Genomic DNA, 576,716 nt, shown 5'->3' on the forward strand with positions numbered 1-576,716 from the left:
CAAAGTCAATCAGTTATAATATACATATATACACTCTTTTTTAGATTGTATTTCCATATAGGTCATTACAGAGTATTGAGTAGAGTTCCCTGTGCTATACAGTAGTTTATTAGTTATCTATTTTACATATAGTAGTGTGTATATGTCAATCCCAACCTCCCAATTTATCCCTCCTCCCCCTTTCCCCCTTGGTAGCCATAAGTTTGTTTTCTACATCTGTGATGCTATTTCTGTTTTGTAAATAGGTTCCTTTGTACCATCTTTTTTTGGTTCCACATATAAGCGATATCGTATTATATTTGTCTTTCTCTGACTTCACTCAGTATGACAATCTCTAGGTCATCCAGGTCGCTGCAAATGGCATTATTTCTTTGTTTTTTATGGCCGGGTAATATTCCATTGTGTATATGTACCTCATCTTCTTTATTCATTCTTCCGTCGATGGGCATTTAGGTTGCTTCCATGTCTTGGCTATTGTAAATAGTGCTGCAATGAACACTGGGGTGCATGTATCCTTTCAAACCAAGTTTTTCTCCAGATGTATGCCCAGGAGTGGGATTGCTGGATCATATGGTAGCTCTACTTTTAGTTTTTTAAGGAATGTCCATACTGTTCTCCATAGTGACTCTACCAATTTACATTCCCACTAGCAGTGCAAGAGGATTCCCTTTTCTCCACACCCTCTCCAGCATTTATTGTAGGTTTTTTGATGATGGCCATTCTGACCAGTGTGAGGTGATACCTCATTGTGGTTTTTTGGTTTTGTTTTTTTTTTAGGTAAATTAAAGCTATTGTGTCTTTATTTTTAGCATTTTTTTAATCTTTATTTTTTTAACATCTTAATTGCTTTACAATGGTGTGTTAGTTTCTGCTTTTTACAAAGTGAATTAGACAGCTTGCGTCTCCCTCCCACCCTCCCTATCCCACCCCTCTAGGTGGTCACAAAGCATCTAGCTGATCTCCCTGTGCTGTGCGGCTGCTTCCCACTAGCTATCTATTTTACATTTCGTAGTGTGTCTATGTCCATGCCACTCACTCACTTCGTCCCAGCTTACCCTTCCCCCTCCCCATGTCCTCAAGTCCCTTCTCTACGTCTGCATCTTTATTCCTGTCCTGCCCCTAGGTTCTGGAGAACCGTTTTGGTTTTTTTTTTAGATTCCATATATATGTGTTAGCATACGGTATTTGTTTTTCTCTTTCTGACTTACTTCACTGTATGACAGACTCTAGGTCCATCCACCTCACTACAAATAACTCAATTTCATTTCTTTTTATGGCTGAGTAATATTCCAGTGTATATATGTACCACATCTTCTTTATCCATTTGTCTGTCGATGGACACTTAGGTTGCTTCCAGGTCCTGGCTATTGTAAATAGAACTGCAATGAACATTATGGTACATGACTCTTTTTGAATTATGGTTTTCTCTGGGTATATGCTTAGTAGAGGGGTTGCTGGGTGGTTTGGTAGTTCTATTTTTAGTTTTTTAAGGAACCTGCATACTGTTCTCCATAGTGGCTGTATCAATTTACATTCCCACCAACAGTGCAAGAGGGTTCCCTTTTCTCCACACCCTCTCCAGCATTTATTGTTTGTAGATTTTTTGATGATGGCCATTCTGACCAGTGTGAGGTGATACCTCATTGTAGTTTTGATTTGTATTTCTCTAATAATTAGTGATGTTGAGCATCTTTTCAATGTTCATGTGTATGTCTTTTTTTTTTTTTTTTAAGATTTTTATTTATTTATTTTAGCCACTCCATGCGGCGTGTGGGATCTTAGTTCTCCAACCAGGGATCAAAGCTGTACCCCCTGCAGTGGAAGCACAGAATCTTAATCACTGGACCACCAGGGAAGTCCCTACCTGTATGTCTTCTTTGGAGAAATGTCTATTTAGATCTTCCGCCCATTTTTTGATTGGGTTGTTTGTTTTTTTAATATTGAGCTGCATGAGCCATTTGTATATTTTGAAGACCAATTCCTTGTTGGTCACTTCGTTTGCAAATATATTCTCCCATTCTATGTGTTGTTACATTGCTTGTTAAACAAGTCTCTTCTGACATCCTGGAGGGGGATCCCATCAATGCCTTTCACTCACTAAGGCCTCTTTCCACCTGTAGCCAACCTTGCTTATCAGTGCAGACAAGTACCAAGAGCTAAGGGTGTTCCAGGTCATTTTATACAGCTAGACAAGGAAATTTCCTATTTGTGCCCCCAACAAAACAGGGTTCAGACTCACACTAGTTCTTGTGGCAGACATTCATCTGCTTTTTGGATACATTTATTTTAGAAATTTTGGAAAATGTGTGGTAGTTTTTCTTCCTCCACTTCTTGATTGAATTTGAATGTTCAACTAAACTTCATTAATGTTTTTTATTTGAAAGACTTTGTCCAGTTTACTCAGACAGGCTTATTTTGCCTGTTAGAGTGACTGGTATGTGAAAAGAAGTCCTGGAAGGTCACTTAAGCTCATTTCTCTGTGGCAATGGCCTGCTGTAGTGATTACATTTTTTAGAATGTATATCTGTTAGAATAATCAAACACAGCATCCTAGAGGCATCTGTGTCCTCTGTGAACAGAGGAGTGGTAATTTTCCTGGCTGAAATCCAATGCCATATTCAGAATTCTTTTGAATTTTTCAGTAAAAAAGTTGGAAGACGTATTTCTGTGACTGTTACTTATAACTGTGTAAGATGCTTTGTTTAATAGCCAAGGTGGGTGTATATCAAAATATGTAGATATATAGACATCTGAGATTTTCCTGGTTTTCCTCCCACCTCCCTCTTCAGTCCTAAACTGCTCATTAAGCCTCTTCATCCCTTAATTCAGTGTTTCTTAACTTTTTAAGAATTCATTATTGTCCCCCTCCTAAAAAGAAAATTTTGATTTAATTAAAATTCACCCTAACAAGAGAAATTAAACACTAGAGGGCAGAGGGTAAGATTTGTCATGGCTTTGGAGAGCTACAAACTATTGTAATACCTGATTTCTTTTCCTCCCCTGAGAATCAGTTTTCAGCACTTCGTGGGCAGTATCTACCCCATTTGAGAATGTGTGCCTTATAATTCTGTCCTCAGCCCCCTTTTCAGTACTTCTTGGGAAGGTAGAGCATTGAAGTGAAAGCAAGGGGGCCTGGGACTCTGATCCCAAGCTCAGAACTGTCTTGGACTTCCTCATCTCCCTCTCATTTCACATCTGGTCAATTGCCAAGTCCAAAGTCTTTGAGCAAACAATATCACTCACCTTCATCCATCCCTTTACTCTTTTTGTGACTGATTTGTAAGCCATCTGTATATCCCCACTGAATCGGTAGCCTCTAAACTGGCTCCTAGACTCTCTTCTCCAATTTTTCTTTCATTCAACAAGTATTCCCTGGGCTCCTACCACACATCCGGCACTGCCCTAGGAGCGAGTATACAGGAAGGAATTAAAAAGCGATCCCTTCTCACACTGCACGTGGAGATGTCAGTGGACAATGGGGCTGGGTCCGGTGTTTATCCCACTCTTCCTCCATTATTAAGCAGTGAATGTGACTCCAAGAACTGGCCTAAATCATAGCGTTGGATTTCCTGTTAATCCCACTGCAATCATAATAAACTCATCCTACGTATTTGGTCATAATCTTAGACTTAAGGCAACCAACATAAGCATTCCTCCAGCACAAGGGAAGATGTGATCTAATCTGAATCCCACCCTCCCTCTGGAGCCTTCTTTGTGTAAGACCATTTGAGTTGACTTTAATACCTGCACCTGAAAGTATCCAATATCGACAATAAACAAGCAAATACAAAAATATAAGTATAATTTCAAATATGGCTATTTGCTGTAAAGGCAAGGGAAAGGTGGTAGACAAAGTAACCCATAGGGGAGGGTGTGGGCAGGGAGAAAATCTGCTTTAGATTAGATGCTCAAGGAGAGCCTTTAAAGAGTGATGTTGAAGCTGCTACTGAAGAATGGGAAAGAGCCAGACAGCAGGGCAGGGGGACAGTGGTAGGCTGACATTTCCAGCTGAGGGAATAGAACATGCAGTGGGCTTAAGATAAGAGGATCGCATCTAGAGCATTGGCTAGCAAAGGGAAAGTGGAATGTGATGAGAATGAAGAGGTAGGAAAACGTGGTCCTGCTGGCCATGGAAGAAAAATAGAGAAGTGGGAAGCCAGTAGGATCTTTTAAGGAGGGGGTGAGGCTATCTAGTCTATATTTAAGAAAGACCATTTTGAGTTGAAAATTATTGTGGGGTAGGTAGCAAAAATGAAAATATGGACAGGAAATCATTGCAGAAGTGTAGATGAGAAATGCAGGATGATAGCAGTAAAGATGGAGGAAAACAAAGTGGTGGAAAATACGTTTTGGAAGCAGAAATGGGGGAGGGTGGGCTTGCTTGGTTACGGAGAGTAATGAGACAGGGGTTCCTGACTTGGACAATTACAACAATGGTGGCATCACTTTCTGTGCTAGAGAGCAGGAACAGTTTCAGAAGGAGTAAGGAATGTTCTATATGCTGGGTGTGAGATAGCTAGAGATGTCAAGTTCATCCCGCATACTCCCACCCAATAATTACTGATGACTGACTCGCGTGGAGCATTTGCTGTGTGACAGGCACTGTGGTAAGGTGTTCTCATGTGCTAACTCATCTCCTATAATTTAGCTCTGATCAGTCAACACCATATAAGAGCTTTCAGCCTTACCTCTCTACCTAATCCTCTTAGTGGCATGCTCCACAGTTTATATCCTGCTTAAGTTCAGAACTTCATCCTGCTTACCCCTTGTGTACCTCTGCTGTGTTCCAGCCAACTGGTCTGCTGGCCAAACACCTGACTTCTTGATGTAATGTATGTCTTTGTTCATGCTGTGTGTGTGTGTGTATGTGGTTTTTTTTTTTTTTCAGCTTCACTGAGGTATAATTGATATATAAAATTGTAAGATATTCAAAGGGAACATGGTGGTGATTTGATACATGTAATCATTGTGAAAGGATTTCCCCTTAGCTAACATCCATCATCTCACATATTTGTCTTTTGGGGGAGGTGGGGGGGGTGAAGGTGAGAACACTTAAATTCTACTCTCAGTAAATTTCAGTTGTTGTGGTCAAGTATAGTCACCATATTATCCATTAGATCCTCAGACGTTATTCACCTGACAGCTGAAAGTTTGTATCCTTTTACCCACCTCCAGCCCATGGCAACCATTTTTCTACTCTCTATTTCTGAGATGGACTTTTTAAAAACTATTTCACATGTGATACCATGCTGCATCTGTCTTTCTCTGTCTGACTTATTTCATTTAGCATCAATATATCGGCCTATAAAAGGCTACCTGTATATTATAATAATAATTTTTGACATCAGTACCTATCTAAAAGCAAAAATAATTCCTGTTGGCTAATTTATGTGTACAGCTACTTATCTAATATGCAATATGGTTTTAAATAGCATTTCTTTAAGAAAGAGCTTACATATGGAAGGTTTTTAAATCTTTCTCATAAGACTTCTTGTATTTCTTTCACACTCTTCCCATTCTATTTCTGGGTGCTGCTTGATTAAAGTGTTTTATGTAACACTATCCCACCAGGATTACTGCCTTAGTTCTTCCTCTGGCCCTAGTGCTTTTGGAAAAAAAAAAAAAAATTACATAACAGAAGCTTGGCTCCCGGACAAAGGTATGTTCTTGACTTTCAGGGCTCCTTGGCAGTCCTTTATCCAGTCCCAGTTTACTCTGCAGTGCGCTCTTCCAAAAACCCACTCCGAAATGTTTCCACTGTCTCCAGCCCTGCGCCAGGGCCTACCGCAGCCCTCTGCAGCTGCCATATGTTCTACCCTGAGGTTTCAATAGAAGCCCTACAACTTTTACATCTTTACATCAAAATGGCTTTCAGACCTCATTCTCTTTATTGGTTCTCAGAGGAAGAAATGTCCCTGCTCCTTACCAGAGCCAACCGTTATGCTCTTCAACCAGTTGCACCAAACATGTACATCCTCAGTTCCCCTTCCCCAGTCAGTGGCCGCAGAGCCTACAAATACACACCGTCCTTAACCTTGCTTCCCCCTCAGGTCACTCTTAGGCGGTCCTCTGTCTGTCTGGACCAATATTTCAAAATTGTAGTATTTACTCAAAAACTCACCCAGGCCTCCATGCTCTCTCCTTGCTGCCTCCCCTCCCTCAGAAGGTGTAGACACACCCTCCTCCCAGGTCTGTACCCCCAGCCTCGGTGTTCCCTCTCTTCCTGAAATCCTGACCCCCCTGTCCATTTGCCTGTGACTCGCCACATGGGTGTTTCCCAGGCCATTCCAGCACCCTACTCCAAGTTGCTATCCTTTCTCACCTGGACCCCTGCAGCAGCATCCCCGCCATTCTCTCATCTCCATTCTTGCCCCCTCCACTTCATTCTCTACGTGGAGGTCTGAGTAATCTTACTTTTATTGAGTTAAATTTCATGTACCATAAAAGTAACCATTTTGAAGTATACAATTCAGTGGCCTTTCGTATGTTCAAAATGTCAAGCAATCATCACCTCCATCTAGTCCCAAAACATTTTTGCACCCCCCCAGAGGGAAACTGCACCCATCAAGCAGTCACTGTCATTTCCCCCTTTTCCCTATCCCCTAGAAACCACCAATCTTTCAGTCTCTGAATTTACCTAGTCTGAACTCTTCATCTAACTACAAGGTGACCTTTCGGGCTTTTTTCACTTAGTATCATGTTTCTGAGGTTCACCCGTATAGCGTATATAGTAGCGTGTATCAGTACTCGATTCCTTTTTGTGACTGAATAACATCGATTCCATTGTATGGATATACCACATCTTGTTTATCCTTTCACATATGATGGACCTTCGGGTTGTTTCCATCTTTTGACAATTGTGGATAGTGCTGCTTTGAGCATTTGTGTACAAGTATTTGTTTGAATACTGGTTTTCACTTCCTTTGGGTATATGCGTAGGAGTTGAATCGCTTAGTCATATGGTAATTTTATGTTTGACATTCTGAGAAACTGCCAGACTGTTTTCTAGAGTGGCATCATTTTACATCCCCACCAGCAATGTGCGAGAGTTCCAATCTCTCTACTTCCTTGCCAACATTTCTTTTCCTTTTTTCTTTTTCATTATAGCCATCCTAGTGAATGCAAAGTACTAGCTCATTGTGGGAGAACAATCTTTTTTAAAATGTAAAATTAAAACTTGTACTTACTTGCTTAACATGTTTTATTTTTTGCCCTTGCCTCCATTCCCTTTCTGCCCTTAAGATGAATTCAACCTAACACCATTTGGCCCCCTTTATTCCTGGTGTCTTCTCTTAACTTCTTGAATAAGCCTTGCTCTAGTCTACCTCAGGGCCTTTGCCTGTGCTACTCACACTGCCTGAGACACTTCCTCTCCAAGCCCACCTCTCCCAGCCCCATCCCTCATCTGGATAACCACTGCCCCTCCTTCAGATCTCAGCTTCAATGCCACTTTCTCAGTGACTGCCCATGTGGCATTAGCTTACACTGTTACATTACTCTGTTGGGGGAAAAAGGTGATTTAAACCCAAAACTGACAATGGCTGCTTCTGCCTGCTAACAGAGAGGGTAGCATAATCCTTATCAATGGGAAAAATCCATCTTTATACTGGCCGCTTCCACTTACAGAGGGGAAAAAAGAGGCTGAAACTCTGAATCCTCTGCCAGTTTTTTCTGTGCTGCAAAACGATGAGACTCTATTGTGTGACATTGTCTGTGTAGTAAACTGGGGTAAACGGAGCTTCTGAAGAGATTGGAAAAACAAGAAGGTGGGAGATGTATAGGGAGTCTTGAGGCAGAAAGAGGACACCAAACATAAAGGCTCTGGGACCCACAGAGAAAGGTGACGACTGAAAGATGCACTAGGCACCTAGTGACCAAGAGGCTAAAGGAGTGTTGGGTTTCAATTTGTGTGTCACACATACACACCCATCTCCCCACAGCTTCACCAGAGTTTCATAAACACAAGCCTTGAGTGAGAATGAACCAAGTTCCCACCGGCCAGGACGCAGCAGAGAGAAGAGGACAGTTGCGGGCGCAAGAGACAAGCAAAACAACTGACTGAAGCAAAAAAACTCAGAGCCAGAGGCAACAAGAGCCCTGAGGAATTCACAGAAATCTTGGGACAGTCATTGGACTCCTTACAGGACCTGGGATAAAAGCTCCAAGCCAATTTTACTTAAGTCTCCAAGCACAGTGTGACCTCAGCTGACATCTGGGTACCACAGCACCGTCTACTAGATGTCTCCTTCGCTCTCATCACACTCTTGTTTTATGTCTGCCTTCCCCACCAGACTGAGCACTGCTCAGTCCTGGGTATCTTTCTTTCTTCGTGCTGCATCCTGGTGCCCATCTCAAGCAGGCAACCTAAAGATATTTGTTGAGTGAATAAACTTTTTTTCTGACCAGAATTTAAAGTGGTTTAAAAAAGGAACAAAAGATACTAAAATGGGATCATTTCTTATTTTTTATTTAGACCCCCCCCCCCAAACTGGAAATAGAGTGAAAGACACAGTTGAAAATGGAAGATGGCTAACATGATAGGAATCTAAGTTTATTTACTAAAAGATTGGAAGAGATTGGAATTGGCTTATCAGGATGTTTCACAAGCACATCAAAATCAACCTGTTAACTATAAAAATATCAAAAAGAACTAAAACCCTGTGCTTCTGACCTTGATGAAAAGAAGACTTTCTTAAACAGGGCCTGAAAAAGCAGAGGTCATAACTCAAAGATTGGTTTAATTTAAAATTTCTATGCTACAAAAGTAACAGAAAAGAATTTTAGTTGCAAAAACTAGAACAGACAAAGGCTTGGCACTGAGAAGAAGAATATGTATTAAAACTAACCTATTCATAATAATAACCTAATAAAACTAGTAAGCAAAGGAGAAGTCACCTAATGGAAAAACCAGGCCAGGAGTTCCTCTTCAGTAAAAAGAAAACATAAGTAGTGAGTAATCAAATAAAGAAGTGTTTGACCCTTCTAGAATTAATGAAATACAAATTGAAATGAGGTAAGATTTTTTTCACTTATAGATTGGCAAAAATTTCAAAATTGTGTAACACTCTAATGTAAATTGGTATAGATACTTTGGTAAATATTAAAATTTTAAATACACCCTACCTCAGAAATTCTACTTCTCCGCATGTGTCTGACAGAAACACTAACTTGAGTGTGAGGAAACTTGACAAATATGTTTACCGAAGTATTTGAGCATTTGCTGGAATGGAAAGAACTGGAAGCAATCTCAGTTATGACTAAATAAAGTGTGGAATATCTATATCATGAAATACTATACAGCAGTTTTTAAAATACGGTGGATCTGTGCACAAACACAGTTATATCTACAAACATCTTGTTGGGTAAGGAAAGCAAGTTGCAGAGAGTTACGTATAATGTGGTACCTACTGTTTTGAAAATCACAAGAAACAATCTTACGTGTTTTCTACTGGGACATATACATGCATGTGACTGCACAGAGGGGGGAAGACCTGCTCCAACAGATCCCAGTAATTATCTCCAGGTGGGAAGAAGGGGTGGCAGTGGCCAAAGGATATTAGACTTCTTACCTATAACGTTTCAAATTTTTGCAAGAAAAAAAAGTATGTTGTTTGTATTATTAAAATAATTTAAAATTAAGTGCATAACAGCAAGACGCTACTGAGCAATGGAAAAAAAAATGAGCCGCTGGGACACACACATCATGGGTGAATGTAGCTAAGCCAAAGAAGACCGATGCAAAGAGTACATTCTTAGCAAGACCATTGAGATGAAGTTCCAGAACAGGGAGAACTAGTCTATATGGGAAAAGAAAGGCAAAGCTATAGGGCTTCCTTGGTGGCGCAGTGGTTGAGAGTCCGCCTGCCGATGCAGGGGACGCGGGTTCGTGTCCCGGTCCAGGAAGATCCCACCTGCCGTGGAGCGGCTGGGCCCATGAGCCATGGCCGCTGAGCCTGTGTGTTCGGAGCCTGTACAAACTCAAAGCTATGGTCTCTTCTGAGAGTGGGGAGACTGGTGAGGGGCACTAGAGGCATGGAAAGATGTGGGTCATGTGAATGAATCCGTTTGTTAAAATTGGGCCGTTGTGATCTGTGCATTTTTGCATGTGTAAAAAAAAATTAAATTAACAAAACTATGCATAGTTTTGTGTCTTTCATGATACCATGTTTAATTTTTTTCATTTTGCCCCAAATTAGATCAGCCCTTCCTCAAACATGCTCATCCTGTTTCCCATCTCTGCCGTCCTCTCATTGATTACTGTTCACCCAAGCCCAGCCCAGACTCCAGACAAGAAGGACCAGGCAACTGTGGGCACCCCCCAGCAGCGATGGTTTGAGGAAAAGAGGGGTGTGTTCCATGTGTTGAATGGAGGTGGTGGGTAGGTGTTTTATTTGTGGAGAATGTGTGTTGTGTGCTGCATGGCCAGCGCCATGAAGGAGACCCAGGACAGGAACTGTGAGTCATTTCCTGTGCTAACTAATCAGCATTTGTTTCGTGTTCAGGAATCAGTTTACAGAGATGGGAAGCAGAATAGATGAATAGGAAGATACCAGTTCAGCCTTTTAATTATGGAAAAGTCAGAAAGGGCAGAGACACAAAGCAAATGGGCGCGTGCTCTGGAGAGAAAAAAGATGCCACCTTAGAACAGTTCTCTGTTGACCTTCAAAGGGCCACAGCCTTTTCAGATTAGGTCCTTTCTTCGTATCTTACAAGAGCAGGATGTAAATGTGGAATTTCAGTAAAGAAGGGACCTATGCTCTGGGGTGGGAAGACAGACCGGGCAAATACCCTCCTTGCAGGCTGATGACTGGAATTCCTAACAAAGGATACGAACTTTCAACCAAATTAGTGATAAGATTTAAAACGTAAAATACTTGGGAGTTGTTATGAGGGTTAAACGAACCTTTGCATTAGGAAAAATTCCTGGCATTCAATGGCAGTCATAAACATTATCTAGAAGTTGTAGCAGCAGCCCAAGCAAACTGAGATTGAGATTATTTTTGCTTTGTTCAAACATTTCTTAGTTAATTTTAGTTTTAAAAACTCCAACCTATCTTAGTTGGAAGAAAAGACAAAGAGAGAAAACATTTTTACAACTTGGTCCAGATTGATAGGGGATGTGGTGGTTTAGAGATGAAGGGTGTAAGCAGCCTGGAGACCCAGTCAGTCTCTGACGTGAGGGAGACTGAGACAGACAGTGAAACAGCACCGAGGCAAGGCTAAGGGAAGCGTGGAGACCAGAGCACCTTTGCATCACAGCCATCCAAGTTGTAGGCTCTTCTCCCCTCTCCTCACTGTCTCATTCATTAATAGACTGGCTGGCTGACTCCTGGTATAAGAAGACTGGGTCCAAATCTATGCAGATACTTTCCTTTCTTTATTTAAATTGAAGTATAATTGATTTACAGTGTTGTGTTAGTTTCTGGTGTACAGCTTTATATATATGCAGTTTTATATATATATATTCTTTTTCATATTCTTTTCCACTATGGTTTATCACAGGATACTGAATGTAGTTCACTGTGCTATACAGTAGGACCTTGTTGTTTATCCATTCTATATATAATAGTTTGGATCTACTAGTCTGAAACTTCCAATCCTTCCCTCCCCCACTCCTCTCCCCCTTGGCAATCACAAGTCTGACCTGTATGTCTGTGAGTCTGTTTCTGTTTCGTAAATAAGTTCATTTGGGTCATATTTTAGATTCCACATATAAGTGATATCATATGGTATTTGTCTTTCTCTTTCTGACTTACTTTGCTTAGAATGATAATCTCTAGGTCCATCCATGTAGCTACAAATGGCATTATTTCATTCTTTTTTATGGCTAAGTAATCTTTCTTATGGCTGATATATATATACATATATATGTATATATATGTATGTATATATATATCACATGTGATATACATATATCACATGTGATATATGTATATCACATCTTCTTTATCCATTCACCTGTCGATGGACATTTAGGTTGTTTCCATGTCTTGACTATTGTGAATAATGCTGCTATGAACACAGAGGTGCATGGGATACTTTTTTAATAGACAGATTTTTATTATGATAAAATACACGTAACATAAACTTTGCCATCTTAAGCATTCTAAAGTGTACAATTCAGCGGCATTAAGTACATCAGCAATGTTGTACAGCCATCACCACTATCTATTTCCAAAACTTTTCATCACCCCAATGTGGGAGTACCTTTTACCTCCCCTGACTTACAAAATGATAATTCCATCGTTGAATACTAGAGCCGAAGGACCTTGGAGGCTATCATCAATCACCTCATTTATACAGATAAAGAAATTGATACTCATAAAGGTTTCATTCAAGGTCACAAAGCTAGGTGATAGCAGAGCTGGAACTCAATCTAGAATTCTTGATTCTTAATCAAGAGCTCAGTCCCCAGGGAGTTCTTTCTGCCATACACTCTATTCTGCTTCAACTATTTTTAGTCATTCAGATGAATTAGTCTAATGCAGAGGTCATAATGCCAAATGCCCACCCAAGCCTACAGGCACAAGACAGACATTCAATAGATGTTTCTTGGATAACTGAATTACTATATCTGGCAACCTGAAGGGGTTAATAAATCCCGCTGTCTAACTGAGGACAGCCGACTGTAACATTATTGCCAGTTTTTAAAAGAAAAGCCAAAAATTTAGATTTGTATGTAAAATGTCTTAATATTAAACACTATTGGTGTTTGGAGGCCATAGTCACTATTCAGACTTCTGTACCTTCAGAAATCCAGGTGTGCTGTGTAAGAACCATCAGAGAAATATGAGTCCTCAGTAGCATGTAATAGATACTGGACAGATGTTTATTGGATAAGTGAATAAGCATCACGAATTCACTCCATCACATTGCCTCCTCAGGCTAGGACACTGGAGGTATTCAAGAAAAGCCTTTAGAAAAGATTCTTGTGTTTAATGGGAAGTTAGGAAATCGACCAATGAAGTCATTTATTTACTTGTTCATTGATTTACTGACTCACGAATTCATAGATCATATATTGTATACCAGGCACTGTGCTAGGTATTGGATATACGAAGAACAGGAATACACAGCCTTTGCCCACCAGGAACTCACAAGCTCTCATAAACAACTATAAGACGATGTTGTAACTTATTGGAAAGATGGTGCCCAGTGCAAGTGTAAAGGAAATGCACAGGTAGGGAGTGTTTGAGGGGCCCAGGGGAAAGGTGGAAGAGCTAGAAAAAATGAGGAACAGTTTACCAGTGACAGGCTGCAAATGGAGAGTGAAAAAGAATAGGTGGTTGGGCGGATGTCTATTATTACTCTAAAATTTGACATTTCTCTTGTCTATATTAGGAGTGTTGTTCATGAGGTGTGGTAAGCCTAGTTGTTTAATTAACCTTTTACTCTACTTCCCTGAGAATACAGATATCTCTAAAACTTTATGTTTTTGTTTCCTTTTTAATGACTAAATGTAATAATTAGACAAGTATGTCAAGATGTATGTACAAGGATATTTACTGTCATATTATCTCATTTTTTTAATAGTAAAAAATCAGAAATGAGAAAATCATAGAAAATTTATTAAAGAAGTTATTATGAAATGAACTACTTTGCAGTTATTTAAAATTGTTGTTTTTGTTTTCTGTTTTTTGTTGGTTTTTTTTTTTTTGCGGTACGCGGGCCTCTGACTGTTGTGGCCTCTCCCGTTGCAGAGCGCAGGCTCCGGACACGCAGGCTCAGCGACCATGGCTCACGGTCCCAGCCGCTTCACAGCATGTGGGATCCTCCCGGACCGGAACACAAACCCGTGTCCCCTGCATCGGCAGGCGGACTCTCAACCACTGCACCACCAGGGAAGCCCTAAAATTGTTTTTAAAGAATAAATAATTACATGGGGAAATGCATAAGATGTAATATTAAGTCTTGAAAAAAATACAAAATTATATGTTTACTATCAGAATTAAAATGTATATATGGAGAGAAGTTTGCATAAAAAAAGAGTTAGATCCCACATGCCGCGGAGCGGCTGGGCCCGTGAGCCATGGCCGCTGAGCCTGCGCGTCCGGAGCCTGTGCTCCACAACGGGAGAGGCCACGACAGTGAGAGGCCCACGGGCCGCAAAAAAAACAAAAAACAAAAAAAACAAAAAAAAAGAGTTAAAGTAAATATTCTAAAATATTAACAGTAGATTTTTTATTGTTGTAATTACAGATAGTTATGTTTTCCCCTCTATATTTCTTTATTTTTCAAACTTTCAACAATGACTATTATTTTCTTGGTTTAAACAATATTAGTTTGCAGTGTTATTTTGGGTGCATATTGGGTTATCCGTCCAGCCAGACGACTTGTCTGGGAAGTGTCCCCAAACTTTCACTCTAAATCCACAAAGTCATTGAGGTGACTCCTAAGACACAAGAGTGTACAAAAAAAACCCTGTCCCCTTGGCTACAGTCAGCTGGTCCACAGGTGGGCATCTGACCCAGGCTAGGCCAGTCAGATTACATTTACTGAAAATTTGGAGATGAAAATGATTCACACATCAGGTGTCCTTTTGAAAGGAAGAGATAAAAACGAGAGCTGGAGGGTGACCATTTTTTCTCTTTGTAAACTAAGGAGTAGAGAAAAGTAGTCCCCAGAGGAGGAAAGAATGTTGCCAATGTGCAGAGAGAAGGAAGGGAGAGACAGCAACCAGGTGGGGTCAGATTCCCATGACATGTGACCCTACCTCTCATCCTTAAATTCCATGAGACAGCTCTATGCCTTACAAGAAATTTCCCTTTTTTGCTTAATCTGAATTGATTTGGATTTTATTTCTTGAAACCTAGGGGTCTATCTGATACAAATATCTCTGGTAGCATAAGGAGAGAAGCCAAGCTCCCTAAGAGAGCTTCAGAATGACACTGCTACTCTGTGAGGCCAAGGACTGCATTTCTCAACTGGGGTTCCCATCATCTGACCCAATGTCAGATACAGGGCTGGTGCCTGACACAAGCTCACTGAGTGACAGCCTGCAAGAAAGAATGTTGTATAGCTCTGCCTTTACCCTACTTGGTCTACATTGCTACGTAATAATCAGAGTGTATCAGGGGTAGTGAAAGGACATTTCAGAGCGCCCTTCCCTTCTTCTTATAGGAAAAGTGCTCAATATGTGTGGCCTGGGAAATATCATCTTTTGTTCAATTCCACAATAATTTCATCAGCACTCAAATTCACTTGTAATTAAAGGTCAGGCATAGCTGAAAACATCTCTTTCATTGCTAACGGGCAAAAGGCCTCATTTGGAAAATACAGAAAGTTTCTTATCAAAGCAAAAGAATACAAATTGACGTATAAACGTAATCAGAAGGCACTTTCTACAATTTATTATTCATCTGTCAGACAGTCAAGAGCACCACAGGGTGTAACGTGTTGCCAGGTCATTCTCTATTTTAAACATCATGGTGAGTTAGAGAAAGTGCGGAATCGTTTGAATGGAGCCTTTTCTCCAAGGCAATAGGGCAAAATATGTATGGTATATAAATAGGGTAACTTGTAAAAGTTTGGGGTTTTTTGAAATGATGAAATCAGGTCAAATTTCCAAAGTTTCCTATAACTCCAAAATCTCACTTTGGAGATAGGAACATATGTTTCAAAGCTGCGAAACCAGTGGTATGAACAGCATTACCGAATGTTTTTAACAGCGCAAAGTCTTTAAGTTTTCTGACCTACTAAATTTAAATAGGAGGTTTAAAACGTTCTGGAAATTGTATAATGTACAAATTGCAATGTCAGGCTGTCAACTGTTAGATTCAATTGCTAATTGAAAACTCTTCTACCACATGTATGGCTTATATAACCCTAAAGGAAGACGATGGTAGGGCCAGTAGCAAGAAAAAGTAAACTGTGAATCACAGCCATCCAAATATTTTAAATGCATCAGCTTTGACTCTTTGGGAAATAGACCTGTAATTTTCACTCAAACAGAGCCTTATGAGTTGAGGGTTAATATCTGTGTTAAATTTCCTCTCTAGAATCATGAAGATGCAGGCTGAGAACTGAGAATACAGTGATGAATGAAAAGGACAAGCTCTGCTCTCACATGGCAACCTGATAAATGACCTTCAAGTTGGGATCTGAAGGATGAATAATAGTCATGCAAACAAGGAAAGGGAAGGAGTTCCAGGCAAGGAAAGAGCATACTAGAAGGCCTGAATGAAACAGAAAGCGCCTTGAGTTATAGTTTTACCTACATGTATGTACCTGTATTCATCATATTTTTTTATTTCCTGTATTTTATGGTGGTTTGACATCTTGGGGACCAGGGGAGGGACTGCCTCTCTCAGGGTTAGCTGATTTCTAGAGAGCGCAAGCTTGTCTTTAATAGGCAAACCAACCAATCCTGAGTCCATGCCTCCACCTACCTTGTTTTATCAGGCTCCCGCAGTCCAGGATACTGTCCCCCTGTTCTAAATCATCCCAGAACCAGGGACAACTAGGGACCACCTCTATAGCCCAGAGCCCACTGAAATTATTCAAACTCGCTAATCCTAAATCTGCTTACCCTGCCTTGTCTTGCATTTCCCACAGAAACCACGATAAACACTCATGGCTGTATCTTCCCCGTATCCCTTCTGCCTCCTGACCAACCCTGGTGTTTCCCCAAGTGGCCTTGCATGGCACGGCATGCCCCTTTTCTTGGGAACTGTAAGTAACTGTATCTTTTTTTCCTCCAGTCTCATTGAGATGTAACTGACACATAACACTGTATTAGCTTTAGGTGTACAACACGATGATTTGATATATGCACAGACTGCAAAATGATCCACAGTAAGTTTAGTTAGCAACCATCAAACTGTCTCTGAATTGGTAGCCATCTCTTGATCTGCTGGTCTCACCATATCTAAATAAAAACAAAATCCCTGGTGCATTTTAAAGCACTGACTCGCATATTGTCATGGAATAACCAAAACTAAAAGAAAAAAAAACAGTATCAGAATAAATACTGACAAAAGAAATATTAGTACGTACACTACTAAAAATATTTTGAATGAAAAACTGGAAAATATCTCCGATTAAAATGCCATACAGGGCTTCCCTGGTGGCGCAGCGGTTGAGAGTCCGCCTGCCGATGCAGGGGACACGGGTTCGTGCCCCGGTCCGGGAAGATCCCACATGCCGCGGAGCAGCTGGGCCCGTGAGCCATGGCCGCTGAGCCTGCGCGTCTGGAGCCTGTGCTCCGCAACGGGAGAGGCCACAGCAGTGAGAGGCGCGTGTACCGCAAAAAAAAAAAAAAAAAAGTCATACAAAATAGAGAGACTGGCATTCATTCAATCAATGTGTATTTGTTGAACACACTATGTGCCAGGCACTGTGCCGGGTACTTGGATACAATAGTGAACAAAACAAAGATCTCAGTTCTGTGGACCTTGTATTCTAGTGAGGAAGGGAGAAAAAAAATTAACCATAAAATTGGTAGCTATAAAAACATGTTGAGGGCTTCCCTGGTGGCGCAGTGGTTGAGAATCTGCCTGCCAATGCAGGGGACACGGGTTCGAGCCCTGGTCTGGGAAGATCCCACATGCCACGGAGCGACTGGGCCCGTGAGCCACAACTACTGAGCCTGTGTGTCTGGAGCCTGTGCTCCGCGACAAGAGAGGCCACGACAGTGAGAGGCCCGTGCATGGCGATGAAGAGTGGCCCCCGCTCGCCGCAACTAGAGAAAGCCCTCGCACAGAAATGAAGACCCAACACAGCCAAAAATATAGATAAATAAATGAATTAATTAAAAAAAATGTTGAGTGCTAAGGGAAAAAATTTTCAGGAATGTGATGATTAGGGTGGGCCTCAATTGAGGAGGTGAGATTTGATCAGAGACTTGAAAGAGATGAGGGTCACGCAGGTATCTGAGGGTACAGCCAATGAAAGGCCCTAAGATGGGGTCAGGTGTGGCTGTTCAAGAAACAGCAAGAGTGCACTGTGGCTGGAACAAAGTGAATGAGGGGAGAAGGCTGACCAGGTTAGAGGAGTGACAAGGATAGAAAAGCAGGAAGTAGGAGGTGGGGGAATGGCAGATCGTGTCAGGCCTTGTGCCCCATTTTAAGGACTTAGGCTTTTACTCTGAGTGAGATGGAGAGTCATCAGAGGGTTTGGAGTGACATGATCTTAGGTTTTTAAACGATAACCCTGGGTCCCATGTTGAGAATATACAACAGAGTGCCGGGGAGGAAGAAGAGAGCCCATTGGGACAACTACGGTAATAATTCAGGCAAGAGATGATGGGCATTCAGACTGCACTGGTAGCAGTGAAGATGGCGAGAACTGATCAGAGTTTGGATGTATTTTGAAGGTCAAGTCAAAAGAATTTCCTGGCAAAGTGGTTGTGAAGTTTGAAAGGGAAGAGTCAAGGGTGATCTCAAGGTTTTGGCTGAGCAACTGGGAGGATGGACTTGCCAGCAACCAAGATGAAATAGATTGTGATGAAGAGACAACTGGGGGTTCAAGTCTGGAGAGGAGAGCGAGGTCCATGTGGATGACGTAAATTGGGGAGTTGTCTGCATATAGATGTTTACAGTTACAAGACTGAGAGTGACTGGATATGGGGAAGAGATGACCAAGGCCTCGGCCCTGGGGAGAAGAATCTTCATTCGTGATGAAAATTAAGTCATCAATAGAAGGAAATTATGCTTATGGATGTGAAGAGATGGTAAGAAGCCATTAAAAATGTTTAGAGCTCACAGAACATGGAAAAATATTTCTTTCCATGGGAACAAAGCAATATACAAAATTATATCTAAATATGACACATCATTGTAATATGTGTATAGATATAGATATGGATATAGGGATAGGCATATATATGAATTTATGAGAAAGAGAGGAAGAACATACAAGATTATTAACATTATTTTTCCCTGGGTGGTAAAACTACAGGTTACTTCCCCCTACTTTCTAATTTACTGTATTTTCAACATTTTTTTCAGTGAATATGCATTATATTCGTCATGAGGGAGGACTTTTAAAAAAAAACTTTTTTTCATTTTCAGAAGTAACAAAAGTGTCACTTTTCCATAACAATCATATTTTTTCTTTAACAATTTTTGTCAATGAAGTACCAATGGGTTAATGTAGTATGTTTATGGACACTGTCAGTAATTCAATAATAGTAGATTTTTAATAACATGAAACATGTCTTTCTCTTAAAGTGAAATATTGGTGCCAAATCTTGCCCCATGGGACTCCCCTGGCTGTCCAGTGGTTAAGACGCTGTGCTTCCAATGCAAGGGGCACGGGTTTGATCCCTGGTCGAGAACTAAGATTCCTCACGCCATGCGACACAGCCAAAAAAAAAAAAAAAAAATCTTGCCCCACCAAAACTACGAACTAATTATGCAGAGCTTCTAATCATCCCCAACATGAAACCTAGGCCCCGTGAAGTCTTTCCCCATGGCCATTGATGACCACTCCATTCTTCTAGTACTTCAGGCCAAAAATCTGGGAGTCACCCTTCATTTCCCTGTTTCTCTCACATTCCATCCTATCCATCAAGGCACTCTCTTGGGTCTATTTTCAGAATATACCCAGATATGATCACTTCTCATCAGTTCTGCTGCTCTCTGGTCCCAGTCATCATCATTTCCTCTCTGGATTACTTGAAGAAACTAGTCACCATTGTCCCTGTTTCCTCCTTGATCCCTATTGCTTCCACACAGCGGTCAGAGTAACTTCGCTCAGATGATGACACTTCTCAGCTTCAAACCCTGCAGTAGCTCCCATCACAGTCAGTGAAAGTCAGAGTCTGCAGTGGTCTGTGTGGTCCCACACAATCTGCTTCCCTGCTCACAAACTCCCACCCTACTCCCAGTTAAGTCTTTGATGTCATTCTCAGCCGTTTCTCCCCATCTCACTCGCTCTACTCCAGCGTGCTGGCCTTGCAGTTACTTGAACATGCCAGACATGCACAGTGCTCTGTCTTAGGGTCTTGGCACTGCTGGTCCCGGCACTGTCGACTCCTCTTATCCCTTTCATGCCTTTGCTCAAATGTCACCTTCTAAGTGCAACCAGTCCCCTCCACCTGAACTCTAAATTCCCTGTATCCTGCTCTCTTTTTTCATCAAATATGTATTATCTTCTAACATATGATACAATTTACTTATTGTTTATTATGTATTTTCTCTCTGCCCCTACTAGAATGTAAGCTCCACAAGGGCAGAGATTTTTATTTTTGGTCACTGACATATTCTGTATGCCTAGGACAGTGCCAGCTTATAGTAAATAAGTAGTAAATATTCCTACAGGGTGCATTTTATACAGGTCCCTCAGCAGCCCATCAATTACCTGTTGACCCCTGTGATTCTGGTACACTAGAAAAGAGATAATAACCCTCAAATAAGTTAGGATAATGATAACAGCTAAGTGCTCACTGTGGGCCAGACACTGTTCTAAGGGCATCACATGTAGCAGATTATTTAATTCTCTTAATAATCCTATGGGGTGGGTGCTATCATTGTCCTCGTCACAGAGGAGGAAGCTGAGGCACAGAGAGGTTAAGGGTAATGTCCAATGTCACACAGCCTCTGAAAGGCAGAACTAGCATTTAAACACAAACAGTCTAGAGCCCGAGTCTGTGGTCTTTGTGACTACTTTCTATACACCTCTCAGATGCACATGTATTCAGGGAATAAAGCCCCTACGTGATTCTAGATGCTGGATGTAGCATGAACAGTATTTGCTGAAGGAAATGACATCCTCTTGGCATCATCCCCCAAATATTAAAAAATTAATCAGAATTTTTTCGTTCATGGAATTTTAAAAGATCAAGTTACTAAAGATTTATTTCAATATTCTAACACTTCTTTGCTTTTTTCTCAGTAGAGGACAAAACTATTTTTCCCCACACTTCTCTATTGTTCATTTATTTCATCCAGTAAATAATTTTCCCAAATCAAATTCTTGCTTCTGGGCTTCCCTGGTGGCGCAGTGGTTGAGAGTCTGCCTGCCGATGCAGGGGACACAGGTTCGTGCCCCGGTCTGGGAAGATCCCACATGCCGCGGAGCGTCTGGGCCGGTGAGCCGTGGCCGCTGAGCCTGCGTGTCCTGAGCCTGTGCTCCGCAATGGGAGTGGCCACAGCAGTGAGAGGCCCGTCTACCGCAAAAAAAAAATTCTTGCTTTTGTTTAATACTTTTTGCATTAATGGGAAAATGATTTTTTTTTGGGGGGGGGAGAAATGATTTTTAAGGGAAAGCTGATATTTGTGTTAATAGTAATAGTAAATTGAATATATATCCTGTAATATAATTGAACACATATGACTTAGAACCATTTTTTGACTATGAGAAAAAAGTAGTACAATGTACCCAGGAAAACTTATTTCCACAAAATGGAAACTGGTCTTTCCAGTACTGTTTGGATATTTTTATAGCTACACTAGTGGGAGGATTTATATAGTTCTTTCCTTCTGTGTTCATCTGCCGCGATGATTAAAAATTTAAATAAGTTTGCCAGTAGCCCCGTTTGGCAGCTGTCGTACCTATTAAATAGAGTGCATCTTAGAGCATTCCATTCACTGCTAAGTGGAAAGAATTTTAAAGAAAACTAACCTAACTTCCTGGGGAGGAAGAGATTACACACGATTCAAGTGAAAGTTAAGATACATTGTAAATAGGTATTATTGTAATAGGTAAGAATTTCAATTCTAGTTATAACTTCCTAAGTACATTTATAGTGTGATTCGAACTCCTTTAGCTGTGGCGAATCCAGCTATGATAGCAGTTGATGTACCTATCTTTCTGCCTCTCCAAACTCTGGATTCACCATGAGCTGCTTGAGAGTGAAAAACTCCATTACCTCCACACTTGGTCCATGTGAAATATCTAGATACCATAGAGCTAGGCTATTGCTGGATGGTTTTGATGGCATGTAAATACGTTTTTATGGCCTCTTTGTAATCTATTTTCATATTTCTCAGAGGAATAAAAAATGCTGTTCCTTCTTGAGAGAGGCCCTATAAATGTATTGATATTTAGGAAGTATCAAAATAGTGCTCTGATATTAAAGCTCCTCAGATATATAAGTAATGTACAATTAATACTAAGAAAAATTATATCATCATCTATAGCTAGTGTTTTATCACTAACATTTAAGGTATGATATAAGGAAAATATTCCTAAAATTGGAGTTGGGCAGGCTAGATAAGAATCACCCATGGGCTTCCCTGGTGGCGCAGTGGTTGAGAGTCCGCCTGCCGATGCGGGGGACACGGGTTCGTGCCCCAGTCCGGGAAGATGCCACATGCCGCAGAGCGGCTGGGCCCGTGCACTATGGCCGCTGAGCCTGCGCGTCCGGAGCCTGTGCTCCGCAACGGGAGAGGCCATAACAGTGAGAGGCCCGCGTACCGCAAAAAAAATAAAATAAAAAAGAATCACCCAGAGAGTTTTTTAAAAATGCAGAGTCCTGGGGCCCACTCTCAAATATTCTGATTCCATAGGCTAGGGTGCAGCCTGGGAGTCTGGATTTCTAAAAGCATGTCCAACTAATTCTAATGTATAACCACGAATAAGAGCCAGTGTTCAAAGACACTCATATAGTCCCATTATCGACCTCCAGTCCCTAGCCACTGCTAAGGTGGTAAGCAACTTGAGGAGAAGGATCATCTTACCTATCATTATATCCCCTTCAGTGCCCAGCACACCAAGATTTGTTGAGTTTATTTGAGTTGAATTGCTTTGACATGAGAAATTGTGCCTGGAAGTGAACACATAGTCACTGGAAAGCTTTATCCCCTCTGCAAGTTAATTGGCCTTTGGCACAAAGTGTCCTATTAGGTAGATGAGTCAGTTATTCCCCAGCCTAATCACCCCTTCGGGAAGGAGCCTGTGTTTGAGAGTCAGACAGACCTGTGTATAAGCATTGATTCTGCCCTTAACGACAAGTATACCATACATTTAACCTCTATCATCCTGTGTCCTAATCTCTTAAATGGGTATAATACTAACCATACCGTAGAACAATTGTAAGGATTAGGTGAGAAAATGTATGTTAGGTACTTGCTACACAGAACGTGCTAAATAAATGTAAATTGCCTATATTATATCTCGTTTTTCTTTTGTGCAGAGCTGAAAATCATGGTTCTATGATGAGAATAGTGACAGAACAGATTCTGAACCAGGGGTACCCTACCAAATCAAAAGCTAACCTGCCTCTGGATTACTATAGGAATTGTAATCAAAATGATATAGTAACATGACTATTATAGCTCTGCTGTATGTTAGCCCTCAATTTCAGTAATAGCTATACACAAAATTTAACTGTATTCATTTCCTAGGGCTGCTGTAACAAATTACCCCAAACTCCGTGTCTTGAAACAACAGAAATTCTTCCACAGTTCTGGAGGCCAGGAGTCTGAATTTAAGGTGGTGGTAGAGCCACCCACCCTCTGCAAACTCTAGGGAAGGATCCTTCCTTGCCTTTTCCAGCCTCTGGTGGTTCCTGGTGCTCCTTGGCTTGTGGCGGCATCACTCCAGTCTCTGCTTCCATCTCCACATGGCCTTTTTCCTCTATGTCCTTTGCTTTGCTAGTAAGAATACCAGTCATGATTTTATCCTGAGGTTCTTAACTAATTATATCTGCAATTATAATTCTGAGGTTCATTGTGGACATAAACTTTGGAGGGGCACCATCCAACCCACTACACTAAACATCTATGCTATAGATTGCTAAATATTCCCCAGATCTGTTCTTCCTTTCTTAGTAACATAAACCTTAATTTCTAGTTAGATACAGAGATGTCCAGAATAAAGACTCCATTCGTAACGTCACAGCTAAAAGTATGATCATGTGACTAAGTTCCGTCCAATAAGATGTAATTAGAAGTGCAGTGTGAACCCTTAAAGGGAAGGAACTTACTTGTCTTCCCCCTTTCTCCTTCTTGCTTCTTTGAATGTAGACACGGTGAATTGAGCAGCCACTTTGGACTATAACGTAATGACACATGTTGAGGGTGAGAGCCTGGGTCCCTGACGACTTCCTAAAGCTGCTCTACCCTGGACTGTCTCCTATTGGACTTCTGTGTAACAGAGAAAAATACTTATCTCTTGCATAAGTCAATGTTAGTTGGGATTCTTCTGCTACAGATAGCTGGACCTAATCCTAGCAAGTACACCATCTGTCTTCTCTTGTATGATAGATTTGAGATAAACTCAGACTAAAAAATCAGAATTATATTGAGCATTTTAATAAAAATTTGGATGGTTCCAAAGGCATTCAGCCCTTTGTCTCAGGGTCTTATTGTCATTATAACTATATTAACTTAGTGAATAATTTAGTGAAACATTACGTTATACTTACTGGTTTTGTTTCCTTCCTAACCTCCTTCTTATGAGACAAACCAAATAAGATCAGTTTCCTGCTGTGCCTCTAGCACTTGGCTGGGCCGGGTATTGCCAAAATCTAGGTGTATCATTCACAGTGTCGTCTCCTCAGGGTACCACTGCAGTGTGAACAGTGCCCCCTGGGGGTGTGCAATGTGGTGGCTCTACTGCTAGGCTTCATAGGCTATGGAGAAATAAAAGTAGAAGATGCCTCCCCTCATTTGAGGAGCAACAATGATCTCATAAGCTTAACAGTGTTTAGTTTTTAAGCTGTATGTCAGTGTCATATTCCTGGAAATAATTGCTCAGGGCTCAATCACAGACAATAGGATTCACTCAACACAGTTTAAGGAAAAAGAGATGACTTACTGGATCCACAGGATGGCCTGGGATGTCCTACAGTAACCAACAGCCCCCAAACCTCATTTTTATAAAACAACCAAGGTTTATTTCTCACTCATGGTACGTGAACATCATGGATTGACTAGGGATTCCATTCTGTGACATCATCATTCCAAGCTATTGGAGCAACCACTTTCTAGAACCCAATCATTGGAAGGACATGGAGGAGGGGCTCTAGTTTGAGCTTCCACAAATGACTCTCAGAACAAGACTGCAGAACCGACAAATTAAGGGTGCTGCTGCCTCTGACATGACTGGGAAGCTGCCGCCGTGGCAGCTAACCCTAGGACCACACTGCCTTAGCCACCCTGTTTCTGAAACACTCTGCTAAGCTTTTAAGGTGCATCATTAACTTCCAAATACCCTCACAGTTAAGGACCAGATACTAGAACCTCAGCTACCACTGCTGCAGGAAAGTCAAAAGCCTCCGGAGAGAACTGACAGATGCATGCTTTCCATCTCACAGTGGTCACTTCCATCTTTCAGTTTTTACTTTGCTGTATCTACTTGGTGGAAGTGAGGTCATATATGGAAAATGAGCTCTAAGGAAGTCTGAAACCTGTAGCTTTGAGCTTTCCAGCCTCGATTGCTCAGTAAAGCACTTGACAAGGGGCTTGGAATGGAGTTGAGTGAGACATTCTCTGTTATCTGCTGCACATACAATACTACTTTGTTCTTTCATACATTCCTCCTACCGTTTCTAGGCACAGTATTAGATGGTGGCGGTGGAGGGAAGTTGGGGAGCATGTCAGGGACTGAGATGAAAACAATGGCCTGGTTTTTAATTATGATCTGTGAACATCTTGAGATCAAACTTAGCAATCCACACAACTAAATTTGGAAACAAGTTTGAAATGGAGTTGTGGGAACACGTCTTTTTTACACATGCCGCAGGAAGTTGCTTTAAAAAAACATCCCAAGTTAAATAATTGAAAACGTGTAGAAATCAAAAGGTTCACACAAGCCCCATTAGCATTCATCGGAGACAGTGTTCCGATTCTTCTTTTTGTTCTCCGCGACCACCACCAATACAGTGAGAAGCATCCCACTCCCTACCAGCATCTTTTCAGGGAATTAAACACCTATTACGTGCCTTATTTTCTTTCAGAAATGAAAATTTACTGATTGAAAACCTTTTCATCAAACATTTAATCTCTGATTCTCAATGAGTTCCTTTTTTATTCGCACTTAAACGTGATCAAGTCTCTCATTTAAAGAAAAATAATCCTTCCTCTTAACCCCATGTTTCCCTCGAGCACCACCTTCCACCTCTCTGCCCTTCACAGCCACAATTCTGATGTGTGCTTACTGTGGTGGCTGTTCTCACCTTCCCCTCACTCTCAGCACTGTTCCATGACTCCTTCCCCACCCTTCTGCTCAAACCATCCTTGGAGAGCTCATCACACTTTCCCCAAAATCCAATGGACAATTTTATGCCCTTATTTTTCTTGGTCTCTCAACAGATTCAAAAACAGCTGAACACTTCCTTCTTCCTTTATATTTAATTTTACTTTATATTGGATTCTAATTGATTTACAATGTTGTGTTAGTTTCAGATGCACAGCAAAGTGATCCAGTTAGACATATACACATATCCATTCTTTTTCAGATTCTTTTCCTGTATGGGTTATTACAGAATACTGAGTAGAGTTCCCTGTCCTATACAGTAGGTCCTTGTTGATGATCTATTTTACATATAGTGGTATATATCTGTTAATCCCAAACTCCTAATTCATCCCTCCCCGGCACCTTTCCCCTTTGGTAACCATAAGTTTGTTTTCGAAGTCTGTGAGTCTGTTTCTGTTTTGTAAATAAGTTCATTTGTATCATTTTTTTTACATGCCACAATACTTCTTTCTTTTTGATATACTCCTTGGCTCTCAAGACCATATATATATTCCCCTGGTTTTCTTCTTACCTCTTTCGTAGTTTGTCTCCAGTACACTTACAGATGGAATAACATGCTAAATGGGACTTGCCCTGGTGTCTCAAATTTAAGCTGAAACCCAAGGCTAGAAACAAACAACATGTACCTCCAAATTCAGAACAGAAGTATTGATATTATAACTTGCTAAGAGTGGACAGATCTTATCCCATGCTCAGCTCAACTAGAGAATCGCTAGAGGAAGAGGATGTTTTGGAAGAGAGTGACTGGCCAAATTGGGAATGCAGCAGCACTTTTTCTCTCCTTCCATAGAGGGGTAAGGGGCAGGCTACCTCATCTCAAGCCAAATGAGAGAGGCAGTAAGTGAACACTCGGAGAAATTTAGGCTGAGTGCTTTCCACAAATGAACACTGGCCTGTTACTCCCAGCTGAAATGCAAAAACTTCTTGTTTTACTTCTAGGATCATACTAGAGCCAAGCCCAGTTTTATGGAGAGCCTGACATGGGCTTCAAAGAGTTTAAAAGTCTATGTGATAAAGACAGAAACTGCCTGGAAAGGCTCTGTCAGCATAGGGGGCAGGGAGGATGGAGAGAGATAGTGGGGGCAGCCCATGTTACCAGGGTTTGGAATATTTCCTCCAGGCCAACTGGACCATGTGGGGATGTGTCAGTCATTAGGGCTGTTGGAAAATTTTCCAATTCTCTTTATCAGGGCATGTGGATGATACTTCCTCACTCTCCTTCAAGTTAGAGTTGGATAGATACCTAGCTTTAGCCCATGAAATGTGGGCAGAAGATATGTGTCACTTCTGGGTAGAAGCTTGAAGAGTCAGCACAGGGTTTGCCATGTTTTTTTCCACCTGACGTGGTGACCACAGAAGCGTGAGTCAAGAGGGAGACTCTATCAGCCTGGGTTCCTGCATGACTACAATAAATAGAGCCCCCTGCTAACCCACAATGGACACCTAGATGAGTGAGAGTAAATTTCTACTGATTGAGGGGCTGTTGTAGCATAACCTGGCCTATCTTGACTAATACAGGAAAGCGGCACAAACTTGCAAGAATCCAAGGAAGGGGGCTGTGTGGAACTTGGTTACCCAGCAGAAAAAAAGATGGCGGTTGAGGGGAATTGTGAGAGTTCATTTGGATAGTGGATTTTCGGAGTTAAGGAAGAGCACACTGTAGACATTCCCAGGTGTTTGGGGGAAGATGAGGGATAAGTGTCTTTAGAGAGCTTACAAAGTCCCCACGGGAGGAAGACCATTTTAACATCTGTCATGGGAAAGGGCAGTTGACAGACAGCTACGAAAAAATACTTTTGTTATGTTTTCTTTTATCCCACCTTCCTACATTAACCTGGGAGGAGCTAAGAGCAGGAGAGGGGATGGGGGAAGTATGGTGCAAAAAGAGTGAAAGAACAGACCACACGCTTTCTCTACTCCATGACTAGGAAACTGTGTCAGGCTGGAGCTAGCGGAAGAAAGCTTGGACTGTATGAAGCTTTTATCTTTTTGTGGGGGACAGGGGGAGCTAATTGAAGTGTAGTTGATTTACAATGCTGTGTTAGGTTCAGGTGTACAGCAAAGCGCTTCAGAGAGATATATATTATTTTTTTCAGATTATTTTCCATTATAAGTTATTACAACGTACTAAGGATAGGTCCCTGTGCTATATAGTAGGTGTTTGTTGGTTATCTATTTTACATATAGTAGTGTGTATACATTAATCCCAATTTCCTAATTGGATGGAAGCTTTTTTTTTTCTGGCTGTGCCTTTCAGCTTGTGAGATATTAGTTCCCTGACCAGGGATCAAACCTGGGCCATGACAGTGAAATCACCAAGTCCTGACCACTGGACCACCAGGCAGTTTCTCTGGATGGAAGCTTTTAGATGGGAGTTTTAATTTAAATTGGTCTGGACATTTTAGTATATGAAAATAGGACTGTTTGAGTACAGAGAAGTTGAAAAAAAATGGAATATGCTCAAGATATTGTCCAGGGTGAAATGGTTTGAAGACATTGATGAAAGAAGAATGAAGCTATTTTCTGAGTATGTCCTACCAAGTTCAATCAATTCAATAAACAAGTTCTGATTCCTCAAAAAAAATCTTAAATGTGGATAATCTTCAGGGTTTTATCTTAGGCCCTCTTCTCACACACTACTTTCATATATTTACATGGCTGAAAATTTACATGGCTGTGCTTTTTCCCAAACCTGTTTTTCAGGCACAGACCACTCTCTGGAGCTACAGAATTGATATACACAATTTCTTGTTGGGCACTGGCACTCGAATAGATCTTGGGAATGCATACCAACTGGACTCATTAACATGCACCTTGTGCCCTCTTAAACCACTTCTCCTCAGTGATCCCTTTCTGATTTCAGTGCCCAAGGTGGAACTCTTAACTTTTGCCCCTGCAAATCGCCTAACATCCAATCAATCACCAAGTCCTTTCTGCTCTGCCTCCTAAATATATCTCAAATCTGTTCACTTCTCTCCATCGGCCCTGTAACTACATTGGTCTGAATCATCTTCCATCTCTCATAGGAAGAACTGCAGTGGTCTCCATCTGGACTCTCTGCTTCTAGTCTCACTGAATTCCAATCTATTATTTTCATTGCACCTACAAGTGATCCTTGTAAAATGAATTATTTGTCCAGCAAATATGTATCGCACGCCTCTTGTGCACCAGGACCTTTTCTAAGTTCTGGGGAGAGAAGCAGAGCACAAAACAGACAGAGTCCTTGTCCTCATGGAGTTTACATTCTAATGGGAAGAAGGTAGTATTAAACACAATTACCTATAACAGTCTTCAACAAAGGATTTTGAAAGCGGTAATTATGTAGTCAAGTACACTTGGAACTTTTCTGCATGTTATGTGTGTGTTCTATTATGAGAAATACAACATATTCATTTAGTGGGTTTAGGAGAATTTGTTGGGCCAATAAGAAAAGATACAAGATAAATAGACTATAAATTGTTTACGTTTTTGCAATCACATAATTGAGATAAACTCAGAGTAGGAATTTGACAGCACGGAGCAGGAGGTCCTGCTCAGGCTCAGCTGCACAGGGACAATTCCCAGTCGCCTCTGTCACAGACCTTGTATCCCCCTCACCCCTCCCATATTAATTAATGATAGCTTACTGAGAAGAACCACATGCAAGTGACATAAACTATCATTAGGGTGGAGTTATCTCCAGAATTTCTAGGCACTGAAGACCTGTTATATCTCCCACAGATTTGATCGTATCTAGTGTAAACAGGCTATGTCTTTTTAAATCTACTGTTCTGCCTGGTAGCATCACTTCCTAGAAGGAACCTTGGATTAGAAGACAGAAAAGCTTACTATCCTGATAGTTTTTTTTTTTTTTTTTGCTCAAAACATAGCAGGTATTTATTAACATTCATTTCCCTATTAGTTTTTCTTTTTTCTCATCTTCCACCCTACTTTTTTTTTTTGTACCTCTTTATTGGAGTATAATTGCTTTACAATGTTGTGTTAGTTTCTGCTGTACAACAAAGTGAATCAGATATATGTATACATATATATATATATATATATATATATATATATATATATATATATATATATATATATATCTCCCCATATCCCCTCCGTCTTGAGCCTCCCTCCTACCCTCCCTATCCTGCCCCTCTAGGTGGTCACAAAGCACCGAGCTGATCTCCCTGTGCTATGCAGCAGCTTCCCACTAGCTATCTATTTTACATTTAGTAGTGTTTATATGTCAGTGTTACTCTCTCACTTCATTCCAGCCTCCCTTTCCCTGCCATGTCCTCAAGTCCGTTCTCAACATCTGCATCTTTATTCCTGCCTTACCAATAGGTTCATCAGTACCATTTTTCTAGATTCCATATGTATGTGTTAGCATATAGTATTTGTTTTTCTCTTTCTGACTTCCTTCACTCTGTACGACAGACTCTAGGTCCATCCACCTCACTACAGATAACTCAATTTCGTTCCTTTTTATGGCTGAATAATATTCCATTGTATATATGTGCCACATCTTCTTTATCCATTCATCTGTCAATGGACATTTAGGTTGTTTCCATGTCCTGGCTGGCTATTGTAAATAGTTCTGCAATGAACATTGTGGTACATGTATCTTTTTGCATTACGGTTTTCTCAGGGTATATGCCCAGTAGTGGGATTGCTGGGTCATATGGTAATTCTATTTTTAGTTTTTTAAGGAATCTCCATACTGTTCTCCATAGTGGCTGTATCAATTTACATTCCCACCAACAGTGCAGCAGGGTTCCCTTTTCTCCACATCCTCTCTAGCATTTATTGTTTCTAGATGTTTTGATGATGGCCATTCTGACCAGTGTGAGGTGATACCTCATTGTGGTTTTGATTTGCATTTCTCTAATGATTAGTGATGTTGAGCATGTTTTCATGTGTTTGTTGGCAATCTGTATATATTCTCTGGAGAAATGTCTATTTAGGTTTTCCGCCCATTTTTGGATTGGGTTGTTTGTTTATTTTGATACTGAGCTACATGAGCTCCTTGTACATTTTGGAGATTAATCCTTTGTCAGTTGCTTCATTTGCAAATATTTTCTCCCATTCAGAGGGTTGTCTTTTTGTCTTGCTTATGGTTTCCTTTGCTGTGCAAAAGCTTTGAAGTTTCATTAGGTCCCATTTGTTTATTTTTGTTTTTATTTCCATTTCTCTAGGAGGTGGGTCAAAAAGGATCTTGCTGTGGTTTATGTCCTAGAGTGTTCTGCCTATGTTTTCCTCTAAGAGTTTCATAGTGTCTGGCCTTACATTTAGGTCTTTAATCCATTTTGAGTTTATTTTTGTGTATGGTGTTAGTAAGCTTGGGTTGCAAATTGATATCTTGATGCCTCATTGCCTTCACAGCTGGCGCCAACCCAAGAAGTGTCAAGCTTCCCCAAGGGGAGTAAGGAAGATCTCATAATAGACTAGGTTTGCTACAGCAACCAATAACCTCCAAATTTTAGTGGCTGAACGCATACAATAACAAATACACGTATTTGTTATTCACACTAAGCCTGTTGTAAAGCAGACAAAGACACGCTCTGTTGTACAAAGTCAGTCAAGGCCCCAGGTGGTGGAGGTTCTACCATCTAGAATGTTGTTGGCCCCCTTGTTCACCCTTCATTAGCTTCTACTAGCTATACAGCCTAGATTATTTAAAGGGGATCCAGGAAGCAAAGCCTTTCATATACTCAGGTAGGAAAGCAGTAGTGGATTTTGGTAAGCATTAGGGAGTCTTCTACCTGAGCGCACAGTCACTTTGTTCAGAAAGCCTTTTCTTACCAACATTCACCAGTTTCCAGGTAAGATGTTGCTTTGCTGTGTTTCCATAGTACTTTTACATCCTCTGACATTATCAGCAGTAGTTCCCCCTTATCCACAGTTTCACTTTCCACAGTTTCAGTCACCCACGGTCTGAAAATATTAAATGAAAGATTCCAGAAATAAATAATCCATAAATTTTCAATTGTGTGCCATTCTGCATAGTGTGGATGAGATCTCCAGCCGTCCTGCTCCATCACATCTAGGACGTGCCTCATCCCTTTGTCTAGCAGATGCTGCCTGTTAATCCTTCAGTAGCCATCTCAGGTATCAGATCAACTGTTTGCGGGATCTCAGCGATTATGTTCAAGTAACACTTATTTTACTGCATCTTGGCCCCAAAGCACAAGAGTAGTACAGCCGGCTGTTTGGATGTACTAAAGGGTAGCCGTAAGGTTCTTCCATTAAGCGGAAAGGTGAACGTTCTCGACTTAATGAGGAAAGAAAAAAAGCGTTCGCTGTGGTTGCTAAGATCTATGACAGGAGCAAATCTTCTCTCCATGAAATTGTGACGCAGAAAAAGAAATTCATGCTAGTTTTGCTGTTGTACCTTACACAGCAAAAGTTGCAGCCACAGTGCCTGATGAGAGCTTAGTTAAGATGGAAAAGGCATTAAATTTGTACAATAAGATGTTTTGAGACAGAAAGATCACATTCACATAATTTTTACTACAGTGTATTGTTAAAATTGTTCTATTTTATTTTTAGTTATTGTCATTAATCTCTTCCTGTGCCTAACTTAGAAATTAAGCTTTATCATAGGTATGTATTTATAGGAAAAAACCAGTATATAAAAGGTTTGGTTCTATCCACAGTTTCAACATCCACTGGGGGGGTCTTGGAATGTAACCCCCATGGACAAGGGGGGCAACCGAACATATTATTTTACTTCTTGTTTAATTGTCATCTTAAAAGAAAATAATAAAATAAAATAAATTGTCTTCTTGCCTTCTTAGATCTTGTCCTCACCTACCCCCCTCCTAAAACACACTTGCCCTTCTACTTCACCTGGCTAACTCATATTTATTCGGTAGGTCTTAGTGAAAACTACTTTCATTGGTCACGGGAAAAAGATATAATGTGAACCATAGTTCACATTAACCATAGTTTTTCACCTTACAAAATTTTTAAGTAAGGGAATTAGGGCTCCTCGGAAGGTATCTGATACCAGATCTCAGAGGAGGAAAGAGCAAAGAAGAGTCAAATACATCTTGTTGACAAAAACTGAAGATTTTTTTTGTTAATACCTAAATAAATGTTAACAATAGTACAGAAAGGAGAGATTAGTCACTGGGCAAAGGTGATAAATTTGGCATAAAAAATGACCACAGTAATTGGAAGGTATTGAGTCTGTCAAAGGAGACATGAGTCCATGGTAATTTTCAAAAGGTAGAAGTATTGAGTCTGTCAAAGGAGACATGAGTCCATGGTAATTTTCAAAAGGTAGAAGTGATTTTAAAAAAATCTGCTAAAAGGATGGTTTGAGATTTTTTAAATATTTATTTATTGAACGAATGAATGAATTGTAATTTGATTAAAATAGAAAATGGTCATTAACATGAAAATAAGCAGTTGCAACTTAGAGAATGTGTTTACTCGTTGTATTAAAAAAAACACAAGAATTTTTAACCTTTGTATCAGACTTATAAAAAAAATTGATTTAAGCTGTAGCAGAGGGATTTGTATATTCAAAGAAGAAATTCCTGGCTGTGCTCATTGTTAAACGCTAGAGTGAGGTTGTTGACTCTTTCTTGGGAAGCTTTTTCCTCACTGGGTGTTTATGTACAATTCTGCCGGAAGGCAGGAGAATACAGCACAGCTGATTTCCTAAAACTCCTTCAGGCGTTCGGCTCTCTAAGGTGGTCATTATGAGGCAGATATAGATATGCTTGTGCTGTGTTAGACTCAATTCAGTGAAAACTTGGGTGAGCTTTGTGAATGGACATTCCATAAGTGAAATATTTACAGTTGCATTAAGTATGCATTTGCATCAAAGATGTAATTATGAGCACCTGGGAAACTCTTCAACGGTATGTATGGAATTAGCACTAACCTACTTTACTGAGGTTTTCTTTGTCATGCCTTATCTTGGAATCTTTTTCTGTGAAAGAAATGAGTTCGCCAGCTGAAAAGTATATTAGGAAAAAGGTCTGTGCTCATGTGAAAACTATTCTAGAATCGTACAACTTCAAAGGTTGGGTTTCTCTTGCTGGATGAAGAAAAGCAAAACGCTGCCCATAAATGGACAATTGAGTACAAAAGCAGAAGGGGTAATGAAATATTACAACCAAAAAAGAAATGGAAGAGCTGGCAAGAGAACTGGAATACAGCAAAATGGAGGGATGTAAAATTAGCTGAAAACAGAGGCAGTTGTAGAAAAACTCCTTTGAGTGGGTAGCTCAAATGCTAATGATTCTGATAAAAATCCAGGCTTTGACTAGAGAAAACTAGGTATTTAGATCCAGCAATATATTGGGGAAGGTATGGGGAGAACTAACTTGAAAACCGCACCTCAGTTGGCTCAGAGGGGAGGTGGAAATGTAGAATCTGTGAAAGAAAGTTTAATGTTTTTTTTAAAGCTGTCTGCTAAATGAGACCAGATAATTTATGCATTGACGATGTGAAGCACTTGTTAGCTTGGCTTCAAAAGCAATAATTGTCCAAGGACTGTAATCCATTACTAATCAGTGATAAAGACTGTTGTCAGGACTGAGCTAATTAGATACGGTCTTAAAAGTGTGTTTGAATGCCAAATTCCAGTATAGATTGACAAACATAGCATGGAAATGTGCCAGGGGCAGGGGACTAAAGGAATAAAGCTGAAGTGAATTAAACAAGATGGCAGAAGAATAAAACAGAAGGATGAACATATATCAAAGTTTGTAGGGAGTTCTAAACATATCAAAATTGAACAATTTGTCTCAGTTTGGGTCCTCCAAGAAGCAAGACCCCAAAATAGAATGAGATAGGAAGGAAATGTATTGAGGGAAATGCTTGTGAAGGAGGAAGGGAGCATGGAGGACTTGGGGTGGGCTCCCTGTGGAAGGACAGAGGAAAGGAAGGAGGGTCTTGTAGAAGGAGCCCCAGACTGCAGCGCAGCGCGGCGGATGGCAAGCGCCCTAGCCAAGGCTGCCCGTTGGAGCAGTAATGTGCTGGGGAGAAAGGGCCCAGCTCTAGTAGTGCCGCTGTGCTCAGGCATTAGCTGGGAGCAGCCCGCGGGGAACCTGGCTTGAGAGTGAATGCTGTGCCCATTCACAAAAGGCAGCAGCTAGGACTTCCCTGGTGGCGCAGTGGTTGAGAGTCCGCCTGCCGATGCGGGGGACACGGGTTCGTGACCCGGTCCGGGAAGATCCCACATGCCATGGAGCGGCTGGGCCCGTGAGCCATGGTCGCTGAGCCTGTGCGTCCGGAGCCTATGCTCTGCAGCGGGAGAGGCCACAGCAGTGAGAGGCCTGCGTACCGACCTAGCAGCAGCTAGAGATGGTCAGCCAACCACACTCCTTACAGCACGTTGTTTGGAAGGGAGATCTGAGTGGCAGACACGCATCGCTACTCTGGCCCACCCCTCACGCCTCACAGCTACACTTTTCCACATGTTTGGGGAACAGCTCTTCCACGGCTCCTGTGAGCCTCTCTTCCTGCGATGAAACTTTCAAGAGGGAGATTAGGGGGATAAACTATACCCCAAGATGCTGTAGCTGATTTCAGCTGGAACTGGTATTCCCAGTCTCCCCACTCCCTCTGAATTCCCCTCACCCTCAACTCATCTCTGTTGTTCCTGGTGGCTTATCTGATGGTATGACCCAAACCTTCATTCCTGAGGGAATTGATTCTGTGGAAATCATACCTTCTCAGGCCAACATTGCTACACATGTCCATTCACGGTTCTAATGGTCAAGAAATTTATCAACAGGCATCTAAATTGATCACCTTGTTGAAATGCAGCCTACTTCCTCCGGTTGTTCTGAGTCTGCTACCCTGGTGAAGATGGTGATTTCTCTTCTTGCCTGCTGGTTACTGGATACAAGGAGTCCAAATGCTCAGGCAGCAGCCGTAGCCTGTAATTAAGTCGAACCATGGCTGTCCCCCTGGCAAGAGTATGCTTGAGAACCTCACCCCCTCTGAGGTCAGAGTTGTAGGGACAGGAAGCAAAATGTCCTCCCGTGTCATAGAGAGTAATGATAAGTGGACCACAACTGCCTCTACCCTTGGATTCCTGTGCCTGTATATTCTTTCATTTGGAGACCCAGTGGCACATAGGGGTCTCTGATTTAACGTATATACTGTATCCTGAATGAAGTCACCTACCCTTGCAGAGTATCGCCTTTGAGATTGTATTTCAGCTGTGCTTTAGTCAGCTGTTCCAACATTCTATCAGGCTGGCTACTTAATGATGATGAGAGATCACTGGCTTCCATGGTCAAGGGCCCAGTCTTGCAGCTCCTTCACTGTGAAATGGTTTCCCCGGCCAGATGCTATGCAGTGTGGAAATTCATGCCCATGAGTCAAGCATTGTGTATGCTCTTGGACAGTGAGGCTCTTCAGGCAGAAGACGCAAACCCAGGCCGAGAATAGGTATCTATTGCCGCGAGGATGAACTGCTGCCATTTCCTGAACAGATGAGCTCAAGGACACCAGGTGGCTGTTGGTCTCCCTGAGGACTAGTGCCAGATCAGGACTCAGTGTTGTCCTCTGTTGCTGATAGGTTGGATATTCTGAGGCAGCAGTAGTTAGACTGACCTTAGTAAGTAGATATTCATGCTGTGTGGGCCCCTACATAGACACCATCTTTGATACCATAGCAATTTTATTCATGTGCTCGTTGTGTCACCTCTGGGATGGCCAGTGATGAAAGCTGGCTGACATTGACTAGTCAAGTAATTTTAACTTGTTGGTTCTTCAGTGCCTTTTCCAAGGTAGATGCTCTCTGCTGAGTATTGTAAGACAAAAATCTTCACACTTCATGTCCATTCCCATATGTTTGTCCACATGTTTCCACTGCAGACCTCATCTCTTAAATTCCAGGAGTAGGAATGTTTGAGCTACAGGCTACACTTGCTGCAAAGCTCTTTTATGCTCCAGTTTCTCCTCAAAGCTGACAGCCTTCCATGTCACGAGGTCTACAGGCTGGAATATAATTAATACACTTCCAGTATTAGGTATAGAGCAGTTTGCCTCCTGAGCCCAAAGAAATCCACCAGGTGTTGTGCTTCCTTGTTTGCTCCAGGAGATATAAGGTGCAGCATTTGGCTTTTACTTTAGAGGAGATGTCCTGGCTTGCCCCTGGTCAAGGAACTCAAAAACTTTCCTGAAGTGGCAGGTCCCTGAAGCTATATGAGTTTTTATCTCCCACCTTATGATGCTCACATACCTTACCAAGGCCTCCAGCACAAAACCCAACTTTTACTTGTCCTGCCAGATCAGCATCATACCACTAATGCTTTGGATCAATGTGATGATATAGACTCTTTGAACTATGTTATGACAGAGTCCGGAGAGTTAACACAGCCCTGAAGCAAAACCATAAGTGAATCTTGTTGTCCATTCCATGTCAAAGTGAACTATTTCTAATCCTTTTTTTCTGACTGGTATAGAAAAGAATCCAATCAGATCAGTAGCTGCATATGACACAATTGAGGGCTTCACGATCAGCTTTACCATCAACAAGTCTGGCACAGCAACTGCAATGAAGCTACTACTTGGTTGAGATTATGGAAATCTGTAGTCATTCTCCAGGATCCATGTGGTTTCTGTAGGTGTCAGACTGGTGAATTAAATAGAGATAGGATATGGACTACCACCATGCATCCTTTAAATCTTTAATGGTGATTGTATTCGTCAGGGTTCTCCAGAGTAACAGAACCAAAAGAAAATCGATAGATGATGATAGATAGATACATACATACATACATACATACATAGATGATAGACTTATTTTTAATAAATATATTTTAATAAATACATTTTAAAATTAATTTTTAAAAAAAATTTAAAGAGATGCCTTTGCCTCATGTGATTGTGGAGGCTTGGAAATCCCAAATCTGATGGAGGAGCTCAGCAGGCTGAAGACTCAGGACCAAGTTCTAGTCCAAAGGCAGTCAGCTGACAAACCAAGAAGAGCAGATGTTACAGAGGAAGTCCAGAGGCAGTCCACCGGCATAACTCCCGCTTGCTCAGGGGAGATCCGCTTTTTGTTCTATCATCAGTTTTCAACTGATTGGATGAAGCCCATCCACATTAGGGAGGGCAATCACCTCTACTTAAGCCTACTGATTTAAATCGAAATCTTATCCAAAAATACCCTGACAGAAATATCTAGAATAATGTTTGACCAAATATCCAGGCACCACAGCCCAGCCAAGTTGACAAATAAAGCTAACCATCTCAGTGGTACTGATCTCTACCTCCGTTTCTGGAATGCAATATTATTTTTGATTCACTATCCTTGGCTTGGGAAAGTAGTAGTTTCAGAGGCTTTCTTTTGGCTTTCCCCAATAGAATGGTTCTTACCCAGCTAGCCAAGTTCCTAAGTGAGTCAAACTGCCATGAATGTGAACCTTCATTTTTCACTAAGATGGGTGAAATGATCCTCAACTGAGTTCACGGACCCAGTGGACCCACCGTAAGCTGGACTTCAGCCAGACTGCTTATGTTACTGGGTCCCAACTCTAACAGGGGATCCTGAGGACACTTTAGGCTTTCTGGTATCAATGTCAGCTTTGAAAATATGTTCAAAGTCCTCAATATGTGTGGTTTTGCTTTTTCAAGTGCGTAGTCATCCACGTATATGGCTGTAGGTCCCTTTAGGGCGGGACTGGGGAAACCCTTATAGGTAATACTTGTCATGGTCTTGCAGGCTTCTTCCCCCTTGAGACACAACCATCTCTCAGTCACTGCATTCTGGGTCTGAAAATTGTCTCAGGTCCAGAAACTGAGTAATGAATCATGAATTTTTATTGGGGCAACTACCCTTATCCTCCTGTTTTTCTGTTCTTGCCTGTTTCTGATTATAGATGTTAAATGGCGCTCTCATTGCTTGCACTTCTATTTTGCTCTTAAGGATGCCAGATTCTGTTAGCCATTTCTGTACCTTCCTGTTGGTCAGGCCCCCTTAACCACCAGCTATTCCAGTCTTGCTGGTAGTTATAATATGGTTGCCCCCTGGCTTCTATTGGCTTTTCTGTTATTTTGGAGCGCGATCATCCCTGTTGCTATTAACAAGCTCAAATTTGTGACAGCTTCATCCCTGGCCTGTATGGAGAGCCACCACTGAGCTTTTAATGATGCTGATGTCTCTCTCACCAGTGCATTCCTGATGGCCTTGGAGAACGATGTGTTCTCTGGGCTCTGCTGTGGAAACATAATCTTCTGATGAGTCCTCTGGTCTCACGCTATGAATCCATTATGATTCACCCCTTCCCACAGCCTTTTTATTCCTTCCTCTACTATCTGCCATGGCAACTCAGGCATTTCCACGTCAGCATGGCCACCACCTTTTCTGGGCTTCTAAGAGCCAGACTTCCCTACAGTGAGTTTGCCCCATCCCCTGGGCAGAGGAGGTTCCTTGTAATGGTGTCAAATCCTATTTTCCAAGAAAATGTTCCAAGTCAAACAGGCGCTCTGTCTCTCACACTGTGCCTGTTACTGTGTCATTACTTCTCAGTTTCTCATTAACGCTCCATAGGGCATCAGTAGAACTTTGGAATAACCAGCCAACATCACTATACTTGTAGGCATTATTCTCCCCATATCTTTCAAATGCCTACATCTTCAAACTAGCAAAGCTGTTCCCCTCTCCCAGGACACACTCCCAGGTCATCACCAGTAACATCTTCAGCAATTGTGGGGCTGCCTTTTGCCAAGGACTACCCATTCCCCACATTACACCCAGGATGAGGTTCTACTTGCAGGCCAAGTATGAGTAAACAGTCCTCAAACCTAATTTTATTGCCTGCTTTCTTGGGCCATGTTTTACTGACTGTGTCAGTTAGGTTTCCTGCATAGCAGACACCAAGCCAAAATTAGCTGTGCAAAAGAGGTATTGGGGCAACATCTGTGAGGCATAAAGGGGAGGGGAACAAGAGTAGGTAGGGAGAGATTTGAAACCACAAAGCAGGTCAGACACTTGTGAAAGGAGAGAGGGAAGGAGAGAAGATTGGGTAGGAAGAGCCCCAGGCTGCCACTGTACAGCTCTGAGAAAGTCTTGGCGAGGTGATTGGGGCGTCCGGGGCAAAGACTACCCACTAGAGGAATCTGTAGGAAGCAGAAATGGCCTGGCTACAGTACCCCACTGCGTTTAGTCATTGGCTGGGAGACTTCTGGAGAGGAAAATGGCCTCAGTGGGAATGCTGCAGACCTGGAGGTGCAGTGGCTAGCTGGAAGTTGTCAGCCAGCTACAGTTCACACACTAATTGAAGGGAGAGCTGAGTGGCACACCTCCACAGTCAAGTCTAAGTGGCAGGAGTAGGAAGAAAAGAAGCCAAGGCCAGGAGGCCACATGGAAAATAGAATGGGAGCCTACCAAGGGGCTTAGTGGATAAGCATGGGCATGTGCAAATTTACCTTTGTTTACATATATATGGGTTTGGTGGGCTGGTTAATGTTACCATAGGCATGAATGAGTCCATGCAAGTATACAGGCTGCCATGGGAAATGAGCATTGACAAGGAAGGAGACAAAAAAATCTATGAAAAGCAGACATAAAAATTAAGAAGCTGTAGCTTTATGGGACCATTTAATACAGGAGGAAATCATCCTATAATCTTCAGTATGCCTAGAGGGCAATCACTCTATTATTGAAATCATCACAAAAAGGATAATTCATGTTGAATATCATCTGTTTTATGAAGTAAATACGTACTCCTTTAATACGTACACATGCACTTTAATAAGATTTTCAACAAAAGGAATTTTTAAATGTCACTTACTTAAATGGTAAGTTCCTTCATTCTACACAAAAACTTAATAATAATTTTAAAAGATTTATTTCCCTGCCAGATAGCTGGGTTATACTTTATATATATTATCTTTCAAATATTCATGCTGCCTGTTTCATGGCTTTTTCTATAATTTTATAGCAACCATTTTTTAAAATTACATTTTTGACAGAAAGTATACTACTTCCTTAGGCTTCCATAATTCAGCAAGCAGAGTGCCAAAAGAATCTTAACTTCAACGGCAACGAATACAATTCTTTTTGTATTATTTAATACAATTCAAGGTTCAAGGGAAATGTTTGTAGTTTACATACTAACAACTTTCAAATTATCTTTCATAATTTTGAAATAAAAATAAATCTAAATTATAGTAAGAGTTTATAAATATTTTAAAGATATGTTTAGACGTAACAAAAGGAAAGTTTATAAATGATATTTTGTGGCTATATTAAAACTAAGAAAAGTAATTTGTATTAAGTAACATCATTTATCTGTAGGTACTCATAGGCACTGTTTTCTTTAATTTATTTTAAAAAAATTATTATTTTTTATTAAATTTATTTACTTATTTATTTTTGGCTGTGTTGGGTCTTCGTGGCTGCGCGCAGGCTTTCTCTAGTAGTGGCGAGCACGGGCTACTCTTTGTTGTGATGCGCGGGCTTCTCATTGCAGTTGCTTCTCTTGTTGCGGAGTGTGGGCTCTAAATGCGCGGGCTCAGTAGTTGTGGCTCGCGGGCTCTAGAGCGCAGGCTTGGTAGTTGTGGCGCACGAGCTTAGTTGCTCCGTGGCATGTGGGATCTTCCTGGACCAGGGCTCGAACCCGTGACCCCTGCATTGGCAGGTGGATTTTTAACCACTGCGCCACCAGGGAAGTCCTGCCACTGTGTTTTATGGCATAAAGTTAGAGATGAGGCTATTACTTGCAGTTAAATTTGGAGTAGAAGCATTAATCTCTCTGTTATCATCAGCACTACCATCATCTGATCCATTTTCCTCGTCGTTATTACCATTATTACATATTTATATATGAGTAATAGTATTTATAGTACTACCACTATTATTCCTGTCTCAATACTTCCATGTTCCTCTCGGTGGCTACTCTAAATCTGAATGCAGTAAGAAAAGCACAGAATTTGGAGACAGATCTGGGGTGAGTTCTAAATTTGCCTAATATCAGCTGTATGACTTAAGTTCACTATGTCAGTTGCCTATTGTATGACACAGGGACAATAATACCAACTCCAAACAGTGGCTGTGAGAATTAAATATATGTAAATCACCTGTGTGGACTATAAATTTTTTTTTTTTTTTTTTTTTTGCAGTACGCGGGCCTCTCCCGCTGCGGAGCACAGGCTCCGGACTAGCTCCTCTAGAGTTCATTTTCAATCTGTTTTGTTTTCTTCTTTCTGATTTGGGGTTTCTTTTACAGCTGGTGTGTCATGGAATGCAAGGTCAGTAGCAGAAAGCAGTGAGTTGTGAGCAGGTTCAGCTTGTGATCCAAGAAGGAAGTCAAAAAACAACCGAGGTCAATACTGTGAAGACAAGGAGCCGAGGAGGGGGTGTGGTAGAAGCTATAAGGGAGAGCTGGTGCTAGAGAATGATTCAGGAGCTAGAGAATGGCCTAAGGTAACTGGAGATAGGAATATGGGGAGCTATACCTAACGTAATCCAACTATTTTTGCCTGATACCTTTTTCATTTTTACCTGCCTCTCTTTTCTTGGGCTGGGCACATAAGTAATATAAGCAGAGTCTAACAGGACTACCAAGAACCTTCCACTGTTTTTCCTTCTGGCCTTTGAATGTTGTTCCCTGAGGTCCTATTTCTTGGACTTCTCTTTCAGTCTGTACACTCGGCCTGAGTGATCTCATTCAGCCTGGTTTTTTTTTTTTTTTTTTTTTTTTGCGGTACGCGGGGCTCTCACCGCTGCAGCCTCTCCCGCTGCGGAGCACAGGCTCTGGACGCGCAGGCTCAGCGGCCATGGCTCACGGGCCCAGCCGCTCCGCGGCGTGTGGGATCCTCCCGGACCGGGGCACGAACCTGCGTCCCCTGCATCGGCAGGCGGATCCCCAACCACTGCGCTACCAGGGAAGCCCCCAGCCTCAGTTTTAAACTACTTAGTTCTCTTACAAGTGTTAGTCTGTCGACTGGCTTTTTTATCTGTATGTCTAAATCGAGCTTATCTTTATTTCCTAAACTGTTCCCTCTTTCAGCTGCAGTATCACCCCCATCTAATTTCTCATATTAGAAAGCATGCTATTCTCAACTTCTTTCTCTTTGCCAACATCCAATGAGACACCAAGATTTTAAAAAATAATTAATAATTATTTATTATTATTATGGCTGCCTTTTTATCTAGCCCTCGAATTAAGCACTCTACTAAGCCCTTTATGTATATTACCTCATCTAATCCTTGTGATGGCCTTTAAGAATAGCCTTATGGGGGGCTGTTATTATCTCTGTTTTAGAGATGAAGAGCCGGAGGCTTGGCATATTTGAATTGTTCTCTCATGCTTTAAATAGCTCACTCTAGTTACACAGAATTGAATCCAGGTATTTTAACTCCAGATCCTGCTCTCTCCGTCGCTGGATCCTGCTTCTACTTTGCTCCACTGTGTTTCTCTCAGAAAAGTCTTATAAATCCAGCCCCTTCTCCAGCTACAATTACACCAGTTTACATACCTGGGCTCCAAAGCTGATGGATTTTGCATTGGAATCCTGGGGTCCCTGCCTACTGTGTGACTTTGGACAGGTGACCCTCTCTGCCTTTCATTCCTCATTAATTAATAGGTATGTACTACCTATATCACAAGTTGATTATTGGTTTTAAAATTAAAAAATACAAAGGAAAAAAGAATAAAAGCTTAGGTAACCCATGTAAAGCTCTATACGCTTAATACACATAGGTCACTTAGGTAACCTATGGAAAGCTTAATCTACTTGTTATTGTTATTATTATTCTCCAATATAAGCCCTCAAATGTTTTCACTTTGTCTCAAAAGATTTCCAGTTGCTCTCCCCGACATAAGACCTGCTAAATTTATTCTCTCCTTTATTGTCAGAATTATTTTTTAAAAAGCTAAGTCTGATCATGTAATTTCCCTGCTTAAGAGCCTCTGATACTCCTCTTCTACATGAGATTGCCTTTTTTGCCATACTAAAGCAGTGACTTGAAATCAGATTTAAAAATAGACAGAAATAACCACCAATAATTTTGAAAATAAAGGCAAAAGCGAGCACATAGCTCCTGTTTTAAGAACAAGGTAATTATGTAGCTCATGATAATTACCTGTGGGCATTGGTAAATACGTTGCAGCTTGATAATTGTACTCCACTGCAGGTTCAGATTAGAATGTTCCTTAAATTTACCACAGAAGGTGCTATTTAAAATCAGGCTAAAACCTGGAATGAGAGGAACTCTTTGGAATTATAGCAGCATTTCCAAATCTTTGCAATTTCCATCTGTTTCTTTTATGTGCCACTAATAATCAATTCAGTTAAATAATTAAAAATCAACAGATTCTATTACTTCCCTGAATTTCTGGCAAACAATTGAGTCAAAGTAATGAGGAAAGATAGTTGATTTGAAACCTGGAGCAGCGTTTATCAAAATATCAGTTAGGACTCATTAGTGGCACATGAAATCAATTTAGTGTCACCTGCCCCTCCCCCCAGCAATTTTGTAAAAAATGAAATAGAATACAATTAAAAAAATACTACAGGGGCTTCCCTGGTGGCGCAGCGGTTGAGAGTCTGCCTGCCGATGCAGGGGACACAGGTTCGTGCCCCGGTCCGGGAAGATCCCACATGCCGCGGAGCGGCTCTGCCTGCTGAGCCTGCGCGTCCAGAGCCTGTGCTCCGCAATGGGAGAGGCCACAACAGTGAGAGGCCCGCGTACCGCAAAAAAAAAAAAAAAAAAAAATACTACAGTATGCTGCATCATGGAAGGGTATATTGTTCTGTGAAATCTCTGTTTCAGTTGTATGTATGTATGTTTACTGGCTTGTAATATAAAATATATTTCCCACTATGGTATATATTTCCTACTGGTTTGGGTCAAAAAAGTTTTAAAGCCACCACCTTACAGGACACAGTAATATCGTTCAAGGAGTGGAATCAATTCCAAGTAGCCACTTAATAAAGTTGGTTTAATAACATGATAACATTGAAATCATATCCCACTTGGGACAAAAAAAAACAATTACATAATTATAATCCCAAGAGCATCATCAACACCTGATTCATTCACCAGACTTGGCTTCAAATAATTTTAAGTAGTTCAAAAAATCAAACCCATCTCTAAGTGGTGAACATTCATTACCACAGAAACTATGCAAAAGTATTTTCCATAACTTCTGAAGTCAATACCAAAAAAGCAATTTGAGAAATATTTTCAGCAAAAGCAAAATCACTAAAATCAGACCCAGATCACTGTTTTCCAGCTGCTCCTGATGTTTTTTTGCATATTTATCACATTTAATTATAATTCTTGTGTAATTTTTCCGAACAAGACTGAGCCCCTATCATACAGAAACTTTATTTTATTATTGCTATGTTCTTAGTGCCTTTATATATATTGTCCAGCACACAAGAGACATTTCAAAACGTTTGTCAAGAAAACGGTACTCATTTAGATAAATATATGTTCTCAGACTTAATGACTGACTCAAGGTCAGAGCATATGCTAAGCCTATTCATGCTTCTTGCCCACTTTAAAGAATATACTTCTCAAAGTCTCTCAGCTCTACAAAACAGCGCTTGATTGGAGCTCACATCTCATAACTTTTATTTTTTTATTTCTTATTTTTATTTATTTTTATTCTTTGCTGTACGCGGGCCTCTCACTGTTGTGGCTTCTCCTGTTGCGGAGCACAGGCTCCGGACACGCAGGCTCAGTGGCCATGGCTCACGAGCCCAGCCGCTCCACGGCATGTGGGATCTTCCCGGACCGGGGCACAAACCCCTGTCCCCTGCATCGGCAGGCGGACTCTCAACCACTGCGCCACCAGGGAAGCCCACAACTCATAACTTTTAATCAAAGGAATAAAATTTAGGAATTCCCTGGCCATCCAGTGGTTAGTACTCTGCACTCTCACTACCAAGGGACTGGGTTCAACAGTCCCTGGTGGGGGAGCTAAGGTCCCACAAGGAACAAAATTTAAAACCAAAATAAGACATTATTTTGGGACTTCCCTGGTGGCGCAGTGGTTGAGAATCCACCTCCCAATGCAGGGGACACGGGTTCAATCCCCGGTCTGGTAAGATCCCACATGCCGCAGAGCAACTAAGCCCGTGAGCCACAACTACTGAGCCCGCGTGCCACGACTACTGAAGTCCTCGAGCCTAGAGCCTGTGCTCCTCAACGAGAGAAGCCACCACAATGAGAAGTGTGCACACAGCAACAAAGACCCAACACAGCCAAAAATAAAATAAAATTAAAAAAATGATATTATTTTGATATCAAATTATCATGGATGCAAGCAGGGAAACAAGCAATGTTTGTGATGGGGAAAACTGAGGAAGGTAGTTTGGAAATACACATCAAAAATCTTCATATATACTTTTTCTTGTGAAGACATTTTGCTTCTAGTTCTTTATGGAAGAATTACAAATACGCAAATATGGACACAAGGGTATTAATCTCAGTGTGGTGTACAATAAAGATGTCTAATACTAGGCAATTAGTTATGTAAATTATGGTAATTATCACAATACAATAATATGCAGCCATGAAAAATAATGATGTTCAGTTATTTGGCATAGAAAGAGGCTCTGAAAATATGCTGTAAAAAGCAAGTAATAAAGCTGTGCACTGTAGAATATCATTTACATTTTTTTATGAGATGAAACTCATGTGACATAATTAACCATTTTACACTGAACTATTCAGTGTCTACTTAGTCTACTTTCACAATATTGGGCAACTGCCACCTCTGTCCGATTCCGAAACATTTTCATCACCCCAAAACGAAACCTGTATCCATTAGGCAGGTGCTTCCCATTCCCCCCTCCCCCAATCCCTGGTAACTACCAGCCTATGTTCTGTCTCTATGGATTTACTTATTTGCGAATATTTCATGTAAATGGAATCATGTAACACGTGACCTTTTGTGTCTGATTTCTTTCATTTAGCATAATGTTTTGGAGATTTATCCACCTTGTATCAGTACTTGATTTTTTTTTTTATATAGCTGAACAATACTCCATTGTATGCGTATACTATAGTTTATTCATTGGTAGATGGACCTTTCAGGTGGTTTCTACCCTTTGGCTATTGACAATAGTGCTCGTATGAACATGGGTGCAGTGCAGAATCATTTTAATGATAACAAGTATCTGTTGGCAGAGAATAAGTGCAGGAATATCAGCAGTCATTATTTTGTGATGGAGAGGTGACAGATGAGTCTTTTTACGTTATGAAGAGCGTTGGGCTTTAGAATTAAGCAACCTGCCTCTATTTCTTCACTTGTAAAGTGAAGAAAATAAAAACTACCTAATTGAATTATTGTGAAGAGTAAATGAAACATTTGTAATGTACTTAGAAGTACATGGGGGCACAAGGTAGGTACTGAATACATAGTATGTTTTTTAAAAATCTTTTTTGGTTTTACTTTTTGGTGACATTTACTGAAAATATTTTCCCCCAACGGAATAACCTGTTAAACAGGCTTTTTTTTTTTTTTTTTGAGGGTGTATTTGCATGCTACACACTTAAGATGCATGTTTCTCTTTACTCATAGTCATTTGGGCTGGTGCCAGTCAAAGGCTGCTCAATTGTTTGATCTGATAACATCACTGTGACTTAGCTCTACAGTGTAACTCTCCCTCAACGTTTCAATTAAAATAATGTTCCAAGTAGCGTTAACGCCAACCCTCTGTCACAGTTCCTGTTCCATTTTAGTCTTTGTTTCGGCACCCCTTTATATGCTGCATATACAAGCATCAAAGTTTTACATTTTAGGAAACGTACAAAAGAAACGGAGGGACGGGTCAAGGGCACAGGCTTTCTTGTAGACACAGGAAAATACTTTGCGATCAGGTTTTTTCAAATATATAAAATTGCCTCCAGAATTCTTGCCTTTTTGTACTCCCTAGAAAACCTCAAATTTTATTTTTCATGGCAAACTCAAACTTCTCTGCCAGACGAGCACATCTTGAGCAGAGAAGAAGGGTCACCGTCCGGAGCGGGCAGGGGCCTCCCCGGGTTTGGGGAGGCTGAATTCGCGTCTGCAGCCCCGGAGCCGCCCCAGCGCGGGAGTTTCGAGGGGAGCTTGGGGACAGCTGCGGTGTCACGTGGGGAGGCCGCGCGGGGACCGACGCCTGGGGCCCGAGTGCCCCCGGGAAAGCCGGTGCCAAAGGGCCGCATCTCCAGAGCCCAAACCTGGGCTTTCGCTAGGGCCTTGCAGGGAGGGGAGCTCGCCTGCCCGCCCGCGCCGGCACAGGTGTCCGGGGGGCGGCGTAGAGGTCCCCGCGGGCGGGGCCGGCGCGCCGGTGCGCGGGGCCCGGGGGCCCGAGGGGGAGGTTCCCGCGAGGTGGTTCTGAGCTCCTCCTCGGCGCTCAGGTTTCCTCTTCCCGCCCGCCGGCTGCTGGCTGCGGCGCCGCCTCCCTCCCCCTCCCCCTCCCCCCACCCACTCCGCGGCCTCGGCCCGCCTCGCCCCCGCCCGGGCCTCCTCGGGCTCTCTCTCTCCCTTCCCCTCGAGCCTCCGAGGAGCCCGCAGCCGCGGGCGCCCGGGAAGATGGCGACGGCGGCAGCGGGAGCCGGCGGCGAGGGGGGCGCGGGCCTGGGCGGCGCGGCGGGGCCCGAGCCGGAGTCGGGGCCGCGCGGGCCGGACCCCTCCGCCGAGGCGCGCAACGACGCCCGGGGCCCGGCGCCCGCCGCGCTGCACCCGGAGGAGGTCGCCGCGCGGCTGCAGCGGATGCGCCGGGAGCTGAGCAACCGCAGAAAAATCCTGGTGAAAAACCTGCCCCAGGACAGCAACTGCCAGGTGTGGGGACGGGCTGCGAGGCGACGCGTCCCGGGGGCTACGGGGCAGGAGCTTTAGAGAGAAGCTGCCCACGCCCTCCCGCCCCCATCCCCCGGTGTCCAGGCTGGTGCCCGGCGCCTGGGAGCGGTCCGGGGGAGGAGAGGGTCGTGCAGAGTTACGAGAACGGTCCTTGGCTTTTAAAGAGCCCCCGGGGTTTGTGAGTCCGCGGTCATCCCGCGAAGGAGGCACATTAGGAAACTGAGGCTCGGAGAGGCGAATGAGCTTGTCCAAGGTCACGGGAATCTGGAGCGTTGTCTCTAAGTTCGGCTGGTTCCTTCCTTCCCCTCATGGCCCAGGGTGGTGTACTGGGGGAAGGGGTCGGGGAAGTAAGTGAAGGAGAGCGGAGGTGAGCTGCGGAGCACAGCTTGGGGGTGGGGGACAAGTCTTCGGGAGCACCCTGAGACTGGCGCAGGGTCTCAACGGGGTCCTCGCGACTTGGATGTGCCTTGGGGGGCGGGGTCACGGGAAAGCTGGGAGTGAGTTTTGCTGTTGCAGGAGCACTTGACCAAGTTTGTATGAAACAACTCTGTCCCCTCAGTTTGCTAAGACCCTGGAATAGAGAGGTTATCGCTGCGGTTTGGGGAGCCTTGCAGCCGTCTTCTCCCTGCCGAGTACTGGAGGATTTGTTCCTTAGCGACTCCGAGGAGGCTTAAAGATAGGCTACTCTGTGTCTTTGATCCAGATTAACTGTTGCTTTAAGCTCTGCATCTATTTGACTTTTTTTTTTATCCTCGATTACCAAAGTTACGTGCTCATTATAGGAAAGCTAGAAAACACAGAGAAGCGCAAAGGGAGGAATAGAAATCACCTGTATTTTTGATACTTAAAGATAACCATTGTTAACGTGGAGTATTATCTTTCTTTTCCTGTGCGTATGTATTTTTTTTTTACCAAAAAAAATCGAATTTCTTTGACTATTAAGGGTTTCTTGTCTAGATGTTCACGTATCTTTCACATTTAATTGGAATTTCTATATTTTGTGGGGATGGGGAGGGTGGTCTGTCCTGGTGGTTGCAGATTTGGGGCACTTCGTGTAGTTCCTCCTGTAGTGGGATGCATGGAATTGCAGGGGAGCTGCCTGTTGATAACTGCAGCGGTTCTTCCATTAGATCCGTTAAATATTGAGACCAATGCCTCATTACTATGTAACTAGACCTTACATAGCCACTCACAATAAATGTGAGCATGTAACCTTATAACCCATATACATGAAGGGCCATTTTGTTTCAAAAACAATGTAAAAAAGTCTCTGTTAGTGTTTGTACATCTCATCCCTCTTTCAGCTCTTTCCATGGTTGTCCACTTCCCCTCAGGCAGGTGATGTTCTGTAATGCTATAAGGACACCTGCAATGGACTGATTTCATAGAAGCAACTTTCCCGTGCCCACGCAAGTATAGGACAGCAAGTGAGCACAGAAAGAGGGAGGCTTGGAAAAGGCAGATGGAATTAAAAAAAAAAATTGAAGAAATAGCAGCTATGTGTGTAGATCATCTAGAAGAGAGGTGGAGAAGTGTCTTAATTTCCTTTGTAGAATGTCAACTATTTTTGTTATCACATTTCTTTGCATTAATTTTCAAAATATTTGGACCAAAAATTTTAGATAGTTCTGTCTATTCTTCCTTTGGTGTTGGTATCTTTCTCATTCCCTTCTCAAGAGACTTGAAAAAATATATTAAAGAGTCTAATAAAAGGAACAGTTAATTACCTGTTGTTAGTGATGGAGAGAGGTTTTATGAGAATTACACTGATTTGTATTTTTGAGATATTCTTTCTCTGTTATGAATTTATGTTTCACCTAAATTTTAGGATTTTTCTGTAAGGTAGCAAGCATAGACTATCAAATAAAGTTGGTTTAAGATCTGTATGTCTAGTTGGGTCTTTTACTGCCAAGTAAAGTATCTTAAATTTTTATGCCATGCTTTTTGAGAGCTGAAGAGTTTCGTCTATAAGCAAAAAATAAATAACTAAAAGTTGTTAGGACCTAGAGACTAGTTTCCAGACTTGTCCTAGCCTTTGTTTTTTTCTATGATGATTTCCATAACAAAATATTATTTTAAATATTTCTGATAATGTAGTTTTAAAATTTAAACAGATCAGTGTTTGATTACAGATAACATTTGTTTGAGTAGTGTTTTTCTTTTCTCTATTGTCTTCAGTGCTTGTACCTTTCCTAAGTTTTCTGATCACAATCATATTATAAATATCAATGGTCTGTGTTACACGAATAAGTAGAATAGACCGAAGTGTGCTAATTTCTAAAAGCAATTAAAAGACACTCGTTTCTTCAGATTATTTAAACTGAGTTGCTATTTTTATTAGTCCAATAAAATTAATATTTACTTGATCTACTTCTCAAGTTGTAATATTTTCTTGAATATATTCTGCTAGGATTTTTTGTTTGTTTTATCTTTTATTTACCTTAACAATTATAATTCTGTTTTTACCTAGTGGCTGCATTTTACTGTCAACTTACTAGTGAAGAATTAAGTTTAATCTTATTTTGTATCTTTTAGCCAGTATCAGCTGGATAAACTCCTGTTTCCTCCTTATGAAATGACTAACATGGTAAAAAAAAGAAAAAAGTTACTACTTTTTGTTCAGTTTCTAAGTAATCAGATATTTTAAATACCCAAATTCTTGTTCTTTTGTAGAAGAGTCTGTGTTCATTTATTCTGGAATATCACATTAAGGACCAAAGTCATTCCTAACTCTGGTTCTCAAACTGTATAGTTATGTTTCTAGAAAAGCTATGTTGATGATTGATCAGTAGGAACCCAATAGTTTTTTCTTAACATTTTTAAAACATGGGTGTTTTCTTTATTAAACATAGTTTTCATAAGTCTTACTCATATTTTGTTTAATTTTTGGTATAACAGCATATACCAAATAGCATCCCACAACTTTACATTTCCTATGATTAGAAGGCACACTAAAGGTATTATTTTTTTTTAACATCTTTATTGGAGTATAATTGCTTTACAATGGTGTGTTAGTTTCTGCTTTATAACAAAGTGAATCAGCCATATGCATACATATATCCCCATATCCCCTCCCTCTTGCGTCTCCCTCCCACCCTCCCTATCCCACCCCTCTAGGTGGTCACAAAGCACCGAGCTGATCTCCCTGTGCTATGCGGCTGCTTCCCACTAGCTATCTATTTTACATTTGGTGGTGTATATATGTCCGTGCCACTCTCTCATGAAGGTATTATTTTTAAGTGAGAGCTTTTAAAGGTACAAATGTCAAATACCTTACAGTAGTAGAAATACTAACTCTAAAAAAATGAACGCCTTTATACTAATAAGTGCTCAAAAGAATAGTTACTATGGCATCTGTCAGGCGCTGTCTGGTGATCATCCTATGCTTTCCGGAATCCTCCCAGCCCTCTGTGTTCTCGTAGCTTCAACTCTGGTTCATATCCTTTTCATCTCTTGCAGAGTTACAACCTTTCTGCTTGTCACTTACCCTCATTATTGTGCTGTCTCTTATTTTTTAGCCCATCCTGCTTACTGTTTCCCTGAGAGAGCTTCCCAAGGCACAAATCTGATATCACTCCCCTATTCAAAACAAGAGAAAACAACAACAACAAAAATCTTTGGCTCCACATTCTCAGCAGTGCTTCTCAAACTTTCCCTCAAATTCTCCCTCATTTGTCTCTTCTCCTCAAATTGTAAGGAATAGTGAACCTGAATTAGCCTATGGCAAGAGTGAAATTGCTTTGAAGCTTCATGTTCTGTCTGAAAAATTCACATTAATTTTATGCTCTAGGAAAATTGGATTTAATATAAAAACAGTGACAAACTCATTTAACTTCCCTCCAAATTTTTTACATAAACGTGACACTTATGGAAGATGCACCACAATTATCCTATGATTTTTCCATACTCCTGTATTACCATGGAGTACTCAGACCTCACCTGAGAAGCATGACATACTAGGATAGAATTCTAAGACTCTAGGCTTTTTTTTTTTTTTTTTTTTTTGGTGGTACGCGGGCCTCTTCCTGTTGTGGCCTCTCCCGTTGCGGAGCACAGGCTCCGGACGCGCAGGCTCGGCGGCCATGGCTCACGGGCCCAGCTGCTCCGCGGCATGTGGGATCTTCCCGGACCGGGGCACGAACCCCTGTCCCCTGCATCGTCAGGAGGACTCTCAGCCACTGCGCCACCAGAGAAGCCCTAGACTCTAGGCTTTTTGTGACTTGGCCCCTGCCTACATTTCTAGTCTCATTTTTTATTGGTCTACATTGGATTCTACTCTAATGTTTTAAAGCTACCTCCATCCTTGAGTACTTCATGCCACTGTGATTTGGTGTTTGTCTTTGTTAGTGTTTTGGAATGTTATTATAGTGATTAATTTATCATGAATAATATTTATAACAATTAGAATTATTTATAGTGAATAATAACAGTGCTGTGAACACTGGTTCTTATTCATTGTAGCTATCGTGTATATGTGTGTGTCTATATGTGTGAATAGTCTTTTGCAACTCTGACTTTAGAATTTTGATTAGTTAAGGTAATGCCCTAATATGTGGTTTTTAATTGTATTTCTATAAATTGTTTATATTTTATGGTTAACCTGATTCTGTTTCAGTAGCATTGCTACTGGGGTTTCAAATTGGAGAAATAATGACATTTATTTACTATATTGTTTGAGTTCACTCAGTTGTTTTTTTACATATCGTATGCATGTACCTGTATTTTGTTTTTGTTGTATTTATTTCAAAATCTGAAAGAGGTTTTATTGTAATTAGAAGAAAATGTGAAGTGCTTAGGGCTAAATAGAAGAAACATTCTATTGTCTCACTTTGGGTGTTATTAACTTTCATTTCAAAGTACTCTATTAGGATAGTTAGTTGAGAAGCTTGATGGTTAATTCATAGAGGCCCATTTGAAAGCACAGCACTTTTTAGAATAACAAACCACCAAATGTAGGAAACTCTGGTTGATTTTCCTTTTAAAATCTATTTATTCCCATTTTTCTTTTGTTATTAAAAAACCAATAGAATTTTCTCACATGCTTTGTGTTCTTTAACTGTGGGATTTAAAAATATACATGATTTGTTTTCTCTAACAGTATATTCAGTAATTATTGCCTCTTTTTAAACTGACAGTACTGGGATGTTTTTGCATTATGAAATCATTCTTTTTCTTATTGAGAATGTCATTTTGCTTACTTCCAAAAGTTACTTTTCTTAGTGTAGTAGTTTGTACTACTTAAAAGTTATCTATTATGTTTTCTTTTTTAGTGTAGTTAATCAGAATTAACTTACGGGTTCTGTGTCTCTTCTGTGTATTTTATTATCCTATTCCCAGTGTAACAAGAACACTGAAAGCTGCTAAAGGAATATATTTCTACATTTCTGGGCCACCACTGGCTCAGTGAATTTCTAGTCTTGGCAGAAATTCTTTAAAAAGTGTTTCAGCAATGCTTGTTCTTGCTCTGAAAACACATTTGAGAAGAGGAGTGTTTTGTGGTTTGCATCACAATGCTGAGTGTTAAACAGTCCAAAGACGTCTCCCTACCTTATAGCCAGTGACCCTTAGGGTCTCCAGGGCTCATCTCTCATCTGTGGGCAAAAAGCTTTATGCTTATCTCTGCTTAGCCCAGCAGAAACAGGCTGATGAAAGAATGTTAAGACATAAAGAAAGAAAACAAAATCATCTATAAATTTAAATATCTATAATTGCTTATTAGAAACCCTGGCTCTGTTTTTACTTTGTTTGCCTAAGAGGCAGTCGCCTCAGTCGGAGGTGATAGTGTGCACTGAGGGGTACTGAGTGAGAAGTGGGGGCATCAGACCGCCTAGAACACTTGTCTGTATTAGCTGTTTTGGCTCATGATTTTCTGCAGAGGATTGTCTTTGGTTGCTATACTGAATGTCTTCCATTTTTTTCCTCCAGACCTTTCTCCACCCTTCTTACCTGCTTTGTGTCCTCGGAGGCCGACTGTACTATGAAAAGCACTAACGGGGCTCTCTTATTCTCTGATTTCTGATTGCATTTGGCCAGAGCCACTGGTGGGAGATCAAAGGGCAGAGGAGAGAGATTGGGGCATTTATTCACCCAGCTCCATCTCTGTGAGGTTACTGTGGCTTGGCTGTTTCCTCTTTCAAAGGTCACAGTTCCTTTCCAATGGAACCCTCCATGCAACTAAGCTCTCTGGGTTGTTGTAATCATTCCCCTTGCCTTTATTAGGCCTAGGGGTTGTAGGGGACTGACTGTTGCTAACCATGGGCTTTCTGTAAACTTTTGTAGATAGTCTCTTTAAAAAATTCTCTCCAGTTACTTAGTCTTTGAGTGTGCCATCTGTTTCTTGCTGAGACCCTGACGCTGTTGCCTACTCAGTCTCCGTTCTTCCTCTTGTCTTTCCTAGTAGCACCCAGATTTTCCTTTGAGGACCTGCCCTCCATTATTTAGGGACTGCATGGTTTGAGTGGATTTGCTTTCTGTCCCTATCTGTAGAAGTGACATAAACCAACAAACAGAATTCTTCTCTTTTGCCATTGGAATTGGTTAAAGGATGGGCAATAACCTGGGTGTAAGCCAGTCAGCACATGGTAGTCCCTTGGCCACAATGATTATTTCAGCCTAGTATAATAAAGAAGCTTAGGACTTTGGTTGTTAAGGTAATTCTTTCTTCCCACGGGATATGAATGCAGAGGTACATTGCTCAGATTGTAGCTGACATTCTGAGGACAGAGCAGACATCCAAAGCAGGATTGACCTGGAAAGAAAGGAAGAAAGGAAGGAAGGGAGGGAGGGAGGGAGGGAGGGAGGAAAAATAGAGGCTGAGCTAGAGCCCTGATCAAACTATATATGAAGCCTGACCTACCTTTGCATTTCTTAGTTATGCAAGACCCTAACTTCCCTTTATTTTTCATTTATTTCAAGTTGGGTCTTATGTTATTACCAACCAGTACTATCCTAAATAATACAGAATTTTAGTTAAAAAATCATGAAATTTTATTATTGAAAAGGATGGTAGAAGACATTTTATCCAACCCTTTTGCTTAAGACATGAACACAATTTACAGGGTCCTGAACACATGGTTTCTAGCACATTTTTAACACCTTTAGTTTCAAAGAAATCACTGTTTTGTAAGGTATCCTACTCCATCTTCAGACAGCTTTTGTTATAAATGTCTTATTTATATTAAATATGTAAAATTTATTTCCCTGAAATTTTGATTTCTTGATCCAACTTCTCCCCTCTAGTAGCATAGAGAAATTATGGTATTCTCTTTTTTAACTTATAACTTCACCTCCTTCAAACCACTACATTTAGGACATGAGTCTGAGTTTCCTCACCATCTTGTTTATTTTTCTCTGAACGCACACCACTATCATTTTGTCATTGCATCTCTTAAAATGTGGCGCCCGAAATCGAGTATGGTAGTCTAGTTGAGATCTCCTTGTAATCCCTCAGCCAGAGCAAATTCTCTTTTCTCTGGATTTCTATAATAACAATAATAACCTTTGTTTATTAGATGCCTGCTGTTGCCAGGCACCGAGCTTCATTTACATTATATTTAATCCTTTTTTCAAGGCTGTGAGATCAGATTTTTTTATTCTCATTTTACTGATAGGGAAACACAGATGCAAAATTAATGTCAAGCAATTTGCCCAAAGTCATTCAGCTTAGTAGTAGTAGAGTGGAGAAAAGCTAATGTCTTTTTTATACCGAAGTTTATATTCTTATCCCACACTGTATTATGATTGTAATTCCCCTGCATACACTCTATATTGTGTTTCAAAGGACAGGGATTATGTAATATTTACCTTTGTGTCCCCAGTGTTTAACCTAGAACCTGACACACTGTTCCCAGGGAAGTTTAAAACAGAAGATGACCCACCTATTTGTTCTAAAATGCTGTACTTCTGTTAATGTGTGTGACACATGGCAGGCTTTCAGGATTAGTTTGTAAGATGAACAAATTTTGCATTGTAAGACTGTGTTAGCTTTTTAGGCCGTGAACTCTGTTCCCATATAATTATTCTATCAGTCAACTGTTTATTGCATGTGAGTAAGTTGAAAGCTATAAACCCTCTCTCCAGAAAAGTTCTAATGTTCATAGGCACACAGAAATTTGCATGTAATTTCAAGGGGTTGTGGATCTCTTGTAATTTACCCCTGATCTCGCTCTGGGAGATTTTAGACCTAAACTGACAAGCACCTTTCCACGCCAGTGTAATTTTGATTATGTGTTTGGGACTTCACCTGAGTATGGACCATTTAAACAGGTCCAAAGCTGCTTCTTGAGAAGAGTTTTCAGCAGAAACTTCTGTGGACCACATTTATGCATATGTGGGATGATCCTGTCTCTGGGCAAGAAAATAAATCCGACTTCTTAATTTTCTTTCTAAGAAAGTCACCTGTGTCACTTTACGTTTGATGTAGAAGCTCATTGTTCTCTGGTCACCCAGTATTACTAACACTTTACCTATTGTGCCTGAAACAGGGTGGATGTACAGAATTCTTTTTCTTAGAGTCCAAGATATTACAGTGTAATGTTTCTCACTTAAAGTGTTGTTACAAAGGTTGATATAAAGAATGTCATTTTAAAACATATCAAGACTATTCACAATGAGTATTTGTTGATACAAAGGTTAATATAGGGCTTCCCTGGTGGCACAGTGGTTGAGAGTCTGCCTGCTGATGCAGGGGACACGGGTTCGTGCCCCTGTCCGGGAAGATCCCACATGCTGCGGGAGTGGCTGGGCCCGTGAGCCATGGCCGCTGAGCCTGCGCGTCCGGAGCCTGTGCTCCGCAACGGGAGAGGCCACAACAGTGAGAGGTCCGCCTACCGCAAAAAAAAAACAAGGTTAATGTAAAGAAAATGTCTCTTTAAAACATATCAAGACTATTCACAATAAGTATTTATTGCTATGAAAAGTTTCCCTTTTTTGTTCGATTTCTGAGTCTCTAACTTAGTGTGAGTCTCTCAACTTGTTTTCTAGGCATTTGACACTTAATCTTGTGCTTATTTACTCTCATTATCTTTAGATTTCCTTTGTCCTTATGCTTGTACATTTTCTTTGTGAATTTGAAGGTTTCTGTTAAACTTTTGTTACCACCTGAATGCCAAGATAGCATTAGAATTCACTGTATTTGTTTGAGCCTGTATTTGCACGCATATTCTTTGCCTCTTTTCCTGCCATCCCCTTTCACCCATCTCCAGCCCGCCCCACCCTATCCGCTTTGCCCCAGCTAATCAGTTTTTATATCTTCCCTTAACCCACTACAGTGATTATCTGCTTCTAGTTCCCAGCTTGCCTTTATTTCCTGAACTTTGGATCTTCTGTTACCCTCAAGTTCAGCTGCTGGCTTTTGACTTCAGATCAGTCTCCTTCTCTCTGAGTTTATACCTTGTTCGTTTTTCGCATCCTGATCTAGAGTAGAAGTAATGGCAATAAACAAGAACATGTGAATCTGGGAAATTTTAAATTTTGAAATAATCACAAACTTACAGAAAGGTCATAAGTACTGTACAAAGAACTATTTTTCCCTAAACTGTTTGAGAGTGAGCATTGACCTACTCTCTATCAACCTGAGTACTTTACTGTGTATTTTCTACAAATATGGACTTTCTCCAGCATAAACACATCACTACCATCAAACTCAAAATACTACCGTCAAATCTACAGATCGCATTTAAGTTTTGCCAGTTTTCCCATTAATATCTTTTATAGTGAAAGGATCCAGTTCAGAATCATATATTGCACTTAGTTGTTGTGTCTTTTTAGTCTTCAGTCTGGAATAACTTGTCTTTTCCAGCCTTGACCTTTTTGAAGATTACAGGCCAGTTACTTTATAGAGTGTCCTTCAGTTTGGACATTCTATATAATTAGATTAGTTCTGCATAATTAGACTCAAGTTATATAACCTTGGCAGGAATATCACGGGGTGATGCACGTTTTAGATTTGTCCCATTGCTGATAAAGTTAACTTTGATCCCTCTGATTGACTTTTATTAAAGTGGTATCTGCCAGGCTTCTATAAGCAAAGTTTTTCCCTTTGTAATTAATAAGGATTTTTGAGAGGAGATACTTTAGTTAAGACTGTATAAATATTCTACAGGCATACCTCATTTTAGTGTGCTTTTCTTTATTTGCTTGTCACAGATATTGCATTTTTTACAAATTGAAAGTTTGTGGCAACCCTGCATCAAACAAGTCTGTCGGCACCATTTTTCCAACAGCATTTGCTCACTTCATGTCTCTGTGTCACATTTTGGTAATTCTCACAATATTTCCAACGTGTTCATTATTATTATATTTGTTATGGTGATCTGTGATCAGTGATCTTTGTTACTATTGCAAAAAGAGTATGATGTGCTGACAGCTCAGATGACGGATAGCAATTTTTTAGCAATAAAGTATTTTTTAATTAAGGTATGTACTTGTTTTAGACATAATGCTACTGCACACTTAATATACTAGAGTATAGTATAAGCATAACTTTCATATGCACTGGGAAACCAAAAAATTTGTGTGACTCACTTTATTTTGATATTCACTTTATTGCAGTGGCCTGGAACCAAACCCACAATGTCTCTGAGGTATGCCTGTATTCCCTTTCTAGTGTTCAATTTATTGATTTATTATTTTATGTCAAAAATAAACTCTTGGTTTCCTATGTTGTCCAACGGTTTATACTCCATTACTATCATTACTTACCTTGATGCTTTAATTGTTTTACGTTTGGACAGTGGGAGCTTCTTTAAGCTGGCTCCTATGTCCTCTTTTTAAATAAACTTTTTGCTTTGGAATAATTTTAGATTTACAAAAGAAGTTACAAGGAGAGTACATAGAGTTCCTATATATTCTTTACCCAGTTTCCCCTAATGTTAAATCTTGTAACCAAGGTACACTAGTCAAGACTAAGAGATTACATTGGTACATTATTATTAACTGAACTGTAGACTTTGGATTTGATTTGTTTTTTTCACTTATGTCCTTTTCCTGTTTCAGGATCCAGTCCAGGGTACCACATTGCATTTAGTTACCACATCTCATCTCCTTAATTTCCATTCTGCATCAGTTTCTCAGTCTTTTCTTGTTTTTCATGATCTTGATAGTTTGGTCAGAAACTTCTTAGAACACCCCTCGGGTTTGTATGATGTTTTTCTCATGGGAGATTAGGGTTACGGAATTTTGGGAAGAATTCCACAGAGGCAAAGTCCACTTCTGATCATGTCATTTCATGGGGTACATGACATCAATATGACTTTCACTGGTGTTGTTAACCTTGATCATTTCCTTAAGATGATGTCTGCCACATCACTCCTCTGTAAAGATAATATTTTTCCCATTCACTGTTCTTTAGAAACAAGTCACTAATTCTAGCACACACTTAAGGGAAAGGTCCTTTTTTTTTTAAAATTAAAGTATAGTTGATTTACAATGTTATGTTAGTTTCAAGGGTACAACATAGTGATTCAATATTTTTATAGATTATACTCCATTTAAAGCTATTATAAAATATTGGCTATATTCCCTGTGTCATATATTGTATCCTTATATATTTTTTCCATAGTACTTTGTACCTCTTCATCCTCTACCCCCATTGTGCCCTTTCCCGTGTCCCTCTCCCCACTGGTAATCTCTAGTTTGTTCTCTATATCAGTGAGTCTGTTTCTGTTTTGTTATATTCATATTTTGTTGTATTTTTCAGATTCCACATGTAAGTGATAACATGCAGTATTTGTCTTTCTCTGACTTATTTCACTCAGCATAATACCCTTCAGGTCCAGCCATGTTGTTGCAAGTGGCAAAATTTCATTATTTTTTATGGCTAATATTCCATTGTATATATATACACACACCACATCTTTTTTATCCATTCATCTTTTGATGGACACTTAGGTTGCTTCTGTATTTTGTCTACTGGTCCTATGTACTTTTGACATGTCCCCGTCATTCACTGAGCACTTCCCTTTGCTTTTGACACAATACGCTGTTGCAGCTTGTTTTATTTTCTGTGCTTTAGCTCTTGAATCATCCATTTCATGAGAGACTGAATGCTTGTTTTCCCCCAAATTCATATGTTGAAGCCCTAACCCCCAGTGTGGCCGGGGTCTCTATGGAAGTAATTAAATTTAAAGGAAGTCATCAGGGTGGGGCCCTGATCTGATAGGATTATTGCCATTGAAGAAAAGACACCAGAGAGCTCTCTTTCTGCTGTGTGCCTCACCCCCAGCCCAACCCAGATGTGTGCAAGCACCAAGGAAAGGCCATGTGAGGGCATAGGGTGAAGGTGGCCATCTACAAGCCAGGAAGCGAGATCTCAGCAGAAGCCAGATCAACTAGAGCCTTGATCTTGCAATTCTGACTTCCAGATCTGTGAGTAAATTAAGTTTCTGTTGTCTATGATATTTTGTTATGGCAGCCCTAGATGACTTTTATAAAGCCTAGTTTCTTTTGGGGGAAAATACTATTAAGAAGCCAAGATCTGGGAACTAGATGTACTCATTGCCGCTGAGATATCACTGCTGTCAGTTCCTCTTAGTAGGCAGAGCAAGAGAATATATGAGTGTATGTATGTGTGTACACACATATATTTACACCTATATGTGTCTGTCTATTGAAAGGAATGAGTTCACACTGATATATCAAATTGCAGTCTAACTCCGTAGAGTTCTTTCCAGTTTTCTCCCATTCCATGTTTGTTACTTTTTTTTTCTGACAGTGAGAAACCTGGTGTTCATTGTCCTTAATATATTTACTTATTTGAACAATCCTCCTTTAAGTAATCAATCTCCCATCACCCTTGCAGATGACTGTGCCCTCCCGCATGCAGACACCCACCTCATCCAGTATAAGCTCCATCCTTCTGTACTGGGCTCTTCCACTGGCCAGAAGGCTTCCTCACCTTGCCTGAGTTCTGACTCTCTGTGCTGGGGTTTCCTTCTGGGCAGATGTCCTCCTCACCTTGCTTGAGCTCTGAAACCTGTGGTATGAAATAAGATATTTTGTGTGACATATGTGTAAGGGTACAGTAAGTGATATCTATTATTAGTGGTGTCGTGGCGGGCAGAATTTAGAAATGGCCCCCCAAGATTTCTAATCCATGGAACTGTGAATGTGATAAGGTATCACATGTGTGACTGTTACATTACATGACAGAAGGGGATGTTTGCAGATATAATTAAGGTTACTACACAGTTGACTTAGGGGTATCAAAAGGGAGATTATCCCAGTGAGCCATATCTCATCATACTAGCCCTTTAAAAGCAGAGCGTTTTCTCCAGCTAGTAGCAGAGGGAGAAGTCAGATGATCTGAAGCACAAGAAGGGTCTGATGCACTGTTGCTGGGTCTGAAGATGCAGGGGGGCCACATACAAGGATTTTAGAGCAGTCTCTAGATGCTGAGTGTGGTCCCCAGCTGACAGCCAGCGAGAAAATGGGGACTTCAGTTGTACAATTGCAAGAAACTGAATTCTGCTAACTGCCTTAATGAGTGGAAGTGCATTCTTTCTTAGAGCCTCCAGAGAAGAACCCAGCCTGCCTAAGCCCTTGATTTTGGGCCTTGAGAGACCCTAAGCAGAGAATGCATTTGAGCCTGCCGGAACTTTTGACCTACAGAACTGAGAGATAATAAATGGGGATTGTTTTAAGCAATTTAATTTGTTGCACAGCAATGGAAAACGAATACAATATTACATCCGGGTGATACTGGAAAGAGAAAACATTTGTGTCAGAGAAAAGGAGATCGTGATTTTTGTAGGATTATTCTTTGGGAGACATGGTTATGTAAATCTATCTCCTGGGGATATCTATAAGCAAGAACTGCTCAAGGAGAACCTCTTACTGCTAGATATATAATATTCATTAATTTGACGTATGCAAATATTTTCTTTTAAAGAAGAAGTGAGTTATGTATCAGGTTAGTGTAAAGAGAGTAATTGTTTTTTCTTTTTGAGCACTTTAAACATACTGGTTTATGTTCAGATGGTAAAATAATCTTAGAAAAATACTGTATTGGAGTTGATAAAGGTAATATGTAGAAACAAATATTCATGCACTTAAGAAATATGCAAGGTCTGCTTTTTGCCAAATGTTGGAGACTTTTTTACGAACAAGGCCAGCTACATGCTATTTGCTACTAATAAGCCTACAATCTAATGAAGATACAGATATATAAGCAGTTAAAATACAGATGATAGGTGCTATAAGTGTTGCAATGGAAAAAGTAAAAAATGCTATGGGAGCCCAAAAGAAAGATACCTACTCCACACCTGAGAGATTCAGAAAGGCTTCTTAGAGAAACTCATTTAAGCCGAAAACCAGGGAGAGAGAAATTAACTAGGGGAAGGGAGAGAAAGGGAGACATGAGGAATATTCATAGTGGTAGTAACAAGATATATCAAGTCCTAAAGAAAAGAAAAAGCATGGCCAAGAGTTAGGGCATTTTGTAAGGAGTAGAGTTTGAGAGGAGTAGATAAGGAGTAGATAAGGAGTAGAGTTTGAGAGGGGTAGTGATTCAATATAAGGCTAGCACATTAAGTAGGACCAGATGATTGTAAGACATTTAAGGAAGTTTGGATTTTATTTTAAGGGAAATGAGGATCCATTGAAATATTTAAACAAGGGAGTGATGCTTTCAGATTTCTAGCTGTCAAAAAGTAAAATTATGTTGTTTTTGTTTTTATCTCCCAAACTTTGTTCTTACCCTGATCTCTGTCCTAAGGTTAGGAGGTCAGTGATGCAGTAAGCATTAGGAATGCGATGGAAATGAATAGTTCATAGGTTTTATTTTTGTATTGATGATACTTAAGATATAGTATTCATTGTGTTTGCTCTAAGGTCTGTCAACCTGGGTTTGAATCCCAGATTCGTTACATACTGTCTATACAAGTCCCTTCTCTAGGCCTCAATATCTTCCACTTTAAAATCGATAATAACATCCAACTTTAAAATCTATATCATGGGTTTGTTAGGGTTAAACAAAGTTATTTCAATAAAGGGCCTGAGAGAAAGTAAACATTCAATAAATTATTATACTGCTAATAAAAAAGCTGAAAGTTTACTTAATTTTTTTTTAAGCCAAGTCAAAATGTTCCCCTGGCGAAGAGTAGCGATTCAAAAGAACTTTCCAGCAAAACAGCTGTATTGAAAGCTGTTAAAAGTTTAGCCAAGTTAAAATTGACACCACATTTACTCAGCCAGTACCACGAAATGTATCATATGATGGGCCTTGTGTTGGGCCCAAAACAGTATTATCTGGTGTGTAACATTCAAATGCAGTTCTGAGCAAGCAATAGCTTGTATAGGTGTGGAGCCCGGGAGAGAAATTTGAGGTGGAGATAAAAATTTGGAGATGACTGGCATGAAGATGGGACTTAAGTCATCTCAGTAGATGCAGAAAAAGCATTTGATAACATTTAACACCCATTCATAATAAAAACTCATAGCAAACAGGAATAGAATACAAATTCCTCAAACTTAAAGATTATCTAGAGAAACCAAAAGCAATCATGTTCCATGGTGAAATATTGAAAAATTTCCCTTTGAGATTAGGAGCAATACCAGAATCACTTCTATTCAAGATTGTACTGGAAATTATGGCTAGAATAATATGGCTAACTCCAACTGACTAAAAACTGATAAGTGAAAGAAAAAATTTAAAAACTTTTGGAAGACAAACTATCGTATGACCTTGGGTAGGAAAGGATTTCTTAAGGCACAAAAAACAGAAATTCTAAAGGAAAAAGCTGATACATTTGGCTTCATTAAATGAAAAACTTCTCTTTACCAAAAGTACCCACAAATAAAATGACAGACCACTTACTAGGGGAATACATATATAATATGCTTCCCAACAAGGAATTAGTATCCAAAATATTAAAAAAAAATTCTACATGTCAATAAAAGAAAATATAGGGCTTCCCTGGTGGCGCAGTGGTTGAGAGTCTGCCTGCCGATGCGGGGACACGGGATCGTGCCCCGATCCGGGAGGATCCCACATGCCGTGGAGCGGCTGGGCCTGTGAGCCATGGCCGCTGGGCCTGCGTGTCTGGAGCCTGTGCTCCGCGACGGGAGAGGCTGCAGCAGTGAGAGGCCCGCGTACTGCAAAAAAAAAAATAAATAAATAAATAAATAAACACAATAGAAAAATGGGCAATAAAGATAAGTAAATGTTTATCAGAAGAGGAAATAAATGGTAAACAAATATGAAAAATACCTGTATCAGAGTTCTTCTGAGAAACATTATATATAAAATTTATATTAATATGTATTTATACTATGTACATTCATAGAGAAATTGATTGATTGATTGTGAGGGCTGGCTAGTCTAAAATCTGTGAGGTATACCAGCAGGCTAGAAACTCAGGCAGGTGTTGATGCTACAGTCTTGAGGCAGGATTTCTTCTCCAGAATACCTCGGTTTTTCTCTTAAGCTCTTCAGCTGACTAGATGGGGCCCACCTGCATTATCCAAGGTGATCTCCTTCACTTAGAGTAAACTGATTGTAGATATTAACCATATCTAGAAAATACCTTTGCAGCAACACGTAGATTACTTAAGAACTGGATTCTGTAGCCAAGTTCACACACAAAACTAGCCATCACAATGCCCTGCCTTATTAATCAAGGGAATGCAAATCAAGAGCACAAGGAGGTATGATTTTATATCCACTAAATTGACAAAATTTAAGTGTCTGATGAGACCAAGCATTGTAAGGACTCCCATATACCATCGATGGGAATGTAAACTGTAACAGTCTGGTAAAGAAGCTGGCCCTTTCTTGTAAAGACGATCCTTTGCATGTGTATAGCCCAGGAATTTCCCACTTTCAGAAATTTTTGCACAGGAACACCAGGAGATATCTAAAATTTACAAGAAGGTGACAGTAGTTTAATAGCAAACAGTAGCAAAATAGCAACAACCTGGAAACAAATCAGATATTCACTGATAGAAAAATAGATATGTAAACCATACTAAAATCACAGAATGGAATGTTAAACCATAGTGAATAAATGAACAGTAGCCATGTGGATCATGAGTGAATTTTAGAAACATAATATTGAGTATAAAAAGCAAGGCAAAGAAGATTAAAAATAGCATAATACCATTTTTATAAAGCTCAGAAACAAACCAAAACAATGTATTATTTGGGGATACAAAGCTGCCTGAGGACTCCAGCTATGGGGGATGGGCTAGTGCAGGAAGGCATAGTTAGATGGAACAGTGTTGCCAATGTCCTAGTCTTTAAGTTTGGTGTAGAGCTCCTGGGTGCTTATTTCATTATTATGCCTCATAATATATGTTACAGATAATCCTTTTGTATTATCAAATCACTTACAATTTTAAAAGAACATAAATAAAAATATTTTTTTCATTCCAAAAAAGTGGAATTTAAAAGCAAAGTGCTTTAATCTATGAAAGCCCTTTTTAGAACATAAGTCTGCAAAGGGCTTGGAAGACAGTGTGATTCAAGTTTAAAACTAAGGCTGGGTTTCATTCAGGAAGAAGTTCACACCAGCTAGAACAATGATTGTTTGACTCGTGGGGGGTTATTAACAGACTACTTTGAGTTGAAAGCTATTAAACCTCTCCCCAGAAAACATTTCATATGTGGAAAACTTTTCATTTAATTCCAGGGGGTGATGGTGAATCGGGTCTGGAAATAGGTTACTAAAGCTATCTAACAATTACCAAAATCGATGAGCTCATCTTACTGTAAGAAATGTGTAACTGATATTGCTAGTCAGAGGACAAAGTATTTGCATCAAAGGTGCAACTTCATTCCTTAAAGTTAGCTTGTAAGTTGAAAGTGTCATAAAACTAGATTAGAACAGGGAGACATAATTTTAGTCCTTTTGGTTTTGTGTGGTGTGGAGCACAGTAGAATTTTGGCAAATGGTTGTTAGGACTCTCTTTCAGGTTTTAAGTTTTTAATTTGGCCAACTTGCTGAGGCTCAAGTTGAGGGGTGACCCACTTTTGCCTGGGTCAAGGCAACCAGGGCATGGAGAAAAATAATTGTTTTTTTCTTTGCAGGAAGCTTTGTAAAGTTTCCCAGTTGGCAAAATCTGTATTCCACGTCTGATACATAGGAAAGCTATGATTAGAAATATGGGTGTTTTAAAAATAAAATTTCCAACTGGCAAAATGCATCTTTGAAAACTTAGGTGGTTCTGTTAGGTAAATGAGTAATATAACATGTCAATTGTTTACGGAGACTTGATCAAGTGAAGAGCAGTATCATGTTTTCTTTATCTGGCATTTGACAGCTGTTAACTAGTGAAATGAGAGATTAAAGTTTGTGCAACTAAAAGCACACACTGGATCCTTTCAAACAAAACTGTGTCACCTTCTATATAAAGTATAATATTAAATTAGCTGATTCGCAAAATATATATGGTATGCTGCTGAGAGAGTTATGTTTACTTAATGAGCAATACACTGTTGTTTAAGTTCAAGAAAATATTGAAGCTTACAAGACAAAAAATTACCATAGCAGTAATATATAAACTAATCTGTATGTTGATCATATTACTATGTAATTCATCAAACAATATTTTACACAATTGATAAGTATATATATTTTAAAACATTTCTAATATTGACTTACTGGTAAAGAATACTAAATTATCACCTTTACCTTTCTTATCTTTCTTATCTCAAAGATGATTGTCTTTGTTTCACCCAGCACTATTTTTATACTTTGCCTATTATATCAGTCTCCCCCACTCCCTTACGTTGGATTGAAAGAGAAAATGTTTCTCAACTTGTAACTGTCCTCTTACTTATTTTCCATTTCCATATGATCACTTATTCGGACATTGTGGTGTTGGTTTTATAACTAACTGTGGTAGTATACTATTTCAGTTAATCCTGGAAGAAATAAGGCAGTATAGCATAGAGGTTAAGAGTGTTGTCCCTAGAATCAAGCCAGTTGGTGAATCTATACTCAGCAAATTACTGAGTGTAAGCTTTGGCAAGTTACTTGAATTTGCTCTGCTCTGGTTTCCTGATTTTTTAATGAAAGGAGTAAGTTCAATGTTCTGGTACCTAGTAAAAACTAAATGAGTGTTAACTATAAAAATATCAGTAATAAGAATTATTATTATATTACTGAATTAATTAGTTTAGGTTGCAAACTTAACATCCTAGCACTTATGTCTGTTTAGTGTATTCATTTGTAAAATAGAACAGGTTGGCTGTACCACTGTCTCACCTGGGGTCCAAATGTCCACTTACGTGATAGTTCAATTCCTTTAAAAAATAATAACTACATCGGTTATATATTATGAGTAAAATTTTCAAGGTTTAATATCAAGTCAATGACAAAATAAATTATATTCACTTTAATGTTTATGTGAGTGCCTAGTATGCTCAAAGCAATATATATAATATACAGATAAATATAGTTCTTGTACTCAAGTATTATCGGTTTAACAGAAAGGATTGGAGAAACACAGAGGAAATATGCTGTATTTTCCCAGGTGGATGGAAGTTATGATATCACAGTTTAAAAGTTCAGACTGGATTAGTAATAGAAACTGAACAAACAAGAAAGCCAGTTTAAACATCTTGGGGATCCAAGGGGAAATAAATTGGACTACATACCATACCTTGGTGGTTGTTACTTGTTTTCATACCCAGGGACCTCTAAATTAGGTTTTAATTTATATTTATTTCTTCTACATGCTGGTATTACCATCTACAGGTGTAACACTTGTTAAAAACTCAGTATGTAGAACACAAGTAGAAACATTTCATATTATTTGTGTTAAGAGAGGCATAAATAAAGTATGACCGTTGTTAGCATAGTGGTGGGAGAGGTGATGTTCTGTGGAAAAGAATTGGAAAAATCTTCATGGAAGAACATTTGAGCTGGGATTTCAAAGGAAGCATGTGATTCTAGATGAAGTTTGGGAGCTGTAGTGGTATGTTTGCCCCATGCTAGATCGAGGTATCAGTGTAATTCAGAATGAGGATTGTGCATGGTATACTCATGAGAGAATGAGTGTTCATCTGAGCAGGAATATGGGCATGTGTAGGGATATATTGGGAGATGTATTTGCAGAGGTATGTTGGTGCCATATCTGGTGGGCCTGAATGCCTTTAATTTAAATAAGTGATGGAGATCCATGGAAGATTTTTTTACATGGGGGATGGTGATGGTAATGGTGGTCGGCTGCTAAGCTGGATCATCTACTAACTGCATTCATGTGTTTATTGAGTTCATGTTTTGTCTCTTTCAGGAAGTTCATGATTTATTACAAGACTATGAGTTAAAGTATTGTTATGTGGACAGAAATAAGCGAACAGGTAAGATTTCTGTTCTAAGTGTCTGATTTTAATTCTGCAGGTTGTCGTTATAGAGCAAAAAAGCTAAGTGTCTTTTTATTCTTAAGCTAATCTCTGAAATTCTTAAACATTAAATTATATACATGTTACTTAATTTATTTTCTGAAGGTAATATTATTCTAAATTTTAATCACATAAATTAATATAATATTGGTGGCAGCCATTTGGGGGAGCTCATTCTACCACATGGACGCTGGTGCTGGTAAGCACCATTTGGAATCCTCCCTCTAGGTTATTAGTGCCTGACCTGGCCCTGCTGGGTCAGTGCTGGGATGCATCAGGCCAAGCAACTAAAAGGGTGGGGACACAGCCCCACTCACCAGCGGCCAGGCTGCCTTAAGACCCCTTGAGCCCATAGCCACCAGAGGGGCCAGGACCCAGTTCCACATACCAGTGCATAGGCACTAGCCCTGGGAACCCCAGGGCCCTGCATCCGGAGACCACAGGACCCAGCTCCAGCCACCAGTGGGCAGGTACCAGCCCCAAGACCCCCCTGGGCTCTGGCTCTGCCCACCAGCAAGCTGGCTCTAGCCTCTCAACCAGCCTCACACACCAGTGGGCAGGTACCAGCTCTAGGACATCCTGGGCTCCAGCCATATACACCAGTGGGCAGACCCAAGCCCCAAGACCACCACAGCCCCGCAGCCTGCCATGGCAGTACCCAGCCGACTCACCAGCAGGCCGGCACCAGCACTGAGACATCTTGGGCCCCTCAGCCAGCTTCCCCAGAAACCAGCCCCACCTACCAGGAAATCTCACAAGCTTTAGGACACCTAGGACCCTGCAGCCAACTGTGTTAGGAACCGGCCCTGCATGCCAGTGGGCTAAAACCAGCTCAAGGACACCCAGGGCCCTGTAGTTGGATATCCTGGGACCCAGCCCCACCCACCAGTAGTCGGACACCTGCTCTGGGATCCCGGGCCCTGCAGCCAGAGACCCCAGGACACAACTCTGCCTATCAGTTAGCCAGCCAAGCCCCAGAACCCAGCTTTACCTCCTGGTGGGCGGGTACTAGTCCGGGGATCCCCGGGACCCCAACCCTTCCCACCAGTGGGCAGACACCAGCCTCAGGACCACCACAGCACTGCAGCCTGCCCTGTCAGAATCTAACCAACACAACAACAGGAAGGTTAAAAGACAAAAGTAGTAAAATCATTTATATCTGAAATGTGTAGTTAAGGGACACATAAAACCAAAAGATGTAAAATATGATGTCAATAACAGTAAATGGGGGGGAGGGGAGTAAAATGCAGGGTTTTTAAAATGCATTTGAAATTAAAACAGCAAATTAAAATAATAATATAGAGATTTATACATAAAAACCTCATGGTAGCCACAAACCGAAATTCTGTAATAGATATACACAAAAGAAAGAGAAAGAAACCTAAACATAACACTAAAGATAGTCATCAAATCACAAGGGAAGAGAACAAAAGAAGAAAGGAATAAAAAAGTTACCACAAAAACAGTCCCCAAACAATTAACAAAATGGCAATAAGTACATACCTATCAATAATTACTTTAAATGTAAATGGACTAAATGCTCCAATCAAAAGACATAGAACGTGTGAATGGATACAAAAGCAAGAACTATACATATGCTGCCTACAAAAGACTCACTTCAGTTCTGAAGACACACACAGACTTAAAGTGAGGGGATGGAAAAAGGTATGCCATGTAAATGGAAATCAAAAAACAGCTGGAGTAGCAATACTTATATCAGACAAAGTAGACTTTAAGTCAAAGACTGTAACAAGAGACAAAGAAGGATATTACATAATGATCAAGAGATCAATCCAAGAAGAAAATACAGCAGTAATAAAGCAAATATTAACAGACATAAAGGGAGAAATTGACAGTAACACAATAGTACTAGGGGACTTTAACCCCTCACTTACATCATTGGTCAGATCATCCAGACAGAAAATAAGGAAACACTGGTCTTAAACAACACATTAGACAAAATGAACTTAATGGACTTCCATCCCCAAACAGCAAAATACACATTCTTTTCAAGTGCACATGGAACATGCTCCAGGACAGATCACATGCTAGGCCAAAAATAAGTCTCAGTAAATTTAAGAAAACTGAAATCATATCAAGCATCTTTTCCAACCACAACACTGTGAGACTAGACATCAACTGCAAGAAAAAATTGAAAAAAACATAAACACACATGTGGAGGCTAAACAAAATGCTGCTAAACAACCATTGTATCATTGAAATCAAAAAAGAAATTAAAAAACTCCTGAAGACAAATGAAAACACAATGATCCAAATCTATGGGATGCAGCAAAAGCAATTCTAAGGAAAGTTTACTGAGATGCAAGCCTACCTCAAGGAACAAGAAAACTCTTGAACAACCTAAGCTTACACCTAAATGAACTAGAAAAAGAAGAACAAACAAAACCTAGAGTTAGCACAAGGAGAGAAATCATAAAGATCAGAACAGAAATAAATGAAGTAGAGAGACTAGGAAAACAATAGAAATGATCAATGAAACTAAGAGCTGTTTCTTTGAAAAGGTAAACAAAATTGATAAACCTTTAGCCAGATTCATCAAGAAAAAAAGAGGGCCCAGATCAATAAAATCAGAAATGGCAAAGAAGTTACAGCTAACACCACAAAAATAACAACGAATCATAAGAGATTACTGTGAACAACTATATGCCAATAAAATGGACAACCTAGAAGAAATGGACAAATTCCTAGAAATGCACAGTCTCCCAAGTCTGAACAAGGAATAAATAGAAAATATGAACAGACCAATTACCAGAGCATTGAAATTGAGTCAGTAACAAAAAATTCCCAGCAAACAAAAGTCCAGCACCAGATGTGTTCACAGGTGAATTCTACTAAACATGTAGAGAAGAGTTAACACCTGTCCTTCTCAAACTATTCTAAACAATTGCACAGGAAGGAATACTTCTGAACTCATTTTACAAGGCCAGCATTACCCTGATAACAAAACCAAGCACACCACAAAAAAAGAAAATTCCAGGACAATATCACTGATGAACATAGATGCAAAAATCCTCAACAAAGTATCAGCAAACTGAAATCAACAATACATTGAAAGGATCATACACCATGGTCAAGCAGGGCTTATCCCAGGGATGCAAGGATAGTTCAATATCTGCAAATCAATCAATATGATAAGCCATATTAACAAATTGAAGAATAAAAATCATGACCATCTCAATATATGCAGAAAAAGCTTTTGACAAAATTCAACATCGATTTATGATTAAAACTCTCAACAAAGTAGGGACAGAGGGAACAAACCTCAAAATAGTAAAGGCCATATGATAAGCCCATAGCTAACATCATACTCGATGGTGAAAAGCTGAAAGCATTTCCTCTAAGAACAGGGCCAAGACAAGGATGCCCACTCTTGCCACTTTTATCCAACATAGCACTGAATGTCCTAGCCACAGCAGTCATACAATAAAAAGAAAAGAAATCCAGATTGGAAAGAGAGAAGTAAAACTGTCACTGTCACTGCAGGTGACACACAGTACACATAGAAAATTCTAAAGATGCCACCAAAAATTCATCAATGAATTCAGTACAGTTGCAAAATACAGCGTTAATATGCTGAAATATGTTGCATTTCTATACACTAACAATGAACTATCAGAAATTAAGAAAACGGTCCATTTACCATAACATCAAAAAAACAAAAAAACAAAAAAAACAAACATAGGAATAAATCTAAGGAGATTTACTCTGTACTCGGAAAACTCTAAGATACTGATGAAAGAAATTGACGATGACGCAAATAGATGGAAAGATAATACAGTGTTCATGAATTGGAAGAAGTAATATTGCTAAAATGACCATACTACCCAAGGCAATCTACATATCTAATGCCATCATATCAAAGTACCAATAGGATTAGTCACTGAAGTAGAACAAATAATTCTAAAATTTGTATGAAAACTCAAAAGACCCCAAATAGCTATAGCAATCTTGAGAAAGAAGAACAGATCTGGAGGTATCATGCTCCCTGACTTCAGACTATACTACAAAGCTACAGTAATCAAAACAGTATGGTACTGGCACAAAAACAGACACATAGATCAGTGGAACAGAATAGAAAGCCCAGAAGTAAGCCCAGACATTTATGGTCAATTAATCCAAGACAAAGGAGGCAAGAGTATGCAGTGGGGGAAAGGGAGTCTGTTCAAGAAATGCTGAGAAAAATGGACAGCTCTTGTAAAAGAATGAAATTAGAACATTTTCTCATACCATACACAAAACTAAACTCAAAATGGATTAAAGACCTAAATGTAAGACAGCAAACCATAAAATCCTAGAAGATAACATAGGCAGAACACCCTTTGACATAAATTGTAGCAATATTTTTTTTGGATATCCCTCCTAAAGCAAAGGAAACAAAAGCAAAAATAAACAAATGGGACCTAATTAAACTTAAAAGCTTTTGCGTAGAGGAGGAAACCACTGACAAAATGAAAAGACAACCTACTGAATGGCAGAAAATATTTGCAAAGGATATGACTGGTAAGTGATTAATATTCAAAATATATGAACAGCTCATACAGCTCAATGTCAAAAAACCAAACAACCCAACTAAAATGGGCAGAAGACCTGAATAGACATTTTTACAAGGGAGACATACAGGTGGCCATCAGGCCCCGTGAAAAGATGCTCAACATCACTAATCATCAGAGAACTACAAATCAAACCCACAATGAAATATTACCTCACACTTGTTAGTATGACTATTATCAAAAAGAGTACAAATAACAAATGTTGAAGAATGTGGAGAAAGGGACTCTTGGGCACTTGATGAGAATGTAAATTGGTGCAGCAACTATGAAAAATAGTACCGAGGTTCCTCATAAAACTAAAAATAGAACTACCGTATGATCAGCAACTCAACTCCCGAGTAAATATCTAAAGAAAGTGAAAACACTAATTCAAAAAGATACATGCACACCCCAATGTTCATAGCAGCTGTTTACAATAGTCAAGATATAGAAGCAACCTAAGTGTCCATCAACAGATGAATGGATAAAAAAGAAGTGGTACTATGTACAATGGAATACCACTCAGCCATAAAAAAAGAATGAAATTTTGCCTTTTGCAACACATGGATAGACCTGTTTATAATCTATAAACATTTGAATCACTATGATGTACACCTGAAACTAATATAATATGGTAAATCAACTATACCTCAATAAACAATTAGGCAAAAAAATGAATTTGCATTGGTTTTTAAAAATATAAATAAATAATATAATACTACAGCTTTATGCATTTTTATAATGAATGTTCTAATGTTACATGTTGTAAAATTTTAGTGAGTGTTTTTTATGTTAAGTATCCTTCAGTTTTACTAATATATTACTGGACTTAGTAAATTATGTGATTTGAGCTTTAGTTATACAAATTGGGAAAATCGTTTAATTTTTCTGCACATTAGTTTTATATCTGTGAGATTAAAAGCCTAAACTAGATTATTTTCTTTGTGTACAAATGATATGTAAATGTTTAAAAACATCTGTTTGAGATGATAAAAAAATAAGAAAACGTATGGAGGATGATATAACCATTATATATATACCGACTCCCAAATTAGCAAATGTCTTATTGAAGTATTTTATGCTTTTAAAATGTTTTTTGTAAGGGGTGAATGAAATGGGTGAAGGAAGTCAAAAAGTACAAACTTCCAGTTATAAAATAAAGAAGTACTGGGGATGTAATATATAAGGATGGTGACTCTGTCACAGTTAATAATACTGTGTTGCATATTTGAAAGTTGCTGAGAGAGTAGATCTTGAAAGTTCTCATCCCAAGAAAAAAGTTTTAACTATGTATGGTGACAGATATTAACTAGAATTACTGTGATGACTACTTCACAATATATAAAAATATCAAATCATTATGGGAGACTTCCCCGGCAGTCCAGTGGTTAAGAATCCGTTCTTCCACTGCAGGGGGTGTGGGTTCAATCCCTGTTCGCAGAACTAAGATCCCACATGTCACGTGGCTTGGCCAACAAAAAAAAATCATTATGTTGTACACTTGAAACTAATGTTATTTGTCAATTATACTTCAATTTAAAAAGTTTTTTAAGTAGTTTTTTGTCTTTAAAAATATTATATACATGCTAGAGCCCTAATGTAGTACTACTGAATGAATACCTCTGATAGTATGGTCAGGAATTCTGCATTTATTTTTTCTGACTTATAAAAAAAATTGTAAAAAAGACATTATAGTTAAAAATGAAATTAGTTCCTACCCCTCTCTGGTTCCATTCCCTCCCTCCCTCTAATGATTAATTGTGGTAATCATAGAGCTGTTCACAGATTCTTTTTCTTTTTCTTCTGGTCATGAGGTAAGATAGTGCTTCCTTATTCCTTTTTGAAGTTACCAATGGACATGTGATTTGCTTTTCGATTAATGAAGTGCAGTGGAAATGGCATGTATCCCCTCCAGGTGGAAGATTTCAGAGCTAGCATGTGATTCACTGCTCACCCCTCCACTTGCTAAAGTGATTGAGGAAGGTTACAGAAGCTCTTTAAACATAGTCCCAGAGTGACTATAATGAGCAAAGCCTCCTTCCTTCCTTCCCTCCTTCCTTCCTTCCTTTCAGCATGGGATATGCAGCATGAAAAGCAACAAGAAAAAAAAACCCTTTTGTTAACCCATTGAAATTGTGGAGCTGTTTCTTGCCAAGGCATCCCATCTAATGCCGGAAGTTTTACTATATGTAAAGTTAACAGTGTTGTACTTGGTGTTTTTAAAAACTAAATGTAAATGGCATTCTACTGTATTTTTCATTTAGCAACTTGCTTTTTTTTTTTTTTAACCTCTATTTTGTTTTTTGGATCTTTCCACATTGATACTTACAGCTCTAATTCATTGATTTAAACTACTACATATCATTCTGTCCTGTCAATTTATTACCATTGGTAAATCTATTCATTACTGATAGACATTTAGGAAGCTTCAACTTTTCCAGCATTTTAAATAATGCTGCAGTGAATATGCTTTTACTTGTCTTCTAATATACATTGCAACTGTTTCTCCACAAGTGAATTACTGGGTTTGTAGGTTATGTACAACTTCAATGTTATAAATATTGACGAAGGCTTTACAGCTGGGAATGGTGCTGTTCCTACCAGTGAGGATGATAGACAGCATAATTGGTGGTTGATTAGAAGGAGTATTCAGAAGTGTTTTGTCTCAAGAGTGGAGAAAACTGACTCTAGATTAATGATGCTAAAAATTTAAAAACAAGACCAGGAAGGATCAAGCCCGTTCCTGATAACCACAACCTAGAACAAAACTCAAGGATATTTATATGAATACAAAAAAATCCAGTACCCAGCAAGGTAAAAATTTACAATGTCTGGTATCCAATTAAAAATTACCAGATACGGCAAAGAAGCAGGAGAATACAACCCATAATGAGGAGAAAAACCAATCAATCAAAACTGACCTAGAATTGAAGCAGATGAATTAATGAAAATGGACATTAAAACAGTTTTTATAACTGGGTTTCATATGTACAAGAATTTATAGTAAAAATTGAACATACTAAATAGAGGATGGAAGATATTAAAATAACTCACACTTTTAGTGGTGAAAACTACAATGTCCAGGATGAAAAATGGGATGGGTGGATGGGATTAACTAGCAGAGTGGACATTGTAGAGGAACAGATTAGTGAATGTGAAATACATGGAAACAACAAAAATGAAGCAGAGGAAAAAAAGACTATAACACATGAACAGAGTATCAGTCAACTTTGGGCCAACCTCAAGAGTCCTAATGGTGGAGTAATGGAGTCTCTGTAAGAGAGAGCAAGTAGTACAGTAAAAATATTTAAAGAATTAATGGCTGAATTTTTTCCAAATTTGATGAAAACTCTAAACCCAGAGATCCCCAAAGTTTAACCAACCTCAAGCACAAAAACACGAAAAAAACTACAATAAGGTACATTTGTAATCAAATTGTTTGCAATTAGTAATAAAGAGAAAAATCTTAAAAACAGTGCCCCCCAAAAAAGGGCATATTATTTAGATGGAAAAAATAACGATGATGCATGTTTATTGGAAACAATGCAAATGAGAAGACCATGGGGCAACACCTTTTCTTTCTTTGCTGAAAGAAAAAAAAGATAACCATAAAATTATTAAGACATTAATGAAAGGAATTGAAGACAAATGGAAGGTATTCCATGGTCATGGGTTGGAAGAATTAAGATTGTTAAAATGTCCACACTACTGAAAGCAATCTGCAGATTCAGTGCAATCCCATCAAACATTCCATTGGCATTTTTCATAAAGACTTGAATATAAGACCTGAAATCATAAAACTCCTAGAAGAAAACATAGGCAGTAAGCTTCTTCCTATCAGTCTTGGTGATGATTTTTTGGATTTGACACTAAAGCAAAGGTGACAAAAGTAAAAATATACAGGTGGGACTACATCAAACTAAAAAGCTTCTGCACAGCAAAGAAAACCATTAAAATGAAAAGGCAGCCTACTTAATAGGAGAAAATATTTGCAAATCATATAGCTGATAAGGGGCTAATATCCATAATATATAAAGAACTCATACAACTCAATAGCAAAAGAACAAACAGTCTGATTAAAAACCTGGCAGAGGGGCTTCCCTGGTGGCGCAGTGGTTGAGAGTCTGCCTGCCGATGCAGGGGACATGGATTCGTGCCCCGGTCTGGGAAGATCCCACATGCCGCGGAGCGGCTGGGCCCGTGAGCCATGGCTGCTGAGCCTGCACGTCCGGAGGCTGTGCTCCGGAACAGGAGAGGCCACAACAGTGAGAGGCCCGCGTACCACAAAAAACAAAAAAAAACCTGGCAGAGGATCTGAATAGACATTTTTCCAGATTAGGCGTATAGATGGCCAACAGATACATGGAGAGGTGTTCAGTATCACTAATCATCAGGGAAATGCAAATCAAAACCACAATTATCTATCACCTCACACCTGTTAGAATAGCTATTATCAAGACAACAAGAACTTAGTGCTGGAGAGGATGTGGAGAAAAGGAAGAAACTCTTGTGCAGTGTTAGTGGGAATGGAAATTGGTGCAACCACTGGAAAACAGTATGGAGGTCCCTCAGAAAATGAAAAATGGAACTACCATTTGTCCAGCAATTCATTCACTTTGGGCTATTAACCTGAAGAAAACGAAAACAGTTACTCAAAAAGATATATGCACCCCCATGCTCATTGCAGTATTATTTACCATAGTCAAGACATGGAAACAACCTAAGTGATTGCTGATGGATGAATGGATAAGGAAGATGTGGTGTATATAGACAATGGAATATAATTTAGCCTTAAAAAAGAATGAAATCTTGCCATTTGTGACAAGATGAATGGGCCTTGAGAGCATTATGCTAAGTGAAATAAGTCAGACAAAGACAAAGACTGTAGGACCTCACTTATAGGTGAAATCTAAAAAAACCAAAAAACAAAAAACATGAGCTCATAGATACAGAGAACAATTGGTGGTTGCCAGAGGCTAGGGATAGGGGTTGGCGAAATGGGTGAAGGGAGTCATAAGGTATAAATTTCCGTATAAAATAAGTCATGGGGATGTAATGTATAGCATGGTTACTATAGTTTGTTTGTTTGTTTGATTTGACTGTACAGGGTCTTAGTTGCGGCACACGGGACCTTCATTGCTGCATGCGGGATCTTTAGTTGCAGCATGTGGGCTCTTAGTTCCGGCATGCAGGCTCTTAGTTGCGGCACACATGCAGGATCTAGTTCCCTGACCAGAGATCAAACCCGGTCCCCCTGCATTGGGAGCACAGAGTCTTATCCACTGGACCACCAGGGAAGTTCCCAGCATGGTTGCTATAATTAATAATACTATAGTGCATATTTGAAAGTTGTGAAGAAAGTAGATCTTAAAAGTTCTTATCCACCACCCCGCCCCACAAATTTTTGTAACTATGTATGGTGATGGTTGTTAACTAGAATTATGGTGGTGATTATTTCACAGTATATACAAATATTGGATTAATTGTACGCCTAAACTAATATAATGTTATGTCATTTATACCTCAAAAAATCCCACAGAATTATTTACCCACCAAAAAATATCCTTTAAAAATGAACGTGAAGAAAGATGTTTTTCAATCATATAAAAGCTGAAAGAATTCATCACCATCAGACCTGCATTATAAGAAGTATTTAAAGAAGTCCTTTAATAAAGCATGGAGAAAATGATGCGGGATGGGAATCTGCATCTACACAAAAAAGTGCAGAATACCAGATGTTGTCTTTATGTGTGTAAAGACTGTTCTATTAATATTCAGATCTCTAAAAGATAATTGTTTAAAGTGAAAATAATAACTATATTGTAGAGGTTATAACACATGTAGGAATAAAATGCATGGCAACAATACAAAGGTTGGGAGGGGAGGAATGGAAGTACACTGTTGTAAAGTTTTTAGATTATACAGAAAGAGACCAGTATCACTTCATGGTAACTGTTAAGTTAAAGATGTATACTACAAAGCCAAAATCACCCACTAGAATAATACAACGAAGAAACTCAGTAATTGTATTAAATGACATTGCCTTGGATTTCAGGAGCTATGGTGGTGTTTGAAGAAACAGATAATAATTAATAGATTAATAAAGGATGGCTACAGTTATAAACTGTGACCTTAAAACCAGAGCTCTCTGTTATAAATAAGAAGAAATAATTGTATTAAAATAGGATACATTAAGGAAAAAAGTTTTTGCATGCTTGCCATCAAATTTGTCCCAATAATAAATTAACTAGTGGAGCAAGCAATGGCAAAAGGATAAAATAAAATTGTGACTTGTGAAAGGATTGGGACCAATCGTCGAATATTAAAATTTTGGTAGGAAAATGGAAACAGAACTAATCTCCAAATCCCTTATACCCTTTTCTCTGTAGAGTGACATCTTTCACTTCCACAGAGTCAATGTGAGAAAATTGGACATTTTTTTTTAGAGAATTTATGGCCTTGCAAAGAAATGGAAGAAGCTATAGAAGAGAACCAGTGACCTCTTTTTCCTACTGCCTGGACTTTTAAATTTGCTTCATTGTGTTATCTAAATTCTACCATCAAATGTCTTACTTGGGTTGAGCAAATGCAGATACCTAAGGGAAGGAAAATAAGAAGTTGTCAGTTTTAAAATGTACTAGTTAATCTATGCATGTATACATTCATCCATTCAGTTGACACTTACAGATCCTCTGCTGTGTGCCTGACACTATGGTAGCTGATGGAGATATATTCATTAGCAACTTAGGGAGCTCACAGTTGATAGGATAGCAGGCATCTAAACAAATAGATTATAATAAAGTGTGATGTGTGCAATAATCCATTCAGTGTTCAAAATACAGAGGTATAATAAGACAAGGGTTAACTCTAACTGGAAGAGAACATCAGGGAATGCTTCCTGGAGATCCTGATGCGTTAACCTCTGGGCTGGATTTGAAAGCCAGCTAAAAGGTTTGAGTGGCTGAAGATATTGGGAGAGATCTCGTAGGCAGGGGAATTACATGTGTAACATATAGATGCTTGAAACAAGTTGCAGTCTAGGGAGCTACGAACAACTCAGTGTCATTAGAGGATAAAGAAATGTGGTGGGGAAGGGACGTGTGGCAGTTGCTGAGGCTGGCGTCAGATCAAAAGGGCCTGGTAGGCAACCTGGGTAAACTTACATATTCTAATTCTTTGTTGGGTTCGTTTGAAATTTTTACACACTCAAGCGTGTCTTTCACACAGGCTTTATTTCTCTCCTCTTAACCCTTGTGTCTTTTACTTCTTGCATTTGTCCTACTGCACTGGCAGAGACCTTCATTCCATGTTAATAAAACTAGTGAGACAAGAACCCTTACCTTATTCCCTATCTCAGAGTAAATGGTTTTGGCTTTCACCGTTAATGTTGATGTAGGTTCCTTATAGACATTCTTTAACAGATAAAGGATGTTTCCTTCTTTTCCACTGATTGCCAAGAATTTTTATCCTGCATGGACTTTGAATTTTATCACATATCTTTTCTTGCATCTACTAAGATACTCTGTGATGTTTCTTTTCTGTGCTGGTAATGTGGCAACTTATATTGATTGCTATTTTATTTATTCATTTATTTATTTTTACATCGTTGTTGGAGTGTGGTTGCTTTGCAGTGTTGTGTTGGTTTCTGCTGTGTGACAGGGTGAATCGGCTGTGTGTGCGCACGTGTCCCCATATACCCTTGATTGCTATTTTAAAATAAAACTAATTTTGCATTCCTGAAATAAACCAAACTTGATCATGGTAAAAAAAAAAAAAAAAAGGTGGCCTGGTAGGACATGATAACTGTGCTGAGGCTTGGCTTCATTGGTGATACCAGATGATTGCATTTTAGGCAGTAAACAGGCACAATTAAACTTTTGTTTTTGAGAGATCGCTTTATTGTCATTGTGGAAAAAGAAGAAAAGCTAGAAGAATGAAGAAAAGAAGATGGATCTATTTGGAGGGTAGAATTTGAGGATTCCTTTTTTGTGGGAGTTAAAGGAGATAGGGTCTAGGGTAACTCCCAGGTTTCTGATTTGTGAGTTGTGATGCTGGCAACTGAAATAGAGAATAAAGGAAGCTGAACAATGTTGGGATTTTAGGGGAATGGCAGGGAGAGGATGAAGATTGTGAGTTACGTTTGGTCGTGTGTGAATCAGTACGTGGATATATGTGGAACTGAGGACTAGAAACAGATTTAAGAGTTAACAGGGTATAGGAGGCTTTCTACGAGCCCCCAGACTAGCCATTTTGCTCTGTTTAATTGCTTCCGTAGCCCTCACACTTCCTCTTTGATAACATTACACTTGTAACTCTCTGTCAAATCTCTATCATCCTCTATTGGATTGTGAGGTCCTTGTTGAAAGGGATCTTATTTGTTTTGTTCACCAACTCCTTTCCAGTGCCCAACACAGTACCTGGTACATGAGACTGAATAAATGGGCATGGACATGAGTGCCCAGGGGAAGAGGGCATAGAGAAGAGAGGTTGATGGCTCAGGGCTGCTGGGTACAGTCATATGGCTGTGACTGTGTGTGACTCTGCCAAGAAGCAACCTTAAGGATTACCACCTTACATACGTGTATACAATGGAATATTACTCAGCCATAAAAAGGAACGAAACTGGGTCATTTGTAGAGCCGTGGATGGACCTAGAGACTGTCATACAGAGTGAAGTAAGTCAGAAAGAGAAAAACAAGTATCGTATATTAACGCATATATGTGGAATCTAGAAAAATGGTACAGATGAACCGGTTTGCAGGGCAGAAATAGACACAGATGTAGAGAACAAACGTATGGACACCAAGGGGGGAAAGTGGAAGGGGTAAAGTGGGACGAATTGGGAGATTGGGATTGACATATATACACTAATATGTATAAAATAGATAACTAATAAGAACCTGCTGTGTAGCACAGGGAACTCCACTTCGCTGTACAGTAGAAACTAACACAACATTGTAAAACAACTATACCTCAATAAAAAAGAAAGGATTACCACCTTACAGGTGTGAGTGGAGAAAAATCTTGCAAAGGAAATGGAAGAAGGAGCGCTTGGACAGCTATGAAGAAAATCAGGAAGGACTTTATCAAGGAAGTTAAGGAAGGGAATTGTTAACAGTTTCAAATACCCAGAGAATTCAAATCAAACATGAGCTGATGAGCTTATGAGCTGGTATAGGAACATAACCAGTATTTACAAATTGTTGTTGGCTTGTTTGCTGGTTTTAGCAAAATATCATTAAATGGTATTCTGTGTCAGCATAAGGGAAGAAAGGCATAAAATCAAAGTGACTCAAGTTCTTCAAAAGGGGTTATTGGAAACCAAGAGATATTCTCTCAATAAGTGCAGCAAAGCCATTTTTCCCCCTTAGTGTTGGAAGAGTTAGCTATTCCTTTGTAAGTAGTTTCCTTGTATGTGGAGATCATGTTAAGTGAAAAATGTGTTTCTTTAAATGTTAAAGTGTGGTGAGATGCTCAGTCTGAGAGCTGCGTGGGCACTAAGACCAGCTGAGGGAAGAGCAGATTGAGTGAAATGACAGGCAGGATCGTCCACACTGTTTAAATTCTTCTTTCTTTCTTGCTTTGTACATATTTGCCATGTTGTTATCATTGAATTTGGGTAAGTTAGTTGCTCATATGGAGCAACTCCACTGTGTGTTGCAGAGCGGGAGAGAAGAGGGAGAGGTAGGAAGGTTGAGAGAGCAGTGTGTTTGTAGTTTTGGTTTGCCCTGTGTTGTTTCTTTTATTTGGGGTTTAAAATTTTTCTTATAATATTGCTCAAAAATCTTATCAGATACGCATGTCTGTGTGATATTTCATTGATTTAGAACTTTATAATTGTATCACATTTTAGATTTTACAGATTGTCATGTGTATTGTTGCTTAATGCTGCAACAGCTCCATTAGGTAGACAGGACCGATTTTTTAATTTTGGGGGGGGGGGGTTGTTGTACCAAAGATTCAAAGTTAAGCTACTTGTCAATATCATAATAATCCTGTGATCTTTTCATACCATATTGTTCATCCAAAAAGCATACCAAATTGTGTGTGTGTGTTTGTTGTTTCAATGTAGTTAATTTTATTTTAAGGAAACATATACATGAATTGGAGAATTGTCTTCCTCTGGGCATTTTGTTGTCTTTTTGCTCTGCCTTTGTTTTTTAGGTTCTTGTTATCAAATAGGGTCTTTTAGAACTCTCTGAGAAGAAATAAAAGTTCATCAAATTTTGCATCACGTGTTAACTGAGGAAAAATATCAAGTCTGTATGTAGTTTGAAAAGATTACCCACCCCACCCCACCCCCAGAATATTGTGGTATCTTAGAGTGGAGCTCCTAATATAATTTGTGTACTGTTTGAGTTACTGGTCGTGAAATTAGTTAAGTGAGGGTGTCAGCATTTAAAAATAATGAAATAGAATAGAAAATATGAGTGCATTGCACATGATAGAAGTGTTATCTCCTGATACTTTTGTTTCGGAAATATATATATGTATGTATGTGCTGAGGCACAGGTATAAAATGTATTTCCTTACTGTGGGTCATGGTCAGAAAAGCTTGTAAACACTGGCTCAGAAAACTCTCGTTCATTTTATCTTCTTCCAGCTTTTGTTACATTATTGAATGGAGAACAAGCCCAGAATGCAATTCAGATGTTTCATCAATATTCATTTCGAGGAAAAGACTTAATAGTCCAGCTCCAGCCAACAGATGCTTTGCTATGTATTACCAACTTGCCCACTTCTTTTACGTTAGAAGAGTTTGAAGAACTTGTTCGTGCTTATGGAAATGTCGAGAGATGTTTTCTGGTCTACAGTGAAGTTACTGGCCATTCCAAAGGCTATGGATTTGTGGAATACATGAAAAAGGACTTTGCTGCAAAGGCTAGATTGGAGCTATTGGGTAAACAGTTGGGAGCATCAGCTGTCTTTGCACAGTGGATGGATGTTAATCTCTTGGCCGCAGAGCTCATTCATTCTAAGTGCCTTTGTATAGATAAACTCCCTAGTGACTACAGGGATTCAGAGGAGCTGTTGCAGTTTTTTTCCAGTATCCATAAACCTGTGTTTTGCCAGGTATGTATTTTTAAGTCATCATTTGCAATATTTAAAAATATCTGCATATGTATCTGCATGCACTCACGTATTTATTATACCTATGTAAATATCACAATGGATAATCTAATTCTAATTGAGTCTGTAATGAACACTTTAATATTATGGTAAATTTTATTTATTTATTTTGGTAAATTTTATTTTATTTATTTTTGTATTTATTTTTGAATTTTATTTTTTTATATAGCAGGTTCTTATTAGTTATCCATTTTATACATATTAGTGTATATATGTCAATCCCAATCTCCCAATTCATATGATGGTAAATTTTAAATCCATCCCTTTTGCTGATGGGCCAAACTATATTGTCTTTATATAATTATGTCTTAGCAAACCCATCACTTAACACATCCACCTTCTCATTCCATCCACTCTTGAACCATTCATGCATTGATCCCTTTATCCATCCACATTTTGTTTATCACCTTCTCAGTGCCAGACACTATATTGCTAAATGTCGGAAATGTAGAGAATAGAAAGATACTCTCTTAATACCGCACAAGTTTGTGGAAGAGACTGACAAGTAAGCAGATAATTGTAAATCCTGTATGAAGACTGATACAATGGAAAATAGAAAAGTGTTACGAGGTGTAAAAAGAATGCCTTATTCTATCTTAATGGGGTCATGGTAAGTGAGACATTTAGAGAAGATCCTGAAAACTGACAGCACTGGTAAGAATTTTCAAGCACTTTGAGTAAAATTAAATATGTTCTACTAAATAGGCAAAAATATATACTGTATACAACTGAGAGGTTATCTAGTCTAGCTTTCCATCTCGTAAAAAAAAAACCAAAAAACGTTATAATAATTGTGAGTGATCATTTAGCTTCTGTTAAAATGTTTCAAAATAATGGAAAATTCACTAGATCACAAGTCAGGCCATTACATATTTAAATGACTCTCATACTGAATGTAAATATTCTTTAAAACTGCTGATGCTATGGAATTAAAATGACTTTGTCTTTTGAAAGACTTAAAATGATAGTGTCATTTATTTGGCATGAAGGTTATAATGAACCAGGAATAATAAAAATATTTTAGAAGTTTTCAAAAGGTTAATAAAGCCACTTTACAATGCCTTTATCAGTAGATCTGTTAAACTCAGGCTGTCTCGCTTGGTAGGTTAACATAGACTATATGGAAGACACAGTCTTCTTACCTCGTGGTCAGAAGGGATCAGATTACAAATCTGATTTTAAGATTTGGTTTGGTTAAAAGGAATGAGGTTGTAGGAGAAATGTTTGGAAGAGGTAGATATTTTTCCTTTCTCCCATGCGAATGGAAGAAGTTTTATGGAGGAAAAAAATATTTGAGGGCAGTTTTAAAAGGAAGGAAGAATGTGAAGAAAAAATAGAAATTAGGTCTACTACACAAAAAGCTTCAAAAATAAGAAAAGAAACTAAAAAGGACTGGAAAATGATTTAATTGTAGTATCAATTTATGGGATGCCAAATTCAAATAGAAGTATTGTAGATGTGTCTTCTCAAAGACATACGAAGCTGAATTTTATCACATTTATCACTTTATAGCATCAGTGTGTTTAAGATGATTCAGACATGTTCAACACTTAGAAATTTTTAGTGTCTTATTTTGTTCTTACTTTTGCTCTAGAAACTTTTTAGTGTCTTATTTTGTTCTTACTTTTGCTCTTTGTACCAGTCTTTACAGATCCAGGACTTTAGTATCTTCTTTTACACTCTTACAGGTGGGTGACTGGAAATAAATTGAGTTCTGCATTGCAGGAGTTTATTTAGGGCACATTCAGAAAAAGGTTGTGTCCTGAATATGGTATTTTAAACAAACCTGGGGCACAGTTTTCCTAAATAAGGTTTGCTTTGGTATACTTGACCAAATTCCTGGGATCTGCCTAAAATATTGAAATAACCTTTGAATGTGGTTCCTTCTACCTTTCTTCTCTTGATAATGCAAATGTTATTTTACATAGATATATGATCCAGTAATTGTTCAGCATGTTTCATCGTCTGCGTATCTGGTGACTTTATTTTAAAGAAAGTTTTAATTATTGTGTCCCATATTTTTCTATAAATTATCAGTTATATATATAGCTTAATATATAGGGACTATTATCATTTGAACATTGACTTTTAAAATAAATCAGAGATTCAAAGAAGTAAAAAGAAACCGGACAGAATCTTACTTTTCCCATCTTCTAGAAGGACTGCATCTACCCAGCTAGTAAACTTTTATTTTCAGAAGGAAAGAATACATTATTTTCACCAGTATCATGCTCTGAGACATTTGTCCTTGAATTTTTAGATGATATACTTGTAAATAAGTATTTCTAGCTAAATATTAGAATTCCCTTTTTAATAAATGTATCACATCAGCTTGCACAGGATGAAGGTAGTTATGTTGGTGGCTTTGCGGTGGTTGAATATAGCACTGCAGAGCACGCTGAAGAGGTTCAACAAGCAGCTGATGGTATGACCATCAAGGGAAGCAAAGTTCAAGTTTCCTTCTGTGCCCCGGGAGCACCAGGGCGAAGTACATTAGCGGCATTGATAGCAGCTCAACGCGTGGTAAGTTTGTTCTTTTTTTAGGATGTAAAAAAATTCAAGTAGTATTTTAATCTATCCAAACTAGTCAATCATTGATTGGACCGTCATTATATTTTTATTATGTAAAGATACCCTTCTTTTTTTTTTGACTGGCTAAATGGTACCTCTGCCAGATCAAGCCAGCAGTCAATACAAAAGAAGAAACTGTGTTTCATAACGTGTATTCATCTCAAGAAAAAATTTTGAGGAAATTTCATTTATTCAGTAAATGAATTCCTGTTCTGTAAGTTTTGTGTGCAAGGTGCCCCCTTTTTCAGTGTTCATAAGTATCCGTAGTAGAAGTCGTGGGAGGTGGAGCCTCATTTTTGTGCACGTGGCACGGTTGCTGAGTTTCCAATTCTGAATACATCTAGTCACCCACTTTTGCAGGTGGTACACCCTGTCCTCTTGGAGAAAAAGAAACAACTAGGTGGCGTGGTGGCCTTACAAATGTCTGGCATTTGTTTATAGCTGATCCCCCAGCAAAACTAGCTATCTCTCATCAGCCACTCTTTTCCATTTTCTACAGTCACTCTCTCAAATCCTCACTCTTTTCCTGTCTCTGTCCTTCTTTGTATCCGATGATCGTGGCTCCTACTTTATAGAAATATAAAGGCCGTGTGCTGGACTCATTCGTTCAACTTTTCTCACACTCCCCCAGAAAAAGTGCCCCCATTTTTTCTCTTAAATAGCATTCATTCCATAAATACTTTTTGGGTACCCACTGCATGCTAGGTATGTTAGAGATGTTTAGGATTCATCAGTGAACAAAACAAAGATCCCTGTTCTCTCGGAGGGAGGGCTGTGCCTCCCCCTGCCAAAGCAGGGGCTCATGCCCGTGTCCCCCATCCTCAAGGATCTTCATCCTCACCTTTCTCCTTACTTTCACTTGTTCACTAGCTCTATCCCATCTGCTTATAAATACGCTCAAATCGTTTCCTTTAAAAATCTTCTCTAAATACGAGCCTTTGTAATACTTTTCCCTCACAGCTGGAACTTCTTGAACAATTAGGTCCCACTCGTCACTTTTTCTTTTCTCATTTCCCTCCCAGTCCAATGCAATCTCGTTTCTGCCGTCACTATTCAGGTGAATCTGTTCTCTTTAAGATTAACAGGAATTTCTTAATATTCAGTCGAAAAGGTACTTTTCAGTCTTTCTTTGCCTGGTTTCTTTGGAACATTTAAAACCAACCTCCTGGGACTTCCCTGGTGGCCCAGTGGTAAAGAATCCGCCTTCCAATGCAGGGGCCGTGGCTTCGATCCCTGGTCTGGGAACTAAGATCCCATATGCCGTGGGGCAACTAAGCCCACGCGCCACAGCTGCTGAGCTCGCGCGCCTCAACGAGCGAGCCCGCGTGCCACAAACTACAGAGCCCACTTGCCCTGGAGCCCGCGCACCACAACTAGAGAGAAAAGTAGTGAAAGATCCTGCATGCCTCAACGAAGATCCCGTGTGCCGCAACTAAGACCCAACGCAGCTAAGAAAAATAAAAAATAAGGAAAATAAATAAAATAAATATTAAAAAAAAAATAAGACCAACCGCCTACTACCTTGAATTCTGCCTACCGTTTGTTTCCTACCTGTCTAACCGTCCCGCCCCTTTCTTCTCTTTCCCGAAGGGCTGCTATCAGTAGGCTTCTGTATTTGGCCTCCTCACTTTCTTCCTCTTCAGCACTCCAGTGGTTTTAGTTATTGCCTATCAGTGATGATTTTTCCAAGCATATAGTTTTGGACCCAATTGCTCTAAGCACTAAATCTGTATTTCCAAATGATATTTAAACAGCCCCTTTTTATGTTATATAAATAGTTCAATTTCAACATTTCCAAAAGAAAACTATTTTTCTCTGGGACCTGCTTTTCTGTGTTCTGTAATATCTATGTATGGCATCAGTTCATTCAAACTAGAACTGTCTGAATTAAAAACTCAGTTAATCATGATTGGTCTTCTTCACCTCCTCCCTAGATCAAGATGTCGAGAATATTAGCAAATCCTTTCAGTTCCACCTCCTGGTAACCATTAAATCCTTGAGACTTGTCAGCATCTTTGTCACTTTACTCAGGATCTCATTTTTCTCACCTTGATGGCTCGAATAACCTGCTATGTGGTTGCCGTGTCGTTCATCTTCCCCATTCTAACCCATCTTCCACGGTGCCACAAGAGTGATCTTTCTCATCCTCAAACCAGATTATGTCATTCTCTTGCTTAATATTCTTTAATGCGTGCATAAGTTCAGTTCCTTACCATGGCATACAGGGCCCTTCGTGATTAGGTATTAGTAACAGTGAGGAATCTTAAATTTTTCTCAGTCTTAAAAGTAATGTGCTGCATTGAGGTTTTTTTTCTGTAGGTTCTTGGTACATATCCTTTATCAAGTTTTCTGATTTAAAAAAAATCATAAGTAGGTATTGATGTTTATCAGAGTATTTCTGCAACTATTGCGATAATTTTATGTGATTTCTCCCTAAGTTCATTAATGTGCTGAATCCAATTGATAGGTTTTTCTAATATTACACTATCCTTATGTTGTAAATCCTAATTGATAATGATTATTTTCCCTATGCAGTTTGATTTTATTGGATAATGTTTTATTTGGTATATGTGCAAATGTGCTCATAAGTGAAAATGCTTAAATTTTTGGGTACCATTTTTACTTAATTTTGGAATCAAGAGAACATTGACCTCATTAAATGATTTACATATTTTTCTCCCCCTTCTCCTTTTCTTTCCATTTCCTGGATCAATTTGTATAAAATCGGGGTCATCCGTTCTTTGAAAGTTTGAGAGATCTCAATCTATGAAACCGTGTAGACTTACTACTTGAGCCTCTTCCAGAAGGAAATCATTGATTACCACTTAAGTTTCTTCTGTGGATATTAGGTTTACTAGTTTTATTTTTCTCTGTGTGCTATATGTGGCATTTGATTATATTCTACAAATTTATCCACTTTGAGTTTTTAAATTTATTGGCACATAGCTATTTATAAAATTTTATTTAAAATTGTCATGTCTAGTCTCCTCTTTTTATCGTATATTTTATTTATTTGCATTTCCTTTTTTTCCCTTGATCAGTCTTGCAAACTATTTATTTTGCCTTTTAAAGAAACAGCTTTTGTTTTGTTCATTATTTCTCTTTTTTCTATCTTTTGCTTATTCTTGCCCTATCTTTATAACCTCCTTGCTTCTTTCTTCTTTGGATTTACTCTTCCCACCCCCCACCCCCACCCATCTTTAATGTTATCCGTGGTTAGCTCCTCTGTTTTCAACCTAGATTGTTTTCTGATGAACATAGTTAAAGTAAGCTTACTTCTATAACTAATGCTATACCTATGTGTCATAAATTTTATATTATGAATGTTTCAAATTTTTGTTATGATTTCCTTTTAGCTTAATTATTAGTTTTTTCTTCCAGTTTATACCCACCTAGGAATTTTTAAAAGCTATTCTTCTGATATAGATTTCTTTTGAGATATAATTGATATACAGCATTATGTTAGATTTCAAGTGTACAACTAATGATTCAGTATTTGTATATATTGTGAAATGATCACCACAGTAAGTCTAGTTAACATCTGTCACCACACAGAATCACAGAATTTTTTTTTCTTGTGATGAGAACTTTTAAGATCTACTCTCTTGGCAACCTTCAAATATGAAGTAGGGTATTATGAACTGTAGTCATAGTCACTGTGCACTACATTACATTCTCATGACTTGTTTCTCTTATAACTGGAAGTTTGTACTTTTTGACCCCCGTTACCATTTCACTCACCCTCCACCCCCTCCCTCTGGGAAACATCAGTCTGTTCTCTGTATCTATGGTTTTGGTTTTGGTTTTGTTTTTAGATTCCACACATAAGTGAGATCATACAGTATCCATCTTTCTCTGCCTGACTTATTTCACTTAGCATAATACCCTCAAGGTCCATCCATGTGACTACAAATGGCAAAATTTCATTCTTTTTTATGGCTGAATAATATTCCATTGTCTGTATATATATACACACCACATTTTCTTTATCTGTTCATCCATTTTTGGAAACTTAGGTTGTTTTCATATCTTAGCTATTATAAATAATGCTGCAATGAACATGGGGTCCATATATCTTTTTGAGTTAGTGTTTTTTGTTTTCTTTGGAGAAATACCCAGAAGTTGACTTGCTGGGTCATATGGTAGTTCTATTTTTAATTTTATGAGGAACCTCTATACTGTTTACCAACACTTGTCATGTTTTTTTTAACTATACTTTTTTCCTTTGTTTTCATTTCCCATCTACTATTGGATAAATTAGAATTTTCTTCTTCTGCTTCGAGAGTGAGATGTTCTATTTTATCCTACTGGTAATTGTTCCTAACTTACTAACACCCCTAGGTTGATCAGTATCTCTTCCTTCCCACTTAGTTCATTCTAAACTCCATCCTGCTTCTTCCTTCTACCCCACCTACCACCATATTGGGAGTACATAAAGTACATTTTTACTTTAGGGTTGCCTTAATTTTTTTTGGGGGGGGCGCACTGCACGGCTTGCAGGATCTTAGTTCTCCAACCAGGGATTGAACCCAGGCCACGGCAGTGAAAGCACCAAGTACTAACCACTGGACCACCAGGGAATTCCCAACCTTAATGTTTTTGTTTTTATGGTCCTGGCTTTTGTATACAAGATTAAAATTAACTGTGATATTATAAACCCTAATTTCCATGTATCATGTAATATCATCATGCATTTATTCTCATTTCTCATTTTCAGAAAGGGTTTCATGTAGTAAAAACTTTTTAGACTGTGTATGGCTGGGAATATTTTTTATTTCTTTTCCATATTTAATAGCTTAGCTGAATATAAAAATCTAGATTCAAAGTTTTTTTCCTGCAGCACTTTGAAAATATTAATTTGCTGCCTTCTTAAATCCAGGGTTGACGCTTTGAGAGTGAAGATGATATTAATCTGCTTTTTTTTTTTTTCTGAGATATGTTCTTCCTCACTGGAAGTTTTTAGTATTGGGGGGGGTTTGATGTTCTTAAATTTCACACCAAAAAAATGTAACCAGGTGTGTGTTTTTCTATATCATATTTGGAACCCTTTCATTTTGTGGTCTTTAATTTTTCTTTAATACTGGGAAATTCTCAGCCATTACTTCTTCAAAGATTCCCTTTTTTTCCCTAATCCTTCAGGGACTCCTGTTATATAGATGTTAAGACTTCTAGTCCCTTCATTGCCTTGGTTTTCTCTCTTGTTTTGTTTGCATTTTTCATTACCATGTTTTACTTTGTTTGTATTTCCCTCTTTATCCTCTGCTCATGTATTCTGGGAAGTTTATTTGACCTGACCTTTCAGGTCACTTATTTTGTTTTTCAGTCTCATATATTCTACTGTTTAACTTATCTGTTGAAGCACAGAGTAGAGGTTAAGAATAATGCTTTATGAGTTTCTCCAGTTTCCTCACCTATAGAATGGGGGTAATAACACGAACCCTATAGAGTTGTTTTGGGGCATTAAGTGATCTAATCCATGTAACATGCTTAGAACAATGCCAAGTATATATAGTAAGTGATGGCTGCCATTATTTTTCTCTAACAGTTGTGTTTTTCATACTTCTAATTGGTTGTTCTTTATAACTGCTTGTCCTTGTTTCATGTTACCAATAAAAATATATTATCTTTTTTTTAGGATGTCTGTTATGTTTAGTTAACATTCTTATTATTTCCTATCCTTTAATTCTGCTTTGTCTCTTATAGGTGCTTCAGTTTGTTGCCTTTAGTTTTTGTGGCTACATTCTCCCCATGCCTAGTTATTTTGTTCTGTGGATACATATCTCCTTTGGTAGGGGGTATGGCGGTTGGCTTCTTTGTATGTGAGTGTTTAGAGGTTGAGGGGCTGGAGATGGAGGAGGAGTGCTGAAGGCTGGTCTCAGCTAGGGTTTAGGGAAAGCGGGCAGGAACCTAGGGCTGAGAACCTCTGCCTTGACCATCTGGCCTTGACCACAGACAGCCCTTTCCCACCCCAGCCAGGCAACCCTGCCCCTTAGAGCCTCTTAATCTCTTCTCCCAACCCTGCTCTTTTCCAGGTTCTGCCTTCCTTAATTATAACTCTTCCACCCTGCCCAGTGGGAGGAAGGAAGTAGAGAAGGTTGGAGGATGTGGGAAGGAAGTTTTTGGTGCCTCTACCTAGTGTTACATGGTCCCCACTGTCTCTGAGTTTGCACAACACCCTGCTGTTAATTCACTGCTCCTAGGCGGTCACTGGACTGATGCTGCCCTTTTCCTGCTTTTTCCTAGCCATGATCCCTAGGGGGTGATGTGGAGGAAGGCCCTTCCCCAAGGACCTTCCTAAAAGGCCCTTCCCCAAGCTATCCTGTCTGTGGATCCAGCCTCTCTCACACTCTTGAGGCACTACCTTGTGTCTGTCCAGGGATTTCTCACGGGTTTAGTGTCAGGTTCTCAATCCATCACCCTCTCCCTCTTAATGTCACAGCTTGGGATGAGAGAGGGAATCCAGTTGTCCTCGTCGGTTCTCCATTTTCTCCTGGTTGGAAGTTCATAGTTTTCATCATTATATTTTACATCATTATATTACATCATTCTTCTTCTGCTTTTACATCATTATATTAATATTCTCATCTATCAGGCTGGCTTTTAAAATCTGAGAACAACTTCATATATTTAGGAAGCTACCCAATGACATGTATGTAAGGCCAGTTCATCTTTGTCTCATATTAGAGGATTAAGTTAATGAATTAAAGACTGTTATTATAAGAAAAATGTTGCTTTGTAAGGCATCCCACATTATTAAACTTGAGATCAACATTGTAGTAAGGTTCTTCTACAGTATCAAAATATTCATCCTGTGTCAACAGGTTACCTCCCTGTTAATAAATTCAGATTCCCCTGATACCTTTCTACTTGTATGAAGAGGTTTATCTGACTAAATCATTAGTCCTCTTAAAGCCAATTTCTACTTAACTGAAACATTCTATGAGGATTTCAGTGTATGTTGTATGGTAGAATATCTTACAATTAGGAATTGTGGTAGAATGTATACAACAAGTATATAATATAAAGTAAGTTGTGGTTATCATAAAATAGATCTTATCAGGTGAATGAGAATTTCTGGAAAAAAGCCTTTACGGTTTCATCTTTGTGCTTATCCTTGTTCTAATGTTTTCTATTTCTGTATTCATCAAAGATGCACAGTAATCAAAAGGGCTTACTTCCAGAGCCAAATCCAGTGCAAATTATGAAAAGTTTAAACAACCCTGCCATGTTACAAGTTCTTCTACAACCCCAGCTCTGCGGGCGAACTGTTAAACCAGGTAAACTTCATGTGTGCTGATTAAACGTAGAATGTTGGCATGAAGTTAATTGTGCTGTTTTACATGAAAAACACACTTAAATTAGTCCAAGAATATTTATTTTTTCTAGAATTTATCAGTGAATATATAAAATATAATTTATTTTAATTAATGATCTGAGGTGAAAATATGTTTTGACTGTTTTTGATAGGGACAAACTGCTTACGGGTTTCCTGATTTTTTTTTTTTAACTATTAATAAGTATTAAATATTAAACCTTCAGTTTAGTTACTGGTTGACATGAATTTGTAAACCAGGTAACACATGGCTTAATAAGGTAATATTTAATATACTACACTGTTACAGCCTATGTTAACAAAGGATATGATACTTTTCTACGTAATATTTTTGGCAGAATTACTTTGTTGGAAAGTGTTAAGGTCTGTTTCCTCTCTGCTCTTTCTTTTTCATTGTGAAATTGTTCCACTTTTTAGAAAATGAGAAAAACATCATTTTCTAAGTATTATGGAAATTTTTATAATATTGGCATACATTAAATATCTATTTAGTATTCATTGAGAAGAGTTTATTTACCTTTTGAAATGCACAACTGTGCATACACAAAATGTATGTTTTATCATTATGAGGAAATGAATGCCTATATTCAACACTAAGCTTTAGATTACAAATGTTTAGATTAAATATACTTATTCTGTTTCAGCTCCAACTGGTCTAACACCAGCTAGTATATTGCAATTCGGTTCTAGCACCAACTACCTAGAGTTAGCACAGATCCTACAAGTAAGGGCTTTGTCCCCAACAGGTCTGCCCCTACTTCAGACAGCAGCCGCAACTTCAGAGGTCCCCTGGTCACCTACACTTCTGACTAACTTGCTTCAAATTTGGGGGTTCCTGTGACCCCCTCAGGTTCAGTAATTTGTTAGACTCACAGAACTTAGGAAAGCACTATACAGTAAGTCCCCACCCATACAAACGAGTTCCATTCCAAGAGCATGTTTGTAAGTCCAGTTTGTTTGTAAGTCCAACAAAGTTAGCCTAGGTACCCAACTAACATAGTCGGCTATATAGTACTGTACTCTAATAGGTTTATAATGCTTTTCACACAAATAATACGTAAAAAAGAAACACAGAAAAATAAAGAAAACATTTTTAATCTTACAGTACAGTACCTTGAAAAGCACAGTAGTACAGTACAACAGCCGGCATACAGGGGCTGGCATCGAGTGAACAGGCAAGAAGAGTTACTGACTGGAGTGGGGAGAGGGGGTGGGAAGTGGTAGAGCTGAAGGATCGTCAGCAATAGGAGATGGAGGGCAAGCTGCAATCTCACTCACGCCTGACGTTGATGGCGCAGGTTCTGGTTCCTTGCTGGATTCAATTCTACCTACCCTCTTGAAGAAACAATCCAGTGATGTCTGGGCAGTAGCTCTTTTTTTCTCGTCATAGATGACACGGTAGCACTGAATTGCATTCTGAGTGGCTGTTGCAACCTTTGTGTACCATTCTACGTTCAGGTCCTGTGCCTCAAAACTAACTGCCTCCTCAAATAAAGAAAATCCCCTTGCCACTTCCTGCGTCGTGAATCTCTTCGGTTCTTCAGTTACTTCTTCTTCCTCTTGTCTCTCTTCGTCCTTCCTCTGGGCCTCCAATTCCTGGCACTTCTTAGCAGTACCAGCTATGTCACTGCTGCTTTTACGCTTGCTTCTGGACATCCTGGGCTTGAAATAAAGATACTGTACTACTGTACTCCATACAGTACTGTACAGTAAAGTACACAAAAGCACAACCACTTGTAGAGGATGCACACACGTGACAAGGTACGCCAGTCACTGAACTAATTTACATGATTGGACATCTGAACACACATCTGCATCTTTGAAAGTTTGCAACTTGAAGGTTCGTATGTAGGGAACTTACTGCACTTATGATTACAGTTTTGTTTTAAAAGATGTAACTCAGAAATAGCCTAATCAAGAGACTTAGGGCTTCCAGACTGGAAGGTCCTGACTGCAGAGCTTTTATGCTCTTTCCCCATGGAATCAGAGCACATCTGCCTTGCAGCACACATGTGTATTAATTAGCCAGAACTCCCTGCTGCAGTAACTTCAGTATCTAGAGTTTTTATTGGGGTTTTGCTATGTAGGCATGACTGACCATGTTATTGAACTCTTATCTCCAGTCCCCCTCCTCTCCCTGGAAGTCAGGAGGTTAGGCTGATATCATATGGCTCAAAGCCCTAGTCCTCTAATCACATGGTAGGTCTTTCTGGTATGACCAGTCCCCGTCCTGAAGCCATCTAGGGGCCCACACTGAGTCACCTCATTAGCATAACAAAGACACTCCTGTCACTGGGAAAATTCCAAGGATTTAGCGTTTTCCTTCCAGGAACCAAAGACAAAGACCAGTTAAATTCCTTATTATACCAACAGTGTTCATATTAAGTACTTCATATAATCATCAATTATCTCTGTGTAGGAAGTAGCTTTAGAGGTGTCCAGCTCAGCCTACTATGCAGTCAGATATCCCTTCTACAATTTTAATGGTATAGAGATATCCTTTGTATGTCTTGACTACTCAAAACATAGAGCAGCTCATTATTTTCCAAAGCAGCTCTTGCCTGGTTTAACAAATTTAATTCCTAGGTTTTCCCTTGTATTAGATGGTGATTTCTATGACTTTTAGCCACTTATTCTAGTTCTTCCTATGAGGAAACACAGAATAAATCTACTCCTTCTTCCATAAGAAAAGCCTTCTAATGTTGAAGACAGCTATCATGAAACCTTAGTCATCTTTGATTTTCTTTGTCTTCTGTTCTCCAGACCAGTGGTCTCATTTTATTTATTTTTTGACTATGCAACTCTATCAGTAAAGTATATTTTTAGTAGAGCCCCAATATATACAGTATATGTATCACTTATATGTCAATTACATGAATGTACCTTTGTCAATCCATATATTAAGAAATGATAAAGCTTAATATTTTTATATTTTAAGATGAAAGTAAATACAAATAACAGTTCTCTTTTTTAAGAACAATTTATTTTTTTATTGAAGTATAATTGATTTACAATGTGTTAGTTTCAGGTGTACAGCAAAGTGATTCATATATATATATGTGTGTGTGTGTATATATTTTTTCAAATTCTTTTCCCTTATATGTTATGACAAAATATTGAGTATGGTTCTCTTTATACACCTCTTCTATTCTCTTTGTAAACTATGGCTCTGTATTTGACTTTATATAACATGTCATAGGATACGCTCTCTAGAGCACCCCCCGCCCAAGTTGTCCTCTTGTAAAGATACCTAGGTTGTCTGGGTTGCCCTGAAATATGGTGTACACAGACATGAATTATCCTATAGATGGGTTCTAATCAGCACAGAATGCAGTGGGATTTCCTTCCTATGATCATTATATTCCTATTAATGCAGTCCAAGTTTGTATCAGAGTTTAAAGAAGTATATTACACTCCTGTGTCTCTTAGAAAGTATAGTTCACACCTGGACTATCTTTAGTAACTTCTCCCCCAAATTATTTTTGTCTCATGTTTTCATCTAAGGTATGTATTCTCCACTCTGCTTTTCTACTCAGGTTGGTGTATGGCCATATGAGATTAGGCTTTTTTATTTTAGTGCTACTTTTACTGTTTTAAGAAAGATATATCATTATTACACTGGTAGCTTTTTCTTTGTTTGGAATGGCCAGTGAAGAGGGTTAAATACCTTACCTGAACGTTCACATGCAAAGAGACAGTGTATGGAAAGTTTCTTGGTGTTCAGGAAAGACAAGACCTTGTTAATCAATAAATTTCATTTGTTTTTCCTTTACTATGTTTTCTTTTTTTCCTTTACTATGTTTTTTTTTTACTATATCTTAACTATATCCCTTACTATATCCTGAGCTCTTCACAGAGGCCTCTGAACAAACTAAAATAATTACAAGGGATCATAATTCCCTGTAATTTGTTTATATTATATGATACATATATACACAAGTGTGCCATATTTTACTGTGCTTCACAGATGCTATGTGTTTTTTTTTTTTTTACAAATTGAAGGTTTGTGGCAACACTGCTTTTGTCAGATGATGGTTAGCATTTTTAGCATTTTAAATTGAGGTATATACATTGTTTTCTAGACATAATGCTATTGCACACTTAATAAACTACAGTATAGCATAAACATAACTTTTACATGCACCAGGAAACTAAAATAATTGTGTGACTTGCTTTACTGCAATAATCACTTTATTGGAGTGGCCTGGAACCAAACCTGAAGTATGCCTGTATGATATATTTGTATTTAAACCCTTGCCCAAACTTCTTTCTCACTGTATCATTTTTTCCAGTAACTGACACATATCTAGTTGTTTATTGCCTTCTCTTCCACTAGACTAGAGGAGGCTCCATAATGGCAAAGATTTATCTGTTTGGTTCATCTCAGGCATCTAGGACAGAACTGCTGCTTACAGTGAAAAGTACTTAGATATTGTTTACTGATTAAACTCCTTCCTTAATCTGTCTGTTGCACAACTTATACATACCTTGTTATATATGATCTAGTCTGTAAACTTTTAACTACTTTTCTGGTCTGCCTTCTTTTCTGTCTGATCTGATCTGTGCACGACCATCAGGTTGATTTTCCTCCTACACCTACTTATGCACGGCCGTCAGGTCGATTTTCCTCCTATGCCTACTTTATGTTACTTGAAGCATACTGATCTTTTCTCTTCAATCCAGACCTTCTAAATACCTTTAAAAAATACAGTATAGTGTAAATATTGTAGATTTCTTTCTCTCTGTCCTTGTGTGTGTGTCTGTTTTAAAGTTTAACTAGTATATAATTACTTAGAATCTAAATTGTATGTTTAACAGCTTTCTTGAGGTATAACTGTGGCACATTCATCTGCACATATTTAAATTGTACAAATTGGTAAGATTTAACACATGTATAACCCATGAAACTATCGCCATAATCCAAATAATGAACATATTCATTACTCTCAAAACTTTCCTTTTGTCTCTTTGTAACCCCTCCCCCCATCCCCAGGAAACTACTAATTTGCTTTCTGTCACTATAGTTTGTATTTTCTAGAAATTTATATAAATGGAGTCACACAGTATGTACTGTATGGCTTCTTTCCCTCAGCTTATTATTTTGAGATTCATCCACGTTGCTGCATGTATCAATAGTTTTTTTTTTTCGTTTTTAATGCTGAGTAGTATTCAGTTCTACAATTTCCATTTTCATTGATTTGTTGAACATTGGGTTATTTCCTGTTTGGGGTCATTACAGATAAAATTGCTGTGAAGATTTGCTTCTAATCTTTATGTAGACTTATGCTTTCATTTCTCTTGGATAAAGACATAGTTGTAGAATGGCTGGGTTATATGGTGGATGTATGTTTAAGTTGTAAGACACTCTTCCAACTCTTTTCTAATGTGGTTGAACCATTTTACATTCTCACCATCAGTGTCCAGGGCTCTAGTTCGTTCAGTATCCTCACCAACATTTGATATGTTGATCCTTTAATTTTAGTCTTTCTATTTGGTTTATCGTGCTGTCTCATTGTGGTTTTAATTTGAATATTCCTTTTGACAAATGATTTTGAACATCTTTTAATGTACTAATTTGCCATCTTTATACCTTCTTTGTTAATATATCTTTTAAGATATTTTATACATTTTAAAATTAGGTTGTTTATCTTCTTATTAAGTTGTTAGGGTTTTTTATCCTAGATACAAGTGCTTTATTGGATATATGGGTTTGCAACCACTCTGTAGGTTGTCCTTTTATTTTCTTAACAATATCGTTTGAAGAGCAAAATTTTTTATTTTGACAATGTCCAGTTTATTATTTTTTGTTTTATAATTCATACTTCTTGTGTCATATTTAAGAAATCTTTGCCAAATTCAAGGTCAGTAAGATGTTCTTATATATTTTCTTAAGAAGTTTTATAATTTTACCTCTTAAGTTTAGGTTGATGAATGATTTCAAGTTAATTGTTATTTATGATATGAGGTAAAGGTCCAGGTTAATTTTTTTTTACAGTTGTTCCAGCATCATTTGTTAAAAAAGATTATCTTTTTTCATTGAATTTCTTGACACTTTTTTCAAAAATCAATTGACCATATGTATATGGCTCTATCTCTGGACTCTGTTTCTATTCCATTGATCTAAATGTCTGCCTTTATATCAATGCTACATTGTCTTCATTATATACAGTTTTATAATAAGTCCTGAAATCAGTTAGTGTAAGTCCTTCAACTCTGTTCTTTTTCTCTTTGTTTTGCCGATCCTAGGTCCTTTGTATTTGCATATAAATTTTAGAATCAGCTGTCAATTTCTATGAAAAACGTCTGCTGGAAATTTGATTGGAATTGTGTTGAATCTGTATGCTAATCTGTGCAGAACTGACAACAATTTGCCATAAGTGCGGTATATCTCTCCGTTTATTTAGGTCTTCTTTAATTTCTCCCAGCAATATTTTGTAGTTTTCAGGGTATAAATCTTACACGTATTTTTTCAGATTTATCCATAGCATTTCATGTTCCTCGATACTATTTTTTTATTGCAGTGATTTTCTGAGGCAGAATTCAGAGTCAGTAATTCAGTGGCATTTGGTACCTTCACAATGTTGTGTAATCACCAACTCTGCCTACTTTCAAACATTTTCATTATCTCAAAATAAAATCCAGACCCATGAAACAGTGACTTCCCATTCCCTCCTCTGTCCAGGCCCTGGCAACAACGAATCTGCTTTCTGTCTTTACACTTTTGCTTAGTCTGCATGTTTCATATAAACAGAAGTCGTTATGTGACTTTTGGTGTCTGGCTTCTTTCACTTAGCATGATGTTTCTGAGTACTGTAATGTGTATCAGGACTTCATTCCTTTTTTTGGCTGAGTAATATTCCATCGTATGCACATAGCATGGATGGACATTTGAGTTGTTTTCACTTTTCGACTCTTGTGAAGAGTGTTGCTGTGAATATTCATGTACAAGCATTTGAACATTTGTTTTCAGTTCTTTTGGGGTTATATTCCTAGAACTAGAATTAGTGGGGCATATGGTTATTCTATGTTTAACTTGTTAAGGAGCTGCCAAGCTGTTTTCCACAGTGGCTGCACCATTTTACATTCCCAAAGCAATGTATGAGGGTTCCAATTTCTCCATAACTTTATAGACTCTTGTTACTTTCTGGGTTTTTTAAATTATTATTAATTTTAGCCATCCAAATAGGAATCAACTGGCAACTCATCATGGTTTTGATTTGAATTTCCCTAATGACTAATTATGTTGAGCATCTTCTCTTGTGCTTGTTGTCTATTTTTGTGTCTTCTTTTGGAGAAATGCTTAATCAAGTTCTTTGCCCATTTTTAAACAGGGTTGTGTGTCTTTTTGTTGCTGAGTTCTTTATATATTCTTGATACTATTTTAAATAGTATTACTTTTTAAATTTCAATTTCCTACTGCTTGTTGCTAGCATATACAAGTACAATTGATTTTGTCTATTTATCTTGTATCTTGCAGTCTTGCTTTCTATTTCTATCAATAGCAGTTATTGCCCTTAGGATTTTCTGTATAGGCAATCATGTCATCTACAAATAAACACAGTTTTACTTCTTTCTTTACAATATGTATACCTTTTATTTTATTTTCTTGCTTTATTGCAGTTGATAGAAATTCCTGAAAAATTTGTGCATTGAACTGATGAGAGTGGACATCCTTGCCTTGTTCCTGATCTTACAGAGAAAGCATTCATTCTTTTATTATTAAGCATTATGTTAGCTATAGTTTTTTATTCACAGATTTTCTTTTTCAAGCTGGGAAATTTTTCTTCTATTTTTATATTGCTGAGATATTTTATCATGATAATTGCTGGGATTTATATAATGCTTTTCTCCATTTATTGATATCATCAGTGTGGCTTTTTTATTTCTGGTCTGTTATCATGATGAATTATATTGATTGATTTTTGAATGTTAAACCAATCTTTCACTCCTACAGTAAGCCACACCTGGTCATGACATACTATAATCCTTTTTTTTTTTTTGACCATGAACATCAGTGTTCTTTTCTTTTTTTTTTTTAAGACTATTTTCTTATACAGCAGGTTCTTATGAGTTATCTATTTTATATATATTAGTGTATATATGCCAATCCCAATCTCCCAATTCGTCCCACCACCACCTCCACTACCCCCACTGCTCCGCTTTCCCCCCTTGGTGTCCATATGTTTGTTCTCCACGTCTGTGTCTCTATTTCTGCCTTGCAAATCCGTTTTTTTTTTTAACATCTTTACTAGAGTATAATTGCTTTAGAGTGGTGTGTTAGTTTCTGCTTTATAACAAAGTGAATCAGCTATACAGATACATACATCCCCATATCTCCTCCCTCTTGCGTCTCCCTCCCACCCTCCCTATCCCACCCCTCTAGGTGGTCACAAAGCACTGAGCTGATCTCCCTGTGCTATGCAGCTGCTTCCCACTAGCTATCTATTTTACATTTGGTAGTGTATATAAGTCCATGCCACTCTTTCACTTCGTCTCAGCTTTATAATACTTTGTATATAAATTTTAGGTTGATAGTGTTGTTCAAGTCTCCTATATCCTTACTGGTTTTCAGTCCACTTATGCTATCAATTATTGAGGGGAGCAAGAGGCTCAATGGGAGACCTAGCCAAAGTCTAAGGGTAAGGGCAGTTAGATGTGAGACTGTGGACATTTTCAGAATATTTTAATTCTGGTTGTTGTTTTAAACTGGGAAATACTATATTCACTAAAAGCTGTGAAAAAATATTTTAATGTTTTATAACAAAATACAGTGACTGTCTGAAAAATGAGAGGAAGTGGTATTGAAATCTCTAACCATAATTGTAGATTTGTCTACTTTTCCTTTCAGTTCTAGAAGTTTTTGCTTCATATATTTTGAAGCTTTGTCATTTGGTCCACAGACATTTAAGATTGTTGCATCCTAATTGATGAATTGACCCCTTAATCATTATGAAATGACGATCTTTACCACTCTTTCCTAATAAACAGTATTTTCCTTTATAAGCAACTTATCCTAATGATCTAATCTTCCCATCATCTATCATTGAAACTGGTTCATTCTAAAGAAAGTGCTTTCTAATGGTCAGTTTTCCAAAGATGTAATGGACTGCCTCCGCAAGAAACAAAAATTTGGAACAAAGTTTTTAAAGCATGAATGAACTTGTAGCAGTGTTATGTATAAATTTCAGATACGTTTGATCATTGGATTACGTGTTTTTTGAAGTACTTTCTAAGCCTGACCTTCTATGATTCTAATTAGCTGTATATTATGACAGTTTACATCTAATAACTAGATGAATTGCTTCATATATTTTCTATCTCATGGTTCTTTTTGTCTGTATATTGTATGTTCTTAAAATATCTCTTCTGATATGTACCCTGATATTTGTACTCTTAGACAAACTTGATAAAGAGTATGGTTATCATTTATTCCTTTTATCAACTATATACAGTATCGTCGTTTCTGTAGGTTTTTTATGAAATATCTTTAAATGTACATATTCTCTTCTCAATTGGATTATAAGCTTTAACGACAAGGACTGTATATTGTTCTTCCCCTCCCACCTGACCCACTGCCAGAATACCCAAAAAAAACTAACAAAAGTACTGAGCAAATAACATGGGTTCAATTAGTATTATACTTATTAAAAGGTGGAATTAGTTTTCTTGCATTAAGTGCCAGAGAAGAGAAAGGCTAGGTTTGGTGTTTTTCCATTAAGACAGAAGGTGTTGGAATTTAAAATCAAATTCTAGAGTTGAATCACAAGGAAAGGAGCCTGTCACTTTTTGTACGATGACAAGGTCAGTATATCATTGAACTTCCACCACATATGTTAAAAGTTTAAAGAAATATTCATTTACCCTTTTTGGAGTTTGTTTTATTTATTTTTGAATTCCATAGATATCATAAAGTTAAATTTTTACTTTTATTTTCTTAAAGCAGTTCTTGGAACACCTCACAGCTTGCCACATCTGATGAATCCATCCATCTCCCCTGCATTTTTACATTTGAATAAAGCACATCAGGTATATAAATAGCATTGAGTACTGAAGCATCAGACATTTGGAGTGAATATTTTGTTTGTTCTTTACACTTAAAGTTCTCAAGGAGTTAAATGAGTATTTTGTTTTCAAATAAAATTCTGAGTAATAAGTGTACCTACCTAAAAACAGAACTTAATAAGGAAATCAGATCAAATTAAGGTAATCAAAGCATCATAGTTTATATATTTATTGGTTCCTATCTGTAGGGTATTAAGAAGGGAAGAGGTATATTTTGTGGTATATTTTTCTAGAAATAACTCAGTAGCTCAAAACAAGTTTTATGTGGTCTTAACTCAAAAAAGTATTTACAGAAAGAAAAATAAATGAATAATAACTCTTAATTCTTAAAATTTAATCAATGTTATAGAAATAATTTATATATTTATGAGAGTAAAAATTTTTTTTCTTACCTTTTTCAGATAAGTATTTTAAACTATGTTTGTGTACATAAATATCCGTAATATTGGAGATAAATATTACCTACTAATTTCAGGTACTGTTTAAGGCTATATCTATATAGAAGCCTAATTACAAATCAAACCTAACACATGATAAATGGGTTGTTATAGGTTGAATGAATGAATGTCTGTTCCTAAACGCAGCTTTTTAAGGAAAAGGCTTATTTGTTTATTTTTCATTCTTAGAATCTAACATATGACCTGTACATTTTTCATTCATTTACTCAACATATTTTATTGAAAATCTAACATGTACTAGACACTCTGCTAGCCATTGAGGCTATAGCATTGAACAGAATATTCACAGTCCTTATTCTTATAGAATTTCAACAAATAGAGAAAACAAGCATTAAACAGTTAATTACAATAAGGTTTAAAGTGATATGGGAGGGGAGACCAGAGTATTGACAATATTCCCTTTACTTTAAAATAAAGACCAACTGCTTAATTTTGCCTTGAAGGCCTGTCTAAGCTGGCCTCTCCTGCCTCTCCTATGCCTTAGGTGTCACTGTCCCAGCTCTGGTGAACTGCTTGTGGTCCATGAAGGGCTTTCTTCTCTTCTCCTTAGGTCTTTGCTCCTGCTGTTCTTCTACCTGGAATACTTCCCACCGCAGCACCCCCTCGTTCCCCCAGACTTCACCTAGTTATTTCTCCACAGCCTTCAGATCTCTGTGCAAGAGTTAGTTCCTCAGGGAAACCTTCCTTGAGTTTACCAATCTAAATCAAGTTCCACCACTGTTTGTTTCCATAGCTCCTTGTATTTTTCCTTCATACACTCATTGCCATTTTTAATTGTATGTTTTTATAATTAATTAATGTCTCCCCTCCTCAGGGGACTATAAGATCCATGAGGGCAGACCATATTGTAGCACAGTGCCTGGCACATAGAAGTGCTCAATAAATATTTGTTGAATGATTAAATGAATAAATAAATGATTGAGTGATACTGACATCAAAGCCAGAAAGGGGTGAGGGGAGGGGAGGAAAGATGGAAGAAAAGAAGGAAGGGATATGGAATTAGTTTCATGACTGTATGGTCACATCTTGTGTATTATTGAAAGAATTAATTAGTGTTGCCAGTAATTAGAAAGTAGAATATTAAGAAGCTGTTGCTTTTGCTCAGATCAACTCAGGAATTGAACTTTAAAATGAATTACACAAGTAGCTCTTCAAAATTAAACTAACTTAATGTTTTATCATTTTCACAGAGCTCACTTATGGGTAATACTTCTAATTTATTTCTTCAGAATCTTTCTCATGTACCACTGGCACAGCAACAATTAATGAAGTTTGAGAATATTCATACTAATAATGTAAGTATGGAATTACTTTTTTCATTTGAAATGAGTTCATTCCTTTTCTATAATCAGGCTGTTGGTCAGATTGTTCATGAATTTTCACATGTGTAGCTTTTTTATTAGGTTATGTCTTGCTGCCATGAGCAAAAGTCTTTTCTTCTCTTCTTTTGCAGAAACCAGGCTTACTTGGAGAACCCCCAGCTATGGTACTTCAAGCTGCAGTAGGGATAGGGTCACCGCTTCCATTGAAAACAGAGTTGGGCCATCTTGGAGAAACACATAAAAGTAAATTATGTGTATTTGCTGAGACGTCAGTAGACAGTCAGATTTGAGATTTAAAGATAGTGTACCTGTATTCTACTTTTATTTACAGGAAGGTCAGATTTGAGTTTTATTCAGTCATGTAAAATTTCAAGAGCCCTCTTGGCTTTTCTATTTTTAATATTAGAATACTATTGGTAGTTATTTATTGATGGACTTGCTTCTATGCCAAGATAAGACTTTCTCTGTTGGATATGCTTTAATATTTGATGAAGGTTCACAGCAGCATGAGGCAGAGACATAGATCTATTTGAGACTGACATGCTGCCCACTGGGCTGACAGCACATTACATAGGGATCCATTTAATTTCTGCCTGGATAAGAAACCCTTAGCTTTATTAAGAAATATCTGGTAATGATAAATTTAAAGTTTGATTGTTTATTTGTATCATTTCTAAAATGTGAGCTCCAAATTAGTAGTAAAAAAAAAATGTGTATTATGTGCTTCTAAAATATAACAAATTTGAACGGAACAATTATTTTTCTTTTCAGAATAATAGATGGTAGTATACCAGGATGGCTTATGTGATTTTGAAAGACACTTTCAATTTGAAGTTTAACTGAAATTTGTTGGAAGTGAGCATGCTGAGGGGAAAAAAGAGAAAGTCCACCAGTGATAAAAAAGAAAAAAAACCAAGTCAGTTAAATATGGGTAACATATTTAGCCTCTTGTACGTAAAACCAAGTCAAATGGTCAGATAATCAATTCAGACTATTGGAATTGACTGGGCAAAAGTTAAACCAGTACACAGACAGCTGTAGAAATTTTTATAGTGTGATAGAGTCTGTCCTAAAAATTAAGTATTGTATGCCTAAAAGCTTATACAGATATTTATATATAATTTGTGTTGGATTAAATAGCCATTTGCTTTAGCACTGCTGCTTTAAGAACACTGAAAATTCAAAGTGTCCAAATAAATATATTGCTAAAAGATAGAATTGAGAATCTATCTCTAAATAGTTAGTACTAAAAATAATTTAAGAAATTTGTTTAGTGAATTTGTAAAATATAACTTTGATTTAATTAAGATAGTTGTCAAAACCAGCTCTTTTCATTTAGTTTTGACCTATAGAGTTTTAAAAAATGGAATGGTTCAGGATTTTCCTATTTTTATTTCTTCCAGAATTTCTTGTTACTCCCTGTAAATAAAAATGTAAAACTTTAATGTGTTAAACTTTCATTTGGTGCTTAGCTACTCATAAATATTGATGTTTTTTTAAACCAGTGGTGTGCCGGTGTTTAAAAACCAGCTCTCTGGGTTAAAAAAAAGTCTTGATTTGTAGCATTTGTGGATTTCTGTGTGTAAACAGTCCAACCATGGCTGATTTCAGGTTACCCATGCAAAGACGTTGAACTCAAGATCTGGGAAGAGATAGCACAGTTGACTCTTACGAGCTGGTGCAACTTGGCTGACTAAATGTATTGTTGGGTTTAATGTAACTTTATTAATTTTTGAGTGTCAGAGACTCTTTTTAACTGAAGGCTTAGTTAATTATTCCCTTCAAATATGAAAGCAGGCAAATTCCAGTGACTGGGCATAAAAAAAAAGGCACTGATATAACTTAAGTGCCAAAAAGTATATAAATTTTGCTCTCACCTTCTAAAATGTACAATTAAAACTTGGAACTAAAAAATATAATATCCTTGAGATTATCCCGGAAGTTGTTGAAAATAGGAAAAGCATGATTACTATTAGAGGTTTTTGTTTTTCCATACAGGAGGCTGCTAATTTATAACCTTTAACCTCACCTTTTGTATTTTAACTATTCTCTAATAGGTAAAAAAATAGGTTTCTGCACATTCTGTCCATAACTTGACAAAATCAAAAGGACTATTGTGAATAAGCCTCATCTAACCAAAAACTATTTGCATTTGTGGTTCACTACAGCATCTAATTTGATTCCACCTCAAACAACTATAACAGCTGGCATGGGCATGTTACCATTCCTTCCAAATCAGCACATTGCTGGACAAGCTGGGCCAGGGCACGGGAACACTCAGGAGAAACAGCCAGCCTTGGTGGGGATGGCAGAAGGAAATTTCTCAGGGTCACAGGCTTATCTTCAGAGCTATCCAAACCTTACTGCTGGAGGCTTGCTCACGGGACATCATAAACAACAACAAAGTCAGCCAAAAGGCCTGGAGATAAGTTCAGGGGTAAGAAAACTGTGTGTGTGTGTGTGTGTGTGTGCGCGCGTGAGTGTGTGCATGCATGCATACACATACATATAAATGCACACATGTATATACATGAAGTATATATGTGTATACTACATTATGTATATACTACAAAGGAATATATATATATATTCCTTTTAAACTATATCTTAAATGAAATTATTCTAATTCGAGAGTAATCTAATTTTTGGTTATTTTACAGGTGGTATAATTTATGAAGTATCAAGCAATCTTAACTATTTTTGAATTTCAAAGGAAGTTGATAATATACTTAAAGTATATAAATATGGATTATAAACTAGATAATTCCTATAATATGTCAATGACATGAAGGCTTTTTCATACTGTACATTTACTTCTCAAAAGAGGAGAAAATATTGGACTCTAAAAAAAAACAAAACCTGTCATTATAAACAAACAAAAATCCATCCTTTGATAAGTTATGCCAAATGATGTTTGGGATTCTGCTTAATTACTTGCCAGTTTGTCTGTAAATAAAATAATTTAACTTTTATAAAATGTTTTTAAAATCCGTTATTATAAAATATTTAAATATGAATTCTTTATTCCTATAAACATTTGCTTTTCTAAAAACTTTGAGATATGCATGTATAAATATAAAGGAATATAAGTTCAAAATTTTGTAGTTTGGAAAAGTGTAGTAGTACCATTAATACTTATCCAATTATATAATGATATTATTTATAAGGATTTCTTAGTAAATAGTAATGCTGTTCTTTAAAATATACTAATTTTTTCTAAAATGTATATTCTGTAGCTAATTAAGTATTATTTTAATATTGAAAGGTAGAATAAATTCTATTTTATCTGAAAAATTTCAAAGCCAGTTATTAATCTCTGGTCTGTTCAAAAGAATCTAATCTTGGTTTTAATTCTTGGTTTTAATTCTTGGTTTTTACCCCAAATTTTATTGGTTTATAAACCACTTATATTTGTAAATGTTACAATTGGTAGGTAGAATAAAGTACATTTAATTTTTTTTACTTGTACCCTAGAATACCCTTTGGATTAGAAGTGGCATGTGAGGAAACAATTCTTGTAGTTGGCTATATTCAAATATCAAAATAATAATATTGACTTTGTAAGAGGTTTTGGTGTCACCTAGTCATGGCAGGAGGTATGGATAGAATGCCTATAATTATACATTGAGGAAGCTAAGGTGGTTCTTCATAGAATGAATTTTAAAAATTTATCTGCAGGGTTAATTGCGTAAGTTATTGAGGGAAGTTAAATAAAACTCATATATGAATAGTCTGTATCTTTTTGCACAGAATTTTTAATTCATTGAAAGCACTGAGGTCTTTAGAAAAACTGGACTTGAGGTGATTCACATAATGGGCAAATGAGAGTGTATCTGGAAGAAGACAGGTGAAGTGGGGAAGGGCCTGGAAAACAAATCCCGTGAAGAAGAATTGAAGGAAATAGATAACATGGAACTTGGCAGGGGTTGACCAGCTGACATTTAATTTGACGTTAAAAAAAAAAAAATTTACAGACTAGTCTAGTCACATGGTATTTTATGTTTCTCTAGTGGGCAGAATTAGTCCGATAAGTATGACACAGTAAAGCAGATTTAGGCTTAATATAACAAAGAACAGTTGAAGTTTTCAAAGAAAGAAAAAGTTTGACACTTCCACAAAGATGTGAATGTCATATCACTGAAAATGATTATGCAGACCCCAGGTGAACATCTGTACAGATTGTTGTAGAAGTGATTCTTCTTTCCTGACAGTAGGGGCTTGGACCAGGTAACCTCAAAGTATGTTTTCCAAGTATGTAGCAAGATTTTGGACTTTGTTAAACAGTTGGTTAAACTCGGCTGTAGATTTTTAGGCCTGCATCTTTAATATTATGTTGACCAGTGATTCTTGATTCTGTCTTTTTGTCAGAATCACCACTGGAGTTAAAAAAAAAAAAAAGATGGAGAGGGCTGGACTCTAACTTCCTCAGCCCTGAGAATCTGATTCAGAGAGATAGGGGTGAGATCTGAATTTTAAGTGTACAACTCAGTGGCATTAAGTACATTCACATTGTTTTGCAACTATCACTACTATCCATCTCCAGAACTTTTTCATCATCCCATATTGCAGCTCTGTACCCATTCAACAACTCTCCATTTTCCCTGCTCCCCAGCCTCCAGTAAACACTGTTTACTTTCTGTCTTAGAATTTGACTATTCTAGGTACCCAAAGTAAGTGGAATGATACGATTTTTGTCCTTTGTGTCTGACTTATTTCCATCACCATAGTGTCTTCAAGGGTCATCCACGTTATAGCATGTATTGGAATTTCCTTTTTTTAAAGGCTGAATAATATTCTATTGTATTTATAGACTACATTAAAAAAAATTCTTTTATTTATTTATTTTTGGCTGTGTTGGGTCTTTGTTGCTGCCCACAGGCTTTCTCTAGTTGCGGCGAGTGGTGGCTACTCTTCATTGCGGTGTGCGGGCTTCTCATTGCAGTGGCTTCTCTTGTTGCGGAGCATGGGCTCTAGATGCACGGGCTTCAGTAGTTGTGGCACACGGGCTCAGTAGTTGTGGCTCACAGGCTCTAGAGCACAGGCTCAGTAGTTGTGGCACACTGGCTTAGTTGCTCTGTGGCATGTGGGATCTTCCCGGACCAGGGCTCAAACCCGTGTCCCCTGCATTGGCAGGTGGATTCTTAACCACTGCACCACCAGGGAAGTACCTAGACTACATTTTCTTTTTCCATTTGTCCATTGATGAACATTTGGGTTGTTTCCATCTTTGGGCTCTCGTGAAAAATGCTGCTGTATACAAATATCTGTTAGAGTCCCTGTTATCAGTTCTTTGGGGTACTTACCCAGAAGTGGAATAACTGAATCGTATGGTACATCTATATCTTATTTTCTGAGGAACTGCCGTTCTATTTTCCACAGCAGCTGTACCATTTTTCATTTCCACCAGCAAAGCACGAGGGTTCCAGTTTCTCCACATCCTCACCAACATCGTGTCTCATTGTGGTTTTGGATTTGTATTTCCCCAATGATTAGTGATGTTAAGAACCTCTTCATATGCCTATTGGTCACCTGTATATCTTCTTTGCAAAAATGTCTATTCAGATTCTTTGCTATTTTTTAATTGAGTTATTTGTTTTCTTTGCTATTGAGTCATATGAGTTCCTGAATATATTTTGGATATTAACCCCTTCTCAGATATATGGTTTGCAGATATGTTCTCCCATTCCATAAGATGCCTTTTAATTTTGTTGATTGTTTCCTTTGCTGTAGAGGAGCTCTTTAGTTTAGTTTAGCTTTTTAGCACTTGCTTATTTTTGCTTTTGTTGTCTATGCTTTTGGTGTCATATCCAAAAAATGATTGCTAAGACCAATGTCAAGTAGCTTTTCCCCTATATTTTCTTCTAGTTTTATGGTTTCAGGTCTTATATGTAAGTCTTTAATCCAGTTTGAGTAAATATTTGTGTGTGGTGTAAGATCAGGATCCAGTCTCATTTTTTTCCATATGGACATACAGTTTTCCCAACACCCATTTATTAAAGAGAGTGTCCTTTACCCATTGTGTATTCTTGGCACCCTTTTCAAATACTAGTTGACCACATATATATGGCTTTATTTTGGGGCTCTATTCTTTTCATAGGTCAGTGTGTCTGTTTTTATGCAAGTACCATAACTGTTTTGATGACTATGGCTTTGTAATGTAGTTTGGAACCAGGAAGTGTGATGCCTCCGCTTTGAACTTTCTCTCAAGATTGCTTTAGCTATTCAGGATCTTTTGTGGTTCCACATAAATTTTAGGATTGTTCGTTCTATGTCTGTGAAAAGTGCCATTGAAATCTTGATAGGGATTGCATTGAATCTGTAGATCGCTTTGGGCAGTGTGGACATTTTAACAATATTAATTCTTCTAATCCATGAACCCAGGATATCTTTCCAGTTATTTGTGTAATTTTTGATTTCTTTTATCAATGTCATATAATTTTCAGTATACAGTTCTGTCACCTCCTTGGCTAAATTTATTCCTAATGGCTAAATTTATTCCTAAATATTTTAGTCTTTTTGGTAGTATTATAACTGGGATTGTTTTCTTAATTTCTTTTTTAATAGTTCATTGTTAGTATATAGAAATGCAACAGATGCAAACAGAGATGGTTTAATTTCTTCCTTTTTGATTTAGATGCCTTTTATTTCTTTTTTCTTGCCAAATTGCTCTGGCTAGGACTTCCAATACTATGTTTAATAAAAGTGGTGAGAGTGGGCATCCTTGTCCTTTTCCTGATCTTAGAGGAAAAGCTATGATGTTAGCTGTGGGCATGTCCTTTATATATGGCTTTTATTATGTTGAGGTATATAGATTTCCTCTATGCCCAGTTTGTTGAGAGTTTTGATCATGAAATGATGTTGAATTTTGTCCAAGGTGTTTTTTGCATCTGTTGAGACAGTCATATGGTTTTATCCTTTATTCTGTTAATGTGGTGTATCACATTTATTGATTGGCCTGTGTTGAACCATCCTTGCATCCCAGGGATAAATCCCACCTGATCACAGAGTACAATCCTTTTAATGTGTTGTCAAGTTCAGGTTGCCAGTATTTCATTTAGGGTTGCTAGTATTCTGTTAAGGATTTTTTTTTTTTTTGTAGTACGCAGGCCTCTCACTGTTGTGGCCTCTCCCGTTGCGGAGCACAGGCTCCGGACGCGCAGGCTCAGTGACCATGGCTCACGGGCCTAGCCGCTCCACGGCATGTGGGATCTTCCCGGACCGGGGCACGAACCCGTGTCCCCTGCATTGGCAGGCGGACTCTCAACCACTGCGCCACCAGGGAAGCCCTGCTCTAATCTTTATTATTTCCTTTCTTCTGCTAATTTTGGGCTTGGTTTGTTCTTCTTTTGCTAGTAACTTGAGGTGTAAAGTTAGATTGTTTCTTTGAGATCTTTCTTTTTTCTTCATGTAGACATTTATTGCTATAAACTTCCCTTTTAAGATGCTTTTTCTGCAGCCCATAAGTTTTTGTATGTTGTGTTTCCATTTTCATTTGTCTCAAGATACTTTCTGATGTCTCTTTTGATTTCTTCTTTGACTTCTTTGTTATTCAAGAGTGTGTTATTTAATTTCTACATATCTGTGAATTTTCCAATTTTCCTCTTAGTATTGATTCCTGGTTTCATACCATTATAGTCAGAACAATCCTTGATATGATTTCAGTACTCTTAAATTTGTTAAGACTTGTTTTGTGGCCCTACATATGATCTTCTTTTTTTCTTTGCTTCTGTTTTTGATGTCATCTCCAAGAAATGATCACCAAATCCAGTGTTATGAATCTTTTCACCTAAGCTTTTCTTTTAAGACTTTTATAGTTTTAGCTCTTACAACTAAGACTTCGATACATTTTGAGTTCATTTTTGTATGTGGTGTTAGGTAAGGATCCACTTCATTCTTTTATGTGGATATCCAGAATTCGCATCATTTTTTGTTGACAAGACTGCCTATCCCCATTGTGTAGTTTTGACACTTATTGAAAATTATTTAACTATATATGCAGTAATTTGTTTCTGGGCTCTCTATCCTATTCTGTTGGTCTTTATGTTTGTCTTTATGCCAGTACCATACTGTTGAGACTACTGTAGCTGTGTAGTAAGCTTGAAAATTAGAAAGTATGAGCCTTCCATTATTGTTCATCTTTTTCAATATTGTTTTGATCGTTTGGGGTTCCTTGATATTTCACATCAATTTTAGGATGGAGTTTTCTATTTCTGCCCAAAAAAGTTAGAATTTTGATAGAGATTATATTGAATTTGTAGATCACTTTGGTTAGTATTGACATTTAAACAATATTAAATCTTCCAATACATGAACATGGGATGTCTTTTCATTTATTTATGTCTTTAGTTTCTTTCAGCAATGTTTTGTAGGTTTAAGGGTACAAGTATTTCTCCTCCTTGGTTCAGTTAATTCCTAATTACTTTATTCTTTTTGATGCTATTGTAAGTGGAAATTTAAAAAAATATTCCTTTTGGATTGTTCATTATTCGTGTATAGAAACACAACTGATTTTTGCATGTTGATTTTATGTCCTGCGACTTTGCTGAATTCTTTTATTAGTTCTAACGTTTTGTGCGTGTGTGTGTATGTAAACTTTAGGATTTTCATGTCACCTGCAAAGAGAACTAATTTTACTTCCTCCTTTTCAGTTTGAAAGCTTTTTAGTTTTCTTTTTCCTGCCTAATTGCTCTGGCTAGAACTTCCAATACTATATCGAACAGACATTGTGAAAGCAGGTATATTTGCTTTTTCTTGATCTTAGAACAAGATCACCATTGAGTATAATGTTGGCTTTTTGTTATGTTAGGGTAGTTTCCTTCTATTAGTTGTTTGTTGAAAGTGTTTAATTTTAATCATGAAAGTGTGTTGAATTTTGTCAAATGCTTTTTTTTGCATTAATTGAGATGATCATGCATTTCTTCCTTCAATCTGTTAGTGGGGTATATTACATTGAATGATTTTTGTATGTTGAATCATTCTTGCATTCTAGGAAGAAATCCCACTTGGTTATGGTGTATAATCCTTTTAATAATGTGCCAAATTTGGTTTGCTAGTATTTTGTTGATGATTTTTGCATCAATATTCATAAGGGATATTGTTTTGTAGTTTTCTTGTAGTGTCTTTCTGGCTTTGGTACCAGTGTAATACTGGTCTCATAGAATGAGTTAGGAGGTGTTCTCTCTTCAATTTTGTGGAAGAGTTTGAGAAGGGTTGATGTTAATTCCTTGTAGAACTTGGTAGAATTCTCCAGTGAAGCCATTTGGTCCATGACTTTTCTTTGTTGAGAGACTCTGTATTTATTTATTTATTTAATTTTTGAGTTTTTAAAGTGATTCTCATGCATAGCTAGAGCTGAGAATCCCTGCTATGGATATAATCTGATTACTTTAGCAGTCTGAGTACTTTAGAAACAAAATCAGAAACTTCTTTGCTGGCTACCTTTCCTTTACTCAATCACTGGATTTCCTCTAGAGTTCTGTCCCTTCTCATGCTATATGCTTTCCTTTGGCATATATCTTATGGTTTTAGCTCCCATTTGTAACCTTATGGTTCCATCTTAGACTTCTCTTGAACTATCTTATCTACTAGACTGAATTTCTTAAGGATAGTGCCCCTGTCTTACCCATTTTAGTATTACCAATGCTTACCACAATGCCTAGAGCATAGTAAGTATTCAGTATACACATATGAATGAATGAATACCTCTTCATCTGTGATTTACATATCACAAGCAAATGTGGACTTTTGGGGTGGCCTATGAAGATGTACGAAACAGCTTCCTCTGTCTAAATACAATAATATTGGCCAGATAAGGAACAAATGTAAGGAGCTTTGGCTCTCAAATATAGAAAGAAGCTCTTGAGATTATGCTTTCTTCATTCTGTTCAGGGAACAAAATAAAAATTAATTTGAAAGAAAACATAGCTACTAGCATTAACCAACCTGAATTGCGTCTTATTTTAAAATCTTTACCATCCTAGAGTGAAAAGTAAAAATTCTGACAGAATAATATGAAATATACTGAAGAATCAGCCCATGATTTTGTCTCATTTTTCTGTTAAAGAAATACTAGAACCCTTACACCTAGTTATATAAAAATATACTGATATCAGGACTTCCCTGGTAGATTCGTAAGGAATCCACCTGCCAGTGCAGGAGACATGGGTTCGAGCCCTGGTCCGGGAAGATCCCACATGCCACAACTAGAGAAAGCCTGCGTGCAGCAACGAAGACCCAATGCAGCAATAAATAAATAAATAAATAAGTTTATTTTAAGTATATATATACTGATATCATATATTTTCAATAAATATGAATTTCTAGGGTTATCATCTAAATGTTGAATTGGATTTTATTAAATCCATTTATTTTATTTGATATTATTTTTAATACCAGAGATAAATAAACTTTGCCTTTGTCATATGGCTGTGGCCAAATATTAAGTAAATATTTTAATAAGTAAACGTTGATGATAGTGTTTCTGAAAATAAGGTATGGGATTTGTTTCTTCTCGTGAACATGAATTCTCTCCTGGTTCAAATGAGAAGGTTGTACAAGATGGCCTTTAGTTCTCTTTCAGATCTAAAGTTCTGTGGTTCTAGAAAAGCTTTTTAAAACTAATTGGAAAAATAGTAGCAGGTGAAATGTGATCATTTTAATCAGTATCCAGAAATATTTCACAAATTTATAGCTTCAAACGTTAGGTTTCACAAATTTTTATCATACTAGACCAGATTTATTGAAGAACAAGTATTTCACTACTCTTCCTGCATTTTTATTTTCTTGTACCTCTTATTAAGCACCCACTCTCTTGTTTTTGATAAATAGGCTGCCTCTAAGAATCAGACTTCACTCTTGGGAGAACCACCGAAAGAAATTCGGCTCAGTAAAAATCCATACTTGAACTTAGCAAGTGTGTTGCCCAGTGTGTGCTTATCATGTAAGTAAGAGCTCAGTATTAGTATTTTGGAGTTTTAAAAATTATTGTTTTTTAATTTATTTAATTTATTTATTTTTGGCTGCATCCGGTCTTCCGTTGCTGCGCGGGGGGCTTTCTCTAGTTGCGGCAAGCGGGGGCTACTCTTCGCTGTGGTGCGCGGGCTTCTCATTGCGGTGGCTTCTCTTGTTGCGGAGCACGGGCTCCAGGCGCGTGGGCTTCCATAGTTGTAGGTAGCTCGCTGGCTCAATAGTTGTGGCTCGTGGGCTCTAGAGTCAGTAGTTGTGGCGCACGGGCTTAGTTGCTCTGCAGCATGTGGGATCTTTCCAGACCAGGGCTTGAACCTGTGTCCCCTGCATTGGCAGGCGGATTCTTAACCACTGCACCACCAGGGAAGCCCAGTATTTTGGAGTTTTATTGAATACTTTTCATAATGAGTTTTACTTTAATTTTTAACTTAATGGAAGCAAATAATGCGTATTAACCAGTTAAACCCCGTGTTATGACCCTAGTCCATAGATTGAAAGAATAACTCAATTAAAGCTTTTAAAATGCATTCTATTTTATTTAAGGAAAACATCTTTTATAATATGTTATTAAGCATATAATCAATTTATTGAATTTTATGGAATCATGATTGAAAATAATTGGATTAAGGAATTGTTTGACAATACTATAATTCTGTACAATATATATAGAATCATATTTCTAAAATATGAAGTTTAAACCTCTATGGAACCTAATATAGCCGGAGTATTTGCCAAATACCCCCCAATATGTTAGTTACTAATAATCGGCAGAAGTGGAATTCTCATTTACTCTTTTAGAGGCCCTCCTCAAGCCTTCAATTAGTAAATTAAAACTATTAATTCAAATATAGTTTTAAGAGAAAATCACAAATGTGGTGTGCTCTAGGCACTAAGATATTCACTATAACATTGGTTTTCAATAGTGAAACATTGGAAAGTGCCTTAATGGTCATCAATAGGGGAATGGTTAAATAGTTTGTCATAAAATGGAATATATAATTGAGGGAGTGCTATGTGTACTAATATGAAATGATCTCTAAAGCAAATGGTTAAGTGGAAGAAGCAAATGTGTGCATAGAATGATTCCATTTATGTTTATTTAAAGCTATGTATTCTTATATGCATGTATTTGAATGTGTAAATGCATAAAGTAAATCTGAGAAAATTAATTCTAAACTGTTACGTCTGGGAAAAAGAATAGAACTGAATGAAAAGAGGTGAAAGATAAATTTTGTTTTTAGTATACATTCTTTGTATTTTATGAAGTATCCTCTTGAACCAAAACATTAATTTGTAATTAATTAATTTGTAATTAAACATTAAAAAAATTTTTAAAGCCAGAAAAAAATTTAATGTGCTTCTGGTATGCCTACTGTATTTTTATCTGATCTAAAAACTGATGGTTACACCTATTGCATTAATAAGAACGGTTAATTTACATTTCGTATGCCTTATTTCAGAGATTAGACATATACTTTTTAAATGTTTCCATCAAGATCATTTACCCATAGGTCAGGCTTCCATTTTCATTGTTTTAAACAAGTGAGACAATATCACATACTATGTATTTTTCCCTCAGGAGTAATAAATGTAGATATTTACTGGCAAACTAAAATTTGTGTTCTATTTGAGAATATGCTGAATTAATGGGTTTTGTACTCTGTAATTTATAATAAAACCAGCCAACTGAAATATATGTATTGATTTTGCCTTAAGCCCCTGCAAGCAAAATCACTCTACAGAAGACTGGAATTGCAAGCAACATTCTGGATGCAATCTCTCAGGGAAATGAATCGCAACACACGTTGGAGAAGTGCATTGCTTACTCTCAACCTTTTGGTGATTATGCCCAGGTACATGAATCTCAGGTTTTGATGATATATAGAAAAATTGCTTCAACTATATACTGAGTTCACTGGATATGAAAATGTGATTCTTGTAATATCATAAGGAATTAAAATTGCACTGATCTATACAATACTTCTTGCTCGCCATTTGGAATTTTAGGACATGTTCAGAAGATTGCTAAGTATGATTTTGCCTAGATATTTACATTGCATTGTTTACACCAGTGGTGAGCAAATGACAGAGCAAATCCAGCCCACAACCTGTTTTGTAAATAAAGTTTTACTGGGATACAGCCACATCCATTTATTTGCATGTTGTCTATGGTGCGTTGTGCTACAACGGCAGAGTTGAGTAGTTACAACAGGTACTGTGTGGCCCACAGGATCAGATATTTACTCTCTGGCTCTTTACAGAAAAACTCTGCTGACATCTGGTTTACACCAGTGTAGACTTGACTAAGAAGCCCAAGGAAATGCCTCTGTTCTTCCCCACCGCTTGTGTATGTAGAGACATGATCATAACTAGCACTATTATGCTAACTCTTAAAACAATCAGTCAATCAGTAACATTAAAAGTATTACATTCAGGGCTTCCCTGGTGGTGCAGTGGTTGAGAGTCCGCCTGCCGATGCAGGGGACACGGGTTCGTGCCCCGGTCCGGGAGGATCCCACCTGCCGTGAAGCGGCTGGGCCCATGAGCCATGGCCGCTGAGCCTGTGCGTCCGGAGCCTGTGCTCCGCAACAGGAGAGGCCACAACAGTGAGAGGCCCACGTACCGCAAAAAAAAAAAAAAACAAAAAAAAAAAGTATTACATTCAAAAGACACACTTTGTCATTACTTAAATATGTCCATTTCGCTTTGGCCTTTTCTCCTTCAGCTTATTCTTAGTGGCTTAAGCTAAGAGTGTATATCATGTTAGTAGTATATGATTATGTACTCTTACAATTAACAATTGTAAGAGTCTTACAATTAACAATTCTGATTCTTTCTTATTTCTCAGAGCAGTCACCTTCTCAGCTCTTTCCTGTCTGAGGGAGCAATACCTCCACTTTGCTTTTCTTAGAGCAGCTGTGTTGGCTTCACCTGTCTCTAATAAACTTAGAAAAGAAAACCTATGCAAATTCACTTAGAACAATTGATGCCTGATTATGCTTTTATGATGGGATACTAGAAACACAGGTCAAATGGATTCTGTAGAAATGGTAAAGCTGGATATAATGAAGTCTCTTACCTACCTGTGGAAAAGATGGAGAAATATGAATTGGAAGATGATGCAATTAGATAGCAACATACCTATATTTAAGGAACAGTAATCATGAATTGATGCAATTTGGAAGGCATTCTCTTCTGTGTTTCATAAAACTCCATCATTGTTCCCTTATTTGTTAACATTTTAAGTAATGACTTAGATGAGAACATTAATTATGTGCTGATTATATTTACAGGTGACAAAAGGCAAAGAAGTTATCAGAGATGTGTAAAATCATTTATGAATAATTTATAGTTGTGAAAATTAGAAACAACCTAAATTTCCAACAATCTATAAGACTGAATAAACAAATTGTGTCATATTTTTATCAGGAAATATAATGCAGATATTAAAAATCATGTAAAACAATGTGTAAACACATGGTAAATTTTCATAATCTATTTTTAATCTCAAAAATTTATAAAATATAGTCATGTGCAATTCTAATTTTTTGGGTTTTTTTTTACAAGGAACAAAATTTACTTTCATAAACAAGAGGAAGCACAATAAATTTTTAAAAATACTTAAATGTGTGATTTAAGCTTTAAAAGTTATTTTTATACTTTTTCATTTTTGAAATTTGTGTTGCTTTTCTCACTAGCAGTTTTGCTTGTTAGAGTACTGTGTTTTATTATATACTTATATCCATAGAAAGACCTTTCCCATTTACTCATGGAGAAATTCTGTGATAAAGATGCCTTTGCATTGCCAGCCTTCCTCCTGCCTCTTCACTTGCTTAACCAGAGAAATTGTGGAGGTGTGCATCCTCCCTTGATTCAGTGTCTCCTTGGACACTCCCTGCTGTTTCCTCATGCTTGTTCATGTTGTTTTCTCTCCTTATGTTCTTTCATCCTTATAACCTAAACTTAATTAAATGTTACCAACTGAATAACTAGTAAAAGTTGGTCATGCTTTAGGAATTCCTTCTGTTTCCACTGTTAGAATGCAGGAAAAGGTCCAAGGAAAAGAAACCAAGGTTTGTTTTCAACATTTACTATATGCTTTATAATGTAAACATTTGATCTTTTTAGCAGTCTTGTGATATCTAAATGACCACTTCCATAATACAAGTGGAAAAGCATAAGGGGTAAATAAACTTTCAAGTTTATGCAGTTAGTAAAGGATTTCTGTGATTCCAAAATCCACATTCTTTTCATTATACCATGGAGAAATTTCTTCAGGCATGAAAGTAGTGTCTTATAGAAACTGTTTGGTTGTTTGCTTTGTACTAGCAACTGTGCATGAGGATTAGGAGAGATGGCTATGTCAAAATATAGATGATATAATACTCTTTATTTCTAATAAAACTATCACATTTAAAAATCCTAATTGGCGGGATTCCCTGGTGGCGCAGTGGTTGAGAGTCCGCCTGCCGATGCAGGGGACACGGGTTCGTGCCCTGGTCTGAGAGGATCCCGCATGCCGCGGAGCGGCTGGGTGCATGAGCCATGGCCGCTGAGCCCGCGCGTCCGGAGCCTGTGCTCCGCAATGGGAGAGGCCACAGCAGTGAGAGGCCCGCGTACGGCAAAAAAAATAATCCTAATTGGCATTCTAGTATTGGTGAAGCTACTTGTATCAGATTATCCCTCCTGCAGATAACGGTTATTAAAATTGTATCAAATATGAAACAAAAACATTTGAAGACCCTGAAGAATGACCAAAAGCAGGCAGAAACTGAAGGGGAGCCAGTCCTTAAAAGAGGGAAACTGCATTGGATGAGATTTATGTTTCTGTGGCTTTTTGCCTAACACAATCCCACCCCACTGCCAGCCTATGCAGAAAGATGCAGTCTTACCAGCTGATGGAGTCAGAGGACAGAGTTCAGGACTGTTAGCAAGGCTGGAAAATAAGGGGGAAATCTCAGAAAAATCTCTGTGTAAACTCAGCCCAAATACACTTGACTGACTTTTGAACTTTGTGTGAGGGGACTCCAGGGGACCTGGTGGCAAACAACAGATGGAAGGCTAAAGAACCATGAAGAGATTCAGTTCCTTTCCAGCACAGAGGAGGTAGTTTGGAGTTTGAGTTCATAAAAGTTGACTCCTTCTCAGCAAAGATCAACAGCCTTCAGAGGAAGGTTATACAATCCGTAGCATCTATGAATATCTCATCCACAATGTTCAGTAAACAAAAATAACTAGAAAGTTGAAAAAACAAGAAAATGTGACCCACAATTAAGGGGATAAGCAATTAATAGAAACTGACCCCAAGATGAACCAGATGTTGGTATTAGTAGACAAAGACTTAAAACAACTATTATAAACAACTATTATAAACAGGACTTAAAGGAAATAAAGTAAAAATGAACAGATGGGAAATTTCAGGAAGAAATACAAACTTAAAAAAGAAACTCTAGAACTAAAAAGTACAGTATCCACCAAAAAAAATACACTGGATGGACTTAGTAGAAGTTTGGAGAAAGCAGGAAAAAAGGTTCAATTAATGTAAAGACAAGTCAAAAGAAATAATTCAGTCTGAAGAATAGAGAGAAAGAGGTTGAAAACCAATAAACAGATCCTCAGGGACCTACGGGACAATATAAAGCAGTCTAAAATAAGTGTAATTGAGTCCCAGAAGGAGAGGAGAAAGATAATTGGGCATAAAATATTTGAAAAAATAATGATAAAACATTCCCCATGTTTGCTTTAAAAACCTGACAGATTTAACAGAGTCAGAGAACTCCCCTGCAAAGCAGGATAAGTAAAAACAAAATATTATGTTGGCACACCAGTTAATATGCTGAAAACCAAAGTTATAAAGAAATTATCTTGAAAGCCATCAGATAAAAATAATGCCTCTCATCTCAAGCCAGTTTCTCAACTTTGGCACTGTTGACATTCTGGGCTGGATAATCTTGGTTTCAGTGGGGCTGTACTCTACATTGTAGGATGTTAGCAGCATCCTTGTCCTCCACCCATTAGGTTGCCCCTCACTGAGTATAATTGTGATTAAACAGCTGGTAACTATGTGGGTAAATTAAAAAGACTATATATTTTCTCTCTTCTTAATTTATTTATTAAAGTTAATTAAAAACAAAATTGTAACATTGCATGGTGCGGCTTGTAATGTGTGTAGATACAACACATTTGACAACAATAGTACAAAGGACAGTATGAGGTGAATGAAATTGTTTGTGGGGTAATTACATTTTACCTGAAGTAGAAAAATATTAACTCCTGAGTAGACTGTGATAAGTTATGGAATGTATATTGTAATCCATAGAGCAACCATTAAAAAATTCAGAAATTATAGCCAAAATGTCAACAGTTTAATGACAATGGAATTCTAAGAACATTTGATTAAACCAAAAAAAAAATGTCAGGAAAGGAAAAACACTAATTAGGATGAATAGAAAGCAAATAGATAAGTAGTAAACCTTGATTGAATGATAATGATAGTTAAGTGAAAATTGACTACATCCTCCAGTTAAAACAGAGATTGTCAGAACAGGCAAGAATGTACACTTCTACCACTTCTATTCAACAACAGAAACTTGGAGGTTTTAGTCAATGAAACAAGGTTTAAAGAAAGGTATGAAATAGGAAAGTAGAAGTAAAAGTGTCTCTCTTTGCATATGACATGCCTGTTTACATGAAAAGTCCTTAAGAATCTAAAAAGCAACCACTAAATATAATAAGTAAACTTTGCAAGGTCACAAGATAGAAGGGCAATATACAAAAATGAATTGTATTTCTACGTACTAGCAGCAACAGTTGGAAAATAAAGTTGAAAAAAAATTTCCATTTATAGTAGCACCAGACATGAAATACATAGTAATAAATTAAGAGAAGATTTGTAAAAACTCTACAATGATAACTATAAAACAATGCTGAGAGAAATTAAAGAAGATGCCTATGAATGGAGTGTTATACCATGCTCATGAATTGGAAGACTTAGTATTGGTATGATGTCAGTTCTTCTTCTCAAATTGATCTATAGATTCAGTGCAATCTCAACCAATTTCTCAGCAGCCTTTTTCTAAAATAGAAATTGAAAAGCTGATTTTTAAAATTTATATTGAAATGCAGCGGAATTACTCTACCCAAAACAATCTTTACATAGAAGAACAAAATTGGAGGACTTCTTCTACATGACTTCAAGATTTATTATAAAGTCATAGTAATCAAGACAGTGTGGTGTTGGCATAATGATAGGCAAATGGATCAGTAGAATAAAATAGACCCATACTTAAATGGTAAATTGATTTTGGACACAAATTTTAAAACAGTCCAATAGGTAAAAAATACAAATATTGTTGGAACACCTGATGATCCGTATTGGAAAACATGAACCCTGACTCTTGCCTCACACTCTAAATGTAATTTGCAATGTATCAGAGGCCTGCATGGAAAATCCAAGCCATAGATAACATCAACCAAAATGGCATAATAAGAACCTTCAAACAGTGTCTCCTCCATAAAGGCATCAATAATGCAGGCAGGAATGATCAGAATAAACTTTTACAGAACTCTGGATATTAGCTAAAGGCATGAAGCAACCAGGGGAGTATTTAGTCAAGAAAAATGTCTGAATATTGGTAAAAACAGCTAGCTTTATGGTCTTTTAGCCAATCCAATTCCTGTTTTCCTGTCTCTTTCCAACAGCCCACAATCATAGTAAAAAACCAGGGAGCTGGTATTCACCAGAGTGGGCAAGAAAGGGTTGGAGCTCCACAAAGCCTCTTTCCCAGAGAACTATTATTTGACCGCTCTGCTGGTTCCCAGGAAGGACCCCACTTGCAAGGCTATTTTCATTTGACCTGACTCAGAGCTTGCCCTCAGGGGAGTTTGTTGAAAACATTTAGAGGAAATTTTTTAACTTTATGGCTGCCTGAGGTGCTAGATGATATTTGGGGCAAAAAAAAAATAGGCTAACCAAAAAGCGTTAAAGGAAATGTTGGGGTATTAGATATCCCCAGGGCCTTTGAAAATCTCTGACATGTCCTGGGAATCTTACAAGGCCATGCACACATGTAGGATTGTGCACGTGCTTGGGAAGAACCCAAGAAGGCCCTAAGCTGTCACTTGCAGAAGCGAAGGCTAAGCCAGAGTTGTCAGCTGCCTGGCTGAGTGGTGTTGAAGGCTTGGCCCAACACACACATGGCAAAGTCTCGGAGACTTATTGGTTCCAGGTGTTAAGTGAATCATTAGGTGACCACTGAGGTAATGGAGTAGTCTTCGGTTACCACTCACAACAAAGGATACACCCTTTACATAATTACTTCAGAAAAGTCACTAAACAACCAGCAATAACAAATTTTGAAGGGGGAGTACAAACGGATTTCCAGAGTTGCCACATTATATCATTTTTCAACAAAAAATCATGAGACATGCAAAGAAATAAGAAAGTATGGCTCATAAACAGTGGGAAAAGCAACCAGTAGAAACTGTTTCTAAGGAAACCCAAACATTGGACTTATTAGACAAAGGTTTAAATCACCTATTGTAAATATGTTCAAAGAATGGAAGAAGACCACATCTAAAGAACTAAAAGGAAGTGTGAGAACAGTGTCTCACCAAATAGAAAATATCAATATGGCAACGGGACTTATAAAAAAGGACCAAATAGAAATGCTGGATTTGAAAAGTATAATAATTGAAATGTAAAATTCACTAGGGCAGAGTAGCAGATTTGAATAGGCAGAAGAAATAACCAACAGATTTGGAAGATGGGTCAATCGAGATTATCCAGTCTGAAGAATAGAAAGAATGAAGAAAAGTGAACCATAACATAACAAGTGTTGAGGAGGATGGAGAGAAATTAGTACCCTCCTACATTGCTAGGGGTGAGGGGAGTGTGAAATGGTGCAGCTGCTTTGGAAAACACTTTGGCCGTCCCTCAAAATGTTAAGCACAGAGTTACCATATGACCTAGGGCATGAACCTTAGAGAACGGACACGTATGTCTACATATAAACCAGTACTGTACATGAATCTTCATAACAGCGTATTTATAACAGCCCAAAAGAGAGACAACCCAAATGTCCATCAGTTGGTGAATGAATAAACAAAGTGTGGTATATCCGTACAATGGAGTATTACTCATTCATAAAAGGAATGGAGTACTTATCTTTGTCACAACATGGATGAGCCTTGAAAGCATTATGCTGCATGAAATAAGCCAGATACAAAAGGCCACATACGATGCCATTTCTATGAAATAGCCAGAATAAGCAAATCCTTAGAGAAAGTAAACAGATACTGGTTACCGTGGGGGCCAGGAGAGGTGGGAGTTGGGGGGTGTCTTCTGGAGTGATAAACAATACTCTGGAATTAGATCGTGGTGATGGTTGCACAACCCTATGAACATCAACAAATACTGAACTCTAATTTTAAAACATAAGCCTTAACTGTACTAAATAGAGGATAGCATTTCCAGTCGTTGTTTTAGAGATCTTAAAATTATCTAATGATATACAAGCGAGTTAAATCAATTATTCCAGATCTAGTTCTTTAAAAAAATTTTTTTTTTATTAGCTGCACTGCGCAGCTGTGGGATCTTAGTTTCCTGACCAGGGATGGAACTCATGCCCCCTGCAGTGGAAGCACAGAGCCCTAACCACTGAACTGCCAGGGGAGTTCCCAGATCTGGTTCTAGTTAGAAGCCAGTTTCAAATGGGCTACTCCTCCCGTTTCCCTGGTTGATTATAATAATTAGTGAGAATTGCCATTGAGCTGCAGTTATTTATTTTCTCAACAACTGCATCTCTCAAATGTTTGAACTGTTGTTGAGAAAAGTTAAATCAGAAATAGATGTAGCTGTTTAAAATTTTGTTGTGCACCCTCTTCACAGTGATAACAGCATATATAATCCTGTTAGTTTGAAAGTACAAGTGGAGTTTGAAAAGTCAGGTTCTGAGGTGGAGATAAATAGGTACATCTAAGTAGGTCATACGGTTGGAAGAAGCATCTAAATAGGTCATCTAAATAGGTCATACAGTTGGAAGAAGCCCACCTTAAGGGAGAAGCCTTTGAGCAATTTATTAAATATTTATTAAACACCTAAATCTAACTATAATCTATGAAAAACAAGACATTCCTCCCTATTAGTAATGTAGGTAAAATAGGTAAAATTTCTCTTAAGTAACTTTTGTTTGACATAGACATTAGTTCTAATAACATAAAGAATAATGTGAGAACTATTTTAGCTATTTCATATCTTTTTAAGTCGTGGTTTTGGGTTTTCATTTGACACTTGCCGTTAATGGGTAGCTGGCATGCCCTGCATTAGGGATGGCACTGTCTACTTGCGTGTTGTACTCTTCTGTTGCCCTTGGTTACAGGGATCTTTCCTGCCGGGAAGCTGACTACCTGTTCCAGGGAATCAACCACAAAATGTATGATGAGATGGTATGATGAGGGAAGAGGAAACAAAAAAATGAACAAAAAGGCCTGACAATGCTTTGTGCTTTCATATAGCGCCTGATGCTGCCACCTAGTGGGCAAATAATGCAGAGAGACTTGCCCAAAAAGAGTTTTGTGTGGTCTGTGATAGATCAGAATCTTGTGACAAGCACTAGCTATATGAAATATTTTTTAAAACCCAAACTACTTTAACCAGTAACCAGGAACCACAGATTATATTAGCTCTGGACAGTAACTTGGGAAGTACATTAAACAATGATTTTTGCTAAAAACTAGAATTAAGGAAAGCAAATTGTGGAAATGTATTTAAAGTTACCATCATTACTTTAAAATCTTTGTTTAGAAACCAAATCAGTCTTTTCAAATCCGTCTTTTAAGTGTTTGAAAAAATCTACAAAAGAATAGTGTACAGTATGAAAAAATCTGAAGAGAGTTTTGAATTGCTATTCTGACATGTTTAACGTTTCAAGGGATTTTAATGTGTGTTGATTTTTAAAAAATGATTATTAAACATACTTAAATCTAAGATATATAATTTGTACAACTTGATATACTCAAACTGGGTAGATGATGATCAAATTTTACTTTTTGAAAATGTAGTACAATACCTTGGAGGATCAGTCTTTAAATTGAAAGTTAAGACTTAAAATTACTCATATGAAGAAAGGCAAGTAGCTGAGAGGCAAAAATTAACATGAAAATTGAAAACATCTATGCATATATATAAAAGAAAGACATTTTATTGTTAGTTTTATTATTAATGTCACAAAATGAAGCATGTTGGTTTTAAAACGTTTTTTAACAACTGGGGAATAAAAGAAAAATTGTATTCTTTAAATAAAATTTTAGAAATGAACTGTGTTTAATGCAGAAAAGATAGTCAAATTCTTATTTCTTTAGGTATGAAGTCTAAAAGCTAGATTTGAAACTGTAAGAAGGGATATTAGGGGTTTGATTCAGATTTTAGATGAACTAGTGCAGTTGGTCATTTCCGGTTTTCCATCCCATCTAACTCCACTCGAGACAAGACTTAGGAAAGATAAAGTGGGGCTAAAGGTGAAGGTGACACTGAGGAGTCCTATATAGAGGCAGAATTTTCTGAAAACCAATTTGATTTTGTATTTAGGAAGTTACATGCCAAGTGGTGACATTTCTTTTAGAAGAGCATTAATGGTGAAGGAATATCTTTAATTAGCACTGGTAGTAGATGAGCCTAATCAAATTCACAATCAACATAACATATCCCAAAGGAATCTCCCTGAGGAATAGTCAAGATTCTATTTTCTCAAATTCTTATGAGCACTTTTAAAATAAGCCTTCAATTCAGTTATTGAAGTGAGCTTAAAAATTTTTTTTTTTTGGCTTTCATAGCAGAATTTAATATGCATTTTATTTATTTATTTATTTATTAACATCTTTATTGGGGTATAATTGCTTTACAATGGTGTGTTAGTTTCTGCTTTATAACAAAGTGAATCAGTTATACATATGTTCCCATATCTCTTCCCTCTTGCATCTCCCTCCCTCCCACCCTCCCTATCCCACCCCTCCATGCGGTCACAAAGCACCGAGCCGTTATCCCTGTGCCATGCGGCTGCTTCCCACTAGCTATCTACCTTACGTTTGTTAGTGTGTATATATCCATGACTCTCTCTCGCCCTGTCACAGCTCACCCTTCCTGAGCTTAAAAATTGAGCTTAAGATACCTTGTAAGTATTAAACTTTGGCCATCACATGGAAATAAAAGTTAGTCTACATTTACATGAAGATAAAAAGATGTGCTTTAATAAAAGGAAGAAAATGGGATTTCTTTTTTAATCCAAAAATAAAATAGCAGGTGCATAGTTACAGAATGGGTTTCATAGTCAATATGTGCAAATTTTGGATTTTGAAAAATAAGGCAGGGCTTCCCTGGTGGTGCAGTGGTTAAGAATCTGCCTACCAATGCAGGGGACACGCGTTCGAGCCCTGGTTCGGGAAGATCCCACATGCTGCGGAGCAGCTAAGCCCGTGCGCCATAACTACTAAGCCTGCGCTCTAGAGCCCGCGAGCCACAACTACTGAGCCCGCGAGCCACAACCACTGAAGCCTGTGCACCTAGAGCCCATGCTCTGCAACAAGAGGAGCCACCTCAATGAGAAGCCCGCACACCACAACGAAGAGTAGCCCCTGCTCACTACACTAGAGAAAGTCTGCGTGAAGCAAAGACTCAATGCAGCCAAAAATAAAATAAATTTATTTTAAAAAATTAAAAAGAAAAGGCAGATTAGAATAATGACAAGAATACTAAAGTGAGAAAAATTGGGTTGGATTCAGAGCCCTATTATTGCATAGCCTGTGATTTTAGCCAAGTCATGTAAGTTTTCTGAGCTTTTGTTTTCTCATCTCTTCAGTGGAGGTGATAATTCCTTCCCTGCCTACGGCACAGGTCAATGATTCAGTGTAGGACATCATCAAATTGCATGTTATCAATTCTTACCTCTCCAAACGTACTATGGTTTGGCTATTTCGTTGATCTGATTTCTACCTGAATACTAGACATGCAAAACTAGGGTATTACAGCTTCTCTCAGTGTCTTTCCTTTCTTTATTCTCTTCAAAGCATAAGTGCCCGTTGAAATTGTTCTTTTCAGATTTTCAAAGTATACCACTCTGTTCTTTCTCATCTGTAAATTCCTCGTAAATTTTAACCAAAATTTTGAATCACATATATATAATCTGTGTGTTTGCCCACATACATATATCTAACAGCATGGACAAGTTCAGTGGCCTCCTGGAGAGACCTTCCAATGCCTGTCTCCTTTGTTGCCACATATTTTTATGAAGCTGCTTACTAATCTACAAATTCCAAGATCAAACATATCATTCCCTGTTTATAATTAACCAGGCATTAGCCTGGCATTCCAGCCCCTCCACGATTGAGGCCAGCTTGCCTTTCCAACCCCATTTGCCACTATTCTCTCCATGGACCAGCCACGGTGTCCCATCACAGGCCCATGATTTCCTGTCATCTGCCTTTGTCAGGCATTTACTTTCTCCTAAAAGGGTCATTCCATGTCTCCTCCTGTCCATATCTGATCTCACCTCCAAATCTTAACTCAGGTGCCATGTCATCTATGAAACCTTTTCCTATATCTCTCAAACCCTCCACTCCCATTTTCCCTTGTCTGAAAAAGCTTTAGCACTTCACCTCTATTTCTCTTTTATATGGTGGCATTCTCCTTTAGAATGCTGTTTTGTGCTTTTCTTACTTCCCCTCCTAGGATGTGAGAACTCGGAGGGCACAGTCCAAGTTTCATTCATCTAGGTAACCCCATAGCAGAGCCCAGTGCCCTCAATAGTTAGTCTATGAAAGAATAGATATTTATATCCTGCAAATATTAAATAGAAGGAAAAGTACTTGCTTGCTTTATACCTTTCCCACTTCTGTGGTTTTATTTTCTCCTTTTTGATGTTTCTTTGATACCAATTTATTTCTCCCAGAACACTGAACTTTGTTTCAAAAATCTTAATCAACAACAACAAAAATCTTAATCAACTATCATCACTTCCCATTTAATCCAACAGTCCTTGCACTAAAAGATATCTTTGATAGAGTGTATTAGAAGAATTTTCTTTCTCCCAGTATCATGTGGGCTATAATGATTTTCATTTCCTTTTCTTTTTAATTAATTAATTAATTATATTTATTTATTTTTGTTTGCGTTGGGTCTTCATTGCTGCTCCCGGGCTGCGGCGAGCGAGGGCTACTCTTCACTGCAGTGCGCGGGCTTCTCTTTGCGGTGGCTTCTCTTTGTTGCGGAGCACGGGCTCCAAGTGCGCAGGCTTCAGTAGTTGTGGCATGCGGGCTCAGTAGCTGTGGCTCGTGGGCTCTAGAGTGCAGGCTCAGTAGTTGTGGTGAATGGGCTTAGTTGCTCCGCGGCATGTGGGATCTTCCCGGACCAGGGCTCGAACCCGTGTCCCCGGCATTGGCAGGTGGATTCTTAACCACTGTGCCACCAGGGAAGTCCCTCCTTTTCTTACTTACAGTTTCCCATGCTTCTTGGTGAAGTTTTTTGTCGATCTCATGCATCCCAGTTGGTTCTTTCTGTGAATAGTATAGCACAACTAGGAAATCCTTTGAATGAAAGTATCTAATAAATTTCCTAACTGGCTTCTGAGAATAAGTATGGTATAGAAAGAGAGGAAAACTCAGGTGGTTGTTTTGCTTTATACTAAGACATGAAACATGGATTACTACATAGCAGGAAGAATCAGGGAAGAGCGTTGAGAGTGTGAGATTTCCAGATCTCAGAATGAGGTCGTTTCTCTCCCTCTTGTATTTGAAAAATGAATTGGGTTATATAAAACAGGTAGTTTTTCAAAATTAAACTAACTTAATGGACTGATCATTTATTAGAGGAAGAAAGCTAATGAGAAAAAAAAGTTCATTATACCTGAAGCGAAGGGGCTGTGGTCCAAAACACAGTAAGATCACCAGACCAACAAAGGGACTAAAATGGAGAAGGCAGCTGAAGAGAATAATGCAGTGGCATGATAGTGGGGAGAGAGGACTCAGAGGGGAGAGGCTCCAGCTAAGTAGGTAAGCATGCAATTTTGTTGCAGGCAGCCCTTATCTAGGGTGGAATTTCTTTTTCTTGTTGAACTCTATTGACATATAATGTACTAGTTTCACGTGACAACATGATGATTTGACATTTGTATATTTTGTGAAATAATCACCACAGTAAGTCTAGTTAACATCCATCACTGCAGTTACAATTTTTTTCTCATGATGAGAATTTTTAAGGTTTCGTCTCTTAGCAACTTTCAAATATGCAATAGAGTATTAATTATAGTCGCTGTGCTATACATTACATTCCCAGGTCTTACTTATTTTGTAACTGGAAGTTTGTACCATTTGACCACTATCACCCATATCTTGCCAATCCCCCACCCCTGCACCTCTGGCAACCACCACTCTATCCCCTGTATCCATGAGTTAGGTTTGCTCTGTTTTGTTTTTTTGTGTGTTTGGCTTTTAGATTTCATAGGTAAGTGAGGGCATACAGTATTTGTCTTTCTCTGACTTACTTCACTTAGCAAAATGCCCTCAAGGTCCATACACTGTCACGAATAGCAAGATTTCCTTTTCTGTGGCTGAATAATATTCCTGTGGGGTGTGTGTGTGTGTGTGTTCGTTCCACGTTATCTTTATCCATTCATCCGTCTATGAACATTTAGATTACTTCCATGTATTGGTTCACAGACAGATATCTCTTCAAGTCAATTTTTTTGTTTCCTTTGGATAAATACCCAGAAGTGGTATCGCTGGATCAAAAGGTAGTTCTATTTTTAATTTTTTGAGGACTCTCCATAGTGTTATTCATAGTGGCTACACCAATTTATATTCCCACCAACAGTGTGTGAGGGTTCCCTGTTATCCATATCCTTGCCAACACTTGTTGTTTCTTGCCTTTTTGATAATAGCCATTCTAACAGGAGTGAGGTGATATCTCATTGTGGTTTTGATTTGCATTTCCCTAGTAATTAGTGATGTTGAACATCTTTTCATGCACCTGATGACCATCTGTATGTCTTTGGAGAAGTGTCTGTGTGTTTCTGTCTGCTCTTTTGGTTTAGTGGTTTTCTATGTTTTTCTCAGTTTCATCCTTTTTATGTTTCTTGTCTCTGCTCTAGATTTGTTTTGTGGTTACCATAAGGTTTGTATAAATCGTCTCATAGGAAAAACCGTCTGATCTCATGCTGATAGCATCTTATCTTCACTTGCCCATACAGGTTTCGTCCTTTTTCTCTTCCCCTTTTATGTTTTTGTTGTCTCAAATTATCCCACTTTATGTTGTGAGTTTAACACATTGAAGTAGTTAGTTATTTTTTACTGCTTTTCCCCCCTTTAACCTTTATGCTATAATAAAGTATTTTAAAACCTATTCTGATATAGAGTTGCAATTTTCTGATTCTGTCTATCACCCTACTCAAAGTTTTGTGTACTTTTGCCTTTTTGTTTCCGGCAGAAGAGCTCCTTTCAGCATTTCTTGTAAGGCAGGTCCATTGTTGATGAACTCCCTCAGCTTTTGTTTATCTGGGAAAGCCTTTACTTCTCCGTATCTGAATGATAACTTTGCTGGATAGAGTATTCTCAGCTGACAGTTTTTATCTTTTAGTATTTTGAGAATGCCCACTCTCCTCTTGGCCTGTAGAGTTTCTGCCAAGAAATTTGCTGGTATCCTAATGGGGGTTCCTTTGTGCGTTACCATCTTTTTCCTTGGCTGCCTTTAAAATTATTTTTCATTGACTTTTGACAGTTTTAATATAATGTGACTTAGGGAAGGTCTTTTTTGCATTGAGGTAATCAGGTGTTCTCTTAGCTACATGACTTGTATATCCAGTTCCTTCCCCAGGTTTGGGAAGTGCTCACCTATTATTTATTTAAATAAACTCTCTGCAGCCTTCTCCCTCTCTTCTTGGATACCCATTATCCTAATGTGGCCCTTCCTGAAAGAGTTGGATACTCTTAATAGATGTCCTCATTTTTCTCTAGATCTTAATTCTTTTTTCTTCTACCTGTATCATTTCTAGATTTGTATCTTTAAGCTTGCTGATTCTCTCTTCCATAAGGTCTGCTGTATTTCCAATGCTTTCTAATGCATTTTTCATCTCGTTTATTGAGTTCTTCAGCTCCAGAATTTGTTTGGTTCTTTTTTAGGTTTTGTCTCTTTAGTAAAGTATTCCTTCTGTTCCTTAATTTATTCTTGAGCTCATTGAAGTTTCTTGAATTTCTTCATGAGAGCTATTTTGAATTCTTTATCAGTTAGATCACAGTATTCCATGACTTTGCTTGGTTTATAGAGAATTGTCATTTTCTTTTTTGAATACAGTGTTACTGTGGGTTTTCACGGTGCCTGATGAGTTGTTCCTCTGCTGGAGCATTTGAAGTAATGAACACCTTTCTTCTTTCGGTAAAACTTTTTTTTTTTTTTTTTTTTGCTTGATTTTAATGATTCAACAGTTTAGAAATTAGAGGGCTCTCCTTTGTTTTCCAGTAGGTGGCACTATAGCACAAGTTTTTCGTTTTCTTACCTGAGCTGCTTCCGGTTATATGTGAGAGTCAGCACTTTGTCTGTCAGAGGTGTCGCTCGCCCAGTGCCCTCCTTGTCACTGCTTGTGCCTCTAGGGTCTTGGTGCCTTGCTGCTGCTAATGTCACCTCCTGAGGCACTGGGATGGTGAACATTTCTGCCATGTCCCAGACCTGAGTTGCAGGCTCTGCTACTTCAGGGGAGGCGAGTGGAGAACTGGGGTCACAGGCACCTCTACCATGTCAGGGGTTATTGGGTTTCCAGGTGCCACCGCTGTGGGAAGGGGTGGGGGGCTGGCTGCTGGAGTTGTGGGTGCCTCTGTGGCTGAAGGGACAGGACACAGCCCCCCATTGCCACTGCCGCCAGGTTACCTGGGGCTGTGAACACCACTGTGGCTGGGAGGCTGGAGTCTCATATGCTGCCTCCCCTGCTGCTACTGGGTTCCCTGGGCCTGCAGGCTCAGCTGCTGTGGCTGGGGGAAGGCAGGATGGCAGGTTCCCCTAGTTTCACCTCCTCTTTGTGTTCCAGTCCACCCACCGTTAGATGCATAGATGTGTGGAGTTCTCCAGCATCCTGGTGTACTGGGCAGAGGTAACGTTTTTGAGTTGTGTATGTTTTACAGGTTATAGACTGAAGGGGAGAGACAAAGGGAATGTCTCACTCCAGCACAATGCTGACGTCACTCATGTTTTGTTTTTGATGTCACAGTTTACATCTCTTTCTCTTATGTGTCCATTACAAATCATTTGTAGTTACTTTTACAACTTCTGTTTTTTAACCTTCACGCTAGCTTTGTAAATGACTACTTCACTGTCTTTACAACATTACTCTGAATTTACCATATATTTACCGTTACCAATGAGATTTATACTTTCATATGTTTTCCTGTTACTAAATGGTACACTTCATTTCAGCTTAAAGAAGTCCCTTTAACATTTTTTGTAAGGCTGGTTTCATGGTGATGAATTCCTTTAGTTTTTGCTTGTCTAGAAAACTCTGCATCACTCCTTCAATTCTGAAAGACAACTTTGCCAGATAGAGTATTCTTGGTTGGCAGGTTTTTTTTTTTTTCTTTCAGCACTTTGAATATATCATGCCACTGTTCTGATCTGAAAAGTTTCTGCTGAAAAATCTGTTGATAGTCTTATGGGGGCTTCCTTGTATGTAACAAGATTTTTTTTTTTTTTCTTGCTGCTTTTAAGATTCTCTTCTTGTCTTTAACCTTTGACTTTTTAATTATCATGTGTCTTGGTGTGAGTCTCTTTGGTTTTGTCTTATTTGGAACTCTCTGGGATTCCTGGATCTGGGTGTCTGTTTCCTTCCCCAGGTTAGGGAAATTTTCAACCATCATTTTTTCAAATAACTTTTCTGCCTCTTTCTCTCTCTTCTCCTTTTGGGACCCTTGTTGGTGTCCTATAAATCCCTTTAAGCTATCTTCACTTTTTAAAATATTTTTTCTTTTTGCTGCTCTGATTGGATGAGTTCCACCGCCCTGTTTGAGTTCACTGATCCTTTCCTCTGCTTCCCGTAGTCAGATGTTGAGCCCCTCTATTGTATTTTTCAGTTTAATTCCTGTATTCTTCAGGTCTGTGGTTTCTGTTTGGTACTCTATCTCTGTTGAAATTCTCACTTTGTTCATCCATTGTTCTCCTGAGTTTAGCGAGCATCTTTACAATCGTTATTTTGAACTCTTTATAGAGTAAATCACTTACCTCAATTTCATTAAGGTCTTTTTCTGAGGTTTTTTCTTGTTCTTTCATTTGGAACATATTCCTCTGTTTCTTTATTTTCCTTGATTCTCTGTGTTGGTTTCTATGCATTAGATAAAATATACACCTCTCTCAGTCTTGAAGGAGCAACCTCTTGCAGGTGATGAACTTTATCATTCAATCCTGCCCTAGCTCTTGGTTGTCTTTTGAACCTATGATTGTCCAAGCAGCCTACTTTATTCTTAGTGGCTCCCAGAAGTTGAGTGTGCGCCAAGACCTGTCAGTGTCCCCAAGGGGGGATCTTAGTCAGCACCTAAATTCAGGCTGATTGGAAGCCAGACCTTCAGGCAGCAGTTTTTAAAATATGCAGATATGCCTATTTCAGGGGAAGACTAGGAGATGGGCATTCATCTGCTCCCTCTGCAGTGAGCCCTGTGGTGATAGCCAGTTAAGAACTGTTTCTTTGTTTGCTGCCATCCCATTGAACCTATGAACACAAGCCCTGCTGGCCACCAGAGCCAGGCAATCAAGGGGTATCCGCTGGGCAGCAGCCACAAAACCCGGGGTACCAGATATGTGCCCTTTCTCAGAGACACTGGTGATCTCAGGGAGGCAGAGGAGAATATGAAGGGGGCACCTGACAGCCTCCACTTTGGAGACTATTTCAGGAGGCCCCTAGATGTGTGTTAACTTAGATGTCTGCCCCTCAGGTTAAAGTTTAAGATAAGGAAATAGGTCTCTTGCACAGAAACATTGGACGCTCTTCCGTTGACTGCCTCTGCACGAGGTCCTGGGGCGGGTGAGTCTGTGGAGCCCTTTAAGAACTGTTTCTCAGATTGCTACAGCCTTGTGCATCTTGTGGATACAAGCCCCATTGGATTTCTAAGCTAGATATTTTGGGGGCTTGTCTCTCAGACACAGGTCTTATAAGTTGTGCCAGCCAATGTTCACAGCAGCACTATTTACAACAGCCAAGACATGGAAGCAACCTAGATGTCCATCCACGGATGAACGGATAAAGAAGATGTGGTTCATATGTACAGTGGATTACTACTCAGCTATAAAAGAACGAATGGACCCAGAGATTAGCATACTAAGTGAAGTAAGAGAAAGACATATACCATATGATACTTATATGTGGAATCTAAAATATGACACAGGACTTCCCTGGTGGTGCAGAGGTTAAGAATCTGCCTGCCAATGCAGGGGGACATGGGTTCGAGCCCTGGTCTGGGAAGGTCCCACATGCTGCGGAGCAACTAAGCCTGTGTGCCACAACTACTGAGCCTGTGTTCTAGAGCCCGTGAGCCACAACTACTGAGCCTACATGCCACAACTACTGAAGCCCGCGTGCCTAGAGCCTGTGCTCCACAACAAGAGAAGCCACCGCAGTGAGAAGCCCGTGCACCGCAACGAAGAGTAGCCCCTGCTCGCCGCAACTAGAGAAAGCCTGCACACAGCAATGAAGACCCAACACAGCCATAAATAAATAAATAAAATTAAAAAAATATATATGACACAAATGAATCAGTCTATGAAACAGAGACTCAGAGACATAGAGAATAGACTTGTGGTTGCCAAGGGGGAAGAGGGGTGGGGGAGGGATGGATTGGGAGTTTGGGAGTAGCAAATGCAAACTATTATATACAGAATGGATAAGCAACAAGGTCCTAGTGTATAGGACCTAGGGGATTATAGTCAATATCCTGTAATAAACCATAATGGAAAAGAATATGAAAAAGAATATATATACACACATATATATGTAATAACTGAATCACTTTGCTGTATACCAGAAACTAACACAGTATTGTAAATCACCTATCCTCCAATAAAAAATAAATTAAGAAATGTTGAAGTGCCAGATTGGGGTTCAAACCTTTCACTTCTCAGGGAGATGCTCAGGGTTGTGAATTCCCTCCCAATCGTGGGTTGCTGCTCTGAGGGTGGGGTTTATGGTGAGATAGTATCTCAGCCTCTCATACCCATTTTGATGTGTTTTTTTCCTCATTTGCTCACTGTGTAGGAGTCACTTATCTAGTTTTTTGGTTTCTTTCAGAGGAAATTGTTCCATATGTAGCTGTAGATTGGGTGTGTCTGTGGGTGGAGATGAGTTCAGGATCCACCTGCATCACCATTTGAACTGGAACTGGGTGGAGTCTCTTGCACCCATCAACCCAGTTTTAACAGTTTATCACCTCACAGCCAGAGTCCTTTCATCCTCACTCCGACCCATGCCCTTTCTCATTATTTCAGAGCAAACATCAGATATATTTATATACTTTATTACCAGAAAAATTTTGACACAGGAGTTAAAACCAAATTCTTTGCTAAACTGTTTCACTTTGTGAAGCATTCCTTTAAATGTTATGTGAAGAAGGATTTTACTGGATTGTCACAATAGTAGACCACATCGAAATAAAGTACCAAGATAGATGGATTTGTGATTTTCAGTCTTCTGTCATCCTTTTGTTTTTTTAAAAATTTCATTATTTTCTCCAGCTTTATTGAGGTATAATTGACAAATAAGATTGTAAGTTATTGAAAGTATACAGCAATATACTGATATACATGTACATTGTGAAAGGGGTCTCCTCACTGACTAAATTAATGCATCCATTAACTCTATTCATGAAAACATGTAAGTTTTACTGTCTCAGCAAGTTTTAATTGTACAACACAGTGTTAACTACAGTCACCATGTTATAAATCAGATTTTCAGACCTTATTCATCTTATAACTGAAAGTTTGTACTATTCTACTAACCTTGTACTATTTCCCCCACCCTCTAGCCACTGGCAATCACTTTTCTACTGTTTCCATGAGGTTGACTTTCTCTTTTTTTCTTTTTAAAAAAATTTCATTTAGCATAATGCCCTCCAGTTTCATCCATATTGTCGCAAATAACAAGATTTCCTTCTTTAAGGCTAAATGATATTCCATTGCATGCATGCACGCATGTATGTATGTATATATACACAGGGAAATGCAAATTACTATACACACACCACATTTTCTTTATTTTTTTCATCCATTAATCTGTCGACACTTAGGTTTTCTCCATACCTTGGCTCTTGTGAATAATGCTGCTGTGAATGTAAGAGTACAAATATCTCTTCAAGTTAATGATTCTGTTTCCAAAGGCAATCAGAATATGCTCCGAAGTGGGATTGCTGGATCATACAGTAGTTCAATTTTTAATCTCCATACTGTTTTCCATAGTGGCTGTACAAGTTTACATTCCAACAAACAGTGCACAGGGTTCCCTTTTCTCCACATATCTGCCAGCATTTTTTATCTCTTGTCTTTTTTATAAGACTTCCTAACAGGTGTGGGGTGGTTTTGATTTGCATCTCCCTGGTGATTAGTGAGACTGAGTACTTTTTATATATCTGTTGGCCAGCTGTATTTGTTTTTGGAATAATGTCTATTTAGGTCTTTTGCCCACTTTTAAATTGGGGCCTTTTTGGCTGTTGAGTTGTGTACCAAGATTATTTTGGCTATTAATCCCTTAACAGATACGTGGTTTGCAAATATATTCTCCCATTCCATAGGAATAGGTTGAATTTTCATTTTGTTGATGTTTTCCTTTGCTGTGCAGAATCTTTATAGTTTGATGTAATCACACTTGTTTATTTTTGCTTTTGTCACCTTTGCTTTTGCTGTTAAATTCAAAAAATCATTGCAAAGACAAATGTCAAGTAGGTTATTACCTGCTATGTTTTCTTATAGGAGTTTTATGGTTTCAAGTCTTACATTTCAAGTTTTTAATCCATTTTGAGTTGACTTTTTGAGTATTTTGTAAAAGTGGTCCTGTTTCATTCTTCTTCATGTGGCTATCCAATTTTCCAAACACTTTTTCTTGAAGAGGTATCCTTTCCCCATTGTATGTTCTTGGCCCCTTTGTCATAAATTAATTGACCATATAGCACGAGTTTTATTTCTGGGGTCTCTATTCTGTTCCAACGATCCATGTGTCTGTTTTTATGACTGTATCATACTGTTTTGATTACTATAGCTTTGCAATATAGTTTGAAATCAGGAAGAATGATGCCTCTAGCTTTGTTCTTCTTTCTCAAGATTGCTTTTGCTACTTAGGGTTTTTTCAGGTTCCAATTTTTAGGATTATTTATTTCTACAAAAAATGCCATTGGAATTTTCATAGGGATTGCATTGAATCTGTAGATTGCTTTGGGTAGTATGGACATTTCAATAATATTAATTCCTCCAATCCATGAACACAGAATATCTTTTCATTTATTTGTGTCATCTTTCCTACAGTTTTCAGTGTGTAAACCTTGGTAAAATTTATTCCTAAGTACTCCTAATTTCTTTTTTGGATAGCTCATTGTTAGTGTATAGAGAAGCAATTGATTTTTGTATATTGATTTTTTTTTTTTTTTTTTTTTTTTGCGGTATGTGGGCCTCTCACTGTTGCGGCCTCTCCCGTTGCGGAGCACAGGCTCCAGATGCGCAGGCTCAGCGGCCATGGCTCACGGGCCCAGCTGCTCCGTGGCATGTGGGATCTTCCTCGACCAGGGCATGAACCCATGTCCCCTGCATCGTCAGGTGGACTCTCAACCACTGCGCCACCAGGGAAGCCCTGTATATTGATTTTGTATCCTGCAACTTTATTGAAATTGTTTATTATTTCTAACAGTTTTTTGGTGGATTCTTTAGGGTTTTCTAAATATAATATGTCATCTGCTAACAGTGACAATTTTACTTCTCCCTTTCTAATTTGGATGCCTCTTATTTCTTTTTCTTGCCTCACTGCTCTGGCTAGGATTTCCAGTACTATGTTAAATAAAAGTGATGACAGTAGATATCCTTGTCTTGTTCTTGATCTTAGAGGAAAAGCTTTCAGCATTTCATCATTGAGTATGTTGTCATCTGTGGGTTTGACATATATGGCCTTTATTATGTTGAGGTACAGTCCCTCAATACCCAGTTTGTTGAGTTTTTATCATGAATGGATGTTGAATTTTGTCAAATACTCTCTCTGTATCTATTGAGATGATGATATGATTTTTATCCTTTATTTTGTTAATGTGGTGTGTATCACGTTTACTGATTTGTGGATGTTGAACCATCCATGTACTACTGGAATAAATCCAATTTTTTCATGGTGTATGATCCTTTCAAACTATTGTTGAATTCAGTTTGCTAATATCTTGTGGGGATTTTCGCATCTATGTTCACCAGGAATATGGGCCTGTAATTTTTTTTCTTGTAATGTCTTTGTCTGCCTTTGGTATCAAGGTAAAGCTGGCTTTGTAAAATGAATTTGGAAGTGTTCTTTCCTTTTCTGTGTTTTGGAAGATATCAAGATGGATTGGTATTAACTTGTCTTTAAATGTTTTGTGGAATTCACCAGTGAAGGCATCTGTCTCTGAACTTTTTTTGTTGGTAGGTTTTTGATTACTGGTTCAATACCCTTACTAGTAATTTGTTCAAATTTTCTGTTTCCTCATGATTCAGTCTTGGTAGGTTGTTTCTAGGAATTAGTCCATTTCTTCTAAGTTATCCAACTTGTTGGCATATAAGTATTCATAGTGGTCTTTATGGTCTTTCGTATTTCTGTGGTATCAGTTGTAGTATCTCCTTTTTCATTTATACCTTTATGTCAGTTCTCTTTTTTTCTTGGTAAGTCTAGTTAAAAGTGTGTCTAGTTTATCTTTTTAAAAAACCAGCTCTTAGTTTCATTAATCTTTTCTGTTGTCCTTTTAGTCTCTATTTCATTTATTTCCACTCTTATCTTTGTTACTTCCTTCCTTTTGCTAGCTTTGAGCTTAGTTTGTTGCTCTCTTTCTGATTCTTCCAGGTGTAAAGATAGCTGTTCAAGATTTTTTTCTTCATGTAGTTGTTTATCACTATAAACTTCCCTTTTAGAACTGCTTTTGCTGCATTTCATAAGTTTTGCTATGTTTTGTTTCCATTTTCTTTTATCTCAAAGTATTTTTTTATATCTTCTTTGATCCATTGGTTATTTAGGAACATGTTGTTTAATCTCCACATATTTGTGAACTTTCCAGTTTTTGTCTTGCAATTGATTTCTACTTTGATACAATCATGATTGGAAAAGATGCTAGATAGGGTTTCAATTTTTTTTAATTTATTAAGACTTGTGGTCTAACATATGATCTATCCTAAAGAAAATTCCATGTGCATCTGAGAAGAATGTATATTCAGTTGCTGTTGGATGGAATGTTGTGTTATGTCCTTTAGGTTCATCGTGTCTGACATGTAGTTTAAGTCCAATGTTTCCTTGCTGATTTTTCTGGCCAAATGATTCATTGTTGAAAGTGGAGTATTCAAGTCCCTTGATATTGTATTGCTATCTTTTTCTCCCTTCACAATATTTGCTTTATATATACTTAGGTGCTCCTGTTTTGGGCTTATATTTACAATTGTTACATCCTTTTGATTAATTGACCTTTTTTTTTAACATCTTTTTTTTTTAAGAAAGATACATATTTTTTTTTACATCTTTATTGGAGTATAATTGCTTTACAATGGTGTGTTAGTTTCTGCTTTATAACAAAGTGAATCAGTTATACATATGTCCCCATATCTCTTCCCTCTTGAATCTCCCTCCCTCCCACCTTCCCTATCCCACCCCTCTAGGTGGTCACAAAGCACCAAGCTGATCTTCCTGTGCTATGTGGCTGCTTCCCACTAGTTATTTTATACGTTTGGTAGTGTCTATATGTCCATGCCACTCTATCTTTGTCCCAGCTTACCTTTCCCCCTCCCTGTATCCTCAAGTCCATTCTCTAGTAGGTCTGTGTCTTTATTCCCGTCTTGCCCCTAGGTTCTTCATGACCATTTTTTTTTTTTTTTTTTAGATTCCATATATATGTGTTGGCATATGGTGTTTTTCTCTTTCTGACTTACTTCACTCTGTATGACAGACTCTAGGTCCATCCACTTCACTACAAATAACTCACACTTCACTACAAAAACTCAATTTCATTTCTTTTTATGGTTGAGTAATATTCTATTGTATATATGTTGCACATCTTCTTTATCCAGTCACCTGTTGATGGACATTTAACGTTGCTTCCATGTCCTGGCTATTGTAAATAGAGCTGCAATGAACATTTTGGTACATGACTCTTTTTGAATTACGGTTTTCTCAGGGTATATGCCCAGTAGTGGGACTGCAGGGTCACATGGTAGTCCTATTTTTAGTTTTTTAAGGAACCTCCATATTGTTCTCCATAGTGGCTGTATTAATTTACATTCCCACCAACAGTGCAAGAGGGTTCCCTTTTCTCCACACCCTCTCCAGCATTTATTGTTTGTAGATTTTTTGATGATGGCCATTCTGACCGAATTGACCTAGGTCAATTGATAATGACCTTGTCTCTTGCTACATTTTTTAACTTGAAGTTTATTTTGTCTGATATAAGTACAGCTACCTTTGCTTTCTGTTGGTTTTCATTTGCAAAGGATATCTTTTTGCATCCCTTCACCTTCAGTCTGTGTGTGTCCCTTAAGCTAGGTGAGACTCTAAGTCAATGTATAGTTTGGTTTTGATTTTGTTTTGTTTTGTTTTTTGTTTTGTTTTTGCGGTACGCAGGCCTCTCATTGTTGTGGCCTCTCCCGTTGTGGAGCACAGGCTCCGGACGCGCGGGCCCAGCGGCCATGGCTCACGGGCCCAGCCGCTCCGCGGCATGTGGGATCTTCCCAGACCGGGGCACGAACCTGCGTCCCCTGCATCGGCAGGAGGATTCTCAACCACTGCGCCACCAGGGAAGCCCTGGTTTTGATTTTTATTCATTCAGCCACTCTGTCTTTTGATTAGAAAATTTAATCCATTTACATTTTAAAAATTTTTTATTGTAGTTGATTTACAATATTGTTAGTTTCAGGTGTATAGCATTGTGAGTCAGTAGTTTTGCAGACTATACTCCATTATAGGTTATTATAAGATAACGGTTATAATTCCCTATGCTTTACAGTATATCCTTGTTGCTTATCTTTTTTTTTTACATTTTATTATTTATTTATTTTTGGCTGTGTTGGGTCTTTGTTGCTGTGCGCAGGCTTTTTCTAGTTGCGGTCAGCAGGGGCTACTTTTCGTTGTGGTGCACAGGCTTCTCATTGTGGTGGCTTCTCTTGTTGCGGAGCATGGGCTCTAGGCGCTGGGCTTCAGGAGTTGTAGGTCGCAGGCTCTGGAGCACAGGCTCAGTAGTTGTGGCACACGGGCTTAGTTGCTCTGCGTCATGTGGAATCTTCCCAGACCAGGGCTCGAACCCGTGTCCCCTGCATTGGCAGGAGGATTCTTAACCACTGTGCCACCAGGGAAGCCCAGCTTATCTATTTTATACATAGTAGTTTGTATCTGTTAATCCCATACCCCTAACTTATCCCTCCTCCCTTCCCTCTCTCCTTTGGTAACCAGTTTTTCTGTATCTGTTAGTCTGTTTCTGTTTTGCATATACATTCATCTGTATTATTTTTTAGATTCCATTTGTATATCGGTAGCATTTGTCTTTCTGACTCATTTCACTAACCATAATATTCCCTAGGACCATCCACATTGCTGCAAGTGGCAGGATTTTATTCTTTTTTATGGCTGAGTAATATTCCATTGTGTGTACATATATATATATATATATATATATATATATATATATAGTCACATCTTTTTAATCTAATCATCTGTTGATGGGCACTTGAGTTGCTCCCATGTCTTGGCTCTTTTGATTTTTCTGGCCAAATGATTCATTGTTGCTGCCTATGAACATTGGGCTGTATGTAACTTCTTGAATAGGCATTTTCATTTTTCTCCAATATATACCCAGGGAGTAGAATTGCTGGATCGTATGGTAGTTCTTTTTTAGTTTTTTGAGGAACGTCCATACTGTTTTCCATGGTGGCTGCACCAACTTACATTCTCACCAGCAGTGTACGAGGGTTCCCTTTTTTCTACATCCTTTCTGACATGTTATTTGTAGACTTTTTGATGGTAACCATTCTAACAAGTGTGAGATAGTATCTCGTTTTTTTGTGTTTTTTTTCTTTTTTGGCTGTGTTAGGTCTTCGTTGCTGTGCGCGGGCTTTCTCTAGTTGCAGCGAGTGGGGGCTACTCTTCGTTGCATTGTGCACGCTTCTCATTGTTATGGCTTTTCTTGTTACGGAGCACAGGCTGTAGGTGCGTGGGCTCAGTAGTTGTGGCTTGCGGGCTCTAGAGCACAGGCTCAGTAGTTGTGGTGCATGGGCTTAGCTGCTCTGTGGCATGTGGGATCTTCTCGAGCCAGGGATCGAACCTGTGTCCCCTACACTGGCAGGCAGATTCTTAACCACTGCGCCACCAGGGAAGCCCTACCTTATTGTTTTGATGTTGTATTTCTCTAATAATGTTGAGCATCTTTTCATGTGCTCTTTTATCCGTATGTCTTCTTCAGAAAAATGTTTTTTCAGGTCTTCTGCCTATTTTTTTTTTTTAATATTTATTTATTTATTTTTGGCTGTGTTGGGTCTTCGCTTCTGTGCGAGGGCTTTCTCCAGTTGCGGCGAGTGGGGTCCACTCTTCATCGCGGTGCACAGGCCTCTCACTGTCACGGCCTCTCCCGTTGTGGAGCACAGGCTCCAGACGCGCAGGCTCAGTAGTTGTGACTCACGGGCTTAGTTGCTCCGCGGCATGTGGGATCTTCCCAGACCAGGGCTCGAACCCGTGTCCCCTGCATTGGCAGGCAGATTCTCCACCACTGCGCCACCAGGGAAGCCCCTGCCTATTTTTTTTGATTGGGTTTTTTTTTTTTTTTTTGCTATTGAGTTGTATGAGCTGTTTGTGTATTTTGGATATTAATTCCCTGTCGGTCACACCATTCACAAATTTTCCCTCCCATTCTGTAGGTTGTCTTTTCATTTTAATGGTTTCTTTTGCTGTGCAAAAGCTTTTAAGTTTAATTAGGTCCCATTTATTTTTTTTTTTGGTTTGTTTTTTGGCCTTAGGGACTGATTCAAGAAAATACTGCTATGATTTACGTCAGTATTCTGCGTATGTTCTCTTTTAGGAATTTTATGATTTCCATTCTTATGTTTAGGTCTTTAATCCATTTTTGAGTTTATTTTTATATATGGTATGAGAGAATGTTCTAATCTCATTGGTTTGCAGGTGGCTGTCCGGTTTTCCCAGCAACACTTGTTGAACAGACTGTCTTTTCTCCATTCTAGATTCCTGCCTCCTTTGTTGTAGATTAGTTGACTATAGGTGTGTGGGTTAAAGTAATGTAGTTGTGGATTTACTATTGCCATTTTGTTAATTGTTTTCTGGTTGTTTTGTGATTTCTCTGTTCCCTTCTTCCTCCCTTGCTGTCTCTGTGATTTGCTAATTCTCTATAATTGTATGCTTTGATTCTTTGCTCTTTTACATCCCTACTTTAGGCTTTTGTCTTGTGGTTACCATGAGGCTTACATAAAACATCTTATATATATGTTATATAATATATAATAGTCTAAGCTGATAACTTCAAATGAATACAGCTCTGCCACCCCCATTTATTTGATGGCACAGTTTGTACCTTTTTACATTGTGTATCCATTGACAAATGTTTGTATAGTTTTTTTTGTCAGTTTTCTGAATTTAAGTATATATCTTTACCAGTGGTTTCATACTTTCATATGTTTTCCTGTTACTAAAGAAAACTAAGCCTCCGTCCATGTCAGTTTGAAGAACTCCCTTTAACATTTCATGTAAGGCTGGTCTAGTGGTGATGAACTCCTTCAGCTTTTGTCTGGAAAACTCGTTTTCAATTCTGAAGGACAACTTAGCCAGGTACTCTTGGTTGGCAGTTTTTTTCTTTTAGCACTTTGAATATAATTTATGTGTCTCATTGTGGGTCTCTTTGGATCCATCTTGTTTGTTACTCTCTAGGCTTTCTGGATCTGGATGTGTGTTTCCCCAGATTAGGGAAGTTTTCAGCCATTAATATTTTGAAAAAGTTTTCTGCCCCTTTATCTCTTTTTCCTTCTGGGACCTCTTATTGGTCCATTTGATGGTGTCCCATAAGTCCCTTAAGCTATCGTAACTTTTATAATTATTTTTCCTTTTTGCAACTCAGATGGGATGAATTCCGCTAACCTGTCTTCAAGTTTGCTGATCCTTTCCCGTGATTGATCTAGTCTGATGTTGAATCCCTCTATTGAACTTTTCAGTTCAGTTACATTCAACAATTCTGTGATTTCTATTTGGTAGTTTTAAATATTTTCTCTTTCTATTCAAATTCTTTGTTCATTCATTGCTCTCGACCTGGGTGAGCATCTTTACAACCATTATTTTGAACTCTCCCAGGTAAGTCACTTTGTTTTGTCAAGATCTGCTTTGGATATTAATCGTGGCCTTTTGTTTGGAACATTGTATCTTCATTTCTTCCTTTATTGGTGTCTATGCATTATATAAAACAGCCACCTCTTCCAGTCTTGGATGGTCTCTTGTAGGAGATGGTCGTTCAGCCCAGCCTGAGCTCTTAGTTGTCTCTCAACCTTTTGTGACTGTCTGAGCCTCCTTCTTTGCTTTTAGTGGCTTTTTTAGAGGGTATGCTAAGACCTGTCTGTGTATCCAAAGGCAAGGACTGCAATTAGCACCTAGATGCAGACGGATTAGAACCTGGACCCTGAGGCTGCAGCTGAGAAAGTATGTATTGATAGTTAAGCCCTGTCCAGGGAGAAAAGTAAATGGGCATTTTTTCCCCCCTGTTCCCTTCGTGCTGAGCACAGGTGTACAGTCACCAGGGCATGGTGGGAAGGGAGCTCCTGCACCCATTAAGAATTGTATTTATTTTTGTTTGCTACAGCCCAGTGGAATTCATGAATGCAGGCCCCAACTGGCTATCAGAGCCAGATGACCCAGGGACTATTCCTTGGGTGTCAGACATGGTAGAGACGTGTACAAGCTCCTTGCAGGGAGATACTAGTGACTGGAGTGAGCTGGAAGGAGAAGGTGGGAGAGGTGTCCTTCAGCTTCCCCAGTCTCTGGGGAAGATTGCTGCTGCTCCTAGCACCTGCTAGATTAGGAGCCCGGCCTTAGGCAGCAGCTTTTAAAATGTGCAGATGAACTTCTTTCAGGGGAGGACTGGGAGATGGGCAATTCTGCCTGCTCCCTCTGCACCTGGCCCTGAGGGGACAGTCACAGTGTGTGCTGTGTGCCCATTAAGAATGCTTTTTTATTATCTATAGCCTTGTGGATCTCATGAACACAAGCCCTGCTGGCTTTCAGACCTAGGTATTTTGGGAACCCATACCTCCAGTGGGAGTCTTAGAAGTTGGAGCACTAGATGTGGAATCTAATCCCTTCACTCCTCAGGGAGAAGCTAAGAATTGGGAATTCTCTCCTGATGCACAGTCCTGTGCCAGGGTTGGGGTGTATGGTGAGACTGTGTATTGGCCTTTCCTACCCATTTTCGTGTGGGTATTTATTTTCTCATTTGTTCAGTATGTAGGAGCTGCCCAGCTAGTTTCTGGATCTCTTTTAGAGGGAACTGTTCCAGGTGTAGCTGTACATATGGCACATCCATGGAAGGAGGGGAGCTCTGGAGCCTTCTTGGTCATCTCTACCTTATCCCTCTTCTTAACATGGATGACTGAGAACTGCTTTATCTACAAGGGCAGACAGACTCATCATCTGTCCCCTCTGAAGTTGAAGCTGGTTTTAAAAATTGTGGCCATTGTTGGTTCAAATACTATTGTAGTTTTAATTGTAATGTGAGAGGGCTCTTCTGCATTGCTAGAAGCTTTCCTTATGAGTCATTTCTACACTCGTGTATAGTAAGTTACATAATTCTTCAGTAAGTAAGTTTGTCACACAGTATTTGTAAAAGCTAAAACAGAGGAATTAGGTGGTCATAGGGTTGTGCTATATAATCTGATTTAATGTACTGTGACTACTTGTGAGGAACATTTTGGCCCTTCTTATCATGAACACTTGTGGACTAAAGTTTGAGTTCATATTGCTCTCTGGAACATTTCACTAGCTATTTTGCTGACATCATTTGCTAGTTTTCATACCTACTGGTTTATTCTTCTCTTGCCACATCTTTTATTACTAGATGAACTTAACATCTAAGTTGATATGCAGTTCAATTCCTTAGCCATGCTCCTTCCTCAGAGGAATACTGGTATCCAGTACTGGTATTCTGATTCACTGGGGTTTAACTATGTACAAACAGCAGAAGCAACTACAGTGTCACTTTTTCTTTCCTGAAAATGTGGGGAGTAGGGGAGAGACGGCCTTAAGAAGCTGGTTTGTATTTTTCAAAAGTTCCACAAGTGATTTTGATATAGAAATTTTTTGTGCAGTTTTTTTGATAACTTTGTTATTTATCCTGCTATTCTGTTTTTACACCAAACCACAGTAGAATTGCTTTTCTTATAAATATCTTTAACAAACCAATTTTAATTTAGATTTTAGCATTAGTTATGGTTTCTTTTTCTAATAGGTATCATCTTTAAGAAATGAAAAGCGAGGCTCATCATATCTCGTCTCTGCCCCAGAAGGTGGTTCAGTGGAATTTGTTGACCAGCATTCTCAGGGCACAGGAGCATATTACATGGAAACCTACTTAAAAAAGAAGCGAGTGTACTGAGTTAAGTTCTCTCCTTACAAACTCAAGGTTCTTTGCAGTATCTCTGCTGTTCATTGCTGCCTTAACTACATTCAAACTAGCCATATCCTTTAAATACGGGTTTATAATTTCCCAGAAGGAACTGTGTTGTGCAGCAGGCAGAATTGCCAAATTAAAAAAATAAGTAGCAATAAGAAGAGACATCAATTGAGGACATATTCCGCTAGAATTAGATGCATCTTAATCAATGTGATATTAACTTACAGTCCATTGGAGAAATTAACATGTTCCAATAGTCCTTGTTTAGGACTGGGAATAATTTTGACACCACATATAAAAGTTTGAAGCAATAAATGGGAAACATCCTTGTTTCCTGGGCCTTAGAATAAATTTTTCTTTTTTTTTTTTTTTGTGGTATGCGGGCCTCTCACTGTTGTGGCCTCTCCCGTTGCGGAGCACAGGCTCCGGACGCGCAGGCTCAGCGCCCGTGGCTCACAGGCCTAGCCGCTCCGTGGCACGTGGGATCTTCCCAGACGGGGCACGAACCCGTGTCCCCTGCATCAGCAGGCGGACTCTCAACCACTGTGCGCCACCAGGGAAGCCCCAGAATAAATTTCTTATAAGCCAGTGTGCATTCCAGTTTATCGATACTTTCCCTAGAAGTAATCTCATTTCAGATTTTTAGAATTTTTCCTAGAATTACAAGAATGCAAGTACACAATGCAGTGATTGGTAATGTTATAAAGATGCTCTACATATAAACTTAATTATTACCCCCACACCAGTCATACAGTATAAAACTCAAACACAGTGACAGTGACATCCAAGGTATACACTACTACAGATGCTTTACTCTTAATGTTATTAACCATTTATACCTCTTGTGAAAAACACAAGGTTGTTTTTCTTTTGAAGTAGCTTTGCTGATCTAATTTCAGGGACTGGCAAACTACTCCCTGCAGTCAAAAAACAGTCCTCCAGCTGTTTTTGTACTGCCTGCAAGCTAAGAATGATATTTTTTACATTTTTAAATGTTTGGAGGAAAAAAATGTATGACTTGAAATTCAAATTTCAGTGTCCATACATAAAATTTTATCGGAACACAACCATGCTCATTCACTTACATATCATGTATGGCTAACTTCTGTGCTACAGTGGCAGAACTGAGTGGCTGCAAAGCCTAAAATATTTACTATCTGGCCCTTTATAAAGTTCACAGACTCCTGATCTAATACCATTAATTCCCTAATCCTTTTACTTCACACCTACAAAAAGACCTTTAACTTTTACAACAGATTTGTAAGTGGCAAGGAACAATAGGTTTCTGTGTCTTAATTTCATAGCATAGTGATGATTCATTTACTAGAACAGGGCACATTTTGGTCATCAGATGCCCTATTTCCACAATATAGTAAAGCAGTCAATCCTGCCCTTTCTGAAGGAGTGTTATGGAGTAACAGTATTTATAACCATTTTGAGATAATAAGCTATACCTCACTCTCTGCTTTGTCTATTATTCTTTTTCAGTGTGTTAGGCTGAAAAATTATCAGCTATTTAACCCAATTTACTTTCGAAAGAATTGTGTTTATTGCATATAACTTTTGAATCACCATTTCCTGAAAACCTTGGTATTAAATGCATGAGAAACCCTTTTGCTATCTAGAAATTTCTAAGTTTGTCCTTTGTTATGAGACATTAATTGATGATGTGGAGTTTAGGGGGTCTCAGTGATCCTAGTCTTTTTGAAATAAGATCATTAAATATCTTATATTTAGGGGACTTATTGACTATGATAGAAGGTTTCGCTCCTGTTTTAATTATGAAGTTTAAAATTGGTACACATGTTGTATGATTTGTAAAGAATTTTACTTGGTCTAATGTATTGCCTATGTTAACTTCTATTGGCAAATGACAGCTAGAAAGTTAAATTATTAGATAATTTCTAATAAGTATACTACCTATAAATAACTGATCAGGATAGGCATCACTCAATTGTGACTCAGCAGATGAATCATGGGTTCTCCATGCTCTGCACTTCTTCCCATTTTCCTGTTGCATTGAGCTTCTTCAGTGCTTTGTCACACCTCTATGACCGTACAAATAGAAGAAAGGGAAGATGGTGAATTTTAAAAATGTAAGCAGGAAGAGGTTGAAAGAACTAAAAGGTATTTTGTGTTAGCAAGTGTGGGTCTGCCACCCACACTGGCCTGTGCCCCGTTATTGCTGGGACACAACAGATAAGTACAAATCAAGTGGTGTTTGTTAGTAATAAGGATCATTACCAGTGCTCTCCCCACCCCCAGCCTATACTGTTATTTTTCTATGTAAACAAACAAATTGTTTGAAATGCTTTGAAAATGAACTCTTAATATTAAAAGGCACATGCATGTGAAGTCTCTAGTACATTTATTTGTATAAAGAGTAAACAAAGTGCATGTAGGGTGGCCACAGGTTTGAGACAGATCTTGGTGATGGACAGATCTTGGTGATGTAGGGTTACTAGACAAATTTGAATGGCTGTTGCCATTGAATCAATACACAACTCTTTTTCAGGCTCAAAGGTGAAAAGTAATGGTATCAAACAAATGCTAGACAGACAGCATGAACAAAAAGTTTTTCAGACTCCTGGTCAAAAAGATCTTATGGTTCACAATGAATCAGAGATTTGACATTTTTGATTACCCAGCTACCTCCAAGCAAACTGAAAACTGCCTAGTGGATCCTGAACTCCATAGTGCTTCTAGCTGGGTCTTTCAAGTTTTGCGCCATAGGGTGATGGTCAAAATAGTGATCGACTCTTGTAGATGGATGGTAAGTACTGAAACACTAAGAACAGTGCAATGTACATGGTATATATGCATTCAGCATCCAAAACCAATGCTGGCACAGCTTGCCCCAAAGTGGTAGAGTTATAAAAGGATACACACATTGACATTTCTGAAAAGCAGGTATAACAGCATCCAGGTTCTTGGCATCAATTCTGATTGATTAAAGGTATACTGTTTAGGGAAGCACTGGCACAGGTTTAGTTCTCAAGAATCAACATCATGCAGCAAAGTATCTATTCCACAGCTGCCCCCCTGGGTATGACCAGTTTTCTCAAAAATGGGCTCCACTGGTCACCCAAGGGGACAGGAGCTAAGCCACTGCAGAAACAACTCAAAGTTTATGTCCTACTGTTGACAGGGATACACTCATCTTTTTGTATAGCAACAACAGTATACTAACTGGTATCTAATATTTCAAGAATGTTTCATCTATCACTGTTTAGATATTGAAATTTGAGGGCATATTAGAGTATTGGCCAAGTCCATCAATCTTTATCTTTGATTTCTGTGCCAGAAAAACATTTCACATCAACTGGCAGCTAAGAAAAAGCAGTCACCTTGAGACTTTACTTTGGTCAGCTCCTCTTGTTTTGAAAAATCCCATTCTGGTACTCAATTGTGATAGTAGTAAACTAACCAGACGAAACAGTGGTATATTCCTTCCAAAAGGAGGAGTGCTTAAGTGCTTTCTAATATTTTGGTTGTCATTATTTGTCACTATGTTACTGGTGCCAAATTTAAAGAGGAAGTACTTACACATATTAAGCACCACACAGTGTGCTTTATACGAGGATACGTACCCCAGTATCTTTTTAGACAGAATACAAACTTTTTCCAGTTAGAACACATTTTTTTTTTAAATGGCTTGGGTATTGGTTGGGGGTAGGAGGACTTGATACACAGTAGAATTTAAATGTTATTCATGCTTCTTATTTTAGAAGCGCTTCAAATCCCTCAATAAGGTTCTGAAAGGTTGTCCGAATGGATGGTTGGAATTCCCAGCATTTTCTCATAAGCTGATAAACCTGTAAAAAGAAAAAATAACAGTAAAAATGTTTAGGAGCTTTTTAAAAAAATTATAGAAACACCAAGAAGAACATAATTTTGAAAATGTGAATGACCTCCCTTAATAAGTAATACTAGAAAACAAGAATATTTGAATAACTTAAAATACAGAAAATGTGACATCTATAGCTCATAAATAACATTTTAACATTTGAGAAGCTCATGACTTAACTGACCTTGCAAAACAATCCAGGTCATTAATTACTATAAACCAGTTTAAGGGTGAAGTTATACCTCAGTTTAGACTCCAAATTTCCTTACCGGCTGGCTTCAGTCTTTGGCTTAAACATACTATTCAGTACATCTTAAATAGTCTACAGAATTAGTCTTAAAGGCTCAGTTCAGTTAGAAATACAGAAAACTGGATGTCACAATGCTGTGATAAGTGGGATAAACTTACACACAAAAATGCAATTATATGTGTTTGTCACAGGAAGGCTACACCAACATATGCTCCTTTAGGGTGCTCACTGTGGTGAGCCTACTTCTGAAGGGAATCCCTTGCTTTGAACAAAACTTGTGGCTGTCATCTGCCCCAAAGATGATTTTCTCAGATATCTTATCTGAAATTCAGCTTCAGAAAACTATTTTAAAAGAGTTTTCTACTCATTCCTGCTCCCCCACTCCAATCCCATGCTGGACAATTCAAGCAGTGAAAACAGTAAAAACTGAGTTTTATTACTGTGAAATGGCCCATAAATACCTCTTCTGGACAGTTAGGTGGACAAGGCAAACGTTTTCCTTCTTTTAATGTATTCACAAGTCTTGTTACTGTCATCTGGCCATGAGTTGGGCCTATCATTTTCAGGAACAACTATGTAAAATAAAACCAAACAAAATATTTTACTTTGTACATATTTATGTAAACACCAGATAGATTACAGTAAAATATCTAGAATTGGAAATTAAAACAATAAAAAGGCTTTAAAATGAAAAGTCCAAGACAATTTTCCTTTCCATTATGACACACTGATTGGATTCCATTTAAGAATGAAACTTACAAAGCAGAAGGATGGACACATTTTAAGTGGGTGCTAGATTCAAACGAAGGACAAGTAAGACTTACCGCCATGGGACTGGAATCTGAATCACAGTAAGTAAGCAGCTCATGCAGAGTTACTCCAAAAGACCAGACATCAGAGGCGATATAAAACTTACACTGAATTAAACATTCTGGAGCATACCTGAAAGAAAGCAGAACTGGAAACTTCATTTCCTGGGAAGGATATTCCAAAAAGCATTAGAGTAACTCAGAAAAATCAGCACTCTGGTTTTTCTTAGAATTTAATATTCTAAGACATTTAAGTGTGTATTATGCATCAGTCACACATGCTGCTGTGGTGCACATCTGATAATGTGGACAGATACCCCTATGGGCTCTCATTACACATTTGCTCCCAAACATCAAGTCAGACTAGACTGTGCTCCTCATTTCGCAGAGCATAGGCTCTCCATGGGGAGGGGATGGGGGGAGGAGGTGATGACGACAGGCCCGGGCTTCATTTGCCTGCAAGCTCAGATTGAGTCAGCAGTGAATTACTGCCCAGTCCTCTTCCAATGTCAGCTGCTTTGGTGAATGATACCCAATTGCCTGAGCCAGAAACTGAGGCATCCCCATATCCAGTCTAAGAAATACTTCTCAAACCTCCTCACTTCTAAACCCCACCATCGCTGTCCTAGTTCACACCATCACTGGCTCTGGCCAAATCAGACTCCGTGGCTCCAGTCTTGCTCCTCTCCTTCCCACAGTGATCTTTTTAAACAGAAAAGTCCCTGTCCTTAATCCCCCCAACAGCAACCCAAAAAGTCCCTGTCCTTAATCCCCCCAACAGCAACCCAAAGCTCTTGGGATGGAGTCCCAGCTCCATGACTCAGCGTCCAGAGCATTGCCTTGGCAACCGCCGAGACCTCCCTTCATGATCCAGCCACATGGAGCTGATTCCAGTTCCTAGGATAACCACTGCTCTGTCTCACTCTTGCCACCATACATGCTGTCTTCTAACCATCTTTACAAACCCCCAGCAATCTTTTAAGGCCTTATTTTAAAAGAACTTCCAGAAAACCAAGCCTGAACCCTTTTCTGGTTATGGTACCACGAAATTGGCTGCCTCACCCATTAAATTCTAAACTTGGTTGGCTTGTTTACCCTTGTTATCTCTAGTATCTGGCACAAAGCAGGGCCTTGATACATATTTCTTTAATGAATAAATGGAGGTTTGGCCTCCGTGGGTGGAAGAGACCCGTGTCGTGTCCATACAGGATGTACCTCGTGGTGCCAGTCAGTTCTACAGGACAGCGTAGAGTGGAGACTTTAGCAGCTTCCCCCTTGGATAGTGTTCCAGGCTGAGAGGGGTCAAAGTCAGGGGGTGGCCCACCAACCAGGATACTCTGGTGATTCATGAGAAGATGGCCAAGCTTCTTATGGATTTTTGCTCTGTTATGTCCAGGCTCTACCTGAACCTGCCAATGCCCACTCGTCACCTCCTTCCTGTCATCTTCCTGCCCCCTCCTCCTACCTGCCCTCCAGACTTCCTCTGCATGGATGTGATTACTCCAGCTGCTAACAGTTTTAACAACTGTGTCAGAGGAATGCCTTCTCCAGCCAAGATGGAGATGCTGAGCGTTGTGAGATTTCTTCCTTGGAAGATGTTGTCCTATGAAGCTCAGGCATTGCTGCGAGTTGTTTTCAGTAAAACAGCTTATAATATGTTTCTTGAAGGCAAAAATCAGTCAATTCCAAATGATCTAAGTCTTTTTCTAATCTGGACTAATAAGAGACATTAACATAGCTAGAAAGGACCTATCAGAACAGTGGAAACCCTATGAAGCACTGATGAAATCTGTTTGATTCAGTTACCAAAACACAGGGCTGTCCCGATCGTCCTTGACTGTGTAGTACTCCTTATCAGTTTCAATGGATTTGGTTAGACCAAAGTCCCCAATTTTCACTTGGTGTTCACTCTCAACAAGGACATTTCTTGCTGCTAAGTCACGGTGAACGTATTGCCGAGAACCCAAATAGTCCATCCCCTGAGGGAGAGAGGAAAAGGCAGAGCACATTGCTGAAGGTCAGTTCAGATTGGATTCTGTATCTACCACTTCATAACAAAAAAATATACATATATGTCATTTCATTCACATATCACTTCTTTTGTTTTTACTTCTTTGCAAAAATAGTTAGACCAACCTGATTCCAAGAAATACACATTAAAGAAACCATATTAACAAATTAGTTCACTTTCTTAGCAGAGGCTAATTTTCAATCCAAATCATGCAGAACAAAATAAACTCAGTACAATTATTGGAAATTATTTTCCACTTGCAGCCTAATTATAAACCAATTACCCAGGACAGAGTGCCTGATTTATAAATTTTTACCAGGCTCTTTTTTTTTTTTTCTTTTTACCTTACAAATCTGAACGGCATATTTTAACTGCTGTTTGAGGTTAATTTTGTTCTTATTCTTTGGAAGATACTCCTTAAGACTTCCCGAAGGCAGAAATTCCATGATGAGCTTAATACCGTTTCCTCCTGTTTAGAAAAAAGAAACGAAAAAACAAAAAAACCATCAGTACAAGGTTGCCAAATGAAGGAACTGTGGGAGTGAAGGGCACAGGATCTGGAGACAGAGGACCTGAATCACAGGCAAGTTGCTTAACCTCGCAGGTTTCAGAGTCTTGGGATCCTCAGCAGTGAACAGGGTATCTACCCTAGGGTTATCAGCGCTCACTGAGACAACACAGTGTTCTGCAAACAACTAGGCAAATGATGATTTTTAAAAATTATGAGCCACTACCAATTTTAAAATATAATACATGAGTATTGTACTGACTTGTAAAAAAGATACACTTGTTAGTAAACACTACTTACCACCGTGATTTAGAAAACTAGAAAACGAAGTACCTTGCTTAGTGCTGGATCAAAAGAACAGGGAAAGGGGAGGAGCAGGCATCAGTTTCATCTGGTCTCTGTGCCCTCGTGTGCAAATATCAGGACAGGGGAAGTCCAATCCCCAGTGTGGGTGTAGGAACAGCCAAGAGAGACAATGCTGGAATCACCCCCCGCCTGGCGGTGGGGGAGGCTGGGTAGCTTTCCCGGGAGCTCTGCAGCTGAGGGTTCTGACAGTGCATACTGCTTCGAAGCCCTAGAGCTCCGGGGGCCATCAGCTAGCACTCAGGCAGCCTAGATGAGGCCAAGGGCACTGCCTGCTCAGCACTGGCCTTCATGACCCCAGATAGTCACTCAGTCTTTAAACCAACCCCACTTTGCACAACATACCATCTTCTGTGCAGATGCCTTTATACTTCACAATGTTCTCATGATAAAGGTTTCTTAAGATTTCAATTTCCTTCTTCAGATCAGCTATGTGGTTCCCTCCGCTCTCAGGCTTCAGGGATTTGACGGCCACCTGCTCCCCTGTATTGTCCCCCTCAGGGTCATACCTGCAGAGCTCGACCTTCCCAAAGTGGCCCTGGAGGGAAAGATGCACGTGCTTGATCAGAGAAGCCCCGGCCTGGGCCAACAGGACACACTTCAAAGATGAGCCTTGCTCCTCGTGCTGTTCCCCTGAAGGTGGGGGTGCACGCACAGTCTGACCCTGCAGGCAGCAATCTCCTACCTGGGCTCTTCCCCACTTGGCTTACCTGCCATTCCTTCTATTACTGAGCTAAGACAAGAAAAGGATCAAGTGACTGGTGAACCAACACATCAATCCCAATTTCTACGAAAGTGTAACCCAAAAGGAAATGGAGGTTATTTCTGGACATGCAGGACAACCTCGACATTCTTTGACAGCCCTGGGTCCACGCTACAGGAGGCACCACAATGTGGCTACAAAGAGCAAGGCATGAGGAGTCTCTAGAAGACGTGGATTAGATCCCAGCTAAGCCACCTGCTAGTGATTCGAGCCTTTCGAGCCTGGTCACCCCACCTTCTGAGCTGGCTCCAGAGGTGCTCAATGTATACAGTGGTAATAAACCCTTGGGAATGCTGTGAGGAAGCAGGAACACTGTGCTTGTAGAATGCCCAGCACTCGGCCTTGGCACATGGCGGGTACTCAAGGTGGCACAGCCTTTATTAACTACAGAAAATCTGTATAAAGATGCAAATTCCAGTAGCTTCTCTAGTCACATTTACTGTCAGGAAACTGCCATTCAAGGTCCAGAGGAAAAGCTAAAATTCTATTTCGGTGTTCTGTGAAATAAATCCATCTCTCATTTAAGCAGCCTCACAGGATATGTATTCCCAGAAAAGTCAGAGGTAGGGACTTCTCTATTTCCACCATATCTATATCCATCCCCCATGGATGGATCCCCCCCTTTTCATCTCTTTGTCCCTTAGAGACCAAGTCTCCCGAGGGAGCTGATCAATGTCCTGTGGACAGGCTGCCACCGTGTGTCAAATGGAAAAACACACAATCCTAAAGAACACAGTAAGATGCTTTCTCCTACAAACTTTGACCCAAAACGAGAGAGAATGGAGAGCAGCTTTAGATATCCATAGAGGTGAAGTGGTCAGCAGAGACTCGAGTATAACTTGCCTCTCCCAAGTCACGGATCCTCTTTAAGAACCGCTTTTCAAAATGTGTGGGATCCACTTCAGTTGCTGGCTTTTTTTCTGATACGATGTCTGGATCTAACAGAAGAGAAAAGAGAACATGTTAAAAAGGAGTGATTGCCCCTCACAGGCTCCTTGTTATCCCTCCCTCCCCCGAGCATTGGCTGGTCTTGGTTAAACAGCTCAAGGTAGAGTCTTACTCTGCTCCTCCAGCTTATTGATGTCTCTCATGATGGCTCGGAAGAAGGGTCTCTGGTTGGGGTCGTAGTTCATGCAGCGGGTCATAAGGTCAGCTAGCTCCTTACAAGATGGGGTCACTGGCCTGCACCGGCTTTCATAGAACCTCTCTTTCTGCAAAGAAGTGGACCACATGAAAGAAACCAAAGGAACCACTCACAGACCTTTTAGCCCCAGGTCAGAAGGAGTTACCTAACAATCCCTAATTTAACTCCCAACAGCTTTGCTTAAAAGTAGATGTCATAAACGTGGGTGCTAATGCTGCCTTTCTCTAGCTGTGGGAAATCTTAGTCCTGGATACTAAAATAATCCGAATTCAAGGAAAACAGGCAGTATATCCCACCCAGTCCCAAATAAGCTGTATTACAGCAAAGTCATGCAACCTTCTGGAATATGATTTGGCAACATGTGTAGAAATCTTCAGATTCTTCAAACTCTCATTAATTGCAATTACTGAACGACTCAGAAATAAGTCAGAAACAAAGATTTATGTTTAAAGATATTCCCTGCAGAATTAGACAGAACATTACAAATTTGAAAATGACCTCAATGCCAAATATAAAATTAGTTAAATAAATCAGAGTTTAATGAAACAACTCTTACATCAAATTAGTAAAAACTGTAAGGCTTATTTAATCGTATAGCAAAGTACTCACAACATTAAATGAAAAAATATACAACATTAAATGAAAAAATAACTAGCATGGTCCCAAGTTTGTTTAAAAAAGAGAGAGAGAAACAGACTGGAAGACAATATGCCAAAGTGTTAAACATTAGTTAGGGGTGACCAGAATATAGTGATTAATAATTTCTTTTTTAAAAATACTTTTCTCTGTTTTCTAAATTCTCATCAATGGGGTTAATACTTTAAAATTCTGAAACGAATAATTGATGCCCTTTTAAAAAAATTAAGTTAATTTGCTACACTTTAGGCTCTGGTCTGTAGCTGACTCTCAAGGGTACTAGTTTCTCTTCTGGTCCCTGTGGGTCCTAGGGTGGGGTGGGGGCAGGCCCCAGAGGAGAGGAGGAAGATGGGTTGGAATTAAGGAGCTGAGAGCTCCCCCTGCCTTGGAGTGTCTCTCACTCTTCCAGGCTCCAGTAGAGCCAGGGGGAAAGGTCACCCAGCCCACCCAAGGGTACCTGGGAGAAGAGACAGACCCTCCTTTATCAAAGGGACAGACATTTCCTTACACCATCTCTGTATTCTGCTCAGTTCTGGGTACACAGAAGGTGCTCAGTAAATACTGACTGACAGCAAAGGGTATGCTGTTTTGTTTCCAAGGAAGTTAAAAATAAAATGACTCCCAAAAGCCCCAGCTGAAAATCCTAAATACAGATCTATGGATGTGACGGTTTCTCTGTTGGTTTTAGCTTAACTCCTCTTTCCCAAGTCCTGCACCATGTTTACCTGGCAAAAGGCTAACAGGTTAAAGGTTCTTTCGCCTCTTCGGTATCTCCTCCACGTGCACCCTCCACCCTGGATCCTCACTGCCACTTCCTGGTTCAGGCTGTCGCCACTGAGAGCCTCAGAGCAAGAGGCCTCTCCTCAGCCTGTCCATCCAACCACCATCCAGATGAACTGCCCAGTCTGGCCTCCGAGCACCTGGCTCCCCCACCCAAACCCTTCAATGCCCCACATCACCCCAGTAAAATTCTGCAGCCCGGCATTCAGGGCCTCTATATAATCCGACCTCAAAGGACCCTTCCCACCTTTTTACCTGTCATTCCTCTCCACACTCCAGGCAAATGAAACTGCTCCCTGTAGACAACTGAAATGCCACCCTCCCTTGGACTTTGATCATTCCCTCCCAGCTAAAAGTGATGCCTGCCCCTCTAAAGACACAAGACACACCCTAATAATCAAATCAGTGAGTTGGGATCAGTGGTCCTTCACTCTAACTTTCACTGCTTTATCCCTTTGGAGTTAGAGCCTCCACTCGCTTTCTGCAAGTGAACACGAGAAAGGGTCAGCCTCGAAGTTCTGCATTCTAGCTAAGGAACCCGCGCCTTGGGCCACCTGCATCTGTTACCTGACCTGTAAAACAAGGGTAATGACACTGCCCTACCCAACATGCAGGGCTCTAAAGGTGATGATTTCAGATATTATGTGTGGAATCCTTATCGCTGTTTTAGCCCAACTCTCCTACTACACCCTAAGGTCCTCAAGGGTAGGCAAGGCCTGTGTCTATTTCATTGTGAACCCCCAGCTTTAACTTAGGACAACGCCTGGTACACAGGAGGAACGCAATAAGTATCTGGGTGTTAATTTTGCAATGCTATAGCGATCTACTGAGCACATATTGTGTACCTGGGACTCTACACGCATTATTTAATTTTCACAACAACCCTGCAAAGTAGGTATTATTTATTCCCATTTTACAGATGATGAAACCAAGGCCCAAGGAAATTAAGTAACATTTGCGAGGTCACACAGGCACTGTAAGCTTGTGGAGGAGAGTCTAACCCGTGCCTGTCTCCTCCCACAATATGAGGCTTCCTGATAACTCCTGAGACACCCATGAGTGTCCAAGGGGTCCCCACTCAGCTCACACCCTGGAAAGCAACTCACCTCAATCAGTGTCTTGTCTTTCAAGGGAATCTCGCCATTGTAGCAGATCTCCCAGAGCGTGGTTCCAAAGCTCCACTTGTCAGCGGCCACACTCAGGTTCTTGGAGTCTTCAACACACTCAGGAGCGATCCATGGGATTCGTTCTATGCACTCTGGAAAAGACAAGAAACATTTACAGATCAGTTTCTGCGATCACCTGGGGAGTATATCACTGCCATTGCAGCAAGAACTGGGAGTTAAGAAACTCTTTCAAGTAGTGTTTTCCAAACATGGACCATGGCTGCCCTGGTCCTGCAGGGAGTTTGTGAAAGGGGCGGTTTTCCAGGTCCCTTAGCCCTGGCCTTTCCAATGCATCTGTCTGAGTCAGGGCCTGCAGCTGTGTCTGTTTAACACAGACTCCCCAAGAAGGTCGTGTGAGTCAGTCTTTGAAGCTGTGGCCTCAGAAAGAGCAAAGCACCCCAGGGTGGAAGCCAACACCCTGGGGAGGGAGAACAGGGGGGCACATGGACAAAGGCTTAAGAAAGAGAAGGCCGGGGAGAAGAGGCCAACAGATGCAGAGTGGGCACGGGCTTACCCCCATACTCTGCATATCGCCCTGCAAGGGCCCAGGGGTGCACTGGTATCCCACGTATGACCTACAGGTAGAGCATGACCTGTGCGGCACTGCTTACAGTGTCTCAGCTCCCAGGTCTGCCCTCTCCTTTGGAGTCCTCAACTTATGATGACCTCATTCAAAGAGAAGCTGCAAGACCACAGCAATCGCTAAGGCGCCTCCCCAAACTGCTCTCTAACTACAGTGGATTTCTTGTTTTGTTTTGTTTTTAATTTTTATTGTAGTTGCTTACAGTGGATTTCAAAACAAACACAGGTAGGACCCAGGTCCCACTCCTCCTGACACATCTCTGACCACCCCAGGCCCTTGGCCTCCCCTTGAACAAGGTGCTGCCTGGCACCTTAAACACAGCTCCTTCATCGCAAGACCAGACCTGCCCCAGCTCAGTTGTGTTTCTCCTACTGCACAGTCAGCTCCTTGAGGGCAGGGACCGACCCTCCCATGCGTGACACCTCCCCTGCCCCCAGGGCTGGGCAGAAGCACAGCCGCCTTTTGCAGAAGTGTGCTTTCTAAAATGAGGCAGAACCCCAGCCCAGCCCCCTTCCCTGCTGGCCTGGCCCTGCCTCAGGGTCGGGGGAAGGGGATGGGTGGGGCAGGAGATGGGAGGGAGGGAGGACACACCTTGCCTGGACAGCACAGTGACGGGGATGCCGGGGTCACTGAGCTTGATGAAGGGGCCGCACTCGCTGTCAGTGCCCTCGCGGGCCAGGAGGAGGTTTTTAGTGCACACATTTCCGTGGACCAGATCTTTATCCTCCTGCAGAGTGAAAAGGCAGAGCTCAGCAACGTTGCCCATGGAGCTGCCCTCCTTCCCACTGTCTCCTGTTTCCCACAGGTCATAATCCACATTCCCCAGCCCCAGCCAGACCCGGGCAGCTTAGCTCTCCTGCCGATGATCTGTGTGACTCAGGCACATTATATAACATCCCTTTACTCCAGCTCCCTCATCAGTGAACCAGGGATAACAATGGAGCATGCCTCATAGGGCTTTTGTGAGAATTAAAGTGATTATCAGAGCCTGAAAAACACCTGAACAGCTGAGCCATGGTAAGCACTCAATAAATGTGAGCTACTATTGATGCTAATAGTTTCATTCACTCATTCAACAAGTACTGTAATATTTCTACTCTTATTATACACTGCAGTATGGAAGCCAGTCCTCTGAAGTGATAAAAATTTCCCTCTAAGCAGGATTCACATGTAAGCACACAGAACAGCCCACGATGATGGCGTTCACTAAGCACCAGGCACACCTGTGTTCAGGTGAAGAGCCTGGGCTCTCCAGCCTGCTTGGCTGGTACCTCCTTCCTGCCTCCCCACATTTTGGTTCCTGATGGGGACCACCACAGACATCAGAACATACTCACCAAGTAACTCAGGGCGCTGGCCAGCTGTTTGGCAACTTTGAACTTCCAGGGTGTGGTGAGGACATCACTTTTCCGGTGCATGAAGAGATCCAGGGGCCCTCCCTCCACAAACTCTTCCACCATGATATCTACGAACACAAGAACAGCCACACCTGCAACCTTCTGTCCCTCTGGGACAGCACCCTCCCTCATCCCCTTACGAGAGCTCATTTTAATGGCTGGTACTCCGCCTGGGGGTGCCAATGGTAGAGCGCTTCAGAGTCGGAAGGGCCTGGGTTCAAGCCCTGCCTGGAGCTCCTCCTACTCTGACTCTCTGGGCAATGAACTCAGCTCACTCACTCCCTACCTCCCGAGTCTAGCACAGCGTGGGGCCCAGAGCTGGCAAGAAGTAAACACTCAAGAAATTAGTGAAAAACAGATGGGATCTAGTTCCATGTCCACTATTAACGTAAGCAACCGACCTGCTCAGTACTTTGAATTCCTTGATTGCAAAAAGAAAGGCAAGAAGCCTGGGCGACGTGAGGGGGGGGTATCAGCTCCCACTCATCTTCACAGCAACCATGCTCCCTGGCCAGGGCCGACTTCCCCTTCCAAAGAGAATACACTTACTCTCCACGTCTCGGACACAAACGCCATAGAGGTACACGATGTGTTTATGGGAGACCTGTCTCATCATGCTGGCTGCCTCAAAGAAGGCCTGTGGGAGGAAAGGACAAAGAAATGTCAAGGGCTGGCCTGCACTGGTCTGATCCTAAAGGGGCTCAGCTGAGAGGAAAGTCAGTGGATCCCAGGAAAGGTCACCACTGTCCTCATCCCAAGCCCTGAAACTACTCCCCTGGCCTCAACTACCCAGAGGCACTGCCAAGCCTCAACTGTGAGGGCCATCTAGCTGGGACACAGGACTCATTTAGAAAACCTAATAGGATGCAGAGCCAGGCTGGCGGGATAGGCTGGCTGACAACGTCCCCATTCGATACTCATGTCCACCACTTCCTCTTCCTTCAAACTTTGGGAAATAACAACGTTGGACACTATATTAGAATAAAAGGAAAACCAAGGCAGCAGATGTCTGTCAAGACTTGGCTTTACCACTCTCTAACAGTTTGTGGGATCCGGGGTAAGTCATTTTACTGCTCTGGGCTTTACTTTCCCAGACTCTGAAGTGACAGCCTGGACTGCATCAGGCACTTTTGAGACCATTCAGCTAGAGTCTGGGGCTCCACGGCATTGCCACATGGACCTCTAGGAAGGAAACGGGAGAGAGTGGGACGTACTGGGAGGGACAGGCCCAAAATCGGGGCAAAGGCTCTTCTTAGCCCACTGTGCTCTACTGGCTCCAGAAATGAGGGAGGGGAGAGGGTGGGGTTGTGAGGAAGACACTTGCCAGAGAAATGTCCCTGTGGCTGGGGTCTAAGACTTTGAGGATCACTTTTATTCTCTTCTCTTCGGAAGTTCCTTCGTCATCCTTGTAATCCATGAGGGTCCCAGAGTAGATGTGTGTCCGCGTGCCTCTCCCAAGGTGCTCGCCCTGAAGGAGGAAGCAGGAAATTAGGGTGACCACCCCCTGAGGCTTCAGTGGTGCCAGAGTCTGGGACTGAGTCCTCAGTGGGAACATACATTAGCAGGGATGGGGCAACGGCAAAGGGGCCCCAGGAGCTCAAGCCTCTCCAGTGCCTGGTCCTGTCAGGCCTCCAGAGGTGACAAAAAACTACTTGGCCAAACACAGCTGTGGCACTCCCTGGGCCCCAGGAAATAATCCTCATATCCTCTGAACAGCAACACGCTATCTACCTCCAGGAACAGCCTGGGGCCGAAACATAACCCTGACCTTTCACAAAACTTCCAACAGTGCCATCAAAAGCCACCAACATCAGCCCCCACCCAGGCCTCCAGAACAGACTCAGAGAGGACCTCCCTCCCCGCTCCCCCAGGAGGCTCCTCCACTCACAGGCTGGGGTACAAAGAGAACAGGCTTGTGAGCCCTACTGCTTCCTGGCATTTTAACTTCGAGACCTCCTTTCATCACGCTCAATCGGCACCCTCTTTCTGTAAATGGGTTAACGTAACAATGTACCTGCCTCGTAGGGTTGGTGTAAGAATCAAATGAGGAACTAGGTAGAACACCTCCTGGCGCACAGTGGGTAGAAGCCAATCCACTGGGCCAGTGTGTTTTGTCTGATCGCCCTCTCACACCTAAACTATTCATTTTCTATCCATCTACCTGATGCAATGGGTGCACATGTGCATGCTTTCAAATCAGTGATACAATTTATACATACATATGCCCTAGCAATCGCCAGAGGAAGGTGATGTAAAGACAGAGGCAGAGACTGGAGGGACAGGCCTCAGTTTCCCCACATATGAAAAAGGATAATAAAACCAAGTGAGCAGCATAAGAACTAAATGAGATCATCTGCTCAAGGCCCCGAACATATAATGATCTGTCTCTAAGACCGTTCCAGCTTAAGCTTTAATAATTATGGTTTAAATACTCTTAATATTTGAAAATCAAAATGTGATTCATGAAACTCAGGCATTGTCAAGCTATCGACATTAACCCCACAAAACTTATTATTTGTAGTTCTATTATTCTATTATCCTAGGACCACCTATAAATGCAGAAAATGCATTACGGCTGACTCCCTCAGCTGATTTCTGTCTCCCTCAAGAATGTACACAATCGGGCTTCCCTGGTGGCGCAGTGATTGAGAGTCCGCCTGCCGATGCAAGGGACACAGGTTCGTGCCCCGGTCTGGGAGGATCCCACATGCCGCGGAGCGGCTGGGCCCGTGAGCCATGGCCGCAGGGCCTGCACGTCCGGAGCCTGTGCTCTGCAGCGGGAGAGGCCACAGCAGTGAGAGGCCCACGTACCGCAAAAAAAAAAAAAAAAAATGTACACAATTGTTAACTGGGTATATTAATTTGCACAAACACCACCATTTGTCATCTGTCATAGCAGAATGGTGATACATCCGCCCTGTCTCCTATATCCTGGCAAGGTCCTGTGGCTATTCATTAAAGCTGCATGTGTCATGAAGCGATACATCAAGATTATGGGAAGTTGCATTCCCAGAACATCCCACAAAAGCCATATGCTTTCAGAATAATTACTCTTCCTCGGAAGGGGTGCTTATTCCAGGGCCAAGTCATATGGCTCTGTGCTGTCAGGATTCCACAGCAACCCGGAGGCCCCTGCGTGTACCACCTCAGCCTCCCTCCACGCTGCGCCTTCTGCCTTTGTCTATGGCTTGTCCATCCTCTGGGGCTCTGCTTTGATGCCACTTCCCCCAGAAAGCCACTGCTGTCCCCCCAAGACTAGGTAGGATGACCATCTGACAGTCCCACATCCTGCCATACTTCCCTACTTAGGGCTTGTCTCCTGGTGGTATAATTATCTGCTTAAGATAGACGCGAGTCTGCCTCGCCCACCGGACTGTGAGCCTGCCGAGGGTGGCAGTCATGCCTGGCATGGGCAACTGCTCAATCACTGTTGGCTAAATGAACGCTGGAGGTGCAGAGGGTGGTAATCTGCCCAGAGACTCAGGGGCAAGGACAGAAGGAAGACCCCAAGTACATGTCAAGTTCCAGGCAGAAAAGAGGCTGGGGTACTGCTGATCTGCGATTTTAATCTCTGGACACAGCTCTGATAACCACCGGAGGGACAGAACAGTAAGATCTGGCCCTCAGGCCCTCAGTGAAGCATTTACATAAGTGAAGCGAGGCACTTGCAGCTGTGGACTTCCACTCCGTCAAAACCTCCCCAACAATTTCAGGGACCGGCTTCAAAGAGTACATGAACAAGCCAGCCCCACGCTGGCCACCCTCCGCCAGGCTCCTCAATGACAGTGAGCCCACGATTTCCCCTCCAACACCTCCAAGGTGACGCAGCCTCTGCCGGGCAGTAAGCGGCCTATGTGGATTCCTTCCCTCCAAGGCTGCTGGCACACCGCTCCCTTAGCCTCCCCGCCCTGCGTGTGGCTCTGTGTAAGGGGCTGGGGAGGGGGATGCACAACAGAAAGTGGGGGTTCCATGGGCCTCACAACCTAGCAAGGCCCAAGGGCAGGTACGACAGAAACTGGGCCTGCCTAAGGCTGCAGACTCTGGGCAAAGGCCTCCCAAGGCTGGAACACTGGTCTGAGGGATCTGATTCTCAAGACAGTTCTCCTCCAGGGTGCATCTCCTACTTCCTCACTGTGCTCTGTGTGCCCCCAGCTTTGCTCCTTCTGGAAACATCATCAGAAAGCCCAGGACTGAAATTCAGAAGTGCTTTTTCACACAGCATGTTTTGGGACAATGAGGGTCATCAGCCCATACTCCCCTGTGGAGACCTGTCAGCATTCCCACCAAGTTCTCCAACTACTTCTACCTGCAGAAGACCAGGCATGGAAGGTCCCTATTACCCTAGATAACCCTGCAAAACTTGATTAACCCAGCTCTTTCAAGGAGAAAGCAAGCCTCTAGGACGCATCAGCAAGGTCAGGTTGGACAGCAGGAAACTTGCTGACCAGCTTTACCTATCAAGGGGAAGTCTTGCTCTTCTTCCACCAGGGTCTCCCCAAACCCGACTTCATCCTCCCCACATTCCCCAGGCTTTTCTGCTGTGGGAAGGCAGGACCAGGGCTGGACCTGCAGCAGTGACTCACCTGCATAATATCTTTCTTGAGGATCCGATAAAAACTCAGCTGGCTCACGGGGAGGACAGGCTGCCACTCCTGGGCTTTCTTGGTGGCCACCAGCAGGTTGGAGATTTCTATGGAAGAGAGAGGAGAAGTCTGAGCAGAGCAGCAAGGTCTAAGGTCCCAGTTGGCCAACATCTGCTGGGCCATGGGCTTGCTGAATACATACTTGTGCATTTGTTGGTTCAGTCATTCAACAAATATCTACTAAGTACTTGATTCCCACCCTCCAGGAGCTCACAGGCTAATAACAGAGCCAATACGAAACAAATAATCAACCAATCAAAATCTGTGCAGCTATTCTTAAAGGGCAGGTACAGGCACTCCAGGGTTGACACAGCAGGATCTGTCCTGGTAAAAGAGGTCAGGGGAGGAAATGAAATGTTACAAGCTGAGAACGGAAACTCCACGAATGTAGGGCCTGTGTCCATCTTATTTCCTGCTCTACCTCCACAGCCTGGTACACAGTATGCACTCAATAAATACTTGTTAAATGTGTAAACGAATAATCAGGGTGTGGGCTGAAGGATGAGAGCTAAGGATGGAGGAAGCACTTTGGGAGTGACAGGAACCAAAATTGGGGGGTGAAAAACACAAGTTTTGTGAGGAACAGGGCGGGTGACCCCAAAAGAAGGTCACGCCTGAGCGTCTCTGGGCTCCCAGCAGCACCTGACAACAAGGAGGCACTAACTAAGTCCTGGCTGAATGTACAGATTTTGAGCACACCATCCCCCAGACTCTACTGATTCGAACAGCAAACCAAACCCATTACAAAATGTGCCGAGCAGAGTCAGCACAGGTGGCTAACGGAATTTATAATCCACGGAAGCTGCCTTCCCTCCATGGAGCCACTGCAAGCTCCAAGGTTATCGTGAGGGAAGAAAGCACCTTCCACATTCGAACTAGCAGTGCGAGTATTCTAGGAGCCCCTGAAGGTTTTTATGTGTTCATGCACTAGCTGCGAGTACCGGGTCCCTACAGTGAGCCAAGTGACTCAAATCCTCACTACCCTGCAAGGCAGGGTTTTTCTTTTGTTATTTCAGCTCATATTTTCTGACTGCTTTCTCTGTGCCAGGCACTGTCCTGAAGAGCTTTATACACATTAGCTCCTTTGTCCTTATGACAATCCTATGAGACACATAGTATACCTACCCCCTTTTATAGATCAGAAAACAGATTCAGAGCCATTAAACCATTTGCCCACAGTCAGGCTTAGGATTCATGCTGCGTTCAGGACTGGCTCCAGTCTCTTACCTCCACAGACAGCATGCCTGGCCCCAGTGGGGGGTACAAATCTGGGAGCCAAAAACTGGTTCCGATACAGACTCCCTTGTTATCATATCCTGATACTCCCTTTTTCAGAGTCTCCTCTCCTTCATTCTGTTATCCTGACTCCACCCTGTTACCTGGGTAAAATCAGGTTCAAACAGGCAACTCAGGACTGCCCTGATGGAGAAAAGACATCAAGAAAGGGCCACTTGAATGGTGCCCCCAAGGAAGGGTCTGGGCAATAGAGCCATCGAGGAAATCAGGAGGATGGCAACGGGAACCATTTATGGGCTGATTATTTGCAATGGCCACTTCAGGAAACATGGCACTAGGGTCAACTGTGTGAGCGGGGAAAGCTGTTAAACCTCCATGGAATCTGTTTCCTCACTAGAAAAATGGGGGACACAGTCATGCCCCTTGCTGGGTTGCTGTGAGGGATAAACGAGATGACACACATGAAGGGCTTACTTCAATCCCTGGTGTGAGGTGACTGCCCCATAACCAGCAGCCACTGTGACTATGACCAGCGTTACATCTGTTAGCACCGTCATCCTTGCTGTACCAGCTGGTTCCTGAAGCCTTGGCAATAATCTACAGCAGTCTTCAGTGCCAGAGCTGGACGGTGCAGAAATCAAGCTTCAAGCTTGACTCCATGAATGAGGACATGAGAGGATCAGTGGCGACTGGTCAGTAGGTCCTGTGGGCCCCTATCTCCTTCTTAACATGGTCATCCTCAGATTTGGAGAGCAGCAGTGGGGCTGGGCAATGCACAAGAGACGTGGACTTTCTTGACTGTCACACCCACTCTGAGTGACCACCTCCTTTTTATTTATTCCATGAGGAGTTTCTTGTTGCATTTTCAAGTGTGAAACCCAGGTTGGGGTCTGGCCATCAGAAGCCTGTGCTCAGAAGGGCCGAGGCACTGAGGAACCCAAAATGCCATTCTCTTTAGTTTTCATGATTTCACCACTTCTCTAATTTGCAGGTGGCAGAGGGAAGACAGAGGGCTTCTGAGGGCCTATGTGAAAAAGTCGCACACACAGGGCTTAGTCTAGCTCTCCCATCCACAGCACCCTTATCCCCAGGGTCAGGAGAACTGACCCCCACCCCAGAGTCTTGGGCTGATGACTGCACCTGTAACTTTGCAGTGTTATGTAGGGGAAAGAGTTGGGGTCAGAAGACGTGAGTTCAAATCCCCATGCTTCCTCTAACTACCTAAGTGATCTTGGATAAGTATAATGGATAACAACATACTCTGGTTTGTTCTGAGGATTAAATAACTTAAAACATGAAAGAAACTCAAACGGTGCCTGGCAAATTTAAGAATTACTCACGTGATAGTAGCCATCATCATCATCATCATTAGTTACTGCTACTCTTTTTTTCTTTTTCTTTTTTTTTTACTGCTACTTTTATTGTAACTTCTAGTGATACTACCATCTGTGTGGTTTTGAACAAGTCAGTGAACATCTTTGATCCTTAGTTTCCTCATTTTTATAACAGCTGCAAAGAGCTACTGTGCAGATTTTTTTTAATGCAAATATGCACATAAACTGCTTGGGACTGGCAGGTACCCACCAACATGGTAGCTACTGCTGTAATTATTCACTCAACAGACATTAGCGAGCACCCATTCTGTGCTGGACACTGCACTTCCCATGAATCATCGTGGTGAGACCCAGATCCTGTCTTAAGAGTTTATAATCAAAGTGGAGAGACAAACACTGAACACATTCAGTGCAGAGTTCCAGGAGCCTCAAGAGAAGCCGTGAGAAGGGTTCAGTTCTGTTTCTGTGCTTCTCCCACCATAGCCACTGGTTTCCAGCTCTGGGCCAGCAGGGGTGGCATCTACACCAGAAACCTCCCCAGCTAATCCCAGCATAGAAATCACATCCCTGCCTCCGAACTGCCGCTACCTTCCCGCTTCCTGTGGCTGCTGTTCTCCATTTCCTAAGCCTCACCCAGAGCCCACTAATCCCTAGGAAAGTGAAAACCGCCTCTAATATCTGGAAGGATAGATTATGTGAGTAATTGGGGCTGTTGGGCTCTAAGGTTATAGTGCACTCCGAGGTCTCACAGCCAAGTGGCAGATGTGTTTTTACCTTTGCAGAATATCTTCAAGCACAAAAACAAAGGCTGCAGTTACTCCCCAAGGCTGGCAGGAAACCCTATCTGAGCAACAAGAACACAGAGTCTTTCCTCTTTCACCAGGTTCAGTGACAGTGTCTTACTGGGAGACCAAAAAGTGATTCAAACATCAAGCACCCAGGCCCCTTTTTGTGCTGGTGTTGCTTCTTCTGCCCACCCCTGTCATAAAGACTCACAGATGCATTCTGTAATAAGACAGACTACTCAGAGTATCTTCGACCACACTTGCTACGGCCTCAGGAACAACTGTGCTGCCCTTTCCTTGAGGCCTGACTCCTTCTAAGGGAAGGATCTGACATATGGAGGGCAGTAGCTTGTGGCAGAGAAACATCAAAGAAACCTGTCAGTATTCAAGGGATCTGACACTGGGAGAAGACCTGGCACTCAAACCCCTTTGACCTTGGCCTTCAATGAGGCCCACTTCACTTCTCCAGGCCTCAGTTTTCTCTTCTATAAGACGGGACTCTTGATCAGGTGACCCCTACGTGTCCTTCCAGTTCTCACATTCTAAGAGGTGATGAATCCACCTACAGGACATCAATGACACTGTTGGTGGGGCTTAAAAAAGAGCAGCCAATCACTGGGGAATTCTACCAAACATACAAAGAAGAACTTATACTGATCCTTCTCAAACTCTTCCGAAAGACTGAAGAGGAGGGAACACTCCCAAAGTCATTCTATGAAGCCACCATCACCCTGATACCAAAACCAGACAAAGACACCACCAAAAAAGAAATTACAGGCCATTACCTTTGATGAATATAGATGCAAAAATCCTCAACAAAATATTAGCAAATGTAATCCAGCAACACATAAAAAGGATCACACCCTATGATCAAGTTGGACTCATCCCAGGGTGACAAGAATGGTTCAACAAACACAAATCAATCTATGTGATACACCACATTAACAAAAGAAAAGACAAAAACCACATGATCATCTCAACAGACACAGAAAAAGCATCTGATAAAATTCAATCTCCATTCATGATAAAAACTCTTACCAAAATGGGTACAGAGGGAACATATCTCAGCATAATAAAAGCTACTTATGACAGACCCACAGCCAAGATAATACTCAACGGTGAAAAGCTGAACACCTTCTTGCTAAAATCTGGAACAAGACAAGGATGCCCACTCTCACCACTTCTATTCAACATAGTACTGGAAGTCCTAACCACAGCAATCAGACAAGAAAAAGAAATAAAAGGTATCCAACTTGGAAGGTAAGAGGTAAAACTGTCATTAAATGCAGAAAACCTGAAAGACTCCACACAAAAACTACTAGAACTGATAAACAAATTCAGCAAGGTAGCAGTATACAAGATAATATACAGAAATTGGTTGCACTTCTTTACACTAACAATGAAATATCAGAAAAGGAAAGTTAAAAAACGATCCCGTTTAAAATCACATTAAAAAAAATACTTAGGAATAAACCTGAATGAGGTGAAAGACTTACACACTGAGAACTATAAAATATTGATAAAGGAAACTGAAGATGATTCAAAAAAATGGAAAGATATCCCATGCTCTTGGATTGGAAGAATTAATATTGCTAAAATGGCCATACTACCCAAAACAATCTACAGATTCAATGCAATGCCTATCAAATTACCCATGACATTTTTCACAGAACTAGAACAAATAATCCTAAAATTTATATGGAACCACAAAAGACCCAGAATTGCTAAAGCAATCCTGAGGAAAAAGAAGAAGGTGGAGGCATAACCCTCTCATACTTCAGACAATACTACAAAGCTACAGTAATCAAAACAGCACAGTACTGGCACAAAAACAGACATATGGATCAATGGAACAGAATAAACAACCCAGATGTAAACCCAGACACCTATGGACAATTAATCTCTGACAAAGGAGGCAAGAACATACAATGGGGAAAAGACAGTCTCTTCAGCAAAGTGGTGTTGGGAAAGCTGGACAGCCACATATAAATCAATGAAGTTAAAACACTCCCTCACACCATACATAAAAATAAACTCAAAATGGCTTAAAGACTTAAATATAAGACACGACACCATAAAACTCCTAGAAGAGAACATGGGCAAAACATTCTCTGACATAAATCATACCAATGTTTTCTTAGGTCAGTCAACCAAGGCAATAGAAATAAAAACGAAAATAAACAAATAGGACCTAATCAAACCTATAAGCTTTTGTACAGCACATGAAACCATAAACAAAATGAAAATACAACCTACAGACTGGGAGAAAATATTTGCAAATGATGCAACCAACAAGGGCTTTATTTCCAAAATATATATAAACAGCTCTTGCCACTCAGTAACAACAACAGAAAACCCAATCAAAAAATAGGCAGAAGACCGAAATAGACATTTCTCCAAAGACGACACACAGGTGGCCAAAAGGCACATTAAGGGATGCTCAACATCATTAATTATTAGAGAAATGCAAATCAAACTACAATGAGGTATCACTTCACACCAGTCAGAATGGCTATCATCAAAAAGTAATAATACAAATAATAAATGCTGGAGAAAGTGTGAAAAAAAGGGAACCCTCCTACACTGTTGGTGGGAATGTAAATGCTGCAGCCACTATGGAAAACAGTATGAAGATTCCTTAAAAATCTAAAAACAGAGTTATCATATGATCCAGCAATCCCACTCCTGGCACATATCCAGAGAGAACTCTAATCTGAAAAGATACACACACCCCCAATGTTCACAGCAGCACTATTTACAATAGCCAAGAAATGGAAGCAACCTAAATGTCCATTGACAGGGGAATAGATAAAGAAGATGTGATATATACACACACACACACAATACATACACACACATACACAATGGAATATTACTCAGCCATAAACAAAGAAAGAAATAACGCCATTTGCAGCAATGTGGATGAACTTAGAGATTATCATACTAAGTGAAGTCAGAGAAAGATAAAAATCATATGATACCACTTACATACGGAATCTAAAAAAATGATACAAATGAACTTATTTACAAAACAGAAACAGACTCACAGATGTAGAAAACAAACTTATGGTTACCAAAAAGGAAAGGGAGTGCAGGGAGGGATAAATTAAGTTTGGGATTAGCAAATACAAACTACTACATACAAAATAGATAAACAAGGTCCTACTGTATATCACAGGGAACTATACTCAATCTCTTGTAATAAACTATAATGGAAAAGAATCTGAAAATATATATATGTACGTGTGTGTGTGTGTATGTGTGTGTGTGTATATATATATGAGAATCACTTTGTTGTACACCAGAAACTAACACAACACCATAAATCAACTATACTTCAATTTAAAAAAAAAGAGCAGCCAAGTTCCTCGCCAAGTTCCTCACCTCTCCTATCCAATTTACTCTGTGATCCACCCATGGCTCCCCACTGCCTGCATGATAAAGTCCCAGCTCCTTGGCATGGCATCCAAGGCCTCCCATGGTCCCAAATCTCTGCTCTCTCAGTCTCCCCTCTCCCTTCTTTCTAACTTCACTGAACACATTAGTCCTCTAGAACCTTTCTGCAGCCCCTGCTTTGGCCTGCTGCTTTGCCCTGCACATGCGTGCTGGGAATGCCCTTATCTAACTGGCAACCTCCTGTTCACTGTCCAACATTTGGCTCAAGATCCACCTCCTCTGTGTAGCCTTCCACGCTATGTGACTCAGGGATCTTGACCATCTCCTTCTCTGCAACCCCAGGGTCTAATACGTGTGTGTGTGTGCATGTTGATTTAAACACGCATCACACGCTACAGTGGCCTCATTTACCTGTGACATTTTCTGTATTAGGCTAGAAACCCTTGGGGCGCAGAGACTGAGTCTCATGCATTTCTGACTCTATGTATCTAACATAGTTCTTGGCCCACAGAAGATGTGCCAGGATCATCTCTCAGACAGATAAACTACTGACGGGAACTTAAGACATTTTATCAAAAGAAAGAAAGAAGTAAATTTCTGCTTACTAATCCTAAACATGCCTCTTTCGGCAGCTAATAATTAAGATACTGAGAAAAGGTGTATGTCTTTTCTATAGAAAATGCTGACACCTGAGGAGTGGGATGTGCGTCAGAGACAGACTTGTAACAAAACTTAATGAAAAACACCTAGAAACTGTGGGGGAAAGACCACTTTCTTCAAAGCACCCAGCATCTTTTGTTTGATCTGGGTCTCAGAGCATCACGAGGGGATGCAGCCTGGCTCTGGCTTGAAGAGACTGACCTCGGGGCTTGGGCAGGCAGCAGCGCTTCAGCACAAAGCTGATGTTGTCTGTGCGCAGGATCTGCTTCTTCAGGTGGCTCATGAGGTCTCCAAGGCTGGGGAAGCTTCGGTCTGAGCCATGCAGGCTGTAGCGGCCCTTCTGCACCTCAATCTGAAAGTTCTTGAACTGCTTCTGGACACCCAGCAACTGCCATTCAAGAAAATAATCAGAAAGGATTTGTTTTAAAAAGGGCTCAAGCAAATCTCTCATGGGTATGTATGATGTTAACAACAGGAGAAGCTGGGTAGAGGGCATACAGAAACTCTGTACTATCTCTGTAATGTTTCTGTAAAACTAAAATTATTCCCTAATAAAAAAGCTTATTATAAGTAAATGAAATAATAACTAATAAAGGAGATCCAGGAGAAGGCACTGATAAAAGGGAGTTAACACCAAGGAGACAACCTAACAGCAGTGATTTCTACAAGAGAATCACTTCATTTTGGCACTTCAGATGAACTTCATGAAAACACCAACCTCATAGGACTGCTGCTAAGATTATATGGCAGGGCCCGTGTAAAAACGTTAGTAAACACTTTTATAAAGGTTAGCACATATTATGCATGAAATAATAAGTACTATAGAAAAATTTATCTAGGAACTCCCTCAAACTGAGCTCTTCCAAGAACCTCCTGGGAGGTGGCAGACAGCTGTCTGGTCTGGTTTCCGAGCTGTATGGTGCCCCATAGAGGAAGTATAAGCAGAAGTTTTCCTTCATGACAACTTCTGTACAAAGGGAACTATTTTAGTATTTTAGTGGTTAAGAATGAAGGCCAGGGGCTTCCCTGGTGGCGCAGTGGTTGAGAGTCCGCCTGCCAATGCAGGGGACACGGGTTCGTGCCCCGGTCCGGGAAGATCCCACATGCCGCGGAGCGGCTAGGCCCGTGAGCCACGGCCGCTGAGCCTGCGTGTCCGGAGCCTGTGCTCTGCAACAGGAGAGGCCACAACAGTGAGAGGCCCGCGTACCGCAAAAAAAAAAAAAAAAAAAAGAATGAGGGCCAGAAAGATCTACTAACGCTGTAAACTAGGACAAGATATTTAAAATCTTAATGCTTCAGTTTCTTCATCTGTTCAATGGGGATAATACAACCTTATCTCATGGGGCTAGTGTAAGGATTAAATGAGAATATACAGGAAAAGAGCTTAGCACAGTGTCTGGTGAGCTAAAATAAATAGTAGGAGTAATCCTATCTATGGTTCCTGTTTTCCCCAGGTAATCTGACACCAGGTAGACTACGTTACTGAATCGCTGACATTCTCAGTACAGCACAGGTCAATTCCACCTCAAAAGGTGGTTGGGCCGTCTCATGCTCCCATCTGTGATAAAAATATTAAATTTCCTCCAAAGACTGACGGAACGCAGAAGAAAGGGATCCTGCCAAGGCAACAGGCCTGCCAAGTGCTGAGCCACTGCACCCGTTATCAGCCACAAGGCTGAGCTGTACAGGAGCACCCCAGGCGAGCAGTGGCCCCTACAGACTTCACCTATGACTCTTGGCAGCACTGGGTTCCTTCTGCCATTTCCTCTTCCACTCTTGACTGAGTCCAGCCCCAGAGATTCTCCAGTACTTTTCCTTCTGGTATCTGAGGTCTGCAATATGCTAACATGCTGACTCTCATCTTGCAGCCCCTCCCCTGCCCCAATTCTCCTAGCTCATGGTGAACCCACGCAACACTACTGTATTTATTTGGACTAATTCTGTAAAACTCTTGTCTTTTAAAATAGCCCAGGACTTCCCTGGTGGCACAGTGGTTAGGAACCCACCTGCCAATGCAGGTGACACAGGTTCGATCCCTGGTCTGGGAAGATCCCACATGCTGCAGAGCAACTAGGCCCGTGTGCCACAACTACTGAGCCTGTGCTCTACAACCCGCGAGCCACAGCTACTGATTCCACAGCTACTGAAGCCCGCACGCCTAGAGCCTGTGCTCCACAATAAGAGAAGCCACCGCAATGAGAAGCCCGCGCACCGCAGAGAAGAACAGCCCCCGCTCACCACAACTGGAGAGGGTCCGCATGCAGCAGCGAAGACCCAATGCAGCCAAAATAAATAAATAAATAAACTGATTAATTTTAAAAAATAGTCCATTTCTTGTGTTTTAAAAAATTACATGAATAACGAAGCACTGTGGTCTAGTGAGGTCAAGTTTGCAATTTGGCTTCAGGATTTCTCTCACATCATTCCCAGCTTCCAACCACACCTGAGTCACTAACAGACATCTTGTCAAAACACATGTCAGTAATTTGTTAAAATGTCTGCACCTACCATCTGGGGACAACTGTGTTAGGCCAGGTTGCCAACAGGCCTCATTGGTGCTAGTCTGTACCAGTGAATGCCCAGACACAGCTCTGGGTCTGTGATGGTCCTGGCACCGAGTGTTTTGTGTGAGCTGGTTTTCTGGTCGTGTTCCACCTTCCAGAGTACAGGGACCCCTGCCATGGGTCCCTTGCAGGAAGAAAGAAAGGGCCACAAGGATGAAAGGGTATGGGGTATGGCTGCCTGGGAAGGGGCTCCTTTTGAGGTGCAGGCTGTCCCTGTCAGAACTGCCGGCGATTTTCTCAGAGCCCCAGGCTTTTCTACCCCCATCCCCCAAGGGTGGTCCTCCTGGATGAGAGGTTGCACTGACACCCTGTGGCCACATGGGTTGGCCCCAGCCACTGTCTTGACTGACCTCAGACTTTTCAAAGCAAGTGACGGTCATGAGGATGTTGTCGAAGTCGGTGCAGCTCCACCGCAGCACGTACATTCCCTCCTCGCTTCCTTCTTGCCGCAACTTATTGATGGCATATTCTGTGCTACAGGGAGAGAGGCAAAGAGAGAAAGCTCACCCCAAACAGAAGCACTCTAAACCCCATGGGGTGTCCACTTCCTTGAGCTGCCTCAAGTCTGACGGCCGCTCACAGTACCTGTCCTGGGTCCTACCGTCGTCTCTGATATGAGACAGAGAGCTTGTCTCATATGCTTGTTCCTGACTTCCCCACACACGCCGCTTCCACTCTAGCCAGAAGAGCTCCCCCCAAGGCTGAGGATGCAGAGCTGCCCGTGATGCAGTGGTAGGGGTCTCTCCCCCCATCCCAGGCAGCACAACTAGAACAGAAGCCTCAGGATAGCATGGACTTGGAGTTGTTCTGTTTATTGCTGCATCCCCAATAACCAGAGCATGCCTGGCTCACAGTTCTCAATAAATAAGTGAACAACTGAATAATAAACACTGAATAAAGAAATCAAGGATCAGAAAGCTGTGAGTAGAGAGCCTGCCTATCCTATACTCCCGTGTCCCCAGGACTAACAAGTCCGGCACACAGAGGGCAATGAGCAAACAGCTGCTAAATAAACCCACATATGAGGTTACTACACCCAGTGAGTTCTGCTCACTGAGTGTTGGTAAAAGAGGGCTGTGTGGTCAGCACGTGTTAGAGAATGGCAGAGACCAACGGCTCCCTGGTGGTTGGGCAGTGAGGGTAGGCAGACAAGAAACAAACGGACACGTACATAAACTTAATATGTCAGGAGGTAATAAACGCCACTGAAGACAAATAGAGCAGAGTGAAGGAGTCAGGGAGTGCGGGTAGCAGAGGGGGAAGAGGTGTCGTTGTTTTATATAAGGTGCTTGGGTAAGACTTTACCAGTTAGGTGGTATCTGAGTGACACCTGAAGGAAGTGGTGACTGCTGAAATTCTGGAGGGAGGGATTTCCAGACCAAGGGGAAAAGCAAGTGCCAAGGCCCTGAAGCCTAACTATAGTTGGCATATTTGAGGGACATGCTTTATTATAAAGCTCAACCCTTGCTCTGCAATTCCTTGGTGTGTCTGTCTCCCTGTGAGTCTGTGAGCCTCTTCAGGCCAGGGACCACACCACTGACAAACTGCCTGTCCACAAGGCAACTGGGATCAGGAAGAAGGTGGGAACCGCTTCACGTGAAAGGTGGCTGACGAGATGCTTCCACAGATACATTTCGGTCTGGAAGAGAGACTCCGAAGAAACACAGCAGCTGTCTTCCTGTGCCTGAAGGATGGTCACATGCAAGAGGAAGCAAACTGAATCCCTGTTGCTTCAAAAGGCGGAACTCAGATGAGTAGACAGAGTTACAGGGAGGCAGACTTCAACTCCCTATGAGGAAGGTACGCATGTCTGTAACTGTCAGAGCTATAAGCTACTTGCTGCCAAGTGAAGCACTAAGTACCCCATCACCAGAGGTGTTTGAGATGCAGGTGGGACGAGACACCCAGCAAAGCCCCTCCCAACTCTAAGGCTTGGTCACCTTCACTGGGCCTTCTGGCACTGGAGGACATGCTGACTCGGGATTCTGTTCCTACACCGTCTGCTGTCGAGACCTGTGCCCTGTCTTTCTTGAATCACCCAGAGCGTCTGGCACAGTAAGGGGCTAGGAAGTGTAGCACTTCTTGGTCAGCTGTGGAGAAGTGAGGGGTTCATCTATGAGGACACCCAAGGAAGGGAGAAGAAGTGAGGGGCTGCTGCAAGGACCAAGGTAAGAAATGACAGGAAGGCCTGACCAGGACAGCAGGGATGGAAAAGGGCACCAAGTAAGTATTCAGCGTAAATGCCTGATGACGCCCATGCCTGAGAAGGACACGCTCCCCATCACTAACACGTGGGTTCTTTTCACACCAAAGGCAACTGAAAATGTTTTCGAACCAACCAGATTGGACCGTGACAGCCATTCTGTATGTTGTGGACGATCAACGGGGGAGCCACGTCGGTGCAGAGGTAATGGTGGGCATCTGCTGTGAGCCGGAAGTAGCCGTCCACGAGGGACACAAAGGACAACGCCTCCTCGTGGGAAGACAGCTTCAGTTCCTGGCGAGAGAGTAGAAATGCCCATGGTTACATCACGTGCCTGCCATCTTAAGCAGCTGACTCTCTGGGGAGGTACAGAGCGAGAAGATATTTAACACAATGAAGAATGTACAACCCCAAAGGGAAGCTCTTTTTTTTTTTTTAATTCTTTTCTTTTTTTTTTTAAACCCCACATTTGTTTATTTTTTTGGCTGTCTTGGGTCTTCGTTTCTGTGCAAGGGCTTTCTCTAGCTGTGGCAAGCGGGGGCCACTTTTCATCATGGTGCGCGGGCCTCTCACTATCGCAGCCTCTCTTGTTGCGGAGCACAGGCTCCAGACGCGCAGGCTCAGTAGTTGTGGCTCACGGGCCTAACTGCTCCGTGGCATGTGGGATCTTCCCAGACCAGGGCTCGAACCCGTGTCCCCTGCATTGGCGGGCAGATTCTCAACCACTGCGCCACCAGGGAAGCCCGGGAAGCTCTTTTTGTCGATAGTAACTGCACCCCTTGCAGTTACATATAACTCTGTTCACCACACTCTTTCATCTCTTATCTCAAAACTTTTATCAGATTGAGGAACAGTGGGGTGAGGGGGCGCACGGGCAGCTGTGGCAGGCAGGAGACTGTGGAGAAGCTGCCACCCGGTCCAGATAGAAGAGGAGGCCTGAATCAAGGTGGCAGAGGTATAAAAGTAGAGGTGGGGGGGAACATAGTGTGCAGATGACACCCTGGTCCTGGCACTACACATTATTCCTAGTTACAGAAAAAGAAACAGAGGCACAGGTGTTTCATCTCATCCAGAGTTGGTCTAGAAGGTGAAACTCCTGGATTTTAGTCCAGGAATGGTCCCAGACACAATGATAAGGTTTCTAGATTACATCCAGGAACCTCTGAGGGTCTGGAGAAGGCAGAGAGTCTTACTCCAAGTGCGAGAGGCAAAGGTAAAAGAAGAGGAGGGAGGGAGTTTCCATGGAAGGAAGAAAAACGCCTGGAGGTGAAGACAGGTGGGGTTTTGTCTTGATCTTACAACCCTGAGGAGAGATGACCATGTGAGAGGAGCTGCGGGGTCAACTAGGAACATCTGATGAAGGAAGGTTTGTAAAGCCATGATTTAGAGCTTTGTCTCACAAGAATATTAACAAACACCTGAGCCTTCAGAGAAGGGTAAAATGACACTTGAGTATATGACTCTTTCCTTAGCACTGGAGAAAGAAGAGGCTGGTGGCAGAGAAAAGTAGACAGAGACAAGAAGACCAGTGAAGGGGGGAGGGGTGGATATACGCAACCAGACAGAATGGAGGTAAGGGGCTTATAATGCGAGTTAGCTATGATGCCAAAGGAAGGGTGCTTTGGGGTTGTGAGACAAGGAGGCCAAGAGAGGGCAGGGAGGGCTACCATAGGGATGGCGATGCAGGAAGGAGGCTCTGTGCTAAGTGTGCTTCCTTTCGGGTGTGACCTGGCATCTCCCTGCAGAGCCCCAAAGAGCAAACTCAAGACGGTATGGCTTGGGCAGCCCTTCACCCAGTCACATACAAACAAAAGTACGTAAGCACTTAAGTTCTCTGAAAGCGGAAGTCTGAATAGAAAGGGGAGATGTCAAGAAGATGCAGAGAGAAGAGATAAATCAAGATATGATCTGATAACATGGCAGCATCATGCTCTCCTGAAAGACCAGCAACCAAAAGTACTGCTTGGAAATGCCATGGCTGGGAAGGGATGGAGGAGTGAGATAAGTAAGAAAAAGCATCACATAGTGTTAACCCACAGGTTCAGGAGCCAGCTTATCTGGGTTCAAATCTCCGTATCTCTATTTGCTATTACATTTAAGCATATATAATCATCATTTTTATTCGTCAAAAATTGTCAAATATTGGCAATTTCAAGTAATTTAATGTAATAGCTGTATGACCTTGGACAAGTTACTTAACTTCTTTGTGCCTCAGTTTCCTCCTCTGTAAAATGGGAATAACAATATACCCACCTCACAGGGTCGATATGAAAATGAAAAGAGTTGGTATTCGTAAAGCTTTAAGGTAGGAAATACCTGGCACACAGCAGGGCTAGTATTTGTAAAGGAAAACAAGGTAACGAGGAGATCAGGTATCGATTTCTTCTTGCCTTCCCCCTGCTCTCTGCACAGCACTGTAGCTGGGCACAGAGCTGCCAGCCCCTGTGCCAGGGTGAGCACTGACTTAGACGACAGGTGCCCCGTCTGTGTGCCAGACTTGACTCTGTCAGCCAGGACAGATGGGGCAGGCTCACAAAGCTCGCATCACCTGGCTGCAGTTCCTCCTCCCCTGCCACGCATCTCCAGGGTTTGGCCATGTTGGACAGCCAGACCACAAATGGGCCAACCTCTCCCTCACTACAGAGTCCCTGGGGAAGAGAACACCGTGGAAACCAAAGCAGTGCAGGCTGGAGCTGCCCCTGTGCAAGCTCCTACACCTCTCCCTAAGTCTCAGATTCCCCCCTGGAAGTGGAGCCAAAATCCTGATATCTTAAGGTCTTTGTAAGGACTAAATAAGATACTGCAGACACATCATATAACATGACTTAAGATCTATAATATGCTGAATAAATAGCATTTATTTTTATTTTCTCCCTCCCACCATTTTCCATCTCTCCACTAACATCTATATGGGCTCTTCTACTTCCTTCACGTTTTTACTACAGTTTTCTAATGAAATCAATGTATCTTTATTGTTTAAAAAAATGGGGAGGATGGGGAGAATTAAAAATTAAAATCGTTCATATTCCCATCATAAACAAATAGTTGTTAATATCTGATTATTTTTCTAAGAGCATGTGTATGTATATGCATAAACTTTTTAAACAAAATTGGTTCCATTCTACCAATAGTTTTATATTCTGCTTTCTTCCATTTACGAAGCATTTTTATGGATATTTTTTTAGTTCAGCAATTCGTTTACAGAATATTCTACTACTCAGATGAGTTGTGTTTTATTCTCTCGTTTTCCTATTATCATATATGCAGGTTAGTTTCAGTATTTTGACATTGTAAATACTGCTGGGATAAACATTCTCATTCATAGACCACTGCCTGCATCTCTCATTGTTTCTAGAAGACAGGTCCTCATTTCCTATGGAGGGATTATATAGATAGTTTCAACGCTTTTAACACATGTTTACCAAATTGCCCTCCCAAATGGTATATCAAAAAGACTAGTTACTCTAGATGTAAAAGAATGACCATCTGTCCTAAACCATATCACCAGATTCTTTCCCCGTACTGAGTGTTATGATTTTGACAAAGTATTTGCCAATTTTCAGGCAAAACATGGTATTTCCCTAGATGACTACCTTCATTGCATGGAGGAGCACCGTGTCTCACCCACCTGTCCTCCCCATGTGACGTCAGCTGTGACTTCCCCAACAAACATGTTTATTCTGGCAGGACTCCCACTTCCCCTGCCAAACTGGGGAAGTGACTTCCCCTGCCTGTCTAGGTCACGTCCTCAAGTGATACCAAAAAAAGAGGAAGAGAGGTTGAACACCCCTTCCTCTGTCCGAGAGTCACTTGGCTGTGCTTGACACCATGATGAGGACTGTCATTGTGGCCAGAGCTGCCAGCTGGACAGTCTGCTCAAGTGCAAAGTGGGGCTTCCCACCGACCTCATTCCAGATGACCCACACAACTCAGCAGAGAGGCTGTGCAGGAGCCCTTGGGAGAAAATGCTGACACTCACCTAGTGATGTGGATCTTCAAATCCACTAACTTTTGTGAACTAAATATTGATGCTGAAATATCTTTGGGAAGACGGCAAATCCTGAAGCAGATACACATTTGAAGACCAAAGAAAGGCACTAGAATGTACCCAAGTAACTTAAAAACAGACATTGATAATGTCAATGTCAGCAATAGGGACTTTTTGGCTTAAATAAGATGATCGTAAGATTTTCTCTTTGGGACAGGAACTCTGAAGAGCACATGCAAAGCACATGCAAAGAGCACATGCAAAGTCTCCCTCCGAACACCAGACCCAGGCCGAATCACTTCTGAAGCAAACTTACCATTTTTTTGTTGTCCTGCTTATTAATGCTGACCACAGACTCCTTGATTACAATGTCAGTGATCTCAGGGAAGTAAGAAAAATTGTTCCACTCTTCCTGGATTTTATTTTTCTCCTCATCCTTCTTGTGTTTATTTTCCAGTTTTTTCCGTTTCAGTTTATTTTTTTCCTTTTCAACAGGAACAACCTGATAAGATACATAAAAGTGACAGAGTGAAGTCAGCTTTCTCATTTTCTATTGGTATTTCTCATTTTCTCCTGGCAAACCAACAGAAGGCCTGAAGCCGAGGAGGAGAAAGCCAGTGTGCCTGGATTGACAGAGGAACTGGGAGAGTTAGCACCCATGAGCCTATTTGGGTCCCCATGGGCCTATTGGTCCCATCAGGGATGCCTGGGATCCTACACCTGGAAGAGATCTTAATGAACACACCGACTAAACTCTTTACATAATCTATAATGTGCAAGCAAACTCAGGAACAGAAATAACTGCTCACTAGACACGCATCTACAATCAGGTCCCCCCATTTGAACATAGGCTTTCTCCTTTTACAATCTATCACTGATTGTCTTGACTTTATAGCCATATTCAAGTTGGAATTTTCAAGAGAAGGTATGAATCCCATGCTTGGATAACCTAGGGAGTCATACATGTCTGCACAAGCTTACGTATTTTGTGTAGCAGAAGTCTTGGAGACTAGAAATCTGGGATAAGATCCTGCCTCTGCCATTTACTTAGTTAGGTCATCTCTTTGTGCCTCCATTTCCTCATCCATAATCAGAGATCTTACATCTTCACAAGGTTCTTGGAGCAGTAGGTAAGTTCTTATTAACACAGTACCCACACTACACAGAAAACACTTGATAAGTGCTTGGCACTGTTATTTTAGCATGAAAATAAAATAGGAGTAGAAAGTAAATCTCACCTTTACTTCAATATTATTATTATTTACAATAATAATGATGATGGTAATAGTAGCTGTAATAATTTATTGAACATTTATCATATGCCAAGCTCTGTGCTAAACGACATTCCGTTCTCTCAACACTATGAGGTAATACACTAAGTATCGCCATTTTATAGATGAATAATATGTGGCTGATATATGTGAAGTAACCCTCCCAAGGCCATGTGAGTATAAACAGTGGAGCTAGGATTTGAACCACATCTATTTAGATTTAAAACCCATGCTTTTAAACCACTCTGCTCTATTGCCTCATCCAACAAACACTTCAAAAAGAAGCTCCAGATTGCAAGAAAAATTACTCTATCTCACAGAACCAGAGGGCTAAATTCAATTCTTGGCATAATCACTATTAGTTAGTTATGACCTTGGGCAAGCTTCTTAACTTGTCTGTGCCTCTGTGTTCATCTATAAAATAGGGAAAATGGTAGTATCTCTCATAGATTTGTTTTAAGGAATAATTGAGTTAATACATGTAAAATGCTTAGAAAAGTACTTGGTACATGGTAAGCACTTGGTACATGTCTGCTGTTACTACTATATTATTACATATTGTATATGTTGTCATTATATTTCTGTTTCCCTACAGAACTCAATAAATATTTATTTTAGATCTGCTGCTACATGGATACAATAAAAGATGAATGATACATGGTCTCTAGCCCATGAAATAAACTCAGCTGACAGGGGTGATGAACATGCAAAGAGATAATCCCAACAGAATACACGGAACACACCATGTGACACAGGATGCTCTGTTCTGATCAGCCACCTATCAGCACTTACATTTGGTTTCTGCCTCCACTGGATTCCAAGATTTCCAGTCACCATCACTTCATAGCAGAGAATGTTTCCATTATCATTCGGATGGAACCGATTCATCTCATTTTCTGATGAAATCAGTAGCATGGAAGTCTCAAATATTTCAGCACCATAATGTTTTGTCAAAGTTTCCAAGGTAGCCAGGTATTTCACCTTCAGGTCGTGTGTGGACACACTGCTGTCACAAATGGTCTTGTTGTTAAACTCCTTTAGGAAATCCTTGAAAACATTATTTATCCGCATCCTGGTGAGAAGGTTCCTCTGTCTGATGGACTTATTCAATGTTTCTGGAATATATCGCTTGTAGCTGAAAGTAAAAAAAAAAAAGTCTCTTTTTCATGTATAGGTTAGCAGAATAGTGCAGAAACAAACCTAAGTCTATAAATCTTCCTTCCCTGTGTTGCCAAATGAGAAAGAAGGGTCTACTCCCAGAGGGTCTTAGATGGAGTAAAACTCTGAGGATGATAATCGTAAGGAGATTGAGGTGAACAGGGACTGAAAGAAAAGAGAAAAGTACATGTTCCACAGATTTTACTGAAATGGGAAATTCCTACAGGAATCATCAGATTTTCTGGGTCACAAAGGCAGGCAGCAAAATGCACTTATCTGTGTTTTTGTTTGCTAGTGTCACTGTTCCCATGCACACTGGTGCTCACATAAACACACTGTTACTAAGATTCAGCATCAGTTAGAAAGCCGTCTGGAAGGTGTCAAGAGTGACAGATGATGTCTTGTATGCTCTACTTGCCTATCTATTTTACAGTTTTTCTATAAAGATCAAAAACTACTTTTATAAGAAATGGGAAAAACCCATAAAAGCTAATTAAATACAAAAGATTTAGTGTTTGCCATGTGCAAATGTCTCAGATATATTAAATGGATCAACAAGTAAACTGGAAGATTAGTTACCCATCCAGGTGCTAATGAGAGAGTATCTATGACTAACAGAATCTCAGCAAATGGATATACTGCTAGAACAGGAGCCAGCTTTAAGAAGAGTGTGAACACCAAAGAAAAAGAGAACAAGTCCACTGGGGGTCAAAGTGGGGAGGCCCGTCGGCCAGTTACTCCCAGGCCTGAAAAAGCACCTAGCACAGGGAAATCCCTGCGGCACAGATGGTTTCACAACCGTGGAAAACTGTGGAGTTTGAAACTTATCCCCAACAAATATTGTAATTTTTTAGATTAATGTAACAGAGAGGAAAATCAGCAGAGAGTTATCATTTTTTACTTTAGCCTCATGAAAAAATAAAGAGGAGGTGCCCAGAGCAAAAGCCACAGAAAACAGAGAAAGCAGCAGAACAGCATATGTCTAATCAGTCCCTCCATTTCTGAGGAGCAACTTGTGATCTGCTCCAGACTCTGGTCAAGGGCAAGGAGATACAAGAAGTAACCTTATGAGAAGATACATGCCACCTATCACAAATAACACCACTATAAATAATTCCCTCTTCAAAATGAGACTGTCTTATGACAATCACAATAGCTCACTGATTTAAAAATTATATTTCCAGACTTCCCTGGTGGTCCAGTGGTTAAGAGTCTGCACTTCCACTGCAGGGGGCACAGGTTTGATACCTGGTCGGGGAACTAAGATCCCGCATGCAGCACAGTGCGGTCAAAAAAATAAAATAAAATAAAAATTATATTTCATAGATGGGTGGGAGTTATGCAGATTGAATACTCCTTCACAAAGACTTGATCACAAATGATAATTTTAAGTAAATACAGTTTTCTTAAGGTAACAGTCGATCGTGCTTCACATCAGAATTAATGGCTCTCTAGTGAACTAGTTCTGGCTGGGAACGAAAGCAGCTGCCTGTAGAACTATACTGAGAAGGATTTTAGGACAGATCCAGCACAAAAGGAAAAAGTTCAGTGATAGATGGCAATGCCCAGCATGGGCAGAGAGGAAGGGGGAGGGCATGCAGGCCACTAATTTGACTGGCACCCCAGCTCAGAACTGTCACCCTAGTACAAATTTCTGAGGTCATCAGCCAACATTCAAAATCAGGACACAGATATAATGTGCTACCTTTCATAAATATTCTAAAAAAGAGTTGCACTCTGCAGAGAGCAGTAGTCAGCCAAAAGCTGGCAGTAGTTAAACTGAGATATATGAGGGGCTTCACTGGTGGCGCAGCGGTTGAGAGTCTGCCTGCCAATGCAGGGGACGCGGGTTCGTGCCCTGGTCCAGGAGGATCCCACGTGCAGCGGGGTGGCTGGGCCCGTGAGCCATGGCCGCTGAGCCTGCGCGTCCGGAGCCTGTGCTCCGCAACAGGAGAGGCCACAGCAGTGAGAGGCCCACGTACCGCAAAAAACAAAAAACAAAAACAAACTGAGATGTATGAAAACATACAAAAATAACACCATTCCCACAATCAATTCTTTAGCCAGCAGGAAGGTTTACCTGATGTCCTTGGGAAGTTCTGGCAACTGCATCTTCTTCATCATGGCATAGTGGGAGATGGCCAGGACGGCCATTCCCAGACACTCGTTCTCAATATCATGCCCATCCTGCTCCGTCTTGGGGTCTCGAATGGGAGCCAGGCATTTGACCAAATCATACTGTCCCTTTGGAGCAGAGGTGAGAAGAAATGAACCACCACTTAAGTTTCAAGAGTCCACTCATGTTTCTGATCTTGAGAGGAAGGTTCCCCACACAGGGAGGTGCTACCCAATAAGCAGTACCGCAATGAGACTAACGAGATTTAGAGTTTCTCTGGCACCAAAGTTCTTTCTCAACAGCTGGGCATGAAGGGGCTTGGGAAAGGTCTCCCCAGGTTAATTCATTCGTTTAATAAATACTCACTGCGCACTGTGCTGGGTGCTGGTGAACAGTATGAACACATGAAGCCCTTCTGTGGGGCTTCCCATGTAAGTGATGATGAAAAGCAGCATGTACTAGGCTTGGGCTGCACCAGGGCATGGGACGTGACAGCTGTCTGGGGTTTGATTATTTGTTAACTCCACAACAAACCGGTGTATAAATGACAGAGCACCACACACCCTTCTGATGTAGATTTACAGAAAGGAGAAGGAATCCAGATTCTACACTGCATCATTACCACACGTAAGTTTTTTCAACATCTGCTGTTCAAGTTTCCAGTAGTGGAATGTATCACCAAAATACACCCCCTCACTCACTGAGGCACGCCACATTCCACGAGCCAGTGACGGCTGCTAGGTCCCCTTTATTAAGCCCTAACCTGAGTGCCAGGCACTGTGCGAGGTTCCTCTCATTTACTATTTCACTTATTCTTTACAACAGCCCTATGAGGGGGATGCTAACATCATCATCTCTGCCTAACAGCTGAGAAATCTAAGGCACCAAAAGGTTAAATAACTTCATTCACTCACTTGGTAATCACTGATTAACAAGAACCAATTACGGGCCAGATGTTATTCTAGGTGCTAGGGATACAGCAGTTAACCAAACCACATCACTGACCTTACGGAGATTTCCAGGAAAGAAAGAAGAACAAACAGAAATATATAACCTCAAGTAGTTACCAAAACCAAAGTCAAGTATAAAGAATACTGTGGGAGCTGGGGGACCTAGTGAGTGGTGGGGTAGAGGGTCAGACCAGATGTGACTGCAAGGCTACAGCTCTGCAACACTGTGCTACAGTCAAACTCAGTCTTTAAAGCTCACGGACTGGAAGTGTACACAGCTCTTAGGATTGGGACCTCGTTAGCCTTTCTCCAGCTCAAAAAGAGGCAGACATGAAGTATGGGGGTGGTGTTCCTATATAAGGAAGACACTCACTTTCCCTGAAGCAACTTTAGTTTAGTGCGTTTCGGATGGAGGGTTCTAACTGCTGCAGTTCCCCCTTTTCCCCAAGATAGGACTTATTGTTTCTCTCAGTAAGAAAAGGACACTGACCACTTCTACAAACTACCAAGGACCAACAACAATCATCTCCACCAGCAATGTGTGAAGAGGAGAACAAAATCTGAAACTATTTTGTCTGGCTGTGATTTTCTGTCAATATCACTGTACAACTACCTCAAGTAACTCATTCCTGAAGCTCTGAAAAGTCAGGTTCTAATGTAATACCTACTCTTGAAGTATGGTGCACTCTTTTTTTTTTACACTTCCTCTCCCAAAAAAGTAAAAGAATCAATCTCAGAAATGAATATATGTAAAACTGGGAGGCTGAATTCAAAAAGACCAATCTGAAAATGGCCAGTTCACTTATTTTTTCCACACAGTATGTGCCCAGGGCTGTGCCCTGTCCCATTTCTCTACTGTCTCTGAGGCCAGTCCTCAGGTATATTATGGAACGTGGATAGTGTGCAATCAACAACTAAAGCTGTACAAGAGAATACAACTGTGACACATAACCCACACATGTAAAAGTACATCCTAAGGAAATAGTAAACAGAACACATATTCAGACGTATGTATGAGGCTGTTTTGTAACAGTGATAGCATAACAGGGGAAAAAAATCAAGAAAAACCAAATGTGTTCAGAAACAAGGATTAGTTACATAAAGGCTGACTTCTCCTCTGGATTCCAGTCTCACGCTCGATTTCCTAGCCGAATCTCCACTTGTGTATCTCACAGGTGTCTCCAAAAGAGAGCTCCCAATTCCCACCCCTTCTCCAGCCTGCTGCTCCCAGTCTCCCTATGCAGGGAATCACTCCGTTATCTACCAAACACTGCCCAAAATAAATCTCAAAATTCTCTTTGATTCTTCAAATATCCTCACCTTCCACATCCAACTCATAAGCAAATCATATCAAATCCATCTCCAAAATTAATCTCAGATCCACCCATTTTTCTCCAACTCTACTGCCACTACACTGGTGCTACTGGCATCTAAGGAGAGGAGGCCAGGGGTGTGGATAGATATTCCACAATCCCTTACAACAAAGAATTAACCAGCCCAAAGTGTCAGTAGTGCTGCTTCTGAAAAGCTTTGCTCTACTCTGAAGAAATACTTTCCCCACTCCTCCCTTAGAATTGCAGACACTTTTTTATTCTTCAAAGTTCAGTATAAATGCCACCTCTTTAGAGGGATCTTCTCCGATCACACTATTTAAATTAGGTCTCCCCATTCAAACCTCCCTCCCCATATGCTCTATGACAAAGGCCTTTTTCTTCATAGCACTTTTCACAATTTCTTGTGTATTATCTATGTATCATTTTATCTGCTTGTTTTGTTTGTCCAACTCGATTATATGTCTGGTGCTTGCAGAGACCATGTCTGTCTTGTTCACCACAGTTTCTGCAGCGCCTTAGCAAAAAGTACACAGACACTCAGAACAATAAGATATTTTCAAAAACTATAGTGCATAATACATATCTGCATGATAAAATCAGGAAGCACATATACAAAAATGTTAGTTATCTCAGGGTAATGTAATTTAGGTGACTTAACCTCTCTTTCTGGCTTTCTTCTAGTGTCTTATTGTTCTACCCTGCCACCACTGTGACTCAGAGTGGCCACCTCCTTCCTCTCTGTGACTGCTGAGAAGTACCTTTGTGATTAGCCCTGCTGAACTACACCTTCCCTCACTTATAGCTCCCCCCTCTGCTCTCTGCACAGGAGGCACTGTAGACACGAACTGAAATGGTAGGAGGGGGGAAAAAGAAAGGAATGGGGAAGAAGTAAAGCCCAAAAAGTCCACACGTGGGATAACCAGCCGGTTGGATGCTGAACTGCCTTCCCCCTCCTCACCTGGGGCAAGTCCAGGGTTGGTGAGAACTACCCATGGAACAGGCCATAAAGCATCTTAGCTGCCACCATGGTCGGCTGTGCCAGGGAATCTGACCCCTACCATGTCTTACCCACCCCACAAACTCCAGGCTCTCCTGGGCCCAACATCTTACCTGAGCAAACAGATACTCCAATGAGCTGGCGTCAAGGAGAGGGGTTGCATCTGGAACTTTTTTTTTCTCATAGCTATTCTTCTGCTTCTTTGGAGAATGTCGCCATACTGACTGCTCGTTATCATTGGTCCCGTGCCAGTTGGTGAAATAGAACCTGTAAGGCAGGAAGATGAATGTTAACTGTGGGAAAGGGGACCTTGGCATGCGTGGGAGAGGCATCCTGGTTCTACCCAGAGCGATCAGTGCCAGAGGTTAAACTTCCCTGAGAAGTAAACAGACAGACCTTTCATCTGTGTAGCACTTCACTGTTTATAAGGTCCTTTTCTTTTCATTCTTACAAGCACTCTGTGAAGAGCATACTGCCAGAACCTCATCTATGACTCAGGGAGATAAAGTGACTTCCTTAAAATCACAAAGTAATTTCCACTCCGTCTTCCTAGATAGGAAAACACTGCTGTCTAGAACTAGATGCTAGCCCAGCAACTCCCTCCACTGTTAGTAACGCCAGCCTGCCTTGAATCCAAGACCTATTTCACAGTTTAACATTTCTGAAATCTAGTTTCATCATACAGTCAAGACATACTGTTAATGTAGCAGTGTTTCCTAATTCTCAGATGGCTGTTACTGACACTTTTTTATCTTACAATGAACAAAGTTTTAAAACAGAAGAAATATACAAACACTACTACAAGCATCAGCTGCAGTGCCCTGAACTAATAAATGCTTCATATACATTATGCTATTTAATGCTTACAGCAACTGTACAAGGTATGTTTCACTGTTTCCGTTTTATAGATGAGGAAAACTGAGGTTCCGAGAGGCTAGGTCACCTAAGACCACAAGCCTGTTTTCTCCACTACTACTTTCCTCTGCCATCTGTAAAAGAAACATAATGAGTTCTGGAATGTGTGAAAGTGACTGAGCCAAGCTGATCCAGGCCAGCTCTAGGCTACAGACTCAGAGGGTACCTGGGTCTCTCTCCCTTGACATGCCCGTGTGCTGATGAAAAACCACCACGGCATGGAGAAGGAACATATAAAACCTCCCAAAAAGGAGCTGCCGTTAAACTCAGATATCTGTCAGTGAGCTCTATTTGCAGAGCCTAGGGCATGCCAGGTCCTGGGCCAGGCTTTGGAACACAAGGGGTTCTCAGGCACAGTCCCTGCCTCCTGTGAATTCCCTGTCTGTAGCCAATCAGTTAAATCCAGGGGGCACATCTCATAAATAGGGCTACACTGTGACTTCCATGGACCCCACACAGTTTTCCTTTCCTCCATTAAAAAAAAATATTAAAGTTATATTTTACAACTATGTTGGTATAAAGATGAATATAATCCAGGCTGGATTATTTTTTTCCCTGATTTTAATAAAATTAAAACACTTCTGTGGACCCCTAATAACATCATGAGCCCAAGGCATTGTGCCTCATAGGTAAGTTTTTCTTGAACATGAGTGTCTCAGATAAGGTGTCAAAGGAGTACCAAGGAGGAAGAAGTTGCTGCCACTGCCAGGGGATGTGGCAGGGAAGGGTAAAGGGTTGGGGAAGGGAGTTGGCACTAGGATAAATAAATACCAGGCTATGGAGTCTGGACCATACACAGAAGGCAGAGGAAAGACTGAGCCAAACTGATGTGAGGCAGGATCCCACTGGAAGAAAGCCCCACAGAAGATGGACTGAAATGAGAGAGGCCAAGAGACAAGCAGGCGCCTAAGGCAGCAGCCTGGGCAACGCCGTGAGGTTTGTGGGGGCAGAGGCCTCAGTGCCTTGCTCATCACTAAATCCCCAGCGCCTGGCATATAACAGGTGCTTAATACATGCTTGTTGGATGCAGAAACAGCAAATGAATGACCTAACTCAAGAAGTAGCAATTAAAATGGAAAGGATGGATAAGAAGTTACTTTAAAGGTAAAAATCAACATTTTACAACTTTCAAGTGATTCTATACAGCCCATCTTCCACAAAACTCACGGAAATGACTGATAATTTGACTGTGGCCTTTGGCATCTCTCTCTCAGACAGAAAGAGCCACGTATCCACAGAGTCCACATGCACCATAAACCACAGCTGCAGGACTGTCCCCGCACCTTCCCACGTGAGAGTAGAAGCCTGAGGCTCTCAGCTGACAAAGAGGCCAGAATTCATGCTGCCCCCAGGCTGAGGAGCCTGCTCTTCAAGGGCAGAACAGAGCAAGGTGGGGAGGACTCCTCCAGGATCGGTTGTCCCGGGCAGGCAGAAAGTAAGAGGTGAACCAGCCCTACCAGCTGAGCAGACACAGGAAATCTGACACTGGGGCAGAAAAAGATGGACAAGGCCATGGCCAACTCCTCTGACTGCTGAGGGAAATCCAAAATGGAGAGTTCTCTTCATTCATACAATAATCTAGTGATCTACTGTAAGTTCCAGCGGGTCTGCCTGGGAGGAGACAGGTGAGAGGGTCTAAATGGGATGATTAAGAGAGTAGCTAATAGGGCCCAGCATACTCCCTCGGGGCTGAACAAGGACATTTTCTGAGGTTGCTGTCTGAGCCCTGTGAGACTAGCCTTGCCTTGGAAGCCTTTAGGTAAGATGTTCAGACAAGATAAGGCAATGTGCAGCTTCTCCACTACAGAAAGGCTGAAGGAAGCCTAAAACAAGGCTGGATCTCTGGAAATTGCCTATAGTCAAAGGCTGACAGCTCTCTATTTAATAAGACAATAAAAAGAAAAAAACTTTAGATCAGTTAACTGCCAAAATCAACATCTTCCATAAGCAACAAGCATATATTGTATAGCACAGGGAAATAGAACCATTATTTTGTAATAACTTTTTTTTTTTTTTTTTTTTACGCAGGCCTCTCACTGTTGTGACCTCTCCCGTTGCGGAGCACAGGCTCCGGACACACAGGCTCAGAGGCCATGGCTCACGGGCCCAGCCGCTCCGCGGCATGTGGGATCTTCCCAGACCAGGGCACGAACCCATGTCCCCTGCATCGGCAGGTGGACTCCCAACCACTGCGCCACCAGGGAAGCCCTATTTTGTAATAGTTTTAAATGGAGTATAACCTACAAAAATACTGAATCACTATGTTGGACATATGAAACTAATATTGTAAATCCACTACACTTCAAGAAAAATAAATAAATAAATGTAACAACAGGGAATGTTTCAAGGAAAAAAAAAAAATCAACATCTTCCTAATCGCTAATAAGACAAAACTAGTTAAGTACACTGAAGACAAATTGTGTGCCCCTTTCAAAATTAATTATTAAACTTGGGCCAATTCCTGATATTACAACATGCTAAAGGAAAAAAATTAAGAATGATCTAAATAAATGTAGTATGATAGCTGCTGATATTCCTTTGCAGAATGATGTGGAAGAACACTGCAGGAAGGAAGGAGGGAGGGAAAGATTATCCCCCTTATTGGTGGGACAGACAGACCTGCCAATAAGAGATATGCCTTCCTTGCAAGTTTTTGAGAAAATTATATTACAGATGATTACATATTCTAAGTTTGTGTACAGCTATTATATACAACGAATTCTCTTTAGGCTTCTATAGAACTTTACTAATGGATAGTAAAATTCATTTAGATGATAAAGCAAGAAAACTTTTTTTTCTTAAAAAGGAACAGGGAGGGTGGGAGGGAGGGAGACACAAGAGGGAAGAGATATGGGAACATATGTATATGTATAACTGATTCACTTTGTTATAAAGCAGAAACTAACACACCATTGTAAAGCAATTATACCCCAATAAAGACGTTAAAAAAAAAAAAGGAATAAAGAATATGCTTGTCTTATATTAAGATACATTACAAAACAATAGCTATCAAAATTATCTAAAAGCAGAAAACTATAATTAAAGTACAAGAACATAGAGCTGGGATTCCACTGAAATAGTCACCAACATTTATTTTCGTGTTACACCTTTTTTAGTGGTGAGATGCTGAGGTTTCAAAATTATGTAGTTTGTTGTAATGCAAATGTTTTAGCTTAGGGTGGGATCTTTTTTTCCAAGTTCAAAGAGCTTGTGGTAACAAAGCAATATCCTGTTGAAGCCCAATGTTAGGTACAAAGTCAAGGTGCCAAAAATGAGGCAGCCATGCACTTCCTGGCAGCTAACATAAACAGGGAGCTGGCAAAGACAGCTTTTAATCATGAGGCAGTCACATGACCAGCAAAGACGAAGGCCTCAAAGAGGATTCTAATGCTAACAAGACAATTCACTATGTGTGTAACTGTGAGTAACTCACTTCTCTTTTTTGGACATCAGTTTCCCCCTAAAAAATTGGAAGAATTGAATCAGGCAAACTCAGGTGTCTTCCAAGTCCCAGATTCTACCATTCTAGATTCCGAGCCAAGTGGAAAAACCTAGAGGGAAAGAACTAGAACTCAATGAGATGCCCCACTTCCTAGACTTCGAGCTGCAAATACATGTTTCAATGCTGGGTCACATAGCCAACCCCCAGGCCACAGAAAGCTAGATTACACTCTGAAAAACAAATCCAAATATAGTCGCAAGGCTCAGCTGGGTGGGGTGAACGTTTCTCTAAATCTGGGGCGTGAAATCTCACGTGACACACAGCTCTCCTCTTAAGGTGAGACCGTGGGTGAGTACAGAGAGAAGAGGAAAGTCAGCCCCAGGATGATTATCAAAGAACGTAGATCTGGTTCAGCTTCCGCTGAGAAAAACACCCAGGCCACTGTGGAATGGTAACAACTCTACTGACTCCCCAGAGTAAATAGCAGCTAAAATACTGAGGGCCTCTGAGATCTCCAGGGCTTTTCCAGCATGACCCGGCGTACCATTAGCATTTGAGCTAACCCACTGACTTAATCACATCTATGTACGTTAAGATTCTTTTCAGATACGATTCACCCTATTTATAATAGGGTGAATTTATAAGCTCCTCTGCTAAATGTATGTGTGAAAGTATGCTTAGCTAGTATCTAACAAACATACTTTCAATTCTAGGTACAGAACAAACACACTTATAAACTCAAGAGACTACAGTGGTAGTCCTGACTGCCTGTGCCACCTTGGGAGACTACGTGACATTTAACGAAGTCTACAATATGGGAGAAAAGGCAAGTGAGTACCCACCAGAAGAAAAATTACAGCCCCACTAGATAAAAATCCTCAGGGAGTGGATCAAAACATTCACCTCTTTAGAACAAGACCAAGCTAGGATTTCTAGGTTTCCACTTCAGGCAATGTTTCTCAAGCTCTCTAGCTGCAACTTTTAGTAAGAAACATATTTATTTTATCATGACCTAGTACATACAGACAGATTACATATCTCAAACTGAAGTTCTAAAAAACAATATTCTTAGGATATGTATATATGCCGATATTATCTGTCCTCATCTATTTCTCTCTTCTAAAAAAAATCCTGGTCATAACTCACTAAATTAAACTCATATCCATGATTCACTGAATAAAAAACTCTGCTGTAGGATACTAATTCTATTCAAAATACCCTCTGCATCATAATGATTTCTTTTCTAAAATGTGGCAGAGGAAGGTGGTCAAACTCACCTTGAATTGTTTTCCAAATACTGAAGAAGCCCTTTCTCATACCAAGCAAATACAAAACTTACAAGTTATAAAAATGACTACAATACTTCTTGGTAAGTGAATCAGGGCTCCAGGCTAACCGTTGCCCGTCCCTGCATGAGGGAGCCCAGCAGGCACCCATACCTCATCCGGTAGTGGAGCCGGAGTGACATCTTGTCGTCGACGGTGATGGTGCGATTCGGAGCATACCAGAGCTTGGTGTTCTCATCATACAGGGCAAAAAGGTTGTGACACAGAGGAGATATACCTGCGGAAAAGTAAAGGACACATCAGAAAATTAAAGACAGATAAATCTGGCCATCTGTTTCCAAAGCACAACATATGCAAAGACCAGAAATTCTCTTATCCAAAAAGAATCTACATCATATTCGCATCCCCTTAGGGCCAAATACAACTTCCAACCATGTTCAATCAGGCAGTTTTAAACAAAATAATAAAAAATTATGGCTCCCCAGGAATATATACTATAGCTTCTGGCAAACCAGGTTAAAACCATTGAAAAATAAAAGTCTAATAATATTTCTCATTACAATGTCTATGACAGAGTCTTACCAAATCCTGCTTCAAAGAAAAAAAGGCCATCTGAGAGGTTTCCAGATACCACCTGATGTGCACCTTGTTAATCACAGTGAGAAACATTCTTAGAGTTTGAGAAATCCCTAATCTGTCTCCTACAGAAAATGTTTAAACGGTTCTAACACACTGTGATTACACATTAAACATGTGAACAAGTTCCTGGCAGTAGCACATGAAATGTGTGTTAGAATAAATAACCAAAGTGATTTCTATCAGTGATCAAAATCTATTTCCATTAATAACAATACACTTAAGTACTCTGTATGGTTACCAAAAATATTTTTTATTGGTAGCCAACTAGCAAGAACATATATGCTTAAAAAAGGTGGTCCAACAGTGCTCCCTTGCCTCCCTACCTAACTGCCTCCTTTGATACAAGAATGTTCAAAAAGATAAGGGAGATGATGAAGCCAGGAAAGTACCTTTCCACTCACTTCTGAGCCCATGATTAAAATTACACAGACCTGTAATCTAAAAGTGTCAGGGGAGATAGGAGAACGATTGCAAGTAATCAATCATTGCTGATATTTTCATGTGTGGTCAGGCCTCAAACTAAGATACAATGAACTTAAAAAGCAAAAAATCATGGGAGAACATGAGGTAGCTGGCACTTGTTTCCCAACTCAGACATCTGAAGTGAGACTGACACTGACTGGGACCCTGGCTGGCCCTGCTCACCTAGGCAGGGACTCTCTCCAATGCACACACTAAGTTAAGAAGTTACAGCTTTCTTGTCATCTTCATGCCTCTGCTGAATTCCTCAACTCCTGCTTCTCAAGATATTTGGGAGTTACCCCTTCAGAGTTACACTCCTCCATGTAACAGAGAAGATGGAGCTAAATTTCAAAGAGCATTTTCCCTTGGGAAAAATGGCAAATGGCTTTTGGATCCAGTATTATCAGGACTATGTTTCAGGTAAACAGTAGGTTTTCATTCATAAATTGGCTTCTGTGGACTGGCCTAGAAATCTAGCTTTTCTTTATACATATCCATATTTGAATGTGAAACATACATATTTGAAGAATAATTTATCTATAATCATGGATAGGTCTATAATTCTACCACAGGTCTGATTCAAACAATATTACTACTTAAAAATAGGAAGATGAAAGATACCGTTTATATAAAAGTACTGAAAAATAATAACAATACTAACATTTACTGAGGGCTTCGTATCAGGCATCAGGCTAACACACATCTATTACCTTTTAATTCTCCTAACACTTAATGTGGTTAAGTATTATTTTTGCCATGTTACAGATAAAGAAACTGAGATTTAGTCTGATTCAGGGTTACTCAACTAGTAAAATCCAGGGCTAGCATTCAAACCTAGATAGAGGTACTGAGGGGGCAAATAATGAGAGCTAAAAGAACAAAAATTTACCATATATTGGTGAAAAATGAGGAAGTATACAGACCCCAAAACATCATGTACTATAATAATAATAGCTACAAGAATCTGTGGTATTCTGTATTCATCTATTTTTAAAATTTATTAATTTTTGCAACAATCCCCTGAGTTGGTTACAAAAGATAATACTCATTCTCTACAGACTGGGCTTAAAAACTGATGCCCCAAATTGACCCTGAGCCCAGAGTAACAGGATACAGGGGCTGTGTCTGTCTTCAGATTCACAGGCTCTCCCCCTCATCTCCTTTAGCAGCAATTCCTCTATCTCTCACTAACTGCAGCCCAACAATTCTGTACAAATGATCCTTGCTAACAAACTAAGGTTTATACTTGCTATGCTGATGGCAAGAAGCTTGGCTAAGAGAATAAACACTATAAACCAGATCTCAAGGTAAAGGGGAAAAAATGCCTTAGAAACACCAATTTACATCTAGTTGTTTTGCTAATTACAAATACTTTTAAAGCTGCTGTCCAAAGCTGGTTCCTTACCTACTCTGCTATCTAGTCAAAGTAACTCTAAAATATTAATGCATTTTCCCCATAATAATCTGTAACTCAGCCAATTTTATCTAGTGTTATGTTTTGTCAGTAAGGATCTACTACATTCTTCCCTATAGCACCAACCTCTCCCCTTTTATTGGAACTCTTGTATTTAAAGCATTTTAAGCAGAAAGACGTATCAGGAAGAAAATGGGTTTTCTAGACAAGCTGTATTACAAACAAGGTAGCTGATTCTTGAAACAACCATGCTATCCCCGCAGAGTTGTTCTGAGGACTAAAGATGATATAAGTAAAGCATGGATCAGACTATCTGCCATCATGGCTAGTTAATCTATCATCATGAAATGAGTTGATTTTTTAAAAACAGCTTTACTGAGATGTAATTTACATACCATAAAGTCCACCCATTTTAAGTGTATAGTTCAATGAATTTTAGTATATTTACAGAGTTGTATAACCACCACCACGATCTACGTGGATTAGATCTTCAGTTTCTATGAATTAAATTTACCTGTCATTTAAAAGCAGGTAGGCAAAAATTGCCAATGACTCCAAGTTTAAAGGATAATGAAGGGCTTTATTTTGTTAGTCAGTTTGGTTTCCTACCTTCTAAGGGCAATAGGCTAACTTTAGTAAGACAAGCCTCACTTTAAAAAAAAAGAAAAAAAAAAGAAAGAAAGAAAAAAGAAAAAACGTCTTGTTCACAGCCTCACTGTCCTTCCTTTTCACAACTTGGCAATCTGACCAAGCCACAAAGTGACATTTAACTTCTCCCTTCAACTTAGCGTCACGTTGCAGGGGCAGGGGGCAGGGAGGGGGGTGCCAGGCAATAAGGAGGCAGGTCATGGTAGCATAAGGACAGACCACACTTTTCAGAAGTTTTAAACAATTAATATATTGAGAGATGGCACTTCTGAGCTTGTAACTTTGTGCAGGCGCTTCACTCATTTAGTGCTGATATTATTCCAATTTCATAGATATAGGGGAAATCAGAAAACTGAGCATCGTTCCCTGGTATCCCTGTAGCTCATTAGTAACAGCAGGAATAAGCTACTTTGCAGCAAAGAAAGTGAAAAGTGAAACTCTCAGAATTAAATTCACTGGCCTGAGGTCAAATGCAAGTCAGTGGCAGAGGCAGGGCAGAACGAATGACTCCCAGAGCCCACACCTCTCTCCACTCAGTGGAGGTGCGGGGGCAGAGACACCGGGACCTGCTGGGCCCTGGGCAGCTGCCGGTACTCACAGCATTCCTGCGCCGCCCTGATGCACAGCTCCTCCGCTGTGTACTCTCCGCCGCCCAACCGGAGGGGCTCCCTATCCGACAGATAGAAGAGCACTTCCACCCCTGGCTCAGGGGCCTCCAGATTCACGTCAGTCTTCTTGGAGCTCCTCATTTTAGCACAGAAAGCCATGGCATTGCAGTCCTCTTTTATATTTAAATACTGTAGTGAAAGGAAAATGAGACTATGCGGTCATTCTATGTGCTAAAAGCACTAAGTGGTGAAAGAGTGCTTTGAAGGTAAGCAAGCCGAAAGATATGGTATTGGATAAGTACCTCCCCCTGCCCCTTTCCTCCCTGAAAATCAAATGTACCAGAGCTCACAGCAGGTACAATCATGGGAAGTAATCAATTATGCACGCTCATGAATTATGGTTAAGACCATATTGTCAAAAATCAGAGTAATTTTAGACATGACCTGAATTTATTTTCTGTATTTGCACACAAGTTGTAGTTGAAAAATGTGCCTCATTCTGGAACCACTGATGTTAACATTACTAATATTCCTGTTACCTCTACCAGAATCATTTAACTTTTGAATAGACCTACTGGCACAAATTACACTGTCTTTTACTTTTATGTCTACCTCCCAGTAAACGGCAAGCTCGGGGAGGGCATTAACCATCCTTACCTATTTTCATGCCCCTAGAGCCTAGCCCAGGCTGGCTCTGAGATAGTACACACAAAAGGACTACCGATTCATGTTCATAAGCCACATGAATGGGTCATGAGAATTAATGAGTGGAGCCAGGTCCCTTCACCCCACGGAGAGGCAGGACGATGGGCAGCACTTTGTGGCACCAGAAAGTGAGCGAGAAGCCTTGCTTTGAAAAGGTCAGAACGCACTGGTGACAAGCCTGAAAATAAGTTACTCACCTGAGCGCCCTCAATGGGGAGAGCAACTAGGATCAACGAGCCAACCTCAGCAACTGAGCTTTGGGCATGGTGAGAAAAGAGAGGGGAACTAGGGAAAGTCCTGCATGTTCTTTCTCCCCCTCACCAATGGCCTCAAACCAATGGCCTCAAACCAATTTCCCTGACCCCAGGTTCCTACTTTCCTCCTGCCTACCAAGCCAACCTTCACTTAGCCCCCAAAGAAATGTCCCCCTAGCACATCTCAGATCCTCTAAAGGCTCCCCATTAATCTAGAGACCAATCCTAAGCTCCTAACAGAGGCCCTCCATCACCTGGCCAGATAGCCGCACTGGCCTCATCTCATGTTATATCACTCTCGGCCTCTTACTGCAGGCTTGAAACTCACAAAGCTGCCATCTTCTTGTTACCCCCCCACCCCCACCCCCAAGCCGTTTATCTCATTTTCCTGCCTTTGCTCATGCTGATTCCTCTACCAGGAGTGCCTTCCCACCTCATCCCTTTCATGGCAAACTTCAATTGCCTTTAGAACTCAGCTCGGACATTACCTCCTCCAGGAAGCCACCTCTGAACCTCCATCCCACCTCCTGAGTTAGATGTCCTCTCTCAAACTCACTACACTGCACTGACCACACTGAATTACGACCCTCTTATTCACCTGTCTGTCCCTCTCTCACTCCCACGTGCTGAGTTCCTTAAGGACAGGGACTGTGTCATTCATATTTGTATCACCAGTGCCTAGCACAGAGCTTGCAGAATGACCCAAAGCAAGTCACGGAGGGAGGGCCACAGTCACAGTTCTCTTAAGCAAATTCTCTTCAACAAATTCATGTGCTTGGTCCGTTAGCTGCCCTGGTGAGGTGAGATACTTGCAGGAAGGACACGAACCAGATATGCCTCGATACTACAAACTAAGAGGCACTTGGTTTTACTTGTTTAATCTCCAAAATAAATCTGAAGATCAAAATTTTCCAGAGACCAGGCTGAAAGATTAGCTCATAACTTACCTTAAGGTTCAGATCAACTATCAAGCAAGAAAGTTTTAAAACCCAACACTGAGCCTCCAACTCTACCCCAACAATGAAAAATAGAGATGGAAGACAAAGTAGCTAGTCTGCTTTATAACTTAAGAAAAAACCTTTGTCCTTAAGAGTCTAAAGAGACATGGCGGGGGAAGAATTTAAAGATGGTATTATACACTTTCACCCTACAGAAATAATCAGGCAAATATACATAATTATTTATGTACAAGATGTGGCACCACTTGAAATAGAAAACAAAAATACAATGTCCAACAGGAGAGCACTCAGTAAACAAAATTAAGAATATCAACATAAGGGCTTCCCTGGTGGCGCAGTGGTTGAGAATCCACCTGCCAATGCAGGGGACACGGGTTCGAGCCCTGGTCTGGGAAGATCCCACATGCCGCGGAGCGGCTAAGGCCCGTGCGCCACAACTACTGAACCCATGAGCCACAACTACTGAAGCCTCTGCGCCTAAAGCCCATGCTCTGCAACAAAAGAAACCCCTGCAATGAGAAGCCCTTGCACCGCAACAAAGAGTAGCCCCCGCTCACCACAACTAGAGAAAGCCCGTGTGCAGCAATGAAGACCCAATGCATCCAAAAATAAATAAAATAAATTTATATTAAAAAAAAAAGAATACCAACATAAAGGAATACTATGCAGCTGTTAAGGTGACATAAAACTATTTGACACTTGGGCTCCCCTGGTGGTGCAGTGGTTGAGAGTCCGCCTGCTGATGCAGGGGACACGGGTTCATGCCCCGGTCCAGGAAGATCCCACATGCTGCGGAGCGGCTAGGCCCATGAGCTATGACCGCTGAGCCTGCACGTCCGGAGCCTGTGCTCCGCAACGGGAGAGGCCACAACAGTGAGAGGCCCGCGTACCGCAAAAAAAAAAAAAACAACAAAAAAAACTATTTGACCCAACATTGAAAGATGTATATGACACACTGCAAAATGAAAACAGCAAAACATGTATATTATGATCCTTCTGGTTATGCATTTGTACAATCTGGAAAAACAGACAATAAATTGTTAACAGTGGTGAATATCTAGGAGAGGTTAAAAGGGAACTTAGACTGTACTTCCCATATTTTAGTAGGTAAAAAAAAAATCTCCAAAGTAGCACATGCAACATTTGGAACGAACAAAAATTAAAATAACGATATTGAAAAATAAATGGATATAGCACAGATAGCCCTATAAGTTTAAGATCAGTTTCATTATTCTTTATAGAAGCTATTTTCCTTTTTGTCTTTCTTTTAAATATGCAAATGTACATACCTGCATTTATCCAGCTGTCCAATGCCCCCCAAAAAGTAGACTGGATTTTCTTCTCTACTTTCCAAAACCCATTCAGAGCTGAGCTAAAGACAAAGATAAATAAATAAATCAGCTGCAGAGGTAACTGTATCAGAAAATAAGAGGACACTTTCATTAAGGAAGCAGCCCAAACCATAAACAGGCAGGAAAAAGCATTTGGGAGGAAGAAGGTGGGGGTGGGGGGAACACTGATGAGGACACTGAGAGGACAGAGAGACATCTTAGGGTGTAAACATCAAAGAAGAAGATGTTATTTTCACTGCTTCAAGAAAGGAAGCCAGGAACTTTTGCTTCTTGGTGTAGAGTGCCCTGTCCAGTGTGAATGAGGACTATGTGCCTTTTCCATCAACAACCTCTCTCTCTCTTGAGGCTGTGAACAATAGTTTAGGGGCCCAAAGATGTGCACTTTTATTTCCCATATCTACTTCCTTTAGAATTACCCTCTTCCCAATCCAGTCTACCCCTGGCTTCATTTTAATGGTGAAACAGCAGATGGTATGGTGAAAGGAGGAGGGCCTGGGAACAAATCTGACCAATGATGCTTTCAGTTCACCAAATATTTTTTGAGTCATTCTTATCTGAAAACTTAGGCAGCAAATAAAGGTCCTCCCAACTTCCCAACCTCACCTCAAAGGCTTATTCATACTAAACAGGAATAGCAGTTTGGTTCTGTAAAATTAAAGTTCCTGGTCCCATTCTTACCACCAACACCAACACCACCGCCACCACCACCTACACAGCTCTGCATTGTTTTTTGTTTTTTGGTTTTTTTTGCATTACGCGGGCCTCTCACTGTTGTGGCCTCTCCCGTTGCGGAGCACAGGCTCTGGACGCGCAGGCTCAGCAGCCATGGCTCACAGGCCCAGCCGCTCCGCGGCATGTGGGATCTTCCCAGACCGGGGCACGAACCCGCGTCACCTGCATCGGCAGGCAGACTCTCAACCACTGCACCACCAGGGAAGCCCTCTGCATTGTTTTAACAGCTTTCCTTGGTGCTTCTCACAAACTCTTTTTAAGAGTAAAATCAAACTATGTTTTGCAAATAAGGAGCACCCACTCTTAGTGATTTGAAAATGGCTGCCAAATTAATACAGATTATTGTCTCAGTTTTCTGTTGGTCATTCCACACATTTTATCAGAATCCAGCTTTAGAAGGAGCACAGTCCCATGCATGACAAGGCAGGAGTGGAGGGGTGCCTGGGGAAAGGGGGATGAGTTACCTCTGAGGCTGCAAGGCCAGCATTCCCACAGGACCTTAGATTCGAAGTGGGAGATGGCACAAAACACAAAAGCAATCTAAAATCAGTAGAGTGGGTGTGGCATGATGTCATCTTTATGCCCCTTGCTAACTCCAATGACTGACACTGGAGAGGGCTGGTTTGGGAAGGTTTTCTGCAGTGGATAAGGCAAAACTAATGATAGGAGGCCAGGCAGGGGATATAAGTATGAATTTTGATGTGAAGACTTTGACTTGGCTATTTTGTCACGACAGTTTTTAAAAGATTCAAAGAACAAATCATTATACTTTCAACTTTAAAAATGTAATATAACCAATTGTTTTAATTACATAAATAGATACCCTGCCTTGCAGCAAAACAGCAATCTGAAATTAGCTACATCTAATACCCTGCTTCAGCTCAGAAGCAGGTGTTCAAATCCCACATTTAGGAGACCCATTCGACAATTATTTTTGAGCAGTTCTTCGTGCCAAAAGCTGAACTATACCAGGAGGCCGCAACGAAGAACAAGAGCAAGATGGTCACTGCTCATGTGGAGCTTTCAGTCCACAGGACTAAAAGAATCAAACAAAGATGCAGAGAAAGAAGTAATCATAAAGAACTTAAAATACCATGAAGGAAAAAGAGAGCATATAATAAGGAATGTGATTCAGCATGGGACTCAAGAGGGAAGTAACACTGAGCTGAGATGGAATGGCTATCATGGGAGGTGGGGAGAAAGCAGTTTGGGTAAAGGATGAGCATGTGCAAAGGCCCTGTAGAGGGAAGAAGCCAGTCCGGTCTCTCCAGATGCATAAATGGGGAAATCTCTCCAATACGCCTTTTTAGGTGTGGGTAAAGAACAGCACTACCACATTCATACTTGCTAACAGCATGCCTGGGGCCTTGCTACCCCATGTTTCCGGCAGCATGCTGCCAAGGATGAATGCAAATCAACCAGATGGCCTCCATGCTTTAGTGCCCCAAACCAGAAGAGGGACACACACTCAGAACCGTTTAGAGTAGGAAGAGACCTGAAGTTCCACCAGTCCCTTTAAGAAGAGCTACTGCATAAATTTTTTTTTTTTTTTTGCGGTATGCGGGCCTCTCACTGCTGTGGCCTCTCCCGTGGCGGAGCACAGGCTCCGAACGCACAGGCTCAGCAGCCATGGCTCACGGGCCCGGCCGCTCCACAGCATGTGGGACCTTCCCGGACCGGGGCACGAACCCGTGTCCCCTGCATCGGCAGGTGGACTCTCAACCACTGCGCCACCAGGGAAGCCCCTGCATAAATCTTTTTAAACTCACAAAAGCATTTTAATATGCACCATCAGATCACATGTTACTTGAACACAGGAGTCATGGGGATTGAGGATCAGACTACAATCACCAGGATTCTATCAAAACCCATAATCAAGAAGAGTTTGGTTTTTCCATTATTCATTCTCTACTACAAGCAACACTGTATTGAAATCACATTATACCTAATAATTTTCAAACTGACCTCCAGTATTACTGGACAGGACAAGAAAATGGTATCAATTTGTGATGCCTTAGCCTAGAGATTAAACTCTGAGAAATCAAGATCAGCAACAGAATTTCTTGACAATATGCATTTACTCTGATATTTTTATAGGCTGACTCAACAACAAAAATCCCTGTTCTCAGAAAACTGACATTCCAATGATAAAAAATTAAACACACCCATATAGCACTTAAAAGGCATGCTAGGGCTTCCCTGGTGGCGCAATGGTTAAGAATCCGCCTGCCAATGCAGGGGGCACGGGTTCGAGCCCTGGACCAGGAAGATCCCACATGCCGCGGAGCAACGAAGCTCGTGCACCACAACTACTGAGCCTGTGCTCTAGAGCCCACGAGCCACAGCTGCTGAGCCTGCATGCCTAGAGCCCGAGCTCCGCAACAAGAGCAGCCACTGGGATGAGAAGCCCGCGCACTGCAATGAAGAGTAGCCCCCACTCGCCGCCAACTAGAGAAAGCCCGCCTGCAGCAATGAAGACCTGACACAGCCAAAAATAAATAAATAAAATAAATTAAAAACGAACAAAAAAAAAGGTAATCTGAACATTTAAACCTAAGACTGGTGACCCACTTTATGTGAAATGACGACTCATTCAGGATGACAAGTGTTTTTTGTGCTACAGCATTTGTGCAATGGCTTCATTCAAATAACATTTCTTTCTGAATAAACTAAACAACATGCTCTAACTACTTACTTTTAGAACAAGTAGGAAAAGAGCAAGGTCAGCTTATAAATACTTTGGATAATTCCAAGAAATCAATTCAAGTTTCTTGCTACAAGGTACAAAAAGAAAATCTTTAATCCTAGAAAAACTGACCAGTAGGAATCACTCAGTACCCTTTAAAAATAACATGATTCACTGGGTTCCATTCCCAACTCAAATGAATACAAAGAAGCTCAGAAAATAGTAAGGATAAAAGTGAGAAATCAAAAGCTTTTTGATGATAGCAGTGAATTCTTCCACCCTAACCTCCTTATAAATTTTCAAGGATTTGAAAGAAAATGCCTTTCTCTCATTTGAAGAAAGTGGCTTTAGTGGCTTTAGCCTTTACTTTAGTGGCTCAATCTTGTAGATGCTACTTTACATGAAAAAAAAAAATCAGGGAAATTTTGTAAATTCTCAATTGTTTTTTAGTTTATAAAAGTCTTATGCAAGAGATATGTATATTTAATACTTTGTGAATGAGGGAAGAGTAACAGAAACAAAATGCGATTCTGTGAGTCTGAACAGGACTAACTGCAATAAATGGGGTAGCACAACTATTTTCTAAGATGCAAAATTCCAGAAATCAGTGTCTGAAGATACGGAAAGCCTGCTAAATTTTCAAGGGTATCTTCTGAAATACAGGTATCTATTAAAGGAAGAACATAAAATTAAATTTTGAATAGTGGAGATGACAGACATAAAGATAGATCATATTAATATTCACAAATATGATGATCAGAATATGAGTGCTTTGGGCCAAAGGCCATGGCCAGATGTATATGATAAAAGTAGACTGGATGATGGTTAAAATCAATGACAAATGTGTATGTATAACTGAATCACTTTGCTATACACCTGAAACTAATACAACATTGTTAATCAACTATACTCCAATATAAAATAAAAATTTTTTAAAGGACTATCATTAAAGAAGGAATAAATGAAAGTAAAATTTTAAAAAATGTTTAAATCAATGACAAGACTCAAAATAAAATACTTTGGATATCTGATTTTTACTAGAGAAACCATCACACCTACAGTGAATTACTTAATGGATGCCTTAAAGGAATCAAAGCTTTTGATTCCTGAAGTAGAAAATGCAAATAAAATGTTGATGAATTAAGGTATGAACCCAGAAAAATTGAAAAGAAAAACATGTAATTTAGAAAATGTCCTGAAATCAGCTGCTTAATACCTTAAGAAATGTTAAGACTGAAGATCTTAAACCTTAAAAACCATCTTAGCAGGCACCAGTCTTAAGGTTGGTGAGGAAACCTGATGCAACAATATAAGCTCCAAGAGGGCAGGGACTCTTGTCACTTTTGTTCCATGCTTTACTGTATTAGGTGATCAGTAAGTAGCTAAATGGTTAAATGAAAGATGAAGGTAACAAAGCAAGCAACATCACCCGATGGAAATATCACCGTAATCCAGAGTGTGTGATTTTATTGCCTCTATACACAACTAGCAAGTGGACCTTGAGAAAGTCATTTAAATCTGAGCCCATCCGTGAACCTGAGAGGAACCATCTTGCCCAACGGATCAAAAAAAATCTCTCAAAAAGTCTTCCTTAAGCTCCTACATGCCTTTTTCAAATGAGGCTATAGATGTGAAAGATGTTAGTGCTAAAGCAATATAATGTAGGCTTTATGGCAGAGGACTGAAGTGGGTGGCCAACTTGCTTAGAAGAACAAAGAATAAATAGGGATTCTGAGCAAAAGCCTGGTCATAAATCAAAGTCCCATTTCATAAGTCTCAGATGACACAGCAGAGCAGTTAAGAGCCTGAGCTGGAGTCATAAGGACCTGTGTTTGAATCCTGCCTATCCCACTGACTAGCGATTGTAATCTTAGGCAAGTTACTTACCCTCTCTAAACCTCAATGTTCTCAGCTGTAAGTGGGGGGATAAAAAATAGCATCTATCTCCTAAAGCTGTTAAGAGTTAAATTAGTTAATGCATATAAAGTACCTAACACAGAGTGTAGCAGGCAGTAAGCATTCCTATTTTGGTCGCAATTTCTGTTAAACTGATTACAGCTTGATGGAACACAGTTCCAGTCAAGGAGAGGGAGCTCCAGCATACACCGAGCATCTGTAACATCTCATGCACGGAGCTAGGCGCTTGCACTTAATTCTCATAAAAAGCAGAAGTTTCAGGCCAATCAGTGGGGGTGCCAGATGTCAAACACGTGACTGACTCCAAGGACCAGGCTTTTTCCACAGGGGTGTAAAAACTGCTTTAAAGTGCCCCCCATCACCAACACCACTGTCTTCTTAGCACTTTCCGTAGTCTAGCATCCACCTAGGAGACGGGTCTCATTCCAGGCCCCTCCCTCCAAAGGCTGAAAGAACTGTCGTTCAACAAATCATGAAAGTGCCCTGGGCCCTGCCTGCGTTCCAGCCCACAACTATCACGCTGCTCTGGCACCACAAGGGTAGGGGTGGATATGTGGGGGCGAAGTTCTGGTGGCCCTGGCAGAGGCCCACCCCATAGGCACGGAACCTCCTAAAGGCCTAACACACACACACACACACACACACACACACACACACACCCCACCCCACCCCACCCCCGGGAAAGCATCTTTCTTCCCTCTTAGTCTCATCACCCGGGGCTTCGCACCCACTGGAGCCTTGTCAATGACTGTGTCTGTTGCTCCCAGTGCCCCCTGCTTTACTGAGGCCCAGATAACTATTCTGAGGAAGGCATCACAAGATGCTATGCAAAGCTAATGGATTCCAGCCAAAAAGATGACATAAAAACAAAATCTGTTATTTTTTTCCCGTCAGCAAGTCAGAATTATGGCTTTTCTATATGCTACTCCGGCCACACAGAATAACTCACTTCTAACTACAGCAGCAATTCCAGGAATACCCCAGAACCTTAAGTGCTGCTCCATTTACAATAAATTTCTAGGGATGATCAAACAATCAATGCCAACTCGATGATCCAGGGCTCTCTGCACTGCTCCCAGTGAGCCTGCTTTCCCTGAGAGACTGCTTCTGATCAAACTAAATTAAGTCAAAACGTGTTTTCCTAAAAGCCACACTGTATCAATATGCTTTGCTATCCCCCCCTTTTATTTCTTTTACCGCTAATACATCTATAATGTTATTAAAGAGCACAGAATACAGTGGTCAAAATATGGTGACAGAAGTGGATGCTCCAAAGGTGGGGAAAATGGCTTGTCTGCACCTTCTGTGCTTTCCAATCGTTCATCACTAAAATACTTATTAAGCACTTGGACCATCACAATAAAACCTTGCATTTATATGGTACTTTATAGCTTAAAAAGAGCTTTCACATCTATAACCACATTCGAGTCTTACAGCTCCTTTCACAGATGAGAAGACTCAGCCTCAGACATTCCCATGGTCAAGTGGCTAGTGAGTGGCGAGGCCAGGCTCAGACACACTTCTCAGCCTCCAGCTTCACTGCCCTTTCAGTTTGCCACATTTCCTTGGGCAAGGCGCGGGCTTTGAGGGAATCTAAAGAAGAACCACGCTTAAAATCTAAGCCCACCAAAACCCTCCAGTCTATTATTAATAGTTGGCAAGCGTTAAGAACTACAGGAGTTAGAAGAGAGGGCTGTGAAGTGACCAGGTAGAGTGGACTCTGTTCCCAGCCTTGAGGAATAGAGACAATCTAAAAGGAAAGGAAGGGTGCAGCTGTCCTGGAAAAGGGCTGGAGGAAGGAAAATCAAGAGGGTGGAGCTGCAGGAAGGACTATGCAGACCAAGAGGGATCAGGCAGGAAAGAAGTAGACAGAGTGAAAAGGTGAGGCAGGGTCTGACTGAGGAGAGGGGGGTAGGGGCGGGGCGGGGGGGGGGAGAGAGAGAGAGAGAGAGAGAGAGAGAGAGAGAGAGAGAGAGGGAGAGAGGGAGAGGGAGAGGGAGAGGGAGAGAGAGAGAGAGAGAGAGAGAGGGAGAGGGAGAGGGAGAGGGAGAGGGAGAGGGAGAGGGAGAGGGAGAGAGAGAGAGAGAGAGAGAGAGAGAGAGAGAGAGAGAGAGAGAGGGAGGGAGAGGGAGGGAGGGAGGGAGAGAGAGAGAGAGAGAGAGAGAGAGAGAGAGAGAGAGAGAGAGAGAGAGAGAGAGAGAGAACGCACCTGTGGGCACCAGCTTCTGTCTGTAAGCAATACAAGAAAACTGCCTGGTATTGAAAAAATCTCTAAAGCTCTCTGAACACAAACCCTGTGTAACAAGGAAAGTATTAGATGACCTCTACAGTTCTTTACAGAACAGAAGCAGTTAGAAGCCTGGGCCTAGGGTCACCCTAACCTGGGTTCAGACCCCAGCTCTAATGTCTGTGTGACCTTAGCCACGTTTTTCAACCTCTACACGTTTCTGTTTCCTCTGGGATTAATAAAGTATCTACAGGGCTGTTGTGAAGATTCAAGATTTCTCTAAATCTCTTCCTCTAAAGTATGTTTTTACTGGCTCACACTCAAAAAGCTCACAGTTCATTAATCAGTTTTCTGTGAGTATACTCAAGGCTTTAAAAATGTTTAGATTAAAAAAAAAAGTAACAAAGCAAACAAACCCTATCTTACAAATGTTTGAAATCATATTATGCTGCACCCTAATAAAACTAATTCCTCATTAACTTGTATTTCCAAAGTGTCGTGATGCAAAGACATAAAACCTCTTGCAGATATGCCATCTGGTGAAACTTCAAGGTAACTATAATTTGAAGGAACATACAGGAAGCAACCCTGAATCCCCTCCATGCCTTGCTAACTTTTACTAATTTATTTGTGTGTCTACTGCATATTTACCTACTCCCTCTCTGTTATGTACTAAGCTCTTTGGGGGCAGAAATCCATCTAACGTGTTTCCTGTTAAGTCTTTACCCACTTAGGGTTCTGGGATGCAAACAACAGAAACCAGCTCTGTTTACCTTAGGATGAAAATAAATTAAGGGGAAGATATAAGAACACAGGAACAGTCTGACAAGGACATCGTTCTAGCACGGCCACCACTGGTCACCAGCCATCACCACAACTGGACTCCTGATTCTGCTGCTTCCATGAATGATCTCAAGCCACCCCTATGTATTTGTACCATTCCTTCCAGAAGCTAAGTCTTGGGACAGAGGAATCCAACAGGCTGGACTTGGTTCACCACTAGTCATGTGTCTGTACCTCCTTCAGCTTCCACAGCAACAACGGATGATCACTCCAGAAATGAAGGGGGTTCAGAAACTGGACAATGTCAATGCATGTTAATTGCTATCAAATGGCAATGTCCACTCCAGTCTATACCCCAAAGGAGCTCAGCTATTGCCTCAAAATATAAAGTGACGTTGGGGAGAGAAATAAAAGGAAATCTCAAGGAAAGTGTTTCCCTACATGGTCTCCTGCACCTCTCCTCAACCAAGAAACTGTAATCAGTTTTCATGTTTAGACCTGAAATAGCCTACCAACAGTCTCCAGTGCTGCACTAAGGCAGAGCTCTTCGCGAACTGTATTTGCACAGTGAGTAATCCACTCGGTCTTCACCAGGACAGCAGACTTGATCACCAGGTCAACACTGCTCCTCCACAGCACGGAGCCTCCTCTCTCTCCTCTCCACCTGCCCCACTTGTCTCTGGCACCAGCCAAGAGTCCAGTAATGGTTTCACACCACTATTTGACATCCTAGGAACCCATGCTGACCGCTTTTCAAACCTTTTTTACCATGATCTACAGTAAGCAATGTGTGTATGACAAAAAATGAATTTCACAGAAAAATAGCCTCACTACATGTAATTCACTCTGATATTTTCTATTCTATACTATTTTCTTCTCTTTAATAATAGATTTTAAATGCTAAATAAGACCCACAAAATCGATTTCATAGTCCACTAATGAATAATAAACCACCGTTTGAGAAACACTAGTTTAAAGGACTGAACAAGATTACCAAAACAGAATTTACTTTATAATCACTGTTTATAGTCAGCTGAATATAAAATAGTCAACTGCATTTCATCTGGAATTCCTCTATGAGAAGATCATCCCTCTTTTCCCAAACCATGCAGCCTATGATGTTTTAAAACAAACAGCTGCACTGAGATCCACACTGCCACACTCACAGTCATTTCACAATACAGGTTCTTCTCCCAGAAAGCTCTTCAGCTGTTTACTTCCTAAATCCATATAATGCTACCAGAGATCAAGAAAATGTAGAAACATACCCACAAGGCATGGAAGATTCAGATTTTAAATTCTGCCATTACCCATGATTTATTCCCATAAGCCCCAGTTTCTAACCTTAGAATCACATCTCCTAGTGATGCTTTGCAGGAAACTAAAGAATTCAAAACCCTTTCTGTTTCCTTCACATCTGTGCAAACTTTTCAATGTATTTTATGGAAATAACCACTGTAAATGGAGAGAAGAATTCAGCGTATGGTCATCAATGGATATTTCTAGGAAGGGGAAAGCTTCCCAAGTTTTGAAGGTTTAAATAGATGGTATATTATGATGAATTTGGCTAGGAGTCTTCTGCAGCAACTTAAAATTATGTTTTTCTACCAATGAACTGACAAAGGTGAGCAAATACAGCTATTCTTTCTCAAGATAAATGCTTACTTTATACTCTGCTCATAAGAAGGCAGAACCTCAATGAGACACTTTTTTGTATCCTTAAAGCGAGGCCCCAAGCAGGGCCAGAACATGACCACAGCCATAATTCTTTTATCAAAGGGCCCCTGTCTAACAGACAACAGGCATCCATCTCGTTGCACCAAAATATTCAGTGGCAATGCCTGCTCTTCATTCATTCAATTTTCCTGTTTAATTTTTTGGGGGAAGGAGGGTAATGGTACAGACTTCAGCCATGGAGCTTCTTTGGCCTCTCCTTTTAAGAGAAAAAAAATGTAGAAAAAGGGAGGATAATTTTCTAAGAGCACTGTGGAGGTAAATATTATGGTAGGATGTTAATGACAAATTAGACTAAAAAGAAAAACATAAACATAATAACAACTAGAAGGAATAACTCCCGCGCTCCTGGACATTTTCATTAAGTAAAATAACCAACCAAACAAAAACTCATTATGAAAAGCCTGTGAAGCACACTTTGGTGGGAATAAAAGAATGCAAGAAAAAATGTTATCATCAAAGAAGAGTTAGCAACCCAAGAATGTGAAATAGTAATAATATTGATACATGATTGATTGCCAAACACAAGACACATCCAACCAAGGCAAAGAGTATGCTCAGAGAAGGTGTGAGTGGGGGGTTGAGGTAATTAACCCAATCCAGAAGAATTCAGGAAAAACCAGCATGGTGGAGTTAACCATTCTGGTCAAGAAGAACTGAGCTAGAACACTGGCCCTGGCACTCAGTCGCTGGGATCAGGTTACTTTTTAACTTTCAGTGATTATTTTTTCATTTGCAAATAAAGATAACAGTAATTCTTTTACAGGACTGTTTTACACTCTGAGAGAAAAAATATATATAGGTCTAGTAGAACACCTGGCCCATATTAGGCATATAATAGTATGACCATTATGGGGCAGGTGGGATTTGAACTGGGCCTTTAGGAATGGGGAAGATACAAATAGAAAGAGAACAGCAGCCAACTGAGGGGAACATTCCAAATAATGGAAACATGAAGAAATAACAAAAGAAGGAAAGGGGCTGTGTAAAACCCTTTGGAGACTGACCAGAAGGTTTGTGTAGAATAGAAAGAAATGAGAAAAAGGAGAAAGCTGAGACCAGTTTACAGCAGACCATAAATGCCCAACTCAGGAGTATGGACTTTCCTTTGAGGAGACAACCCCAGAGGAGAACTCAAATCCCCAGACTCACATGAATTCTTCAGAAACAAGAAAAGTCCCCCAGTATGCGAATATGTGCTATGTAGAGATGGGGGGAACTCAGACACAAGGAGATGACAGGGAAAAGCATGGGGACACTTTAAATTCATCTGCAGAAAATAATATCCTCTTTTAAAATATTTTAAATGAGTCAACTAGTCCTTGATGGATATACAGGCACTGTACACTAAGATTCTCCACCTCCCCTTTCCCTCAGCGTGAACATCCCAGGACAATAAAAGTTAACTGAGCAAACAGCCCCAAATATTGCCACTGGTAAGAGCTAATTTGAATATTCATGGGGGGATCCATACTCTAACCCCACCTTACTACACACACATAACTCCCACAAAGAACAACTTTTAAAAAATAATAATAAAATAAGAAGCTAGAGGTTTTCTTCTGCAAATTACACTGTGAATGAGTCAGAAAAAACTTTCCCAAAGCTTTTGTCCTCATGGCTGAAGAGCCAGCCTGGCTGGGACATTTCCTAACAGCACTGCGGGAACGAATATTCTGCTGCTGTTGATTAATCATCCTCTGCAGTGCAGCCTCACAGAGTTGTTCATGGGGCTACCCTTGGGAGTCACTCTGAATTATTTTTATAACATCTTGTCCTTGGATAAAAGGAAACACAGAGTCAGAAACAGGAGGTTAGGAGGTCACCTATTACTCAGCAGAGTTGTTTACACAGCCTTGTTTCCCTCTTATCCAGAGTCAATGTCCTGGATAATTGATAGATATAAGGTACGCACATTTCCAGGGATCTAAATATGGCAGAATTCACAAAAATCATGTTCAATGGAAATTTCTCTGCCTTTGATGATTCAGAAGAGCATATCAGACCTTCTCAGGCCTTAGAATCATGATTATGACCAATTTTCATTTCACAGAACTGTAAGGGGTGGAACTGGGGGGCGGGAGGGGAATCCGGTTAGTGGAATTTGCACAAACAAGTTCCTTTGTGCTAGCATTCATTTCAACAGTCTCTGTGGCCATAAAAAAAAGAACGAAAATGTCATTTGCAGAGACAAGGATGGACCTAGAAACTGTCATACTGAGCGAAATAAGTCAGACAAAGACAAATATATGATATAGCTTATATGTAGAATCTAAAAAAATGGTACAAATGAACTTATTTACAAAACAGTAATAGAGTCACAGATGTAGAAAACACACTTATAGTTACCAAGGAGGAAAGTGGGGAGGAGGGATAAATTGGGAGACTGGGATTGACATATACACACTACTATATATAAAACAGATAACTAATAAAAACCTACTGTATAGCACAGGGAACTCTACTCAATAATACTCTGTAATGACCTACATGGAAAAGAATCTAAAAAAAGAGTGGATATATGTATATGTATAATTGATTCACTTTGCTGTACAGCAGAAACACAACATTGTAAATCAACTATACTCCAATAAAAATTAACTTTAAAAAATAAAAGTAAAAGAATAAACAGTCTCCATTAGTTTACATGAACGTTTTATCAACCCATGCAGCTCTCTGATGTGTGTCTAGCCAGGTGGTACCTGAACATTTCTGTCTTGGCCAAAAGAACTGTGTTTGTCCAGTGCATTACACGTGTACACACAGCTAATAAGTAGCAGAAATGCAGCACAAAACTGATCCTCAGATGCCACATCTCATGGATCTCACACTGTACTAAAATAAATATTAATGAAGGAACCTCTGTCTTTTTAGCCTTTCTCCAAATGAATACAAAAAAGCAAAGTTGGTGTAACTATACATAACCATTAACTAATCAAAATCAATACAAAATCAATAAACACAGTCAATAAATACAATTATATACTTTTTACAGCTTACAAAAAGCACTTTCAATATATGATCTCCATTAATCCTCACAATAATTTTAAGTATCATTCCTCTTATTTTAATCATAAGTAAACTAAGGCCTAGAGATACTTAAGTGACTTGTAAAAGGTCATATGTATTTATTAACTGGGACTCAAATCCAAGTCATCAGGAGGCAAAGGAAATGGAAACAACTAAAGAAAAAATGACAAATGATCATGGTGAAAAGGTCATATTTCACTAACAGTCAAATTAAAATAACAGGATGCTATTTTTTATCTATCTAATCAGTAAAGGTGGTGTAGCTGCTTATAAACGTAGATACAATCCTGGATTAGTTAGAAGTATAAATTACTGTCATCTTCAAACTATAAAAGTTATTTAGACTCATGATAATAAAAATATACATTCAATAATATAGAAACATATCACTGAAAAGCTAAAGTTCCTCTCCCTACTTCCCAGAGAATAATCACTACTCAGTTTTTTGGTGCAACCTTTCTTGAGGACAATTTGGCCTCATATATCAGTTTGGACTTCAAAACCCTCACATTCTGATTCAGTAACCCCACGATATGTTAATGAAAAAGGCAGGTTACAAAACAGCATGCAGAGGATGAGCCTAGCTATGTTGCATAGACACACACAAATAATCCTAGAGAGAGAAAAAAGATGGAAGATGGAGAGGACATTGCAGGAAAAATTACCCATTTAATAACAGTGATTATCTTGGGTGTCTGTGGGGATAGTGATGACTTCATTTTGTACATTCTTTAAGATTTTTCAAGTATTCTACCACAACTATGTGTTATTCCATTCAGGGGGGAAAAGTAATTCGCCCAAGTTACACAAGGAGTTAGGGCTGGGATTGGGGTGTTTAGGAGAGATGATTCCTAGTCCACTATTTAAGCCATCCTATCAATATATCCTGCTCTGCCTGCTGTAATTTTAAAACAGTTCAACAGTTACCAATAACCCAAAGCAACTAAGAGATGTGACAAGGCAAAATGTAATTATTTGTTAATAAGTGATAGAGGTATGAAGTGCTATGACTTCAGAGGAGAAAGAGGTCACTGGTGCACAGAACAATTCCAAAGGCTTCATAAGTCAGATTTAGAAAGGTAAAGAGAAGAAGCACGCTCCATTCCAGATCTCCAGATGAAGATCAAAGGCAGCAGGAAGAAAACCAGCAAGCCTATTTGGTGGACAGTAAGCAGACTTCAGCATATTCATGAAGAGAAGCAGGAAATCAGACTGAGAAAGGTACACTGGGGTCAGACTGAGATGGAAGAGACGATGGAGGAGTGAAGAGAGGGCCTGGGAGTCACAGATCGCTTACACATCCAACTGGTGAATAAGCCCCAATCATTCTAACTCCTTTGTCTCCATCCACTTCTCTCCATCATCCCATGATTTCTCTCTCCAATTAGGGCAACACTGTCCTGAAAAGTTTCTGCTTTCCTTCTCATATGCCTCTATTCCAGTCTCCACAATGCAGCCTATTTCTAAACTGCAAATCTGAAAATCTTATGCTTTCTCTTAAACTCCTTTATTTTCTACTCTCTTAAGATGGCCTTCATAGCTACTTGTGATCTAACCTCCCATGGCTTATCAGTTTGTACCCCAAACTCCAATGTACTATTTGCAGTTTCTGGAATCCAGTACACCCTTGTCCTCCAAGCTTTTGCCACCCCCATTCATTCTTCAGTTCACAGCTCAGAAATCATATCCATCATCCAGGCTTCCCTGACTTGATGCACCTGCCAAGCTGAGGCATCCAGAGCAACCTGTGCTTACCTTTACAGCAGCACTTATAATCCTGCTCTGTGACCATCTGTAGAATTGTGTCTTCTCCACTGTCTTTGAGCCCCATGAGGGCAGGGACTGTAGCTATTATCTGGCTATACACAGCACCCAACAACAGTGCCTAGGGTACAGCAGATATTCAATAAATGCTTGTGGAAGGAACAGATGCTTAAACATTTCCTTTTCCAGGATGCCTCCCCTGACCATCCCCACTTCCCTCTAGAAGTACTCACCTAATCCATGTCAATATTATATACTGGTTTGCATTTAAGAAACTGTTTTATAAGAGTAAATGTGTAGTTACAGGCTTTATTGAATTGTGCAAAACTACTTAACTTTGTATTTTTTTGTATCTTCCCCCACCTGAGATTTTGCAACGTGTTGGGAGTTGCCTAGGCGAAATGATAAAGAAAGTCTAATACTGTAACATCAAATCAATTCAGTTGGGCCAGCAAGTGAAATAAAAACCCAAGTTCATAATAATTACGGACCAAATGTTGATTTCTGTTACAGAAGAATCAATGATAAATTGTGAACCAAATTTACAGGTAGTTTTAAAATATTCTCTTACCTACAATTATATTGCAAGGCATTTAAATTTTTTAAATTTATTTTTAAAGTATACAATTCAGCAACTTTTAGTATGTTCATAAAGTTGTACAACCATTACCACTATCTAATTCTAGAACATTTTCATGTTCATGCCCATTAGTAATCACTCTCCATTCTCCCCTCTACATCCCCTGACAGTCATTAATTTATTTGCCTATTCTGGACATTTCATATAAACGGAATCATACATTATGTGGCCTTTTGTGTCTGGCCTATTGCACCTAACATAATAACTTTTTCAAGGTTCATCCATGTTCCTAAATCTCTATGCCTCGATTTCTTTATAAAATGGGCTTCAATAAATAGTGTTTGGAAAACTGAACAGCCACATGCAAAACAATGAAACTGGATCCTGCCATTTACCACCTAAAATATTTATAATTTCACTTTTATAATTTCACATCTAAGGCTATTGTAGACAATTATAAAAACTGTCATCAACTAAGTGGAAATATTGTATATTAACATCATTCATTTATGCAACAATGTTTGTTGTTTAAATTGTATTAAATTGTATTGAAGCAAATTATATTAAACTGCCTACAATCCTGTCTATAAAAAAAAAAATGAAACTGGGCCACTATCTTATGCCATACACAAAAGTCAACTCAAAATAGATTATAGACTTAAACATAAGACCTGAAACCACAAAACTCCTAGAAGAAAACACAGGCAGTAAGTTCCTTGATGTCTTGATTTTAGTCTTGGTGATTTTTTTCAATTTGACACCAAAAGCAAAGGCAACAAAACAAAAAGAAACATGGGGTATTACATCAAGTTAAAATGCTTCTGCACAGCAAAGGAAACTATCAACAGAATGAAAAGGCAACCTACTGAATGGGAGAAAATATTTTCAAATCATATATCTGATAAGGGGTTAATATCCAAAATATATAAGGAACTCATAACTCAATAGCAAAAACAGAACAAAATTCCACAAACAATCCAATTAAAAAATGGTCAGAGGATCTGAATAGATGTTTTTCCAAAGAAGACATACAGATGGCCAACAGGTACATTAAAAAGCACTCAACATCACTAATCATCAGAGAAATGCAAACCAAAATCACAATGAGATATCACCTCACATCTGTTAGAATAGCTATTATCAAAAAAACAAAGAATAACAAGTGTTGACGAGGATATGGAGAAAAGAGAACTCTTGTGCACTGTTGGTGGGAATGTAAACTGGTGCAGCCACTATGAAATAGAGTATGGAGGTTCCTCAAAATATTAAAATAGAACTACCATATGATTCAGGTATCTGAAGGACATGAAAACACTAACTCAAAAAGATATCTGCATCCCCTATGTTTAACTGCAGCATTATTTACAATAGCCAAGACACAGAAACAGCTTAAGTGTCTATCAAAGAATGACTGATATAGAAAATTAATATATACATAATGGAATATTATTCAGCCACAAAAAAGGAGGAAACTCTGCCATTTGTGACAACATCAATGGACCTTGACGGCACTATGCTAAGTAAAATAAGTCAGAGCAAGACATACTGCATGATCTCACTTACACGTGGAATCTTAAAAAAACAAAAACAAAAACCAAACTCACAGATACTGAGACTAGATTGGTGGTTGCCAGAGGTGGGGGGTAGAAGGGTAGGTGAAACGGGTGAAGGGGGTGAAAAGGTACAAACTTCCAGTTATAAGATAAATAAGTCCTGAGGATGTAATGTACAGCACAGTGACTACAGTTATCAATACTGTATTGTATATTTGTAAGTTACTGAAAGAGTAAATCTTAAAAGTTCTCATTGTAAGAAAAAAAATGGTAACTATGTGTGGTGATAGACGTTAAATTTACCGTGGTAATCATTTCCAAGTATAAACATATATCAAATTATGTTGTATACCTAAAACTAATAATGCTATATGTCAATTATATCTAAATGAATGAATGAATGATCTATATTGACCTGATTGAAACTAGAAGGTCTAAAGTAAACAACATATTAGAAATGTATTTTTTAAATGTGAAAAAAAAAAGAATAAAAGTTTGTAAGAATTAAAAAAAAAAATTTGACTAATACCAGATGATGGTAATATAAAGTCCTTGCCAGGGATAAAAGAACTACATGGCGGGGGCTTTCCTGGTGGCACAGTGGTTAAGAATCCGCCTGCCAATTCAGGGGACACGGGTTCAAGTCCTGGTCCAGGAAGATCCCACATGCCGTGGAGCAACTAAACCCGGCACCACAACTACTGAACCTGCACTCTAGGGCCCGCGAGCCACAACTACTGAAGCCTGCATGCCACAACTACTGAAGCCTGTGTGCCTAGAGCCCGTGCTCCGCAACAAGAGAAGCCACCACAATGAGAAGCCCGTGCACCGCAACGAAGAGCAGCCCCCGCTCACTGCAACTAGAGAAAGCCCATGCGCAGCAACAAAGACCCAATGCAGCCATAAATAAATAAACAAACAAAGAACTACGTGGTTGCTACCGTGACCATAAACTCTAAATGACACCTTTTCTCATGAAAGTTATGATGACACAACCCACCTGTGTTCTAGCCCACACATCTGACTCAGGGTCACAAATCATGTTCAATACATTATCATCCTACAGATTATCCTACAATCAAAATCTAACTTGGGTTTTCTCCCTGGCACATCCCATGCACTTGGGAAAGTCACCAGCTTGACTGTAAGTTCCTAGAGGGCAAGAACAAGATCTTTTCTTCTCAAGTCTTCTCTTGAGGCTTCAAGGCATAGTTGGCACAGTGCTGTGAAATTAATAGGTATATATATATTTGTTCAACAACACTTAGATACTACTATGTGCCAGGCACTGTACTAGGGGCTATGGTTATAATGAGAAACAAGAAAAACAAGATTCTTTAATACAGAAACAGATATAACTTTTTAAATGTTGGTTAGGTTAATGAATCTGAACCAGAAAATGTCACAGCCAGGAGTGACATTAGTGATTAATTCATTCAATCTACTCATTATAAACGTGGACAAAGACCAAGTCAGAAAGAGAAAAACAAGTATCCTATATTAACACATATATGTGGAATCTGAAAAAACTGGTATAGACGATATTATTTACAAAGCAGAAATAGAGACACATATGTAGAGAACAAACGTATGGACACCAAGGGGGAAGGTGGGGTGGGATGAATTGGGAGATTGGGATTGACATATATATACTACTGATACTATGTATAAAACAGATAACTAATGAAAACCTACTGTATAGCACAGGGAACTCTACTCAATGTTCTGTGGTGACCTAAATGGGAAGGAAATCCAAAAAAGAGGGGATATATGTATACGTAGAGCCGATTCACTTTGCTGTACAGTAGAAACCAACACAACATTGTAAAGCAACTCTACTCCAATAAAAATTAAAAACAACAACAACAACAAAAAAACAAAGACCAAGAGAAGTTAAGTGGCAAGTCCAAAATAAATACAAGGATTAGATTAAATCAGCATTCCCAAACCATGTTTTCTGGAACCTTGTATTTCTATGCAATGATAATTATTCTATACATATATAGTTCAGAAGACAGGGAGAAGGAAAAAGGAGGTCCGTAGTGAAATAAAGTGGGGAAACACTAGTTAAACAGTATTTTAAACAAGAACGCTCAGCGTTTTTAAAAAAATGTTTTATTGACATATAGCTGCTGTACGGTATTATATAAATTACAGGTGTACAGTACAGTGATTTCACAATTTTTAAAGGTTATATTCCACATATAATTATAAAATATTGGCTATATTCTCCATGTTGTTCAAAATATCCTTGTAGCTTATTTTATACCTAATAGTTTATATACCTCTTAAGCCCCTAACCCTATATTGCTCTCTCCCCACTGGTAACCACTAGTTTAAAGAAACTCAGCCTTTAACCTGGTAATAAGTGTAGTAAGTCTCCACTTTTGCAAAATTATTTGACCTAGGGACTTCTTTTTTAATGGAATATATATTTGGAAAAGTCTGAGTCATATGATCTCTATGTTCTCTTTCACTTCTCAAATTCTATAAATTTACCTAAGAGTATCAGTCTCAGAAAGCCTTCATTCCTGGGGCTTTAAACTATCTAGTTTAATGTAACAGATTCTTCAGAAAAGGTATTCATTCATTATTCACCCACCTGTTCATTCAATCACGTATATTCATATTCTCTCTCTCTCTCTCTCCCCTCCTGACACACACACACACGTCCTCAAATTGGACAGACACAAGCACAGAAATAAAATCTAAAATTTCAGTTTAATCAGATCAACTAAAAAGGTACTCATAAAAGAGTGGGGGAGAACAGGGTATTTTTGTAATGTCACCTCAAGCGGGTGTTCTGCAAGGTAATGCCTGGGAAAAGTTACATTTCCCTATTACCCAATAACCCAAACACCTGGGGAAAGTCCTTGCAATTCTGAGAATAGCATCTGGTCACAAAGAAAACCCAGAGAGAGAGAGAGAGAGAGGGGAGCAGTCACCTGGGACAGAGTGGAGGCACCTTTCCCCAACTCTGTCCCAAATGATCCTCTGCCTTTAGCTGCCTCGGCCTTTTCGCTTCTTTCCCCTTCAACCCACTTGATTTTTCCTGTTTTCATCCCTGATCTTTTTGCAAGTCTTCTCTTTTCACCATGTGATTGGATAAGTTATATGACACACTGGCAGCTGGCCAGAGAGTCTTCCCAGAAGAGAGCCCACTTTTCAGGAAACCCTGCCTCGTTCCCAGTTAAGGGAAGACGATAGAAAAGACAGCGGGCAGAGATTGAGATATGGCAAGTTCAAACAGCTCACTAAAATTTGGGAACTCAAGCAGATACCTATTCACAAAAACAGAATCCAACTGTACCCAATTCATACTTAGTACACATACACAGAGATGTATACATGCATATAAAGTATGTCAAATATCGGTGTTAAATTCTTTTAATATGAGAACCCTGTTAATAGTAATAGCTCATGATCCTTCTGCTGTATATTTTCTTGGACTGATTAAAAAAAAAACAAATAAAAGCATATTTAAAGCATACATCATGTGGTAGGCCCCTTGTAAAATTTCCCAAACATCCTCCCCAACCCCTTCCACTCTCCTCGCCAGTTGTAGAACCTACACAGTGGGAACCTCTGCGACATACCAAATTCAGACACACCTCATCCAATCCCATACAAACAGATTTTCAGAAGAAAAATCAAGTGGGAAAAGTAAATTTCCCTAAATAACTTCCCCTACTTCTATATTTATTCATGCAGTTTAGCACTTAATAATTTTCAGTGTGTGTTCAAGTGTAATATCTTACACAATCCCTATAACAATTGTGTGTGGAGGGGTCAGGTTCTAGCATCCTCATTTTCAGAGACTAGAGCCTCCTCTACTTCCCAATCCCCAAATACTGGTGAGCCCTGGGACTCAGGCCTGGATCTTCACCTTTCCTCTATCCACACTCACTACCAAAGCAATCACAATGAGTTGCATGATTGAAATGGCACTTACATGCTAACAATTTCCAAACATCTCTCGGAACTCCCATCGCAAATACCCAATTACTTCTTCAACATCTCCACTTGGGAGTTAATAAGCGTCTAAAGCCAATATAGAAAACAACACTTGATTACTGCAACACCACCACACACCACCTCCCTCCTACCCTGAGTTTGACAACTCAGTAAAGTGTCACCACTATTTACCACATTGAGCAAAAAGTTCAGAGGTCAGTCTTGACATCTTTTTCTCACATCCCATATCCAAACCATCACCAATTCTTATCAGCTTAGCTTCAAAAAGTCACACATCCAACAATTTCTCACCACCCCATTCTCAGTCACCATTTTCTTCTTAACGTAAGCACCAAGAAGGCAGGGCTGTGTCAGTTTTATTCTCTATTGTATCTGCAGTGTCTGACACAATAAATAGGGGACAAACAAACGAATATTGGCTCAGAGAGTAAGGACCCACAGAGTAAGATAATGACAAAAGCCAGGTCTTGAACCCAAATCTCCAAATACCTGGGGAAGGTTTGCTCCCACTACTCCATACTACCTTTTTTTTTTGGATACACGGGCCTCTCACTGTTGTGGCCTCTCCTGTTGCAGAGCACAGGCTCCGGACACGCAGGCTCAGCGGCCATGGCTCACGGGCCCAGCCGCTCCGCGGCACGTGGGACCTTCCCGGACCGGGGCACAAACCCGTGTCCTCTGCATCGGCAGGCGGACTCTCAACCACTGCGCCACCAGGGAAGCCCTCCATACTACCTTTTGAAGCTTTAAAGCAAAAGGAAGAGGGGAGCTAAATACTACTACCTTTCATGCCTGTACTTGTTTTTCTTTTTCCTTTACACTTCTCTCTCAAATGCACATACTCAAAACTTCTTTTCCAATAAACTTCTACTCTAAGCAGTGAGGAAATGCATACAAAGGAGAGAAATGTTCATGGATCCAATGTACAGTCAACTTTTCAGTAATACCTTTGGTCTGTTTTGGTAAAACAGTATAAAATGTTTTAAAGGTTAATAAGGATGATGGGAGAGGGGACCAGTTCAGATGCTTCCACAGCCTAATGTCAATTCTGAACTGAAAATATCAGGACACAGGGTTGGGCGTGGGGTTGCTTCTATGAAGTAAAGCAATATATGCGTACATTTTATCTAAGTGCACTTACATTGGGTTGGCCAGAAAGTTCATTCAGGCTTTTCTGTAACATCTTATGGGAAAACCCAAACGAACTTTTTGGCCAACCCAATACATTCCTACTGGTGTCCTTAAGGAATAACTATTAGAAAATGAAAAAGATGGGTTCTGAAGGAAAGAATAACACTTTTCTAGCATAATAAACCTCTTTGGGCCCTTCCCAGACCTGCAGCAAAGTGGAATTTATAAAGTGTGCCAGGCTCATTATAGAGTCTACCACAATAAATCTCCACCTTTCTGAGCCTCAGGTTCCTAGGTACAATGAAAGCATACAAATAAGATGTGTTAGAAGTGTGTGCTCAGCCCAGATATGCCAGGATTCCCCTAATTTTAAGGAACTCATGAGAAGGGCTCCTGAGAAGATACAGGAGCTACCTCTGAGTGCAATAAAACATGCTAGTGAAACGCAGGAGTAAAGACTACAAAAAAGCTAGAAGACTCAGCTCACACCAAAACCACCCACTGAATGGAATATAATTAAGACCTTTACTCTGCTATTCGCATTAGCCTAAATCCTTCCAAATCAGATTTTTCCCAGTTTGGAACTTGAGACATGTTCAAAAGTGTTTAGCATTGTACCATCTGTCCAAAACTATTAAGGAAAAGAATAATGACAAAGTAAAGGATACTACTGATCTCCTTAACAGATGGAACATTTCAGACACTCTTTTTATTTTGTATTGTATTTTATTTTATTATTTTTTTGCGGTACGCGGGCCTCTCACTGTTGTGGCCTCTCCCGTTGCAGAGCACAGGCTCCGGACGTGCAGGCTCAGCGGCCATAGCTCACGGGTCCAGCCGCTCCGCATCATGTGGGATCTTCCCGGACTGGGGCATGAACCTGTGTCCCCTGCATCGGCAGGAGGACTCTCAACCACTGTGCCACCAGGGAAGCCCTCAGACACTCTTAAAATGTCCATTTATCTCTAAAGAGAATTGGTGATGTAAAGTGAAGTCAAGTCAGCACTGCTCAGGTTAAAATATTATGCACTGTAATCACAAATAATTTTTATCAAATCCTTAAACGTAAAACCTAAAACCATATTAAGCTATATAAAAAGCCATATAAGGCTAGCTTTTTGGTCCTTATTCTCATGGTGGTAATCCTCTCAAAATGACATACACATTAAGCTGTATCCTTATTAATTTTAACATGATAGAGGTCTTTCTACTGAGCTACCATTTCCAGCTATTCTTTATCTTTTAAGTTTAAATTTAAATTTTTTTGTATAACATGAGATAGATAACCTAGTTGACCTTTTAAAAATATGGATAAGCAACTGAACCAATACTATTTATTGCAAAGTTCCTCCTCTCCCATTACTCTTACTCTGCACTGTGGTTAACTTTTTATTATGTGTGGGTCTAATTCTAGACTCTGTACTTTATGTCCAGCCAATTTATCACCTCCCTTGGCAATACCACCTTGCCTAACTTGGGGCTGCTTTATGGCAAGTGTTGATAGCTGTGGTGTGGGCCCTCCATTCTCGTGTTCATTTTTACCATCATTTTGGGTCTTTCACACTTCCACGTACATTTTAGAGTCTGCCTGTCAAGTTCCATAGTATCCCTGTTAGAATCTGAATTGGCAATACACTGTATCTACAAATCAATTTAGGGAGGACTGATGTCTTTTTTTTTTTAATAGATCTTTATTGGAGGATAATTGCTTCACAATACTGTGTTAGTTCCTGTTGTACATCAAAGTGAATCAGCCATATGCAAACACATGTCCCCATATCCCCTTCCTCTTGAAACTCCCTCCCACCCTCCCTATCCCACCCCTCTAGGTCATCACAAAGCACCAAGCAGATCTCCCTGTGCTATGCTGCTGCTTCCCACTAGCTAACTATTTTACATTCGGTAGTGTACGTATGTCGATACTACTCTCACTTCACCCCAGCCTCCCCCTCCTACCCCGTGTACTCAAGTCCATTTTCTATGCCTACATCTTTATTCCTGCCCTGCAACTAGGCTCATCAGTACCATTTTTTTTTAAGATTCCATATATATACGTTAGAATATGGTATGTGTTTTTCTCCTTCTGACTTACCTCACTCTGCATGACAGACTCTAGGTCCATCCACCTCACTACAAATAACTCAATTTCATTTCTCTTTATGGCTGAGTAATATTCCACTGTATATATGTGCCACATCTTCTTTATCCATTCATCTGTCGATGGACATTTAGATTGGTTCCATGTCCTGGGTATTGTAAATAGTGCTGCAATGAACACTGTGGTACATGTCTCTTTTTGAATTATGGTTTTCTCAGGGTATATGCCCAGTAGTGGGATTGCTGGGTCGTATGGTAGTTTTTAGTTCTTTAAGGAACCTCCATACTGTTCTCCATAGTGGCTGTATCAATTTACATTCCCACCAACAGTGCAAGAGGGTTCACTTTTCTGCACACCCTCTCCAGCATTTATTGTTTGGAGATTTTTTGATGATGGCCATTCTGACTGGTGTGAGGTGATACCTCATTGTAGTTTTGATTTGCATTTCTCTAATTATTAGTGATGTTGAGCATCCTTTCATGTGTTTGTTGGCATCTGTATATCTTCTTTGCAGAAATGTCTATTTAGGTCTTCTGCCCACTTATGGATTGGGTTGTTTATTTGAAATTGAGCTGCATGAGCTGCTTGTAGATTTTGGAGATTAATCCTTTCTCAGCTGCTTCATTTGCAAATATTTTCTCCCATTCTGAGGGTTGTCTTTTCGTCTTGTTTATGGTTTCCTTTGCTGTGTAAAAGCTTTTAAGTTTCATTAGGTCTCATTTATTTTTGGCTTTATTTCTCTAGGAGGTGGGTCAAAAAGGATCTTGCTATGATTTATGTCACAGAGTGTTCTGCCTATGTTTTCCTCTAAGAGTTTTATAGTGTCTGGCCTTACATTTAGGTCTTTAATCCATTTTGAGTTTATTTTTGTGTATGGTGTTAGGGAGTGTTTTAATTTCATTCTTTTACATGTAGCTGTAGTTTTCCCAGCAACATTTATTGAAGAGGCTGTCTTTTCTCCACTGTATATTCTTGCCTCCTTTATCAAAAATAAGGTGAAGGTGACCATATGTGTGTGGGTTTATCTCTGGGCCTTCTATCCTGTTCCACTGATCTATATTTCTGTTTCTGTGCCAGTACCATACTGTCTTGATTACTGTAGCTTTGTAGTATAGTCTGAAGTCAGACTATACTACAGCGAGCCTGATTCCTCCAGCTCAGTTCTCCTTTCTCAAGATTGCTTTGGCTATTCGGGGTCTTTTGTGTTTCCACACAAATTGTGAAATTTTTTGCTCTAGTTCTGTGAAAACTGCCATTGGTAGTTTGATAGGGACTGCACTGAATCTGTAGATTGCTCTGGGTATTATAGTCATTTTCACAATGTTGATTCTTCCAATCCAAAAACATGGTATATCTCTCTGTTTGTATCATCTCTAATTTCTTTCATCAGTGTCTTATAGTTTTCTGCATACAGGCCTTTTGTCTCCTTAGGTAGGTTTATTCCTAGGTATTTTATTCTTTTTGTTGCAGTGGTAAATGGGGGTGTTTCCTTAATTTCACTTCCAGATTTTTCATCATTAGTGTATAGGAATGCAAGAGATTTCTGTGCATTGATTTTGTATCCTGCTACTTTACCAAATTCATTGATTAGCTCTAGTAGTTTTCTGGTAGCGTCTTTAGGATTCTCTATGTATAGTATGTCATCTGCAAACAGTGACAGCTTTATTTCTTCCTTTCTGATTTGGATTCCTTTTATTTCTTTTTCTTCTCTGATTGCTGTGGCTAAAACTTCCAAAACAGTGTTGAATAATAGTGGTGAGAGTGGGCAACCTTGTCTTGTTCCTGATCTTAGTGGAAATGGTTTCAGTTTTTCACCATTGAGAATGATGCTGGCTGTGGGTTTGTCACATATGGCCTTTATTATGTTGAGGTAAACTCCCTCTATGCCTACTTTCTGAAGGGATTTTTTTTTTTTTTAAGTGGTACGCGGGCCTCTCACTGTTGTGGCCTCTCCTGTTGTGGAGCACAGGCTCCGGACGCGCAGGCTCAGCGGCCATGGCTCACGGGCCCAGCCGCTCTGCGGCATGTGGGATCTTCCCGGACCGGGGCACGAACCCACGCCCCCTGCATCGGCAGGCGGACCCTCAACCACTGTGCCACCAGGGAAGCCCTGAAGGGTTTCAGTTTTTCACCATTGAGAATGATGTTGGCTGTGGGTTTGTCATATATGGCCTTTATTATGTTGAAGTAAGTGCCCTCTATGCCTACTTTCTGGAGAGTTTTTATCATAAATGGGTGTTGAACTTTGTCGAAAGTTTTTTTCTGCATCTACTGAGGTGATCATATGGTTTTTATTCTTCAGGTTTGTTAATATGGTGTATCACATTGATTTAAGTATATTGAATAATCCTTGCATTCCTGGGGTAAACCCCACTTGATCATGGTGTATGATCCTTTTAATGTGCCATTGGATTCGCTAGTATTTTGTCGAGGCTTTCTGCATCTATGTTCATCAGTGATACTGGCTTGTAGTCTCCTTTCTTTGTGACATCATTGTCTGGTTTTGGTATCAGGGTGATGGTGGTCTTGTAGAATGAGTTTGGGAGTGTTCCCCCCTCTGCTATATTTTGGAAGAGTTTGAGAAGGATAGGTGTTAGCTCTTCTCTAAATGTTTGATAGAATTCACCTGTGAAGCCATCAGGTCCTGGGCTTTTGTTTGTTGGAAGATTTTTAATCACTGTCTCAATTTCAGTGCTTGTGATTGGTCTGTTTATGTTTTCCATTTCTTCCTGGTTCAGTCTCGGAAGGCTGTGCTTTTCTAAGAATTTGTCCATTTCTTTCAGGTTGTCCATTTTATTGGCATATAGTTGCTTGTAGTAATCTCTCATGATCCTTTGTATTTCTGCAGTGTCAGTTGTTACGTCTCCTTTTTCATTTCTAATTCTACTGATTTGTGTCTTCTCCCTTTTTTTCTCAATGAGCCTGGCTAATGGTTTACCAATTTTGTTAATCTTCTCAAAGAACCAACCTTTAGTTTTACTGATCTTTGCTATCGTTTCCTTCATTTCTTTTTCATTTATTTCTGATCTGATCTTTATTATTTCTTTCCTTCTGCTACCTTTGGAGTTCTTTTGTTCTTCTTTCTCTAATTGCTTTAGGTGTAAGGTTAGGTTGTTTATTTGAGATGTTTCTTGTTTCTTGAGGTAGGATTGTATTGCTGTAAACTTCCCTCTTAGAACTGCTTTTGCTGCATCCCATAGGTTTTGGGTCGTCGTGTTTTCATTGTCATTTGTTTCTATGTATTTTTTGATTTCCTCTTTGATTTCTTCAGTGATCTCTAGGTTATTAAGTAGTGTATTGTTTAGCCTCCATGTATTTGTATTTTTTACAGACTTTTTCCTGTAACTGATGTCTAGTCTCATAGCATTGTGGTTGGAAAAGATACTTGATACAATTTCAATTTTCTTAAATTTACCAAGGCTTGATTTGTGACCCAAGGTATGATCTATCCTGGAGAATGTTCCGTGAGCACTGATGCAGGTATTCTTTATTCTTTTTTATGTATTCCACTGTTCAAGCTTTCAGACAAGTCTTCTTTCCCATTTGTTTCCAATTAGCAGAAGTTTCACTATGCAGATTTTTAAAATGAATTATGTTTTGCTTGAATTAGTGCATTTGGGAGAAGGTCCCAAAGACCCCAGAGCAGAAGCAGATGGCTAAGGCTCTTATCTTTTCCAGTCTTCATGTTTTTACTCCTTTTACTCACAAAATGCCATTTGAATAATCCTAATGAGACATTCAAATTACTGCATTTCATTCCAAGCTTACTAAAATGGAAACATACGCTCATAGTCTTTAGAAAACAATATATTGTATGTTCATGGCATACATACACACACACCTTCAGTGTACACTGTGTTAGTAAATATAACCTTGTTAGGTCTGAATTTTTTTGTCTCCCCAAAATTCACATGTTGGAATCCTAACACCCAGTGTGATGTGGAGCCTTTGGGAGGTGATTAGGCCAAGAGGGTGGAGCCCTCAGGTATTAGTGCTCTTGTAACAGACCCCACAGAGCTCTCCAGCCCCTTCTACAATGTGAGGTTACAACAAGAAGTCTGTGACCCAGAAGAAGGCCCTTACCCAACCACGTTGGCACTCTGATCTTGGACTTCCTGCCTTCAGAACTGTGAGAAATAAAATAATTTCTCTTCTCTATAAGATAGCCAGTCTCTGGTATTTTGTTATAGCAGTCCAAGTGTAATAAGACAAACTTCTATGCATAGGTGAAGTTGTGTCAGTAGAGGTGGCCTTTCTCCAGCTCAAAAAAATCAAGCAAGCATTAAATTCCCACACAAGGTCACAGGCTTCACCAAGTTGTATTCATCAAAAGTCGAGACCACTGGGGACTTCCCTGGTGGTCCAGCGGTAAAGAACCCACCTTCCAATGCAGGGGACACAAGTTCAATCCCTGGTCAGGGACCTAAGATCCCTCATGCTGCGGGGCAACTAAGCCCGCACGACACAACTACTGAGCTCGTGCGCCTCAACAAGAGAGCCTGCGTGACACAAACTACAGAGCCCAGGCACTCTGGAGCCTATGCGCCACAACTAGAGAGGAGCCTGCACCACAACAAAAGATCCCACATGCCTCAACGAAGACCCGACACAGCCGAAAAAATAAAGAAATTAAAAAAAAAAAAAAAAAAAAAAAAAAGCCCAGACCACTGAAACATTAGTGGCAATATAACAAACACAGAATAAGTGGATGCTGAGTGAATGAATGAGTGAACAAAGGACACAAGAACTTAGCTTCTACTGTTACTGCTGTGTAACATGCTAGCTACTGCCATGTTTTTATTTCTCATTCCTATCATTAACCTATTAGAATGTAATAAAAGGCATTCCAATCAAATCAGATGTGTTTTGGGTTTTTTTTTCAAATTACAACTTGGTATTTAATGATGTATTTCTTTTCCTGGTTTGAGGGTAGCTGGTTAGCACTGGTTGCTTCACACAGGAGCTGCTGACAAGCAAGCTGGCACAAGGTCTGAGGTGATTAGCAAGAGAGGGTTAGGGTCAGGGGCAGAAGTGGTTGAAATCAGGTGGGGGTGAAGTGGTGTTTAACAGAGCGGAGAAGATGATACGAAAGGGAAACTGGCTGGTGATGAAATACAAAGGCTTTAGGCTGGAAGGGAAGGAAAGGATAAGGTCAGGAAGAAAAGGTAAGACAGGAACAGTGAAGTTAAGAAAACTGAGAGAAAGAAAAAGATATGATGAAGAGACAAAGAGAGACAGTATCACGAGAATCATTTATAAAAAGATGTTCTCATCCAGGTCGAATTTTTGAAGTTTTAGTCCTTATCTTCATGGCAATGCTTCGGCACAACAATTTTATTGATTTTTTGTTCAAGAACTTTAACAGGCAACACGGTGAGCTAATTTGTTTTATTTAGCCCTTATTCTTCTGGGGAGGTGACCTCTTCAGTCGGATGGTACATAAATGTATACTCATTAGTATTCTTAGGTAATATAGATCTCTTTGCCACAAAAGCTTTTGCCTTTTAAATTCCAAACAGTTCCATGAAAATAATGTCAAAACTATAATGCTATCTTTACATTTGTTATTATTTACTCTCTGACTTAACCCACAAGATTCTAAGGCAGTTTATAAGAATATATTTAATAAAACAGAAATATATTAAAAAATAAAACAAGAATCCAGGACCAAGGAAATTATAACACAGGACAAAAAGTTAAAACAAGGGGAAAATTATTTGCAAGCTACAGCTTTCTAAACAGATGAGCCACAAACTCTGAGTTTCCTAGGTGTCAAAAAGACAAGGGAAATATGACCAAATACATTACTTTCATTGTCAAAAGGAACAAAGAAAATTCACCTGTTCTTTAAGAAATGGAATTTTTTTCTGGCCTTATTTATTTTTTAACATCTATGTTTGGTAGTGTATATATGTCCATGCCACTGTCTCACTTTGTTCCAGCTTACCCTTCCCCCTCCCCGTAACCTCAAGTCTATTCTCTAGTAGGTCTGCATCTTTATTCCCATCTTGCTCCTAGGTTCTTCTGATTTTTTTTTTTTTGATTCCATATATATGTCTTAGCATACGGTATTTGTTTTTCTCTTTCTGACTTACTTCACTCTGTATGACAATCTCTAGGTCCATCCACCTCACTACAAATAACTCAGATATCATCTCACACCGGTCAGAATGGCCATCATCAAAAAATCTTCAAACAATAAATGCTGGAGAGGGTGTGGAGAAAAGGGAACACTCTTGCACTGTTGGTGGGAATGTAAATTGATACAGCCACTATGGAGAACAATATGGAGGTTCCTTAAAAAACTAAAAATAGAACTACCATACGACCCAGCAATCCCACTACTGGACATATACCCTGAGAAAACCATAATTCAAAAAGAGTCATGTACCAAAATGTTCATTGCAGCTCTTTTTACAATAGCCAGGACATGGAAGCAACCTAAGTGTCCATCAACAGATGAATGGATAAAGAAGATGTAGCACATATACACAATGGAATATTACTCAGCCATAAAAAGGAATGAGGGCTTCCCTGGTGGCGCAGTGGTTGAGAGTCCGCCTGCCGATGCAGGGGACAAGGGTTCGTGCCCCAGTCCGGGAAGATCCCACATGCCGCAGAGCGGCTTGGCCCGTGCGCCATGGCTGCTGAGCCTGCGCGTCTGGAGCCTGTGTTCCGCAACGGGAGAGGCCACAACAGTGAGAGGCCCGCACACGGTAAAAAAAAAAAAAAAAAAAAAAAAAAAGGAACGAATCTGGCCTTATTTGTAAAACAAATTTCTCATGCGGTGGGATGTAGCATTTGAAATTTGATCTCCTGAAGCTTCTGTAGTTCTCCCAGTTACTCAGAGATTTATGCTGCACTTGGGAATATCAACATAGGTCATTTATATTCCAAAAAATCAAGTCAGGCCACCAGCCTAAAAACTGAAATTTCTCTCTTTTCTTTTTAGTATTTTTCCACAAAGCCACTTCCCCTCTATGATTCCTGTCTTCTCCTTGGCACTTAAAATGTACTTCCACATACACTACCAAACGTAAAATAGATAGCTAGTGGGAAGCAGCCGCACAGCACAGGGAGATCAGCTCAGTGCTTTGTGACCACCTAGAGGGGTGGGATAGGGAGGGTGGGAGGCAGGGAGATGCAAGAGGGAAGAGGCATGGGAACATATGTATATGTATAACTGATTCACTTTGTTATAAAGCAGAAACTAACACACCATTGTAAAGCAATTATACTCCAATAAAGATGTTAAAAAAAATGTACTTCCTTAGGACACATCAGTCAAAATGGGCAACTGAAGTGTGTAAAATGCTAAAACCATGACAATTCTAGAAAAATGGAGAAACAAAAAAACATTCTTAACGACTGATCAATCTAGTTAGAGAGATGAGATTGACATAAAACTGAAGAAAATTACCAGAAAGCATCTAAGAAATGCTAAATTATTTGGGATTTGTAGGGATTTGGGGTTGCAAGAATAAGGCCAGAAAACCTTCCTACTGTGGCAGATTAAAAGTAAACAATAGACGGGTCACCCTGAATACAGGGTGACCAAATAATTTATCACCCAAACTGGTACCCCTGAGAGTTAAAGAGAGTGCTACTAATAATTACACCCAACCACAGATGTAGACCAGGGCCCTGCCAGTCAAACAGGAATATATGGTCATTCTGTGAGCTCATCGTGACTTTATATCCCTATCAAATATACTACTTCATTATACCCCCAACATCATATAGGATAGAGAAGGCCAATAATATTGCCCCATTTTACAGATAAAGAAAGCACAGGCCAAAGAGATTAGTTAAGTAACTCAAGTTTGCAAAGAGGAATATCACAGCAGAGACACAACCCAGGTCTATCAACTCCTAACCCAATAACCTTCCACTACATATCTAAGCCATAACCCGAATCAGACAAATATTACTGATGTGGACCTAAGTTCTTCTCTTGTCAATAACAGTGACAAAAGTTGAAGATATTTTCAGATATAGGGAGAAAATATCTTCCTTTATGTTTTAAATGCAAACCTCGGTTTATAATGTGTTGAGTATTTTACACTTATAACAGGATTTTTTTCTTGTTCCTGACTTCAGTTTTGTTTCTTCATTTCCAATAACCCAAATATAGGCAAGGATCCCGGATAAAAACATCATAGATGCATGACAGGCTTAAATTCAAAACTCTCATAAAATTTACTTCAGTTTAACTCAGTTAATTTCAGGCTCTCCATTTTAATACATTAACAGTAATCTGTCTCTGTTTTCTGACCCTAAAATGAGAATTACTACGCCATCACCTGCCCTACAACAAGCAGCAAATTATTAGAAAATGTTTTGTAGAATTACTGGGTAATAGTCACTTAATCTAGTAATTCTCAAACCCAGCTGTACATCAGAATCACCTGGGAGCTTTGAAAAAATATACTATTCCACACAATACCCCCGGACCTTTGAGTTCCTGAATCAGGAACTCAGAGAAGAATATTTTTTTAATTCTTCAGGTGATTCTGAGGCCCAGCCCTTCTAATCCCAATCCAAATTTGGCCAACCCAAGACTTCCAAGGTAGATGCAGGTAACACTAGACACCCCCATCAACCTGTTACATCATTCTAATCTCTCCTCTACAACCCATATCATTTTTTTCTATTAATTTTCTTTCTTTCCATTCTGCAATGCAGCGATGACAGGCGGCTGAGGACCTGCACATTGCAAAGAGAAAGCCATGCGGCAGATCCTATTCACTCTTCCCCCACCACCCTCATAAACATCTGAAGGAGCCTACATCCAAAGATAAAAGCTGCTCTTTGCTAAGCACTTACTACCGTGCCTCTGGCTGTGCTAATCACTTTGCTAGCATGACCTCAATCTCCACCTTAACCGTGAAGAGGGAACTATTCTCATCTCCATTTCTCATTACAGAAGAGGTAAGCTCTTCTCAGTACACCCACCAACCAACCTGAAGCTATTCTGAGACCCCTTTGTCTTCAAGCTGCACACTACAGCCCAGGACCCCAATGAAGTCTCGATGGAAAAAGAATCAAAGAAGCTCTTAGATTTTCTATTAGACTGAAACTGAAATCTAAACGTTAGCATCAGGAAAGGGAAGCAAAAGTGCATTTCTGAATTATAAACTGCTCCTTATAAAAGTACTTCTAGAAAAAATCAGCAATCCTTCTGGAAAATGAAACATTTAGACTTTGAAGGTACATCAAAGGTGACTCTTACAATGTGCAATTTGGGACTTTCCTCTCTGCGTGGCTGGAGACAAACAGAATTCACTGTTTCAAATGCTATCTCATACCCAAGTATTTCTTCCTTTTTAGCTGCTCCACTGGATAAAGAAAAATGGGCCTCCACCTGGATGTGTTTGATTGGTGGGTGGCCATATAGTTTATTGTCCAAACTGGGAGACTAAAAAGTGAAAGTGGGGTGCTTTCATAATTATGCTGGAAAAATAGAAATAAGTGGAATTTATGGTACACTATGAATGACAGAATTCAGAGACAACAAAGGAAAAATCAATTACCATGGACTCACTGAGTTGAAAAAGCCAACTGCAGAATAACATGTATGGTAGGATCCCATTTGGATGGATGGGTGGATGGATAGATGGACAGATGGATGGATGAATACTGAAATGCAGTGCTGTGGGAGCAGAAAGCAGACTCCTCTAACTCTATATAAGGGTGGATCAGGCAAGGTTTCACAGGGAAGAGTATCCCGGGGCTGCGATTTGTGAAAAATAGTGGACATTAAATGGGAGAAACAGGTGAGAATGAAGACAGCACATTTTACACAGAAATAAAAGTACGTGTAAAGGGCACAGATTCAAAAGCATGCAGAGACCCTTCCATAAAATGCAGGATTGTGCAGTACCTGCAGCAGTGGGTGGCCAGGCTGAGGAGTCAGGAGTTTAGAGCGAAGGTTAGAGGAAGCCAATGAAGACTGCATTTGAGAAGGACCAATTTGTATTGGTCACCTTGGGCAGCAGGAGATATAAGGCAGAGAAACCAGCAGCGAGGAAGCAATGCAATGGATCAGAGAAGAAATGATATCCAACTGAAGCATGACAAACAGCTATGAATCCCTACCCCAGACAAGGGGCTGGGCACTAGGGGTTCAAAGATAAACAGAATTACTTGCTGCTTTATAGAAAGTGGGGTCCAACTGAAGAGAAAGATACAGGGACAATTTTCATAAGAGAGAATGACCATAGATAGTTTGAATAAAAGGCTGAAACAACAGCAAGTTTTTGACTCTAAACCCTTCAAGAACTGCTGAAGGGAATGCTAACACAAAGTTCAGAAGTCATGAAGTCCTGGAACAAAGAAATAAACAGCTGGGAAGAAAAAACCTTTCTGAGACAATTATTCAAGGTTGACCTCTTATGTATGTTTAAGGATAACTGAGAAATATGTGGGCTAATTTAAAAAATAACTATAATTAAAGTATTGCAACTTGAGGTATGTGTGATGGGGGAGTTTTTCCTGGGTACAAGGTGAAGCATAATACTATTCAACGAAAAAGACATCATATTTTTAAGCCTGACCCAAGTTCAAATCCCAATTACTGGCTACGTGATCTTAAGTCAATTATTTTACTTGCCTCTCTTCACTGTAAAAGGAAAATAGCCACACTTATACCTTATATCTCATAGAACTGTGCAGAGTAAATGAATCTGGATTCCTGGTTAAAACACCAGACTGAACACAGATGTACAATTTCATTCCCTCTTGAAACCCCACTAAATTATCTATGTGTGTATGTGTATAAAATAATAAATACAGTAAGACATTTTTGTTTTAAGACTGAAACTACAAAATGGGGTGGGGGGGAAACAGGCAAAGAGAAAACTGCAACTAACTTTTGGAAACTGGCAATTAGATAGATGTATAGAAAAATGACTTTGATGACCCAAGAAAACTGAATCCCAAGCTGACAGTGGCAAAAGCTGAAAACGAAATAAATGTATACCCCAGAAGGTTCAAATGTTACAGGAGTTGCAAGCACCCCGAAACTGGGGTAAAAGAGGAGGACTGGGGAGAGGTGTTTGAGGAACAGAATTCCTTTGCCCACTCCTCCACCCTGGCAAAAGTCTAGACTAGTACTGTCCAATTAAAATTTTCCATAATAATGGAAATATTCTCTATCTGCTCTGCCTGGCATTGTAGCCACTAGTCAGTCACATGAAGCTACTGAGAGCTTAAAATGTGACTAGGGCAAATGAGGAATTGATGTCTTAATTTTATTTAATGTTTATTAATTTAATTTAAATGGCTACATGTAGCTAGTGGCTATTGCATTTTAGGGCAGTACAGGCCTAGAGGCTTATATTCTGGAAAGGATAAAACATGGGATCCTGGGACTGGAGATGCCAGGCAATGGAGACATTATGGCACACAGCGCGACTGTGTCTGCACACACACGCACACAGAATGCTGAGGGCTTGGATGCTGCAACCTCCACCCTCTTACCCACATGGCTCCAGAAATGCTGACAGCCAGTCCCTTGACCCTTCAGGCAAGAGACTGAAATATTCTTTTTGGAGGAATGAGAACAAACCTAAAGATACTGACATTGGGGGTTCCCCAATTAAAGGCCCATTCAAGTCAACCTTCAGTGAAGTTCAAAGTTCACAAGCCCCATGCACATGTTCAGCTTTCCCCTCGTGTTTAATCATGAACGGCCAAGGTAAACAAATGTCTGAGGAGAGCCTCTAACACAGAGACAACTCAGCATAAACAAAGTTAATTTACACACAGAAAAAAAAACTTTGTCTTCGGAGAGATAAAAGAATATGTTTTATCTATGAAGCAAGACTAAGACATTTTTTAAGTAACATTTCAGAGAGGAAGGAGCTCTTCAATATTAAAAAGATGGTAAAAGAAATGAAACAGGACTGGAGAAGGGCTGTATGGAACTTTCTAGGTTGACAGAAGTGTCCTATATTTTGCTTTGGGTGGTGTTTGCATGAGTGTATGCAACTGTAAAATCTAAGTGAAATAAAGAAGATTAGTGCACTTCACCGTATGCAAATTATACCTTTATTTTAAAAGTTTCAATAGAAGGGTTTGAGGATAAAGTTTGGGAAATAGCTCAGCAAAGAAGAGTTTGAAAATAAGAGAGAAAACTAAGAAATTAAGATCAGAAAGTCACACTTTGGAGTAAAAGACGTACCTACAGAAAAGAAAGAGAAGATGGAGAGAAAAAAATCATCAGCAAAATCATTTAAGAAAGATTTTCCAGAACTGAAGGTGACCAGTTGCCAGATTGGAAAGGCCCCAAAATAGAAAGGATAAAAAGACCTGCTCTGGGTATTACTGGGACCAATGGAAATAAAAGTCTGTAAAGCTTCCAAAAGAGAATAAAAGAAGCCACCTTCAAAAGATCAAGAATTGAGAATGTTTCAGGCTGGCTGGCTTTCTTCCTTTCTTCCAGAACTGAGAGGCTTTCTAACAGTTGCATGAAGCAAGGAGACAATCAGCCAGTGCCTTCAAAATTCTGAAAGGAAACAATTTCTAACCTAGAAGTCTACAACCAGCCAAATTATGAATAACGCATGAAGAAGGAATAAAGGCATATTTAGACATTCAAGATCTCAAAAAATTTACCTGCTATGCACCCTCAAGAAGCTAGTAGAGACATTTAGGGCTGTCATCAACAAGATCCCCACAGACTGCATCAAGGGGCAGAATGCCAGATTCCTAACTGAATTTGGCCTTTTTTAATCATACACTGATAAAGTTCCTTCTTGTTCTTCATCCCATATCCTGATGCCTCAATCAGTAAAGGACCATTTCGCCCCACAAAGTTCACATTCTGCTTTGGTCTACACCTGAGGGCTAAACATAAGCCAGAGTGAGCTGAGAAGCAAAACTAAAATACAGACCAGCCACTTCCCCTTGATTATACTATTTCAGGCTCCCAAAAGGTGGACCCACTGCAGTCTCCCACACAACCCCAACTGTGAGCAGCCCATTTCCCACAACTTTCTCATGACTTTTTCCACTGACTTTACTAAAAGGGTCCTACAGCCTCTCAACTCCAAATCCAGACTTGACCCAGAGCTTCTGTTCAGATCCAGGAGTGCTGAATTCAAATTAGGGCCATGAAGCCCTTTCTCCTGAGAAGAGTGATGGCAACACTGCCCTTTCCTTATATACCTAGGTTTGTGGTTGCTTTAGGGACATCTACATTGGAAAGAAGGGAATGATTAATACAAAAGTCAGGATGGTTGTTAGCTCTGAGGAAAGTGCAATGGGGAGGGGCACCAGGCGACTTCTAAAATACTGGTAATGCTCTAGTTCTCAACCTGAATGGTGACTACATGGGTATTTTTCTCTAACTACACACATTATGTACTCTTCCACATGTTTGATACATTTTTCAATTTAAAAAGTTCCCTCCCAAAAAGATTAAATGAGCTAATATATTTAAAGCCTCTAATACAATGAGGTTCTTATTAGATATTCATTAATTATCAATTACCTTATATCCTCTCCAGTTATTTGAATCCTGTGCTTCTCTAAAGATCATCTCAAGTGGTAGCAACGTTCTGAAGCCTTGACTATACAGTAATCCCCTTGACTTTTATTTACCAGTTTGTGTCGCTATTTACTGGTAATTATGTCTCCTTAGCTAGGTGAGAACAGACTCTTTTTTTTTCAAAAAATCATTATTTTTCCTAATGATTGTTTCCTTCTTTTGGCTGTCCATTATCTACTATAAAACACAAATATTCACTTTATATACAGCAGAAACTAACACAACAATGTAAAGCAATTACACTCCAATAAAAATGTTTAAAAAAAAAAAAAAAAAACCACAAATAGGGGTGGGATGGGGCCTGAGTGGCACTCTAGATTCTCTCAAGAGAAGTCAAGTTCTTATACAAGGTCCTTCCGTCACTGAATGCCTTCCTATTCCCAGCACCTACCTAGCACAGGGCCTGGCACAGATTAAGAACCCAAATGTTTGTTGATAAACAGTAAATTAAATCAAAAGATATAAGTTCTAAGAAGAGTGACAAATTTTGACTAAACTGATTAATAAAAAGTAGCCCCATATAGAAAGTAAAACTCATTGTGATCATAACTAGTTAAATAAAATCAAGCACAATTTTTAAGCATATCCTTTTAAGCATAAAAGGATAATTCTTGAAATTTATTTCCAAGTCTGAAAAGGACTAAACCAGAGGACAATGGCTTAAACTAAATGAACTGTGATTTTAAATGGAATGAACTAGTGGTGAAGGAGGGGGCCCTCTTAGCCAACACAGTGACCAAATCTTGGTGGAATCTATCTCCCTGTCGTCACTGTGACACAGACTGGGTGAGTTCTAATCCTGCCTCTGCCATAATCTAGCTCCTAACATCAGTTTTCCCCACTGTAAAACAAATGGACAGAATAAGTGACCAAGAGGCTCCCTGAAGGTCAACAGGGTTGCAGGCATATGTTTCTGCTTTCTGATTCACTGAGTAAGAGTCAGAGCAGTACGCGGGGACACATCCAATGCAAAACTGCCTCTAATATCCTACTGGTAGGAAAATTAAAAGACAGAGTTTCAAATTCAGGTGCTTTCACACAGGGTTTAAGTTCTAAAAGCCTTTTATAAATGCTATGCTTTAAAGACAGTTAAATGCAGTGACTTTTAATCTGAAAACTGCTAAAGCTGAAAAAAATAAGCTTCCATTTTTTAAAGTAACTCATAAATGTGCATAACTCACACATCTAACATATATAGTGAATATAATGAGATGTTCCTTTATCATTTCGTCTTCCGGTGCCAGTAATCCCACATTACAGAGTGCCAAAGCCCTTTATAAGTGTAGCATGTGTTTCTGGCCACACTCCAAAACCCAGAACAGCAGCACTAGGAAAAAAAAACCCAGTGAGGATTTCTGGGCTTTAGAATGTAGAACATCCAGTCAGTTGCCCAAAATATGACTCCTCTCACCTGCCCATGTACAGCCACCTAGACTTCTGATACCTGAAACCATAACAATTATCCTTCTGGCCTATATATCACTTCTGGTTTCAAAGTGCTTTGAAGTTTACAAAGCACTTTCAAATCTGTTAACTTAGCTGATTCCCAGTGATCCACTAGAGTCCTTAAGGCAGACACCACTGTATCCATTTCACAGATGAAGAAACAAGGGTTCAGAAAATTTAAGTGACTTGCCCAAGGGTATCCAGCTAGCAAGTGGTAAAGCTAGCGCCTGCAAACCTGGGCTCTTCTCACCAAACTACTGTGTGATCTGGGGATAAGAAAACAAGCAAATAAAATAAAATCTCTTGGAAACTCTTGTGATTTTACTTATGGGAGTAGTTCAATCTTTTGTAAACAATGTAGATGAGAAAAATGATTCTTAAACTTCCTTCTCCCTTTCTTATGTATCTCCTTTGTACTGTGGATTGCTGGAGTTATCACTTCCACCTGTGAAAGTGTCGGCTAAAGAAAGCCAGAATATAATAAAAGCTATTATTTGTCACTTGTCCCTATCTCCAACAGCGCTAATGAGTGGATCCTTCTATTTCCAAAAAGAACAAGAAGTGATGGAGCCAAAATCAGAACCAGGCCCAGTGACAGTTCTATGGCTAAATCCAATCCAGTCTGCCCCCCTCACCTTTCCTTCTTGTCCCTCACAAAGTGGTCAGGGGAACCTCGGAAGCCTGGACAGGCAGGGGAAGAGAAGGGCAGGATAGAAATCCCAGGGGTGGGGAGAAGGGCCACTAGGATGGAAACTGAAACAGCCTACATTTTTGGGCTTGACCCCAGATTCCATTCCCAACTAAAGGAGACAATTGTTGACATGTGCCCTCAGAACAGAAATTGCTAGTTACCACACAGCTGGAGTTAATGGAGTCAAAAGAGAGACTAAGAAACTGGCCTCAAATCACAGAGTTGCATAGATAACATGGTGCAGCCTGGGACCTGCAGCCCTCTCTCTACACGTAAATGTTTAGACATTTGGTAAGCCTTCCTGAGAAATATAGATTTCAGTAGTCCCTTCAGTGACAAAAATTCCCTCAGCATCCAAAGGTGTTGTTGAGTTCCTTATTTAACTATTTTTAAGAAGAAAAAAAAAAACTATTAAATGTCCTCCCCAGTTAGCTACTTGAGAACAGCTAGCCAGACCACCCTATTTTAAAAACAAGATTTTTTCATTGACCTGACAGTTTCATTGGCAGCTACAACTAACTTCACAATAGTTGTGGGCATGCAAATTCACTTTGTATCCTCACCTTTAATTATACAATAAGGGCTGGAATCCCCTGTCAGTTTATGAGCCAAGCTTACAATAAGTCACAATGAGGGAATTTCCAAAGCCAGACTAACATCAGTAGTAAAAATACACTCACCTAGGCTTCTCAGTTTACAAACACATTTTTTAAAGCAGACTAGTAACAATATAAAAATCTCCCCTACCCTTCACCACTTCAAACATTTAGTATGATTTAGGTTTTTGGTTAACCATGCTTGTCAAATGCTTTAAGTTGCTAAATTACTAACTGGGCTGGAACCTTCTAACCATACCTCATTTAAATACAATCATAGATTACATGTCAAAAACTTGAAACAAATCTCCAAGTCTTGGGCCAACAGAGATCTGCTTTATAATCTGGGTAGAAAAAAATGATGAGCAGACAATTTAATCATGATCACCATCTCCAGAATGAAGATATGGAAAGGCATTAAAGAATGGTTTTGGCATCTCTCAAATCTTGGCCCTGCCACTTCTGAGCTGTGTGGCCCTGGGCACTTGAGTTTCTAAGCTCAAGTTTCTGCATCTGTAATAACCAATTCCCTTTCATCTAACTGTTACCAAGGATCAGGCACAGAGGAAATCATACATAAGGTAGTAAATTAAAGGTATCTATTAATTACTATGAATGTAAATTCAAACTACAAGCCAAGGTGACTGCTTGGGTAACAGCAGCATGGAATTTCGGGGTAAGAAATACTTAACAGCTTTTTTATATTCTACTCTCCTCCCTTTGAGGTCCACCCCAACCTAACCTCCTCCTCCACCAGCTATTTCCATCAACTCCAGCCTCCAATGACTGACACCTAATATAATTAGCACTTTATTAAATATTTTATTATGTTTCCAGGATCACTACTCAGCTGGTCTTAACACCTATTTGTTTAAGGTGTTAGGGGCCTTAGGCCTTAGGGGAAGAGTTCTGCTTTTCTAACTTCCACTCTCATTACCCCTTCATTACCCTGGCTGATTATAAACTACAAAGACCATAAGCAATTACACAACACCATTTAATTAGAATTGCGGAAGCTTGAAAATGCAAAACTCACCCTTGAACAGTAACAGATAACTTTAACATTTTAAAAGAACATGCTGACAACGCTCTGCTCTGAAACTGCTTTGGTTCAGATCACAGCGGGCCACTCCCATTGGCTGGCTGGTGAATATGACAAGAATTAGAGTCCCTCGGGCTGAGATTCTCAGGTGCAGGGTACTGTGGACTAAACCACTACAACCACTTCACATCCATTCAGATACACCCATTTTCTAGAACTTCAAACCGTCAGCTAAAAACAACTCTTTATTCAAATGAGTTTAGAATCAAGGCTCCACAGGAGTTCCCTTGTGGCCTAGTTGTTAGGATTCCGGACTTTCACTGCCGTGGTCCAAGTTCAATCCCTGGTCGGGGAACTGAGTCCTGCAAGCCACGCAACACAGAAAAAAAAGAAATAAAAAGGAAGAAGAGGGGGCTTCCCTGGTAGCGCAGCGGTTGAGAGTCCACCTGCCGATGCAGGGGACACAGGTTCGTGCCCCGGTCCGGGAGGATCCCACATGCCACGGAGCGGCTGGGCCCGTGAGCCATGGCTGCTGAGCCTGCGCTTCCGGAGCCTTTGCTCCGCAATGGGAGAGGCCACAGCGGTGAGAGGCCCGTGTACTGCAAAAAAATGAAAAAAAAAAAAAAAAAAAAAAAAAGGAAGAAGAAGAATCAAGGCTACACATACCATGACTTAAAGCAGAGTTTAAACCCTCCCTACAAACTTCTCTGCACTTTGCCAGGTCTGATTGATATGAAACCAGTGCACTAGACTAATGATGCTCAACATTCCCCTCCCCGTTTTTTAAACATATATTTTATATTGTTCCCTTTACTACCCTGAAATGAAAATCAAAAAATATATAAACTATTTACATGCAAAATTTCAAAGTAATCAATATAATATCCAAATTACACATGAAGGAGGATTTAAAGAAATTTATAAGAATCTGTATTTCAATATGTAATTGCTCTGTCATAAGTACACTAGCAGATATAATGAAGTAGTCTAATACTTGCAGCAGTAGAAGAACCATGAATATAATAACTACAAATGCAGACAGACACTGGAGTGTTCTTGGCGACACAAATACAAGCACAGCGATATTGGTTACATGATTTTTAAAAATGGTGAAGAGCTGCTGATGAAGTACCAAACAAAATAAAATAGTATACTATTTATATAGTGTAGTATATCAATTTATATAGTAGTTGCATTCCTAGAAAACTCAGGGTATACCAAAATGATGCATAAGGTACTCTATGTAAAATGAAATCAGGTTCTAGGCTCATAAAGTTATAAACAGGTTTTTTTCCCCTTCAAGAATATCTGGATAGAGGTTTGAAAGTCGTGTAAGCTACAGAAAAATTCTTTTTTGCATAGTATTGTCCCTATGGACATGATAGGATTCTTAGTATTCCTGGCCACGCCCTTTAGGTGCCAAAGGTGCGCACCCCACCATCAACCTGCAAAGCTCCACAGAAATCACTGAGCCAGGTGTGTGCTGCTGTGAGGCCAAGTGGAGTCTTACTGTCTTTGTGTTTCATGTACTGAGCTTAAAATTATGCTTAGCTCCTAAGTAGGTGCTCAGTAAGTCTGAGGAACTGAGTGATAGTTCTTCTAAAACTTCTCTATTCCTTCTTAGATAGCAGAAAAACAGTCAATATTTTCAGTCAATAGCAAGATGGCATCTACTGGACTGGAATGTAAACTGCTGACATTCCACTCACAATGGAAAATGCTTTAAAGGATGCTATTGTTCCTGCCCCATAATGACAGTCTAACGCTAGGACAGCAAATACACATAACGACATGACATCCCGAGTGTGGGAATGGCTTTAAAATCCATCTCAACATGGCTCCAATGAGTCCTGCCAACTGTTTAGGCTTCCTAACCTCAGAAATATGAGAGAAGGCAATTAGTAGGCTCAAACAGACTTCCTGTGGGTACTGAGGGCCTTCCACACCACGCAATCTAGTAACTTCCACGACGATCATCTGAACACTTACTGTGTGCTTTAGGCATGTAGTGCTAAATGCTTATTTGACCCTTACACAACAATATGAGGTGCTATAAACCTCTACTTCACAGGAAGCTAACTGAGGCCCAAACACAAGGCCCAACGTCAAAAGCTGGTAAGAGAACCTGAATTCCAGTCCAGCTCTACCTGGCTCCAAAGTCTGTGCTAGTTACTTGTCTGCAACCACCTATAAAACAACCTGTCTGGAAGAGTCAGGTAATAAAGCTTCCTACTAGAGTGGCACTTATCTGTGTGGACACAGGAGGTCCATATCTAGGTGGACAGCCAGACAGCATGCTAAATAAAAGCCAAAACGAAAACCTCCTCTCTTACTGACTCAGCCAGAAGCCAATCTGAGACTTCTGGGCTACTCCAATTTGGAGTAGTCCCAAATTAGATCTTTAAGCCAAGCTTCGGACACCAGGCCTCCACATTCGCTGATGCATTAAAGACCCAGAGCTTCAGCTGACTAGAACGAGTCCAACCCATCATCACTCTGCCTACACCTGGTTCCTGCTTCTCTCCTTGGAATGGCCAGCGTGCTGCCCCACACCCTGACTTTCAGCCTCTGGGCAAATACTAGATAGATCTTTGCTCACCCAGTGGCTTAGAGGAAATGTCCCTCTTACCTGCTCTGTATATTTCAGTCCTGCCCATCTTTCAAGGTCTACAGTAAGGTCCTCTTCCCCCACCCCCAAGCCTCTCCTCATTCTCCAGCTGGAAGGGACTGACCCCACTTCAGAGCCTTCATAGAACTTTTTCTTTTTTAAATAAATTTATTTATTTATTTTTGGTTGTGTTGGGTCTTCGTTGCTGCGCACAGGCTTTCTCTAGTTGCAGCGAACGGGGGCTACTCTTCGTTGTGGTGCACGGGCTTCTCATTGTTGTGGCTTCTCTTGCTGTGGAGCACAGGCTCTAGGCATGCAGGCTTCAGGAGTTGTGGCTCGTGGGCTCTAGGGCGCAGGCTCAGTAGTTGTGGCGCACAGGCTTAGTTGCTCCGCGGCACGTGGGATTTCCCTGGACCAGGGATCAAACCCGTGTCCCCTGCATTGGCAAGTGGACTCTCAACCACTGCGCCACCAGGGAAGTCCCCTTCATAGCACTTTCTTCAGGGCCCTTACCCCACTCCTCCTTGCATCACAGTAATCAATATGCATGTCCCTTCCCTAGAGCTTTAGTCCCTTATTTACTCCTGTATCCTCTCACAATACTAACTACCACTATCACCACACCACCTCCACTACTAGATATAAGGTCCACTTAATGAATACCTCCTGATAGGCCACTCTATACACATTATCTCCCGTATTAGTTCCATTTCACTGATGAAGAAACTGAGGCCTGACATGATCCAGCCTCCATCAACACTATAACATCATGAATCCGAGAACAGTCTAGAATCAGACTGCTCGTGTTTGAATACCTGCTCTTACGATTTACCAGCTGCGAAATCCTGGGTAAGTTATTTAGCCCTCTGTGCCTCAGTTTCCTCATCTGTAAAATGAGGATAATAATATATACTTCATAGGACTGTTATCAGCATTAACAGAGCTAATATATGGGGAGGCACTCAGCACAGTGCCTGGCACATGGTACGGACTAAAGAAGTGTATGCTATTGTTACTCTCAGTGCTGCCTCCGACCTTGTCTCACATTATGCTCCAAGTTCATATTTTGAGGTCTTCAAATAAATCCAAGTATTTCCCACCTTTGTCCAATCTGCCTTGACTGCTCTTTGCCACCAGCTCCTTACCATTCTCTGGGTCTGATTGTGTGCTTGTCTCAGAAGGACATTCCCTGACAACCTTATTCAAGAAGATCCTTGTCATCCAGGCCTGGTCTCTAGTGCTCTCTCCCCTTACTCACAACTCCTATTTGCACCTTACCACACCCTTGTTTATTTTCCTTAGAGTACTTATCTCAACCTAGAATTCCATTACTTATTGGTCTGTGTATTTGTTTGGGGTCCACCTCCTTCACAGGAAGATGAGAGAAAGAACCACCTCTGTCTTTCTCATCACTGTATCTTATGCACCCAGCCCAGGGCCTGGCATATAATCAATGCTAAATAAACATTTGTTGCAACCCTGCCTTCTTCTACACAGTAAGTGCTCAAGAAATATCTGGTGAATTAATAAATGAGTGAACTATAGAATTCTTAAGTTAATGTGTGGATGGACATTGCTGCTATGAGGACAGGTATCACCCTGCAAAGTACCATTTTCTGTATCTGGTCAACTCTGATTTATCAGTCAACCAAACATCTATTAAGCACCCACAATGAGCAAATCTGTATGTCCTCTGTACAGTGCAAAACAATAAAGTCACTGTATTTGGCTGGAAGATAATAGGCAGAATCAGGATTAGAGTACATGGCTGGGCAGGTTGTGCACTGCCAAGAGCACCCAGCTGAGGTGAGGGAGTGATGGTTGAAATCCTGCCTGCCTTCTACTAGCCAGGCCACACTCCCCAGCACAGGACTGCCCCACCCAGACAAGGCACTGTTTTCTCATTCTCACAAATGCAACATAGAGATCAGTAGCAGCCCAGAGGAGGGGAAGTCTTATTTCTCAAGGTTGGGTCTCTGCATCATGGGATTTTAAGGGCACGAAAGACACTGACTATCAAGAACATCTGCCCACCCTCCCGCGTCCCTAGAACAGCCACTTGGGGGAAAAAGCATTCTATTCCATGAGATGCTTATGATAATACAAAAACAGGGAGGAGGAGCCAGTCAGCTCACTCCCACCTTTAACTCAGACTAGTTTATCAGATTAGCTACTCTCACTTGTCAGAGCAGAGATGCCTGAAAGTAGAGTTCTGAAAAGATTCCATTTTCATGCAGCAAAAGGTGGTGAGACAGAGTCAGAACAAGGACTACGGCCAGGAAAGGCAAGCTCAGTCTGTGGACCCCAAACTTCATACACTTCACCCTCGTACCTGAAGCTACCACCTCTCATGGTATCTGGTGTGAGTCAGTGCACAGGAATGCATTCATGTGCCTACACACATGCACACAAAACTGAAGGAGGCGGCCACTTATATCTCCCTGTTTCTGACCCCTCAGGGAGTCCCAACTGTTAGGCAGATAAAACAGCACAGAGAAAGAAGCATAAAGAGACCCAAGCAATCCCTCTTCTCAGCTTTCCAGTAACTTGCAGAGTGACTTTTGGAGAGTCACCTCCTCTCTCTAGGAAGGACTCAATTTCATCATTTGTAGAATAAGTGAAGCTGTAATATGTAACAGATAAGGATTTTCAAGTTCTGTTCTAAGGAACCAAAAGGTTCTGTGTGCTATATATACTGAGGAAAAAAATGTATTCAGATTTCATTTTTAAGATATATTTGAACAATTTTTGAAATTATAATAAACCCCCACAAATTCAAATTTTATAGCAAATTTTAACCCACTGAAGATTACCAATGAATTCATATTCTCTTTCTGCAGACCTCAGAATATTTTTTCATCAATTCCGAGCTTATATTTGAACAGTTTATAAATATGTCATTGATTCTGAAGGAAGCTGGAACTCTTTTTAAAATTCAGGCCTATACTTGTCTGCCCTCTTAAAATTGCTCAAGCAAGTATACTACTAAGCACACTTGCAGCATGCTCAATTAATTGCCAGGCAAATCTCAGGTACATCTTCTGGGACCATACTCTAATCACAAGGGAATAGTCAGTTATGCCGTAACAAATGAATCCCTAACAGGTTGCACTAGGATCTGTCCTGCTCTGTGTCATAGAGAATGAAAGCATTTGTAAAATACTGTGATTCTACCTTGTGGTAAAAGTTCCCTCTATTCTTCTTTCAGGTTTCTGGGTCAATTTAATTAATTGACGAGTATCCAGAAACTATAAGTTAGTAGTAAACTACCTGCAATTATTTATCCACACGAATCAGATTTTTACATACTGCAACCAAAGCTAAATTCAGAAGTAAACAGAGTAGTAAAACTGGCAGATGATGGAGACTGCCACTCTGAACCCAACTCAAAACTCAGTCAGTGCTCATGAAATCAGCTTCACTGTTCTCTTGTCTTTATCATAAGTCAGTGTTGTGATACTAATAAGTTATATTACAAGTCTGAATTTATAAAATTAATCTCTTTAGTACATTGAGGTTCCATGTGGGACTGGATTTGAAATGGGTTCCTTGACTTCCAAGGAGTCAAAATCTACCGTACCAGATACCCTCAAAGTCTTTGTCAAGCTCTAATATTCATGAAGGAAGGCAATTTCTAATTAGGTCTGTATTACCTGCCCACCCCACTCTCCCCCACTCCCGCAGACTGCAGCTCCCAGGGGAAGGAGGGCCTAAGCAAAAGTACTCCCTTTCTGTTCCCCTATCTGTCAACAGTAAGGTTCTGTACACCCGGGGCAGCTGTCAGCTGTCTACCTTGGCTGCCAGTCATCTGAGTCCCCGTCCCCAACCACAGGGTAAAAGCGATCCAGACCACCCTAACCATGGCAGTGGGGCACTAGCTATTTGGCCCAAGACTGACTGCTTGTGCCCTGGGGAATGACGCTCTGGGAGTTCAGGCCATCATTCAGAGGGGGCCCTCAAACTTTAACATTAGTGTGAAAAGGGCACCTCTTCTGTGTAGGGGCTACTCCCCTGGCACCTCAATCTCCTATTTCTGCCTATCAAAAATCTGTTCTCTGCACTGCTGCGGGGAATGGCAGACTGTTACAAACTATCTGGAGGCAATCTGGTAATGGAATAAAAGACCTAAAAAACAGGAACCATGTGACTCCCAGAAATATATCGTAAGAAAACATACTGTATGCACACAGAAATTTAGCTATAAGGCTAAATCAAGATGTTGTTTATAAAAGCAAAAAATTGAAAGCAACCTTAATGTACCAAAAAAAAAGGATAATGGTTAAAAAAACAGGGATATCCAAACAAGAGACTATCAATACTATCACTCGTCTCCAACAAGCATGTAGTAAGTATCTATTGTGTGCCAGGCATGGTGCTACGTGCCAGTTTTGTTGCTGGTGCTTTTCTTAACTTTTTTTTTGCCTTTTTTTTTCTTTTTACTGTAATAAAAGCACATAAATTTACCCTCTTAACAATTACTAAGTGTACATTACAGTTCTGTTAAGTAAGTGTACATTACTGTTTTCATCTTGCAAGAATGAAATTCTATAACCATTGAACAACTCTCTGTTTCCCCTGATTTCTAAAAACTTATTCTGAAATAATTTTAGATTTACAGAAGACCTGCAAGGACAGTACAAAGAGTTCTCATGTGCCTTTGTTCAACTTCTCCTAATACTAACACTATGGCATTTTTTAAACTGGCAAAATGGAATAATCATTGATTGTGTCATCAAATAATCCCAAGCGCCCAGCAATGTGCCAGGCAGTAAGCAGCTCTGGCTGGTGCCTCTGCCTACATATCTCTGTTCCCCACTGATTTCTGACTCTGCACTGCCCTGTCCCCTGCACCACTCTCCAAGGACAAGGGAAGGAAATTAAGAAAAAAAAAGCTACGCTAACAAAAGTTCCTTCCTCCCAGTAAGAATTCTTAAGCCACTGCCAATGGAGCCTAAAGCCATAGAAAGAGTTGTTTTCTAAATGAGTACAGAACCTCAGAGAAATCTCAGATAAGAAAGAATATTAATGAGGAAAATAAATAAATATAAGCAAACACTACATCAGTGTTAGCTATATATACAGGAACCATGCCAAGCCTTTTACCTGTAAGGTGGGTAACATTATTATCCCCATTTTACAGATGAGTAAACCCAGGTGCAAAGAAGTTCAATTTTACTGAGAGTTCCGCAGCCAGTAAAAACACTTCCCTCGTCTGGGAAGAGAGAGAACACAGGGCTCCCACCCTGTGCTTTGAACGTCTAAATTCCTAGATTCTTGGTCTCAAGAAGCTGTTTTAAATAACAGTGGCCACCATCCAGACAGCAAATCTGGCCAATCTCCAGCTCAGCAAAACTACTGGCAAGTACAACATTTGTCAGCCCCTGAGTAATCCTTCTAAAAGAGCGATGTATCCCTATCTTGCACGTTTCCAGGGGAAGTAAAGAAACTTCTGAGGGACTTGCACAACACCTCCTAAAAGCGGAATTCCAGAAGGCCTTTCACATGTGCTTTCACGATGACCCGGGTCATCACCCACCTCCCACCTGCACCCTCCCCTCATGATCCACTAAGGCAACATGCTGATTGATGCTCACTCTTCAATAAAAATTCAAAGGACACACTGGACAGACACCCTTCCTTCTCATGCTTCTCTATCACAGCGACTCTCCACAAAATTATGGTGCCAGAATTCACTTCAAAGTATCCTCATGTCTCTGACAACCCAGTAGGATGGAGAGTATAAAAAGAGAACAGTGTTCTTTCTGGTACCACAAAACCAAACTATTTGCTTCACCAAACATGCTGCTCCAAGTTAAAGGTTTTGCTTTCAAAGAATCCTTGGTTTGCCTTTAGACTCATTGTCTCATACTGAAGTGACTAACTTTGAATCATTCAAATCTGTTCTTTAGGATTTGAGGGCAATACAGACTGTACAATTACTATATAAATATGGATACTCTCCAGTAATACAAACACACTAACAAGACAAAGCGAAGGGCCTAACTCAGGTTCACCTTCACCTTTGAAACTGGGGAACTGGAAGAAAGTGACCCAGACACTATCAGGAATCCTAAACAAGAGGAAAGAAAAACACTGACCAAAACCCAGGAAGGACAGAGTATCTTAGGAAGCCAGAAAACCGATGGAGAAATGGGAAAGGACCAAAAGCAGCCTCTGTTCCTAGTCACCAATTGAGATCAGTGAGGAAGGGTTTCAGTGGGATCTGAAGAGGCATCGCTCAAACGCCCTGCAGTCTGGTCCTTGCTCAATAAATGGCACAAAGGCACAACATATGATGCTGTTTTGAGAAGGGGAGAGCAAAAGGTGGGGGCAGCCACAAGCAGGGGAACCAGGCAATAAAGACTAGGTTTTCTCATTGGCGGTACCTGGCATCATTGCAAATAGAAGTTGCAGTGATTGATGAAGATGAATTCATAGAACAATAAAGAAAAAAACAGTAAAGGGATAGCTTGGCATTCCAGTTACAAAACAAGAGGGGTACGGACCTTGGATCATGGATCCCCAAAGTGCCCCCTCAACCCTGACTGTTCCTAACGCTCTGTCCTCCTGAGATTTTTCTGAGAGCAGTTCCCATCAGAACTGAAGAATTCTGGTTCATTCTCTAAAAGTCCAGTTCAAATGCCTCCTCTTCCTGTGAAGTCCTCCAGAGTCGCTCTCTTCTCTGTGCTCCCACAGTATTCCATTAAACATGTTAATTACAACCTTAGCTTGCTTTTTTGTGTGTAAATATCACCCACCACACTATAACTAGGGGCTGAGGCTGTGTTTATTCATTCTTATTTCTCACAGTCAGTGCTTAGAACATAGTAGGCACTCAGTAGACGAATGAATGACACATGCAGGACCATCCAGAGACCCCAGGGCCATAGCAGTTCGCAGGAAGAGTGATAATCAACTTACGAAAACCAACTTGAAGACCAATCAGATCCTAGCCATGGGGATATACACCTCTCCCTTATTCCAAAACAGGATTGAGGGAGCTTCTTCTCCCTTGATTGCCCTCTAGAAATGGGAATGAGAATACACACGCAGCTGACATCTTGGGGGAGGACACCACCAAACAAATTAAACTAGTTTTCAATCTCATAACCACTGTGACCAAACTAAAACACCAAACTTGGAAGGTGTTGAAAAATACCTTAAAAATACTTACAAAATATATTTCTAAGCTTTTCCTTCCTCTGTTCATCAGAGGATGAAACAAGGAAGACTGATCATAGTCCATTTTAAACCACGTCTCCAACAACAGGTGTCTCCCTCCTACTCAGTCTGAATGGGAAGTCATCTGGGTCCCTGGCAGTCACTTGCTGCTTGTCCAGCCTTTCCTGCTCTGATAGAATACCTGAGACGTTGATGACAGAACAGCCTACAACCACAATGGCTCATCTCTAATGCTAAGGGAGAAAAAAAGGGAAAGTCCCTGGAAAACCACTGTATGAGCCTTTACAATTTTATTCAATAGATGTCAGAACCATAACTGGTATACAAATAAATCAGGAAAGGCTTGAGTGTGACTAGATAGGATCCAGTAGGACCATCCCAGAACCGATCTAATAGAATAGGTGTGTGTCTCAACACCTAGGACAGCTGCCCCAGAAGATGGTCCAAGGACACACCCCTCCCCTCCCCACTTCACACAGCTCCCATGGGGCCTAATCTCCTAGCCCCAAGCCTTGCTCCACCAATATCAATACGGGACAAGGCAAGCAAGAGGCCAATGAGCAATTCCTAAATTAAACTCCCTCGCAGCTGAGTCACTTCTTTTCCTTTCATGTCTAAGATCAAAGACATTAAGCGACACAGAGGAGAGGCAGGGGTTTATTAGAGAACTACAGGATTTCAAGCCTGGAATGGATTCTACCAAACAAACATTAGCCCTCCTCTCCCAAGACAATAATCATCTATACTTTCATTATTAGGGCCAACAAGTCTCTACCCTTACCCTCAACTCCAGGGGCCTAAAGACTGCAAAAGTATCCTTGTTAAGTCTCAAAAACTCTTGTACTGTAGAAGACTTAATTCATTTTTAGGGGAAAATTAAGTTCTTTTTTCCCATGAAGTCAAAAAGAGACACCTATGTACTTGCCCATCAGCTGCGCAGACACCCAGGACTTTCACAAGTATGTCTGGGGAGGTGGAGCCAAATAGAAGTGCTGAGAAGCAGTACAGCTTCATGACTAGACTGCCTGGGTATGAACCCAGCTCCACTACTCACTAGCAGTGATCTTAAAAGCAGGGAAAATACTAGGACCTACCTCATGATTGTTAAGAGGATTAAGTTAGTTAATCTTACAAACAGTAAATGCTGTATTTCCTTTATAAATAAGGAGGTTGAGACAATGTGTTCCCTGGAAACATGTTATTCCACAACCATAAGAATTTTCAGTGTGACAGCACAAAACATTAGGTTTACCTGTATAAAACCTCCAACATTGGACTTTTTTTTTTTAAACCTACAAGAATGGCAATTTCATACGGTTAAATCAAATAGGTATGAATAAGAACATAAAGCCGTGCATTTTTAACTCATCCTGAGTGCCTGAAGCAGCTCAGGCCTTTTAGAGAAAATCCTTCAAATGACTGTTTTTTAAAAATGCTGGGGGAAGGGTTTGGTCTGCAGGACCCAGTTTGGTCTGCAGGACCTTGTGAAGGTTGAGCAACCTCAGCTATTTGGGGAGCTGACTGGGTGCCAAGCTGGCTTCCAGCCATCACCTGTTACTTTGACAACTGTAACTCCAGAACTACTAGTACTATTTGCAAAATCCCAAGCACTTACAGGAAGCTTAAAGGCTCAAGAGGCTCAAGTTGGAGTGACCAGAGAACTCCACAGCATTTTTCTCCTGCTAAAGGTGCTTCTGGCTTCCAGGGAACCACTTCATGTATCTGACACAGACACAGCTGTGACCACAGCCATCTGGATTTCAGCCATTATTCTCATTGTGTCTGAAGTTATTCAGAAAACTAGTTCACAAGTTTCAGAGACCCAACACTGAGTGTCTTTCATCTTAGAAAGTTTCTCCCTAAGTCTAAAACCTTTAAAAATTAAAGAGAAAAGCACATCACTTATGTTAAAGTTCAACTAAACAACACAGGCTCTCTCTGTACTAAATTTGCAACTTCCTGCCAATCTATAATTATTTCAAAGTTTTTAAAAAATTAAGTTCAATTATACAAAGACATAGAAATGGCCCTTTAGTAAAGAACAACTTTAATCAAAATTTTTAGATGCACTGTGTGATTTTATGCCTGTTTTTCCATTAATAACAGAAAGGCTCTTTTCAACTATTGGCCCAGTCACTAATAATGGGATAGGAGCACAATCTTTCTCTGGCCTATACACTAAACCTAGTTATATAAAATTATCCAGAAGCACTTGTACATATTTGAACCCTTGATTCCATGTTATTACATCAACTAAGTGAAGGCTTGGACCAAGATCATCAATCAGTCTTATATGAAGGCACACAGATGTTCTGATTAGTTTGGGCTTAATGGCCATGTTCCAGCCTGATTTTATTGCTCTACTTCCCTCAACACCAGAACTATTTATCTTTTCTACTTCTCTCAACACCAGAACCATTTATAAAGCCCAAAACAGTATTAGCTCTAAATGAAACTATTAAGTAAACTCTTTCTCAACCCAGACCATATACTTGCATGTTTCTCAGCTAAAACTAAGAGTTCATTGCAAGAGAAACTGAAAAACTAACACTTCCTCATGGAGTCTCTCTTCATAATATTTTATGTCTACATAAGGATGTGATGGGGCAGAAGTAGATAGCAGGACTATACTATCTCAGGACATCCTTCCTAGCACTCCAGAACAGAATCATGGGCACTTGCCCTCCCCTGGCATTCTTATGTAATGTTATAATGAACTGAATATTTATTTAATAATTAAATTAATTGAACTAAGCTGAAGATCCAGTCAGGATTCTTTTCATAGGAACTCTGTTGGCTCACATGTGTTTAGATCACTATCTGAAAGGGGATAACATATTTTGCCCTAAAGATATCCTTGTTCCATGGCTCACTGATCTGGCTGCCATGGGTCCTCTTTTCTAGAGGCAGGAGGATGCCAGATGATCCTGTGAGCAATAGCTCTCTGCATGAATGTACACCTATATGAGCACCACACACACCTCTAAGAGTGACCATGCAGGTGGGCACAGAAAATGGTAGCTTACTGCTCATTACACAGGAAAAGGGAATAAGTACAAACATCTACCCCACCCCAATTTCACCCCAAGTTCACAAGAGCGTCACAGTTTGCAGAAGTTTGGAGTCACTAGTTCAGAGCTAACATATAGCATGGTTTACGGGTAAAAGCATGAGCTTTGCAGTCAGACAAGAGTTACTCATATTTAAAATAAAAAAGTTACTTAATTTCTCCAAATCTTGGTTTCCTCATTTTTAACTGGGAATAATTCCATCCAACTCACACGGTTGGGCACATAGTAGATGTGTAATCTATAAGGTCAAGGTCAAGGATATAATCCCCAAACAAGGCTTAAAACAAGGTGGTGGTGTGATGAATTGGGAGATTGGGATTGACTTATGTACACCAATATGTATAAAATGGATAACTAACAAGAACCTGCTGTATAAATAAATAAATAAAATTCAAAAAAAACCCGTAACAAAACAAAAACACCTCACAGAAAATCACATGGTTTCAATCTGTACTGTGAAACTCAGATGTATTATACCACTAGTGTATGCATGCCACACAAGTCAATAAAAGGGGGTCAGGAAATAAAAGAAAAACAACTTAGACTATGTGTCTCACTACTGGGTGGCTCCATACTATTCCTTTCTAAATAAAGACCAGTATGCAACATACTCTTTATGCTTTAATGGTGCTAAGCTGCATTGTTTTGGAACACACATAAAATATGAGTTCAACAAAAAGAAATGCTGCAGAAATTTCACACAAATATTCATGAACATTACATATTGCCAGGCCTTTTCACTTAGAGTTGTGTATAAAATAAGAATGACTAGATGCCAAGAAGTCTGTAAATCCTATGAGAAGAGGCCCTAGAGGCACCCTGATGGCTTCAAGAAGTGAAAACAGGGAAAGTGACAGAAAAACTATAGAAAACACAGCAAGAATTCTAGCCCAAAGCTAGTTAGTATGAAACAAATACACTGTGTGTGTTGTATATATACACAACTCAATAGACCCTGGAAGACATCCCTATCACAATAATACTTTAGAGAAGATCTATCTTATATCAAGCTTTTCAATCTCAATTTCTTAAAAAATTAGGAAAGTGAGGTTAAGAGGGATTTACTGTTACAAGGCAACAAAGTCAATAATTGATAAAAAATTAAATTTAAACCCAGAGCTTTATACTTGAAAACATGCTACGAGCACAGTACTTAGCATAAGTTATGTTCATAACTGAACCTGATTAATAAAGAAAAATAAATTGTATTCAGTTAACTCAGTGCAAAGGAATACAGCAAATACATTTTCAAACTTTCTCATGAAAGTAGTTAAAATTTTAAAATATGGCGATTATAATGATAAATTCTCACTCATCTGGAAAATTTGGTTATCCCAAAATGATTCATCCCTAAGAGTTCAAAAGAGTCAAGGATTTACTGTAACTTGTATCCATATTTGAAAAAAAAAAAATCATTCCTTAACTCTATGGAAATATTTTTTAACATCTTTATTGGAGTATAATTGCTTAACAATGGTGTGTTAGTTTCTGCTTTATAACAAAGTAAATCAGCTATACATATATATATATATATATATATATATATATGCCCATATCTCCTCCCTCTTGTGTCTCCCTCCCTCCCACCCTCCCTATCCCACCCCCCCCCCCAGGTGGTCACAAAGCACCGAGCTGATCTCCCTGTGCTATGTGACTGCTTCCCACTAGCTATCAATTTTGCATTTGGTAGTGTATACATGTCCATGCCACGCTTTCACGTTGTCCCAGCTTACCCTTCCCCCTCCCCGTGTCCTCAAGTCCATTCTCTAGTAGGTTTGCGTCTTTATCCCCGTCCTTCCCCTAGGTTCTTCAGAAGCACTTTTTTTTTTTTTAGATTCCATATATATGTGTTAACATACGGTATTTGTTTTTCCCTTTCTGACTTATGACTTACTTCACTCTGTATGACAGACTCATATGACAGGTCCATCCACCTCACTACAAATAACTCAATTTCGTTTCTTTTTATGGCTGAGTAATATTCCATTGTACATATGTGCCACATCTTCTTTACCCAGTCATCTGTCAATGGACACTTAGGTTGCTTCCATGTCCTGGCTATTGTAAATAGAACTGCAATGAACATTGTGGTACATGACTCTTTTTGAATTATGGTTTTCTCAGGGTATACGCCCAGTAGTGGGATTGCTGGGTCATATGGTAGCTCTATTTGTAGTTTTTTAAGGAACCTCCATACTGTTCTCCATAGTGGCTGTACCAATTCACATTCCCACCAACAGTGCAAGAGGGTTCCCTTTTCTCCACACCCTCTCCAGCATTTACTGTTTGGAGATCTTTTGATGATGGCCACTCTGGTGTGAGGTAATACCTCATCGTAGTTTTGAGCTGCATTTCTCTAATGATTAGTGACATTGAGCATCTTTTCATGTGTTGGTTGGCAATCTGTATATCTTCTTTGGAGAAATGTCTATTTAGGTCTTCTGCCCAGTTTTGGATTGGGTTGTTTGGTTTTTTTTGATATTGAGCTGCATGAGCTGCTTGTAAATTTTGGAGATTAATCCTTTGTCAGTTGCTTCATTTGCAAATATTTTCTCCCATTCTGAGGGTTGTCTTTTCGTTTTGTTTATGGTTTCCTTTGCTGTGCAAAAGCTTTTAAGTTCCATTAGGTCTCATTTATTTTTGTTTTTATTTCCCTTTCTCTAGAAGGTGGGTCAAAAAGGATCTTGCTATGATTTATGTCACAGAGTGTTCTGCCTATGTTTTCCTCTAAGAGTTTTATAGTGTCTGGCCTTACATTTAGGTCTTTAATCCATTTTGAGTTTATTTTTGTGTATGGTGTTAGGGAGTGTTCTAATTTCATTCTTTTACATGTAGCTGTCCAGTTTTCCCAGCACCACTTATTGAAGACGCTGTCTTTTCTCCATTGTATATTCTTGCCTCCTTTAGCAAAAATAAGGTGACCATATGTGCATGGGTTCACCTCTGGGCTTTCTATCCTGTTCCACTGATCTATATTTCTGTTTCTGTGTCAGTACCATACTGTCTTGATTACTGTAGCTTTGTAGTATAGTCTGAAGTCAAGGAGCCTGATTCCTCCAGTTCCATTTTTCTTTCTCAAGATTGCTTTGGCTATTTGGGGTCTTTTGTGTTTCCATACAAATTGTGAAATTTTTTGTTCTAGTTCTGTGAAAAATGCCATTGGTAGCTTGACAGGGATTGCATTGAATCTGTAGATTGCTTTGGGTAGTATAGTCATTTTCACAATGTTGATTCTTCCAATCCAAAAACACGGTATATCTCTCCATCTGTTTGTATCATCTCTAATTTCTTTCATCAGTATCTTATAATTTTCTGCATACAGGTCTTTTGTCTCCTTAGATAGGTTTATTCCTAGGTATTTTATTCTTTTTGTTGCAATGGTAAATGCAAGTGTTCCCTTAATTTCTCTTTCAAATTTTTCATCATTAGTGTATAGGAATGCAAGAGATTTCTGTGCATTAATTCTGTATTCTGCTACTCTACCATATTCATTGATTAGCTCTAGTAGTTTTCTGGTAGCATCTTTAGGATACTCTATGTATAGTATCATATCATCTGTAAACAGTGACAGCTTTACTTTTTCTTTTCTGATTTGGATTCCTTTTATTATTTCTTTTTCTTCTCTGACTGCTGTGGCTAAAACTTCCAAAACAGTGTTGAATAATAGTGGTGAGAGTGGGCAACCTTGTCTTGTTCCTGATCTCAGTGGAAATGGTTTGTTTTTCACCATTGAGGACGATACTGACTGTGGATTTGTCATATATGGCCTTTATTACATTGAGAAAAGTTCCCTCTATGCCTAGTTTCTGGAGGGTTTTTATCATAAATGGGTGTTGAATTTTGTTGAAAGCTTTTTCTGCATCCACTGAGTTGATCATATGGTTTTTATTCAATTTGTTAACATGGTGTATCACATTGATTTGTATATATTGAAGGATGCTGGCATTCCTGGGGTAAACCCCACTTGATCATGGTGTATGATCCTTTTAATGTGCTGTTGGATTCTGTTTGCTAGTATTTTGTTGAGGATTTTTGCTTCTATGTTCAACAGTGATATTGGCCTGTAGTTTTCTTTCTTTGTGACATCTTTGTCTGGTTTTGGTATCAGGGTGATGGTGGCCTCACAGAATGAGTTTGGGAGTGTTCCTCCCTCTGCTATACTTTGGAAGAGTTTGAGAAGGATAGGTGTTAGCTCTTCTCTAAATGTTTGATAGAATTCGCCTGTGAAGCCATCTGGTCCTGGGCTTTTGACTGTTGGAAGATTTTTAATCACTGTCTCAATTTCAGTGCTTGTGATTGGTCTGTTTATGTTTTCCATTTCTTCCTGGTTCAGTCTCGGAAGGTTGTGCTTTTCTAAGAACTTGTCCATTTCTTCCAGGTTGTTCATTTTATTGGCATATAGTTGCTTGTAGTAATCTCTCATGATCCTTTGTATTTCTGCAGTGTCAGCTGTTACTTCTCCTTTTTCATTTCTAATTCTATTGATTTGTGTCTTCTCCCTTTTTTTCTTGATGAGTCTGGCTAATGGTTTATCAATTTTATCTTCTCAAAGAACCAGCTTTTAGTTTTATTGATCTTTGCTACTGTTTCCTTCATTTCTTTTTCATTTATTTCTGATCTAATCTTTGAAACACTTTTAAATACAGAACACAATGACATTACTGGAAATTCTTTCATTTGACTTATCTGAGGTTTATCTGCTTCACTGAGGCTTATATTCTTATTACTCTCTTAATAATCAGACATGAGGGCTTCCCTGGTGGCGCAGTGGTTGAGAGTCCGCCTGCCGCGCAGGGGACACGGGTTCGTGTCCCGGTCTGGGAAGATCCCACATGCCGTGGAGCGGCTAGGCCCGTGAGCCATGGCCGCTGAGCCTGCGCGTCCAGAACCTGTGCTCCACAACGGACACAGTGAGAGGCTCGCATACCACCAAAAAAAAAAAAAAAAAAATCAGACATGAAAGGTAAAAATGAAGATCATTTGGCTTGTATTTTAGAGACAAAAAAAATTAAGTAAAGTAAATTAACAGTTATTTCAAATTTCCCTTGGTTGGAATGTAAAAAAACTGGCCTCCTTTCCAAGAAATTGGTGCTGGAAAGAGGCCTCAACACTGTGATATTACATTCAAACTCCTACAAAGGCACTTCATTTTACAGATGAAGAAACCAAAGCTCAGAGGCATGAAATGACTTACCTATGGTCTCAAACTCAGTGACTATCAAATCCCCAATATGAATCCATGTACCTGACTCTGTAAGTTTATTGGCAATGTCTGAATCTAAAGACCAAATGAAGAGCTGTGTCTCATCAGTGCCCCACTCCACACACACCCCCATCCCCCACGATTTGCAGGCAATTCTCCAGATGAGGCAGGGAAGGTGGAGAACATATGGTATATGGACCAGTGGAAACTCAATCAACTGAAGTCCCATCAGCCTAGAGCCACTATATCAGCTTGGTGTCTTTTACTGGAAACAGGTTGCTAACAAATATGAGAATGATCCAGAATTAGACAAAATCCAAAAAGAGAGAAATTACTCCTGGATGAACAGAATAACTATATGCAAATAAACTACCAAACTAGAAGAAAAGATTAAGATGTTTTATGAAGAACATCTGAATAATGAAATTTGATATATCTTAGAGGGAAGCAGATATTTGGGTATAAGAGATAAAGAGGACAGTGGATCCAGACTTTCATGGGGAAAGAAGACATGCTAACTCTTCCTGCAGGAACTTATCACCGCTTCACACTGTGTCTGCTGGAGAACCAGGGTGGACCATCTTGATGCTCAAGGAGAGTACATGAAATTTTTGGCACAGGCAGCACCGTGGTGCTCTCTAGAGACTAATACACTACTTGTAAAGGTCCTAAACATAGCTGAGCAGAAAATTAAGTATTGACTATTGTTTACTTTTTGCATTTTTATTGTAGACTCAAAGCTAGATTATCTTTCCTTTGCAAGATTATTTCATCAGAATGTTTTTCAGTAAAAGGAACAACAAAACTGATGTTTACTTGGAAGGAACTGTGGAAATGTAGACAAATCACATTCATCTTCTTTAATTAATCAAGAATAGTGGTTCAGTAACTCTTCATTTGCACACACATTCAACTGTAACCCAAATGGAAGTTTCATTTCCCAAAATGCAACCACTTAGCATGCTCTATGTGAATATGATTCTTAGACCTTAAGCCAGATATCAGTCAATGCCATGCCTGCCTTAGAACAAGTAATAGTAGATAACATAATTAACCAAATATAATACATTTTTTCTCCCAAAATTTTTTTTTTTTTTTGCGGTACGCGGGCCTCTCACTATTGTGGCCTCTCCCGTTGCGGAGCACAGGTTCCGGACGTGCAGGCTCAGCGGCCATGGCTCACGGGCCCAGCCGCTCCGCGGCATGTGGGATCTTCCCAGACCGGCGCACGAACCCGTGTCCCCTGCATCGGCAGGCGGACTCTCAACCACTGTGCCACCAGGGAAGCCCCTCTCCCAAAATTTTATCTTGGGGTTGGAGCAAATGGGAGAAGAACATATCATGGAGCCTATACAGTTGCTTATACCACTTTCGTGTTCAAAGTAAAGTAACTGTCTTAATTTTTTTAAAAAGAAAGAAAAAGACCAAATGAAGAATATCATAATGTGAAAAGTGTAGCATTACATTTGCTTTCTATGTTTAATCATTAAGGAAATTAATTACTGTATTTAATCCCTATCAAGATAAAAAATTTTTTTTTTTTATTTCAGTGATAGGGTTCTATTTGTTCCCATTAGGGAATTTACTCAAATGCCAGAGAAGCTCTTTTGTTGGTTTTTCTAATATGCCCCAAACACAAAATGTAACCTTTTATTATGCTGTGTTACTAGTTTAAGTGTGGCTCTAGAGCCTCAGGAATACCTGGCCCCATCCTAATTAGTAGTATTATAAACACTTATTCTCTATACAGAACTTCATGATTTATATCCATTACCTCATCAGATCCTCATTAACAACTCTGGTTGAAGGTCAGTCCTGACTTCACAGAAGAAATCGAGTCAAAGAGAGGGTTAAGCTACCTGCTTAATATCACCCTGGCACCAATGGCCTGAAAACAGTCCAGAGCTCTAATGTCTTTTTAATAGAGTTTTAGTATAAATCTTCAAGTATGTTTAAGAAAACAGAACAAGTTTTAAAGACATGGATTTCAAGTTGGTGGGAAGAATGATAATTTTTTTTTGTGGTGAGACAACTGGATAGCCAGTTAGAAAAAATATTAAGAAAGCTAGCATTCATCTGACACCACATACTAAAATGTGTTCTGTCATTTAAAAATATCAAATATACCTAATACTAAGTCTAAATAGAGATAAATGTTTATATAATTAGGGAAGTCAAAAGGTCTCTCCAACATGACATCAAAAGTAGAAACCTTGGGGTTTCCCTGGTGGCACAGTGGTTAAGACTCTGCCTGCCAATGCAAGGGACACAGGTTCGAGCCCTGGTCCGGGAGGATCCCACATGCCATGGAGCAACTGAGCCCGTGTGCCACAACTACTGAGCCTGCGCTCTGGAGCCCATAAGCCACAACTACTGAGCCCACAAGCCACAACTACTGAAGCCCATGTGCCTACAGCCCATGCTCCACAACAGGAGAGGCCACCTCAATGCGAGGCCCGCACACCACAACAAAGAGTAGCCCCCACTCGCCACAGTTGGAGAAAGCCCGCGTGCAGCAGTGAAGAAGCAATGCAGCCTAAAATAAATAAATTTTAAAAAAGAAAAAGAAATGTTTGATAGGTATGAGTACATGAAAATATAAAACTTCTGTATAAAAAGACCCTAAATATATACGCAAACAACCTGAAAAAAAATATTTGTACCATGTATCACAAAAAGTTAATATTCTTAACATATAGCTTTAAAAAAAGAAAAAAGAAAAACACAAACACACCAATAATAAAATGGACAAAGGGCTTGACAAGGCAATCCACAAAGAAAACATGAATTCTCAACATGAAAAACAAAGTTTAAATATACTAATAACCAAATATCTATGAAGTAAAATAGAGATTTACCATTTTTTTACAAATAGACTGGCAAATTTTTTAAAATTATAATATCCACAAATTGATTAAATGCGACAAAGCAAGTACTCTCATTTAAAAATATAAACATCACGTGAGTTCTGCAATCTGTAAATGTCCTTTGACCCAGAAGTTCTTTCTACTTCTAAGCAAATAACGATGATATACAAGATTTAGCTACAAGGGTCTTCATCACAAAGTTATTTAGAACGACTAACAAAACAATCTTAAATATTCATCCAGGAACACAGAATCACAGTGAAGCCATCTAACAGAATTCTACACTGAAAAAAATAATAACATATGTATATACACATATATATGTAATTATGTATATATATACATGTGTATATATATATGTATAATTATTGGAAGATGGAACAATATTCATGATTCACTAACAAAGGAAAGGTTATAAAACATCATGCAGTATATAAACACAATTTATGTTGGGCATGTGCAAATAAAATTGAGAGGATATTCATCAAAATACTGACTACGGTTATGGGATTCCAAATGGCTTTTATTCTATTCTCTGGATTCTAAATCTTCAATAAATAAGAAAAACTTTTGCAAAAAACAGTGAATATAACTTCTTAAAAATAACTTCCAAAAAAGGAGACAGCAGCCAATAATATTTTATGTACAGAGTAAGTGACTGTCCCCCAGACCTACTTGGTAAATCAGGCACACAATACAACCAGCCATTCCATCCTCAGATCCCAAGACAGGAAGAAGAGTAGATCAGGATGGGCAGAATGCCTAGTCGCACACCACAGTATAACTCTGTGTCTTACTACTCAGGTTGGAAAACACTAGACTTGAACTGCCCACTACAACTTAGGAAACATGAGATGGGATCTCCTCCACTTGTACAACTCCCTCCACATTGCCAAGACAGCAGCTCAAAAAATGGTATGGAGGATGGGGTGAGAGCTGTCTGCAGTGCAAAAAAATACATGCCAATGTATGCAAAATGGTATGAGCCCAGTGGAGACCAATTCACAATCTTGATAAAAATTATTTTTGAAAAATTATAAATGCACTTATCTTTTAACCCAACGACCTTGGGAATTTACCCAACCTTGTACATATGAGTTATACAAAGAAGCACTGTTTGCAGTAATAATAGCATGGAAACAAATAATATATCCATGAATATGGAGACTGGTTAAGTAAACCATGGTACAGAACACGCCGGAGCTCTAATAAATATGTACATACATACATGTAACATACACACACATGAATAAGGAAATATTCCAGGTCCATTCCAGGTCCTAATACAGAAAGAGAGGAGGATATACTGTAAAATGAAAAAAGCAAAGTGCAGAATAGTATATAGAGTATGCTACATTTTGTATAGAGAAGAATATATACTTGTGTTTAATTGTATCTGGACACAAGAAATGCATAAAAGAGGTTATTTAAGGGGGCAGGGAAGGAAGCTGATAGTGACAAAAACTGGAGCAAGCCTTTTCAATTTGTACTAAGTTATACTGGTTTACTTTCTGAAGCATGTGAATATAGTACCCATGTCAAACAAAATATCAACAATGACAACAACAATAACAACAATAATAATGAAAAGTTTAAAATGCTTACCAATAAAGCCTTGGTAAGAGGCAAATTTGCCACCACAGAGTGAGGAGCATCAGAGCTGAGCAACAGATTACACAGGAATTTCTCTTCTGCCTCCGTTGGAAAGAGAGAGAAGAGGTGAAACCATTTACAGATCACCTACCACAGGAAAGTTTTCTGCATGCTATCACATTAATATTCAAATTAACCCTAGTTAAGTATAACCAGCCTCATTTCTGCAAATAAGTAAATGGTGGTACATAGTAAATGGCAAGCCATTAGGTCACGTGTCCAAAGTCACAGGGCTATGACTGAAACTCATGCTCTTACCCGCTCAAACTCTCAAAGAAAAAATATTTAAGTCTCAGTAAAAATAAAAATCCTCTAAGTCAGTCACTCACACATAACCACACTTCCTTCTGCAGTGTTTCCTCTAAAATTATTTACTAAGTTTTGAGAATAAATGTTTAAGTAAAGCAAACACTCTACACCAGCAGTCCCCAACCTTTCTGGCACCAGGGACCGGTTTTGTGGAAGACAATTTTTCTACGGACTTGGGGGTGGGGGGGGGGGATGGTTCAGGCAGTAATGCGAGCGATGGGAAGCAGCAGATAAAGCTTCGCTTGCTCGCTGCTCACCTCCTGCTGCGCGGCCCGGTTCCTAATAGGCCACAGACCAATATCGGTCTGTGGCCTGGGGACTGGGGACCCCTGCTCTACACTAATAAAAGGATGATCTATATTTTCCAAATTAATGAGCTCCAAAAAAGTTAATTACTGGGAGCATTATCAGATGCATTTTTTTCCTTCGTTGAGGATTAACTATGAAATGCATGCAAAATCACTGAATAATGAACTTCACAGGAATCGTAAATCATCTTTTGCAGTAAGATGATAAAAAATGATATTACCATGGAGGGAGGGAGGGAGGGAAGACAGAAATAGCAACTAACATTTATTGGGCACTTATATATACCAGTCACTGTTCTAAGTGCTTTGAATATAAGGACTCACCTATTCTCATAAAACCCTATGAAGTACGTACTATTACTATATTCATTTTACAGATGAGTAAACTAAGACACAGAAAGTTAAATAACCTGTCCACACAGACTGTCCAAACTCCACTGCCCATACTACTCCCCACCATACAATATTTCCAGGCTGCAGCAACTGAGAATGAACAAGAGGACGGCTCTTCTCTAACAAATCAGTGAATGATTTGTAATCTTACGTATTTCACTGTCTAAGCTGTTTTATTCCAAGAAAAGGAGGCTTCAACTGACTGTCAACTGGATCAATAAGACAAAAAAGATTTAAACCCCCTGATTTCAGAGACTGGGCTGCAATCTAAGCCAGAGATGAAACCTACAGAAAGGCAGTAAGGAGTGGGCGTGAAAAGGCAAAGAGCAGTGAGAACAGTATTTCTTTCTCAACTTCATACACGTTAAGTGAAAAGGTAGCTCCATGGTCATATATCTGGAAAACAGTTGACTAATATTCAATAGTTTCTTATTTTAGTTCTCCAAGAAAAGGATAAACTAAGCAACATCAAGCGATTCCCAAACTTATCTGACCATGAAATTCTTTACTCACAGAGCACCTTGAGAACAAACCACACTCAGGGAAGCTATTGGACTAAAAGGATACTCAAGAGTTAAAAATCTATCAAACTTGCTGACTAACAGTCCAGGAGAGATGAGTCAAAATAAGCCCCACAATATGGCTTAGGTAACCAGTGAAGGTGATATGAGAGGGAGGTTAAGATAAAGGGCAGTTTTTTATGGAAAAAGGTGAACTTAGTTCACCTGTTTGACCTAAGAGTTGTGTAAAAAACTGCCAGTTCACAAAACAATTGAAACCAGCATCTCGAAGAGATATTTGTACATCTATGTTCATAGCAGCATTATTCACAATAGCCAAAAGGTGGAAGCAACCCAAGTGTCTGTCGATGAACGATAAACAAAATGTGGTATATACACTGAATAGAATATTATTCAGTTTTAAAAAGGAAGGAAATTCTGACATATACTACAATGTGGATGAACCTTGAGAACATTACACCAAGTGAAATAAGTCAATCACAAAAAGATAAATACTGTATGATTCCACTTAAATGAGCTACACAGAGTAGTCAAATTCATAGAGACAGAAAGTAGAATGGTGGCTGCGAAGGGCTGGGGGGAGGGGAGGATGGGGTGGAGGGGTGTTGTTTAATGGGTATAGAGTTTCAGTTTTGGAAGACAAAAAGCATTCTGGAGATAGGTTGCACAATGATGTGAATGTACTTAACACTACTGAACTGTAACTTAAAAATGGTCCAGATGGTAAATTTTATGTTGTGTATCTTACCACAATTAGAAAAAAATTTTAACTGCCAATTCAAGATGTTGTTAGACATTTGCTGTCTCTATCTGTGTAGAAACCTCTCATGCCATGTGGTCCTGCTAGGACTACAGATCACAGTGTCCTGCCCTGACCCCTACTGATGACTGTCCACCTACGTGACCAAAGGATGACCCAAGCAAAAGTCCTTTGGAGAGATCTGACAAATGGAAGCCAGAAAAACACCACCTTGGGGCGGCCAGTTGTTCTCTTTTGAGCCATTTGGAGAAAACCTCATTGTGGCAAGAAATGAGACCAATGAAAGAAAAGCAGAACCAAGTAGGACTCCTAAAGAGATCATGCCTTGACATCGCTGGAGCTCATGGATTCTCTTCCCCTGCTCTTTAGAGGCTCCAGTTACCTGGGCCAATAAATCTCAACACCTTTCCTGTGCAAACCTCCTCCCCCCACACCTCAAACACCAAAAGAGAACAGGGACATCCAAAAGAAAAGCAATTTCACTGAGCAATACGACCCTTTACAAGAATTTTCTCTCCATAGTTCCTTTGAAATTTTATCTGCAGTATCACATACTAGAACAGTAGTACACAGTTCCATAATTTAGTAAGTACAATTCCAAATTTAACACAATCTTTCCAGTTGGTAAATACATCATCGTGTTAGGCCAGAATATTTTTACATTTCTGAAGAAATAATAATTTAAAAAAATTATCAATCTAAATCTATACTAGATTATATAGAGGGAGAGCTATACAATGCATAAAATAGAAATAAATTTAGAAATACAAGTGTTTCTAAATTATCTGAAGTATAAAATAAAAGAGAACACCTAAGCATTACCCTGAAAACTGAGGCTTTGGAGGAACATTCTAATACTTAAGTCAAAGAACAGAAGAATATACAGATAAGATCTTTTATCTGTGCCTTATTTGAAGAACTTTGCCCTTTCCAAGTTGTTCAACTCAATGCTCCATAACTATAGGTTCCCTTGGTTTAGTTTTCACTAATAATTGACAAGGTCTAATTTTATTAAATACGAATCTAATCAATAATGTTTATGACTGCCTAGGTATAATTACTCTCTTTTGTGAACCAGGAGACATGGAGAAAGGAGCAAATAAAGGGAGAAGGAATGCTGCTAGCTCTGCAGACTTCATCTGACTTAGGCAAAGAGGAGATCTAAAAAGCTGTCATGCTAGGAACTAATGTCAAACCAGTTTCGTATCTGGAATCTTAAGGACTCACAGCATAAGGCTGCAGAGAGATGCCTGAAGCAAAATCTTAAAAGTAAACTGCGCTCCCCAGGGAGTGTAGTTATGAACTTGTTGTCACAAGTCTTTGCAAAGATAAGCTAGCCATGTTGATTTCACTGAAGCAGACCTGACCAATAAAATAACTTCACAACACTGGGAATACCATCCATGTGAAATCTTTACAACCACTAATCAGGAAATGATCCATCTTCTGAAACTGCTCTCTCTTTATCATGAAAGATTAGCAGCCAGCATTTTAATCATAAGGGGGGTGGGGGGGAAGACCCTATTTTACTTGGAAGGGTTTTAAAGGTTCAATGCTGCACACCTGGTAAACACAAAAATGACAAAGCCTGTCTCTTCCCCAGGATTATCTTCCAGCTATTTAAGGTGGCTTCTATCTCACACCTCCAGAGCAAATCTTAGAATCTGGCAGCCCAGAATGTTTACAGTGCTCAGGGGAAGATCTAACTGTTAGAAGCACGGCTCAGGCATCCCGCAGTCCCCAGGACCATTTATTTGTCAAGGAACCTACAGAACTTACTGTCTTAGAAAAAACCAACTGGGCAGATTTATGATATTTCTGTTAAAATACAGTGTGTGCTTTTTAAATCATGGCATAAATAATACCCAAAATCTTAAAATGTGAATAACTTTCAGACAACAATACCATTTACAGTCTCCTAATGGAAATAATCAGAAAATTCAAAAAAAAAAAAAAAAGGAGGCACAAAGGTGTCTGTAACAGGATTATTTATAGTAGGAAAAACAAATAATATATATGCAACAGATTAAAGGGTTAGGTAAACAAACTTTCATTCATCCACACCATGTACCATAAAAAGCTGTCACCCTAACCAAAAGTTATTACCTCATAGGGGTAAAATTATGAGAAGTCACTTGGTGAACAAACCAGATTACAGCACTATGTTCTATGATCTCCTTGGAAATTTTTTAACTTAATAGTTCCATATATGCACGAAACAAAGTCTGAAACAATAAACACTAAAATATTAACAAAAATGTTTATCTGAGTGACATCTTAGAATTATTTATTTCTGATTTTCATAAAATGCAAATATGTTATTTCTTTAAAATGTTAATTAAATTTTTAAAGAATTCACCAGTAGTCATAGCAAATTTCTAATGACTGCCTCGTAAGGGCCAATATTAGGCTTACATCCTGACTTCTCTAAAAGTAAATGCAAGAATGGCTAACAGTATTCTATATGAAACTACTTTTTGAACATAGCTTGGATAAATTATCTAAAATTAATTCAAAAATAACTCTTTAGAGAAACAACTAAAAATGCAACGGCCTAATGTCTCTAGAAAGGAAACATAATACAGATCAATGGAGATCCCATAAAATATGTATCTTTCCTGTATAAAATTAAAAAGTTACAATTAGTTTTAATTCACAGCCCGAAGCTTTTTAATGACTAAAGAAAAAGGTAAAAGGAAAAGAAGAAATAAAAACTTTTCTCTCCTCAGAGGCCCAAGTCAGGGTTAGCAGATTGCCTGCTTTGAGGCACCCTGTTTCAGTCATAAATACCTTGACCGAATTACTTCCCAGGCTTCATTCCCACGGTGAGAATGTGCTGAGAGCAGGCCCCACTGCAAGAACAAGACAAAGACAGGTGGCATGTGGTATGTGGGCAGGGCCTTGAGTGTGACCAGAGGCAGCAGGCCTGAAGACCAGGCCTCCAGGAGGCTCTGTGAAACCAGGTGGCAGCAGAGGCACCCATGAGCAGCGGGACTTGAGCAGACTGTCAGAGGGGAGGCATTACAGGCTGTGCTGTTCCCCAAAACCAGTCAAGAGCAGTGCAGCCACGGGGCACAGTGGGCGAGTACAGGGCTTGGGGCTAACTCAAAATCACTTCACCTCTCTGAATCTCAGTTGCCTGAAGTCTCAAACGAAAGTTATACAAGAGAGCACCTTTTTATCTGTAATGACCTCTCAACACTTTGTTTTTCCTGTTCTTAATATAACTGTTACCTCCATTAAGGTCTAATTAGATTAGGGGTGCTGTGTCAAGTGGTTTTTCTCTTGACAAAAGGAAAAACACAAAAAAAGAAATGCCAGCCAAACAATCAAATAGGCCTTCCACAAGACAAACCCACAGTTAGTGTCTATGCCGGGCATTCATGTGATCAGTAATACTCCACTACTGACCAGCTGCTCACTAGCAGGCACAAGGCTGACTAGGACTAGAAGGATAAACAAGAGGGACTTGGTCCCTAACCTCTGCAAATTCCAGGGTGGCAAGGGCCGAAAACAACAGTTTGCCATCTCTTCTCCCACGAGATACTGCCCTTCATAATATCCACGGTAATGACTGGACCCTACATAATCCTAATTTCTCTCAGATAATTTCCAAATCTCCTACCCACAAATACATCTTAGATGTCTCAGAACTATTTGAACAAATGGGTACATATTTAGTTACCTAAGTTCTACATCTGACTACCTTCTGTATCATTTATGACTCAATCACAAATTGAGCGTGATGCTAAAGTGGTGGCCCACAGAGGTCTTGGGTGAGTCACTAAGTGCTCTCTTAGTTTTCTCTGTTGTAAAACTGGGGAAGGAAGTGTCCCTGGGAGGCTTTGCTTTCTTCAAACTCTTAAAATTATTATAAGATGTTATGATCATTGTGTAGCTACAAACCCTTAGACAGTACTTACTAGAAAATGTCTATAAACTTAGAACTAAATATGCTGGCATTTCATAGCAGACCTGTCTCCATGTTCTCTTAAAACCATTAGAGCTATTAGTTCTAACCTAAGAAAAGTAAACAAGACTCGAAGCCAAGAAGGAACTCGTTTGACTGCTTTCCTTGCCTCCCAATAATCAAAGCAATATTCTCATAAGTGTCTGGCTCCCAAATACCTGTAAATGTCTTAATTCCGCCTAGCATAAGCAGTATTTTCATCCGATTCGTAGCTGCATGGCAATATTCCTCTTTCAATGTTGCCTGACGTTCCATTGATTTTTTTCTTACTGAAATATATCTAGCTACAGAAAAGTATAAAAAAACCATGGATTTTTTAAAGAGGACTAAATAGGTCTCCTCACTGGATCCCTACTATGTGGCAAACACAATGGTAGTGGTTGGTGATACAAAGGTCAGCCACAGATGAGGACAGACAACTAAGCAAATTAGTGCAATAATGTGTATACCATTCCAGACTGTGTCTGGTTCAAGTATGACACATAAGCCTTTAAAGTATATCAACGAAGGTAATATACTCTAACAACTACACTGGTAGTCTTGAGTTTATAAACAGTTGGGCGTTTTTAAAAATTCATTCCCAGTTGGTTGTTTGAAATTTGGAGCACATTTTCCCCCAATACACACTACTATAAATGTGGTTAGGTTTCCAAGCCAACACACAAAAGACCAATTTAACACAAAGTATCTGAAACACTATACAGCTGCCCTAGCAAATGAGCAGAATATTACTGCAGCCAAAGAGAACCATGAGTGATCTTGTCATCTGAAAGCTGGAGTTTGAGGGAAAGTCAAGTGTACGTTAATAAGGGGTGCAGATGGAGTGGCGAGGAGGTGCCTGTAGTTTTATGGCAACTAAGTTCAGGGATTTTGAGACCAAGGGCCAGGTAGGCCTGGCCTAACTCAAATCCAAGTTCCCCCAGACAAAAGCTGGGTGCCTTTAAACATGTTATTCAACCATTCTAAGCCTCAGTTTATTAATCTGAATGACTGGCACAGAGTAAGCATTCCATAAACAATACTTTACATACATTTTTTTCATTTGCTTGAGATTATACAACTTTCATCTTCCTTGGAATAAAAGTATCCTGGGGCTTCCCTGGTGGCACAGTGGTTGAGAGTCCGCCTGCCGATGCAGGGGACACAGGTTCGTGCCCCGGTCTGGGAAGATCCCACATGCCGCAGAGCGGCTGGGCCCGTGAGCCATGGCCGCTAAGCCTGTGCGTCCGGAGCCTGTGCTCCGCGACGGGAGAGGCCACAACAGTGAGAGGCCCGCATGACACACACACACACAAAAAAAAGTATCCTGAACACATAGCTGGGATTATCAGTCACTGTTAGAAAATGTTTGGAGTTTCACATAAAACAGATTTTTTTAAGTGTCTAGGCAAGAAATGTACAAAGAAGGGGATTGATGAAAGTGCATTACACATGAGAAAAGGGTAGCATGAACTAAAATGCAGTAACCAGGAAGAGACTGAAGACAGAGGGAAAAGACAGGTATATGATGTACGGAGGATTCTCCCGATCAGAGAAGATATGAGATGGAATCCCAGGGACTTTCCAGATGACTTACTGGCTGTCTATACAATAAGAAGATGGGAGGATAACAAATAGTAACAGTGGCAAACCTTTATAGGATGTTGGTATACAAATATACATACTTGCTCATTTAATCCTTACAACCCTATAAGGTAGGTGGTATTATCCTCATTTTGCAGTTGAGAAAACTGAGGTTGAATAACTTGCTAGTAAAATAAACTCAGCTTGTAAAATAAAGCAGGATTCAGACCCACAGATGCTGGTTCCAGATTTGGGAGTCCGAACCACTATCTTATACTGATGCTTTTGTAGTAGTGGGAACCCAGCTATTTGCATAAGTGGGCTTCCTGCATCAGAAGTTCATAACTTGAATAATATGTATCTATAAAGTCTCCACTTATAAACATAAATGTTACATAACATTGCATTTACAGACTTTCTGGCAATGTTCAATATTTGGGATGGGGGTGGGTAACTAACATTTATTAAATGCTACTGAATCTCAGGCACTGTCTGAAGCAGTGTTCTACCTCATTTAACCTTCACAAAACCACCTTGGTGATAGGTTCTATTAAATCCACTTTACACTTAAGAAAAACTGAGGATCAATTTTGAGCCCAAAATCACAGAGCTAGTGTCAGAGGAAAGCCTAAGACTGGTTCTAAGTCCAGAGTGCTTTTCATAACACATCTAGTATACTCAGATCCAAACAGGTAATCGTGGGACATGTTACATAATAACCAGGTAATATAAAATAACAGTAAATCAAGTTCGACTTTAAAATGTCAAAGACGTTTCACAGGAAAATACTAAATTATCTTTAGGACAGCTAAATTAACCCAATTACCCATCTCACCTCCCACACCCTCATCCCTGCCAAAAAAAAAAAAAAAAAAATTCCTTTCAGATCCTCTTTATTACTTAGCACCTAACAATACCAAATACAACATAGGTGGCTAGAGACACTTCTCCAAAAGCCTAAAACTACTTCAGAAGCATTACGTTGGAAAACAGGATAGGAACGCATTCCATGGGTTCTCATTTAAATGCCAATGTCAGAAATAAAAGGGAGGGGGGACAACTAACAAGACAATAGAAAGGAGGCTTTTTTAAGAGTTGAAGGGTTTTCCAATTATATCTCAGTAAAGCTGGGGGACAGTGGAAGAGTAGAAAGTTTTTTGTTTTGTTTTGTTTTGTTTTTAGTGAGAGCGCTGCACATTTGAATTCCAGCTCTGCCATTTATTAGCTTTGTTTGCTTATCTGGGAAATGATGCCATTAAGATCCAACTCTCTGGCTATTAGAAGATTAAATTAAATATCAAATTCAAAGCATGTAAACAGCTGACGTAATAAAACCTGCCTAATCTTTTTTTTTTAACATCTTTATTGGAGTATAATTGCTTTACAATGGTGTGTTAGTTTCTGCTTTATAACAAAGTGAATCAGTTATACATATACATATGTTCCCATATCTCTTCCCTCTTCTGTCTCCCTCCCTCCCACCCTCCCTATCCCACCCCTCTAGGTGGTCACAATCCACCTAGCTGATCTCCCTGTGCTATGTGGCTACTTCCCACTAGCTATCTATTTTACGTTTGGTAGTGTATATATGTCCATGCCACTCTCTTCATTTCATCCCAGCTTACCCTTCCCCCTCCCCATATCCTCAAGTCCATGCTCTAATAGGTCTGTGTCTTTATTCCCATCTTACCCCTAGGTTCTTCATGACCTTTTTTTTTTTTTCCTTAGATTCCATATATATGTGTTAGCATATGGTATTTTTCTCTTCCTGACTTACTTCACTCTGTATGACAGACTCTAGGTCCATCCACCTCACTACAAATAACTCAATTTCGTTTCTTTTTATGGCTGAGTAATATTCCATTGTATATATGTGCAACATCTTCTTTATCCATTCATCTGTTGATGGACACTTAGGTTGCTTCCATGTCCTGGCTATTGTAAATAGAGCTGCAATGAACATTTTGGTACATGACTCTTTTTGAATTATGGTTTTCTCAGGGTATATGCCCAGTAGTGGGATTGCTGGGTCATATGGTAGTTCTATTTGTAGTTTTTTAAGGAACCTCCATACTGTTCTCCATAGTGGCTGTACCAATTCACATTCCCACCAACAGTGCAAGAGTGTTCCCTTTTCTGCACACTCTCTCCAGCATTTACTGTTTCTAGATTTTTTGATGATGGCCATTCTGACTGGTGTGAGATGATATCTCACTGTAGTTTTGATTTGCATTTCTCTAATGATTAATGATGTTGAGCATTCTTTCATGTGTTTGTTGGCAATCTGTATATCTTCCTTAGAGAAATGTCTCTTTAGGTCTTTTGCCCATTTTTGGATTGGGTTGTTTGTTTTTTTGTTATTGAGCTGCTTGTAACTTTTGGAAATTAATCCTTTGTCAGTTGCTTCATTTGCAAATATTTTCTCCCATTCTGAGGGTTGTCTTTTGGTCTTGTTTATCGTTTCCTTTGCTGTGCAAAAGCTTTGAAGTTTCATTAGGTCCCATTTGTTTATTTTTGTTTTTATTTCCATTTCTCTAGGAGGTGGGTTAAAAAGGATCTTGCTATGATTTATGTCATAGAATGTTCTGCCTATGTCTTCCTCTAAGAGTTTGTTACCATTGCAACAAAAAGAACAGAATATCTAGGAATAAACCTACCTAAGGAGACAAAAGACCTGTATGCAGAAAATTGTAAGATACTAATGAAAGAAATTAAAGATGATACAAATAGATGGAGATATATACCATGTTCTTGGATTGGAAGAATCAACATTGTGAAAATGACTCTACTACCCAAAGCAATCTACAGATTCAATACAATCCCTATCAAACTACCACTGGCATTTTTCACGGAACTAGAACAAAAAATTTCACAATTTGTATGGAAACACAAATGACCCCGAATAGCCAAAGCAATCTTGAGAATGAAAATTGGAGCGGGAGGAATCAGGCTCCCTGACTTCAGACTATACTACAAAGCTATAGTTATCAAGACAGTATGGTACTGGCACAAAAACAGAAATATAGATCAATGGAACAGGATAGAAAGCCCAGAGAAAAACCCATGCACATATGGTCACTTTTTTTTTTTTTTTTTTTTTTTTTGCAGTACGAGGGCCTCTCACTGTTGTGGCCTCTCCTGTTGCGGAGCACAGGCTCCGGACGCGCAGGCTCAGCGGCCATGGCTTACGGGCCCAGCCACTCTGCGGCATGTGGGATCTTCCCAGACTGGGGCACAAACCCGTGTCCCCTTCATCGGCAGGTGGACTCTCAACCACTATGCCACCAGGGAAGCCCTGGTCACCTTATCTTTGATAAAGGAGGCAAGAATATACAGTGGAGAAAAGACAGCATCTTCAATAAGTGGTGTTGGGAAAACTGGACAGGTACATGTAAAAGTATGAAATTAGAACACTCCCTAACACCATACACAAAAATAAACTCAAAATGGATTAAAGACCTAAATGTAAGACCAGACACTATCAAACTCTTATTAGAGGAAAGCTGCCTAATCTTGAGTCTCATCCTCTTGCTCCCTCTCCTTCCCATTGGACAAGATGTGCTGCTACACATCCCACAAACCTGAAAGCTACCCCAAGCACAAGTTCACCAGAAGATTGAGAAAGTGCTTTTCTCATTTTCCACCAAACCCACATCATGATTCCCATATTGCCTCAGAGCCTTTTTTTGCCTGCTCCTTTCAAGATATTTACCATCTTGGTGTCACCTCAGGTTGGGTAAATCAAGGGCCTACTATTTATTATTTAAATTTCTATTTCTCACCAAAATATAAGTTGGGGCTACTCATATAAATATATAAGACTTACAAAACAGAACCATTCATTAAAAGGAGGACTTAATACATGTGAAAAGTGATCTGGTGGGAGACTGAGGCAGGGAGATCACTGTAAGAAAAATGAATAGCAACCTAAAATAAGCAAATAACTTGGCCTCGAGTTTTCGGGCAAGGAAACATTATGATTTACAGAACAGTCTTTCTCTTTTTCTTTTTTATAAAAGGAAACATATAAATTCCTGAAGAGGAACATCAAAAATTTGCCTAAACTTATTTATTTAAGCCACTGACAGGACGAAAAATACCACCATAGTCTTCCAAAATACTTGGTGATCATTCACAAAACTGTACTACTTTATATAAGAATCAAGGATTTAATTTGGCCAAACTCCTTCTAGTAAAAATGCTCCCAGGGCTTCCCTGGTGGCGCAGTGGTTGAGAGTCCGCCTGCTGATGCAGGGGACACGGGTTTGTGCCCCGGTCCGGGAGGATCCCACACGCCGCGGAGTGGCTGGGCCCGTGAGCCATGGCTGCTGGGCCTGCGCGTCAGGAGCCTGTGCTCCGCAACGGGAGAGGCCACAACAGTGAGAGGCCCGCGTACCGAAAAAAAAAAAAAAGTTCCCACTTTGAACCTCTACAAATTGTATACAGAGGATTTAGCATTTACTCAATAATAACCCATGTAGCTTCTGTGAAAGGGGATATTACAATGAATAAGTCCCTGTCCTCAAGAACCTTCGGACTGCACAGTGGAGGGAAGTCTACAAAGGAATTGAAGCACAGGGCAGAAGACAATGCCCTAGAAAAGAGGATCACACACCACTGAAGCACTAAGTATACACATGCCTCTTGTTGGGGGCTGGGGCGGAGAGAACAGGGACATTTGAAGGGGCCTTGAAAGCTACAGAATTGTAACAGATAGAGAGCATGAGGCACGGGCAAAGTCCGTGGAGGAGGAGGAGGCAGAAAAATATGAGGAATGTCTGAGGCACAAATGCAAAATAGTGAACAATCTACTTTGGCACAGAAGGAGAGAAATGGGAGAATAAGCTGAAAAGTTGAAATCTTATGACAAGGAGCCTGGAATACTACAGTAAGGTGGAATTTGGACTGTTTTCTGTGGGGCTTCCAAAGGCTGCGGTCAGGGAAATTCTGTGACCTGAGTCAAGCTGCAGGAAGATTATCCAATGTCTGTATGGAGGACAGACTGGAGGGAAAGGCTGGAAGCAGGGAGCCTAGGCTGGAGATTACTGTGATCCCCCAGGTAAAGAAAAGCTAGGTCAGAGGCAGGGAATGGCGAGAAGACAAAAAAGCCACACGCTGGGAGGGAGCACTGAGAGGGCCTGGCAGACTGCTGGACTGGGGGACGGAGGGGGTGCGGGAGGGGCGCAGCAGGGCGAGAAACCAAGATGACCTAAGGCAGGGGTCAGCAAACTTGGGCCCACGTGCCAAATCTGGCCTCTTGCATGTTTTGTACAGCCAGGAAGCTATACAAATTTTTACATTTTTAAGTGGTTGGGGAAAAAATAATATTTTGTGACAAGTGGAAACTCGAATGTCAACGTCCGTACGTAAAGTTCTCCTGGAACACAGCTACACTTGTTGGTTTACACGTTGTCAATGTCTGCTTTAGTTCTGCAGTGGCAGAACTGTGGAGTTGTCACAGAGTGGCATGATCCTCAAAGCCGAAAATATTTACTGTCTTCCTCTCTACAGGAAAAGTTTTCTGACCACTGGTTCTGATGGTGGTGAACAGAGGTAGTACTAAGAGGAACAGAGAAATCATCCACTGGGTTGGCTGGGTCAGAAAAAGAGATGATATTAATTCTGGAGCAGTTAAATGGGAGGTGTCAACAAGACATGCAGGTAAGGGAGCCCAGATGAAATGGAAAGATCATCCCACTGTGGGGCCTCGGCACCTGCTGCTCCCTGCCTGGTACTCTTCCTCCAGGTCATGGCATGAGCTGGCTCCTGCTCATCATCCATCATTCAGGTCTGAGCCCAAATGTCATCTCCTCAGAGGTAGCCCCTCTCCCACCCACCTAAGCATTCTCTACCAATTACCATACTTAATTTTCTTTATCGCACGTAACAGCACCTATTTATCGCCAAGTTTAACATCTTAGAATGTTGGCCCCTTAAGAACAGGGCCCTGCCTCTTGTTCCCCACTGTGTCCCCAGTGCCTTGGCCAGTGCCTAAAGCTGCTCAGCTGGTATTAGGGGAGGTAGGGAGTGCAGAAGAAGAAATATGAATAAAAGGGACAACTGGAGCACAGGTGAAAGCAGGTCATCTGCACAGTTCTAGGAATAAATAAGATCTGCCGTTCTCAGAACCTTTAGGAAAGTCTGTATTGGGGGCGGCGAGAGAGGAGAGGAAGAGAAGACACCAAAGAGAAGAGAGCAAAGACACAGACAGAAAGGAGAGAAGTATTGTGTCTCAGAAGCCAGACAGGAAGGGGGTGTTTAGCAGCATCAAATGCTTTAGATAACAAGCACAGAAAAAAGGCCTAAGTATGACAGCAAAAAGTCACTGGTGACCTCAAAGAATAAGTCTCAAGTGTGTGGAGGTGGCAGTCAGGTTGCAAAGGGTTAAAGAATGAGTGAGTGGGAAGAAGTAAGGCTTTCAAGGCATTTGGCAGCAGAGGGGGCAGAGGTGCTCCCAGTGTGGTAGGGGTGGGGGGATCCTTCTGTTTTTCATACAGTGACTCAAGTCTGACCTCACCAGCCTGCCTCTCGGTCCTCTCTGCTCCAGCTGCAGTGTTGGTTCCACCTCAGATCCTTTGCGCACGCTGTGAGCCTGCGCTAACAGGCTCCTCACTCTCTTAGCCTGGCTAACTCCTTCACCCTTCAGACTCCAATGTAAAAAAAAAAATGTGTCACAAAGACCCCCTCTTCTTACTGCCCCCCACCTCTGCTTTATACCAAACTAAGACATCTCTCCAGGTACTCAGCATAATTAAAACAAACAGTTGAATAATTGTTGAGTTATTGTCTTCCAGTAGCAAGGAACCTTCTGAGGGCAGAAATCAGGACCGTCTTGTTCTCACGTAATATGCAATCTACAGATAATTGTTACATAATGGAATGAACATGAAAACCTGAGAGCGTTTTTGTCTCAGCCAGTTTGTGCATCCCAAGTGGCCTACTTCACAAATCCACATCAAGTAGGCTTACAATTTACGTTCAGGCCAGTTTGGCTTCCTCTGACCTCCCCTTCCTACTTCTGACCAACTGAGATGGGGTGTTTTGGAGATACCACCAAACATCAAATGATTTTCCCAATTAGGTAACTGATATACAGTGATTAGCAGACCTGCCTAAAATTTTACAGATGGCTTTACTGGAACAAAATCGTTCAGAATATTAAATTTAGGCATTAAGCATCTTCCTTTTTTAAGTCTGTACTTTGTGAACTAGCCCTAAAATGGGTTTGCAGGTGTACCTGGCAAAACATCCAAACATCCAGTGCACTTCTTTACTGTATGAGTCACATCTGTCTGCCTCCCTGTGTGTGATCAATTAAACTAGTTTAATAACAAGATTTTTCACTCGGAAAATATACATTTGGTAGATTGTTTTCTCCCTGATATTTTTCTTCTGTCTTTTCTCTCACCATAACATAAAAGATTATTTTAAATTCTACTAATTGAAAAAAATTGCTATAATTTACAGCCTTGCTACAGTTGAGCTTAATTAACTGTGCAAATAAGCCTGCAGATATAATTGTGCTTAACTGAATGAACTGTTGTCAGTTCTAATACCCTTAAGCCCTTTAAAACACCATTAAAAACAAGAGTTGCATTAATTACAAATTGTTCTTATCTATTCCCACTTTATACATTCGAACTTGTCTGAATTAATGTACCTGAAATTAATAGACCTAAATTTATTCTTTTAAATACCTACAGGTCAGCCTGTTCACTATTTGAGCTGGACTTCCCTACCTACTGCACCCCCCCACCCAATAAAAATTAGGGAGTTCTACGGTTATTTTCCTTCTCAAATAGAAAGACAAGGAAAAGAGACAGCTAATGTCTTTGGTATCAAAGCACATGGGATGAGACTATCATCAAGAGCTCTTTTCCAACCACATGACAACTACTGTTCTTGAGAATATGAATAAATGCAACATAAACATTACTAAGAAAGAACTACAGATATATTCAAAATATGACTAGGAGGAAGGACCAGCTTTTTGTACAATTTTATATTTGGGGTAAATCTTGTTTTAGGAAAATGCAACACATACATGGAAAAAGGAACTAATAAAACAGCATTCAGGGGAAACAACATATATTTAAGAGTTCTCTTACACTTTTATAATTCATTAAACAGCAAAACTCCATAGCATATTATCTGATTTATAAGATTTTAAATTTCCACACAACTCTAAAGACACCATTTTACAAACAGGTATGCCTGTGCCTTTCTGCCAACAGCTCACCGCTCGCTAAGTAAACTGAATCAGGGAGAGCAACACAGTACTGACTTTCCTGGGAAGTCTAGTACATTCCTACCAAATTATATACCTTGGATGGCATTTAAAGTAAAATTAAAAACACTTTGTTTCTCATTTTTTCTTAAAAATAACTTACCTACCACCCTGGTGCGGTCTATATCTCTTCTAGATTTGAGAAACTGCCTTCTTTAGGTGCCTAAATGTTTTTGACTTATCCATTTCTAACTGAAGCCTTTGTAATATAGAATGTATCAGCTACTCTTTGTTTTGCATTTAGTGGGTCACACTTCCCTACCATCTTAAGGCATTCTGCATATAATCTGAGCTCTTTGTTTTTAACACAAAGCATACTCACCAATCAGAAGGAGGAAAAAAAAGAGAGCGCACGTGCTAACAAATGTTTAGCTCACAACATGTACCTGGCACCATTCCAAAATCGTTAGGTGTATTTAGGTGTAGTCACTCAATCCTCAAAACAATTTTAGAGGTAGGTACTATCTTATCTTCATTTTATGGATAAGGAAACAGGCCCACGTTCTTACAGCTAGGATCAAACCAACAGTCCAGCTTCAGAGCTTCCAAAAACACAGATTATGAAAAACAAGACTAATCTACAGTAAATCAGTCTGTGTACCATCTAGAGGCGTAATTTAGTTGACCTGATTTAGTCCCCCGCACCACCCCAACTGGTGGGTTCCAGCTGTTACCCCCTTCTCTGCAGATAGCCACAGCTCCCCTTTTTAAGTTTTGCAGAGGCAGCCTCCTCTTGCAGATCTCTCCAATCACTTACCCTGAAGAATGAAAGCTCCTTCTGTGAAGCAAAGATTCCTCACTGGGTTTTAACACTGAAGAAAACCTCTTCTTCAAGCCTGTCCTGTCGCAATCCTGACTGCAGCTTCTTACTCCACCCCCACCTCTGCCCACCACTTGCACACCTCCCAAGCCCTCAGGCTGCCCTTTTCTGCTAGAGTCCAGAACTATATGGCCTCATTTCCATTATGCTCCACAACTTGACCTCTTCTCTTCTTAATGGACTGGTCATTATCAACACCAATTACTGTACTGTACTGTGAAAGTGACACCTTCAATACGCTAAGGTATTTACGATGGCATTCGCCCCTCCACTAAATGGCCCCACCCAAGGTGCTTCACTTTTTGAGTTATGGCTCTGCTTTTCATAAACCTCTCCTCATTCACTTCCAATATAAAAATTAACACTGCCTGCCTCAGAGAATGTTCCTTCCTGTATTCATCCTCTTAACAATTCCCATCTCTTGTGTTTTTTGTATTTAATCTCCTATTGACTTGAAAACCAGTTAGGTAGATTGTCTACAAATCCTTTATAAATTAAAAGCAAACCAAAAATAAGTTTTACTCTACTATAAGGAAAGCATATACAGACTTCATGACATCTATTTTGGCTCTAAGCATTTTCTATTTCCTAGTAGCCTTCTAACAGTTGATAAGTGGTGGATAAGTAAGGAATGTTTTCTGTGATGGGGAGGATGAAGAGTTGCACAATGGTCAAATGAAGCTGACCGCTTATAGAACTGTCAGTGCTTCACAGCTGTTGCATTTTTTAATGATGTTATTCTTGAGCTCAAAAACTGTGAATGGCTTCCCATCTTCCCGGTTCATTCGTTCAACACAGGTCACAGTCCCTGACCTCACACTGTTCACGGACTTGTGCAGTCTTCACAGTCTGGCCCCATCCTGAACGTCCAGCCCTACCTCCTTCTGCTGCCTCTCAGTACCCTGCTCTAGTCACAGTGGCTGCCGTGTATAACCTGCAACTGAGAAGCTCTGAACAGGCTCAAGGGTCTTCCACTAGACTGTAAACTCTATAAAAGCAGGATTTTTGCCTGTTTTGTTCTGTTTATTCACTCCCTGAGACTCATAGCAGGAGCTCAAAAAGTATTTACTGAATGAATAAATGGATGAACAAAATGCTGTGTGAATATTACTGGTAAGTAAATTCAGTTACCACAGATTAAAAATATCTGAACAAAGACCAGCTCTGTCTTCTGCCTAGAGTAGACTTAAAGAAATGTTCGTTTTGCTTCTAAAGCAGGTCTTGCCTCAGGATCGGCAGTTTACTCATAGAGCACCAAGGAAAAATGTGTGCCCGCTGCCAGCTGTTAAGAATCACAGATCATAAAACCTCAGAAGTAAATATACCACAGAAATGAACTTAAAGTTTTATGCTTTCTTGTTGCCTCAAACTGCCAAAAAAGCTGGTGCACTTCAGAGGAAAGAATACTCACAGGAAGTAGTTTCCTGCCCCAGAAACCCGGTCATTTCAACATGGCAGCTGTTTAAAAGCCCATGTTACCATAGGGTTTCGAGACAGGAAGCAATAGTGGCACACCTAGCTGAATTCAGGGGAGAGCAAGAAGCAGAGAGGAAACAACATGCCAAACAAGAACACGGCTTGGAGGTTAGCCCGCAAAGTATAAAAATAGTGAACCAATTCCTCTAATGTTTCCTATAATGTAACTGCCCGTACATCATATTTATTAGAAAAGAGAAAATGAAGGGCATAGAAACAAACAGCACCTTCCCTGGTCACTACTGCCGCTTTTTTCATCGTTAACTCTTCTTCCAATATAAATGACTCTAACAGAAAAGAAATTGCTAAGAACGTTATTGTCCTTAAATGGAAAAGGGAGTAGACCAGGGATGACTCTTCTCCTGTGCTTTCTACTTTCCTCTATGTTCTAATTTTTTTATGAGTTTTCCCTCATTATAGTGAGAAAATAATCTTTATGTTTAAAAAAATACAGTTGGGCTTCCCTGGTGGCGCAGTGGTTGAGAGTCCGCCTGCCGATGCAGGGGACACGGGTTCGTGCCCCGGTCCGGGAGGATCCCACATGCCGCGGAGCGGCTGGGCCCATGAGCCGTGGCTGCTGAGCCTGTGCATCCGGAGCCTGTGCTCCGCAACGCGAGAGGCCACAACAGTGAGAGGCCCACGTAACGCAAAAAAAAAAAAAAAAAAAAAGTTAAAAAATTTATGTTCTAATAATTACATAACTACATTAAATAATTCCTCTACCCAAAAAAATGAATAACAAAGAATTCAGTAACATCAAACCATCCAATCTTGGCATTCAACATACTGCCTCAACCCCTTTCCTCCTCAACGACCAGTATATATAACAATTCATTTGGTTTTAGAAAATCGTGTCTTACTGACAACAGACTTGTGGTTGCCGAGGGGGAGGGGGGAGGGAAGGACTGGGAGTTTAGAATTAGCAGATGTAAACTACTATATATAGCATGGATAAACAACAAGGTCCTACTGTATAGCACAGGGAACTATATTCAATATCCTGTGATAAACCATAATGGGAAAGAATGTAAAAAAGCATGTCTCTATGTGTATCACTGAGTCACTTTGCTGCACAGCAGAGACTGGCACAGCACTGTAGATCAACTATACTTCAATAAAAAAAAAAGTCTTCACAATAGTTATAGTTATAATTTGCATAGCACTTCAGTTTCCATCATTTACCTAGTTTTTCCCAACAGCTTTGTGGGATTGCCAAGATGGATATTTTTATTTTCATTTTACAGATGAAGAAAATAGGGGCCTGAAGTGAAGCAGCTTGCCATGACAGAAGCCAGGCTCTTCTCGTTACCCACCTGGCATTCCAAAACAGGATTTCTCAAGACCAGCACTATTGATATTTTGAGCCAAATAATTCTTTGCTGTAGGCGGCTGCACCGTGCATCGTAGGCTGTTGAGCAGCATCCTTGGCCTCTACCCACTGGATGCCAGTAACACTGCCTCCTCTCAACCCCACCCCGCCCCCACAGTTCTAACAATCAAAAATGTCTCCATAAACCTCAAATATCTCCTTGGGTGCACAATCACACCCAGCTGAGGAACACTGGTCTAAAAGAATCTGCGAGGTTCTTTCTGGCATCTTTATTCTATGATAAGGCTCCACAGAACACTGTACCACCATAAGTCAGACCATCAGAAGCTGCTTGCTCAGCAAGATTCAGTAATTAATCAACTCCCTATCCACTTAAAACAATTTTTTTAAATGTGGAAATGAACAAGAAAAACTTCCTTGTAAATAAATACTCACATCTCAGATGATAAATCTTCTAAAAGCATATGACCTCATTAGAACATAAGTATATACATAATAAAGATATATAAAATAATGTGTGTGGGGGGAGGAAACACTTAACAGAGGAGTCGAAAAACAGACCTTGGTCTTTGTTAATAAACCTTATTAATGCAGTTGTACCTTAGTGTCCACTCTATTAAAATGGGTATAAACCTATACATTCTCAATACCTGCTCCAGCTGGGTTTCTGTCCAAATATATGTGTTACTTCCAGCCACTCAGAAGAAACTGAGTGATAACTTCAAAACATTATTAGAATCTGTGGTCTGCAGTTGAAACCACTAGTGTTTGTGAACCCAGAATCTAAACTGGCAGACCTCACTATCCCATTTAAAAGCACTCAGCTTAAATTTCTTCATGCCATTTAATGAGTCTCTTCCTGAAAAAGCAACTTTGCCCTCAAAATTCCTTACTTTCTACCAGCTTTTTAGCAAACGCTTGAATTGAAAACATTTTGCAAGCCAATTCCCCTTAACAACTTACATCTGTAAAAGGTAGATACCAATTGATCAGAAAGATAATTACAAGTACATATAGAACATCAGCCAAATTGCTATTAAGACTGACTAAATTACAACAAATTGAAATGTAGTTATATTTCGGGAAATGTTTGAATTATTTTGTCTATGTATGTATAGTTTATTCACCCTCTATCATCACTTCCCAATAATAATAAGCAATTAGTATACTGTGGAATAGGGAAACTAAACTGGCTTTATTCAACATGGAGTGTCACACTGCAATCCTAGTATTAAAAAAATACATTTTTGTAGCTATTTAGAGAAACTAAGATACGGTGTAAGTGCTTAGTTAATATGACATGCAAAGTTAAAGAGGTTGTGACTATTCCTATTCATAATGTCCACAATCACACAGGTACCTGCGTCTTTAAATGTGATCTGGATCTATACATAGGAGACATTTTCTCCATATTACAATGCATATTGTACCCAAAGTGTCTGGTACCCTTGTAGCCTCCATTAACCTTCACCACAAAGTACAAAAGAACACATTGATCCTTCAATAAAAACGACTGCCTGGTCTTGAAAAACATCAGTCACCCAAAGCAAAGGCAGAAACAACAAAAATGGAGTTTCGGAAAGAGAGGAACAAAAATGTAATCAATATAAAATGTTCATCTTAAAAATTTTTTCCACTGTGTAAATGCCCATAACTCAAATCTTTTTTCTGAAAAAAAAAAATAGCCAACAATCAAACACTCCATGATCACATCTAGTTGTTTCTGCATTATACTCATCACTTAACTATGTCAGGTTTTTAATGCTTTCCTCCCCCCAAAAAAGTAATAACAATTTTATACAGCTGTAAACTCCTGCCACTGAGAAAAAAGCCCTGCACTCTTAAAAAAAAAAAAAAAGTCAACAGCATGTATCCAACCAGGGGCATAAGACAGCTCACAGCCACGTATTAAGAAAAGTGGCACGGAGGATGGGATCCTCTTTCCCATGGACACACAAGAATTCGCAAAGAATATACAATCAAAAAAACAAAAAAATGTGCACAAACACCTGGCAATAATCATACCCTTTATCTAGTCCCCTAGAGAAGTTCCTCGGTAAACACATCCAAGGCGCCCACATCCCTGGAACCTAGGGGAGTGACCTGAGAGGGGTGTTTACTAGTCCTGCTAAAGCGACGTCTCCCTCTGATGCTTGGCGACGGCGTGCGGATGGGGTCTGAGGAGTTACACAAGGAGCCAGAGACCAGCCCCAGTTTCGGTTACTAGTCCCTTTACAGCAGGGCTCGCAATTCCCCGAGTGGCTCGCTCTCACTGTTCCTCTTCCCTGGCCATCTCGCCCAGTGAGCGTCTTTCAGACTTTCCGCCCGCTACCTGGGGCCAGTGTCCCAACAGAACCTAAAAGGAAAGGGGGCGTCTCCTGAGTCCCCAGACGCCCCCCTGCCCCAAACTGGGCCCCAAATCCCAGAAACTTTCCCTCGCTGAGATGGCAAAGAAGTCAAATGGCTAAGACGCTCAGCATCCGTCCTGAGGCCTGAAAAATCCTCCTTCCGCTCCCCGGCAATTCTGTCAGAGAGCTGGCGGTCAAGTTCTCGGTGCAACAGCGAGGGACGTCAAACCTCAAGCCCGCGCCTGTATCTCAGGGTGGTATAAACAGGATGTCAGCGCGTCCCAGGCTTGTTGATGAAAACTTGGTGTGCGCTCTGGGGGAGGGGGCAGCGAGCCTTAACCTTTCCCCTTCGGGCCTGGGGCCCCCGGCCCCCGACCTCCCGGCACCGGCCGTCTCCGCTCAGCTGGAAATCCCCCGCCTTGCCCGCTCGCCCCCACCCCGCCCCGGCCCGGCCTCCAGGTCCAGAGCCACGCTCGAGGAGCGGCCCCGGGTGCGCGACGCGCGAGGCCCCAGAGCGGCGGCCGCGCCTCCCGCCAGCGCCCGGCTCCCCGCCCCTAGCCTCCGGGCGCCGCAGGCTTCTCTACCTCCAGTCGGTGACACTCACCACTTCCGTGTGCGCCTGGGCCAGGGGGCTCCGGGTCACTGCGCGGGTCAGGGTCGGGCGGCCCGCTCCCTAAGCGGCCAGCCCCCCAGAGCCCCAGCGAACACGCACCGGGGTCTGAGGAGGGGACGCAGGGTGGGCTACCAGGGCTGGGGCGCTGGGCTCGGCAGTCTGCGGCTGCTTGCTACTCCACGGCCGCCGCGGCCTGCGCTAACCGCCTCCCGCCTCGCCCCGCGGCTGGCCCCGCCTACCACCGCGCGGCCGGTCCCGCCTCCCCGTGATGTCACGCGCGGCTGCCCCCGGAAAGGGGGGCGGGGACCGCGGTGAAGGCGGAGGCGGCGGCACCGCCTCCGCGCAGGACCCAGCGCCTCTAGCCTTCGCGCCCCGCCCCCATGCGGCTTCTCTCACTCCCCCAGCCCTCACTCGCTTCTTTTCAGCACGTATTCTAGAAACAGCAATGCAAGAATGAGAGATCTGCGAGCGCAGAAAGTGAAATTGTCAGGATTTGGCCATAGGTTTACCCGTCTCGAATTTGGAGTGCCCTTCACCATATCTTTGTGCACTGCGATGCATTTCTCACAGTCCTCTGCCCCTTTTTGCCACCAAGCAAGAGATGAGCTTGTGAAGCATGAGAGTAATAGGAACTTAAGAAATTAACCTTCCAACGTTAACAGGTTACTTCACGTCCAACCCATTCTGTATTTCAAGGTCTTAGAAGTTTTTTAAAAACTTATAAATACTAATAAAAACATTTGTTGATATCTAATGTGTGTCCAGCGATTTTCATTTTTTACTAATAATCCCTCAAAGTAGGTTTTATCTTCCTTTTATCTTTGAGGAAACAAGTCTTAATTATCTTAGTTAAGGTCACACTATAGCCAGATTCATACCTCATAGGCAGTCTACGACCAAATCATGGTGATTTTACTTCCTAAATATGTCTCCAGTCCATTTGTTTCTCTAAGTGTTCCGACAACATGATCCTAGCTGCCACCATCTCTCATCTGAAGGACCACAAACATCTCTTAAGTTGTCACTCTGTATTCAATCCAGTCTCCAATTAATTCTACAAAGTGAGCTTTTAAAAATTCAAACGTGTTCCACTCACCCCCATGCTTAAAATACTCCAGTGCCTTCTCCCCGGAAATCCTTGGATGAGAATCTGCCTAAGCTATGCGTGATCAGATTTCTGCAGCTCGGTTCACTGCTCACTGAGGCTTCCCCATGTGCCCTGACTCCACCAACCCTGCTGGAGGATTCCTGGACACTTGAAGAGTTACTGGCAGCTTACTTCACATGGAGCAAGTGCTGGGTGTGGTACGTGGTGCGTGAGAAGCGCATTCGAATCTGGAATTCTGGGGTTTAGTTCTGGCTCCCACCATTAACCACCTGTGTTACCCGAAACCAGCGGACCCCAACCTTTTTGGCACCAGGGACCGGTTTTGTGGAAGACAATTTTTCCACTTGCGGGGGGAGGGGGGAATGGTTCAGGCGGTAATGCAAGCGATGGGGAGCCGCAGATGAAGCTTCACTCACTCGCCTCTCACCTCCTGCTGTGTGTGTGTGGAGGGATGTTTGAGGACCCCTGCCCTAAACAGTTCACAGTTTACTCATAAGAGTTGAGGGGCAAAAAAAAAAAAAAGAGTTGAGGGGCAGACTAAACAATCTCTAGGGTGTCTTCTGGAAGGAAACAGCAAAGATAACAGAGAAGAAAAGAGAATCAAGTGGGGAAGGTCAGTCCAGCTGCCTACCTTGTGGGTGTTTGAGTGAATGTCTTACCTCACCTGCCACTCAAGGCTGTTTGCATTATTTTCTTCACCTGTGAAATTGGGATAATACCTTCTTCATAAAGACTATGCCAAAAGTGAACTAAGGTAATGCCAGGCCTGACACAAGTGGTGGACTTAGTAAGTTATTGTGATTTTTTTTTTTAATCAAGCTGGGCCTTAAGGAACAGGTGGGAGTGATATGAGTGGAGACTGAAACATGAAAGAACAGTATTTCAGGTAAGGCAAAGGGTACAGAAAAATGAAAGTCAGAAAAGCCCGAGAACAAATCTGGTTGCTTTGCGGGGCTCATGAAATGGAATGAGCAGAGGTCCTTGGTTGAGTTCAGATCCATTCCACTATACCAGGCATTGCACTGGGTCCTGAAGATTCCAAAAACAAGACCCAGTTCCTGATGTTACTGAACCACGTTTGTTTGTCGGAAGCTCAGCAAGCCAAATGCTGAGGCACCAAGGTGTGCAGCAGAGAAAGGGTTTATTCACAAGGCAGCCAAGCAAGAAGATGGGAGAATAAATCTCAAATCTGCCTCCTCAAAGGGGAGGAGCTTGGGATATTTCAGAAATAAGGAAGCAGTGTGGTCTTAGGCATGGGGAAAGGTGAGATAATCAGGTCCCGCACAGGAGTATCTGAATTACATGCTTCTTCATGGCCTGCACGTTCAAAAATGGAGGCACTTGGCATGATCTGAGGGTACAGTTGTTGGCCCTCTGACTTCAAAAGGTTATTTATGGAACACTTGCACAGACCCAGTTTTAGGGTCAGTGGTCCCAACCAGTCTTAGCCAGCTGGAGCTCAAACTAAACTCAGCTGACCCCAAGTTCCTGGAAAACAACTTGGGCAAACATCTTACTGTTTAGGCTATGGGAAGCTTGGAGGGTATGCAATTTGCAACAAAATAATTAAGGCTTGCTCAGTGAAGGCAGGCTACAAGCAGAGGGGGCTTTTAGCAAGCTGTTAAGACAAGCTAAGGAATTTCTGTTAGTTACCAGTTTCTGTTAATTCTATGGGGCATGGTTTCCTTGTCCTCTGGGTGCTCACAGTTTAGTGGAGGAGATAGATAAGCAACCATTCAGTATGATTCATGCTCTTCTAAAAGTGATCAAGAGAAGAACCATGAAACCCAGCCTGAAGAAACCGAAAATAAAAGAAGCAGCTACAAGTAGCAGGTAGGTTACAGGAACCAAGGAGAAAGTGGCACATTCAGGCAGTAATAAGTATATGCTGTGTGACTGGGGAATAAGAAAAGAAGGGCCTTATGCAAAAACTTCTGCCCAAAATAAATAGTGTGTTTTTGAGGTATGTAAGCAGATTTTTATTTGAGAAGAATCACTCCAGGGCAGGGTTTCTCAACCTCAGCACTACTGATATTTGGGGCCAGAAAATTCTTTGTTATGGGGGTAGGGTTGCTGTCCTGTGCACTGTAGGATGTTCAGCAACATCTCTGTCCTCTAACTACTAGATGCCAGTAGCAACCCTCCACTCTTCCCCCTCAACTCCCCAGTCCACCTGGTCCACTTACGACAACCAAAAATGTCTTTAGATATTGCCAAATATGCCTTGGGGGACAAAAATCATCCCCTTTGAGAACCACTAATATAGGGATAATGTGGAAGATGGATTGGAGGGCAAGGAGATTAATCATATAACATAGTAGAACTTCAAACTGCAAGTGATGAGACCAACATCTAAGGCAGTGGACCAGGGGGGGATACTGAGAAGTTGTCAAAAACCTGAGGAGATAGAATAGACAGTGGGTGATGACTGCTTAGATCTGGGTGCTGAGGCAGAGGAAGGAATTTCACATGATTCCCAAATTCTCTAAATTAGTCGACGAGTTGACCAAGGATGCCACCAACTAAATTGGGCGAGGAATTCAATTTTATGTTTGAAAATAGAAAAGCTTTTAAAGGTTACTCTATAGGGAATATACAGGAGAGAGAGAACAGTGTAAAAGGAGGAATAAACCTATCTCCTTCTAACATGTCATGTGTAGCAAGAAACCTACAATCTGCTACAAATATTCATCCAAACTGAACCAAACTAAATATAATGAAGTAGAAGCCTCTTATTAGGAAATTCTCTTAAAAAAAAATCATCCAGCCAGCAATCATACATACATAGGTTTCACACATAAATTTTCATCAAAAGAGCATCTGCTCACCAGTCTTTCTCTGCAAAAGCTGTTTCCTAGATTACAATGGGAAAATATATTAGATTCAAACACTGAGGTTTGCCTTTAAAAGGTTATACCAGTGGGCTTCCCTGGTGGCGCAGTGGTTAAGAATCTGCCTGCCAATGCAAAGGACATGGGTTCGAGCCCTGGCCTGGGAAGATCCCACGTGCCGCGGAGCAACTAAGCCCGTGCGCCACAACTACTGAGCCTGAGCTCTAAAGCCCGCAAGCCACAACTACTGAGCCCATGTGCCACAACTACTGAGCCCACATGCCACAACTACTGAGCTCATGTGCCACTACTACTGAGCCTGCATGCCTAGAGCCCGTGCTCCACAGCGAGAAGCCACGACAATAAGAAGCCCGCGTACCACAACGAAGAGTAGCCCCCACTCACCACAACTAAAGAAAGCTTGTACACAGCAACGAATACCCAACACAGTGAAAAATAAATAAATAAATTTATTAAAAAAAAAAAAAAGGTTATACCAGAGACTTCCCTGGTGGTGCAGTGGGTAAGGCTCCACGCTCCCAATGCAGGGGGCCCAGGTTCGATCCCTGGTCAGGGAACTAGATCCCACATGCCACAACTAAGAAGCCCCCATGCTGCAACTAAGACTCAGCACAGCCAAAATAAAATAATAAATAAATATTTTTAGAAAAAGGTATACCGAACAAAACTAAACTAAAATACCACTGTACAAATCATAAAATTCTGGAAACTAAAAAAGAGAGGCAAAATCACCTCAGATTTTCTTGCAGTTATTTTTTCACTAGGGATATTTTTAATATAAGCATAATCATGGTGTACATGTAATTTTGTAAATGTTTCCTTAAACTTATTTTAATTTATAAGCATTTTACTTATAAATGCTTACTACAGAAGTTTCATAACTAATGACTTTCTCCATGCAAATAACCTAAATAATAATTAAATATATAATATTTAGATAATACCTTAGGAGGGATTCACAGAGATGTAATTATTGAGTCAAATAGACTGCATAGTTTTAGATTCTTGATTCACAGATTCATAATGGCAAGTCACTTTCCAAGAAATTTCCATGAATTTACACTGCCCTAAAAAATGTACACAATGTTAGGTTTTGTAACAATGGACATTTTAACATTTTAAATGGTTTATAACTTTAATGTTTTAAAAATATACCTTGTTGGGCTTCACTGGTGGCGCAGTGGTTGAGAGTCCGCCTGCCGATGCAGGGGACATGGGTTCGTGCCCCGGTCCGGGAAGATCCCACATGCCGCGGAGTGGCTGGGCCCGTGAGCCATGGCCGCTGAGCCTGCGCGTCTGGAGCCTGTGCCCCGCAACAGGCGAGGCCACAACAGTGAGAGGCCCGCGTACTGCAAAAAATATATATATATATACCTTGTTGCTTTAATTTTGAATTTCCATGATTGTTAAAGAGATTAATAATTTTCCCTATGCTTTCTCACTAGTTTCTGTTTTTCGTGTTTCTTTTAATTTACCAATGTGTGTGCCGGTGTGGGTAGGGGAAATACAGTCTGTTTTTGTTCTTTGTCCACTACAGTATCTTCTATCAATTTGTAATAATAGGATCTTCAATTAAAATAGCAATAGTTTTTCTGTCATGCTTTTGATATGTATTTTTTCAGCATACTATTTGCTCTTTAAAAAACTATGCTTGTAAAAGTTTTCCGTTTTCTTGTAGTCAAGCATGTTGAATTGCTGTGGGTTTTGGGTTTGTTGTCTGTCTGTTCGCATTGTGATATCATCTGTGATTCTTTAGGAAATTATCCTCTCTTTTTAGGTTAAATAAATGAATACAACAAATATTTGGTGAGTACCACTATGTACCAGGCACTATTCTGTCCTGCAAATATAGCAGTGAAATAATACAGAAGAGGTTCCTAGTTGGGGAGCATAGTTGAAAACAAGTAAATGAATAAATAATTAAAATAATGCCAGTAGTGATACATGCTGAGAAAAAAACAAGATTTAAGGGATAGAAAGTAAAGGGAAATGGCATGTGTTCATTCTATATTACTCTAGGTTTCATATAGCTAAATACTTTAAATATCCAATATTTAAACCATCTAAAATTTCAGTGGATGCTCTGAAGTGTCTAAAGTACTATTTTTTTTACAATCAAGACTGTCTTTTATGTTGAAAATATAGTATTCAATAAATGTATGCCCTTCATTTAACAATCCCTCTCCCTCATCCCACCCTCCAAAAAAAGGAAAAGTAAAATTAAATGTTAAATCTTTTACCTCGAAACTAAACCTAGATGGTAACTGGACAGATCTTCTATATGACCTCTGATGCACTGAGTTAGGCTCCATCTATGATGGTGAAATGATTACACTTTAAGAGATCCTTTTCCACTGCTTAGTACCATGAATACAGCAGACCACTGAAAATACTTACTCATAAGGATAGACTGAAAGGAAGAAAAAGAGTCTGATTAAATGTAATAGGAAGGAAACTATATAATTTTTTACTTAGAAGGAACCATGCATGACATGTAGTAGAAGATAAATAGATATTTACTAAAAGTATAATTCAATGAAAGAAAAAAGATGAAAGCAAATGAATCATATTTATGCTTATGAATGTGCACTTTATTTATTTATTTGGCTGTCCCGGGTCTTAGTTGCAGGATGTGGAATCTTTTTAGTTATGGCATGTGGGATCTAGCTCCCTGACCAGGGATCGAACCCTGGCCCCCTGCATCAGGAGCGCAGAGTCTTAACCACTGGACCACCAGGGAAGTTCCTGAATGCACACTTTAAAACCTTTTCAGACTAAAATTACTGAGGGGATACTGTCTAGAATAGAACTTTGATGTCTCAAGGCATCACACATTTGATACGGTATTGATTCTGCCCTCAAATTATTGCTTGAGATAAACCTTGATCTGATTTGAACTGTCTCAGCCCACTCCTGTAAGACATGAGATCCTTCTTCCTCAGATACTTCGACTCTCATAAGATGATATCTCTGCCCTCAGCCCAACTGTCCCATGGCCTAGTCGTAAATTTGACTTTGGAGTAAATGTGAACCTAAGTTTGAACTTCACCTCAGCTCTGCCACTTCCTAGCTGTGTGCCCCAGGCAAGTTCCTAAAATAATCCTTAGTTTCCTCACATGTAAAATTGGAATAATATTACCCAGCCCATTTACCTCAATAAATGATTATGAAGGTTAGGTAAGAAGGTGTATACAAACTCACTATTCCAACCACATTACAGTGCATGGATGGCCCTTAATTAGCTAGTTACTAGCTGAGGAGCATGTATTAGTATAATTCCATCAAGAAACAAGTATGACAATGTCCATCAGCAGATGAATGGATAAAGAAGATGTGGTATATATACACAATGAAATATTCCTCAGCCATTCTTAATGGTTTAGGTGAATGTTGTGTCCTTCAGGCCTCCCATGGAACATAATGCTCTGGTGGGTCTTCCATAACATTTCCCTTCTAGTACGCCCCTCCAACTTCTTAATCCTTCCTCTGCCTCCTGCCAGGGCAACTCAGGCTTCTCCACTTCACTCAGGCTTGGCCATCACTTTCTCCAGGCTTCTAACAGCATCCCATAGTGACTTTGTCTCAACCTCTAAGGTCCCCGCTAAAGTAAATCCTCTGTCTTGAAAAAGGACCCTTAGGTCTGAGCTCCAGAAATATTTATCTTCTCTCTCTTTTTTTAAATTGGAGTATAGTTGATTTACGCTGCTGTGTCAGTTTCTGCTGTACAGCAAAGTGAATCAGCCATACATATACATATAACCCCTCTTTTTTGGATTTCCTTCCCATTTAGGTCACCACAGAGCATGGAGTAGAGTTCCCTGTGCTATACAGTAGGTTCTCATTAGTTATCTGTTTTATACGTAGTAGTGTATGTATGTCAATCCCAACCTCCCAATTCATCCCATCCCCTTTTCCCCCCTTGGTGTCCATATGTTTGTTCTCTACGTCTGTGTCTCTATTTCTGCTTTGCAAATAAGATCATCTATGCCATTTTTCTAGATTCCATATATGTGTGTTAATATACTATATTTGTTTTTCTCTGACTTACTTCACTCTGTATGACAGTCTCTAGGTCCACCCATATCTCTGCAAATGACACAATTTCATTCCTTTTTATGGCTGAGTATATACTTCTCTTAAGCAAGGTTACTTATCCCTTATGTAACTGATTACGTTTCTCCCTTTGATTGTTAGGAAGCTCAGAATCAAATATTAGTCATATATGTATAATGTATAGGAACTTATAACACATACTTCATATACTATCCTCACAACAGTTTCATCTTTGCTTTCACTTATTTTCACTTCACACTGACTCTTCCACTTGTATTTATTCACTACACTATCTGCTCAGCACTGTGCTAGGTACATATATATCATCTCATTTAATCTTGGCTTCCCCTCTTGTGGGATCTTGGGCAAGACACTGAATTTCTATAAGCTTTGATTTCTTCATCTGTAAGTGAAGATAACCATAATGTCCACTTCATAGGGTTGTCACGAGGATTAATAATGATAGTTAACATCACTAGTTATTAGAAGATACTCAAATTTTTTTGTCTAAAAAAATTAAAATATCTCATATAATTATTTTATAAGATGTTAATGTAGTAATATCTGAAAAGATAAACATCAGTTTATCATAAAAACACTCAATATACGGAGCAGAATAAGTATTACTAATCTTATTTATTATGGCTTTAACCTAATTGAAGATTTCTGTGGTTCCTGTAATTAACAGCACTATAACAGAATCAATAAAGCTAAGCTATAATGAATGTTAACACAGAAGGGCTCATTTATGGATTTTTTTTAATATAGGACAAATGAGACGATGGCCACCTCAGAAGGCAGTGAGCCCAAGGATACTTTACTACAAAATTTATTCAGTTTTACAGGAATATCAGATTGCTTTAGACTGACTTACTAGCTATAATAATGAGGCTTATTCTACCCCAGGGACTTAGTATACTGCATTAATAATGAATACACTTTGAAGAAATGCTATTCTAACAACTAAGCTTAGTGCCCTGGAAAGACCACTGGAACAGAAAGCAGGAAACTTGAAAGCAAGTAAGCTCTACAACAGACTACAGAGCATAAGGCAGTCTATTTAACCTCTCTGAACTCACATTTCGCCTGGGTTAGATCACATGATCTTCTGCTGCCTGCCAGCCTCAAAATGCTATGCATATTTATTTCTTAACCTCACAGTAGCCATACAAAATTTACTGGCCAAGAAATCAGATTTGCATTTGAAGTGGAAAGCCTAAATTATATGCCCAAAAGCAATAGGAAGATAAATTACAGCTTAACAAGAATTAGATTTGATTCCTTCCTAATTTCTAATTTTCCGTTTCTTTGGTACAAGAATGATATCTAGGAATCTTATAATCTCAGAGGTCTATGCTACCCAACAATTCAACTCAATTCAGCAAATAGTTAATCAGTACTAATATTTGCCAAGCACACACTAAGTTCTCAAGTTTCTGAGAATATGATGCAGGACACATATGATCAGTAACAATCAACTGAACAGCCATGTGCATTAAGGTACTATATGTACTCACGCTCAGGCCACTGAGCGTGGCCGCCTCTGTCCAAGGGCGGCATGCTTCCTGCCCTCAGGGACTGTAGTATGTAGTGAAAAAGGAAAGACATCCGTCAAAAAATAAGTGATCAAGTGTCAAATTTGCTGATACAGGTAGGAAATGTCATAAGATTTCAGAGACAGGACACATCACTGAAAATCCTGGTAGGCTTCCTGGAAGATGAAATGTAAGCAAAACCTTGAAGGATACTGAAAAACAGAGAGAGAAGTGTTAGGCCTATTTAATGGGTACCTATAGCCTTCTCAGAATTGTTAAGATTAGATTTAATTTTATGTGTGAAATGCGTTTGTGTTGTCTTCACTCAATTTTAGGTACCATGACAGCAGAAACCAGGTATCATATTTTTGATTCAGCACAACAGATATTTATGGAGTGCCTACTATGTGTCAGGTACTGTAAGTTCGGAGGGGAGGAAAAGTCAAAGAAGAAAAGAGAAAGGAATTGGAGAGATAAATCAGAAGTCTGCCTCTCAAAGATCTGGGTAAACTAGGTTTGAACCCCCAGCCTTTACCTGGCCTGCAGAAGTATAGAGCCCTTTCAAGAGCTGGGTAACTTCCACCGCCCCACGTCTAATGTGTTCTGCAGTGTTGAAACGAAACCTGGCCTCTTCCTGGTTTTCCCATCAAAGGCACTCCTACAAAGCTGCCTAGGTTTAGTAGCAATCGCTGGAGATGTAGGTAATTGTGGGGAGGAATCACAGCTTTGCTGCGCTGCTGGCTGCTCTCTTCCCTTTTCCTCTGCCTTCTCTCCTCTCTTTTCCTCGCTCACTCCATCCCAGATTGGCCCCACGCATCTCAAATTCTCCCTGTCTTAACACAGTAAGTTGTCCCTCCTCCAACAGCCAGGTCCTTGGGTCTCAGCTTTGTGCCTCCAGCACTCCCCAGCCTATTCCATTACACCGAATTTTCCAAACCTAGATGCTTCCATCCCCAAGAGGAATTCTGGCACCAGCTATTAATAGACAGTGAAAGTTTCTCCACCTTGTTACAAAGAGCTAAGTGCACTGGAGACTCTAAGAGAAACCTGAAGTACTATGGAGGGACAGAAGGAGGATGGAGTGCAGGAGACAGGTCAGGAAAGGTTTCTTGGCCCCTTCTAAGCGGTCTCTCTCTCTCTTCCAAATTCATGCAGTATTGATTGCCTGCATCACTCCTTGGACTCTTGCCCTCTGTTGCCTTCTATGGTTATTTCTCTTTCTATCTGTCTGTGTGCTTTGTCTCCCGGACCAGATTTTTTGCAGCTTCAACACAGCAGCTTTTCCTGTTCCTCCCCAGAACTCTCATGGGTATAATAGGCCTCACTGGTGGGTTTGTTGAGTCTCAACCTGCGGGAGCTGTATGATTTGCCTCGTTTGACACTACCGTCCCTAAATTTCCCCCCAAAAGGCCACCTGGTAGGAGGTTTTTTTTCTTTAATTAAAATAAACTCTAAGAATATATTGATTATTTAACCAATTTGCTTGAGTTGTCTGGGGATGCTCATTCATGTTACACCAACTAGCAGCTGAAAAGGACTAACGTGTATTGAAGTACCCCTAGGGACCAGCCACCTGGCTTCAATTCTCACAATCATCTTTTGAGGTAAGATTAGGGAATTTACCAAAAGTCACACCACTACAGAGCAGGAACTAGAATTCTAACCCAGGAATACCTAGCTTCAAAGTGCCCATTCTTTCCACTACCCCCATCCCTAAAATAATAATGCTCTTTAGAGACATCTCTAAAAATAAATAACGTTTCTGTATTAAAAAGAAGAGTGGTTATTCACTATGATATAAACTAAACAAGACCACCCCAATAGTTAGGGTCCTGGAGTAGTAGAAAGAAGTTGACTCCATGAGCTTGAACAGGTGGTTTCACCTTTCTGAGCTTCAGGTTACTTATCTGCACACACACAATCTCACGGAGTTGATGTCGATGTCAACATTAAATTAAATTCTATATCTGTATAATTAATTATATATAATTAATAATGTAATTAATTTTATATATATATATATAATACCTGGTAAGCAGTGTTAAGTGGGACTGCTTTTCCTTCTACAGAATGTAAAATGGGAGTTGACACAGAGGTCTGACATTCAGCTTAGTTGGACATGTGCTTTTTTCACTGGGTTAACACATTATTTGGGAGGGACATTAGCTGAATCACACAAGAGCATATTAATCACTAACTCAACGTCAGCCGACAGCAACCGCAGTTCTTGGAAGTAAATTCACACTGCTGTCAACATCCTTCGAAGTCCTTCTCCACATTAACTACCGCTGCCTCCTAAACAAGGTACTTTCAGATAATTGCTATCGGCCCAGGTAGGTGGTAAGAGGGTTTAACGTATGAGCACTGTAAAATGGGAGGAAGTTTTGGGAGGCTGGTGTGGGGAGATGGGACCACTCTTCCCAGGCCCTCAACTATACCAAGTCCAGCTGGCTTGTGTTTCTAAGAGCACAGACTCAGCACTGAATTAGAGCTAGGTTTTAGTTCTACCCATTCCTAGTTATGTGACTTAGAGTTTTAAATTTCATTTTTCTCATCTGTAAAGTGGGGATGATAATAATTTCTATTTTCCAAGGCTGTTGTGAAGATTAAGTTAAATAATGATTTTAAAGCACTTAGTACAATATCTGGCACATTATAAGCCCTTAAAAAGTTGGTTATTTTTTTTATTATTAACAGGGAGCATAGCCTTGAAGTTCTAAGATGCCGGGCAATTAAAAAAAAAGGAAAGAAAAGAAAGGCTCCCTGTTGCTGAAGGATCAGGTTCAATGGCACAGTCAGGCACACAAAGTCTACCATATCGGACCCCAAGCCTCTGCTTTACACTATGGTTACCTGTACACACTCTGCGAAAACCTCCTTAACTTCCAGAGGCAAGCAGAATTCCTCCTTTAGTTTCCCAGAGTACTTTGCATATACTTTCGTACTTTCCCTTATCACAGTATATTCTATTTGTTTGCATATCTGTCTCCACTCTACCCTACCCCATCCCAGGCGGTGAGTTTCTGGACAATGGAGACCATATACCATCTTTGTATTTGCAGCCATTAGGCATTCTGTAAGTCTTAGTTGGATGGATGATGGATGGATAGATGGGTGGATAAGGAACATGGGACAACAGTGACTTGGTAAAAGAATTGGGAAAAGGTACCCAGGGAACAGGGTAAGACAGTCTTTGCTTCATAAATGTTCCTAAGCCTGGGTCTGAGCAGAAGTCTAGAGGACATGACATTGGCAGAATTGTTTGCCTGATGAGGTGGTTGGGCAATCTATGCCTTCTAGGGGAAGCATGAGCACATGGTGACTGCTGTCAAGACCAGTATCAGGCAGAACACCTTAGTTACCAGGGAGCCAAGGCAGGATGATGCCTCTAAGTTTTCCAGCAGCCTTCAAGGTTAACATGGTTAAGCAATTAGGAGTAACAAGTTTTTCCAGGTGCGGTCAATTGCCAGCAGGGCAGACAGACTTGTGGACAGAGACCATCTGCCCTGTGATTATGTTCACTGTAAATAATGATACACAAGATCTAGAGATAGTAAGGGGATATGCAGTGTGATCCCAACAGAGGACAGACCATCTGAAGATAACATTTCAAAGTACCTAGAATATAAATTATTTTAGAACATAAGGCAATAGAAAGGGAGATTTATATCTTGACTTTTCAGGAATCATTCTATTTTCATTTTATTTTATGCTTTTTGTTAAAGGCAACTGAAGTGATAATATTTCATGATTGATCATTTATTCTGTGCTTCATACTTTTTTAAAAAAGTGATGTACTGGAGTCAGCTCCCACTGGCTCATGAGAGCATACTGTGTACATTTCTTCTCCTCTACACCTTAGATGACTTCACAATGGTATCTTTAAATCAGCCAGAAGTATTTACACCATGGAAATAGGCAAACACTACAGATCAGGGTTTCCCACTCCCACTTTCTCTAAGAGCTGATTCTTTTTTTTTGGCTGCATCGCACAACATGTGGGATCTTAGTTCCCCGACCAGGGGAACAACATGTGGGAACCTGTGCCCCCTGCATTGGGAGCGTGGAGTCGTAACCAGTGGACTGCCAGGGAAGTCCCCTGAGAGCTGATTTTTAAACCTTTACCAGCACACCACTGGCTTTACAATGAATGATCCCAATTAATACTCCCAACACACCTATTTTATAGATGGGAAACTGAAGTTTAGAGAGGATAAATAATGAAAAACTTATTACAAACTTTTTGGTGGCAAAAGCAGGATTAAAACTGACACCATCTGCCTCCAAAGTTGATGCAGTTAACCATGATGGAGGGAACACTTACCAACTCATTCTGTAAGGCTAGCATTACACTGATATCAAAGGCAATAAAGACATCACAAGAAAAGAAAATTACAGGTCAATATCCTTTCTAGATGCAAAAATCCTGAACAAAATAGTAGCAAACCAAATCCAACAGCATATTAAAAGGATTATACACCATGATCAGGTGGGATTTATCTCAGGAATGCAAGAGTGGTTCAACATAAGGAAATTAATCAATGTAGTAAACCACATTAATAGAACAAATGTAAACAAAAATTATCATCTCAGTTGTCACAGAAAACGCATTTGACAACATCCAACAACCTTTCATGATACAAACATTCAGAAAACTAGGAATAAAAGGGAACTTCTCCAACATGATAAAGGTCATTTATGAAAAACCCACAGCTAACGTCATAATAGTAAAAGACTGAAAGCTTTCCCCCTAAGAGTAGGAACAAGACAAGGATGCCTACTTGCATCACTGCTATTTAACACTAGTTGAATAGTGCTATTCAACACTAGTTCTAGCTAGAGGAAGTAGGTAAGAAAAATAAATAAATGGGAAACAAATTGGAGAGAAAGAAGTAAAATATCTCTATTCACATATGTCATGATTCTACATACAGACAATTCCAAAGAATCCACAAGAAAGCTACTAGAGCTAATAAAAAAATTCAGCAGGGTTGCAGGTCACAAAATCAACACACAAAAATCAGTTGTGTTTCAATACACCAGCAATGAACAATTCAAAAAGGAAATAAAGAAAGCAATTCCACTAATATTCAAATAGCATCAAAAAGTATAAAATACCCAAGAATAAATTTAACCAAGGAGGTGAAATATTGTACACTGAAAACTCTAAAACATCTGTGAAAGAAATTAAGGAAGACCTAACTAAATGGGATAACATCCATGTTAATGGATTAGAAGACTTCAAATTGTTAAGATGGCAATACTACCCAAAGTGATTTACAGATTCAACACAATCTCTATCAATATTCTAGCAACCTTTTTTTCAGAAATGAAAAAAACCCATCCTCAAATTCATATGGGATTGCAAGAGGCTCCAAATAGCCAAAATAATCTTAAAAAGGAAGGTCAAAGTTGGAGGACTCACAACTGATTTCAAAACTTACTACAAAGCTACAGTAATCTAAACAGTGTGACACTGGCATAAGGATAGACACATAGACCAATGAAAGGGAATTGAGAGTCCAGAAATTAAACCCATACATCTATGGCCAATTGATTTTCCAGAAGAGTACTATTTTCATTCAATGGGGAAATATTAGTCTCTTCAACAAATGGTTCTGGAACAACTGGATTTCCACATGCAAAAGAATGAAGTTGGAGCCTTATCTCACATCATATACAAATATTAGCTCAAAATGGAACCATAAAACTCTTGAAAGAAAGCATAGGGGTAAATCTTGGTGACGTTTGGTTTAGCAATGGATTCTTAGATATGACACCAAAGCATGAACAATTACCAAAAAAAAAAAAAAAAAAAAGATAACGACTTCCCTGGTGGCACAGTGTTTAGGAGTCTGCCTGCCAATGCAGCAGACACAGGTTCGAGCCCTGGTCCAGGAAGATCCCACATGCCACAGAGCAACTAAGCCCGTGCGCCACAACTACTGAGCCTGAGCTCTAGAGCCCGTGAGCCACAACTACTGAGCCCACGTGCAGCAACTACTGAAGCCCACGCGCCTAGAGCCCGTGCTCTGCAACGAGAGAAGCCACTGCAATGAAAAGCCTGTGCACCACAATGAAGAGTGGCCCCCGCTCGCCACAACTAGAGACAGCAACAAAGACCCAAAACAGCCAAAAAGAAAAAAAAAGATAAACTGGGTTTCATCAAAATTGAAAACTTTTGTGCGTCAAAAGATATTAATAAGAAAGTGAAAAGAGGCAGCCCAACTTTCTTGGCTGGGGCAGTAGCCACCACCACAGGGCCCAGCTGAGCACACTGGGCCACACGGTGCTCTCCCCAGCTTGGTTCCTCTATAGCCCTGCTATCCAGCACTGGGCCCCAGCCATTACCTTTGAAAGCCTGGACATCAAGTTCTCACTGTGGCTTATCGATGAGGAGATCATCCGCCGTAACACCCAGTGGTTCCACTTACAGCCCCATTACATCTTGGGCCTCCTCATAGGCCATCACATCTACTTTTCAGCTCAAATCCACCAAAATCTTACCATTGAGCCCTACACCATCTCCAGCCATGATGAAAGGGCTTTAGTGGACCTGGTCATCAAGGTTTACTTCAAAGACACCCAGCCCAAGTTTCCCACTGGAAGTAAAGATGTCCCCATACCTGGAAAACAAGAAGATTGGAGACATCATTGAGTTCCAGGGCCCAACCTGGCTGCTAGTCTACCAGGGCCAAGGAAAGTTTGCCATCTGTCCAGACAAGAAATCCAACCCCATCAAGAAGTGAAGTCTGTTCACATGATCACAGGAGGAACAAGCATCACTTGGATGCTACAGGTGATCCGTGCCATCATGAGGGACTTGGATGACACCGTGTGCCAACTGCTCTTTGCCAATCAGACCAAGAAGGACATTTTGCTGCAGCTGGAGCTGCAGGAACGAACATTCCACTTGCTTCAAGCTCTGGTACATGGTAGACAAAGTCCCTGAAGCCTGGGACTACAGCTCAGGCTTTGTGAACAAGGAGATGATCCAGGACCACATTCCGCCCTGGAGGAGGAGCCTCTGGTACTCCTGCCCCGAGCCAGTATGCCTGCCTACCCAACCTGGACCATGTGGGTCACTACAAGGAGCGCTGCTTCCCCTTCTGATGGCTGGGCACTGGCAGCATCACACCCTGAACACTCACCATGCCCTGTCCTCAACTAGTCCTCCTCTGCCAATGTTATTTAATGCTGTGGGCCCAGGTTCAGTCTGGCCTGCCTATGCCCTGGGTGGTCACCCAGCTGGGCTGACCTGAGGGGTCCCCTTGGAAGCAGAGCTCTGTTTCAAGTGGGCCACAGCTGGCAAACTTTAGGGCAAGTTCCTGTCTGGTTCTCACTCAGTCCTGTCCCTGTCCTCATGACTCTTTGTCTCTCCCTTCTTGCCCTCTTCTCCTATTACAGGGATGAGGCTGCCATCACCATGCCCCACCCAACCCTCCCTGCGGGGGTCCACAGTCTGGAAATAAACATAAAAGTAGGGGCAGCCCAGAGCTGCAGGTGCCGGGACTGCCCCCAGCCACGGTCCTTGGACCTTTGCCTGCCACCCCTCACTGTCTGCCTCAGAGCCACGACTAGGCCTCAGCAGCATCTCATACCACATGAGACAGGGGACACCAAAAATTCCTGGCGGGGAGTGGGGAGGGGTGCTGGGGGTGAAAGGCTACCTCCCACCCAAGGGCCCAAGCAGGCCCCAGCCAGCCAGGAGCTTGGCTCTTCTTGTGGCTGGAGTGGGAAGAAGGTGCTGGCTGAGGGCCCATCAGGCTGGCACATGGGCCATCTTGAAACCCTGGCATTTTCCCCTAACACACCGAAATATTCAGGTAACCTTAGGAGCTCCAAGCTGTCAGCTTAGCAGAGTCTGATTCACCATGGGGAGGGGGACTGGGGCAGGGGATTGATGGCAGAGCTCTACCCCCTCCTCCTGCCTTCACCTCCAGCGTGGGGAAGATGTTGAGCAATGTCTCTTGTCAGAGAGACATTTTCAGTGGCCCCTACATTGCCTTTAAATAACAGCTATGTTAGCCTCATGCATATCAAGTTTTTCAAAGTTATTTATAAGCAGGAAAAAAATTGAAGTAAAACTTTTTTTTAACCTAAGCAAATCTTTTTTTTTTTAATTGAAGTATAATTGCTTTACAATGTTGGGTTAGTTTCTGCTGTAAAACAAAGTGAATCAGCTATATGTATACATATATCCCCTCCAGAAGTAAAACTTTGCTAATACAAAAAAAAAAAAGTAAGTGAAAAGAGAACCCACAGAATGGGAGAAAATATTTGCGAGTCATACATCTGGTAAGTGTTTAATATCCAAAATATATAAGAACTCCTACAACTCAATAAAAGACAAACAACCCAATTTTTAAAATGCTCAACATCATTCGTCATTGGAAAACGTAACACAGAATCACAATAAGAAACTACTTCATACCTATGAAGATGACTATTAAACAAATAAACAAACAACAGACAGAAACAGAAATAACAAGTGTTGGCAAGGGTGTGGAGAAATTGGAACACTCATACACTGCTGGTAGGAATGTAAAATGGTGCAGTCCCTGTGGAAAACAGATTGGCAGTTCCTCAAGAAGTTAACCAGAACTACCAGCAATTCCACTCCTAGTATACACTTAAAAGAATTGAAAAGAGGGGCTCAAAGAGGTATTATATGCCAATGTTCACTGCAGCACTATTCACAATAGCCAATAAGGTGGAAACAATCCAACTGTCCATCAACAGAAGAATGAACAAAATGCGGTATATACGTACAATAGAATAATATCCAGCCAGTAAAAGGAATGAAGTTCTGATACATATTACAACATGGATGAACCCTGAAATAAGCCAGACACAAAAGGACAAATACTGTAGGAAATACATAGAAACAGAAAGTAGATTAGTGTTTCTCAGGGGCTGGAGGGAGGAGTAATGGGAAGTTATTTGCTTGATGGGTACAGAGCTTGTGTTTGGGGTAATGGAAAAGTTTTAGAAATAGATAGTGGTAGTGGTAGCACAACAGTGTAAATAATTCATGCCACTAAATTGTGCACTTAAAATGGTTAAAATAGCCTATTATGTATGTTAATTTCACCACAATAAAAACATACCCTAATTGAACTGTTCTTGTGTGTCAACTCTCCACCTAATTTTCCAGCATCTTCTTATCCTCCTCCTTTGAGCCCTGTGACCTAATGTTTGATGCTGCCCCCTTCTCTTGCAATTGCTTGAAGCCTTTCTCCTCTGTGTTGTAAACTTGGCACCAAGTTGTACACTTGGCGACAGTTGTGGAGAAGGGTGTACCAACCAGCACCAATGCTGGCCAACCATTACAGTGTTGACAAAACTGTTGCCATGGAACATAGGGCATTAGGGAAAAAAAATTTTAAATAATATGAATACAAAAGTATGTATGTATTGTAAAAATGTATGTACAAAAAGTACATTGAATAAAAGTTCTAGAAAACACATGTAAACCATATTTGATAGCTTTAGAAACTTGTCCAGGGAGATGAGCTTCCTTAGGGATCACCTTCCTCAATCGTTCAGGGAACAAAGCATCTTGACCTCCTGAAGCTGACTGTCCCCCAAGTATTAGGCCACAAAGACTGGGTCTGTTTAAAAGATGCTGATCCTCAATACATCTAGTCATCACCACACATGGTTACAATTTTTTTCTTGTGATGAGAACTTTTAAGATCTACTCTCTTAGCAACTTTCAAATATATAATACAGTATTGTTAACTATAGTCACTGTGCTGTACATAGGAAGTTTTATAAAATAATCTCGTAAAAACAAAATCAAAACGAAACAAAAAAAGATGCTGATCCTTTAATGTCCTCTGTACTTATATCCTCCCTTGTTTTGTTTTCCTAAACTTGGCAAAATGTTTGATTGATGGCTTGGCCTTTTCATAATTATCTCAAAGCATTTTTTTGTGGGTCAGGACTTTCTTTTATAAAGTGAGACCATGTATACAATAGATCCCCCCTCTCTCTGTTCTAGCCCATAGGTCTGCCTGCATGTTGAGGGAGAGTAGAGTGTAAAGTGGAGAGTAGGTTTAAATAAGAGAAGGTAAGAGAGGCACCCAGCACAGTGCCCGACACAGAGTAGGTATTCATCCTCTTGATGAGTTACCTAATTTGGTACCTAATTTGCTACCAAGCAGTTATGAACACCCACAGGCCTCCTCCATGAAAGTTTCCCCAGTGAACAGCCATGATGATTTCTCCTTTCACTACATTCCTAAAATACTTCATGAAAACACAATTCATGCTGTAGCCATTTTATGTGTACACAGATCTTGATCAAATAAACTCCAAGTCCTTGGGGAGCCGTGGCAATATTGTGCACTCCTGCCACCCTCAGAACCTGATAAAGCCACACATGTAATTTAACACTTGTTAAATTGAATGGCTGAGAAGCAATCTGGAGCCCTGGAAAAAGCAATGGACTTGTTGCCATGAGACTTAGGTTCAAATCCTCTTTTCGCGTGCGCAAGCCTTGTGACGTTGAACGAGAAACTTCAAGGCAAACTGATAGTCAACTTTCTAAATTGAAATAGTAGCTAAGCCCAACTGCAGTGGACTGAATGTTTGTGTCTCCCCCAAATTCATACATTGAAATTCTAACCTTCAATATGATGGTATTAGGAGGTGGGGTCTTTGGGAGGGAATTAGGTCATGAGGGTGGAGCCCTTGGGAATGGGTTTAGTGCCCTTGTAAAAGGAACCCCAAAGAACTCTCTCGTCCTCATTCCACCACTGGAGGAGACAATGAGATGGTAGTCCGCAACCAGGAAGAAGGTTCTTATCAGAACCTGACCATGTTGACACCTCGACCTCAGACACCTCCAGAACTGTGAGAAATACATTTCTATTGTTTATAAGCCACTCAGTCTTTGGTACTTAGTTATAGCCACCTGAACTAAGACACTAACCTACTTTCAGTACAGAATTGCAGAGATTCAAGTGTGATACCATGCATGTGAAAGTGCTTGGTAATTTCTAAATTGTTTTCTTTATTCTAGGGTGGAACTAAAAAGGGGCAGAAGTTGGGGGAACCTGCTGGGCACTGATCATTTACAATCAGGCCATTGTTCCAACCAATTAATCAGTTACACCTAAAGTTAAAGCTATTTGCAACCTACTGAAAGGATGAGGAGATGGACAGATTTTTAATGGTAAACTCTTAGGTCCACAAAAGCTTATACTCAAAACTCCCATTAGCAATAATGGGAGTTATGCCTGCCAGGCCCACTGAGAGTTGAATGTGATCCATAATCTATCTTACTTAACATCATCAGTTTCCCTATAGCCCCTTGAAACAATCAGATGCCAGTGAAATGCCATAAGTGGAACGAATAGCATTGATTTAGGAGAATACTGACAGTCTATTTCAATGGAGCTTTCCAACCTGAGAAGCCTATAGATATTTTGAAATCTTGATGTGCCTGTGCACGTTTATTTTTGTTTACTAAAGGAGAAAGGCAGTCCTTTAATGTTGAGAAGGTACTAGAAGGGGATAATATATATAAATACATCAGCCAAAATATTTCCCCCAATAGTTGAATTTTTCCTTTTCTCCTTATTATATAAAAACTGATTACATTTGTTGAGGCTTTTATAAATTATAAAATCTTTCATATTGTCTAATTTATGAGAAATGAGCAAACCAAAAGAAATTTTAGAATTTTACTGATCACATAAGAACGAACATAATTCCTCTCCTATTCTTAGCCCACATTCATTCAGTTATCAACTCCTATCACTTCTTCCTTTAAATATCTGGTATCTGCCCCTTTCCTTCTAGTGCCGTCACGCCCTCACTCTGGCTCTTTTAATGCAGGCCCAGACTGAGGTAGTGACTTCCTAGATGGTCTTCCTTCTTTAAAACTCATGATACTTCAATCCATCTTGCACATTCTACTTTGCATAGAATGTAAAACCTTGAGGGCAGGGACTATGCCCTATATTTCCTTATATTGTAGATTTAATGATCATATTTCCTGAATAGAAAAATCTAGACACATGATCTGGCAAGTATATTTATAGAGAAAAAGAAGCAGAAATCTAAAATTGGACCTTTCTCTCCAAATCTGTGGCTATTGTATCTAATAGATGTATTCTAACAAAATGCATCCTGCATCATATATATACAATACACATGGGTCAATCTGTTTAGAACAGAGATTGTAAACTGGTAGACCAAAGCTCAAATATGACCCATGGTAACTGTTTTGTCCAGCACTTAAAAATATAAATTTGAATTGACTGTCAACACTTAAAAATTGCTGATTTCATGTGAAAAATCAAGTTACTCTTGAGAAATCTAGAGATCTGAGGGGACTGGACTTTTAGAAATCAGCTCAAGCTGAAATCCACCCAAGATGGGGAAACCTAATAAAGCTGGAAAACCCAAAGGGGGCTACACTTCCAGTGTAAGGATAAACAGAATAAAACCTGCTGCACAGAAAGGGACAAGGAAACTTGCCTGTCTGGACCTTGGCATGTGGGAAAAATATATACAGCCAAGTACCAAGGAGAATGTGGTTATAAATTATCAAAAGATAAATACACATACATATATTTTGACATGTGTATCTTTTGATAATTTACATCCACAAGCTGATAATCCCACACACATTTTTGTAGTCCAATTCACCCTACTTTTGTAGTTAAAAACAGGTAGAGATACTAATTTGGTCCTGGGTAAGTAGTGACCCTGGGCAACTATAAGAATAAACACAAATGATCTCTGAATGAATGTAACTTCAATCTATATTTTGAAGAATTCCTACAGACAAAATCCAAAGAGTATGAGTTCAGAGTCAAAATCCATAAAACACACAAGTAAATGAGGCACAGAGAGTAAAAGGCAGCAGCAACAGACAACACAAATCAGACCTGCAAAATCCTCAGCTATAGAATGTCAAGACACAGAATATAAAATAAGAAGGCTTAATATTAATTCACTCAGTAAAAATTTTTTGAATACCTTCTATTTTCCATGTAATGTTCTAAGCTCTAAGGACAAAGCAGCCAACAAAATAAATACCCTGGCTCTCAAGGAGGTTACATTTTAGGAGAGGAAGACAAACAAATAACTTAATAAAATATGTCGTATGGCAAGTGGTGAAAAAAGAAAAAAACTAGGAGAGATATGGAGTACTACAGTAGAGAGTGTCCTTAAGAGCCACATGGGGATTAGCTCTGGGTGTGAGGGATGACTTGAGAGTCCTGGGCTTCTTCTGCAACTGACATTAACAGGGGACAGAGGCATAATGAGATTATAGTGGTTTCAGGGCAGGCAGCGGTAAGGAACCCCACTGTGAGTATGGTTGCTGTGGAGGGAGAATTCTCTTCACAAAAGCATATAGAGTGCTAGGCCTCTCTCTTTGCTCTTGACAATGCTTATGTGAGGGTAAGGGAAGAAATGTCCTTATCTGAAGCACAGGTTACTACAGGCATCCCTCTTGCTTCCTGCTGATGGAGGTATAGAAGTCAGGGGAGAGACTGACGTTGTTTCAAGAAAATAAAGCCAACAGAAATGAGCAAGAAACTATATAGAATTGTCCAATAAAACTTCTAGGAATGAAAAAAATGACAGAAATTTAAAACTCAAGTTCAAAGGGGGATTTGACGAAGCTGAAGAATTAGCAAACTGGAAATCAGTTCCTAAAAAATTATCCAAATGCAGATACAAAATATGAAAGAGAGAGTGCCAGACTTGGGCAATAGAATTAGAAGGTCTAGGGGAATTCCCTGGTGGTCCAGTGGTTACGACTCTGCGCTTTCACTGCCCAAGGGCCCCGGTTCAATCCCTGGTCAGGGAACTAAGATCCCACAAGCTGCGGGATCTTAAATAAATAAAAGAAAGTCTAATACACATGTAACCAGATTCCCTAAGGAGATAGCAAAAATGAGGGAAAGGAAATATTCAGAGAAATAATAGCTGAGAACTTTCCTGAATTGTTGAAAGTCATTACCTACCTGGTCACAGCAGGCATTTGAGTTTTTGTCTATAAGTAAAAGTTTTTCTTAAACCACCATCTATGCAGCATGTTTTTAGACTTACTGGAAGTCTTCGATTTGTTTTTCTGATAGGAAACTGAAGTAATGTCTGGGCATGCACCAGTATTAAAGCCACTCTCTTCAAGGTAGAGAAGAGAAATTTTCTCACGATCCAACTTACTAATTATAACTACAGCCCGCCCTTAAGTGTGATGGATACAGTAGTAACTACCAATGAGTTTGGTTGATTCTCTGCAGTTTTTAACATTCTTTTGGGAGATTTCCTTTGCAAATTTTTCTATCTTTTGTTTTCCCTCCCCAGGAATGATTTGGGGGACCCACTGAAGACAGTGCCCATCAATGGGTTAAGTGGTGGAATCCAATTTTATCATGACCTTAGAGGCGCCATAAATCCCTTTCTGTTTGAGAATAAGGTCCAAACATTTTAGCATGCCACAGAGGCTATTTCTTTGTCTTCTGTCCTGCTCTCCTTCCCAGGTCGGCTCTTAATATACACACAGAAGACAACTCACAATTTCCCCAAATACATGTAAACATACCACCAGCCTATTAGGCCACCATGCTTTTGTACAGGAAATTCCCCCTTGACCTCATTGTGCCTCCCATCCCTTTTCAATGCTCCCCACTAACCTCCTCTCACCTAAAATGTGTTGGTCTCAAGAAAGTCTACTGGTCTTTCGTGATCCTCTTCAAACAGGGCATCTGCCTACCCAAAGCTTTCTCTGACAACATCTATGGCACTTTGCACTTCAGAGGGTTCATCTCTTTATCCAGGCACGTCTGGCATGTACTGGGTGCTCAATAAATTCTTGGTGAACAAATGGTATAGAAAGTCCAGGAAAACACTGGGGGGAAAAGTCAAGCTGAAAAGGTCACTGTAGGGCAATCTTTATCCCTGGTCTCAGAAATACCACTTGTAGGAAATTTACCTCTGTAAATAATTGAGAATGGACTTGAAGATTTAGCTACAAGGCTCATACTTCATTGCTGTTTCAATAGCAAAATCCTGGGCACAATTTTATGTCCTTCAATTGGGCTTTGGCTAAATGAATGTACAATGGAATACTAAATATTTTAAAACAAGTATGGAAAATATTTAGTGGCATGTCATGATATTTTATTCAAGGAAAAGAGGGGGTTCAAGGAAAAAAGCAGTGTGTTCAGTCTGATTACATATAATGCTATACATGAAATTGTTAACAGTTTTCTGGGCATGGGGTTCCAATTCTTTTTCTTCTTTCTGATTCTGAAAAAAAAAATCTAACTTTTCCACAATGAGTACTAATTATTTTTATGATTTTTAAAAAGGAGAGTTTTGTTTTTAAAGGACCTTTCATGGTCCTACTACTTCCCTTTGGAGCTCCAACTCTACTAAGAGGCCATTCATATTCTCAACATTCCATGGTACCCAAGGGAAAGGCTGTCCAGATATTTTAGCCTCATTTCGGAAAATGGACCCTTGGAAGGGAAAAACAGCTGCTCCAGTCAGTAGTGATTTTGAAACCCAAGCAAACAGAGTGGACGATTCCCAAGATTTTATGATGTTAGAAAACTTCCATTAGCGTGTTTCACTTTTCAAGATAAACTCCCCTGAAAATTCTGTGCTGATATTGAAATGATTTGCCATGGAAGGACTCTATCCCATCCAGGATAGAATCCTAAAGCTAGCATATTCCTTTTTACTTTAATCTACTTTTGCTTGGACATTCCACAGCTGGAAATACACACACACACACACACACACACACACACACACACACACACACACACACACACACACACTTCTAACTCCCCGAGTTACCAGAAGGGGCACCACCACCCGCCCCCCGGCCAGCAAAGAGGCCCAGGCAGGGTGGGGGGTCCCCCTCTCCAGGGGTCAGGCAGGCTGTGAGCCCCAGGACTCGACTTCCTCCTCTAGCCTTCTGGGAGGTTCCCGCCCACTTCACTGCCGTCGGTCACCAAGGAAGTCACGTTCTGGCCTCAGAGCTGTTCTGAAGCTTTTGGAGGAAAAGTGGGGGTTGGGGGGGGTGAAATGGAAAGAGCCTTCGTAGGGGCCAAGAGACAGAGCCCCCTAGCTTGGTGTCTGTCACTAATTAAATGGCGATGGGGTTAAGTGATCTTCCGTTGCGTGGATTAAATCTCTCATCTGTCAGAAAAGGAAGGGGTTGACCTAGAATGACTGCGTCCCCTCTTCAGTGTTGAGGAGGGTGAGTGCCCCGATGTCCCCGGGAGCGCTGCAAAAGGAAGGAAAAATTAACATGTGCTGAATTAACGTGTAAAATACCGTTTTATTTAATCCTCCAGCAATCCCATATGATAGGTGTCCCGGATCCCAGTGTACAGTTTGAAAATAGAGGCACAAGGGCTGAGAAACGCTTTCCAACCTTTTCAACTCCATGGTATACACGGAAAACTTTTGTTTTCTTTTTTTTTTACAGCACAGTTGGGCTAATGTGTGAGCACCAACCAGAAGCAAACTGTTCCCGTCACCCCAGGAAGAGGAGCTCCAGTTCTGTTTACCTGTCCCACCTGTTACCTGTTCGCGGCTCACTGGAATGAAAGCCATGAAGCGTTTGATCCAAGAGAAGTAGGATATATCTGTGTCAAGACAGCCCTGGATTTGAGTCGCAGCTCTGCCTTGTTCGACTTCAAGAAGGTAACTTTATTTTTTTGAGCTTGTTTCCCCACCTCTTTAAGTGAAGCTAACAACAGTATGCACATCACAAAGATAGTGACGTGAGTAATGAGTGGGACCAAACGTTCATCACCGAGCCTGCACCCAGGGACCGCTCAGAGGTTTAACCCTTTCAGCGCGGCTCAAGTCCTCGCTCCTTGCGGGACAACCGGCGCGGGGCTCAGCGGAGCGCGGCGCGGCTAAGGCTGCGCGGGGGCGGGAAGGCGGCGCCCGCGGCCGGGGGAGGTTCCAGGTTTCCGCGCAGACTTCTGCGTACCCGGCCGGCTGCGTCACCATCCGAAAGGGCAGCCGGGCCGGCGAGGGCGGGAGCGAGGCGCCGCTGGAAGTCCCGGTGCTCTTACCGAAAGCGCGAGCGCGGAGTTCCCATTCGCGATCGATGCGGCTTGGCTGCGTCCCCCCCCGCATCCCCCCCGCGTCGCCTTGGGGCGCCGTTCCACCTCGTGCTCCGGCTCCTCACTGAGTCCCGGGACGCGGGCGGCGGCTGACCCAGCGCGAGAGAGGGACGGCTCCCACGCGCTTCTCAGTCCTCGGTCCCTACGGCGAAGCGAGGCGTTCTTGGCCCGGGTTGGGGCCCACCCGGAGCCCAGCTGGCCTGACCGCGCCGTAGTGCCTCGCAGTTCCCTAGTGGGGGCGGGAGTTGGCACTGCGGAAGCCTTCCCCACTTGTTTCCACCCCCGGACGGCCGCCCGACTCGCCGCATTGCACAATTCCTGCCGTGGAATTGCCGCGTGACTCGGACAGAGCCCAAAAAATGTTTCCCAGGTTTCCCCGGCCGAAAAAGGAGCGGTTGGGTGTCCCGCCCTGACCTCCGGGCGCCCTTTCAATTGCATTTTTTCGGGTGACTAGGTTGCCGTTTAAAATGCAGAGGTTGCCCTTTACAAAGAAAGAAAAAGACACTAACCGGCGGGAGCACGCGCTCTCGGTTGACGCGGGGTGAAGGCAATTGACACTTCCCCATGATATTTTCAGACAGGAAAAGTGTTTCGATCTCTTTGGGGGAGAATTCAGGAGCTGGTTTTAAGGCAGGACGGGGAGTGATGCTTAAAGGAGTTGGAGACAATCTTGAGCTTTCCAAGAATCACAGTGTTAATTAGTGCCGGTGGCGCATCGTAGGTCCTGAATAAATTAGAGAATGAATGAATATTTGGAGGAGGGATTTAAATGGTTGTCTGTAAACCAATGCTTTCATTTTGCAGATGAGGAAATCTAGAGGTTAAGTGATTTGCCCAAGGTCATCTACCAATTAGTGGTGGAAAGCAGTAAAAGAAACTGTCTCAATGTTTCAACTCCAATGCTTGTAATTATGAGATGGGTGTATTTTTCCTTCTTTATGAAAATAAAATGCCTTCTGCCGTAATATCTGCAAAGTCTCACTCCAGGCCCTCTTACTCCAGCCATCTAAAACAAAACAAAACGAAACAAAACAAAAATCTCCAAATTCAATACATACATGCAAAAGGTTAAATGTGACAATGCCAAAGGCATATGTGAGAGGCATTTTTGTCTTATTCCCATAAGCTAAGAGCAGTTCTTAATCACACAAAATATGCCAACAAACACAAACAAACAAACAAAACAGTGCTTCTGGGACTTCCCTGGTGGCACAGTGGTTAAGACTCTGTGCTCCCACTGCAGGGGGCCCTGGGTTCCATCCCTGGTCAGGGAACTAGATCCCACATGCATGCTGCAACTAAGAGTTCACATGCCACACCTAAGGAGCCGGCGAGCCACAACTAAGACCAGGCGCAACCAAATAAATAAACAAACAGTACTTCTCCAAGATGGTGTGGAAGACACCAGGTTTCCACTAACCTTACTTTTCTAAGTACAGTGTTTTGGTGTTTCGAATGGGAACTGCTAGACCCATGAGTGACCATCGTTGTTGCTCTGAGATTGGTCAGTTGGTTTACTCAGGCTTGGAATAGATTTGTTGCTCATCTTTCAAAGTAGACAAGCTGCAATTTGTGAGAACACAAGGGACTTCAATGACAGTCTTGCAGATGGCTGGACAGCTTGTTGTCTTTGAAGTTTCAAGGCTGACCAAGTATACTAAATGTCTAATTTAGGGACCAGAATTGCCCAACAAGTAGATGCGAAGATCAAAGGAATCAAAACTATAAGTGGCAATCATGAGTAAAACTTGATTCTTTTGTGGGTTGTCAAAAATGGTTTCCACAATGATGATTATGATGTCCTTATAGTAATACAATTTGAGTGCAAATTCTTATCCAAGAAAATGCTGGGTTTTCCAGTGATGGACACAACAGCAGATCAAACTATGAAATGTCTCATTTTTTAGGTCAGCCAGATACACTCTGAAATGGGGTAAACTTCTTCTGTAACTTTGCTCTTTTATCTACCCTTCTCTACATCTGATATCTTGAAGGTAGGAACAAATACAAATTGCTAGAAAAATGTGAAATTCTAGACTGCTAGGTAAAATATATTAATTCTGGTTTGATAATCCTACACAATGTTCATGAAATCAAAGCATTATCTCCTAAAATTCTAATAAGCCATTCTATTCTTCAGTAATAAAAATGTTGAACCTTAAAAAAAAAATCATCTCCTATATTTTTCCCATATAGCAATTTCTGATTTGCCATTTTACCAGACTATAAAACCTGAACTCTAGAAACACAAATTGTTGGCCCCTATTATTGCCCTGCTTCGCTGCTTGAGAAAAGATATCTGATCAAACAAAAAAACACATCTTTTCCAAGTCAGATCTTACCAGTAACAACTTTGGATGCAAATGATACTTTTTAATATATTATGTATTTCTTTCAATACCATTACATAACTGGTGTTGAATTTTTTTGCAAAGAAAATATCTCAGAACAATTTCAATTGTTATCAACATTCATTAGTTTAACTATAAGATGATATTTATCAGTTATGGTACAGCATTTTGGAATTGGTTGGGTCATTAGAGAAAATGCAATTATATTCCTCCTTTTTACAGATGAGAAACTGAAGGCTACTGAAATTAAGCAATATATGGAGTTCCTGACAGTCAAAAACAGAACTGAGGATTCTGATTTGCCATGTGTTTTACAAAATCATCACCATAGCCTTCATTTCATAAGTGTGTGGTTCATACCATGTGTAAGGCATGGTGCTTAAAACTGCGGATATGAAAAGGTATAAGAAGCTCTCAAAGATTTTTTTTTTTTTTTGCGGTACGCGGGCCTCTCACTGTTGTGGCCTCTCCGGTTGCGGAGCACAGGCTCCGGACGCGCAGGCTCAGCGGCCATGGCTCACGGGCCTAGCCGCTCCGCGGCATGTGGGATCTTCCCGGACCTGGGCACGAACCCGCGTCCCTGCATCGGCAGGCGGACTCTCAACCACTGCGCCACCAGGGAAGCCCTCAAAGATTTTTTATAATCTAATTGGTGATCTAGGCCAATGCTTCTCAAACTTTAATGTTCATAAGAATCACACAGGAATCTTGCTAAAGTGCAGATTCTGATTCACTGGTTCTGGAATGGGGCCTGAGATTGTTTTGCCACTGATATGCCCCAAGGAGATGCCAATTCTGCTGGTTCACAGACCACACTTTGAGTAGTGAAGTGTAGGAAATATAAATAGAAAGATAATTAACAGTCTAGTAACCTGAAATTTTTGTAACACAAAATTTTGTAACACAAAATGATAAAAGCTTCTTAGCATCGGAAAATGGATGTTACAAAACTCATGCTGGTTACTTCTAGGAATGTCCCTCAGACACTCAGAGCATATTTACTGTTACAAAATAAGAATCTATTTTTGTCTCTGAGAGCAAAACATACTAGAAATAACATAAATAGTGGGGCAAAGAGAAAGAAAGAAAAAAGTGATGGCAAGAAATAACATCAAAGGAAGAGAGAGAAACAACATAAATTTTTTTCAAAAGAATTTAAAACCACCACAGCCAACTATCAGTACTTCTTGAGAATATCAATGAAAATGTGGTGCTGTACAATGGATATGAAGTCAGGAAGTCTTGATGAGTTCTGGTCTGCCATTTAGTGGCTACATAATCTTTAGATTTATATGTAAGTTGTTTAGCTTCATTTTCCCTATCAGAAAAAAGAAAAAAAAAGAGATAAATGCTTCCAATCCCCCTGGACTGAATAATTAAATGCATTAAATAAGATGATAATGCACTTGACACAGAACTTCAGAAGAATGTACAAACTTCAAAATGCATTTTAGGCTTCCCTGGTGGCGCAGTGGTTGAGAGTCCGCCTGCGGATGCAGGGGACACGGATTCGTGCCCCGGTCTGGGAGGATCCCACATGCCGCGGCGTGGCTGGGCCCGTGAGCCATGGCCGCTGAGCCTGCGCGTCCCGAGCCTGTGCTCCGCAACGGGAGAGGCCACAACAGTGAGAGGCCCGCGTACCGAAAAAAAAAAAATAATAAAATGCATTTTAGGTTTAGAAAATGTCAGCAATCTTATTAAAACCACTGCAGTGACAAATAGTTCTAATCTTACACAAACTATTTGAGAGAACAGAAAAAGCAGGTACCCTCTGTGACTAATTTTATGAGGCTGTTATAACCTAGGTATTATAACCTAATAAGGACAATGCATACAAAAAAGGAAAATAAAAGGCCCATATCCCTCATTAGCATAACTACTAAAATGCATGACTAAGTTTGGTTTTTCTCAGAAGTGGAGGTTGACTGAACATTAGAAAATCATTAATGTAATTAATGATATGGACACATTAAAGGAGAAAATCATATGATAATCTCAATTTCAGAAGAAAAAAGTCTACAGCAAATATTATGCATAATGGTGAAATGCTGAACGTATTCCATCTGAGAGCAGAAACCATATAGGATTGCCTGATATAACCCATCCTATTGAACATTATACTGGAGGTCCTAGCCATTTTTTTATTTTTCCAGCCATTCTTTTTGTTGTACCTTGGCCTTAAAGGTAGGGGGAAAAGATACACACACACACACTAATTGGAAAGGACAAAAGTGTCATTATTTACAAATGATTTGATTGTATATGTAGAAAATCTAAAAGAACCTGTAGATAAATTACAAGAATTCATAAGAGATGTTAGTAAGATTGCAAGATACAAAATCAATAATACCATAGTAGACAGAATGATGCCCCCGACCCCCGCGAAGATGTCTAGATATTAATCCCTGAAATCTGTGAATATATTGCCTTACATGGCAAAAGTGACTTTGAAGATATGATTAATTTAGGGATTTGAGATGGGCAGATCATCCTGGATTATTTGAATGTAATCGCAAGTGTACTTAAAAGTGAAAGAGGGCAACAGAAAAGGCAAGGTAATGTACATTACTTCCCTGGTGGCACAGTGGTTGGGAATCTGCCTGCCAATGCAAGGGATACGGGTTCATGCCCTGGTCTGGGATGATCCCACATGCCACACAGCAACTAAGCCCGTGCGCCACAACTACTGAGCCTGCACTCTAGAGACCGTGAGCCACAACTGCTGAGCCCGAGTGCCACAACTACTGAAGCCCGCATGCCTAGAGCCCATGCTCTGCAATAAGAGAAGCCACTGCAATGAGAAGCCCATGCACTGCAACGAAGAGTAGCCCCCGCTCTCCGCAACTAGAGAAAGCCCTCGCACAGCAACGAAGACCCAACACAGACAAAAATTAATAAGTTAATTAATTAATTTAAAAAAAAAGAAGAAGAACTTGACCTGCTGTTGCTGGCTTTGAAGATGCAAAAAGGGGGCCACAAGCTAAGGCATGTAAGTGGCTCTAAAAACTGGAAAGGGGGACTTCCCTGGTGACACAGTAGCTAAGAACCTGCCTGCCTGTGTGGGGAACCCGAGTTCGATCCCTGTTCCCAGAAGATCCCACATGTCGGAGGGTGACTGGGCCCGTGCACCACAACTACTGAGCCTGCGCTCTAGAGCCCATGAGCCACAACTACTGAGCCTACACACCGCAACTACTGAAGCCTAGAGCTGGTGCTACGCAACAAGAGAAGCCACCGCAATAAGAAGCCAGCACACCGCAACCAAGGGTAGCCCCCACTCTCTGCAGCTAGAGAATGCCTGTGAGCAGCAACAAAGACCCAACACAGCCAAAAAAAAAAAAAACTGTAAAGGGCAAGGAATAGATTCTCCCCTAGAGCCTCCAGAAACGAACACAGTCTAACACCTTGATTTTAGCCCAATGAGACCCATTTCTGTCTTCTAAACTATAGAAATGCAAGATATTAAACTTCTGTTGTTTTATGCCACTAAGTTTGTGGCAATTTTTAACAGGAGCCTTAGAAAATAATACAATTATAAAACCATTGATTTCTAAATACCAGCTCATAAATGAAAATTAAGAAGATAATATCTATCACATTTGTGGTAGCATCCAAATTTATTTTAAAAATCCAGGAATAAATCTAACAAAATATATGCAAGAAAATTATAAAACTTTATTGAATGTTGTTAAAGAGAACGTAAGTAAATGGAGATATACTATGTTCATGGATTGGAAGACTTAACATTTAAGGATGTGAATTCTCCCAAATTGATCTATAGATTCAATTGCAATTCCAATCAAAATCCCAATAGACACTTTTTTGGTGAAACTTGACAACTTGATTCTAAAATTTATATGTAAGTGCAAAAGGCCAAAAATAGCCAAGACACTCTTGATGAAGAAGAATAAGATAGAGGACTTGCTACCAGATATTAAAATTTATAAAGTCATAATAATTAAGATAGTATGACATTGGTCCAAGGATAGAAGAATACATCAATGAATTTGTAGAGAGAGCCCAGATCTAGATTAATATGGACAAAGAGGCACTACAGAATAAAGGAGAAATGACAGACCTTTCAGTAAATGGTGCTGGAATGTTTCGGTATTCATTACAAAAATGAAATTAAAAAAAAAAATGAAATTGGACACTTACTTCATACCATACAAAAAAATAATTTCTAGGTGAATTAAAAATCTACTGTAAAAGGCAAAACTATAAACATTAAAAATATATATATAGGAGAAAATATTCATGACCCTACGGTAGGGAAAGTTTTCTTAAGACATAAAACATATAAACCATAAGAGAAAAGATTGGTAAATTGGACTGTATTAAAATTGAGAACATTTATCCATCAAAAGACTTCATAAAATACCTACCATCAACTGGCAGAAGAAACATTTGCAACACATTTAAGTGATAAAAGAGTAGCATAAAAATCAAAACTACAATGAGGTACCACCTCACACCGGTCAGAATGGCCATTATTAAAAAGTCTACAAATAACAAATGCTGGAGAGGGTGTGGAGAAAAGGGAACCCTGCTACACTGTTGGTGGGAATGTAAGTTAGTGTAGCCACTATGGAAAACAGTATGGAGGTTCCTCAAAAAAACTAAAAATGGAGATGCCATATGATCCAGCCATCCCACTCCTGGGCATATATCTGGACAAAACTATAATTCAAAAGGATACATACATCCCTATATTCCTAGCAGCACTATTTACAATAGTCAAGACATGGAAACAACCTAAATGTCCATCGACAGATGGATGGATAAAGAAGATGTGGTACACATATACAATGGAATATTACTCAGCCATTAAAAAGGTTGAAATAATGCCATTTGCAGCAACATGGATGCAACTAGATAATATCATACTAAGCAAAGTAAGTCAGAAAGAGAAAGACAAATGCCATATGATATCACACATGTGGAATCTAAAATATGACACAAATGAACTTATCTATGAAACAGAAACAGACTCACAGACATAGAGAACAGACTTGTGGCTCCCAAGGAGGAGGGGGTTGGGGGAGGGATGGAGTAGGAGTTTGGGGTGAGCAGATGCAACCTATTACATACAGAATGAATAAACAGTAAGGTCCTACTGTATAGCACAGGGAACTATATTCAATATCATGTGGTAAACCATAATGGAAAAGGCTATGAAAAAGAATGTATATACATATAACTGAATCACTTTGCTGTACAGCAGAAATTAACCCAACATTGTAAATCAACTATACTTCAATAAAAAAATGGAACAAAAAGAAGAACATAAAAAATATATGAAGTATACTTATGAATTAGTAACAAACAGACAGACACAAAATAGGAGAATGGGCAGAAGACTATCAAACAGATACTTCATGAAAGGGGAAACTCAAATAGCCACTAAACACATGAAAAGATGTGCAACCTGATAAGTAAGGAGGAAAATGCAAAGTAAAACCACATTGAAGGGACTTCCCTGGTGGTGCAGTGGTTAAGAATCTGTTTGCAAATGCAGGGGACACAGGTCCAAGCCCTGGTCTGGGAAGATCCCACATGCCACAGAGCAATTAAACCTGTGTGCCACAACTACTGAGCCTGTGCTCTAGAGCCTGTGCTCCGCAACAAGAGAAGCCACCGCAATGAGAAGCCCACACACAGCAACGAAGAGTAGCCTCAGCTCTCCGCAACTAGAGAAAGCCCACGCACAGCAATGAAGACTGAACGCAGCCAAAAAAAATACATAAAATAAATAAATTTAAAAAAAAAAAAAACCACATTGAAATATTTTTACATACCCACCAGATTGATAAAAAATAAGTCTGACCATTCCAAATGAGATGCTGTGGAACAATGGGAACTCTTATTCACTGCAGATAAGAGCGTAAATTTGTACAAGCACTTTGAAAAAGAGTTTTGCATTACCTCCTAAGACTGAATATGTACAATCCTATGATGCTACAATTCTGCTCCCAGTTATTTACCCTAGTCTAGAAACTCCGGCACTAGGAAACATGTACATGCGTGTTTAGAGCAGCATTGTTCATAATTATAAAAAACTGGAAGCAATCCAAATATCCACTAGGGTAGAATATATAATTATTATTGTATATTTATAAAAGGAACTACCATACAGCGATGAAAACAATGAGCTAACAGCTACACACATCGACACTGATAACACAAACACAATGTGCAAGCCACAGAAGAAAACATACAATATGATTTTATTTATACTAAACTCAAAACAGATAAAACTAAATACTATTTTATTTAGGGATGCACAAAGGAAACTAAAGAAAACCAAGGGAATGATTATCCTAAAACTCAGGACTTTGGTATTACCCCAGTGATGTAGGGAGGGAGAAGCAATTGAAGAGGCCTATAAGGGGAGTTTTCTTCCACAAGGTCAAAGCTCTTTTCCTTTTTTAATTTAATTAAATTAATTTATTTATTTTGGTTGTGCTGGGTCTTTGTTGCGGCAGGCGGGCTCCTTAGTTGCGGCTCACCAGCTTCTTTAGTTGCAGCACATGTGCTCCTTGGTTGCGGCCCGTGGGCTCCTTAGTTGTGCCATACAAACTTTTAGTTGCATCATGCATGCGGGATCTAGTTCCCTGACCAGGGATGGAACCTGCGTACCCTGCATTGGAAGCCAGATGCTTAACCACTTCGCCACCAAGGAAGTCTCTCAAAGCTCTTTTCTTAACCTGGGGAAGGTTAGACAGAATGCTCACTTTATTTTATTCTTCAGAATGTACATTTACGTCTTATACATTCTCATATGAGTATGATTAATTTTTTAAAAAATACTCAATTAAAAATAAAACAAATTTAAAAAATCACACTGGAAATTCTGTAGGTGGAAACAAGGGGCTTAGCTCTAAACCAAAACTAACAAAATAAGATCATCATAAGTTTAACAGTAAATATTATTTACAAACTCTCTTGATTGGACACCAGCTATACTCATTTTAGGACACCCCACAACTAAATATTTCACCAACCTTGATGTGCATACTAACACAGAGGTAAACAATGAGTATGGGCTTTCTAGCAAGGGAGATACATAAACAGATATATCTGTCTGAAATATTTCAGACAGACTGGAATATTTTACAGTATAGCATCTGAATTTGAAAATATCTTTAGGCCTAGGTGGTTTGCTTTATAGCTTTTCTTTAATTAAAACAGTTTCCATTTTGAAAGAGAGACTCATATCTGATATCATATTTTCCTTTTCAAAGAGGGGGCTTCTTTTATTCTGTTTTAGTAGCAGGTGCTCATTATGTCAGTTGAACATGTAGACTTACTGAACTATGCTTGTGTATAAAATGTTTGATCTTTATAATCTCTACATTGAATCATCCAGAAATGATGAAATAGTAATGCACTCAATTTAATAAGCTAGGTAATTTTTGTCATCTGCCTTAAAAAGATGCATCCAAGATGATTAAAAGTTTAAAAAAGGAAAGATATTGACTTTTATCGTCCTTACCTAGAATTCTTCTTTGCACAGTAATGTTAGATACTCATGATTTTGAAACAAATTGGCCAAAATAACTGGTGTAAGTTCCAAGTGAGTGGACCTAACGGCCAATGCCTACAGGTTCAGGCTAGGGCTAGGGTGGTCAAGGAAGTCCTCTGATATCAGAGTAACTGGGGCTCAATCTTGAAGGAAGATACAATGGGACCCATGTTTATGAATATAAATAGGGAAAAACCAGCTCTAGCAGGCCCAGTATCTAGCAGAATCCAAGGCAGGAATGTAACTTGGTCCCTGAAAGGAAGATCCAGGTACCATCTTGGGAAAACACCCAGACTCTGTCTCTCATCTCCTCTCTGTAGGTCTGTCTCATTCTTTTGTCTCTGCCAGCCAACTGTGGCTGCACTTCTGGCCCTCATGGATCAGATAACCATCCCATAGCTCCATAGTGACCCAAGTCTGGCTGCCTGGAGAGAGTCACCCTCACTTTTGGCCCCAATTCCAAGTTCCCACAGGAGAGACTATGATTCGCACAACTTGGGGCTGGTGCCAACTCCCAGTCCAAAGAATTGTGATCAGGGAAGGAAACCAGGAAGCCACCCCCATGGGATGGACAGATCACCCAATGGTCACCCACAGCTGTACAGGTTCAATGAGTGTAACAGTTCTTAATCAAAACTATTTATACTCATGAAGTCTTTGAAGGTTAGAAAGTCTGTTTAAAAGTTTATACTTATTATACAACTGTTTATAATAGTAAAAAGTTGGAAACAACATGGATGTCCATTAACAGAAGAATGGTTAGAGAATTGATGGTATATCTATCCTATAAAACTTAACATAGTCATTAAAAAGAATGATATAAAGCTATAGTCACAAACATGAAAAGATCTATTAAATTATTAACAGTAAAATTATTAACAGAAAAAAGCAAGTAAAGTACCAGATATGTATGATTCCATTTATATTAAACTATTTTTAAAATACATAGCTTTTAAATAGAAAATTCTGAAAGAACGTTCATGAAACTGTTAAAGTGGTTTCCTCTAGGGAAGGAAGTGGGACTGATGAGTGGGTAAGGGTGGAGGTGAAGAGTGACATTCACATTTTACTACACATTGTATGCTTAAAAAGAAACAAAGTAGAAATATATCATTACAAATTAAATCTTTTTTAAAAAGTTAATTTCATTTTCAGTTAGATAGGCATAAGGATATATACCTATCTCAGAAATTAGAATAATAATTCCCTTCATTTCTGAAGCAGCCTGCAGTTTACAACCGTGGTAACTAAATCTTACTATGTTCCAGGCACCTTTTAAGACTTTTCCAAACGTTAACTTATTTAATGCTCACAAGGATCTTATGAATTGAGTACTGTTACTCTCCCACCTTACTGATGAGGAAACTGAGGCACAGAGAAGATGAGTTAGTGGCCCATGGTCAACTGGCCAGTAAGTGGCAGAGCTGGGATTTGAATGTAGACCTTCTGGCTCTTGAATCTCAGCTCTTGATCACTTTGCTAAACTATACTTACACAAAAGCATTTTCACATGTATTGACTCATGCACCCCCAAGCACCTATTGTCCCCCATGTCACATGGGAGAAAACTAGGACTCACAGCTCAGTGTACAGTAATTGCTTGTTTTCAGGTTCACATACCCACTAGACTTTCAGCTCCATTATGTAAGAAAAATATCTCTGTTTTGTTGTTGATTTTTACACTCTGCACATAGGAAGTGGGAAATAAATGATTTTAATGTTTCGGTGGTTTACAACATCCACACATTCTTTGTCACTACCTTTAAGAGGTGGAGCCTAATTCCCCTTTCCTTGGGTATGAGCTGGACTTAGTCACTCATTTCCAATGACTAGAATAAAGCAACGGCAGTGGTGACCAGAGACTAAGACATAACAGGCATGATGACTTCCTGCTCTCTCTCTCTGATTACTTGCTCTGAGGGAAGCCAGTTGCCATGTCATGAGGAGAGACCCATGTGGTGAGAAACAGAGGCCTCTAGCCAACAGCCAGCAAGGAGCAGTAGCCTCCTGCTAGTAGCTATGTAAGTGAACTTGGACGTTGACCTCTGCCTCAGTCAAGCCTTCAGATGACTGCAGCTCTCATCTGGTCTGTAACCTCCTGAGAGGCCCTGAGCCAGAATCACCAAGCTAAGCTGCTTCCAAAATTCATGATCTATAGAAACTGTGAAATATTAAGTATTCATTGTTTTAAGCCACTAAAGATTGGTATAATTTATTACACAGCAATAGATAATTAACACAAATGCTTTTGATTAAAAAACAATATACATATATATATGTAACTTGGATATTTATGGAACATATTAATATGCTTTTCTCTTTTGTGTTTTCATGAATATGATCTCTTCTTTGGTTGGCCTCAAGCCTCCATGTGCCTAAGGGTGGTATGTGGAGGGTGGGGTTAAGACTGTTAAAGCAGGAATTAATTTTTTAAAGGGTTAAAAATTAGCTTTTGACATAAAAAATAAGATTTTTGATCAAAATAGTTATTTAGAAAGCCAAAAAAAAAAAAGAGGCAAGAGAGAAGGTATTCTCCACATTCCTTTTACCACCATTGACATATCAAGGGTTAAACCTGATAGCCTAGATCATGGAGTTTCTCTTATAGTATAGGGAAACAACTTTGTCCACATGTGATGACCAGGCCATTGAATTCCTGTCCCAGGATACAGCAAAGAGACGACGCTAAAGAAGTGGAATGTTCAAGCCTTCTACCTGTTCCAGTGGATTGTGGGGAGAAGTTGGAGTTGGATTTTGGAAAGCCAGCCAGTGAGAAGTTTTCTTGATCCCAGGAATAAGTCTCAGAGAGGGAAGGTGTGTTAGAAGGGTTAAGGGGAAGGCTAAAGCCAGAGGGATTCTCCTCTACTTCCCATTTGGGATACCAGAAGGAAATCAGTGTTTAAGGTGAGCCAGCAGCACAACGGGATGGGCAGAGAGGAGGAAAGAGAACAGAGTAGAAGAGAAAGCAAAAGAGGGCCCAATCTGAGCTTCCATTAGCCCCTGTGTGGTGAAGAAGGGACACAGATCCTCCCACATCTCTTGTAGAGGACAAAGAACATGGCTCAGTTAAGAGATAGTAGTTCTGCCATAAGGAGGACAAAGTAGCCCCACAGCAGAAGTGGAGGTGAGGACACTGAACAGAGAGTGTGGTGCAGATTCAAAGAAATCTGTAGTGCTGATGAGATTGATGGTGGGCCTGAGTCAGCTGAGGCATACCACCAAGTCCTGAACAAGTGGAGAAACATGACCATCCATGAAATAGACCAGCTATACACAAGCAACATAGAAGAGCAGAAAACCAGAGAGAGCACCTGTGAGACCTAGTGGACACCAGTTGAGGAGCGGGTCCACGAGTAGCTCACCCCAGCCACTTGACTGCAGAAACTGACAATTAAGAATGCTAGATTGACTATTAAAAGTATCAAACATTAAAGGTATTAAACAATAAAACTATATTAAAAGTATCAAAGCACTAATGAGATGGATAAAATCTAAGATTTACTGAGTACTGAAGCCACTTTTGCCCTGAGGGCATTTGTTAATCCAGCTAATTTGAGACTCTGTCTTCTTAAAGAGTAAAGTACAAAAGGAAATCCACCAGTAGATATTGGGAATTCAAAGGCTACATTTTCTCCAAATCTCCACCTGCAGGAGACTACTGAACAATTCAATAGGGAAACAATTTCATCCTTGAAAATTTGTAATCACTTGCTGGTGTTAGGCAGCTACAAACACTTGGTGGTCCAAAATGATTCAAGCCATAAACTTAATTTAAATTGCTACCGTACTGGCAAAGCCCTTAGAGACTGAAAGTGACAAATACAAATCCATTTTGAAAAGTCATCTTTGTCCTGTGCCTCAGAATATTTACATAAATAATTTTTCAAGGTCAATAAGCAGCACACAGTAAAAAACAACGAGGCACAAAGAAGCTTGAAAATATTCTCAGGATACTGGAAATTATAAAAAGTGACCAAGAAGTTTTTAAGAAGAACCAAATAAAACTTCTAGAAATGAAAATCACAATTACTGATATTAAAAACAAAACAAAAACCAGTGGTTTAACAGCATATTAGACATAAATGAAAAGAGAATTAGAGAACAGGAAGTTTATGTCGTAAGATTTTGCAGAATACAGCACAGAGATTCAGAGAAATGACTATATGAAAGAGAGATTAAGATTCATGGAAGAGAGAGTGAGAAGTCTCAAATGTAACTAAACTCTACATTTAGTTAGAGTTCTAGAAAGAGAGGAGAGACGTGATATGACAGAGGTAATATTTGAAGAAATAATGGTCTCTACTTTTGCAGAACCAATAAATAGTATCAATCCACACCCTCAAAAAGTCTAACAAATTCTAAATAGGAAAAGAGAAACCAAGAAAGGAGGGAGAGAGGGAGGGAAGAACTAACTAATGAGTGAACTTCACCCTAGATTCACCATAAAACTAATGAACACCAAAAAAAAAAAGATATTGGGGTAGGCTGTGGGGTGAAGATCATTATCAAAGGAACAAGTTAGACTGACAACTGACTTCTACGGCAAGGTAGACCAGACGACAGTACAATGATATCCCTCGTGAGGTGAAAGAAAATAATTGTTCACCTATTATTCTATTCCTAGTGGAAGTATCTTTCAACACTGAGTGTACAATATAGACATTAAAAAAAATAGAAGCACAGAGAATTTGCTACTATCCAGACCCTTGAAAAAGGGAATCCCGAAGGATGTCATTCTGGAAGAAAGAATGTGATCTCAGAGGGAAGCTCTGAGATACAAGAAAACATAAAGAGCCTAGAAAGTGGTCAATAAATAAATAAAAATTAAATCTAATCAATGCATTGTTGTTCATTACACAACACTAATAATGTCTTATCAGATCCAAAAATAAGTTAAATACACAAAAAAATAAAAGCATGGAAGTTAGGAAGAAAGTACATGAAGTTAGTGTTTAAAGCCTTTGTAGTATCAAGCACAAAAATAACATTATTGGCTAACTTTTGACTTGATAGATTATGTCTATATATAAATTTTATCTAACCTCTAAAAGAACAGACAGAGAGAATACACCCTATAACTCAGTAGAGAGTGAAAAATGAAGTGGCAAAAATAAACAATATCACATGTGGTGATGGATTTAAAATACATTAGTTATTAATATTAATTAAATAAAATATCAATAGGTTAAATGCATAAGTTAAAAGACAAACGTTTTCAGACTGGATAAAAACACTATAGGGACTTCCCTGGTGGTGCAGTGGTTAAGAATCTGCTTGCCAATTCAGAGGACACAGGTTCGAGCCCTGGTTCGGGAAGGTCCACATGCCATGGAGCAACTAAGCCGTACGCCACAACTACTGAGCCTGTGCTCTAGAGCCTGCAAGCCACAACTACTGAGCCCTCATGCCACAACAACTGAAGCCCGTGCGCCTAGAGCCCGTGCTCTGCAACAAGAGAAGCCACTGCAATGAGAAGCCCGTGCACCACAACGAAGAGTAGCCCCCGCTCACCACAACTAGAGACAGCAACAAAGACCCAATGCAGCCAAACATAAATAATAACAACTAAATTTTTTAAAAATTAAAAAAACAATTTCAATTTACCAGGGAAATATAAAATTTATATGCACCTAAAAACATAGCCTCAAACTATGTAAGAGAATACCAGAACTACAAGGAGAAATAGACAAATCCACAATTATATGGAAAGTTTAAAAATACATCTGTTAGGGCTTCCCTGGTGGCGCCGTGGTTGAGAATCTGCCTGCTAATGCGGGGACACGGGTTCGAGCCCTGGTCTGGGAGGATCCCACATGCCGCGGAGCAACTAGGCCTAGGCCCGTGAGCCACAGCTACCGAGCGTGCGCGTCTGGAGCCTGTGCTCCGCAACGGGGGGCCGCGACTGTGAGAGGCCCGCGCACCGCGATGAAGAAAGGCCCCCGCTCGCCACCAACTGGAGAAAGCCCTCGCACAGAAACGAAGACCCAACACAGCCAAAAATAAATAAATAAATTAAAAAAAAAATACATCTGTTAAAAAAAGTACATCTGTTAATAATAGAATAAGAAGACCAAAAAAAATCACTGATAGATAATTCAAACAATGATGCTTAATAAAGTTGACCTAACTGAGATTTTATATATGTATTACATTCAACAACTGCAAAATAAATACTCTGAAGTCCACACAGAACATTTCAAAAATGGACTCATACTAGATCATTTAAGCAAGCCTCAGTAAATTTTATTAAAGGACCAAGTTAACGCAGAATAGGTTTTCTGACCATAATGTGATCAAACTACATCAATAATAAAAAGGTAAACAGAACAGACACAATATTTGGAAAATTACTCATAATGGAAATTTAAAAAACTTTTTTCAATTGAATGATTAAAAAAGAAACCCTACCTATCAAAAACATGTAGGATACAGCTAAAAAGTACTTAGAGGGTTGAATTATAGCCTTAAATGTTACGTTAAAAAATGTAAAAGGCTAACAATTAACAAGCCAGTCATCCATCTCAGGGTATGAGAAAAAAAACAGTAAAATAGAAAGAAAGTAGTAAAAAAGATATTATAAATAAGAACAAAAATACATGAAATAGAAAAAGTACATAGCAGAGAGGAACAATAAAGCCAATAGTTGGTTCTTTGAGAACACTAAGTAGGGTGTCAAATGTCTGGTGAGAGAGAGAGGGCACAACTATCAGGAATGAAAAGGGGCATATTACTCAAGATGTTGCAGACATTGGAAAGATCAAGAGGATGACTAAATGTAGTCTATGTGGACTAATTTCCTAGCGGAAAAATTAGCAAAGCCTATAGTAATATAAAAAACTTGAAAATTCTTATAACCATTAAATAAATTGAATCATTCATAGGAAATCCACAAAGAAAATCTTAATGTGAATTTTTTTAAGAAACAAAGTATTCTAATATCACATAAACAGAAAATAAAAAAGGAAGCGACTCCCCAACTTCATAATAAGATACTAAAAGTTATCATGGACAATATGACAAAATATAATTTAGAGTAATTTGATTTACAGACATTAATTTAAAAATCTGAAACAAAACTTTAACGAACTGAATCCAGCAATACAAAAGGATAATATGTAAAACCAAATTGGATTTATCCTAGGAATACAAAGTTGGTTTAACATTGAAAATGAATCAATGTAATTTGTCATTATTAAAGGCAAAAAACCATATGGCCACCTCTATCTATTTATAAGAAGCAAATGGTTAAAAAAAATCAACATAGATTCTTAATTTTAAAATTCAGCAAACTTGAAGTACAAGGGAACTTTAAAGTCAATTAATACAGTAAATCTACAGCAAACATCATACTAGTGAAATACTGGAAGCTTTCTCTTTGAAAGAAGGAGAAATGGAAAGATTCCTACTATCATCTCTTCTATTCGCCATTACACTGGTAGTTTCTTAAAGATTAGTTGCGATGTAGAATCTGAAACCATATCAGTGCACTATGTATTCTGTTATATTAAAATCCATTGCTCTTTCTTTTTACTTTGAGTGTAACTTTTTTCTTAATTAATTAATTAATTTTAATTTTTGGCTGCGTTGGGACTTTGCTGCTGTGTGCGGGCTTTCTCTAGTTGCAGTGAGCGGGGGCTACTCTTCCTTGCGGTGCACGGGCTTCTCATCGCAGTGGCTTCTCTTCTTGCGGAGCACGGGCTCTAGGCACGTGAGCTTCAGTAGTTGTGGTGAGGGGGCTCAGAAGCTGTGGCACACGGGCTTAGTTGCTCCACGACATGTGGGATGTTCCTGGACCAGGGCTTGAACCCATGTCCCCTGCATTGGCAGGCGGATTCTTAGCGACTGTGTCACCAGGGAAGCCCCACTTTGAGTGTAACTTTTAACATAAATCAAGGTGTTTAAACATTACACATCAGTCATTTGGAAAATATTAGTAACTGAGTTATGCAGATTTTCCAAATGTTAGCTCATGTTTCCTAATATAATATCAAAAATCTCACATTTGTTAATATCACTACTGATCTCACCAGAAAAAAGTACTCAGTGTACAATATACTTGAAATTTAATAAAATTAATTTTTACTGCTTCATTTATGATATTCCTTTTTTTTTTTTTTTCAAACAGCTGGACTCCAGTGGATAGAAACCCTGGGGAGATGTGCTCAGAGTAACCAGTTCATTATAAAGAAGTTTTTTTTCTTTTAATTTTAAATTTATTTTTTATTTATTTATTTTTGGCTGTGTTGGGTCTTCATTGCTGTGAGCGGGCTTTCTCTAGTTGTGGCGAGCGGGAGCTACCCTTTGTTGTGGTGGGTGGGCTTCTCATTACAGTGGCTTCTGTTGTTGTAAAGCACAGGCTCTAGGCGTGCAGGCTTCAGTAATTGTGGCACACAGGCTCAGTAGTTGTGGCTCACGGGCTCTAGAGCGCAGGCTCAGTAGTTGTGATGCATGGGCTTAGTTGCTCCGCGGCATGTGGGATCTTTCCAGACCAGGGCTCGAATCCGTGTCCCCTGCACTGGCAGGCAGATTCTTAACCACTGTGCCACCGGGGAAGCCCCCATTTATGATATTCTTAAGTGAAACTGGCATTTTCTTTGGTAAGTGGTATTTAAGAATACAATGACTACCAATACAGTTTGCTACCATTGCCTTGATTTGGGCTAAGCTCTCAGAAGTTGTTCCCCACCATTGCTTTTGCTCTGCTCGTGCAGATGTTAACACAATGAAAAAGGCAAATAACATATAAGTTTTATTGTAAAAATAGTTTTGTACTCACAGACTCCCGAAAGTATCAGGGACCTTGAGATGTTCATGGACCATTCTTTGAGAATCACTGCTCTAGGATACAAGCCTAGAAGTGAAACTGCTTTGTCAAAAGGTATGTATAACTTTATCTTTACTGGACAGTGCCACACCCTTTTTCAAAATAGTTGTACTAATTTATATTCTCATCAACAGCTCAGGAGATTTCCCACCACTCCACATTATCACTACCAGTTGGTACTGCATTGGTACTTTATTGTTGTTTTATGCTGCATTTGCAATGAAGGGAACTAGGTGGAGGAAGTAGTCATACATTTATTGGCTTTGTGGACTCAATCTTTTATGAGGTGCCTATTCAAATCTTCTGCCTGTTTTCTATTGGGTTACCTGACTTTTGCGTAATGACTTGTATGAGTTTTTATATGTTTTACATTCAAGTCCTTTGTTGGTTATATCTGTAGCTAATATCTTCTCTTAGGCTGTGGCTTGAGTTTTCACTCTCTTAGGTATCATTTCATGAATAAAAGTTCTTTAATGTCGTCTAATTTATCCATTTTTGTAGCTTTGCTTTTTGTATTATTTAAGAGCTCTTTCTCTATTCCGAAGTCATAAAAATTATTCCATATTTTCTTCCTAAAACTTAGTTTTTAAATTAAAAACACATTATTTATGGGACTTCCCAGGTGGTCCAGTGGTTAAGACTCCACCTTCCAATTCTGGGGACATGGGTTCAGTCCTTGGCTGGGAACTAAGATCCCACCTGCCACAGGGCAACTAAGCCCACATGCGGCAACTAAGCCCACACACTGCAACTACTGAGCCCATGCACCTCAACTAGAGGGAAGCCTACGTGCCGCAACGAAGATCCCATGTGCTGCAACTAAGACCCTATGCAGCCTAAATAAATAAATAAAATGTTAAAAAACACATTTATGTTAACATGTAATGAGTTTATTTTTAATAAAATAATTTAAAAATTAATAAAATAATAAAAAATTTTCAGTTTCAATTTCTAATGCAATAAATAGTCATAGATATAACTTTATAAATAAAAGCTCCAAAAAAAAAAAAAAAAAAAAGCTCCATGGGGTCCTCAATAATGTTTAAGACTGTAAAGGGGTCTTGAAACCACAAAGTTCAAGAACCACTGTCCTAGAGAAACTTCTGCATTGTGCCCTAGAGGTAAGCACAAGATTTTCTTAGTAGCATTGTTCTGAATAGCCTGAAACTGGAAACAATTCACATTTATCAAAAGTAGAATAGATAAACTATGGGTTGAATATAGTTACTATGGGACAGTAGACAGCAGAGAAAGTGAACAAAGTATAAGACATGGATGCTGTATACAACAACATGGATGAATCTAACATAATATTGAGCAAAAGAAGACAAAATAATGTCTATAGTATGACTCCATATGTATAAGTTTTATAACAGGCAAAATGAAACTAGATTTAAAGGATGCTTGCATCAAGATGGATAAACAACAAGGTCCTACTGTATAGCATAGGAAACTATATTCAATATCCTGTGATAAATCATAATAGAAAAGAATATTTAAAAGAATATATGTATAACTGAGTCACTTTGCTGTACAGCAGAAATTAACACAACATTGCATATCAACTATGCTTTAATAAAAAGTTTTTTAAACATAAAGGATGCTCTTGCATAGCTGATAAAATACACATTAGTTGGTAAAATGCAGAAAAGCAATGAAATAATTTCCATAAAACACAGAATAAAGGTGATTTTAACTGGGGGTGGGATGGAGAGTTTGTGTTTCTAGGGAGCCAGCAATATTCTATATCTGGATCATAGTACTGGTTACATAGGTGTTCATTTTATAAATTATTCTTTAAACTATGCATATACATTTTATGCATTTTCCTATATATATTACATATGTTTCCTTTAAACTTCTACAAAGTCCTTATATTCTTCATAGAAATTTCACACACATTTTAAACAAATGTCATTTGATCTTTCAATTACCACCTGTGGTTCCTGTGAAAACCCTGTCTACATTAGTCAGGGCCCCACCAGAAGAGACATCATTTATTTGTGCAAATTTGGTAATTTGAGGAGAGTTTAATAAAGGGATTCTTTACAAAAGTGTGGGCAGGATTTAAGGAACCCAAAAGTGATAATAAAAAACCCTGGTATTAATAACTTAGTAGTTCCATTACCACACATAGGCTTGAAGGGGCAAGGAGAGAAAGCCAGTATAAGAACCAGGAAACAGAGCTGCTTGACAGGAGCTAGGACATCTAGTGGAAGGATGCAGCCTGCTCACAGTACAGTGACTATAGAAAGAGCGTGAATACGCTGACTGTACTCTTTTCCCTTCTTTCCTCTGATCCTCTCTCTGTGCTCCCTTGTTGATGAACCGGACTAGAAATCAGAAGGAAGTGATGCAGTGCATTTAGGTCAACCTCCCAGGGAATGTACCAGAAAGAAGGGTAGAGAATAGATCTGGAGTGATGAGAAGCTGGTCACATGTCTACCCGAACCTAAAATGTTAGCCACCTCCATTATTTTTCTTTTAAAGCATGTGGTCTAGGGGAAAGGGAAACATGACTAAGTGAAATAAAACAGAGCTTGTATAATCCTTGCTTCTGCAGCAGGTCACAGGGCCTAAGCTGGTACTCAAGGCTACCTTCTATGTCCCATTTCTATTCTTTTTCTTTTCATTTTTTGGCCATACTGCGGGACTTGTGGGATCTTAGTTCCCCAACCAGGGATCAAACCCAGGCCCCTGGCAGTGAGAGCATGGAGTCCTAACCACTGGACTGCCAAGGAATTCCCCTCCCATTTCTTTTCCTGTTATTTTCTTTTTTTTTTTTAATTTTTATTTATTTATTTATTTTTGGCTGTGTTCGGTCTTCATTTCTGTGTGAGGGCTTTCTCTAGTTGCGGTGAGCGAAGGCCACTCTTCATCGCAGTGCACGGGCCTCTCACTGTCGGGGCCTCTCTTGTTGCGGAGCACAGGCTCCAGACGCGCAGGCTCAGTAGTTGTGGCTCACGGGCCTAGTTGCTCCGCGGCATGTGGGATCTTCCCAGACCAGGGCTCGAACCCGTGTCCCCTGCATTGGCAGGCAGATTCTCAACCACTGAGCCATCAGGGAAGCCCTCCTGTTATTTTCTATCAGCACTTGGGCTGAATGTTTTTGTTCATTTTTTTTGTTTTGTTTTTTACCCATCTCCTTGTTCCAGGCTGCAGGAATAAAGATGCTTTTGCCTGCTTTTCTAAAACATGTTTGGAGAGACCTAAAATTCATACATATGGGATATGAGGCATGGTAGTCTTGTCTTCATTAGGCGAATGCACTTTTCCAGTGACCAGACTTGGCCCCTGGGCCAAAGAATGCTAGGAGGTTGTCCCCTGCATCCCTGAGTTCTCTTTTTTTTGTCAGTTTTTTAAATTGAAGTATAGCTGATTTACAATGTTGTGTTAATTTCTGCAGTACAGCAAAGTGGTTCAGTTATATATATACGGTACATTCATTTTCTTTTAATATTCTTTTCCATTATGGTTTATCACAGGATATTGTTTTTGTTTTGTTTTGTTTTGTTTGCGGTACGCGGGCCTCTCACTGTTGTGGCCTCTCCCGTTGCGGAGCACAGGCTCTGGACGCGCAGGCTCAGCGGCCATGGCTCACGGGCCCAGCCGCTCCACAGCATGTGGGATCTTCCCTGACCAGGACACGAACCTGTGTCCCCTGCATCGGCAGGCAGACTCTCAGCCACTGTGCCACCAGGGAAGCCCTATCACAGGATATTGAATATAGTTGTCTGTGCTATACAGTAGGACCTTGTTGTTTATCCATTCCATATATAAAAGCTTACATCTGCTCACCCCAAGGTCCTACTCCATCTCTCCCCCAAACCCCTCCCCCTTGGCAACCACCAGTCTGTTCTCTATGCCCGTGATTCTGTTTCTGTTTCATAGATAAGTTCATTTTTGTCATATTTTAGATTCCACATGTAAGTGATATCATGTGGTATTTGTCTTTCTCTTTCTGACTTACTTCCATTAGTATGATAATCTCTAATTGCATCCACGTTGCTGCAAATGGCATTATTTCAACCTTTTTATGGCTGAGTAGTATTCCATTGTATATGTGTACCACATCTTCTTTATCCATTCATCTGTTGATAGACATTTAGGTTGTTTCCATATCTTGGCTATTGTGAATAGTGCTGCTATGAACAAAGGGGTGCACGTATCTTTTTGAATTATAGTTTTGTCTGGATATACGTCCAGGAATGCACTGCATCCCTGAGTTTTAACAAGAGTCTTCCTGGGACTTCCCTGGTGGTCCAGTGGTAAAGAATCCACCTTACAATGCAGGGGAAGTGGGTTTGATCCCTGGTCGGGGAACTAAGATCCCACATGCTGCGGGGCAACTAAGCCCGCGCACACCACAACTACTGAGCTCGTGCGCCTCAACTAGAGAGCCTGTGTGCCACAAACTACAGAGCCCATGTGCCCTGGAGCCTGTGCGCCACAACTAGAGAAGCCTGTGCACGGCAATAAAGAGCCCACATACCACAACTAAAGATCCTGCATGCCTCAACGAAGACCTGACGCAGCCAAAACTAAATAAAATAAATAAATAAATAATAAAAACAAAAAAAGAGTCCTCCCTGGGGCTTCCCTTGTGGTCCAGTGGTTAAGACTCCGTGCTCCCAATGCAGGGGGCACAGGTTCGATCCCTGGTCCGGGAACTAAGATCCCACACACCACACGGTGCAGCCAATAAATAAATAAATTTAAAAAGAGCCTTCCCTATGCCATCCCCATGTAGCAGCAAGCCAATTACTGCTTAATATCAGCCCTTCTCTATATATTGGCTCTATGGCCTGAGGAACCCCTAATGAGCAGGGGGAAGTCAGCTTCCATGTCATTGGAACCACGTCTACTATACTTCCTATCTTCCATATGAAGACACTGAAGCAAAGAGAGTTTGAGATATTTGCCTAAGACTGCGTAATTAGTACAAGAGCTGAAGCTAAAAGCTCAGCCTCCTGACTTGATTAATTTGTTTCCCACACACTGGAGGAGTACATCTGTGTCTTATCACTAACAGGTGGACATGGAAAATAGCAGTAACATAATATTAGACTGTAATAAAGGTGACTCATGGCGGGGGGAGAAACACATAGTAGCAGATGTCCTCTATGTGTTAAGGCGCCATAGGGAATAAGACATTTGTCATCCTGCTGTCTCACTGTGCCAAGCTCCAGCATGGAAGATGTTTCTGCCCTATGTTTTTCCAAAGCAGGGCCTTTTCTAAAACAATTCAGTGTGATGACTACTCAAGTGCATTTTAATGTGTTTCCTAATGAATTTCCTTGGTATTGAAAAATAATACCATTTTTCTTTTGTACTCTCTCCTCTCCACTCCCCCAAAGGAATTCACATTGCTTTTTTTTTTAAGTTACAGAGGGTCCATACTAGCGAAGCAATAGGGCTCTTTCTAATCCATAAAACACCATCAAAACAGATATTTCAGAAGTCTGTAAGTGACTATGCATTTTAGGATTTCCATCGTCTTTCTGGAGTTAAACTGATCAATAGGCAGTAAGTGATGAGGCATAATGCTGGAAGGTGGGATGAGGCAAAGAAAGAAATAAAGAAGTGAGAATGAGTTACCCAAAGTGGAAACTTAGTTTGTAAGGTTTGGTGGCTCTTTACCTTAGTGATTTGAAGATGGTAATCACTATTTTATTGCTTTCATTATCTTTTTAATTTCTGAATTTTTAGATAGAAATCACCTGCTCTCTTGAACTTTGGCACAAAACTTTGTAAAAAAGGAGTGGAATTTGGGAATTCATGTTTTATAAATGTTCTCCATTCTGAGATGAGGGATGAGGCCTTGAGTAACTTGGTCACCTTAGTCAACAGTGGGTTGAGATGCCTTGCTAAGAAGAAGAAGAAACAATGTTGCAAATTAATCCTGTGCTAAAACACTCATTGGGGAAAATTTAATATAACATTTAATTTAGCACTTCAGTACTCTATATCAAAGGAGAAAATAATGGGGGGATGCAGTCCATTCTTAAGTTGGTGGGGAAAGATGTTTTTGGATAGGAGAGCTTTTCACACATATCAAATCATGTAAGTTTGGTGGATGCTTTTTTCATCAGAAACGAAAAACCAGTCTACATTTTAAAAAATGATATCATTTTGATCTTCTTTGCTGTTATCTCATTAACTCTCTGACTCTGTACATTGAAGACCAGGATGTCTACCCTCATTCTCTTGGTGATCACATCCACTTTCCTTGCCTTAAGTACTGTCTATATCAGTGTTTTTCAAACCTTTTTTCATTATTGCCTTTCTCCAAAGAGCCATTTTAGATTTTTTCCCCTAATCACACTGTCCCGTGAAACTCTGACACTACATACACTCTGTATTTGTTTATGTGTTATGTGCTTCTGTGACGCTTCTTTGTATACCTTTTGCTCTAGGCAGACTGAATTTGCTATTCCACATTTTACCTTAGTGGTAAAAGGGTTTAAAGGAGTGATTATCTGTTCTCTTAATCCACATTGGCCAGGCATTAAAAGTAGAAATTTCCCTGGGTTAGAGCCACTCCCATCATAGGTTTCCATAGTAGAGTGGAGCAGAGATTGATTGTGATGACAGATTCCCGGGAGAAGTAGTGACATTGCAATCAGGGATTGAGATTTTGGCACAGGGCGGGGAATGTGCCCTGTTTATCTTCGTGTTCCTACTTCCTGATTATGTCCTCTACCATTTGAAAGAGGACATATTAGTCTGCATAGGCTGCTATAACAAATAATGTTATAATGCTTTATAATGTTACAATGTTTTATTATGTTTCGGGCAGCTTTCTGAGTTATGTTTAAAATATATGCACAGATCTAAAAAAATTAATAAAAATAAAAGTGAAGTGCACAGATCTTAAGGTTCAGTTCAATAGGTTTTACAATCGTACACACCCATGTAATTAGCACCTGAAGTTCCAGAAAGTTTCCATACCCTTTTGTTCCTTTCTTCTTGTTTTTCCTTTATGATAGCATTTTTTTTAACTTCCTTTCTAATTAAATACCTTTCCTTCTCACTTTCTGATTTCTATCACCAGAGATTAGTTTTGCCTGTTCTTGGATTTCATATAAATGGAGTCATACCATGTACTATATTATTTTAGGTCTGGTTTCTTTCATTCCGCGTATTTCTAGATTCATTCATGTTTTTGTATGTATCACTAGCTCATTCCTGAGTAGTATTCATTTGTATGATTATGTCACAATGTGTTTATCCATGTCCTGTTGATGGATATTTGAGTTGTTTTCCATTTTTTAAGCTATTATAAATACAACTGCTATGAACATTTTCATAGAAGGCTTTTTGTAGACATATCTTTCACTTCTCTGGGGTATATACTGAAGAGCCAAATTGCTGGTCACATGGTAACTTTAATTATTTGAGAAACTGCCAGACCGTTTTCCAAAGCAGCTGCATCATTTTACATTCCCAAATGTACACAGGTTTCAACTTCTCCATATCTTTGTCAAAACTTGTTATTGTCTGTATTTTTTAAAAAACATTTATTTGTTTGGCTGCATTGGGTCTTAGCTGCAGCACACAAGATCTTCATTGCCACGTGCAGGATCTTTGTTGTGTCATGCAGAATCTTTAGTTGCAGCATGTGGGATCTTTAGTTGCAGCATGCGGGATCTAGTTCCCTGATCAGGGATCAAACCCAGGCCCCTTGCATTGGGAGTGCGGAGTCTTAACCACTGGACCACCAGGGAAGTCCCTGTCTGTATTTTTGATTGAAGCCATCCTAGGAGGTATGAAATTGTAACTCATTGTGGCTTTGGTTTGCATTTCCCTAATGACTAATGATGTTGAGCATCTTTTCAAGAGCTTATTAGCCATTTGCATGTCTACTTTGGAGAAATAGCTATTGCCTTAGTCAATTCAGACTGCTATAACAGAACACCACAGACTGCATAGTTTATAAACAACAGAAATTTCTTTCTCATAATTCAGGAAACTGGGAAATTCAAGATCAAGGCACTGGCAGATTCGGTGTCTGGTGAGAGCACGCTTCCTGGTTCAGAGAAGGCAGTCGTTTCATGTGTTCTTACATGGCAGAAGGGGTAAGGGAGCTCTCTGAGGTCTTTTCTACAAGGGCACTAATCCCAGTCATGAGGGCTCTGCTCTCATGACCTAATCACCTCCCAAAGACCCCACCTCCTAATACCACCACAATGGAGGACTAGATTTCAACATAATGAATTTTAAGGGGATACAAATATTTAGTCTGTAGCATCTATTCAAATCTGTTGCCCATTTTTAATTGGGCTATTTGTATTTTTATTGAGTCCTAATTGACTTCTTTTTTTTTTTTTTTTTTTCTTTTGTGGTACGTGGACCTCTCACTGTTGTGGCCTCTCCCGTCGCAGAGCACAGGCTCCGGACGCGCAGGCTCAGCGGCCACGGCTCAAGGACCCAGCCGCTCCGCGGCATGCGGGATCCTCCTGGAGCCGGGCACGAACCCTTGTCCTCTGCATCGGCAGGCGGACTCTCAACCACTGCGCCACCAGGGAAGCCCCTAATTGACTTTTAACAGTGGTTGAATTGAATGAAATGAGGAAGTCTGTTGTACCAGGGAAACCTCTTTTAATGGAAACTAACAGAAAATACAGCCTATACCAGCTTAAGTATAACTGGAATTTGTTATATCACAGAATTGAAAGTTCTTGGGATAGTTTTGGCTTTAAGAATGTCCTGATCCAGTGGGGTAAAAATGACAACAGGATCCCATTTCTCCCTATTCATCTCCTGGCTCTGCTTTTGCTGTGTAACACAGTTCTGGACAGACTTTTCAGTGATAGCACGAATATGGCTCCAGCAGCTCCAGGCGACATTGCCCCAGGTTCAGGTGAACTGGAAGTGAGCACTTGCTTTTCTCCCAGCAGCTTTGGCAAAAGACTAGTTGGTCCTGACTGACTGCAGATGAATCCCAGTTGCAGTGGCCAGGGGAACAGGTACACTCATAGTTTTAAGAGGAGTCATAGGTTCCATTCCTGTAGCCAGAGTTAGAGCCGACCCAAAGCTCATGGACTGCAAGTAGGGGAGGGGGAGTTCACCAGAGAGAAATTAGAATATGTTTACCAAAAGAAGAGGAAAATGGATGTTGAGATGTCAAAAACTAGCAAATGCCCATTACAGTGCTTCCCAACCATGGTCTGACTGAAAGTTGACATGATTTTATCATAGCAACTAAGCCAGTAGGTGTGGCTACAGGATAAAATATTATTGTTATTATTATTATTATTAGGCCGCTCCTTGCAGCTTGCGGGAAGAAAGCACATTCTTTTTTGAAGACGGGGCTGAATTGCAGCCCCTACAGCTGCCACAAGCCCTGATCTCCATCTGGCCATTCTGCTTTTGCCAATATGCACACTCACAGAAGGGAGCTGGCGTGTTGCTGTGCTCCACAGAACTGCTTTGGCTTCTTTCGTGATTCCCTTGGATCAACTCTCAGTAAGTCATTCTCTTCCTTAGATGTCTTCTCTTTGAAAGATTTCCTCTGCCTGGAAGGCTTCTGCCTCAGTCACTCTAATGACTGGCTCTCTCATCTCCTTCATGTCTCTGCTCACATGTCCCCTTATCAGTGAGTTCTTCTCTGATCATCTAATAAAATAGCAACCCCCTCACAATCCTTATTCCCCTTCCTGGCTTTATTTTTTTTCCAAAGCACTTACCATGCATAATTGAAAATGTGGTTTTCTATATTTATCCTCCGTCTTCTTTGATTAGAATATAACTGATGACAGGTCAGGAAATGTTTGCTGCTGTCCCTAGGGCCTACAGTAGTGACTGCACATAGCAAATGCCATTAAATACATGTCAAATGAAAGGAAAGAAAGAGGAAGATAGGAAAAAAGGAAGGAATAAAACTGATATAACCACATGAATCATCTAAAAGTTGGTAGATACCACTAAACCCTTCTCTTTCTGATGCAGACTTCACATCTAAGAAGATCATCTAACTTCTCTATGCAAGTCAAGCATATCACCTCTCGCAAGTGAAGAAACTTGCAAAACCAGGTCACTAAAAATTGGAATTTTAAATTAAAGACAGAAAACGTATTTATTAACTACTTTCTTATATCAGATACCATGTTACAAGCTTTCGCATACATTATCTCATTACTCCTCCCACCCCCAACAACACATTGAAACAGGTCTTGTCATCCTTTTTTAACAGGCAAAGAGACTGAAGTCCAAAGAAGGTACTCAATGTCACATACACAACTGGAAGTATGGAATTTAAATCCAGATTTGTCTGATAGCAACACATAAGAAACAGACTTTTGTGCTAAAACAAGAGGAGAGCGGCCAAATTCCTGAAGCACTTGATAATAAAAATGAGAATAGTATAAAAGGGTTATATCATAGAGCAGCGGCACCTAACCTTTTTGGCACCAGGGATCGGTTTCGTGAAAACAATTTTTCCATGGACGGGGCAGGGGGATGGTTCAGGCGGTAATGCGAGCGATGGGGAGCAATGGGGAGTGGCAGATGAAGCTTCACTCGCTCGCTCAGCCACTGCTCACCTCTTGCTGTGTGGCCTGGGAGGCGGGGACCCCGGTTACATAGGACAGAGTAAGGAATCACTTTTACTATGCATGGGCTGCAACGCTCACTATCACAGTTACCCAGCCCAAGGGAGACACCATCTTCTTACAATGGGGGGTATTTTTTTTCTTTATAAAGTCTGTTATGGACTGAATGTTTGTGTTCCCCCTAAATTTATCTGTTGAAGCCCTAATCCCTCAATGTGATGGTATTAGGAGCTAGGGCCTTTGGAAGGTAATTAGTTTTAGATGAAATCATGAGGGTGGAGATCCCATGTTGGGATTAATGCCCTTATAAAAAGAGGGAGAGTCATCAGTACACTCTCTCCACCATGTGAGGCTACAGCGAGAAGGTGGCTGTCTGCAAGCCAGAAGATGAGCTCTCATCAGTAACCGAATTGGCTGGCACCTTGATCTTGGACTTCTCAACCTTCAGAACTGTGAGAAATAAATTTTCGTTGTTTAAGCCACCCAGTCTATGGTATCTTGTTATAGCAACCCTACCAGACTAAGACAAAGTCTCAGAAACATACAGCCACTAGAACTACCATATGATCCAGCAATCCCACTCCTGGGTATTTATGCAAAGAAAATGAAAACACTAATTTGAAAAGCTATATGCACCCCTATGTTCATTACAGCATTATTTACAATAGCTAAGATATGGAAACAACCTGAGTGCCCATCAATAGACAAATGGATGAAGAAGATGTGGCATACATGTGCAACGGAATATTAATGATAAAAAAAAATGAAATCTTGCCATTTGCAACATGGATGGACCTAGAGAGCATTATGCTAAGTGAAATAAGTCAGACAGAGAAAGACAATCACTGTATGATTTCACTTACATGCAGAATCTAAAAAACAAAACAAATGAACAAACATAACACAACAGAAACAGATTCTTAGATACAGAGAACAAACATGTGGTTGCCAGAGGGGTGGGAGGAGGAGAGAAATAGGTGAGGGAGATTAAGAGGTACAAATTTCCAGTTATAAAATAAATGAGTCATGGGTATGAAATGTACAGTATGGGGAATATAGTCAATAATTATGTAATATCATTGTATGGTGATGGATGAAAACTAGATTTATCATGGTGATCATTTTGAAATGTACAGAAATATCAAATCACTATGTTGTGTACCGGGAACTAACAGAGTGTTATAGGTTGATTATACTTCAAAAACAAATAGACCAAAAACTCATAGAAGAAGAGATCAGATTTGTGGTTACCAGAGGTGGGAGGGTAGGGGGAGGAGGAATTGGATGAAAGTAGTCAAAAAGTACAAACTTCCAGTTATAACATTAATAAGTAGTAGGGGTGTCATGTACAACATGATAAATAAAATGAACACTGCTGTACACTATAAATGAAAGTATAAATGAAAGACGACTCGTCACAAAGGAAAAAATTTTTCCTTTTCCTCATCACAAAGATAAAAAATTGTTTTTCTCTTTCTTTAATTTTGTATCTATAGGAGATGATGGAGGTTCACTAAAGTTATTGTGGTAATCATTTCATGATGTGTGTAAGTAAAATCGTCATGCTATACACCTTAAACGTACACAGTGCTGTAAAATAAAAAATGGAAGAAAAAAAAGAAACTGGCTTAAGGGAAAAAAAAGAAACATATAGCCACACAGCATCCGAAACTCTCTCTTAGGAGAGAAACCTGTTTTCACAGTAAAATGACAACTAATGAAAATAGAAGGAATGATGGAATTTGGAAATCATCAGTGGAAGCTATAACTAGTAGATGAATATTGGCTAAGGAACAGAATATTTACATAGTTCCCAAAAACCTCCTATAAATCATTTATTCATTACAAAAGAAAAATAGTATCTTTACAGTGGAGAAATCTGGCAGACACTACTTTAACCAGCAATCCAAGTCAATTTCAGTGGTATTATTAAGACAAACCAATATCATGTGCCTTCTCATATAATGCTCTAAGAAGGACCGAGTACCACTTCTGTGGAATTCCTGCCAACAAGGTATAACCTGAATGTCATCATGAGGCAAGTTAGACAAACCCAAGCTGAAGGACATTCTACCAAATAACTATCCCATATTTTTAAAAATGTCAAGTTAGAGAACATTAAAGAAAGGCTGAGGAACTGTTCCAGATTAAAGAGACATGACAACCAAATGTGACACATGACCTAAGACTGGATGCTGCCCTGGGAAAATAAAACGGCTATAAAGGACATTACTGCGGCAATTAATGGAATTTGCCTAAGGACCATGTATTAGATAACAGTGTTGTATCAATGTTAACTTCTTGTTTTGATCATACTGTTGTGGTTATATAAGAGAATATCTTTTTCTCAGCAAGTATTCTGCAGTGTTTAGGGGTCTCCTAACATATGATATCGCCAATTGACTCTCCAAATTTCAGAAAAAAAGTCATACCTACATACTATAGAAAAAGAGAGGGGGAGGGGTGGGGGAGAGAGAGAGAATGATAAAGCAAATGGGCTAAACTGTAAACAATTGGTAATGCTGTGTATAGGGCATACAGATGTTCCATGTATTATTCGTTCTTCTAAATTTGAAAATACAACAAAATTAAAAATTACAAAATGTGCTTTTAATCTCAAACAAAGACCCTCTCTGGGTGTTAATCTGTGGGCTGGTGAAACACTTCAGGTAATTACCATAGATATTTCTTAAAAGCGTTCGAATTATTTTGCAAGTCAAAATAAGAAACTCAGAAGAGCTGCAGAAATGCATAGCACTAATTTCTATTGGAAATGTAATCTACTCTTTTTCTCTAAGTGCTCATCAGCTATTCCCGAGTACTGGTCATTTTGTCAGTAGTGGTGGTTTGCAATGAGTCCTTCTGCAAAACAGAACATTTTATGATTCCAATTTTGTTAATGGAAATAAAATGTATGCAGAGAATGAAGGCTGAAAGAAACAACCATGAATCTAGTCAAAATAATTTCAAATGACTTGGCCTTATTTTCTTAATCTTGATGTTAATTTTTTAAGCATTCATTCCATACAGGAAGCCTGAATAACAGCAGGGTTGTTTAGGGAGAAGACAGTGGGTATTTTTTTTTTTTTTTAATAAAAATACTTAGAGGGCTTCCCTGGTGGCACAGTGGTTGAGAGTCCGTCTGCCGATGCAGGGGAGGTGGGTTCGTGCCCCGGTCCGGGAAGATCCCACATGCCGTGGAGCGGTGGGGCCCGTGAACCATGGCCGCTGAGCCTGCGCGTCCGGAGCCTGTGCTCCGCGACGGGAGAGGCCATAACAGTGAGAGGCCCACGTACCGCAAATAAATAAATAAATAAATAAATAAAAATAAAAATAAAAATACTTAGAAATCGCATGTGGCTACCTGTCTCTTCAGTTTCTTCATTTATCAGTTTTCTAAATTACCTTTTTCCACTATTTCTCTACATTAGACTGTCCACCAGTGTTTACTGAACACCTTCTAGGTGCTATGCAAATATAAAAGAAGATCGTGACATGGGTCTCTGCGGCAGAAACTAGCTGCCTGTTCAACATCTGTATCCTTCTCGGAAACAGACTACCATCATTGTTCAGTGCATCAGTGTACTCAGCTAAAAAATATTTCCCTTGCCTTTCCTTGCAGATGTGGTGCCCAATGAGATACAAACAGAAGTTGCAAGGTGAGGCTTCCAGAAAAGGTCTTTAAAATTCAACTGGGAGGCCTACTCTTTTCCCTTCATCCTTTCTTCCACCTTGCCTGGAACACAAAAATGATGGCTGGACTTCCAGAAGCCATCTTGTAAACACAAGGATAAGGCTCACACCCTGGGGATGGCAGAGGGAAGAGCTAAAAGAGGCTTGGACCATGATGCTCTCTTAGGGTCCACATTATCAGCCCTGGCCAGCTTTCTCTGGACTCCTTTGAAGTGAGAGAAAAATCAACTTCTATCTTATTGAAGCCATAGTAAAGGATCTCTGCAACCAGCAGTTGAATACAATTTTTAAATTATACAGTCCCTGATTTTAAGAGCCAGTTGAGGAGAAAAAACTAGCACACATAAAACACTTAGAGAACATATGTAGCTGGGTGGTATGTAGTTAGGAGACAGCATAGGTAGAAAGAGGGAGAGCTTTAGAATCAGTTATCCTTGCAGTTCTAACCTCAGCTTAGCATTTTAGGGTGTTTGACTCTGGGCAAATTACCTAATCTTTTTAAAACCTCGGTTTCCTCTTTTATAAAATGAGGATGACAATGATTACCTTGTGTATTTGTAATGAGAAGCAGAGATAATGGGACTGGCCCTTAATAGGTGCTCAATAAATGATGGTAGTAATTTATAAGCTATACAAACTCACAGCAGGATGAAATCTATATGGGTTAAAATGATCAAGAAAGGCGTAGAGGGTTTCCCTCGTGGCGCAGCGGTTAAGAATCCGCCTGCCAGTGCAGGGCACACGGGTTTGAGACCTGGTCCGGGAAGATCCCACATGCCGCGGAGCAACTAAGCCCGTGCGCCACAACTACTGAACCTGTGCTCTAGAGCCCATGAGCCACAACTAATCACCCACGTGCCTAGAGTCCGTGCTCCACAACAACAGAAGCCACCGCAATGAGAAGGCCGCGCACCACAACGAACAGCAGCCCCCTCTCGCCGCAACGAGAAAAAGCCCGCTCACGGCAACGAAGACCCAACGCAGCCAAAAATAAATAAACAAAAAATAAGAAATGGAAAGAAAGGCTTAGCGAATAAGTTGGATTTTGTTGCCAGTGAAGGACCGAAATGTTCAGGATGGATAAAGGGGAAAGGTATTACACATGGGTACAGGGAAGGCATGGGTAAAGACACAGAGACTGGCTGAATATAACATATTTGAGAGTTACAAGGAAATCAATATAACTGGTACCGTAGAGTTAAGGAAAATAGAGCAGCATAGATAGGGTGAGATCAGGGTGGCATAGATGGGGTGGGATCAGGCTGAAAGTCAAAGAGAAGATATGTGACTTGCTATGAAAGGGCACAGGAGAATCTGTAAGTTTCATACAAAAAGAATAATCAAAACAGACATAATGAAAGCTCATCACACTAAGGTGCTCAGTTATCCTGAGTGATTTTCTTTTAGAACAAGTGACAGGAAATGAGCCTAAGTGCCAAATGGAAGGCAAGCATCTAACCCAAAAAAGTGGTCATTACTTTAATGGAAACACTGCCTAATAGCAAACATTAATCTAGTTTCTAGAAAGGTGCTGTGAGGTAGCTTGAGTCCACACAAGCTTCCTTCCTGTGGTTTTTGTATAAAATGAAGACTTTTTATAAGATTTTTGGTATTTGGCAAAGGTCTTTTCCACTTTAATCTTTTCAATTTAATCCAGCCAATCATACACAGTATGTTTCTCTCTATGAACCATAAGACACCAGCAGACACTCACCCATTTTGATTCTAACAGTGCCTTTTTCACTATTGCGCTTTAAAAAACTCACTTAGTAATGCCATTGGTTTCCAGCAGATATTTCAGGACTTTCCCAAAGTAAAAATTAAGAGATCCGTTAAGCAATCCCTCCACTCTTTGGCTTTCATAGAGTCACCACAGTATACAATAAAGCTAATTATTGTTTTTCCTATATGTTAGGATGAAGACTGGTAAACTAAACCAGCCAACAGACCTCTTGAAGGCCTGTACCTCCCCGATAAAACCCACCCACAAGTTCCAATCTGAAATTCTTCTCTTCCTTCTCATAAGCTGAAATAGCGTATGTAATAGGAACTACAAACAAATGGTATAAAGCTTGTCTGAGTAATCACGTCTCTGAGGGGTCATGGAGAAGGCACGAACTTGGATGAGAAGACTTGACCTTGAGTCCTGACTGTACAAGTAAGAAGACTGGAGAAGTTGGGCAACTCAGATTTCCTAAACCTCAGGTGGGTCTCCTGTAACATAAGGATTATAACCCCTTCCTACTTTAAGAAGTCCTTCCTTGGGAGGATTGCATAAAATAATGTGTAAAAGTGATCTGTAAGGCTTAAAGAATTTTAAGAGTGTAATATTTTCAGTAGACACGGAGGGTGCCTACCCACTATGTTCCTGTCTTTGGGGAACATCCCCATCACACCCTTCCAAAAGGTGGACCCAAGCAGTCATATCTGAATAATAATAACAATGATAATTTAAAAACAAGAGCTACCGTTTAGAATGATGAATAACTTCTAGGGATGGACAATGGTAGTGGTTGTACAACATGTGTATGTACTTGGGAATTCCCTGGCGGTCCAGTGGTTAGGGATCCGTACTTTCACTGCTGTGACCGCCGTTAGATCCCTGGTCGGGGAACTAAGATCCCACAAGCTGTGTGGTGTGGCCAGAAAAAAAAAACACACAAAAAAGGTGTATGTACTTAATGCCACTGAACTGAACTGTACACTTTAAAATGGTTAAAATGGTAAATTTTATGTTATGTATATTTTTCCACAAAACAAATTAAAAAAAAAGAACTAACACATATTGAGGACTTAGTGCCTTTCTTATAATCATTAACAAGGATTATTTTATTTCATCCTCACAATAACCTCTTGCAGTAGGTGCCAATGTACCCCCATTTTACAGAGGAACAAACAGAGACACAGAAAAGCTAAGTAACTACCACAAGGTTACACGGCTAGTAAGTGGTAGAGCTCTGTTTGAATCTGGACAGACTCCAGAGCCCTGTCCCCACTACCAATCCCTTCCCCCTCCACCCATCAGAGGAGAGCTCAGGTCACAAAGTCTCAGGAGCTTGGCTTATCAGACTCTTACTCAGGAATCTGGTATAAGAGATACTGAAATTCTGGTCAGAGAGTGCTTGGCTCTAGACTCTTGATAAAAACCTGAGGTTTCTGGCTCCAAGGCAAGTCAAAGCCTCATGTGACCCAAAGTTATAAGGGAACAGGAAACTAAGAGCAGGCAAAGAAGAAAGGCAGTCCAAAGAAAACAAGAGCCCGGGGAGGGGAGATGGGGTGTGTTGAAGACCTTTCCAGTTCCTACGTGTGTCTTGCACTTTGTATCTTTTATTTTTTTTTTTTTGCGGTACGTAGGCCTCTCACTGTTGTGGCCTCTCCCGTTGCGGAGCACAGGCTCCGGACGCGCAGGCTCAGCGGCCATGGCTCAAGGGCCCAGCCGCTCCGCGTCATGTGGGATCTTCCCAGACCTGGGCACAAACCCGTGTCCCCTGCATCGGCAGGCGGACTCTCAACCACTGCGCCACCAGGGAAGTGGAACTTTGTATCTCTGTGATTGTTCTATATGCTTATCCACAAACCTCTTTTACTTAGGCTGCTCCAATGAGCTGTATAATTTGCAACCTAATGAGCTCGAATTATTCTAATAAAGTATTTCAAGAGGGAAGAGAAGTTGCATATGCAAAAGTATCTAGAGCATAGCTCTTTATAATAATTAAACATTGGAAGAATGGAGCCACCCAATAACTAGGGAATAATAAATTATACTATGTCCATTCAATGAAATATTATGTAATCATAAATGTGCATAAACAGAAAAAAGTGGAATAATTACAATAGGGAAAATATATGAAAAGCTGTGAATGCAGGAATGAATGGTATGTGTGTGTGAGTGTGTATGTGTGTTCTATATTGTTCAAAAACAGCATTAAATTTTTGAGAAAAGCTTGAGGGCTCTTAAAATCCCCTTTCTTAAAATATTTGATAGAATTATCAGGTATGAGAACTGGAAATAATTTTAGCAGTCATTTAGTATAATTTTTCATTTCTTCAGATTCTGAATACCTTTAGTCCTGAGGAGTCCTCTGTCCTCCAGTACAGTGGCTGCCCACCTTCAGCCTGAACACCTCTGGGGACAGAAGTGCCAAAGTTTCTCCTCTCTTCAGCTGGCTGGTTACAAAGTTCTCCCTTATGTTATGTCTGAAGTTTCTTCCCCTTAGTTCTAGTTCTCTCTGATGGGGGTCAAGTCTATCACTTCTTTTTTTCTCCCCGAAATGATCACTGCAGTAGACAATTGCTCTAAAAGTACAATCACTCTCATAGCAGCCTCTATTCCCTCTCACCGACAAATACTTGAGAATTCCTTCTTGGAGCACTGTGGAACACACAAGCTTCCCTCCAGGTGGAACATTATTGCCAGTGTCCCAGGAAAAAAAGCACATACATGTGAACAGAAGGATGAAGAGTAGAGCCCTAGAAGGGAGTGGGGGCCAGTTGCAAATGGAAAACCCAGCAAAGCGGTCATGGGAAAACAGCCAAAGTGGAGACTGACTTCCAGTTCCCCAGCAGACCTTCTTGCCTTGGTTTCTAGAACAGGTGATGCCATACCCAAAGCTGTGTCATATCTCAGCATATCAGAGGCCCATGGAGTCAAAATAAATGGAAAAAATCCCTCAAGCTAGTTTGAAAAAATAGGTGGTTTGATTACATTGACTATTCAATGCCCCCCATTTAAAGCTGTTAGGCAGACTATCTTGGTGAACACTGTGGGTAAGATGCTGCATAAAAGGGATAACCCCTTGTCCTAACCGGCATAGAGTCAGCATGCTTCTGATGGGAAAAGATAACTTTCAAATACTTCAATGTCAAAGAGAAAGGAGAAACAGGAGCAGCTCTAGAAAACATAAGAGATTCAAAAATCTTGGTGGAGGGATGGATTGGGCGTTTGGGGTTAGCAGATGCAAACCATTACATATAGGATGGATAAACAATGAGGTCCTATGGTATAGCACAGGGAACTATATTCAATATCCTGTGATACAATGTTCATTGCAGCACTATTTACAATAGCCAGGACATGGAAGCAACCTAAGTGTCCATCGACAGATGCATGGATAAAGAAGATGTGGCACATATATACAATGGAATATTACTCAGCCATAAAAAGGAACGAAATTGAGTTATTTGTAGCGAGGTGGATGGACCTAGTGTCTGTCATACAGAGTGAAGTAAGTCAGAAAGAAAAAAAAATACCGTATGCTAACACATATATATGGAATCTAAAAAAAAAAAATAAAGGTTCTGAAGAACCTAGGGGCAGGACAGGAATAAAGACACAGACGTAGAGAATGGACTTGAGGACACGGGGATGGGGAAGGGTAAGCTGGGATGAAGTAAGAGAGTGGCATGGATGTATATATACTACCAAATGTAAAATAGATAGCTAGTGGGAAGCAGCCGCATAGCACAGGGAGATCAGCTTGGTGCTTTGTGACCACCTAGAGGGGTAGGATAGGGAGGGTGGGAGGGTGGGAGACGCAAGAGGGAGGGGATGTGGGGATATATGTATACGTGTAGCTGATTCACTTTGTTATACAGCAGAAACTCACACAACATTGTAAAGCAATTATACTCCAGTAAAGATGTTAAAAAAAATCCTGTGATAAACTGTAATAGAAAAGAATTTTTAAAAGAATGTATATATATTTATAACTGAATCACTTTGCTGCACAGCAGAGGTTAACACAACATTGTAAATCAACTACACTTCAATTTAAAAAAAGAGATTCAAAAATCTTGAACAAATGAGACAAAAACTAAAAAAGCAAAAATACGGACAATGTACCTAACCACTTGGTCTGACAAGACCCTCGCTCATGAACACATTATACACATGTGCACCCATCCACACGCACACAACAGGAGGGCAAATCCAAATGTCTGTCCTCTTTGGAATGTTCATGGTAAATCTGAGCGTAGGCAAAAGTGAAGACCTCCCTGGGATCTAAACAAATCTTAGGAAGCAGACTTTGCTTCCTATTTTAGCCAGTATTGCTCCTATATTCGCCTGAGCCCTCCACGATTGTCTGGACCCCAGAATTCATTCTTTTTTGGGGGGGGGGTGGCTACGCGGATCTCTCACTGTTGTGGCCTCTCCCGTTGCGGAGCACAGGCTCCGGACGTGCAGGCTCAGCGGCCATGGTTCATGGGCCCAGCTGCTCCGCGGCATGTGGGATCTTCCCGGACTGGGGCACGAACCCGCGTCCCCTGCATCGGCAGGCGGACTCTCAACCACTGCACCACCAGGGAAGTGCCCCAGAATTCATTCTTTATGTTCCTGGAGTTTATATCTTTGCCTGATCTTCTTATCCAACCTGACTTTATTTGTAATAGAAGCACCTCTATTTGGCCCCTTTACTCCTCTACTTTTTTAAGGAAAAAGCATTAATTAGAGGGTGTTCAGAAGTTGGAAAGTGAGAAGAAATTAATCTATACACAAAAAGGAAATGCCTGTCACTCTCATATCTTTCTCTGAGGATCCTCCTAGCCTTCAAGGATATGTTTTTAAAGAAAGTCTTAATTCAAAGAACTGCAATCTTCACTCACAAGAATCAAATAAGCTACTTGGAGGTTGCTGTATGACTCTTAATCATTACTTATTTGAATCCTAGGTGCTCTGATGAGAGGTCGTTTTAAGAGCATGCTTGTGTCAACCTTTAAGAGGTTTCTGTCTGGGCATTCTGGATCATCCTGGTATTTAAATCCTGGGTTTACCAGGTGATGAGAACGGGAGGTAGGTTTTTCCAGCCACTAGAGACAGGCACAGCCATGCGCATGACGGCACCCATCAAGGCCGCCTTTTCTTCAGATGTCTCACTTTCAGAATCACAGAATCTAGCAAATAAAACATTAAGGCCACCATCAACCAGCTTCCCATTTCCCTTCCCCCAAAAAGGGGCACGCAAGAGCCCACGGAAACAGGCTGGACACACAGGCCCTGCTCACCTGGGAAAATGATTTCAGTCGCTGTCTTCAGCTCCAATTCCTGCACTTAGAACACGCATTATAATCTAGCTCCTAATCTGGCTGGATTCTGCTCCAGTTTAATTGACCAAGGCATCATCCCTTCCAAGCTGCCTCAGTGAAACCAGTGTAGCCCACTGGATGGAATGCTAAGTGCAGCCGCGCCTCGGAAGGAAAGAGAGCACCACCGCAGGAGGGAAGAAGGGAGGGCATGAGCAGAGACTGTACCAAATAAGAAACACATTTTTAGAACATGGTGGGCTTGGGGGAAGAGGGGAAAGAAATCAACAAAACGTCCCAGTGATTTCATGGCAGAGCTAGGAGAGAGCATTTACAGCTATTCCAGGACACTCCAACAGAAAGCTTTTCCTGGACGCACAGACCTTCGCAACACTGACAGCCCTCAGGTGACCGTGCTGGTTCATACGTGTGGTCATGATGTCACAGCGTGAGAAGAACACAACAGAATGCCCAAGAGGCATCTGGACAGCACATAGCAAAAAAGAAAAAAAAAAAAAGGCTGAACTCCCCTCCACAGAACCCCATTAAAAACCAAAGTGTGTCTATTACAAAGTCACATTTTCCGTTTTTCTGCTTTATAAAGTCAGCAATGCTGGAGGGTAGGAATGGGTGCAAAAGGGGAGTGTGAGGCTCATAGATGTCCCTTCAGTGAGCAGAAGGAAGGACTGGCTGGACACCTCCCACCCATTTCGGACACACACACACGTCCAGATTCACGCTATGGTTCCTAGGTCACTTCCAGTCTTATGCTATATTGAAATAATGTCTTCCTGAAACCACACAGAGACCACACGCCCACAGATCTCCCCCCCAACTGTGAACTATTCCCGCAGCATGGCCAGGATGAGATTCTTCCAGCAACAGGATGCCAAACCCTTCCACAGGAAAATAATTCACTTGCCACTATTTTTATTTGCATCATCCCCCAGATAGGATTAGTTCCTTCTCTGAAGAATTCCTACTTGGAAGAAGTCACTGTGACCTGTCAGAGTGCAGGGAGCTATCATGTTGCTGTCAAACCTCCAGGACAGGAGGTATCAAAGGTATCAACCTGGCTGCTATTCTGTTCAAAGTTCTGTGAGCGGGTGGGATGGCCTGGGGTTCTCCTGAAGTACCAGAAAGCGTAGTTGTACTGCAAGGGATGCTCTCAGATCCAGGACAACAGCCTTCCTCTTGCTGCTGCTCTGACGCCTGTCCCATTCCTACGCTTCCTTCTCACCATCTTTCTATGTGATGTTTTCTTCATTGTGATCATGGTCCCCACTGTCATCATCTTTCAAGGCCTTGGACTTGTTCACTTTCTTGCTGCTTGTTGCCACTGCCTCACAGAGTGAATCTATCACTTTTACATGATGATACTCAGGGCCATGTCATGGGTGTGTGAACTGTGCAGCAGGGCCCTGTGCTCATTTAATGCTCTGTTGTCATCATCTTGAAATTCTTTTTTTTTGTTTGTTTTTTGTTTTGCAGTACGCGGGCCTCTCACCATTGTGGCCTCTCCCGTTGCGGAGCACAGGCTCCGGACGTGCAGGCTCAGCGGCCATGGCTCACGGGCCTAGCTGCTCCGCAGCATGTGGGATCTTCCCGGACCGGGGCACGAACCTGTGTCCCCTGCATCGGCAGGCGGACTCTCAACCACTGCGCCACCAGGGAAGTCCCTTGAAATTCTTAATAATTTTTTGAATGAGGGAAACCACTCTTTCATTTTGTACTGGATCCCACAAATCATGTAACCAGTGCTGAAAATATTTCAAAGAGCTTCATGTCAAACCTCCCCATTCATTTGGCCATTCTTTTTACAGAACCTGATTTAGGGTCTTTTAACCATCCTGGTTGTTCTTCTCGAACTTCTGTTCCCAGAACTCACCACAGACTCTACACATGACCTAGTCAGTGAGGAGTACAGTGATACCTCAAAGACTGCTGTTATAAACATGATTGTATGTATATTTGTAGCAATAGAAAGCAGTTAGTGTTTACCATGTGACTGGCATTATGTTAAGGACATTACATGTGTTATCTTATGTAATCCTCACATCAACCCTGCTAATTAAGAGACAGATTTGTCCCCAGTTTGCAGATAAGACGACTATGGCTTAGAGAGGTTACATAACTTGCTGAAGACCATACAGTTACAGGTGGCAAAGAACTCACACCCAGGCCTGACAGACTCTTTTACAGTAGATGTACTAGGGCTTCTCCCGAGTTATTAGAGACACTCACTACCTAGGTGGCTAGAGGTGGCACACACTGAGCTAGTAACCAATTCCGATTGTACTGTCAACTAATTTTGATCTCTGGTGATTCAGCCGGGAAGGTCTCTTTGGATGTTAACTGAGCTATTCCCACATGGCCATTTCCTTTTCCAGGCTCATGCCCTTTCTTAGGTTCTTTCCACTACGATTAGCCTCTGTATTAGTTTCCAACTGCTGCTGTAACACATTATCACAAACGTAGTGGGCTTAAAACAATATAAATGTATTATCCTGTAGTTCCGGAGGTCAGAAGTCGGAAATGGGCCTCACAGGGCTAAGGTGAAGGTGTCGGCAGAGATGCGTTTCTTCCGGAGGCTCTAGGGGAGAATCTGTTCCTTGCGCCTGTCCATCTTTTAGAGGCTGCCTGTGTTCCTTGGCTTGTGGCCATGTCACTCCAATCTCTGCTTCTGTCATCATGTCCCCTGCTCTGACCATGACCCTTCTGCTTCCCTCTTATAAGAACCCTGTGATTGGGCTTCCCTGGTCACGCAGTGGTTGAGAGTCCGCCTGCCGATGCAGGGGATGCGGGTTCGTTCCCCGGTCCGGGAAGATCCCACATGCCACGGAGCGGCTGGGCCCGTGAGCCACGGCTGCTGAGCCTGCGCGTCCGGAGCCTGTGCTCCACAATGGGAGAGGCCACAGCAGTGAGAGGCCTGCATAACGAAAAAAAAAAAAAGAACACTGTAATTACATTGAGCACTTGGATAATCCACAATAATCGCCCGATGTTCACGTCAGCAGGTTAGTAACCTTAATCCCACCTGCAATTTGTAATTCTCCCTTGCCACGTAACAGAACATATTCACAGGTGCAGGGGATGAAGACGTGGACATCTTTGGGCGCCCGTTATCCTGTCCACTGCAGCCTCCCGACACACCGCACACACCAGCTCCTCGTGTGACCTGGATTGCAGGGCTTCCCCCTTCCTATGGATCCCGCTCACCTTCCTACGGACGCATTCTGGTTCTTCTGTGTTCAGTCAGTAAACATTTATAGAGCACCTATTACGTGCTAGGCATTTTGCTAGGGGCAGGAGAGACCAAGAAAAAAAGACATTGTCCCTGCCCAGAAGGTGCTCACGTTTTAGTGAAGCTGACAGAAAAATCATAAAAGACAAGAAAATATGGCAATTACTGGGATAAAAGGGAGCATAGGTGGTGAAGGGGCCCTCAGGACTTGGGGTCTAGGGTGGGAAGGGATATGCAAAGACATACCTTACTGCTCCTATTCCTATCAAGATCCACAAAATCAAAACGGTAGGATTCATCATGAAAAATGAAGATCTGTCATCTGGTCTCAGGCATCGCTAAAGTGTCAATGCCCAGTGATTCCAGGCAGGGCTGGGCTGTTCAGAAGCCAAGAAGCAAAGGGGCACACAGATCTCCTTCTGTGCTCTGAAGGCCTTGCTCCAGCCTGGGGTCAGCAGCAGCCAGCAGGAATTACTCATTACCAAGGTGAGGAGGACCCCTGCCAAGTGGAATAAGCTATTTACAGTCTTCAAGTGGGATGGGCTCAACCCAGGGCGGGTGATACTCTCATTTCCCCAGGCTCAGCCTGATCTAAGAAATGGGTTATTTTAAAAGTTGAAAAGGGAAAAAAATTGTTAGATTAAATATACAAAGATGTAGTTTAGTTCCTCTCTGCATCTCAAATGTGGAGTCTGAGGAAGGAGCCCGAACTCCTAAGCTTTCAATGATTTATGTTTGTTTTTAGATACTGTATCACAGCCCAGGACCCCGGATGTGCCTGGACTGACCTTTGTTCCTACCTGCTGGCCACTTTGTAACTGTTATCAGAAGAAATCCGCAAGCTATCATGGGAGTCTGTAGGTTCCTGCCCACTGACATTTCAAAGGAACCAGCTGGCTTTGTTTCCAGCTCTATACTGAACTCTGCTGTCTCCTTTCAGAAACACAAGTAGATGTGTGTGTGAGTGTGTGTGTCTGTGTATGTGTGTGTTTTCATTTTCCTGTTTAACCTGAATAGCTATGACAAACCAGGGTCACTTATTTTTAAAAATCTGTTTCTCTGTCTCTCTCTGTCTCTCTCTCTCTCTCACACACACACACACGGAAATTTCCTTCCTAGTGGAACATAACCAAAATGCTACTTAGATGACACTGAATTCATGTTAAATCAGACGACTTTGTGAAATCACTAGTATTTGTAGAGGGCTTTATAGTTGGCCAAAGGTGTTCTTGGCCGTTGAATTCTGCTCCTTATAAATCTTGTGAAACGCTGTCCTGGTTGGGGGTCCATTAAGCCTTAAGGTCCTTTCACATGCAGAGACCCTTCTGAACACATGGACTGAATGGGGACTTTGTGTGTTTTACTCTGAATGAAATATATCTGCCCTTCATCTACAAAGGACTAAAGCCAGGGGTCAGCTGTACTCTCTGGGGAGTCCCATACCTGATACGTGGCCATCAGCCTCAGACTGAATACCTCCTGCAAAGGGGGCATCACCTCCCAAGGCATCTTTGCTTGGTTCTGACAGGTGGCCAGACAGAGACGTTAATAGATTCCCCTAGCACATCGACAAGAGGGCCTCGAGAGGACACCTTCAAGGGGTTTGGTGTGGGCCATTACAGGTTCTCTATATTGGAATCAGCCAACCAACCCGTTCAGATCTTTTCTCCTGGATAATAGGAATGACAGGGAGTCACACATAAACAATGCACAAGGCCTGCTGTTTATCCCAATACTTGAAGTACTGAGCTACCCTGTGGCTAAAGAAGACGTTGTCCTGCATCTTTGCAATAAACTTCACTAGTGAGGGGAATATGGACGCTTCTCCTCCTTGAAACTTTAAAAAGTCAAATATAAAGTTCTAATTATCATGCTCATTCTAAAAGGGAGGACACCAAGTCTCAAAAAGATCAAGCTATCAACAAGGGCTCCTGGCTAGGAAGTAGCACATCTAGCTTCTGTAACTTCGGCTACAGATGTTAGTGAATTAAAAACACACGCACTCACACCCCCATCAAAAATCTAAGTGAGGCACTTCACTGGTGGCCCAGTGGTTAAGAATCTACCTTACAATGCAGGGGACACGGGTTTGATCCCTGGTGGGGGAACTAAGATCCCACATGCCGCAGGGCAACTAAGCCCACACACCACAACTACCGAGCACACAAGCCACAACTAGAGAGCCCACGTACCGCAAATACAGAGACTGCAGAGCCCACACACGCTGGAGCCCGGACGCCACAACGAAAGATCCTGCGTGCTGCAACTAAGACCCGACGCAGCCAAAAATAAAATAAAATATATATATTTTAAGTCTAAGTGAAAATTTAAAAAAATTAATTAAACCTAAACTTAAAATTTTTTTCATTTAATGTATGGACTTTATTTTATTTTTTTTTCTTTCTTTTTTTTTTTTTTTGGACTTTAGATAATAAACCAAAACAAAAATCTATATCATGACTTGGATGAACCTCCAGGGAATTATGCTGAGTAGAAAAAAGCCATTTCCAAAAGGTTACATACAATCTGATTCTAATCACAGAACGTATATGAAATGACAACATTTTAGAAGGGAGGCTAGATTAGAGACAGGACGGGGTGGGGGTCAGCAGGCTTCAACTCTGAGCTGGGCGGTGTGGAGACCGCAGCCTCTGCCTATTGGCCAAGCGCAGAGTGAGCTTTAAGTCAGATGATCTTCCCTGAGCCAATCCACAGGAAAGCCTTGGCTTCCAGGGCAATTTCTCAGTTTACTGTCCACCCTAGAGAAACCAAGTAAAGTTTTAAGATTTTCAAATGGTTAGCGTGACATTAAGATTAATACGCAGGTACTTGCCTGGGGAAAAAGAACATGTATGGCAGCTTAGAGCTGCAGACTCAACTGGACTTCCCAAGTGATGGTGAAGATTGATGACAACCTGTAAACCATCGCATCTGTTCTGTAGAAAGTCAAGGGTGACCAGATGGCATGGGATGTGAAGCCTGAAAAAGAGCAGTCCCTGCTTGGCCTAGTGAAGTTAGTTCTGAGTTGGTGACTGTTCTTAGTTAATGGGCCAGTGGCAAGGGCAGAGATATACAAGAAGTTTGGGGCACAGTGTGAGAGAGGAGTAAAGGGAGAAGGGGCAGGAGTGCAAGGGCAGGATTCACAGCTTGAATGAACTGTGTCCGGGCCCTGCCCTAGAGACTGTGAGGCTCTGAGCCAGTCTCTGAGTCTCTCGGAGTTTCTGATTCCCTATTTGCAGAACAGGGCAATGAACCCCTGCCTGGCCTCTGTTACCAAGTTGGTGGGAGGAACAAATGGAATAATATAAGTAAAAAGCATTTTGTGAACACTTACATTTCATGCAAATGCAAAGAGTAATGTGATTTGTCAAGATTCTTACTGGTGGTCTCTAGATTTCTGGACCTGTGATTTGGCAAGTAAGTTAATTCAGTCTGAAGGCTGGAGGGTCCATGGCCCTCAAGTGAGCATCACTAATGATCAGGTCTTGACAGCAGCCATTGCACTCACCATGGATTTATGTATAGGGTCCTACAACCGGAGAAGGAAGCATGATGGGCCACATCTGAGCTGAGCTCTAATAACTTCAGCTGGCTCCTTACTTGGCTTCTAAGACTGATCCTTGCCTCAAAGATATGCATATAGGAAGCCTTTACCAATGAGTGAATGCTCATCTAATTTCGTGAGGGTTTTCTCTTGTTTCCTCTTAGGTAATTTAGTAAGTCAGTAAGTCTGGTAATGCTGCACAGGAGAGGGGAGACCGTAATGGTCAGAGACCCTCTGGGAGGGAGGCAGTTAGGGTTGAGTTAAAAATCTCTGAGAAATGGCATAGTACGGCAGAAAGCATGTAGGCTCTGGGCTCAGGGAGCTATGTGAGTGACAGCGTTATCCTCTCTGAGCCACGGTTTCCTTCCCTGTCAAATGGTTAACGACAACAGTGCTCTCCTCATAGAATTGTCCTGAGGACTAAATGAGATAAACAGATATGGAACAGCAGGCAGAGAGTAGAAACACAATAACGTGGATCCTTTCCTCCTTCAGAGGACAGGAAGAAGATATCATAACTCCTTTAAAATACCTTCCTGTGCATGTTTTTCAGAGAGAATGAAACTTGGAACCTTGAATTGCTAAGCCTGTCCTCTTTGTAATCAAACAGATTCCTATCCGTGCTCTACTAATTACAAGATATGTGATCTTAAGCATGTTAGTTAATCTCTCCTAATCTCTATCTCCTCAAGTGTAACAGAGTTTCATCATACCTATGAATGCGGTTGCTTTGAAAGTTAAATAGGAAGTATATGTAAGGTGGCTAGGACAGTGTCTTACACACAGTCCAAATGCAATAAATAGTTGTTCTTATCATAACTGTCTTGGGTGTGGCAGAAGTGCCCAAAGAAATGGAGGACAGAGTGTCTACAGACATCACCATTACTTTTCATAATCATCAGTAATCCTTAGTTGCATCTGTGCAATACTTTCTTCCCCCTTGCGTTCGATAATAGTCCACACTCAAGGATTTCGTGGGTGTGAAGGAGTCAACAGGGTGGTGCAGCTGCCAAAACACAATGGATGTCACCCCGACAGCACACCTGGAGCACTGGAGGACACAAACTGTACGTGAACAAGCTGGAGAGCGTGCCAACAGGAGGCAGCAGGATGAGGAAGTGGCTGGAAAGACACCAGGCGGAAGGTCTGAGGGACTGGGACAAGAGCAACCCAGTGAGGAGTACAGACAGACCAATATCTGAAGGGCTGACCGTGAAAGGATGATTTCATTTATTCTGTCATTCCCTGGACAGCAGAACGCAGACCAATGGGGAGAAGTTACCTGAAGATACATTTCAGCTCAGCAGGAAGAATTTTCTGACAATGCAGACATCCAATAACAATGCTTCTGTACATCAGTGGAACGGGCTGTCCTGTGAAGGAGGACCTGAGTCCACAATCTGGCATCGGGGGGGAGAGGTGGGGAGGCTGGCCTAGACAGCTCTCAGGCCCTTTGCAGCTCTGAAATTCTATCTCATGAGAAGCCCACGACTGCTTCAACAGAAGCTGTCTTGTGTTAGCGAGTCATTCATACAAAGCTTGTCCTCCACTCTGTTATAAAACCTGGGGGCACCCCAACAGAATAGAAGAAAAAGATATCTTATTTACCTTAATACTTGCTATCGTTACTACTGCAGATGAGAGGCCCAATATACGTATTTAACAAATACACACTGCTTATCTGCTCTAAGGAGGGTATCTAAAGTGTCAAAGCAACCTCTTCTTTTGTGTGTTAAGATTTTCATTCCAGCAATGTAGCAGAGAAAGGAAGCTATCATCACTCACATTTCAAAACTGATTTTGAAGTAAAAAGGAGTAACTGCTTCCCATTTAAGCACATTATTTAATACCACAAACCTCAGTTTGTGATGACAGTGATATTTACCTATAGAGACGGTTCATTCATTCACTCAACAAATATTTGAGCACCTATTATGTACCAGACCGGGTTTTACTTGCTGGGGACTTCTATCATTGAGCTAAAAAGACACACAGCCCTCATGGAGCTTACATTCTAGTGGGGGAGAGGGAATAATAGATACAGTTAAGTAAATTGAAGTATGCTAGTGTGAACAGACCATGTAAAAGTGCTGTAAGAAAATAAAGCAGAAAGACTTCCCTGGCAGTCCCGTGGTTAGGACTCTGTGCTTCCAATGCAGGGTTTGATCCCTGGTCAGGGAATTAAGATCCCACAAGCAGCGAGGCACAGGGGAAGAAAAAAAACGTTATTAGAAAAAAAAATTGTTAATCAACTATTCTCCAATATAAAATAAAAATTTTTTTTAAATAAAAATTTTGGGGCTTCCCTAGTGGCACAGTGGTTGAGAGTCCGCCTGCCGATGCGGGGAACGCGGGTTCGTGCCCCGGTCCGGGAAGATCCCACATGCCGCGGAGCAGCTGGGCCCGTGAGCCACGGCCGCTGAGCCCACACGTCCGGAGCCTGTGCTCCACAATGGGAGAGGCCACAACAGTGAGAGGCCCGTGTACGGCAAAAAAAAAAAAAGAAAAAGAAAAAGAAAGCAGAAATAGGGATAAGGAGGAGGTGGTGTGGAAAGATTAAGTAAGAGAATGCAGGTAAAAACTACTGCATGGACAGGTTATGCAGAACGTCTTCAATCAATGCTAGCTATTATTACCATGGGCACTTCTGAGTTTGCAGGACCTACAATTATATATGCATCATTCCACTCCTGAATTATTCAATAGGTGGTGTGTATTCAAAATCAAAACCACAAGTAAGCGGGCCCTGATACTGTTTTCAGGTAGAAGGAATCAATGAAAATGTCATGACTTTGGAGTTCTGGCATTGTCTCACTTGTGCAAGGATGTTGATATGAATCTGCAGGAAATATAGAAATGCAGAAGCTGAGGACTGAACCAAATTACATCAGGTAAGTGACCTAATTTTTCTAAGCCTTAGTTCCCCTGTGCCCCCATTTGACCAGGGCTGTTGGGACACTTAGTATGTAAACACTAAGTAAATACATACGTAAAATATAATACAGATGTAAAACACTGGGCACACAGCACGTACAGTTAGCTTACATTATTATCATTGTCCAAACAAGGTCATCTGAATTTTCAGAGATTTTCAGTGTGTTCAGAATGAAAAAACAAGGCAGTATTCCTCAGGAGGGAACATTCCACAATCATGTGTTGCTAGGAGTTGGACGAAGGTCACTTGTTATGAGAACAAACCAGGAAAAAAAACATAAGGAAGCATTCAACTGATTAAATGCTCAGTCCAGTGCTCAGCCTTGCTAACTCCTTGGCTGCAGTCTTCAGAATTCCAGAAGATGCAAAGACACAATGATTCACTCAAAACACTTCTTCGTACGAATCTTAGGATTCAGCCAAAAAGCAGTCCCGCAGGATTTATGGAGTGTGCTTCCCTCTACAGAGCCTGCATGTCAAGGACATCCACAGGCTCCCTTTAATGGAGCCTTATTTTTCCAAAGACCTCTGTAGCATCATCCCTCTGCTCTTACCACTCTGACTGAGAGTCTTAGGAAATGAGAATTTAATTTGTTCTGTGTTGAAATTTTTCTCATGGGGCAACTTTACAAAGAAGGAGCTCTTTCTGCTTTCCCAGAGAGGGAAAGCATCCCCATCAGTCCCACTTCCTCGAGTTCTGAAGTAAATGAAAGCTTTGGAATATTTATTGGCGTTAGTGCCTTTTCCACTAGTCATTCCCAAGACAAGGGCAGCTGTCCCTCATTGGCTCTAGATAACACAGTAACCCCTTCTCTGCTGCTAGGGGGCTTGCATCCAGCAATCTGCCTCTTCCAGGGGTATCTATGACAACCTGGCACTTCAAAAGGACTACAGAGGCCTCAAGGGACAAAGGTGTTGGCCTTGCTGAGTCGAAGTCAGTGCTTCTCAAACTATCTGTGGAGAAGAACCAGTTTGTTCTTATTCCTAGTCCATCATGGACCGATATTTTTATAAACTACAATGAAAATGAATTGCTAGAAAAGTGTTTATTAAAGAAATAAAATGCAAGCCAATGTTTTTATTACTAGAGTCAACAGACATAAAATTACTCTGTCAAATTGCTGTAAAAACTTTAAATGTTTACTCACAGCTTCTGTATCTGTTCTAGCCACAGCTTACAGCACTAAGTCACTGTTCAGCCATTAACATTTACTTGAAACAAAACACAAAGCCGAACCACCCCCTTTTCCTATGAAATAAGATGATGTGTTTAGTGCAGCGGCTGGCACATAGTAATTACTCACTGAATATTAGCTATTACTATTGCTAGTCTCTCTGGGCTGGTGAGAAGAAGGGGAAACATTAACTAAGAGACTGAGATGCAGGTCTGAGTTCCTACTCTTCCTACCGACCGTGGACGAGTGTCTTCACTGTTCTGGGCTTTAGTTTCCAAAATCTGCAATAATGAGATGATCTAGAATCTAACATCTAGATCAATAACTTACGAACTGAACTGAAACCCAAAGTGAAAAATAAAAACATTTGTGTCCCAGTACACACTCACATACACTCAAGGGGGCAACTGCAAAGTTTCATGAAGTAATATTACCCTACCACATGCTATGCACTCTGATATTTTCTATCTTGTCTTATTTTTTTAAGTGCTGGTCAAGACATATTTAATCGATTTCAAACCCACAGTGTGAAAAATGCTGGAGCAAATGAGCTCTTGGGTTCCCATCCTCTATAGTGTACCGATGGGGCTAACGACTAGGAAGTAGGTCCCTGTCAGTCATCCACAATTTGGTGTCTAGTAAGGACTGACATTGTTTTGCTTTTAATTTTTATTGGAGTATAGTTGATTTACAATGTTGTGTTAGTTTCAGGGGTACAGCAAAGTGAATCAGTTACCAGTGAATCTTTTGTTTTTTTAAGGTTCTTTCCCCGTATAGGTCATTACAGAGTATTGAGTAGAGTTCCCTGTGCTATATACAGCAGGTTCTCAGGACTGACATTGTTAAGGCCAGGTTCATCTACAAGTTTGTTTTTTAAGCCTCCTGGTTCTGCATTGAGATATTCTTAATGAGTCTATTAGTGACAAAGAAGAACGGTCAAGGTTGTGGAATTCAAACCACTTGATGATTACCTACAGGTAACCCTGAATAACTCCCATCTAGCCTCATGCACGGTGCCTTCAGGCAAATGTGCCAGGAGTTGGGTTACGGGGAAATGTCCTTACTGGTTTCTACTTTCTCACTAAATTGCCTTCTGCTTTCTGGACAAGGGAGAGGGGACAGTAGTGGGAGGTAACAGGCTGCTGGAAGTGTTAGGATTGAATTGGCATTTCAACTCCTTTACACGTTAGAAGCAGCGGGTGAGGGGACTTAACTAGGGGAAGATACACGGACATGCAAACTTTTACCTGAAGGGATATATTTTTTAAATTAATTTATTTATTTTAATTTATTTTTGGCTGCATTGGGTCTTTGTTGCTGCGCGCGCGCTTTCTCTAGTTGTGGCGAGTGGGGGCTACTCTTGGGGGCGGTGAGCAGGCTTCTCATTGCAGTGGCTTCTCTTGTTGCAGAGCACGGGCTCTAGGCATGCGGGCTTCAGTAGTTGTGGCACGTGAGCTCAGTAGTGGTGGCTCGTGGACTCTAGAGTGCAGGCTCAGTAGTTGTGGCGCACAGGCTTAGCTGCTCCACGGCATGCGGGATCTCCCCGGACCAGGGCTCGAACCCGTGTCCCCTGCATTAGCAGGCGGATTCTTAACCACTGCGCCACCAAGGAAGCCCCTGAAGGGATATTTTATAGTCCTTTCATCCTTTTAACGAATAATTTTAACTTTTGACTTTCAACTCAGTGAAGAGTAAAACATGAAACTATTTTATGTCCAGTCGCTTCTTTTGTGCTCCCCTTTCCTCTTGAGTAGTAAGGGCCTCAAATTGACCTCTAACCAAGTCGAGTTGCCAAGCGTTTCACTTTGATGAGGATTTTAATCCCATCTTCATTACAAAGCTCTGTACTTCTCTCCAGCTGAGGCCAGGCCCGAGGCTCCAGGGGCTGGGGTGGAGGAGTGATGTGGTCTCTCCCTCACGCCCGCCTCTCCTCTTCTCCCAGAGCTTACTACTTTCTTGGCTGGTTCCTTTCATGACCACCGACAGTGAGTCTGAGAGCTGGTTCTGCTGAAATGACATCTTTCAAAAAAACCTCTGCATCAAACGGGGCTCCCCTCTTCATCAGTTCCACAGAGGGTTCCCACGTGAGCCATCCCACCTTGGTGGGGGTGAGTTTTCTGACTGGCCAGAGGCTTGTCTTTTGGGATACCATCCCTACCCTGGCTCACTCCTGGGATCCACTCATGGGTTGTGGCAGCTGCTCTCCCGCGAGGCATTAGCCAGAAGGCTTAAGTCCCAAGCCACCTTCTATAGATTCCCTTCCATTGACCATAGTGTCCAAGAAACTCACATCCTTGTCCCACCCAACTCAGCATCTCTCCTTTCCTCCCTCTCCCCATTCCTTCTCTTAGCTTTGCAGAGTCTGGTCGTGGGGAGCTCCTACTGGGATAGCTAGCGGCTCACCAAGTTCCAGATGAAAGATGAGCTCCAAGTGGAATGCTGCTCTCTGAGGAAGGTTCTCTCCCGCTCCCAGCCCTCTTTTACGGGGATGGGTGTGAGCGATAAGGGTCATCTGAGCGATAAGGGTCATCTGAGAGTTGGTTCTGCTGAATGGCACATTTTGAAGACGCTTTGCAGGAAAAAGCTGGCCACAGAGCTGAAGTTCTCTGATCAAAGAAGAGTGGGGATTTTAAACACCTTTTTAGCTGTGGACTCTTCTCACCCGTTCTTAGAAAACAGGAAAGACTCCACTCAGCATCTCATACCACGTTAGATTTCTACTGCGAGCCACATGGCAGATTCTGTGCCAGGCACTGTGAACAAAGCAATGGATAGAGCCATGGTTCCTGCCCTCAAGGAACTCACAATCTAATGAGACATTAAACACACACACCCCAAACACGTACGTTTACGTAGTTCAGTTGTGATAAGTACATTGAAAGAAAAGCACAGAGTGCCATGGGACCGGACACAGTTGAGACTGTCAGGAAAGGGTTCTCTGAGGAATTAATATTTAATATTTAATCAGAGATGGATAAGAAAAGTGAAGGATAAGAGAAGTGAATGGTAAGGATGCCTCAGGCAGAAGGAAATGCACCGGAGGGGGAAAGAAGCTTGACTCCCTGGACAAAGGATGGGCTGGTCAACTGGGTACGAGACATGGGACCAGAGAGGTGGGTGGGAACCAATTTAAACATAAGGAACTCCAGCTGAGAATGTTCCAGGCACACACTCTCATACCTGGCATTCCCTTCCAATGGGAATCTTTACAATCATGGAGCATGTTAAGGACAGTAGTCTTAATCCCAAGAGGATCAAAGAAGCCATCAGAGGGTTTTAAAACAAAATTGTGCCATGATCAGATTTTCATTTTAAAAAGGCAATTATAGGGAATTCCCTGGCGATCCAGTGGTTAGGACTCCGCACTTTCACTGCTGAGGACCAGGTTCAATCCCTGGTCAGGGAACTAAGATCCCACAAGCCACTTGGTGTGGCCAAAGAAACAAAAAATAAAAAAATAAAAAGGCAATTATAGTGTACAGCTAAGGAGGCAGAAAACAGCCATGGTGGATGGGGGAAGGTGCCGTGTAAGTTTCAAAGCACTGTGACATATGCTGGGTCTAATTCCTCTTCAAAGCCTCATCTACTAATCTACATTCAAAAGCAAAGCAGAATTAATTTACATTAACTTCTCATACTTTTTCTGTTCTAGACTTATCCCCTTCCTCTACCACTTACTAGCTGTGTCTTGAAGACTCTGTGAGCTTCCTCAGGTTCTTCAATTATGAAGTGTGGAGAACGCTTCGTCAAAGATTTGAATTAGGATGAAACAAGAGTCTTGGTACACGTGCACTCAACAAATACTAACTCATTTCAAGCAAATAATCCTGACAACTTAAAAAAAAGGAGTGGGGGGGGAAGGAAGTCCTCTTCTAGCCACTAGACCCAATTATGTACACAAAATTCTACATAAATAAACTATGTAAGATTGCCCAAAATGCATTTACTAAAGTGTGGCAAATTTTATGGTATTAGAATAGTATTAGAATAATTTTACAGAAATCAGTGAATGATAATAAAACCGGGAAGATTTATGTCTAGGCATAATTCTACACATTATACTGGTAGACATTTTAATTAGAAGCCCGTGCTGCCCTCCCCATAAAAAAGGGTGTCTAGATTCTCAATGACATAGCTTCCCAGAATTCTAGTCTATCAATATAACTTTTGAGAATGTCTGCCTTCCCAGAGGATCTAAAGCTCTATACTAAAATTATAGTACCTGGAAAGGGGTCAGCAATGTACCCCTGCATCACAATCTGATGCCAATGACAGACACTGAGAGTTGACCACAGGGAGACATGGAAAGGTGGTTATAGCACTCCTTTCTGTGGAACCCAGATGTGGCCTCAAAAGTCTTCTCTGCAAATTGCTCCGGGCAGCTACGCCCACTGACCCTAAGATATCCCTGGTCCAAAGATACTCATTTTCAAAGTGAAAAAAAAAAAAAAATCAAGCAATTGCCGTCTGAATAATATGTCTGGAATTTCATTTACAAAGACAGTGGCAAAAAAATGAAAATGAATTTCCCACTACATTGGAACTGTCCTCTCTGTCTTCCCACTTTTTAACAGAACTATCCATCTCCTCATAATCTCATGAAAAATAAAAGTACAGTAATAGTCCAAATGCATAAAGCAGGACATAATCAACTTACTTTACTCCATGTCAATTATGTGAATTGTTTCAACATCTATTACATTAGGGGCACACATTACAACACAAAACCCTTTCAACCAATATAAGGAACTCCAGCTGAGAATATTCCAGGCACACCCTCTGGTACCTGGCATTCCCTTCCAATGGGAATCTTCATAATCATGGTTTGGATAGAGAAGGAAAAAACAAAGTGGTTTTTTGGTGCCTCCCTTACTCTTGTTCATGCTTAATGAAGAACTCGTGTAATAAAAGATTCTTAACAGGTAATGGTGAAAATGAACTGTTTGGCGAGGATAAATTGTGAATATGAATGTACAGTTTTAAGGAAGCAATTTTTAGGGGAAAAAATCCTCTACATGAAGCACAGAAACATAAGAATCTTCTTGTCTCAAAAAGCAATTGATTTGGAAGAAACAAGTCAGGTTAATAATGGTACAGACAAATTCGTGGCATATTTATAGTTGGTTGGTTATTCAGGGAAGCTCAGAACATACAAGGCATAGCAAAATATTTGAAATTGGCACGGCAGGGATCAGAGCTCACTTTCTGCTCCAACTCTGTGTGATATGATCAAGGTAGAACACTGCATGGGATCTGGTGGGGGCCATTCCTACCACCAAAATCTGATTTCCAGAGCATGAGTCCAAGTGAGAGCTTTGTGATAAAGTAGATACGATCCACAAATGATGCCTTTTACTCAGGGCTAATAAAACACGCGATCCCTTAGAGAAGGTTATTGCTGTCTATTTCTTGTCTCTATGCTTTTACTTCTCTTATTTTCAAATTTAAACATATAATAACAAATAGAAAAAAAAATCTTTCATGATGAAGAGCAAGCTACTCAGGGCTAATAAAACATGCGATCCCTTAGAGAAGGTTATTGCTGTCTATTTCTAGTCTCTATGCTTTTACTTACTTTCAAATTTACACATATAATAGTAGGAAAAAAACCTTTTGTGATGAAGAGCAAGCTATAGAATACTCCTTTTAATGAGGCTGGGAATAGTTGAGTGACAAGTCCAGGTAGGATGTTTATTAAAAGTTTATTTTAAAATATTAAAAGTTATTTTAAAATCTTTTCAGACATTGTATTTCTACATTTTGAGAAAAAGAAATAATATGCCACTTGAATGTTGCTTTGGTCATCAAAATGGTCATATATACATACATACACACACACACACATATATTACGCATACGATACACACACACACAAAATTTCATCTTTACCACTACTCCAAAGAGGCAGGCAAATGAGGCAACTAGAGCATGGAAAGGTCCACTGAGTTGCCCAATTTCACCAGAAAAGGCATAAAGCCGGCACGAGATGCCCCATCATCTGCCTTCCTGTTGAGGCCTTTTCTTCACTCTACTTTTAGTACTTTCATTGTTATTATACTTAGTTTTCTTTATATTTTACAAAATTTTAAAGCTATGCTATGTGAGAAACCCTGGACATATGTCTAACAGTGTACAGATTAGAGAACTTTAAATGCATAAAGACATGGGAATTACATTTTAATTGCTTATTTGAAACAGCAATTATCTTCACACTGAAGACTGTCTAAAGAAGAGAGCAATCAATTCAATCCTGCAACAGTGCTATTACCTTGCCCTTGTTTTTTTGTTTTGGTGGTGGTAAAATAGACATAAAATTTACCATTTTAGCCATTTTTAAGCGTACGGTTCTGTAGTATTAAGTACATTCACATTGTGCAACCATCATCATCCAACTCCAGAAATTTTTCATCTTCCCAGTCACTCTGTTAAACGTGAATTTCCCATTTCCCCCTTCCTGCAGTGCTGGGCAACCACCATTCCTCTGGCTCTATGACTCTGACTGCATATAAGACGACTCACACTGTTTTGTGCCTGGCTCGTTTCACTTAGCTATCGTCAAGGTTCATCCGTGTCGTAACACGTGTCAGAATTTTCTCCCTTAACAATGCTGAGTAATATTCTGTGGTACGTATAAACACTTTATCCACATTCATCGATGGACACCTGGGTTGCTTCTACCTTTTGGCTATCGTGAATGATGCTGCTGTGAACACGGGTGCAAAAATATCTGACTCCATTCACTTGGGTATATAACCAGAAGTGGAAATGCTGGATCATGTGATATTCCTGAGTTTCATTCCAGTCCTCCCATTCTCACATACCTAAACTGAAGAATACAATGAATACACCAACCAAACACACATCGTGTGTATGTGTGTTTTAAACAAAAACCCCATCATATTTTGCTTGCATCACGTCTCACTTAACCCACTGGAAACCCCTTACATCTACGAACTGCCCCAAAGCGCCAAGGACCTCCAGGCCTAGGCAGGCCCTCTGGAGCTCACGCCCCAGACTGAGCCCAGGATTTCCTGTTGACAGGAAATGGGACCTCTAAATTTTGTTACGGAAAGAAACATGACATGTCTCTATCCACTCTTCAACACAAAGACGTAATTTTATTCGCACGATAATATGAATACTGTTCAACACGCAGGGCTTTTTTCTCCCTGTTTAAGTTGAATTTCATTCTGAACGTCTAATATTGACAAGCATCAAGATATTTTAATCAGGTTACTTTTTACGTTTACAAAAGTGGCACAATGTCTGTGAATGCCACTCCAGAGATACTAATCCACACTTCGCACTTATCCCAAATCAGTCTCTTAAAAGTCCCAAAAGATCTTAATAACATGTCTGCTCAGTACAACAAGGCAAACAACTACCCAACTCCTCTTTAGTCGCATATCACAAAACAGGGCAAAGACAGATGGAATAACATTCCCTGTGCTCTAGGGAAAGCACAATACAGGAACAGGGTAAGAGGGTTTCTGGGTCCCTGCCACTGTTTCACATGCCTCTTTCATCTTCTGTCTTCCTTCCCAGGCACGACAGAGCTCCTCTGATGGAAGGCAAGATGGCTGCCATCCTTCAGTTATCACAGTACTGTACCTTTAGAATGGACAGCATCAGCACTGTGATAACTGAGCCAGGGCAGCCTGTCAGTCACTGTGTCGGCCGGCAGCATCCTTTCCGGGTGGCTGCATGACTCCCTCTGAAGGCTCCCCAGGAAGTGGAAGACTACAAGATCCCCTTCTGGTTCGAGATTTGGGGAAGCAGAAGAAAAAGTAGTGTCACAGCCCAACAATTAGTGAGGCTGAAATAGTAAAACGCCTGGTTGAATTATATTAAGACAAAAGCTGAACATATGATTTATACATATTGATGAGCAACCACGAATACATCACATATGCTTTCCAGCTCTACTTCACAGTGTTACCTCTTCGGTGCACGGATTTGCTGATTCCATCTCCCTGACCTCAATCATTCATGCAATAAATATTTACTTAGGGTCTACTATATTCCAAGACCTCTTCTAGATGTCCAGGAAATGAAGATAAATAAGACCTGGTCCCTATCCTCAAAGTGCTCGTGATCAAACATGGCAAGAATACTTCATATCTGCCTAACATTCAGTAATTTTCTATGGCTTTCTGCTTTAGTTTTCACAAGAACCCCTATGGGGTTGTCAATGAATTACACATTAATTCATCACAAAAGGATTCTGGAATATGTTAGGTATCATTAGCCCATTTTACAGAAAGAAAATAAAAATCTAAGAGAGGTTAGGTGATTTACCTGATCATACCACTAAGTTACATTGAACCTGAGTTCAAATCCATGTCAAATGACTGAACCTAGTGTTTTTCTCTACCCCAACCTAGCCATTCAACTCCATCAAGGGAATATTCAGTTTACACAATTTATGCAAACTAAGTTTCTGAAAACATCTACTTTTTGCTTAAAATTTTTAGTTTTCTCAGCATCTCAGATCATGAAGCAGAAGCTTGTGGGAGTTTTATGATTTAAGAAAAACTAGCAAAAAGAATGACTTTTATTGTTCTTGCTCTGAGTGCTAAGAATATACTCAAATTGATGACACTAATGATGATTACATATTTATCACACCTGTGAGGTGTTTTCACTAAAGTTACGTCAATTTTACAGTTAGGATGAAGGATTGTTAACAACCTTTGGAATGCCTTTTAAAAAATCAACACATACACATCACTTGCTTTAAAATTATCTGTACCTTTGAGATGTACCCTGAAGTCATCTTCAAGGATGATGGACATTTTTTTTTAAAGATTTATTTATTTTTATCTCTCGCTGCGTTGGGTCTTGGTTGGCACGCGGATCTTCGTTGAGGCATGTAGGATCTTTCATTGCGGCACACAGGCTCTTCCTTGTGGTGTACAGGCTTCTCTCTAGCTGTGGCATGAGGATTTTCTCTTCTCAGGTTGTGGTGCGTGGGTTCCACAGCGCGTGAGCTCTGTAGTTTGCAGCACGCAGGCTCTAGTTGAGGCGCGCAAGCTCCGTAGTTGTGGTGCGCGCGGGCTTAGTTGCCCCACAGCATGTGGGATCTTAGTTCCCCAACCAGGGATCGAACCCTTGTCCCCTGCACTGTAAGGCGGATTCTTTACCACTGGACCACCAGGGAAGTCCCAGGGATGATGTACTTTTAACAAAAAGGACAAAAAGATTCTGAAACTAGAATTCAGGCTTCAGAATAATCAACTTATTAAAGCCATGAGTCACTAATTTTTTTTCCATATCAGTCATAAGTTCTCAAGTTATTTCAATATGAGTGTAACTTGACAGATATTTGAAAAATAACTGTTTTCAATTAGGCATTTGCTCAGTTTCAAAGACTCATTATATGCAAATTAGATACTAGCTCTCTACTTCAAATAAGTCAGAGAGATCAATCAATTCTTTAGATCAGCACAGGTCAGAAAATAGCAGAGTACAGTGAGCCTAGCTCAACTGTTAAGTTTATGCACTATGAAACTGACCTCATCTTCAGAAAAGGAATATCCAGTGAAACAATCCACCCACATACAAATTAAAACAACATTCTCTGAAGTGCAAAAATATGTAACAGTTAAAGAGGTCATCGCTTAGGTCTTAGCCAACTGATGTAATACAGAGTTGAAACACGAGAGGGCAATGAAGATTAAAAAAAAAATTGGATCCCTTAACCTAAGGTTCCTGGAAATAGTCGCACATTTTACCCAAATTATAAACATCTGTTACATGAACAAAGATATTGTGATTATTTGAGAATGAAATTTTAGATAGCTGATACATCAAAAAGGATAAAAAGATTACCACCGAACAATTCCCAGCCACAAGTTTTGTCAGTTTTGGAAAAGAGGAATACTTACTGTGAGATACTAGAGGGTAAGTAAGTATGGGGACAAATAAATAACTCTGATATACTTAGTAGTTATTAGACTGTTCTTCACAAAGACTGAGTACTAATGCAACTGAATGTCTAAATATGAAGTCAACAAACCCGAACTTAATGTTTGTAATGTGCTACAAAGTTGAAATTCACTCTATTAGCCATGACCAAAAATCAGACAACTAAAGATTTTTGGTACAAAAAGTAATGGGTATTTCCTTTACTTCCTTATTTTTCTCTCATTTATCTACCTAAACTGGGCGTGGGGGGATAGGGCGGGGAGCCTAGAGGCCAAGTAATAACAAAAAGCAAACCGCCATTACTCTGTGATCTTCTCAGAATAACTCTAAAGCAGTTTCAAGGAAGAAAAAAATGTGGGTTTTCAGAACTGTATTTTATAAATACTAGTAAACACTTAAAACGTTTTCTTTCTTCATGGAAATTATTTCTTATAAATGCGCATTTAAAAAACTAAATCTATCAGAAACACTTCTTTTTCAGTAGATTTTTCTTAAAAAAATTGACTTATTTTCATTTTAAAACGAATGATGGCAGGTGCTAATGCTACAGTACGGAAGTATACTGCACAGTGAGAGGGGAAGAAAAAGATAATGACGTAAAATGCTTTCCTCCAGAGATCAACCTGATTTTACACTCAGTTCTTCTATGATGAAAATGACACAAGAACAATTTCTTCGTGATGCATGCACCAAATATTATCAACTAGAAAACCAAGTACTACTGGCAAACTGGTATACTAAAAATGTGCACACACAAAAAACATGTCACGTCTCTCTTATCAACAGACCGAAAGTGAAAATACAGTGATTTTGAACTTTTAAGTATCTGATTATAGATTAAATAACTGGAGGAACCATGAAATGAACTGCTGGCATGTAAAATATCTGACAATACTTTAAAATTAAAATAGTTTAAACAGGTTAATTTCAATCCACTGGTCTTTTACTAAAGTGTGATGTTTTTTTCTTCCCCAACTTGAAAACCACAATCCAACTCAGTGACATTATAAAATGTGCGCATTTGACCAAACTGTCATGTTATAAAAATGTACTGTCAACAGAAAGTGCTAAATGTCAACTACTGCTTTGTCAGAAATACAGAAAACGCATACCTGCGTTTCGTGGCAAAGCTTTGCTGGTAACAGTGTTCGAAAACTAACTTGTGCCAAGATTAGTAGGAAATCAGGAATAAGAGGGTTACACAATTTTTGCTTTCCTTAGGAGAAATAAATCAGCTAAAACGGCAAGGAAAAGCCAAGGACGACTGCCTTGGCCAAGTCAGCCCCAATTCTCACAGAGAAGCATTAACTGGGAGTAATTGCAGAGGGGGTGACATTGTTTTACCCATTCCAAGCACTGGCCTCTAAACAGTCATGCTGCATAACCTCAGCAGGTCATGAAGAAAAAACCTAACACAGAAGGTCTCTATACGATAATGGAGACAGAAGGAGGAACGAACTGGTGGGGATTTTAGTCCAAAAAGGCTCCAGGAGACTAAAAATCTAAAATAAATGGACCATCCCACTTCATGCTTAATAGAATATAATATTCTATTCTATGGGCCTTTCCCCTTTACATGTGCACTCAGAATACACACTTGTAGTCCAACTGTCTACTTCTTTCACTGTTGGATTTTGCTCGAGATTTAATTTTTTTCCCCAGATTTTGGATTTCTGTCTGCTCACAAGTCAATTTTATTCCGTCTCACCTCTGTTATCATACCCTTTTAGAAAAACCAATCAAAAATACACCAGCTGACTTCAAAATGACCCACCCCTAGCTAGTCTCTCTAAAAACCCTGGGTGTCTCCAATTAACCTATGATTTCCTCATTACTGGCAGCACTGCCATTTAGAAATGCTGGGTCTTACCTCTCAAATTCCCTTAACGGACAGCTAAAGGGGGCGATACCAAAGACGTGCACTGACCTCTACTTCTAGAGCCTTGGGCTGTTCCGGAAACACAATCACACTCCTCTTTTCTGCAGAGTCCACCATTCTCAGAGCTTCTATTCCTACACCTGGAAAAGGAACACATTTCTACTTGTAACACATAGAAAAGGAACACATTTCTACTTGTAACACAGAGGTACTGCACTCATTATGAAGTGCTATATCTTAAACTGTGATTTACTTTGGTACTGTTTACATCTGATTTCCTCAAATCAACAGCATTGTTCCTGAAGTCAGAGACTGCTGTCTTCATGTCCTTCCACAACATTCATCACAGTCCTTTCCATAGAGTGCAAGCTCAACAAATACTTGCCTAATTCATTGACAAACTTCTTCATTTCCCAGGGATTCTCGAAATAGCTTATCAACAAACGTACATGCTTAATTCCTCTCTCTGTATGTCAACCGGCAAGATACTTGACAGTTTGTCATCTACAAAATGAGGGGAGAGTACTAAAGGCCCAAGTCCCTTCCACTGCCATTACTGAATCTCATTAGATAAAACCAAACTCCAAAGATAGCAACATCTCCATTCAGGTCGACATTATACTTTTTTGTTGGAGGAAAAGGGTCAGGAACCTTGTGGGCCCAATTACCACCAATGGAGCTATGAAGTGAGGGCAGAAAGTGAATGCAAAGAAAGAGAAAATAAACAAAGGTGGGTGGCATCACTAAGATGCCACCAGGTGTCATGACTGTTACAGTACCACGAACTGTTCTCTGATATATTTTGGCATGCCCAGGAACCTTTTACAAAAGCAGCTCTGGCCAGATATGTGGATCGCTAAGTTTTCCCAAGACACCCCTACCAGCCCTTCCAGCACCCGGGACGTCTTTATTGACCTTCCTGCGCAGGGCACGCCTCCTGTGTAGAAATCTGCAGGGCAGTCACTATTAGTTTCATATACTGTGATAGTTAACTCTTGGTGCTCCCAAATCTCCAAATGGAAAATAACAGGGGAAAGTAAATGGTTGACAAACATGAAGGAACTGTATTTCACGCAGTCACCTCTTTTGAAATTAATCCAGGGAGAAAAAGGAGCAATGCTACAGGCCAGCGGTGTCCCAGAAAAGTAAAAAGCAAGCTATGTATGTAATTTTAGATATTCCAGTAGTCACATTTTGAAAAAACTAAAAAATAAACAGGTTAAAGTGACATTAACCATAAATTTCATTTAACACAATATACCCAAAATATCTTCATTGGAACATGTAATCGATATAAACATTAGTGAGCTATTTTACTCTTTTTTTGTACTAAGTCTTTGAAATCCAGAGCATATTCACTTATAACACATGTCAACTCGAACACTAAACCTTCATCAGAAATACTCAATCTGAATTTAGATTTCATAAAAGTTACAGCTTAAAAAGTAGATGCACATATCCAACTTGTTTCCAAACACAACGAAGTTTTCCAAAAACTGAATGGAACACCAATTTTTGATTTAAAAATCGACTTATCACCCTACCCAGATTTCAGGTGCTTGACAGCCACACGTGGCTAGTGGCTACTGCATTAATGCAGGTAGAGAAAGTCCTGTCATCCGGACTTTTTTTCAAACCGGAACCCTTCACCCAGCAAGTCATTCTACAGCACCCACCAGGTACTCAAATTATGCCAAGTATTTTCTGCCTTACTTCTAATCCTTATGGTCGTTAATACTTCAGTGATGATCATTTATTAAGCAGCCCTTCCTAAAGACTGAACAACTCTTTCTGCTCAGAGAATTCAGGGAAAAAAATGGAGACATCATGATTCAAAGATATGGAGTTAATTTTCGAGGTAAAGGTGGAAAATCCTGACATCGTTAGTTCTTTGTCCAGGATATTAGTCACCCTGCAAAAGTTACAGGCATTGTTTATAGTAAGCCTCTCAACTTCCATACTCACAACAGCTGTCACTGCATCCTCAGATTCCTCGCCTTCAAAAGCTCCCTCCCCACCAACAACCTCCTCTATCTCTAGCAGACTCTCTAGAGCACATTCTAGGAGCCCCTCTTTAATTCATTCTGAAAAGTACTTGTTACTGTTGACATACCGAAACACATGAATAATTCAATAAAGAATCTAGAACCATCTGATTAATCATTCATCGGTCTAGGTACCCAACTGACCTTGAGAAAAGCATTTCGTGAATATACGTGGAAAGTATCCCCATACCCTTCCCCCAAAGAACCAATTACTACAAACACTATAGCTTTCTCTACCCATGTCAAAGTTCAGTGTTCCTCCTGCAGCTGATTTAAAAGTTGATCTTCTAAAAGGAGCTGGATTCCTAAGGTAGTTCTATTTTGAGCCTTCTTCCTGTTCTGAAGCTAAAGTTGGAAGGGCTTAGGTGGTGATGTCATGGAAGGGAGACTGTTGGCTTTCACAGAAGGGTCTCCTCCTGCAACTCTGGGGATGTTCATGTGGGGGACACCAGCGGGAATGTGCACCTCTCGTCGCTTTCCCCTCCCTCCCTTTTGAGTCCCAGCTATTCATTAGCCAGCAAGAAAACAAGTTCAAATAAGCATGCAAACATATTTACATATTTTACTTGTTAAGCGTCTCAAAAATGAAAAGACCAAGGAGAAGGAAAATGCCTCGCACCAGGAAAAAGGGGTGACAATCCACCCCCCCCCATCCGCACCTCCCTAAGTATCTATCATAGGACTAGGGTCAAAGGGTGGGGGGGAGCAGCTGATAAGAAGAAAAAAGGGATTATAAATCCAGCAAGCTTGAAGAGGGAAATGCTGTTGGGGATACTCAGGACAGAAGGAAGACCCCTGGCTCCCTTCTCTTCCACTGTTTTCCCCTCCCTTTTGGAATGGAGGAGATTTAGGGCAGGGTGTGCCTTCTGCTTGGGAGGCGTGCTTGGCTCTGGAGAACCAAGAGGGGCCAGGGTGGAGCCCAGAAAAAGAGAGCCAGGGACTGGCTGCTTAGGCCAGATTCTGGACTAAGCTCTTAGTGGAAGAATAAAGGGGGCTGTGGCGGAAGAGCAGACGATTCCATTGGAAGACCCACTGGGGAATGCAGAACGCACACTAAATCCAAGGGGATCACTTCTCTCTCAATCTAAACCCAGCAGTTAGTTGCCGGGTGGTGGGGTGCAGGTCCAGAGGCAAGAGAAAATCCCAACACACCTGTAGACCACTACTTGCCGGGGTGGGGGGATGGGCGTGCCCAGGGCAATCAGCAGGTGAAAGCAGCACTTTCTGGCCAATTCTGGGATGGGATGGTTGGCTAAGAGCTTTGGGGAACACAGGATTTCCCGGTTTCTCAGCTCACCTCTCTTCCAAAGCGAGGAATAAACACAGGTGTGGTCCTTCTCCAAGAAGGTGGCAGCCGGCCTGCGGGTAGCTGAGTGAGGGAAAAGATTCCTTGGCCGCGGGAAGGCAGGGAGAAGCCCTGGGGTTAGCTACGGCCGAGAACAGGCGGTCTCCGCCAAGTCCCCTCCCCCTTCTTGAAAAGCGACCGGGACCGGCATAAATTACAGCCACGCACCCCCCTCCCCAATTACGCTTCTAATAAAAGAAACAGCCTCTCATGTCTAAATAAAAACTGAAAGCTCTTGCTGATGGAAATAAACAGGTGAGCCCCGAAAGGAAGCGGGAAAAGATTGGGGATAGGAGAATGAACGTGCAGAGAAATCCAGTCCTCCCCGCCCTCCCCGCAAACCCCTCCTCTATCGCTCCGGAGAATCTGCGTGGCAGGTTGTAAGCTAAAAATGCCACTCTGACAGACCCCGTCTCCCCGCCCCGAGCCCATTCTCTCTCCTACCCCAGGGTCCAGCGTCCCGGCCTCGTGGTAGCGCCCGGTGCCCGCGCCGCGCAGGGCTCACCCTCACCCCGGACCGCCACCGCCGCCGCCGCCGCCGCCGCCGCCGCGGGGACTCCGGTCTTCCTCTCTCCTCCCTCCCTCCTCCTCCTCCGCCTCCTCCTCGCAGACTCCTCCCGCCGGATCCTTCATGTAAACAACATCCAGGCTCTATTTACAGTCGCCGCCGGACGGCGAGGGACCCACGCCAGCTGCCTGGAAGCAGGCGGGGGTGGGGGAAAAGCGAGTGCGCAACATTTACACATACCCGCCCCGCCCCTCCGCGCCGCCGGCCCGCCAGGGGACCTGAGCGGGGCACCGGGGGTCTCCCCGCGCCCTTGTCCAACCTGCGTCGCTCCTGACACCCCAGCGAGGGCCAGAGGGAAACCGCGCAAATGCCGATGGGCGAGGTCACCCCCACCCCCACCCCGCAGGAAAAAAACACACCCCAAGCACAACAGACCCAGCCCAGCAATACCCTCCAAGTCCGTGCGAGAGTGCGGGGTCCCAGCTCGCTCAGTGCCGCCGCCCCGGCGCCCCGCCGCCGCCCACCCCGAGGTGGCGAGCTGCGTGCGGTCCCCCGCGGCGGCTGCAGGCAGCCGCCCAGCGCCGGACAGCGGCGCGCCCTCGGCCCCCGCCCGGCCCGCCCTCGGCCCGCCCCCCGCGCGGCCGCCGAGCCGGCCGAGCCCCGCGGCGGCGTGTGCGTGTGCGCGCGTCGCGGCCGGCCTCGCCGGAACGGCTCTCCTCGGCCCCCGGCTTCCCGTGCCCCCGGGCGGGCGGGTGGCGGGCTCTGGCGCCGCGAGACCCGGCCAGGAGCGGCCCGGCCAGCGCTCCACCGCGCCGCAGGGGCGCGCACACGGACGTAGACACTCGGCGCACGGAACCCCGCGCGGCCGCACGCCTCCCGCCGGCGCTCGGCTTGGCGCACGCACCGCCACCCCCGCGCCCGGCACGCCGCCCCCACACCCACCTGCGCCCCCGGGGGTCTCGGGCCCCCCTTCCTTTGTTCTTCAAGCTATTTGCATGAGGATTATCTAATGACGCAGCAAGGATACAACGTGCTCGCCACAACGTGACCGTCGCCATTTTTCTGTTTTTATTCTATCTCTGCCATGTGATAGATTGGGGGGGTGGGGGTTGGAAAAGAGAGAGACAGGATTAAAAAAAAAAAAAAAAACTTCCGGGTCTCATGACCGGGAAGGGAGAAAAACAAAAGAGACAAGACACAACTCCAGGGGAATGATGTGTGCGCGCGCGCGCGACTGCGCGCCCTTGCCTCCTCTGCTCAGAGGAGGGAGGCTCCCGCAGTGGGCAGGGAGCATCCTCCCACCTCGGGAGCCCTGTGCCCCCGGAGGGTCCAGCTCGAACCCTGTAGCCGTGGCGGTCGCGGGTCCCGGTCTCACACCCGCCGCCAACGCTCTGCGAAGCTGTCAGCCTTGTCCCTTCCTCTGGCCGCCTTCACTTGCCGGTCCACCCCAGAGCTCGCGCTCTCCCTCCCGGGCGGGTGTACCGTTCTGGGTTACGTGCAGAGAAGTCTCACTAACACCGTGAAGGAGGAAATGATCAAATTTAAAGGCTACTGTATTTCCCAAGTTTTAAAATAGTTTGCTTCCATGATGTTCTGCATAACAACCGCGTGGCAACATACTAGGCAGAATCTAATATTGGTTCGAATCCTTCCTTCCTCTCTTTCTCTACCCCCTTTTCTCTCTCTTCCCAAAGCGGGACACACCCCTGTGTGGTGGTCCGTGGGGTTTGTTACGTGGGGATGGACCTTTCATCGCGGATTGACTTATTTAGAAAGAAAATCTTAATAAATGGTTGTTCAGGGTCATTGTTTAAGAAGACAGTTGCATGGAGCAAGGTGGATTCGTGTTACACTCATCTCATTCACATTCAGAGGGCGTGATAGGCATTTCATTCTCTCCCAAGTCTCGTGTTCACGGGTTGCTGAAAAAAGTATTTGGGAACTCTGCCACATTTTTCAGTGAGATATAGAATTTTGTGCTTTTGTTTACTACTGTATTTCCTTTGGGCACTTTCACTTTTGTTTCTCTTGAGTTTCCTTTCTGGTTTCTTGTCCTATTTAGTAATTCTGAGCAGAAATGGACTTCAGAGTTGGTTCGGGTGTCTCACTTTACAGGCGAAGAAACTGAGGCCCTGCGTAGTGAGGAGTTGCCCCAGGTGACACATTTAATTCGAATTGAGCCCTACTCACCTGATACATCTGGTAGTGGGGTGGCGATGGAAAGTGGGGAGGGGGGACGGGAGTTAACTTAGCGACGACGTATAGCAGCAATTCTGCTTTGTGAAATTCATAACCTAGAAATTAAAGATGGAGAACACTTACCAGATCATTCACGTCTTAGGACTGGTGTGAACTGATTGCTTCTTCAAACCCCCCTTCCTTGTGCCTTGACTCCAGTATATCTGTTAATTCAGGTTCTCCTTCCCCTTTCCATGCGACAGTTTGACGTCTCACTAAACAACCCTACATGATTGCTATGAAGTAATTTTATTAGAATCACAGAGATGACCACTCCCCCTTTGTGCACCCACTGTGTCCCTTTTATATTTATTTCCTGGTGCCTTTCACACTTCATTGTACAGGACAGTTGATGTACCTCCCTGAACTAGAGGGTAAGCTTTGAGGGTCACGGCCATGTTCATCTTATATCTCCCATGTTTAGCACCCTGCCTGGCAGTGAATGAACCAGTGAAGGTCTGAAGAGGATATTTTCTATAATTCCATCCTGACCATTTCTAGGAAATTTCTTCCATGTTTTTGGTGAAAGCGGAACACTGGAGATGCTTTTTGATTCTTACACCTCTGCGGACCATTTTTTGGCTTCTAATTTACAGAGCCAAGAAAAACATAATTTGCTTTCTCAATTTTTTTTATTAAACCAACTGCTATCTCCCCTCTTTTTACCATATTTGGTTCCTCTTCAAATTCCATCTAATTCATATAATTAGTTATGCCAACACTTGCCCTTTGAGTTTTGCTTTCATAGACTCCAAAAGTTTTACTTTCATAGACTTTCAGTTTGGTGAGGTTCAAACTGATTTTACTCTGCTCAGCCTGGAATTAAATGATCAGAGGCAGCATTCTTTATGAGACTCGGATTCTTCCTGGAACCCAGTGAACTAAGTAAGGAGGCTGGCAGTTGAGCAAGCTGAAGAGGGCTTCTGGAAAGATGTCAGCATCTGGACAAAAAGTGCACATTTGCAACTTTAAAGGATTGGAGAATAGCTGATATATGTAATTACAGCTTGGAGAAGGATCTGGACTGTCACAGGTGAGCTCAGACACATCCAGATCGATGAGGTTCCATTGCATATCTGAGCATGAACTGAACGTATTCCTTTGGATAGGGCAGACAAGCTGATATTACTGATCGTAACATCTAAAGTTCATATGTTTCATCCCAGATAATAACAGTGTGATAATAATTTTAAGGGCAACAATAACAACTTCCAGCAAGGTGGAGATGAAGCCTAATTATATGTCATGTCATGTGCTCCCTTAAATACAAAGCTCAACAGAGAAAAAAGGGACACAGCTCAAAAATATAGGGAATACCTCTATACCTCTTGTCTTCCACATCCGTGCACTCACATCATTATATTCTTTATCACACTTTAGTCCTCTGGGGTATTACATAGTTGCTGATAAAAGAGAACTCTTATAGGCACTCCAACAATCTTCTTTCATCTCTCCAATACACACTTGCAAAATGCCAATTCTTGGTGTGTGAGATGAACTTTGGAATCAGGTCCTAATCTCAGCTCTGCCAAATCTATTAGCTGTGTCATCCTGGGTAAATTATTCATCAGTTCTGATTCTCTGTTTCTTTATGCATAAAATGAGGATTACAACACCTACCTCAAAGAGGAGTTTTTAGGACTGAAATTTAATAAAATATATGTAAAGACCTCTCATGGTACTTGGAACATAATTTTTAATAACAAGTAGCTGTAATAATGTTGTTATTGTATTTACCCCATGCACTTTTTAGAATTATTCTATCCCTTTTGGCTTCCTACTCTTGACCCTTCAACAAAACTGCTATTAGTAAAAGTTATGTGACTATGAAGATAAATGAGAATAAAGTCCTGCCTTCAAGTTCACACTTCAGCCTTGGAAAAGATACATATGCCAGTAACTATACTGATACTGGAGGACTGAAGACAAGTACTTGGTTCATACCACTTTATGATGATCTACCTGAGAAATACTTAATTAAGATCTAGATTTATTAACAGTCAGGCACTGACAATACTTGTGGAAGCAGTTAGGAAAATACCAAACAAAACACCTCAAAAGAAAAAAAAAACCCGCTCATTTTCACACAAATGAGGAAAATTACATTTAAAACTCCCTCTAATCAGCATCATTATGCAGCTTTCGAAAAGTTTTCTGGTCCCATAGATGAGGCAGGGCTTCTTTTGCCAGGTTGTGAAAAATATGCCAGGTTGTACCTTTGATGTAATGTTGGATAAATGTAGTTAATAGGAAGCACTTCTGGTTGTTAATTAATTAGATCGCTTTAATCAAGAACTATTTTGAGAAACTTATTCCCAGCCCTGGGTCAGATGCTAAGGAAACAAAGATGGTGAAGATAGACTTTGTCCTTAAGGAACTCATTCAACAAGTGTTTGTTGATTACCTTCTGGGATGTGATGGTGAGCAAGACATGAGCTTACTACATGGAGCTGGATATATACACATATCTTTCCATCTTCCTCAAGAAGTATATGACAGGCACAGGGTTTGGGCAAGACAAAATATATCTATTCCTTGCCCCACCCCCAAAGTTTTTTGTTCCTTGAAACAAAGAGCAGCTCTGGAAAGAATAGTTTGGTCGCTGTTGCCCACATGAACCTGGAAATCTCGCTAGCATTAGGCAGAATTGTGAAGTGAGCAGTTATTTTCAATTCTCCTTGAGTCTGGGCTATTTAAATAGCTTTCTGGTCTCTCAGTTCCTGTCCTTCTGAACTATTTTGTTCTTCAAAGGGCTACTCTAATGGTGATTCTAAAATACAAACCCGATTATATTATTCCCCTGCTTAAAATTTTTCATGGTTCCTCATTATCTGCCCAGCATAGCACGTAAGATTTTTCGTGGTCTTGCCCTGCCAAGCCTTCTAGCCACATCCTCCAGAAGACCCACATGTAGGAGTGCCAGATTTAGTAAATACAACTACCGGCTGCCCAGTTTAATGTAAGTTTCGGATGAACAACAATTTTTTGGTATACATGTGTCCCCAATATTGCATGAGACATACTTATACTAAAATATTCATTGTTTATCTGAAATCCTGATTTAAAGGGGCATCTTGTATTTTACCTGGCAGCCCTCACTACCCATGCCAGCCAGATTAATTAACTTGCCATTCCCCACTGGTCTCTTCATGCCTTTATCAGTGCTTGAGAGCCTCTCCATCCTGCCCCTTATCCACATGATATTCTCCTGCTGCTTCTTCAAAAGCCGGTTATGGGATCTGTAACTCTGCAAGGGTGAGCTTAGAATCCAGTGTGCTGGGGATGAGCCTGGCCACCTGTGAGCCTTGTTTAATACCTGGGCTTCTGCCCTAGTTCCTGTTCATCTTTTCCATTCTCCCTCCTGAAACTGGAGTTCTGCCCTGAACCTACGTTTATTTGGCTGGGACCCACACGTGGTTTTGCACCCTTGCCAATTCTCTCCCTGGGGCTGTGGGGCTAGATCTTTTCTCCCAGCTGCTGGCTGGGCTCCTGACTAAACTAAATAGATCATTGAAACCTGTCTGAGATTCTGTCACCTTCCTGTCTTGCCTACTACAAAGGCTGAACAAGAGACTCAAATAAGATGAAGTTTGTGAAAGTGGATTGTAAATTATAAAGTCTCCATGATGGTAATTTACGTTAGAAACTAATTTCAAGCTCTTCACCTGGTTCTATAAAGGAAAGCTTCTCTCTAAAGTTCTCTGGATTTCCCCTGTGTCAGGCATATATGCTTGGTGATATATGATGCTGAAAATGATGTGGAAATTTTCCAAACGTCCTCTAATTTTGATTAGTGCATTCAACCACTCTGGCTATTGCATTATGAATGGATCTAGACTAGTGGCTTTAATTTTTAAAATTTTAATTTTATGATCCAGGATGTACCTCTTCATAATGGAAACCAAGGTCTTGTGAACTATGTCATAATCTGAGTGTGTGTATTGAACTCTGATATTTTCTCTTCTATTTCATCTTCTAAAAATTGGTGGACTTCCTTGGTGGCACAGTGGTTAAGAATCCACCTGCCAATGCAGGGGACACAGGTTCGATCCCTGGTCCGGGAAGACCCCACATGCCGCGGAGCAACTAAGCCCATGCGCCACAACTACTGAGCCTGTGCTCTAGAGCTCGCGAGCACAACTACTGAGCCCACAGACCTAGAGCCCACACAACCCAACAAAGAGTAGCCCCTGCTCGCTGCAAGTAGCGAAAGAGTGCACGCAGTGACAAAGACCCAGTGCAGCCAAAAATAAAATTAATTAATTAATTTTTTAAAAATTGGTTAACCCACGATATTAATTTCATAACCCACGAATAGGTTGTGACTTGCATTTTGCTAAGCGCTGGTCTGAACAATCCATGACGTTTCCTGTATTATCCAACTGACCAGGACAGCTGTCAAATGTCAGCCTCATGTGGTGCAGTCCCCAATAGGAACCACCTTGCCTGCAAGGGGAGTTGAGCCCACCTCACTGAGATAAGTCACAGTTGTCCCTTTTGATAACATCAGTAAGCAGAGTGCTGCAGCCAGACTTTCTAACCTGCCTGGGGTTAATATACAAAATTTCTGGCAAGGCCATTTATAAAGAGGGATAGCTCAAAATTATCACAAATGGCAACTACATTCATTTCAGGATAGAGGGATATTGTTTGGGGGCTAATTCTTTCTCAAACTTAAAAAAAATTCATTCCTGGTTGGGTAAAAGAGTCTTTTAGTTTTCTGAGTTTCCACATTGATTTCGTAGTTAAATGTAAATGAAAGCTCTCTCACTCACTGCTATGATTTGGTTTTACTCTCCTTTCCCCTAAATGGTGAGCAGGTTAATCTGATATTCAGAAGCTGGGCAAGAGTAGGTTCCAGAAAAAATAAAGAAAATGTGTAGAAAGGAAGTATTTTTCAAATGGAGTGGAAAGAAGACAGTTTACGTAAGGAATTCTTATGATACAGGGAGTCAATCCAGCTGCTAGAATTTAGGATTTTCTCCCACCTACCCCACCCTCTTCTTTTACTCAGGGCTGCCTCATTCATTTTTCTTTATGGTAGGGTTTTATTTTTGTCGGTTTTGTTGGCCTTGAAAAAACCAGATCAGTGGTGGCACAAAAGATGGATTGGAGATGAGAACAGGAGCAGAGGAATCAGAGGCAGCTAGTATAGACAACTGTTTGGCTACAAAAGCTAACAGAGAAATAAGGTAATAATCAAAGGAGGGAAATCAGGTCAAGGAGAGATTTTTGTTTGCTTGTCTTGAAAGTGCTTGAAAAATTTCATATACTGATGGAAATGATCCAGTAGAGGAAAAGATCATGATGTAGGATGGAGGTAGGATTTGCTGGTCTGGTGTTCTTGAGTCTGCTGGGGGAGGGGGAGAATGCATAAGTGGAAGCTTTTACGTAGGATCACGGAGCATGCAGGAAGGACGGGGTCTAAGCATGTACACCTGTACGGACATGTGGATGTGGTAGGAGCAAGTGGAAGTTCTCTTCTGATTCTTCAGTTTTCTCAAGAAAGAAGCACAGTCATCAGCTGATAGTGAAGATGCGGGAAAAGAGAGGCACAGGTGTAAAACAGTCCATTAGCAGAAAGTGAACGTATGACTGTAGACTGCAGGAAAATGAATGGATCAGGGAGATGGAGGATGTTAGCTGGGGAACAATAAGGGTCTTCTTAAGTGCCTCATGACAAGCTTAAAGTGAGACCAGAGTGGGTAGAAAGTTGGATTTAACCAGTGCTGTGAGTTTGCCAACAAGTATGACAGAATTAAGGTGATCAAGGGAGTTTAGGGAGTGATTATGTCTATTGACTCTGAATTTTAAGCTGAGTAAAGAGGGAATGGAGAACCACAAGGGGCAAAGGACAAAAAAAAAAAAAAAAAAAATGGTGCCTAAGATGCTCCTCCCTCTGGTCTTTGCATGACTGGCTCCCTCTTGTGATTCAGCCATTCTCTGATGTCACCTTTTAGCTCTCTTCTGAGTACTTAACATGTTTTCTTTTTACGCACACCTTGGAGACACTGCAAGTTAGGTTCCAGACCACCTCAATAAAGTGAATAACACAAAAAAAGCGGATATCACAATAAAGCATGTCACACAAATTCTTTGGTTTCCCAGTGCCTATAAAGGTTATGTTTACACTTAATGTTATCTACTAAGCGTGCAATAACATTATGTCTAAAAAGAATGTACATACCTTAATTTATTTTTTTGGCTGCGTTGGGTCTTTTTTGCTGCACGCGGGCTTTCTCCAGTTGTGGTGAGCGGGGTCTACTCTTCATTGCAGTGCACAGGCTTCTCATTGCGATGGCTTCTCTTGTTGTGGAGTATGGGCCCTAGGCAAGCAGGCTTCAGTAGTTGCAGCACGTGGGCTCAGTAGTTGCGGTGCACGGGCTCTAGGGTGCGTGGGCTTCAGTAGTTGTGGTGCGCAGACTCAGTAGTTACGGCACACGGACTTAGTTGCTCCACGGCATTTGGGATCTTCCTGGCCCAGGGATAGAACCCTGCATTGGCAGGTGGATTCTTAGCCACTGTGCCACCAGGGAAATCCTACATACCTTAATTTAAAAAAACTTTATTGTTAAGAAATGCTAACCATCATCTGAGCCTTCAGTGAGTCATAATCTTTCTTCTGGTGGAAGATCTTGCCTCGATGTTGATGGCTGCTGACTGAACAGGGTGGTGGTTGCTAAAGGTTGGGATGGCTGTGGTAATTTCTTAAAATAAGGCAACAATGAAGTTTGTGAAATTGATTGACTCTTTCTTTCACAAAAGATTTCTTTGTAGCATGCAATGCTGTTTGATAGCATTTTACTCACAGGAGAACTTCTTACAAAATTGGAGTCAATTCTGTCAAACCCTGCCACTGCTTCATCAACTAAGTTTATGTAATATTCTAAATCCTTTGTTGTCATTTCAACAACTATCACATCATCTTCACCAGGAGTAGATTCCATCTCAAGAAATCACTTTCTTTCCTCAACCATAAGAAGCACCTCTTCATCCACTAAAATTTTATCTTGAGATTATAGCAATTTAGTCACATCTTCAGACTCCATTTCCAATTCTGTTTCTCTTGCACTTTCCATCACATCTTCAGTTACTTCCTCCACTGAAGTCTTGAACTCCTCAAAGTCATCCATGAGGGTTGGAATTAACTTCTAAACTCCTGTTACTGTTGGTATTTTGACCTCTTCCCATGAATCACAAATGTTCTTAATAGCATCTAGAATGGTGAATCCCTTCCAGAAGGTTTTCAATTGACTTTGCACAGATTCATCAGAGGAATCACTATTTACAGCAGCTATAGCCTTTTGAAACATATTTCTTAAATAATAAAACTTGAAAGTCAGAATTACTCCTTGATCCATAGGCTGCAGGATGGATGTGTTAGTAGGCATGAAAACATTAATCTCATTGTACATCTCCATCAGAGCTCTTGGGTAACCAGGTGCATTGTAAGTGAACAGTAATATTTTGAAAGGAATCTTTTCTTCTGAGCAGTAGGTTGCAACAGTAGGTGTCAACAGTGGGCTTAAAATATTCAGCAAACCATTTTGTAAACAAATGTTCTGTCATCCACGTTTTGTTGTTTCACTGATAGAGCACAGGAAAAGTAGATTTAGTGTAAGTCTTAAGGACCCTAGGGTTTTCAGAATGGTAAGTGAGCACTGACTTCAACTTAAAGTCACCAGCTACATCAGCCCCTAATAAAAGAGTCAGCCTGTCATTGAAACTTTGAAACCAGGCATTGACTTCTCCTTGCCAACTATGAAAATCATGGATGGCATCTTTTCCCAATAGAAGGCTCTTTTGTCTACATTAAAAATCTATTAGAAACAACAAGCAAGACAGGAACACAAACCCACCCATCAGCAAACAGGCTGCCTAAAGTCGTACTAAGCCCACAGACACCCCAAAACACACCACCTGACACGGGCCTGCCCATTGGAGGGACAAAATCCAGCTCCACCCACCAGAACATAGGCACCATTCCCTCCCACCAGGAAGCCTACACAAACCACTGGACCAACCTCGCCCGCTGGGAGCAGACACCAGAAGCAAGAGGAACTACGAACCTGAAGCCTGCAGAAAGGAGACCTCAAACACAGTAAGTCAGAGAAAATGAGAAGACAGAGAAATATGTTGCAGATGAAGGAGCAAGACAAAAACCCACAAGACCAAATAAATGAAGAAGAAATAGGCAAGCTATCTGAAAAACAATTGAGCGTAATGATAGTAAAGATGATCCAAAATCTTGGAAACAGAATGGAAAAAATACAAGAAATGTTTAACAAGGACCTAGAAGAACTAAAGAACAAACAAATAGTGATGAACAACACAATCACCAAAATTAAAAATACACTAGAAGGAATCAGTAGCAGAATAACTGAGGCAGAAAAACAGAGAAGTGAGCTGGAAGATAGAATGGTGGGAATAACTGCCATGTAGCAGAATAAAGAAAAAAGAATGAAAAGAATTGAGGACAGTCTCAGAGACCTCTGGGACAACATTAAACACACCAACATTTGAATCATAGGGGTCCCAGAAGAAGAAGAGAAAGAGAAAGGGTCTGAGAAAATATTTGAAGAGAATATAGTTGAAAACTTCCCTAACATGGGAAAGGAAAGAGTCAATCAAGTCCAGGAAGCGCAGAGTCCCATACAGGATAAACCCAGGGAGAAACATGCCAAGACACATATTAATCAAACCAACAAAAATTAAATACAAAGAAAAATTATTAAAAGCAGCAAGGAAAAAGCAACAAATAACACACAAGGGAATCCCCATAAGGTTATCAGCTCATCTTTTAGCAGAAACTCTGCAGGCCAGAAGGGAGTGGCAGGATATATTTAAAATGATGAAAGGGAAAAACCTACAACCAAGATTACTCTACCCGGCAAGGATCTCATTCAGATTTGATGAAGAAATTAAAAGCTTTACAGACAAGCAAAAGCTAAGAGAATTCAGCACCATCAGACCAGCTTTACAACAAATGCTAAACAGAACTTCTCTAGGCAGGAAACACAAGAGAAGAAAAAGACCTATAAAAACAAACCCAAAACAATTAAGAAAATGGTAACAGGAACATACATATCAATAATTACCTTAAATGTAAATGGATTTAACACTCCAACCAAAAGATACAGACTGGCTGAATGGATACAAAAACAAGACCTGTATATATGTTGTCTACAAGAGACCCACTTCAGACCCATACAGACTGAAAGTGAGGGGATGCAAAAAGATATTCCATGCAAACAGAAATCAAAAGAACTGGAGTAGCAATTCTCATATTGGACAAAATAGACTTTAAAATAAAGACTGTTACAAGAGACAAGGAAGGACACTACATAATGATCAAGGGATCAATCCAAGAAGATTTAACAATTGTAAATATTTATGCACCCAAGTAGGAGAACCTCAATACATAAGGCAAATGCTTATAGCCATAAAAGGGGAAATCAACATTAACACAATAATAGTGGGGGACTTTAACACTCCACTTACACCAATGGATAGATCATCCAGACAGAAAATTAGAAAGGAAACACAAGCCTTAAATGACACATTAGACCAAATAGACTTAATTGATCTTTATAGGACATTCCATCCCAAAGTAGCAGAATACACTTTCTTCTCAAGTGCACAGGGAACGTTCTCCAGGATAGATCACATCTTGGGTCACAAATCAAGCCTCAGTAAATTTAAGAAAATTGAAATCATGTCAACCATCTTTTCCAACCACAACACTATGTGATTAGAAATCAATTACAGGAAAAAAACTGTAAAAAAACAAAAATACATAGAGGCTAAACAATATGCTACTAAATAACCAAAAGATCACTGAAGAAATCAAGGAAGAAAGAAAAAATTACCTAGAAACAAATGACAATGAAAACACAATGACACAAAACCTATGGGATGTAGCAAAAGCAGTTCTAAGAGGGAAGTTAACAGCAATATAACCTTACCTCGAAAAACGAGAAAAATCTCAAATAGAGAACCTAACCTTACATCTAAAGCAACTAGAGAAAGAAGAACAAACAAAACCCAAAGTTAGTAGAAGGAAAGAAATCATAAAGATCAGAGCAGAAATAAATGAAATAGAAACAAACAAACAAACAAAAAAAAAAACAGTAGCAAAGATCAATAAAACTAAAAGCTGGTTCCTTGAGAAGATAAACAAAACTGATAAACCTTTATCCAGACTCATCAAGAAAAAAAGGGAGAGGACTCAAATCAATAAAATTAGAAATGAAAAATGAGAAGTTACAACTGACACTGCAGAAATACAAAGGATCATAAGAGACTACTATGAACAACTATATGCCAATAAAATGGACAACCTAGAAGAAATGGACAAATTCTTAGAAAAGTACAACCTTCCAAGACTGAACCAGGAAGAAATAGATAATATGAACAGACCAATCACAAGTAGCAAAATTGGAACTGTGACTAAAAATCTTCCAACAAACAAAAGTCCAGGACCAGATGGCTTCACAGGTGAATTCTATCAAACATTTAGAGAAGAGCTAACACCTATCTTTCTCACGCTCTTCCAAATAATTACAGAGGGAAGAACACTTGCAAACTCATTCTAGGAGGCCACAATCACCCTGATACCAAAACCAGACAAAGATATCACAAAAAAAGAAAATTACAGGCCAATATCACTGATGAACATAGAAGCAAAAATCCTCAACACAATAGTAGCAAACCAAATCCAATAACACATTAAAAGGATCATACACCATGATCAAGTGGGGTTTATCCCAGGGATTCAAGAATTCTTCAATATATGCAAATCAATCAGTATGATACACCATATTAACAAATTGAAGAATAAAAAACATATGATCATCTCAATAGATGCAGAAAAATCTTTCAACAAAATTCAACACCTATTTATGATAAAAATACTCCAGAAAGTGGGCATAGAGGGAACCTAACTCAACATAATAAAGGCCATATATGACAAACCCACAGCAAACATTATTCTCAATGGTGAAAAACAGAAAGCATTTCCTCTAAAATCAGGAACAGGACAAGGATGCCCACTCTCGGCACTATTATTTAACATAGTTTTGGAAGTCCTAGCCATGGCAAACAGAGAAGAAAAAGAAATAAAAGGAATCCAAATTGGCAAAGAAGAAATAAAACTGTCACTGTTTGCCGATGACATGATACTATACATAGAAAATCCTAAAGATGCCACCAGAAAACTACTAGAGCTAATCAGTGAATTCAGTAAAGTCACAGGACACAAAATTAATGCACAGAAATCTCTTGCATTGCTATACACTGACAATGAGAGATCAGAAAGAGAAATTAAAGAAGCAATCCCATTTACCATTGCAACAAAAAGAATAAAATACCTAGGAATAAACCTACCTAAGGAGGCAAAAGACCTGTACGCAGAAAACTATAAAATACTGATGAAAGAAATCAAGATGACACAAACAGATGGAGAGATATACCATGTTCTTGGATTGGAAGAATCAATATTGTGAAAATGACTATACTACCCAAAACAATCTACAGATTCAATGCAATCCCTATCAATTACCAATGGCATTTTTCCAGAACTAGAACAAAAAAATTTACAATTTGTATGGAAACACAAAAGACCTTGACAGCAAAAGCAATCCTGAGAAAGAAAAACTGAGCCTGAGGAATCAATCTCCCTGACTTCAGGTTATTCTACAAAGTTACAGTAATCAAGACAGTATGGTACTGGCACAAAAACAGAAATATAGATCAATGGAACAGGGTAGAAAGCCCAGAGATAAACCCGTGCACATATGGTCACCTAATCTATGACGATGGACGCCAGAATATACAATGGAGCAAAGATAGTCTCTTCAATAAGTGGTGTTGGGAAAATTGGACAGCTACATGTAAAAAAATGAAATTAGAACACTCCCTAACACCATACACAAAAATAAACTCCAAATGGATTAGAGACCTAAATGTAAGGCCAGACACTATAAAACTCTTAGAGGAAAACATAGGCAGAACACTCTTTGACATAAATCGCAGCAAGATCTTTTTTGACCCACCTCCTAGAGTAATGAGCATAAAAACAGAAATAAACAAATGCGACCTAATTAGACTTAAAAGCTTTTGCACAGCAAAGGAAACCATAAAAAAGATGAAAAGACAACCTTTGGAATGCGAGAAAATATTTGCCAATGAAGCAGCTGACAAAGGATTAATCTCCAAAATATACAAGCAGCTCATGCAGCTCAATATCAAAAAAACAAACAACCCAATCCAAAAATGGGCAGAAGACCTAAATAGACATTTCTCCAAAGAAGACATACAGCTGGCCAACAAACACATGAAAAGATGCTCAACATTTCTAGTTATTAGAGAAATGCAAATCAAAACTACAATGAGGTATCATCTCACACCAGTCAGAATGGCCATCATCAAAAAATCTACAAACAATAAATGCTGGCGAGGGTGTGGAGAAAAGGGAACCCTCATGCATTGTTGGTGGGAATGTAAATTGATTCCCTATGGAATCAATGGAGAACAGTATGGAGATTCCTTTAAAAACGAAAAATAGAACTACCATACGACCCAGCAATCCCACTACTGGGCATATACCTGGAGAAAACCATACTTCAAAAAGATACATGTACTGCAACGTTCACTGCAGCTCTATTTACAATAGCCAGGACATGGAAGCAACCTAAATGTCCGTCAACAGAGGAAAGGATAAAGAAGATGTAGCACATATATACAATGGAATATTACTCGACCATAAAAAGGAATGAAATTGGGTCATTTGTAGAGACATGGATGGACATAGAGACTGTCATACAGAGTGAAGTAAGTTAGAAAGAGAAAAACAAATATTGCATATTAACACACATATGTGGAATCTGAAAAAATTGGTATAGACGATCTTATTTACAAAGCAGAAATAGAGACACAGATGCAGAGAACAAACATATAGACACCAAGGGGGATGGGTGTGTGTGGGATGAATTGGGAGATTGTGATTGACATATATACACTATTGATACTATGTATAAAATAGATAACTAATGAGAACCTACTGTATAGCACAGGGAACTCTACTCAATGCTCTGTGGTGACCTAAATGAGAAGGAAATCCAAAAAAGAGGGGATATATGTATACGTATAGATGATTCACTTTGCTGTACAGTATAAACTAACACAATATTGTAAAGTAACTATACTCCAATAAAAAATAATAATAAAATAAAATAAATAAGCAAAAAATAATAATTTTTAGAAAACCTCTCCCCTCCAATCCATTCTCTCTATGGCTGCTAGATTCATTTTGCTAAAACCCTGTCTTATCTTGTTATTCCTCCACTCAAAAACCATTAGTGGCTCTTACTGCCTGTGGTATAAATAGTTTGTGTAATCAAAGTATCTCATAAAAAAAAATCTATTGTTTAGTGTAGCCACTTTCGTTAATTATCTCAGCTGGATCTTCTGGATAACTTGCTGCTGCTTCTACATCAGCACTTCCTGCTTCCCCTTGCACTTTTACGTTATGGAGATGGCTTCCTTCCTTCAACCTCATGAACCAACCTCTCCTAGCTTAAAACTTTTCTTCTGCAGCTTCTTCACCTCTCTCACCTTTCACAGAACTGAAGAGAGTTAGAGCTTTGCTCTGGATTAGACTTTGGCTTAAGGGAATGCTGTGGCTGGTTTGATCTTCTATTCAAACTGCTAGAACTTTCTCTGTATCATCAGTAAGGCTGTTCTGCTTTCTTATCATTCCTGTGTTTCTTGGAGTAGCACTTTTAATTTCCTTCAAGAACCTTTCCTTTGCATTCGCAACTTGGCTAACTGTTTGGTGCAAGAGGCCTAGCTTTCAGCCTTTCTCAGCTTTCAACATGCCTTTGTCGCTAAGCTTAATCATTTTTAGCTTTTGGTCTAAAGTGAGAAATGTGTGACTCTTCCTTTTACTTGAACACTTAGAGGCCGTTGTAGGGTTATTAATTGGCCTAATTTAAATATTGTTGTGTCCCAGGGCATAGGGAGGCCTAAGGAGAGGAAGAGAAATGAAGGAACAGCTGGTCAGGAGAGCCATCAAAACACATACATTTATTAAGTTCACCATCTTCTATAGGCACAGTTCATGGTGCCCCAAAACAATTACAATAGTAACATCAAAAATCACTAATCACAGATCACCATAACAAATATAATAATAATGACAAAGTTTGAAATATTGCAAGAATTACTAATATGCGACACAGAGACATGAAGTGAGAAAATTCTTTTGGAAGAATGGTGCTGATAGACTTGCTTGACAGAGTTGCCACAAACCTTCAGTTTATTTATTTATTTATTTATTTATCGCTGCATTGGGTCTTCATTGCTGCACGCTGCTTTCCTCTAGTTGTGGTAAGCAGAGGCTACTCTTTGTTGCGGTGCGTGGGCTTCTCATTGCGGTGGCTTCTCTTGTTGCGGAGCACAGGCTCTAGGCGCATGGGCTTCAGTAGTTGTAGCACATGGGCTTCAGTAGTTTCAGCACATGGGCTCAGTAGATGCAGCGCATGGGCTCAGTAGTTGTGGCTCATGGGCTCTAGAGCACAGGCTCAGTAGTTGTGGCGCACGGGCTTAGTTGCTGCACCGTATGTGGGATCTTCCCAGACCAGGGCTCAAACCCTTGTCCCTTGCATTGGCAGGTGGATTCTTAACCACTGTGCCATCAGGGAAGTCCCAACCTTCAATTTTAAAAAATACAGTGTTGGGAATTCCCTGGTGGTCCAGTGGTTAGAACTCCACACTTCCACTGCAGTGGGCACGGATTCCATCCCTGGTCGGGGAGCTCAGATCCTTCATGCAGCATGGCCAAAAACTTTAAAAAAAAAGAAAATGCAGTATCTGCAAAGTGCAAAAAACGAGATATGCCTGTACTTTCTTTTATTTATCTATCTTTCATCTACCTGTCTTCTATCTTTGTATCTGTATATTATCTATCTCTGTATCTCTATACCCATCTATATCTCTGTCTAACTGGCTGTCATTTATTTATCTATCTCAGTAAACATTCATCTATCTATCTATCTATGATCTGTTTCACACTACTAGAATATAAGCCCCATGAGAGCAAGGACTTTGCCCATAATGTTTATTGCTTTATAGCCACATCGCTTATCTGGCACAGTAAAGACCAAAACGTATATGCTAGAAGAACAATGACTAACTAGAATATGATTTTAAGGTCTTCACCATCCTGATCATGCTCTTCTGCATGTGTTCCTGTGTGTCAGCTTTCTCCTAACTTCTACCGAGAGAAAGAAGATCCCCACCCCGACTAAGGTTAGAGCTGCTTGCTGAACCATCCACTTCTGGTCTCCTACGAGGCCTTCTGAGGGTGTAGAGAGGAGCGCGCAAGGAAAATTTTACCACAGAGTTATGCAGGCGCCAGGTATTTCAGAGGTGAGCCAAAAAGGATGCCTTGAAGACACGATAACTTTCTGTTTTATTCTGTTTAAAACATGTTTATTGAGGTTTAATTTAGATGCCATACAATTTACCCATTTTAAGTGTAAACTTTGTTGAATTTTAGTGAGTTCATACAATTATTTAGCCATCACCACAATTCAGTTTCAGAACACTTTCATCACCAGGAAAAATTCCCTTGTGCCTATTTGCAATCCATCTCTGCTCACACCCCCAGCCCTAGGCAATCACTGATCTTTCTGTCTCTATAGTTTTGCATTTTCTAGAATTTTCATATAAATGGAATCATACAATATTTAGTCTTTTGTGTCTGCCTCCTTTCATTTAGCATAATGCTTTTATTGTGTGTAATATTCTATTCTATAGATATACAACATTTCATTTACTGATTTGCCGGTTGGTAAACACTGTTTCCAGTCTGAGGGCTATTATGAATACTACTGCTATGAATATTTGTATACTAGTGTTTTTGTGGACATACATTTTCATTTTTATGGGGTAAATACCTAGAAGTTGAATTGCTAGGTCAAATGATTAGTGCATGTTTAACTTTTTTAAAAGTGCCAGAGAGTTTTCCAAAGTGGTTGTCCCAACTTACATTCCCACTAGCAATGTATGTGTTTCTCCATATCTTCACCAATACTTGGTCAGTCTTTTTTGTTTTAGTCATCCTAGTAGGTATGTAGTGGTATCTCATCTTGGTTTTAATTAATTTGCATTTCTGTGGTGACTAATGATATTATCTTTTCATATACTTATTTGCCATTTATATATCTTCTTTGGTGAAGTGATTATTAAAATATTTTGCTCATTTCTTATTGGGTAGTTTGTCTCTTATTGATGAATTACAAAAGTTCTTTATATATTCTGGATTCAAGTCCTTTATCAGATACAGGTTTTGCAAATATTTTCATTTTCTTAATGATGTCTTTTAAAGAGCAAAAGTTTTAATTTTGATGAAATTCAATGGGTTGATTTTGTCTCTGTGTTATATATAAGAACTCTTTGCCTAATCCCAGGTTGCAAAGATTTCATCCTATGTTTTCTTTAAGTTGTTATGAATGATGTAAGGTAAGGGCCAAGTTTCATCTTTTTGCATGTGTTTATCCAACTGTCCCAGCATCTTTCCCTCCCCATTGAATTACTTGGCACCTTCCGTGAAAACCAATTGATCATCAAGGTCTGTTACTGGACTCTCTATTCTCTTCCATCAATCTAAATGTTCTGTGTTTCTTTTTTTAAAATATTTATTTATTTATATATTTTGGCTGCGCCAGGTTTTAGTTGCGGCATGCGGACTCTTATTTGCAGCACATGGGATCTTTGTTGTGACATGCAGGATCTAGTTCCCCAACCATGAGATTGAACCCAGGCCCCCTGCATTAGGAGCCCAGGATCTTACCCACTGCACCACCAGGGAAGTCCCTCAGTGTTTCTTAATTATTGTAGATTGGTAGTAAGTTTTAAAATCAGGTAAATTCCTCAGGTTTTGCACTTCCTTTTCAAAATCATTTCGATATTCTAGGTTTTTTGCATTTCTGTATCAATTTTAGGAACAGCTGTTAGTTTCTACCAAAAACAAATCCCACTGAGATTTTGATAGGTATTACATTGAATCTATAGTACATCAATTTGGGGAAATTGCCATCTTAACAATATTGAATCTTTCAATCTATGGACATTGTGTATCTCCCCTTTTTTATAAATCCTCTTGAACTTCACTCAGCAATGCTGTGTAGTTTTCAGTATACAGATTTGCACTTCTGTTGTTTAATTAATCCCTGAGTATTGTATTTTCTTGATGCTATTATAAATTAAAATTAATTCATTTTCAAATTGTTTGTTTATAGAAATACAATTAGCTTATTTATTTATTTTTTATTTATTTATTTTTGGCTGCGTTGGATCTTCGTTGCTGCGAGCAGGCTTTCTCTAGTTGCAGCGAGCGGGGGCTACTCTTCTTTGCGGTGCACGTGCTTCTCATTGCGGTGGCATCTCTTGTTGCAGAGCACAGGCTCTAGGTGTGCAGGCTTTAGTAGTTGTGGTGCATAGGCTCAGTAGTTGTGGCTCATGGGCTTAGTTGCTCTGCAGCATGTGGGATCTTCCTGGACCAAGGATCAAACCCGTGTCCCCTGCATTGGCAGGCAGAGTCTTAACCACTGTGCCACCAGGGAAGTCCCATACAATTAGTTTTTGTACATTGCTCTTTATCCTGTGATTTCATTAAACACACTTATTAGTTCTAGTCATTTCTTCACAGATTCTTTGCAATTAAAAGAACTTTTTTTCAGCTTCACTGAGATATAACTGACAAAAATTTAATATAGTTAAAGTGTACAACATGATGATTTGATGCACATATATATTGTGAAAAGATTCCCACCATCGAGTTAATTAACACATCCATCACCTCACGTATTTGCCTTTTTTTCTCTTCTGCTGTAAACACTCAAGTTTCGCTCTCAGCAAATTTCAGTTGTACAATTCAGTATACAATACAATACAGTATCACCATGCTATACATTAGATCCTGAGACCTTATTCAACTTGTAGCTGGAAGTTTCTACCTTTTTTCCAGCCTCTCCCTGTTTTCCCCAACCCTCAAGCTCCTGGCAGCCACCATTCTGCTCTCTATGCGTTTGAATTTTTTAAAAAAACTCCACAAATAAGTGATATCATGCAATATTTGTCTTTCTCTATCTGGCTTATTTCACATAGCATAATGCCTTCCAGGTCACAAAGGGCAGGATTTCCTTCTCTTTTAAGGCCAAATAATATTACGTGTGTGTACGTGTGTGTATGTATCACATTTTCTTTATCCATTCATCTGCTGATGGACACTTAGGTTGTTTCCATACCTTGAATAATGCTGTAATGAACAAGGGAATAAAGAAAGCTCTTCTTTTTCTTTATTTTTTTTTAAGTATAGCTGATTTACAATATCATGTTAGTTTCAGGTATATAGCACAGTGATTCAGATATATATATGAATATATATATATATTCTTTTTCAGATTCTTTTCCCTTATAGATTATTACAAAATATTGAGTATACTTTCCTGTGCTATACAATGGGTCCTTGTTGGTTATCTATTTTATAGTAGTAGTGCGTATATGTTAATCCCAACCTCCTAATTTATCCCTCCCTCCCCCTCTTGAAGAGGTATCTCTTCAAGATAGTGATTTTGTTTACTTGGGATATATATCCAGAAATGGGATTGCTGGATCATATGGTAGTTCTATCTTTAACTTCTTGAGGAACCTCCATACTGTGTTCCACAGTGACTGTACCAGTTTACATTCCCACCAAAAGTGCACAAGTGTTCCCTTTGCAGTTTTTTATGTACAAGATCACGTTGCCTGAGGTTCACAGTAGCTTTTAAATTCTTTGCTTGCTGCATCTCGGTCAAACCTCTCACTCCCTCCAGCTCCCAACACCATGGCCCCCCAAAATCCTTACTCTTGATAATATTAAAGACTCCTCCTCTGAGGGTAAGATAGAGTGTCCTTAGATTCCTCCTAAAGACTGGAACCTTCCACTAACAGTAGTGTTGACCTCCAGCTATGTAGCCTTCCACATCCATCTCTTCCAAGATAAACATGTCACAAGAACCAAGAGCATGTGTTGATGCATCTACCATCCATATCCCCTTTGCCTCTGGGACTTGCCTATGTCTTTGCTTCAGTTGTTGACCAACCATCCTACTGATGTCCATACTCTACCAGATTAAAGTACAATTTTTGCCAGGAAAGTTTTTGTCTCTAGTGATGCTGTCATTGTCTGCCCTGATCAATTGCTTATTTTATGTGTTACTCTGAAAGGGCTTTTTTTTTTTTTGACTGCACCACCCTGACCAGGGATTGAACCTGGGACCTTGGCAGTGAAAGCGCAGAGTCCTAACCACTGGACCACCAGGGAATTCCCTGAAAGGGCATTCTTTTTCTTCTTTTTTAACTTCTTTATTGGAGTATAATTGCTTTACAATGCTGTGTTAGTTTCTGCTGTACAACAAAGTGAATCAGCCATACGTATACATGTATCCCCATATCTCCTCCCTCTTGTGTCTCCCTCCCATCCTCCCTATCCCACCCCTCTAGGTGGTCACAAAGCACCAAGCTGATCTCCCTGTCTGTGCTATGCAGCTGCTTCTCACTAGCTATCTATTTTACATTTGGTAGTGTATATACGTCCTTGCCACTCTCTCACTTCGTCCCAGCTTACCCTTCCCCCTCCCTGTGTACTCAAGTCCATTCTTTACATCTGTGTCTTTATTCCTGTCCTGCCCCTATATTCTTCAGAGCCAATTTATTTTTTAGATTCCATATATATGTGTTAGCATATGGTATTTCTTTTTCTCTTTCTGACTTACTTCACTCTGTATGACAGACTCTAGGTCCATCCACCTCACTACAAATAACTCAATTTCATTTCTTTTTATGGCTGAGTAATATTCCATTGTATATATGTACCACAGCTTCTTTATCCATTCACCTGTTGATGGACACTTGGGTTGCTTCAGTGTCCTGGCTATTGTAAATAGAGCTGCAGTGAACATTGTGGTACATGACTCTTTTTGAAGTATGGTTTTCTCAGGGTATATGTGAAAGGGCATTCTTACTTTTAATTTCCAAATGGTGTGTGCAAGTACACATGCAGGGGTAGGGGTGGATATCTTGTGATAACACTCAGTTATCATCCAGTACTCAAGCCACACTTTAAGTCAAACTCTATACAACTCTTTTACATGTGTCACTGTTAATTCATTTGGCCTTCAACTGACCTAGTTTGGGAACTGTTTAGGACTTTAGTTCTCTCAGTTACATCTCGTTATATTCAGCTCATTGTTCTAGACTACTGAGATCTTTTTGCAGCCTAATTTTCAGCCATCCTATGTAATTTATCCCACCAAATTCATGTTGTCCTATATCTGGGCAGCAGATCACAGTCTTTATCCAAGTAAATTTTGAACAAAAAGCTCAGGGCAGGGACAGCTCACTGTGGCATGCCATTGGAGACCTTTCCTCTAGTTGTTTGTGTTCAACAGTTAGCACTCTTTAGGAAGGGCTGCTCAGTCAGTTACACACTGACTTATCTGTGCTTCCTTTTCCTCTACTGTTAAATGATAATTATAGTACCCAACTCATAGGACTTTTGTAAGGATTAAATGATGAAACACCTGCAATGTGGCACAGGGCATGTGCTCAAGAAGGTGAGTAGTTATTATCTGGGGAGGCAGGGGCTTTATAGTCAACAGCTTGGCCTCTATCTTCATTTTGTCATTTCCTGGCTGTGCATCCTTAGACAAGTTATTTAACTTCTTTGAACCTCAATTTCTTCATCTTAAGAACAGTGCCCTCTTTACAAAGTTGTTGTGAGGATTAAACGGAATAAGATAGGTAGAGTATTTAACACAGTGTGTAACACTCAGTAAGTGTTTGTTGCAATGATTCTTTTTGACATTCATCTTGTACACATTTTAATCTCCTCCCTCCATTCTCCCACCAAGATATTTCCAAAAGCTTGAAGATATTCAGACAGGTTTTCTATAGCATTCCCCTGATCAACCTGTTTGGTAACTGAACTGGTAGGTTGCAGAGTTATGCTTCATGTTAATCAACTTTTAAAGCTCTTCTAGGGACTTCCTGGTGGTCCAGTGGTTAAGAATCTGCCTTCCAGTGAAGAGGATGTGGGTTCAATCCTTGCTCGGGGAACTATGATCCCACATGCCGTGGGCAACTAAGCCCACATGCCACACTAGAGAAGCCCGCACACGACAACAAAGATCCTGCGTGCTACAACTAAGACCCAATGCAGCCAAATAGATAAATAAATAAATAAATAAATAAATATTTTTTAAAAAAGATGGACCAGTGCTCCCTTCTAATAAATAAATATATAAATAAAGATCTTCTAAAATTCTAAAAATACAAGCAAAATAATTATTGAAATGTTTAATTAATATATGTTATGGCTAGATTATTAATCTTGGATTCATTTTATGAGTGAATCCACCCTAGACTTGTGTGTTATATATGCTATGTGTACAGTTATAAGAGTACCCTGGAGACCCTTGGAAAGATTGGGATCATTTCATAGGCTGGGAAGTACAGCTTGAGTATTCAAAATAATTATGAAGGTATATATTTGTTCCTTGTTTTTGGGGGTTTTTTTTTGCGGTACGCCGGCCTCTCACTGTTGTGGCCTCTCCCGTTGCGGAGCACAGGCTCCAGACGCGCAGGCCCAGTGGCCATGGCTCATGGGCCCAGCCGCTCCGCGGCATGTGGGATCTTCCCGGACCGGGGCACGAACCCGTGTCCCCTGCATCGGCAGGCGGACTCTCAACCACTGCGCCACCAGGGAAGCCCTATATATTTGCTTTTAATCACTACTTTTTCCTTTGACTTATTTGGTGCTGAGCATATTGCTCAGGAATACAACCTCCAATAATAATGCTGTTTCTATGAGAAAATGGTCTGCCCCACAATGGTCAGCTGAGGTGTGGAATCTAGGACTTACTATGATGAAAGCCAGATACTGCTCGCCAAATCACAACCCTCCTTAGGTGTGGTAGTGGAAGCAATCTCAACTCTTAAAGGTATGATTTCCACAAAACAAACAATTCAAAAGCTCATGCCTTACAGCAACTAAGAATCAAGGCCTGACTTTTTTTGTTGTTTTTTTAAATTGCTGTGTCAGACTTTCTAAAAAGTATCTGTGTGAGCATAACATGAAACCTTGCAAGTCAAACACATTTGGATCTTATTCTCCATTGTGCATTTTTTTAAAATTTGGAGCACATTACCTGTCTTTTTCAATTCTCAGGATTTATTTTCCAAAATGGAGATAATAATTACCAAAAGGATTGTTCCAAAGATTAGATGATGAGTATAAAGTTCAGGGTCTGGTGCATGATACATGGTAGGTGCTCAATAAATGTTGGTTCTCTTCCTTCCTTTTTTTTATTGTCAGTGGTGATCCATTAAAAAATACGAAGGAAGTGAGACAAAACTAATTTTTTTAACTCGGCTCTGGTTTGAGCTGGCTCCTTTAAAAGATACAAAGAGAAAGTTTTCAATTTGTTTCCTTTTTTTAACTTTTTTTTTTTTTTTTTTTTTTTTTGCGGTACGCGGGCCTCTCACTATTGTGGCCTCTCCCGTTGTGGAGCACAGGCTCCGGACGCGCAGGCTCAGCGGCCATGGCTCACGGGCCCAGCCGCTCGGCGGCATGTGGGATCTTCCCGGACCGGGACACGAACCCGTGTCCCCTGCATCGGCAGGCGGACTCTTAACCACTGCGCCACCAGGGAAGCCCATTTTTCCTTTTTTTAATGGAAACCCCATGGCGGAGTTTTTAGCTGTGGAAGATGAGGCCCCTGCTGAGGAGCTTTAAAAAAGTATTGGTACCTTCATTCTACCCATAGAGACAACGATCTGATTGGACTAGGGGGTGGCCTAGGCATTAGGATTTTTTTACAGTATAGTTTACATACAACACATTGCACACATACTAGGTGTACAGTTCAATGAGTTTTGACCATTGTTCACCCTCTTCTAACCACCACCCTAATTAAGATAGAGATCTTTTACATTACCCAGAAATGTCCCTTTCCTGTCAGTCTGTCCCACCCCCACCCTAAGTGACACATGTTCTGATTTCTATCACCATAAATTTGTTTTGACTGTTTTTTAATTCCACACAAAATTTATAAATGGAATCAAATGGTATGTACTCATTTGTGTCTTGCTCAATATACTTTTGAGATTCATCACTGTTAATATGGATATCAATAATTTCTTCTTATTATTCTTATTCTTCTTATTAGTATGCTTTTAAATACAAAAAACTCACAATTTGTTTATCTCCTGTTGGAGAACACTTAGTTTGTTTCCGGGTTTCATTATTATGAATAAAGGTGCTATGAACGTTCCTATATGATTTTTGTGTACATATATTTTCATTTCTCTTGGGTAGATGCTTGGAAGTGGAATTCCTGGTCATAATGTGGGTATATTCTTTACAATAAACTGCCAGACAGTTCACCAAAGTGGTTGTACTATCTTATCCCCCGCTAGCAATGTACACAAGTTCTAGGAGCTCCACGTCGCTGTTAACACTTGACATTTGTCACTCCTTTAAAATGCAGCCATTCTAGTGGGGAAGAAATTGTATCTCACGGTTTTAATTTGCATTTCTCTGATGAATAACGAGGTATTCACACAAATTTACATGGTATTTTCCCGAACACTGGTAAAAAACGTTTTATGTGTGTACTAGTGATTCATATAACTTCTGAAACGTCTGTTTTGAAATCAAGGGTTTTCTCCATTTTTCAAAACTGGGTTTTCTTTTTATTATTGATTTGGAGGAGTTCTTTAGTTGACTCCTGTTTGGGCTACGCTGTACCTGCTTTTATTATTCTTATACAGTCAGTAAGAGTTTTTAACTTGTAATAGCCCCATGTTAGTACTGCTATGGAGAATGAGGGGAGAAAGAATATTATTGGCGTGCAGGGGTGCAGAGAGGCAGAGAGGAGAGCAATCTCAGGAGGCTTGAGAGTGTACAGGGTGGTCAAGAGGAATCAAGCTGGTAGCAGGCTGGCTGAGTGAGCCATGGAAGGAGACTTGCAGCCACCCTCTCAGGAGGAGCCCCCTGAAATCTTGGGTAGGTCCTGGACTTCCACACAGCCCCGAGAACAAGGACCCAGATTAAATATATATGTGTGTATATATATATATATATATATATATATATATATATATATATATACACACACATATAGTTATCTGTGTATATATATATACACATATATAGTTATCTGTGTATATATATATATACACATATATAACTATCTGTGTATATATGTATCTGTGTATATATGTATGTAGCTGTGTGTGTATATATATATGTATATACACATATACATATTATATATGTGTGTGTGTATATATATATATCGCCAGAAGACTGGTGTACTTGGATGCTTTTGTGTCAAAGACACGATTCAGGCCCTTTTTAAAAGTTTTTAAAAAAATTTTTATTGAAGTATAGTTGATTTACAATGTTGTGTTAATTTCTGCTGTACAGCAAAGTGATTCAGTTATACATATAGATACATTATTTTTCATATTCTTTTCCATTATGGTTTATCACAGGACACTGAATATAGTTCCCTGTGCTATACAGTAGGACCTCGTTGTTTATCAGGGCCTTTTATAAGTGATCTAGAAAACTAATATGTGACCCAACTTCTTCCTCTCTGTGAACTCCCGGAGGGTGGCAACAAATTCTTTTAGAGTTTCTTAGAATAGAAAAAATCCAACTTGTGATGCCACAGAATATTGGCTCCTCTGTCATGTTCTTGGTTCTCCGCTCAGCAGTTGTTTGCTTAGGTTACAGGTACAATTAGCAAGCTAAGGCTTTAATGTATGGGTAGAGGCTTATTATTATTACCGGCTTTAATGTGACTGTGGCTTAAGTCTTATTATTTTTGGACTTCAGTCATTACTGTCATTATTAGATCTGCTGATCATCAGTCATTTCAGAGACAAAACCAATAAAACACCAGGAACTGGAATACAAAGGGCAGTATAATCAACTCTGTTATTCAGGGATTCATTAATTCAAGTCCCCAATTTAGAATTTATTAGAGTTTCCCCATTGGATATGCATTCGAGTTTAACTCTGTTTTGTCAGTAGCAAAAGACATTGCAAAGCCAAATGATAAACAAGATTGCAAGAGAAATGTTCACTCAAAGAAAACAGTAGGATGAGAACATTGGGAACTCATTAGAGGTGTCCATGTACTTAAACAATTAGAAGCATGCATGTATTACACTAAGATATCACAATGTATTTTGCTGATTTATTTCTCTCTCTGTGTCCCTCATTAGACAGGGCTTGGTTGAGGGCAGGAACAATGATCCTGCACAGAGTAGGTACTTAGCATGTGTTAGGTAAATGAGCAGGTCCTTCCGTGCGACCTGGAGGGCTCAGGTGTTAGTCAGACTCATGGGTCCTTACACGTGTGTGTGTGTGTGTGTGTGTGTGTGTAAAACTGTCAGTAGGGTCCACTAAGCTGGAGTTGGGAGTGCAAGAGGCTTGTCGGAGACAGTGTCTGTATAAGATAAAAGAGGGGTTCTTCCCTTTTGAGACCATCGCTGAAGCGCTAGCAGCCGAAATGAAGTTCAATCCCTTTGTGACTTCTGACCGAAGCAAGAACCAGAAAAGGCATTTCAACGTGCCTTCCCACATTCGCAGGAAGATTATGTCTTCCCCCCTTTCTAAAGAGCTGAGACAGAAGTACAATGTCCGATCCATGCCCGTCTGAAAGGATGATGAAGTTCAGGTGGTAGGAGGGCACTACAAAGGGCAGCAAATTGGCAAAGTAGTCCAGGTTTACAGGAAGAAATATGTCATCTACACTGAACAAGTGCAGCGGAAGAAGGCTAATGGCACGACTGTCCACGTGGGCATTCACCCCAGCAAGGTGGTTATCACCAGACTAAAGCTGGATAAAGACCGCAAAAAGATCCTCAAACGTAAAGCCAAATCTCGCCAAGTAGGAAAGGAAAAGGGCAAATATAAGGAAGAAACAATTGAGAAGATGCAGGAATGAAGTAATCTTGCATACAACTTTCATTAAAAACTGTTAAAATGGAAAAAATAGAAGATAAAAGAGGGGAAGAAGCAGGACTGTGTAGGAAAAGCCTGAGACCGTGATCTGAGAGAGTCTTGGATGGCCCACTGGGAAGCTCTGGAACAAGATTGCCCATCAGAACAGGTCCACATTGGGCAAAACCCACCAGGCCCTAGTATCCTGCCATGCTTAGCTGTTGGCTAGGGGTTGCTGAAAAGGAGCATGAGCTCGGCTCCTAAGCTGATCCTGAGGCAGATACTGAAGATGCTGATCTCTGGAGGCTGCCAGCCAGCAGGGCTCCGTGCAGCCAAGCAGCCACTTCGTTCCTGAAGGGAGGTCTCCCCACCTCTCCTCTGACCTCCCTCTCATCCTCTCCTCTGTGTATTGGGAGACAGAGAACTCCATTTCGCCAGGGCGCCCGGTGTCCCCAGTATCGGGCTGACATTATAAGTCAGTTAGCCAAGAGGAAGGGGCTGTGAATTACCACTGTGGTCCAGCACCAGTAGGAAGTACCAAACCCCAGCCAGGGCAGGGACAGGTTTGGATGGCACTGGCTGGCCCCCGAAACCCCCGGGCTAGCTGACCTGGTTCGCCCTGGTCGTTTCAGTAACCTCACAGGGCCAAGACCACGCATCTTACACAGTTGAATTTTATGGCCCCACCTAGGATGCTATGAGGGGATTTTATTGAATCTTTATTTTCAATTATAAAAGTCAAATGTGGTCTTTGTAGACAATTGAGACGATGCAACCTATTCTAGGAAATAGAGTAAAAATCTGTCATGATATCACCTCCCAAAGACAATTATTAGCAATTTTGTGTTTTCTCTTCCAGTTACATACATAACAAAATATCCCCCCTCGCCCCATTTATCAAATGTCATGTACATTTCTCAAAGACAGACAATTCTTGTTCGTTCTTTAGCATAGCCTGAGACTGGACTGAGAAGTTCCCAGGCTAAAGTCAGATGACGGAGTGGCTTAGAGGAAGGAGCGTGGGCTGGGCAAGGTGGAGCTGTCACTTCCAAAGCTGTATTTTGCTTTGGGCACTCTTTGAGGGTAGAACTGAGGATCCTGGGACCTCATCATGAAAGGACTTCTTTCCTCTCTTTGTGTTGGAGTCAGGTTGGGCTTGTGGATGTTTACGGGTCTGGAAAAAAACACGGGGCTAAGGCAAACTCACGCGTTGGGTCCCTGCGGGTGTATGACTGCCACCCATGTCACCATGCAGAATGGCAGACCAACTCATCTAGCTAACCTTTACTAAGTGCCTATGTGTGATAGAATATTCTTCTTGCCCTGAAGGAGTATAAAGTATAGTGAGGGAGATGGGAAAACTGACCTTTAAAATACATTCTGGGACTTACCTCGTGGTGCAGTGGTTAAGAATCCACCTGCCAATGCAGGGGACACGGGTTCCAGCCCTGGTCCGGGAAGATCCCACATGCTGCGGAGCAACTAAGCCCGTGCATCACAACTACTGAGCCCGCATGCCTAGAGCCCGTGCTCCACAACAAGAGAAGCCATCGCAATGAGAAGCCCATGCACCACAACGAACAGTAGCACCTGCTCACCTGAATGAAGACCCAACGCAGCCATAAATAAATAAATAAGCTTATTTAAAAAATAAGTAAATAAAATAAAATACATTCTGATATCTCCTAAGTAGCAAGAGGTACATAATACAATGAGAGAATAAAGGAGGGAGTGTTTATCTGCAACATATGTGTCGGGTCTCCATGACTGCGTTGGCTGTCTAGAGAAAGGGGCAGTCAAGGGTGAGACAACACCATGTGTAAAACACAAGAGTGAGAGGTATGCTTGGGGAAGAGATTGATGCTTAGTGAGACTGAAAACTGGGCACGAAAGGGATGGAGCTTTGCATGATTAATTTCACTGAATTAAAAAAATAATGACTGAATCCTTATTAGGTGTTGGGCTGGGGATACAAATTAAATAAGATGGAATTTTAAGTCACAGTGTTATTGAGAATGAACCAGGAAACATTGATTGAGACCTAGCAGATTCAAGAATTCCAGGAGTTCTACTATGGCAGTTCTCAAAGTCTAACTCAAGCCAGATATACTTTTAGTAATACCAAATTCTTGGTCTTCCCGTCCAGGAGAAGTTACATCTGAAATATAAAAATTAACCAAATAATTTAGTTTATAATACCTTTTAAACAAACTCTTTCTAGAATGTGCAGTTTTAAAACATATCTAATGCACATATATTGTTATGGGCTGAATTGTGTCCCCACAGATTTATACATTTGGGGGAAGTTCTAACCCCAATACCCCAAAATGAGACTAGAATTGGAAATAAGGCCTTTAAAGAGGTGATTAAGTTAAAATAGGCTGTTAGAGTGGGCCTTAATCCAATCTGACTTTGTGTCCTTTTTAAATTTTTTTATTTATTTTATTTTTGGCTGTGTTGGGTCTTCGTTGCTGCATGCGGGCTTTCTCTAGTTGTGGTGAGCGGGGGCTACTCTTCTTTATGGTGCGCAGGCTTCTCATTGTGGTGGCTTCTCTTGTTGCGGAGCACAGGCTCTAGGCACAGGCTTCAGTAGTTGTGGAACACAGCCTCGGTAGTTGTGGCCCATGGGCTCAGTAGTTGTAGCTCATGGGCTCTAGAGCGCAGGCTCAGTAGTTGTGGCGTGCAGGCTTAGTTGCTCCGCAGCGTGTGGGATCTTCCCAGAGCAGGGTTCGAACCCGTGTTCCCTGCATTGGCAGGTGGATTCTTAACCCGTGTGCCACCAGGGAACTCCCCTGTGTCCTTTTAATAAGAGGAAATTTAGATGCATAAAGAAACAACAGGGACATGAATACACAGAGGAAGGACCATGTGGGATTACAGCTAGAAGGCAGTCATCTGCAGGCCAATGAGAGAGGCCTCAGGAGAAACCAACCCTGCTGACACCTTGATCTTGGACTTCCAGCCTCCAGAACTATGAGAAAATAAATCTCTGTTAAGTCACTCAGTGTATGGCATTCTGTTCTGACAGCCCTCGAAAACTGATATACATGTGATCTGGCCAGATGTGTACATACATTTTAACACATACTTTTGTTGTTTTTGTGTTTAAAAGTCTATACTTCATCCTGTAGAAATCAGGAACCATGTAGAGTTTTTGAGCAGAGTAGTGACAAGATCAGATCTCTGTTCTAAAAAGAAAATTCTGATGTCAACCAGGAGGCCAGACTGGAAAGAACCTAGAAATCTAATGAGAGGCATTGACCTCAAGCGGAGGCTCATCCTCAGTCTAAAGTTTCAGAACTATCTGGAGAGTAATGCAGGGGTGCATTAGTGAGCTCATGATGGGAAATGTATTTTGCACAGTTATACCCATAGGGCTGAATTTAAACTTTTATCACCGGCTAGACTAGCCTGGGTGGCAAAGCATTCTGGGGGAAGTTGTCTTCGCTTGTCTGTGAGATCCCTGAGTGTTGGACACCAGTCTCTTATAGAAAACTGGTGCATTTCTTTTGCAAATGTTTGCTCTTCTTTATTTGGTGACTTGTCAACTCAGATATCTGCTTGTTGTGCAGGAAAACTTACTTGCTTAGTGGGTAAAGAGATTTTACAAATCCAGCATGGAGGCAAAAGAATAATTTTGGACTTGAAATCAAGACCCCAGGGACACATACAGTGGAATGCTATTCAGACTTAAAAAGAAGGCAATCCTGCCTTATGCGACAACACAGATGAACCATGAGGAACTTATGCTAAGTGAAATAAGTCACTTGCAGAAAGACAAATACTATATGATTCTACTTATATGGGGGTATCTAAAATAGTCAAATTCATAGAATCAAAGAATGGAATGGTGGTTGCCGGGGGCTGGAAAGAGAGGGAAATGAGGAATTTAATCAACAGGTATTAAATTTATTTAAGCAAGATGAATAAGTTCTAAAAAATAAGTGCTATACAACCCCATGCCTACAGTCAGCAATAGTGTATTGTACAATTAGATCTCAGGTTAAATGTTCTTACCACAACAAAATTAAAAATTTTTAAGAAAATAGGGTTCAAACTCTGACTTGTTTAAAAGGCTGCTGAGGGGGACTTCCCTGGACGTCCAGTGGTTGAGACTCTGCACTTCTAATGCAGGGGGCGTGGGTTCGATCCCTGGTTGGGGAACTAAGATTCCACATGCTGCGTAGTATGGCCAAAATGAATAAATTAAATAAAAATAAAAAGCTGCTGATTTGCTTAGGGCTAAGGGCTTTCTCCTCCTCTGTGCCTTGATTTGCCCATCTGTAAAATGGAGAGATGAAGAAAACGAACAGTTATTCAGCCCTCTTATGTCTGAGACACTATATACACGTTATCCTATTCAGTACTCAGAATAAGTCTGTTAATATTACTCCACATGTTTGGCAGATGAGAAAACCTTAGTTTGTCCAAGGAAGCAGGGTTTATACTCGAGTCTAAAGTTTCATGGCCCATGCTTTCTAAGGTTCCTTCCAAGGCCAAAATGCTGTAATTCATGTGTGTCTGAAACGTTTTGGCTGAATAAACACTCATGACTAATCAAGCTGCAAAGTAAAGACAATAGATTCTCCAGTGATTACTAAGTGGCTATGGAAGAACCACTCACCCTGCAGGGAAACACAATTTCTCACTGGAAGAGAATATAACAGATAAAAGGTGGCCAACAATCAATTTTTGAGCAGCAGATGGCATTTTCTTGGGTTGAAATTGTAGGAGCCTGGAATTTGGCAAGTGCTCTAGGCATTATGAAGAATAAATGCTCTAATCTCCAATGGCTTTAGGAGTGGAACAGGCATGTTAGATCTAGGTAAAGGGGCATCTTTTGAAGTTGCTGCTAAAAGGATCTCCTCCTCCACTGACATGAAGCAAAGGAGAATAATCCAGGTCTCCCGATTCCAAAGCTAGTGTTCTTTCATTGTCCTCAAGTAACTTTATACTCTGGTTGAGAAAACATGTACAACACATATCTGTTCAATTCTTCATTCACTGACTCAAAAGCACTTATTGGACAATTTCAATGTGTCAGCACAGAGTTGTATACAGAGATATAAAAGCAGAGTCTCTGTTACACTTGATTTTGTCCCTCCCAAATTCGTATGTTGAAGCTCTAACCCCAGCACGTTAGAATGTAACACAGTTTGGACATAGGATCTTTTTTTTTTATACTTGGAGTATAGTTGATTTACAATGTTGTGTTAGTTTCAGGTGTACAGCAAAGTGAATCAGTTATACATATACCTATATCCACTCTTTTTTAGATTCTTTTCCCATAGAGGTCATTACAAAGTACTGAGTGGAGTTCCCTGTGCTGTACAGTAGGTCCTTATTAGTTATCCATTTTATGTATAGTAGTGTGTACATGTCAATCCCAATCTCCCAATTTATCCCTCCTCCCCCACCCACGATGTAGGGTCTTTAAGGAAGTGATCCTGTTAAAATGGGACCCTTGGGGACACCTATGACTGTCGTCCTAGGAAGAAGAGATTAGGACACAGACACAACAGACAGAGAGATGACCACATGAAGACACAAGAAGATGGCCAACTGCAAGCCAGGAAGAGAGGCCTCCGAAGAAACCAACCCTGGGACTTCCCTGGTGGAGCAGTGGTTAAGACTCGTGCTCCCAGTGCAAGGGGCCCAGATTCGATCCCTGGTCAGGGAACTAGATCCCACATGCATGCCACAACTAAGAGTCCGCATGCCACAACTAAGGATCCCACATGCTGCAACTAAGGAGCCCACGTGCTGCAACTAAGACCCTGCACAACCAAATAAATAAATTAAAAAAGAAGAAGAAGAAGAAGAATAAACCAACCCTGCTGACACCTTCATCTTGGCCTCCAGAATGGTGAGAAAATTAACTTCTGTTGTTTAAGCCACCCGGTGTGTGGTATTTTGTTACAGTCACACTAGCAGACTAATACAGTCTCCCTGCTTTGCAGAAGTTTCAGGGACAAAGCAGGCAGTAAGCCACAGAGGGGTGTCCAAGGAGGCACGGGCACACACAGGTGGGACTTCCTCCTCAGACTGCAGAGGGCAGGGGTCAGGAGACAATGCCCGGAGAAGCATCACTGCAGGCAAGTCCTCCAAGATGAGTAGGAGGTAACCAGGAGTCAATGTGAGCAGAGGTAGAGAGAGTCTTTGGAGACAAGAAAGAACATGGCACCTGCAGGGAATGGCAAGTCGTTCAAAACACAACGATGGGGCTTCCCTGGTGGTGCAGTGGTTGCGAATCCGCCTTCCAGTTCAGAGGACGTGGGTTCGAGCCCTGGTCCGGGAAGATCCCACATGCCGCGGAGCAATGAAGCCCATGCCCCACAACTACTGCACCTGTGCTCTAGCGCCCTTGAGCCACAACTACTGAAGCCCATGCGCCTAGAGGCTGTGTTCCGCAACAAGAGAAGCCACCGTGATGAGAAGCCCGTGCACCGCATGAAGAGTAGCCCCGCGCACCGCAACTAGAGAAAGCCTGTGCACAGCAACGAAGACCCAACGCAGCCAAAAATAAATAAATTTATTTAAAAAAAATTGCAACGATGGGAGAAAATGCGAGTGCGATTGTGTGGTTCTGACACAAGCACACTAGGAGTTCAGAGACAGGAGACATTATTAACGACAACAAGGATACTATCTTATATTTTTACAGCACTCTACAGTCTGTAAAACGCTTTCTCAGGCCTAATCTCTCAGTGGCAACAGGAGAATTGAACCATTTCATACACGTGACTAATGAGGGTTGAGAGGCTACATGGCTTGGCCGCAGCTTTACAGGAAGTTAGTGGCAGAGTCGAACCTAAAGTTCAGGGCTCTTTCTTCCCAAGTCCAAGTGGGATGCGGGGGTCAGAGGGCCCTTCGTCAAGCGCAGCTTATGCTTCCTTGTCTCTGACTTTGCCCTGCACGCAGGGCAGCCTGGGGACAGAGCAACCCAGGTTTGGTGGGCCCCACTGGACAGGAAGGAGCTGGAGTAGAGCTCCACAGAATCCTAACACACCACCTCCTAGGGCGGAGACAAGGGCGCTGACCTCTGCTCATCCTCTCACTCACTCTGTCTCTAATGAAAGGGTGTTTTCGTTCAAATGGAGACAAGAGTAATGGTGCCCACACCGCCAGTGCTCCGGCCCTGCCTGCCTCTCAGGCAGGACGTTTTTAACTCCAGGGACCCCATCCAGGGATGGACATTGTGCAACATGGCAGGGGAATCCCCTTAGGGTTGATGTGCTAGAAAGGCGAAAGAGCAGTAAAAATGTGCTAGGTGTTTTACAAATGCAAGAGTCTTCTTATCTGTTTGGAATGGATTGTGTTTAGGACCCTGGAAAGGGGAGAAGGAAAGGTTCTGAGCAGTCATTTCTCCCTCACTCTTTGCCTGCATCCGTGTAGCAAAGGTGCAGGTTCTCCTACCCCCCATGACCCTTGGTTTAACTGTTTCCATAGTTCTGGCCTGAATATCGACTGCCAGTGCCTGGGTCTCTTTGGAAGAGGGCATTCTCCAGATGCCGGTGACCACTGTGCCTTCACCGGCCGCAGGCTGGGACTCCCAGGGAATTCATGCCTCCTGGGAACAGCTCTCCACCATAGTGTGATGTGAGCTGGTGGATAAGCACCCCAGCTCCTTCCTCTCTTGTGCGGTAACTACATTGACTCCCAGAGATCTCCAATCGAGTGAAGCTCTGGTTGTCCATAGTGGTGACTTGCTTAATATCACAACAGTTACTGGTGTCTGTTCCTTTCCTATCTCACTTCCCCACTCCTCTACCAGTGTCTCCAAGAGTCACCTTCCAAACGGACCACTTGCACTCCGATCCTTGTCTCATGGTTTGCTTCTGGGGAAACCCAGCGAGGACCATGCTCCCTGTCCAATGAGTTTTTTGCTGCTTTGGACATTGTGAAAGAGGATGGCCTTCCTATGCCCTTACAAGCTAGGGAGACACAGACAAATCATTCATTCATTCATGCGTTCTTCACTCAGCAAGTACGTTTTTTTTTTTTTTAATTAATTAATTAATTTATTTTTGGCTGTGTTGTGTCTTCGTTCCTGTGCCTGGGCTTCCTCTAGTTGCGGCGAGTGGGGGCCACTCTTCACCGCAGTGCTCGGGCCTCTCACTGTCACGGCCTCTCTTGTTGCGGAGCACAGGCTCCAGACACACAGGCTCAGTAGTTGTGGCTCATGGGCCCAGTTGCTCCGCGGCATGTGGCATCTTCCCAGACCAGGGCTTGAACCGTGTCCCCTGCATTGGCAGGCAGATGCTCAACCACTGCGCCACCAGGGAAGCCCAGCAAGTACTTATTAAGCATTGATCCCGTGCCAAGCACCATGTTGGGGGCCAGCTGGAAATCTTACCTCCTAGGGCTCTGAGGAATCATCCATCACCCACATCCTAGCTCACACACCCAGGCCAGCACTACCTGGATTGGAGGTGGGAGTGGTACCCGGAGAGGCTTCATGTGAAGGAGGTAGGGGCTCAAAAAGGGGAGGAGAAGACAGAGGTTCTGGGAATCTGTCGGGGCGGGGAGGAGGGGTTGGCAAATGACATGAGTAAACGAAGGCCAGTGGGTGGGAATGAAATTCACTTCTGCAACGGGCAAAGGCTCAGGGTGAGTACATACATGTGGGCTTGGTGAGCGCCTGATTCTTGGGGTCATTAACTCTCAGGGCTGAGAAGGGCCTCAGAGGTCACAGGCAGATCTCCCTCATTTGACTTCCCTGATAACTGAGGACCAAAGAAGAGAAAATGATTTCCTCGGCCCTTTATGCTCTGAGTGTTCTTCCTCTTGAGAGAAACAGGCTAGATCAATGTTTCTTCAACCCTTTTTCATTAAAGCCCAGGAACCGTTGTAGACATTTTTCCTAATTGCCCCCTCCAATGAAATCTTAATACCACCGGTATTTGTGTATCTGTTATGTACTATATGTCTGTTCATACGCTATACGCATAAAAAGATTAAGATTTTTTTCAACCTCCAAGAACCAATATTTGCCCCCTTGGGGGCGATATTGCCCTTGTTTAGAATACGTGGGACAGAGAGACTAAATGTGGCCAGGTTTCCTAGGCCTTGAAATTCAGGCAAAGAAACTGGATTTGGTGCAGTAAGCAATAGGGAGCCATAGTAGGTTCTTGAGCAGGGGAGATGGAGTGAGGAAAGAAGTAAAGAGTCTACCATACGTAACAGTATCTATCAAACACTGTGTGCCAGCTTCTTTGCCAGCATTGTAGATATCATTAAGAAAAAGGCCAGGATTGACATATACACACTACTATACACAAAATAGATAACTAATAAGGACCTACTGTATAGCACAGGGAACTCTACTCAATACTCTGTAATGGCCTATATGGGGAAAAAAGAGTGGATATATGTACATGTATATGATATACATATACATGATATATGTACATGTATAATCGATTCACTTTGCTTTACACCTGAAACTAGCATAACATTGTATATCAATGATACCCCAATAAATTTTTTTTTAAAAAAGAAAAAGGCCAACTTGGCCTTCCTATGCTCTTACAAGCTAGGGAGAGACAGACAGTGTTAAATATACACACAATAATTATTTATTAGAGTTGTAATAAATGCTACTACCAACTTTCTTTTCGTTTTGTTTAACCAACATTTATATACTCCTTGTTATGTCCCAGAAGCTATGCTAGGCACTAAACGAATATTAGCTCATTTAATCCTGTGAGAGAGGTATAGTTATTATACCCATTTTACAGATGGGGAAACTGAGGTACAGAAAGTGCCTTACCTCAAGGCACATGGCTTGTAAAGGTGGAGCTGAGATTCAAACCCAGACAGTCTGACTCCAGAGTCAGTGTTCTAAATCACTATACTATGATCTGAAAAATATAGTATATACGTGTACACATGTGTAACTATAATTCAGGCTGAACGCAGTGCGAGGTGCCGGTATAGATTCGCAGACCTCTTGCCATAACTCTAATGGAGCCAAGGGCTGAAAGTTGGAGACTGGTGGACTAGAAGACTTTTAATGTCTGTTTGACTCTAAAGCTCATAATCCCAGTAGAAATTGAAAAACAGGGTGAGAGTCAAGGCTCTCTCAACTTCAGCTTGTGTAACCAGAACAAGCCAGCTAACGTCTGGCTCCCTTCTCAGCAATGAGCAAAAGAGGCACACACCTCTGCGTTACATGCAGAAGAAATGTAATACAGGGGCTATAACTAAGTCACATACATGAGTCTGCAGAAAAGGACATATGTGCCCTTGGACCTGAAACTGGTGAGGCAGTGAAACCAAAATCCTGTGCTCATGCTTTACTATGCAGCCACCTCTGAACTTTTTTCTCCACCCTTTTGACTGTTTCCAGTGAATGAGATTTTTTAATGATAATTGTAGCTTACACAGGACTCATATACCTGCCGTGGTCTGTAATTTTTTCTTAAATTAAAAAAAACTGTTTTCCCTAGTGGTCTTATCCTGCTGCTCTAGAACGGCATCCAAGATACCAGTTTGAAGGACAATGAGCTAAACCCAGGAGAAACCCCTCTCCAAGCCTATATTCTTGTTGCTGTCCTGTCTGTTTACTTACTGAACACCTACTACATGCCAGGCACTATGCTGGGGGATGGAAATACAGAGATCAACAAATCGTAGTCCTGCCCTTTGGGGGCTCACAGATGAGTAGGGGAGACAGATAAGAACAGAGATCATTGCAATGCAGGGGATGTATATATATCATCTATATATATCATGCTCCACGATGTTTTTATCCTATAGATTTTTGCATATGTCGTTCCCAGGGCCGAGAATGTGTTTCCTTGGCATTTTGGCAGGCTGATTCCTGTGGGATAGAGCATAGAGCAGGAACCCCTAACCTAGTAGAGGGACATCAGATTAGGCTTCCTGGAGAAGGAGGAATGTGTAGGCTGGGACTTAAAGGACTAACATTCAGCTTGGATGTCAGTGTCTGATTAGTCTTCCTGACCTCATTGGCTGAGTGAGGTGTGCTTTTTTTGTACCGTTTAGCCTCTGGTTCAAACCCTTATTCCAGCAAATATATTTGTGACTGCTGAATAAATAGCACTTATCAATATCTTGTAATTGCCTATAGACTAGTTATCTTCTCCATAGGACTGTGATCTCTCTGAGAGAAAGGAACCTGTAGGATTTAGTTTTTATCTCCATCAATGAGGAGAGGACTTGCTAAGATAAATACTCATTAAATGTTTGCAGATTCCAAGATGGATGGAGGAGTAGATGGATGGATGGATGAGTGGTGGGTAGATGGGAGCATGGAGGAATGAGTAAGTAACAGCGCCCACATGGAGGTAAGTGGACAAGTTGGATGAGAGGGTCAATGATATTTTGATAGAAGTGATGACTGAGTTAGGCCCTAAAGAATAATCTGGTGCAGTGCTTTTCAAACTGTAGTGCATTTATGAGTCATCTGGGGATCTTGTTACAATACAGTGATTCAGCAGGTCTGGGGAGAGGGGTACCACACTCTGCATTCCTGACAAGCCCCCGGTGGTACTTCTCCTTCTGGCCCTCAGACTGAACACTGAGCACCAAGTAAGAGTTTGGGGATAAGAAAGAAGACAGGAAGAAGGGAAGATGATCCAGACCGGTGCAAGTGTTGAGAGCTATGTTGGCTCTGCCCCGGTGCAAGCAGGGACCTCAGTGCGCATGCTCGGGGGGGAAGATAGGGGAGAGGGGATGGCATGGTACTGGTGGACGCACAGGACTGTCTGTGAGGGTATTGTTACCAAAAACTGGGTTCACCTCTTGGTGGGTGTTGAGCCAATAAACACAACCAAGCCAAAGATTGAGAGAAGGAAAGATTTGTTATTACTTGCAGCAAGTAAGGAGAACACTGTGGATCTTTCCTAAAGTGGTGTCTCCCAACAGCAAAACTGGAGAAGTTTTAAGCATATTCACGAAGGGGCTTGAGCAGAGGAGAATTCAGCATAGACCTGGGGCAAAAGTCGACAGATTCCACGCTTTAGTTGATTGAAGTCAGAAAGGTCAACATCACCATTCCGTCCTCCACCTGGGTGGGGGCCTTAGTTCCTGCAGAACTCAAAGATATATTATTATGTCTATCCCTTGAGGATCCAGGACCCTGCCCCAAGCCTGCACTATTGTTTCTTGACAGCTCCTCCCTTGTTCCTGCATTCCCTCTCTTCCCTTAAGATTATTAATTACTGAGATCTGTTCAAGGGCAAGCATGGTGGCCAGGCATAGATCACAAAATGGCTTAGGCCAAAATGGGTTCTCTTATGTCAAGAAAGCCATTCCTGGGACTTCCCTGGTGGTCCAGTGGGTGAGACTCCACGCTCCCAATGCAGGGGGCCTGGGTTCGATCCCGGGTCGGAGAATTAGTTCCTGCACGCATGCCACAACGAAGATCCCACGTGCAGCAACTAAGACCAAGCACAGCCAAAATAAATAAATAAATATTTTAAAAAAAAGAAAGAAAAGAAAGCCATTCCTGGTTCTCTTTTCCCAGGGACCCCCTAACCTATCTGTTTACAGTATGGGAAATTCATGCTTTCATGGAGACTCAAGAAGGCCAGAAGCAACGGACCTAACACCCAAAGCTGAGATGAGGGAAAAGCAGGCTGAGAAGGGAACTAGTATTTCTTGAATATCTCTGTATCTCTATCTATATCCTGATCTAGATAGAGATATATCTAGATCTCGTATCATATATCCATACCTGCATCTATCAGTCAAACTAATTTTGTCCTCACAACAGCCCAGAGAAGATGCAGAAAATGGAGACTGTTTCTTTTCCTCCCTTCCTTCCTCTCTTTCCTTCTCTCCTTTATTCCTTCCTCCCTACCCCTCCTCCCTTCCTCCTTCTCTCCCTTCCTTCCTTTCTCCCTGACTCTTCTCTCTCTCTCTCTCCCCTCTTTGCTCTCTGTCTTGGTTATTGGTCTTTGTGCTTAAGTTGGTTAGCTCCCTACAGCATCCTTCTCTTATTGTGGCATAGGTTGCGCATTCAATTCCTGTTGAAAGTCACATAGAAAAACCTTTTGTATTGTCTCAATTTATTTTATTGATCACAGGGAAAGAGAAACATGAACCTTAAGTATTGAAAATAAATATTATAATATTTGAAAATATATTGGACTAGAAAAAGAAAATGGAGATTCAGAAAGCTTAGGTTACTTGTTCCAGGTTTTACAACTAGTGAGAGAGTTGGTATTCCAGCAAGGGCTAAGTAGGGTGTGAAGACCCAAACAAGTAGACGGAGCTTCAGAGAAGAGCTCTCAGCCCAGTGGGGAATTCAAGTATAAATGAGAAATTTGCAGCCCTCATGCAGTGGTAGAGGCCAGGTCAGTAGACCAGGAGTCTGAAAGGCTGGGATCTGAGGGTGGGCAAGGGCAGGAGCCCAGGGCTCTTAGCAAATTCAGGGAGCAGCCCGATTCCAGATTCCCTGACTCCAGCAAAGCAAGGGCTGAAGTTAGAGGAACCGCTTCTGTCCAGATGGCTAGAGGATTCCATGGTGAAACTCACAGGAGAAGTAGCAACCATGGAGAGGGAGGAGGCCTGGTGAAGACAAGGGAGAGGGAGTGAGGAATATTTTATTAACTTGGTAAACAGAAGGATGGGAGAATCTAGAAGGGAAGGAAGAGCCTTATTTAACTTTCAACGATGTTCCTGTCTCTTGTCATAAAAAATCACAACCTTCTTGAGACATACATAGATTCTTTTCCAGCTGCACAATGCAATGGCTCTCTCCACCCACGCCCATTCATTAATGTTAAGTAGACACTACCCATCTAATCTCTGGCAACTTTCAACTAAGAAACGTCTAAAATATGTTTATTTAGGAATGAAATTGGTTCACCTCGTTTGTAATGAGCTCTGTTATTCCAACTCACTACGTTATGACTCGTTTAGTCCCTTTATCAGAAAAGCTGAAGGTATATTCAGAAATCAATATTTTATACAAAGCTCTGTACAAATTAGGAATAAGTAGGAACTTCCTAGGTAAACATAAAAATAAACAGCATTCGTCAAAAGTCAAAATGACAGTGTTTAGAGTGTGACCAAGACACATGAGCCCCCCCAAGTAGGATAGAGAACATGAGAAGTCAGTGATGAAGAGACCGGGACACCGGAAGAATCTCTACGTGGATAAAGAAATCACAAGAATAATGATGGGAACAGTGTTGGGGAGAGTCACAGAGAATCAGGAGCTAAGTCAGGGACCTGGGGTTGGTAGATGTCTGCAACCAGGAGGGCGTTGGGCAGTGTGGTCTGATGATACGAGATTCACTGCTGGGGCTTGTAGGGTTCCTGAAAGGTCCTTTAATTCCTTTCACTCAGAGGTTGAAAATAGGAACCTAGTGACAAATAATTAGGATAGTTATATTTATTTTATTTAATAGGCGTACAGTGCTTATTATGAATCAGGCATTGTTCTGAGTGCTTTTACAAATATGAAGCCATTGAGACCTATGGGACAGGTATTATTACTACCCCCATTTTACAGATGAGGAAACTTAGACATACAGAGAGCTTAGGTCACTGCTTGAACCTTAAGAAACATGTAAATCATTCAACTGAGACACGAAGACCCAAAGAGGTGAAAATATTTGTGCAAAGCCAAAGAGTAGCAGGAAAGAATTGGAATCCCGAGCCCGCCGTGGCTCACGGGCCCAGCCGCTCCGCGGCATGTGGGATCTTCCCGGACCGGGGCACGAACCCGTGTCCCCTGCATCAGCAGGCGGACTCTCAACCACTGCGCCACCAGGGAAGCCCCAGCTTACTGTTTTTTAAGTGTAGCATCTTGCCCATTGCTCACATGTTAAGATTTTAGAAACAGTTGGGTCATTTCTGTGATGTCCTCTGCTGTCCTTTGTGGCTCTCCCAGACTTTGCAAATACCATTGGTGCACTTATGCCATTGTCCTGCGAATACACCAGACTTCAAGCTGCTGGCGGGCAGCTACTACGTCTTTCTCATTTCCGTGTGGACAGCACTGAGTGTAGCACCTGGTTTATATGAAATGCTCTATAACATTTATTGAATAAGTGAATGGACTAAATTCCAGAAAATCCACCCTAATTCTTTCCTGACTACTGGTGCTTTGTTGCCTTGGATTTATCTTTCTGAGACTGTGGAAGCCTGGAGGTATCGGGATGTCACCTGCCTTACCCGCTGGCTCTCTGTGCCATCAGTATTTCATGATTGCAGGCTGTGTGTTTCTTGTTCTGGGCCTGGCCCTATGCCAGGAGGTATCTCATTGATGGCTGGTCAGCAGAGCAGTCTTGATCTTCTATCTTTCCAGGTGTTTTAGTTCTTAGGTCTTGTTTTATTCACAGAAGCACCAAGAGTTTCATATATTCTTCTTGATCTCTGTTTTTCAGACTAAATGCAGTGTCCTTGAGTGACTAAGTTGCGTATGTAATGTAAGAACTTAAAATAGAAATTTATTTTGAGTAAATTAACAATCTATCACGCATTTCTTTATTTTTTTTAAATACAGTATTTCAGTTTCATTTTATTATTTTTATTTTTTAAAGTTTATTTATTTATTTATTTTTGGCTGCGTTGGGTCTTCATTGCTGTGCGCGGGCTTTCTCTAGTTGCGGTGAGCAGGGGCTACTCATTTCATTGCTGTGCGCAGGCTTCTCATTGCTGTGGCTTCTCTTGTCGTGGAGCACGGGCTCTAGGCACGCGGGCTCTAGGCGCGCGGGCTTCAGTAGTTGTGGCATGCGGGCTCAGTAGTTGTGGCTCGTGGACTCTAGAGCACAGGTTCAGGAGTTGTGGCGCACAGGCTTAGTTGCTCCACGGCATGTGGGATCTTCCCAGACTAGGGCTCGAACCCGTGTCCCCTGCATTGGCAGGCAGATTCTTAACCACTGTGCCACCAGGGAAGCCCTGTCAGTACTTTTTTACTTTTTTTTTTTTGCTGTGCCACGCAGCATGCGGGATCATCTTCCCCGAGCCTGCGCCCTCTGCAGTGGAAGAGTGGGGTCTTAACCACTGGACTGGACCGCCAGGGGAGTCCATGCCAGGAAATTTTTCTGAAATCCTCAGTGATTTGAGGGACAGTGAACTCCGGGTAAGTTGTCAGGGTTGGGCCTGGGGCGACTGCCATAAAGCTAGCAGTGAGCTAGAGGGCGTTAGCCAACTTTGACAGCATCCAGTGTGAGATAAGAGTCTTGCTCTGTTTGGTGAGCAAGACAGATACATTCTCAGCCATCTGGAGTTCACAACTGGGTAGATTGTTTTCTGGCTTTTTTTTTTTTTTTTCAGTTCTGGCCATGAGAATTAAATTGGGAGGCTGACAAGCAAGAGAGTGTAAAAACCAGGATATTGGGCTTCCCTGGTGGCGCAGTGGTTGAGAGTCCGCCTGCCGATGCAGGGGACACGGGTTCGTGCCCCGGTCCGGGAAGATCCCACATGCCGCGGAGCGGCTGCGCCCGTGAGCCATGGCCGCTGAGCCTGCGCGTCCGGAGCCTGTGCTCCGCAACGGGAGAGGCCACAACAGTGAGAGGCCCACATACTGCAAAAAAAAACAAAAACAAAAACAAAAAGACCCAGGATAGTAAGAAACAGGAAGGAATAGTTGAAAGAACTAAGAAGAGACAACAGAGAAGAAGTAGAGATTAGATATATTCTGAGCAGCGCTTGAAGGGATAAACATGACCACCGTAAACAGACAACAGCCAGCATTAAAAAAAAAAAAAAAAGAATGTCACCATAATTAGCAATGGACTGCCTCTAAAAATAGTGAGCCTCCCATTACTGGAGGTGTCCAAGCAGAGATTGTGATCACGTTTCAGTGACATCATAAGGAGAGGCAGTGTATCTGGGACAAACAGTATAGAATCTGGAGGTTGATGGCCTGGTCATAAAAATTTACTGGCAGTGTGACTTTGGAAATTTCCTTAGCCTGTTTCTACATCTGTAGGCTGGGAAAATGGAGCCCCTTCTTCCTAGGGATGTTGTGGGGATTATATCCAATGAAGAGCACATAGCGGATAATAAGCCCTCAGAAATGGTGTCCAGTAGTATTAGTAGTAAGTATAACAGTAGAGGTGCAAGTAGGTGGCCATTAAGTGCCTTCCAAGTGTACTGATTCTGTGTTTCCATGTTTACTATAGAATATGCTCCCAAGTGAAATTTTACAAAAATCATTTCTGAAGGTCCATGATTCCTATTCAAGTACCCTGGCTGGGAGAGAGTGGTAGAAAAGGTAAGGGGCAGGAGCCTCTTCTTGTGAGCTCTCAAGTCCCCCAAAAGCTGCTGATCCAGTTCATTTAGTGAGGTAACAGAGAGGAAGGTCTAGTTCTTTGGGAGGATGTACGTTTCCTTGCTGAACCAGTAGTTCTTTTGCCCTGACTTTCTTTTGCACTTTATCTAACAGTGGTCACTTGTAGCACTTCTCTAGGTCGTTTGCATTTTAGGGAGAAACACCTTCAAACTTGAAGGCAAAAAAGAGAAGAGAAAGAAAGAAAGAGAAAAGAAAAGAAGAGAAGATTTCTAATGGTGAAAATCAAGGCATGACCCAATGAACATGCTCCTGTTGTGAACAGCAAGGGCCCCAAGATCTTCCTGAATAAATAGGGCTCTCCCTGTAGGAAATGTGATCTGATTTTTCCTCTTCCTTTGCCATGGAAAAATTCCACTCCCACCACTAGCAACTGCTTTGGCAAAGAGCCAAGAGGCAATCGGGCTGCCTTTTTCTACTTTTCTCCTTCCCTAGAACACAGAGTTTGATGGGCCATTCCGGAGCTTGGACAGTCCTCAGTGCCCTCACTCAGCAGGCTGGTCAATTAAAAAAAAAGACTTATGCAGCCCAGCCAGAGGGTTTTAGCCTCTATTTTCCTTTCTTGTCCAGGTGAACTATTATAACAAGCTAACCAGGGAGACTTTAGAAGTCAAAGGGATCCTGCTTGTTAAACTGTTTTTTAGGTTTAAAGCACCAGTTGAGGACTTTAAAGTGTGTGTATGTGTGTGTGCTTGGAAATTTTAGGTTTTCATTTTGAAGTACAAAAGTAATGACAGCTTGAGGCAACAAATCAAACAATACCACTGTGTAAAAGAGTCAGCAATACCCCCTTCTGCTTAATCTGCCAGTCCCCTACCTCCCATCATAACAAATGTGAACATTTTGGTACATATCTTTTCACATCCTTATCTATGCATATCATATATATATAGATATATATATAGATATACACTGTACGTATGTGTATATATATATCATATATCTGTAGATATATATATAGATAGACACTGTACGTATGTGTATATATATATCATATATCTGTAGATATATATATAGATAGACACTGTACGTATGTATATATATATCATATATCTGTAGATATATATATAGATAGACACTGTACGTATGTATATATATATCATATATCTGTAGATATATATATAGATAGACACTGTACGTATGTATATATATATCATATATCTGTAGATATATATATAGATAGACACTGTACGTATGTATGTCTGTATGTGCATATATATTCACCTATTTAGAGATTTTTGTCACACTCTTTTAGAACGGGACTTATAAACTCAGAAAAATCACTTGCTTTTTTCACCTATATTTCATTCAAACCCCTCCAGGTAAGTACATATAGATTGAACATATTTTTATGCATAATATCCATAGTTTGGATATACCATATTTTATTTATATATTCCCCTAGAATAAAGGCCCAAGTGGTTTCTAGTGTTTTTGTCTTTTGCCACTTCAAACAACATTTTGCATAAAATATTCGTGTATCTATCTTCTTATGTATTCATACTTTTAGTTTAGTAGAAGAGATTTCGAATTTCTGGGTTCACCTGAAGATTTCAGATATTACCAGAGGGAAGGATTCAGTGTCTAGCAAAACACATAGTCCTTTGGCAACAGCTTTTTCCTCTTTGTTGGGAAAGAGGCCTGTCCCTTTCTCTTCCTTTGTTGGGAAAGAGGCCTGTCCCTCTTTGTTGGGAAAGAGGCCTGTCCCTTTCTCTTCCTCTTTGTTGGGAAAGAGGCCTGTCCCTTTCTCTTCCTTCCCCACACCATTATTCTCCTGCAGTAGAATGAGCAGGGATAATATATCCTTTGTAATTCAGCAAGGAATAAGAATTACCAGTTTGCTGGGCTATTAGAGGATACAAGAGAAACCCAAATTAAACAACTGCATATTCCTCTAGTAAGTCTTTTGTTCCGTTTTTCTTCATGAAAAGGCAGATAATAAGAAAGAGGAGGCAGGGAGAGATTGTGCATTGCTGGGCTTTAATAGGCAAATAGTTAGTGATGGCACCTGCAAAATCATTGCCTTATTCCTTGTTCAGGGTCTGAACATATCTTTCTTCTCTTTGCGGACCAGAGGAGAGTGGGAGTGAGAAGAATGAGATGAATCACAATAAAAGTCCTCTTTCATTATTATTTTTGAGTTTTCTCATCCCAGACACATCAGAGCTCAAGGTTGGAAGGGGCCTTATGTCATCTGCTCTGCTCTTCCCAATGTATCTGGACTCATGTTGTTCCAGTTTCTACATTTCTTCTTAACACAGTTGTGTTTGATTATTTCTTTCTTCCTCCCTTGACCCTTCAAAAGTGCACTATTGAATGCTTCCTGTGGGCTAGACCCCAACCTATGCTTTGGGGACGAAGAGGAAAGACACTGACCCTGGCCTCAAAGAGCTCACAAATAAGGGGAAGAAAAATCAGCAGGCTTAAAATTATAAGGGAATGGGTGCAAGTACGAAGGGAACACAGAGAAGTACCTAACACAGCAATAGCCAGGAGGATGGGCAGTGACAAGAGGCTGGCAAGATTAAGTTTATGGAATAGAAGTTTACCAGTGTAAACAGATAGGTTAGGGGGTCCCCAGAGAAAGAGAACCAGCAACGGCTTTCTTGACGTGAGAGAACCCATTTTGGCCTAAGACATTTTGTGATCTAAACCTGGCCATAAAGCTTGCTCTTTTTTAAAAAATAATTAATTAATTAATTAATTTGGTTGCAGTGGGTCTTAGTTGTGGTAGGCAGGATCCTTAGTTCTGGCTTGCAGGCTCCTTAGTTGTGGAATGCGAACTCTTATTTGCAGCATGCATGTGGGATCTAGTTCCCTGACCAGGGGTGGAACCCAGGTCCCCTACATTGCTAGCTCGGAGTGTTTTTTTAAATTTCCTTCCTTCCTTATTTATTTATTTACTTATGGCTGTGTTGGGTCCTTGTTACTGCGTGCAGGCTTTCTCTAGTTGCAGTGAGCGGGGGCTACTCCTCGTTGCAGTGTGCGGGCTTCTCATTGCAGTGGGCTCTCCCATTGCGGAGCACAGGCTCTAGGCACATGGGCTTCAGTAGTTGTGGCGCACGGGCTTTGTTGCTCCGTGGCATGTGGGATCTTCCTGGACCAGGGCTCCAACCCATGTCCCCTGCATTGGCAGATGGATTCCTAACCACTGCACCACCAGGGAAGACCCTCAGAGTCTTAACTACTGCACCACCAGGGGAGTCCCCATAATGCTTGCTCTTGAACAGGTCTCAGTAATCAAAGATCTTAAGGAAACAAAGAAATGTAGGAACAGAGAAAAGGAAAACAACAATGCAGTGATAAAGCAAGAGTCCTAGTTCCTCCTCTAGGGATGGATACACATAATAATATATCTTTGAATTCTGCAGGAACTAAGGCCCCCACCCAGGTGGAGCATGGTGACTTCAGGCTGAGTACAAGATTTCTGGAATGCCACCCTGTTACCTCACCACCAACCAATCAGAAGAAAGTCTGCACACAGTGGAAGATAACAAAGACTCTGAACCCCTCCTCAAATGATTTTCCCTTTAAAAACTTTCATGGTCAAGCAGAATATTTGGAGTTGGTTTTGTTTTTGTTTTAATTAATTAATTAATTTGGTTGCTCTATGTCTTAGTTGCAGCAGGCAGGCTCCTTAGTTATGGTTCACAGGCTCCTTAGTTGCGGCACGTGGGCTCCTTAGTTGCAGCTCACCAACTCCTTAGTTGTGGTATGCGAACTCTTAGTTGTGGCATGCATGTGAGATCTAGTTCCCTGGCCAGGGATCAAACCCGGGCCCCCAGCAGTGGGAGTGTGGGGTCTTAACCACTGAGCCACCAGAGAAGTGCCTGGAGTTTGTTTTTGGACATGAGTCTGCCTTCTCCCCAGGTTGTCAGCTCCTGAATAAAGCAGCCCTTCCTTTCCAACCAACACTTGGCTCTCGAGCATTGGCTTTGGAGTGGTAAGTAGCTGAACCTGAGTTTGGTAACAGGTATGCAACTCAAGAGTTCAGAGAACTCAGTGACATGCTCAGTGACATCCATTCCCATCTATATTTTATGAACAGCTTTCTCAGCTCTTACATCCATAAAATCAAAAAATAGGAATAAAATTGGAATACAGTCTTCTCTAGTCTAGCAATAGTTTATATTAATCCATGGATTCATGAACTAATTGAAAAAACAGAAACACAACCAGCTCATTGAAAGATGGATTTCCAATACAACTTGCTTTTAATGTGTAATAATTATTTATCAAAAGTTCAATATGCATTTAAAAAATTTTTTTATTTTATTTATTTAGGCTGCATTGAGTCTCTGTTGCTGCATGTGGGCTTTCTCTAGTTGCCATGAACGGGGGCTACTCTTCGTTCCGGTGTGCAGGCTTCTCATTGTGGTGGTTTCTCCTGTTGTGGAGCACGGGCTCTAGGTGCGCGGCTTCAGTAGTTGTGGCTCGCGGGCTCTGGAGCACAGGCTCAGTAGTTGTGGCGCACAGGATTAGTTGCTCCACAGCATGTGGAATCTTCCCGGACCAGGGCTTGAACCCGTGTCCCCTGCATTGGCAGGCAGATTCTTAACCACTGAGCCACCAGGGAAGTCCCAAGACTACACTATTTTTTTTTTTTTTTTTTTTTTTTGCGGTACGCGGGCCTCTCACTGCTGTGGCCTCTCCCGTTGCAGAGCACAGGCTCCGAACGCGCAGGCTCAGCAGCCATGGCTCACGGGCCCAGCTGCTCAGCGGCATGTGGGATCCTCCCGGACTGGGGCACGAATCCATGTCTCCTGCATCAGCTGGCAGAATCTCAACCACTGCGCCACCAGGGAAGCCCGAGACTACACTATTCATGAGCATAATTTTGAAGTGAAAAAGCCTTTTTCTTAACAAGAAGCACAGTCTGCTGGATTATGAAGAGGTCATGGAGAGGATGTGGCAACTTTAGGGGTCATGGAGGAACTTCAGCTATAGCGGTAATTTCAGGGGAGGCAACTATGATAATAGAAGTGGTGGCAGCACAGGTAGTTATGAAAGGCATAATGGTAGATATGGAGAGTTGTAGGTGATGGTGGCAACTATGGCAGATGGTAATAGAGGGGAGAGTGGACCAGGATGTGGAAACCAAGGTGGAGGATATGGTGGCCATGGTGGAGTATATAATGGCTGCAATGAAGGAGAAAATTTTGGCAGTGGTAACTATGGTGGTGGTGGGAACTATGATTTTGGAAATTGTAATGGACAACAGCAGTCAAATTATAGACCAACAAAGGGGGGCATTCTCTATGGTGGTGCTTATGGATATGAACGTAGTGGTAGAAGTAGTGGATATGGTAGCAGAAGGTTCTAAGCACTTGGCATAAAAGGGCTACAGTTTTAGCAGGAGAGAGAACAAGGAGTTGTCAGGAAAGTTGCGGATTACTTTGAGACAGTCATCCCAAATGCATTAGAGGAACTACAGAAATCTGCCACAAAAGGAATAATTAATGACCATCGTCCATAGTCAGAAAAGTTACTGCAGCTTAAAGAGGAAACCCTTCTTGTTTAGGGCTGTCATAGTCAGTTGGCACAAAGGATAATTAATGACTAATGCGATGTAGTGTCAATTAGATGTACATTCCTGAGATCTTTTAACGGTTGTAGCTTTTTCCTTTTCTTTTTATTGCATCAGGCGTGTTGCCCTGATTTGCAAATTGTGGTAGTAGTACCAGACATTTTAAAAATAGGAAATTACAGCCTTTGGAATTACTTCAACTAATGATAAAACCTTCTAGATGTGAATAGAAAAGGTACAAGGTGAATAAAAATACTTAAAGACCACAGGTATAGAGATAAGAGCACAGAGGCTTTGCTGTGAGGAGGCGTAGAGGCTGTTTGTCAGTTGTGTGTCCTTGGGCGAGTTACTTTACCTCTGTTCAGTTTCCTCCTCTGTGTATGCAATCCTTGTAGGAGGATTAAGTGAAATAAGACACATAAAAGAGAGTGGAACAGGGTAGATAATAAATAAATAGAACTTCCTTCCTCCTTACAACAATGCTTCAAGAAGGTATTGATTGATTCATTCAACAGTTATTTTTAGCACCCACGTGTCTGTCACTATTCTAGGACCTGCAGATAGGGGTAAACAAGGTCCCTAGAACATGGATAAGAGTGGGCTTTTGGAGCCAGATTGTCTGGATTTGAATCCACTCTTTACTCGCTGTATAATCATTGACAACTTATTTAATTTGTCTCAGTTTCATGACCTGCAAAACATGGATCAAAACAGTACCTCAGAGGGTCACTGTTTTGCATTGTAAAGGAGCTGGCAATGTGCCTGTCACACAGTAAACGCTCAGTAAAATTTACCTATTAATGTGATTCTTCATGAAGCTTGAGGCTGATGTGGACAGAATGGGGGAGAGAATATTGGTCTGCATTTTACAGGTAAAGAAACTGAGGTTCAGAGAGGTTAAGTAAACTGCCTAAGTCAAATAGTAGGGTGAAGTCCTCTGTTCCATCAGACTTCAAAGCCTGCGTGCTCGACTATTTCTGTCTAACCGAGTGGACTCTTTCATGGCCTGTCTTCTCCTGGACATTCCCCTTTACAAATTCCATTGGTGGGGGCAGGAGTTTGAAAGATTTTTCAATGGGGGATGTAGAAAAATCCAAGAACACAATTTGTAAGCTTCCAGAGTTCTTCATTATCCGGTCTGTCCACTGCAAGTCTAGCTTCTGTCCCTTTGGATAAAAGAGAGCATCAAACAAGTCGTAAGGAAGGAACTCAGAAGAAGTCTCAGGAAACGTGCCATACATGGAGGTGGTGATTGCCTTAGGTTCGATACAGTATGGACACTGGCCTTCTGTTTGTTTGCTTGTTTTAAATTTTGAAATGGTGCCGTGTTACAGGCGCTTTCCTACATGAGCATAATCAGGTCAAATACGGTAGTCTCTGCCTCTTCACAGCACGCAGAGTCCCACGGGTGAAACCAGAAACCCTTGCACAATGAGCTGTATCCTACCATAATGATGATATGAAAAGCCAGCTGTAGGACTCCTGAGAAGGAGCGAGCTCTAGGGCTGAGCGAAACTCCAGAGGAGGCGGCATGCAAACTGGACCTTGAGGCATAAGTAGGTGTGTCCTAGTTAGAGAAGAGGAAGTAGAATATTCCGGGATCTGAGCAAAGATCTGAAGCGAGGGAAGGAGAGTTAGATGGAAGGGGCTGAGACACAATGTGCAGAAAGGAATTTGGTGGGCAGGCAAGAGGATGCAGTGCCATGATGGCAGGGACTTTCCTTGTTCACTCTGATGCCCCAGATGGTGTCTGACACATGGTTGGTACTCATTAATTACCTGTTGGCTAATTGAATGCTAAAAGAGGTACCTACTTCCAGTGATTCTGACTTGACTGATCAGGGAGAGGGCTGGGGCACTGGTATGTTTTAAAAACTCCCCAGGTGTTTCTAATGTACTTTCAAGTTTAGTACTGAACTGAATGAATGACCTGAACCAGTGGAGCTGAGAAAATGTATCTTCCTAGTTTTCTGTGGGTCAGAAGCCTTACTCCTTGAAAACGTTTTGGGTGAAGGTACAATGGTATTTTCCTGTTTTATACAAGGGGGAAATGTAAGCTGCCAAAGATTTGTTTAAAAAATAAGTCCAGGGCTTCCCCGGTGGCGCAGTGGTTGAGTCTGCCTGCCAATGCAGGGGACGCGGGTTCGTGCCCCGGTCCGGGAAGATCCCACGTGCCGCGGAGCGGCTGGGCCCGTGAGCCATGGCCGCTGAGCCTGCGCTCCTGCAACGGGGGAGGCCACAACAGTAAGAGCCCCACATACTGCAAAAAAAAAAAAAAAAAAAAAAAATGTCTGGCTGATACGGTAAAATATTAATGGTAGAATCTAGATATACAGGTGGGTGTATAAAAGTTTTCAATTTAGATGTTTTCAAACTTTTTCTTAATAAAATGTTGGAGAAAAATTAGCTTGAATCAGAGCTAAAACATGATAATTGAGTCTCAATGAGAAACTGACAGAAACCTGAGTGTCATTTAGTCCAGTATCCTATGAGGGGGCAGAGAGGAGCAGTAGAGGCCTCCCTGGTAGGAAACAGTGGTGCTGTGGTGGTGTGTTGGTCCACTTGGTTGGAGCAGAAGCAGGGGTCTCTGCTAAATGAACCCAGGGTGTTGATTCAGCTGGCTTCAAGTGACTTTAGGTAATTGGTGTGATGTTTCTGCACCTTAGTTTCCTCATCTGTTAAGTGAGAGTCATATTAATAGCTTTCTTAAGTACCAAACTCACAGAGCTGCTATGAGGATCAAAAGATGTAAATGGTATAAATCTAATAGTTTTCAAAGGCAGACACAAGGACTTTCCAAGAAATCTGACAATACAGATAGTGTTAAGGGAATTAGTTTCTGGATCTTGGTTTCCATAAGTAATTCTGCTAGAAAGGATTTATCTGAGGAAATGATGAGTATTGAGGTGTTATGCAGGTTTTCTATTCCCAACTCCCCATGCATAATCATCTTTACCCCATTTGATAAAATAAAAAGACATAGTTGTCCCCATCTTATTATGGTAACTTGCACTGGGTGTAAAATCCTCCAGGCCTCCAAAGAGACTATTTAAAATACTAGGGTAGACTAAGCGTCTTCTAATCCAGGTTGCCTGCACCCAAAGTCGGGCTTGTGTTTTTTCTCGACTTATGCCACATCCTGTGAAGAAGGAAATGTAGCCTCTGGGATGGACTATTTTGGCCCGTTAGATGTTTTGAATCCAGTTACACTGTAGAGTAGGGACATGATGGCATTTTTAATTTAACAACCTCAACCTTTCCGTCCCCTGACTATTGTCAAAGAATCTATCACTTCTGGAAATTCCCTGGCGGTCCAGTGGTTAGGACTCCGCACTTCCACTGCAGGGGGCATGGTTTCGACCCCTGGTCAGGGGAACTAAGATCCTGCATGCCTTGCGGCATGGCCAAAAAAGAATCTATCACTTCTTACAGTCTTGTGACAACAAACAAACAAATGGGGGTGGGGGAGGGGTGGGGAGTATTGATCAAAAATTCAAAAACTGAATGGTACTTTATATACTTTATTTCATTCAGGAACAAATTTCTCAGCAAGATTCTCTCTCTTTGAATTCAGAAGTGAGATGGTTGTCATGAGGATGTGTCTTAATATATTTATTTGGATAGAAAAATGTAGTCAGATCTTTTTTGACAGAAAAACAATCTGATTTGGCTGGTTGGTTTGACAGTGAGGACTGACTTTTCCAGTTAGATGTTAGGCAGATATTTCCATGAGCTAAAAATACAGCACCAAGATTTTTGAATAAAATGTATTTAAATCACACTGTTTAAGCGAGAAAAATTCCTTGTCAAAATTTTTGTTACCTAAGGTATTTTGAAATTAATGGTATTTTCATTTTCTACACCTTTCTGAACATACCAGGTCAATCAAAATGCCTCTAGGTGGAAAAGTAACAAGTCTGATTTAATAATTGTTTGATAATTCTTGAGAAAGCCCTTTTGATAAACTTCCCAGAAATCCAGAAAGTCATTGGCTTTCCCGACTGGATAATAAATGCTTTTGCAAGTCAGGTATCTTCTAATTCTTTGATTGCAACAGAATTGAGGGAAGAATCGAGTTTCAGCTAATAGATAAAATGCATTTTAATGATAGATCATTCTGCAGTTTTCGGAATATAACTTGGAAGGAGTTCAAAGAACTGAAAATGATATTTGCTGCAACAAAACTCTATTCCCATCCTCTGATTTGTGTGGAAAAGTTTTCTTAACACTTATGTCTATAAAACGGAAAATAGAGTGGAATTAATGCTGAACATTATCTCAGCGTAGCAGTAACATTTATATGAGGTAATTTTTTAAAGTATAATTTATCTTAGTAAGAGAGGCATTTATAATAAAATATTAATTTTATTAGTATAGCAGAGCTGTTGTCCCTCACCCATATCCCTTAACCCTCCCATGAGATCACCGGCAGACAATTCCTATCATGCAGATGGCTTCCTGTGTTTTTCTGCTTGAGGGACGCCTCAGGAGCAACCTTCTACCAATGAAAACAAGCTGGTGGACTAATATCCCAGGACAGTTCTGAGCTGTGTTCTACACAGTCATTCAAAAAGTCCCTGTGAGGATGAGCTCCAGTTGCCTTCGAGGTGATTCACTAATTCATGTAGCGGGCTTTTTTCTCTTTCCCTTTTTCGCTTCTCTCCCTTACCATGCTTTCCAGGATCACCTCTCAAAAAAAGACTTATGCCCAATTCCTTTACTCAGGATCTGGGAGAATCCCAAGTTAAGAAAGTCAGATTCTAAGGATACAACAGTGAGCTTTCATTATATGTATTATATTGCATGAAAATAGTAATGTCAGCTACACAAGGACAGAGATTTTTGTCTGTTTTATTCACTGATATATCACAAACATCTAGAACAGTGCTTGAATCATAGCGTTTAATGAGTAGTGGTAATAGCTAATATTTATTGAGTGCTTAGTATGTGCTTGATATATGATTTTTTCAGAAAGCATTTAATCATCAAAAATAACTTATGATATAGCTATTATTATTATTCCTCTTTTGGATATAAAGGAATTAAGGGTAAACAATGGACCCATAGCACCTATCTTTTAAATTGTGGATCCTGGTTTCTAACTAAGGTCCCTTTGATACTGGACCCCATTCTTTTCTAATTTTTTGGTTTTGCTTTGTTTTGTTTTTGTTGTTGTTATATGTCTGACTCCTCCATTGGTCTTAACTTTTATGAAAAGTAGGGTCCCTATTCAACTCTGTATCCCCAACACCTAGCTTAGAAGCTGGAATAAAGTAGGAACTCAGTAATGTTCGTTGAATGAATAAAACGAGTAGTGGCTTATTTATACATATCTATGTTGAGGAAGAAAGGAAAAGGATGTATTCTGGATCCAATTGGAGAAAAGCCTTGAATATAACCTGAGATATGGTCTACTTTAAGACAAGGCATTTTTAGGATTCTGCCATTTAAAACTCCCCTGAGGGGCTTCCCTGGTGGTGTGGTAGCTAAGAATCTGCCTGCCAATGCAGGGGACACGGGTTCAAACCCTGTCTGGGAAGATCCCACATGCTGCAGAGCAGCTAAGCCCGTGTGCCACAACTACCGAGCCTGCGCTCTAGAGCCCACGAGCCACAACTACTGAGCCCACGTGCCACAACTACTGAGCCCGCGAGTCTAGAGCCTGTGCTCCACAACAAGAGAAGCCACCGCAATGAGAAGCCCGCGCACTGCAACAAAGAGTAACCTCTGCTTGCCACAACTAGAGAAAGCCCATGTGCAGCAACGAAGACCCAACACAGACAAAAATAAAAATAAATAAAATAAATAAATTTATTTAAAAAAACCCAAAAAAACTCCCCTGAGATTTTGTTTTTCCCTTGACCGCACCCTGTGGCATGGGGAACTTTCCCAACCAGGGATGGAACCCACACCTCCTGCAGTGGAAGCTCGGAGTCTTAACCACTGGACCACCAGGGAAGTCGTAGCCTGAGATTTTTGATTCCACCACCAATTCAACCTGGAGTCTATTTTAGCTAGTGTTTGGAGCTGACTTCCTTGTTGAATTTTCCTTCATCTAAGAATTTAACCCATATCTCTTTCTTTCATTTAGAGGTTTCCTGGCAGAGATATTTAAACCACTTCTGAACCTGAATTCCTTGTATCCAATAATCTGTAAGTCAATGAAAATGGGACTCCTTTGACCATTATTGTATTAAGTGCCTGGCATGCAGTTGGCACTCAATAAATGCTGTTAAATGAATGAATGAGGCAGAAGTAGAGAGTGGAAATTGTCTAGTTTCCAGTGATTATCCATGAACAATTAAAAAATATGTATATCTTCAATGCTTTACATAAGTTAATATTTACTGGGTTTGTGAAAAGAGCAACTTCAAATTTATTTATTTATTATTTATAAATTTAATTTATGTTTTTGGCTGCTTTGGGTCTTTGTTGCTTCATGTGGGCTTTCTCTAGTTGTGGCGAGTGGGGGCTGCTCTTCGTTGCAGTGCGTGGGCTTCTCATTGCAGTGGCTTCTCTTGTTGTGGAACATGGGCTCTAGGTGTGAGAGCTTCAGTAGTTGTGGCAGGTGGGTTCAGTAGTTGTGGCTTGCAGGCTCTAGAGTGCAGGCTCAGTAGTTGTGGCTCATGGGCTTAGTTGCTCTGTGGCATCTGGGAGCTTCCTGGGCCAGGGCTCGAACCTGTGTCCCCTGCATTGGCAGGCGGATTCTTAACCACTGCGCCACCAGGGAAGTCCCAACTCAATTTTAGATAATGTGAAATTTTAGCAAAACGAATCTTAGTGCTACAACTATGATGTGAAAATTGTACTTTTAAATTTTTCTATGACTAAAATTAATATTTGTTATGAATCTATGTCAGGATGCTTTAACTGTGGGCAATAGAAAATATAACTCAAATTGACTTAAACAATAAAGAATTTATTGGCTAATGTAAGAGGACATCCAAAAGTAGGGAAGAATTCAGGGTTGGTCTGTTGGTTGAATTACATCATCAAGGACCAACTTCTTTTCATCTTTCTGCTCTGTTATTCATGCTGTTGGCTTCAGACTCATTCTGGTCCCCCTCATCACTGCAGGGTGGCTCTCAACAGCAGTTGGGCTACAAAGATGTCTTATTTCAAAGTAAGATAGATTGGCTCCCATTGCTGACTCTAAACTTTCCCAGAAACTTCCATAAATTGTTTTAACTCATAATTGCTCAGAATTGGGTCACTTATCATTCTTGAATTAATTAATGGCAGGGAGCAACTGAAATGCCCTTGTACCAATCAGGTATATCACTTGAGTCAGGATCAGCTTCTCAAGTTTCATTGCTGGTCCTCAATTAGAGAGAGAGGGAATGGCTACTAGGGAGTCAAACACAATGTCTAACCCAACCCTAGCTTATACCTAGGTTGTAAAAGCTTCATCTCAGTCAATTCAGTGTTGCTATGCTTTGCCGCAGTTTTGGTGGAGAGTGGGACTTTGGAAGCGCCATAACTCCGAGGAAGCATCCTGGTCTAGTTGTCACCCATCCACACCTGTTCTTGGTTTTTTTGTTTTTTTTTTTTGGTGGGATCTTAGTTCCCAGACCAGGGGTTGAACCCCTGGGCCCTCAGCACTGAGAGTGCAGTGTCCTAACCACTGGACTGCCTGGGAATTCTCGTGTTTACATCTGGTTTTCAACCACAGCTGACCCGTCCTCTTTCTCTTCCTCTAGCACCACTCTTTTGAGTAAACAGAAATACTCTGCTGAGGCATGTTGGGAACTGTGTGGAGTATTTTCACGTCTGTCTGTCTAGTCAGGGATTTTAAACTCAATGCCTGGGGACTTCCCTGGTGGCGCAGTGGTCAAGAATCCGCCCGCCAATGCAGAGGACAAGGGTTCGAGCCCTGGTCCGGGAAGATCCCACATGCCGCGGAGCAACTAAGCCCGTGTGCCACATGAGCCTGCACTCTAGAGCCCACGAGCCACAGCTACTGCAGCCCGCGTGCCTAGAGCCTGTGCTCTGCAACATAAGCGAAGCCACCGCAATGAGAAGCCCGTGCACCGCCACAAAGAGTAGCCCCCGCTCGCTGCAACTAGAGAAAGCCCACGCACAGCAACGAAGACCCAACTCAGCCAAAAAATAAATAAGTAAATAAATTTTAAAAATTAAAAAAAACGAAACATAAATAAACTCAGTGCCTGTAGGGGAAAGTCAGTATAGTAGACCAGGAACAAGATAATAGGGAGTGAGGACTGGTGAACCTAGGAAGGGCATGCTCCACTCAAAGTCATTCAAAATCACATTGTTTAAAAACCCTGTGCTTGCCAAACAAGACCTGCTTGTGGGCAAGATTCATTCTGTGATGCACTTCACTCTGGGGTTTTGCCATTTCTCTAGGTCCTACCTGGGGAAGTGGATACACATCTTCCCTGCCTTTGGATCGTCCCAGTCTCTGTTGTCTCTTTCATCCTGCTGGGCTCAGTCCTGGGAAGTAAACAGGTAGTCAGGTAACCCCTTCTTTCCAGGAAATCATTTTCACTTAAATTCTCCTCTGACTCTCTCATCTTCCTAACCCAGGGGATTTTTCCAATTTCAGGATATGGGAAGCAGAAAGCTTCCTACCATTTGCAGACTTCCAAATCAATTGTATTTACTAAGCACAAGCATTTTTTTCCACTTCTTCTGGGGCCCTAGCCCCAAACTCAAAGCCAAGAAAAGACTCTTGGCTTCTCTCTTTCTGCTGCATTACCTCTCTTAAGATGATGGGCATAACATTCCTCAGCTGTTGCATGAAAAGGGAGAAGGATCATGGGGTGAAATAGGGGAAGATGTTATCCTGCTATAGAAGAAATATAGTGTCCAGAACAAGGGAGCATTCATCAGACTACACAGGGAATGTCTTGTATGTTGCTGTGTATCTCATCTTAGAAAGAATATATTTATCCACAAAGATCCAGGGAGGTAAAGGGATTCTGAATCACATTATATAAGTATCTAATCAATAAGACTTCTATACAACATTCAGCATCCAAAGCTGAGGATGTAACAGTCAAGATAGGCTAGTTTATGCTGTGATAGTAAATGACCTCTGCTCCACGCACAGCTGGGTTGGCCCATGCTCCGGCTGGCAGCGAGCTTTAACATCTGGGACCCGACTGGGGCAGCGGGGACCTGCGTGCAGTGGGCACGGCCAATGCACCGGGCTGGAGGGTGAGCCTTGTGCCCAGGGTGGGACACAGCCGACACCTCCAGATAAGGCCCAGGGCGGCCAGGGGACCTCCGGTGCCAGGCGAAAATATCTTCCTGTCTGCGCCTAACCTCATCGGTTATGCACAGATTGTCTTCACCATCATTTCTTTCTACTTCATGCTCTGCTGCCCCCTCACGGCCTCCTCCTTCTACCTGCTCAGTGGATTTCTGGACGCTTTTGATGGACACGCTGCTCGAGTCCTTAATCAAGGGAGCGGGTTTGGGGCCATGCTGGACATGCGGGCAGACTGCTGCTCCACAATGTGTCTGCTGGTCAACCTGGCCCTACTGTACCCTCACGCCACCCTTCTCTTCCAGCTCAACGTGAGCTTGGATGTGGCCAGCCACTGGCTGCACCTCCACAGTTCTGTGGTCCGAGGCAGTGAAAGTCACAAGATGATTAACCTGTCTGGAAATCCAGTGCTTTGCATCTACTATACCTCCAGACCTGCTCTATTTATCCTGGGTGCTGGAAATGAGCCCTTCTACTGCCTTCTCCTCCGTCATGTAATCCTGGGGACCAGTCCCACCCCTGTGATCTCTCAGGGACCTTTAGCTGGCTTTGTGGGTCTTTTCCGAATGTGCCTCTGGATCACCACCTGATCACAGCCGCCTGCAACATGGCTGCCTTGGACGCAGCAGATCATGCCAAGAAGACGTGACCCTGGAACCCCCAGTCCCTGGCTGTGCACTGGCCCTGGGAGTCTCACTGTGCCACGTGGCTCCCCTGTCGCTCCTAGGAGGTCCCAGGCTCGTATCTTCCCAATGTGTCATCCAACCTGCTGGGAAGGGGGGGCCAGCCTCTTTGGTGATGTCATGTTCTCCATAATCCTGGGGACCAGTCCCACCCCTGTGGTCTCCAGGGACCTATACTTCAAATCAGGAAGGATGCTCAGGAGGGCCCATCCACACGGGCAGTGCTCCTGGGGCCCCAAGAGAGCTGTCTGAGGACTGGGTATTGTCACACCCGCTGGCTCAGCCCTGGGATCTGGCTTGGCCTGAGACCTTAGGGACACTTGAGTGAGGGAGGTGGGGTAGGGGCCAGGTTTCCCAAAAGGCAGGGATTCAGAACTCTGCCCCTGGCTAGAGTAATTCTGTGGGTCTAATGGTCAGGAGAGAAGGGGCTGTCGATATCCCCATTGCAATCTCCTCTGTCCTGGCTCTGCAAACCTTGATAATGAGGGTGGGAGTGTCACTGGAAAACAAAGTAACAAACAAACAAAAAAACCCTAAAAAATCTTGGTGACTTACAAAATTAAAAATTTATTTCTTGCTCCTGTTACACGCCAATCACATTTCATTCTTTTCTAGGGAGATGGAGTCAGCTTTACTCTGGAACACACACCATTTGCTGACCATTTTGGCCAAGAGGAAATGGACAAGGGGAACCCTGACTCTTAAAGCAATTGCAAATATTTGCTAAAGTAAATCACATGGCCTGAGATGGCAAAATGAGGAGGGCTATTTCATGATGGGAAATCAGAATACTTCATGGACAGTTATATAATCTACTACGTAGGAAGTCCTGTATCATCTTCTTTGGGGGTCCTCTGTGGATCATCTAAGAACCCCCAGGGATTTACATGGTTCAAAATGAGGTCTCATACAAGGCATAGTAATATTTAATATATATTAGCTGTCATTGTTATTATTATTAATATTTCATTAAGAAGGGAACATTCTATATGTTACCTACATATAAATCTTTTGAGGATGAACAGGAGAAATTTCTGTTTTTTGTTTTAATTGAAGTATAGTTAATTTACAATGTTGTGTTACTTTCCAGTGCACAACAAAGTGATTCAGTTATTTATGTATATATATTATTTTTCAGATTCTTTTCCATTATAGGTTGTTACAGGACATTAAGTATAGTTCTCTGTGCTATACAGTAGGTCATTGCTTATCCATTTTATATATAGTAGTGTGTATAGGTTAATCCCAAACTGCCCATTTATTTCTCTCCCCCTTACCTCTGCTAACCCCTTTGGTAACTATAAATTTGTTTTCTATGTCTGTGAGTCTATTTCTCTGGTATTTCTTGCTTGAACAGCAAAAGACACACTGGTGTGCTAGTCTCCAGCAAGATACCATATTACATAAGGAATGGTTGAGTAATTCAGAATATTCAGCTCGAGGAAGAGAAGCCACAGGTGGGACAATATGGCTGTCTTCAAATATACGAAAGTCTTTATGTGAAAACAAATTCCACGAACAACGTGCAGGTCCTCGGGAGACAGCTCTGGTAGTGGAATAAATTTGTCTGGCAGGCTTAATTCTTCCAAGAACCTGCCTATAGTGTCATGAAGCACAATGAGCTTTGTGGTGGTTGAAGAACAAATAATAATGAAACTTACACTTGTAGAGTCCTTAGTATATGCCAGGCAGTGTTCCAAGTCTTTACATATACTAATTTAAGCTCAAAACAATCCTATGAGATAGGAACTATTATTTTCCCATTTTTCAGGTGGAAAAAATGAAGTACAGATTAAGGAACTGCTAAAGTCACACATCTGTAAGTGGTAGAGCCAATGATTGAACTTGCCAGTCTGTCTCTAGGGTCCATCCTCTTAACTCTTGTGCTATATTGCCTTTGTATAGTTGGAATTCACTTGGAAAGCCTTATTTAATCAGTCTTATAACTGGCCATCAAATTTCTGATCTTTGTTTCGCCTCTGGGTCTTCTGTGCAACTCTACAACAAGACACTTTTAAAAAAGTTGAAGTACAGTTGATATACAGTATTGTGTTTCAGGTGTACAGCAAAGTGATTCAGTTTTATATATATATATATATTTTTTTTCAGATTCTTTTCCATTATAGGTTATTACAAGATACTGAATACAGTTCCCTGTACTATACAGTAGATCCTTTTTGTTAATCTATTTTATGTATAGTTGTGTGTATTTGTTAACACCATACTCTTAATTTATCCACCCCCATTTCCTCTTTGGTAACCATAAGTTTGTTTTCTATGTCTGTGGGACTGTTTCTGTTTTGTAAATAAATTCATTTGTATTATTTTTTAGATTCCAGTGATGTTATATAGTATTTGTCTTTCTCTGTCTGACTTACTTCAGTTAATATGATATTCTCTAGGTCCATCCATGTTGCTGCAAATGGCAAGATTTCATTCTTTTATGGTTGAGTAATATTCTATTGTATATATATACACCACATCTTCTTTATCCATTCATCTGTTAATGGACACTTAAGTTGCTTCCATGTCTTGGCTACTGTAAATAATTCCACTATGAACATTGGGGTGCATGTATCTTTTCAAATTAGATTTTTTCATCTTTTTCAGGTGTATGCCCAGGAGTGGGATCGCTGGATCATAGGGTAGCTCTATTTTTAGTGTTCTTTTGTTTTTTGGCCGTGCCCCATAGCTTGTGAGATCTTAGTTCCCTGACCAGGGATTGAACATGGGCCCTCAGCCATGAAAGCACGGAGTTCTAACCACTGGATCACCAGGGAATTGCCTATTTTTAGTTTTTTAAGGAACCTCCACACTGTTCTCCATGGTGGCTGCACTAATTTACATTCCCACCAACAGTGCAAGAGTGTTCCCTTTTCTCCACACCCTCTCCAGCATTTACTGTTTGTAGACCTTTTAAAATTTTTATTTATTTATTTATTTTTGGCTGCATTGTGTCTTTGTTTCCACGCGGGCTTTCTCTAGTTGCTGTGAGCGGGGGGCTACTCTTCGTTGCGGCGCGCGGGCTTCTCATTGCAGTGGCTTCTCTTGTTGGGAGCACGGGCTCTAGGCGTGTGGGCTTCAGTAGTTGTGGCACGTGGGCTCAGTAGTTGTGGCGCATGGGCTTAGTTGATCTACAGCATGTGGGATCTTCCTGGACCAGGGCTGGAACCCGTGTCTGCTGCATTGGCAGGTGGATTCTTAACCACTGCGCCACCAGGGAAGTCCCGTGTAGACCTTTTGACGATGGCCACTCTGAACGGTGTGAGGTGATACCTCACTGTAGTTTTGATTTGCATTTCTCTAATAATTAGCGATATTGAGCATCTTTCCATGCACCTGGTGGCCATCTGTGGGTCTTCTGTGGAGAAATGTCTATTTAGGTGTTCTGCCCATTTTTTGATTGGGTTGTTTGCTGTTTTGATATTGAGTTGTATGAGCTGTTTGTATATTTTGGAAATTAGCCCCTTGTCAGTCCCATTGTTTGCAAATATTTTCTTTACCACACCTTTTAAATTATACTCAACTTCTACCCATTTGGTTTGTCACTCAGAATGAGTGGTCTGTAGTGACATCTCACACAGTTGGGGGGGTCTATGACGGAGGCTGGAGAGCTGGGAGCCAAGTTTGGAATTGGTGTGGTATAGAGGTGGCAGTGGTGGCAGGGGAGGGCAGCTAGAACTTGACTCTGGAGTTGGTAGGCTGGCCTGTGGTTATGGGGTGGAGAACAAAGTGAGAATGCCATTTGAGAGCCAGATCCACAGTGAGCCAAGCTCCAGTCAAAGGGGTCTGGCAGCAAGATCTGGGGCACAGCAATGATTTGGCAACAGGCTGGCAGCGGGAGGCTGACAGATGAACTGGCAGGTTCAGGAAGGATGTAAGTTAAAACCTGCAGAGATTCCTGAGACGGAGGGCCTAGTGGGAAGAGCCTTTCATAGGACCCTGCTGGCCTCACCTAGTTGTTTAGCAAGTAAAGCCAGGTTGAACATAAGTGACTTTCTCCTTGCTGTTAGTATTTCTCTACAGAGCAGCAATCTGGTGCAAAGCCCTCCTGATAGTCTTAGGACCCTCTTCACTCAAGTACTGGGGAGACTGGGTAGTGGTTATGTTCCTTGACTCTGATGCCTGGGTTCAAATCCCAGCTCTGGCTCAGTGACACTGGGGGATAAATTACCTAACCTCTTAGTGTCTTAGTTTCTTCATCTATAAAATAAAAAGATAACAGCGTTACTTCTGAATCAGCATAGCATAGTGATTAAAGAGCACTGTCTCTGGAGTCAGAATGCTTGATTTATGTCCTTAATCTTCCACTTATGTCTGTGGGACCTCAGGCAAGTTACCAGATGTCTTGCTCCAGGTTTAAGGTCTATAAAATGGACACAAAATAATAGGCACTTATGACATAGGGCTGTGACAAGAATTAATATTATATATAACATAATAATATAATATAATTATATATATATATATACACACACACACACACATACACATACAGAGAGAGAGAGAGAGAGAGAAACACTGGCACATAGCAAATACTCAATAAATGTTAATTATAGTCTATACTGCCCATATCAGAAGACCAAACTCAGAAGGCTCCCACAAGCAGGATCCCCTTTACCCATCGAACCTGATGAGCAATACTTGGGCGGAGTAAACTCAGTGTTCAGTTCCAGTCCCTTCATCCAGTTGGAGAAGGAAGAAAATTGCACTCCCCCTGGCAGTCAAATTGAAACAGAGGAAAGACACAGTCAAAGGCATCCAAAGTAGAGACTTGCCTACTAATCCCAAGGCAACTCTAAGAAGGAATGACTGTGGTTAGGAAGGTGGCGTGAAGAGTGAGAATGACACAGTTTGTTCATCCCCACTACCAGATGTGCAAATCAGGGAAAAGTTCTGAGCAAGATATCATCATTATATCACTACATTTGGAGGGTAGAGCCTAACAGATTGTTACCTTGCTTTTTAGTGTTTCACAGTGAAAAAACCTAGGGTGGGAGATCAACACCTTCATCTCCCGAGGAAGCACCTCTATCATAGACTGTTATTCCAGGAGCAATTTGTAAGTAGTCTTTTGCTCATGGAGAATAATGGGTCATGCCAGGTAAACATGAAGAATGTTGATTTCTTTCCTCCCAGTTCTTTTTCTTAACAGCTTGGGAACTTTTTTTTTTTTTTTTTGGTCTGAGAGCAAGCTTGTAAAAAAAATGCTGCTGCCTCTTTTCAATAACTGTTAAGATGTTATAGGTTAATAACCATGTTAACTAGTAAAATTTGGAGATAAGATGATTCTTTCACTTGCAAGAATGTGCTACTGTCACATATAATGCCATGTTAGTCCTCACCATTTATTCTTCTCTCAATACAATTGTTACTGAGTACAAGCTCACTCTACTCGCCACATGACAGGCCAATAAATCGGGAGACGAGGTGTTGAGGCAAGGAATAGTGACTTTATTCAGAAAGCCGGGCATCTGAGAAGACGGCAGACTAGCGTCCTAGAGTACCATCTTATCAGGGTCTGGATGATAGTTTCTTTTATAGAACAGAGAGGGGGAGGAGGTGAGGAGGTAAAGTAAAAGTAAAAAGGCCAGAAGTCTTGCAAAATATCTCCTGGTTTGGTCAGCCTCAGGGAGGGGATGTGTTAATTTCTTTTCCTTACAGCCATTCACAGGTGGACAGGGTCAGAATGTTTCCCTGAGAGCTGAACAAAGGCACTTTAGTTTAACATTCAGGCAGAGGGGCAGGTTCCCCAAAGCAGGCCATTTTGTATGCTTAAAGTATAGACAGATTCCACATATATGTGTTAGCATACGGTATTTGTTTTTCTCTTTCTGATTTACTTCACTCTGTATGACAGACTCTAGGTCTATCACATATATATGGAATCTAAGAAAAAAAAAAAAGGGTCATGAAGAACCTAGGGGCAAGATGGGAATAAAGACACAGACCTACTAGAGAATGGACTTGAGGATATGGGGAGGGGGCAGGGTAAGCTGTGACAAAGTGAGAGAGTATATACAGTACAGTACAGGACATATATACAGTACCAAATGTAAAATAGATAGCTAGTGGGAAGCAGCCACATAGCACAGGGAGATCAGTTCGGTGTTTTGTGACAACCTAGAGGGGTGGGATAGGGAGGGTGGGAGGGAGGGAGATGCAAGAGGGAAGCGATATGGGAACATATGTGTATGTATAACTGATTCACTTTGTTATAAAGCAGAAACTAACACACCATTGTAAAGCAATTATACTCCAATAAAGATGTTAAAAAAAAAAACTATAGGCAGCATCTTTTTAGCGATTATAGAAACAAAAAGAAACGGAGAGCAAAAGTTAAAGTAAAAGAAACAGATCTAACATAGAGTCAGATTTTATTCTTCCCTTTTACACAATCTTTTGGTGTTTTAAATATTTCATAAGTGCCTACAGGGAGAAAGGAGTCAGGCACTCTGGGGCTGATCTCTTGTCCCTTCTTCCATTATTTTACATCTTTCTTTTCCGCACCTTGCCATTTCCAAGTCACTAGCCTTTCTTCTGTCCGTCCAGAGACTTTATCCACTCTTCGTTCAGCTGTGAGTCAGTCATTCAGTGATATTTGCTATGTCTGGAATTGATACCTAACTCTGTGGAGGCCACGATATACAAGATGAAACCACTTTGTAAGCAGATAGATTGGGGGGGGGGTGTCCCTGGAGAAAGAGAACCAGGAATGGCTTTCTTGACACAAGTGAACCCATCTTGGCCGAAGCCTAGCCAAAATGAGTCTACAATGCTCGCCCTTGAACAGGCGTTGGTAATTAATGATCTTAAGGGAACAAAGGAATGCAGGAACAGAGAAGAGGCAGTCAAGGGATAGTGCAGTGACAAAGCAGAGTTCCAGTTCCTCCTTAAGGGATATACATAATAATATATCTTTGACTTCTGCAGGAATTAAGACCCCCACCCAGGTGTAGGACAGGATGATGATGTTGATGTTGACTCTTCTTACTTCAGTCAACTAAGACTTGGACTCTCTGGACATTTGCCCCAATTTTATGCTGAATTCTACTTTACTCAAGAACCTTCTTGAATATGCATGTACCCTTAGCTTAAAACTTTCCCAGTTTGGCTGTTTGGGGAGACACTGCTCTGGGAAAGATCTCTGGTGTTCTTCTTACTTGCTGTAAGTAATAATAAATCCTTCCTTCTCCCAATCTTTGGCTTGGTTGTGTCTGTTGACTCGACACCCACCAAGAGGCAAACCCAGTTTTCGCGTGACAACTATGTTCAAGGAACCTACGGTCTATATTTATTTATTTATTTATTTAACATCTTTATTGGAGTATAATTGCTTTACAATGGTGTGTTAGTTTCTGCTCTATAACAAAGTGAATCAGTTATACATATACATATGTTCCCATATCTCTTCCCTCTTGCGTCTCCCTCCCTCCCACCCTCCCTATCCCACCCCTCCAGGCGGTCACAAAGCACTGAGCTGATATCCCTGTGCCTGTGGTCTATATTAAATACAACAGAAGTATGCCTGAAATGATGATAGAAAGACAGTGATGGAGAATGATAGTGTGAAGAATGGGGATGGGGTGGGGGCGTGAGGGTTAATGTTTGAAGTGAGAGCAGCATAATATCTGTGAACTATGGTTGAAGTGGTCACATCATTTAAAAAAATCCTGGTGAGGTTATATTAAATCACATTTCAAGGGTACACTTTGAAGTATGTGAAAGCCTCCCTGATGAAGCAAGAGATAATTTGATGTGGAGCTAGAGCTGATTCTAGGTGGTACATGGATCTGGCTTTAGATAATAATAAGCTAAATGTTAAGAAAGTATTTCCTTTCTAATCCTATTTTTAAAATATATTTTTAAATATTTATATATTTATTTGTCTGTGCCGGTCTTAGTGCCGGCATCTTCATTGCCACGTGCGGGATCTTCAGTTGTGGCATGTGGGATATTGCAGCACGTGGGATCTAGTTCCCTGACCAGGGATCGAACCTGGGCCCCCTGCATTGGGAGCGTGGAGACTTAGCCACTGGACCACCAGGGAAGTCCCCCTTTCTATTTTGAGCTGTATGTTTATAGACAAACAGAAAGTCTCATTTACATGCTGCATGTCTTTATTTTTGTTTTTTGTTTTGGCTAACACTTGGTAAACAACACACTTACTTTTTTTTTTTTTAAACAAAGGTTAAGCTCAGAAACTCAAGAGGTAGATTTCATCTGGAATTTGGTAACTTTATTTTATTTTTCTTGCATTTATTTTAGTGTATCCTTTTATTTATGGTTAGTGAGTTATATACAGTTTCTTTTCCAAATAAATTATTTAAACAAATTGAGTCAATATAAAGAAACATGATAAGCAGATTAGAACCAAGGTGGCACAAGGTTATGGCAAAATTGTGAAAGTAGTATGGAAGTGACGGAAGTTTAGTAAATAAGAGCACTATGCCTGGAATGAGAAAATCTGGGTTTGAGTCCCTGCAATACCACCAACTAGCTCTGTGACCTTGGGAAGTTCACCTAATCTCTCAGAACCTTAGTATTCTCATCTGTAAAATAGGAAGAAGAATCTCTACATGAACTTCTTTGCAAGCTTGTGAGAATCTGATGAAGGAAGGTGTAAAGTGTGAACAAATGTTGACTTTATATTATGTGAAGCGGCAGAGAGGCAACATGGCTTGATGGTGACTGTGTCAGGATGGGGAGGGAGATTTGCCAACATTTACAGAGTACTTACTATGGGCAAAATGCTGTAGATTTTTGAAAGTAGAAAAATGAATTCAATTTGGCCTTAGCCCTCAGAGTTTACTGTTTGTCTATGGACTAACACATAGATGTGTATTATTCTGTAGACTGTGATACATATTATAAATGGGTTTAAAACCCCAGGCAAAGGAAATAGGAAGAAGCTGATTACATGAGCGTTTGTGATAAGAATAGCTACCATTCTGGCCCTTCCAAGGGCTAGGGAGTCTGTTAGGTACTTTGTCATACTAGCTCATAACTCAGGAACTGAGATCAGAGAGGCTAAATAATTGTTCCATGGTTAATCATGGTGATGTTCATGAATAAATATTTATTATATGCCCAGTCCTGTGCTAAATTCTCTTATACATTACTTCATTTAAGCCTTATCACAAGCCTGTGAGATAAGTCCTATCTCCCTTTTACAGATAAGCAAACTAAGACTCACAGAGATCAAGAGGCTTGCAATTAGTGAATGGTGCCCTTGCAGTTTAATCCTGGGGTGTCGTTTGATTGCAAAACCCATTTCTTCCAATTCTTCGGCTTCCAATCAGTGGCTGAGTTGTGGGACTGAGGATGGCTGTGCACAAGGAAGGTCCATTCGGGGCTCTTGAAATGTTAGGTTCTAATCTCAGCTGGGCTTCTCTAAGTTTACTATGTCACAACTCCTCTTTTGTTTCATAATATATGTTCCTAAACTCTTAAAGGACCAAGTCCTAGGACCATGTGAGTGGCTAATATGGCTGCATGACACCATAAGGTGATATTGGTGAAGATATTTCAAAACCAGGCAGAACTGGGTGAGAGGGCAAGGTAGGCTATCTACATCTAGTTTGCGGGGGCTAGAGGCTCTCTTTCCTGTGGGAACTTACAGAATCAATTCTTGGTAAATGCAAGGGGACCTTGTGCTAAATCCAATCTCCTCAATTTAGAAAGAGAAGTTAACGGCCAAAGGTCCCACAGCAGGCAGAGGAATGAGACCGCACAGCTCCCCTGTCTCAATGCTCATTTCCCAAGAGCAGTGGTTTTCAGTGTGCTTTCCAGATCAGCAGCCCTAGCACTACCTGGGAACTTGTTAGAAATGCCCACCTCAGAGCCACAGAGTCAGAGACGGTGGAGGTGGAGCTCAGCACTCTGTTTTAACAAGCCTTCCGAGTCATTCTGATGCATGCTCAGGTTTGAGAATGACTGCAAAGTATCTGCTATATACTATACATCACATGGCAGGAAGAACAGTGGAGATTTGTCATCACGTCCAAACCCCCAGAAATCCTTCTCCCTCTTTGTTCCCAGGAGGACTGAAGGGGCTCAGTGTAACAACCCCCCGAGATCCACAGAACACTGAGATATTTTAGACAGGGGGATGAACCTATGGAACAAACACTGGCCTGGGGTTGGCAGCCTGGGTGTGCTCCCAGGTAGCCAGAGACAGGTGCTGTCTGGCCATCAGTGTGTGGAGGAGAAGGGCTGGGACCTGCGATACCATCAGGCTTCCCCACCCCCAGTCCAACACAGACAGAGCAGCCAGGAGTCTAGAGAAGGCACTTCTCCACACTGTCCCTCCGAGTCTGTGAGCCACGAGTTGGGCACACTCAGAACCCTGCAGTGGATTTCCCAAAGGCGGGAGGCTGGAGGCCTGTGGAAGGAGGGCAGAGGACCAGAGCCGGTGGGATGCAAAGGTGTATGGAAGGCACCTGTGTGCCCCTGCTGACGATTTTTTGCTTTATGTTGAAGGGACGATAATATCTGAGGTGGGGAAATAATGGAAATTGATTTGCACTTTAGCAGTATCTCTGGCAGCTGCATTACGGATGGATTGGCGGAAGCCGGAGACTTGTGGGCAGGCGGTTATCACGCTAAATCCGAGTGGGAAATGAAAGCTGTGTGTCGTGTGGGAACAGATTTCAGAGAATATGGATTGGGATATTTGGTTATGCCTGGGAGGCGAGGGAGGAGATAGCACCCACCGGGACTTAGTGAGTTGTAAACGTAGTGCCAAAGTCCTGGCTGCTGAAGTCCTGGAACCAGTCGGCTACAAGATCCTGAGGGCTGGATGATCTCCCCCGTTCCCGCCCCACCTTTTCCTCCTAACCCAAGGAACCTGGGCTTTGGAGTCCGGCAGATGAGAGTTCAAAATTCCCGCTGGGGCTTCCCTGGTGGCGCAGTGGTTGAGAGTTCGCCTGCCGATGCAGGGGACACGGGTTCGTGCCCTGGTCCGGGAGGATCCCACATGCCGCGGAGCGTCTAGGCCCGTGAGCCATGGCCGCTGAGCCTGCGCGACCGGAGCCTGTGCTCCGCAACGGTAGAGGCCGTAACAGTGAGAGGCCCGCGTACCGCAAAAAAAAAAAAAAAAAATTCCCGCTGGAATGTAACTTCCACCGGGGCAGGATTCTATCTCTGGTTCGCAGCTATATGCTGAGGGACTAAAACAGTGCCTGGCACATAGTAGGGGCTCAAAAAACATTTGCTGAATGAATGAATCAATGAATGAATAGCCATACTCCAAGCCTACTCTCCTCCCTTGTGCATACCCTACTTGGAACGGTTGTTGCTGAAGGAAATCAACTAGCCTCGAACTTGACGCACAGTAGGCGCTCAACATGTTGTGTTTTTCCTTCCTCTCCACAGGAGACCGGGTCCCCAGGCGACCGCAAAAGGGGGTTTTTGTTCCTTGCCTCTTCTCCACCTCCCTTCGCCCCCGCGGGCCCCACGGGGTCTTGGGGAGCAAGTGGGCCGGGGAGGCGGGTGGGAGCGGAGCTACGAGGCGGGGAGAGGCGCGGGCGGACTGACAGGCGGCTAGCGCGGAGCCGTTCTCCCCGCTTACGTAAGGCGCGAGTCCCGCGCGGCCGGCCGGGGCTCCGAATGGGGGCGGGCGGAGGCGGCACCGCCCAGCGGGATCCGGGCTGGAAGCCTTGCGGAGCGCCGCGTCCCGGCGGAGGTGTGTGTTTATTTGACTGCTCCGGGTGGAGAGGCGCCGAACTCCGGCTCCTTACAGCGGAGAGCGCATCCGTCAGCCCTCGGCGGAGGTGGGCGCTGGGCCGTCCGCGCGGGCGGCAGCCGCTGCGACTCCCCGGGAGGTGACAGCCGCCGGGAGGGGCCGAGGCGCGGACCAAACGCTGCCCACGTGCGGGGACCCGGGTTGCGGCTCAGCCCCCAGTTCTCCCGGGGCGTGGGCGACTGGAGGCGCGCCTAGAGTCACCGCCTAGCCCGGCCCCCCCACTCGGGGGAGGCTGGCGTGGGGATGCCCTACTCCCTCCTCGGACGGGGCGTGGGGCGCGAGGTTTAGGAAGGGATCGAGGTGGGGCGGTCCGGGTGGACCTCCGAGCCCCCGACGGCTGCCCCCGCCAGGGGCGGGCGCTCGGGCGTTCGCTAGAATCGCAGCGTGGGGCGAGGAGGGCGGGGAGGTGTAGCGTGGCGCTTACTCCGCCTTCTAGCCGCCCCGGCGCGGGGCGGAGGCGAGGGGTTGTCTCAAAAGTCTCTCCTTCCCCTGCAGGGGCGGCGGCAAGTCCCCGCGCGAGCTCAGGGTGTCAGAGGCTGAGGCAGAAGAAGCAAAGTTCCCAGGGCTTCTTCGAGGCCGCTGTCCGGGTTGCCAGTTCGGCTTCCCCCTCCTCGCCAAGGCAATGGCTTCCAAACTCCTGCGCGCGGTCATCCTTGGGCCGCCCGGCTCGGGCAAGGGCACCGTGTGTCAGAGGATCGCCGAGAACTTTGGCCTCCAGCATCTCTCCAGCGGCCACTTCTTGCGGGAGAACATCAAGGCCAACACGGGTGAGGACGTGCGGAGGCGAGGGGCGGGGTGAGCCGACGCGGGATCGGGTGAGGCTGGGAGGCAAAGGCAAAGGGCCGGCGAGGGGCCGGGTCTCTTCGGTCCCCGGGCGCCCTTCCCCCGCCCGCGTGTGGTAGTGCAGGCTCCTACGTGCCGGGGCGCATGCAGCCGGTGGCCCGCTGCCGTGCGGCTTAACCGCGCCAGGGAGGAGGCCGAGGCTAGTTGGGAGGAGGGTGGGAGGTGCACGCGGCCCCTCTCTCCGCGCGGGCTGCTTTTGCCGTGGCGAGAAGCCGGTTACCACCCAGCTGAGGAGCGAGATCCAGGCATCTGAAAGCCCCGAGCTTCCCTCTCGCCCAGCTTCCTTAAGGCCAAGCCATCCCCGTCCCTCGGCCGCCTCCTACCCCGTCTACTGCGTCCCTGGTGACCCAAAGCGTCCCCTCCTCTCGCCCGAGCCCCCCGGGCCGAGCGCCGCCCACCTGTGGGAGTCGGGCGGGGCCGCGCGCTGGGGAACCTGTGGCGCCGCGGGGCTCGCAGCCGCGCGCTGCTCCAGACCCTCCGCTCCGCCTGGGACCTCTGGGCAGAGCCCTGGGTGGCTTTGAAAGGCCTGTCTGTTCCCTGCCGCCTTCTAAGGTAAACTCTCACCACTCACTCCCCCCTCCTCTTCAAGCCGGGGCCTGGCCGTTAGGAGACAAGGAGACTCGTTCTGATAAATTACATTTTGAATCCAGCTTCCCTGGAAATGGCTTCTTGAGAATGCCTCCTTTGGCTTGCGTGGTGAATTGGGGGCTATAGATCTCCTGCTCTCTTAGCCTTTCAGTACGGCCCTTCTCCCCTCTCCTCCCACCCCACGTTCACACCAGTTCATAATGAATTGGCGTTCAAAGGCGAGAGGGAGCTGTGGTGCTCCTGCGAGGTATATATACATGGCCCTTCTGGGATGCAGATGCTCACGATTAGCAACTCCTTTATGAAAACTTGTTATTGCAGACGGGGTGCTTCACTGTGGCTTCTGTTCTCATCAGTGTCCTAGGTGGTTATGGCCTATTATGGGCTAATTATCCAGGGATCTTCATTACAGAAGCACAGATTAGTTTGGTGAGGTAGGTGGAGGACGGTGCTGGAAAACAGAAAGCCTGAAAGCGGGGAATTAAGATGTATCTCAAAGGCGGAGTTTTATTCATTATCTCTTAAGCAGGTTGTAAAAAAGCAAGCTTTTATTTTGATCTTCAAGAATCCTGTCACCCACCCTCAACATACACAAGTCCGAGTTCTGTGTACCAGATTGCACCTGGAATTTTCTCTTGTGGGTATTGTTACCACGATTGTGTCTATTTTAATTTTAATACCACATTCAAATGCATTTTATTCCTTCCGTGTTTGGAATGCAGTTTGGGCAGGGGTGAGAACTCTGTGAGAGGGAAGGCTGGCTCTCTACCCAAGGGTTTTGTGGTCAGGTGGGGCTTCTCGTGGTAGGCATAATGAGGGGAGGAAACTGCTGGGTGGGAGCCCATTTTTCTGCATTCTCTATAGCAACTGACTTGGTAACTTGTTTCTTCTGGCATGAAGGGCTTCACACCATCCATCCTGGTTCTGGATTAGTGGCTCTTTCCATTTTTAAAGAGAATATGATGGGAAGTAGTTGATTTCTGCACTTTTTTAGGGGTTTTGAAAACTTTCCACTTGCTGTTTTCCTTTATTTTGTTCATTTTAACTTTCCTTTGTTCTGAATTTTAGTTTCCATTCTCTTTCAAATGCTTTCACTTCCCTCCCAGTGTTTCTCCCTGGAGTAAGAAGTGACTCTGCAATGTTTAAATTATCTTTTTCTGTTGGGAATCAAGTAGTTTATGCATGAACAATTAAAAAGCTTTATCCGGGAAAGAAGAAGAGGAGGAATAAAGGACAGTGATTCGTTTTGAAAGTGGCCTGTTTCTAGTGGACTTGGAGGGTGTTCTCAGATTATTTTTTCTCTCTCAGAAGGTCTAAGAGTCTTACCGGCTCATTGCCTGGTAAATAAGAAAACATTCCACAGCATTTATTTTTTCTGTTAGCTGCTGTTTGCTTTTCCCTAATTTCCTGGTAGAGAAGCACAAGGATCCCTCTGTAGGTACCCCTTTATAGCTGAAGGTTTGAAGGAGATGATGAAGCACAGCAAAACCCCAGGAAATAAAACCTTGGTAGGAATTTAAGTTGGAAAGTAGCTCAGGCCATCTGCTGCAGCCTGGATTGGGGCATACTCCTGTCCACGAGGTTTTCCTGCAGCCACTCCCTGGTGGCTTCTCCAGGGAAGGGCTGGCTACTCTTTGCTTTTGGGCAGTCTTCCCTCACCTGCCCTGGCAGAATTCGTCTCTTTCCTCTGCACCTAGCCTGTGGATTCTGTTGCTGCAGTCACACACAGTTATGATGCAGTGCAGCAAATGCCTTCTGATTTATCCAGTAGAGACTTACTGAGTACCTGCTATATATATCAGTGTTCTAGGGGCTGGGGACTAGAGTGATATTTTTTCTACCTTTACCATGTTCCAGTTTCCACTGAGAGACTTAAAGGACAGGGATCTGACAAATTGCCTAATGCATAAAAGGAGTTCAACAAGTCTGATGAAGGCATGGGTCACGGATTCTATCTACATTTTTCCCAGAAAGAATCAAACAGCCTCTAGCGATCAAGTCCATTTTGCTTAATTAGCTCTATGATTTATGGTAAAAGTTTGTATTTACTGTGGATCTGAGATTAGCCTCATGATAGATGTCACCCGTTGGCTTTGCCTAGTCTGCCTGGAGTAGTGCAGGCTGAGACTTATCAAATACCTTATTTGAAGACCCACCCCCAAGTCTTTGGCTTACATTTTCTTTAGCAAGTGAGTGAGTAAATAGATGGGAGAGTTCTCTTAGGCTGCCAGAAGCAGGGTCCTACAGTCTGTCATAAAGAATATTAGCTTTCCTTGGGGCTTCCCTGGTGGCGCAGTGGTTAAGAATCCGCCTGCCAATGCAGGGGACATGGGTTTGAGCCCTGGTCCAGGAAGATCCCTCATGCCGCGGAGCAGCTAAACCCGTGCATCACAACTACTGAGCGCGCCTGCCACAGCTACTGAAGCCTGTGTGCCTAGAGCTGGTGCTCCTCAACAAGAGAAGCCACTGCAGTGAGAAGCCCGCGCACCGCAACGAAGAGTAGCCCCCGCTCACTGCAACTAGAGAAAGCCCGCACAGCAACGAAGACCCAAAGCAGCCAAAAATAAATACATTTATTAAAAAAAAAAGAATATTAGCTTTTCTCTATGTGTGTGTGCGTGTGTTGTTTGCAAGCATATGCATGAGCCTGTGTGTGCGCGCGAGTGCATGCGCACACACAGGAACACACTGAGCTGGCACTCAGTAGTGAGTTCCATTAAAATTTATATTTAGTGGTACCTTCTTTTGTTGAGTGATGGGTGACTGAAACTTCCTTCTGAAGGGTGTGAGAATCCTGTTTTAAGGATTATACTGGATCTACTATCTCAAGTGCAGGAAAATTGGAAAGTTTCCATTTGGAAGCATCCTGGACTTGAGAAAAGATGTTCAAGAACAAACCTGTTTCTGCTCTTAATATTAACTGCAGCTCTTGCTGAGGTTTGCAGATGGGACTGGCATTTCAAATTAGTCAATGGGCTGAGCCTCTCCTCTGAAAAGATGACCTAGTTCAGAGGGCTTAGGGGTTTTTTGTTTTTTGTTTTTTTATACTCATTAAGTATAAATGTGTGTCTTTTCTTATGTAAGAATGAAAACTTCTGAGAATTGGAGAAGTATTAAAGAGACTGATGTTCAACAATGTATCTAAAACAACTTTAAATAGTTCATCTTTTTGTAGATCATACAAAGTCTTGGCTTATTCTGCAATATCTGGAGTATGGTATATTCCTTTTTTTTTCTCCCCTAGCTTGGTGAGACTCGGAATGTAGCCCAGGTCAAGGGTCTGACCAGCTTGGAGGACTCTGTCCAGTCTACAGGTCCACTTCTACATCCCCCTACTTTTTCTGGTTTCTTTGTCTGAGGGTTTTCACGTATACTTCGGGAGAACTATTTGACTTGAATAAGGTGGCCCATGACAGTAAGACTGACTTTGTCACATTCACAGCTGAATCTGAGCATCCTTCCGGTGTGGTCATTTTTTAAAGTAGCTTTTTCTGATCAAAGTCACGCCTTGTAGAAAATTTGGAAAATGTGAAGCTGTGGAAGAAACTGAAAAGGCAAGTGAAAATTACCCACAATTCCACCCCAACACTTGGAAATTCCACAGAAGTTATTTTACTTTTTTTCTTTTCTGTGTATTTGCCCCACTACCCCCAACAAACTCGGTGTCCTATTAGTTGATAACCGTTCCCCCTCCCACTTAGATATGTATTGTAAGCATTTTCCTGTGTTCTTAACGCTTCTTCAAAAACATTTAAAATTTCTGTATTATAGTCCGTTCAGCAGATATTTTTTTGAGTATCTTTTGAGTGCTCAGATATCCCTTTGTTCTTTTTTTTCTTCTTTTTTTGTCTGTGTCGGGTCTTCGTTGCTGCATGCAGGCTTTCTTCTAGTTGCAGCGAGCAGGGGCTACTCTTCATTGCAGTGTGCGGGCTTCTCATTGTCGTGGCTTCTCTTATTGCAGATCACGGGCTCTAGGCATGCGGGCTTCAGTAGTTGTGGCTCGTAGGCTCAGAAGTTGTGGCTCATGGGCTCTAGAGCACAGGCTCAGAAGTTGTGGCTCACGGGCTTAGTTGCTCTGTGACATGTGGGATCTTCCCAGACCAGGGCTCGAACCTGTGTCCCCTGCATCGGCAGGTGGAGTCTTAACCCCTGCGCCACCAGGGAAGTCCCTCCCTTTGTTCTTAGAGGTGAGAGTCCACAGCAAGGTGAGGGGATGCGGACATTGAGGAGACAGGAGATAGCACATATGGAATAAGCAGCATAGTATTTGATAAAGGTGCCTGTTATGAAGGAAATGAAAGGGTGATGAGTTAGTGATGAGGCTAAGGTGATTATCCTAAGTTGTGTGATTAGGGAGTGCCTCTCTGGGAGGTGAGTAACCGCAGGGATGAACATATAATGATCCAGGAGTGGAGTGTTCCAGGGAGAAGGGACAGCAAGTTTGAAGGCCCTAAGGTGAGACTAGCACAGCTTGTTTGAGGAACAGAGAGACAGGGAATATGATTGGTGCCTGGTGAGCAAGGGGGGTGTGGAAGGAAGTCATGTGGAGCCTTGAGGGTCCTGGGAAAGATTGGACTTTAAAGGCACTGGAAAGCTATTGAAGGGTTTTATAGGACAGCAGCACGAGTGGATTGACCTTCTAAAAGTTGACTTGGGGTTCTGTGTGAGGTGACAAGAGTGGTACCAGGTGGATGAAGAGAGTGGACCGTGGCTTGGACTGGGCGGTGGCGGTGAGAAATGAAGGGCTTTAGGGTGTGTATGAAGGCAGGGCTGACTGGAAGGCATGAGTTGGCTCTGAGGGGTGATGGAGACAAAACAGTGCACAGTGAGTCCTAGGATTTTGGCCTGAGCCTCTGTGTCAGATGTACCTTAGGGTTGAACTAGAGTCTGTCTAACCAGTGTGTTATGGAACACTTGGGTTATTTGCTGTTTCGTAATGCTCTTACGAACATCATTGTATGTAAACCATTGAGCAGATATCCTCTCCTTGGGATAGGTTACTGGGAATAAAATGACTGGATCAGAATAGTTTTTTAAAAAATATATTTTATTTGTTTAGTTTCACTGGGTCCTAGGTGTGGCAATTGCGGCTCGCAGGCTCCTTAGTTGCAGCTCGCCAGCCCCTTCTTTGTAGCTCGCCAGCCCCTTAGTTGTGGCATGCAAATTTTTAGTTGTGGCATGCATGTGGGATCTAGTTCCCTGACCAGGGATCGAACCCAGGCTCCTGCACTGGGAGTGCAGAGTCTTAACCACTGTGCCACCAGGGAAGTCCCCAGAATCGTTTTTAAACCATAGGGTAATGAGAGGTTTGGTACAATATTGCTTCTGTTTTATGTTTTGGTTTTTTGGCCCCAGGCATGTGGGAACTTAGCTCCCTGACCAGGGATCAAACCTGCACCCCCTGCATTGGAAGGTGAAATCTTAACCACTGGACTGCCAGGGAAGTCCCACAAGAGTTTTAAACTTAGCTTACAAACATCCAGACAAGGTTTTGGTGTAAAGGTATCTAATAGGTACTACTACTATATTCATGTAATTTTTGGCTTACTAAATATTTTATTTAAGTACAGACATAGATACACATACATTTGTACCTATGGTTTTTTTTTTTTTTCCAGCCATGCCGCATGGCTTGTGGCATCTTAGTTCCCCAACCAGGGATTGAACCCCGGGCTCTCAGCAGTGAAAGCGTGGAGCCCTAACCACCGTACCACCGGGGAATTCTCGGTACCTATGTATTTAAACTCTTTCCTTGTTTTTCTGATTCTAGAAATAGTTTGTATTAAGTTATCAAAGGTTTAGAAATCCAAGAAAGATAAGGAAGCAATAAACTTGTAATCACACTAACTGGGAGGAAAAAATACTGTTAATACTTTTTATATGCAGTATATCTTCCAGACTGTTTTTCAAGAATATATTATGTATTACTATTTTAAAAATTGCTTGTTTATTTCACAATGTATCATTTAATATTTTACAATGTCATTGAAGTCTGTTCTTTAATGTGAGTTTAATGCTTTGTACTATTTCAATATAATTTTTATTCCACTCTTGATTTTTTGAAAAGGTGATACATGCAGATGGTAAAATTTTCAAATACACTAGGAGTGGAGTGGAAGATCTCTCTCCCATCCTGCCCTCTGGTTCCCCAGTTACTGTCCTCAGGGATACCTACCTTTTTACTTTTCTTGGATGTTCATCCAAAGAATTTGTGTATACATATATCTCATGTATGTATAGTGGTGCCTCTTTTAAAAAACATGTACACATATATACTTTGTTTTGCCTTCTTTTTTTTAAAACTTTGAAGTATAGCTTCGACATTGGTTTCTACTAGCACTTATCAACCTACCATATTCTTTAAAAAAAAAGGCTGGATGCATACTCTTATTGTACAACTGTACCATTGTTTCTTTAACCAACCATTCTCAGGTGTTTTGGTCTCCGGACCTTTTAACATATAAAAATCACTGAGTACCCCAAAGAGCCATTTTTTGTTGTTGTTGGGGGTAGGAGTTTATTAATTTATTTATTTTTGCTGTGTTGGGTCTTCGTTTCTGTCCGAGGGCTTTCTCCAGTTGTGGCAAGCGGGGGCCACTCTTTATCACGGTGCGCGGGCCTCTCACTGTCGTGGCCTCTCTTGTTGTGGAGCACAGGCTCCAGACGCGCAGGCTCAGTAGTTGTGGCTCACGGGCCTAGTTGCTCTGCGGCGTGTGGGATCCTCCCAGACCAGGGCTCGAACCCGTGTCCCCTGCATTAGCAGGCAGATTCTCAACCACTGCGCCACCAGGGAAGTCCCTAAAGAGCCTTTTTTTATACAGGTTCTCCCCGTAGATACTAACTGTATTAGAAATTAAAACTGAGAAAATTTAAAAATATTTACTAATTCATTAAAGCTAACAATAATAAACCCATTACATGTTAACATATGTCTATAAAAACATAACTATTTTCCAGAACATACGCAATGAGAAAGAGTAGTTTTGTTATGAGTATTTGCAAATCTCTTAAGTTTGGCTTAATAGAAGAATGCTGGATTCTCACATCTGGTTCTTCACTCAGGCGGTGTGCTATTTTGTTTTGGTTAAAGTATTGGAAGACTATGTGTCTTCACCCAGATATGTCGTTAAAGGGGGAACTCACAGACTCCTGGAAGGGTCTCATGGACCCTCAGGGATCCTTGGACCATACTTTGAGAATGGCTGGTTTAACCGGTCCCCTGTGGATGGGAGGGTAGGTTATTTATAGTCTTTCAGTATACAAAGCATGCTGGGCTGAATGTCCTGTAAATATGTCTTCCAACAAATGTGTGAGTGCCAAGCAGTGTTGGCTTATGGGACAGAAAGAGGTGAGACAAGGTCTGTTCCCTGAAGGAGCTGCTAAGTTTATTGGGAGAGGCAGTCAGGCAAACAAGTATGAAGTCGTGAAAGGGAGCAAGATGAGCGTTTGTAGGTCCTGGGGACATAGGGAAGAGGCAGCCTACCTGGCATTTAGGAGGGGGTAGGGTTTGGGAAGGCTTTTTAGAGCTGGAGGAGACTCCTGAGCTGAGTTTTGACAAATGAGCCCATCTGCAAGGTGAGGAAAGGTGGTTGTTGCCACACAGAATCGGAACTCCCCCTCTAGAGCTTGTTTGTGGTTCACAGGGATCTTTTGTGTGCTTTTGTGGCTTGATCACACCTTGTATAATATCGTTTCAGACCTCATTCATCTCTTAGCTGTACGTACCATCAAAGGAAAGGGTTATTATTATACCTGCTCCAGATCACCTTTTCCAGTTTCCATTACTTGTGCTTACCTTTAAGATACATACACAGAGCTTCCCTGGTGGCGCAGTGGTTGAGAGTCCACCTGCCGATGCAGGGCACACGGGTTCGTGCCCCGGTCCGGGAAGATCCCACATGCCGCGGAGCGGCTGGGCCCGTGAGCCATGGCCGCTGAGCCTGCGCGTCCGGAGCCTGTGCTCCGCAATGGGAAAGGCCACAACGGTGAGAGGCCCGCGTACCGCAAAAAAAAAAAAAAAAAAAGATACATACACATATGGTACCAGGAAACCTTTAATCTTCTGCCTCAGGCTTCCTGGAACCCACGTGATGGCAACTGATCATGAAACTAGTAAACTGGGTACTAGACTATTAGCTATAAATCCACCCATTGGGAAGGGCATATAGAGTTGCCTCTTAAATTGTTGAATGGTATGTAACAAGTAAATTGCCAAGTAAATTGTTACATGGTACTATGCTAGTCTGCTCAGTAGCACTCTGTGTGGTCCATGTTGTGAGAAGATTTAAGACTCAGAAATTGTTTTTCTTGTAAAGTTTTAGACAGTATGCTTTCACAATGGATCAGATAATATCAACTACATATTGTCTTTTATCAAACTAGATAGATACACATTTTTATTCATATATTTTTAAAGCAGGTAGTAGAGGCTTTGGATTACTCTGCCTTTTTCCCTCCACCACTTGGTATTTAGTTCAGGTTGGCCTTTAAGACATAGTACAAAAGGTCTCATTTGTAGAGCTTCCTGCAGTCCAGTTAGATGGCTGATGTTATATTTTAACAGTCTCACTCCAAGTTCCAAGAGTTCTTGTACTGGTTAAACGACAGGTCCAGCAGCAAGCATCCCTTCCTTAGCCAGAAAGACTGATGGTATTGAAATAATGCAAAGTCAGTCCTGCTCATCAAATTCCCAAGAAGCTAGAAATCAACTATTTTCTGTACTAAAGCACTTTTTTGTATCACAGCAACCTGTGACCCTGGCACTTTGTAATTCTTGTGACTGTAATTCTTGTGACTTGATCGTTGTAACTAACGTTTGCAGTGGGTCAAGCATGCGCTAGGCCCTGCAGGGGCTAATGTACGCACATTCTCTAGTTTACACACACATCTACAGGGCAGTTGGAATACATCATTTTACAAATAAAGAAATGACCTCAGAGAGGTTGAGTTACTTACCTTAGGTTAAACAGTTAGTTAAATAGAGAAGCTAGCATTCAAACTTGGGACCACATGGCTGGGATTAAACTTCCCATTATGTCGTGCTGCTATGCAGGTACTCCAGTAACTACTGAAACTCCACTTCATGTCTTAGAAATGCCACACTGGGACAGGAATGGCAGGGAACCTTTGCAGCTTAGTTCTCCACAAGTCCACTGAGATTCGGCTTTAAGGGTGGCCTAGAGATATGTGGTTTGTTCTTATCATTCTGTCCTTAAAACATTAAAAAAAAAAAGCTAAAAAAGGACCCACTTCCTCCTTTCTCCTAAATAAAGGGCCAGAAAAGGTCTGAAATAGAAACCATGTGTAATTGTGAGGAGGCAGAAATTGCTTCTCATCAAAATGGTAAGATTTCTGGAATAGTACCTGCACTTGTTTTTTTATTAGTTGTTTGACAGATGTTTCTATGCCTGCGTTAGGTGGGGGGAGGCATGCACAAGTGCCCTTGAAGCATTTATGGTTTAAGATTCAAGTTCTCGGTTCCACGTTATAGTCCTATGAGTCACGGTGAGGTGTATGTGGGTGAAGTGTTGGTCACGGACACGGTCGGGGAGGGTGTTATGCAGAGGTACCTTTCTCCCATAATGCCTTTCACACTTCCATTAATTTCTCAGTCTGTTTTCAGTCCCATCACTTCCATGAAGCTTTTCCACAGCTGTTGCAGCTACATGTCAGTTTCTAATCTGGAATTTCTCTCATCCCCATCTGTACCTCTAACATGGCATTTATTAATACCTCCCTGTGAGATGATCTATTTCATAACTTCAGTTACAATCTTTCACCATCTGAATAGTACGTTCATTAGCGTCAGTGCAGCTCAACAGATGTTTTGATAGCCTATTAGGGCAGGAGGGACAAACAAAGGAAAAATAATCAAGATAAACTGTACACCTTATGCCTTATAAGTACTATGAAGAAAATGTAATAGTACAGTGACAGTGACTGGGAAGACCACTTGGGAGTGTGAAGTTGGAGGAGGGCTGTCTGAGGAGATGATGTATAAGCTGAGCTCTGAACATGCGTGTGGAAGCCAGGTATATGTAGACTTGGGCAGAGGGAAGACCATGTGACAAGACTGTAATATAGGAGTGAGCTTTCCATGAGTGGAGAGGAGAGGAGGCAGGTGTCTCAGGAGCACCGTTGAGTGTGGAGGAGATGGCAGAAAAGGAGGCTGGAAAGGTAGGCCTAGGGCCTTGCAGGCTGGCCAGGAGTTTGGGCTTCATTATAACTGGATGAGAAGTGATGGGGTTTGTTGTTGTTGTTTTTTGTTAGTTTTGTTCACTTTTTATATATAACAGCTTTACTGAGATATAACTTGCTTATAGTAAAGTTTCTCCTTTTAGAGTGCACAAAGCAGCGCCTTTTAGTATATTTTATAAAGTTGTGCAACCATCACCACTATCTAATTTCAGAACATTTTCATTACCCCGGAAAGAAGCCCTGTACCCATTAGCAGTCATTCCCCATTCCCCCCTCCCTCCAGGCCCTGATAATCACTAATCCACTTTCTGTTTGTATGCATGTGCCTTTTTTGATGTTTCGTATAAATGGACTCATACAATATGTGATTTTTTTGGAGCTGGCTTCTTTAACTTTGCATGTTTTCAAGATTCAACTATGTGGTAATATGATATGTATCAGTACTTCATTCCTTTTTATTGCATGATAATACTCTGTTGGATGGCTGTACCACATTTTGTTTATTCTCTCATTTGCTGATGGACACTTGGGTTGTTTCCTGCTGTGAACCTTAGTATACACGTTTTTGTGTGGACATATGTTTTCATCTCCCTTGGGTGTATACCTAGCAGTGGAATTGCTAAGTCATGTGGTAACACTATGTTTAACATTTAGAGCAACTGCCAAATTATTTTCTAAAGCAGCTGCATCATTTCATATTCCCACCACCTATGAATTGAGTTTTCCAGTGTTTTCACATCCTCATCAGTGCTTGTGATTGTCTTTTTCTTTTTTCTTTTAGCCTCCCTTGTGGGTGTGAAGTGGTGTCTCATTGTGGTTTTGATTTGCATTTCCTTAAGGACTAACGACGTTGAACATCTTTTCTTGTGCTTCTGACCATTTGTATGTCTTGTCTTCGTTGGAGAAATGTCTTAATCACTGGACCGCCAGGGAATTCCCTGTGAATTGTCTTTTTACTTTCTTTTTTTAAAAAATAAATTTATTTATTTATATATTTATTTTTTGGCTGCATTGGGTCTTCGTTGCTGTGTGCAGGCTTTCTTAGTTGCGGCGAGCAGGGGCTACTCTTCATAGCGGTATGCGGGCTTCTCATTGTGGTGGCTTCCCTTGTTGCGGAGCATGGGCTCTAGGCACGTGGGCTTCAGTAGTTGTGGTGCATGGGCTTAGTAGCTTTGTGGCATGTGGGATCTTCCGGGACTAGGGCTCGAACCTGTGTCCCCTGCATTGGCAGGCGATTCTTAACCACTGTGCCACCAGGGAAGTCCTACTTTCTTAATGGTGTCCTTGGAAGCATAAAAGTTTTGAATTTTGATGAAGTCCGGTTTACCTGTGTTCTTTTCTTCTTTTGCTCTTGTGATTTTGGTGTTGTGGCTAAGATACCATTGCCTCATCTAAGGTGAAGCCACTGTTTTTAAATATGGAATTGACAATCTGGTTCACATTTTTTTAAAATTAGTTTTTATTGGAGTATAGTTGCTTTACATGATTCACATTTTTTAATAGATCACTCAGGCTGTTTGGAAACTGGACTGGATGGTTCTAGAGTGAAACTTCCAAAGACAGGTAAGAGGTTGTTACAGTATCCACAGACAAATAGGTAGACTTTAAACTTCAGTTAAGTATTTGTTTAATCAAGGTATTCTAATAGCATCCTGTTAGATGGGATGTTTCTCAGGGAAGTTCATTTGGAAGTACCCATGTAGGTTTGGCATAGCAAGTAGTTGGCACGGAGGTTGGCTCCATGGCATAGAGGAAATATAGTTGGGCTTTGGAGTCATGCATACCTCGGGCTCGACCTCTAGTAATTGTGTTGTCCTTCTGTTTTCCTTTGAATTTGTCTTGTTTCCATTCTTGTCCAAACAAAAATACTTACATTAAAGTTAGGTGTGTGCCTCTTTTGGAAGACTCCCTTAACGTAAAATAGCTTTTTAAAAGTTGTGTCATCATTAAAAAGGACAGTTTTCTAACTTTACCTATTTGTCTGATTGGATAGATTTTTCTCAAGGTCTTTTAATATCCAGGGTAGCTGACATATCTGATTCAACTTTTGCTTTGCTTGGTTTTCCTAAATTCTAACACAACTGCTTCTGTAGTTTTTCTCCTACATGACCCCTGTAGATCTTGGTAAAAATAACCCATGTGGTTTGCAGGAGAGCTATAAAATATTGATTGTATATATGAGTATAGTTTCCCAGTTTTCTTAAATGGTGACTATAAATACCAACCCAGGACATAATTTAGTTTTTCCAAGAGGGAGACTGATTTTCAACTTGCATTACTTCAGTGGGCTTAGTTTTTTTTAAAAAATCAGGGGTACAGCTTGGATTGAGATGAAAGTGCAAAACCTTTTCATTGAGCTCGTAGTTTTGTTTCAGTTTTCTGGGGTTCTTAGGAACTAAACACTATGCATAACAATGACTATTAGTTTAATTATTTGTTCCATTTCTTAACATCTTAGAATTGGAAGGGATTTTAAGTCCTTCTGTCCAAGTGGCCATTCTGCGCTAGATCCCCTCTATAGAAGCTGACAGCCAACTTGCAGGCTCTTTCATTGCTGGACAGGTCTAATTGTTGGAAGATTTTTTTTCCTTATACTGATATGAAAGCCAACTCCTTGAAACTGTCATCCACTTATCCAGCTTCAGTCTTTTGGTGTCACATAAATTAAACCCACTAGCTCTTCAGATAATTGAAAATAGTTGCTAGGCACCGCTTCCCTGACTTAAGTTGCTTTTTTTTTCCCCCCAAGAGAAACAGCCCTAGTTCCCCCAGCCATTCTCCCCATGATACCATTTCTAGATTCTTTTGCAGCCTGATTTCACTACGACCCTTTTAATCTGCAATGGCCACCCTTCCGAACAACTGGCTAAATGTGGCAGGATCATTGTAGCTATGTTACCGGAAAGCCAGGTTCATGTCTTGGTGGGTGTCAAGCCAAAACACACAACCAAGGTGAAGAATGGGAGATGGAAGGACTTCTTATTACTTTACAGCAAGTAATTTGGGATCTTTCTGAAAGCAGCATCCCCAAACAGCAAAACTGGGGAAGTTTTAAGCTAAGGGGACATGCATATTCATGAAGGGGCTTGAGCAGAGGAGAATTCAGCTTAGAATTGGGGCAAAGGTCTAAGTCTTGGTTGATTGAAGCCTAGTGGGTCAACATCATCATCCTGTCCTCCACCTGGGTGGGGGCTTCAGTTGCTGCAAAACTCAAATATGTATATTGTGTTGTGTATCCCTCGAGGAGGAAATAGGACTCTGCTTTATCACTGGACTATTGTTTGACTGCCTTTTCTCTGTTCCTACATTCCTTTGTTCCCTTAAGATCATTGATTACTGAGACCTGTTCAAGGGCAAGCATTGTGGCCAAGGCTTAGATCACAAAATGGCTTAGGCCAAAATGGGTTCTCTCATGTCAAGAAAGCCATTCCTAGTTCTTTTTCTCCGGGACCTTCTAACCTATCTGCTTACAGTTAGAATAGATTTACTTCTGTATCCTACTCTAAATGAACATGTCATTTGGGAGTATTTCTGAACATTGTCCTGCAGTGCACAGTGTAGTTCAAGTAGCCTTGTAAAGCTGACAGTATTTGAGGGTATGTACTAGGGTCATCTCAGACCTAAGTACAGACACCAGCTACTCCAGACTACTCAACTCTATAGTCCTGTCCTTGAGTGAGGGTCCAGGGATCCTCTCTCTTCCTTGGCTCCTTCTGAAGGTTAGAATAGCTAAAAAATTAGGGACAAATTAGAAAGATTCCAGGACGAATTCCAGATGGAATTAATCACTTAGTCTAAAGATTGCAGGACACGGATCAGCGATGAACAACTCATGACTAAATTTACCCAGATTGTCATTAATTATAGTTTCTTTGGATTGTTTTCCACATATTATTTTATGAAACCCAGGACTGTAGAGACTTAGGTTACTGAGTGAGAGTTGGAGTGCCTGATGCACGGTGAGGCCAAATGAACGGAGAAGTCGGAGTTTGGAGCAGGCAAAGTTTTATTGCAGGGTCAAGCGTGGAGAACGGGTGGCTTGTGCCCCAAAACCCCTGAACTTCCTGATGGTTTTTGGGGAAAGGTTTTTTTTTTTTTTTTTTGTGGTACGCAGGCCTCTCACTGTTGTGGCCTCTCCCGTTGCAGAGCACAGGCTCCGGACGCGCAGGCTCAGCGGCCATGGCTCACGGGCCCAGCCACCCCGCTGCACGTGGGATCCTCCTGGACCGGGGCACGAACCCATGCCCCCTGCATTGGCAGGCGGACTCTCAACCACTGTGCCACCAGGGAAGCCCTGGGGAAAGGTTTTTATAGGCAAAATTTGGGGTGAGGGCTGCAGGGTGTGTGACTTCCTTCTGATTGGCTGGTGGTGAGGTAACAGGGCGGTGCTCCAAGAATCTAGAGCTCAGCCTGAAGTTACGTTCCTCCACCTTCCACCTGTGTGGGGCCTTAGTTCCTGCAGAAGAACTCAAAGATACTGTTATGCATATCCCTTGAGGAGGAACCTGGATCCTGCTTTAATCCCTGCACTGTAGTTTCTTGATTGTGCCTCCTTTGTTTCTTCATTCCCTATTTCTCTGATTAGTAGCTGTTTGAACCTGCCCTTTGGAACTCAGGGAAGGTTTAGGAGGCTGAAGCCTTTATCCTGCAAATAAGAAATGGGGACCTGGAAAGGCTTTTGTGCCCAGGAGCTCCCCACAGGGTCCTGCTCAGTTTCACTTATGCTAAATATTTTAGCGATGCAAAGCTCTGAGATGTAGTCTTTAAGAGTTTGGGCTCTGACCTACATAGCTAGGTTTGGAATCTGACTTGGCCACCCTACCTGTATGAACTTGGGTAAAGTAGCTAACCTAACCCTAAACTTCTTGTGTAATGGTAGAGCTACCTCACAGGGTTTCCTTGTGCGTATTAAGTTAATATGAGTTGGCAGGGCTGAGGCTAGGATGAGATGAGCAAGGCATTTTCCTTGAGTAAAAGATTTAAAGGGGTGCCAAAAAAATCAATAAACAAGGTGAGTCGTAGTGTAATGCAGTAAAATGAACAAATGCCAACATTTTAAATAAAGACCAGATCCGACAGGACTGAGATTAGGGTGAGGTGAGTGAGAATGAGTTGTGTGCAGGGTTGGATCCTCTTCAAAATTTTCATAGTTTTTCATCATGGACTTTTTCCTGAATTTGATATTTGAAAACACTGGATTAAAATATCTATCTTGGTTACTAGAGCTTGTTTTCTCTTGTACCCTCTCCAATTTTTTGCCCAAGGTGAGTGCCCTGGTTGCAGGCAAATGTGTTGTGTGTTGATGTCTGTTTGTAGTTATGCAGGGATGCAAGTCTGTTTGCAGTTATGCAAGTTATGCAAGTCTGTTATGTAGTTATTGCAGGGATGTTAGTTTTGTGGAGGAAATGCATTCTAAGAGCCTTGTGGAAGGATTACTTTCCCCAGCCTAGATATTTCTGTGACGTTATCTCAGAGTGCCAGTCCAAATCTCGTAATCAAGGTCAGTTTTAGGTTTCCAAATGTCATGCTTCAAACACTGCTGAAGTTCACACCCCAGAGAATAAAAAATGCATGCACTGAGCTTATGTCTAGGGGAATCCAGCCAAACCAAACAGCACTGCAACATTGATTCTCCTCAATGGTGGGGATTGTGAAAGACAAACACAGATGGTGGCTGAGCCGGAGCTGGAACTACTGTTAGTCGGTAGGAGATGTTCTAAGTGACAGAAGGCAGGACCCCACTGGGGGTTGGGAAGTGGTGTTTCTAGAAGTTGAATTATGGTGATAGAGTCTTTCTGTAATTCTGGTTCTGCTCCAGTTTGCCTTTAGTTATACAGGCCTGATGCTTTTTTTTTTTAAATTAATTTATTCTTGGCTGTATTGGGTCTTGGTCGTTGTGCAGGGGCTTTCTCTAGCTGCGGCGAGCGGGGGCTACTCTGTCGCGGTGTGCAAGCTTCTCATTGCGGTGGCTTCTCTTGTTGCGGAGCACGGGCTCTAGGCGCGTGGGCTTCAGTAGTTGTGGCACGCGGGCTCAGTAGTTGTGGCTCGTGGGCTCTAGAGTGCAGGCTCAGTAGTTGTGGCACATGGGCTTAGTTGCTCTGCGGCATGTGGGATCTTCCTGGACCAGGGCTGGAACCCTTGTCCCCTGCACTGGCAGGCGGATTCTTAACCACTGCGCCACAAGGGAAGCCCCAGGCCTGATTATAAACATGTCCTGCAAATCTTTTTCATAGTTAGTGACCAGTGAAGGGCAAAAAAAAGCTGCAGAATGTTTTAAACCATGTTCTTGACAGTCCAGATGTTACATAGGCAAGGCAAGCTATCTGCTGGGCACCACCCTATTGCAGTAGTCTTTCCTTCTTTCCTTATACAGATTTATCCAATGTTGCTTTTCGCACAAAGTAAGAGAAATAGTTGTTCTTAAAAGGTTACGTGAACTGGGTGGGTGTTGTTGATGCTTTGCATAAAATACGTAAAACTAAATAAACTAATAATCACCATAGCAGTTTTCATTGGCTTTGATTAGGTTTAAATTTACCTGCAGGTTTTCTCATTTTGTTTTTATGTTCCAAAGAGTGGAATCCAGTTATATACTTGAGAAGTGGAATGAGTTAAAACATAACTTCATTTTGTTGGCTGCTGCCAGACAGTGGTGCTTTGCTGTGTCGAGGTGGCTCTATTGCATGAATTTGATCACTTTTAGAGACTCCAGGTATCTTCTGGCTTAGCATTTAAAAAAAAAAAAAGGGATGAGAAATTCTTGTCTCAAAAGAGTGTATGTCACCTTCTTTGTACCAGTTTTTAGAGAACAGCTGTGGCAGTTGCTGAGCTATATATGTCTGCTTTGTTTTCCTTCTTTCATTTGGTGGGTGGAGAAAGTGTGAAAGTTTTAAGTTGAGTCTAAAATTGTATATCTGGTGGAGCATTCAATTGCATGTATGTGCATATCTAGCAGAAGATGTAGAGACCTGAGTGCATATTCCACACTCAAGTGTAGTGTAGAATTCAGCTTCATCGAGGGGCCGGCAAACCAGTGGCCCTTTCATTTACAAGGGAAACATCCTCAGTTATTGAGGAACTCCTTTTGGAATAGAGGCAACTAACTGGGCATACATTGTCCTAGCCTGAAAGCAATCCTTTGGTTTAATGGGCGGAGGTTTATGTTTCCTGTTGGGTAATTTACCAGCTCATCTTCAGATTAGTTAGTGAGGTAAGACTTCCAGAGTCAGAGAGTGAAATCCAGTGCTTTCTTCTCTTCTTCCTCATTACTTCTGCTTCTGGGCCAGCTTGGACTGAGTTTTAAAGAGATTTGCAAACCACACATCTTGGTCGTTAGTGTTGAGTCATTACGATGTGCGGCCTGGTAGTGACTGTGCTCAGGCATAGACGTGCTTTCATGGTGTGGGTGATGGGCGACCCTGGGGAACAGTCTGTGGCACTTGGCTGGTCCTCCAGCATTATCTGTTGAGTTAGGAAGACTCAGGTTCCCATCACCTGCTTGGTCAGTACACAGCATTTCACTCCACCATCTACGGTACTGGCCACTCTCTAATCACTCCTTTTTCAGACTTCACGCTTCCCTGGAATTCTTCACTTCTGCTTTTCAGTCTCATAAGGGCTGCCGTCTTCTGCATTCCTCACTCCTTGTTGGACATTAATCTTCTTCTTCCAGAGGACTCCTAATCTAAGGTGGTTGTATTAAAGGTTTGGGGGTGATGAAGGTTAGAGGCTGGCATAAGCAACATCTTGACATGGCATATTATTATTATTTTTGGCCACACCATGCAGCTTGTGGGATTTTAGTTCCCCAGTCGACCAGAGATCGAACCCGGACCCCGCTGCAGTGGAAGCATGGAGTCTTAACCCCTGGACCGCCAGGGAAGTCCTGACATGGCATATTAGACACCACTGTCTGAAAACCTGTCTGCCATTCCCTACACACCCCTTTAGCCCTGCCTGCCCCTCTCCTACCTTCAAGTTCAGTTTACCTTCCTGTTCTTCTCCCTTCTGGAAATTTTGCTCTTTTTCTATCTACCAGCTTTCAATCATCCAAAACCTGTTGTTACTTTCTTATCCAGAGCAGTTTACGTTTTCAGCGTCTACCCCACAGATAAATCCTAGCCCTACCTTTGCTGAGCCAAAAACTCATTAAATTGCTTTCCCTGAATGAAGTGTAGACATAGGCTTTAAAACTTTAGTGTGTTTTATAAATCTTATTAAATTTTAGATGAAAGTTTCTTATGTCCCCTCAAGTACTTCTAAGAAAGAGAAGAGTATTATTAAGACTCAGTTTCCCAAGACTTCCCTGGTGGCGCAGTGGTTAAGAATCCGCCTGCCAATGCAGGGGACACGAGTTCAAGCCCTGGTCCAGGTAAGATCCCACATTGCCGCGGAGCAACTAAGCCTGTGCGCCGCAACTACTGAGCTCGCGTGCCACAACTACTGAAGCCCGTGTGCCTAGAGCCCGTGCTCCACAACAAGAGAAGCCACCGCAATGAGAAGCCCGCGCACTGCAACGAAGAGTAGCCCCCGCTCACCACAACTAGAGAAAGCCCCTGTGCAGCAACAAAGACCCAACACAGCCAAAAAAAATAAATTTATTAAAAAAAGAGACTTAGTTTCCCTTTGCCTAGGACAGACCCTCAAGTGTCAGGGTTTATTTATTTATTTTTCTTGCTACATTTTGCTTTCCTTCCTTTTTAAAAAATTCTATTTTTATTTGTTTACTTATTCAACTTTGAAAACCTCTTGAAGGCATCCTTTGCTCCCGGAGGCTTAGTTTAGGTCACTCATCTAGACCAGACCTGCAGTTGAGATGTTCTCAGTTCAGAAGGGGAGAGGGCAGATGGCTGAACAAAGGATGGCACTGTGGGAGGAATTGGGAGGAAGAGACTAGTTGCTTGAGGAAGTGGAGAAAGGCTTGGAGGCAGGGCCAGGGAATCCAGCACTTTCGGGCATGTAAGATACAGGCTCTGGGAATGCATCGCCTGGGAAGCTAAAGCACTTCGTATCTCCATTTCTTCAACTATAAACCAAGGATAATAATGGTACTACGTCTGGGACTTCCCTGGAGGTCCAGTGGTTAGCACTCTGCTCTTCCACTGCAGCATGCACGGGTTCAGTCCCTGGTGAGGGAACTAAGATCCCACATGCTGTGTGGCGTGGCCAAAAAAAAAAAAAAAAAAAATGGTACTACGTGTTAGCCTTGTTGTAAAAATCAAATGAGATAATGCATATAAGTGGCTTGAGTAGGGCTTGGCCCAGTGTTTAATTTGTTTAATGTGACCCATAATAAGGTTGAAATAAATTTCTAGGCCCAAGATGGAATTGCTTCTGCTTGGTGTGCCACACCAGCAAACTGAAACTCAGGTAAGTTTCGTGTCCATGTCAGTGTTCTGCTTGACCATAAACGTGGTACATCCAGTCAGCCAGTCGCCAAATGCCAAGCCAGCTCTAGGTCTTCTCACCCTAAACCAGATCGACCGACGATGTGGCCCCAGGCAATCAGATATCTTTTTCTTGTCTCTTCCTTGTTCTTTATTCTTTATCCTATAAAGGGCTTCCTGCCTTCTGCCCCATTTTGCAGTTCTCTGAAAGGAGACTGTCTCCTTTATGAAGTGTTTTAAGTTTGTCTGTATCACCTAAATTGTCATCTTTAATCATTTTTTGAACAGTAGGAATTAGAACCTTGCAATTAACTATATACATACAAATACATAAAATGACATACATTTAAAAAATTTGTAATACTCTCCCTTTTTGTGTACAAAACACTTTTTAATTTCAAAACCAGAATTGTGATACTGACAGCAGTTTGACAACCACTGGTCCAGCACTTAAGTGTTTAATGACTGTTGCCTCTGGTATTTTCCCCCATTACACTCTATCTATCTGTCTGTCTGTCTATCTCTCTGTCTGTCTATCTTATCTATCTATTTTAAATTGACCTGATTTTATTTTATTCATTTATTTTTATGGAGGTATAGTTGGCATACAACATTATATTAGTTTCAGGTGTACAACATAATGATATTTGTATATCTTATGAAAAGATCACAGTAAGTCTCGTTAACATGTCACATAGTTAACAGAATTAATTTTGTTAATTCATATCTCTCTCGTGATGAGAACTTTTAAAATCTACTCTCTTAACAGCTTCTCAATATGCAGTACAGTATTATCAACTGTGGCTGCCATGCCGTACATTACATTCCCCATGACTGACTTATTTTACAACTGGAAGTTTATACCTTTTGAGCCCCGTTACCCATTTTACACATCCCTCACCCCCTTCCTCTGGCAACCACCAGTCTGTTCTCTGTGTCCACGAGCTTGGTTGGTTTTCTTTGTTGTTTTTTTTAGGTTCCACATATAAGAGAGAGCATATGGTATTTGTCTTTCTCTGACTTCCTTCTCTACTTTTATTTATTTATTTAATTTTTGGCTGTGTTGGGTCTTAGTTGCAGCATGTGGGATCTTCGTTGCAAAGCACGGGCTTCTCCCGTTGTGGCACATGGGCTCAGTAGTTGCGGTGCGCGGGCTCTCTAGTTGTGGCTCTGGCGTTCAGCAGTTGCACGCACAGGCTTAGTTGCCCCGTGGCATGTGGGATCTTAGTTCCTGGAACAGGGATCGAACCTGCATCCCCTTTATTGGAAGATGGATTCTTAACCACTGGACCACCAGGGAAGTCCCTGTCTGACTTACTTCACTTAGCATGATGCCCGGAAGGTCTATCCATGTGGCAAATGGCAAGATTTCCTTCTTTGTTATGGCTGAGTAATATTCCGCTGTGTGTGTGTGTCTGTGTGTATATGAGTGTGTGTGTATGTATGTATGTATGTATTTCTCTCTCACCTTTCCTTTATCCATTCATCTACTTATGGACCTTTAGGTTGTTTCCATATCTTGGCTATTGAACTGTAGTGAACATGGGGCTACATAAGTCTCTTCAAATTGGTGTTTTCATTTTCTTTGGATAAATACCCAGGGTGGAATTGCTGGATCATATGGTAGTTCTGTTTTTGATTGTTTGCAGAACCTCCGTACTGTTTTTCATATGACTGCCCTCTGGTATTATTATTGTTGTTGTTGTTGTCCTTGCTGGTGTTAAAGGATGATTGCATGTCGGCCTTCTCAGTGGACCACGTGACCCCACTGGGAGCCCCAGCAAAAAGAGTGGGAGCGGCAGCTGTTTCCCTCCTTCTCGTTCCCTTTGTTCGCAGGACTCTCTCCTACCATCCACGGGAGGCTGGGGAACGTGTACCTCTTCGGTGTTCTTGGAGTAGTGCTTGACCAGAATATTGCCGGAAAGCTATGACAAAGGGAGGGAAAAGGGAGGGAGGCAGAGAGAGAGAGAAAAAAAAGTCCCCCATGGGCAGCAGTAGCAATCCATTCTGTGTGAGCAGATGGCACTGGAGGAAACAGCAGCTTCCCTTGTACAGATCTGCAGCCAAGATCCTGCCCAGAGAGGCAGCCGACAAGACGCCTGGTACAGCCAGATTCCACACCCGGGATCTTCTGCAATGGGAAGGAGTTCCTTTTTTGTTGCTTTAAAAGTGAAATTCCTCCCTGTCCTCTGAATGGGGCTAGTAGTTGGGTTGTGATAAGGTCACAGGGGAGTTGAGAAAATCTAGAGAGCTTGTAAGATTTGAAGTATGATCCCACCCCTTGGAGCTGAAAGTACCCGGTGTGGTGGATGCCAAGGCAGACTTGCAGAACTTGAGCTTGAGGAGATGGTTAAATGCTCTGGGTCTAAAACTCATCTTTGATTTTGGTAAACCTTGTGGATTACTATTACTTGCCTTTCCCCATTTGTTCCCTTGCCCAGATTCTGTTGCCTTCACCCCAATCTTCTTTTTCTCCTTTGCTGCTTACATAAGGCAGCGTGTGGTCCTTCTCCAGATGTTCATGGTGTGTCTATAAATGCATGTGTTCCTATTCTAGGCCAAGAAAATATTCCCGACGTAGGACATCCAGATTTTTTTTTGGCTTAATGAAATTCCAGTATCTTTTTCTTTTCACGATTTATTTAAAGTCTTAAAATGAAGTTACTGTACCATTTGATTCTTTGAATCTGTGTGTGTGGGGGGGGGGGGGGGCGGTCACATAATTGACCTGCTAGTGGGATGAGAAGGCTTAAGGGTATTCCTTGTGCTTAGATATTGGATCACCTTCTTTCTCAGTAATGCTAGCCCCTACCCTATCCAGAGTCATGGTTTCTGTCCATGCATATTTTTATCTTGGCTATTACAGAAACACACCCACGGCCAACATATTTCTGGACCCAGGGTACAAAATTAGACTAAGTGAATGCAAATATCCAGTCTGGCTAGAGAGGGAAAAAAGCAAAGAGGCCAAACAGAGCATTGGCCCTTATTCCCAGGCAGATTGTCACGCCCGAGTTCTGGTCCGGACGCCACTCCTCACATCTAGAATGGGCGTAATGATCAGCGCCTTAGCTGCCCATGAAGGCAGGGAGACTCTCAGTCTCTGGGGTCCCTGTCCTCACCTCAGAGGTAGAGTCTTGGTGGTGGAAAGGATCCTGCTGTGGTTTCAGGCGTACTGAGGAGCCAGCCCTCTAAGCCAAAAGCCAGGTACGGGAAATTGAAATTCCACCTCTGGGATGGCAGAGGAAGAGCCCACCTCCCTCGCGCAGATGAGGAAACTTGAGGCCGCGATAAGTGAAGGACATTGATGTGTTCAGTCCTGTGGGCAGAGACTTGGAGGCAAACTTCAGATCAAGACTCCAGATTCCCAGCCTGGTGGTAATTTATTGTAGCCTATTGGCTCTTTGCCTCATTATGAAGCCGTTAACAGCAGTTTTGAAAGGGTATTGTCCCTTGATAAAAATGCAGATATCACGAGTAAATAAACTGTATGATCTCACTTATGTGGAATCTAAAAACACACAAAACAAAACAAAAAAACCTTGAGCTCATAGATATGGAGAACAGATTGGTGGTCAACAGATTGGTGGTCGCCAGAGGCGGGGGCTTTGGGGGATAAAAAGGTACAAACTTCAGTTATAAGAGTCCTGGGATGTCATGTGTAACATGGCGGCTATAATTAATAATACTGTATTACGTATTTGAATGTTGCTAAGAGAATATATCTTAAAAGTTCTCATCATAAGAAAAAACGTTTAGGGACTTCCCTGGCCATCCAGTGGTTAAGACTCCGTGCTTCCACTGCAGGGGGTGTGGGTTCGATCCATTCGTCAGGGAACTAAAATCCCACATGCTGTGTGGTGCAGCCGAAAGAAAAAAAAGAAGTTTGTAACTATGTATGATGACAGATGTTAACTAGACTGATGGTGGTGATCATTTCAAAATATATGTGAACATCAAATCATTATGTTGTAGGCCTGAAACCGATGTAATGTTATATGTGAGTCATATCTCGATAGAAAAAAAGAAATCACATTACAAATTCTTTCATTTTAATCTCAGAATTAGTGGTAAAGAGATAAACATTTGTACTTTACATAAATTTGGGCTCAAATCTAAAAAGAAAAAGAAATTTTTTTACTGTTAACATCCTTTTGATGTAGGGAGTAATTGATTATATAGATCACGGATTTAAATAATTTTTTGCTGCAATTTCCTTTGGTTAAAACACAAATAATAATTGACCCCATGATGAGCTAAATTTTTTACCCTGAGACTGAATGGCAGAGGAAAGGTTTTGAAGACAGGTGTAGTTCATGTGAAATCAGGAGAGAGATGTGGTCAGTGACCTGAACCTGTTGGGCATCTTAGTCTGATGATGTCCAAAGGAACAAAGAACAAATAGGATTAGTCTTTATAGTTTCAAGATTTTGCATTATTTTACAATAAATAAGTTATAAATTTATCTCAGGTCCCTTCTTTTTAAATTTTATTTATTTTATTTTATTATTATTATAGTTTTTTTTGGCTGCTTTGGGTCTTCGTTGCGGCTCAGGGGCTTCTCTTTAGCTGCGGCGTGCGGGTGTTCTCTCTCTAGTTGCGGCACGTGGGCTCTGTAGTTTGTGGCACACAGGCTCGCTTGTTGAGGCGTGCGAGCTCAGTAGTTGTGGTGCGTGGGCTTAGTGGCCCCATGTCACGTGGGATCTTAGTTCCCCGACCAGGGATCGAACCTGCATCCCCTGCATTGGAAGGCAGATTCTTTACCACTGGACCACCAGGGAAGTCCCAGAGCATACACTTTTTTTTTTTTTTTTTTTTTTTTGCGCGGTACGCGGGCCTCTCACTGTTGTGGCCTCTCCCGTTGCGCAGCACAGGCTCCGGATGTGCAGGCTTAGCGGCCATGACTCACGGGCCCAGCCGCTCTGCGGCATGTGGGATCCTCCCGGACTGGGGCACGAATCCGTGTCCCCTGCATCGGCAGGTGGACTCTCAACCACTGTGCCACCAGGGAAGCCCCCGAGCATACACTTTTTAATAATTATGTTCATGAGTCTGTCCCCACTCCTCATTCTTGGAGGTGTTCTTACATTTGTATCTCTTGTGCCTTGCGTGTGGTAGATGCACAGAATATTTTGGTTAGATAAGTGGCACGTTCCTGGGGAAGAGAGTTTTCACCTGTGGCTCTGAGTAATTGGAGTGACTCGCGTACACTAGGGATAAAGTGGGAGGTCTCTGGTAGGGTGCTGGCAGGGTCATTGCACAGCTGGTTGGAGGCCCATGCCACAAAACACCCTTGTCATGGTTGTCCTTACGCTGGCACTTTCTGGGCTAGTTACTGAAAAAAGTATTTGACAAAGAAAGACACAAGACAGATATATTCAAATCAAATAAAAAGACCTCACTTGCCTTTGCTTAAAGTATTAATAGTAGTTGAGGTTTGGTTTCAAGAGACTTCCATTCCAGTAGTGGATTTTACCTGACTAAAGTTGATTATCTTTCTTAATCTCCACCTTTGTTAAAACAGATCTTTTTGTCTCCAGTGTCAAGAGATTAAGGGATCCTGGTTGACTTTCTGTTAACTCTGGACTAGGATTTTAGGGATAACTCTTCAGTGGTCAAAGGTGAATTAGCTGGCAGGTTGAATATTGGACCAAATACCCTCATTTAGTTTGTGACCAATAGCCTCTTTCTGTTTCAAAATATATTTATACAGAATTTTATTGACAACGTAAGAGCTTGTATAACTTAATGTGATAATTACCAACTATTTAATTTTTTTACCTGACAGAGTAAAATTCCATAAAATTTTGCTATTGAAAGCTTTCTGTGGCTGGCACCTGATCCCCGTGTTTAGGTTCTGAGCTCTGGGACAGGCCTCCTCTGAGGTTGGCACAGGGCCTGGCCCATGGTAGATGCTGAATAAATATTAACTGAGTGAGTATTAAGTGGATTCAGAGAGTATTTAAACCATGAAACCAACCACATCCCATATTCTCCAGTTTCCCCTGAGTGAAGTGTTTACCATCTCCCCCCACCGCCGCATTCCAGTAATCTGCCTTTCACATATTGGACCTTTATGCATTTATTTCTTTTTGGAAGTCATTCAGTCTCTGGAATGTTTGAGCTGGCAGTTGTGAATATTTAGGGCGGCTATAGAATGGATTTTGTGCCACCTACTTATCTGCGAGTGTTTTCTCATGGTTTTTCTAAAGAAATGTTATTTGCTTAGTGGCTCTCCTAGTTATTTAGACAAAGGTATTTTTTTTTCTTTTCTTTCTTTTTTATAAATTTATTTTATATTTGGGTCTTTGTTGCTGCGTGCAGGCTTTCTCTAGTTGCGGCGAGCGGGGGCTACTCTTCGTTATGGGCTTCTCACTGTGGTGGCTTCTCTTGTTGCGGAGCACGGGCTCTAGGCACGTGGGCTTCAGTAGTTGTGGCACGTGGGCTCAGTAGTTGTGGCACGCGGGCTCAGTAGTTGTGGCTCGTGTGCTCTAGAGCACAGGCTCAGTAGTTGTGGTGCATGGGCTTAGTTGCTCTGTGGCCTGTGGGATCTTCCTGGGCCGGGGATCAAACCCGTGTCCCCTGCATTGGCAGGTGGATTCTTAACCATTGCACCACCAGGGAAGTCCCGGTGTTTTCTTTTTAATCAAGATAATTCAAATCGTGTGCCCCAAATCTTCCCCTTTTAGCAGTGGACAGTGTTTTGCCATATTTGCTGCCCAGAATACAATGATCTATGTCAGTCTGTTAAGGCGAATATGGACAACTTTAATGTGAAAGAACTGAGGTCAATAAAAATATCTTCCATATAGCCTGGAAGCCTGAGTTTTGGAGAAATGACCTATTTAATAGGTACTTAAGTTCTGTGTTATCTTAAATTTTTCTATTTGGTGTTATTTTAAATATACAACTTAATAGGTAGTGTTAAATTCTGAAAACTTAGATGTTGTCTGATCTGGCTAGAAATTGAAAATATATATTTCTCAAGGTAACCAAGGTCATGTCTATTTTAATTTATATTTAGTAGTAATTAAATGGAATAGGTTTTTAAGATGCATTGCTACAAAATTTATATTGTCAAAGAGGTGTATTTTCTTCTAATACATTTAACATTGACAATGGTAATCTATATCTATACATACACGTACATACATAATTTTATAATACATACCATTTTGTCATCTGACACTTTCCATTTCTGAAGAAAGTTTTTCCAAATGTGGCCTTAATCTCTGGTGTTCTGGTCAATCTCATAAACACAGGATTAGTTTTATTTTTATTTTTTAGTTGTTGTGACACTTAAGATATGCAAAGCTGTTGGCCTTTATTTGAATTACTCTTAATTTATTAAGTTTATTTTTGAAACCTTCCTGGTCGTTTATGGTTTATTATTTTAGTGAGTGTGTGTGTGTATGTGTGTGCGCGTGCACATACGTGTACACACTAAGGATGCAAAAGTAGTGTAAGACAACGTACGTGTAGGTACAGCCTTTCTTTGGAATACTGCTTGAGGAATTGGAGCAGGTATGTGTTTTATCCAAACATGCTGGCATTAGCGTTTAATGATACTGCTTTCTCCTCCAAGCAAACTGACAAGGGCAGATGGAGGTCCTGTTTTCTGGAATGGGCTTGTCTTCTAACTAGTGTTTTATTTCAGATTGCTGCTATAGTGAAGTCTTCATTCAGGTGTAGATATGTTAAGGCCACTTTGCTCTGGCTGCTCTTGGCTTTTCCTGGTTTTTAGGAGGGGTGGGGTGTGGAGTGAGAGACATGGAGCAAGTTTGATTTTGTATCAGATTAGAGGGCATGCTGTCTGTCCTGCTCCAGAGAAGAGCCCGGGCTGCCAAAAATGGGAAAGGATGCTGCTTAGATCTTTCTCTTCACTAGTAAATTGGATGAAGATGGTTCTGGAAGTCTTCCACAGGGTTATTTTGAACTTGGAGTTGCACAGTCTCCGTTGGGTTAGCTCAAGGTACTCTCAAGGGCCAGAAGGTCTTCTGATGTTACCTCTGCTTTGGACCAGGCCTGTTTGTGCTTGGATTATTGTCACAGCCTCCTTGGCTTTCACCATGCCAACCCTGTCCAAATTTCACATCGCCGTGGGCGTTGGCTTGTGTAGTCACACAAGGCCCTGCGCTTAGTGTAATGCTCTGCTGTTGCCACCTAGAAATTTTTAGTTTTTGAACAAGGAGGCTCCATATTTTCACTTTGCGCTGGGCCCTGCACGTTAAATAGTTGGCTTTAGCTGTGGGAATGGCATTTCTGGAACTACCCATTTTTCCTTTAGTCCCTCGAAGCCCAGACTCCTTAACCTACCTGTCTAGCTCTCTCTCATGGCGTGGTTTTGTCAGATGTCACTAATTGAAGTTCCTCGAAGTATGCCAAGCAGCCCCATGCCTCTGCAACGTTGGGTCCTGGTGTTTCCTTCTCCCCAGTTTTCCCTCCCTGACCTCATTCATTGCTATTCATAGTTTGAAAGGCTGAGGAAATAAGACTGAGCTATGAAACCCTACATGGCCGTCTCACCTAGTTAGTACTGATCACACTTCGTCTATATTTCCCTTGAAAAGGTTGATACCTGGCAAAGTTGAGCTATCTATGATCTTGGGGAAATGCTTCTGTAATAACTGTATAGGAAGATCACATTGATTTTTGCCAGGGGAAAAGAATTCTCTGTAATCTTCAGTGTATTCATTCATTCATGCAACAAAATTTTATGGAGTTATCTATACATGCCAGATTATATTCTAAGCACTGAGGATATGGCAGTGAGGAAAGTAGTATTATTTTTTCAATGAACTAATAGCAATATTCTGATGGGGGAGGACAGAAAGTGAATTCACAAATACATCAATATACAATATGTAAAGTCTGTAGTTCTAGAAAATAATGCACAGTAGGATAAGAGAGTAGAGGGTGATAGGGGTGTGTGTTTGTGCTTGTGCTGCTGAGATAGGGTGGGAAGCCCTTTTTTTTTTTTTTCGCTGTACGCGGGCCTCTCACTGTTGTGGCCTCTCCCGTTGCGGAGCACAGGCTCCGGACGCGCAGGCTCAGCGGCCATGGCTCACAGGCCCAGCCGCTCCGCGGCATGTGGGATCCTCCCAGACCGGGGCACGAACCCGTGTCCCCTACATCGGCAGGCGGACTCTTAACCACTGTGCCACCAGGGAAGCCCCAAGAAGCTCATTTTGAGGTTATACTTAATCAGAGATCTGGATGCAATGAGGGCTTGACCCATGTGAAATTCTGGAGGACAGAGCGTTCCCTGCGGAGGAAAGAACAAATGCAAAGGTCCTGGCGAGGGCACATGCTTATGATCTTCAGGAAAGTGCAAGGAGGCTGTTGTGTCTGGAATAGGATGGGCAATGAGGAGAGAAGTAGGAGATGGGGTCAGAGAACTAGGGCCTAATCACACAGGGCCTTGGAGACCAAGGTGAGGACTTGGCTTATACTTTCAATGAGATGGGAAGTCATTGGAGGGTTATGATGGGCTTGCATTTTAAAAGGATCACTCTAGCTGCTGTACTTATTGCAAAGGAGCCATCTCGCATGCTACTGACAAGCCAGGTAAGCTAAGAATTGAGAATTGGCTGTTTAGGTAGTCTAATTATTTATTCTTTTGGTTGACTGATACGTGGAACACCCCAGAAGCAATCTTTTGATTTTGTAGATGGTCAATGATTGGTATGGGTAAAGGACCCACTTTGATCTTAGCTATGAGATGGTTTATCAGTCTGTTGGTTCTCTGACCAATTGTCTCCTCTTCACCCTATAAAGATTTCTAAATTAGGTTTCGGAGTGTATCTAGCTGCTGCCTTCCTTTGGCTCAGCTTTCTGAGAAGCCATGCGCTCCTGTTAACTACCAGGGTGGTCCAGGGCCATCGCTGCCCTTCTCTCTCCTCACAACGACATAGCCTGTTCTGCAGCATCCCCACAGCTTGCTCAAATTTGTTGACCAATTGTTACTGTTGCACTATTATGTTTTGATCAGTTGTCTTGGATATGAGAGACACTGTGGAAGTAGAATTTCAAAATCTTCATGTTCAGTTAGATATAAAAGAATGGGAAAAATCAAGAAAATCAAGACAACTGTGCTTAACCTTAGGTGACATCCCCTTATTCATGGGGAATAGGTTCCAAGGCCCCCAGTTGATGCCTGAAACTACAGAGAGTACTGAACCCTATATATATACATATATATATGTATATATATATATAGTATGTTTTTTCTCTATACATACATACCTAGGATAAAGTAATTTCGATAAAGTAATTTTATGGTAAAGTAATTTATAAATTAGGTAAAGTAAGAGATTAACAACAATAATTAATAAAATAGAACAAATTACCAAAATGTTCATTGCAGCTCTATTTACAATAGCCCAGAGATGGAAACAACCTAAGTGCCCATCATCGGATGAATGGATAAAGAAGATGTGGCACATATATACAATGGAATATTACTCAGCCATAGAAAGAAATGAAATTGAGCTATTTGTAATGAGGTGGATAGACCTAGAGTCTGTCATACAGAGTGAAGTAAGTCAGAAAGAGAAAGACAAATACCGTATGCTAAGACATATATATGGAATTTAAGAAAAAAAAATGTCATGAAGAACCTAGGGGTAAGACAGGAATAAAGACACAGACCTACTAGAGAACGGACTTGAGGATATGGGGAAGGGGAAGGGTGAGCTGTGACAAAGCGAGAGAGAGGCATGGACATATATACACTACCAAACGTAAGGTAGATAGCTAGTGGGAAGCAGCCGCATAGCACAGGGAGATCAGCTTGGTGCTTTGTGACCACCTGTGGGGGTGGGATAGGGAGGGTGGGAGGGAGGGAGACGCAAGAGGGAAAAGATATGGGAACATATGTATATGTATAACTGATTCACTTTGTTATAAAGCAGAAACTAACCCACCATTGTAAAGCAATTATACCCCAATAAAGATGTTAAAAAAATAAATAAATAAAAAATAAAATAGAACAATTATAACAATATACTGTACTAAAAGTTACGTGAATGTGGTCTCAGAGTATCTTATTGTACAAATTTAATGCATTTTTCATCTTAACTAAGCCCTTATCATGCACTGTGTTCATAACTTCTGCAGTTTGAGGTTCAGCAGCAAAACTGGCATGAATTTCTTTTTCCTTCTTCGCAATTTCACGGATAGATTTGTTCTTACCATATACCTTAGCAGCCTCAGCATACAATGTTTTTCGTTCCTCCTTAAGTCGAACTTTTACCTTTTCACTTAAACGAAGCACTTTACAGCTTCTCTTTAGCACACCCAAATGGCCAACATCACTCTTCTTGCACTTTGTGTCATTATTATGTAAAATATGGTCACTTGAAGGTACTGAGACAGTTGATCTGATAACCAAGACAGCTACTAAGTGACTAACAGGTGGGATACTCTGGACCAAGGGATGATTCACATCCCAGGCTGTATGGAGTAGGACGGCAAGAGATTTCATCATGCTGCTCAGAACGGCACCCGATTTAAAACTTACGAGTTGCTTATTTCTGGAATTTTCCATTTAATATTTTCAGACCGTGGTTGACCTTGGGTAACTTAATCCAAGAAAACTGCGGATAATGCAGGACTCCATTACTGAGGAGGCAGGAAACACTAGGTTAAGAGCAGAGTGGGAGGGGAATGTTGAGTTTGTACAGGATACGTGTCAGAGGTGTCAGTGGAAGCCATGTAGGAGAGTCAGGAGATAATCAGAGGCCTTAGACGTATCATTTTTGATACTGTTCTCCATTAAATTACTGAATTCAGATATATCCTAATACCATAAATCCTCCATCTGAAGGGACCTAAAACATGAATTAAGCCCAATCCCCAATCCAGTTTTCAAAATCTCTCTATAATATCCCTTCCTGGGCAGTCTCCATTCAAACATTTCCTTAGACAACTTTTCCCGTCCATTTATAATTCCTACTACTAGTCCTAATTCTAAGCCCTGAGGATTAAATAAATTAATGCCTTTTCCATGGGCCAAGTAACAGGTTATGGGTAAGTTGTTGTCATGGCCTTCTCTGGTTCTTCTCTTTTCCAAACAAGACAATTCCTACTCATTACTGTTTCCTCATGGGATATTTGGAGGCAGTTCACGTCTTGGTCTCTCACCTTGGAAGATGTGTATTTGTTGTTTATATGTACCTTAAAGTTTGGTGGATGAGACTAAGAACAGGGCTCTGGGGCTGGCCTGACCATTGCAGAGCAAACACCAAGCTTGTCAGTTACTCTGAGCGTTCTGTCTGACAGTGATTTTTCAGATATAAAACATATATACCTTACAGGTATTACTGAAGAGAACTGAAAGCATGCATTCACACAAAAACTTGTACACTGCAGCATTATTCAGAATATCCAAAGAGTGAAAAGAAATATGATATGTCCATACAATGGAATCATAATATTAAGCCATGAAAATGAATGAAGTACTGTAGGTGGTACAACATGGATGCATCTTGAAAACATTATGCTAAGTAAAGGAACCAGACACAAAAAACCACATAGTGTGCTTCCATTTATGTGAAATGTGCAGAGTAGGCAAATCTATAGACAAAAAGTGGATTAGTAGAAGCCAGGGCCTAGAGGGAGGAGGAAATGGGGAATGACTGCTAATAGGTACAAGGTTTCTTTCTGGGGTCATATAAATGTTCTGAAATTCGGTAGTGGTGATGGTTACACAACGCTGAGGAAGCATTAAAAAACCACTGAATTGTACACTTTAAGATGGTGAATGTTGTGGTGTGTGAATTATATCTCAGTAAAACTGTCATTAAAAAATATGGGTATTACCTCCTGTCTAAAGTTGAGGATCTTAGGAATCAATGAAATAACACGTATAAGTGCCTGGGATAATATGTACTCTCGGTTAAGATGGTTACTGTTGCGCTTAAGGAAAGTAATACTGCTTAGAGATCAGTAACTGCAACTTTTAGTCACTGTTACGTTTGTCGAATATTACCTGTTAAATCGTATGCAGTCAACAAATCCTTGTTGAATGAATGTGTTTTGTTCACATTCATGTTTAGCCACATATATGTTCTGTTTCTTGCACGTTACCGAATCCATATCATTGGGCCTAATTTTGAGATCCTTGTCCAGTGATGGGAACTCTTCACCGCCCACGTTTCAGTGTTGAAGTCAGAGTTGGGAGTATAGGCTCAGTCTGGGGAAGGAAGGGCTCTGCCTTAAATTCTAGGTGAAGGTGGAGGCTAAATGATTCTTGAGCTTTCTAACCTAGTAATATAATTCTGCTATATGTTTTTATAAGAACTTAATTGGCCTGTCAAGAATGTGTTTCTTAATGGTTCATTATCAGATCCCTGGAGAGCAGAGGACTTCATCTTGGTTAAAAAAAGAAATTCAGTTCCTAGAAATTTAGCAGATTTAAACTGCTAATTTGTTCTCCTGAACCCAACTTACAATTTCCACATATAAGAAATTGTTATTTTAAATTATGATATGAGCATTTTTTTCTTTGAAAAAAATTTTAAAATTCACATCTTTTTATGAACTTGGCATTCCACTAATAACACTGCGTTGCTTCTACAACTGCGTCAGCAAGGTGCCATCTGCTTATCCTGAGGCTCATGAAAAGAAATAAACCGGTTGATGTTTGTGTCATCCAGCATTCTTTCTAGAAGAGCAGTGGAAAATTTTTCCTTTGGTCTCTAAGGAGTGGTTGTGCCTCTCAGCTTCCCCGTGCCATCAGGGAGGAATGAGAAAGAAGGCAAAACTGTCAGAAAAGAGTTTGTAAGTTTTTTTTTTTTTTGAAGCTTCTTTTTTGAGAGTGTCTTTTTCCTGTCTTTAATAGAAGTTGGTGATATGGCAAAGCAGTACATAGAGAAAAGTCTTTTGGTTCCAGATCACGTGATCACACGCCTCATGCTGTCAGAGCTGGAGAACAGGCGCGGCCAGCACTGGCTACTGGATGGTGAGTTGAACGTGTGGGTCCGCTGGACCTCTGCCAATAGTGGGTCATTGTCTCCTTGCACACTCCCGTATTTCTTACAGGTTGCAAAATGCCCTTTTCCCCTAAACGTTCAGTCATCTATTTAGACATACTCCAGTTTGGCAACGTGATAGAAACCTCACGTGGTGAAACCTTTTAATTCCTCTGTCTGCAGACCACCATCCCTAGAGCCGTCAGCTTGAAGCAAACCTTCACTGAATTCCTGTTATTGTTCCAGTTTTGATCGTGCCTTTGTTTCCATGACTAAGTTGTCATAAGTATGACTCATCTTAAATCAGAGGTTCTTTCATTCAAAATAGGCCACATAAATTAAAAGCATTAGTTATCATTTTTTACCTGTCAGATTAAAAAAGATAGAAAATCTGAAAACCATAAGAGTATAGGAAGTAAGTATTCTTGAGAGGATAAAATGGGCAACCTTTGGAGGGCAGTTTAGCAGTCTTTATATTTTTTGATTCAGCAATTCCCTGCTTGATTTCTTGCCTAAAGATGTATGTTAAAGGATGCTTGTTTTCAGTGTTATTTGTAAATAGCAAGACACCGGTAACAACCTATCTATCTATCATAGGGTTGCCTTAAATTTTGGTATGTCCATTAACCAAATAATCTGTACCTCTGTGTTGATATGGATAGAGCTCTAAGGTAAACTGCTGAGTGAAAAAAGCTAGTTGCAGTGTAGTTAATATCATATACTATTATCTCCATAAAAATGGAGTGACAGTATAATATTACTATATATACTTACAAACACATACATAAGCTGTCTTTGGAAGGTTATAAAAAACTGATACTAGTGGTTGGCTCTGGGTAAAGATTAGGGTTGGGAGAGAGATTTACCTTTCACTGTATATACTACCCATTCCTATTGTTTGATTTTTAATATTTAAATGATACATAGGCCTGATTTTTTTTAAAAAACTCAGACAAATATCATGTGATACCACTTATATGTAGGACTAAAAAAATGATACAAAATCAACTTACTTACAAAACAGAAATAGACCCACAGACATAGAAAACAAACTTATGGTTACCAAAGGGGATAGCAGTGGGGAGGAGATAAATTAGGAGTTTGGGATTAACATATACACACTACTATATGTAAAATATGTAAACAACGTGGACCTACTGTATAGCACAGAGAACTATATTCAATATCTTGTATTAACCTATAATGGAAAAGAATATGAAAAGTATATATATTCAATTATACATATAACTGAATCACTTTGCTGTATGCTTGAAACTAACACAACATTGTAAATTAACTATACTTCAATTTTATAAAAATGGTTAAAAAAAACTCAGTCACTCCTATGGTACTTAACCCAGGAAGATGCATACAGATGCTCACACACACAATACTGCACAGTTTTGTACTCGAGGAAGCTGGAATTAAGAATCATCTACTTTTAAGTGTTACCAGTATAAATCTTTTCATTTATTAAAGGGAAAAAATGGACTGGATGGATTATTTGTCTTACTCTTTAATAGCAGGATTCCTTGGCAATGAAAATAAGAACTTGATGAATATACTGCTTTCTAGGTACAGAAAGGGTAGTGAGATTTATATATAAGAAACTTCTTTCCATTGCAGAGTAGTTTTCCTTCAGTTCACACAATGCACTTTTTCCTATCTCAGCAAGTTGCGACAGCTGAAACTTTGATGTTTGCCAGCCACAGAGAAGCCAGAGTGAATTGTCCTACATTTTAACTATCAGATTGCCTATATTTCTCCTAACGTCTGGAGCCGTAAATCTCCATAATGACCAACTTGTGGTAGAGTATTTATTCTATATTGGTGTTTCTCAAAGTGTATAGTGTGCAGTGTTAGTAATGGCTAGACAAAAAACAGACTTTGTAGTTGAATGTGTTTAGAAAATGTCAATTTAGGGCTTCCCTGGTGGCGCAGTGGTTGAGAGTCTGCCTGCCGATGCAGGGGACACGGGTTCGTGCCCCGGTCCGGGAAGATCCCACATGCCGCGGGGCGGCTGGGCCCGTGAGCCATGGCTGCTGAGCCTGCGCGTCCGGAGCCTGTGCTCTGCAACGGGAGAGGCCACAAGAGTGAGAGGCCCGCGTACCGCCAAAAAAAAAAAAAAAAAAAAAGAAAATGTCAATTTAAATGTTAAATGTTGCTTGAATTTACTGAGCACTTACTGTATGCCAGGTATTGTTCTGAACATTTGATATTTATTATCTCATTCAATTCCTACAATATCAAGGTAGAGACTGTTATTTCCATTTATTGATGAGAAAACAGAAGCAAAGGAAGGTTCACTTGCCTATCCAAAGTTAGTAAGTCCAAAGTTAACCAATTTCTTAGGACTTTAATGAACCTTTAATATGATAATGTGATTTAACTCTTCATAGAAGGAAATGTCACAAGGCGTTCTGAATGTATATGACCATAGAATCTCCTACCCTACCTATAACCTCTGGGATTTGTTCTATGGTCCATTCTTTGTGAACTATACTATTCAACATTTATTCTTCACTTTGGAGGTGTTCTGAAAAGTTGACTATAGAGTAGATCATATCTTTCTAGAATGCCTTCCATTAAAAAAAATCAGGACCTATGTTCTCATGGGACTGAGACTGAACTGAAAACTTTTGTCAAGAGAAAGGCTATAATGGCCCGTGGAAGGCATGTGTTTATCAGGCAGTAATGAATAAAGCTCCTACTGTGTGTTAGGCACTATCAGGTGCTGCTGATAAAATGACAAGACACTTTCTGTATTCTTACGGGACTTATATTACAGTAGGGGAGTCAGGTGTGTAAAAAATTGACAGTATAATAAAATCATATACATGTGGTACACTGAAGACACAAAGGAGAAAGTTGTCGGTTCTATTGGTGGGAGGCAGGAGTGGAACAACTTTATGGAAAAAGAGATGACTAGAGACATGTCCTGCAGGTTGACTAATGGGGGTTGGGAAGAAGGATTTTTTCAGCAGAGGCGCAATGTGAACTGGGTAAGAGAGGAATGACTTAGCCTAGTGTTTTCCTGGGCCTGCAAACAGAGAGACAGGGGAAATCCTGGGGTGATGGACTTTGATTCTATGCAGAGATGGTGGAACTGGAAATTTTTGGCTATAGGGACCACTGAAGAGTTAAAAAGGGGAATAACATAATCGGATGTATTTGTGTTTCAGAAAGACTATTCTGTTAGCAGCAGAGCTATTAGATGCTGGGGTAGGGGAGGAGGTGGTGACTAGAAGCTGAGTAAGAGATTGTTGGCACAATTGGGCCAAGAGATGCTGAAGGCCTGAATTTAAGCACCAGCAGTGAGATGGCGAGGAGGCACCATTCCTGAAAGACTGCATTGAGGAGGAAGAATTGACAGGAGTGTGACTGATGTTAGGCACTGTAGCCCTGGGGTTTTCTTTGATCGCCTTCCCAGCTTTTGGAGTTTCTTGGCTGTCATCACCTTCCCTACACTTCTCCAGCTATGGTAATTTCTCCAGACTGAATATTTAACTCAAAAAAGTTAGGCTCCCACTACTTCTTCTTATGTGGGTGTTTGCCGGGACTGATAAACTTTAGCTCTGCCACCACCTAACAGTAATTTCTCTAGTTTAAATTCTTTAATTGTAAGGCTTCTCACCTTATAAAATAAACTTGTGTAGTTTTAAGTAAACTTAACTGTTTTGAAAAAGGATCATCTATGTTAAACTCCTTTGGGAAGGTGGTTAGTATAATAACCACTGATCCCAGTTAGAACCAGACTACCCCCTTTGAATCCCAGCTCTGCCATTGTCAGTGCCCTTGGGCAAGTTACCCATAGGTCTCTGCGTTGTTTTCCTCATGGAAAACAGAGATTACAAAAAGGATGAAGTAAGTGAATGTCCGGAAAGTGCTTATATTTGCCATATAGTAAGTGCTATATGAGATTTTGTGATTTGTTGTACATAAGGTCCAGGTCATGAATTTTTGTTTTTAGGTTACTACATGAAGTGTTAAGTTCAAAAATAGTTTAAAAATATTCAGCCACGTGAAGTTGGAAAAGTCAGCTTCAGATGTGAAATGTTTTATGTATCTTTTCACTGCTTTGTTTTGCTATGACTTCCTCTCGGTGAGTAACTGAAGTTCTTTTACCTCATAGGCCTGTTTTTAGTAAAGGACGTCAGTCTCCTAACTGATTTAGTTTGTATCTTTCTAAACACATCTGGTCATGGTTTCGGTTGTGATTTTTCTTTAAAGCTCTGGAATAAATCCATTTGGCAAAGTGAGGACCATCAAGAATGCTAAGTTCTGTGTTCAGTTTGAAACTCCTTATGTTCCAGGGCACGTGTTCTGCGGAGGACGTGCCTATGGAGCGTGCTAAAGGTGATTGCATGTGGAAAGGTCAAGAAAAGAATTCTGGATGATAGATGACTCATCGTCTTGGTCCATATGGCTGTAAACAGGCATCCTGCAAATGGTGGGTGGAAACACGTAGCATGGATGCAAACCAAGGGGACGCCAGGGGTGGCAGTGGATGGGCTTGGTGAGTGCTCTGTGGTTTGGTCAGCTATGTCCTTGCTAAAAACAGTTCAGCACCGCCTTGCCTTCACAGTGTGCTTTTTAGTTGGATAAGAAACACTCCTTTATGTGTTAATATGTGTATATAAGTGTGGTTTTTCCCCTCTTTCTTTCTTTCTTTAATTTCTTTAGACGTTTAATGTGTGACAGCGGTTTTCTGAAAATAATTTTAATTTTTAAGACAAATATTCAGCCAGAGGAATGTCATGCACAAGTCTTCTAATTTTGCTACGATGGTTTTGGGTTTTTTTTGTTTTTTAAAGAGGGTGTTTACTGCTTACTAGGTGATCTTAAGGTGAAGTAACTAGGGAACAATAACCAGCTCTTATAAATAACCAGCTCAAATACAAATTCTTCACTTTTTAAAAAGCAGCTGGCAGTGAGATGGGGCCCTAGGGAGGTGTATTAGGTAGTAGATTTTTCTTTTGTTTCTAAACTTGGTTGCCAAAACCTGTGCATTTAAACAGTAACCTGCAAGTTCTCAGGCTCAGTCCCAATTTATCTCAAGATGTAACAGAATTGTCTGCCAGGTGACTTTAGGTGTCATCTAAATATTTAAATTTGTTGTCAAAGTTCGGTTTGACAGAAAGCAATCTTAAATTTTGGAATTATAAGTGGAATATAATTTAAGCCTTTTCATTGGAGATAAAGATAACTTTACAAGGAGAGTCATCATTCAGTCCATGGTTGTATATTCCATTTGATTCATTCTGAGCACTAGCTGGTGCCTTCTGTGGGTAATTCTGGGATTTATTTATTTATTTTTAGCACAAGTCAGAGCCACTTCAGGGTGTGCCGTGTTTGTATGTGTTTGTTTTCCCTGAGAGGTGAATGATCTCAGACCTAAGATATTCCGGGATACATGCTCATTCAGAGCCCTTGGTATCCAAGTAAAAGGTGGATGCTGGGAAACCAGACTACAGATGGTGGAGCTACAGTATCTTGTCCTGATTTTGCAAATGTGTTTTACCATACTGAACTGTACATAACTGCTCTGACCTTATCCCCTTCATATTTTTCTTTCTGAATCAGACCTCTGAATGGTTTTACATCCCACTGGGCAACATATGCCTACAGAAAAAAAAGCTGACAATCCCGTGTCTTCTGAATCACATCTTTTAAGAAATGCCAAGGGCAATTTTTTTTCTGTTGCCCTTGTGAATGTAGGGTATGTTTCAAAAATAAAATGTATAATAGGTTTGTTTGGAAGGTCACTGAAGATATTCTCTTTGGAAAAAAAGAATCAGGCTTTCTTCTCGTGTGTGTGTGTGTGTGTGTGTGTGTGTGTGTGTGTGTGCGCGTGCGTGTGCGTGTGTGCATTTAAGAGGGTGATAGATTATTTTACTCATTTACCTTCAGATGTGTTTTTTTTTATTGAAGTATAGTTGATTTACAATTTCAGCTGTACAGTAACGTGACTCAGTTATAGACATATAGACATTCTTTTTTTTATATTCTTTTCCATTATGGTTTATCACAGGGTATTTAATTTAGTTCTCTGTTATACAGTAAGAGTACCTTCAGATGTTTAGTCCTGAAAAATATTGTCAGATAACATTTGTATCTTCGATCACCGTTAAGGCAATATGTATACTGTCATACCTTGGACAGAAGGTTTGAAGCAATTGGAGTGACTGCTAAAGAATGGAGTGTCATAGACTTGATGGAAATTTATTGGGTACAGTGGCTGTGTTCATGCCTGCTAAGCATGGACTGAACAATTGTAATCTTTGGTGCCTCACCAGGCTCATCCTTCTTGACGCGCTCATATGTATAGGAATGAATATGAAAATGAAAAAGATATGTATATGTACAGACACCAATACAGATATTAGAACTTAGCATTTCAATAATAAACTGCTGAGAAATTTAACAGAATTTAACAGAATGTTAAGTCTTTGTGAGGGTCATCTTTGGTTTAAATCACAGTATAAGAACTTTTTTTTTTAGACTTTTTATTGTATATTGGAGTATAGTTGATTAACAATATGTTAGTTTCAGGTGTACAGCAGAGTGATTCAGTTATACATATAGATGTATCTATTCTTTTTCAAATTCTTTTCCCATTTAGGTTATTACATGATATTGAGCAGAGTTCCTTGTGCTGTACAGTAGGTTCTTGTTGGTTATCCATTTAAAATATAGCAGTGTGTAGCCACAGCAATCAGAGAAGAAAAGGAAATAAAAGGAATCCATATCGGAAAAGAAGAAGTAAAGCTGTCACTGTTTGCAGATGACATCATACTATACATAGAGAATCCTAAAGATGCTACCAGAAAACTACTAGAGCTAATCAATGAATTTGGTAAAGTAGCAGGATACAAAATTAATGCACAGAAATCTCTGGCATTCCTATACACTAATGATGAAAAATCTGAAAGTGAAATCAAGAAAACACTCCCATTTACCATTGCAACACAAAGAATAAAATATCTAGGAATAAACCTACCTAAGGAGACAAAAGACCTGTATGCAGAAAACGATAAGACACTGATGAAAGAAATTAAAGCTGATACAAATAGATGGAGAGATATACCATGTTCTTGGATTGGAAGAATCAACATTGTGAAAATGACTCTACTACCCAAAGCAATCTACAGATTCAATGCAATCCTTATCAAACTACCACTGGCATTTTTCACAGAACTAGAACAAAAAATTTCACAATTTGTATGGAAACACAAAAGACCCCGAATAGCCAAAGCAATCTTGAGAACGAAAAACGGAGCTGGAAGAATCAGGCTCCCTAACTTCAGACTATACTACAAAGCTACAGTAATCAAGACAGTATGGTACTGGCACAAAAACAGAAAGATAGATCAATGGAACAGGATAGAAAGCCCAGAGATAAACCCACGGACATATGGTCACCTTATCTTTGATAAAGGAGGCAAGAATGTACAGTGGAGAAAGGACAGCCTCTTCAATAAATGGTGCTGGGAAAATTGGACAGGTACATGTAAAAGTATGAGATTAGAACACTCTCTAACACCATACACAAAAATAAGCTCAAAATGGATTAAAGACCTAAATATAAGGCCAGAAACTATCAAACTCTTAGAGGAAAACTTAGGCAGAACACTCTATGACATAAATCACAGCAAGATCTTTTTTGACCCACCTCCTAGAGAAATAGAAATAAAAACAAAAATACACAAATGGGACCTAATGAAACTTCAAAGCTTTTGCACAGCAAAGGAAACCATAAACAAGACGAAAAGACAACCCCAGAATGGGAGAAAATATTTGCAAATGAAGCAACTGACAAAGGATTAACCTCCAAAATTTATAAGCAGCTCATGCAGTTCAATAACAAAAAAACAAACAACCCAATCCAAAAATGGGCAGAAGACCTAAATAGACATTTCTCCAAAGAAGATATACAGACTGCCAACAAACACATGAAAGAATGCTCAACATCATTAATCATTAGAGAAATGCAAATCAAAACTACAATGGGATATCATCTCCTACCAGTCAGAATGGCCATCATCAAAAAATCTAGAAACAATAAATGCTGGAGAGGGTGTGGAGAAAAGGGAACACTCTTGCACTGCTGGTGGGAATGTGAATTGGTACAGCCACTATGGAGAACAGTATGGAGGTTCCTTAAAAAACTACAAATAGAACTACCATATGACCCAGCAATCCCACTACTGGGCATATACCCTGAGAAAAGCATAATTCAGAAAGAGCCATGTACCAAAATGTTCACTGCAGCTCTATTTACAATAGCCAGGAGATGGAAGCAACCTAAGTGTCCATCATCAGATGAATGGATAAAGAAGATGTGGCACATATATACAATGGAATATTACTCATAGAAAGAAACGAAATTGAGCTATCTGTAATGAGGTGGATAGACCTAGAGTCTGTCCTACAGAGGGAAGTAAGTCAGAAAGAGAAAGACAAATACCGTATGCTAACACATATATATGGAATTTAAGAAAAAAAATGTCATGAAGAACCTAGGGGTAAGACAGGAATAAAGACACAGACCTACTAGAGAATGGACTTGAGGATATGGGGAGGGGGAAGGGTAAGCTGTGACAAAGCGAGAGAGAGGCATGGACATATATACACTACCAAATGTAAGGTAGATCGCTAGTGGGAAGCAGCCACATAGCACAGGGAGATCAGCTCGGTGATTTGTGACTGCCTGGAGGGGTGGGATAGGGAGGGTGGTAGGGAGGGAGACGCAAGAGGAAAGAGGTATGGGAACATATGTATATGTATAACTGATTCACTTTGTTAAAAGGAGAAACTAACACACCATTGTAAAGCAATTATATTCCAATAAAGATGTAAAAAATAAAATAAAATAAAATATAGCAGTGTGTACATGTCAATCCCAAACTCCCTAAATACCCCCACCTCCAGAACCCTTCCCCCCAGTAACCATAAGTTCAGAGAACTTGGTTTTTATTCCATGACTCTTCCTTTGTTCAGTGTCCTTGGTGTCTGAATGAGCTCAGAGTATGTGACTGAAAAACATGGTAAAACTCTGGATCTCTTCTTCTTAATTTTGTTGGATTCTCTCCTGAGACCCTGTCCCTGTGTCCATTTCTGGTGGGTTTCTTCTGATTGATCTGACTGCTACCCCAGGATCAGGAACAATCTTAATATAGTAGACAATCCTGACTTTGTTTAATTCGGTTTGTGTTTTCAGGGAATGACTAGATTTTAACATGCGAGCACTAAGGGCCATATGGGAACCATATGTATACAGGTATTTGAACACATCCTAGAAAAACTTGGTTCAGAGCTCAAAAAACAAATTGAGTATACATGATTTGTGTATCCCATCGATCCATCGGAAGAGGGAGTAGCACGCTTCCCGACCTCATAGCCCAGGAGGAGCAAACGCTGCATTAAACAATCATAGTGTAGGATCTTGGGAGCACCAGTGAAGGGGGTGAGAGGGGAGAGGTAGCACAGAGGAGAAAGTGACTGGCCCTCTCTTGGGGGCGAGGGAGGCAGCTATTAGGAAGGTTCCTGGGAGAAGGTGACACCAAGAGCAAAATTTGGGAAGGGGGAATAAAGCACATTCTAGATGGAGGGAACATCATGTACGAAAGGTACAGAGGCATGAGAAAAGAATCTAAAAAAGAGTGGATATATGTCTATGTATAACTGATTCACTTTGCTGTACAGCAGAAACTAACACATTGTAAATCAACTATACTCCAATAAAAATTAATTAAAAAAAAAGGTATAGAGGCATGAAACAACAAGGTGTGTTCTGGAAACCACAAGTAGTTGGATAATCCTAGAGCTGAAAGTATGAGCAGATGAGGCTGGAAAAGTGGATGGGGCCAAAAGTTAAACACTTCTTGAAATTCAAAAACAGGGAGTTAAGTGTCAAAGTTAATATTATAAATGAGGTGGAAGGAAGTTAAAAATAAAATTTAAAACTGAGTTTGAAAGAGTGAATAATTTATATTTTAACTTTCCTTTCAACTAACATTTAAAAGTTAACTAAATTTAAAAAAAATTTTAAATTCAGACATACTTTAGGTATTAAAGCATGGTTTCCCTGTAGTTGGGCCTTTCGTGTCGTACACTTTCAGATGCACTTAGCTCATTTGCTAATGCTGCTTACTTAGAAGTCTGTAAAGTAAGGCACAGGATGAAACTAATTTTAGATGTTAGGAGAGGCTGCTTCCCTAATTTAGGAAGCAGGTATCTTGGGAATTGGATGAACTAAGACAATTCATTGCAAAACTACATCCAAAACTTATGAGGTATACTTTGCTGGTTTAATAATAAAACAATTATTGTACACTTACTATGCACAAAGTTCCATACTAAGAAAACAGTTATGTGGTGGAAAAAGCATGGACTTAGGAGTCAGGCCTTATTAGCTTGTAGTCTTTAGCAAGCAAGTTTACCTTTCCTGGTTTCTTTTTTTCTCATCTGTAAAATAGGAGTATGTATGTCATAGGTTTGCAAGGATTGGCTAACAAATGTAAAACTTGTAGTGGAGTTCTGGAACACAGTAGGTGGTCAGGTGTTAGATGTGTGTTCTTATTTTCAGTGTAAAGAAAATTTAATTGATAATTATTATTAATGTAAATATATACATAGACACTGATATAGATGTTAGAACTTAACATTTCAATAATAAACTGTTGAGAAACTTAACAAAAATATTGTCATTCTAATAAATAAGGATCATCATTTTTACCCCTCACTAAGTACACTTGGCTTACGTAAAGCCTAAGTAAATAAAATCAGTCATCTTCCATTAAACCTTACCTAGTAAATATAAAACAAAACAGGATAAAACTCTCTTGATTTTCCTATTACTAATACGAAAACTCTGATTTTGGAAAGAAGAACAAGTTGATTAGGGTTAAAAGTAGAAGGTGATGTGGAAAAATGCAGACAATTTATTTTATTTTGGGGCTGCACTGTGCGGCTTGTGGGATCTTAGTTCCCCAACCAGGGATTGAACCCAGGCCCTCGGCAGTGAAAGTGCCAAGTCCTAACCACTGGACTGCCAGGAAATTCCCACAGATGATTTAACTTCACCTTTTTTATACTGTTTTTATAGAAATTATACATGATCACTATAAAACACTCAGGCCATATGGAAAAATGCAAAGAAAGGCAACAAATTGCCTAAAATCCTACTAGCCAGAAATAACCAGGGTTAACAATTGCAAACAATCATTGTAGATACCTCTCCATGCACATATGCAGATAAAAATCTATAAGAATGATATCATCCTTTACATTCTTTAAAAAAGGCAATTAATTTTACTCAAATTTAATATAGCAAAAGCTAAAGTGAACCCTAAGGAATTATCACTGAGTTTCAGATAAAACTTTCTTCATCACCAGGGATATTAATTCCTATGGGAGCCCCTTAAGAAGATGAAAGATGGGACTTACCTGGTGGCACAGTGGTTAAGAATCCGCCTACCAATGCAGGGGACACGGGTTCGAGCCCTGGTCTGGGAAGATCCCACATGCTGCGGAGCAACCAAGCCTGTGCGCCACAACTACTGAGCCTACGCTCTAGAGCACGCAAGCCACAACTACTGAGCCTGCAAGCCACAACTACTAAAGCCCGCGTGCCTAGAGCCCGTGCTCTGCAACAGAAGAAGCCACTGCAATGGGAAGTCTGTGCACCCGCAGCAAAGAGTAGCCCCCGCTCACCGCCCACGTGCAGCAACAAAGACCCAACGAAGCCTAAAATAAATTTATTTTAAAAAATGTGAAAGACATTAGGAGATGACAAATTTGTTTTTTTTAGTCTCACATTTCAAATTTAGAGAATATACTTCCTCCCATCTCCTCTCCCCTTTCTTCCAATTTTTTTAGCTTTTATTGTTAAAATTTATTATAAATTTCTCTGTAACTTTAGTTTCCCATTTTTTTGGTCTTACAGTTAAGAAATTTTAATGAATTCTGTGCACTCGTTTTTTTTCCCACTACCACTTCTCTTAATTTTATTTTAATTAATCTTAGTTATGTCCCTGAATATACCAGAAACCATTGAATAGTACACTTTAAATGAGTGGCTTGTATGGTATATGATTTATATATGAGTAAGGCTGCCCTACTTTTTAAAAAAATTTATTGTATTGAAGTATACTTGATTTACAATGTGTTAATTTCTGCTGTACAGCAAAGTGATTCAGTTATACATACATATATATATATACACATACACATTCTCTTATTTTATTTTTTTAATTTTTAAATGTTTATTTACTTTGGCTGCACCGGGTCTTAGTTGCGGCACGTGGGATCTTCGCTGCAGCACGTAGGATCTTTTAGTTGTGGCATTCGGACTTCTTAGTTGCGGCATGTGGGACATAGTTCCCCGACCAGGGATCAAACCCGGGCCCCCTGCATTGGGAGCATGGAGTCTCACCCACTGGACCACCAGGGAAGTCCCCTGTGCTTTTAAATGGTTGGGAAAAAATAGTATTTCGTGACATGGGAAAATGCCCTGAAATTCACACTTCGGCCTCCCTGAACAAAGCGTTCCTGCCACACAGCCACGCTGTTGGTGCGAGGCCTGGGGCTGCTTTTTCACCCCCACGGCAGAGGTGAGCACTGCCACAGAGACCACACGGCTCACAAAATTGAAACAGTCACTATCCAGTCCGCCGACCTGTGTCCTAGGACACACACGGAGAGTCTGGAGGTGGGGAGCCCATCAACCCATTGTCGGCTGCTTGTGTGAGAGCAAAGCTGGGGATCTGATTTTGAGACGTGCTTCTCATTTTTATATAACAGGCGAGTCTACATAAATTGCATGAAATTTAAACAGTGAAATACTGTTTGGCCGCTCGGCCTGCAGGATCTTAGTTCTTAGGGCCACGGCAGTGAGAGCACCAAGTCCTAACCACTGGACAACACGGGAATTCCCTGTGAAATCATACTTTAAATGCACTAAGAGATCTCGCGCTTTATGAGAAACATGCTGAATTACTTTAACAAAGGAACCTGTTTTGTCCTAAAAGAACGCCCGGTGCTGATGGAGGGTGCAGGAGGGAGCCTGGGGGCCCGAGGAACCACCTGCCTGGCTTTCACTGCTGGGCTCACCAAGGGTGGGGGTGGGTAAGGATTACCTTCCATCTGCCCCCTGACCCCCAGAATCTGCGAATGTGACCTTATTTAGAAAAGGATCTTTGCAGACAGATGTAATTAGTTAAGGATCTTGAGATGAGGTCCTCCTGGATGAGGGTGACCCTAAGTCCAATGACCGCTGTCCTTATGGAAGAGGAGAGACAGACACAGAGAAGCCACGTGAAGATGGAGCCACAAGCCAGGGACGCCTGGGCCCCCAGCAGGTGGAAGAGGCAGGAAGGACCCTTGCTGGAGGCTCGGGAGGGAGCGCGGTCCTGCCGCACCTGGATTTCTGAATTCTGGACTCAGAACTGGGACGGGGTAACTCCTGTTTTAAGGCTCTCAGTCTGTGGTGCTTTGTTGCAGCCGCCCCAGGACACCAGAACAGGGATCGCCTCACTCTTCCCCTCCCCCGGTCCACGTCCGGAAGGGTTGGCGTAGGCCTGGTCTGGATGGGAGGGTGCGGCGGGGGGCGGTGGTGACAGAGCTCCCCGCGTCCCCCGGGGCCTAGGGCGTCCTGGCAGGGAGTGGATGGCGTGGGGCCCCCAAGTCAAGGCCGTGGCCCGATGTGCGCTTCAAACAACCTGCCCAGCCCCAGCCGACGAGGCAGGAGCCCTGAGAGCCCGCGGTCAGTGGCCAGGCCCAGCACGGACAGGGCGGCCTTCCGAGTCACAGCGTGGGCACCGCAGTGTGGCCCGACACCAGGCTCCCGGAGACGACGGGTCAGGAGAGAGCTGGTGGGCGTGGATAGGTTGGGCTCAGAAGCTCCTGGGACCCGGGTCCTGGTGAACCCTCATGGCTCTGGCTCGGGAGAGGTGGGCAGAGGTGCGAGATGGGACCTAAGCAGGAGGGCGGTGCCCGCCTCCCCTTTAAACTATGAAGAAGTCAAGACGGACTAATTCTTCAAGTCCTCTGAGGGGCCCGGAAGCCCGGCGTCCTATGAGATGCGAGACCCCTCTCCTTGCCCGCGGGGTCGGGGGGTGGGGCGATTGCTGGACAGCCCTCGGCAGCCCCAAGCACTGAGAAATCCCGGGGCGCTCCTGAGAGCAAAGTGCACAAGTCGGGCTCTGCCTGCGCCCCTCCCTGCCAGAGGTGGGCCCCGGGGACCCTCCCCTCGGGGCAGCCCAGCCGCTGTCACTGGGGCCCCTACCCCTGTCCAGCTCTCGGTCCTGGAAAAGTGCCGGCGCGTGCACAGGGCACAGCTGGCTAAACGCTGGTCCTGATCAAAGCGGCTACGGGGACACGGGTTCCACGACCCACCCCGGAGTCCTGGGCCGACCTGCACACATGGATGAAAGCTGCCCCCGACGGAGCAAGAAACGGGAAGGAAAACAGGGCCGCCCAGTGCGCAGAGGGACCTGTGTACCCCACTATCTGCTTCATAGGTGCCTGTGGGGCTGAGACGCAAAGGAAAAGCTGGGGAGGGCCTGGGAGATGGGGATCAGCGGAGGGAGACCCGCTGCAGCACATCAACACGCTTCCAGGGGAAGCTTCCTATGGTTCTCACGGGGCTTCTGAAGACCAACGAAGGCCACAGACCCAGGCCATGATGCCGCCCGCCCCCGAGGCCCTACTTGCTGCGGACATCCTTGGTGCGGATGGGCACCAGGAGGCTGAAGGTGGACCTGGCCCAGTGAAGGGACGTCACGGGCCAGGGGGCTCGGGAGCCGGCCGGGGTCCAGGCTGCTGTGGGCCCGGAACAGTCTGGCCTGTAGCTGCACCTTGCAGTCCGCGTGAGCCCAGTCCACCTTGTTTGCTGTCCGCAGGGCGTCGGAGGCGGCGTTGCCGTCCATAGCGGGCAGTGGGCGCCGGGGAAGCAGGCTGGCCAGCTGGTGGATGCTCCCGGTCGAGGCCCCATCCCGGTGCAGAGGTCCAGGGAAGTGCTGATCATTCCGGAAAGACAGTTACCCCGCGAGCAGGGACCTCCGCTGCCCGGGGCCCTGCGGGTTGTGGGGATCTCCTGCAGGGAGGTGCTCAGGCAGGGCGGGGAGCCACTGCCTGAGCCGGGGTCAGGGGTCCCGGGGGCCTCGTCCTGCGGGGTGCCCCCGGAGGGGCTGGCCCCATTCCTCGCGGCCAGGTCCTCACGGCTGGTTTGAAACCGCCTCTTCCTCCAGCCTTTCTCATCCAGGGACAGTGCTCGCTCCAGCCTGGGCCTCGGCGGCGACGGCGGCGGCGGCGGCGGCGGCTTCAGGCTGAAGGGTCTCCCGCTGGCCTGTGGGTCCTCGTTGCTGACTTGCGCTGGGGTGTCCAGAGGGAGCACTGGGCTCTTCTCGGGTCCGCAACGGTGGTCAGTGGCCGGGGACCCCGGGCGGGCGGCGAGGTCTTCATCAGTGTTTGGAAGCTGCCCCTTGAGCATCCTGCCTTCAGGCTGCAGATGCCGCTGGGCGGCCTCCGAGTGCTCCAGGCTCGCCAACTTGGATGGCAGAGTCCAGGCGCCAGCCCTCACACCCAGGGGCAGACTGGCCGAGCCGGGAGATGGCTCCTCCTGGGGCTGCTGGCGACGTGCAGTGTCAGGGATGTGTGGTCAGCCGTCGCTGGGCAAGGCGCGGAGGAGAGAAAGGGCAGCAGCTCCCCCTCGGGCTGGGGTGGTCCAGCTGGAATACAGCCAGCTGCTGCATGGCGGGGAGCCCTGATGGTCAAGAGTCCGCGGCAAGTCCCTCAGGGCGGCGTCCGCTCCCCAGCCCCGCGGGCTTCGGCAGCCGCTCCCCAGCAACTGGCAGGCAGGGTCGCCCACATTCTCTTTTAAAAATTTTTCATTGGAGTATAGTTGATTTAAAATGTCGTGTTAGTTTCTGCTGTATAGCAGAGTGAATCAGCTATACATATACGTATATGCACTCCTTTAAAAATTCTTTCTCCATATAGGTCATTACGGAGTATTGAGAAGAGTTCCCTGTGCTATACAGTAGGTCCTTATTAGTTATCTGTTTTATATATAGTGGTGTGTATGTGTCAATCCCAATCTCCCAATTTATTCCCCCCACCCCTTATCCCCCCTGGTAACCATAAGTTTGTTTTCTACATCTGTGACTCTATTTCTGTTTTGTAAATAACTTCATTTGTACTACTTTTTAACACAACTTTGCCATTCATCACCTGGTTGACTGGATTTTGTTGAATCCCTCTCTCCTCTCCTCTCCCACCCTCCTTGCAGAACAGCTCATGAGGTGCTATATTCCATGAGTTTTTGAGTTTGAAAATATCTCCTTATTGTTCAACAGTTGAGCTGACTGTGATATTCTTGAGTGGTCCTTGTGTCCTTTGCAGCCATGCTTCATCATCTTCTGGCCTGGATTATTGCTCTGTAGAAACCTAAGGCCAGTCTGACTTTTTTCCCTTTTGTGAATATAATTATTTTGTCCTGTATAGACTTCCTGACGAATTGTTTCTTCATACTTTAAGTAAGTAGAATCTCTCTATTGGTTTTGTTTTTCCTCTTATATATAGTATGTCCTTTTAACCTCCAATTCACTTCTTTCCTTTCAGGGTAGTTCTCCTGTATTATGTCGTTTTTTTGGTCCATCTGTTCAGTTTTTCTATTTCAAGAACGCCAGTTATATTGGATGCTTTGTTGAATATTCTTTGTCATTATCGTATTTTGTTTAAATTTTTCTTACAGCTGTGTTTCCTTTTGCCTTCAAACATGTTCAGGGCAGAGGAGAGCAAAACTTTATTTATATTCCATAACTACTTTATAATTTCTTTACCTTTTGTTGCCATGCATGCTATGCTGTAGGGCCTTTGCACTTACTATGCCCTCTGCCTGCGATGCCCTGGCTCCTGAGATCCATGTGGATTGCTGCATTCACATCTCTACTCAGGTATCCCCTCCTCAGTGAATCCTTCGTGTACCGTCCTATCTACCCATGTCACTCTTTCTTCTTACCTTATAATCACATGACATTAGATATTTATCTGCAAATTTGGTGTTGTGTACCTTCCTCATGCTCCCACCCCCAATGAAGTCTTCAGAAAGCAGAGATTATATCTGTGCTGTTCATGGTTGTATTGCCTACCACTGTGTTTGCTGCGAAGGAAAGGCTTATAAGTATATGTCTGATTATAGAGAGGTCTGGCCCACAGCCTGTAGCTAAGCCTACGTACGGGATACTTGGGGCAAAAATGTGGACCCTGGTGAAATCATTTACAAATCCAAATCCCTTTTGTCTCAATTGAGATACAGTGGGGCCAATTTTCCCCTAATTTGTTTCTAGAGACTTACGTTCAAAGAATGACCAAGCAGAATTCTTAAACAGAAGAGCCTTTAAGCGAAGGATTTGCAGATGATGGCTACTTCCTCAGTGCAATACCCATTCTCCCTTACTGGGAAAAGGGCTCCATGCTGTTAGAATAACCTGTTTAAGAACAAAGGTTTTAAGTTAGTAGTTGTCCTCTATGCCCTTAAACAGGAAAAATCCTTAAGCTAATGTCAGAGGATGTCCACGCCATTTGGGAATCTCCCCAAGAATGCCTACCTAATAGAAATTCTTTAATTTCAATAAGCCATTTTGAAGATCCAAACTTGTGGTTTAAAGCCAAATGTTCTGTATCTTGTATTTGTCAGTGGATCACTAAGTAGTGATTATAGCATATCTCGGTTTTTAAATCATTTACTACTAACCTATATAAGCTCTTTGAGAGCAGTACCCATTTATTACAAATCTCTTAAACTCGAGGATGTATAACAGGATTTCCAAGTGTCCCTGGAAGGTTTCAGTGAGCAGGAATTAGTCCCTCGAGCTCTCTTGGCATAGTGGGAAATGTGGAGCTCACGAAGTGATAGGAGGTAGCATAAGCTCCATTTGCCAACATCTGGAGCACAGCTGCTTCTTAATCTTTTCACCATCTGTTAATAAAAACTGGCTGAAAAGGACTATGGAGGTCTCAGATACACATAGAAATAAATATTGAATAAACAGATAAGATATAAGAGAGAAAAGGCCTTCACAAAACAGATTTTGATGGTGATTAATTTTAAGTTATAACTAAGGCTTCTGGTGGGTGGTATGAATGGTCTGAATGCCCCACTGGGTTAGGGAAGACCATGGAAGAATAACTGACTGCTTTCAACTTTAATCCTTCCGTGATTAATTGTGATGAACAATCTGTAACCTGGTTCTTGTTTTTCTAACAACTGGGAAGAGATGGGTGGTCAGAAGCCACCACGTTGGCCCCAGATCTTAATGGCGGTAGGAAGGGGGCCTGATGTTGCTTGGCCTTTTCACAAGCTGCCCGTCCCAGGCGGATGTTGGACGTTGCCCTTCAGAGCTGCCCTTTTATTTCCATCAAGTGGAGGGCTTGCTTTTCTGCCTGGGAATGTGGTGGTGGACTCTGGCTCTGTGCCCTTCCTCTGGAGTGAATGCACTCCAAATTAGAAAAACAAACGTCCTAGTTCCCTCTTGCCCTCCACTGCCTGAGCTTGTTGTTGCGGCACCTCCTGCTTCAGCTACCCTCCCTCAGGCTCTTGGCATGGCTGACAGGAGTCGGTGCCAAGGCCCAGTGGCCAGCACTGCTGGGAACATAATACCAGTCAAGACTTTAGTGACATCTCCCTGCACCTGGTAAATCTTTTGGGGAGTTTTTAAAAACAACCTGTAAGGCACCGTAAGTAGTGATGCACCATGATAGCTTCTGGGAGACTGTATAAAATTTCAGCTTTCAAGGTGGATTGGCTGTTTGAACAGGACAGAGCAGCTTTTCCAGGCCAGGTTATGAGATGAGATAGGGATACCGTGAGGTAGGTTTTCCATACTCCTGATCAGAAACCATGCAGTGGAACAGTGTCATATGTGTAGTTAAAGGGAGGAAAGCAAGCTTTCCATGCTTAAATATGATCTTTATTTTACTTTACCTGTTGGGCTTTCTGGTTTCCTCAACAATGGAATGTATTCACTGGGAATAGGCTGTCTAAGGAGGCTGGAATACTGCTAGTCATTTAAAAGCATGTCTTTCAGGATTAGTTTTAGTAAAAACAAAAGCATACCACAATTGTTGCAGTTCTTTAAGTGGAAAAATTATTAATGCTGCCACCTGTTGACAGAATTTGAGTATGCATCAGCCCACTTGGTTAGTAATCCCTGCCCGCCAGGAATACCATATCCATGTGAGATCTGACACTATCCCGGGCATTTCAGGATTAAACACAGCCCCAGCCCTCAGGGATCTTGTAATTTTAATAGGCTCCATGAGCAAGCATATTTAAAGAAGAAGAAATAGCCACAGCTAGAGTGGCAAGTTTTCCTTGGGCCTGCCAGTGTAATCATAGCCTGCCTCGTCTAAATCACTTAATTAAGAGACGATAATCTCTTGGTTAGAATGTATTTAAATACTTTGCATATGCACTGAAACACTTTCATGTTCAGAATGGCTATTCCTATTTAGATACAGATTTTCTGTTACAAGACTTCCATGGGATCATGGTTTAACATTCCATACATTAGCTAATTATGTGTTTCCTTCCAAATCCCAGTAGCCTAGCAATTCAAAATACCAACGACTTGAATCTCATACCACGAGTAGATCTCTAGCAGAGAACTTGGATCAGTGGATATCAAATGGTAGCTAAATGTATTCTAGAGCAAAATGCCCACAGTTACCCCACCCCCCAAGTCAATATGAACATCTCATGTCCTGATACAGGGGCATCTTGCTTGACAGGTTTCAAGTAGTCTGCATACTCTGCCCCTCTGACATTATGTTCTTTTGAAAAAATATGTATGGTTGGATAATAACGCTTTTTAAAAAACGGTTTAAAATGTGCTGGTCACATTGCACCTCTTCTGACATTCTCTTCCTGGCAGCTGATTGATGTGAGAATTACAAACGAATTACTTTGGGGCTTCCCTGGTGGCGCAGTGGTTAAGAATCTGCCTGCCAATGCAGGGGACACAGGTTCAATCCCTCATCTGGGAAGATCCCACGTGCGGGGCAGCAACTAAGCCCATGTGCCACAACTACTGAACCTGAGCTCTAGGACCCGTGAGCCACAACTACTGAGCCTGTGCACCACATCTACTGAAGCCCGCGCACCTAGAGCCTGTGCTTCACAACAAAGGAAGCCACCGCAATGAGAAGACCGCAGACCACAATGAAGAGTAGCCCCCGCTTGCCAAAACTAGAGAAAGCCCGCACAGCCACGAAGACCCAATGCAGCCAAAAATAAATAAATAAATAAAAAAAACAACAGACATTTATAAAAACAAACAAAGAAAAAAACAAATGAATTACTTTGAGGATTTACTCAGCCCAACTTGAGACACTGGTGTAAATAAATTCAAGGAATTCTGGAGCTACCATTTATTTTTTTTATTTTTTAATTTTTTTATTTTTGGCTGTGTTGGGTCTTCGTTGCTGTGCGTGCGTTTTCTCTAGTTGCAGCAAGCAGGGGCTACTCTTTGTTGCAGTGCGCGGGCTTCTCATTGTCGTGGCTTCTCTTGTTGCAGATCACAGGTTCTAGGCATGCGGACTTCAGTAGTTGTGGCTTTCGGGCTCAGTAGTTGTGGCTCTCGGGCTCTAGAGCGCAGGCTCAGTAGTTGTGGTGAATGAGCTTAGTTGCACCGCAGCATGTGAGATCTTCCCAGGCCGGGGATCGAACCTGCGTCCCCTGCATTGGCAGGTGGATTCTTAACCACTGTGCCTCCAGGGAAGATCCCATGCTGCCTTTTTGAGTACCATTTCCTGTTGTCTGCCCTGAAGTCTTAAAATTAGGGTCTGTAGGCTGAAGGATATTCATTTCTTAATTATCTTATAAGCAGATAAACACTGCTCCTCACTCCATGGAACCTTTGTCCTTACGCCTAACTAGAGTGACAGACGGGACCTGTGCCCCTTCAGGCCTGTGACATTGTACCCCAAACTTCAGTGGGATCCCCGGCCCATCCCCAGGGCCTTGGTGACCACTTCAGAGATGAGGACACCACAGCTGCCCTGAAAATTATACTGTGTGAGACTGGTCACTTCCAACTGTGATGCTTGATTATTAATGGAAATGTAAGTCATCCCTCTTACATTACATCCCTCTTACATGACCTTTTAAAAATTCTCTTCTCTTTGTTACTGATTCCCCTCCTCCTGCCCCTAATTCTTGATTCTTCCACCGTACTCTGGAATCCTCTTTCCTTATCAATTTTCTCCACCTTCCACATGCCCTCTCTTTGTAGAATGCTCTGTCTACCTTCTGTCTTAAGGAAAACCTGGGTCTCCCCTTACGATGTTACTTTTTTTTCTTGTTTCTTTTGGTTTTTTTTTTTTTTTTTTTTTTTTTTTTGCGGTACGCGGGCCTCTCACCGTTGTGGCCTCTCCCGCTGCGGAGCACAGGCTCCAGATGCGCAGGCTCAGCGGCCATGGCTCACGGGCCCAGCCGCTCCGCGGCATGTGGGATCTTCCCGGACCGGGGCATGAACCTGTGTCCCCTGCATCGGCAGGTGGACTCTCAACCACTGCGCCACCAGGGAAGCCCACCTCTTCTGTTTTTGAGGCGATTCATTTCTCCCACGTGAAAGCATCCTGTTGGGTGATTGTGGTGGTGATGGTATTCTGTCTCCCTACAACCTCTTTCATACTTTTATAAAAGCCCAAGCTTGTCTTCATCCTTCACGTCCTTCTTACTGTCAAACTTGCTACTTGTCTTTCGACTTCCAGCTCCACGTGGTTTTCATTTTCTCCCATTTTCCACTCCTTCTCCAGCACTTTGCCCTGGGCCAGCCACCATGCTGGGATTTACATATAGTAATTTTTTGAATTAGATATCATCATTCTCAAAGGTACAGAAAGGTTAGGTAACCAACGTCGCAAAGTGAGAAAACCATAGGTGAACCGCCAACCGAGGAAGTTTGTCTCCAGAGTCTATATTCATTCTCAAAGTCTGTACTTGCCATGCTGTTTTTCCCTAGTCATGTGTTTAATGGTGTGTGCAATGATATTTATTGGAGTATACTGGAAACCGTTTAGATGTCTAGCAGTAGGGGGATTGGTTAAATTATGACACATCCAAACTAGGGAGTACTCTGCAGGTATTAAAGAGAGTGAGGGAGCAATGTGTACTATGTATAAAAAATATTCAAGATACTTTAACAGAAAAAAGCAAGATGCAGAATATTTATTATGCATATGTGGGAACAGAATCTGGCGCGTCTGTGCCTGCAGCACTAGACCAGGCAGAACCCCTGAAGCCACCAGGATTTGGGTTTCTCAAGTCATTTTGTAAGCTGACCGCTCTGGTTGCCAGCAGCAGGCAGGCACTGCTTCCCGTCTGAGAATTTGCTTCTCATAGTATGCAGTTTTCTGTTTCAGAAGGAAGACAGCCAGGTGTGGTACATGGTGTGTGATTCTGAAGTCAGATAGCACTTGGTTCCTTGGTTCTAGGTTCCTCGGTTATTAAATATGTGGTCTTGGGCAAGTCACTTAACTTTTCTGAGCCTCAGCTTTTATAACTTTAAAATGCGGATGATGCTCACCTGGCAGAATTGTGACTTTTGAGATACTTATTAATTCATTCAACAAATATTTGTTCAGCATCTACTATATGCCAGGCACTGTTTTAGGCACTAAGGATATGGCAGCAAATAACTTTGAAAGTTCTGCCCTCATTTCGCTTACATTCTGGTGGGAATAAAAGCACTCAGAAAATAAGTCATAGACAAAAAGTGATGCAGAGAAAAAAAGAAAAAGAATGAAGGGTGAATGGGGCGCCAGTGGTGGGCTGGTTAGAGAAGCCCTCACTAACAGACCTGCTTCGAGCCAAGGCTTGTGAAGCTGAGGGCATACCTGGACATCTGGAGTGAGAGCCTTCTAAGCAGAGGGGACGTGAACTATAAATGTCTTAGGCGGGAGTGAGCCTGCCTGCTTGAGAACAGCAAGGATGTCAGTGATGTGCAGGGAGACGAGGAGAGAGGAGGAGAGAGAAGAATCAGGAACAACAACAAGCCTTTGCCGGCTACTGCAAAGTTTCGGTTTTTCTGTTGCATGTAATATATCTGGCACATTGAGGATGCTCGACAAATAGTAACCATGATGATGAGGATGTTACCGTGATGCTCTGCTCTTTTGGTTGAAGAAAGATAGATGGGGTGACATTTAGGATTCTTTTAAGTACCCCTCCTTTATACCCCTGGAACAACAGCATAGTAGAATAGAAAGAGCACTTGAAAGACCAGAGACCCGATGTTAAATCCAAGTTCCTCTGTTGACCCTCACTGAAGGCAAACATACTCATCTATCCAACAGAGGGTGATAATTCCTGCTCTGCCGACCTCCTAGGGTTGACGTGAAGAATGAAATAAGTAAACTTATATAAGTACTTCGTAAACTGTAGACTAAAAATACGCGTGAAGCATAAAGGCTGTGTTTGCTGAATTATTATTGGAACCTGGAAACCATCTAGTCCAGCTTCTAGAGTTTCCTTGTCTGTGTGAATGTTTCTAGAAATGGGGTGCACACTGGTGGAAAGGACTGCAGAGCCATATCTTTCTCGGTTTGGGTTCTGTTACAGTTAGTGCAGCCTGCGTGTAGATTAGCTCCTTGCAAGTTGTGTCCCATTGCCGCCACAAGGCACACCTGTACTACCAGCAGCTTGAGGCTGAATCTTTGTGCTGAATCTACCAGTCTTCTGAATTTTAACCTAAATTAAGGCTCATCATGATAAGGTTTTTTTTTTTTTTTTTTGCGGTACGCAGGCCTCTCACTGTTGTGGCCTCTCCTGTTGTGGAGCACAGGCTCTGGACGCGCAGGCCCAGTGGCCACGGCTCACGGGCCCAGCCGCTCCGCGGCATGTGGGATCTTCCCGGACCGGGGCACGAACTCGCGTCCCCTGCATTGGCAGGCGGACTCTCAACCACTGCGCCACCAGGGAAGCCCCATGATAAGGTATTGAACTGGATCAGGAAAGTAAATTTAAAGAGCTTTATTATCTAAAAATGAGGTGATGAAAGGGGCAAACAGATAACTAGAGTGGGAAGGTTATTACTGTCATGGCTATGCTGTGCCCGAGCTCTAAGCTATGCTTGGGTTCAGTTCCCTGGTGACTGGGTGGGACCAGAATGCGGAGTCTGTGTGCTGAACTGTAATTGTGGGAGAGCAAAGAGCACCAGTGACCCCCCAAACTCTTAGAAACTCTCAGAAAAGGAATTAAATATGGGTCTGAATGTGAGAGCCCAGTAGGTTGGCACTGCCCAGCATATTTTTGAAATCTGTTCCTTGTGAATTCAGCTTATTTTGTACACAGTTGCATTTCCCACCCATTCTTCCAGAGGCCCCCAAAGTTCAAAAGCAGTTCTAGGGGAACTGAGCAGATGGGCTTCTGAACCTCATTTGACAAGGAAACGTTAACCAATAATATTTGAGTTTTTATTTGTGGAAGGAATTGTTATATTCTGTTTTAGAGCTACCTCTTCTTTCCTACGGCTTTTTTCAGCTCTCAACCTCTACCCAAAGGATAAAGAACAATGTTTTCTTGTCAGGGTAGTGACTAGTGATGCTGGAACAGAAGGCCCCAGGGACTGTGGCTGAGTGATTGCTAAAATTCTTTGTGCATACTCATCAATAAAAATGTTGTCTACATCTTCAGTATGTGGATATTTATGTATAAATATATAAATACATACAATTTTATTAATATATAACTGGTAAAATGGGCCCTCCCAAATAGAAGATTAAAAAGAATGAGGAAAAAAAAACAATAGAGGTTCTGTTTCTTTCTTTCTGTACTCTGAGGAGGGTCTCTTTGGAAGCTGCTGCTTCAGAAGATGGCTTTTCCTTGAAATTGGATTTGAGGAAAGAGCAAAGATTGATTTGGGATTGTTTTGGCTGCAGGCATCTTTCTAATTCCAGTTGTCATCTTGACGCTTCAATGAGGTGTAGGTTATACAGGGAAAGGCAGGACCTGGCCATCAGTGGGAGAGTGCCTTTATGTGGAAGGCTTACTTCCCTCACTTTATTGGTGTTTCAATGTAGATTGTACCGGGCACAGTACCAGGAGATAACAAGGGGAGTGAGACACGTCTTAAGTCCCCACCTCAGGAAGCTCATCTTCTAGGGCAGACTCTGGTGCGTGGTGTAGGCTGAAGTGGACTAAGACTTGGCATAGTGCCTGGGCCTGCTGCCAAAGTGCTTACTCTAGCATCCCCAGCCTGACCTGCAGTGAGCTGTTGGGAGGAGGGAGACAGAAGAAAGCACCTGGCTGAGGGTGTGTGTAGTATTCAAAAGGGAATTTGGTGGGAAAGAATTTGGTGTGGTTTTATCTGGACTCTCCTAAGACCCCTTCCCTGTCCCCCAGTCTGTGCAGCCGTAGATAGAATTGAGCCATGAGCACCCACGTGGGTCCACATCTTGTTCCTGGGTGACCCAGATAGCATTACATTATTATTTACCTGGTAACTGTCACATATATGGGGCTCCAGAGTACACTCAAATGCTATGAAACCCCAATTCTAAAAGTCAGTCTGTTTTTGAACTTCATAATAATCAAAAGAGAAGTTGCTTCATGAATCAATTTTAAAGTAATCAAGCCATTCCATGATAGAGGGTTACATATAGACTTTACAGAGCTCAAGAGTCATATAATTTCATGGAATTATTTACAAATAAGGCAGACTAATCAAAGAAGTATATTCACTTAATAGAAAACTAGAAGGGGACTCCCCTGGTGGTCCAGTGGTTAAAAATCCACCTTCTAATGCAGGGGACGCGGGTTCAATCCCTGGTCGGGGAACTAAGATCCCACGTGCCACAGTGCAAGTAAGCCCGCACGCCGCAACTACTGAGCCCATGCACTCTAGACCCCGCGTGCCACAACTAGAGAGAAGGCTGCGCGCTGCAGCGAAGATCCCGCGTGCCGCAGCTAAGACCTGACACAGCCAAATAAATAAATAAATAAATAAATAAGAACAGTAGAAGACAACTACCCTAGTGTTTGCCCACTGTGTACCAGGCGTTGCTGCCTTCCAGAGCTAAGGCCAAGGTGTCTACATTGTACTTAATCTTAGGCAGGTATGATTTGACCTTTTACTTCCCCAGATACCAAGCAGTCATAATCTGATCTGACAGAAATTATGTTGAGATTTGAAAAAAATCTAGTTAGTTTATTTAAAGGCAATATTGTTTTCTATTTTGAAGATACTGTATCTCAGTTCCCATTGCAGAAGCACCCTGAACATACTTCCAGGCATAATCTCCCAACATGCGGGTGCCTTTATGTGAAGGGGATGCTTAGCCAGTGTGGGAGGAAGGAGGGAATACAGCTGAGTGACTATTGGCACAAGAGCCTAGGCTGTAAGATTAGAAATACCTATTTCTCTGATGAAGCCAGCCTGAATGCAAGAGAGATCACAAGAGGACAGCAAATGAGGATGTGAAAGCAGTTTCTTCTGATGTTAGCTGTAATGTTGGAACAGCTCTGGTGTTGCCTGGTGGAAGCATGTGTTTAGCTTAGGTTGGGCACATGATAGCCGATGAACTTAGATGTGCTCTGCAAGATAAGCCTCTCCTCACCTCTGTTTGAACTTACTCTGTCTTTCCTTGTCATAAGAATAGAGTTGAAATGTGCCCTGGGTTTGGGTCTCTCTGTTCTTGTATCCCTTTGCAAAGAGATAACCACTTAATCTCTTAAGAGATTCTGCAATAAACAACATCAAAATTTAGAAACTTGGGGGCTTCCCTGGTGGCGCAGTGGTTGAGAATCTGCCTGCTAATGCAGGGGACACGGGTTCGAGCCCTGGTCTGGGAAGATCCCACATGCTATGGAGCAACTAGGCCCGTGAGCCATAACTACTGAGCCTGCGCGTCTGGAGCCTGTGCTCTGCAACAAGAGAAGCCGCGATAGTGAGAGGCCCGCGCACCGCGATGAAGAGTGGCCCCCGCTTGCCACAACTAGAGAAAGCCCTTGCACAGAACCAAAGACCCAACACAGCCAAAAATAAATAAATAAACAAATGTGGGGTTTAAAAAAAATAATAAAGGTTGGCCCAGTTTAAAAAAAAAAAAAGTTAGAAACTTGGGCCATTGGATAATTTCCCTTACTGGAGAAATTAGAAAAGAAGCTCCAGGGGAAGCCTAGAACAAATTATCTGTAGCGAAAATCCAGTTTTATTTTTTTCCCCGATCCACTGCAGAGCAATCTCTTTTGGCAAATACAAATTACTGGAAAAATTAAAAGAAAAAAACCCAATAAATTCAAGCCCAAATTTTAGATTCAACAGAGTTAAAATTACTCTGTGGAATTGCTATAAAATTCCTAAATGTTTTTTCTCATTTCTGTACTTACTGTGACCAGGGCTTACATTGGACTGCAGACCAGATGTTGAGTTTAGTAAGATATAGGGAATGAATAATTTCAGATGGGACTTGCAAAGACACTTAGATACAAAGTACCGTAAGCAAGTTCATCAGGACATAAACTTTGGAAATAGCTACAAGGCCCTATACTAAGTTGCTCATCTGTGTTAATTTTTTAGAAGCTGAAGGGTATAGCAATGATCAAGACAGAAAAAGTCCCTTTTCTCAGAGTGAGATAGGGATAGAAAATAAGCATAAATACTTGGAAATTATTCATAGTAATAAATAATAGAAAATAAACAGTAATGAGATAGATAGTGGAAGGGGAATGGGACTATTTTAAGTATACTAGTGTAAGAAGTCTCCCTGAGGAAGTTACATTTATGCATATATCTGAAATGATAGGAGTCATATTCAGAGACCTGCAGGAAGAACATTTTAGGCAGAGGACAGCAAATGCAAAGGCCCTGAGGCAGAGGTATCTGACACTACAAAGATAGAAAGGAGCTAGTGAAGAGAGCAGTATTGAAAGTAAGTCGATGTGGCCAAAGTCAACCTTGGGCATCATGTCATGTGATACTGAACAAAAGAAGAATAAATTATGGAAGTGTAGATAAGGAAAGTGGTGTCATGGGTAGCCCAAAGGTGAAGTTGTGGGAACAGGTGAGTTGGGTTGCAGCTGGGGAACATGCAAGACCAAGGAAAATCAGAAATATCATCCAGTGTCCTGGTGTATGGAGAGCGGGGGAAGAGGGGCCTATTTCTGTGTGCAGAAGACGATGGATGAGGACCCCGGGAGGAATGGGCTTTGGAGAAAAGGGCCTGGCCTCACAGGCAATAAGGAAGGCATTGAAGGGAGCAGAGGTTGGTACCTGGAGCGGGGGCGTAGAGACAGTGTTGGGTGGGTTTTGTCACATTGAATGCAACAAACACTCTGAAATCACCTTGGCATTCAAACGACTTGGAGATTTTAACAGAGTGCAGCACATTCATGTTTGAATAACTGACTTCCTGTAATAGGAAAAGGAGTTCTTTGATTGTTAAGTGATTTAAGTTTGTCTTCTGAAGATTGCACCTCCTATTATACTTTCTTTCCTGCTGTCCATCCACCCAGCTCTTTTATCTAAGATTTAGAGGACATTTTTTTAAAAAGTGATAATTGGATACAGTAAGGTTTTTAACAAAACAGACCAACTTGACAAACTATTTAGGAACAAGATACTACTGTGTACCATCCCAGCCAAACCTGGGGTTATATTTAAAGCAGGTCAATCCCTGGTGGGGGGGGGGGGAATATATATATATATATATATATATATATATATATATATAAAATTTGGGGTCAACTAACTGCAAAAAAGGAAGTGATGCCCATGAGTTCAAATTTCAACTGCAGTTTATTTTCCGACATTTAGAAAAGTAGGGTGAATTTATAAGTTTTGCAGTGTCCAGATAGTTTCAAAAGCACCAGTTCTTTTTGAGATTGGAATTTTGCCCACCTTGTTACTAAGGTGCAGGCTCAAATGAAGGTCTGAGTGAAGGATCCTACTTTAATTGATTTAGACCTAAAAAATATTTCTGTGTATATATAGAGGTATCCTAAGAATAATATGCTCATAAGCTGTTAGAACTAAAAGGACACAAATAAAATTTGCCCCTTTGATTCTTTAACAGAAGAAGAAATGGAGGTGTTATAACTTGCCCAAGGTCACACAGGTAGTTAAGAGCAGAGCTGAGACTAGAGTTGGGACTAGCGTAGTGATGTTCAGCACTTACTGCTTTTATCATGTGACTCCTTAGCCTTTCATATTCCAAATGCTAAAGCTAGGTTGTAAAGTAGCGTATTTTCTTCTAGTATTAAATTTATAGAAGTAGATATAAATTCCTGATTAAATCTCCTTTCTGGGTAGTGTACGTGCAGATTTGATTATTCTGTCTCTGAAAATATTTCAACAACTAACTGAATTGGGAAGTGTCTCACATTTAATGTTTTGTTTTGGCATTTAGGTTTTCCTAGAACATTAGTTCAGGCCGAAGCCTTGGACAAAATATGTGACCTGGACCTAGTGATCACTTTGAACATTCCATTTGAGACGCTCAAAGACCGTCTCAGCCGACGCTGGATTCACCCTCCTAGTGGGAGGGTATATAACCTGGACTTCAACCCGCCTCATGTACATGTAAGAATATACAAAATACTTTCGCATATTGACAAGAAAGGTAAAAAGGGGAACGATATGAATAGGCTGTTCCAAAAAGAGCAATATATATAGCCAGCAAATATTTTAAAATTCTCATTAACTAGTAGTGAAGGGATGTAAATTAACGTTTACAACATTTATTGCTGGTTGGGATCTGGGAAAATGATACTCTTACCTGTATTAGGTATATGAAATATTAATAGTCTTTTAGAAGAGCAACTGAGCAACCTACATTAAAACTTCTAAATACATATTTCACTCAACCCACTTCTGGGAGTACAGTCTATGGAAATGTAAGCACTTTCAGGTCAGGTCATGTACAGGATGAGGCTTATTTCCATGTTGTTTGTAGTGGGAAAAATAAAACAAAACTTGAAAACAGAACAAATATTCATCTGTGTGGATGATTAAATAAATTTGAGAATAGCCACATTTTGGAAAATCATGTATAAGGTTAAAAAAAAAAGAGACATAGTAGTACATTCTTTGGCCCGGAGAAATATTTCTCCTGGGTATTGTTGAATGAGAAAAGCAAATAGCAGAATGATTACATTTTTCTAAAACCGTGACCTCCCTTCTTCTTCTTCTTCTTTTTTTTTTTTTTTTTGGCTTGCGCTGCACGGCTTGTGGGATCTTAGTTCCCCAAACAGAGATTGAATCCACCCCTCAGCAGTGAAAGCACAGAGTCCTAACCACTGGACTGCCAGGGAATTCCCTATGACCACCGTTCTTTATGTATATCTGTTTACGTGTCTGTAAGCGCTCTCTAGCTTCATAGGAGTAGTGATAAAGATATAAAGGAACTATCCTAGACTGGCCAATAGTTGAGGCTGGGACAGAATAAGGAACAGGGTTAGAGTGAGTGGGGTCATGTGAGTGGTGGGAGTGCGGAGGAGAGACTAGGCAGGACTAAAGGCGTGAAAGATTGCCCTTAAGAAGAAGTTCAAAATATAACATCTATGCATCTGCGTAAGATTAAATACATGTAAAGGTATATGTTTAAAGAAACTTTTGACAAATTCATTTAAAGAGTAACTGTTCTTTCTGTTAAAGACATGAATTAGTTCAATCTGATAATTCTTCAGTTATTTGGTGGTAGATACTATTACTTGTTCTTATCCAAATGTGGAAGGGGTGGCTATTGTGTCTTATTGGGTTCATGTTTATGGAATAGGCTAGACTTGGATATAGATAGAGTCAGTAATAATTATAGAAAACTACTTCAAGGGGTTAAGGACGCCTTCCTAGCTCTGTAAGTCTTCATTAAGTCCTGATGAGTCTTTTTCATTTGGGCTAAGCACTGGTCTCCTTTTCAAGTTTTCTTTTTAAAATGTAAGTAGTTCTGGAAGTCCTTTATTAGAACCCTTCCTCCATTCCATCCCCAAAAGCTAGTATGGGGAAAAAAATGTATAGGGAGGAAAATAGGGTTCTGAACATGCATTGGAGTCTAACACAAAAGCTTCATATTTTGGCTCTGCCTAGACCTGCTGATGCAGACTCTCCCAAAATTTGAGAAGCTTGAACACTGAGTTGCTTTCCAAAGACTGGGTATCCCTAAGAGAACACCTGCAATTACAGTGCTATTTCCAAAGATAGCAGTAAAAGTGCTGCTCTGGCCTAAGTCAACCAGCTGTTGTGGCCAAGCTGCCCCAGGAGAGATGCTGATGTCCTATTCTGCTCTTTCTGGAAGCAGTTGTTGTTATCTCCTGATACTCTGAAGCCCTAGAAATGGCTTCTGAACTTTGCAGCAGTAAGTAAAATAAAAGAGAGGGAACTATAGGTGATGTACAGCTTTCTCCCATGCCCATGTCTCATGTTTTGTTAGGGAAACAGCCCTGGAATACCCATGTGATAATTGTGGCTCACCAGTAAATCCTAAGTGTAAGTTAGGTACCTAAGGCCCTGAGCTATAATAAAATTTTAGTGCAATTCAAACTTACAGCCGGTTTCAGACTATCCCGTTGAGTTGCCTGAGCCTTTCGATTCTGCTTTAGCCTACCTTTTTTTTTACTGTTCATCACAAAACTTTAATATTGTCAAACTAAGACAAACATCCAGGAAGCAAGTATCTTTTGAATTCTAAGACAGTCCTAAGTGAAAACTCTGCTCCTAATACAAAATTTAACAATGAACCAGGCTGTCATTTAGCTTCTTTACAAATAAACAGGATACTCAGGTGAAAAATAGACTACTGTTGATAGCAATCAGTATTACAACAAAAGGAGATGAGTTTCCTGTAGTTTCCAGGTGTCTTCATGATTAAAATAAATGACTCCTTCAGGCACATGAAATCCCAGTTTTAGTTTTTCTCCTGCTCTAGGATCCTTCCCCATGTTGTTGTCTCCCAGGAAGCCATGGTAAGCCTGTCTCTCCAGCAGGCTGTGGGTTGTTGGCCTTGGAGGACACACATTCACCTCTCCCCATGGTGTCCCGAATGTTCTGCTCCTGGGGCTGGGTCAGCTGCTGGGGCTTATCCGTAGGAAGATCCAACTCTTGTGGCATCTCTGCCTCAGCCTCATGGAATAGCAGCTTACCCTGAAGGGTGTGTAGCAGGTGGAGGAAGGTCTGGTGCCTCTGCAGCTTGTACTGCTCCTGCCCTGCCTGCTGCTTCAGGGTTCCAAGTTCCTGATATAGCTGTTCAAGCTCCTGCTGAGTTCCTGTCTGACGCTCCCTCACCTCTGAAGACACCACTGCCAGATGCTGCAGACGCTTCTCCTGTTGTAGCTGCCACTGCTTCTGGACTCTTCTGAGTTTTTCCATGGCCATTTGCTTCTTGGCCTGGAGTTGTTCAAGGGCCTCCCGGAGCTTGGCCTGCTTCCTTTGGGCCTCCTCCACCTTGGGCAGTGCCTGGGTCAGGGAACTTGTGATGGCCTCCACGTGCTCTTGGTAGGTGGCCTTCAGCTCTTTCCATTGCTCTTTGACTTCAGTTGCCTTCTGCTGGCTCGTGTCTTCAGAAGCCAAGGGGTTCAGGTCCTGGGCAGTGCCTTCCTGAACCGAGAAAGTCTACGGGAAGTCTGCTACTTGAAGCTGGCTGCAGAGGAGCTTGTCTTTCTTCCGGGAGTCCATCACAAACTCACCCAGGATCTGCACGGGCAGTTCTGCCTCCTCCTGAAGACCTATAGGCTCCAGGATGTCTGCCACCTTGGCCAGGGCCTCTCGGGCAGCAGCCTCCGCCTTAGTCTCTGCCGCCTCCATCCTTCCCCAGGCCACGCTTCAGCTCTAGCCTACCTTTTGACAGATTTATTTCTTGTTACTCTCTCCCCTGGTAGGCAATTCTCATGTGTCCATTTTGCTATTTGTAAGTAGGTGGTATGACTCCTGAAGTTAAAATATATTGAAAATCAAATTTTCTCAAATTGCAGTTTTTCAGTTCTCAGAATGTTTGTTCCTGATTTTCATGGGTATAATGACTCATGCCTATTCTCCCTTCAGATGCCATTATTTAATTTAGTAAAATAACCTGAGCAAGTTTAATCTCAGAAGAGCTATGTGACAGAATTTGAAAGCTAGCAGAGACAGGACTGAAATACCTCCTCCTCAATGAAGTGTTTTCCCTAAGTAAACTGTTTGGTTCTTTGAGATATTTATTTTCCGTATTATGAACTCAAGCTTTGGAAAGGCAGCTAGTTTTAGGAATATTTAGAGGGCTAGAGTGACATTGTCTAATGGCTGTTTGGTGTTGGGGGAGACAGCATGGAATTTTGAACTGTGAGTTGAAGGTCTCATTTATCAGAACCACTGGAACATGTTTGGAAAGACCTGAGAAGTTAATAAAGATTTAATGTCAGCTCTTATGAAAACAGCTTAACATATTGTTATGAACGCTATTTCTTTTTCAACTACCTTCACCATTACTATTGTACCCCAGGCCTAAATCATCACGGGGTAGGAATCAAAGGTGAATATATGGTTTTGCCCAGGAAAGTTTTATTTCACCTGTGGAATAGCCCAACCGTTGGCCATACTAACTGGTTTCTCTGGTATTTGTAGGGGATCGATGACATCACTGGTGAACCATTGGTACAGCAGGAGGATGACAAACCTGAAGCAGTTGCTGCCAGACTAAGACAGTACAAGGATGTGGCAAAACCAGTCATTGAATTATACAAGTGAGTGTGCTTCAGTGTTTCCATGGCAGGTGGCCAGCCAGCAAGGTGTGGCTCCTCATGGGAAGGACATTGGGCTGCAGTGGGGTAGTATTTCTTTAAGCTTGATAAACCCAAAAGGCCCAGTACCTGTCAGACGAAAGTCAGATGAAATGCTGGCATTGTACGTGGGAGAGAATGCCTGGTACTTTTATGCTGAGACTCTTATAAGGACCAAAACCTGATCATCTCTGTCTGCTTGACTGTAAAACTGCATCTAGACTTTTCATTTTTCTCTTAAGGGACTGAAATAATGACTTACATTTTGATACTCCCATATGTAAATATCTGACTTGGATAGAAGATTAGAAGAGACTTTGGGCCCCCACATGTCTGGAGGGTGTTTAAACAAAGAAGAGCTAAAACTACAGATTGCAAATTCACATGGCCCCAGAAGCCAGGCAGTTACTGGAAATGAGTGTCAAACCTGGTGGGGGCCTTGTCAAGGCTGGGCTGTTGAGTGACAGTTGAACTGGACAGCTTCCTCTGTTTCTCCAGCCAGTTATCACCCCAGGGACACTCAGGCTCAGTGTGACCAGTGATCCCTGATTTTCAAGAAGAGCAGAAATCAGGCTCTCTCTGTGGAAGAAAATCCCAATTTTTATTATTTTATTTTATTTTTTTACACAACATTTACAGCTTTATTGATAGGGTATAGCCATTATGCAAAATTCAGCCATCATTATACAACCTCATTTCCCATCTAAAATAAATGCGAATATATTTTACTTTAAATGGGGCGTACTGGCAAAGTGCCAAGAATTAAAGACTAACTTTAAAGTCCTAATTTCATACTTCAAATATCACAAAAAGCAGTGATTCCCAAAACCATGAAAGCATAATGAAATAACTACACAGAGAAAAAGGACATTTAACTCATTTCATGCTTTCTTAATTTTATATAGTGAAAACGGACATATTTATAACTTCAGCATACTTCATAAAATCATTATTCATCAGAAACAAATATTTACAGAGAACATTTAACTTAAATTTCATAGTTGCTTATAAAAAGGCACTTGAAAGATTGACCTGTATAAAGAAATGAGTCTTGTCAAGAGATGGTAAACTATAAATATAAAATATACCACAACGTTAAAAACCTCATAGTGTTCTATAGGAAAATCTCTAAAGATAACTTAATCTTTCGGGGTAAAAAAGTATTTAGCATTACAGATTTAAAATGCAAATTTTATATATGAATTCAATAAGGAATACATTTAAACCCTACATTGCCACATAATCATCATCTATTTTGTGGAAAACAATAAAAATTACGTACTTTATGAACATGTGTACATCAAATCCAAAAGGTTAATTTTTACTTTTTCCTTTATTGGCAACTTTGATGCATTTTTTAGGTTTTGGTTCCCAGAGCGCGTTTTTTACAAATCTTGAAGCCACCCCCCATCCAGCTTGCCAGCGTCTTTCTCATCTGTTATGTCCTTGACTCTGTTCATGTATACTCCGATTCTTTCTAATTCTTGCTTTACTGGATGTTCCTTAGGATTGATTCCCTGAGTTGCCAAATAAACCCAAAATACTGAATGTAATGTGTAAGTAGAAACTAAATCCACTTTTCGCTCGTTCAAATGGGTCCAACTTCTGCAACAACGCAACTCATTTCTAGACACAGACGTCACGGTCTTCAGCGTCTCATCCACAGCACCAGTGGAATTCTCAAACGTTGATAAATACCGTGACTTTCTACAGGATAGTCTTCATTAATTTCTTCGCCTGCCATTATGACCAACTCGCGGGCCTTCCACTCCTGCCTACCTGAAAGCAGTCAGCGGCGGTGACATCAGTGGTGCACCGTCTCTCCCCAGTTTTTATATTGGCAACAAGTTAAAAAAATTTTAACCGCATGGAAGCCAAACAAACCCTATAAGTGGACTGCATTCGGGACAGCAGTGTACAGCCTCTGCTATAATCAGTTTCTGACCTTGCACCCCCCGAATAAGTTAGCAACCCTGTAGATATGACGTTGCTGATCATATTATTAGGACATCTCTTGTATTTCATGATCTATTGTTGTAAGTAATAAAGGTTTTAGAGTAGCAAGGATTGTCAGTGATTTGCTTTTTAATGGATATATTGAGGCAGATTTGGGGTTGTCCCTATAATGTTATTCTTGGATATGTTTTTATTTATTTTTTTAAGGTTTTTTTTGTTTTTTGATGTGGACCATTTTTAAAGTCTTTATTGACTTTGTTACAATATTGCTTCTGTTTTACGTTTTGGTTTTTGTGCCCCGAAGCATGTGGGATCTTAGCTCCCCAACCAGGGATCAAACCTGCACCCCACTGCATTGGAAGGCGAAGTCTTAACCACTGGACCACCAGGGAAGTCCCCTTTAATATGGTTTTGTTTTTTTTTTTTTTTTTTGCGGTACACGGGCCTCTCACTGTTGTGGCCTCTCCCGTTGCAGAGCACAGGCTCCGGACGCACAGGCTCAGCGGCCATGGCTCACGGGCCCAGCCACTCCGCAGCATGTGGGATCTTCCCAGACCGGGGCACGAACCCGTGTCCCCTGCATCAGCAGGCAGACTCTCAACCACTGCGCCACCAGGGAAGCCCCCCTTTAATATGTTTTTAAAGGGGAGAAGAAAAGGTGGCACGATGGTCAGCTTGCCAGAATTACTAGGGGTGTTGATACATTTGTAGGGGCTGTTTTGGCGCTCAGTGATGTGTGATATAGACAATGAGATTGTGCTTACATTATGCCCAGGATCTTCTGCTCTAATATCATGTCAAAAGGAAACCTAAAATGCTTTGTATGTTGGACTTTGTTTTTCAGGAGCCGAGGAGTACTCCACCAATTTTCTGGAACGGAGACTAACAAAATCTGGCCCTATGTTTACACACTTTTCTCGAACAAGATCGCACCTATTCAGTCCAAAGAAGCCTACTGAGCCCTCCAGTGGAAGAACCAGGAAGATATGGTCATCCATTCAATTGTATGTGTAGTGTTGGTGCCATGTCCCAATTAGCAGCTAGCTGAGATAGCTTGCAGCATCTTTTCTAGTTTAAATGGTGAACTGCTATGAAAACTAATGAATAGAAAGAGTTAATGAAGAGGCTCTTCTCTGCCTTTCTAAAAGAGGGGCTACCTGCACATGTTTAAGATGTCCCTGCACATGTCTCAAGTCCTTCACAAGAAAGCAAGCAAGTACAGGCTGGATTTCCAGTGGTGTATAACCCAAGCTCTAGCTGATTTTCGACAGCCATGTTGTTGCCATAGCGGCCTTTTCACACGTGATGGTGGTGGTCCCTGGTTCTCCCCAGCCCCCAAAGGCTGTTGAACCATAGCACCAGGAGGCCTGAGAATGCCAAAGGCTGTAGCTGCCTTTGTCCCAGGTTCTCTGGTATGTGTCCTCCTGGTGACAGTGGGATTGAAGCTAAGCTCTCAGTGGTTGCTTCTCTGGCCTTGAGTCAGTCTGCACAATTCATTTTTTCTCTTAGGAATGACACCTTCTCTCTGCATCCATACTCCATAGAATCTCTCCTTTCCAGTCATCCTGGAATGAAAGGATTTGGCTTTTACTACTTTTATTAGACATCTGTTTTCTCCCTTCCTAGACTATTAAGTAATACAGATTGTTACTGCTTTTATCCCTCTCAAATTCCTTTCTAAGAGCTGAGAGCTAGGGGACTGTGTTGAATCTCTTTATGCACTAGGAACTGAGCTATGTGGAGGGTCTATTTAAACTGCTGGTCTGACTCTCATGGGTTGACACTGCTCCTTTCTTTTATTGTGGCAAAATAAAACCCTCAGAGTCTTTAGGGAACCCTGAAAAACTGGCAAATATTCACCTCCATAAATGTTAAAAGATCATATCATATCTTATGTATGGAAGTAAATAAGACCATATGGAATTACTGGACTAAATGAATAGTTTAGCTTTTTAGTCAAGACAAAAAAAATGTATTTTGAAAATGCTGCTAAATATTGATGCTGACAGTGTTTTTCTCCTGTGAGTGACCCAAGCATATTATAAATAGTTGGTGAAGGGAATGGAGCCTGTGGCATTGAGGAAAACGTTGCACTAGCCATGCCTAGACTGATGATGACAGGTTTACGATTATGGGATTTGACAAAAATCGTAATTTTTTATTCTATTCCAAAGATGCTTTCTATAGGGCGGCCATTAAGTCTAGAGATATAGATCATACCATTTTGTCATTCACTGAAATGTAGTATCAGTAAACCATTTATTTAAGGATTTGCCTGGTTTCCAGACTTGGTGGCCATCTTTTATAATTCTTGCTCTCCTCTGGGAAGGACAATGAAATTTATTCCTGTTGCCTTAAAAATAGATATTCCTCTTCATGCATCGTGACTGTCCCCAGGGAGGGTCCTTTACTATTCCTGGGAGTGACTTTTGTCTAACTCTTCATACTGGTGAGAAAACAAAAGAAGCCTATTTCAGCATAGGTGGTGTTGAAACACATTATTTATCTTCCGAAGATGCCGCAGTGAATCCACAGTCAATTCACTGACCAGTGGATTCTGTATGGTAGCCGTACATCTTCCTTACAAATACTGCCCCCCACTCTTGCCAATCTCTCTCCCTTTGTCCCTTCATGTGAATGTTCTTTGGCTACCTTAGTGGAAACACAGACCAGTTTCCTCCTTATCCTCTGAATCAAAGTGAAAGAAGATTATTTACTTTTTAGGTTTATGCATTTAAAATGCCCAGTTCAGGTATTTGAAACATCAGTGCATGACAGTGACTTTTTAGAAGACTTGTGTTTGAATGCCAGTTGATAGGGACAGGGTGAAAATCAGACATGCAGATACAGCTCAGGTTTCCTGGGGAATCGGGCAAAGAAAAACAAGTCTGCTATGAGGAAAATTGCTTCTGCCATAGAGACAATTTCCACAAAGTGGGAAAAGTAGAAAGTTAAGGTTATTATATGGATCATTCAGAAGAGGAAAGTGTGTGCTTTTTTGGAAGCAGAAAAATCTTCAGACCTCTTTCTTCACTTCTTTCAATGTTTAGCAGATGTTCCAGTGTAACCACTGGCTTTGGAGTTTTTCAAAGAGGCATGGGAAACGGCCTAGGTGACCCCTGATTCCATATACTCTGCTCCTCCATCCTTCCCTCCCTTCTCCCTTCCAGCAAAATAGATGCTTAGTGCCAGTGTCAGAACCACTCAGTGTGTCTCAACGCTGTGCTGTTTCTGAGGTTGCCCTGCAGTTGAGGGCAATCACCTTTGCTAGGTGAGACCAATAAAAGCCAAACACTGTTTCTGTGGGCTTTGAAAGATGATACTTGTTTCATGTTCAGTGGCCTAAAAAATCTGTTTCTGGTTTTCTTCAACAAAGTCTAGTTTTTCCTTCAGTGATTTTGTAAAAAAAATAAAATTTTCTTGAAAATATTTTGACAAAGGTCAAATTAAAGGGATATCGTTCTTTAGTTTTCCTTCTACTGCCACACATGAGGTTCCATTACAGTTAGGCAAAAAGAGTAGTTTGGCTGGTTTCTAAGATTCCTACGCGGCCCCACCTTCTGTGACTCTAGCCAGCTCTGCGTTCAGTTTGCTTTCCACTATCCTGACCGGCTTCCCGCTTACTTGGAACTTGAAAATATTGCCATGTTTAATACACTCTAACACTAAAGCAAGCATATAATAGGTACCATTTATCGAAGGCCTACTGAGTGCTATGTACAGTTTTAGGACCTTTACAAACATCTCATTTACTCTTTCCAGCATCCTTTGAGATAGGCACGATTCCGTGTTTATAAACAAAGAAGGCGAGGGTCAGAAAAGTAAAGCATCTTGCCCTGGCTCCTGCTGCCTGCGCACAGTGTAGTCAGGACTCAAAGCCAGGTTTTCCTGACTCTGCTCCTGGATGTTAACTACCTGCGTCCTGTCCCAAGCAAGGCAGGGCACTGAGCTGCTTGGTTTTGCTTATATTTCCAAGTGGCCTCATGTCAAAAATAGCAGAGTTCACTATGGTGACATTCAGCTCTGTATGGGACTGTTCCCTTTTTTTGTTGTTTGTTTTTTGACTTTTGCTTAAGCAAAGGAAGCTGCTAGAGGAGAGTCTGAGCCCTTGATCCTCCATAACTACTCATTTGTAAATAAAGTGAAAGGCTGTCAAAGTAGACCTGGGTCCAGGCTAATCTGTGGCAGAGGCAAGCTCAAGGTCTTCACCTACCCTTTCAGTGTCCATGGCATTGTGCCCCTGAAGGGACCTTTATGCCTGAGCCACCCCAGCCGTGGTGCTCACACACAGGCCTGGACTCCTGCGAATTCACCAGACACTACTCCCTTTGCTTCCCTGACATCAGAACAAATCCCTCCCTCACTCCCACCCCGAGACAAGGCCCTGGTAGTAACTGATCTTCCCTAAAGGGCTAGCAGATGAACAGATGGTGACTGAGCCCCTAATATAGGGTCATCCTTGATTTTCATACTATCTTCCCTGTATGACATTACACACGAACATGATCCTGAATGCCACATCCACACCTTTGTCCACCCTCTGATGTGGTGGCAGTGCTTATCATGCACGGTTCTGGCAGAAATGGGATATTGGCTTCCTGTCTCCCCTTCCTCCCACAGGGTCACTTCTGGCATCCTCCAGCAGCCCAGCTTCACCCAGGCTGTGCCCCTCTCTTCGGTAGGGAAGGGGAAAAGGTAAGAATAGGCATAGGTGACAGAGGATTCTTGGGAGAGAGGTGATGCTGTGGCCTTTTCTGCCATTACTAGGTTGTTGACAGGATAAATTTAGATAGAAAGATGCCTATATAAACCCATAAATAGGGTTTTTGTAAAATTTAGTTCACTGGGACCTGAGTTCAATATCTGACTTTGGCTCTTTGTTTAAAGAGGTCTTACCATCTGCTGGGGGTGGGGAGTGTCTTTGCCCAAATCATAAAGTCAGCAGATTTCCAAATATATGAAGGTATCAGCATATTCTTGGTAGTTACTGTTTATTGGTCCTCGGTGCTAAGTGTACTGCAGCCATTGTGTAATTAAATCCTCCACAATGACCCTATGTAATAGATAGTATTATCTCAGTGATCTTGCCTCCTTGGATTTAAAAACTGAAATAATCCTGTCTCCTTAACCTTTTCCTTTACCTATAGGGATTAATCAGGAAACTCAAAAAGGCCTTTTTTGTCCGTTTCTGTAGTTTGAGCTCCCTATTCTCATGAATAGGTGAAACAATATATTTGCTCCCACCTGGAATCCTTGCTTTTGGCTCTGGTGCTGAGACAGGAAGTGGGCACTGGGTGGGTCCTGGTGGTAGTTGTACACTGTATATGCAGAGGGCATGTGTCTCATCTGTACTCTGCTGGGTTGCAGGATCTCGGGAGGCATTCGTATCTACCTGATGAATTTCATGTCTTTTCATTTCATAGACGATACCTTTTCTCACTGCAGTAGTTTTACCAGAAAGGCAATTCTGGTAAATAAGACAGAGGTGTATTCGTAGTATGAATTGCTTTCTCTCTATTCTCCTCCATTCTCAGTACTCCTTGTCTATTTGGTGTTTCAAAAGAAGAACCCAGTAGCAGAGACTTCTTTTAATAAGGGAATGTGGTCTGGTCATAAGTTATCATCCCTTTCCATAAATAACTGACCCAGTCTGGTTTCCAGATGAAAAGTGTGCAAGACCCAGGTGTCGGGGAACCATGAAGCTGTATTTCAACTATGAGGAAAAATCTGCTTCCTGCATCTGTTGAGACGTAATTACAAGTGTTGAGAAATGCCGTACCTTATCTTTTAACAAATTGCACAGTTCTTGCCAAAATAAATGCCATTATCTGTATGCTTCAGGGAATTCCCTAAATTGGGGTGTGTGTGTGTGTGTGTGTGTGTGTGTGTGTGTGTGAGAGAGAGAGAGAGAGAGAGAGAGAGAGAGAATATTCATTCCTTCTTTGGTGATAATTAGGCTATTCCAGAAAGCACAGTGTTAATTCTTGAAATAAAAGATTTCCTGTTTAAACACATGTCAAAGAGCAGCGCACCTTAAAGATTCTCCCTGGGGTTGATGTGTGTCTAACTTCGTTTCATAAAACCTTTCTCTTCTTCATTTAAAGCTTTGGATATAAAGTCAGAAATGTGTTAAATAAAAACAATGTTTTGTGTTTAATTTAGAGAAGAATAAAGGGAAGAAAAACAAAAACTCAGTCTTTATGTAAGCTACAGGGTGTCGGGGCTTAGAGGGCTTTTCTAGTTTTATGAGAATTTATACTACTGATTTTTATATGTTCTTGTTTTTGAGATGCATAGATCTCGGGAAATTGTTGAGTTACAGAGACATTTCACTATGATCCCTCTCGAGCTTAAATCAGTTCTCTAACCTAATGGCAACTTGTCTCTGGTTTACTGTCCTGTGAGATGTCAGCTCCATTTTCCCAGAAGTCATGTGTTTACGATGAGTCAGTGCTTTTCCTCAGTGTGAAAGTCGTTGGCCCTCTTGATTTCGGTGTATGTGCTTAATTCAAAGATTCTAAACCTGTAGTCTAATCTGTACATGCTCTCTTAACTGTTAATTGTGTTATTGATTTTATCTTGCTTGAAGATTGATTCATACTTTTTAATTTGATAGAAATAAAGTTTTTTTTTTTCCGCTTATAACTAGTGAGTTCCTTTAACATTTCTGTAGCTTTTTACACTTGGGAAAATACACATCTTCACAGAGATTCTCATTTATGCCACTGTGCAGCCACCCCATCGTCAACAGTGTTTTCTACAATTTGTTGATGGAGAAAACAAGGAACATGGTGTTCGCTGGATAAGGTGACAGTTGGTGGCAGAGTGAGACCCTGAAACCAAGAGTTATGACCCCCAGTCTCATTTTCTTGTCTGTTTATCATGTTGCCTTACTTTGTTTACCCTCAAGCTCCTTATTTTCCAGCACTTTATTAACATATTTTCATGGACCTTCTTTTTTTTTTTTTTTTTTGCCGTACACGGGCCTCTCACTGTTGTGGCCTCTCCCATTGTGGAGAACAGGCTCTGGACGCGCAGGCTTAGCGGCCATGGCTTACGGGCCTAGCCGCTCCGTGGCACGTGGGATCTTCCTGGACCAGGGCACGAACCCGTGTCCCCTGCATCGGCAGGCGGACTCTCAACCACTGCGCCACCAGGGAAGCCCCATGGACCTTCTTTAGTTTATTCTTAAAACAGCTGGATGATGTGAGCAGATCCCATCATCACATCCTACACAGATCACATCCTACAGATTAGGAGACTGGATCAGAATACGTGGAATACGTGACTCTAAGGTCCTAGAGTCCCGGCTTACTCAGCAGAAGCAGAACCCCCAGGCCTGTCTGGTGGGAGCTCGAGGCATGGAGGAAATACAGCCTCTGCAGGAGAAGCTCCCGGTGGCAGGGAGAGGGGCAAACGCCCTGGCTTCTCCCAACCTCATCTTCTCCCGTCTCCTAAAGGGGCCTTCCGTTAGCTGCAGCCGGTCAGAAGCCAGCTAACACAGGAGCCTGGGGAGCGCGTTCTCCAGGCTTCCATGGCCCTGAAAAGTGAACTGGACATGATGGCAATGTGGGAGATTGTTTTAAAGTTCAAACCATTCACCTTTCAGGAGGATTTTACATCTCTGCCCCATTGGCTTCATGCTTGGGTATGCGATGTGCTTTAGCCACTGGACTGTGAACAGAAATGAAGGTGCCGCTTCTGGGCAGAAGACTTAGGAGCCAGAGCATGAGCACCCATCTCTGTAACGAGACTGGCAGCCTCATGGGGCTTTTCTTTTACCTGAATCCTGAGGTAGAGACTTGGAGCAGGGATGCAGCCAATCTGTGATGGACGAGTAGTGTGTATGAAAAACCTTTACTTTTATAAGCCACTAAGATTTGGGTGGAGTTTGGTACCACAGCATAATTCATCCCAAGCTGACTGATAGAAATGGGTCCAAGATGAATATGTCATCCAGTTACAACTTTCTCTTATCAACACTATTAGGCTGTGGGGCTGCAAAGATGAATAAGACCCAGTTTTTGTCCTTGACTTCCTTACAGTCTCCTGGAGGGGATGGACACGATTCAATAACTACACGTAACTGTTGGCGTTAATCACTGGGTTACACTTGACAGAATATAGGTGCAGTGACTCTTGGCTGGCTAAGTAGAGACCAAGGGAGAGTTAATATTTGAGCTGAGTGTTGCAGGAAAGAGGGAACGCAGGCCAAGCGGATGGGATGTGTATCGAAGTATAAGCATGTAAGTCGGGTGGAGGCCAGGACTGGGGAGATAAAGGTAAGATCAAGTTGTATTGACCTGGTCTTAAAATTTGCAATAGACAGTACAGACTCTGCTGGGAAGTGACTTATCCGATTTGCATGATAAGATTGTAATTGTACTACAGGTCTGAACTAAGATGTAGGGTTCACCAAAAAGGAATGGTTGGATTATAACGAATGCCTCCAGAGCAGAGTTAAATGCCTCCAAGGGAGAAGTCAGGAACAAAAATGAGTGAAACGAGAGTGAGGGGAGGTGGTGTGGGGGACACTGCTTTTGCTGAAAGGGGAGCCACTGTGTGAAACCTTTTTTTTTAAATTAATTTTTATTGGAGTAGAGTTGCCTTACAATGTCGTGTTAGCTCCTACTGCACAGCAAAATGAATCAGCCATACATAGACATATATTCCCTTGAAATCTTATTTTTAAACGTTGGCAATTTAAACGTTAGAAAGCATTGCACGGGCCAAACAGCATATCATTTTAAGCTGGTGTGGGACTGCTGGATCAGAGGCACTCAGGAGGTAGGAATGAGGGTCTTAGTCTAGATATCTATGAAGTGAGGGGGTAGGATATGTAAGGGTAAGGCACTATGAAGGGGACGATTTTCTAATTTTGATGACCAAAAGAAATGCGTAGTTATATAGAATTTTGCTTTATCAGAGAACACCACCTGCTTAAATAAATCACTTGAGTTTTTTCTCCCAGAGTTCAGCTGGGTATGATTTTCCCCATATTTTCCCCATATATTTTCCCCGTTTCGGCCACTGAATATGTAAGCAACCAATAATTAAATGAAAACCATACCCATACTTGAGGGAACCTTCCTAAACTAGTTGTGTTGTATATGCATTTTATATATGTGTGTGTAAATAAAATTATATATGTATATGTGTGTACATATATGCCTATGTTACAGAAGATAACATTTACAGTTTACTGAAGGTTTACTCTGCGGTGACAGGCAATGGGCCAAGCATTGTATACCAGTTATAGATGATGAACCTCAGGCTTAGAGAAATTAAATAATTTGCTCAAGACCACCTACTCAGTAAGTAGTAGAATGAAGACTTCACCTCCAGTGCTCCCTTATGATTATTCAGCTGTTCTTCCTCATTCTGACTCTTACTACCCAAAGACCCAGAAGGACCACAATTAAAGGGCCTGCAGTCAAGGCATCTTTGGCCTTGGGCAGGACTTGCAGGAGTCAGGGTGGAGAGCCTTGCCACTTGGAGGTGACTAGGGCCTGAGCAGCGTTGAGTTTCTCCTGTGACCAGCTTTTCTCCTAGTCAGGATCCTAGCGCCAGTCCCTTTAACAAGGCAAGAAGACCTCCCATGGAGAGATTAGGTCTCATATCCCATCAGGCGTTGCCATCTTGCACCCCCCATTCTAAGTCCATGCACCCTGAGAAAATGATTCCCTGCTGAGGAGGAATCAGGGATACAAAAAGGAATGGGCTATATCCAGATTAGTCAAGACAGATCAGCCACTCTCTTCACAGTAATGGCCCAAATACACTGACCACTCTAGATCCACTATGTTATATTCCATCAACCACCCTGGGTGCACTGACCATCTCAGACTACTCTGGACATGTTGACCTCCAAAATGTACCCTGGGCACATTGATCATATGCACTCAGCACAGTATGGAAGCCTTCTATCAGCCCAGCAGGGTCAGGGAGAAGCGGGTACAGGCTAACATTGCTTAAAGACCTGACTGAACCATCTTCCATATTTTATCTGTATATAAAAAAAAAAAACTGCTGTTTCCCCCATATGAAGCCAATAAAACAGCCCAATTATTTAGTGTTCATATGAAAACCTTACCTAAAAATTTATAAATGTTGGTATTTATCAATAGAGGTTAGATGGTGAGGGCTCTTTGAAGATGACATGCCTCAATCTTACTCTTTCTACATGTCTTCCCCAAACTATAGAGATCAAGGAAAGCAAACAAAATCACAATTAACTCACCGCATAACACAATTAAATCTACCACATAACCAGGAAACAGAAGACTGCGAACTCTCATTGCATTTGAGTGGAGAAATAAATATCTGTAATTAGTAGCATGGAGCCCATGTGGAAATGGAGAGTGAGGCAGGGATTATTTGGAAAAAGGAGAGTGCAGTGGCATCCCAGAGAGTCCCACACTAAGTGGAAAAATACTGAGAACAGCCATGCTGGATTAGAGACCTCACTAATGGGGGAAGGAAGGGGCTTGAAGGTACATGGGGCTAAATGTTTCTAAACATGTATGAAGAGGTGTAGCTTCTGGGAGAGAACAAGAAGCTTGGAAGGAGGAGATATCTCTTGGAGAGTTAGTGAGAAAGAGGGAAGAATAAAGAAGTTGGTGGAAATTCAGTTTTTCTAAACTCTCCCTAATCATCCTCCCTTATCCCACAGAGCCTCTTCGTTAAAGAAATTGTATTTCACTATACCAACTGAAGAGGGGACTCTTGAACTAAGAAACTAGTAAGTCACTCAAATCCTTCAACCCTATCTGTAGAAACATCTGGTCCATCCAGAAAAATCCAAAAGTCTTGAAAATGAACAGGTGAAAGCAGCCAACATCCACACAAAGTCACTTTCAAAAGGAAATAGAGAATCAAAAATCTTCAGCTGGGCTTCCCTGGTGGCGCAGTGGTTGAGAGTCCACCTGCCGATGCAGGGGACACGGGTTTGTGCCCCGGTCCGGGAAGATCCCACACACCATGGAAGGGCTGGGCCTGTGAGCCATGGCCGCTGAGCCTGCGCATCCGGAGCCTGCGCTCCACAGTGGGAGAGGCCACAACAGTAAGAGGCCCGCGTACCGCAAAAAAAAAAAAAAAAACATCTTCAGCTGATGAAAACACCCGAGACCCAACCTTCAACCAGAAGACACTGTAGTACAACACTCCAACATGAATCATATATTGTTAGACAAGGCATAAAAGTTATGAAAAAAAAAGTTATGAAAAAACATCACAAATCAGTAATTCACAAATGCAAAAGAGAAGTGGGCACAAAAAGAGGTGTGGAATAAGAATTGACTGAATGCAGAAAAGAAAGTGATTGAAATGACAATGATCTCCAAAATAAGGACTAAATTACAAGATGTACGAGAGGGAATAGATTCAACAAAGTATACAGAGGAGATATGGAAAAGTGAAATGAAAATTTCCATGAGGTTGAAACAAAATAAGAAAAAATGAAAAGCTCAAAGAAAATAATGGCTATAGAAGATAGACAAAGAAGACCTCATACACCTATAACTGATTCTGTAAAGAAAAACAAATAATAAAGCCAATGTTTAAAGCTATAATTCAATAAAATCTTACCAATAAATAAATAAATAAATCCTTAATCTATATATTGAAAAGGACACTGTATATTGAAAGTTACACCATGGAACTTTGAAAATTGACTCAGAATAGTCAACTTTAAGACATATATATATTTTTACATCTTTATTAGAGTATAATTGCTTTACAATGGTGTGTTAGTTTCTGCTTTATAACAAAGTGAATCAGTTATACATATACATATGTTCCCATATCTCTTCCCTCTTGCGTCTCCCTCCCTCCCACCCTCCCTATCCCACCCCTCCAGGCAGTCACAAAGCACTGAGCTGATCTCCCTAAGACATATTCTTGTATGTCCAGGAAAACTCCTCTAAGCCTTTAGGCAAAAAGACGAAGTGATTCAATGTACAAACCAAACAACAATGGCACAATATTTTCAAGGAAAGAAAGTGTGAACCAAGGATTTCATATCTAGCCAAGCTGACCTTCAGTTATCAAGGAGATGTGGCAAAAAAAAAAAAAAAAAAAGAAAGTTTATAGTGATGGCTCTGGGTGAAGGGCACCAGGGGTAGTATTCTTTTAACTTTTCTACAGATGGGAAAAATTTTAATTACTAAGTGGCAAAAAAATTTTAACTTTAAAAATGTATTGACTATTTTGAGTATTTACTGATTTCTTAATTCCTCCCTCTCCCCAGCCCCTGGTAACCACTAATCTACTTTCTGTCTATGGATTTGCCTGTTCTGGAAATTCCATATAAATGGAACAATATATGTGGCCTTTTTTGCTTGGCTTTTTCACTTAGCATCATGTTTTTAAGGTTCATCCATGTTGTAGCATTGATCAGTACTTCATTCCTTTTCATGGATGAATAATATTCTATTATATAGGATATACCACATTTTGTTCATCCAGTCATCACTTGGGTTGTTTCCACTTTTTGGCTATTATGAATAATGCTGCTATGAACATTTGTGTACAAGTTTTTGTGTGGACATACTTTTTTTAAATTTTTTTTTTTTGCGGTACGCGGACCTCTCACTGTTGTGGCCTCTCCCTTTGTGGAGCACAGGCTCCGGACGCGCAGGCTCAGCGGCCATGGCTCACGGGCCCAGCCACTCCACGGCATATGGGATCTTCCCGGACCGGGGCACGAACCCATGTTCCCTGTATCGGCAGGTGGACTCTCAACCACTGCGCCACCAGGGAAGCCCTGGACATACATTTTTAATTCCCTTGATTATATACTTAAAACTTAAGCTCCTGGGACAAATGTATGGATACCAAGGGAGAAAGGGGGCAGTGGGATGAATTGGGAGATTGGGATTGACATATATGCATTATTGATACATGTATAAAATAGATAACTAATGAGAACCTACTGTATAGCACAGGGAACTCTACTCAGTGCTCTGTGGTGACCTAAATGAGAAGGAAATACAAAATATAGGGCATATATGTTTACGTATAGCTGATTCACTTTGCTGTACAGTATAAACTAACACAATATTGTAAAGCAACTACACTCCAATAAAAACAAAGAATTAAGTTCCTGGGTCATATGGTAACCCTATGTTTAACTTTTTAAGGAATGGCCAAACTGTTTTCCAAAGTGGCTGCTACCATTTTACATTCTCACCAGCAATGAGTTCCAGTGGGTTCCAATTTCTTCACACTCTTGCCAACACTTGCTATTGTGTTTTTTTTTATTATAGCTATTCTTGTGGTTGTGATCTTATTGTGATTTTGATTTAATTTCCCTAATGATGTCAAGCATCTTTCCATATTTCATTATTGGCCATTTGTACGTCTTCTTTGAAGAAATGTCTATTTAAATAATTTGCCCATTTAAAAACTGGGTTATTTGTCTTCTTATTGTTGAGTTATAAGAGTTCTTTATATACTGCATACTAGACTGTAATCAGTTATAAGATTTGTAATATTTTCTCCCATTGTATGGGTTGTTTTTTTCACTTTTTTGATAGTGTCTTTTGAAGCACAACAGTTTTTAATTTTGATGAAGTGCAATTTACCTAATTTTTCTTTTGTTGTTTGTGTTTTGGTGTCATATCTAAGAAACCATTACCTAATCCACAGTTCAAAAAGATTCATCCCTATGTTTTCTTCTAAGAATTTTATAATTCTTACATTTAGGTCTTTGATCTAAATATTATGAGTTAATTTTTGTATATGGCATAAGGTAGGGGCTCCAATTCCTCTGCATGTGGATATGCAATTGTCCAGCAACATTTGTTGGAATGACTATTCTTTCTTCGTTGAGTTGTCTTCGTACCTTTGTTGAAAATCAACTGACTATAGATATATGGTTTTATTTCTGGACTCAATTCTATCCTATTGATCTATATGTCTATCCTTATGCCAGTACTACACAGTCTTTTTTTTTAATTTTTAAAAAATTTATTTATTTTATTTATTCTTGGCTGTGTTGGGTCTTCGTTGCCATGCATGGGCTTTCTCTAGCTGCAGTGAGCAGGGGCTACTCTTTGTTGTGGTGCACAGGCTTCTCATTTGCAATGGCTTCTCTTGTTGCAGAGCATGGGCTGTAGGCGTGTAGTGGTTGTGGCGTGAGCGCTCAGTAGTTGTACCTTGCGTGCTCTGGAGCACAGACTCAGTAGTTGTGGCACATGGGCTTAGTTGCTCCACGACATGTGGGATCTTCCCAGACCAGGGCTTGAACCCATGTCCCCTGCATTGGCAGGCGGATTCTTAACCACTGCACCACCAGGGAAGCCCACTACACAGTCTTTTTTTTTTTTCTATACCTAAAATTAAATTCTGTTTTGAGAACCATTCCTCCCAGGTCATAGAAATTTTTATTTATTTTTTTACACAGTGGGCTCTTATTAGTTATCGATTTTATACATATTAGTTATACATGTCAATCCCAATCTCCCAATTTATCCCCCCCACCCCCCCACTGCTTTCCCCCCTTGGTGTCCATACATTTGTTCTCTATATCTGTGTCTCTATTTCTGCCTTGCAAACCGGTTCAACACAGTCTTGATTACTGTAGATTTGCAGTACAGTTTGAAATAGAAAATGTGAGTCTCTAAACTTTTTTATTTTGTTTCTTTAATTTTTATTGGAGTATAGTTGATGAGTCTCCAACTTTGATCTTCTCTTTCAGGAATGTTTTGGCTTTTCTGGGTCCCTTGAATTTCCATTTGAATTTTAGGATCAGCTTTTCAATTTCTGCAAAAAATGACATCTGGGATTTTGCTAGAGATTGTGTTTAATCTGTAGATCCATTGGGGGAGTATGGCCATTTTAACAATATTAAGTCTTCCAATCCATGACCATGTGATGCATTTCTATTTATTTAATTCTTCTCCAATTTCTTTCATTGATATTTTGTAGCTTTTGGTGTACAAGTCTTTTGCTATTTTTTAAAAAAATTATTGCTAAGTATTTTATTCTCTTAATGTTATTGTAACATTGGAATTGTTTTCTTAATTTCATTTTCAGATTGTTTTTTGCTAGTACAGCTATACAATTGATTTTTGTATATTGATATTTTGTCCTGACATCTTGCTAAATGCTTTTTTTAGCTCTAATAATTATTCTTTCTCACGCTCAAATCATCCCAAATTTGGCAAGTAGGATCCTTTAAGTTGTTCTTGTTTCTTTTTTTTTTTTTTTTAATTATTTTATTTTTTTTTGCAGTATGCGGGCCTCTCACTGTTGTGGCCTCTCCCGTTGCGGAGCACAGGCTCCGGACGCGCAGGCTCAGCGGCCATGGCTCACGGGCCCAGCCGCTCCGCGGCATGTGGGATCTTCCCGGACCGGGGCACAAACCCGTGTACCCTGCATCGGCAGGCGGACTCTCAACCACTGCGCCACCAGGGAAGCCCGTTCTTGTTTCTTTTTGACACGGCTCCATTGGTGACTGAACACTTACTTGATTGTTGGCATAAGAGTTCACAGTGTCATCTTGTACTTTCCCTTCTAAGACCTGGAATTAGTCATTTCTTCACAGAGCTCTGGTCTCTTTTAGTGGGGTAGTAGGGTATTTAGAAACCACCAAGATCTTGGCACCATGTATGCTCATCGTTACTGTGGTGACATTAGATAGAATTAAGAAATATATACATTTTAAGCTATAAGTTCATACTGATATTTCTAATTCCAATTTAATCATTACAGAATTTTTCCATACCCTCTTTTATATCTTTCTTCTCAGACTGAAAATCTTATTTCCTATTCACATTAATATATTTATTTATTTGCTTTATCTCAGTGCTACTCCCAGTGTTATATAAATCAACTCATTTTTTTGTTTGTTTGTTTGCGGTACAGGGGCCTCTCACCGCTGCGGCCCCTCCCGCCGCGGAGCACAGGCTCCGGATGTGCAGGCCCAGCGGCCACGGCCCACGGGCCCAGCCGCTCCGCGGCATGTGGGATCTTCCCGGACCGGGGCAGGAACCCGTGTCCCCTGCATCGGCAGGTGGACTCTCAACCACTGTGCCACCAGGGAAGCCCAAATCAACTCATTTTGTTCTTCAGAAATTAGGAAGTTTTTCTTTTAAAAAAATTGCTAGTCCAGTTCAATAGTGTGCCTAGAGGCCTAGTTGATTTACATCTGGTTCTAGCTCCTTATTTTCTTGAAGACCACTAGCAGTTGGCTGTTGATTTTTGTATGTTAGCTTTATTTTCTGCTATCTTAAGGAATTCCTTTATTATTTCTTTGTTATAGTATTGATTCTGTTGGATCTTTCATGTAGAATATCTGTACATAGAAATAGTTTTACTTATTTTCCACTTTTTAGTTCCAATTGTTTTCTCTTGACTGACTGCATTGGCTGATATTTCCAATACAGTGTTAAGTCGTAGTGGAGACAATGGCAACCTTATCTTGTTTCTAGCCTTAGACTCATGTTTCTCCATAAATAAGACTTCTTAACTTTCCTCCATTTCAAAAGTTAGCTATGTTCCTTTCATTGATTCTTTCCTAAGAAGTTTTAATTATGTATCTATGTCATATTCCATTGATTTATGTTTTTGTCTTTATTATCTCCTTCCTTGTGCTTTCTTGGTTCAGTTTGTTGTTGTTGTTGTTGTTTTTCCTAGCTGTTTAAGTTGAGAATTTAATTCATTTATATTCATTCTATTATTTTTATACATGTTTAAGACTGTGAATTTTCTTCTGATTATTGTCATAGCAATATCTCACAAATTCTGAGATGCAGTGTTTTCATTATAGTATTTACTTTGTATATTCTCTTCACACAAAGGCTATTTAATAGTTTTTCTTTTAAATTTCTATGTGGAAGGGCTTTTGATTTTTAATTTTGATATTAATTTCTAGCAGTATTGCATTGTGGTCAAAAATTTTTTGGTATGATTTCTACTTTATGGAACTTTTGAATATTCTTTTATGAAGTTTTGTGACTCTCCATGAATTCTTGAAAAGAAGATATATTCTCTATTATTGCATATCTGCATTTAACTTATGGACAACTATAAGTGAGTTCTGTTATTAAATTCATTAAGTGTTGCATCTGAGAAAAATGAGATTTTTAATCAGGATTACATTGCAATATATTAACATAAGATTCTACTCGAAATCTGGTTTGGCTAACCACTGTTCTTTTGTTAGAAGTTTGTACTTCCTCAGTTCCTAAGGTGGGATATGCCAGTTGGCCAAAGCTGGAAAGAGGAAGAAAATTTCATATTTTACAATTACCCTGAAGTGAACGATGAAAAACATTTTTAACTATTAAACTCTCAAGAATTAAAAATACTGATGATATTCAGGATTGTGAGGTTATAATGTAAAGGGAAACATATACTGTCACAGGATATACAAGTTGATAGAGTGACTTTGGAGGGCAAGATGCTAGTATATATCAATATTAAAAATTCACATGTCCAGGGCTTCCCTGGTGGCGCAGTGGTTGAGAGTCCGCCTGCTGATGTGGGGGACATGGGTTCGTGCCCCAGTCCGGGAAGATCCCACATGCCGTGGAGCGGCTGGGCCCATGAGCCATGGCCGCTGAGCCTGCACGTCTGGAGCCTGTGCTCTGCAACGGGAGAGGCCACAACAGTGAGAGGCCCGCGTACCACAAAAAAAAAAAAAAAATTCACATGTCCTTTGATTCTATATACTATTTATTTTAAGGAATTCTTCCTACAGAAATACATATGTGCACAAAGTTATATACATAAGAATGTACATTGAAGTCTTGGGTGAAACAGCAAAAACTAGAAACAACCTAAATATCTTACACTAAGGATATGGTTAAGTAATACATAAATCATACTCTATCTTTATGTGGAACACTGTGTACTGGAAAAATTGTCAGATATATTCTTAATGAAAAATATAAACAATATGTAGTTTAGGATTCCATTTATGTAAAAAATTGTGTGTGTGTGTGTGTGTGTGTGTGATGGATAGTAAGTCCATAACTCAGGTGTACAAGACATAGAACTGTTTTTTTTTTTTGCCCGCACCTCATGGCTTGTGTTATCTTAGTTCCCCAACCAGGGATTGAACCCGAGCCCTTGGCAGTGAAAGCTCCAAGTCCTAACCACTGGATCACCAGGGGATTCCGAAATAGAACTTTAAAAAATTTTTATAATTTTCTCTTATAATTTGGTCTAATTTCTGTTTCTAATCCTCACCACATCAACCTTGTAGATATACTCTCAATGCATTTGAAGTTTCTCATTCCTTTTCTCCAGGGTTGCATCTGAGTTCCAAGGAACTGGGGATGGGATAGCAACTGGTCCCTCTGATACTCGAGGTCCTCTGTCAACACAGGCATCTGCCAAGATATCCAACTTCGTGATTCTTGGTCATCAGTCACATAGGTGTTTCCATCCTGTCAGCTCAAGATGTTCTTCCTGCTGCTTCTCCATCTTGCCCATGGGCACAGAAATCATTCTTCAGGCCCAGGACTCGTTTTGCTGCTCCTTTTCCCTACCACGGCACTGGAATGTCTGAGAGACTGTCTACGGTCAACGTCTCAGGATGCTGCCTCAGAGACAGGCTGCCAAGCCCCTCATTCCAGGACACTCCAAAATCTATACCTTCACCTCTTTCTTTCAGACTCCCTGCTCCCCTCCTCCCAGGGAAATATCCAAGGGTGAGGAGAAGATGAGTGGGCCATCCCTCTGTCCTCAAATCCTCTACTTTTCTTACTTATCATGTGTATAAACTAAGATTCATCCTCATTCCCGGGGTTTCAAACTTTGGAAAACCAGAGCCAGGGGAAGACCCTCAAAGCCCTCATACTTGTTTTTTCTCATCCTTCTCTCAACGAGCACAAAAGAGCCAAGGTGTTTGAATTGGAGAGTTACAGCAAGAAAGGAATTTGGTTAATATTTCTAAATATCTTCTTTATTTTTTAAAGTTATTTTTATATTTTGTAAAATTTTTGGCTGTGTTGGGTCTTCATTGCCGCGTGTGGGCTTTCTCTAGTTGTGGTGAGCGGGGGCGGCTCTTTGTTGCGGTGCGCAGGCTTCTCATTGCGGTGGCTTCTCTGGTTGTGGAGTATGGGCTCTAGGCACGTGGGCTTCAGTCGTTGCAACACGTGGGCTCAGTAGTTGTGGCGCATGGGCTTAGTTGCTCCACGGCATGTAGGATCTTCCCGGACCAGGGCTCGAACCTGTCCCCTGCACTGGCAGACAGATTCTTAACCACTGCGCCACCAGGTAAGTAAGTCCCTCTGAATATTTTCTAGTGATATTTTTTACTCATATTTATTCATATGTGGGAATGTAGAAGAAAGGTCTGGAAAGGTATATGTCAAACAGTTAACAGTTGCTGCCTCTGGGGAAGGCTGTGAAGAGTAGGGAGCTGCAACCCTGCTGCATGCCTGATGGGAGAAAGAGAATGACATTTGAGAACCCACTAACGACTCCACACACTCCAAACTAGAGGTTTAGAAAAAGTGACATTACGAGATACTCCTTTTTTCCCTCCTTGTTTGCTGACTCTTTACAAGCAGAGTGGGTGTCACCTCTCATTCATAGCCTCCTAATGGATAGGATTAATAAATAATGGATTCATCTAATGAGTTTCTGATCTATATTTAATTTCCAGTTGGACTCTTTAGTGGACCCCAAAACCCTATTTTATCTCTGTTGTTTCAAATTCTTGCGATGAACTTTGTTTTTGTCACCAAACCTGTTAAGGAGTAGTAAAGTAAACGAATGCATTCTCAGCTGCAACCTGCTCGACAGTCTTTGTTTCAAATGTAAAGAGGAAGACCTAAAAGGAGGAAGGGGGAAAGCAAAGGGTCAGGATCCAATAAAACCCATAGTCCCGGGACAAAATACCTGCAAAGATTAGTGGAAGGGGAAACAGATCCATGTATCTGGAGAAAGGTCACACCTGTCTTACTGTTTATAGGCCTCTGTTCTTGGCCTAGGATGCTTCAGTGATTTAGTGGAAGTAAAATTATATTAATTAGATTTATAGCTGGGAGAGATTGCCTTCTGGATAAAAGACTCAAGATTCAAAAGACCTTGAGGCTAGGTCAAAACAACAAAATGCAATTTAATGGAAATGAATGCCAAGTCCTACATTTAGGTTTAAAACATTCAGTTGCAGAGTATAGAATGGGAGGAACTTGGCTTGATAACAATGTTATGAAAAAAAATTCTGAGATTTTAGATAACCGTACACTAGCCTAATCCAAGGTTTAAAACTCCTCCACCCGCTAAAAAACAGCTAATAGGATCTTCGCTCCTATAATAGGAATATAGTTTTGTGTTCAGATTAATGGAGGAGTTATATTGTACTCAGTATTGGAAATATTTCCAGATATATTGCTAACAAAAATTGTGAACAAAATGTAGACTATGATACCATTTATGTAAAAAACGTGTGTGTGTAGTGGATATGAACTAAGTCTTATATTTAATTTTCAAAGTTCAGTTTCAAATTTCAGGTTATAAAGTAAACCTTCATAAATGTTTTTTTTTTTTCTTGGCTGCATTGGGTCTTTGTTGCTGGGTGCGGGCTTTTCTCTAGTTGTGGCGAGCGGGTGCTACTCGTCGTTGCGGTGCACAGGCTTCTCACGGCGGTGGCTTCTCTTGTTGTGGAGCACAGGCTCTAGGTGCACAGCCTTCAGTAGTTGCAGTGTGTGGGCTCAGTAGTTGTGGTGCATGGGTTCAGTAGTTGTGGCACACAGGCTTAGTTGCTCCGTGGCATGTGGGATCTTCCTGGACCAGGGATCGAACCTGTGTCCCCTGCATTGGCAGGCAGATTCTTAACCACTGTGCCACCAGAGAAGTCCCAAAATGAATTTTTTAAATGTTAAAAAATTATTAAGTGAATCCCTTGGCATGGCCACGTATCTTGATAGACACTGAATATAGAGTGTTTGGGCAATACCTGAAGTACTTGGGGAGGTTCTGGGTTCTACTTTTTAGAAAGCCATTTTGAAAGAAGAAAATATTCAGAAGAGAGTGAAAAGGAGAAGCCGCAGAAGGGGGGTAAGTAGGTGAAGGATCTGGGGCTGAGTGTGGGGAGGGGACAAGAGGGCATATTTTTCAGATATCTAATGAGCAGCCCAAGGCAGAGCTAAGACTGGTGACTAAATGCTATAAAGACGATAGATCTATGATCAATACAAAGAAGGCCTATAACAGTTATTACTATCCCACAATGAGTAAGGCTGAGTTCCCTTCCTACTGTGTTCCCTGTCAACTGGGAAGATGATGATGATGTGAACAATAATGGTTACCATTTATTGAGTATTTACTAAGTGTGTTTCATATATTATCTCATTTAATACCCACAACAGTGCTATGAGGCTGAGAGAGCTTAAGTAACTTGCCCAAGGTTTGATTGCCTACCCACAAACTCACAAAAAATGGAATAGTCCAGTGCATCCGTATTTCAAACACTTTTTGTTCTAGTCATCTAAGACTGTTTTAGCAAATTGATAGTTCAGCCTATTTCAACATCCAGCGGAGAGTCCGACAACAGTTGATGCTCCGTGTGCGTTAGTTGAATCAGAAATAGTAATCTATGAATGGGAATGAAGCATTGTGTAATAAGAATGGGCTTTGGAATAAAATGCACTCTGCCATGGTTACAGATCTTGAGATGAGCCCAAGAGACACGAAGCGTGTTTCTAGAGTAGCACTGTCCAATCGAATTTTCTGCAACAATAGAATTGTTCTTCAATTATGCTGTCAATATAGTAGCCACTAGCCATATGTGGCAACTGAGCACTTGAAATGTGACCAGTTCAACCGAGGAACTGACTTTTAAATTATTCTATTAAAGTTTATTAATTAAATTTAAATAGCCACATGTGTCTAGTGGATACTGTATTGAACAACGTAACTCTAGAAACTGATTTTTCTTGCATTTCCTGCACTTGACTGCAAGAGGGGTGAACTGTGTGAGGAGGGTGCACAAGGCTAATGATTGTGCTGAGTTAGATGTAGTCAGCGTGCCCTGGGCTCATCCGGGGGCGTGTATCAGGCTGGCTGAGGAGTCACAGGCAGCATCAGCAAAACTCACTTCTCAGAGCCGCAGGAACTTTGAACCCATTGGTAGGATGTCCAGGTAGCCCCCAGGCAGATCAGCCAGAGGGAGGAACTAAACTAAACTCCATAGGGAAGAACTCATGGCTGATTGGATGTGCAAGCTGCTAACGGGGCAGGACAACCTCTCTATGCCCCTGGGGTCATGCCCTCCAAAGTCCATGGGTCACCAAATTCACGTGGAGAAAACAAAAATCAAAATGGCTTGCAGAATTTTAGGGGACTTTATTGACCTCTTAGTGCATGGCATAGCTTCCCCCAACCCCAGAGGAATCTCAAATCCATATCTTTCCTGCTTCACTTTGTGCCACCTTTTCCATTGCTCACCAATCTTCACCCATGCAGGTCTTCTCTGTTCCTGCCTAGAACGCACCAAATCTCAGCAGACCATTGTGACTAAGAGTACAAACTCTGGAGCCAGCTCGCTGGAGTGCAAATCCTTCCTTTGCCGTTTGTTAGTAACTTATTAACATTTCTTTGCCTCAGTTTTTTCACTTGTAAAATGAAAATAATAATAGTACTTACCTCATTGGGTTGCTGAAAGGATTAAATGTGTGACTATATGTAATGTACTTAGATCACTACCTGACATACAATAAGTATTATAATAGTGTTGGTTAGTATTATCAGTAATAATAGTCCTCCTACATTAAGATTTGCTTCCTATATCTTATATATTTTTTGCCTGGGCAACTGGTCATCCTGCAGGTCTTGAAGTCCATTCATTCTCTCAGAGAGATGTTTCCCTTTCAGTGAGCTTAGTCACCGCCCTCCTCCACCTCCACCATTATATGTTCTAACAGCGCTGGGACGCTGGGCTTTTCCTTCATAGCACTTATTCCACTTGCATGATTATCTGTTTGGGTAATTGGTTATTTAATGTCTTTCTCCTTCATTAGACCAAAAGCTCCTTGAGTAAAAGAACCACAGTTGTTCAGTTGTTCAGAGTTATATCCTAAGGGACTAGCGGGATATTTGTTCAGAGTAGTTGTTTAATGAAAGAAAGAATTCATGGGAAAAAAAAAAAGAATTCATGGAGGCATGTCAGCATCACAGGATAAGGCAGTGTAATATTTCAAGCCAAGCTCACAGAAGCAAACCCTCTCAAATATTCAAACTGTCAAAAGTCTTCTCCATTTTGTAACACCTTTTACTATCCACCCAGTTCAGTTCTCTCCATCATCATTAATGACCCACAGTTGAAAATAAGAAGCAGAGGTAGTTTTTCATGGAAGAGGGAAACGTAAACCAGCAAATGTAATTGAGAGAAATTTGTCCTTAGATGTTACATCCAATGATCTTATTTGCTTTTTGTGGCCCCTTGGGAGATGTTGATATGCAGCTCCAGCTATGGTCGATTAGCAATATTCAACGTAAATCCTGGAAGAAAAAGAAAATATTGAATCATTATTTTTAATTAGCAATTCAAGTATTAAGTAATCATTCTTTAATTAACATTTTGTGTGTAATAAATAATTTTATGTGGTCATTCATCGATCTGAAAAGCATTTGATAGCTGATATATAGTGAAGAACCATTACAAACCTTTGCGCAATTTGTTAGAAGCCCCAAAGGTTAAGATAACGAAATAGGACCAAATCCCGAAGGGTCAGTTATGAATTTCGGTAGAGCACCGCCACCACAATTTGCAGATGTGATTCCAATGTTTATACCCTAATTTATCAGTGATTTTGTTCTTAACTTACATGCACAGCAAGCAGACCCTCTTTATAAGTCCATGCATGTGCATAAAATGCTCAAGTCCAATGTTGAAGAATCTTCCTTGGAAGTGTCCATCTGGCATCATGTCACCCAGGATACCACTCAGAATTAGATATTTCTGCCCCAGTATGCAGTCTCTTTAGGTGTATTAGTAAGAGTATTCTGACTGCTGTAACAAACAACTGCAGAATCTCAATTCTGGACATGACAGAGGTGTTTCTTGCTCACACTGCAGTCCAATGAGATTGATGCAGGAGCGGGAGAGATTAGTTTCATGCAGTCATTCAGGGACCCAGGCTCCCTCCATCTGAAAGCTCCACCATACTTCTGGGCTTCAAAATCAGTACCTGGATCTTCAGCTTCCAGTCAGCTGACAGGTGAAGAAAGAGAGCTTGGAGGGTTATGTGAAAAGTTTCAGAGGCCAGGCTTCTGAGCGGCTTACATCATTGTTCCCCATTCCCTTGGCCAGACTCAGTTACATGGCCATGACCAACTGCAAGTTAGGCTGGGAAAGTAGTCTAGCTGTGTGCCCAGGAAGAAGAGAAACATGGGTATTGGTGAGAACCAGTCATCTCTGTCACAAAAGCAAATTAATACTATGATAACGGAGATACATAGCAAACAAAGGAGGGGTTAAAAACTCCAATTTTAACTATAATTATACCTCAACCGAAAAAAAAAAAAGGGGAGTATGTACACATTCTAAGCATGCTGGCTTTCCCTGAAGGCATTACACCGCAATACTAAGTATTGCAAAGGCACTCTCCAGGAGAACAAAAGATGTGAGGATTGCAGACCCAGCCGGTGAGACTGGTTTGAAACGGCCACCGCTCTCCCATGCGGCTGCAGCTGAGTCCCTAGTAGAACCCACCTTATTTCCATTTTCCTATTACCACTCATTTTAAAGCCTCACCAACAGAGTCAGCTTTTTCAGTTGGCCTAAAACTTTGCACTTAATTTTTTCTTTCTTATTATACAAGTTAAGATTCACACACAGAAAGCTTGAAAAAAAGAAAAGAATTAGAAAGACATGAAGAAAAAAATCATTTATCATTACACAATTGGACTGTCATTTTCAAAAAAGTCTCTGACAAGGAGATTGAAGACAGGAGGAGGGACCCCCAAATCACCCTCCCTCAGCCCCCATCAGCCATTCCCATGGCCCTGTCCTTCTCTACTTTGAAGGCTCCCCAACTATGTGTCTGTAGATAACCACTCACCCTGTATTTCATTTCCCCACCATCAAAGCCTACAGTTAAACTCTGAGCCATGGGGCCAACATTTCCAGAAAGATCCCTTGCCCTTTGATAGATTTTCCAGGCTCCACACAATAGTTCTTCTCTAATAGAAAAGAGAGGAATACAAAAACCTTTTGTTACAGCATGTTCTGTGTCATTTAAAAAGGGAGGGCGAGGATTAGCATAATTTGAACATTTGCTTTATGCCAGACAAGCCCAGATGCTTTGTAAATGTAATCTCACATTTCATCTCCAGCGTGCCCCTTCGAGACATGTATGAATTTCCCTATTTTGCAGAGGAGAAAACTAAGGCACACAGAGGCTAGTAATTTGCCAAGGGTTGCCCAGAAGTGATCAATTCTGTGACTTTCATCACTTTTCTCCACTGCTCCTAAATCCCAGATAACATAAGGGAAGACAGGGAAGGAGGATTTCTGGAAAAGCTCCTTGGAAGTGAGGGATGTCTGGGCTATGTGGGGCTGCACATTGAGGTACAGGTCAGAAAACATTTTCTGAAATGCCTGCAGAGGCTGTTTCTTCTCCTAGGCATCCATCCCCTTGGTTCCATCTTCCGTCCGGTGGCCCCAACTCCCGGGCTGCTGTAACGCCTTCTCCTCCTGCCCTTCCAGCCTAGAGTGGTAGTGACTTTTTACTATGACTCTTCTCTGTACTGCCTCATGATCACCACTCCCCTGCAATAAAGTCCCTTTGTTCTGATATAAACCGCAAACAGAATAAGAATACATTTAATGAGAACGTCTACTTTGCCAAGTCTGTGCCGAGTGCAGAGAATCCTATGATTAATAAGCCAGGTGTCAGATGCAAAAACGGGAGCTCTAGTCTCTGGAGGAAAGACAGATTTTTAAGCACTTATTTTCAATACAATATAAACTTCAGAACTTCAGACTGAAAAATAAGTTTAAAGTGGAGACTACCCTGAGCTGTTTCCTGTACTAATGATAGTCCTACTGGCGTTGCCATTGGGGTAACGTGAAACAGCATCCAGTGGTTCCAAAGGCACCTGAGCTGCCTTTAGGTTATACAGTTTAGTTTACATTCTGGAACTTTCTGTAAGGGAGGGTGAGTAACAGGACACCTCAGGCGTAAAAGAAGACAGACATGGAATTAAATCATGAAGTTTGAAGGATGTGATCTTCACCAAATATCAACCGTCCCATTTTTCTCTCTCTTGAGACACACACACACACACACACACACACACACACACACACACACACACACACAATTTATTTAGTCATTGTGAAAGGAGATGCCATTCTTTTTTATCTGTATCTCTAAATGGACATAGTATTATAATAAGCTCCTTTGTTTAATTTAGCCTACTTGATTCTTTACATATGATAGTAAAACTTATCACAACCCTGTGAGGTAGGCACTATTTACTATCTCCATTTTACAGATGGGAAAACTGAGATTTAGGGAAGTTAGGCAAGTTGGATAAGGTCACACAGTTAGTGACAGAGCCAGGATTCACACAGCTCCTTTCTATTAGCCCCCTCGCACACTGCACACACGCAGACTCACACACACACACACACACACACACAGAGTCTTGTATCCCATTGACTTTGGCACCGCCATCTTTGAATTTCTGGACTTAGCTTTGTAAACAAAACGACATGAATGGAATTCAGAGTTTGGGGAGTCTTTTTTTTGTCCTATGCCCAATATTTGTTTTGCACTTTCGACATTTGAAAAGAAATTCCATGTTGCTAGTGCTTATGAATGTGCCTCAGGGCACTTGCATGTTTCTACTTGGGTGGAAGATCTTCTCGCAGGTTGCATTCTTTTCCCATGGGCTCCAGGGACTGCTGGGAAGGCTCCCCACTGGATCTGACTGGAGCAGGCTGTAACCGTGGGAGCCAGAGACTTCTGGCCGGTTTCAGCTCCAAGCTGGAGGGGTGCCATGAAATCACATGATGCTTGGACTAAAAGGGCAAGCTGAAGAATGTCTCTCTCATCCCACCCTGACCCGTGACGTCTAAGCAGTGAGCAAATGCGCCCCTCCAAGAAGCTACTGTAATCCACTGGATATACCAAACACTAGAAGAAAAGGTGAGTCTCTAAGCCAGGCTCTGGGGTTACTGATATGTAGCAGTATTCCAAAACTAGTGAGAGTTAGGACATGCAGGGAAGGATGGTGGGAATCCCTGGAAGGAAACTTCTAGGTCATGTGGTTAAATCCCATTCATTAATGGGAGTGGAGGTCGTGGTGATTAAAACAGTAAGCCAGGAGGGGAAGGGACATAACCAATATTTTGCAGGTGGTCCTGGTAACCAGGATTCGATTTTAGGTGTCCTAACCGCAAGGCCAAGTAAGAAGTCCCAGGAGCAGAGGGCAACCCTTGTCTAGGGTAGGAGTTGCTGGCATGTGGCTGCTATTTCTGAGTAGCTTTGTTAATTAGATTGTTTCTTCTAAGGGTCTGTTTCTTTAGACGTTAGTCTTCGTGGCATGGAGAATGAAGGCTGGTGTCGAAGAAAATACAGCTTACTGCCGATAGAGAGGACACCTCTCAATTTCCACCCTCTTCCTGGTCTCTCCCATTCCCCTTCTTTATTTCATATTTATATCTTCCTATTCTTCTTGGATTAGAGAAAGAACAAAATAGGTCTGGCCATTAATTACTTTTCGAGTGTCACTTATCTAGACCCCCAGGGGACTCATTCCAAACAGGAGAGTAGTTTAGCACTCCCTGGCTGACCTGGGTCTCCATGCTCCTGTGACCTTTCCGAGTCTTCCATGTCTCCGCCCTGGAACCTGGCAGATGGTCCTTGGTCTCCCACAGTGAGCCAGCCGTCACAAGAAAGCTGAGTGTAGCCGTGAAGGCGTGGGCCTCAGTGGAATCTTGGCTCAAGCGCGATTTAGATATTAGAGTGAACTATATGAAACTGCAGACATGTGGCTTTTTAAAAATTAAACTGTTAATTTTAAAATAACTGTAGATTCACATGCAGTTGTAAAAAATAATACAGAGATCCTACGTACAGCTTTACACATTCCCTCTAGTGGAAACATTGTGCAAAACTATAGTCTAATATCACAACCAGTATGTAGACATTGATACAGAAAAGATACAGAACAGTTCGATCACCACAGGCCTTTCCTGTTGTACTTTTATAGCCATGCTCATCTCCCTCCTCCCTGGCAACCACTATCTGTCTTTTTCTAAATAAGTCTATTTATTTATTTTTTATTTATTTGGCTGTGTCGGGCCTTAGCTGCGGCACACAGAATCTTCATTGTGGTGCGTGGGTTTCTCTCTAGTTGTGGTGCACAGGCTCCAGTGGGCACGGGCTTAGTAGTTGCGACGCACGGGCTTAGTTGCCCCACGGCATGTGTGATCTTAGTTTCCCCGCCAGGGATCGAACCCGCGTCCCCTGCATTTGAAGGTGGATTCTTATCCACTGGACCACCAGGGAAGTCCCACTATCTGTTTTTGATTTATATAATTTTTGCCATTTCAAGAATACTATATAAATGGAATCATATAGTACATAACTTTCGGGATTGGCTTTTTTCACTCAACATAATTCCTGGAGATTCATATAGTTTGTTGCCTGCAGCAATAGCTTTGTTACTTTTTATTGCTTAGTACTCTATGGTAGGGATATACCACGGCTTGTTTAACCATTCACCCAAAGGACATCTGGGTTGCTTCCAGTTTGGGGCTATTACAAATAAAGCTACTATAAACATTGCTGTATAGGTTTTTGTGTGAACATAAGTTTTCATTTTTTTCTGGGATAAGTACCCAAGAGTGCCATTGTTGGGTCTTATGGTAGCTGTGTTTAGTTTTATAAGAAACTGCTAAACTCTTTTCTAACGTGGCTGTACCATTTACATTCCTACCAGCAATGTGTAAAGGATCCAGTTTCTCCCTCTGCATTCTCACCAGCATTTGGTGTTGTCACTATTTTTCATTTTAGCCATTCTGAGGTATGCAGTGGTATCTCATTGTGGTTTTAATTTGTACTTCCTTAATAGCTAATGATGCTGAATATCTTTTCATGTGCTTATTTGATATCTGTATGTCCATCCTCTTTAGTGAAATATCTGCTCATGTCTTTTGCACATTTTCTAATTGGATTATTTTTAATGTTGAGTTTTAAGAATTCTTTATATATTATAAATACTAGTCCTTTGTCAGATAACTATTTTTGCCCATTTTGTAGTTTGTATTTTCATCCTCTTAAAAGGGTCTTTTGCACAGCAAAAGTATTTAATTTTGATAAAGTCCAATTTATCAACTTTTTTCTCTTATGCATCATGCTTTTGGTGACAACTCGTTGCATAGCTCCAGATCCCAGATGATTTTCTCTTATTATTTTCTGTAGAATAACATAGAATAAAATAACATAATCCATTTTTCTAGATTTTTGTATAAGGTGTGAGGTTTAAGTCAAGGTTAATTTTTTTTTGCCAATATATGTCCAATTGCTTCAGCCTCATTTGTTGAAACAGCTGTCTTTCCTCCATTGAACTGCTTTTGCACCTTTGTCAAAAATCAGTTGGGTATATGTGTGCAGGTCTGTTTCTGGGTTCTTTATTAATCTATGCATCTATCCCTCTGCCAAGACCACACTGTTTTGATAACTATAGCTGTACAGTAGGCCTTAATATCAGGTACAGTCTTCCCACTTTATTTTCTTTTTTCTATGAAACTTAAAGGTTTTTTTTATAACCTTTTCAGTTGGGAATAAATTGAAAACTTACAGAAAAGTTGCAAGAATAAGAACAGTACAAAACACACCCATATATTCTTTGTCCAGATTCACCTATTACTATAATTTTGCTGTATTTGCTTTATCATTTGCTTCCCCCTCTCCCCAAACATATATATGAAACTTCTTTTGTAAACCATTTGAAGGTAAAATAAATGCATCATGACCTTTTACTCCTAAATACCTTGGTGTGTATTTTCTAAAAATAGGGATATTTTCTTACATAACCACAGTATAGTTACCAACTTCAGTAGTTTATCACTGACACTTATTTAATCATATATATATATTTAAATTGACCTAGTAATGTCCCTTGGAGTCTTTTTTCCAAACTCCAACACAGTCCATTCTAGAGTCAGGTATTACTGTTAGCTGTCATATCTCTTTAGCCTCCTTTAGTCTAAAACACCTCCACAGTCTTTCTTCATCTTTTAAAAAAAATAATTAATTAATTATTTTAAACTTTTGGCTGTGTTGGGTCTTTGTTGCTGCGTGTGGGCTTTTCTCTAGTTGTGGCGAGCGGGGGCTACTCTTCATTGTGTGCAGACTTCTCATTGCAGTGGCTTCTCTTGTTGCCGGAGCATGGGCTCTAGGTGCACGGGCTTCAGTAGTTGTGGCACGTGGGCTCTAGAGCGCAGGCTCAGTAGTTATGGCGCACGGGCTTAGTTGCTCCGCGGCACGTGGGATCTTCCCAGACCAGGGATAGAACCCGTGTCCCCTGCATTGGCAGGTGGATTCTTAACCACTGCACCACCAGGGAAGTCCCTCTTCATCTTTTATATCATTGACATTTTTAACGAATATAACATCCCTGCCCTGACGCTCCCTCCCCCGTACCTCAGGTTTCATAGTAAAGTCCTCATTTGGGGTTTAACTTATATTTCTCCATGATTAGATTCAGGTTGTGCATTCTTGGCCAGAATGTGACAAAGGTGATGTGTCTCTCCGTGTATCATCTGGATGCACTGGATTATCATCTCCCTCCATTGGTGATTTAAATTTTGATCATCTGGTGAAACTGTCATATGATGAATTGAGCCTTTTGTTTGAACCTACAAAAATGGTAGTTTCATGATTCAACCTAACATATAAGCTTTATATGGGTTTATGTAGGTAACCTGACCTCTCTGATACTCAGTTTCCCCCATCTGTTAAGTGAGGATATTAATAATTTCTCTCCCATGAGTATCATTGGGAGAGTTAAATAAGGTAATGTATGTAAAATCCGGCACATGAGAGGCACTCCATAAATGTTAGCTATTATTATTTCAGTCAGGCAGTTTAAGGGATCGTGGTTTTGCTCTTCCTCTCCGACTCTTAACTACAGGCAAAATCATGACAGAGATAAAGTGGTGGGGGCTGGGCCACCTCAGCTCTGACATTTCAGTTTCCTCATCTGGCGAATGGGAAACGCCTCCTACCCCACAGGGTTGCTGTGAGGTTTCATGGCATATGTGTAAAAGTGCCTGCACATAGAATAGGTTCTTAAAAAAAAGAAGAAGAAAAAAAAAAGGGCTTCCCTGGTGGAGCAGTGGTTAAGAATCCGCGGGGGACACGGGTTCGAGCCCTGGTCTGGGAAGATCCCACATGCAGCAGAGCAACGAAGCCCGTGAGCCACAACTACTGGAGCCCGTGTGCCACAACGAGAAGCCACCGCAATGAGAAGCCCACGTACCACAATGAAGAGTGGCCCCCTTGCAGCAACTAGAGAAAGCCCCAGTGCAGCAACGAAGACCCAATGCAGCCAAAAATAAATTAAAAAAAAAAAGTGATTCTTAATCTGTTGCATGAGGAAAACAGGAATATCTATCAGACTTAAATAAAAAAAAATCCACTGGAGTCTGTCATACAGAGTGAAGTAAGTCAGAAAGAGAGAGACAGGTACTGTATGCTAACACATATACATGGAATTTAAGAAAAAAAAATGTCATGAAGAACCTAGGGGTAAGACAGGAATAAAGACACAGACCTACTAGAGAATGGACTTGAGGATATGGGGGGGGGAAGGGTAAGCTGTGACGAGGCGAGAGAGTGGCATGGACATATATACACTACCAAGCGTAAGATAGATAGCTAGTGGGAGGCAGCCGCAGAGCACAGGGAGATCAGCTCGGTGCTTTGTGACCACCTGGAGGGGTGGGATAGGGAGGGTGGGAGGGAGAGAGATGCAGGAGGGAGGAGATATGGGAACATATGTATATGTATAACTGAGTCACTTTGTTATAAAGCAGAAACTAAGACACCATTGTAAAGAAATTATACTCCAATAAAGATGTAAAAAAAAAAGAAAAAATAGAAGCATAAAAAAAGCAAAACTTCAAAAAAAATCCAATATAATGTGGAATCATTCTGAGGCAGTAGAAAGGGATGAAAAAAATATAGCTAGAGCCCAGGACTTGGATATCGGCATAATTTAGCGGCTGTGTGATCTCTGGGCAGATTACTTCACGTTTCGGAGCTTCAATTTTATCATTTGTAATTTGGGGATAAAAAAAAAAAATCAGTGCACATCCCAGGGGGGTTTGTGTTAATTAATGATGCCTAGCAGTAGTTGGGCACTCCGTCAACATCTCCGGAACGAAGGGGGAAAGACTAAAGCATTCACCTGTGAGCTGCTAGGGGCTGAGCGCTCCCCCGGCTGGCGCATCCCTGCGGCGTCCCCGCCTTGGTCGGCCGCACCCGCAGGCTCAGCGCGAGCGAGGTCCCCACCCTCCCCGCCCCGCATCCGGCCGCAAGCTCCTCCCCCCGCGGCCGCGTCCTCCCCGGCGACTGCCTGGCACCTGGCAGAAGCGCGGCGGCCGGGGAAGCGGGAGGCCATCCTCGGACGGCGGCGGGCGGCGGGGGAGGGGCGCGGGCGCACAGATGGGAGCAACTGAGAAGAGCGGCAAGAAGAGCCGGAGGCTGTTTTCTTCGCTGCGGCCGTGGAAGGCAACCCGGCGGCTGTGGCGGACGCGCTCGGCTTCCAAGGCGGCGCAGGGTGAGTGTGGGCGCGGCCGCGGGACCTGTTACCACGAGCGGCGGGCGCCGGCCTCCCGCTGAAGCGGGGCCGCGGTGGCTCCGGCTGCTGCCGTGGGCGGCATCTCCCGCTGGGTTCTCGGCCCCCGGAGCCCGCGGGCGGGGGCCGCGCCGCCTGGACGTCTGGCCCTGCCTGGGCGACCCTCCTCCCTGACCCTCGGCCACGGGGACTACAGCAGTCCCCAAGCTCCCCCGGGGCCGCTCGACGACAGTCCCTTCTTCCCCCTCCACCCTTTAAGCTTATCTCCCCTTGGCCCAGGTGGTTGCAGCTTGTTAATTTCCCGCACAAGTCCCTGTCTGTCCGTTTGGCTCTGGACAGAGGGAATCCGGGGTGCCTCTGGAAAACAGTTTGCATCCCCCTCCCCCCAAAACCTGGCCGGCACCTGCAATGCAGTACCCGTTGGGGGATTTAATCCGCACCCAACTCTGCCTTGGAGGTCCTCCCCATTGGACCCACCCTCTTTCCAACCCATCTGTTATCTTGTAAGCTCTAGTCACAATTAACTATTTCCCAAACACATTCCACCCTATCCTCACCAGGGCCTTAACTCACATTTATTCAGTCACTGACTCACTGCATTCATTCATTCCATAATTTTTATCGAGCTCCCCTGTGTGTCAGGGCCCAGGATTGAACGAGATAGGCAAGGCCGCAGCTCATGGAACTACTTTTAAAGGGGGAAACAGACGTTACACACGTCAAATAGGTAAAAGTCTCCATTGCAGATTGCTCTGTGTGCTTGGAAGGAATCAAATCGTCTGCTGGGAGAGAAGAAAAGGTAGAAGGGCCCTAGCTTACTTGGGGGGTGGACAGGGAAGGCGTCTCTGCGGCCATGCAATTACAGCTGAGCGTGAAGACTGATTCAGAGTTACTCCAGCATGGAGCCAGGGGAGAGCTTCCTGCCAGGGGCAATAGCAGGTGGAAAGGTTCTCAGTGTGCCTGAGCTAAGCAAGGGGAAAGTGAGGCAGGCAGGGCCTGGGTCAGGGTCTGGGTAGTATATGATGAGTTTGGATTTTATTCCAAGTGAGCTGGGAAGCCACTAACATGTTCTGAGCACAGGGACATGACACGATCTGCTGGCTCATTGCCTTCTCTCTATCTGCAGTGGCCATGCCTTGGTCTCAGCCTGGCCAATTCCTACCCGTCCGTTAGGACTAGCACAAATGCATCTCCTCTGTGAAGCCTTTCCTGGGATAGGTGCCACCTGTAACCTGTCTGCTGGTATTTCATCATCATTTGTCACTGTTCATCTGCTATTATAGATTCCATGTGGGCAGGTTCTCATCCACTTCATCTTTGCATCCCCCACCAGGCTAAGTCAGAGCTGGGTACTTTGTAGATACCTGTCTGCTTGTGTGTGTGTGTGTGTGTGTGTGTGTGTGTGTGTGTGTGTGTGTCTGTCTGTCTGTCTGCCTGTCTCTGTGTCCTATCATGTCCTTTTCGTCTGTTTCCATCATCTGAGGATTCTTCAGAGGCTGACATGCCTTGAGTTCTAAAATGGCCGACCTGAGCCAGGGCAGAAGCTAGACTGCAACAGGGCCGCATCACCCCCATCTCCACCCCAGGGTTTTTACGAAGATTAAATGAATTAATGAGTTAATAATTGTAAAGTGCTGGCACATAGTAAGCATTCTAAAAAGAAATTTGACAAAGAGCAAAAATAATTATCCTTCAAATATTTGTGTTAGAAACAACACCAACTATTGTGTTAGAAACAAGCTTTTCTATTGTTGATGGTTAGGGAGGTTCTGTGGCTTGGCCTTGTCATCCTGCTGGCTTTCAAAGGATGTGTTATTACTTTTAGTGAATGCGCCAATTAAATTCCTTCCACACTGCATCAAGAACTGTTGCGGAAACTTAGTAGGTCTAAAGGCTGACCACCCCTTTTCTTTAGCTTGCCTGAGTAGTTGAATAGATTGGTAATTGCAACAAGTGTTCCTTGAGTGATACTTATATGCATAGTGTTATTCCAGGTGTTGTGTGAATGTTTTACAAAAGAGGAATAAATGGGTATTCCCACTGCAGTAAATTGGGTTAGAATAAGCTTTTTAGTTTTATAATTTTTAAACCCAGGTGTATACTGTGTACACAACCATCCTGTCTTTTTCTTCTTTGTTCCCATTGTAGAGTTCACCCATGGCTTACCTGGGGCCCATTGCCACGCCACACCTCTCTTTTCTTAGGTAGGATCTTGGCAGATCACTGTATTTCCCTACTTCCCCTTCCCCCCTACAACCTGGAGATGAGGCCATTATAATGTCTTATGTTATATGATACTTTACAGTTTATGGAGTAGGTCAGCTATAAGGTCTTGTTTGTTTAGATCTTAACTAACCTTGGAAGGAGGGAGGACAGATGGTATTTATTTCCCCCATTTTGTAAATGAGGAAAGTGAAGCAAGAGACAGAGTAACTTGCAAGAGGTCATAGGACTGGTGTGTGGCCAATTCAGGCCTGACTACCCACACAGCTTCCTTTCTGCCACATCGGCACAAAATAAACATGTTCCAGTATCTATACACATGGAGGGAAGAAGTAAAATTAATAAATATTATGCAGTGAATGAAATCCATATCCCAATTTTATTTAATTTTTCTTAAAGGTGGCCTGAGTTTCTCACGATGATGTCAGCGTCACTTGGGGCATCTACAATCATATGCTTTGGTGCCAGACAGACGATGATTTGAATCTGCCACTAGTAAGTGGCACACTAATAAGCTGTGTGATCTTGGGCAGGGTGCTAAATCTTTCTAAAACTCAGTTATCTATCATACGTAAAATAAGGATGATACTCCTATGTTATAATGTTCCTGTGATGATTATATGGGTTATTGTATATAAAGTGCTTGGTACATAGTAGCTCACAAGGTGGTGGTTGTTATTTTTATTAATATTAGTCCAGATATTGCACCATATGATCACACCCCAAATATGGAAAGTTCAATGAGCGGTGGGAATAAAACATGGCTGGAAGCTCTTCAGGGGCCGCAATCCCTTCTGGACCAATCAGAAGGCCTTCTACATCAGTATCCTTCTTTCTACCCTCCCTTCCTTTGTTTTTCAGCAGGAGGCTACAGATGAGAAGTAGCATAGCTTCTGGGGGCCTCTGGCATCTGTTCAGCTTAATATTGTATCCTGAATATAGAAGACATTCAATAAATATGTTTAGTTATTGGATAATGATGAATGAATGGTTAAGTAATGAATGAATCCTCTGGGATGTATATATTGATTCCTTACTTCCTTGCTAATACTCAGTACTGTCAGAATTTTTTGATGCGTATGAAGTGGTACTGCATGGTGCTTTTATATTGAATTTCCCTGATGAATAATGAAGCTGGAGATCTTTTCACATGAATATTGGCCATGTGTGACCAAGACATGTGTGAACGCCTGTTTATGGTTTTTTTTTTTGGTGGTTCATGTTTTTTTAAAAAATCTGCTCATAGGAGTTCTTGAAATCTTCTGGATACCAATGATTTACCTGCTTATATGTCCAAGCAACTTAAAAAAATCTACTAACCATGCAAGCTGTTCTAAATGAACAAGCTGTGTCCAGTAGAAATTAAGCCCCTAAATTGCTTCCAGCTTTTGCAGAGAACCAGATTTACGTCAAATATCAAAGCTTTAGCTTATAGAGAAGGGAGCGGATAGTTGGTGGAAGTATTTTGTGAGCAGTAGGCTTTCCCAGTCCTTGAAATGATGGTAGAAAACCAGTCCTGAGCTCTTCCCCCCAGAAATTGCCTCCTGCAAATGCTGGTGGCCGAAGTGCCCTTTCCTGAACTTCAGTTATTCCCTGGGAAGACACAGGTTGGACCTGGAGTCAGTCTATCCGCAGGTAGTGCTTTCCAGGACTAGTTACCTGGAGGAAAGGACAGAACACTTGTCAGGTGACCTGTGGTTTATCCTTGCTGCCATTTTTTGGCCATATGTCCCTAAAAACAAATCACATTGAATGGAGATAATGGTCACTACCTAGGGATATTGGAAAGATCAACTGATATCATAACTATGAAAGGACCATATAAATGCAAAATATATTTGCTAGGCTCTGTGAAGTAGCCAACCCTTTGCCGGAGTGGGACTTATACTCATTAGGCCCCATACCTTCTCCTACCCTCTGTTCTGCATACAGGTGCCTGATTGTAGAGTAGTAGTTCTCAAGGGTTGTCTCCAGACCAGCAGCAACAGTGTCTCCTGGAACTTGCTAGAAATGCAAATTCTTGGAGCCCACCTCAGAGCTACCAAAGCAGAGACTCTGGAGGTGGGACCCAGCAACCTGTGCTTTACCAAGCCCTGCAGTAATTCTGGTGTGTGCTAACCTTTGAGAACTGTTGGCCTAGTGGGATGTGCAAAGGCTTTAAAGACAGTGAATGTGGGTTTTTCAGTCTTAACTCTCCCATTTGCCAGCTTGTGCGATGAGCAGGTTACTAAGCTCTTGGGCTTCCAAGCTCTCATCAATAGAAGGAAGATGATGTCACTTCCGTCACAGGGGTGTTGTGAGAAGTAAATGACAGGCAGTATCCTGGCTCTGCTACTTTTTTGCCATGTGTCCTTTGGCAAGTCTCCTTTCTTCTTTCTGCCTCATTTTTCTCATCTAAAAAAGACGGACTGGCAAGCGTTAACATGCATGCCTTGCTTACCGTGTGCCAGCCGTGGTCCTAAACCTGTGAATATTTTAATTTTATTTAATTCTTACAATAACCCTGTTTTACAGTCTCTATTTTATGAACGAGAAAACCGAAACACAAAGAGGATAAGTAACGTTTCCAAAGTTACACAACTAGTAAGCTGGGATCCAAACCCAGGCAGTGTGCTGTGAAAGTCCTCGCTCTAAAGGCCATGCTTGGCAAATAAGTTCTTTGAAAGGATGGTGATGATGATAAGAAGATTGCCTTGCACACAGTGGGTACTCCATGTGTTAATTCTCTTCCCCTTGCCTTGTGGCTTGGCTTCATCGGAGCACACCCAGCTTTTCTTACAGTCATGCTGCCCTTCCCTGCGGTGACCCTAATCACAAAGCCCCATCCCCTCCCCAGCCCCCAGTCAGCGGTTTTCTCACTCCAGTTCATCTCGCTTACGGCCACTTGGATGCTCTGAGCAAACCAGACAGGCGTGGCTGGGGGAAGACCGACTGTGGTGGTGCAGGTGAAGTCATTCTCCTGTCACCCCACCCTGGCATGTTTTGGAAATGAATGACTAATCCAGAAGAGAGGGTCCAGGCAAGTTACCGAAAGATCATTGGGTCTGCCCAATTTGAGAAATATCCTCCCAGTCTCTTTTGCTCTCAGATTTCCAAGGGAATATAAAAGCCTTTGTTGCTGAGTTTTTCTTCGGAGTAAAATTTACAGCTGGGAAGTTGAACCCACAGTGTTAACAGCAGCGTTTTTTTTTCTTTCATTTTTGTTCTGCTAGGACAATGAAGAGCCTTATTCTCTTTCAATTCAGGGTGTCACTCATTGTTCTTGAAAATTCTCTTTGGTTTTGCTCTCAAGATGGCCTCCCTTGCTGGGCATGACTCACCGGTCTAATGACTCAGAAGTGGCATCCAACAAGACAAGGACTGTGCAGAGCTGTGCAGGGACTTGTGGCCAGTGGAGCCTGCCTGAAGCTTTCCCTAAACCCGGTTATTGAGATGGAGCATCGTTTCCATTAATGGATGTTTAGAATGGTTGTTGGTACCAGTTTATTGGAAGCATGAGGCAGTGCCTTGTTCTGGAAGGCTCCAAGGCTTGAGTCTATCCTTGTCCCTCAGCTGGGTGTGGCCTTGAGGTTTACTGTGGGCAAGACAAGGCTTCTAAGAATTTACCTGACCCTGCTTGGAATGGCCACAGAATCAGCCAGTGTAAGGCTTCTGTAAAATTTGTATCAGGGAAAATAAAGGCTCTTCTTATCTGAAGAGGACTTCAAATCTCTTTCAACTTAATTTAAAAAAATCTATTAAGGATGAATAGAAAGATGAACATCTATGTGACAGAACAAATTCAGCAAAATGTACTTGAAGATGTTTGCCATGCAATTCTTCCAACTCTTTGTATTTTGAAACTTTTCAAAATACGGTGTTGAGTAAAATGCAGGTAACCCTAGAAATGATCATACTCTTGTAAAAAAATTGCTTCCTTGTTAACATAAATGGCAGGTTCTCTCCCACTTCCTCACTCCTCCCGGGCTTTGTCTTTTTTCCTGGGGAGCCTGCTTGATGAAAAAGGGCCTGGAGTGAGCCTGGCAGGGGGTGAGCTAATCCTTTACACCAGGGCTTTATCTTCTTCCTGATATGTAATTCTCACAATAGCCATATAAACTAGTTATTATTTTCTGCATTTTATGAGGAAACTGAGGTGCAGAGGGGTACACTTGATCCAGGTCAGTAGGTGATAATATTAGTCTTACAGCATTTATGGAGCCCTCCCTTTATGTGTCAGGCTTTGTGCTCTGTACTTTATATGCATTAACTCATTTGAGCCTCATCCTACCCTAGGAGGTAGGTGCCTTCAGTATCTTCATCTTACAGATCAGGAAATGGAGACTTAGAGAGGTGCAGGAACATATCCCAGCTTACTCTAGGAGCCAGGAAGTGGCAGAGCCCATGTTTGAACCTGGTCTCTCCTGCTTTATAGCCCTTGCCCTACGATTCAGACCCAGTCCTCGGCCTAACTCAGTAAATCAGTATACGTTGTAGAAACCTCTTGTTCTGAGACCACAAGCTCTTTGAGGACAGAATGTTTTGTTCAGCACTGTGTCATTCTCAGTCTTCAGAGCAGTGTCTGGCATAATGAATATTTATTGGATGAAAGAGTACACGGATGGTGTCTTCTCATCACCCCCTCCTTCACCCTATCTGCCCCTAAAGGTGCTCCTAACTGGGTACGTTTTGGCTGCCCTGGCCTTGGTCCTTGGAGATGGAGATGCCCGTTTCTTTGATGTGGTTTATGGGGCAACATGCCTCATTTGGTGGCCAGTGAAGAGTTCCAATGAAGGCAGATGTTCCTCATTGGCCTTAAGTTGTCAAGGATGCATAAGGATATTATCCACTGTCAAGGAAAGATGGGAACAAAAACAAAATAAAATTTCCCCAAACTTTAAGGGAGTCTTTAAATTGTGGCGGCTAGAAATCAACTCCAGGACCCCTAGTGGCCACGACAGGCTTTCCCTCTATAGCTATATTTGACTCTCGGGCTGCCATAGTGAGCAGGTAAACACTAGCAATTAGTTCTCTTAATGTGCCCAAGTATGTTGATAATTATCCTTTACACTTATGTAGAACTTAGTTTACAAAGTACCACATCTGCTCTCCCTTTTGATCTTCTGAACAGCCTGGACCACACACAGGGCACGGATGATTAGCCCCACTTTACAGATGAGGAAACTGGTACCAGAGAGGTTAAATCACCTGCTCTACGCCACTCAGGTAATAGTGGTAGAGAGAGGTCTTCAACCCTCTTTTCTCACCTCCTACTCTGGCAAATTTTCCTTTTCAATATTGTACTTAACCCAGCAATTTCTGGGGATGAGCGCAGGTTGGTGCATTTCTTTTTGTTGCTCTTCCTCCATCTTGGAGGTGAGTGAGGTCCTGGATTGGGTCAGTTAATCATTCTGGATGTCAGTTTACCAGTCTGTATATTGGGGAATAAACACTACCCATCAGTGAGTGCACTTGGAGCAGAGGAAGTTGTGAGGGTTTGCAACTCAAAAAACAATTTCTAAGTGAAGATGTTTGGAAGGGACTGTGATGACTGGTTCATTTTCTGTAAAACAAGTTCAATGGCACCTCCCCTGGCCACACTATCTAAAATGGCAGCTCTGTTACCTCATTATCATGCTTCATTCTTCTTCACGGCATTTACTGCCATTTATTATATGTTTATATTTGTTTGTTTATGGCCTGTCTGAATCCTCCCACCCAAATGTGATAGCCACGAGAGCAGGGACTTGGTCTGTTTCCTGCACTCTTGAATTGCTAACAGGTGGAGTTGTGCCTGGCACAAATAACCGTTGTTGAGTGAATGAATGAAAGAATGAATCTGAGGTATGTAATGATTGGAAGTAAGTTTGCATTGGATGATTGAAAGATTTGCTTGAGTACTCCTTGCTGTCTAGCAGAGAGGGGGTTTGGTCTGGCTTCCACAGATCCATTTCTGTCTCAGCCATCCAGTGGCTTAAGACCAATCACTAAAGCCTTGAGTACCAACTTACACCTGGGTGAACTGGGTTCAATAACCCAGGTCCATTCAGCAGACATAGGTCATTGGATGGCACTGTATGCCTCTGCATTGTAACAGCCGGTGAGTGGCTTGAGGACTGGGGCTGGTTCCCGTCACTGTTCTGTCCGCAATACTTAGCATAGAGCCTGGTCCACAGAGAGGTAAAAGAAGTGTTTGCTGAATGAATGAATATGTAAGAGGAAACAAGCACAGGGCTCTTAATCCCCCTCCAAAGTGAAGGTCTCCATTTGAGAATAAGCTTGGTGCACGGCACATGTGGTCCTCTTTCAACTTGAATCAAATCTCTCCAGAGACGAGGAGGCACTGAACAGTTGATTCCCTAACCTACTGCAAGGAAAGGCAAGCCTAGGCTCCAGATCCAGTTCCATGCCATGTTTTGGAATTTGTGTTTACGTCTGTCTTCATTCCCCATCCTTTCTGCTCCAGCATAAGCAAAATTATAACCCCTGCACGCTGACTTGCATGCAATTACCAGAGCCTGGTGCTCCTCGGCTGAGGGACTTCTCCCCCAAGACCGCTGACTGTCTGAATGACAAATCCAAAGTCAGGGTTGCAGAACCAGCCGGACTTTCCTGCTCCTTTGCAGCTGAGGGAGGAAGGAGAGAATGAAAGATTCTGAAAATAAAGGTAAGGGGCCGACTGCAGAGGGTAGGTAAAAGAGGCTAGGGATAAGATGTCACTCCATGGACATGTTTAGTGTATATTAAATGGCTGATTTAAAATTAGTGTGCATATATTATTTAAAAATTCTAGTATATAATAATAAACGTGACTTTTAAAAATAACTGATTTCTGGTTTCCAAATACTGTCATTCAGTTGTCCATTTTTGTGCTACTAAATATAACATTTTTGCATTCTTCATTTAATCTTGGCTGAATAACACATATTTACATTTCACAGACTTCCTTATAATAGTTCCCTTTTATTTTGCAAGTGTTCAGAATACTTAATTAATATATAGGTTTCCGGTGCTTTATGGGAATTGCAATATCTGAAATACTTCGGACTTTTGCAGTTTGGGTTCTTAAGAAAAATGTAGAGGGAGAAGCCTTTAATGAACATTCACCTTTTCGGGAGGATCCAATGGGGAGCCGTCACTGACCTTCAGAAGTGTTTATCTTGCAGAGAGATATTCAGATGCAAACTCCCCCCACTCTGCTAGCTTCCATCCCCTAGATCCCTGGTAACAACCCCCCTTCGCATCCCCCCCCTCGCTCTCGCCCCCTCCCCCTCAACCCCCGGCCAATTCCGCTTGAGGCATGGGGGAGGAGAGAAACGGATTTAAATGAAAACTCAGGAAAGGTCAGGTCTCTCAAATGAGCCAGCCAAATAAATATTAAGTTCAACAACAAGGATTCTGGAGGATTCTGGGGTTTCAAATTCCGAGGGTCCTTAACATTTTCTGCCGCAGATGGGGGAGGAGCGATAGATCCCAAGGCTCGGGAGGCTACACGCGTTCCCCAATCCTGTTTCCAGGAAGGAGCCCTTCCGTGGTGTTGCGTAGGTGCGGCTCCTGGTCCTGCCGCAGGAGGAAGGCGCAGGGCGGCTGGGCTCCCGGGAAAGCTCCGGGGCAGCCGCCGAATCTCCGCGTAGCCTGGCTCAGCCCCTGCCTCCCCCCAGCTAATTTTAGGGTTTGCCCGCCCCCCTTTTCCCCAGCAGGCGTTCGCTGATCTCACCTCAAGCCTCTCTGCAGCAATTTCCACCCCTCCCTCTCCTCCCAGCACGCTCTGCTTTAAGGAGGCCCCAGCACTTTGCCCTTGGGCACCGGGCTTGGGTGCTCAGGTGGAGGCTGGCACACAGCGCCGGAGCAGGTTGTTCACGCCCACCGACCCTCCGCAACACCGGAGCTGGGTGGTTCTCTTCATTGGTGAGACCGCCCAGGCCCCAAGCCTTCTCCTAACTGCATGCAGGGCCGCCCGCTTGGCCTTCACCAGCCCAGTCCTCAGGCACACGCTCTGGCATGTTATAAGATTCTCAACTTGTAATGAACAGTGATGTTTATTCCATATTAAAAACAAACAAAAAGCAACCAACCAAACAAAACCACACACAGCCTGATGCCGGTAGGAAGGCTGGTATTTTAATCTATCACGCTGCTTGTGATGAAGGCTCTTAAGCAATTTCACTTACTATAACTGAGGCTTTAAAAGGGTCTGGGGTAGCTGGTGTCGGTTCCACATAGCGATCTCTGCGGTTTTGATGTTTAAATTTTGATTAAACAGCCTTAGCGAGGAGGAAAACAGATTTGCATGGCCCAGGTAAATGCAAAGAGTGCCTGTCTACTGTTGTTTCTAAGCCAAGCTCTCATGGACAAATAAAACCTGTGTCTGTGTAATCAGAATATTTTAAGTAAACTCAGGGAGAATGTTGGCCCTTCCTGTGTCGTTTTCAGTAGCTGGAGAAAAGGTTTCTGGAAAGAAAAAAATGTGCTTATGTGCCATGTCATGCTAGGCCAGGGGCATGGTTTAGAAAAAGTTAAGACTGCCTGAGCTGGAGGCTCATGTTAGGTTAATATTCGCCCCTATTTGGAATTGAAACACTCCCAGTTTCTCAGTGTATCAGGCAGGATGCTTTAGGCTTCAAATCCCCAGCTGCTTTTTTAGGGGAGTTGGTATTTAGAATTTTTGTTTCACTTTGTTCTGGAAGGAGCCTTGGTTGGAAGTCAGGGTGGTTAGGTTCTGGCTTGTTTTGCCACTAACTCGTTGGTGACCGAGCACAATACCCATGATTTTTTCGGACCTGTTTCCTTATCTCTAAAATGGATAACTGTTAGACCAGATGACTGTTCTTCAGATTGTGGGTGGTAAGAAAGCAATTTAGTGAGTCTCAAGCAACCTTTTAGAAAGATGAAATAGAATAGAAAATGTCAGAAACCATTGCATATGGTAAGTGTAAATAATTGTTTCCTGTAACTTCTGTTTTAGATGTTTATGTTTGTTTATGTATGTAGATATGGGCTGTATTGATGTCAGATCAGTTTCTCGCTGTGAATCCCAGTCAAAAGAGTTTGAGAAACACTGAAATCAATCACAGCTTCCTCGTTTGTCAAGGAGTCTATGAAATGCAGTCCATTTTTGTTTATGTATGTTGAGAATGTCAGTAGTTTTCCTCAGAATTTCCAAGGGGTCTAAGACCCCAAATAGGTTATGAATTATTGTGTTTCCCCCAAGGCCCTTCTAAGCTAACCTCTTAGGGATCAAAGAATCCTTTCAGGGCCGGGAGATGGGCATGTGTTGACAGGACCAGCTGAGTGTGAGATGTGAGGTGGGGTGTGTGACCATGTTGAAGAGAACGTATGACCGTGGTAACTATACCATGAGAGCTATTTGTAGGTTCCAAAGTGCCAGTTGGTGACCTGAATATGAAACACAAATATCTAAAAATTAGAGTCTTTGTGCTGAAAAGTACCACAGGAAAACTATTAAAATGTTGTGCATTGTTTAGAAGTCAACTCTCCTTGAAAACCAGCACCAGGTAAAATTTTAAGAGGTTGACAGGGACAAATAAAGCATCAGGCTGTTGGTAGGCAAAAACTGAATTTTATAAGCTACCATCACATGACTAGTGTTCTGTAAATGTTGAGCTGTGGTTTAATAAATGCCTTTCTTTCTTTTTTCTCTTTTTAGTACATCTTGTCTTAAGACAGTCCAGTGACGCTTTTAAACACAAAAGGCATTGTATAACATTTACCCAGCACATCTCAAAATGCTTTGCAAACCAGGAAAAAAAAATTCTGTATGAGGCAACTCAGAAGAAAATAGTTGAATGAGTTAATAAGTAGGTATTGGCAAGCATGACAGCTAATTATAATAATAACAGCCATAGCTCCTATTTAACGAACAAGTAGTATGTGAAAAGCTCTTTTCAAGGTACTTTACACATTGTCACAGCACTGCAAGGTTGGGGGTATTTTACATGTTAAGAAATGGATTAAGAACTTTTTACGGGGCACATAGCTAGTAAGTGGCAGAGCCGGGATTCAAACCCAGCTCATTTTACCTTCAAAACCATTCACGTGGTAGGCAAGGGCTTTGAGAATAAGTAGCGTGGGAAAATTGCAGAGTTTTTAATAAAATTTTCAACATCATTTATTGCTAGAATTAATTTACTTATTATAAAAAGGGAAATGTGAACCATAGAAAATGATGGCTTTTGTGTATTTTTCTAGATTGTGTTTATTTGGAAAATAGGCATTTTAACTCTAAGTTCAGCTGCAAATTTTCCTTTTATTTTGTAAGTTCTCTCTTTTATGAGTAAGGTTTTAGAAGCAGAGATACGAAAGAATAGGAGTGGAGAGTTTGAAAGTTTGGGTGGCAACATTTTTTTTTTCCCTACAACAGTTTAGGGCAAATAGTTCTCTTTTCAATTTTTCTATGTTTTATTTCAGAATAACAAACATGACATTTTGTGAGCAAATAAAGTTATGCATAACATTTTAACATGGTAAAACTAGGATTAGAGCACACTGATTCCTGAAAGAATCTGATTTTTTCCTGAAAGTTATTACAGAATCTGATTGGGAGTTTGAATATGGTCAGATCCAGACTTTTAAACCCTAAATATTTAAAACACTATGGTGTACATCCCCCAATCTGTAATTCAAAATGAAGTAAGTGCAAGGAAATCCAAAAATGTTGAGTTTTTTTTTTTTTAAACAACCATGACTACCTTTAGAGAAGACTCAGATTCTTTCAAGAATTTGTGCTTCCTGCTTGGGACTGCATAGGTCAGGCAAACGATGTGTATTGGTTGGGGTGATCTGTAAATGGCTGAGTGAGTTCTCAGCTTTCACGGCTGGCATGAGATAGAGCTGGGTTTAGAGCCTGGACTATGCCATTGCTTCTCAAATGGACACAATACTGCTTCCTGTGGAACATACTAGAAATATGCAAGGGGCTGTAGCAGCATTCACTGGGAAATGATAGATGTCCTGCAGTGTTCCGGACTGTTCCATTTAATGATGAATTTAATTACCTCTTGTCCTGTGCAACTTTCAGATGTTTTGCTGAAGACATAAGTGTAAACCCTCTATACTTTTCTGAGCCTAGAATATAAGTTGGTATTACATATACACTGAAGTTTCTGGGATTAAAAATGTTGTGTAAAGCAAGGAAAGATTACACTTAATTTTGTTTGGAAAAATCACTTACCCAAAGCGTCAATTGGTTTGAGACATCAAAACGACACACCTGTCTCATTCAATCTATGTACCTGTACATGTATCTGACTATTAATGTCATCTAATACAGTCTTACTTGAGTATTTGCATATTGAAATCCATATTGTTTTGCTATATTTATTAACTTTTCTTTCCTTTCTCTTTTACATTGTTGTTGGTATGTGTGGTATAGTTATTGTTGTTTAATTGTGTGTTAGGTAGGATATTTTATCTTTAAATTTCATTTTGAGATACTAAACAAGGAAATACAAAATATTTTTTTATTTGTATATATATGTGTTACTCAGAGTATACAAAATGACTTTATTTTTACCTCTTTAATAATTTAAAAGAATTTCAGCCAACATCAAAACTTTTGGAGATTATATATTCAATTCTATAATTCTGGTTCCTTTAATAAAATTAGGACAATCTACAACAAGATTGAGGTGAGCATAAACTGCCCGCTTTAAGGGCAGAAATACTGGGATATAGGTGTTATAAATCTAAAAAATGATGTCACTGGTAATATATATTTATGCTACTGTAACTGGCATTTGAAGATTTCATTTTCTAATTGTTTGCTGTTAGAATATAGAAATATAGTTGATTTTTATTTGTTGACCTTATTTCAGTGACCTTCCTAAATTAACTTATTAAATAGTTTTTAGATTTTTGTAGGTATTTGGTTTTCTATAAATAAAGACAGTTGTATTTATTTTTCTTTTTTTAACATCTTTATTGGAGTATAACTGCTCCACAATGGTGTGTCAGTTTCTGCCCTGCAACAAAGTGAATCAGCTATACATATACACATATCCCCATATCTCCTCCCTCTTGCGTCTCCCTCCCACCCTCCCTATCCCACCCTTCCAGGTGGTCACAAAGCACCGAGCTGATGTCCCTGTGCTACGTGGCTGCTTCCCACTAGCTATCTATTTTACATTTGGTAGT

The 576,716-nt window shown here is 41.2% G+C and overlaps 4 protein-coding genes, 1 non-coding gene and 7 pseudogenes across 14 annotated transcripts in view; 6 read left to right on the plus strand and 6 right to left on the minus strand.

Annotated features, from left to right (window-relative positions):
• Positions 1-48,635: 48,635 nt before the first annotated feature.
• RAVER2 (ribonucleoprotein, PTB binding 2) lies at positions 48,636-157,188 on the plus strand. 5 transcript variants are annotated; one of them, XM_060023267.1, is made up of 12 exons: positions 48,636-48,884; positions 69,138-69,204; positions 84,400-84,869; positions 87,258-87,449; positions 94,648-94,774; positions 104,771-104,856; positions 106,541-106,645; positions 106,804-106,915; positions 108,841-109,109; positions 117,500-117,611; positions 119,354-119,490; positions 156,799-157,001. In XM_060023267.1, the coding sequence occupies exons 1-12, from the start codon at positions 48,636-48,638 to the stop codon at positions 156,913-156,915; spliced, it is 2,043 nt and encodes a 680-aa protein (XP_059879250.1). In that variant the 3' UTR covers positions 156,916-157,001. The 5 variants fall into 5 exon arrangements, with proteins under 5 accessions (XP_059879250.1, XP_059879244.1, XP_059879235.1 ...); XM_060023261.1 differs by lacking the exon at positions 156,799-157,001 and adding an exon at positions 150,332-150,779; XM_060023252.1 differs by lacking the exon at positions 117,500-117,611 and having other exon boundaries at positions 156,799-157,188.
• On the minus strand, positions 150,848-386,181 carry JAK1 (Janus kinase 1). Of its 5 annotated transcripts, XM_069541134.1 has the most exons (27): positions 386,063-386,181; positions 385,571-385,642; positions 382,277-382,368; positions 206,010-206,092; positions 202,793-202,991; positions 199,185-199,308; positions 193,502-193,655; positions 190,072-190,235; positions 187,626-187,968; positions 185,879-186,064; positions 181,711-181,868; positions 179,722-179,845; positions 177,009-177,195; positions 169,337-169,443; positions 166,078-166,221; positions 165,303-165,390; positions 164,694-164,821; positions 163,948-164,083; positions 162,714-162,865; positions 160,108-160,258; positions 159,891-159,985; positions 158,630-158,822; positions 157,758-157,882; positions 157,209-157,381; positions 155,418-155,535; positions 155,055-155,165; positions 150,848-154,311 (listed from the first exon to the last, which is right to left on the minus strand). In XM_069541134.1, the coding sequence occupies exons 4-27, from the start codon at positions 206,013-206,015 to the stop codon at positions 154,216-154,218; spliced, it is 3,462 nt and encodes a 1,153-aa protein (XP_069397235.1). In that variant the 5' UTR covers positions 206,016-206,092; positions 382,277-382,368; positions 385,571-385,642; positions 386,063-386,181; the 3' UTR covers positions 150,848-154,215. The 5 variants fall into 5 exon arrangements, with proteins under 5 accessions (XP_069397235.1, XP_059879226.1, XP_059879217.1 ...); XM_060023243.1 differs by lacking the exons at positions 382,277-382,368; positions 385,571-385,642; positions 386,063-386,181 and adding exons at positions 270,146-270,231; positions 292,883-293,108; XM_060023234.1 differs by lacking the exons at positions 382,277-382,368; positions 385,571-385,642; positions 386,063-386,181 and adding exons at positions 270,146-270,235; positions 292,883-293,108.
• LOC132420348 (NADH-cytochrome b5 reductase 3 pseudogene) lies at positions 294,866-309,552 on the plus strand (annotated as a pseudogene).
• TRNAR-CCU (transfer RNA arginine (anticodon CCU)) lies at positions 299,519-299,591 on the minus strand. The gene has a single exon. It is a non-coding gene; the product is annotated as a tRNA-Arg (tRNA).
• LOC132420410 (eukaryotic translation initiation factor 4E type 2 pseudogene) lies at positions 360,260-364,278 on the minus strand (annotated as a pseudogene).
• Positions 386,182-413,995: 27,814 nt separating the features above from the next.
• LOC132420879 (large ribosomal subunit protein uL24-like) lies at positions 413,996-414,433 on the plus strand (annotated as a pseudogene).
• Positions 414,434-446,567: 32,134 nt separating this feature from the next.
• Positions 446,568-447,053, plus strand: LOC132420887 (CDP-diacylglycerol--inositol 3-phosphatidyltransferase pseudogene; annotated as a pseudogene).
• Positions 447,054-458,871: 11,818 nt separating this feature from the next.
• Positions 458,872-540,555, plus strand: AK4 (adenylate kinase 4). 2 transcript variants are annotated; one of them, XM_060023309.2, is made up of 7 exons: positions 458,872-458,920; positions 459,388-459,659; positions 493,750-493,869; positions 523,292-523,464; positions 527,476-527,594; positions 530,431-530,590; positions 540,259-540,555. In XM_060023309.2, the coding sequence occupies exons 2-6, from the start codon at positions 459,515-459,517 to the stop codon at positions 530,543-530,545; spliced, it is 672 nt and encodes a 223-aa protein (XP_059879292.1). In that variant the 5' UTR covers positions 458,872-458,920; positions 459,388-459,514; the 3' UTR covers positions 530,546-530,590; positions 540,259-540,555. The 2 variants fall into 2 exon arrangements, with proteins under 2 accessions (XP_059879292.1, XP_059879283.1); XM_060023300.1 differs by lacking the exon at positions 540,259-540,555 and having other exon boundaries at positions 530,431-536,400.
• LOC132425376 (phosphatidylinositol polyphosphate 5-phosphatase type IV-like) lies at positions 508,587-509,372 on the minus strand (annotated as a pseudogene).
• Positions 525,802-526,680, minus strand: LOC132420894 (ZW10 interactor pseudogene; annotated as a pseudogene).
• LOC132420898 (nuclear nucleic acid-binding protein C1D pseudogene) lies at positions 528,945-529,374 on the minus strand (annotated as a pseudogene).
• A 21,673-nt stretch (positions 540,556-562,228) lies between the features above and the next one.
• DNAJC6 (DnaJ heat shock protein family (Hsp40) member C6) overlaps positions 562,229-576,716 on the plus strand; it is a 154,782-nt gene continuing 140,294 nt past the window's right edge. The window contains exon 1 of the mRNA XM_060005772.1: positions 562,229-562,343. Coding sequence (XP_059861755.1) covers positions 562,229-562,343 — 115 coding nt within the window. The remainder of the gene's footprint in view (positions 562,344-576,716) is intronic.

This window comes from Delphinus delphis, chromosome 1 (genome assembly GCF_949987515.2).
Source record: "Delphinus delphis chromosome 1, mDelDel1.2, whole genome shotgun sequence".
Lineage (NCBI taxonomy): Eukaryota > Metazoa > Chordata > Mammalia > Artiodactyla > Delphinidae > Delphinus > Delphinus delphis.

What these genes read in the sequence shown, in the direction of transcription:
- RAVER2 (XM_060023252.1), top strand. Translation starts at nt 48,636, where the DNA reads ATGGCGACGGCGGCAGCGGGAGCCGGCGGCGAGGGGGGCGCGGGCCTG. An exon ending in ATTTGAATAAAGCACATCAG is followed by an intron (nt 104,857 to 106,540) that starts GTATATAAATAG and finishes TCATTTTCACAG; the next exon opens with AGCTCACTTATGGGTAATAC. An exon ending in AGAATATTCATACTAATAAT is followed by an intron (nt 106,646 to 106,803) that starts GTAAGTATGGAA and finishes CTTCTTTTGCAG; the next exon opens with AAACCAGGCTTACTTGGAGA.
- JAK1 (XM_069541134.1), bottom strand. An exon ending in GGCTGTCACGGTCCAATCTG is followed by an intron (nt 179,846 to 181,710) that starts GTTGGTTCGAAA and finishes CTCTCCCTGTAG; the next exon opens with CACAGAATATGCCATCAATA. An exon ending in CTGCCTGCCCAAGCCCCGAG is followed by an intron (nt 169,444 to 177,008) that starts GTCAGTCTCTTC and finishes TCTCTTCCATAG; the next exon opens with AAATCTCCAACCTGCTGGTG.
- AK4 (XM_060023309.2), top strand. Translation starts at nt 459,515, where the DNA reads ATGGCTTCCAAACTCCTGCGCGCGGTCATCCTTGGGCCGCCCGGCTCG. An exon ending in TCAACCCGCCTCATGTACAT is followed by an intron (nt 523,465 to 527,475) that starts GTAAGAATATAC and finishes TGGTATTTGTAG; the next exon opens with GGGATCGATGACATCACTGG. An exon ending in CCAGTCATTGAATTATACAA is followed by an intron (nt 527,595 to 530,430) that starts GTGAGTGTGCTT and finishes TTTGTTTTTCAG; the next exon opens with GAGCCGAGGAGTACTCCACC.